The sequence below is a fragment of the Lepidochelys kempii genome, chromosome 6 (assembly GCF_965140285.1).
Source record: "Lepidochelys kempii isolate rLepKem1 chromosome 6, rLepKem1.hap1, whole genome shotgun sequence".
Lineage (NCBI taxonomy): Eukaryota > Metazoa > Chordata > Testudines > Cheloniidae > Lepidochelys > Lepidochelys kempii.
This window is the reverse complement of record NC_136385.1, coordinates 28881009-29457724: the sequence shown is the minus strand read 5'-3', so window position 1 is coordinate 29457724 and position 576716 is coordinate 28881009. Positions and strand designations below refer to the sequence as shown.

General features: G+C 42.6%; 4 protein-coding genes across 12 annotated transcripts; all 4 read left to right on the top strand.

Moving 5' to 3' along the window:
• The first annotated feature begins 46922 nt into the window (after positions 1 to 46922).
• PTPRJ (protein tyrosine phosphatase receptor type J) lies at positions 46923 to 186043 on the top strand. Its single transcript, XM_073347300.2, has 24 exons — positions 46923 to 47409; positions 118967 to 118985; positions 119541 to 119762; positions 132168 to 132437; positions 132646 to 132915; positions 133124 to 133393; positions 133602 to 133871; positions 134080 to 134349; positions 146870 to 147154; positions 148288 to 148560; positions 149071 to 149202; positions 152724 to 152937; positions 153086 to 153210; positions 164696 to 164783; positions 166352 to 166393; positions 167235 to 167243; positions 167350 to 167437; positions 169627 to 169717; positions 171486 to 171559; positions 171695 to 171829; positions 174128 to 174247; positions 175001 to 175161; positions 175699 to 175834; positions 182651 to 186043. Exons 1-24 carry the CDS (start codon positions 47353 to 47355, stop codon positions 182807 to 182809), a joined length of 3780 nt encoding a protein of 1259 aa, XP_073203401.2. The 5' UTR covers positions 46923 to 47352; the 3' UTR covers positions 182810 to 186043.
• Positions 186044 to 283594: 97551 nt separating this feature from the next.
• OSBPL5 (oxysterol binding protein like 5) lies at positions 283595 to 504658 on the top strand. 6 transcript variants are annotated; one of them, XM_073347292.2, is made up of 23 exons: positions 284268 to 284776; positions 365258 to 365431; positions 402219 to 402375; positions 420646 to 420719; positions 438014 to 438094; positions 439443 to 439544; positions 442707 to 442910; positions 451464 to 451548; positions 469499 to 469670; positions 477050 to 477266; positions 481031 to 481215; positions 482625 to 482706; positions 483463 to 483561; positions 484327 to 484423; positions 485728 to 485826; positions 488110 to 488207; positions 490311 to 490400; positions 493019 to 493155; positions 497347 to 497532; positions 498271 to 498409; positions 499861 to 499978; positions 500745 to 500847; positions 503336 to 504658. In XM_073347292.2, the coding sequence occupies exons 3-23, from the start codon at positions 402240 to 402242 to the stop codon at positions 503469 to 503471; spliced, it is 2640 nt and encodes an 879-aa protein (XP_073203393.1). In that variant the 5' UTR covers positions 284268 to 284776; positions 365258 to 365431; positions 402219 to 402239; the 3' UTR covers positions 503472 to 504658. The 6 variants fall into 6 exon arrangements, with proteins under 6 accessions (XP_073203395.1, XP_073203393.1, XP_073203394.1 ...); XM_073347293.2 differs by having other exon boundaries at positions 365255 to 365431; XM_073347294.1 differs by lacking the exons at positions 284268 to 284776; positions 365258 to 365431 and adding an exon at positions 283595 to 283707.
• Positions 504659 to 508887: 4229 nt separating this feature from the next.
• On the top strand, positions 508888 to 522855 carry LOC140912617 (tumor necrosis factor receptor superfamily member 10B). 3 transcript variants are annotated; one of them, XM_073347290.2, is made up of 11 exons: positions 508917 to 509014; positions 509547 to 510260; positions 511242 to 511347; positions 512856 to 512987; positions 513215 to 513326; positions 513984 to 514057; positions 514722 to 514841; positions 516335 to 516360; positions 518566 to 518895; positions 519412 to 519466; positions 521312 to 522855. In XM_073347290.2, the coding sequence occupies exons 2-11, from the start codon at positions 510258 to 510260 to the stop codon at positions 521608 to 521610; spliced, it is 1257 nt and encodes a 418-aa protein (XP_073203391.1). In that variant the 5' UTR covers positions 508917 to 509014; positions 509547 to 510257; the 3' UTR covers positions 521611 to 522855. The 3 variants fall into 3 exon arrangements, with proteins under 3 accessions (XP_073203389.1, XP_073203391.1, XP_073203390.1); XM_073347288.2 differs by lacking the exon at positions 509547 to 510260 and having other exon boundaries at positions 508888 to 509014; XM_073347289.2 differs by lacking the exon at positions 508917 to 509014 and having other exon boundaries at positions 509373 to 510260.
• Positions 522856 to 526488: 3633 nt separating this feature from the next.
• On the top strand, positions 526489 to 576006 carry CARS1 (cysteinyl-tRNA synthetase 1). 2 transcript variants are annotated; one of them, XM_073347286.2, is made up of 23 exons: positions 526489 to 526623; positions 534387 to 534632; positions 543790 to 543881; positions 544751 to 544839; positions 545207 to 545303; positions 546299 to 546397; positions 547590 to 547739; positions 548925 to 549065; positions 549928 to 550016; positions 551505 to 551626; positions 553014 to 553126; positions 553982 to 554110; positions 555000 to 555129; positions 555846 to 555949; positions 557381 to 557478; positions 559810 to 559999; positions 560454 to 560522; positions 563501 to 563582; positions 571057 to 571137; positions 571515 to 571582; positions 573088 to 573147; positions 574553 to 574636; positions 575681 to 576006. In XM_073347286.2, exons 1-23 carry the CDS (start codon positions 526599 to 526601, stop codon positions 575813 to 575815), a joined length of 2493 nt encoding a protein of 830 aa, XP_073203387.1. In that variant the 5' UTR covers positions 526489 to 526598; the 3' UTR covers positions 575816 to 576006. The 2 variants fall into 2 exon arrangements, with proteins under 2 accessions (XP_073203387.1, XP_073203388.1); XM_073347287.2 differs by lacking the exon at positions 534387 to 534632 and having other exon boundaries at positions 526490 to 526623.
• The last annotated feature ends 710 nt before the right edge of the window (positions 576007 to 576716 follow it).

Sequence of the window (576716 nt, the reverse complement as noted above, 5' to 3'; positions counted from 1 at the left end):
TTTTCTGTTGCTCTTTTACATGCTTCATCCGATGAAGTGAGCTGTAGCTCACGAAAGCTTACGCTCAAATAAATGGGTTCGTCTCTAAGGTGCCACAAGTCCTCCTGTTCTTTTTGCGAATACAGACTAACACGGCTGCTACTTTGATACATGCTTCAGTAGCTGTAATTTTGTCTTCTCATGTTAGGCAAACTGGGACTGGCTGGGCTTTCATTAATAGCATCACTTTAAGTGAAAGGACAAGAGTCACCACTGGGAATCATGCTGTAAAAAACTGGTGTGTCACTCCCTGCATTTTTTCTTCTAAATCATAATTATAAAAGCTTGAGGGCCAGATTCTCAACCTTTGCAAAGCCTGGTCTTTGTGTGGGTGACGAACTACTGTTCAGGGCTTGGTAGTGATGGAATCCGACCCTCCAACTTGGATCCAATGCACACAGCAGCAATATACACTATAACTTTTGGTTTACAGTAGTGGCCTTGACCTACTATGTGCTCTTATGGGGAAGGTGGGGGGCCCTGAGGCGGTAGATCTGTGTAGTTTGCAGAATTGTGGGACAAGCACTTGCCCTTCCTCCTGCTTGCAGCTGCCTAATATGGATGGAGAGATAATGCAGAATAGTGTCACATTGCATGTGTATCTGGAGTCCCTCTACATAGCTTCTCTGTGGCCTGCACCCAGGGCAGCTCTGTCAATTTAAAGGTCTTGGATGCAGGCACAAAGGGGACACAATTTTCCCCTAAACTGGATATTTTTGTGCACTTAACTTTCTTAACTTCCTGGGGTCTGCTAAACTTGTTCCCTTCTCTTAGCTTTAAGATGCCGCATCATCCTTTAACCTACCCTCTCAGACAGCCCTTCAAGTTCTCCTTCCCTCTCTCTTGGGATCCTTACTAGTACCATATTTGCTATTCCAGGTGGAATGGGAAGATCCTTGCCTGGAGGCCAAGCCCCATCTAACGCTGCCCTGCCTGAAGAATACCAGCATGTTAACGCCAGCTATAGAGGGGTGAAAAAAATATTGAATTGACCAAATGAAGCAAATAGTAATAATACTCTGCTGTCCAAGTTCAACTGGGGGCAGGGGAGAGAGACAGAGATGACAGTTTTACTATGTTCCAACTGCATGCACAGAAATAACCTGCTATTGTGACATTGCGTTAGGAGGTGATAAGTCTAAGTTGCACTGCAATGTGACACAGCAACATTAACAACACAATGTCTAATGTTTGATGGGCTGCCGCTACTATGTAGTAAAAGGAAAGGAGGACTTGTGGCACCTTAGAGACTATCAAATTTATTTGAGCATAAGCTTTTGTGAGCTACAGCTCACTTCATCGGATGCATTACTATGTAGTAGTAATTAATAATAATGGTAGTTCAGCCACCCTTTGGACTAGCATTTTAACCTGACTCTGTGTTTAGCCGCTGTTGTGGAATGAACAGGAATTTAAAGTTGCTCTGCCTGACTAATGCCTGACCTAAGAGTAGGTCACAGAATGGTAGAGAATCTACCAGTGATTCAGAATGGAGGCAGTGATGTCTCATCATTCAAATGGAAGAAGACATGCTGGGAATGATATAAAAGTTGGCAGGCTCACATACTGTGCTTGAGGTATCCACAGGTAGTCTAGGGAAGCCAAATATCCCACTTCTGGCCATCTCTAGTTACATTTATGTTTGCAAACTGTGGGTCTAGGTTCTAAACTTCAGTAGGAACAAATTATTACTGATCTTCCCATTTAGTGGAAAGCGAAGCATTTTAGCAAATAAATATGCATGTTGTGTGAGATATACTGTCACTACAACACATAGTGGATCCAAAGTATTTCACAGAAATCCTCCTAAAAAGTCATTAGGCAAACACAACCCAGCATGGTGGAATGCGTTTTTGTAAGGGTCAAGATATTAAGGAGACAGGGTTCTGAGGTTAAAACCAGAGCATAGGGCATATTTGGTCCAGTTACATGATATGGTATCTGGGAAAAGGGATGTATCAATCTCAGAATTAGCCTTTGTCAGTCAGTTAATGGGAAGTGATATTTATAGAAGCATGTGCTGGGACCCAGCCTGATGCAGGAAAGCATTTATGCAGGTGAGTCATAGCACTGGTTTCAATGAGATTACTCACAGGCTTAAAGTTAAGCATGCGCTTGAGTGCTGTGCTGGATGAAGACCCAGGCTCTTGCACTCCTCACAAGAGTGTTGCCAGTTCTCATGATTGCATTGTGAGTCTTGCGATATTTGGTGTTTTCCTTAAAAGCTCCAGCTCATGGAGAAAGGCTTGCATGGGAACCTCAGCATTCATTTTGAAATGAAGAGTAAGCTTCCAGCCCTAGTGATTGTGGAGAAAAACTGGAAAATGTGAACCCAAAGCCTCAAAAAATAGAAGGGGGGGGGGAAAGAAAACAAAGAAGAGGATCCCAAATGTATTTTTTAACAATCTCATGTTTTTTTATGCCAATCTTGTGATTTTTTGGAGGACTGGTGCACAAATTTTGAAAGTGTTTGATTGGCCATACTTCTGTGATGACAAGAAAAGGAGAAAACAGGAGATTAAATCTAGAAAAATATATCCTTGGAGGTAATGGGGAATGGGCTGGGAGGTCTCTCTCACTCTCATGCCTGTGACCCCTCTCCCCCATTAACAATTTTTAATATCAAATTTGTCCTCAGTTAAACAATTTTTTAAAATATATTCTTGTACCTTGCAAATTTTCTTTTCTTTCCAGCCTCCTTAAGGGGCTCTTACTTCTCTCTCTCTTGCATCCTCCAATATTAAATACTGAAATACCTTCATAACACTCGGTTAATCACAGCATTAGCCTATTCACCAGGCGAGGGCACCTTGCTACTGCTGCTGCGCTATGCTGGTTGCTGAGGGAGCCCCTGTTCTTTGGTGCTTGAATTACAGTCAATGCAAAGGAGAAGGATCAAATATCAAAACAGAAGAGAAACGAGGAAGTTGTTTGTTAAGGGTCTTGTCCGGCAAATACTTATTATTGGGCCTTATTGGAGTGAGTAGCCCCACTGAAGTCAACAGTAAGCACCATACCCAGCCCACTCAGGATTAGGCCCTCGATGAAGGGGGAAAACATGAAATAGATCAGGAACAGAGTTGATAGGAAACTTCTGGAAAATAATAATTAGGAAATGGTAACGTCAGAAGTTAATGGCGTATTCGCCTGCTATGGGAATATGAAAAAAACACAGACTATAACATGCAGGGCCAGGTGGATGATTCAGACAAGTATAGCAGTTATAGTTCATATGGGCTCAGTCCTGCAAGGAAGCTGAGTGCTGTGATCTTCAGGAGCAAAGCCTGTAAGCACATGCTTAGCTTGAAGCACGGGAGCAATCCCACTGAAGTTAATACATGAAGAAGTTAATCAGAAGCTTAAATGCTTTTCTGGATTGAGGCCAGAAGGCTCAGCACCTTGAAGGATTGAGCCCTGAAGGAGGACTGTGTTTGCCAAAAATACTTCTACTTCTTTGAGCCCTGGTCTACACTAGGAGTTGAGGTTGAATTTAGCAGCGTTAAATCGATTTAACCCTGCACCCGTCCACACGACGAAGCCCTTTTTTTTACTTAAAGGGCTCTTAACATCGATTTCCTTACTCCACCCCCGACAAGGGGATTAGCATTGAAATCGGCCTTCCCAGGTTGAATTTGGGGTACTGTGGTACAATTAGATGGTATTGGCCTCCAGGAGCTATCCCAGAGTGCTCCATTGTAACCGCTCTGGACAGCACTCTCAACTCAGATGCACTGGCCAGGTAGACAGGAAAAGGCCCGCAAACTTTTGAATTTCCATTTTCTGTTTGGCCAGCGTGGTAAGCTGCAGGTGAGTGCAGAGCTCATCAGCAGAGGTGACCATGCAGAGCTCATCAGCAGAGGTGACCATGATAGAGTCCCAGAATCGCAAAAGAGCTCCAGCATGGACTGAATGGGAGGTACGGGATCTGATCGCTGTATGGGGAGAGGAATCCGTGCTATCAGAACTCCGTTCCAGTTTTCAAAATGCCAAAACATTTGTCAAAATCTCCCAGGGCATGAAGGACAGAGGCCATAACAGGGACCCGAAGCACTGCTGCGTGAAACTTAAGGAGCTGAGGCAAGCCTACCAGAAAACCAGAGAGGCAAACGGCCACTCCAGGTCAGAGCCCAAAACATGCTGCTTCTATGATGAGCTGCATGCCATTTTAGCGGGTTCAGCCACCACTACCCCAGCCGTGTTGTTTGACTCCTTAAATGGAGATGGAGGCAACACGGAAGCAGGTTTTGGGGATGAGGAAGATAGCTCACAGCAAGCAAGTGGAGAAACCAGTTTTCCTGACAGCCAGGAACTGTTTCTCACCCTGGACCTGGAGCCAGTACCCCCCGAACCCACCCAAGACTGCCTCCCAGACCCGCCAGGTGGAGAAGGGACCTCTGGTGAGAGTACCTTTTAAAATAGTGTACATGGTTTAAAAGCAAGCATGTTTAATTGATTAATTTGCCCTGGCATTCGCGGCCCTCCTGGATGTACTCCCAAAGCCTTTGCAAAAGGTTTCTGGGGAGGGCGGCCTTATTCCGTCCACCATGGTAGGACACTTTACCACTCCAGACCAGTAGCACGTAGTCGGGAATCATTGTACAACAAAGCATTGCAGTGTATGTTTGCTGGCATTCAAATAACATCCGTTCTTTATCTCTCTGCGTTATCCTCAGGAGAGTGATATCATTCATGGTGACCTGGTTGAAATAGGGTCCTTTTCTTAAGGGGACATTCAGAGGTGCCTGTTCTTGCTGGGCTGTTTGCCTGTGGCTGAACAGAAATGTTCCCTGCTGTTAGCCACGGGGGGAGGGGGTGAGGGGCTAGCCACGCGGTGGGGGGAGGCAAAATGCGACCTTGGAATGAAAGCACATGTGCTACGTATGTAATGTTAACAGCAAGGTTTACCATGAAAGAGTGTACCCATTGTTCTATAAAATGTGTCTTTTTAAATACCACTGTCCCTTTTTTTTCTCCACCAGCTGCATGTGTTTCATGGATCACAGGATCTTCTCCTTCGCAGAGGCTAGTGAAGATTAGAAGGCAAAAAAAACCTCACTCGTGATGAAATGTTCTCTGAGCTCATGCTGTCCTCCCACACTGACAGAGCACAGACGAATGCATGGAGGCAGACAATGCCAGAGTGCAGGAAAGCACAAAATGACCGTGAGGAGAGGTGGTGGGCTGAAGAAAGTAAGTGGTGGGCTGAGGAGAGTAAGTGGCGGGCTGAAGAGAGGGCTGAAGCTGAAAGGTGGCAGCAGCGTGATGAGAGGAGGCAGGATTCAATGCTGAGGCTGCTGGAGGATCAAACCAATATGCTCCAGCATATGGTTGAGCTGCAGGAAAGGCAGCTGGAGCACAGACCGCCGCTACAGCCACTGTGTAACCAACCGCCCTCCTCCCCAAGTTGCATAGCCTCCTCACCCAGATGCCCAAGAATGCGCTGCGGGGGGGCCTCTGGCCACCCAGCCACTCCATCCCAGAGGATTGCCCAAGCAACAGAAGGCTGGCATTCAATAAGTTTTAACTTTTAAAGTGCTGTGGGGCCTTGTCTTTCCCTCCTCCACCACCCCTCCCAGGCTATCTTGGCAGTTATCCCCCTATTTGTGTGATGAATTAATAAAGAATCCATGAATGTGAAGCAACAATGACTTTATTGCCTCTGCAAGTGGTGATCGAAGGGAGGAGGGGAGGGTGGTTAGCTTACAGGGAAGTAGAGTGAACCAAGGGGTGGGGGGTTTCATCAAGGAAAAACAAACAGAACTTTTACACTGGAGCCTGGCCAGTCATGAAACTGATTTTCAAAGCTTCTCTGATGCGCACCGCGCCCTCCTGTGCTCTTCTAACCACCCTGGTGTCAGGCTGCACGTAACCAGTGGTCAGGCGATTTGCTTCAACCTCCCACCCCACCATAAACGTCTCCCCCTTACTCTCACAGAGATTGTGGCGCACACAGCAAGCAGTAGTAACAGTGGGAATATTGGTTTTGCTGAGGTCTAACCGAGTCACTAAACTGCGCCAGCGCGCTTTTAAACGTCCAAATGCACATTCTACCACCATTCTGCACTTACTCAGCCTGTAGTTGAACAGCTCCTGACTACTGTCCAGGCTGCCTGTGTACGGCTTCATGAGCCATGGCATTAAGGGGTAGGCTGGGTCCCCAAGGATAACTATAGGCATTTCAACATCCCCAATGGTTATTTTCTGGTCTGGGAATAAAGTCCCTTCCTGCAGCTTTTGAAACAGACCAGAATTCCTGAAGATGCGAGCGTCATGTACCTTTCCGAGCCATCCCACGTTGATGTTGGTGAAATGTCCCTTGTGATCCACCAGTGCTTGCAGCGCTATTGAAAAGTACCCCTTGCAGTTTATGTACTCGCCAGCTTGGTGCTCTGGTCCCAAGATAGGGATATGCGTTCCGTCTATCACCCCACTACAGTTAGGGAATCCCATTGCAGCAAAGCCATCCACTATGACCTGCACATTTCCCAGAGCCACTACCCTTGATATCAGCAGATCTTTGATTGCGTGGGCTACTTGCATCACAGCAGCCCCCACAGTAGATTTGCCCACTCCAAATTGATTCCCGACTGACTGGTAGCTGTCTGGTGTTGCAAGCTTCCATAGGTCTATTGCCACTTGCTTCTCAACTGTGAGGGCTGCTCTCATCTTGGTATTCATGCAGTTCAGGGCAGGGGAAAGCAAGTCACAAAGTTCCATGAAGGTGCCCTTACGCATGCAAAAGTTTTGCAGCCACTGGGAATTGTCCCAGACCCGCAACACTATGCAGTCCCACCAGTCTGTGTTTGTTTCCCGGGCCCAGAATCAGTGTTCCACCGCATGAACCTGCCCCATTAGCACCATGATGCCCACATTGCCAGGGCCCATGCTTTGAGAGAGGTCTGTGTCCATGACCTCATCACTCTCGTCACCGTGCTGATGTCGCCTACTTGCCCAGTTTTGCTTTGCCAGGTTCTGATGCTGCATATACTGCTGGATAATGCGCATAGTGTTTAATGTGCTCCTAATTGCCAAAGTGATCTGAGCGGGCTCCATGCTTGTCATGGTATGGCGTCTGCACAGAAAAAAGGCGCAGAATGATTGTCTGCCATTGCTCTGATGGAGGGAGGGGTGACTGACGACTTTGCTTACAGGGTTGGCTTAAAAGGAATTAAAATCAACAAACGGGGTGGCCTTCCATCAAGGAGAAACAAAAACAACTGTTACTCAGAATGGCCCCCTCAAGGATTGAACTCAAAACCCTGGGTTTAGCAGGCCAATGCTCAACCCTCTAAGCTATTCCTCCCTCTGGTATTTCAGGCAGGACTGAATCTTTATTAAAGTTTTCAAGTTGCCCCTGACAGACCTCACCAAAACGATTGTCGGCTGTTGATTTCACGGTGGAAGGGAGGGAGAGAAGGGGGAGCAAATGAATACAAAACAAATCTGGTCTATTTCTTGTTTTGATCCACTACATCTGTCTTTTACATCTTTGGCTGGCAGCAGACAGTGCAGTAGGACTGCTAGCCATCCTCAGCTCCTGCCTGGTTGCTATAAGATGGTACAATAGGACTGCTGGCGGGACTAAAGAGAATGACCTGGTCGAGTCACTCCTAATTTAGTCCCTGCACCCATGTCTGCCCAGATGCTCCTGACCGACCTTACAGAGGCGGCCAGGAGCATCTCGGACATGTTGACAATGGTTTTCAGGCTGTTTGCACCATCTGCTGCCACAAGGCAAGGGGTTGCTGCTACTGTGTAGCAATGTAATACCATGTCTGCCAGCATCCAGGAGACATATGGTGACAGTGAGCTGAGTGGGCTGCTCCATGCTTGCCATGGTATGGCGTCTGCACAGGTAACTCAGGAAAAAAAGCACGAAACGATTGTCTGCTGTTGCTTTCACGGAGGGAGGGTGGACGGGTGGACCTGACGACATGTACCCAGAACCACCCTCAACAATGTTTTAGCCCCATCAGGCATTGGGATCTCAACCCAGAATTCCAATGGGCGGCAGAGACTGCGGGAACTGTGGGATAGCTACCCACAGTGCAACACTCCGGAAGTCGATGCTAGCCTCGGTACTGTGGAAGCACTCCACTGAGTTAATGCACTTAGAGCATTTTGTGTAGGGACACACACAATCGACTATATAAAAACGATTTCTAAAAAACCAACTTCTATAAATTCGACCTAATTTTGTAGTGTAGATATACCCTCAGAGGTGCAACTGTAACCCACACACCTCCAGGGTGTGGTTTTCTGTCCCATCTTAGGGGCACTGGGACCACTTAAAGAGAGAGAGAGAGAAAGCAATTAATGAGTCTGCTCTACAGCTTTAGCTAACAGTCAGTTAGCTTTTAGCCCATGTGGTAGAGGCTCGTGCACTAAGTCCCAGAGGTCCCAGGTTTGATCCCGCCCTCCAACAACCGGGGTCTGTTGGCGCTACACAACCACCACAGAAGAAGTATTTTGTGAAGTTGGAGAGCAAGATGGATAAGGTCTGTAGCCAGGATGAGGGGGACGTCGAAAGGATAGTGATCCAGCCAATATGCCATTTCATGTTGTTATTATCCTTCCTGGGAATGCACAGGAACAAATACATTTTGGGACAAGGACTGTGGAACCAAGGATGTCATATTTCAGGATCTTCTTCTATGTGAGCCAAAGCTTTCTGCCTCTTGTGGATAAATCTGGCCCCAAAGATTCCAATGTCTATTATAAGATTTTAACTGTATCTAGCTAAAAAGTAAACATGAAGGGTGGAATTCAGAAAGGTATTTAGGTGCCTAACTCTGAGTTGGGTACCTAAATACCTTTGTGAATGCCACCCATTACTGATAGCTATCAGAGACCAGTCCTTCACTGGAGCAATGATTTTCCTTCAACAAAAAAAGTGACTGCTTACAGAACAGAGTACATGAGGCCTTGTACAGAAAGCAGCTCTCTTTGAAGAAAAGTGGTCAATCATGCTGTTATTTTGCAAAATCTCTATAGTCTGTAGCATAGTATGTGCCATAGAACACTGAAGGCTGCCTCAGTTAGCACTCCACCTGAATTGAACTAGTATATTCTCATTCTATTTGCAACATCTATACAATCCTGATGTGCATCAATGCAGATCATTAAAGGGGTGTGTGTACTTTGCTAATGATGAATCTGTGACGTTGCACCCCATAATGCTTTATAGAAATATGCTTATGGGTGTAAATATGACATAACAGGAATATGTTTTATGCTAGATATGCCATGTAACATATCTTTGCAAAGGTTATGTTCTACTGAATGTATTCATCCTATTTGTATGCACGTATTATTTTTATATCTGAAGTTATGAGCATTGGCTCTATACTTGTACTTAAAGTGTTTGCTGTAGAAAGCACCTAAGGCAGATTTGATCAACATAGTGTGAAAGGGTTATTCAAGTAAATGGAAGTACTTGGCTAACATCTGAACTTTCCTGGGAACGTTCGGGCTAACATGTGAGCAATGGCTCGGCCTGTAGAGAACTGAATCATGCATGGACTTGCCTATGTGACTCCAAAACTCCACCTTGTAGCTGTAATTCTACACAGAAGGAGAGAGCCAGGGTTTCCACCCACAAGAGAGAGACTATATAAGCTCCTGGAAATTCCTCCATTTTGTCTTCAGTTGGCTCTATGCTTGTATTTAAAGTGTTTGCTATAGGAAGCACATAAGGCAGATTTGGTCAACATAGTGTGAAAGGGTTATTCAAGTAATGGGGAGTACTTAGCTAACAGTGGACCTTGGGAGATGACATTCCACATTGTGGAACTGGATAGGAGACCAGGAGTTCTGGCTTCATTCCCTAGCTCTGTCATATACATCCTGTGAGATCTTAGGTCTGTCTATCTTTTTTGTTTTAGACTGTAAGCTCTTTGGTGCAGGGCCTGTCTCTTACTATGTGTATGTACAGCACCTACATCTTCATGCATTACTGTAAAATAATATTAAAATGAAAGTAATAGGTTGTGAGGTGGGACAGGCATGCCCCCTTCTAGTTGTTCGTGCAACACAGTTAATAGAGAGAATGATGTCTGCTGTGAAAAACAGGCATTTTAAATGATCCCTAATATTTATTTTTTCTTTATCATAATAAATCTCTCCCAAATATAAAAAAGACTTCCTGGTGTAGAAGTTGAACTTTGAATCCTGGGGCTGCCTTTTCTGCTGCTGTAAATCAGCATAGTTTCACTGAAGTCAAATGTCAGTGTAGAGGCTAATTAAATACATAGTACACTTGTCTTTTTATTTTAGTATTAGAGGAAAAAGGAATTTTTTGGACAGCCAATTCCCCAGTATCTCAGTTGCAGTGACGTTTAATGGTGTTTCTTTGTAATTAGGAGTTTCCACATTTGGAAATCCTTTTGCATTGTCACATTCAAAGTGCCATAATGAAACGCTGTTATACATATTCTGCAGCTTCATTGTGTAAAACATACTGACCCTTGGCTTTCACCTTAAAAAATTCAAGTTTCAATACAGCAAACCTATGATGACGAGCATGAGTTGATCTGGAGAAGAAAGGAAACAGATGTATCCTCTTATTCTTAACATAAATTGTTGGCGTTTATTTATTTTTTTTTGTGAACTGCAGTCATATCTCTCTCTTGATCGAGTGCAGAGGAAAAGAGTAATTAGCAAAGTATTAGTGTTATTATTATTTCCTGATATTAACTCTCGTGCTACTTGTCCATCCTTTTCTCAGGCAGAGGAATGCAACTTATGGATTGAGAATTCAAAATGGGTTTTGTGTTGTTTGTTTTACAGAGTCAGTCCTTTTCTAGGCATAAAAGTTGTACCACTTTAACTATATTGGTATAGTTAAGGTGGAACAACTCACCCTAGAGTGGACACAGTAACAGCAATATAAAGCTGGCATACCTTTTATAAGTACAGCTTATTCATGTATGGGAAGAGGAATAAATTATGCCAATATAGGGCACTTTTATACCAGTATCACTGCAACCGTACTGATATAACTATTTGATTTAAAAAAATACCCTTTACCAAAATAGTCATATTGGTCCAGAATCTGTGCCTGGACCAAGCAGGGAACTGCAAAACAGGAAGAGACATGCTGGCTTGCCCAAGATCACAGAGAGAATCAATAGCACATCGAGAATTTGAAGCTACAGGCTCTGTATGCCAAACCAGGACCTTAACCAGAAGGCCAGACTTCCTTTGCAGTGATTTCTGGGAGGACCAGTACTCCAATGTGCTCCATCCCTCTTTGCTTGCACAGTTGCAGTAGTACTGTCTTCACATGCAGTTTCTGCAGTGTGCTGAACATTCCCAGGTAGGCTTAACAAGCACACCGCACCTTCAGACATCTGGTGAGAATAATCCAGATGGACACCCTGGGAGTAGCTATGAGGCTAGCCATTATTTTTTTTAACTATTACATAATAGATGGGTTTTGTCTGCATCAGTGATCCCTTGTGAAATGAGATTTTCAGCTTCCTCCACAATCTTGATACTACTCAGTACGAGTCAAATTCAAATTTTGTGTTATTTCTCTTATATAACATATCCTGCTGTGTACCCTTTATCAGTATATTACAAAACTAGGCAGCTTAAGGTTTTTATGAGAGACTGTTGCTCCTATATATTTCTTTCTTTTATAAATGCTAAGTTCCAAGATATATTGTGAAGAAAATCCTGTTGCAGTTAGAGAGTTTTATTCAAGCATTTATCTAGTCAAAGTGAAAAAAATAATTCAAGACCCTGCTCAGTCCCTTTTCAGTGTCCTGCACCAAATTTCCCTTCACCTTCTACCATCACACTATAAGATTCGGTTTTAATTGTCGTTAGCAGTTTATTGTCTTCTCACACTGTATTATATACCATGCCAAATATTGCTGTATAAAGTTAGTGGGCCAAATTCTGTTCTGAGTTGCACTGATGTAACCCAGCTAAAATCAGCGTAGTTGTTCCACTGTAACTAGAAGCAGAATTTCCACCATCAGGACACTGCTATCTATGAAATATCCTGGGGTTATTCCTCTCAAGCAGACCCTGGATTGACAGGGAGAACAAAGGCAGAAGCTCCCTTACCTGAAAAGCAAATGCCTTTTCTGCAGCCACACACATGTTGTCACGTTCAGGTATTTATTGCAACTCATAATTTCTTACTCCAATATGTTTTTCGCCCAAAGAAACCCTTATAGCAGAAAATCAGGAGGCAGCATGGTATAAGTTGGAGTATTTATATAGATTTGCCCCCAAAGTAGGTTTTTTGCCCCCTGTGACAGGCTGCCATTAGCAGCTACAAATCAAGCCCTTTGGAAGCCAGCACCTTGGTCAGTTAGGGTACATCTACATGGGCGTAAAAGACCCGTGGCTTGGTTGCGGCTGTCTTGGGTCAGCTGACTTGGGCTCATGGGGCTAAAAATTGTTGTGTAGATGTTCAGGCTTGGGCTGGAACCCAGCCCTCTGGGGCCCTCCCCCCCACTAGGATCCCAGAACTCGGGCTCTACTCTGAGCCCAAACATCTATACAGCAATTGTACAGCCCTGCAGCCTGAGTCAGCTGACCCAAGCCAGTGGTGGGTGTTTAATTGGTGTGTAGACGTACACCCAAGGCCCTGGGTGTAGTTAGAGTAGGAGGCACTTAGGTAGTTTGGGTTTGGAAGGGTAGAAGGGATCACTTACACCTGTAGGGAGCCTGATGAACTCAAAAGGCAATTAACTCACCAGTTAGATAGCTCTGAGAAGAAAGCAAGCTGTATAAAAAGCTGAGCCAGGGAGCACAAAGGGATGGGGTTCTATATAACTGTTACGTTGTGATATACCTTGAGTATGAACAATAATAAAGATGCTTAGTGAAGGTACTCTATATATGCTGGTTAATTCATCCAGAGGGCTTACCAACCTGGGCTTCCAGTTCCAGGAGCTGAAGGAGGAACTCATTCACAACCCCTGACAGAAAATTTCAACTTTTCATTGAAATAACAAAAACCCCAAACATTTTTGGCCAAAAGCTGCCAAAAGCTGAAAAAAAAAAAAGGTTTTCAAATGAAAACTCAAAAATTTTCAAGGGGAAAGAACAATTTTCTGTGAATATTTTTTTTTAGTAAACCGCCCCCCCCCCCACACACATACTTTTTCTGTTGAAAAAAGTGTCACTGGAAAACTTTCAACCAACCCTTTCTGATGACTGCCTGCGTAGATAAACAAAACCGAATGCTCCGCATACCTACTGCAAAGAACCACACAGGCATCAGTGATTCAGAGATGTATGCCCACTGGTACAGAGGGGGCAGTTGCCATTCTTTGGAGACGTTCTGCTTGTTCTGCTGCAACGTCTCGAACAGAGGCAGATCTCCAATTCAAGGTTGTGCTGCATTAATTTTGCCATATGTTATTGACGTTCATAGCTTGCACAGTAGTAATACTGAGTGTGATAAATGGATAATGCAGCTCAGAAAGGTATCAAATTGCATCATCTTTGGTGCTTGAAAATAAAAGTTCCCAAAGTAGGTGGGAAAGGATTATTGAAATCCCCCACCACACTGAAATGATAAATCCTTGGAATACTGTCAACATAATTAGTAAGAGGTGGTTCAACAAATACTTGTTCCAAGCAAAATATATTTTAGACTTATCACTAGTCTGATTGTTTTAGATGGTATTCTTGATTTCTTTTGTTTACAAGTCATCAGATGAACTTTTCCAGTGTTAATAAAAATAAGTTTTGAGCTGTGTGGTTACTATGAAACACGCTACTGGATTTTCTGCCAAGCTCTAGTTGCTGTTTATCCACAGTTAATTCGTTTTGATATTAGCTTGTGCTCTTCTTCCAACAGAATATTTTGTTACCATGATCAATGGGGAGGCTAGGTAGAAGTTGGGACACTGGGTAATAGACAGAATTAAGGGGTGTGGGACAAACTTTCCTCCTGGAGAGGTTGCAGTGCTGTAACTGAGCAGAGAATCTAACCTGTAAAATATTTTTGAGTTGATTTAAATTGAAAAAAGGCAAGCTTCTGCTGCTGTTACTTGCCTGCAGGTCAATGATACAAGTTCTAGCTGATGCAAGACATTCTATGTCCATTGAGAAGATCTGGGATAGAACAGAGTTGTGACTAAAGCTGGTCAAAAAACAGTTTAGGGGGACAATTTCAAAATTTTGAAACCATTTCCATTTCATAGGCTCTAAATGGCCCCCTTTCTCTTCCTTCCTAATGCTTCCATGATAATGTCATTGATTTTTTTAATCAAATGTTTTATCAAAATCATGTTTGAACTCATTATTGGACATTTTCATTTAGCAAAAAAGCAGGTTAAAAAAGTTTGCTAATGATTTCAGCACCATTTCAACTAAAATTTTATTCACAAAATTAACAAAAATGCCATGGAAACTTGCCTGAAAAACACAATATTATGTTAAAGTTGAATTTTTGTGTGTGTGTATGTGAAAAGCTTCATTTTTAAAACAAGGTCATTGCACAACAGAATGTATTTATTCATTGCAAAAAAGTTTGTCTAGCTTTAGTTGACCCATGTTGCTGGGATCTTCTTGAATCCAGGCATAAAAGCTCAGAACTGAGATATATAACTATCAGTTTTTTCAGTCACGTACTCACTGAAATGAGGCTTCAGTGGAAATTGAGGATGCTTAACACATAGTAGGATCTATCCCTAAAGGCCTAATTCAGGAAAGCCCTTACATACCTGCTCAGCTTTAATCACAAGCTTATGCACTTTGCTGAATAGGGGTGCAAGTTAAGAGTGGCTATTCCATCCCGCAGTTAGGCGTAGAATGAAGTTGCTCAAGTCACTCCTATCTCAGGCTATCATTACAACATGTGCATCTTCTTTGCCCCTTACGTGTGAACAGCCAAGTATCCTTTTGACAGAATGCCTAGTGATGGCTCTTTTTTGTCCCCTCATCTATAGATCTGTAGTGGTAGCTGGCAATGTGTGTGTGTCAAAGAGAAGTGCGTGAACAATATAGTTCTCCCCCATGCTAAACAGCTTAGCAGTAGGTCTGTTGGCAAACCCGGTTCTTACCAAATAAAGCACCAAAAAGAGAATATGATAGACAAGCACTTTTCAGCGTGGATAGGTAGCTGAGCAGAAACATTCCCAAAATCCACAGTGTGGAGAATTTCAGAGTAACGGCCGTGTTAGTCTGTATTCGCAAAAAGAAAAGGAGTACTTGTGGCACCTTAGAGACTAACCAATTTATTTGAGCATGAGCTTTCGTGAGCTACAGCTCACTTCATCGGATGCATCCGATGAAGTGAGCTGTAGCTCACGAAAGCTCATGCTCAAATAAATTGGTTAGTCTCTAAGGTGCCACAAGTACTCCTTTTCTTTTAGTGTGGAGAATGGAAGTCTCTTTAAACTACAACTGAAATTTTAAGCTGTATGTGATTCCTTCCAAATGAAGAACAAAGCCCTGAAGTTAAACAGTGTGTGAGATGATATGCTCTGACAAACAGATTAATAGAAAACGAGACCTAAGCAGAGTAATGTTAACTTAGAACTGTGGTTGTCCAGTTATTTCATGCTGTGGGTCACTTCTTAAATAGCCATCCTGTTCTGGGTACTTCCCAGTCCCAGTCTCATACTTCCCCTGAGAAGGCTCTCATAGTGCTTGTTTTCATGAAAAGATAATATAGGAGCAGTATTAATGAGATAGACAACATGGTCCAGTGGATTGGGCATTGCTCTAGGAGAAATGGGTTTTATCCCAACTGTGCCACTGAACTGCAGTGTGACTTTGGGCAAGTCACTTCACCTTGTTTCCTTTCCTTTGATTTGTCTCTTCAGACAGTAAGCTCTTTGGAGCAGGGAATGTTTCTTGCTCTGTGTTTATTACTTAGAACAATGGGGTCCAGATCTCAGAGGAGGCCTGGGGGTGTATTGTAACATGAATAATAATTACACAAAAATGGTGTTAAGAGACTGTTATTTAGGTTGTGAAGTCAAGCACTTGAAAGTTAGGAAAGGCCAGATTTATGGTGCTCATGCAAGCTTAATTTGGCCTCTCATATGTATGCATTAGTACAGTCTTTAACTAGGGTACTGCACACTTTGTAGCTTGTCTGAGCAAAGCTCACCAGGGGCTTCTTGTGAATATCTCCATTTGTGACAAAGTCAGACCGGACAGCCACCAGACTTGGGGAAGGCAGGTATATTAGCCCTTGAATGCTAAAGGTTCTTTTCCCTATGAGCTGAAAAGGGGTTACCTTGGGTCAGTTAGGGACACCTGAATCCAATTAAGGGTTGCCTGAGACCTTTAACCCTTCCCCCACTTTCTGGGGCAAGAGAAGGAGAAGAGGTGAGGGACAAGCTACAGCAGGGAAAAAAAGAGTCTTCTGTGGGGGATTGGCTGAGCTCCTTTCTGTGGAGGACACAACTGAGCGAACTGTGCTGGGGAAGGACTGGCAGCCAGAGGCCCGCATAATAGGACAACCCCCAAAGAGGGGGCAGGGAAAGGTATTCCCTTGTTGTGTTACAAGTTTTTCTCTTTTTTGGTTTGGCTGAGGAGTACTGCTTGGGCTTCCCCTGAGGCCCACTTTGTAGATATTGGAAAATAAAACCCGAGTGAGGAATAAAAACTCTCTGGAGTTGGACTTACTCCAAGCCCCTTGCCCCCACATTGCTAGAGGGGGACATGCTGAGCCTGGCAAGGTGAAGGAAGTGCCTTGCCACACTTTTCTGTCCCCTCCCCCCCCCCCACCAGCTTCCTGTGTGCCACCTTCCAATCACCTGCTAGGTCAGAGTCATCCTGCAACTCCCCAGGCAGGGGTTCTGCGTGCTCCCCATTTCCTAGGTTGTTGGGTTTTTTTTAACTGGTAAAGAAATTGTATTATGTGCAACTGTAATCACTGTTGGCTGCTGGTGGTGCTCTTTCAGCTGGGACTATTCCTCATGCTGGTCAAGTTTAGACGGAATGTTTATAGGGACTATGTCTCTTGCTCCTGCTGTGAAAGGAAAGCATGTATAATGCATCACAAAGTATCAAAACTGCAGCCTTTGAGCTGGCAGGAAATTTAATTTAGTACATGGGATTCAATGCTCATAAGATTAAATGCCTTATTCAGATCAGGATGAATGCCTCGTGATTGCCTTATCAACTGAAACATGCCTGGGGGTGCCAGCCTCCAAGCAATAAAGGCTGTGATATACTGCTGTACGCCACAAAGGTCTTACTATTCCTTCCTCCTCTTGCCGTGCTAGAAATAGTACAGCTAGAGTAGGAAAGTAACCAAGCCCAGAGCTTACAGTGTCATTTGTGCCCATTTAGCTCAAGCACACAAAAAATCTCTTCCCCAAGAATCTGTAGAGACTCCAACAGTAGTGATGCAGGAAAGAGAGTGAGAGGCAAATGACACTGGTCCAAGTACAGAGCCTGTGGCGGAATTTTCCCATCAATGAACTGAATGTTAAGCCTATCCATTTACTTGGCTTTACAATTATTTTGACTTTAACCGAGTGAATCTAGCTTTAAAAGTCTGACAGTCTTTTGAGAAGTGAGGGGTCCCCCTCCCTCCCCGATCTAATTAATATTTGGTTTTCCATGCGTGGTCTTGGAGATACTCTTCCACAACAGAGAGAAAACCAGAGTTCTAACTATGACATTCTGATGTGCAATCCAGACCAATGAGGTGCCTTTCAACCTACCTTTCAATGTGGGGTGCCTCATAATGCTTTGCTGCTGTAGCTCCCAACCTGGGCCCCTCATAAACAGCACACGGGTCACAACCTGAGCATCTGTCTATAACTGCAACCTGTCAGCATTGTCCAGTCACACGCTGGCTTCCACCAGCCTGGGTTACTACTTGCAAGATGACCCCAACACACTTCCAGTCCTGAATTTCCCACCAAAATGTGTTCTGAGTTGTCCAGCTCTCTCCTGGACAGTTCAGATATTTTAGTTCCATTGCTCCTCAATACCCAACAGTTAGCTACTCTAAATGGAATTACCCACATAGTTCAGTTGAAACACAACAGTGGATTAGTTTTGATTAAAGAATAAAACAAGTTTCTTTAACTACAAAGAGAGGTTTTAAGTGAGTACAAGTATAAGGCATTGAAGTCAGAAATGGTTACAAGAGAAATAAAGATAAAACAATTTCTAGTACTTAAACTAGACTTGGTTCAATGTGAAACCCCTTACCGCATGTTCTCAGTAATACTGCCGACTAAATTCTCAGGCCTGGATTTGCTCCCAAAGTTTGTTTCTTTTGTCGTCTTAGGTGAAAGAGAGAGAGATGGATAGGGAGAGTGTTTGGAGTGGTTTTTGTCCCTCACTTTATAGTCCAGTTTCATTTTTGAAATGCATTTTCCTGAGGGTTACCCCTAGATAAAGTTAATTCCTGCTGTGAAGTTGGAGTCATGGAGTCTTGTGGTCTAAGAGATTTCATGCTGCTGTTTGCTAAGATGCAGATCTGTTTGTTCCTGCTCCCGTTCCTTGCTGAAGAATGGCCACTTGATAGGTGATTGTCCATCAACTCTGATGATGCATGGCTAGAGGCATCAGCTTGTCCTTTGTCTTTGAGCAACTGGTTTACCCAGACTTGTCCAGTAAACGCATTTGAGACCTAATTTCAGCTCATGTTTATAACTTTATATATAATGTTGCTGCACCCATTTCACTATTACATTATTGATCAGTGACCTGCTTGTTTTCAAATGATACTTCACAAGGCATATTTTGTACAAAGAGTATTACAATAGTGTGTAGGGTGGGAATACAGGGTGCATTTGGTCACACTAACCACTTATGGTCATTAAAGTTTCATAGATTTTTTTTAAGGGCAGAAGGGACCGTTTTCACCATGTAGTCTGACTTTCTGCATAACACAGGATCTTCTAGCATATTTTATGAGCAGTTAACATTATTTGTCTAAATGGGTAATTTCGAACTTGGGTAATTATTACATTCTCCCTACCTAAATCACACCTGCAGTGGATATGGTGTTCTTCCACATGTCCTGATCTACGGCTCTGCATTGGTAAACAGCTGCTATTTTGGACCCTAAAGGATGCCGCATTTCAGTAACAGGTGATATAATCTCTATAAAACTCTTATGGACTTTAGAGTAGACTTCTGAGACTTAAAGCACAGGAATGGAACAACACAACATTGGAGCCACTTGTTCTAGCTGACATAGTGCTCAAAACCTAATGGCAATCGGTGGCTCTGATATGCAAGGACTTCCAATGGTGGTGCTGAACAAGTTTTAGTGATGGTGGGGGATTTTTGAAAAAACTTTTCTCGTGTTGATAGGGCCACTGACAGAACAATCTGGCCTATTGTCTGTTTTAATTATCTGGTATTCGGATTTTTAAAAAACAACAACTTTTTATTCAGGCAAAATTACAATAAAATGTTAACATACTACATCATTTATTACTTACTCAGAATCAAGTTAATATTCACAGAACCTGGCTCAAGATTCCGGCTTGCTGGCTGGGGAGCCTTCCTCATCTGAGTAGGCTAAAAAGGGTGACACAATTTCCAAATATTTATCCTATTTTTGGTGCTTCTCTTGCATATGTACTTGGTTTGAAAACTTTTCCATTACAAAGACAGTCCATACTTTACTATACCACAATTCCTTTGGAGGAGGTCACATTTTTCCAATAATGTGTAATACAAAGTCTTGCTGCTAACAATAAAAAAGAAATTTTCCAGTATTTGTCATTCTGTTTAAAATGTAGATCCTTTATAGGAGCATTAAGCAATCAGGTCAGGGAATCTCTAGGAAGTCAGCATTTTGTCATAAACTGAATCTTTTAAATAATTTCTTCCCAAAACTATCTAATTTCTGGACACAACCACCACATGTTCAAGTATGTTTCCCCTTTCCCTGCAACCCCTCCAACCAAGTGACTCTGTGGTAGCAAAAATATGATGAATCTTAACTGGAGACAAATTCCTGATTATTAATTAAAGTAGCTAATGGTGAGGGCCTTGGCAACAGGAATTTTAAAAAGTTGTCCAAAGCTGCTAAGGTGGTCTGGATGAATGGGTGATATTTTAATTTTCGGTGACTTAAATTTCTTTTTAATCCAACAATTATGCTGAATAGCTATATTTGGGTTCCAGTCTTGTTTAACTTTTACCCAATGTTTGGATGGTTTATTGTTAACCCAACTGATCATATCTTTTAACTGTGATACACAATAATAATAATACTAATAAGCCAAATTAGGGAAAGCTAGTCCACCCCACTTTGTAGATCTATAGAGAACTTTAGACCTCACCCTTTGTCTTTTATGTTTCCATACACATTTTAATAACACACCCTGCCATGTTTTCAGTGTCATGTCAGGGGTACCAGTAGGGATGCACTGAAAAAAAAAAAAACTTTGGGAGTACATTTATCTTGACCAAAGTCACCCTACTTACCCAAGAAATTTCATATTTGTTTCATTTTTCCAAGTCCTTTATTGTCTTATTTCACAGTGGAGAGTAATTTGCCTTAAAAAGATTTTTGTTTCTTCACTATGTTTATTCCTAAATATTTTAAAGATGTCTTTACCCATTTAAATGTATGTAACTAACTACAGTTTGGTGTGACCCATTCAGGAATATTAATTCCTAAAATTTCAGATTTATCTTAGTTTATTTTGAAGTCTGATAACTGTCCAAATTCAATTGTTCTATAATTTTAATGAGACTTCTGGGTTCTGCAAATTTAATAAGACCTCGTCAGCATACAAAGCTATTTTGTGTTCTCATCCAGAAGACATTTTGATGCCCTTTAACAAGGGGCTGTTTTTCACATTTACTGTAAATGGCTCCATTGCCAAAGCAAACAACAGGGGAGATAAGGGGCAACCCTGTCTTGTACTCTGTAGACAAATTAAAAGGAGGGGATTGAAGACCATTAACCAAAGCAGATGCTTGAGGATGAGTATATGGGGCCAATACGTCTGCTGAATTCCAAAACCAAATCTTACCAAAATCTGTCGGAGGTACTCCAACTCCAGCTGGCCGAAGGTTTTCTCAGCTTCCAAAGAAAGCAGTGCACAGGAAGAATTACTAGAATTAACATTATAGATCAAATTCAGAGTTTTTCTGATATTATCAGATACATGCTTTCCAGCAAGGAACCCAGACTGGTCAGGGTGAACATATTTGGGAAGGTGTTACTCAATCTGTTTGCTAACACCTTGGCTTACATTTTAGCATCCATGTTAATTAAAGAAATAGGTCTGTTTGCACAATTGGTAAGATCTTTTCATTCTTTAGGAATGACCACAATTTTTGCTCCTTTCCTTTATTCTGGACTCTCATTCCCCTGCACTATATCATTAAACAATCCAGTTAGTGTTTGGATGTTCTGAAGTCTCTTCCTATTAGCTGTGAGGTTGTGTATGTTCATTAAGTGAAGATAATGTTTGTTAATAATATTGATAAAATTCTCTGTTTTCATATGAGCTATAATATTCTTTAGAGTTATGCATAAAGGGAGCCAGGCATCATTTTTTGTTCTGAAGTTACAGAAAACTGAGGGCCCTCTATTATAATTTAGAAGATCAATAAATAGTCCCCTTTGTTTAGTGACCCTGATTTTAAAAGAAAAAACCTCTTGTTTATGTGCTGCCTTGACCTACTAGCTTCTGCTGTTAATAAAAGTTCTTTCAGAGCACTCTGAGCAGTCAGAGTCTTGAACAACTTTCAGTAACCAGCAAGAGCACTAGGCAGGAAAAAGAGAGGGTAGAAAAAACCTTTTCTATTTTGCATGGGCAATGTGTACTTTCTGGTATGCATTTCAGAGTGGGTAGGCAAGGCGCTTCAGCTGGGCATGCAAATATACTCCGAATGGAAAGAAAAAAAAAATCAGGAAACTTTGTTAACCTATGAAGCTATATGAGCAATTTGGCAGTGACCTGTTTTCGTGACCATGATCTGTACATGCTTCTGAACCGTTATTACAAAACAGGAGGAAGGGGGAAGTTTAATCTTTTTTTTTTTTTTTTTTTTACATATCTTTTAACAGCTGTGGGTAGGGGAGCATGAAGCCTACATGGTTCTGTTTTTGAATGAAAAAAAAAAAAACTTCAGAAATTTTCACTGGACAAAGTTTTTAGAAAAACCAAGAACACAGGTTTGTGTGTGTTGTTTCAGACAAGACAAAACTGGCCATTTCGTGAAAAGCTTGGCTTTTCAAATTGTTGGGGGTTGCAAAATGGTTCAGAACTAAAGTGTAGATAATTTATCGACACTTTTGAAAAATAATGCCCTCATTTTCAGACACCATTGCTTGTTGTGGCTAGAGAGAAATAAATGAGCATTACAAACATTTCAATATTGGAATAAGGACAGTCTGTTTAAACTACATTTTAGAGCGAGTGCCTATATTAGGAATAACATTTTCAAGGCAGACTGCCTGAAGTTAGGCTCTTTAATCCATACTTAGGCCTCTAAACAGAAATGACCTGATTTTTCAGAAGTGCTGAGCACCCACATATTCCATTGAATTCAACGAGGGTAGCAGGTACTCAGCATCTTTGAAAATCAAGCCACTTATATTTGGATTTAGAGGTGGGATCTTCTTTCAAAAGTGCCTAAAAGTCAATGGGACTTGGGCTCCCAAGTTACTTAGGCCATTTTAAAAATGCCACTGGAAGTGGGGCGGATTAGCCACCCACAGACCTGGAGGGGGAGGAGCCACTAACCCCCCTCCCCCCCAACAGACTACACACCTCAGGAAACTCCCATAGGTGTCCAGCTTTGGAAAATTTTGTCCTAGGTACTCTTTTGTCAAAAAGAACAACAACAAAACACAACTCACCATTGCTACCTCTCCACTGGAGATGAACTTCAATTATGTGAAATTTGTAGCAAAATCCAAGTGTTGGCAAGGCCAGAGGGGCTGTTTCCTGCTTTCTTGAATACCTCAAGGCCCCAGTCCAACAAAGCACTTAAATCTGCTTAACTTTAAGTGCATGAGTAGTTCCACTGACTTCAACCTGACTACTCATGTGCTTAAATTAACTATGTGCTTAAGGTATTCATTGGATCAGGGCTCAAGTAAGGATTTCAGACCTTTGCTAAGACTTTTCCACACTACTAGTTACTGAAATGTGAGATTCCTTCATCTGGCGATCAAGCAAGAAGGAAACTTATCCATTGCAAGATCTATGGGCCACCTTGATGGGAATCCACTTTGCAGTGTCATCTTCCTTCTATCTTGTGATTCCGTGCTCTGCCACCTTCCCCCCCGCTCCACCCCCAGTCTCCCAAGCCAAATAAGTACTCTGCAGAAAATGTCAAACCTCATTATTAATTGTTATTATTATTATTAATTTACAGGTTTCTTTGCTGATCCAGTAATCCCACAGTGATACAGCAAATGTAGGTGACGGGGAAGGAAAGCTTATTCCTGCATTACTGTGAGGCCACATACAAGTCATGGTTCCTAAAAGACTAATTGCAGACACTGGATTTCTTGCTAAATTCTTGCTGATTTCAGCTGACTGAATATGAGGCTAGTTCTCAACGCCTTGTGTGACCTTCGGCAAAGAGGAAGCAAAAAAAAACCCCTCCCCCCCCAAACAGAGCCTAGAGAAGGTAAAGCACAACCACCAGTTCAATACCCTGAATACTCTGTTCCTTTCTATTTACAGTGTAAATTGCAAGGGACATGCATTTTAGTTGCAAGTACATATTGGTATTTGTGTTATAAATAAGCCTGGATTTTCTCACAGCTTTCATTGGAGCCATGCCATGACTTGAGACATTTGGGGACTTTTGCCTGTGAAAGAGTTGAGGGACTATGTAGGAGGATGAGGATAGGAGTGATCATAACAACTTAATAGAGTTCAGTGAGAGCTGGGTCAGAAGGGAGATTGACAGAGCAACAGCTCAATGTCAACACTTTGGTGAGTCATCTAAGGATTGACAATGAGGTCAATGGTGGCTCTGACCAAAGCTGACAGGGGACTACACCAGTGCACTCTTGGGGATGTTGTTTCCTCTCACTTGTGAGATTAAAAGACTTTTTTTATAATCTTAGAGAGCCAGTTTCTGTTTACAGAGCTTAACTCCATTACAGCAGCTCCAATGTACCATAGTAGAGGGACTTGTGTTTTTTGCACTAAAAGGGAAAAATAAAACCTGTTAAGATCCTGGTCTGGGACTGAGGAAATCTGAGTTAAATTTCTGGCTCTGCCACAGACTTCTCAAGTGACCTTGGGGAAATCACTTAATCACTCCCTGCCTCAGTTTCCCATCAATAAAATGGGGATAACAATGCTTCCTTTCTCTGTTTTGTCTACTTCAAATGTGAGCTCCTCAGGGCAAGCTCTATCTCTTCCTCTCTTTGTGTTCAGCGCCTCGCAACAATGGATGACCCTTCTAGATGTTACTGTAGTACAAATAAAATAATGACGATGATGACGATGCTATATTTGGGGAATCAGACATGGCTTGTCTGAGCTTTTTATTACACTGTTTCCTTAACTTTTCCATGACTCACCTCAGGACTTTTTCTGAAAAGTTTCTATGACAGAAAGCACAGCCCTAATTGTCACATATTTCCCACAAAAAGAAAAGGAGTACTTGTGGCACCTTAGAGACTAACCAATTTATTTGAGCATGAGCTTTCGTAGCTCACGAAAGCTCATGCTCAAATAAATTGGTTAGTCTCTAAGGTGCCACAAGTACTCCTTTTCTTTTTGCGAATACAGACTAACACGGCTGTTACTCTGAAACCTGAAATATTTCCCACAGTTCAGTCTGCTTCCTGGTCTCAGAAATAATGAACCTTGAGCCCTGCAAGTACAAGTATAGCCCCATGGCTATGGGGAAAGTAGATGATGTATATAAGGTCATGCTAGTAGCGCCTAGACGCCCCAGGACCATTGTACTATTCTTTTTCTTTTTTTTTCTGCCGAGCTACTGGTATATATGACAGTCATGTAATTAACAAACCCCTTGAATTGGACATTGTTTTCTCCTTGCCTGTGTGCAAGTCCCACTAATATAAATCCCTGGTGTTGGATTTGCGCTGGGATCTCTGCTGAATTTTCTGCATTCGTTCCACATGAACACCCCCATTGACGTCAGTGTGAGCTTTGCTTGGGCATCAATTGTGGAATATGTAGCAGAGATCTGAACTGCAGATAAGAGGCTCCCCATCGCCAGTACAGATCTGAGAGCTGAAATTGACCCCTAAGAGTATTCATCAAGAGTAGACTATCTGCCTTTTGACAGGTTTTATTTGAAAGTTTTAAGATTTTTATTTGAGTCCTGGCATCTACACGATATGATACTGTTGGCAAGTAACCATGTGAGAGGGAGGTGTATTATTATTATTACTCATGATTTGTATTGTAGTAGTGCCCAGAGACCCCAGACACATTGTGCTAGGCACTGTACAAACATATACAAAAAGTCAGTCCTTGCCTTGAAGAGCTTAGGGCTTGTCTCCATTGCAGTGTTAGCTCGTGTTATCTATTTTGGAGGCAGCCTACCTGAAGTGAGAGCGACCATATTGCGAAACAACCTTTGAGCTGCATAGGCTAGGGCTAGAAGCAATGGGCTTAAATTGCAGCAAGGGCTGTTTTGGTTGGACATTAGGAAATACTAACTGTCAGGGTAGTTAAAACACTGGAATAAATTGAATTGGGAGGTGATAGAATCTCCATGGTTGGAGATATTTAAGAGCAGGTTGGACAAACACGTGTCAGGGATGGTCTAGATAATACTTACTCCTGCCATGAGTGCAGGGAACTGGACTAGAGGACCTCTCGAGATCCCTTCCAGCCCTATGATTCTACAGTGTGTTTGCATTAGCAGCACAGAGTGGTTGAGTCCCCACTGCATTAGGAACTTGAGGGTCAGCAGCACTTGAGTTTCAACTCACTCCTCGCATCCCGACACATACTGTTTCTGAGTGGCAAGCTAGTTTGAGGTTAAAGCACCACTTAATTCAAGCTAGAAATGTTTCTGTGTGGATGTCAGTTGTTGGGGCAAAACTTGTTATACCTCCAGCTTGCATTGCAGTGAAGACAAGCCTATGTCCTAACAGACAGTGACCATCATCTGTGGCCTGGTTGACATAGCTATAGCATGCAGGGGTGAGAAAAATCCTCAGCCCTGAGTGATGTAGCTATGCTGAATTAACCCCTGGCATAGATGCAACTAGGTTGCCAGAAGAATGTTTCCATCAACCTAGCTATCATCTCTGGGTGAGGCAAAGATCCCACAATGAATGAAAAGCCCTGTGACGTTATCTGATTAAAATATGACCATGTAGATCATTGTTGCTACCACTGTTATATAATTGCAACAAATCTTGTACAAAGTATGCCAAGTAAGGTGTCTATGGAAAGCTGATGTTTTGCTGAATATGATTATGCTATTTGTATGCATGTATCATTTTTGTATTGGAAGTTAGGAATATTAACTATGTACCTGTATTGCAAATGTTTACTCCTGTGGTAATACCCACAAGGTGTTTAGCCTGCACATCTTGAAGGGACTATTCAAGTGAAATGGCCCATCAAGGAACACTTAACTCACAACAGACCATGGGAGACGCCCATCCACACCTGACAGATTTTCATGTGCACATTCTAACTAGAATCTGGGTAAAGGCCTCTGCTATGACTAAGTAAAGTTGGCGTGGACATGCGACTTGCCCATGTGACTCCAAACTCCATCTTCTTACCTGTGATTTCCCACAAACTAGAACAATGGGTTTCCCTTCACTTGGCAGAAGGTATAAAAGGCCCTGGAAACATCTCTGTTTGGCCTCTTTCCTGCTCAAATCTCTGGACTAGGAACTTATACTAACCATGGGAGTGAGGACCTTCCAGTGATTTGGAAGCAACCAGAGACTTAACAGACCAGCAGTTTATTCCCTTCATAGCTACAAGCCTGATCCAAGAACTTTGCATTTATTGTATGTATTTGATTCCTTTAACCAATTTTAACTCTTTTCTTTCTTTCTTTGTATAAATAAATCTTTAGATATTAGATACTTAAAGATTGGCAACAGCATGATTATTGGGTAAGATCTGAGTTATATATTGACCTGGGTATGTACCTGGTCCTTTGGGATCAGAAGAACCCTTTGGTTGATGAAATTAGTTTTAAGTAACCACTCATCAATAAGTCTAGTGTTTTGGGTGGTGGTATAAGGACTGGAATACCTAAGGAGGTTGCATTTCTGACTTCTTGTTAGCCAGAAGTGGTGAGACAGAAGTTTACTTTTATTGCTGGTTTTGTATATCTCATGGAAGAATAACCACCAGTTTTGGGGGGTGTCTGCCCTTTTCCCCAGCAGCTTGTCCTGAGTTTGGTATTCTTAGTTGTGACCCATGGAGGCCCGGTGACAAACCCCTTCTGTCATAGTGCGATAGCTGTGCTGCTGTAGTCTCTGTAGCGTAGAAATGGCCTAAGTCAGATGGTGACATTAATACGTGGTTTTATTGAGAACAAATTGTTGCATGAGGAGAAAAGAAAAAATAACAGACAAATGGGTCCACAAGCCAAGTTTACATTCTTAATCAGTTTCAGGGGGTTTCAGGTTTCCCTATCACCTTTCTTACACATCTCTCCCTGCCTAGATACTTATATGGCCCCCAAACCACTGTTTCTGAGGGCCTCCCAAGTGTTTAAAAAATAGAAAACAACAACATTTCAAGGGCTCCCAAGTACAGTGGACCTCTAATCCACTCTCAGATGCACCTTTCAAACAGACCTAGCTACTGGTGCAGATCTGTGTCAGTAGCACAGCATTGTTCCAGGGTCCTTCGGGAAAAAACAGCTTGATAGTGTTATTCGGGAGAGAACTAAAAATCAAAGCACCTTTAGCCCTTTAGGGCTTGGTTTTCAGAAATGCTGAGAACCCATAGTGCTTGGTAGCTGTGAAAACCAGGCCTGTGGTGTTTAGCAGGCTTCTAAGGATCACGGACTAATTCTTTTGAAAAGTGAGCAGCTGGTTTTACAAAAGAGAAAATAAAACGGAATAGCCTCTGGACGGGCCAGCTCCAGTCGAAAAGAACTACTATGTTCCATTATTCGGGCTTTAGGTTTACTGTTAGCTTTTCCTTTTGGAAAAAAAAAAAATCTGGCAAACTGCCTGTGAGCTATTTCTGGCAAACTGCTCCCCATGTAATTAAAAGCACCTGTGCTGACTTTCCCTTGTCCAAAAAACATTGTCTAGCCAGGGCAGCCCTTTGGGTCCACGGGTTCAAACTCTGCAAGGCTTTGGCAATGGCAACAGCTCTGCTCAGAAATTAAAGGGGGTTCTTTTCCCTTTCTACATGCCTCAAATTTTGGGCAAGCCATTTTTAACTAAATTTGCCTTGCCTAAGGTATTCCTAATTCAGCAAAGAGTACAAAATATAAGTGAATGCAGATCCCTGGCCATTTCAATATCAAAGGCTTCTCAAAAAGCCAGCACTGCCAACCCCAAGCTTTCAGAAATCATGTGATTGGCTTAAAAATTAAGTGATTTTTTTTACAAGTAATACATGTATTGACATTCTGGTTTCTGATCCTTTAGAGTCCTGTTTTTCAAGCTTTTCTCTGCAATCACATGGGCTGGAATCTCATGGTGTTTAAAACAAAAGATAAGGAGTACTTGTGGCACCTTAGAGACTAACCAATTTATTTGAGCATGAGCTTTCGTGAGCTCATGCTCAAATAAATTGGTTAGTCTCTAAGGTGCCACAAGTACTCCTTTTCTTTTTGCGAATACAGACTAACACGGCTGTTACTCTGAAAACAAAAGATGAGGTTCTCACCTAATCACAACTCCAGGACTTGGTGCTTTAAGAGAAACACCAAATATTTTGAGAGTGATGACAAAATGGTGACAGCAGCACTAGCCTTCGTAGCCCTCAGTGCCCTTCTATGCAGGGGGGAAGGAGAATTGGAGGCTCTACTTAGCAGCCATACGCCCTGGCCCAATTACCAAACTCCTCCCTGAATACACATGCAGGGAGTCTCTATGAAACTAGATCCTGTAGAAGGGCAGACTATGCCCCTAAACATTCAATAGCTTCCTAGCTGGGGAGTAAATTTTCCTCTCCTCTTTGTATTTTTCCTGTGGCTTGCAGTATTATTTGCTTGGTATATGATGACCATATTGTTTGTCTCAATCCACAGCTTTGAGACTTTTGAGTAACTTACCCCAGCATCCTCCTCAAGAATGTTATAAATAAATCGCAGAGAAGATATGTGTTGATCCGAGAAGGAAGGGAAGAATTATTGACTGAGGTTAAAGGGTTTAAGATAAGGAGATAAATAATCTCTTGAAACAAGAAAAGGAAAATTCAAATTGGACATTAGGAAGATACTCTTAACTGTGAGGTTAATCAGGCAATGGACTCTTTGAAAAGGAAGGCTTACAATATTTGGGCCAGATCCTCTGATGGTATAAACTAGCATCACTCCACAGAAGTTAATGGAGCTATGTGGATTTACACCATCTTGAGAATTTATCCCTTTCATAGTAACAAAAGACCTGTGACTCCACTGTCTTGTACCTCCTGTAGTCACAACTATGCAGAGTGAGTGTAAAATGCTACCATTCTGATCTGTTAGTGATTTACACCTAGCGAAATTGGTGTAAGTGTCTATACAAGGTGCAGTGCTGTGGAGAATAAGGTCTATCACATTATTTTATTTGTATTACAGTCGGAATCCATGGATCAGGGCCACATTTGTGCTAGGCACTGTACAAGTGCATGATGGAGATAGTCCATGCCTTGAAGAGCCTACAATCAAAGTGATATTACTCCAAGAGATATTTGTCCCATGTTGGTTCTTGCCATGTTACCTTTGTGGCTGTATCAGCTCTGAGATTTTTTTCTTAAAATTTCCCACCTCATCTGGTAGGAACAGTGGGTGTGTTACTATAGACAAGACATTAGCACTTTTACCACCATGTCATTTCTGCTCAGAGCAAGTCTACACAACATGGGCCAAATCCACTCGAATCAACGAGTCTACACCAGTTTATATCACTTGAACACCTGGCCCCATGCTTCTAAAAATGCCAGTAATCATAAGGGTCTTATCTCCATTAGCTCTTACCATTGCTACCATCACTGGAGCTGCGCTGATGGTAATATAGTGATGTAAAATTTGAAGAAAAAGTTCACTGTAGGTAAGATTTCTCTCGACAATACGTTATCCTGGTACTGCCAGTAAATGAATGTCTGAATGAGCTTTCAGGAAACTGTCCTTTTCTGCCCAGGTAGTCATGTCTGTAGTCATGTCTTAGAGAAAATATTCCTCCTGCTTCAGACAAGAATCGGATAAAGCTAGATTGTCTGCATTTGTTGAATGAAATTAACCTCCATCTTTTGTTGGCATTTACATTTGGTGGTGCACAAACCTTTAAAAATGTTTTATATAAACAAATGTAAATGGGCAAGGAGAGATAGGGTAGGCCTCCCATCTTGTTCTCAGCTGTCGCAGTTCCTCTAGCTTCTCTCAAAAGGCCACTAACTTCCAATGCCAGGGCTTGATCTAGCTCCCATTAAAGTAAATGAGAATCTTTCCCTTAACTTCAATGGGAGCTGGAGTTGGATGAGGCTCCAAGTCTTTTAGAGTTGATCCTCAGGCCTCTCACCGTCCTTCCCTCTCTTCAAGTGTTCTTCCTTTGTGACCATGTTAACTGACAAATTAGGTGAATTTCTGTTTGATGCTCAGGAGCAATTTAGATATGTAAGGACATCTCTTGGCCTCTTCTGAGTAGCTTGACCTGTTTGATTCACCACCGAAGAAACATAGCTGAGCATAATGATTGCATAGCATATTGCGGTAAAGAATTCATGCTCCTGCGTTCCTCTGTTGCCAGAAAAAGCCACAGAACTTCTTTTCTGGCACTAGCAGAGGCTTCATTTTGTACTAAAAGCCCTGTGTGTTAATGACTGTTGCACCTGTAGTAGTGAAAACACATGAATTCTGCGACTGAGGAGGTCTGAGATGTCCTTTACGTATCCAAATTACTCATGAGCACCAGACAGAAATACACCTAATTTGTCAGTTAGCATGACTGTGACATATCTGATAAAATATGACCATGTAGATCATTATTGCTACCACTGTTATATAATTTTAACAAATCTTGTACAAAATATGCCGAGGAAGGTGTCTATGGAAAGGTGCTGATTATGATTATGCTATTTGTATGTGTGTATTATTTTTGTATTTGAAGTTTATAAGCATTGGCTCTATACCTGTGTTTCAAATACGTTTGCTCCTGTGGTAATGCCCACAAGGTATTTAGGCTGCACATCTTGAAGGGACTATTCAAATAAAGTGGCTTATCAAGGAACACTTAACTCCCGATAGACCATGGGAGACACCTATCTACACTTAATGAATAGACTTTCCTGTGAATGTTCCATCTGGAGTATAGGTAATGGCTTCTGCTGTGTCTAAGCGAAATCATGCATGGACATGTGACTTGCCCATGTGATCCCAAACACCTTCTTGCTACCCGTAATTTTCCATAAGGAGAACAATGGTTTTCTCTTCAATTGGCAGAAGCTGTAAAAGGCACTGGAAACATCTCTATTTTGCTTCTTTCCTGCTCAAACCTCTGGACTATGAACTTATACTATTGGGAGCATTCTAACCAAGGGACTGAGGACCTTTCAATGATTTGGAAGCAACCAGAGACTTAACAAGCCAGCAGTTTATACTATCATGGCTATAAGCCTGAACCAAGAACTTTGCATTTATTGTATGTATCTGATTCCTTTAACCAATTTTAACTCTCACCTCTTTCTTTCTTTCTTTCTTTCTTTCTTTCTTTCTTTCTTTCTTTCTTTCTTTCTTTCTTTCTTTCTTTCTTTCTTTCTTTCTTTCTTTCTTTCTAAACCTTTAGATTTTAGAAACTAAAGTATTGGCAACAGCATGATTTTTGGGTAAGATCTGAGTTATATATTGACTAGGGTATGTGGCTGGTCCTTTGGGATTAGAACCTTTTATTTGATTAAATTGGTTTTAAATAACCACTCATCTTTAATTCTAGTGTTTTTGGTGGTGATACAAGGACTGGAATGCCTAAGGACACTGATTTTCTGACTTCTTGTTAGCCAGTGTGGTGAAACAGGAATTTACTTTTGTTGCTGGTTTTGTATATCTTATGGGAGAATAACCACCAGTTTTGGGGTTGTCTGCCCTATTTCTCAGCAGTTTGTCCTGAATATGGTATTCTAAATTGTGACTGACGAAGGCACGGTGACAATGACCACACAGGGAAGAACGCTTGTAGAGAGGGAAGGACAGTAAAAGGGTTTAGGATGTAGGCTCTAGGATCACACTGATGTTTTTAGCATGCTAATGTGAGCAGAGCTAGCCCATGTCTGTCTGCCCATGCTGAGAAACACCCTCCCAGGCGCTGTGAAGATATAACCTTATAGAAAGGTTTCTGTACTCTGGGGGAAAACGATGCTACCCAGAATAGAATCTTTTTTCTCATGTCAATTAAGATTGATACTAAAACCAATAATAAAAAATAAATTAGCAAAGGCCCATTTACTTAAGTCACAAAACTATAGGTTAATTATGATAATAAACTCAAAATCTAGTACAGAAAAAATATCCATTGCAAAAAGAGGAAGCACATAATCTGTGTTTTATTCCCTGGATTAATTAGAAGTGTGCAGGAAACAGGCAAGAAATTAATTCTGCCAATGCCCTGTTATGAATTCCTGTGGTCATCATTGTAACAACAGCAATCACTGACACCATTTCCTGTTTTTTGATCTGGAGAGATCAGGGGACAGATAACAGGATCTAGAGTCTTTCAGTGGTAGGTCACTGATTTGACTGAGGCCCAGGGCAGTGGCGGTCAAAACTCCATAATGTCTGATGGCTGTTAGATGACTGTCTGAAAGGAGCTGGTCGGACTGGTATCCTCATTGCACTTGGTGGCCATCACAGCAAAGAAGCCAATGACTGAACTAGGTGTGGACCATATCAGCCTAGAGTTGGTTTTTCTAATTCATGGCTGAAACCCATTGTAGGGGCACAGCAGAGAAGCTTGCACTACCTCCATCTGTACTCAGCCTGTTTTGTGGAAGTGCTCAGCACATCAGGAAACCCAGGTTATTTATTTACAAACATTTCTATGGTGCTTGCAACTAAAGCACCCAAGCACATAGTTAGGTTAGATTGCTGGTTCCAGTCTCTTTTAGGCTGGAAATGCTGTAGAAGGAAAATTTAAAAAAAAGAAAAGAAAAAAGAACTGTCAACATGAAATAAATGGCAGAATGCAGGTAAAACAGAGCAGGGGACATACAATTCTCCACCCAAGGAGTTCAGTCATAAATTTAATTAACGCATTATTTTTTTAACGAGCCCCATTAGCATGGAAGCATGTCCTCTGGAATGGTGGCCAAAGCGTAAAGGGGGATACGAATGTTTAGCATGTCTAGCATGTAAATACATTGCAATGCCGGCTACAAAAGTGCCATGCACATGCCTGTTCTCACTTTCTGGTGACATTGTAAATAAGAGGGCAGCATTATCTCCTGTAAATATAAACAAACTTGTTTGTCTGAGTGATTGGTCGAACAAGAAGTAGGACTGAGTGGACAATTATTTCAATTGGTATTCTATTGTTTAACAATGTGATTAAAACTGCGATTAATCACGATTAATTTTTTGAGTTAATTGTGTGAGTTAACTGCGATTAATCAGCAGCCCTAAAAAACAGCCAAACTAATGTATTTAAATGTTTGTTGAATTGAGTGCTTCTGTGCCAAGCTTCAGTCCAACTTTAATCTCTGTCCCTGTTGAGCTGCTCTTTCCCTGCTCTACAATCATCCGTAGGTGCAACCACTGTGGCAATATAAGAATGAAATAGTCCCCACTCCTGTGACTTTTTATTGTGCTTTTGATGTGCCTGCCAAGGTGGTTTCATTCTCCCACCCAATTCCCCTCAAATCTCCCCACTCCCCTGCAACTTTTTGGCTGTGACTTCACTGCCAACTACTGGAACAATTTTTCAAAAAGGATATTTATTGAAATATGTAAAAATGCAAGCTGGGGTTTTCAAAGGGGCCTTGGGAAGTTAGGCATTCAGTTCCCATTGAACGTTATGGCTGCTGAAAATCGCATCCTAAGAAATTAGCCAGCTAAACCTCCATGTGCCCGGTAGGCTATCTAGCATTGTGGTCCCACAGTCAATAACATTCTATTGCTAAAACGTCATCTCAAGTCAAGCAGGATGTGTAATAGTGAACAAAGGGGATTAGGGCCCATCACTGGGGATTAGTATCACAGATGCAGTGATTCAAATTCAAAAATCCAGAGTTCAGCCACGCTAGATGTAATGTGAACTGTTACTTCTTTGATGTCAGATTTTGTTTTCCTCTGTGATCTGTGTCACTGACCTTTTTGTCATGTTGCTTTGCAGGAGTAATTTCCAAGATATCTGAAACCATTCCAATTCAGAAAAGACTGGTTTAGCGTAGCAAGTGACATCCAATATCCAGCAGGTAGCGTCACTGGAATATTTTACTGATCTTAATCCATCTCAGTCTACATATATTAACATTCCAATGACTGAGTCTAGCTTTTTCGTTACACTCTCAGCTTCCTCAATCTTTTTACATCCTTACTATGCAAAAACCAAGTGATGCTGGGTTACAGCAGGTACAAGGTAATATTGATTAGATGCGGAATAGGCCAGTTGTGTTCGTTCATTTATTATTTTATTATTACTAAATTAATTGGTCCTGCTTTCTCCTTGCAATACTGCCAAACTCGAAACAGCTGAGAGTTTCTGGATCTTGGAATAATCCTTAGTTCAATAACCTGTGTGAAATGAGTTTAGTTTCAGGGGGTCCACATCACAGCTGGCACCCTTTGTTGGCAGTCTCTAAAGATAGACCAAGGACTGAATGAGCATGCAAAGTGATCTACTCTCAGCTCCAGAAGTAGTCCCTCTGTAATCCACTTGATCCATATTTGCAGGGCCATGTGAAGAAGCTCAAACTGCCTTTCCCCATGCTTGTACTTGTTGTTTGGATAAATAAAGGACTTTAATTTTCAGGTTCAAGAAAGCACCTCAAATCTCTAACATGGGGAGAAGAAAGTGGGAAGAGCAGGATTGGTTATTTTTGTTCCAGATTAGAACATGTTATGCTTCTAAACTTGGAACATATAATGAAGTAATGAACAAAAATATGTATAATTCCAGAAGCTGAACTGCTGTCTGTGATGGCAGAAGTAGGTTAAACTTAACCAGGGCAAATCCCAGCCACATTGAAGTCAGTAGGAGTTTTGCCATTGACTTGAGTGGAGCCAGAATTTAACTCATAGGGTTCTTGGTTCTTCAGTTCTTAGAGAAGACCAGGATGTGTTGTGTGGAGGATTTAATAAAGTGAGAGACTTCGGGGTAGGAGGTTATTCTCTAGCTCTCTACTGAAGCACATGACTATAGTTGAACTCTACATGCATAGAACGTATTGCAGGATTTTGGCTCATTTCCCCCATCTTGTAAAGTAAGCACTACTTGCATGATTATATCTTTTCAGGATTGGGTCCTATATTGTGTCCAGAAATCAATTTATCCAACACTGGGGGCAAAACAACCACTGGATAAAGGGGCAACATCAAGTTTAAATCTAGCCAATTTAAAAAAAAAAATCAATTCAATGTAGTTCAGGAACTACACATGCCTCCAAGTTTGCCAGTTTGTTTTTTCATTCACATTTTCTTTCTTTCTTTCTTTCTTTCTTTCTTTCTTTCTTTCTTTCTTTCTTTCTTTCTTTCTTTCTTTCTTTCTTTCTTTCTTTCTTTCTTTCTTTCTTTCTTTCTTTCTTTCTTTCTCCAGTTCCTATCTATAAAGTACACAAAGCAGACTGAAAAAAATTAGAGATTTTTCCCTCCTTAATTCCCTTCACTCATAGTAATTTGGAGTATTACTTGTAAACACAGTAGGCAAAAATATTTTAAGTTGGCTATTTCTCTTTTACAACATACAACTTTACACAACCCTTTTGGTAAGGAAGAAAAAAAGGAACTAAAAAACTCCTTGAAACCACCAGGGGAATTTGGATAGAAAGAATATAACCATCTAAACTGAAATGTAGCCAGAAATCTGGGATTAACATTGGTATTGTTGCAAAAAGTGAGATGGCGTCTTTTAAGTGGCTCTGTCTGCTCAGGACATTGGTTTTATGATACATCAGAAAAATGACACTTCCTGCATCACAGTATGCTCTTAACTACTGTACATGAATTTTGGGAGAAAGGAAAGAGATGCATTGGCTCAAAAATTAGAATGCTATTTACCAATTACCAACCCCTTCTTCCTGCAGCTCCCTGTTTTGGGGATCTTGCATCCCAGTATAGACTAGGCTAAATCACATTTAGCTTCTGAGGTCTTTCAATAGCACTGTTTGTGGTGGTACAGCAGAAGGATGTGGCACTAAATCTGTTCTCTGTTCCTAGTACTCAGTGCAGGAACAGGATGTGGGACAAAGGTGGCTTTGGGTGTATTCTAGCTCCTCCCTCCTCCTCCATTTCCTTGTCCAACAAGCCACCTGAGTCAGCAGCTAATTCCATGCTGGAGGATGGTGTAAAGCAGGGGTGGCCAACCTGAGCCTGAGAAGGAGCCAGAATTTACCAATGTACATTGCCAAAGAGCCACAGTAATACGTCAGCAGCTCCCCACCCCCCCGCTCCCAGCACCTCCCACCCACCGGCAGCCCCACCGATCAGCGCCTTCCTGCTCCCTCCCCACACCTCCCGATCAGCTGTTTCGTGGTGTGCAGGAGGCTCTGGGGGTAGTGGGGGAGGAGTGAGGGCATAGCAGGCTCCTGGGAGGAGGTGGGAAGGGGTGGAGTGGGGGCAGGGCCTGTGGCAGAGCCAGGGGTTGAGCAGTGAGCACCCCCCACCACATTGGAAAGTTGGCGCCTGTAGCTCCAGCCCCGGAGTCGGTGCCTGTACAAGGAGCCGCGTATTAACTTCTGAAGAGCCACATGTGGCCCCCGAGCCACAGGTTGGCCACCCCTGGTGTAAAGTCATGCTGCCCCAGGGAGATCCCAGCACACAGAGGGAAGACATCCATGTCTACATCTTTTCAAGAGGTTCCGTGTACTCCTTGCTGTGCACTATTTCTGCTCCACAGGCCCTTATCCCCCAGAGACTGCACAGAGGAAGCAAGAAGCACAGAGACCGCACTTGTGACAGACTCTTGTATCAGGTGTGCAATATTAGCAGGTGGATAATACTTTTGTTCTCCCTGCTCTGACCCTGGCATCCTGTCAGTCTGACACCTAGTATTTACTCTACGGCATGATATTATCTTAATTTATGTACAGTGTTTATCTTGCCCATGATGAGCTCAGTCACGTAGACTCTGGACTGCAAGGTGTTACCCTCCATTAAAACAGGAAATATCTAAACAGAATATGTTTGTCCTCCTTTTTCTCTTCTTTAGGGATAAAAGATTGATGCTACTTTTGTATAAAAATTACATTTTCCTGCCCTTACCAAAGTCTGCAATATATAAAAACGAATTGTATTTTATATATAGAGAGTCTAAAATACAATTATTTTTTAAAAAATCATTAGAAGAAAAGAGCATTAATTAATTCCTGGAGCAGTTTGTATGTTGATTTTCTTAGCTAGTTCCTGTCCCAGCCTGGGACTTGGGTGTCCTCTTGAGGCACCAGTGCTAAGCACCTGTCAGGATCAGGCCCCTGCTTTAGTCAGGTACAGTTGTGTAAGCTAAATTCAAAACTATAGCTATAGCTAATGGGACAGAATACTTATATAGCATTTTCTGATTCAGAGCCCTGGACAGTTATTGACAGGAAGAAGGATGGTTCTGTGGTTAAGTTCCTGGGCTAGGACTCATGAGATCTAGGTTCTGTTCCTGACCTACCCTGTCATTTTACACAAGTCATTTAGGACTTGATCTTACCCAGAACTGAGCACTCCTGTGTGTTTGGCTCTCCTTCAATGGAAAGCAAGAGCACAGAGAGAACACCTTGGAGAGATAAACTCTAAATCACTCTGTGTCTCAACTCCACATCTGTAAAACTGTGATAATAACACTGGCTGTCTTGTTGATTTAAATTGTAAGCGCTGTGAGATAGAAATTGGTCCTCAATGTGTATTTATACAGCCCCTAGCACAATGAGGCTCTGATCTTTGTTACCAATACTGCAATTAATAGAGCACAATACTGTGCTCAGGTATGTTGCTTTGTAAGCAGTTAAAGAATAGTTGTGCTCAGACTTTTTCCTTTTTGTTTCGACAGAGGTTCCTTTCTCCTGACAGGGAAAAGAACACAGCAAGTCCCATCTGCAAGGTGAGCCTTATCAGCAAGATTCATTCTCCTTGTCATTCTGGGCAACTCTATTCTCTTTTATACATTTTTTTAAAATCTCACCTCCTCTCTCTCACCTGATGCTTAAGTAGTAGAAGCATAAACAGTTCTCCTTAGCAGAGGCTCCTGAGTGCCCATGAATAAGGCAGCCTGCACATTCCTCCCAGGCTGATGTAGAGGAGCCTGAGGCCATCCTTGAACTCAGACCTCTGTTCAACAACGTGATTATAAGGATTTAGAAATATTTTTCTCCTAAACCTTGTCAAGGGGTTCTATGACTCCGCTGTAGAAATTAACTTCTAGGTGAAAGTAGAATACAAAGTTCAGTCCAGGAGCAATCCTTACTCTCCTTCTTAATCCTTTTACACATATAGAATTTTTAAAAAGCCCTTGGTATAAACAAAAATGAAATTTGCAAGTCATGAAGCAATAACAGTTTAGGTACAGGGCATTTCCAGATGGTTAATGACCAGCTGTTAAGAACCAATGGCCCTAAGGTACAGCCATGAGCCACTAATTCCCAGGAAATGACTTGGGCGGTGGTAGTTATTGCTGCTGTAGGATGAGTAGGTAGAAGAAACATTTTGACCCCCCCCCCAATTTTGTTAATTTTTCTTTTCCATTTTCAGCATGTGATGTCCCTGATGGCAGTGTGACTCACAGCTCTTAGCAAACCAGACATTTCTAGAGATTCCTATGCCCAGGACACTGGCAAAGCGCATTGTGAAAAGCGGAGGCTGTCATAGGTGCTGGAACTAGCGGTGCAGCCCCTGGCTTGAAGTGGTTTCCATTATATATGAGTTACAGTTTAGTTCAATAGGTCTCAGCACCCCCACTGTACACACTGTTCCAGAACCCCTGTAGGCTCTGAGTCAGCAAAGCACTTAAGCTTGTGCTTAATTCCATTCCTATTCACTTAAGCACATGCTTTTGTGAATCAGATCGTTCGCTGAATCAGGGCCATAGGGAGAAAGGACAGTTTTCTGGCGAAGGCAGGGGACTAGCTTATCTGAGTCCTGTTGCTGACTTACTATGTGAAATGTACAGGTAACTTGGCCTCTCCCTCACTCTTTCCCAGTGTGTAAAATGGGAATACTTGTCTCTAATACTTGTCTACCTCACAAGTCTTGTGAGACTTAATTTAGTGATAGGTTTTTTTATTTGTATTTAGTGATTGCTGTGGTACTCATCTCTGTTGTATTATATCTGAGTGCTTTCTACAGTGCTTTGGCATCCTTGAATGGAGGGTGCTGAATAAGTGCAAAGTATTATTATTTACTGCATTTTATAACTAGTTTAGAATATGGTTTGATTATGGTAGCTATTTAAAGAAATTAATTTAAAACCATGAGTATTTTTCAGGAGGATTTTTTACTGTTAACAGAGTTCAGGAAATACCTATTCACATAACAGAGTGTGATGTTCTTTAATGCCTGTATTGACAAAATCCCACTTTTAACATTTATTTGGAGCTGGACTGTTAAAGACATTTGAACTGTTTCTGGAGCAGGCCAGAAGGGAGATTGTGACTAGTGGACTCATAGTCACACTCCCTGTCTCTCTGCTGCTCCAGGGTGAGACCAGGCCTATATCTGGTGTAGCGTACGCTCTCTGATGTGCTGGCTTAGCTACATTGCAGGGTGTGTTGAGAGGGAGGAGTCAAGGCTTCTCTCCCTCCTGCCCATATGTGTGTGTGTGAGGGGGCAGAAGGGTAGATAGGCTGCTCTGTGGAGCCTCTTACCTCCTCGCTCTGGGACCAGCAATGCAATAGCGCAAGGGGGCATCTTACATCTCCTTGCCCGTATGCAGGTTGGCCCACAATCTGCCCTTGGTTTTGTTTGGTTTTATTTTTCCTACCGAAGGCACTGTCCTGATTCTAGTTTTGCTTACGTCAGTGGAAATCAGGTCTGACACCTGTGTAAAACTGATGTGAGGTTCAAATCAAGCCCCCTAAGTACAACATCCAGAATAGAATTCATCAGCTTGTAATGAGCCCACACGTGTCTCAAAGCTAGCACTCCTGCTTTCATTAAAGATTTTTACAGTATTAGTAAAACACTCAAAGACAATACATACGTACACAAAAGACATGCAAATAGCATTAAGGATCTGCCTTAAACTGACTAATTCAAGAAATTCAGATTTAAGACTGAAACTCTGTCCAAGTTTAAATGTTTATGGTATGCAGCATTATGATATGTAAAAAGCATTTGTGGTCTCCTGGGGAAAGCCAGAGAATGTTTCATGGGGAAGCAGATCTGAAAAATTAAATCAGTTCTTCCTTCCTGTTCATTCTTTTTTCTTTCTGTTATTACTTTCTCTTTTGTTTTAATTGTATTTATACAGCAGCCATTTTTGAAAACCTCCATATGTCTATCCCAGCTCTTTTGGCCATTTCTATTTATCTGTATCTTTCTGCAGGACTGGAGTCTAAGGTTTATGGAGTTGTTTAGAAGTCTATCTTTGTTCAGTGAAACACCTAAGCTTTTGACAAAGTCCCATAGAAGGCAAAGAGACTTAAACATGTGCTTAAAACTACACACATGAGTAACTGCTTGGCTGAATAGGGATAGCGTTAAACAGATAAGTATAGGTCAGTACCTGCTTTCGCGCTTTGCTGAACTGAGGTTTTAATCGGCACCTTCCGTACATGGATCTGGAATGAAGACATGGCTCCTGGGAATGTTGATTCAAGAGCTGAGTGCACATTTGAAACCTACAGTTTACCTTTGTATGTTATTGCTGCACAAGGAACTGGAAACTCTTTGCATCTTGCAGAGTTTCTGACTGATTATTCCCTCAGGAGTTGGAGGGGGAAGTGGGATTTACCCCCATTGGCTGGTCTACGGAACCTACCAATCTTGGAAGATTCACCAGGGGTTCAAGCCATCAGTACAGATTTTTTTCTCTAGTCACAAGATTTCAGCCCTGGCTGGAGCCTGTCTGCCAATAACACCAGATGCTCCAGCCCTCTGAGAATTTCAACATAGCCTGGGGAAAATCCCACTCTGATTGGCTGCCTTCCCTACTTCCTCGCCTCCTGGAGAAAAGCATCCAATCCAGGCTGCTGCAAGAAGCAGGCTTTGCTCTCTCCCTCTACCTTCAGGAGCTGAAAGCATTTTCATAGGAGGGGAGGGAGCAGAAAGACTCCAGCAGCTCAGCAAGATCCTGGTTCCTTCTCCTCCTCCTTCCTCTTCTGTGAGCAATGTGATGCCCCCTCATCTCCCCTCTCCTCTCTCCTGGCAACACTAGACCTGGGAAGGAGCAGAGGGGACCTTGCTGCAGTCCCTCCAGGCATGGGAGAAAGGAGTGTAAAACCCCAGGAGCAGCAGAAATAAGGGTGGGAGGAAGAAGTGAGGTGGGGGATGGAGGGCAGATATGGAGGCAGAATTGATGGGGATTGGGGGACAGGACAAGATTAATTTGGAGTTTGGGGGACAGAATTAATTGCTGGGCAGGGGGATGGATAGAAATGGGTTTGAGATCTCTTGCAGTTAGAGGCCAAAATCATCTTACTCAATAAACTGGGGAGAGCTGATATCATTAATTTTCTCTCACATGGAGGATGGGCAGGGGGAGTTCAAAAATCCAAAGAGATCAAAAAACACAATGTAATCTCTTTTCAAAAAAATCTCAGGATTTTTGGGGGTCATGATTTTTGAACTGTTGGGGCTGGCAATGACCGCCAGATGCTTTTGAAAGGACCACAAAATATTTTTAATTACTTATTATCATTATTGTTATTATTTTTGTATTATTTTCTCTGGAGTCTAAACGTTGACTATAACTTGACTAAAAAATTTGGATCTTGATAAAAAATAATTATTCCTGCTATACAGAATCTTTGTCAGAAATAGCCTTTGGTAGACATATTGGGGTAGGTTCTATTCCCTAGGCAGTATGAATTTTTCTGATGGCCAGTGCCAGCTACCTCCCATTGCCCTTGTTGAATGATAATCATGAATGACATCTCATGTGCTACATTGTCCCCTTTATGCTTGCTATAGGTCTCTTGCATCAGTAGCACGTGCTATTTTTGGTCATATGGACTATTTTAAACTAATTGATTTGAAGAAAAAATTCAGAGGTTAATATCGTCTCTGCAAATCTCCTCTAACCCATTTTCTGGATGTAATAACCAAATTGTTTACAGTTGTGATGAATTAGCAGGCAGAGTCCAGGTCAGACAGCTAAAAGTAAATGATAAATGCCATTTAGGTTGTCTCCACTATGCATGTGGTGTGTGGGTGTGTATGTGTAATATATATTTCTCTGTTTAGAAATAGGTGGTGGTGATAACCATGTAATAAAATTTTATTAATTGAGCAACTCTGACAATCTCACTTGCACTTTGTCCACTCATGCATCTGTATCAGCACAACTTTCACCATTCCAAACCTCTCAACAGCTTCAGACCACAACTATTTATTGTAAATTATCAACCTCTACAAAAATGTTTCCTATTTCCCAAATATGGAATTTCCCTCCTAAAATTGCACTGGTTTGTGGTCTAGGCTGGACAATGTTCAGGCCTCGACCGGTGACAGATATAAGATTAGATATTTCATGATTCCACAGGACTGGAAATGTTGGGTGAAATCCAGACCTCACTGAAGTCAATGGGAGTTTTGCCATTTACTTCAAAGTTGTGGATTTTACTCATGGACTTTATACTATAGGAAAGAGGAGATTTCAAACTTTTAAATGGGACATACAGCACTTGCTTCTAGTCCTGGAAGTTCCCAAGATATCTGACCTTTAAATCACTACATTATGTTTACAAAACTCTATTGAAAATAACGTTAGAGATTATTAATATAATAAAATAATATACACCAGACCCTTGGTAGAATGCACGTCTATATAGCGTGAATTCGCATATAACGCGGTTGAGGCCATGGATCCCAAATTTAATTACTTTAATTGCAATTCATTTTAACGCGGTCCCCGCATTAATGCCGTACTGCGCATGGATCCCAAATCCTGTGTTCTAGTGAGGGTCTGCTGTATATTAATTATAATTAAAATATATTCGTTATATTTCCTGTCTCTCTCCAGAGCTTATACAGTTGGACTTATGGGAGCAGATCCTCAAGATTTGGATGAACTGAGCACAGGACCTGAAGGGAAGGGGAAGGTGTCACCCACCGTTCCATTCTTCTGATTTTGGGGCTAACCAGATGCCCAAGGCATGTAAACATCCAGAAGAGAGGGCAAGGTGGTGTATGCAGAATAAAGGACGGTGCACTGTGGTATGAAGGTTTTGGGATAACCTGCACAGCTCATTTGTAGAGCTGGGCAAAATTTTTCAACCATTTTTTGTTGTTGAAAAATGCAGTTTCATCACAATCAATATATTTCACAAAAAGAGTTTGATTTCAATGTTTGTTTGTTTTTACTTTTTCAAGGAAAAAAATCAAAATTAAATTAAAATGTTTGTTTTTTGTGGAAAAAAATCAAAATTTTCTACAAAACATTTTGTATGTAATAGTTTTTTTTTCCCAAAAAATGTTTTGTGGATTTACTTTTGGATTTTCCAACCAGCTCTACCCACTTGTTTTCATGAGCACTTGTGAGTCATCCCAAACAGATGCTAATAAAACTTTGATATCATACCACCCCATCATGCATTCTCTTTCTCCTTTTCACTAGATGTGTGTGTATAATATTTCAGTGAGTCATTTTCAAATCTCAGATGTATCTGTAAAGAATAAACCTAATCTTAATTAGACAATAAATCAGTTACTAGCATACTTTACAACTAAGGCCCCAATTTAGGGGCTTACCTTTAAGTATTCCCACTTGAAATCAATGGGATTGCTTATGTGCTTAAAGTTAAATATGTTCACCAGCCTTCACAGAATCAGTTGTCTGTGTGCTAATTTGGAGACTCGAGAGATGAATTCCCAGGATCCAAAAGTTCTGCCTATTTGGGTGCCTGTGACATGAACAGCCTGGGGATGCGAGGACTGACAGTCTATACATGGCTGGGACTACCAGAACAGGTGAACTGGGTCTAGACAGACAAGGTTTGGGGGCAGGGAGTTTGGCACCCAGTGGTAGGAGGATATGTAGCCACTCAGTTGCTCTCTGAAGAAAGGAGAGAAGTTTCGCTAATCTAGGCCTAGTTCCAGAAAGAGACTTAGGTGTAGGGTGACCACATTTTCCCAAAGGTTAAATGGGATACCGCATGGGGCTGGCCCAAGGCCCCCCTCTTCTCCCTGCGTGTGGGACTGGCCCGAGTTCCCTCTGCCACCTACCTGCGCAAGGCTGGCCTGAGGGCCCCCCCCCCCCATGGCCCAAGATACCCTGCTGCCCGCCCAAGTGGGACTGGCCCGGCCCAAGCCGCTCTCTCAAGCCCTCCCTCTTGCACAGGGCTGGCATTGCCACCTGCCTCCTCTCCCTCCCCCTCCCGTACATTCCTCTGCACCCTGTTAGGGGTCACACCCCACTTTTTTGCCAAAACTGTGTATTTGTCCAATTTGCTCTTGTCAACTGATGATCACTTGTTTATATATTTAACACCATTATAAATGCTGGAGGCAAAGCATGGTTTGGGGTGGAGACTTATAGCTTGTGACCCCCTGGGGTGTCCTGACCCCCAGTTTGAGAACCCCTGATCTCGCCCATCCCGTCACTCATGCTGGTGCTGCTGAGGCTGTACTTCTATTTTTTAGTGTGCTAGTTCAATCAGAGTGAGCACAGGTATATCTACTTGAGCTGGAAATTATACCTTCCAGTTCCAGTGTAGATGTACCCTAGGAAAGAGATCCTCAGAAGACAGCAAGCAGAGTCAGGAAGAAACTGCAGAGGAAAGGGGAAGGGCTTATGGCCCAGATGTCCTTAGGTGCCTAACCTTATTGATCTGGGCCTTACTTGCCAGACTGATAGGCCAAAAATAGGCATACCCTTCCCCACCTCTTCCACCCCGCCCCGCTCAGGTTTCTCAGCCACGAACCAGCTCCTGGAGTTATGCACCTAAGTCAGATCAGTCACTTAGGGCTTGTCTACACTGGCACTTTACAGCACTGCAACTTTCTCACTCAGGGGCATGAAAAAAAAACCACCCTGGAGCACTGCAAATTTCAGTGCTGTAACATGCCAGTATAGACAGTTCACCAGCCCTGGGAGCCGCGCCCCTTGTGAGGGTGGTTTTTTTTAGAGTGCTCTAAAACCAAACAAATATAAAATATCTTAAGATACCCCTAAATGACTCATTAAAATTACTGCCCCTTTATCTACCCTACAATGATTGCTAACTCTAGCCTGACTGTTATTAATGAAAAGCCTAATTAAATGCTTGTTTATATTCATAATATACTTGTATTCATAATATTTTTGTCTCTGCTATGTAGGCAATAGTTTGTGTTTCAAAACACTCCAAATATCTGAACTTACACTAAAAAGCATTTTTTCTAAAGTACCTTAAGAAATGTAAAGTACTTTTCTAAAGTAGTTATCTAGGTATTTCAGAAATGAGGGAAACTCCCTCATTTTTACTAACAAGATAAAGACAGATCTATTTAGGCCCTAATCATGGAAACACTTCAACATATACAGAACTTTGTGTGCATAATCCCTTTGACTTTTAAGGAATTGTAAAACTATGTAAAGTTATGCACATGCTTCAGTGTTTGAAAGATTTTACATTTTGTAAAAACAAGGTCTTGAAAAAACGTTTATCAATGTTTTTATCATTAAAAAAGTCAATTAAAATAGATTTTAAGTGGATTCAGTCATTCACCTGCAGTGTTCCTAATTTAAGCATTACAACTTTGAAGCAGAGTTTAGAGCTTGAAAGTGGAATTAAGACCAAACTGACTATAAACCAAAATGGAACTAACTTGTCTGTTTTCATTGTCCAAGGTGAATGAAATGTAAAACGTACATTAACCCTGAGAAGTAAATTAGATTATAAAAATGTTCATTTGAAATTGCGCAGACATTTACAAAAGCGGTAAAAAAATACGAGCGTCAGCTGAAAGGAATTATTTCCGATAACTTCCTCGGGGTGAACTGTGTTTCACTGAGTCATTTCAGAACACCAGTTTTTGTTTTGTCACCCATTCCTGTTTCCCCAGTTGAACAATGCTGCATGATCATAAAATATAAATCTAAACGTTAAGGGGGGGGGGGGAGGAAAAGAAAATCTCGTTAATTAGCATACTCCAGAACTGAGTAGCCCTGTTAAATCTCACCCTGCATGCGGGCTCACATCAATGCTTCTGGGAACTCATGAGTATCACAAAGAATATTTACATGCCATTCGTCCCGCTGTGTGCTCGTTTTAATCTGTTCTTTGAGTTCTGTGCATAATCTTCCGCTCTAGAAATATTGTAACAAGCCCCATGTGCTCTGAGAAGCGGAGATCTCGCTGTTTGCAGTACCAGAGAAAGCCCCATTAAGAATGTCCTTTTTCAGAGACTGAAAGGGGGAGGGGGAGAGGAGAGCATCCCTCTCCGGCTCCATTTCCCAGTCGATTGCAGAAAGAATGTGGGAGGGCTAGAAAAGTTTTGAGTGAGCCACTTCCTCGTCCAGCCCAGCTGGGAGACAGAAAGGGGGAATGTCAGATGGGGGGGGAGTGCAGCAACAACTTCCCAGCAGCAAAATGGCCTTTTAAACCCTTGACAACAGGAGGCGAATTCCTCCCCCTGGCAGCAGCGGAAGCGATGAGTGTTCAGAGGGGAGGTGACTGACTCTCTCTCTCTCTCCCCAGAGCAGGAGGCGAGCTTCACCGGGAGTCCTGCCTGCGCATCTCGCTCCACCCTGCCCGGGACTTGCCCCCGCTCCGAACTCCCGCATTTTCAGCGCGGGGTGCGCGGCAGGCGGAGCGAGAAAGCAGCCGCCTGCGGAGCGCAGAGAGAGAGAGAGAGAGAGAGGCGGGGGGCGGGAGGGACCCCGCCGGGCGCTGCTGAGTGCTGGGGCGCGCAGCCCTGCCATGTCCCCGGGGAAGCCGGAGTCGGGCTAAGTGGCTGCGCCCGCAGCGGGGAGAGCTCTTCAGGACCATGAAGCAGCCAGGGCAGCTCTTCCTCCGCCTGCTGCTCCTGCTCTGCCTCGCCAAGGTAAGGCGCCCTGGGAGAGCCGGGGACGGGCTGGAGGGCGCCCCTGCCAGATCCCCCGCCGCATGCAACCGGCCCCTCTCTCCCCCTGGGCGCTGTAGTCTGTCCCCGGCGTCCCGCCATGCAGCCTGCCCCAGGGCCCTCCTCCCCGCGCCTGGAACCTGTCCTCTTCTCGCCTTTCCCCCTCCCCAGCCACCTGTCAGTGGGGCGGGCTCCCGGGCTCGCTCAGGAGCGCGCGCGCGCTCGGTGGTCTCTGGCGGTGCCGCGCTCGGGGTCCAGTGGAAAGCCGTTCCGCCGGCGCCGGGCTGGGCGACCGGCCATGTGGCCGCAGCGGGCAGAGGCGGGAGAGGCAATGCGGGGCTCTCGGGGCTCGCACTCCGGCGGGGGCCTGGGTCGGGACAGTAGGGGGTGGGGGCTGTGGCCCGGCGGGGTGGGGTGGGTGAAGCTGCAGAGCCAGGCAGGTGCGCTGCTAGGTCATGGGGGCGGCGGCAGGGAGGCTGGGTGTGTCTGGGGGGCCAAGTGTGCTGGACTTGTTTCCTGGACACTGACAGCGAAGGGACTATAGTTCCTCTTAAGGGCAAGGCCCTGAAAAATGACCAGTGATCTGGATTTATTTTTATGTTTCTGTTGAGGTGCTCCACTTCTGAAATACCTTAAAGGAGCCTGGCCTGCAGAGGCCAGGTACTCAGCACTTACTGAAAATCAGGCCTCCCTAGGGTGTTTCAGGTTGGGCACCTGAACACCAAAGGACCCCAAATCACTAGTTACCAATTTTGACAATCTTGGCCTGAAGATGAACTTTAGCTCATTCAGTGGGAACAACTACAGCCCAGTGAGCTTGTGAAGTACACAGACCAAGTCCAGTTGTTAGCTTCCTGTCAGCGGCGAATCTGAAACTTTTCAAGTCTTGAACCAGACCAGGAAGGGGTTTGATTCTCTGCTTGCTTAGACAAGTTTCACACTTGGGAGTAAATCCACTTAAATCAACAAATTAAAGCAGGGCAAGAGCGAGAATCCAGCCTGCAGTTCAGTTTCCAGCTATGGGAGACCTGATATTATAAAAAAAAGACATGGTGTAGCTATTTATTTCTTGCAAACTTGCATTTCTTTTAAGAATACTCTTCCTATGGTTTACCATTGTGTTGTGACCAGTTTGGTAAAGGCTTATCACAGTCAATCAACATTAAACTGTTCATATCTCAGACATTAGAGAGATACAAATCACCAGCCCTGTTATCTCCTTTCAGAAGTTGGGAATTTTTAGGGAAATGGCCCACTTCTGTGGGGATTAAGCAGCTCTGGAGTGTTGGATCCCAGAAAAATGAAAAGGCCTCTACCCATACTGTTTGTATATCCCTCTGAAATCCCTTCCAATCATTACCCAATATTTGTTGAAAAAATAATGTAGAGATCTAAGACTAATTTAGAGATGGGATCCAAGTATATCCCTTCCTAGATCTGAATACTCCTGAATATGGTAAAAGCTTGTATTTTTTGAGACTTGGGCAAGGGCTGTCTTTGGTCACCACCTTGCAATCTGACATTGCTGTGCTGCACCGGGATCTGCCTGCACCATGCCCCATTGATTTCAGTGGGGCTCTACACTAGCATAGGGATCTGCTTGTGCTGATCATCTTTCAGGGTCTGGGCCTTAACTTATGACCAGTGTTTTAACTTACGACCAAAAGAAAAGGAGTACTTGTGGCACCTTAGAGACTAACAAATTTATTTGAGCATAAGCTTTTGTGAGCTACAGCTCACTTCATCGAATGCTGTAGCTCATGAAAGCTTATGCTCAAATAAATTTGTTAGTCTCTAAGGTGCCACAAGTACTCCTTTTCTTTTTGCGAATACAGACTAACACGGCTGCTACTCTGAAACTTATGACCAGTGTTTTAATAAAAATCTCTCCTTAAATCATGACACCTTCCTAATTATGCTCTGATATACCTTCTCCGTTTCTTTCTGTCTTTCTTTCTTTAAAGACCCATTGCATGCAGAGTAATAAATTTGTATAACTTCATTTCATTTGTGACTTATTTTTGACACTTCTGTGAATGTCAAGAACTATGCTAGAATGTTTTAAGTTAGTAACCTTAATTTCTTAATTGATGTTCTTGATCTTTTTGTAGTGTTTAAAAGCCAGTTCTTTTCAGGAAGAGGAGACAAAGCCAGTGACGTTCATACTTGAATAAAAACTATAGCAGAGACCTGTCTTTGCTGAGGGCCTGATTCTGCAAACTCTTGCTCACATGAGTCGTCCTACCTCACTTGATTTCAACAGGGCTACTCGCATGAGTAAAGATAATTTTTGTGATCTGGCTGTTACGTTTGTACAACCCGATTGACTGCAATGGGGAAACCATTTTTAAACTTACTAAGTTATAGCAAAGACCATATTTGTGAGAATTAACCACTTTAAAATTACACTAAATATTTGACATTAGGGATTTGACAACATAGACTCAGTTTTCCAAAGTGGGGGCTATGACAGCATATTCCAACCCTGCATTTGGATGGCTGCATTGTCACTTAGGTGCATAAATGCCCTTTAAAATACACCTAGCAACCTGATCCTATAGCTTTACCAAACACAGAAATCGCACTGAAGTTATATCAGTAGGTTAGCTATAGGATTGTGATGTAATTGTTGATTTGAGTTTCCAAGTAAAGGATTGGGATGTCTTGCTAGGGGCACAGTATTTGAAATTTGGGCTCGCTATGTCTAAACATAATTGGGTACATTTAATACCCGGTGTAAATCGTTGAAGTCAGTACTGTTATAGCAGGGATGAATTTGGACCATTTTTGCATTGCATTGCATTGCACGAATATAATAGCCATTGTTAACCATTATGGTTGAGTCTTGTTTAATATCTTTGGCCTAATAAACTGCATTATGTATTAACTGTTTGCTAAATTTCAGTTTTGAAACTGGAGTTGTTATAAGTCAACTTAATTTACACTTCAAATTAAAAACAGTTTAAAAATAAGAGTTTAATAAAAATATATAGCAAATTGCTCTATAGCAAAGATTTAAAGTGAAGCTGATTTAGGGCTCAGTTAAACTTAAAAAAAATAAGAAAAATAAAAGGCTTTCTCTGCTACATTAAATATTCTATTTCTGGGGTGAATTGTTCATCTTGAAGTTTGATCAGCTCTTAAACCAACTCTTATTAGGTAGGTTTCAGAGTAGCAGCCGTGTTAGTCTGTATTCGCAAAAAGAAAAGGAGTACTTGTGGCACCTTAGAGACTAACAAATGTATTTGAGCATAAGCTTTCGTGAGCTACAGCTCACTTCATCGATGAAGCTCACGAAAGCTTATGCTCAAATAAATTTGAAAGTCTCTAAGGTGCCACAAGTACTCCTTTTCTTCTTCTTAGGTAGATAGGCATAGGGAATGCTTAACTGTGGAGACTAAAAATTGATGCCTTATGGGATGTATTTTGGAGTGATCTGTTGCTGTAAAATATTTTGTTTGTTTGTTTTTTAAATCTGTGAAGTTACACTTGGGTATCCCTACCCCCCAAAGCAGGTGATTGTTTATGTCATTGAATAGAGCAGAACTGCAGATGCTGGGATAAGTTCTTTCATTCTTGTTCTTAACCCCAATAAATGTTAAATGGTAGTCCTTCTGAATGTTCTAAACAATGAGCAGAGAACATTGATTCCTTCTATAATACTTCGCAAATTCTTTATTTTAAATATGACAGAAAATCAGAGAATGGTTTCCTCTTCACCGCAAATAACGATGCATATGCTGCATGTTCTGAAGGCCTCTTACAGTCGCGCGCACACACACACACACACACACACAAATCCTCTTCTGCATCTTTGAGATCACAATGCAGGCTCACAGTGTGGATATACAGTCTGTGCAAACAGCATTGCTATTAATAGTACTTCCTTAACTCTGCTAGGTACAGGCACCCATGATCTAGAATTTTCATGCCATGTAAATTTTTTGGTTGGAATTACTAAGTAAGAGAAAGTGAGAGAGAGAATGCTAATGAATAAAATCTTGTTTGGTTGTTTATCATATAAGGCTGGATTTTACTAACCCATGTAATTTTAATTTGTACACTTCCTTCTAGAATTGCAGTGTACTAAGGGGGAGCGTTTCCACATCTGCTATGGGATGAAGGTTAGAAATTGTGGGTTTGAGTTCTAGTGACCTTAAAACCCGCCACTGGTTTAATTAAATGCTTTACCTGTGGGAGGAGAATGCTGTTAAAATAAATTAATCTGTGATTCCAAAATTGTGGTGTAGGAACAACTGGTGGTCTGCAGAGACCTAGTTGGTCAGATGCTGCTGGTTCTTTCCCTTGGTGTTCAGGTCCTTAATTGCAACCAAGGCCATGTCTACACTAGAACTTATGTCGACAAAACTTTTGTTACTCAGGGTGTGAAACACCCCCCCCCCCCCCCCCGAACGACATAAATTTTGCTGGCATAAGTGGTAGTGTGCACAGGACTAGGTCGGTGGGAGACGCTTTCTTGCCAGCATAGCTACTGCCGTTCGCTGAGCTGGTTTTATGATGTCAACAGGAGAGAGCTCTATGATGTCAACAGGCATAACGCGGCTACACGAGCACTCTTACAGCTGTGCCACTGTAAGCTTGTAAGTGTAGACATGGCCTAAGAGCTTGAACACCTCTAAAGGTAACTGGAAATGAGGAGGAGCCAGCCTAGCTGCCTCTACAAAGGAGGGACCACTGTTCTGAGGAGAGTAAACAAGAGCCCCGCTCAAGGAGTGGGCAGTCCTCCTTCAGCAGGAGAGGATTGTGCAGGAGAGAAGGGCTTAGGGAATCAGGGAAGAAGATAACCTAGCATGCCCAGATCAGAAGGGGCCAAAATGTGTAGGGGGAAATGGAGGATCTGACATCTAGGAAATGTGTGCAGAAGGAGAGGAACAGAACAGATGTCCACCCATCAGTTCTGCTAATCTAGAAGCCTATACCAAGGCTCTTCACTAAGCATAGATAGATCCAGTTTTTTGCATATCCATTCAGGCACACTTGGACTGCCATGCCTATGTACTAGAGAGTGCATGGTCAGGGCTTTAGACGTTCCTCCAAGACTCTTTGGTATTCACAATAAGGTGGGGAAGAGGAGTGTGGCCCATATCTCAAATCACATTAACAAGGCCCACCTTGGGAGGAAAAAAAAGTGGCCACTAGATGGGATACCTTGCATCTTCCCTAAACAACATAAAGCAAACACTTGCTACCCACTGATGTACCTTGTACATACATGTTCTGTGTTGGCCTTTTCTGTTTTACTTCTGTCTCTTTTTTCTTTGACACCTCCTCCCCTCCCCCCACCACATGCATGCTATTTTTTTTTGTCGTGCAAAGCTATTTCAAAACTGAAATAATTAAGAAAAAATTCTAGCATGACTTAAATTAGTTCCCAACACTTGCATAGATATGCACATGGGCTGTGTGGTGTGAAAGAGTATGTATGCATGGCACTATTTTAGGCCTTAGGAAAGATGCATTCTTTTTTAAACATGTTTTTTGTTTGGCCACTCAAAAGAGCTAATTTTGTTGTTGTTGTTGCTTGGTTTTGTGGTACGTGGGAGCATGTCATCTGCAAAAACATAAAATTGTTCTGCGTATTCTTTGCATAATATTGGCCTGGGATTTGGTCATGTGAAGAGTAATGAGAAAAAGGAAACAGTTTTGCCTGATCAGGCTATTGAAGCTGCAAAGGTTCTGATTCTGAGCCTCCAGCTAACTAGGAAGGAAACACTTGAAGGCAGGATCTTGAGCTGCATTATGAATTAAATTCCATTTGCTGCAGCATTGCAAGTAGATACTGTATGTCCATATTGCCTGGTCAAAGGCTTTCTCTGTATTCAGAGAAGGTCAAGACGTTTTCACATTATGAGTGTATATATTTCAAATCTCTTAGGTTATCTCAGCCTTCTCTCCCTAAACATGGCCCAGAGTGAAGGAGGCAGGTGACTCGCCATTTTCTTGGTCAGGATTTTATAATCTGTGTCAAAAAGGCAGATGAGTCTGTATGAGACTTACTCTGGGATTGATTCCTTGCTCCTTTTGGCAATATTGCGATAGTTGTTGTCTGTCAGTTTGAAGAGTTATATTGAAGGTGGCCTTAGTGTGAGTGTTCCGTGTAGGGGGTTATTTATCCAAAGCAAGTTTTGAAGACATTCAGCCCCATATTTACTCATTAGGGCCTGTGGCTGTGTGTATTCTTGAGGGCCTTAGTGGAGTCTATTAGTTCCTCTTCTTCCTCTGGCTCTGAGATTTGTTGCTCATGTGCAGTAAAATGAGTCGATTTGGAAGTTGTGAGAAAACTCCGGGGATTCCTCCTACTTATGTAAAGGTTTTCTGTTCCGTGAGATAATTTTTTCTTAAAGTACGACAAACTCATTGCTCTCCTTGGCATCAGGGAGCTTCTGCTGCTCTTCCTTGCACTGGCTTCTTTTGAAATAGGAAGAACTGGTGTTTTGGGGGTTCCAGATCTGCTGGTGAGTGGCCTAATCTCCCAGTGAAAATAGAGGAAGCCCCTCAGCGTTTGCAACATTTAAAATTAGATTGGTGGTAACGCTAGCCCATATAGAAAGGGGAACAATCCTGCACTGGCAAGGGGCTTGGGTTAGCTGACATGATCCATCTTTGAGACCAGTCTGTAGCTTCTATGGATACTTAGGCTACGTTTATGCTACGGACTTTACAGTGGTATGGCTATCTCACTGCTCCTGTGTAGACACTCTATGCCAGCGGGAGAGAGCTCTCCCGTCAGCATAATTAAACCACCCCCGACGAGCGACGGCAGCTATGTTGGCAGGAGAGTGTCTGCCACAGGCATAGCGCTGTCCACACCGGCACTTTGGTTGGTGAAACGTATGTCGGTCAGTGGTGTGGTTTTTTTCCACAGCCCTGACTGACAAAAGTTTTGCCGACAAAAGTGCTAGTGTTGACAAAGCCTTAGATGATTCCGCAGCTCTGTGTGTCTGTGAGAGAGAGAAAGAGACGGAGAGAATGAAGGTCATGATGTTAGTAGTTGCATTACAGCAGGAAGAGTAGCTTGCATGAACCATTGAGAAAAATGGACTCAAAACCCCACCAATGATTCTGTTACCATATCAGGCATACCCTGCCTTAAACACTCAAAACTGGTTCTGAAACCTGGTGTTTTCAGAATAATTGTGTCTTTGGCTGACAGTAAATTTCCATATGCATAATTATACCTTATTAATGTAAAAGCTGAACTGGAGTTGAACACTTGAGTGTGGAGGGGTGGGAGGCTTCTGTGATTACACTTGATTGCATTCTTTGGTGCTGCAGGAGTCTTTTAGACCTACAAAATGCTTCAGAATGGAACGAGAGGTAAGATAACTGAACTTCTCTAAATGTCTAAGGACTCTTTTGTTTAATTGTGTTTTTCCCGTGACAACAGACACAGGAATTCTAATATCTTACTAACACTGGTGAGCATGTACAAGTCTCAAAATTGCCTTTTAAATCTCATTGTAGTTCAAGGAATTATTGAAAACACAAGATTTTCCTCTGTGTAAAACACTCTTTCTTGGTCACACAGTGTTTTGCTGGTCCCCTCGCAGGATTAGCGACTTTTTGTAATCCTTGACACAGTTTGCATGCTTTCATAAAAAGCAGTCAGTGCCAATTAAAACTCGGTTTGTTTCTGTGCATAGTTCTGCTCTCTCTCTCACATATGAGTATTTGCAATTTTGTCATTCATGGATTTTTTTTTTTTAAAAGAAAATATTCTTTCCAAGACAAACAAGATAAGCATATCGGTGTGCGAATTTATTGGCTTTCATGTTACTGTTGAAGGGTAAACTTCTAATGCATTGCACTGCATGTTAGCCGTGAGTTTCCGACTTTAAGAGAAGTTGCACAAATATGACCATACAGTGCACTGAAATCTCATCCCTGAGTCTTTATAAAGTGATATTTCCCTCAAAGCTTTAAAATTGCATAAAGAGAAACAGTGACTGGGAAAGATCAGTCTCTTGTAACTTCTTGTTGGGGGAGGGGTGAGGAGTGCAAATAAACTGTACAATGCAGTTTTGTGCACCTGTGTTTGAGAGAGGAAGCCAGAGGCACCTATCTGAGGTCTAAATCTGGCCTTTTTTAGATTGGTGGGATTCTGATTGTAATGCTGTGGTATAGAAATCTGAATAGAAACCCCCCCCCATCTTTTGACATGACGTAAAGGGAAACTTAAAGTCAGCAGCATGAAAATCTGAATTCTTCTAAATGACACATTTCTTAAAAATTGTTAAAAGATTCCTGACAATGTAATTAGAGCTGATTGAAAAGTTCTGAATTTTCAAAATTTCAGTGAAAATGTTCTGTAGGAAGTTTTCATGCAAATTTTTTTCAGCTTGTTTAAACCAGCTTAGAGCAGTCAGTGTTTTTTGAAAATTTTAAATTTTGCCCCAAAACTTAGGTTTTGAAGACTTTTCACAAAACAATGTGTTTTTTCAGTTAGCTGTATTATTAATATTAAGATGAATGGCCTAACAATGAAAATGACTTGGATATTTTATAATTAACCAATTACAGATTACATGTCTAAGTACAAACTGGGTTAATAATTGAAACAGGCATATATATGTTTGATGGTGTTTCCAGAGCTGTTAGATAGCTTTTTGTGATGAGTCGTGGTTAAGTGCAGTAAAAATTTTAAATGCCCCCTTGTTGAGAGATGGGGCTGTTAAATCTGGGATTGGATCTGTACGTCTTGTACTCTTCATAAAAATGCAGTACTTGTAGTGATGCATGTTAGGTAACCATTAAAGCCTCACCAATGCTTGTCAGTTTGTTTATTTATTTATTTATTTTATTTTTGAAGTAAACCTACAGGGCAAAGGAGTTATCAAGTATTTCCACTTGGAAATCTCCCGCAGATACCTCAAAACAAAGGAGCTGAGAGGCAAAGGCAACAACAACGAAAACATGTTGACCATTTTTATATTGACCCTTCTGAATATAATGTCTTTTTTTTCACTCACGCAATCACAGATTTCCATATTAGAAAACCTGAAGCAATTTCATATTTAAGGTGAAACATCTGAACTCACTTGGTCCTCCAATTTCATGGCACAATGTGTCACTATCTTAATGTCACCCATCTCTTTCTTCCAATTCTAATTGTGTCTAGGTATTGGCTGGTAGTGGTTAACCCAAACTATAAACTGCTTTTTGAAATATAATTCTATTGGTTTGATGCAAAATTCTGTAACTATGAGTCTTTTTTTTCCCCTGGGTCTTTCTTTGATCCCCTCCTGAGAGCTCAGAGAAGGCTCACCTCCACAGAAGACTGCTCTTGTAGTCAAAGAGCAAAGATACAGTTCTCTCTGCTGTCCATCAAGACAACTCCATAACTATTACGAGGGTGTGGGACAAGTGCCTACTGCCAGTGCCATGAATGGGGAATTTTGCTATTGACTTCAGTGACAACAAGATCAGGCCCCAATTAAAAGAACAAGTGATAGATTTTAAAAAATTCAATAAATGGGACTTTAAAAATGTTGATCTTAATTAAAAAAAGCAATTCATGCATTAAACTTCATTTTGCAGTCATTTAGTTGACTGAAAAAAAGCTAGTAATTCACACTATAAGCAAACTGTGAAACAAAATACACACACACACACACACACATCTATATTATAGTTGGCAAAGTACTGACACCAATTTGAGACTTTGTATGCTAAGCGTTAGCCAGCAGCAAATATTTGCAGGTTAATATAAGTTCTGGAACTACCCTAAATGGTGCTAATTTCCCAGCACTACAACGTAGAGCCCACAGTGTGTGGTTTAACTGGTATTTAGCTATTGTCTTTGAATCAATCTACGTATTTTGTATGCATCTGTTGAACTATTTCCTGGTTTCAGAGTAGACGTACATGGTGCACCAGAAGTTAACAGAAGACGAGCTCTGATAAGTATTTATTGTTTTGGAGTACAATAGTATTGTAAAGAGTATTCGGTCCACTTCTCCGCCCCCCAAATGATTATGGCCTGGTAAGAATAATTCCCTTTACAATTATAAAATTTAACAAACCTCCTCTACACAGTAAAAATGAAACTGTTTTGCTCTAGATTTGCAAAAGGCTGATCTGTCTATAAACTCCATTTCCTTCTCTAAAGCTCCTACAATGTATCCTTTTTGGCTCAGCAGAAGTGACTGTAAATCACCCAATATCACAAACAATTCTGGGCAATTGCCAAAGCAAACCCTACTCCATACAAGTGAACAAATTCTGTGGACTTGCCCTACTAATGTGAGGTTGAAGGTCACTTGTGCTAAGAGGGGCTCAGTCTTCCTCTTAAAAGTATACAAACACCAAAAACTCTAACCTCTATGTGTATGTAGATGGAGCAATCAGCACTGCATATGAGCAATCAAAATCGTACTTTTGGGCAAATCTAAATCAGTTCAAGTACACACACCCACTTGCACAAACCTCATTCTTTTCAGTCTCTGTTTGGGTCAATCTGTACATCATGTGAGTTACAGTAAGAAGCACCAATCAAAGTGTGCCAAAGATTTATTGTTGGAGCACACCCCTGATACATCCTTGCCTACCTTCATTGCCGCTTTCAGAGCTGGTCCCAGCAGCATGCTTCTTACTGCTCAATCGTGAATGAAAATGGACAGATTCCAATATGAAACAAAAAGAGATAAAAGGGGGTGGGGGGGGCGGAGACGAGATGTCTTGTGTGCCAAGTATCATTTCCAGCTGTTGCTGTGGGTTCTGTTTGTTTCCTTTGCCCCCAGGACTTCGCATCATCAACTGAGATGATCTCTGAAGTAACCTGTTAATCTGAGACTTTCGTCAGGTTGACTATCTGGCCCCAGTAATACAGAATCCTGTGGGAGAGGTAGGAGGCATTGTGCTCCCTAACTTAGCTTCCCTGATAGCAAAGACTTCTTTTTTGACACCAGGAAAGACCTTTTAAGGCTGTCTCCTCTCCTCAAATTGGAAGTTTTGCTGCTCTGCCTTCCAACGCAGCTAAAGGAACCATCTGAATCCCAGTTTGGCACATGAGGTTCCTAGTAACAACTCTGAAGAGGTTTAGGAGTAGCAGTGGGCAAGAGCTCTGTCTCTCCCACTGTAGAAACCCTGCTGGGAAAAACAAAGTTATTATCCTGAAGCTAAAGAAGTGGTAGAGGGACTAGACACTTCTAGGCAGTTTCTTAGTTATGCAAAACCATTGCCACGCTTCTCTAATTAGACTGCTAAGAAGAGAATCTGTTGATCTGATGTCTCTTCTTTTGTCAGATTGCTATACTTCTTAATAACTCCTGGGCAGGCCCTGATCCCAACTTCACACTGTTAGCTCATGTGGCTAACACGTACAAACTCCCATGCACGGGGGTAAGCTACATAAGCTCCCAAGTCAACTCTCTGGTCCTTGTCTCCTGAAGTCAACTCAGGTTTCAAATTGTACACATAGCCAGGCAAAAGGAGCATGGCTTTGTGGTGGTGGTGTTACCTTCATCCTTCCTCCCTCCTTCACTTCCTCCTCTGGTGTGCTGCAACCAGCATGTTTAGTGACCTTTACACTGTAAGCATTTGGGGCAACTATTACAAATTGGCATCGTACCTAGCACAATATGACCCCGATCTGATTGGAGTCCCTGGGCACTGCTGTAATTCTTTTTCAGTTTCCTGCTGATTTTTAGGAAGTTATAAAACATAAACGTTGATGATGCGTTATATCCACAAATATTTCCTTCTGAGCATCAACAGGGTCATAAATGACAGCTGGAGACAAAACCTTCTCTGCAACTACTTCCTCCTTTTTTATGAATAAAGTATTCCTTCTTTCTGGTCATGAATAGGTTGTAAATCAGACAAAAGCTGGGTTGTCTTTTCGTTTCTGAGTGAATTGATTAATTCTTGTCCCATTTATGTATAGCAAAGGTCTTCCTTACAACAGGCACAGATGAAAGATTGTTTCTCATACTGTAAGGGGAAATTCACCTCTGGGCAGAAGATAAGCCTGAAGTTGGGATCCACTTAAGTTTTTTTTTCTTTAAATGGCTTAAGTGTGACTTAAGTGGTGCACAGGCCTTGGGCTGCACAGCAGTAAATTTCTCCCTACCACCTGGCCCCTGATCTTGCAATGCATTAAGTCTCAGTTACTTCAAGTGGACTTGGTAGTGGTGCTGCCTGCATACAAACCATTACAGGATCAGAGCCTAAGAGAGCACACTATAGCCTTGAACCTGCAAAGGGCCCTTATGCCTGCATAGATCTCTTTGAAAGATTAAGGTCAAAAATACGTCCTATTATATTGACGTAGGATGTTGGGAAAATCAGCATGCTAATTAAAATGACTGCATTTAAATTGATATTATCGAGCTGTTTAGGCCCCACGTTGTACATATCCCTACAGGTTATTATTCATTAAAACAAACCTGTTTGTAATCTTATGTTAACAAATGCTTAGTGTCTGTGTGTGGTTTTAACACTAACCTCTTCATAAGTCCCACATACAGATAACGCTGCTTGTGGGCAATCTGTGGTTCATATGCACTTGCACAGCTGAGTGTGAAGGATGTAAAATAAAAATAGCAAATCTGGGGATGTTACCCTCCACACTTTAGAAATGAAAAGATCAATATGAGAAATGTGTAGGGGTGTAATTCAGAAGGATTTGGAGAATAAACAGTTTTAAAGGTTTGTTAAATCTGGGGCTTAGACTCTTTCCTGCCTGCATTCTTAAGAAACTGAAATGTAAGTAGAGTCTTCCAAACCCAAGAGCCCTCAAAAGGAAATGGGGTGGAGCTAGGGAGAATGCGCAAAGAGCCAGATATGTGCAACCTTTATAAATTTGCAACATACGGGAGCTGCTGAAGCAGAGCTCGTGTGCACATTGTTTCATTACTGTAAGGTAAAATTAAACTGTATTAATCTGTGAAATAAAAATTTAATCAATCCCCTTGCTTCTTGATGAGATCTTGTAAGAACATGGGGCCACTCACTGAAATTAATGGAAGGCAAGTGTAAAGCTATTTCTGTAAGGTCCTGATCCAAAGCCATTTAAGTCAATGGGAGTCTTTCCATTGACCTCAGTTGGTACTGGACCAGGCCCTAATTGAAGATAGTGATGTTAACGTGTAAACCCTCTCCTCTAGGTTATGGAATGTTCCAATTCTCTTCCACCCCTCCCCCACACTTCTTTTTATGACTGGCAACAGTGATATGGACCAATGCCCCTAATTTGAGAACTATTTAAAGCCAGTAAAAGGAAATACTAATTCATCCAGTTTGCAGTCATTCGGTGGAGTTTGCTCTTGCATGAGATCATCAATTTGGATACTGTAGCTGGCTTTAAAAAAGGTTGGCTAATGTAGATTTATGACCAATGACCTTTGTAGTTTATATATGTGAAGATAAGTGTAATAAATGTCACACTTTAGAGGGCGTCAGCTGATCATCACAGTCCAGGAAGAAATATGACTCCACTGTCCATGTTCCGCACTACACACTAGAAAGGGTGCATTTTCCTCTTGCTCTAAAACGGGAGCTGGCCACTGCAGAAGAGGGCCAATGGTAATTGATTATACTATGTTTCGCTAATATGAAACAATACTACTTATTGTAGCATCCGGAACCCCAAGTGAGGTGCCTACAATTCTATATTACTATTACACATACAAAAGGATGGTAAAAGAACATTACTAAGGTTGCAAAGTCAAGAACTTCAAAGGTTAGGAAATGCCAGAATTAATATTCCATGTGTAACATTTCATTTTGCTCCCTTGAACTAATGCATTATGATATTGTCTTTAATTATATGATCACATACTATTTTTTTCCATAAGACCCCTGCCTCTTTCAGTGCACAGAATGGATCGTGCTCACTTAATGAGCAGCTATTATATATTTTGTTTTAGCCTCACTGTTCAATGTGTGGCTCCAGGCCTTATTTATATTGCAAACTATTCTGCTCTGAAGGCAAAATTATTAATTTTCTCATTGGCTTTTCTATGACACTTACCGCTATAGTATCTGAGTGCTTCACAAATATTATCTTCACAAAATTCTTGTGAAGTAAGTGATAGTATTTTCTCCATGTCACAGATTAGGAAGTGAGACACAGAGATATTAAGGCCAAAAGTATCCACTAATTTTGGGTGCTCAATATGAGAAACCTATGACATGATTTTTTGCAGAATAATTTGAACATGTGAAGCACAATATAATGCTAAGCACAGTTCCTATTTACTTCAGTTGCAGCTGAGAATGCTCAGCACTCATGCAAATCAGACCCCAGGGTTTTAAGTTGGAAAGTGAGGAACACACAGTTAGTGACCACCAATGAAAAATTTGGTTTACCCCTGGGGGAATTCTGTGCCACTGTGCAAGCATGGAATTAATGTCCCCCACAGTCTCCCTCCCCCAGCAGAATATTTGATTCTGACCTGGAGGCGAATGGAAGCCGTGAGATGGGTCACACTGTAATTAAACCCTTTGCCCACCAGGGGCTGATGAGGCGCAACCAGCCATGGAGACATGTGCAGATATGCCTGGCTGAATGGGGTGTGCGGGACAGGGGCAAATGTGTCTGAATGGGAGAGCCAAGGGGTCAGCCAGGGTCTGCATGGGGTAGGTTCCCCAAATCCATAACAATTCCCCCGCAAAAAAACAAACCCTATTCCATACTTCTCCCATCCACACCCAACAACCCTCCAGGTTCACTCCCAGGCTCTTTCTGAGCAATTACTTCCCTCTTCCTTAGCTTCTCCATTATCCCGGACTCTGCCAAGCCTTTGCACTGCTTCTGAGCGGTGTGGGAAATACATTTCTGTACTGTAGTTTAAATGAATTATTACTGAAAGTTCTGTATTAATAAGCTTAGTAAGGAATTTATTTGTCAAAAAAAATTTCCTGAATCTTTTTTGTTGTCTGTATTGTTACAGACATACTTGCTGACAGGTATTTCGAAATAAATTACCAAAATAATTGAAACTGATGTGATTATATTGTGTATGTATCAGAGGGATAGCCGTGTTAGTCTGTATCCACAAAAACAATGAGGAGTCCGGTAGTACTTTAAAGACTAACAGGTTTATTTGAGTAAAAAACTCATTTCTTCAGATGCATGGAGGTTTCAGGGTTTTTTTACCCACAAAAACTTATGCCCAAATAAATCTGTTAGTCTTTAAGATGCCACCAGACTCCTCCTTGTTTTTGATTATATTGTGTTATTTTGACAAAATTATGCATATTATTGTGTGCAGAATTTTTAGTTTTTTTGGCATCCTATAGGAACTCTGGGGCAGGGATGGAATCCAGTTAGAGAGAGAAGTATTCAGCTGCCTTAACCTGAAATTTCTCTTCTTGAAATTTCCTGCATCATTTACTACATACCTTCTAGCTTCTGAACAAATGAAGCAGGGGTCCTAGAGACAACCGCCTCCTCCTCTACACAACTCGAATACGCTCCCACATTTGGATGGATTTTAACTGGCCAAAAGCACATCTGTGACACAAAAGCCATCCCCCTGGTAAATTTCAAGTTCTTGCTCCAAAGCATGGAGGCATTTGACCTATTCAAAGAAAAGATGTCCGTATTAAAAATTCTGGCAAAAACATTTTCCCTTAGCTGTGTTCTCAGAAACAGCTGAACCGTTTTGGCTGATATTTAAAAATAATAATAATAATAATATTCAGTCAGAGGCAGACACACAGCATGAAAAATTTCAGCCCAGACAGCTAGTTTGACAAAGTTCTAAGCAATTGAAAACAGGATCTTATAATAGGAAGTATCAGGCAACTTTAATAATAAGTGGTGCTTAATAAAGTTGGGTGATATTAATGGGTTAGAAACTTCAGTGACTTCCCTCACCAGGTCACCCCATGCAACCTCTCCTCCTGCTTCTGTATCTGTCCCTGCCACTGTTCTTCCTCCACAATAAGCTTCTCTGTGAAGATACCATATTTGGGTGTTCTCAATTTAGACCAGTGAACCCGCAGCAGCGCTCTGTGGAAATCTCTAGTGCTCTGAAGAGAGGAAACCTCGCAGCGCACAACTGTAATGGAGCAGTGACAAGACCCAGTACAGAGTTGCTGGCACACTTCTAGAAATGAAACCTTTTCTCCCTCATTCATTATGTGCTTAGGGTTGGAGAGAAGGATCTGAGAGTATCCCCAGAAGGAATCTAAATGGGGAAAAGGAGCCTTAGTGGGAAGTCAAGAAAAAAGGAAGAGGCCTTTTTGTGAGTGGGAATCATAGAATCCTTTGGCTTGGATGGTTCCTAGTCTAGCACATCCCCTTGCACCATTGCAGGATTGACTCCATTATTCATAACCCGTAATGACCATTGGATGTCAAATCTAGCTTTTAATAGCAGTTGAAGTAGATTTCACATATTCACTTACCAGCTTGTTCCATTGCTTAGCTATTCTTCCCCATCCCATTTAACCTAAATATTTCCTGTTGCAGTTTTAAAACATACCTATTCAATACAAATCCTTTTTTAATATATGGGTTCACAGTTATCCTTCCATCAGTCTACCTTTCTCCAGACTGAAGATGTCCAGTGTTCTTAAACCTTTTCCAGGGCTTTATATTTTATGTTTCTGTCCTGTGAATTTTTCTCCAATTTATCTGTATTTTTAATTAAAAAAAAAAAAGTGTCTGAAAGTACTGAACATAGTACTCCAACTGATGTCTAACCAGTGTGAAGTGGTGTGGAATAATTACTTTACTTGCTTTACATGGTGCTCTTATTGATAGAACCCAATATAGCAAATGCCTGTTTTGCAACAGCATCTTACTGTTGACTCCTTCAATTCATCATCCTTTTTAACTCCTAGATACTTGCCTGTAGAACCAATGTCTGGGTCAGTATTCTTCCATTGTGTGTTTCTATACTTGGCTATTCTTTTAATATTTGTGCTTATTGAGGTGCACAATTATTTATTTTTTTAAATCAGCAAATTTCTTTAATAATCTCAGTGTTGTATTTTTCTTTTAGCTCTGAATTTAACTAAACACACTCTATTTCCCCCTTCCAAGTTAGTGTTCAGAGATAGTGAGTGAGGTGGAACAAATACCTGAGTAGTTTAATGAAAATATTTGACTTAGAACTCGGTCTTGTAGGATATCACTCAGTATTTCTTCCACCTTGCTGCTGAATTCTTTGTAATTAATGCGTTCATTTTTAAGTATATTTGTCATATAAATGTTTTTTTTTTCTAATCTGCATTTCTCTATTTTCCTGATGAGAATGTAAAGTGGAACCATAGCTAGTTCTTTTATAAAATTGAGAGATACTATGTCACAGGAACATAGGAATTTCCCTATGAGATAAAACCTAGGTCCATCTAATCCAGTATACTGTCTCTGACAGTTGCTAGTATCAAATGTGACCTGTTGTATTTTAATTCTTGCATTAAATTTGTTATCCTGTTTTATAAAAAAAGTAATAATTTGGAATGTTTTTATTTCTACTGGATGTTGTCTAATGTTTGTTTTCCTCTTACGTGTTCTCAAATGGACTGCTTTTATTCAGTCAAATTAGCATGTTCTCATTAAACTTACTGGGCTCTGATGATTGAGTTTCCTTCTCTTCCCTTTTTAAAACCAGGCAGGTTGTTTTCTCTTTTTGTGTGTGTGTGTGTGCGTGCGTGTGTGTAAATCTCACAAGGGAGGACTTCAGATTATCCTTCCTTTATAGCCAACCTTTTACTGTTCTCTGACTCAGTGATGTCACTGTCCAGTTTTATGACTTCATAGCTGATTCCATGGTGATGAACAGTGTTGTTTGTGATAAATAAATCATGCAAGAGGAGGGAACTGTTTGTTAAATATTACTTCTATAGCACCTTCTGTCAGAGTATCTTAAAGTCCTTTATAAAGAGTAATTTATTAAGCCTCACAACCTATGCCTCTAATTTAGGTGGTATCACCTCTATTTTATAGATATGGAAGATGAGGCACAAGGAGGTTAGGTGACTCTGTGAATTAATGGCAAAATAGAACCCAGATCTTCTGAATCCCAGTCCTGTGTGCTAATGTTTAGAGGACATTCCTCTTCCATGTAGTTCAAGGAGAAAACTTGTGTTGAATATATATGAGTAAGCATGGTCAACTGTCTTGATGCCAAGAGAGTAAAGAATTATTTTAGCACCACTAGCCAAGGCACATAGTGATATATGCTTGCCTGAATGTAGAGCAGGAGAACAGAAATGAGTTTTGTGTCCAAAATAATTTGTTTTAGTACTTGGCTTGTATTTGTTTAGCATCAAGTATTGTTTGAAAGAGGAATATTTTTGTTAAAGGAAAAGGAACTGTGCATTGAGATAAGCAGCAAGAGAATAAAATATGACATGTATTTGGCTTAAAATATGCCTGTCAAAACTTAATGTATTTCTGGGGGTAGTCTTTTCTTCTTTTATTAATATTATCAACAGGTTTTTTGTTTGCTTTTGTTAGGTCTACAGGAAAACAAAAAATATTATTAAATTAGTTGTTCCTGAAATACTAATCGAAAAGCATTGTTATATAAACCCTTTGTGTTTTAAGAGAAGCATACCATAGTCACGGAGACTAAGCTCAGAAGTTGTTTTAAGAAGCTACCAGACTGAAATGACCAATGTTTGTGTTATGTTGCATGTAAGGGGTTTCTTCAGCTAGGTAGAGAAGCAACATGTTGTTGCTTTCAGTCTTGAGCTCCTCTTGGCTCAATGGTTGGTGGTAAGCAGTCCTCCTTAACTGAGTTGCTCTGTTAATTCGGAGCACTCCCTCTTTTAAAACCAGCGCTCTTTAAATCTCATCTCAGGGTCAGATTAAGGCATGGGCACAATAGGCCCCTAGCTCCTGGCATCATATGACAACATCAGAATCTGTTTTAATTAAAAAAATTCTAATCCTCATGGTTATTCCAAAGGTTATCTTGAAAACTCAACCTGAATGGAATTGATTCAGTTGTGCCTGCCTGAGTCTGCACACAGCCTTCAGCAGAGGGAAAAGCAGGATTCATAGATTCCGAGGTTAGAAGGGAGCCACTGTGATCATCTAGTCTGTATAACACAGGCCATAGAGCTTCCCCAAATAATTCCTAGAGCATTTCTTTTAGAAAAACATCCAGTCTGGATTTAAAAATTGCCAGTCATGGAGAACCCACCATGGTAAATTGTTCCACTGGTTCATTAAAAACTCACTGTTCAAAATGTATGCCTTGGTTCTAGAAACCATGAGAGCCAAGTAGGAAGCCACCAGCCCCACCCTGACCACAAGAGCAGACCAGGTCTGTTGTCTCCATCCCCTGTTTTGCAGCTACATAGGGTGCAGAGAGAAGAGGGCACTGCATCGGTTCATTCTCTGTTTGGGAGGTGTCTGCACAGGGGCCACCTGTGGGGTGTGCCCAACGTCCCAGACTACCTTAATCTAGAATCATAGAATATCAGGGTTGGAAGGGACCTCAGGAGGTCATCTAGTCCAACCCCCTGCTCAAAAGCAGGACCAATCCCCAATTAAATCATCCCAGCCAGGGCTTTGTCAAGCCTGACCTTAAAAACTTCTAAGGAAGGAGATTCCACCACCTCCCTAGGCAACACATTCCAGTGTTTCACCACCCTCCTAGTGAAAAAGTTTTTCCTAATATCCAACCTAAACCTCTCCCACTGCAACTTGAGACCATTACTCCTTGTCCTGTCCTCTTCTACCACTGAGAATAGTCTAGAACCATCCTCTCTGGAACCACCTCTCAGGTAGTTGAAAGTAGCTATCAAATCCCCCCTCATTCTTCTCTTCTGCAGACTAAACAATCCCAGTTCCCTCAGCCTCTCCTCATAAGTCATGTGCTCCAGACCCCTAACCATTTTTGTTGTCCTTCGCTGGACTCTTTCCAATTTATCCACATCCTTCTTGTAGTGTGGGGCCCAAAACTGGACACAGTACTCCAGATGAGGCCTCACCAATGTTGAATAGAGGGGGACGATCATGTCCCTCGATCTGCTCGCTATGCCCCTACTTATACATCCCAAAATGCCATTGGCCTTCTTGGCAACAAGGGCACACTGTTGACTCATATCCAGCTTCTCGTCCAATGTCACCCCTAGGTCCTTTTCCGCAGAACTGCTGCCTAGCCATTCGGTCCCTAGTCTGTAGCTGTGCATTGGGTTCTTCCGTCCTAAGTGCAGGACCCTGCACTTATCCTTATTGAACCTCATCAGATTCCTTTTGGCCCAATCCTCCAATTTGTCTAGGTCCCTCTGTATCCTATCCCTGTCCTCCAGCGTATCTACCACTCCTCCCAGTTTAGTATCATCCGCAAATTTGCTGAGAGTGCAATCCACACCATCCTCCAGATCATTTATGAAGATATTGAACAAAACCAGCCTCAGGACCAACCCTTGGGGCACTCCACTTGACACCGGCTGCCAACTAGACATGGAGCCATTGATCACTACCCGTTGAGCCCGACAATCTAGCCAGCTTTCTACCCACCTTATAGTGCATTCATCCAGCCCGTACTTCTTTAACTTGCTGACAAGAATACTGTGGGAGACCGTGTCTAGCTTCGTCTCAATTCTTTTTTCCCCTTTACCTTACTGGCGCAAAGTGGCGTGGTGCATGTGGGGTTGGTTTGCTTGTTTTTAATGACAGTGGGGATGAAACTGTAGGAAAAACCTTATTGTGCTACACCAGGGGTTGGGGCAGAGCTATGCTCAGTGCATTTCAGGAGGGTGTGTGTAAAGGTGGGCCGGAGCCTTGCTCTTCATTCTCCTCCCCTCCATTAGCATGGGGAGACCTACTTTCCTGTCTCTCTCACAGCAGCAACAGGAGATAGCTTGTGGTAGGGATGACCTTCCCACCTCTGTAATGAAAGGAGACAGATTCCCCAAGTAGCCGCCTGGCCCATGACCGGGGGACCTGGCCAGCCAGCCACCACAGCTAGAAACTGCAGGATGACTGGCCTGTCACCAGTGCGGTCTGTGCAGGCCACAGGAGGATAACACTTGCCAACACTGTTGCTACTGCGAGGAGGAGCTATTAAGTTCAAGATCCTCCATGCAGTGCTGTGGAGGGAGGAATTATGGGGCATCGAGTGGCACTGTTGGAAGGATGATTTTAAAACGTCGACCATGCATTAGCTCAGTGTAGTGTAAAATCTAAGTTCTGCAACCAAGCTTGCTGCCTCTGTTCCCAATGGGCTGGCGGTAGAGGGGTAGGCATCTTAAACTAATCTCAAACAGCTCCCCATCTGGCCAGTCCAGAAACAGCATTGAACCAATCTGCAGTAACAGTGTTTTGGCCCTCTTTGTCCAGAAGAACTGGTCAGAACAACCAGGACAAATGATAGGCAAACCAAGGCAGAGGATCTCCCTCAAAAATTAAATGTAGTAATATGCGTGGAGGTTGTGTATACTGAGGGCGTGTGGGCGTTTGATGGTTTTTGTGAAAGCACATATTTAACAAAGGGATTCATGAGATTCTGTGAACTGAAGACAATTTCTGAGAGAAGCTTTGAAGATTTTGTCTGAAGATAAAAAGATTAAATGGGGGTGGTTTTGTACTAAATGATGCTTGCAAACAGAGCATATCATGGGGGAAGGAGGGTTTTTGTCCAAAGAACCCCGCCAGTGCTTCTGCACGTCAGCCACTGCGTTGATAAAGGGTGTTCACACGTCCATTTGAAATAATTGTCAACAGGAAGAAAAGTTTTAAAGCAGAGCTGACCATCCATACACAGCAGCTACTTTTGTTTATACATTGCTCAGTTGTGTATGGTGTTTTGTGTTTTGAAGGGAAGATGTGGGGTTTACAATCGATATACCAAGTTATGTAGGCTCTTCCAGTCCTTCTAAAAGTAAGAGAAGTTTCTTCTTTCTCTCCAGGGGTGAAATCTATTTTATAGAGTTGCATTTAAATTTAGACTGCATGGGGATGCTGTTCTTTTTTCCCATTGGTTTTATCTAGCTAGGCCTAAGTGAAATCCACTGTTATTTGCAAAACAAACACACCCTCTGTCTCAGCATGTATAGTTTTGAGTTGACTACAAAGTATGGTAGTTAGAGCAATACTTTTCAAAGCCAATATGATGGCAGGCTGTTACTATTTGTAAAAACCACAGTGCACACGTTGGAGTGTCTAGTTGGTGTGGAGTGCAAAAAAAAAGGGGGGGAGGAAATTAGAAGGTAATGTTGCATAGTTAATATTTGTTCTATAAAACTTTCTCTTCTTCGGTGTGGTTTCTTGTTTTCTGTTAGAAAATAGAGTATTATGGTGCTTGAATTCTTTCCTTTTATTCTAACTGGTATCTGGTGTTCGTGTCTCTTAGTAGGAGTATATCACTTCTTCTGGAAATGCTATCATGATTGGGCCTGCTAGGTTTGAGCCTTGTGGTGCATATGTATTAGAATGGTGTTATGGAACATTGAGAATTAAAAAGTGACAGTGGGATTTAGACAGTGATGTGAACTGAATAAGATTAGAAGGGCAGGAGCTCACATTGAGCACAGTTGTAGACATCTGCCAGTCAAGTTTCACTTTGTTTTGGTACTAATAATTTTATTTTAGAATCACGTAGAAATGTTCAGATTATCTTTTTGGACTCTGGCTTTTTTTGCAAATTGCTCTGAAACTGTAGGTTTTAAAGTATGAACAGTAATTTTTTTTTGCTGGAGGGAAAATTTTACCAAATAGTGTACTTAGAATTTTTTTTTTTTTAATAGCAGTGATCTTGCAATGCTGCTAGTTTTCACCTATGATACTGATTTTGAAGTTCATCAGGGACCCATGCCTTTGTCATGTACATAACTCTGTCAGTCATTGGGCACTGGAACTCACACGCAATGGGAGCTATTCCCTAAATAATAATCTTTTCTACTATGTGGGTTGTCAGAGCCTTTGTTTAAATTAAGGTGTTAATTACAACTTCTGTGACACTTGAGATCTCCCTGGAGTTGATAAGAAGGAAGTTAATTGCCTGTGCTTGCTTTCAGTATTTCTGGCTTAAGGTTGTTCAAAGACTCATTTCAGAGGGTCTCAACTACCTTCAGATGTATTTGCTCTGTCTGACTTTAAAGGAATATTGTATTTGTACTTGTTTGTCAAATCCGCAGTTTGACAGGGATGAGAGTTTTGGTGTATGGGATGGTGGGGGTGGGAATTATTTTAGGATGGCAAAGAACAGCTGCATTAATCTTTTTTTCAAAGGTGAACATTTAAGTGAGAAGCTTAGAAATTATTTCTAACATTGCTTTCAATTAGACAACGGAATAATTTGTCAAAGGAGATGACTGAGGTACCAACAGTAGAGGCTTTCAGCATCAGAGAGCTAACTAATAGATTACAGAACAATCCAGTGCTTATACAAAGAAATACTTTCCATCCATATCTCTTTGATGAATCACCCATGCTGCAATTAATATTTAGGCATAGTCTGGTTCCCAGAATAGAATTTTGGCTTAAAAGGTATTGGACGTATTTGGATTAAAGGAAACCGTTTGGTGAACTTTTATTAGCAATATTTTAGTTCATTTCATACTATTGGGGCAGTAGGTTGTACATGTCACCATTGCAAGAAAGTGGTTTTTACAACCCCAAGGGATTTTTTGTTTTGCAACATAACCATTGCGCACAGGAGGGACTTTCTTCAATTCTTTTACACATCCTAGGCAATTGCCAAAAATGCTTTCATAGCCATGATCTGTTGAATGGTAAATGCCAAGAAATGACAATCCATTGAAGCTGGAGGAATACACTGCTTATGATTGTATTGATCTAACATGGATACTGTGCAAAGTCCTTCTAGGTATCTAATCCTATATACATTAATAATATATACTCTTTTCATCATGGACTATGCATGTTTTTCACTCCGGTAGTTCACTAGTTGTTAAAACAATTACTATGTATTGTGTACATACCATTTATTGCTGTTAATTTTGAAGTTCACTGATGCAGTCCTGCCCCACTTCTCCTGTTTACCCGCGAAACAGGTGATTTGTGGCAAGTCAATGCTGGTTACCTGTTCAAATAGGTAATTATATTTTGTATGTGCTGATAAATTTCCAGAAAACAGGAAGGAATTTATAGTTTCATTCTTCTTGGTTAACAAAATACAACCAGTAAATCAGTCAATAAGTGCTAGTGAAAGTCCCAGTGTCACCTCTACTGTCAGAAATGCATGAGGTCTCAAAGTCTCTTATGGGCTGATGAAGAACAGATGCCAGAGAACAGTGTGGGGTGGATGGGAATGTTTGTCTTAGCTAGAAATAGTATCAGTCATATAAAATCTTCATCTTCTAAAAATATGCAAAATCATAAAAGCTGTGCACCGGTAGGTAAACCGGATCTTAACTGAAGGGATTTTTTTTTTTTGTTAGCAGTGTTGAGCAGGAATGAGCAATGAATACAGTGACCTGGACAGTTCATAAAATGGGAGAATCTGCCATTTAAGTCAGTCCTAATAATAACTAAAAAGGGCTCTCTCTCTTTTTTTTTTTTAAATTTCATCATCCTAATGTACACTGGTAAGTTTCTGTCTTGGTACACAAACTTAGTATTGTACTTGGTGCTATTTATAAACTGTGTGGGAGGGAAGAGGCTCTGGAGTAACTGATTCACAGACACAAAATATAGTGAAAAACAGTGTTAGCAATGTGGCTTACAGTGATAAAATCAGGGTCTAGGACAAAGAATGAGAAGCTGTTCTTAACTAGGATTGTTACAAGGCTGCTTTCTATCTGACCCACCTGCTTCCTCAACTTGCAAAAGCTGGGGTCCAGTGTCATGTTTAGAGGGGCATTAAGTCACATTCATAAGTGCCGACTCCGTGGGTTCTCCTGGGCTGGAGCATACATGGGGGAAGAGTGGTGGGTGCTGAGCACCCATCAGCAACCCCCCTATGAGCTCACCTCTTCCCCCACAGTGCCTCCCGCTGGCGGGTCCTGCCAATCAGCGCTTCCCCCTCTCTCCCTGTGCCTCCCGCCCACTGCAGTCAGCTGGCTCGCGACATGCAGGAGGCTAGGGGAGGGGGGGGAAGGGCAGAGGAGTGAGGGCGTGGCATGCTCAGGGGAGAGGGCAGAATGGGGCGAGAGTGGAGCGGGGGCAGGAAGAGGCGGGGTGGGGGCTTGGGAGAAGGGGTGGGGTGAGAAGAGGCGGGGCAGGGCCTTGGGGAAAGGGGAGGAGTGGAGGTGGGGCCTGAGGCAGAACCGGGGGTCAAGCCTGTGGTCACATTCCCAGGTTGGAGCCAATGCTAAAGAACGGGAGGAAATGGGAACTTAAAAGCACAAAAGTGGTAGTGCTCTGTGCTGACCATTCACCTGCTGATTAATTGCCAAAAGGGCTTGTGGGGATATTGCTGCTGAGAGGGGTAGGGAGCAGAAGAATCAGGAGCTGATTTACTGGGTCATTAGACCCATGTGTCTTGCCCAGTGTTGGCATACACTGGGGGTGGGGTGTGTGTGTGTGTGTGTGTGTCTACGGGAGAGGAGGAATGTGAATGTGAACCTGTCCCTCAGCCTCATTTATAAATTAACATTTCTGTGATAAAAGCTCATGTGAACTGAAGAGCATGATCTAAAAATTATTTTTTTTCTTCATTGGAACTACCTGTGTGGATCAGATCTTTTGATCCATCTACTCTATGCTAAGTCTTCAGTAATGGCAAAAAGAAAAGGAGTAATAGTGGTACCTTAGAGACTAACCAGTTTGTTTGAGCATAAGCTTTCGTGAGTACAGCTCACTTCATCAGATGCATCTGTAGCCCACGAAAGCTTATGCTCAAATAAATTGGTTAGTCTCTAAGGTGCCACTAGTCCTCCTTTTCCTTTTGCGAATACAGACTAACACGGCTGCTACTCTGAAACCAGTAGTGGCAAACACATTCTTTACTCTCTGGTTTTCCTAATGCTGTTTCAGGCAGATTGCATCCATGTATGCTGTATCCATGCTGTATTTGCTGCCAAAGGCAGTGCTATGTCATGCCATGACTAGAAGAATGCCGTACGTTAGAGCGGAGACTGCACAGCTGTATAGTAGAAGATACACTTAGCAGGCACTCGACATCATGGTAATGAGCTGGTAAACCTAGATGATGGGACAGGAGATGTAATGGGGACGGGAGCCCAAGGCTGAGAGACAATCTCTTCACCCTTCCTCATGTCAGAAATAGTACCATATTTTGCACAGCTCTGTTGACTTCAGTCGAGCTGCACCAATTTCCACCACAGAGAATTATTTCTGCAAGTAATCGCGCTGAGCTAGTCAACGTGAATAAAGACAGCAGAACTAGGCCCTAAACTATTTTTGGGGGGAAAAAAAAGTGTTTTATTGAAAAGTACTGTAAAGAGTAGTCAGTTATGTTTTGAGTCCACCCCTCTACATATAACCAAAGATAGTTCATCTACCTCCAAGAATAGTGTATCTGCCACTTACCACTAAACAAAAACAGTGACAAAATCTAGAACTATGTACAGAAAGGAAAGTGGAAAAGAGGAAGGACACTCTCACTCTCATGATTGCTTGTATTATGGTAGTGCCTAGAAGCCTCTGCTGATATTAGGGCCTGACTGTGCTAGGCTCTTTATGTATACATAGTGAAGGACAGTCCTTGCCCGAAAGAGTGTTACAATCTACTAGATGAGAGAATGGATGGATGGGGAAAGAAACAGGCAGAGAGAGGTGAAGTGACTTGCCCAAGGTCAGACATTAGGTCAGGTGCAAATTTCTTACCAGGTCTCCTGACTCCCAGTGCAGTGTTATATCAGCTGGACCCTGACGTTAGATGAAGACAAATAGCAATTCAATATGCAGGAGAGGAGAATGTGGAAGGTTTTAATAAAAGGTGTCCATGCGTGAATTTAGGGTGAAACTTGCATAGGACAATGGTAGGATTTCCAAGCCTCATTCAATGACACAAGCCTATGAAAACAAAATTAATAATACATTTAGAAGGTTCAGTTCTCAACTAAGCTAAAGATGATCTATCATTATGTGTTTAAAAAACAAAAAACCACTCTGGTTAACAAGACTGCATGTCCTTAGCTGGCAGGAGAATCCTATCTTTTACTTTCTTCTGTTAGTAAGTCTGTAAGATTGGAGGGGACCATTGCTGCTTTCCCTGTTAAAGGACATCTTTTTCTGTATAATGTCTGTGGGAAAGGAGAGCTGTCTGAATCGAGTCTTTGAGATGGTGTATTACAGAGAGTCACAGAAAATGTTCTATGTAAATGACTATCTGTCCTGATTAGATGCCTCAATAGAATCCATTGTCTTGATATTGCTATTATTGGAGATAGCTGGACACTGAAGTTTTTCAGACTGATGGTAAGATCATTTAGTGTTAGAGCCTCATTGCTAGGGTAGTAGCGCAGCTCTGAATTAAGGCATAGAATTGAGTTAAAGGGAGTAAAAGATCTATTGCTCTGTACATTTTTGCCTGTCTTTCAGAGACTGTGCATCATTTTAGCATTCGCAACAGAGGACGTCTGTGTCTTAGCCATAGTTCGGTTCATCTTTTATTGCTGGTTTTTAAAAATTCTCTCTTGTGGGGCAAAAACATGACAGCACCCACAACAGTTTTGTTTGAATGCTTTTTAAAAATAAGTTCAGAGTGTCAAGCCCTCAATTTGCATCTTACTGTAATTGCACCTAATCTGAGGGCTTGTCTACACTGGCACTTTATGCTGCAACTTTCTCACTCGGGGGGGGGGGGGGCGTACGACACACCCCTGAGTGCTGCAAGTTTCAGTGCTGTAAAGCACCAGTGTACACGGTGCACCAGCGCTCGTAGCTACGCCCCTCGTGGAGGTGGGGTTTTTTTTAGAGCGCAGGGAGAGCTCTCTTCCAGCGCTCTGCCGCGACTACACAAGGCATGTTAAAGTGCTGCCATGGCAGTGCTTTAATGTTGCCTGTGTACACTAGCCGTGAGACAGTAGCAGGCTTTCTGTTCACCTTCCCTTCTCTGTGGAATATCTCACCCTCCAATCTTCGGGTCCCTAAGGACATAAATTATACATATTTAGCAACATTACAACGCTCTCTGGTTTTCTTTGTAACTGTTCTTTTAGATTTGTTACCTTGCCTTTTGGACTGTAGACTTTCTCTGTAAAAGTCTGAATGATCTGAAGAAGTTTCCTTAAAACAGTAGGATAAAGTCTGTACTTTTTTTGCTGAGATGATAAAGTGATGTCCCTTCTGCATCTCTGTGAAGGGTAGTCAACTGGAGTACTGTTTGTCTATGCTGCTGTAGGCCCTCCAAGGGGAGTCCTTCCTGAGTCCAAATTTTTCCTGGGGCTCCAGATGCTCTGTACCCTATAATGCATCATATGATACCTAGGGCAAAATCTAGCTGCAAAGGTAAAATTTTACACTATGAAATTCACCCCTATGTAGAGGGCCAGGGCAAAAAGCCACGCACTGCTTAGATCCCTTCGTTTGAGGGCTTAAATTGGACTTAAGTGGTGCACAGGCCTAGTTTGCTTCTCTGCACAGAAGTGAATTTCACCCAGACATTTGTATTTCTGGGAGGGCAGTTGCCTGAAAATATAGTTAATTGGTTTTGTTGTTTGTTCATTTTTAAAAAGTCCAGTTTACTTAAAAAAATAATCTGGCAGATAAATCAACTCTGAAGGCTTAGAATGATTAGTCGATAATGCTTGATTTTCACGTAGGCCTCACTTTTAGAAGAATGAGAATTTTCCGAGAAGCTGTATTGTGGGGGATGTGTGTGGGCATGTTTTTGTAACACATGCTACTATCATTCCCTAACAGAATCTTCAGCCAGGGAATAATAGCACAAAGGACACTTCATTCCAAACTGATGTCATTTCTTAAAAAAAATACCAAAACAAAAAAGCCCCAACAATGATGCATCCGGTCAAATTGGTTCCATTCTGACTTCAGGAAAGAAACTCTTAATGGGAAACATTGATCTGTAGCTTGTTTACAGTTTGGTTAATGTGTATTAAAGTTAATAACTAACTAGAATTAACCACTATGCTCATTAGAACACACTGACCTTAGCTGAAGTTCTCTTCACTGAATTTTAAATAGCAAAAGGGAAAAAAAAACCAAAACCCACCCACAGCCAACGGAATGAAAGAAAACCCCACCAAACCTCCCACCTCCAACCACCTCAAAATCTTTCTTACTTTTCCCCAAGTGCTTTGAAAACTATAATTATTATCTTGCAGTACAGTGCGTACCACATGTAACATGGGCTGCAAAGAAGCCCCCAACATATAGAACATATAGAAATAGATTACTAGGACTCAGCAGGTGCTGTTCTGCCTGTGTATTATTCATTCTAACGTACAGGACAAGATTGTGCAAACCTTAATGACTGTGTAATACTCACGTGGTAGTCCAATGGACTTCAGTGGAAATGCTTGCATAAGTCAGCGTTACTCAGCATCGGTAACGGTGTTGCCAGGATTGCTCTTAAGCCCAGCAATAGCACTTTCACCAGTAGCTGCTCAACGCTTATGTCTGCAGCTGCGATCGCTGCTGAGCCTGCCTTCTTCCCAGCCTTGCTGCAGTCCTGTTCCTGCCTTGCTTCTGCCCTGCTTGGTTTCTCACTCCTGGTGCCCAACCCTGGCTCTGACTCCTGGATCTTGCCTCCGGCTCTGATCACTGGGCCTGAATGCCCACATCTTGGTCTGTGACAAGCTGTGCTTATGATATCAGCATTGCTTATGTATGTTTCGTTCCCCCCCACCACCCCCTTTTTGGCTACATGAACACACATTCAAAAATCCTTTTTCACTTCTGGTAACCTAGGATTTTGAGATTCTTTTTTTTTTTTTAAGAATGGAAGTATAGCTGCAAAACATAACATTAACTCCATGTTGTCTTTTTATAGATGCAGTTTTAGGCTCTTTTTAGAAATGTCCTAGCTTCTCTGGGTTCAAAGACAGGTCCTTAATGCCACTTGATTTTGTAGCATTTTTGTGGTTTATATAGATATAACTTCAGTAGAAGAGTATGCTGCAAGGTAGGAAAGGCATAGACCAATTTATGTATCTTAGAGCTGTGTTCACCTAGGGTGACCAGATAGCAAGTGTGAAAAATCAGGACAGGGGGTAGGGGGTAATAGGCGTCTATATAAGAAAAAGCCCCAAATATCAGGACTGTCCCTATAAAATCGGGACACTTGGTCACCCTATGTTCACCAAACTCTGCCCTTGCAAAACTGCTTGAATAGGGCCCAGAGGTAGAAATCAGTCTGTTTCTAAACACAAACTGGTGGAAAAACTGAGTAAGCCACTTGTCACTGAACTGTAACACTATGAATGCAAAGGGGTATTTTAATGCCACATTAAAGTGACGTGGTCTTTAAAACGTCCTTTCTTTCCTACTATTGTTAAAAGTAACTCCTAAAATGACTATAATTGAAAATTATAAGAGAACAACAATTTTTATTTATCTGTGCATTTGACAACACTTTGTGTGTAGTCAGTTCCACAGTTCCCCCTGTATATTCAGTCAGTTGGTCCCCTTGTATGTGTTTCTCACTGGAACAAGGAAGTGAAAAACTTCTAGACAAATAGTAGGATAAGATCATGAAGCCAAAAATACTGGCAGAGATTCATGGATAGGAGTAGAATCTGAAAATACTTTTAACAATTTTTTTTTTTTAAATGGACTGGATTTCAAGTTGACAGTGCAACTGTTAAGCTAAAATTCGAATTGCACCTGGTTTGCTCTGTCATGTGCTTATATATAGTAAAAGATCCAGTTGTGATTCTGTACACAAGGGGGCACAGCTAAGGTTGCTACTGCAGCTACTTTAATGCTGAATCTTGTGGCTGTTGTGTAATTACAAGCTTCTCCTTAAATTAATCTTTTTCTTTTGCAAGTTCATTGGGTTATTTAAAAAATTGGGGGGAAAAAGTATTTCATTAATGCTTTTGCTTTAATTTAACAGGCACGTGACATTTTTGAATGTCTGAACCTCAGTTCAGCTTCTTTTCAAAACATGGTCTGTCTGCAGAACACCTTGATACTCTTCAGGTGTGAAATTTTCCTTTTTTCCAAGCCACCCATTGATCTCCTCTGACCCATGTATGAAATGTTAAGAACTGTACTTCAATTTAAGGAAAATAAGAGTTTAATAGGAAGTGCTTTCTCAGCCTGAACCACGAATCACTTTGATGCTATAATTATAATTCAAATCCACAGAATGTAGAAGCCAAAAAAACCCTTTAAATAAGCTTTAAAGAAGGTAAATTACTATTAAAAATACACCATGTCAGGAAGCTTTGTATAGAATTTAAAAGCAAAATGATTTACAGCATAAAAAGGAATGTACAGCATATAGCTAAGCATTCTAATGAATTTAGAAAATATTTTATGATAATACAGCGATCTGTGGTTTAAGGTCCTTTTTTTAGTAGAACAGTTTTGGTAAAAGTTACCTGACTTGATTATGTATTCAAATACAGCATTGTGTCTAAATATTATTTCAGCAATAAAACCATGCCATGAAACTCAGAGATCTTAGGGGGAAAGGTTGGAGGAAGTTCCCCTAAGGTCCCCCACATTTCTTGTCTTTTATTTTCTTCTCCCCACTCCCTTCTGAGACCTACAAGATTCATTAGTCCTCACACCTTTCTCAATATGCTCTGTGATGCCAGCATAATCAGATGGGAGGAAATGAGACACTTCCCCTTAGTGTGGATTTGCTCTTTTTCATCACATTGGATTGCACCCGCCATAGTTTTACAAAATACAGAGTTTTATTTTTATGTATAAATCTGAAGTAATGCAGCTTGGCCAATCCAGGAGCCAGAGAAGATCACCCCATTCCCATTGGCAAACCCAGGGGGAAGAGGCTCAGGAGAAGGAAATCTCTCTGTAAGGATCTTGTTGCATTCTTGCTGAATTGTTCCAATAGAAAGAATGGTGTTTTTGCATTGTGAGTAAAATTCTGGCTCTTTTAAGTCTACAGGTCAATCTGAGTTTTGACTTCAGCGGGGACAAGATTTCACTGTATGGTTCTAAAACTGCGTTGTATGTTTTTTTATCTAGAACTCTAGATTGATAGTAGTTATCTTGCTTCTTCCTAAACTACTGCATCAGGCCTTTAACTTTTTATTAGACGCTGAGGTTTTGTCCCCAATCATGATCATTTCTGCCTCGGGCGAAATTTTTGTTTCAAACAAAAGAATGTAGCTCTAGTTCTCCAGGGAAAAAAATCCACTGGAACCTCTTCTAGTTGTTGATAATAGGAAGTGTAATTGTGATACTAAGACTACTTTACATTTCCGACAACTGCCCCTGCCTTTTGCTCTACTTCTGCACTGAAGGAAGTGGTGAGGATGTTTGCTGCTGTTAAAGGGATGCTTTGATCTGCTTCTCAACACTTTTAACATCTCTCTTGCTTTTTTTCCCTATGACCCCATTCTACAATTCAGTGGTTCTCAAACCTACTAGTCCAAGTCCTCTGAAGTACCACAACCACTTCCATTCCAATAAATAAATAACTCCCTGGAATCTATTTTAGAAGTTGGAAGGACAACAGTGACTGTTGCCCACTGAGCACTTTCACCGTTACGTAAACATTGTTGGTCATATTGATGCTGTTGATTTGTTTGACAAAAAAATTATTGCAGCCAATGAAACTTACATTTTTTTCCTAAAGTACTTTTCTTCTTTCTGCCATAAGAAAAATGAAAACATTATGCATCATAACGCATTAGATGTTAAGGTCTTTGGGACAGGTGACATCTTTGTTTTGTGTGTATACAGCGCCTAGCATAGTGATGTCCTGATCCGTGACTGGGGCTCCTGGATGCTACTGCAGTACAAATAAATAATACTAATGTGCATGAGACGGCTGAGGTAAAGTTACTAAAAAAGTCATGCTACATTTCCACCTGCAGGCTTCAAGCTCTGCAACAGTGGGCTAGTATTTTCCCTTCCCCATTAATGTTCTTGTGCAGGGGGAAGTTGGCACTTTATTTACAAACAAACAATTCATGGCTGTTGATCTAGGTGGTGTTTAGAGCAATTATTTGAAGAACATAATGTATCTTTTCTGTTGTTAATACAAAGTGGCTGTACCAGCGACAAACACAGACCAACTAATCAAATATTTTGCATCACGTGGTTTCCAAATGGTCCTTTCATTTTACTGTTGTTGCTGGCTTGAAGGTTGTTTATACTTACTCTGAAGACTAATCCTTCTCAGAAGCACCACGTCCAGATCATAATATTTGTGGAAATAACCTAGACAAGAGGTGCGTGGGGTTGGAGCTGTGAATGCTTGCCACCTCTTAATGAGGCTCACGCAATGTGTCTACCCCATCAAAGAAGCCTTACTAGTGCTGACAAAGATAGTGTATTCTAGTTAGAGTGAAGGGAGGTTCTTGGACTCCTATCTAAACTGAGTGACTCATTCACTGTTTGACTTTAGACAAGTCACTTGACCTCCTCTTGCCCTCAGCTGTGTCGTGTAGGGAGGAGAGAGAAAAGTCGGGCAGGAAGTTAATAACTGGTGGGTTACAGAAATGGTACTTCTGGGATTCTAGATCAGCAAGCCACATGCCCTCACCCTGCATGCAACTGGTAAAGGTGTTAGCAAACCGTCTACCTTTCAGGTTGGAAGCTTCACCTCCCTCACTCCCTATTTGAAACCACTCAGGTCTTTGCTAAGGTACTTGGGTTATATCTAGCCATTGGCAATAAGTAAACAAATTATATTCTCTGTGTCTCATCACTTGGGTTAATATGAGTAAACTCTGGACTCTGCACCTTTATTTCATCAAGAAAGCATTTGTCTAAATAGCACACTAGTACTAGGGACCTCTCTGCAGCTGAAACCAGACACCAATTTTTGTGTTCTTAAACATTTTAATAAAGCATACTGTGGTATCTTAGAAACTGGTTAAAAATTACAAGTGATCACTTTAAGTGTGAGGGATTTCCTCATCCTGCTTGCAGGCTGGAGGTCTCTGAGGGAAGCCATGTGATGTGCGTCATCTGAATCAGTCAGCAGACAGGCTAGTTTGGAAAGAGCTAGCTTAAAAAAGCAAGGTGCAGTGAGTTGGGCCGACGACGTGGGTATTCACCCACGAAAGCTCATGCTCCAATACATCTGTTAGTCTATAAGGTGCCACAGGACTCTTTGCCGCTTTTACAGATCCAGACTAACACGGCTACCCCTCTGAAGCTTGAGTTGGGCCTGTCTGCCTTAGGGAACAGCCTGTTTTCTCTCTCTGTTTATGGGTCCTTGTGTACTATCATTCTGAATTCTGAGAAATAAAGTAGTGTTACGTTGCAACATTCCGGCAAGAATATTTATTTTTTTATCTAACTTGTCAATGTGTATATTGTGAACTTAACACAAACTGAAGTCAAGCATGGCTTTCTACTCACTTGACAAAAGCCTGCATAATCAATGAGCTTCCACTGCTGCTTTCACAGGCCTGGCCTTCCAAATATTTGATGTCTGGAACAGATACTGTGCTTTTGGCAGAGTAAATCTAATTGATGCAGAGATAAAAAGGCTAGACATGGCTCCTGGAGCTCTAGCGAAGTGTCCCGACTGCGTTTACTATCAGTAGAGCTGGACTAATGATAACAATGGTAGGAATTTCTCCCCCTAAATTTCACTAGTGTAGACAAGGCTAAAGATTTGCATTGTGACAGGTGACCCTGAACTAACAAAGAGGCAGAGCTTGAAGAGACATGGCATTTGTTATAGAAGAGACAAAAGGATTTTACATCTATGATGTAGATAATATTTCACACTCTGTAACAAAAATCAGTTATCAGTGCACCGTTGCCAATCACTGGCATTCGAAAAATAATAAGTTGGGCCCCCCAAAATCAGAAAGTGGTATGAGATTTAAAAAAAAAAAAAAGAAGTGCTTTTTATTTGCCTTTTGTTTCTTGGCCTTTAGTGTACACTGGCTTCACATTTTCAAGCTTCTCACTGCGGCCACAAAGGCTAGAAAATGTTTTAAAAAATGAGAATCTCAGCTTTCATGCAAACCTTTGATTCCAGCATCTGGGGCATTAAGAAAATCGCAACTATCACAAGACTTGTGGTAAAATCACAAGAGTTGGCAATGCTGCATATGTTGAAATATTGCAGCAGTAATGAAAGTTTTCTGCCCTTCTAAACCGATGATCAGAAAATGGTTTACATTGAGTGTTCTGACACTGATCGTGGAAAGCAGGTGTTAAGGGTTCATGTCTCCTTGAAGCTGCCACAATGAGATTAAAGGCAAAGGTGAATTTCTTAGTTGTTCAGAACCTTAATTGACTGGTCTCTTTACAGTTGGTATGGCAACAACCATTTCTTCATGTTCTGTGTATATATATCTTCCTACTGTATTTTCCACTGCATGCATCCGATGAAGTGGGTTTTAGTTCACGAAAGCTTATGCCCAAATAAATTTGTTAGTCTCTAAGGGTATGCTGGAGGATTGGCAGCGATTGATCCAGCGGGGATCGATATATTGCGTCTAGTCTCGACAGGATAAATCGACCCCTGAGTGCTCTCCCGTCGACTCCTGTACTCCTGCTCGGTGAGAGGCGCAGGCAGAGTCAATGGGGGAGCGGCAGCCGTCGACTCACCATAGTGAGGACACTGCGGTGAGTCGATCTAAGTACATCGACTTCAACTACGTTATTCACGTAGCTGAAGTTACGTAACTTAAATCAATTTCTCCCCCCCTCCCCCTCCCAGTGTAGACCAGGCCTAAGGTGCTACAAGGCCTCATTGTTTTTGCTGATACAGACTAACATGGCTATCCCTCTGACTCCTTTTGTGAAAATTTTGTAATATAATTTGGACATTATGGGCCTGATTTACATCTCACACCAGTTTTATACGGTGTAGCTCCATTAACTTCAATGGAGTCACTCCTGATTTTACATCAGTAGTCAGTCAGGAGTACAGACCCTGCAGCTCCAAGCTGGGGCAGAACATCTGCTTTACAGTACTAAGAAATTGCCTTATTTTATTTTACTGATAACAATATTATGCTTTCACTGAAATCAGTACCTAGGGTTTCTGGGTTTGGCAAAATACTTTGAATTACTTATGTGCCCACCACTGCGTTCTCTCTGGGTACGGGAGCAAATATTACAGTCAGTGCCTGATTTTCAAAGACTTTCAAGAATAAGACATTTACTAATAAAAAGGAGGGTGATTTAACCATTTGAATAATTTACCGAAGTTTGTGGTAGATTCTCCATCACTTGAAACTTTTAAATCAAGATTGCATCTCCCTAAATTAGATGCCCGAGCTCAACCAAAAGTTACGGGCTTAATACAGGAGTCACTGGGTGAAATTCTGAGGTTTGTGTAAGGCAGGAGGTCAGACGTGGTCCTCATAATAGATTTTAAATCCTTTGACTTGCATTAGCTTACCTGTCATATTTGCTGTTGAGCAGTTCTAGAACGCTTATACTGCAGCGTTGTGCAAAATATACATTTTTCTTTTTTAAATCACTCCTGATATTTGGCTGTCTAACAAAAAGTCAGAGGGACTAAGATTCTTTAGTATCATTCAATATGCTTTCCATTCTTTTTGATTTGTGAAATCATGAGCTGGTAATTTTAGAGTTTGTGTAAGGGTCAGAACATGGGAATCTACAGTCAGAGTTCTGGGTTATTCCTCCCTTTTCCAGTTTACATTAGGGAAATAAACCAGTAAGACATAAGAATTATTTTACCAAAAGGCTCTTTTCCCCCCAACTAAAATACTGGCTTTTTAATGCATAATATTTTCAATGTACAAAAGTTTGTTACATTTTTAACTGAATATGCTGTTTTCATGTTGTTGTTTTTTCTTGGCATCAGGGAAATTTATTTTTAATTGGTAGATTTAGTGCTCTGAACTGACAAAGTAACAAAACTATGAATCTGACTGAAGCTGTCATCTCCTTTGATGACAATTTTTTAAACACCTTCCTCCAGTTGTTCCTCATGGCAAACGTTCTATCTAGTTTGATCCAAGTTACTTCAACTTATGGGAGTCTAGCTGAACATATGAACTAGAGCTAAACATATGAACTAGATTTGAGCATAAATGGTGACTTTTTAAAAATGCAAAATCAAAAGGAAAATTTTACACTTAATTTCAGGTATTCTGTGTACTCCTGAAATTTCACTTTTTCTCCAGTATTTTAGCATATTGGTCATTGTTTGTCCTGCAATATGTAGAAATATTTTTAAAAAACCCTTTGTTTGAAATGTCATGCTTGTAATATTTTGAACAGCAATGGTAAAGCAAATAGGATTTGATGCGTTTTTTCTTGGGTGTTGCGGGAGAGGGCAAATAGGGCTAGGGAGAGAAATCATGCTGATCCTGGCCTCGTCTTGCTGCACTCATTCCTGCACTTACTGGCCTCGTCATTCCTCAAGCTGATCCAAGCTGCATTCACAAAGATAGTTGAATTCTGGTTACAGATCCACATACCTGTGGTGAGAGGGAACTGCCTTACCCATACAGCTTGCCAAGTCTGCAAGGGAAAAGAGAAGAGAACTTTTTTTCAACATTTGTTGCTAACATGGCAAAGGGCGGCATATGTGTAGGATGCAATTTAGAACGCAGGCCCAGATCAAACAGTGGCAATAGCAGGATTGGCAGAAGAGGTGGCATCAAACAGTGGCAATAGCAGGATTGGCAGAAGAGGTGGCAATAACAGGATTGGCAGAACATGTATTTTAAGAGTTTTTCCTAGGACAATGGCTCTTCCCCTTATCGGCAAACATCCCAGACACCTTTTCACTGCTGCACAGATCCCATGGCCTTTCCTGTCTATCTGCTGTGTCTAACGATGTGCTTACCTGGTGTCAATCATCATAACAGAGTCTTCTCTGTGACAGCTTGGGAGGCAGGTGGTACTGCAGCTACCTAGCAAGCAACACTGCACACAAAAGCACTCTAAAATCAACCAACTAACCAACTTAGTCCTGTTCCCTCCCACCCCGAGTCCAATATAGTCTTAGGAGTACTAGTGAGCTACTATGCCTACGTTACAGCAGAGCGCAGACCAGAGCTGTTGGCGGACAAGCTTTAAAATTCTCATAAACCTTGTGAACAGTTGCTGGGGAAAATAAGTCATACAAACCTCTACCACCACTCCCCCCATGAGACAATATGCAGTGCAGACATCTCTTCTGGGAAAGTGAATCAAAACAGCTTCCACTGACTCTGGTGTATGCATGGAATAGGCTTAGCTGATCAGAGAATTGGAAGAAATGCAACGTAGGTAATCCCAGCTCCGGTTTCAAAATACGCTGTGGAAAGGTGTCTTGCAGTTTTTTGGATGTTCATTTAACTTGTAATAATTTGTGCTTGGCTTTGAAAGTTTTTCGCTGACATGAAAATTTTGTGAAACGAACAAACAATGCTGCATGTTTGCAAATGGTCAGCAAACTCAAAAACAGGCAGACTTCAAGTGATTTACTTTCACAACTGATAGTTTGCATTGACATTAGATATTCTCAGTCAGGGAACAAAAATTATGGAAAACCTAAAGAAATCCATATGTCATCACTAGCTTCCATGCTTGCTCTCTTTCCTTTGCCATCTCTATTTGACTTGTCATGTTTTAAAAATTCATTAGTGCTCATCTCACATTACAGGGAATGGAAAAAAGAAGTTACTAAATGGCGAGGTCAGAAATAATATATACTGACTTATTTTTGGAGTCACTTTTTATTTCTAAAGGTAACGAGTTTCCTTTTTCTAAAGCCATAGATATAAATCTTTTACTTAAATAAACTTTTAAGAAATACAATAAGCCCTTTAAAAACAAAGCGTGGAAGGAAGGAAAGGCAATTTGTTGGCTCATTGTGTTGATGACATGTTAAGTACACAATCACAGAACAAGTAAGTTGAAAGGACCTGGTTAGAGGGTCTAATTCAAACTTTATTCAAACATAACTTACTGTGTCCCTAGAAAGAGGAACACTGCTGGCTGAAGATCAAGGTAGGATCTAGCTATTCTAAATATCCTAAAAATTTAATTCAGTAGTTAATTAGCAGAAAATAACTAATTTTAATTTAATATTATTACCCAGCTTTATCCAGTAATCAGGCTTTCTTTTGCCAAAGTTGTCAGCTATTCAAATTTAAAATTTTTATTAAAGCTAATGTTAAAAAAATATGTATAATATACATAGGTTAAGAAAAGAGTGTCTGTACTGCTGGGTATAGTGCTTAGATTATCCACAGATACAAAGTTTGTTTTAAAAGTCATATATAGGTATAGTACATAATCAGCAATATTCTAAATTTAGGTGAATAAATTTAACAATACAGTTTAGATATTAGCCTCCAAGTATTCGGGTACATCACTCATGAAAAGTTGTACAGAGAGTACTCGTTGATTTTAATGTGATGTGAACTGAATTTACCTTGCATTGTGCTCAAGTTTCCTTGGTGTGGTTATAGTCAGTGAACCAGCTATATAAAAACGGCAACTTCTTACTCAACAGATGTGCCTCCTGCACATATTGAGTAATTCCTTTCCCCCCTGTAGTCACAGTATTACGTTCTTATTAATTACTTTCATTCATGGCTGGAAGTTGAAGCTAGACAAATTCAGACTGTATATTTAGAACAGTGAGGGTAATTAACCATGGGAATAATTTACCAAGGTAAATTCTCCATCACTTGCAATTTTTAAATCCAGATTGGATGTTTTTCTAAAAGATACGTTCTAGGAATTTTTGGGGGGAAGTTCTATGGCCTGTGTTATACAGGAGGTCAGACTCCACAATTGCAGTGGCCCCTTCTGGCCTTGGAATCTATGAATCTGTGATGATGAGCCAATGAAGCTGTAAGCGAATGAATTGGGAGGTTTTCCAATTCGTGCATCAATAGAATTGTTAACTGACCTCAAATTACAAAATCCCTATTACTTGTGAAAATTGACAAACCAGAAGAGTTGAATTTTGTAGCACAGACAGTTAGATTAAAATAAGCTTTTTTTGTAAACTGAATCAATTTGATATGGAAATCACTAACTCACACTATATGTGGAAACGATTGTAAAAATAACAATATAAGTTTCAGAACTTGCACTTTAAAACATAACGGGCTATGGTTTACAATTGGAGAACAACATAATTTAGCCATACAATTCTCATTTATCATTGACGCCAGTTTTTCTTTCAGCATAGAAGTTTTCTGCTTTGCTTTAATTCCGACTATGGAATTCTATGAAAGACTATATCCCTTTCAAATTGACATAATGTGAATGCAGCTTTTCTATTAATATGTTTTAAAGGAAACTTTTCTTATCTATTTTTTGTCTCAGTTGAACAGGAGTTTATTTAGAATGTAGCAGAAAACCGCAGGGTTAGTGGAGCAAAAAAAGGAGGAAGTGGTATAAAGATGTTACTTTTTCCTTAAAAAGGCTTCAAAAGGGCCTGGAAATAATGTTTACAAAGAACAACAAGAGAAACTGAATAGTGAAAGAATATCTTGATGCATTCTCCTACATATTAATGAATAGCTGGACAGGGATTGAGCCAAAAGCACTCTGCAAGAACTCAGGTCATCATGAGGCACTTTGGTGAGGACCTGCATTGACGGTGTATAGCTGTGGGGAGGGGAAGAAGGAAGTAATTCTGAAACAAACATAGAAGAGCAGTGTGTATTCATTTGGGTAGTGTCATAGCCACAGAGATCAGGTAGGTTGTTCAAGGTACAAAGTCTCCCATGTGTAGTGAGTTAATTAGTCATCATGTTATATCACATTCTTTTGATTATTTTTAGAATAAAAACATTTATCATCTTCCTTGAAAACTTTAAGTAAAAGTTATATTCCTCGTGCTATCAGCCAAAAAGTGTTGGATCCCTGCAGTGCAGATTCTGGGATCCTGTGGGATTTTTCTGGGTTTCTTATCCAATGCCATAGAAACTATACTAATTTGCATCAGTTTGCCACAAACATTTCAATTGACAGCAGTGTATGCATACTGCAGGCAGTATGCTACTGTCTCATTTATACTTTCTCCTTTCTCTCAGTGGCTCCTGGCTGAGGCTGACATGTTTGGTGGTTTGTTTTTGTTTTGTTTTTTTGTTTTTAAGAAAAAGGATTAAAGTTCCTTTTGAGCCTGGCTCATAGGATGTTGTTTCTTGCAGGCGTCCAGGTACCAGGCTTGTTTGAGACATTCTGGGTATGTCTACACTGTGATGTAAACCCAGGGTTAGTGGGACTCGAGTCAGCTGGCTCGTGTTAGGGAACCATGGGCTTGAGCATCTACATTGTATTTTAACCCTATGTTAAGACTTTTTTTTCTAGCTTGTGATTGAATCTAGGGCTCTGGCAACCACACCACAGTGTGCAGACATGAATCAAAATAATCCTACCTCGGAGTCCCTAGCCTGCCCCCCATCCCAAACGTGGCTGTTCTAGCCCTAGGACCATAGTGCACCATGGGAAAACTTTACTGCCCACCTTGCAGGTTACCAGGAAGCAGCTTGCTTTACAAAAAGCTTGATTGGTTCGTTCTCCATTGCAAACCCAGGCAGCTCTCTGATAGTGTGTTTGTAGATCGATGATCAGAAGAGAATGGGTTAATGCTGACCTGAGCTGTTGCCACTTGCAAAACGGGGGTGGCGTCTGTTTTCAGTAGAGTAGATTGCAGATTGTTGGGATAGAGAGGATTAAGGAAATTGTCCCATGGCATTGTGGGATACTTCCAGCTGATTCCTGGGACCCAAGTCAAGCGGAGCTGCGTCTACGCTGCAGAGCAATAGAGCTTGAAGCCTGGCTTCTAGCTTAACTCAAGCTTGGACCTTCCAGCCCTGCAGGGTCTGAACCCTTGGTTAGTGCAATTGCAGTGTAGATACAAGGGGTGTTAGGGTTGAGCCCGGGCTCAAGCATTGACTTTCGTTGCAGTGTAGACATACCCACTGAGGCAGACTGTAGGGGGCAGCAGACATCCTAAAGCTAAGCTCACATTTTTGGCTTCTAGACTCAAGACATCAGAACTCTTAGTGGTGCCACAAGGGAGTGGTCGTGAGCTATACTTGCAAGAGGAGGGTGAGAGAGAGAGAGAGGTCCTTTACAGGCAGACTCTAGAAAAGACACTGCTTTCCCGCACAATTGTTTGGACTCAGTATTGTAGGAGAGAGATTATTTCCCTAAGCAAGTACTGGTATTTAACATGACTTTTCCCCTCAGTAGCAGAAACCCAGAAGGGAGGATTGGGGGAAACACAGAGGTAAGCAGAGAAAAATCTCAGACTTTGCAGCACAGGAGGAAGGGGTTTGAGGATGCACCTGGACCTGCCACAAGGGAGTGGCTGGGGTTTCTGTTTTGGAAGAAACAATAGTCATAGTAGTGCTAGGGACAAAGCTGTGGATGGGTCTGCACGACTCCATTATTTTTGTTTCAGTTTCAACCACTGAACATCTCCCTGAAGTGATGGTAGACGTGATGCAGAATGAAGTGTCTCTGGACATACAAAGGGAACAGGTGACTCTTCCTTTAATGTGCTTATTCTATTCACAGCAAGATTTTACTTAAACTCAATTGCGAGTAAAAATCAAAGGGTTTCTTCTCCCCCGCCCCCCCAACTTGCCTCTCTCCAGTTCAGAGAGGTTCCTGGCCCACTTCAAAGCGTCTGCTTCAAAGGCTTCAGACAGACCACGAGCAAAGAGGGCTTAAGTTGAAGTTGCCAGCTTCAACATGCTTACTGAAATCTTAGCTTCCCAAGGATTCCAGTACTATTTTCCTATTACTTGTCTGAAGCAAAACAAAATGAGTTGGGGGGGGGGGGAAGTGAACACTTCAAAATAAAGCATATATAGCTACATTCATGGATATCTTAAACCAGTGTAAATAGAGTGGGAAATTGCTCAACCACAACTCACCTCTCCTATCCTCAGTGAGCAAAGAAGCCATAACTTCACTTACAGAGACAAGCAGTGTCGGGGGCCAGCCGAGCCCTGAAAGTAGGCAGTACTGCCCTAAAAGAGTGAATGAAACATCTGCCCATGGAGCAGCTTCTTTAGGAATTGCCAGACTGGATCAGAACCAAAGCGCATCTAGTCCAATATTCTTTCTCCAACAGTGGCCAGCACCAGATGCTTTAGAAGAAGGTGTAGAAACCTCATGCTAGGCAGATGTGGGGAGCAGATTATCCCACATTAGCTCTCATCCTGATCTCTAATAGAGATTTTTAAACCTTGAAGCATGAGATTTAATAACCTTCGAGATTATTACTTCTTTTTTATGACCACTATTGTAACTCTGGATGTTCTTGGCATCCATATAAATGTCCACAACCTTTTTGAGTCTTGCTAAGTTCTTAGTCTTAGCGTCTACCTGTGGCAATGTGTCTGTGGATGAAAAAGCATTTCCCTTTTATCAGTTTTGAATTTGCTACCTTTACGTTTCATTGAATGTCTCCTTGGTGTTGTGTTGTGAGATGGCAAGAACTGGAATTGCTGCTGGCAGAGCACCTGTGGAATCCCATTGGGAGTTAAAGTTGCCTTAACCCCTATGGAGCAAAACCCATTTGCTCTAGTCTACAGGAGCAAATCCCCCCCATAATAGGATGTGATGAGTTTCCCTGGGGCAGAGGATGCACTTTCTGTCTCCTTGAACCAAATTTCCTGGATTTTACCCATACAGTTTGAAACATACATACATACATACATACATAAATTAAATAAATAAAAATTAAAATTAAAAAGGGAGGCGGGGGAGAGAGGGGAATTTTCAGAAGTTCCCGGCATCAGCCTAAATCAGCAATAAAAATTCCATTAACTTCAATGAGAGCAGATTTCAGAGTAACAGCCGTGTTAGTCTGTATTTGCAAAAAGAAAAGGAGTACTTGTGGCACCTTAGAGACTAACCAATTTATTTGAGCATAAGCTTTCGTGAGCTTCATCGGATGAAGTGAGCTGTAGCTCACGAAAGCTTATGCTCAAATAAATTGGTTAGTCTCTAAGGTGCCACAAGTACTCCTTTTCTTTTAGTGAGAGCAGAGTTAGATTAGTGCTTAGCACTCTTGAAAATACCACCTATTGTAGGTTTAAAAAAACCCAAACTGTAATAAAATAACACCCTGCAGGGCATGCAGTTTTTGTTTGTTTTTTATTCCTCAAAAGGAAAGCGGTCCAGAGATATGTCATGTGCAAACTCTATATTATGTGTTCTTTCCTTATTTCAGTGTTTTGTTTTCAACTGCTGTCCCCATTAAGACAGTGGCTCTAGCAAGATGTGTGCTTAACATGACTCATCTGCCTATTTATTTACTTATTTATTTAGCATTCGCCCCTTGTCCTTTGGGACCGTGCCCATGTGAAAATATTTTTAAAGATTTTTTTAAATTATAACCATTTTTTAACTATAAAAAGAATTTGTTTTAATTATGTAGATGCATGACAAATCAGACATCAAGGTGCCTGCAAAAAACACAAGTTTAATACCCCATGGAGGGGATTCAGTTAATAGAATAAAGTTTAAAAAAAAAAAGCCAAATATTGTGTTTTTTCCCTTTATAACAATTATTAACTTTCTTATATAGCAATATGATAAAAGAGAGACTTTGTTCTTTCTGTGGCAGTAGCATGTAGATAAATGGGAACTGGAAATCCTGTGACATGCTGAGTGTCTGCTCCTCCAGTTGGACCTATGAAGATATGGTGTCCTCTGCCATAGAGTGGCATAGGCCATCTGCCATGGTCTGACTCTGGGAAATGGCATTAAAGGGGAGCCTTTGATACACACACATGCAGAAGCCTGGCAGTGAGGCCATATATCTGAGATCCACTAGGTCTTGTCTTGTCTTCAAAAGGGTTGATGCTGAGTTGGGATTGAAAGAGCAGTGCCAGAGAGTGGAGAGTCACCTTTCTGCTTCCACAGTCATCTTTCATGTAGGCAAAGCTGGCAAAGCCATTCACTACAGAGTGGGGAATAGGCATGAGGATATATCTGAGAGGAACTCCTCCAAATGGCCAGATGTTAACACATTGGGTGAGAAAAGCAGAAGTTAGCTGGTCTCTGTATATAAAAATGGAAAATTCAACTCAATCTTAATAGAGCTGTGACTGACACTTCCTTTAAATTGGGAGGAGTTTTAACTTTTTGGCGTAATCTTAAAGATGCAGGAGATCACTCAATTGTGGAAAATAGTGTGACCTTATTCCCCAGTAAATATACAGTTTTTAATGTTCAAAACCATGAAGTGAAACCATCAAATCCCCTGAATTATTAATTGTAACCTCCCTGATATTAACACTGGAGTTAAGCATCAAACTTTATAAAAGGCAAACAGAAAAAACTTGTTAGGCTCCAAAGTGTCTGGCCCCTGATAAAAAGCAAACTTCTCCAATGTGCTCTTCCCATGTACTCCTGGTCAGCAGCTGTTAAATGTAGATCTGTGATTCAGATTAAGCTATAATTTATCAGCCGCCCTTGAATACCGTAGCTGTGGCTGGTACAAATAGCAGGCTGTTATTTCTTTTCTTTTCCGCTAACTTGTAGGCATTCTAACTTTTATTAGTCCTTCGTACACAAAGATGGGAAATAAATGGTTAAACATAGCGATGCATTAATTTCAATGAACCATGCAGTAAACACTATCCCCAACTGATGCACAGTCTTCTTTGACTTGTTTGGGAGTGGAGTCCCACCCTACATAGAGGGAAGTAATGAGTAGCATTCCTATCATTAGGCTGTGAATGATTTTGATTCAGTGGAATGTACCAAATGGCCTGTGACAGAGGAACTTCACATTTATTCCTAAAGTTTGTCCACTGCCATTCAGTGGAACCATGGCGGAAGCTAAACAGAAAGCAAGGAGAACAACTTATACCTATTGTTTTTTATTACTCTGTCCCTATGCCAATACCCCTCCTACACATGACCCAGCCTGGTTTTTGTTTGACATTTACTATATGTTTGTACAACAGTTAAATGGTTCCTGGCCAGGTTGGCCTGTAGTTGCTATTGTAACAGTGACAGACCTTGGTCATCAGCGGGCTGAATCGAACCGGAGACCTCTGGAGCTGAGTGCATGAGCCTCTACAGCAGGGGTGGGCAAACTTTTTGGGCCGAGGGCCACATCAGGGTGCGAAAATGTATGGAGGGCTGGGTAGGGAAGGCTTTGCCTCCCCAAACAGCCTGGCTCCTGTCCCCTATCCGCCCCTTCCCACTTTCTGCCCCCTCACTGCCCCACTCAGAACCCCCGACCCATCCAACCCCACCTGCTTCTTGTCCCCTGACCCCTCCCTTCCGGGACCCCACGCCCCAAACTGCCCCCCTGGGACCTCACTTCCTATCCAACTCCCCCGTTCTCTGTCCCGTGGCTGTCCCCCCGACCCCTATCCACGCCCCCACCCCCGACAGGCCCCCTGGGACCCCACCCCCTATCCAACTCCCCCTGTTCCCCGTCCCCTGACCACCCCCCCCAGAACCTCCGCCCCATCCAACCGCCCCCTGCTCCCTGTCCCCTAACTGATCCTCTGGGACCCCCTCCCCTTATCCAACACCCCCCTCTCCCCCCAGAGCAGCAGGAGCTCTCTGCCCGGTGGTAGCATGGCTGCAGGGGAGGGGGGACAGCAGGGGAGGGGCCGGAGGCTAGCCTCCCTGGCCAGGAGTTCAAGGGCCAGGCAGGATGGTCCCGGGGGACAGATGTGGCCTGAGGGCCCGGCTGCAGTTTGCCCACCTCTGCTCTACAGCATGAGCTAAAAGCTAACTGGGTGTTAGCTAAGGCTGTAGAGCAGACTCATTTAACTGTCTCTCTCTCTCTCTCTCTAAGGACTTGTCTACACCACGCAGCTTTTAGAGACAAGGCTGTGTCGACACATCCTTGTCGCTAAAAGTCAGAGTGTGTAAACATTCTTTTTCGGTACTTTGTTGGCACTTTTGCAGACAAAATACTTCCAGCCCCACGAGCGGCGTTAGCTTTGTTGGCAGGAAAGCACTCCTGCCGACAAAGCTACGTTCACACTGCCACTTGCATCGGCAAAACTTTTGTCTTGCGGGGGGGCTTTTTAAGTACCCATGAAAAACAAAAGTTTTGTTGACCGCTTCGCAGCGTAGAGAAGCCCTAAGTGGTCTCGGTGCCACAAGATGGGACAGAACACCGCACCCAGGAGGCGTGTGGGTTACACTACCACAGTATAAATGTTAATGATACAGTGGTCCACATTCAGACCTGGTATAAGCAGATGCAATTCTATGTGAGCTACTCACTTCCATTCTCAATGCACATACCCACTGTGGCCGGGTTCTTTTTAAATGTATTAGCTAAAAACTATCAAAAATCTACACTTTTCATTATAGGATAAAATGGAGTTACATCAGCTTGGACCAGGTGTGAATTTGATCCACTATACATAGTGAGAAACTTTGGTCTTTTCAACCTTGCTCATTGTATATAATGCCATGAGATTTAGGCCTGGTATAAACAGATGCAACCATATGGGATCATAAAGATTTGTAGGAGTTTTTAACCTATAGCTCTTTAAAAGAAAGAGAACTTTACACAAGAAGCAGGGGCACTGAAAAATGAAGTGATGAGCTCACACCTTAAACACAAAGAAGACATCGAAGAGGCAGTATAAACACCCTATGATAATAAAGGAAACTTTAGTTATTTTAAACTCTGCCATATTGAAGGATATTCTGGTCGTGGGAAAGGCTGGCCACTGTTACAAAAGGAGGAAATTGTAATGTTTTATTAAGGTCCTTTCTGCAGAAGATCATCTGTTAGAAAACAATATTTTGCTCTACTTCAAGCCATGTAGCTCGGCTATGTACCTGTATTTCTTAAGTAATTAAATGCATCTGGCCTTATGCCTTGCATTTACACCAACACTTGCTGGTGTCTGGTGTAACTACATGCCTTGTCACAGGTACTGCTGATGTAATGTTAAAAATAGTAAAGAAAGAAAATTCACAAATAGTATGGTGCATTTATGAAAATACATTGATCTCAAGTAGATGTTTAATAGGCCTTAAGACTGCTGATGGTCACATTAAGGAATTACATTCTATGGCATTTGTATGGCTAGAAGATCTGCACTGAATGCAAAACTTCTTTTTACTAAAGGGGAAAAATGGTGGCATTTTGCACACCGTAAATGTTAAAATATTGAATGATCAGTGTAACAGAAATCTCAAAATTGGCAATGTCTTTGTGTGTAGGGAAAATTTGTCTGTTAAATCAGGATAAAATATGAAAAGGCTAAAATATTTTCTCCTCAGATTATTTATCAATTTACTGTCTTCAAAGTGGATAGCACATGAATTTGAATTTATGGTGTAAAGAATATGCTGCAGAGCAGATGGTCTCAGAAACCTGGAAAATAAATGCTTTGATCTGTTTGTCATGTTTCCCAGTGTGGCACTGATATTTAAAGACAGCACTATCGATCACTTTCTTAAACCAAAAAAATTAAATATGCTGTAAATTAAATGAAATATGAAAGCCTGATGAATCACATGGTCTGATTAGCTAATTTCACAAACTTCACAAATTTTCACAAAATGCCCTGCACGTTGCAATGTTATATGCTCACAAGGGTGTATAATAGATCGAAAAATGTTAAAGGATTTATTGAAAACTTTCCCACCAATATTTTGCTTAAAATGGAAATAGAGATCTTAGTGCAGGGGATTTCAAATTCTCAGAGATTAATGATTGGCCAAGCCATCAGCTCTTCCCAACCAGTCATCAACTTTCTGTGGGTTTTTTTTTTTTTTTGGGCCATTAATTGTTCAAAGATAATTTTATTTTGTTTTTTCTATCTTCCTCTCTCCAGAGAAGTCACACTTTTTCAATAAAAACAGATAATTTTTCACTTCACTTCTGTTTGTAATGTAATACACAGTAATTTCCTGTGTGCAATGTGTATTATGACAGCTCAATGTAAAATGTGTAGTATTATTGTGTTTGATTAGATAAATTGGGCAAATTCTGATTTGACTTTATCACAAATATTTATGTAACTATGTGCAACAAACTGATTTTTGGCATCCCTAACAACAGGCTTCTGGACTTGGTCAGAACTCACCAGTTCTCTATTCGCCTAGCCATACTTTGTGAAGGCAGCTGCTGAAACAAAAAGAGATAAGAAATGGCTTGTTAATTTTCAGTCTTCTTTCTGGAGTGGCACAACTTTTCAGTGCTCACCTTTGACAGAACCTGAGTCTTTACGCATCCAGGATAACACTCCCAGGTTTGTCTTTAACTTTTTAAAACAAGGACAGAACCCCTCAGCTTCTGCGATTGTAGGTCAAACTCTCTCCTGTTTGTTTTGGCTAATGAGGACCAAACAGTTCTGCTTGGAAAGAGGATGCTTTAGTAACCCTTTCATTGGTAGACATACCAAATATTATGTAGTCAAATGCTATGTAATCAAAAAGGATTGTGAACACAGCATTTACTTTACAAGGCCAGATATTCATTTGCTGGAAGAAACATGAAAGTAAAAGTCAATCGTACAGTAAACATATTTCCGAAGAGCTAAAAAGAGTTCCAGGTCATGGAAAGTGAATGCTTTATTAAAACGCAGAAGCTCATTATTTTGTAGAGTTCCCTAGACCTCTGCCTAGATCATGGCATCTGGAGGCTGAGCAGAGTGCGTGACTGCATGGCACTCCACTCATAATTAACTCCAATTGAGTCAGGTGGCTTTCATCAGGCTTTCTGGGTTAAAGCCTTGTCCACACTAGAGTAATTAGACTGGTTTGGTACCCCCCTACACCCAATCAGTTGCAGCGCACCTTGTGTACTCCCTCTCATGCTTCTCTCCAGCTGTTGAGGAGACAGTAACCAGAGGAACTTTGGGCAGAGAGGGTGGGGGAGAGACTGTATTCCTCACAGCAGGGCCAGGTGAGGAGAGACAGGACAGACAGAGTGGGACACATGGGGCTGCTGGGGCATCACAGACTAGGCTCGTGGGGGGACAGACTGAGGTGTGGGTTCAGGAGCTAGTGGGGTGACAGCATTGAGCAGAGGCTGAATGGGAGGGGGGCTGCAGTGCCACATGGGGATGGGGGGAAAGGGCTGTAGGGACATGTGGTGACAGGGTAGGGGGTGCAGGGACAAGTGGGGCAGGGGGGGCGGTGCAGGGACACATGGGGACAGGGCAGATGTGCCTGACTGAATGGGAGAGGCTGGGGTCAGCCAGGGTCTGCATGGACCTCCCCAAATCCCTAACAATCCCTCTCCCCCCAAAACCCATGTTCCATACTTCTCCCACCCACACCCAACAACCTTCCAGGTTCACAACCAGGCTGCTTCCCTCTCCCTCAGCTCCTGAGTTACCTCTGACTCCACCAAGTCTTTGCACTGCTTCTGAGTGGTGCAGGAAATAAGTTTCTGTATTGTAGTTCAACTGAACTACTCAAAGTTCTATATTAATATGCCTAGTAAAGAATCTATTTGTCAAAAATGTCCTGAACCTTTTTGTGTGTGTGTCTGTATTGTTACAGACATACTTGCTGACAGGTGTTTTTAAATAAATTACTACAATAATTGAAACTGGTGTGGTTATATCGTGTTATTTTGACAAATAAAATATGCAGAATTTTAAAATACTGTGTGCAGAATTTTTAATTTTTTGGTGCAGAATTTCCCCCAGAGTAATCAGTGATGGCTGTTATAGCTGATAGCTGACAGCTTCCTCAGGCCATAAGTTTCTTTTTGTACCTGAACCCCTGTGAGGAAGACTAGGATAAAACTTGATAACAGCAAAGGTAAGTTTTATTCCCATCACTCTTTCACAGAGCTGAATTTCTTCCTTTCCTCACCTCTCTCCTCCCCTGTAGAATCCTGGGGATTGTAGTTCCTGGACTCAAAACTATGGGAACCACCTAGGAACAAACTTGCAAACGCAAACTCACGGTAGCTATCTGCACCTAACTAGATATAACACTTCTTTAGTTCACTGGCTGAGATTCACCTTTCTGCTACCTTCCCAGGCCTCGCGAGTATGTGTCCCCTTCCTTGCACATGCACACACTCATTTGCTCCCTGAAATAGTCCACTTGTGGCTCACCATCTGAGTCTGAAATCTTTCTCCCATCACCACTGTAGTGTTCCCTCCCCACTCCCCCAGCAATGTTCCCCCACCTGTGATGCTCCTCCCCTCTAGTAATGCTCCTGATCTGGTAGCTGTGTTCTTTCTTCAGCAGGAGATGATGGCCACCCCACGTGAATCAGTGTGAGACTGACTTAAAATAGACATAAGGTCACAAACTCCCCACTGTTGCTAACACTGGGTCACTATGCTGGTGGTAGTGATATTGACTTGGCCTACTAAGTACCTTGTCATCCAATTGCTGCCCAGATCAGGTCTTATCAACATGATGTTAAAAACTATAGCAACATCTGATGACTCCATCTGTGGCGTTGTCATCACAGATACATTTTTGTTTTTTCCTTACAGGTAAGGAACACGTGTGAGCTCTCCTGAGGTTAAAAACTCAGTGAAAACAAGGCATTTTAGTTCTACTGCAAGAAAAGCAAGGCAAGGTCAGCACTATAACTTTGCCTGGATTTGACCTTGCCTGGCTTACCTTGCAGTAGAACTAAAATGCCATATCTTCACAGTGTTTTTATCTCAGGGTAGCTCATGTACCGTAGTTACCTTGAGGCTAAAAACGAGACCTTTTTTAGCAGTGAAGACAAGGCTTAAGCTGCAGCTTCTACTGTTTCTGTCACTGGTGGAGCTGAACATATGTGTAAACAGAGCAGAAAAAGCTAATATGGTTCAGAGTAATAAACAGTACAGTGATTTTTCTGTGTATTTTATAATACAATAGGCTGTAAAAGTTATGTGGATTGTTCCTGTTGGTAATTATACTTGTAGAAGTCAGGCATTCTCTTCAAACCTGTTTTGCAGTTAGTCACATTTTGCCTAAAGGTTTCTTGGCATTATTAGGTAAATCTTTGAATGAGTGACTAGCTGTGTTTGCTAAAGATAGAGTAGATACAAGGAAATGAGCTTTTAGACACTTGTTTATTTAACCCTTTTGCATAGGGGGAGGGGGAGAAGAGAGACCACCAAACAAATGTGTAATTATCTTTTCTGGAAATGTAATGAAACTACCATTACTGTTTCAGAGTAGCAGCCATGTTAGTCTGTATTCGCAAAAAGAAAAGGAGGACTTGTGGCACCTTAGAGACTAACCAATTTATTTGAGCATAAGCTTTTGTGAGCGATGAAGTGAACTGTAGCTCACGAAAGCTTCTGCTCAAATAAATTGGTTAGTCTCTAAGGTACCACAAGTCCTCTTTTTCTTTTTACCATTACTGTGTAAGTCTGCATAATCATGTATATGTTACATGGTACATTGTTAGTGGTCATTTTAGAGGCTGAAGTGCAGTTATTACTACTTACCATTAATTCTCTTTCCCTCCCCTCCCCTCCCCCCAAAACATTTTATACAAGTAAGCAGTATGCAGAGGATGGTGAAGGACAATTATTTGCTTAACTTCTTTAGTGTGGCTGAATCAACTGTATACATCATCAGACTTTTCTGTGTGTCGTACTTCTTCCTTGAAAATGAGCCTATCTTTAAAGGTTTATTATTGACTTCATGCACATAGGGAGTCTGGCATGCAATGCATTATGGTCTGTAATGTGTGTACATATAGTGTACATATAACATATTGTGATTATAGAGGTTTTATCAGCATGAATCTGGTATGTCTTCATTACTCGTGAGTAGTGAGGCAAGGGTGTGCTTCATTCATTATGCACATAATATAGAATTGAGGCAGTTTCTTCTCCATCCTGTCTTATTCCATGCAAAGTCTCAGATCATATTTCAAATGCACCTACACATTTAAGTAAGGAGTTCTATTCAACTTGCATATGCAGTGTGCCAGTAGAAAGGTTGGGAAAAAAGTATTGAAAATTTATTGTAGATCTAGGGGAAAGCCTGTGCTGCCATATAGGTGTAATTTATAAAGTGTGAAAAAGACCAGAATGGCTGAGAACTTAAAAATTGGATGGTAACAGGTCATGAATCCCAGGGATGATTGAATGTAGTGATTATTCTAAACCAGAAGAGCGCTCAGCCATGCTGTTAGCTGTTTCCATCACCTCACACTGACTCAACAGCTATTCTAGGCTTCAGAATGACAATCCTGGAATCCAATTATATAGATAATAATAAATCAACATTCATATGAGAAGTATTTTTAAAAAATCTAAAAAAAAAAAAAAAAAATTGCTAGACCAATCAAAAGCCTACCGGCAACTTGGATATTATTTTTGTTCAAAAATTCAAGTTTCTACTGCCTCTTTTTGAGATGTTAAAACTGTTTTTGTTTGGGTTTTTAAGTGTTATTTCTTAAATTGCAGTAGTCCTGTGTGGTGTTTTTTGTTGTTGCTGTTGTTTTTACTTACCTTCTTTCTTCAAAAATGGCAGAACTGTTTCCCCTCAAATGGTCAACAACAAAACAATTGTTCTTGGGCTGAGACCAAATGTGAAAAGGTGAAAGTATGAGAAAATGTTATGCAACTGGAAAATATCCTTAGATTGGAAATACTTGTTCACTATTAATTACAGGCATGGTTTCATCTGTATATGCTAAATATAAATGTGTTTCTATAAATTGCGTGGCTCTTGTTCTCCTAGGATCTAATCAGTGTTTTGGTGATAAAGAGGGGAGTTATTTACATTATTTAACCCAACAATAGACAGCAGCTGGAGAGGAAGCTGAGATATTTTTCACAGTTGCAGTGCTTCCAAGGTGAGGCAACTTTGAGGAGTGTGTAGCAGAAGACAATAAATTGTATGTTCCAAAGAGTATAGCCATGAGGATTGGGCCAGATGATGAGGGTGACCTTCCAGGTTTAACTACAAAACCCTCTAGGGGGTCTTAAATTTAATTAGAGAATGAATGAAACAAGAAACTACCTAGCAGAAGTGTGTTGTTGAGGACTTACTAAAAGTAGAGCTCATCACAGGAAACTAAAGCTTATGGCTGAAGACTGACCGATGCTAGAATGATTGCTGTCTTGTATGTGAGAACTAACAAGCCACACATTTAAATTTTTATATAAAATTTACTTTTTCTATCTTCTTTTATAACAAACCAAACATGTTCTAGGTGCTAACATATAGAAGTACAAAAGTATTCTACATCAAAAAATTAGAAAAGGCCAAGTCATTGACACTGTGCTTGGATTCCCACATATTATTTGCTATATTTCCAGCATGCAGATTTTATGGTACCTATCAGAACAAAACAAAAGATTCAGAAAATCAAAGTCCAGAGGGAAGAGGGTGGGCTGGGGGAAGAGATAAAGAGGAAAGGGGATGGGAAGGGAGGCATGTGGATTTATCTCTTGGCTTTCGTCCAGGCCTCCTAGCAGCAATCTTTAGTTGCCCAATTCTAGGATACTGTCCCAAGTAAGTGGACTCAATGTATTCCAGGGTTTGCTTTCTACTTCTACTGTATGTGATCGGTTCCCTGGCAGCCAGGTCCATTCAGTCCTTTATAGCAGCCTTTGTGCCTGTGGGTGGTGATGGTGGGGAGATAAGCATTATTTTGTAGGGTCTGGGTAGACTATAAGAAGGCTTTCCTTTGGATTCCAAAATATCCTGGAGAGGCATTTTTAATAAGTTTTTGAATAAATAGGTTTGGGATATTGCAGCCTCTTTCCTCAGATGCAGAGGAATGTGAGCAGAAAAACAGAAACATTGCTGAAGTAAATTGGTTTTCCCACTCTCTAAAAATTCTTCTACAATGTCAAGGACTAACACATCTTACTTCTTTTGTGCTCTGTTCTTCCTTTTCAATATCCCGCTCTTCACTGAGAACAACTGAGGCAGGAAAGTCTTGTTGCTGCAGGTGTATCTACAGCAAGGTGTACTGCCAAAGGGAGCTATTGCTTGCTCTGGATTGCAGCCTTTGCTATTCTCTTCTTTTCGTTTTCCCTGAGGGGAAGTAATCTTGAGTAAGGTAGATGAATGTAATAAAATTACTCTTAATAACACTCATCTGTTTCTAATAGTTCTCTTAATCCCAGATATATTTCAGTTAGGTTTTCCAGTCTGGCAAAATATAAAAACCCACAGTGAAACTTGCTATTTTATGCTAAACAACAGTAGCCTTATACACAGGTCTGCTAATTTTTTAATATGTTTTAACACATAAAGTAAGACATTGCCTTACTCCCTAAAGGCTGGATGTAAAACCTGTTGAAGTTAATGGAAGTCTTTCCATGTATTTGAGAGGGGTTTGGATCAAGCCACATTATTCAGTAGCATTAAGTTAGTTTACCAAAGCAATCTGTTGAAAAATAAGGTATCCTCTCTACCTTTTAAAATACAGGTATGTGATCACCTTCATAAATCCCATAGAAAAACAGTAGAATTTACATGTCTTAAAATCTGCTGCATATGTTGAATATCCGTTATTTCTCTAGGTGAAAGAAGACTTTTATATTTAAACAATGCTACTCCATGAGTTAGATACAAATATAATATGCCACAGTGGATGTTTGATGTTGATGTTGATTACTAATCAATGAATTTGGATAAAAATGGGAAGAATCACTTAAGCCAGACTGATCCTACTACAAATCTTTGAAAAGTTTAATAACCTTCTGTTTTACAACTTTTGCTTTAACCTGGATTTCTGGAGTTGAACCATAATGTGGAAAGAGACTTCATGCTTACACACTGTGGTGATAGGAGCAATAGAAAAATCTAAAATTATATAGAAATACCAAAAAGGCTAGTTAGATGGTATTTCCGATCTATTCAAATGACTGTGGAAATGCCATAAGGGCTTATTTTCTTTTTTAAATAAATGTTTTCTTTATTATTTTTAATATAAAGCACAAAACCAAGCAAGAATATGGGATGCAGCATGCAAACTATTTAAATTAATATGATTATTACCAACCTCAGGACCAAGCACACATGTACATCTGATTCCTAGACATAAGGGCTGAAATAACATCCAAACTTCTGGAGGTTTATCTGAGCTAAACCAAACCTACAAATCTGCTGAGGCTCCCTTACTATCGATTGGAAAGAAGGAAACCCCAGCAGAAATAAAACATGAACCCTAATTTCTCTGCTAAAAGTTCACAGCCAGTTAGGCCTGGAATCCCTCATTGTTCTGCAGCTGCGCCACCCATAGATCTACCACAAAATCAGGCCCTATATTTAGCCTCTCGCAGCAAACAAGTGGCTATTAAATGGACCACTTATAGCCATGTATACTGGCTCTGAAATGAAAGAAAACTCAAGTTATCAGTGAATTAGCTTTTCTTCAAGTCTCAATTTATTCATAGAGGCCAGTAGGGTGGTCGGGTGATGGCAGGGCCAATTCTCATTCCTGTTGCTATTCAATTTCTTCTTGGGGGTAGGGGTGAAGGGTGGAGAGGGTGGCGACATTCTGCCAGAGCACAAGAAGATGAACTTATTGGAGCAGTACAATGGGATCTGTTGTTTTCTGTTCCAAGTAATACTACATGTTTTGGACTTTAGCAGTCTGTTTGCCTTTTGCTAAAGTTTAAATCCATTAAACAAGATACATGTACAGTTGATTAAAGGCAAGACTAAATGATTTGAGGGTTTTAATTTCTTCCTCATTGGTCTGTGACAATAAGGAAGTGTTCTCTGAGGGTTTCTATCTTGGAGATAGGCCTGAGAGACAAAGGTCAAATTGGGATCGGAATTTCTCCAAGTTTGAAGATGTTTGGATCTCCAATTTTTGCCATTGCTAAACACTTCAGATTTCTTTTGAAAAAGTTGATCAAATGTTAGTTTTATTTCAGAGAAAATTTGCATATAGGTTTAATGCAAAACAGTGCAATGTAGGATTTAGGATGCAGCAAATAAGTTGCTGCTAAGAAATTCTGAGGCCAAGTCAATAACATAGCAAACAAACAAACCAAAAAACAAACAAACAAAAAAGTTGGCACAATCAGACAACCACATTGGTATATGGAAACACCAGTCACTGTGAACAGAAATATAAAATAATTGGTCTGGACTCAAAAAGCTAGGGGAGGAAGTGTTAAATGTAGGTCTGATGCAGTGTAACTACTCGTGAAAGGATTGGGTGCAACTGCCAAAGAATCCTCTGCTCAGTGCACAGCTCATGTCAAAGACTCAACTAGTGGTATGTGCTGTTTATATAAGGTACTTGTTTGTTAACCCTCATCTGGAATGCTGTGGGAACAATAATATTGCATGAGACAGGATGCAATGTGGGGCAGCAAAGATGATAGTATGTCTAAAGAATCTAAGTTATGAAGAAATTTTTAAAGGGACAAGTTAAGGTGATCCAACTGACATTAATGCTTCTGAAAGTGATTGCTAATGTTCACTGGGAGAAATTCAAATTGATAAACCTTTTCATTTGAGTGCACACAGTAATTTGTGCATAGTTACTACTTTTGTTTCAGGTATTAGTGATACTTAAGGACCTAGTGAAGTCATAATAGTCCAACAGGTTCATTTGTTTCTTTAGACAAAAGAAAAGCAGAGTTGGGGGGGGGGGGGGAATAGTAAAGTCTTAATGTATATTACAAGTTTGATAGATATCAATCATTTTGTAAGCACCTAGAGGATAATAGCATTTTAGGGCATAGCCAGAATAGATTTTTCAAAAACGAATCATGCCAAACCAACCTAATTTCCTTCTTTGACAGGTTTACTGGCCTAGTGGATAGAAGGAAGTAGTAGATTAATATATCCTGATTTTAGTAAGGTTTTCAATACAATCCCACATGACATTCTCATAAGCAAACTAGGGAAATGTGGTCTAGATTAAATTGCTATAAGGTGGGTGCAAAACTGGTGAAAGATCGTACTCCAAAGAGTAGTTATCAATGGTTCATTGTCAAACTGGAAGGGTATTTAGTGGGGTCCTGCAAGGGTCAGTCCTGATTCTGATGCTATTCAATATTTTCATTAATGACTTGGATAATGGAGTGGAGAGTATGCTTATAAAATTTGTGGATGACACCAAGCTGGAAGGGATTGCAAGCACATTGGCGGACAGGGTTAGAATTCAAATAGACCCTGATAAATTGGAAGATTGGTCTGAAATCAACAAGATGAAATTCAATAAAGATAATTACAAAGTACTTCACTTAGGAAGGAAAAATCAAATGTACAACTACAAAATTGGGAGTATCTAGCTAGATGGTAGTAGTGCTGAAAAAGATCTGGGGGGGGTATAGTGGATCACAAATTGAATATGAATCAACAATATGATGCAGTTGCGGAAAAGACTAATATTCTGGTGTGTATTAACAGGAGAATTGTATGTAAGACATGGGAGGTAATTGTCTGCTCTACTTGGCACTAGTGAGGCCTCAGCAGGAGTATGGGTGCCTCACTTTTTAGGAAAAATATAGAGAAATTGGAGAGAGTCCAGAAGAGGGCAACAAATGACTGGCCAGGTTTTCTAAACCTTTTATGAGGAAAGCTTTAAAAAGGGGCCTTCTGTTTAGTCTTGAGAAAAGAAGATTGTAGGGGGACCTGATAACAGTCCTCAAATATGTTAAGGGCTGCTGTAAAGAGGATTGTGATCAATTGTTCTCTATGTCTGCTGAAAGTAGGACAAGAAGTAATGAGGCTTAGTCTTCAGCAAGGGAGTTTTAGGTTAGCTATTAGGAAAACTTTTTCTAACTATAAGGGTAGTTAATCTCTGGAATAGGCTTCAAGGATGGTTGTGGAATCCCCCTCATAGGTTTTTAAGAACGGGTTGAACACCTGTCAGGGGATGGTCTAGGTTTACTTGGTCCTGTCCCCAGCATAGGGGGCTGGACTCTCGAGGTCCCTTCCAGCCGTACATTTTTAAGTTTCTGTGATGTATGGCTAAATCAAGGTATGCATCTGCTTTCATCCAATGCATTCTAGCAGAGTAATTCTAAGACATGTGCTTTCATAATGCATTAACTTGTATGGCAGCCTGACATTATAACTTTTCATCATACAAATGTAGGTTTGGTGGTTTTATTGTGGCCTCTAGTGGCCCCTGGTCTGCATCACAGAAACATAAGTACATAGCAAGAAAGTCTCCACACTGAAGGGACCTCCTGTATTTTTTGTCTGCTGGAAGGTTGTCTAGATGCTAAACGCAGGGAATAGGTCAAACTTTCTTCTTATCCAGGACAAGAGAATCAAGACTAGAACTGAGTAGGTTTTGTACAAAATGTCCCATGTAATAAACAGATAATATTTTGCATTTGAACACTAGCATTTAAACAGGAAAAAAATAAATGGAAAATATTAGGAGGAAAACTTGTTAAATATTTACAGGATAATATGACCCTGAGTTTATCAAGAACTGATCTTTCCAGGAAAACACGATTGCTTTTTTAAATTTGTTGTTGTTGGTAGACTTGCAAAATTAATGCATTGAGGGAATACAGGACATATGGCTTATTTGGATTTTAGTGAATAGTCCAGTGTGAAACAAGCCTATGATGGGAAATTTCCAAGAAGGCTCTCCATTTCTGTATTATGTTTTTAAAAACTGATCTGGACAATCAGGCTGCTACAGACGCCTTTGTGTATTTCCTTTGTTAGCTGTATGGCAAATTCTGGCTTCTTTCTGTTGATATTTACACCATTACAAACGTGCCATCACTATGGGATCCTATTTATTTTTTTCATTGTACACTCTCCCTTACAGGTAATAGAGGGTGTGCCTGCCTGGGCTAACTCTGGGTGTCTATGCAGGAATGTGCATTGTTTGTTTATTTTGGCAGTTGGCTCTGCAAACTTTAGTTTTACATGTAAGGATGTTGTAATTCATGTACCTGACAAAATCATAAATAAAAGACAAGATTACCAGGTACTGCTTTAAAGCCTCGTATTGCTCAATTTAGTCCCACTGACGATGTGTCTGCTTGGTGAAAATAAGGCAAGTTTGGCCCTTAGTAAGTAGCTCTTTCAAATATTACTTGTCACCATCAGACAAGCAAACTATTCTCTTTTGCAAACTGTTGCAAGACACAAACTCAACTGCACTGTCATTGAAAAGAGATCTTATGTAAAAGTGTATGGAGTATTAGGATGACTTTGATATGTGAAGACGTATATAGTCTTTCTGCAAGATGAATTTAGCACTGTTGCTTTTTAAATTGTCTACAGAGTGGTGTTTTTTATTTATCTATGTATTTATTTATTGGAGGTGCTGGAGGGTCAATGACAGGCGTGTTGCTTTAGAAAACTCCAGGACACTAGGAGGTAACATCATTGGACAACTTAAGTAATGTTGGGATTGGGGAAAGGCTTTTAAACAATAACTCATAATTTGGTAGCTGCTAAAAAGTGGCTTTCCCCAGGTGTGTAGGAGATAGGAAATGGGGAAACTCTGTAAAGGGTATATTTCTGTTTGGGGTTTCAGTTGCAACTTAATGCATTGCCCTGCTAAACCCAGGGTTGTGAGTTCAATCTCTGAGGGGGCCATTTAGGGATCTGGGGCAAAAATTGGGGATTGGTCCTGCTTTGAGCAGGGGGTTGGACTAGATGACCTCCTGAGGTCCCTTCCAACCCTGATATTCTATGATTCTATGATGTGTCACAACTCCAGAGGCAGTGAGTCAGCATGGCAAGAATAGATCCTGCTCCTGCTACTCCAGTAGGACAAGGAGCATTTGGTGCTGTTGTGGATAGCATTAGAATTTCTCTTAATTCTTGGGGAAAATGCTGGTTGTTAGCTGTGAAGCATTTCTTTTTAGTGCTTTAGCATATTGTCAGCCAAGTCTCTTCTACTTAAATCTCTCTGGAAGTATCATGTTAATATGTTCCGGCTGTTTATGCATTTTTCAGACACAACCAAATAAAGCATTACCTGGTGCCAAATCGCTTTGTGGGGGAGTGGCCTTCTGCCTCCAAAGAGCCTTTCTGAGACTGAGGAGAAGGAGAGCGTGGGTGAGGGGAACAGATGTAATGCGTGATTTCCCCCTTCCCCCCCATGGGAGCTCTTCACATAATTTTAGCTCCATTTTTTTAATGTTAGATCTGTTCTACAGAAATAGATATTCTGAAAGCTAACTGCTAGATCAGTCACCTGGTCCTCCAAAGGTTCAGTGGTAGGTACATTGGAGATTCCACAGGCCTTTCTGTGTTTGTATTTTTTTAAATTAAAAAAACAAATTTTGAGCTCCTGCTTATCCTTTTAATATTTACTTTGATCAGTAGCAAGATTCCAATTGTAGTTCTCAAAGGCCCGCTATGTGTGTGCGTGTTTGTGTGTGTGTGTGTGGGTGGGTGGGTGGGTGGGTGGGTGGGGGAGTACTAGACTGTCTCAAGTGTTATTCTTTTGGCTGAAGTAAAATTCCAGATCAGCTCCCTTCTGGGATGTATATTGAAATCTAGACCACACTGCAAAGTTTAATCATTCCGTTGTATTTAGTGTAATGGGAGATGAATATGGATGCTAGTATAAGTCGGAAGGAATTTTTCCTATGCCCCCACTGAAGCTTCAGTGAGCGTTATTTCCTGATTTACTCTCCCGCAGTTTAAGGTTTACTACACAGCATTTCAAATATGAAGCTATACAGTAACTGAACGTACTTCTGCTATTTCAAGTCCATGGCAATGTGATAAATAACTCTGTCGTCAAAGTACTGTAATCTCCCCCCCCGCCCCCTCCCCCCCAATAAAGATTGTTCAAAGAGGCCAGGTTTTGATTTTCAGATTCTTTCTTCTTCTGAAACCAAAACTACGTTAGGTTATATGGAGTACAGCTTTCATTCCATCAAATCCACCAAAGTTTTGGGTGGAGTGGAGGCTGGGTGAATAAAAGGTTCATCTTTGGACTGATTTATAGTGTTAAGGTTATCAAATTAAGTCCTTTTATCCAGAAAGATAATTCTGCCATTGTTTTGCACACTGCACCCATTTTACAAACCTTGATAACGAGGCGGGTTACCCTAAGGTCACTCTTCTTGAAGTCACTGGATTCCTGGAGAGACTGAGAGTGGAAAAACACTGCCCTAAAAGGGGGATGCTGGGAAACGGTAGGGAGGACGAGGAAGGGAGGAGACAGAGCCTCTCCTCAGTACATTTGGTTCCAATTTTCTTTCGGGCCTATCTACAAGGCTAAGAGACAGGCATGTCTTACATATCTTTTTCAGCTGGGGCAAAAACATGGTTGCAACACAAATTAGAAATCCATCATTTTTGTCACAAAAACCCATGGAAATACCAAAAATTGGTAGTGATTGATCTGTGGTTGGGGCTGGGGGCAGGGCATGGCTTAGGGGATAAGAGAACTTTTACAAATGTCAGAGGTCAAATCTAAATACACACAAAGTGAAAATAAATGCTTAATATCTAAAAATGCCCTGCGCAAGCAAAGGCCACCAGTGTTAGTGTATGAATATAGATTGCCTTTACTTTTTTCATAGCTTCTTTCTGTGGAGTTGCAACACTAATAGTGTGTGAGGCTTGAATGGTTTCAGTCGATTATCTGTCTGATAATGAACACCAACTGATTGGATTTTTTTTTCTCCTATTTTGTTTTTTCTTTGTCGTCTTTAGTGAAACTACTTTATTCAGGGTTAAAAGAGGGGAAAAAACTAAAGCTTTCCCAGAAAGTGACTTAGAATCATAGAATAACAGGGTTGGAAGGAACCTCAGGAGGTCATCTAGTCCAACCCCCTGCTCAAAGCAGGACCAACCAATCCTGAATTTTTGCCTCAGATCCCAAATGGCCTCCCCAAGGATTGAACTCACAACCCTGGGTTTAGTAGGCCAATGCTCAAACCACTGAACTATCCCTCCCCTCCAAACTTAGCATGCTATTTCTAAACTTAGAGCCAGTTTACCTAGAGATAAACCCATCAGCACTCACTAAATGAGGAAGTCACTGTGGTCTGTTAAAGGGCTGATCCTGCATGCCTGCAAAGATATCAGAGGGGAAGTTTTGATGTTGGCATTTGCTTTAAATGTATTTTGAGTTCCCCACTGAAATGAGTTAAAGTTTGTTGTTTTGTGGAGTTAGTGTGTGTAGTGTAAATACATTTGATTAAGTGTGTCACTGGTTAGCTGAAATAGGTTCAGCAGAATAACTCATAAAAGGCCTAGTGGAAGTCAGAAAACTGGAATTAATTAACTATTGTCTTCAGTAGAACTGTACTATATAACTAAACATTTTTTCGTGGCATTTGGATAACTTGTTATATTAACTCCCCTCCCCCACAAACACAAGGCCCTGATTTTCAGAAGGGCAGAACATCCACAACTACCACTGAAGTCAGTGGGAGCCATGGATTCTTAGTTCTTCTGAAAACCAGCAAATGTCTTTCAAATTCAAATCAGTATTCACTGACTCCTCTCTCCTTACTCTGGGTTTAATCCTTCATCCACTGAATTAATCTCAGATGTTGCCCTTGACTAGAATGGGTGCATGTTCCCTCAGCTCTGCCTATCACAGACATAGTGGGGGTGAAATAGCATTTTGGTTTCTTTGAAGAAGTTTGGTTATTCTTTCATATTTCTGAGTCTGAATTTCCCCGCTCTAAGAGTTGCATGCTGTGCATTGTTACCAGTCCCAGGAAAACAACAAGCCACTTGCCCGTAGGGATTGTGCATATGTTGACCTGTAGCTGCAAACATTCTAGACGATACACCTTTCTTTCATAATAAACTTAAATTAAAACCCACTATTGCAATATCATAATGATTTGATTGTGACTTTTTTCAAAATCTTTAGTTTAACGCTCTTACAGGAAAACTTTTTCTACACTTGAAATATTATTTTTTGGTGATAGGGTGTGGAAAGGAGTTGGGTGTGAAGAGAGTGCTCTTTCCATCAATTAAGTTTCTAGCTAGTTCACAGTTTGAGGGAATTGCGGTGTGGGGAATAGCCTTATTATTATTTAGTATAGCCCCTAGGAGCTCTAGTCATGGACTAGAACCGTATTGTGTGTATAGGCATTGTATAAGGACACAACAAATAAACTGTCCCTATCCCCAGGAGCATACAATCCAAGCATAAGACAAGAGACATCAGATGGATACAGACAGACAGATGGGGGAGTGCAAGGAAAGAATGAGACAATACAGATCAACATGATAGGCACACCATGGTCTTGGCACACCACTGGCCTAACTGTGGTCAAGTTATTTGTAGCCATGACGGAAAAAGAGTTTGAAGGAGGATAATGGGGTAGAAGACTTGCAGATATTTACAGGGAGTGCCTCCCAAGCTTGAAGGACAGCATGGGAGAAAGTATGAACATATGCATGTGTGAAAAGTCTTCATCTTCGATGGGGGTCTGATGGATTTCCTGGTTTTACCTCTGAGTTGCTTAGCCTCTGTCTACACTAGCACTTTTGTCGGTCGGGGTGTGAAAAAACCACCCCTTGACTGACATAAGTTTCACCGACAGAAGTGCTGGTGTGGACAGCACTGTGTTGGTAGGAGACGTTCTCCCGCTGGCATAGCTACCGCCGCTTGTTGGGGAGTGGTTTAATTCTGCTAATGGGGGAGCTCTCCCCCGCGGGCATAGAGCGTCTGCACAGGAGACCTTACAGCGGTGCAGGTGCCGTGGTACAGCTGTGCCGCTGCAAGGTCTGTAGAGTAGACATAGCCTCACATACCGATTGCTGAGCCCGCAAAGCAGGCAACACAAGAATAAAGCTGCTTCTCAGAAGTCAGGTCAGGATTTTTTATTTTTAATTTTTTAGTACCCTTAATGTGCAGTCAAATGGCTTCCTGCTCCTGTATTTACATGAACAAAACCACTTTGTTTTGGTTTTGTTTTGGAAACTTGAGTGGGTAAAGCAGGTGTTGTCCTGCTGGCAGGGTTTTTTCCCCTTCTCCGGGAACCTGGAGTTAAAAAAAAATGCCTCCCACTGAGTCATTGTACATGTTGCCTAATCATTTTACACAGGGGCTTAATATCACCACGTGGCAAGTGGCCACAACTCTTGATCAGCTTTTTATACCTATTTTTCCCCTTCTCAGAGAACTTTCTTCCATCAGCATCATTCCTCCCATTTCTTCATATCTCCATCTCTTGTCTCTTTCCCTCTGCAGTCTTTTCTTCCATCATTTCAGGACGACCCCAAAGAAGATTGCAAGGCTCCGTTCCCGGTACAGCCACGCTACAATGGGTACCTGACAGTGTGAGCCAAATTCAGCTAGAGCAACTCTGCCTTGAACAGTGTGTGCTTGACAGTTGACAACCCCACTTCAGAGTTCAGCCACTTTGATCAAGCTCGGAGACTTGCTACCTGCCACATGAAAAGATGTGGCCATTGAAACTACAATGAAAAGCTTGGTTATCCATCCCCCTGTTTTTGTTCAGCTAAAATGATCAGTGTCTCTCATTTTACTGCATTTTCCACCTTTGGTTTCTAAAGGCTTATTTCCTAGGGTTTTTTGTTTTTCCCCACAATCCAAATATTTTGTTAAAAAGAAGCTCCATATATGAATATATAAATTAAATACAATTGAAAAGAAAAGGGGAAATGCAAAGGCTTCTAATGTATCAGATGTGACTATGAGGAGAATCAGGTGTTCAGCATGAATATCCTCTGAGATAATGATCAAATGTTTTGTATAAATACAGTCTCATTCAGTAACCATATGGAGCTAGGGAATAGTTTAGTTTACGACTTGTCGTTACGACATTTAGGGCATGTCTACACGCACAGTGCTGCCGTGGCACAGCTGCACCGGTGCAGCATGTCTGGTGAAGATGCTATATGCCGAAGGCAGAGAGCTCTCCCTTAGACAAAGTAAAACCACCTCCACAAACAGCGGACGTTCTGTCAGCGGGAGTAGCTCTCCCACCACAATAGCGCTGTGCACGTGAGCCCTTATGTCGCTCAGGTGGGTGGTTTATTCACACCACTGAGCAACAGTATGTTATGCCGGCTTCAGCTGTAGTGTAGACATGGCCTCAGTTAGGTAAGACTGACCCTTAATTATGTTCTGTGTCGTTTTTTGGGTGTTCTCTGGTGTGAAGGTGGTTGTGTTTTGGGAAGTTCAGTTTGTGAGGTCTGTGGCTTTGTCTACACTACAAGCATCAGTGTACACACTTACTACAGTAATGAAAGGGTTTTTTTTTTCCCGTTACTGTAGTAAATCCACCTGGTAGCTAAGTTGATAGAAGTATTCTTCCATAGACCTAGCCATTTCTACACTGGGGCATAGATCGGCTTAACTATGTCTCTCAGACGTGTGAATTTGTCACAGCCCGAGCGATGTAGCTAGGTTAACCTATGTTTTAGGTGTAGATCAGGCTAGTGTCTGTGTTTCTGGAAAGTTAGAGGGGCATTGTGAGATGAGGAGAAGCATGTGATACTGAAGGGAACCACAAAACAATAAGCTTTTTAGACTAAAAAGGAGGAGCAGTTTGTTCTTCACAAAACAAAAATTTGGGGTAGTTGCCCGTTTTGTTGTTTAAGCAGCATTTTCAAGTCACGTTTTAGATTAATGTTTAAATATATGTTTTAACTGGGTGATAAACGTTAGGGGTAGAAGGAAGAGAGAGAGACAGGTATTGCAGGATCATGGGCATCACTGGGCTTTTTTTTAATGGGAAAGGAAGTAACTAAAGGGCAGATCATGAATGGTGCTAAACTTTCAGGGAACAATCTGAAAGAGTCCAGCTGGCTACTCTGCCCTGTCCCCTCCAGCTTCACATAGCCTGAGTTCTGTGGGTGGCAGAGGAGAATGAGTCAGCAGTGTGCCCTTGTTGCCAAGAAGGCCAATGGCATTTTGGGATGTATAGGTAGGGGCATTGCCAGCAGATCAAGGGATGTGATCGTTCCCCTCAATTCGACATTGGTGAGGCCTCATCTGGAGTACTGTGTCTAGTTTTGGGCCCCACACCAAAGAAGGATGTGGAAAAATCGGAAAGAGTCCAGCGGAGAGCAACAAAAATGATTAGGGGACTGGAATACATGACTTATGAGGAGAGGCTGAGGGAACTGGGGTTGTTTAGTCTGCGGAAGAGAAAAATGAGGGGGGATTTGATAGCTGCTTTCAACTACCTGACAGGGGGTTCCAGAGAGGATGGATCTAGACTGTTCTCAGTGGTAGCTGATGACAGAACAAGGAGTAATGGTCTCAAGTTGCAGTGGAAGAGGTTTAGGTTGGATATTAGGAAAAAGTTTTTCACTAGGAGGGTGGTGAAACACTGGAATGTGTTACCTAGGGAGGTGGTGGAATCTCCATCCTTAGATATTTTTAAGGTTAGGCTTGACAAAGCCCTGGCTGGGATGATTTAATTGGGGATTGGCCCTGCTTTGAGCAGGGGGTTGGACTAGGTGACCTCCTGAGGTCCCTTCCAATCCTGATATTCTATGAGAAAGGGAGTTTCTTGTGTGAGTGGCACTCCCCTTCTTGGGGATCTGTGAACATGGAAGGGAGCTTGAAGGCCCCGTGACAGGCTCCATATGTTTGTGATTCATATTTGACATAGATCAGAACTTTGGGTGAAATGTGTAATCATTAAAATATGGTGTTTTTGACAGTATGACCAAAGGTGGCTTATCACCAGAGTCAGGAAATGCAGGTATTCCAGTGAATGGGAGGAAAGAGTGTGTGAATGCTAATCTCATATGGAACTAAAAGATAATTTCCATATACTAAACAAGCAGTCTCAGCCAGGGACGAAAACCACTGCATAGAGGTGGGAAATGTGTGTGCCAAATGGTTAAGGGACCAGACAACTTTTTTGTGCACTGAATATTCAATCAGAATTATGTAAGAACACACCAGCTTTCCAACTACATTAAAATAGTGTGTGGAATATGTCATGGTGAACATGTAGCAGAACAGGACCGAGGGGAATCCACATTCTGTGCTAGTTTTATTGTGGCAGGTATTGGTGTCCAGAATGGCCAACTTCCTTTCTGATATGATGATGAGCGAAGTCACATCTTTACCTTTATTCTCTGAGCTAAAACTGGTAGGCCAGCAGAGCTGATGGGAAAAAGCAAGAGGCCAGGTGGTCTCTGCAACCCAGACTAGCCCTCTGAGAGGCTGTGGTGTTAGAGAGAAAGAGATTGCAAGTGTACAAGTACATGAAGAAGTGAGACGAAACCTGAACCATAGAAGACGAATGTGCTATTTGTCTGAATCACTAATCTCTCTAAATGTGCGTAGTACCTCATCTACATGAGATTTTACATTAGTGCAAGGCTAAGCATGATTTCATTCAGGTCCCTAGCGTCTCCTTACCATAATATGGGGTGAATCACATCAGAGTGGATGACCAGTCTGGCCTTTATAAATCTGGCAGTAATGCTAGAGGGGAAGGTGCTTGCCAGCTGCTCAGTCCATTCAGACAGAGGCTATCCTAGCCAATGCCAGGGACAGAGGTCTTTGGGAAGAAGCCTTCCTGTGCCTGGAGAATTTCCTCAAACTCTAGAATGAATTACAAAACTCCGTTTGATTTTGAGATTTTTATGGAAATGAAGTAGGGGCAAGAGGTGAATAAATGACACTATTTAGTGTTTCCAATATTTCTTTCTCCCTTTTCTTAAAGGCTTATTACACTCGATATCTATGTGTACTTGTATGGACTGTTCATGCGCATGTAGGCAAGTTACACAACGTAAATAATTTTGTCTGTTTAATCCTTACATGTAATTGTTAAAATATATTACCACTATGCAGCAAAGGAAGCAGTCAGTTTGCATTGGTAGGTTATGAGGATCTGAAAGTTCAGTGTGTTTTCTATGTGTATGTGCGTGCTGAACTCCATCTAGTGTTGGTCTTTCGTCTCTTTTATGTGCATTTTCCAATCTATATTGTCTGCTGCCACCTAGTGGCAGAAGAAAATAATTATGGGCGAGTTCCATTAAATCATTGGTTTTCAAACTGGGGCATTTCCCCTTGTCTGGGAAGGGAGGCACCAAGGTTATCGGGTGGATGCAAGGACCTGACTGTCATCTCACTAGCTAAACCTGCGGCTCCAGCTGCTGCTGCCAGGCTAGAAGAGCGAGGAGGAGTTTGGGGCGTAACATCTCCCTGTGCAGCAGCTTCAGGGGGTGGGGAGCATGTCAGCTCACTCTCCTCTCCAGAGGCTTGTGTGCATGTGTCCCCTTGTGCGAGTTCCTCCCTTCCTGCACAGGCTCTTATGCATGCATGCTGGGGATTGTGTCAGGGCCAAAGGAGCCTGTGGCCTGTGAGTGATTCTGGGGAGTCCCAGGGGTGGGAACACAAGAAAAGGGGTGCAGCCCAACTGTCTATCACCCACCCAGTGCATATCATGGAAAGGGGATGCTCAAAAGCTGGGGGACCCTGGCCAAGATGGACTCCTGGACCCCAGGTATCCAAAGAAACAGAGTTTCTTAGAAAGATGTGGGGTATACATGGGAGATGAATCTCCAAAGCGGAGTGCAGCAAAAAAACCTTGGGAAACTCTGCATTAAATGTTTGCAGGTACTTAAACAACTTAATCAGAAATTGCAAGGCACTTCCCTGGATTTCCTTTTGCTAACACATACACGCATGTTGGCATTGCTATCTGAAAGGCTGCAGATTGGGTTCTTGGAGAATCATAAAAAGAAAAGGAGGACTTGTGGCACCTTAGAGACTAACCAATTTATTTGAGCATAAGCTTTCGTGAGCTACAGCTCACTTCATCGGATGCATACTGTGGAAAATACAGAAGATGTTTTCATACACGCAGACCATGAAAAAATGGGTGTTTATCACTACAAAAGGTTTTCTCTCACCCCACCCAACTCTCCTGCTGGTAATAGCTTATCAAAAGTGATCACTCTCCTCACAATGTGTATGATAATCAAGGTGGGCCATTTCCAGCACAAATCCAGGGTTTAACAAGAACGTCTGAGGAAAAGTGTGTGTGTGGGGGGGAATAAACAAGGGGAAATAGGTTACTTTTTATAATGAATCAACCATTCCCAGTCTCTATTCAAGCCTAAGTTAATTGTATCTAATTTGCAAATTAATTCCAATTCAGCAGTCTCTCGTTGGAGTCTGTTTTTGAAGTTTTTTTGTTGAAGGATAGTCACTTTGAGATCAGAAATCGATTGACCAAAGAGATTGAAGTGTTCTCCGACTGGTTTATGAATGTTATAATTCTTGACATCTGATTTGTGTCCATTTATTCTTTTACGTAGAGACTGTCCAGTTTGCCCAATGTACATGGCAGAGGGGCATTGCTGGCACATGATGGCATATATCACATTGGTAGATGTGCAGGTGAACGAGTCTCTGATAGTGTGGCTGATGTTATTAGGCCCTGTGATGGCGTCCCCTGAATAGATATGTGGGCACAGTTGTCAACGGGCAACACCAACATTCCACACAAAGATGGACTACAAGCCGTCAAGAACACTAACCCCGATAATGTCACGGCTAACCTGGTGGCTGAACTTTGTGACTTTGTCCTTACCCATAACTATTTTACATTTGGGGACAATGTATACCTTCTGTTCCTCAGACGTTCTTGTTAAACCCTGGATTTGTGCTGGAAATGGCCCACTTTGATTATCATACACATTGTAAGGAGAGAGATCACTTTAGATAAGCTATTACCAGCAGGAGAGTGGGGTGGGGGGAGAGAAAACCTTTTGTAGTGATAACACCCATTTTTTCATGGTCTGTGTGTATAAAAACATCTTCTGTATTTTCCACAGTATGCATCCGAGGAAGTGAGCTGTAGCTCACGAAAGCTCATGCTCAAATAAATTGGTTAGTCTCTAAGGTGCCACAAGTACTCCTTTTCTTTTTGCGAATACAGACTAACACGGCTGTTACTCTGAAACCTTGGAGAATCATAGAATCATAGAATATCAGGGTTGGAAGGGACCTCAGGAGGTCATCTAGTCCAACCCCCGCTCAAAGGAGGACCGATCCCCAACTAAATCATCCCAGCCAGGGCTTTGTCAAGCCTGACCTTAAAAATATCTAAGGAAGGAGATTCCACCACCTCCCTAGGTAACGCATTCCAGTGTTTCACCACCCTCCTCTTCTCTTCCGTAGACTAAACATCCCCAGTTCCCTCACACCCAGACAATTATTGTATGTCAACATATACAATAAAAATAACATTCTTAAAACTGTTTCCAGTTTATCAATGAAATATCTTTCAAATTTCACTGAGTTCAGAGAGCTTTGGATCAGAAACACATGGAGACATAATAGTAATGCTTATTGTGTAGTATACAGAGGATGGGAGAATGTTTTAAATCATAGATGGAAAAGACTTCTTAGCTCTAGGCTCGTCCCTTCCAAGGGAAGATGATTCCCTAAGACACATTTTCTAGTATTTTGTCTGAGATCCTATAGGTTTCTTTTATAACTTTTTAGGTATAGTATAAAAAAAATATTAGTTGTGTATACCTATTTCTATAATTAAATATTGAAATATTGTGATTGCTGTATAACCCCCCCCCCCCCGCCCCGCACGCAATATAGCTGAGCAATTTTTTTGTTTGTTTTTTTTCTGTTAAATAAGTATTTTCTAGCTACTATTTTGTATGTCCATAAATTTTGGGTGTTCATTTTGCATATCAAAAGTTTTGATATCTACTAGCAAACATAGATTTGATCTGATTATATATTATCTCTGCAGCTGTTAATTTGAAGATGTTTAATTTCTGTTTCTTACTTCCAGTACTTAGTTATCTAACTCCTATTATTTATTTTATTTTCAGATCAAACCTGCAGCTGCCTGTAAGTGCCAATCTATTACTTTATTATGATTTTGTTTAGTATCCTAATTTCACAATGTGGCCACAAGAACAAATGGATATAAACTGGCCATCAATGAGGTCAGGCTTGAAATTAGACGAAGGTTTCTAACCATCAGAGGGGTGAAGTTCTGGAACTGGCTTCCAAGGGGAGCAGTGGGGGCAAAACACCTAACTGGCTTCAAGACTGAGCTTGATAGGTTTATGGAGAGGATGGGATGATGGGACTGCCTACAATGGCATGTAACTGATCTGCAACTGCTAGCAGCAAATATCTCCAATGGCCAGTGATTGGACACGACAGTACAATTAACGCAAAGTAAAAAAGTCTGATGTAAAAGCAGGGAACAGTAAAGCGGTATTTAAAGTGGTGTTATAGTCTGAAGAAAACCTAAACAATAACAAAAGTGAATACACATACATAAAGTGAAATACCAGAATTATGTGAAGGTGTTTAACTCCTTTTCTTTTTGCGAATACAGACTAACACGGCTGCTACTCTGAAACCATTTTTCTGTAATTTTTCCTTTTCCTATAGGCCTTAATGTTTGCAGCTCAATAAATGCAAATGCAACAAAGACAGAAATCAACATAGACACATTACCAGAAAATGTTACAATAAGCAATGTAACTTTTACAAATGGAACTCTGTTCCAGGATTCACCACTGAACAATTCAATAGAAGGTCTTTCCCCTGGTGTACAATACATTATCAACTTTAAAAATGGAACAGAATCATGCTGCAAAAATATTACAACAAGTAAGTGACATGAGGTTGTTGTGGGAGGGAGTATCTTTTCATTTTATAACTTTCTTACCATTTTAAGTCCTCTCTACACCACGAGAAAGCAAATGGCATAGCAGAGCATGGCTCCACCTTGATTTCTGGCAGAGTATTGAACCATGTTATGTCAAAGACCTATACCTGCTTAGTAGGCTTTGAAAACCGTTCGTGAACATGTGGCCTTACAACAGTTCATGAATGCAGGTGCTGTCACCTAGTTGTAGACTCTTTACCTATGAAGGGTTAGTTTCCTTTGCTTTCCTTTTCATGGCTTCAGCTGGCAGCATGGACAAATGTATAGAGTTGGGCTAGCGAAGTATGTGTTTGGATTGTGACTTATATTTGGAATACTTGTGTGACAAATCATTCCTGCAACTACTTATATACTATAATATATATGGTACTGTACCACATATCCAGATGATGTTGGCTGAGGGCCTTGTATTCTAGGGCCCTCTCCTTACATTGTTATACAGTCGGCAAGGCCCCTTTTCCCACAGTTGCAATAAGTATCTTTTAGAAAGACCATCAGGTTGGTGGTAACAGCCTTCAACAGCCTGAATGGTGTAGGCAGGAGAAATGAGGCAGCCTGACATCTGAGTGATGTGGAGGTCAGTGCTGCTGCTCCTCAGTCCTGGCTGACCAAACCCTCAGATGGAAAAGGGACTGAGGGAGCCAAGGGGTGAAGGGGATCAGTAATCAACAACGAGGAAATACCCAGTTGTGGATGAGGAAAGTTACTGCTAAGGCCTCCAGGGAGTCCAGACTGCCTCCTGGCATAAGTAGACTGAATAAAATAAGTCTTTATATGCACATAAATGAAAACCTAGCCCAGCATATTCTACCTGAGCACATCAGTAAGTCCTTAAGGAGTTCTAAGGGTGCTGCCCTCTATCAGTAAATGTTAACCTCTTGCCACATTACTGTGTCTTGCTGCCCCCTTTCTATTTCCCCCGTTGTTACTCAAGACTTCCCATCACCATCCTCCTATTCAAAACTGCCCTTTCCTTCTTAATGCTCATTATAAGTTGTTCCCTGCTAAATTTACACCAGGCGTGGATTAGCTGATTGACGCTAAAAGGAGGGGTTGTGGGAAGCAGTGTGAAAATTCTGTTGGAGGCTATGAATTAATATAGTCTTGTGGTTAGCATCAGACGTGTTTAAAGCAAAGAAATTCCCTTTGATAAGTTTCATTTTAATAAATCTGGCTGATCTATCAGGACACCACTGAGTGACTCTAATGGCATAATTTGGAATTATGATCTTTTATGTATATTCTTATAATTATTAGTATTGCAACCACTTGCCTGTCTGTATTACTGCCCATAGTGTTATATAATCTAGCTCCAGAATCTAACATTTATAAGGCACTTTTTCAGATTATTCCATATTCTGTATTGGAAAAATTACTTCTGAGATTTAGAAAAATAACTGAAGGGCAGTATAGATGCACTTTGTATATAAGAAGGCTACATCTCTTGTAAGGCCATGGAAGAAAGAGAGAAACAGTTACGGTAAATTACCCTCACAATCCAATATTAGTAAAATGGAGTGGTCAAAAGTGTACATAGGTTTTGGGTGTCCCATAATTAAACTAGTAATTCCTTAATGGTTTCATATGAAAGATACAGAGCTACATTCACTGGTACACTCCAGCTGCTTTGTACTTCTTTGCTGATGCATAACCAGAGTGGTGCACTCAGCCAAAACGTATCAATTAATCTAACCCATAACGGCTAGAAGAATGCCAGTTATAGTAAAAGAAGGAACTTTTTACATTAATAAGGCCATGAGGTGGAGTATGGGAAGTGCTCAGAGTTCAAGCATATGATAATCCATGTTATGACAAATCCTAGAATGGCATTAAGAACTGCCAGAGCAAAGTCACTAGAAAGACATTACATGAAAGTGTACTCTGATACGTTCACAAGCAGAACAGCTTGTCTTGCCATGTCCATAATGACAAAAATGACATTTCATGCTCTACCCTACCCTATAAAATTAATATTAGTATTCACTAGTTCTGGGGCTAAATAAGACATGATTATAAATGACAATTTTTTGGATCACTGTTATAGAATACTGCAGTAGGTCTTAAAAAAACTCCAACCTTATAGTGTAAAAACACATTTATTTTCTGTGAATTAATATTGGAGCACTAATTGTTTTGTTTTCCTCTCAGCAAATGTTCTTGCTGTACTAACACATATACTTTTTACTAGACAGAACCCAGTGCAGTTTTTGATATCAAAGTTATAAATATCACCACAGGAGAAGAAACCTTGACTTGGTAAAACAGTAATGATGAGCCTTCTCAATAAACTTAAAGGATAGTCTATGCAGTTAATGAAAGTTTTTCTCCAAAAAAATCACTTCCCAAATCACGACTGCTACCATTATGGGATTCAATGCTGGTGCCTTTTATGCAGTTAGGGTTTTTGCACAAGCTGCAGGGACTGAAGGAGACCCCACTGCCACAGAGACCTGTATGAGTAAGCAGGGCCAGCATTTCTGCCACAGGGGGCCCTGGAAAGCTAAGTTACATGATTGGGCTTCAGCTTCAGCCCTGTGCACTGGGGCTCAGGCTTTGGCTCCTTAGTTTCTGCCCTGGACCCCAGCGAATCTTAACACCGTCCCTGCGAGTAAGTCATTGAAACCTCTTTCAAGGAAACATTCTGAAATGATCATCTGTTGTTTCAACCTGTCACCTCATCACTTTGTCTGATTTATGAAATTTCTGTACATCTTTGACAGAAAACCCTACATTTTAGTTGATCTACTTGTAACTGTTCAGTCTAAGGCCTTGCCTACACTATGAGGAAAAATCAATCTCAGCTATGCAATTTGAGTTACGTGAATAGCATAACTCAAATCGACGTAGCTTAGATCTACTTACTGTGGGGTCCACACTACGCGATGTCGACAGGAGACACTCTCCCGTCAACTCCTCTTACTCCAGTAAAATACAGGAGTCGATGGACCCGCTAGACCCACTAAATTGACTGCCGATGCATTGATCGTCGTGCATCAATCCCCTCGTAAGTGTAGACAAGCCCTGAGATAAGTGATTTCTGCCAACGCAATACTGCTGCAGTTAGTAGTGCTGGGGTGCTTAGTAGCTTTAAGAACATAATGTCTGGCCCACAGAATTAACAATAAAAGCTAGTGCTACAATAAATACAAGAGTGTGTGTTACAATGGGGAATCATCCCACAGTCTTCATAGCCTTGTGTGTGTCTGTGCGAGTGCGAGAGAGAGAGAGAGCGCACTCTTCATCCATAAAGATTATGGCCCTCTTGATCAAGGAATTTTCCTTGCATTGAGGGGCTGTTTGCACTTGAATAAATGCCCAGAAGGAAGTGCTATATTTCACTGAAGTTGTCCAGCTTTGTCACTGTTCTTAAATGAACTCATTCATGTTTGGTAAGTCCCAGAGGCATTTTAACCAGATGGTCTATATGGGATATCACTGAGCATTTCTGAGTTGCTAAAGTCTGGATTGTTGGTTTTTTGTAGTTGCTATGGTGGTTCTGAGGAAACATTCCTTTTTATTTGGAGTCAGGGGAACTAACGAGGATGTTTTTGCCTGCACTTGCACAGCTTGCTGTTGAGCATAAGCTGTGATTCAAGAGTCTTGTTTGTCCTGGCAAAAGTTTTATCCCACACCAAACAAGGCCACAGCATATGGATAAGGGACTGTGATAGGTGTCGGTCGGTCCTCCGAGCCCCTAGGGGCGATGGAGAGCAATGGTCTCCGTGGCAGGCCTCAGCCCCACCTCCTGGGTGTTGGGGAATTAGCGGGAAGGTGTGCTGGCCAGAGTCAATAGCGCGCCCCTCAGGCGGGGGAGCGCCGGGGTAGGGGAACGCAGGCCCACCCAACTCTATTGCGTTCCAGCCCAGGACCCTAACAGTGGCGGGAGGCGAAGGTCCTGCCGCTGGGTAAGCGGGGCAGTCCGCGCCCACTGACAAAACACACCCACCCTACGGTGTAGTTGGGCCCCTGGGCTACTTCCTACCCAGTCTCTCTCAGGCGGGTCGCTCTGGTCCCTCCATCTCCTCCGGCTAGTCCGCTGCGGGCAGCTCCGGTTCCTCCGGGTATTCCGCTGCGGGCCAGTCCCGCTCCCCCTCGGTTTCGGACTCACGCTGGCCCGGGCTGCAGTCAGGGCCCTCCAGGTCCTCTGGGTACTCAGCGGCCGGCAGCCCTGGTTGCCACAGGCCTTCCCCCCGGTCAGGCTCCTCCTTGCCCAGGGCTTTGCCTGGGTCAGCAGCAGGATCGCAAGGGAGCAGCCTGTGTCTGTCTCCCTCACTGGGCAGAAGGCCCCGCCCTTTGTACTTCCTGTCCCACCCTTCCCCTTCCGGGATTGGTGGAAGCTTGGCCTGGCCCCGCCCACTCAGACTCAGAGGGTGGCTCTTTACCCTCTGGTTCGGAGGGGAGCCACCCTGGCTCCCTACATACCCAACCCCTCAAATCCAGCTCCCGATCTTTGGAGCTGGCATCCTCACCTTCTCTGAGGCGGGATAGGAAATCTGCATTGGCGTTGTCTCGTCCCGCCCGATGGTGGATCGTGAAGGCATAGAGCTGCAGAGCGAGATAGCATCGCATCAGCCTGGCATTATTGTCCTTCATCGTATTGAGCCATTTCAGGGGTGCGTGGTCTGTAACCGGTATAAAGGGGGCCCCGAGGAGGTAGTAGCGGAGAGCATCGACTGCCCACTTAACGGCTAGGGCCTCTTTCTCCACAACGGAGTAGTTCCGTTCTCTGGGGAACAGCTTCCGACTGAGGTAAACAATCGGGTGTTCCTCCCCGTCCACCTCCTGCGAGAGGACCGCCCCAAGCCCAACGCCTGAGGCATCTGTCTGGACAATAAAGTCATGATGAAAGTCAGGGCTGAAGAGTATTGGATCGCTACACAGCCGTTCTTTGATGGTTCGAAAGGCCGTCTCGCACTCGTTGGACCAATGCACCCGGCCCAATGCCTCTTCGTGGTCGGCACCAGGCATTCCTGGAGTGCTTGGACCTTCCCAATGAGGGGGACGGACCTGTCCCCGGCCCAAGGTGTACCCCAGGTAAGTGGTTTCCTCCCGCCCGATTCGGCATTTTTTCAGGTTGGCCGTCAGCCCAGCTACGCAGAGGTCCCGGAGGACTGCCGCTACTTGGTTAAGATGCTCCTCCCAGTTATTGCCATAGATGACCACATCGTCCAGGTAGACCGCCGTGTATTTCGTGTGTGGTTGCAACACCCAGTCCATCAAACGCTGGAAGGTTGCCGGGGCCCCATGTAGGCCGAAAGGCATCCGGGTGAACTGGTATAACCCTGAAGGGGTGGCAAACGCGGTCTTCTCCTTGGACCTGGGATCCAAGGGGATCTGCCAGTACCCTTTGGTGAGCTCTAAAGTGGTGATATAACAGACCTCCCCGAGCTGGTCGAGGAGCTCATCGACGCGGGGCATCGGATAGGCGTCAAATTTTGAGATGGCATTGACCCTCCGGAAGTCAATGCAAAATCGCCGCCTCCCATCAGGCTTCGGTACGAGGACAATGGGGCTCCACCACTCACTCTGGGAGGGCTCAATAACACCCAGCTCCAACATCGCCTGGACTTTCTCCTCTACGGCCTCCTGCATTCGCCTCGGCAATGGCTGGGTTGTCTCTCGGACCACCACCCCGGGTTCCATCTGGATCACATGGTAAGTGAGCGTAGTCCGCCCAGGTTTTGTGGTGAACGTCTTGGGGAACGCCCTCACTAAGCAGAGTGCCTGTTCTCGCTGCTCGACGGTGAGTGTCTCTGCTAGCTGGGGTTCACCATTATCTGACTCCTCGGGTGGTTGGGACCCCAGTTCAGGTTCAGGGGGATATGGGGCCACTAGGAGCCCTTCCCGGTCCTGCCAAGGTTTTAAGAGGTTTAAAAGATAAATCTGCTTTTCCTTACGGCGACCAGGTTGCCGAATCTCATAAGTTACTGGCCCTACCTGGTGAAGGACCTCATATGGACCCTGCCAGCGGGCAAAAAGCTTTGATTCCTCCGAGGGGAGCAGGAGGAGCTCTCAGTCCCCTGGCCCGAATGATCGAGCCTGGGCGCCCCGATTGTAGTGCTGCTCCTGGGCTCTTTGGGCGGTGTTTAAGTTCTCCCTCGCGAGCTCACCCGCCCGCGCCAGCAGTCTCTGCAGTTGTAAGACATATTGCAAGAGACCCTGGGTTGTGGATGGGTTGTGTTCCCAAGTCTCCCTCAAGAGGCCCAACACCCCGCAGGGTCGCTGCCCATAGAGGAGCTCGAACGGGGAGAACTTCGTGGACACCTGTGGGACTTCTTGAATCGCCAGTAGTAAAGGAGGGAGCAGCTGGTCCCACTGGTGGAGATCCTGGGTGGGGAAATGCCGCAACATCCCCTTCAGGGTCCGGTTGAACCGCTCGACCAATCCGTCAATCTGGGGATGGTAGACCGAGGCCTGCAATTTCTTAATCCCCAATAGGGCACATACCTGGCGGAACAGCTTAGATGTGAAGTTGGTCCCTTGATCAGTGAGTATCTCCCGTGGGAGGCCCACCCTTGCGAAGATCTTCACGAGCTTCGCAGCGATAGTGTGGGCGGTGATACTTCTTAAGGGGATGGCCTCCGGGAAGCAGGTGGCATAGTCCATCAGGACAAGGATGTATTGATGGCCCTCCTTGCTTTTTGGGAAAGGCCCGACCAGGTCCATTGCTACCCGCTCAAATGGCACACCTACGACTGGTAACGGGACCAGGGGGGCCTTCCGTACCCCGGCCGGGGCTGCATGATGGCAATCCGGGCTCGACGCACAATACTTCACCTCATGGTGGACGCCAGGCCAGAAGAACCTGGCCAGGACCCTGGCCACAGTTTTTTCCTGCCCTAAATGGCCGGTAGCCGGGATGTCATGTGCAAGCTTCAGGACAGCCCGACAATGGATGCGGGGGACCACGAGTTGGGTCCGGACCTCTTGGGTCTGGGGGTCTCGATCAAGGCGGTAGAGCCGCTCATGGTTGAGTTCAAACCTGGGCCACTGGGTGGTGCACTGCGCCTCCACGACCTCACCATCCACCCAGGCCAGCTGCTCGTAGGCAAACCGGAGCGTAGGATCCTCCCTTTGATCTCTGCTAAAGTCCACCAGTTCAGGAGGGGGACCCGCCACTTCCAGGCGAGGGATGATGCCATCGCCACATTCATTAACTGCGTTACTCCATGCACCGTAATGGGGACCCGCACCGTGGGGTACGATTTTACATCTCCGTGGATGCACTGAATCCGTACTTCCCCGACGGTCTGCTGGGGGTCCGAGAAGAGCGCCTGGCGGACAAGGGTCTGCCCACAGCCCGAATCGACTAGACCCACCACGGGGACCCCGGCGACTTCCATGGGAGCTGTCAGTTTGGCCACAGAGGGCAGACGGGCCCGTCGCTCCCCGGCGCACACCAGGCCAAAGTTGCAGTCCATTGCAGGACAGTCCCGTTGCAGATGCCCATCCTCGCCACATCAGAAACAAGGTCCTACCTCTGGGCGCGCCAGCCGTGTGGGGGCACCGGTGGGGCCGCAGAGTGGGCTGGGGCCTGGTGGTCGGGTTAAGTGTCCAGGGCCGGAGAGTGGTGTTGACTTGGGCCATCGGGAAAACTCGGTCCTGCTGCCTTCTGGTCGTCGGGTATGGTGGGGTGCGTTGGTTTGGGAGGCGGGCCCCCTCCGTTCAAGTTTCTGTGCATTGGGTCCAGGGTTTGGGGGGCGGGCGACCGGTCCTGTCGGGGCCTCAGCCTTGAGAAAGTCCTCCATAAGCGCGACGGCCGAGCTCAGACTTTGTGGCCGGTGCCTTAACACCCAAGCCTTCCCCTGGGGTGGGAGGATGTGCACGAATTGCTCGAGGATGACCTGTTCTGTCACCTCAGCTGCGGGTCGACGCTCGGGTTGGAGCCATTGGGTACCCACGTCCTTCAGTTCCTGGGCCAACGCCCGGGGTCTGGTGCCCAGTGGGTAGACCTTTTCCCGAAACCGTAGCCGAAAGCTTTCCGGGGTAATGTCGAAGGCATCCAAGATAGCCGCTTTCACTCGAGCATAAATGCGGGCCTCATCATCTGGGAGCCCACGCTAAGCCTTCTGGGCTAGCCCCGTCAGATATGGGGCGAGGAGTGCCGCCCATTGGTCAGGCGCCCAACCAGCCACTGAGGCCACCCACTCGAAGGTCACTAGGTAGGCTTCCGGGTCATCCTCAGGCCCCATCTTGGCCAGACGGATCGGTGGGGCGGGAGGGGTCGGGGTGGCTGCCCGCTCCGGTTGAGCGCCACCATGGCCCGACCACAGGGTTGCAAGCTGCTGGAAGCACTGGGTTTGTTGTTCCTGGTGCTGGGCCCCCAGGGTTTGGAGCAACTGCTGCTGGTGGGCGCCCAGCTGTTGCACGAGTTGGTACTGCTGCTGTTGCTGGCTCTCAGCCAGGAACTTGATAAGCCTTTCCATCTCCATCTTTCCAGTAGGGGAGCTTCAGAGGCGCCCTCGCACTTACCCCTTTCGACAGGGGTTGGGATTGCCTGCCCGCATTCTCCACCACTTGTGATAGGCGTCGGTCGGTCCTCCGAGCCCCTAGGGGCGATGGAGAGCAATGGTCTCCGTGGCAGGCCTCGGCGCCACCTCCCGGGCGTTGAGGAATTAGCGGGAAGGTGTACCGGCCGGAGTCAGTCGCGCGCCCCTCAGGCAGGGGAGCGCCGGCCAGAGTCAGTCGCGCGCCCCTCAGGCAGGGGAGCGCCGGCCGGAGTCAGTCGCGCGCCCCTCAGGCAGGGGAGCGCCGGCCGGAGTCAGTCGCGCGCCCCTCAGGCAGGGGAGCGCCGGCCGGAGTCAGTCGCGCGCCCCTCAGGCAGGGGAGCGCCGGCCGGAGTCAGTCGCGCGCCCCTCAGGCAGGGGAGCGCCGGCCGGAGTCAGTCGCGCGCCCCTCAGGCAGGGGAGCGCCGGCCGGAGTCAGTCGCGCGCCCCTCAGGCAGGGGAGCGCCGGCCGGAGTCAGTCGCGCGCCCCTCAGGCAGGGGAGCGCCGGCCGGAGTCAGTCGCGCGCCCCTCAGGCAGGGGAGCGCCGGGGTAGGGGAACGCAGGCCCACCCAACTCCACTGCATTCCAGCCCAGAGCCCTAACAGTGGCGGGAGGTGAAGGTCCCGCCGCTGAGTCAGTGGGGCAGTCTGCGCCCGCTGATCAAACACACCCACTCCACAGTGTAGTTGGGCCCCTGGGCTACTTCCTACCCAGTCTCTCTCAGGCGGGTCGCTCCGGTCCCTCCATCTCCTCCGGGTATTCCGCTGCGGGCAGCTCCGGTTCCTTTGGGTATTCCGCTGCGGGCCAGTCCCGCTCCCCCTCAGTTTCAGACTCACGCTGGCCCGGGCTGCAGTCAGGCCCCTCCAGGTCCTGGATACTCAGCGGCCGGCAGCCCTGGTTGCCACAGGCCTTCCCCCCGGTCAGGCTCCTCCTTGCCCAGGGCTTTGCCTGAGTCAGCAGCAGGATCACGAGGGAGCAGCCTGTGTCTGTCTCCCTCTCTGGTGCTCTCCTCACTGGGCAGAAGGCCCCGCCCTTTGTACTTCCTGTCCCACCCTTCCCCTTCCGGGATTGGCGGAAGCTTGGCCTGGCCCCGCCCACTCAGGCTCAGAGGGTGGCTCTTTACCCTCTGGTTCGGAGGGGAGCCACCCTGGCTCCCTACAGGGACCCTTTCCCTTTTTTGCATTTCCAGCATATGTATTTGTAAATTTTGGAGGAAGTCCAATTCATACAACTTCAACAGACTAGACCCCTTACTGAGAAGTAAGAAGAAGGGCTTGTCTATACAATGCTTTAGTCTGCACCAGAGAGGTCCACACTAGCATGTCACACTCTAACTGGCGTGTGTGGACCCTGCTGACATGCACTCAAAGTTCCCTACTGTGAGCTGATGTAGTACTGTGCGAAACTGGACTATGTTAACGTGCACTAGGGAACTTTTAGTGAGTGCCGCAGGGTCCACTGTGTGGCATGCTAATGTGGACTGAAATTTACATCCTTCTGGTGTGGACTAAACCACCATGTAGACGAGCCCTGAGACACGCTAGATGCAACTCACCACTGGCATGAACAGGAAATTAGATATTTTCTTAATTTTTTGTAAGGTAAATTCTGTTTTCTTTTGGTTAATTTATCAGTAATTTTAAAGCACTATGTAAATTAAACAAAAAACCCCAAACCAGCAAATTTATCTTACAAGCTACTTCCATGATCTAATCCTGCACTTTCTCTTTACATTTTTAATACATGTTGCTTCCAATATAAGAGAGGTAAACAGTCATTGATAGCATGGAGTCTTGGGGAATTTTCATAATATATATTGCTTCATATAAATATTTTAGAAGTCCCTGGTGATTTTGGAGACTAAGTACTTTAAAATATGTATTAAAATCATGTTATCATTGTAGTGTATCCATTCAAAGAATGTGAATATTTGAATATTTAATACTTTCTCTTAGTTGTTTTGTTAAACACCTAACTCCATTGACTTCAGTGGAGCCAGGATTTCACTCAAAAAGTAACTTACATTCAAAGTAACTTACATTCAAGTAATAAAATCCAGTAGACAATAGTTAATCTGAAATATGAGCTTCATTGATAATTGTACCCCAGGTGAGCAAAGCTTTGGTTTTGTCTAGGACAACTAAGGATAAAAAGTTAAGTAGGAAATGTTTACTGGTATTGTCAGTAATTTCATTTCTTGTTAGAACGAACAAACAAACCTGACTTCTGACATGCTGTGCCCTGTTTAATCAAGTTCTGGTGTGACCTTCTTGGCCTTTTGAAAATCCTAGCAGTTAAAAACATCTAAGGGATATAGGGAAATGCTTCAGTTATAAATGTATGACTTCTGTAGAGCCCTACACACCTAAATTTGTATGAATTGCAATACAGAAGAAAATGCAGAGTATTTAAAAAAAAAAAAAAGCAGTTAAGCAAATCTATTCATTCCTCAGCATATTAAGATAGGAATTAAATAAAATTCAGGGATATGCTGTTAGATTTCCTGAGCTGTGCTGTGCTGATGCTTGGTAAAATTAGAGATGACGTGTGCAGGAAAGGTAGCCCTCAACCACCTTTCTGTTTTCCTGAACATGAGGCTGCTGAGAGCTGAAATGGCACCCACTGTAACTTACATCAGACCCACCTTCCCCCTCCTGGCATTTCCCTTACATGGTAGCAGTAATAGGAGATGGGAAGGCTGGAGCAGCCCAAAGGGCTGAGGGTTTGGTCCTTTAATTTTAGTCTGGTCCAGGGATATTGTGCTTTAATTTTAACTGGAAGTGTGCTTCTGAAAGTTGCAGAATTGGCATCCCTGTGAAGTCCTCTGTCTATGCTATAGGCAGCGGAAGTGCAAAATTCTCCCTTGTCAGCAAGCTTCAACCTTGACCTTTGCATTCTGTCTTCTAAGGGGAAAGGAGCCAGTTCATTTTCCATGACTGTTCACTTGTTGGTATCTCTGAACTACCACCAACAAAGATGCCAGTTGTGATAGTGGCTTATATGGTATAGAATTGATCTGTACGGAAATGGACTATGGCTAGCAACTCTTTTTTCATGCAGGTCACCAAACAGCCAGCAGGCTACAGTGATTTACAATCATCAGCCTGAACTGAAATCAAACTGGTGGTGTAAAGGTGACCGGCACTGCCTTACATTACCATTTCCATACAATCCCCTGCCAGAATTCAATCTCAGTATACAAACTCTTAACATTTTCTGCGATAACATTTTTTTCTTTATGCAATTCTTTCTTCCATGCTAAAGATAAACTACCTCTTTCTGTTTCTTAAACAGGGCCCAGTCCAGTTTTTAACATCCAGGTTACAAATGTTAGTGCACATGAATTAACTTTAACATACAGTTACAGGATATATATATTAAAAATAAAACCTAACCTATTGAGAGCCAGACGTTGAAAACCATGTGATGTAATTATTGACTTAGAACTTGGGACCTTTTACAGCTTCACAATACTTCCACAAGCAGTGGATAATAAGACTGAAGGAGACCCAAAAGCCACAAACATCTATATAAGAAAGTGACTGAGTTATTTTTCAGGCAGCAGGCCGGGGGCTAGTGGGAATAGAGAGTAAGGAATATCTTCTTTAAGGGTGACTTTCACTGCACCCACACATGGCCCATGTAAGACTTCATGGTAAATTGGGATGTCAGATTTTGATAGATCTACTGGACCAGACGACCCAGGGTGGCAATTCCTATCGATTGCAGGGTATTGGAAAGGTAAACTCCACTGCTAATACTTCAGAGTTAAGAGTGCAAGGCTGTAGTGCAGTCAGCCCACAACTGCTATTCCACAAATAATTACACCTCAACAAATAATTGTCTCTTGTCTTCAACAGTGCCCACTCCAGTGTTTAACATCGAGGTTTCCAATGTCAGTACAGATGAAGTGTCTTTAACCTGGGAAAACAAAGATGATGCTGCTTCTGAGTACAGTTACAGGATACTCATTGAAAATAAAACTTCAACTACTAGGAACATGACAGTCAATGACAGGAAAGCTGTAATTTCAGACTTAAATCCTGGTACACTTTACAACTTCACAATATTTCCACTCGCAGCAGATAACAAGACTGAAGGAGACCCAAATTCAACGTCCATTTATACAAGTAAGTCATTGAGCCACATTTGACTGTTTCATATGAATACTCTGATAACCGAGTGTGACAATTGCTGTGGAATGCATGGGGGTTGGAAAGCAAACTCCACCGCTAATACTTCAGAGTTAAGAGTGCAAGGCTGTAGGGCAGTCAGCCCACAACTGCTATTCCACAAATAATTACACCTCAACAAATAATTGTCTCTTGTCTTCAACAGTGCCCACTCCAGTGTTTAACATCGAGGTTTCCAAAGTCAGTACAGACAAAGTGTCTTTAACCTGGGAAAACAAAGATGCTGCTGCTTCTGAGTACAGTTACATGATACTCATTGAAAATAAAACTTCAACTACTAGGAACATGACAGTCAATGACAGGAAAGCTGTAATTTCAGACTTAAATCCTGGTACACTTTACAACTTCACAATATTTCCACTCGCAGCAGATAACAAGACTGAAGGAGACCCAAATTCAATGTCCATTTATACAAGTAAGTCATTGAGCCACATTTGACTGTTTCATGTGAATACTCTGATAACCAAGTGTGACAATTCCTGTGGAATGCATGGGGGTTGGAAAGCAAACTCCACCGCTAATACTTCAGAGTTAAGAGTGCAAGGCTGTAGTACAGTCAGCCCACAACTGCTATTCCACAAATAATTACACCTCAACAAATAATTGTCTCTTGTCTTCAACAGTGCCGAGTCCAGTGTTTAACATCGAGGTTTCCAAAGTCAGTACAGACAAAGTGTCTTTAACCTGGGAAAACAAAGATGCTGCTGCTTCTGAGTACAGTTACAGGATACTCATTGAAAATAAAACTTCAACTACTAGGAACATGACAGTCAATGACAGGAAAGCTGTAATTTCAGACTTAAATCCTGGTACACTTTACAACTTCACAATATTTCCACTCGCAGCAGATAACAAGACTGAAGGAGACCCAAATTCAATGTCCATTTATACAAGTAAGTCATTGAGCCACATTTGACTGTTTCATGTGAATACTCTGATAACCGAGTGTGACAATTGCTGTGGAATGCATGGGGGTTGGAAAGCAAACTCCACCGCTAATACTTCAGAGTTAAGAGTGCAAGGCTGTAGTACAGTCAGCCCACAACTGCTATTCCACAAATAATTACACCTCAACAAATAATTGTCTCTTGTCTTCAACAGTGCCGAGTCCAGTGTTTAACATCGAGGTTTCCAAAGTCAGTACAGACAAAGTGTCTTTAACCTGGGAAAACAAAGATGCTGCTGCTTCTGAGTACAGTTACAGGATACTCATTGAAAATAAAACTTCAACTACTAGGAACATGACAGTCAATGACAGGAAAGCTGTAATTTCAGACTTAAATCCTGGTACACTTTACAACTTCACAATATTTCCACTCGCAGCAGATAACAAGACTGAAGGAGACCCAAATTCAATGTCCATTTATACAAGTAAGTCATTGAGCCACATTTGACTGTTTCATGTGAATACTCTGATAACCGAGTGTGACAATTGCTGTGGAATGCATGGGGGTTGGAAAGCAAACTCCACCGCTAATACTTCAGAGTTAAGAGTGCAAGGCTGTAGTACAGTCAGCCCACAACTGCTATTCCACAAATAATTACACCTCAACAAATAATTGTCTCTTGTCTTCAACAGTGCCGAGTCCAGTGTTTAACATCGAGGTTTCCAAAGTCAGTACAGACAAAGTGTCTTTAACCTGGGAAAACAAAGATGCTGCTGCTTCTGAGTACAGTTACAGGATACTCATTGAAAATAAAACTTCAACTACTAGGAACATGACAGTCAATGACAGGAAAGCTGTAATTTCAGACTTAAATCCTGGTACACTTTACAACTTCACAATATTTCCACTCGCAGCAGATAACAAGACTGAAGGAGACCCAAATTCAACGTCCATTTATACAAGTAAGTCATTGAGCCACATTTGACTGTTTCTGAATTTGCACTCTGCCGATCAGTATTCTTACCTCATCTTCTTTATTAAGAAACACTTCCCTGTACCGTTTGAGTTTTAGGTACAGCATAACTATCCAATCTGAAGCATTATTTTCTTTTGTAGCTTCTCAGCATTCTAAATTTTCAAAAGTGACTAGTGCTTCGTATGGCCTCAATTTTTGCATTTTCAATATCTTGGTCATGCCTGATTTTCTGAAAACCGGTGCTTTTCTGAAAATTAGGCCATTTTAAGGTGTCTCCAGTGGGGCACTCAAAAGTTGAGGCATCCCACATCACTAGTCACTTTTGAAAATGTGGGCCAGTATATTTAGGTGTGTTACCATATTTAGGATAACCTGGGGCAAGTCTGCAGAGAGATGAGAATTCAGGAGTAAATAATTTATTCTTTAAAACCCAGAGAGAGCTGAAATACTTCAGTATATTTGTAGGGAAGGAGTAGAATGCATGCTTGCACACACACGCGTGTGCACACACATACAATACACTCGAGTACATTGTCCGAGCACGCGCACACACTGAAATCTGCCACAGCTGGGGTTCAGAAGTCCTCTGAAGAGATAGCTGCTGGGCTTTTATGAGGCTTTCAAAAAACAAAAGGAAGGGGTTTGCAGAATGGCAGATTAGTATTTATTATTTGTATTACTACGGTGTCTAGGAGCCCTACACATAGACCAGGACCCCATTGTGCTAGGAGTTAGAGGGTCAAATTGAGTCTGAAATTAGGTGTTTTGTTTATTATATTAATAATGACCATTGCCTTTTGTGTATTGTTTTGCTTGTACTATACAATTATTATCATGTTACAGTACAAGCAAAACAATACACAAAAGATAGATAACTACTTGCAGACACACCTCCGTATCTTGGATTTTGTTGTAGTCAATGAAAAAATGCAGTCATTGTAATCAATTGTGGGTTTCCAGAACTGGACTTGGCCATGTTTGTGACTAAAGTGAGATGCTGATATCTGAACAAAACATTGTCCCTTTGAGTTAGGGTCTTGGGAGTAAAAGTCCTTGACAGTGCACAATCACATATCCTGTAACTTTGAAGGAGAGAAAGGGGAATCTCCTTATGCTCAAAACTGGTTTAAACAAGAGAGAGCCACCAGTGGCAAACACAACTAGAATGTCTGCCCTCAGGGAAACAACTTAATGGGAAAAGGTCAGAATGTTCAGAAGGGGTGGCCTCATGAATAAATTCTAAGGGTATGTCCAAACTGCAGTCTGAGGTGTGATTGTACTCACGCAGACATACCCATTCTAGCATGGCTAAAGATAGCAGTGTAGATGTGGGGGCAGGTGTTTCTGTGTGTGTGTGTGTGTGTGTTTTATAAAAGCATGGGAAACCCAAGCTATGTACTATGTATGTCTAGCCAGTGCTGAAGCCTGTGCCCCTGCATCTACACTGCTATTTTTACTCACTGAGCGAGTAAGAGTATGTTTATCCATGCTGCAATCACATCTCTGATTGCAGTGTAGACATATACCCTAAAATGAAGTAGACTAGATATGGAGATAGTGATGAAACTAAAAAGGGACATGTCCTAGAATAACACTGATTTAAAAAAAAATCCACCCAACCAAGTTTCTTCAATAGCAATATCATATAAAGATTTTTTTTTAAGCTACTTTGCGTATAGTAGCTCTGGTCTTGCAGTGGTTGTACTGATGAGAGGAGACATTTGTGTGTCACTGAAAATCCTGATTAAAATATGATAGTGTGGAGTACAGAAGATATTTGTTATGGTCAAGTTGTACAATTCTTATTACAGCAATAGAAATTCCCATGGTCTTGGATTCCTCCAGGATGGAGATATCTGTAAGACCGTACTTCATGTCATTCATAGTCATGAATTTTGTGTCTTGCAGCTTGCTTATAACTACAGCATGAGTTTCTTGTAGAGCAACAACGTCAATGTTATTCACCTTAAGAACTCTTGAAAGATAGTCATGTTTAGCATGACAGACGTTCCACATGAAGTTGAGCTGGTTCCACAGTTCTCTGGCCCAATAACTGTCCCACTGTGAATAAATACTTATAGTCATTGGGTCAGAGAGACAGCGCACATGTGTTTCTGTAGTCCAATGATTAGGGTACCCACCTGGGAGGTGGGAGATCCAGGGTCCAGTGCTCCTGCTCCAGTCACTCTTTAATTATTTATCCACAGTGGAACAGCTTCAACAGGAGAAACTAAGAGAGCCCCACATCAGAATATCCCACAGCTTAGTGACTAGAGCACTGCTCCTGAGAGGTGTGGGATACTCCTACTCAACTCTTCTCTCCCCCTCTCCCTGAGAGGGGGGAATTGAACCTGGGTCTCCCACATCCCTGGTGAGTCCTCTAATTACTATGCTAAAAGTTGTAAGGTAGGCTCTGTTGCTGCCTCCTCGGGGTTTTGAATAGGACCTAATGCAGTAGGCAATCTCAGAACATTAGGCCCTGCATGTGACTTGGCGGCCAAATGTCTATCTTCCCCTAGTTTGTGAATCACTGGGACTTAGGCAGGACTAAGTATCTGGACACATAGAGGGAGGCAGCAGTGTGCATGCTCAGAGGCAGAAACTTAGGTGCCTAAGGAACTATTACCTTGAAAGTCTGGGCACTTACAGGGGTTGGGCAGGAGTTTCGTGCATCACAAGGGAGCCAAAACTGGGACTTAGATATGTAAAATAGGGACTTAGGCACCTAACTCCTTTTGTGCATTGAGCACTAAGATTTAGGCCTGATCCAAGGCCTGTTGAAATTCATGAGTCTGTCCTCTGACTTCATTGGACTTTGGATCAGGCTATATGAAAATAGCTGGTAGTACACACAGACTGAAGGCTCAAAGTCAGTTTTATAGAATCATAGAATTGTAGGGCTAGAAGGGACCTGATGAGGCCATCTAGTCCAGCCCCCGGTGCTGAGGCTGAACCGAGTATATCTAGACCATCTCTCACAGGTGTTTGTCCAACCTGTTGTGTTGGCTTATAATGCTTAATTTACATTTGATAGAGAGGTACACATCTTACTTCCTGGCTGGAAGAACTCTGGTTTTTTCTCTTTGGTCGGTGACAGACTTCAAAACATATTTTCAGTATATACACAACTCCTTAAATATCATTTGCACATACATCTCATAACCATATAAATGATCAGCATGATCCAGGGTTTTATTTAAGACCTCATGTGATACTCTGTATGCATAAATACTCTTCACTCCAGTAATCCAAGTCATTAATGAAAATTTTGAATAATACCAAACCCAGGACACTCCTATGGGATCCCACTAGATATGTCCTCCCAGCTTCACAGCAAACCATTAAAAACTGCTGTTTGACTGTTCTTTCAACCAGTTCTGCACCTACCTTATAGTAAATTCATCTAGACAACGCATTTCCTAGTTTGCTAATGAGACTGTCATGTGGGACTGTGTCAAAAGCCTTACACAAAGCAACATATATTATGTCTACTGTTTCCCACCATCCCTTAGACTGGTAACCCAGTGAAAGAAGGAAATTAGGTTGGTTTAGCATGATCTGTTCTTGACAAATCCATGCTGGCTATTACCTTTCACCCTAATATCCTCTGTGTGCGTACAAATTGATTGTTTAGTAATTTATATCTTTCCAGGTATTAAAGTCAGACCAACTGGTCTATAATTCCCCAGGTCTTCTTTGTTCCCCTTTTTAAAGATAGGCACTATGTCTGCCGTTCTCTAGTCCTCTGTGACCTCATCCATCTTTCATGAGCTCTTGAAGATAATCACTAATGGTTCCAAGATTGCTTCAGCTAGTTCCTTAAATACCCTACCCTGAATTCTATCAGGCCCAGCCAACTTGAATACATCTAAAGTATTTAAATATTCTTTAACTTGTTCTTTCCCTAGTCTGGCTTGTGTTCCTTCCCTTAGTGTTAATATTAATTGTTTTAAGCATCTTGTCACAATTTATCTTTTTAGTGAAGACTGAAGCAAAGTTAGATATTAACTTCTCAGCCTTCTTTATGTGGTCTGTTATCTCTCCTACTCTGCTAAATAGTGGACCTACATTTTCCTTTGTCTTTCTCTTGCTATAATTTATTTCTAGAACCTCTTCTTATCGCCTTTTATGTCTCTTTCTAGGTGTAACTCACTGAATCCCTTAGTCTTTCAGATTTGTCTCCTACGTGCTCGGGTTATTCTTTTGTACTCATCCTCAGCAATGGTCATGTTTTCGCTTTTGTAGGATTCCTTTTTGATATTTCAGCCCATTAAAGGGCTCGTGATGGAGCCATATCAGTCTCTTACTTTTCTTCCTATCTCTCCTGCACATCAGGATTGTTTGCTGTTGCATCTTTAATCTTGTCTCTTTGAGAATCTGAACTCCCTTTTTCCCTTAGATTTTCTTTCCATGGGACCTTACCTACCAGTTCTCTGAGTTAGTAAAAATTTGTTTTTTGAAGTCCACTGTCCTTTTTCTGCTGCTCTCACCTTCTTTTCCTTAGAATCATGAAATCTATCATTTGAAGAACACTTTCACTCTTCTACCTTCAGATTCCCAACCAATTCCTCTCTGCTGTTCAGTTTCAAGTCTAAAATGGTTGCTCCCCCAGTTACTTCCTTCAGCTTCTGAAATGAGAAATTGTACCCAGTACATTCCAAGAATGAATAGGAGATTTTGTATTTTGTCTTGTTACTTTTCCAACAGATGTCTGAGTAGTTAAAGGCTTCCATTACTTGTGTTTTGGTTATTTCTGTTGTTTGTTCTATACATGTCTCATCTACCTCCTCATGCTGATTTAGTGGTCTATAGTAGACCCCCAGCATGACATTGCCGCTTGTTTATTCCCCTCTTTTATCTTCACCCAGAGACTTTCTACTGGTCTGCCTGTCACCTCCTTGTGGATCTCACTACAAGTGTAAATTTTCTTGATGTATAATGCAATACCCCCTCCTTTTTTTGTTACACTGTATGTACAAGCTAGTTGTGACAAAGCTCTGTGCTTGTCTCCATGGATGCCGCGCTTCCTGGTGGATTTCTCTAGTCTCAGAGGCTCACTGTGAACCTCCACGTAGCCCTTCTCTCTCTAGAGGCAAGGGTCACAGCCTACTGAGCCATTTTCATCATAAGCCAGCAAGGGAGGGGAGAAGCGACCCTCCCTCGCACAGTCTCTGTTGTCTCCCTGTATCAATGATTAATTGGGGAGGGGAAAGAGAGAGGAGCCCGGGCCCGGGCCCAGGCTCGCCCTTTACTCCGGGCTCCAGCCCAGGGACCCTAATAGTAGCAGCTATGGTAGCTGACTTTTTGGAAATAGTACACGTACAATTCCCTGGGCCACTTCCCCACAGCAGCCCTCACTTCCTCAATATCTACTTCACCATTACCTCAGGGCCTCCTTCCTTGTGCCTGAAATGGTTTGTACTGCTCAGTTCCTCCAACAGCATGGCTTCCTCCTGATTTATGCACACCCAACTGACTAACTGGGAGGCTTTTAACTAGTTTCAGCCAGCCCCTCATTGGCTTCAGGTATCCCAATCAACCTAGCTATCTTGCCTGCCTTCTGGAAAGATCTTAATTGGCCCCGGGTGTCTTAATTGACCTGGAGCAGCTGCCATTTACTTATCCTGGTAACCGGGATTTGTTTAGCCTGGGGCTAATATATCTGTCTCCCACTACTTTTCTATAGCCATCTGGCCTTGCCCCGTCACATATCTTCCCCCCACTCAACACCATAGAGTTGGGCAACTTGGGACGCCAGGCAGTGTGCTCGTGACAGACCATCAGCATTGCCATGGTGGCATCCAGCCCTGTGCGGAACTGGAATGGTTGGAGCGATAACAACCACCTAGTGACCCTTGCATTCTTTTCCTTATTCCGCTGCATCCACTGGAGGGGTGCATGGTCCATCACAAGAGTAAATCGCTGGCCTAACACAATGTCTCCAAGGCCCATTTGACAGTAAGGCATTCTCTCTCGACTACTGCATATTTCTGTTCTCTTGGGAGAAGCTTTCTGCTTAGGTAGAGGATTTGGTGTTCGTCTTCTCCCACCATTTGCGACAGAACCGCCCCCAGCCCCACCTCGGAAGCATCTGTTTGTAAAAGAAATTCCTTGTTAAAGTCTGGGGCTATGAGTACGGGGTCATTACAGTTCTGTGAACGCCCCCTCTGCTGCGTTGGTCCTCTACACCATGTCTGGACCTCGGGCCCTCACCAGGTCGGTTAGGGGACTTGCCCTAGTGGCAAAACGGAGAATAAAATGTTGGTAGTAGCCTACCATGCGTAGGAATGCGCAGACCTGCTTCTTTCAGGTCGGCCGGGGCCAGTTTTGAATCGCCTCTAGCTTATTCGTTTGGGGCTTCACTATGCCCGTTCCTACAATATATCCCAGGTACCTAGCCTCTGCTAGCCCTGTGGCACATTTAGCGGGATTAGCAGTGAGGCCAGCCCACCTTAAGGTGCGCAGTACTGCCTCAACTTTCTCCAAGTGGGTTCCCCAGTCTGGCGTATGGATGATGACATCATCTAGGTATGCGGCTGCATAACTAGTATGGGGGCACAGCAGCTTATCAATGAGGCATTGGAATGTGGCTGGGGCCCCATGTAGCCCAAAAGGGAGGACTGGAATAGCCTGTCTGGGGTAAAGAACTCTGTCTTTTCTTTAGCTTCAGCTTCAGCTTCTTTGGTCGGGGAATCTACCAGTACCCTTCTGTCAGATCCAGTGTAGTCAATAATCGGGCACTACCCAGCCAGTCAACCAGTTCATCGATGCATGGTATGGGGTATGCATCGAATTGGGATACTTCATTCAGTCGGCAAAAGTCATTACAGAATCTCCTGGTACCGTAAGGTTTAGGGACTAGAACGATTGGACTGGACCACTGACTGTAAGATTCTTCAGTAACACCTAATCCTAACATTTTCTTTACTTCAGCCTTGATTTCTTCTCTTTTGGCTGCTGGGATTTGGTAGGGTCTCGGTGTTACTTTGGCTCCGAGGATCGTGCGGATATAGTGATAGGTTTCAGTTGTCCGCCCCGATTTTGTAGAGAACACATCTTGGTTACAATTAATCATGTTGGCTGCCTCGATCTTTTGGATTGGCATCAAGTCGGGTGATATCCTCACTTGCTCATGTAAATTATCCTCCTGGGGAAGGGTCTCCTGGGTGATTAAGCATGCCTCTCTATCGTGCCAAGGTTTCAGAAGATTGGTGTGGTAAATTTGCTCTGGTTTCTGGTGGCCTGGCTGCTGCACCTTATAGTTCACCTCTCCCACGGCTTCAATCACTTTGTAGGGTCCCTGCCACTGGGCCAACAGTTTACTTTCTGCTGTGGGCACCAGTACCATCACCCGATCCCCTGGTTGGAACCGTCAAAGCCTTTCTTGGTGGTTATAATGGGTTCATTGGGTCTCCTGTGCTCTCTCCAAGTGTTCCCGTACAATGGGCGTAACTCGGGCTATCCAATCTCTCATCTGCAGTACATGCTCAATGTTCCTTCCAGGATTTGGCTCCGCTTCCCAGGCTTCTCTAGCTATATCCAATATGCCCCGGGGGTGGCGCCTGTATAGTAGTTTGAATGGAGAGAAACCCGTGGAGGCTTGCAGAACCTCCCAGATGGCGAACATGAGGTAAGGCAATAGGGTATCCCAATCTTTCGCATCCCGGCTCACCACTTTCCTGATCATGGCCTTGAGGGTCCTATTGAACCTTTCCACAAGGCCATCTGTTTGCAGGTGGTATACAGTGGTCCGTAGGGCTTGTACATGGAGCAATGAACAGAGATCTTTCATCAACTTGGACACGAAAGGTATCCCTTGATCAGTCAATATCTCCTTGGGTAGCCCAACCCGGGCAAAGATCTGTTCTAGCTCCTTAGCTATTGTCTTGGAAGGTGTGTTGCGTAGGGGAATGGCTTACGGGTAATTGGTTGCATAGTCCAGTACAACAAGCACATGTTGGTGGCCCCGAGCTGTCTTTTCTCCGGGCCCTACTAGATCCATGGCTATGTGTTCAAAAGGAACCTCTGTTATTGGAAGAAGTATCAAAGGAGCCTGCAAGTGCGGGCGAGGGCTATGTAACTGACACTCTGAACAAAAGGTGCAGTATTGCTGGACATATTCGTGTACTCCTGGCCAGAAGAACTTCTTCAGGATCCGTGCCTGGGTTTTCTCTACCCCTAAGTGCCCTCCAAACAGGTGACTGTGGGCAAGACTCCGTATGGCTTTTTGATGTTTTTGTGGCCCCAGAAGTTGTTGTATCTCTTGCTCCTGCATTTGCACCACGCAGTACAGGAGATCTTTCTTCACTATAAAGTAAGGTCCGGTACCCTGGACCTTCCCATCCACAGGTATCGCATTGATCTCGGCCACCTCTTTCGTGGCGTTATCATATCTGGGGTCCTCCGCCTGGTCTCATCCAAAAGTCTCTCTCCCAGGACTAACCTGCCTGAGCTCCCAGGGGCCGGCTTCTGCTTCTTCCAACTGCTCGCTACTGTTACGGCTGGGCATGGCCTCTGGCTCACCTTCTGTGGTGGAAGTTTCTCTGTTGGCTGCTTGTGTCCATCTGCCTACTAGGACGGTCTTCTGGCCCTGGGTCAGGATCCAGGTTCCCAAGGCCTTCGCTGCCTTCCTCTCTTTTTTTGTCTTCCGGGGGGCTGAGAACAGATCTTGAGAAATCTCAGCAAACATAGGGGGTTGACATTCCCCCAGTGACGAATCGCTGTCCTCAGGGTCCCCACCTCCCTTCAGCCTCTCCGCAGGGAGTAAAATATCAAACCCTGGATAGTCCCTCCCAATGACTACAGGATATGGGAGTTTAGGAACTATGCCCACGGTCACCTCAATGGGGTTCCCCTGAACCTCTATCTCCACCGGGATGGTGGGGTAATGGCTCACGGCCCCATGCACGCATGTCACTGCTACGCATTTGGCTTGTAGCACCTGACTACTTTTTACCAGCCTACCCAATATGAGAGTGATAGCACTCCCAGAGTCCACAAGCGCTGTAGTCTCTGCTCCATTTATCCTCACTGGCCTGGTGTAATTATGCGGGGGCTAATGCGACCCCCACGAGGTGGATAAGGGAGCATGGGACCTCCCAATCCCCCAGGTTACATTGCATAGGCTCCTCGGTGCTGGGACATTGTGCTGCTATGTGTCCCCACTCCCCTCATGCATAACATCTATAATTGCTTCTAATCACTCCCCTATCCTGGAGGTTAGGGGGTTTAGTCCCAGGGTTCCCCCCCACTCAGGCCAATCCCTTCCTTCTGGGATGCCCGCTGGTTTTTGGCGCCCCCTTCTTCCACCTAGGACTCCCCGGGGGGTTGGCTGCCCAGCCTTCCATGTTTGGGTTTTTTTCATAGATTCATAGATATTAAGGTCAGAAGGGACCATTATGATCATCTAGTCTGACCTCCTGCACAACGCAGACCACAGAATCTCACCCACCCACTCCTGCGAAAAACCTCTCACCTATGTCTGAGCTATTGAAGTCCTCAAATCGTGGTTTAAAGACTTCAAGGAGCAGAGAATTGTCCAGCAAGTGACCCATGCTACAGAGGATGGCGAAAAACCTCCAGGACCTCTTCCAATCTGCGCTGGAGGAAAATTCCTTCCCGACCCCAAATATGGCGATCAGCTGAACCCTGAGCATATGGGCAAGATTCACCAGCCAGATACCCAGGAAAGAATTCTCTGTAGATTCAGGTGCTTGCTTCAAAAGGGGCCTTCCTTGGGTAGTCGGGTCAATTCCCTGGCTGTCATCCGTTTTTCTACCAGCATCTCATCGGACATGGACGGATTGTTCTGGCTTACCCATTTGCGGCGATCTGGTGGCAGTCCCCGCATGTAATGGTCCATGACCAGGGTCTCCAAAATCTCCAGGCTGCACACCTCGGGTTGTAATCACTTCTGTGCGAGGTGTATGAGGTCGAATAGCTGGGACCTTGGGGTTTCGTTCTCCTGGTATTTCCACTCATGGAACCTCTGGGTCCATACCGCTGCTGTCACCCCTGATCGTGCTAGGATCTCTGCCTTCATCTGGGTATAGTCAATGGCATCCATGGCAGGCAAGTCAAAGTAGGCCTTCTGGGCCTCTCCGCACAAAAAAGGGGCAAGAATGCTGGCCAACTCAGCACATCTCCCAACATCATCTTTGGCAGACAACCAGTGGCCCTCAGGGTTCGCGTCCCATCGGACCCCCGGGCGTGGGTGGTGAGAATCTTCATCTGGTCCACTACCCCTCGCAAGAGGGCACAATCTTGGGTCACCTGGCCCATTAATAATTGATTGGTTTCCTGCTGTAGCCGCACACACTCCTGTTGTGCCATTGCCTGAACCCAGGTGGCCTCCTGCTGGGCTGCCATGGCTTGTACCAGAGCTCTTAACACCTCCTCCATTGTGGTACAAAACAAACACAAAATGAAACAAAAAAATCTCCAAAAACCCAGTGCAGTTTTTTTTTAACCTCTTTCTTCCACCACGCTGTGAACGATGATCCAACGCTTGACAGCAGTTGTGACAAACCTCTGTCCTTGTTTCCCTGGGTCCCGCACTTCCTGGTGGATTTCGCTAGCTTCAGAGGCTCTCTGTGACCCTCCACGTAGCCCTTCTCTCTCTAGAGGCAAGGGTCACAGCCTTCTGAGCCATTTTCATCATAAGCCAGCAAGGGAGGTGAGGAGAAGCAATCCTCCCTTGCACAGTCTCTGTTGTCTCCCAGTCTCAGTGATTAATTGGGGCGGGGGGGGAGCCCGGGCCCACCCTCTACTCCGGGTTCCAGCCCAGGGACCCTAATAGTAGCAGCTATGGTAGCTGGCTTTTTGGAAGTAGGATGCGTACAATTTCCTAGGCCACTTCCTCACAGCAACCCCCACTTCCTCAATATCTACTTCACCGTTACCTCAGGGCCTCCTTCCTTGCGCCTGAAATGGTTTGTACTGCTCAGTTCCTCCAACAGCACGGCTTCCTCCTACAGCTCTTGACATGCACGCCCAACTGACTAACTGGGAGGCTTTTAACTAGTTTCAGCCAGCCCCTCATTGGCTTCAGGTGTCCCAATCAACCTAGCTATCTTCCCTGCCTTTTGAAAAGATCTTAATTGGCCCCAGGTGTCTTAATTGACCTGGAGCAGCTGCCATTTACTTATCCTGGTAACAGGGATTTGTTTAGCCTGGGGCTAATATATCTGTCTCCCACTACTTTTCTATAGCCATCTGGCCTTGCCCCATCACATATCCCCCCTCCCCTGCCAGTCCCCCCTGGCCAGTCCAAACCTTGCTTGACAGGTAACAAACAGTAAACCTCTACTCCTGAGTTCCCCAGAGACATCTCTGCAGTGCCAGCCCTCTCCTGGAACAGTCACAGAAGTCATTAACTTGGTTGCTCCTTTAAAGAGTCTATATTGCAGCCTGTTAGCTTAACTGAGATTAACCCACCCATCTCTTCAATCAGTGCACAGAATTGGTGTATAGTAAAAGTAAAACAAATTTATTTATCAAAAGGGTTAAGTGATACCAAGTATGAGGAATAAAGATAGAAAGGGTTACAAGCAAACAAAAGTAAAAATATGCTCCTAAGAGTAAAACCTGATTTAGCAAATCAGACTCTCTTGTTCAAAGAAGTGTTTTTCACCCAGTCACTCTTCTAGCATGGCTGACCAGACTCTTTGGCCAGGACCCTTCACAGACCTCAGAGTGCTTGGTTCAGGTGAAGGATGCCAAAATGGTTTTTTCTCTCTCCTTGTATCTTCTCAAATTTCACTGACCCTGCTTTGAGAGGCAGGAAGGCTTCCTGGGGGTACAATCTCCATCCTCTGTGGAGATAAAGTGGTAATCTTTCCCCACATGCCCTCCTGATGGCTTTGTTTACTTTGCATGTGAATGTACATTCATAGTCTCTGCCTGACGGCCAGGCTGGTCGGATAAGCCAAGAAACATTCCTTTGTCTTGGGCCGATTGTGTTTAGGCATTGCTTACCAAGCACATTTTTAGAGTATAATTCTGGCACATATTTATAACGTTTTGTACACACCACACACTGATTTTTGAGACCAGAGTATTATCATTTTGTATGTAATAACTTACACAACATCTTTTAGATTCATGTTATGACAACAGTGTATTAGCTGTAGTGAGTATGTCAGGCGTGACATACGTTGCTGGTAAAGAGGAGTGAACCACAAATGGGGCTCCGTGTCGCACTCACTAAGCACCTGTTTGCATCTGTATCTTTGTGAATAGTAATAATTCTCTAGGTTTGTTTCTGCTCTTGCTTATAGTGTTATAATTCCACTGATTTCAATAGTTGTTCCTGATTTATGCCATTTTGTAAACAAGATCGTAATCAATGTGTATATTTATACTTCAGCTTTATAGTATGGATTAGGCAACATGCAGGGAGGATTTACAAATTAGAACACTAATTGTTTTGCTGTTGTATCTTTCTTTCAGGAAATCTTTCTGCACAGCTATTAACTAATGTCCATTATATCTTTCTCTTTCAATAGGACCCAGTCCAGTATTTGACCTCCAAGTTATAAATGTCAACACAACAGAAGTAAACTTAAGATGGCAAAACAATGACACTGCTGCTTCTCAGTACACTTACATAGTAGTCTCAGAAGGAAATGGATCTCTAACTAATAAAAGCAATACATATCAACTCACAAATTCTACATTTGAGGCTAGAATTACCAGTTTAAACCCTGGCACCTCCTATACATTCACGGTGTTTCCACAAGCAGGTGATAAAATAACAGAAGGAAACCGAAAAAACATAACTAACTGTACAGGCAAGTTACAAAAATATATGCCTCTTTCATTTAAATGCTTTGTTTTTTGTGTATTGGATAGAAAACAGTTGATTTGCTTATTTAGCACCCAAAAGTGTGCTAGGTGCCTTACCAATATGTAGGCAGACCAGTTCCTACTTCTGAGGTTTACATTCAAAAGTCCTGATCTTGGAGCATTACTAGTCCTTACACAAGTAGTACATGGCTTTTCATCAGGACTGGTGGCATAAGTAAGGTGTTGCAGGACTGGATCATTGATAGAAAACATACAAATGAAGGGACTGAGAGGATGCAATATGAGATTTCTGATGTTTTTTATTTTATTTTGTATTTTATACTTTGCCTGTCTGAAGTCAGTATTGTTACACTGGTTTTATACCAATGTATGTGAACTCAGAATTGGAATAAAAATATTTTGAAGACATTTGGGAATAAAATTTAACTCTGTGCACATCCATCGTCTCCAATGAAGTAGCAGAAGGTATGCATCAGAGTGGAATTTAGCCCACGATCTTTGTGCGCCACCATGTAAGGATAACAGCAGTCTTTTTCTGTAGAACAGTCATTCATGAAGTATTTAATGTCACTTACCTTTTGGATGACAGATTTTTTTCAAGCTAGTTGCTTCTTCCTTTGCACTTTTTCCTGCGTTTTTAAACACAGTCTAAACTCTTAAACCTCGGAATGTTAAAAGAAAAAAGTGGTCAGAGAATAAAGGCAAAATGTATACTATAAATCAGAGAAGAAAGGAATATAGCGCCATGGGAAGAAAGACTGGCATGTGGTATAGAGATGAGAGGGAATAGAAAAATAGCAGAGAACATAAAAGGAAATAGGTGCTAGATAATATTTATTACTTATGTACAGTATTACAATAAACATACGTGGTGCTTCACAGGCAGATGAAAACCAGGGCTCCTGCCCTGCGGACCTTAAGTGGATTAAACAGATAATGTAAGGTGACCAGACAGCAAGTGTGAAAAATCGGGACAGAGGTGGGGGGGGGGGGGGTAATAGGAGTCTATATAAGAGAGAGACCCCAAAATGGGGACTGTCCCTATAAAATTGGGGCACCTGGTCACCCTAAGATAACCATCCAGTTTGTTCCACTAAGCTGTTTTCTTCTTTTGCAGATGCTGCACCAGTGTCTTCATTTAACTGTACACCAGTGACTAAAGAGCCTAAGTTAACAGTAAAGTGGGAGCTCCCTGCTGGTGTCAGTACTGGCTTCAGCATTAATACATTCAATGATGCCTGGAGCAATGAAACACTGGTTTGGTCTGGTAACCTAGATACAACTATAACAAATTTAAATTATTCTACCTCCTACAATGTTAGGATTATAACCCGTTCATGTGGGAAAGAAAGCCTTCCAGTGGAAAGAACATGTGTTACAAGTATCACGGGTAAGTGTAAAAAGTTTGGTGTGGGGTACAGGGCCAAAAAAAAAAAGAACTCTAAGTTACAAAATGCAAAATGTGTAGCATTATACAGTACATGTGAATATTCAAGCTATGAGAGAGAGACTTTATCTTCATTCAAAGTTGTGTGTGAGAATATATATATATATATATATAATATATATTAACTCTGTAGAACTAGTATGATCAAAGATACGGACTTTCATTTCCTTACAGCATTTTTATATGGATGGGACACTATTTCTTTGTTGGCTTGCTTGGTTTTAAAGATGCTTCTTTAAGTGACATTAAAATGTGCTGGGTAATGTGCGTTTATATGATGTCGCCCAATGTGCAAATTGCAATAATGGGAGAAAATGGTGGGCTTTCTTTGTAACTTTTCCTAGGTAGTTGGAGAAGATAGATATTTCAACATAAGGTATCTTTCTCCTTGATTCACCTTTTCCTTCCCACATGTTGAGATGCTAATTTAATATTAATATTTCTCTGTTACAGACCCACCTGCTCCAGGAGAAGAGCCTAATATTACGTCAGTCACTCACAAGTCCTTTAAAATTGAGGTCAATAGGTTTGAGTCAAAAAATGGACCGCTAACGGCCTATGCAATAGTAATCACAACAGCTAAAGGTAAGATGTTAGCTCCCAGATGTATTATTATTATATCAGACATCATGTGTGTATCCATTGGGGACAAACTTTTTAGATCCTAAACTAAGTGGAAGGGGAAGAATTACTCCTGATATTTGCAGTTGCTGTTCAGAAACATAGAGTGACATTCTGGCTCAACTAAAGTCAATGGCAAAACTCTCATTGACTTCATAGGCCAGGATTTCACTCATAGACTTGACTAGCCTGAATTAGTCTAGTTCATAGGCCTTTCACAATGTTGCCACTATGCTATCTGATCAGCTTCCTTATTGGTTTGCCAATAACATGAACTGCAAAATTGAATAGTGTCTTTTCTTTGTAGAATGATTCTAGGGGCTGGTAATTAACAACTTCTGAAGTTTGGGGTGTTTTTCAAGGCTGTAAAGATTATTACAACAAACATGTCAGAAAGTTGGGGGAGGTGAAGCACTGTTTTCCAATTGTACTAATAATTGCCTATTGTCATTGCGGGGTGGGAGGAATTTTATGGATGAAAGGCAGGATGAACATTGTCAGCATCACATGCTATGGGAAACTGAGGAAGCCATAAGGCTTGCTATGGAGAATTGCTATAAAACACATTACCTGTAAAACATCAAAAATCAAAGAAAAATTTTACTTGGTTAACCACAGTGATAATTCATGAAATCAGCAAGCCTGTTCTTTGTTGGTTAAAATATGTTTAATTCCTGCAAATGAAGGCAGCTGAAATAAGTGGTTCCCCAGGGCAGGATTTTATTGACATATAAATAAACAGATATAATGATACCTCAGCTTGCCTTTTGTTTTAACAATGGGTATGTATCTCCAAGCAGCTTCCTTTTGTAAATCTTCCCTCCATATTTTTTTTAAGTACACTTTCTTGTACAATAGTGATTACATGATCAGTGATACTTGAATAGCTTCTTGTACTCCGGTATCCTCAGTTTGCCTTAATTGACTGCCCCAAAATTACATTGTTAATGTCAGTGTTTTATCAACATACTTGTATTTTTTTCAGATGCCTCTAACCACTAATATTTAAAGCTGAATCACATGCAAAGCACGGTTCTATATTGTGTTTGTTCACTTGGGCAAGAAAATAGATTTGTCTAGTCATGACTGATGGAAATTGAAAAGGGAAATACCAATTTGTCAGCATCAGATGCTTTACTGTGAGGGGAAAAAATGTTAGGAAATGGCTCATCAGCCTTGATAAAGTGTAACTTTAATGCTCCAACTGTATAATGTTCAACTGTCTCTAATCTTAGTACACTAAGTTTAGGGTGGGTTTGTGTTGTTTGGGACTGTAATATAATTCATTTGTAACTGTTTTTCATCATTCTCTTCAGTGCAGAAACAGCATCAGCTGCTCTAATGTAAAGCAAGCAGGGTTTCAGAGAAACTATTCTGCCTTGAGCCCTGATCCTGCACCATTAAAGGCAATGATTTCAGTGAGCCCTAATTTCCTCCTGTAGCATGCACATAACTGGTTTTTTAGCTGTTACAGTTTGCTCACAAAACAACCTTCCCTAGCCTTTCTGCAACCTCTTGTTAGATATTAATTTAATGCTATTTCCTTTAAAAAGGGGGGTTTATTTTTTAAAAGCAATAAGTGGGGATGCACGAGGGCAGCCTTGAGTGCAGGACTAGAAGACCTCACGAGATCCCTTCCAGTCCGATACTTTTATGGTTCACTTCTGTGATATGCACAAATTCCGCTAACAATGGCCAGCTACTTCCTCCTCACATAACACTTTGAACATTTAACTCTGTGTATTTGCTATTAACTCATCTCTGACAGCAAGTGATTTGAAGTGCATTGTTACCTCATAATTTTTTCATGGTTTAGCAACATAATCTGCTTCAAAATCCAGGAATTCTCTCCTTGACAACAACATAGGGCAGGGATGGGGAGAAACAGACTAATGTATTTAGACAACCTTGCTTTATGTTTTGTGATATAAGGTGTTTTTATACCATTACCCACTCCACCTTCACCCGGGAATTTACAACATTAGATTAAAAATTATGTTTAAAACATTATTTTAAGCAATTTGACTTAAAGTGATTGCATGGCTTGATAGCATTACTGATGTCCCAAATTACAAGTCCAGTCAACACAGGAAATATTTCTTCTGAGTCTTCTGGACTAGGAGCTATTGACTCCCAAACAACTCCTATTTGGTCTATGTCGACCAGTTCTTTTAATCTCTCCCAACAGGAAGAGGAGGCCAAAGCAGCCCTTATTTCTCAGGTTCTTGAGGTTTATGCGCTAAATCCTGGCATCCTAAGAGCCTGTCTTCATTATCAAATTGGATCCAATTTGTTAACTCAACTCCTCAAGGTCATGTTCTGACTCAGTATTAAGCACAGCTTTGCAGCTAGTGGAGGCAGGGATGATGTAGTAGCATGGCCTACCAGGTCTGGCTTTGGTCTAGCTGCTGCTTTAGTTTCTCCTTCTCTCAGTCTAGATTACCCACCCTCGGAGTCTGGTTTGGTTCCTGCAGTAGTTGGGGGTCCACGTCACTGCAAAAGGCTAAGTCATTAAAGAAAAAGTCCGCCCCTTCCAGGGTCTCCAGCACCAAAACAAACACAAGAGTCTTCCACCTCAGTCTCAAGCTGGACACAGCCCCTCCTTCCTGAAGATCTGTCTGAATTCTTTCTTCAAAATCCAGACCCACGCCAGCCTGCCATCTTTTCACTCTCACCCCTCATGCTCTCCTGGGCTTCTCTGAGTCTCTCCCTGCTCTCTACCAAGCACTGACTCCCAGGGCTTTCTACCTGGAATCTCCCTTCACACCTTTTCATCCTCGACAAGTTTCTGGTTTAGCTCCACCTCAGAAGGCCTAATTTAGCCACACAACCTGCCTGTTATGTGACTTTGCTCATTTTCTTCACCTGGAGAGGCGGGTAAATGTGTCACATGTGGGAGTGGATCCATATCCGCTGAAAGGGCCATCCTTAAAGTCACTCAGTGACAGGCAAGTTGTGTTAAACATCTTGTCAGCTGGCTGTGATAAACCTGTACGTGTCAACTGATCATGGTTAAACACGACTTGTCCCATCTACACTGACTGCAAAGCTGTGTTAGTTAATGCGGCTCCTCAAAGTCAGGTTCTAACATGATCTGATTTGTCTAGTGAAGACTGTCCGAGCAGGACTTTCAGCAGTGTGCAGTGTAGTTTCAGTACAGAAGACTTTCAGCGCAGGTAGTTTTCTGCAGAGAAATTGTTTGTATATTCAGTCTTCAGCATACTTAAAAAATTTAAACCAAAAGGTTATTAAAACAGTGACATTCTCTGGGGGCAAAATAAATAAATTGTTCTACAGTGAAGAGTATCTGAGATTGTCCATATTGCCCTCAGCCTTTAATTTCAGGCAATATTCCACATTTGCTGGAATAGTCATAACCGTTAGTTATTTTCTTTACCATTATTGCCCTTGAGCCAGTCACTGTATTTTAAAATACAATTTTACAAAAACATTAGTTTATGTCTGTTGTATATTTGTTTTTTCAGAAGGCATTGAACCTCCAAATAGCAGTTTGAGTTATACATACAACGACTTCCAGGAAAAGAAAACAAACACTTATGTAACGTTTGTCATAAACGCTACACAAAAGAGAGCCTTTTCCTCCCGTTCAGATAGTTCGCCATACGTAATGGAAGTAGGAAATACAGCCACATCGTGTGGCTATTACAATGCACCGCTGGAACCACTTGGTTCATACCGGTATTTATCTTGTTGTTTGTTGTAATTTCCTTGTATACAATTGAAATTTAAGTAATAATTGGATCACCAGATCATAAATACTGCTTGTCAGGCTTAGATTGTTAATGTCATCTAATGTGACTATTTCATTTTCCCTTCCTCTCATCAGGGCAAGTGTTGCAGGTTTCACTAAAATTGAATTTAACAGTAGTGATGGTGGACGTATTGTTGAAGAGAGAAGCTATGTATCATTTACACCTTATTCTCAGGCAATTACGTTACCCCAGGATCCAGGTAAAGCTAACATAAAATGTTGCATTGCATGTTTTGCATATATTGGGCCCAACTGTGTTCTCATTTCAATTCTTGGCAAAACACACATTGACTTCAATGAAAGGAGGCTTGGGTCTGTTTATCTGTAATTTTGTAATGTAGTTGGTCTGTAGATTTACCACTGAGCAGTTCTACGAAAACTCTCTTGTATGCATATATTACATAATCCCTTACAGTAACATTAAAAATGACAAAACAAGCCCAAAACATGGTATACTAAAATGAGAGTGGAAAGCTGCTGAGACAAGAAGACTCTGAGAGATAAGTAAAGTAGAGATTGCAATTACTGTGTTTTTGCACTCTCTGTAAATTAGAGATTGACATGTAGAAAAGAAATGGTGGAATCATGCTCCTATAATCCCAGTATTTCTTGTTTAGCTCCATTCTTACTGCTGTTCCTTATCAACACTTGATATTGGCATCACTTAAAGGTGTTTCACAGCTACAGAGAGGAAGGATGGGCCGGTGGGTAGGGTGCTAGCTGGGGACTTCAGAGTCCCAAGTTCAATTCCTTGCTCTGTCACAGACTTCCTGTGTCTCTAGGCCAGATTTTCAGATGTGTTTAAGTGCCTAAAGATCCAGATAGGTACATAGGGGGTGTGATGGATGCCACCTGGAACTGGGATACCACTGAGCCAGCCTGACCCACCAGCCTGGGCTCCCTTTACACTGTATTGCTGTGACAAGCTCTCGAGCACATGCTGTGATCAGCTCTGTATGGGAAAGCTTCAGCTAAGGAAATTCCAAGCTGCTCAGGCACACACCCCCTCTGGAGTGTAAACCCAAAATTATACCATCTTGCACTGCACAGGGAACTGTACAGCATAAGCTCATGAAATTCATTCCCTCCTTCAATGCGGAGAGGAATATACACAACAGCTTTCTGCCCCAAGTTATGATTTCCACATACACTGGTTTTAGACAAGCAAAAACTAGTGTATTAACCTCAAAAGATAGATTTTAAGTGATTTTAAGGGATAGCAATCAGATCAAAGCAGATTACCTAGTAAATAAACAAAACATGCAAACTAAGCTTAATATACTACATAGATTGGATATGACTAGCAAATTCTCATCCTAAATGATGATACCAGCAGGCTGCAAGTTCTTAAGGGGCAAGCTGTTCAGGCTTACAGCTTAGAAACCCCAGGTGTTCCATTCACAGGCTAAAAATCCCTTTAGCCGGGGTCCAGCACTTCTTCCCCCCTCCCCCCAGTTCAGTCTTTGTTCCTCAGGTTTTTCCAGCAGTGTCTTTGGGAGGGGAGTCAGTGAAGAACCACAGTGATGTCACTTCCCTGTCTTAAATAGCCTTTGCATATGGCGGGAACCCTTTGTTTCAAAGCTTGGTTCCCACTCCAGTCAGCGGGAAAACACTGGTATTCAAGATGGAGTCCAACACCAGGTTACATGTCCCTGTAGTGTTACAGCAGCCATGAGTTGGATGCTGTCTGTAGCATCCTGAGGAAGCCCCCTCCCCACAGGTGGGCAATAATCTTTTTCTAAGGTCTATTGTTCTCTCCTAATGGCTCATTAACCTGAATGGGCCCTTTCCAGCCAGCCATGGAGACTGAGAGCCTTTTGTCTAGTGGGTGTTCCCCGTGTGTAAACACAATTTGTAATACAGCTACATAGTCAATATTCCTAACTTCAGATACGAAAATGATACGTGCATACAAATAAGATAATCATATTCAGTAAATTATAACCTTTTCAATGATCTCACTCATGACCTATCCTGCATAAAATACATGATGATTATGTTATATCATATACTAATATCTCTATGAAGAGTATGGGGTGTAGTGTCACAGTGGTATTTTTCAAAATTGCATCAGTGGGATAGATGCCTATCTGTCTTTAGGCGCCTAAATACCTTTGAAAATATGGCCTCTGTGCGAGTCACTAGGGCGTCGCTCCCAGCGGGCGCTCTGTCTACACTGGCGCTTTACAGCGTTGAAACTTGCTGCGCTCGGGGAGGGTTCCCCCCCCCGAGCGAGAAAGCTGCAGCGCTGTAAATTGCCAGTGTAGACAAGCCCTTGGTTTCCAATGTCCATTAGAAAACTACTATAATCTTAGTTGAGCGATGATGCAGAAATTCCAAGTTTTTATTCAATCAGACATTATAGGTCAGCTCATTTCATACGGGTGTCCTTTGCTTGTGAAATTTACTGTAGATAGCAGAAATCTAAATTGTTAATGGTTCATACTTTTCACTTTGATACTTTCTTATATGACACTTGAATATACTTTCATCTAAGCTGAGACCTCTCCTTCCTCTTACTGGGCACAGTTTGTGAAATGAATTGCAGGTTCAGATTTAAATAGATGCATCTCAAACTATCTGATTTGCTCCCTGAGTTGGATAGCTCAAAATGCAACTTCTCAGGCTGTCCCTTGCAATCAAAATCCAGGTACAAAAATGGAGCCACCTTTCTGAAAATTGTGTGTGATTTAATAAAACTTGAGGAAAATGGATGAAACTATGGCAGCTAACACCAGCTGACAATCTGTCCCTTGATTGTTTTACACCATCTATTCACTCTGAATACAGTATCTTCTGTGACAAAGTTCGTGCTCTACCTTGGTGGGTCTTGCGCTTATTGGCGGATTTGCTCGCCTTGGAGCTTCACGGCAGCCCTCAGCTTGGCCGTTTTTCTGAATCCACAGCTCAGGTCGACTCCTCCTGTGTCTGACCAGGAGTTGGGAGGTTTGGGGGGAACCCGGGCCCGCCCTCTATTCCGGGTTCCAGCCCAGGGCCCTGTGGAATGCAGCTGTCTAGAGTGCCTCCTGGAACAGCTGTGCGACAGCTACAACTCCCTGGGCCACTTCCCCATGGCCTCCTACCAACACCTTCTTTATCCTCACCATAGGACCTTCCTCATGGCGTCTGATAATGCTTGTACACCTCAGTCCTCCAACAGTCCGCATTCTCACTCTCAGCTCCTAGTGCCTCTTGCTCCCAGCTCCTCACACGCCCACCACAAACTGAAGTGAGCTCCTTTTTAAAACCCAGGTGCCCTGATTAGCCTGCCTTAATTGATTCTAACAGTTTCTTGATTGGCTGCAGATGTTCAAATCAGCCTGTCTTAATTATCTCCAGAAGGTTCCTGATTGTTCTGGAACCTTCCCTGTTGGGAAACGGAACGTCTTTTGCTTGCTCCTCAGCTATCTGCTTTCTGTTCTTTCCTAAAGCCCCCTGGCCCAGATTTTTCTTACTTTTTGCACCTGCCTTAGTCCCCCCCCGACCGGGCCAGACACTTTTTTGTTTTTTCTTGATTCTTTGTTTTTTTTTTCCCGTCTACGTCCTTCGCCAGCACCCGCCCCCCCCCCCTGCTTTCGGGCGCAGCTATTTGCCTCAGCTGAGCCCCCGGAGGAGGGGGGGGAAGATTGCCGATTTGCTGTCCGGAGGCGGGAGTGGAAACCCCCAGACCCAGCCGTTTTGCCAGCAGCTCGGACTTTACAACATTCTTAACATGCTGGAAGCCTTGGAACACAGCCAACACAGCCGGAGAAGAAGATTTCAGCAGACAGAAGAAATAATTCAAGAGAGCTATAAATCATCGTGAAGGGGGCCGTAAGACTGAGTAATTTTCTGAATTATACTCTCGTGGGGGGGAGTTTGACTGTGATTACTTGCATTTGTGGCGGCACAGAGGGTGTGGTGTGGAGACCCCCACCCCCGATCCATCGGTGCCCCTACCCCCCCATTGTTATTACAACTGTCACGGCCCCCCCGCCGTCTGTCCCTGCTGGCAACCTGCCATCTCCCTTCGGATCCAGCTGTTCGCTTTGAACTTTGCCTTCCGGACCAGACATAACAGCCGACCAACCGAGACTCTTTGGACAAACGTATGTGGGTCTGCACCCCCCCCCCCCCCGGATTGCTTATCCCACAGCTTGCCCCTATTACCGGACCCCGATTTTGTTTTTTCCCCCCCTCCCCCAGTCTAATTCTCTCGGCATTCTTCCCCTCCCCGCCCGCAGCCTAGTGGAAGGAGGGGCTACTCCGTTTCTCCCCTCCTCCTTCCGGTGTCTCCCTGTCTCTCCCTGCTCACAATGGTGGGGAACGAGAGGGGCGAGACTGCTTCAACAAATTTAGTTGTCCCTCCCCCACCACCACCCCTGCCCGACCCCCAAGGTCCCCCCCCTACCACTATTGTTAAGATACTTGCCACCCCCCCTGCTGGGGCACCGGTAGCAGGAGGCACCAGGGTGATTGCTGCTGCTGCTGCACCCACCGCCCACCCAGATTCTAGGAAACCCCCCCCCAGTTCGCCGGAAGGGCCAGGGCGGGTGGAAAGGAAAGGGCCCCGCTAAAACCACTGAGCCCTCTATGGCAGGGGCTGCCCCCACCGCTGTGGCCTCGTCATCAACCGTGGCGCCCCTCCCTGCGTTTCCCTCCACCAGCTCTGCGAATGTTCCTCCCCCGGCCCCCAGGACGTATGCCCGGGCGGCAGCGGGCTCCCCCCTGCCTGCTGCGTCGTCATCTCGCCCCCCCCGCCTCCGCCACCATCACCAGCGGCCGAGGCCCTTTCCCCGCCTTGACCAGGAAGCACGGCGTCCGTTGCCTCCTGGTGCCCGCCTCACCCCACGTGGAGACATACGTGCAGGCGTTGGCGAAGGTGGTAGGACCCACGGCTATTGTGGCGGCCTCCAAGATGTATGGGAAGGTCGTTTTCTTCTTAGCCTCGGAGGATGCCGCCCAGGAGGCGGTAGAGAGGGGCCTGACGGTGGGGGGGGTGTTTGTCCCCCTAGAACCGTTGGAAGACCTGGGCGTTCGCCTCGTCCTTACCTCCGTTCCTCCCTTCTTACCCAATGCTGCCCTGTTACCCGCTCTTTCCACCCTGGGGAAACTTGTCTCTGTCATCAGCCCTCTCCCGTTGGGCTGCAAGGACCCCACCCTCCGTCACATTTTTTCGTTCCGCCGGCAAGTGCAGCTTCTACCACCGGCAGGGGCGCGTGACGAAGAGGCGCTTGAGGGGTCCTTTCTAATCCCCTACCAGGGAGCCCGCTATCAGGTCTTTTATTCTACCGGAGAGGCCCGGTGCTACCTCTGCCGTTCAGCGGGGCATGTCCGCAGAGACTGCCCTTTGGCCCGGGGGGGAGGGGCACCTGAGACCCGGCAGGACATCAGCCCCGTCGCTGACGACGCCCCTGGCTGCCCAGCACCTGAAACCAACCCTCCTCCTACTCGACCCATCGCTGCTCCCGTCCGGGCCCAAGAGATACCTTCCCTACAATGCCTGGGCGAGCGAGGGGTTTCCACCCTTGCTAGTACCAACCCAACAGAGCCCATGGAGGAGGGTGTGGCAAGGATATTATCAGGTATAGGAGAGGGCCCTCCCCAAGGAGAAGCCCCCGCCCCTCATGTTGCCCCACCGCTACCTCCCCAAACCCCTAAACCATCGCCTCCGCCCCCCAACACGACCCCTGCTAACCAGCCCCCAGATGACGCTATGGAGGGCTGGACCCTAGTCCAGGGGAAGCGAGGCAAGCGGAAGGCTCGAGCTCCGCTGCATCCACCCGACGCGGAAGCCCCCCGGAAGACCAGGAAAGGAGGCACTGCTATCGAGCCTCCCGCCACGGCCGCGAGTGAGGTCCATCCGCTGGTGTCGGGAGGGGAAGACGGACTGGCATTGGAGGGCAGAATCCCCCCTCCACGGGAGACCCTCCCCTCCGAGACTTCTGAGGACGCCCCTTCTGCCTGGACGCTACCCGAACCCCCTGCGGACCCCGAGGCGGCCGTTGAGGTGGGCCCTAGAGGAGAGGCCCCCGGGGTGGCAGGAGTTGGCCTCTCCCCCGTGTATGCGGAGATTGAGGCCCTAGATTTGACCCCGGTCACCCAGGGAGGGGATGATCTGCTGCCGGCTGGCCTCGAGCTGGGCAGCCTTACCCCAGCCTCCCTTTCCCCATGCTCCCTCCCCCTAATTGCCTTCCCGGGTGAGCACCCTGCAGAAGGCGGTCCACCACCTGATGCCATGGCAGCTAAGACCACCATGGAGCCAGCACCTAGCATTATTGGGAGCCCCCTCCCTTACCCCTTAACCCTTGACTCTGCTCAGGAGGCACTTTCCTTTAGCTGCTTGCCTCCTGCACCCCAGAGCCTTGCCCCTGCCCCTGCCCCCACCCCTGCCCAAGGTCCCTCCTCCTGTAATGTTAATGCCGCCCCTGGGGTTATTTCCTTTCCGCCTTTTGCAGATTCCCCCCAGGGAGCAGTCTTTGCACTTTCTAGCCGCGACCCATTAGGAGTGGCAATTTTTCCCCTGCCATCCCCCTCCACCCCAAGGCGTGAAATGAATTTAATAATCCCAGCCTGTCAGACGCCCCGTCGGTGGTCCGCACCCTGTCTACCTGCCTTAGCGGACCACGAGGCTGTAATAAGAGGCCCATCAGGGAATACCTCGGGAATTGTAACCCCCCCCCACCCATGAGCTGCGGCATGCGCTACGGAAGTTCCTGGAGCACACCCATGGCACCCGCAATAGGGCACAGCTGGCTCTTCAGCTATGGGGGGACTTTGATCAAATCCTCCAGGCCACAAGGGCCCTTATAAAGGAGGGCAGGGGGCAAGGAAAGCGCGGTGCTGCGGCCTACGAGCGAGCCCGCAGCTTCCGACGCGATCTACTCACCCACGGGATGGGTCATGGGTTGCTGTGCAACCCGCCGGGGGCCCTGAACCCCCCCGCCAATACGAGGCCCCCACCCCCCCAGCCCTCCGCATGACGCCTCTTATTATTGCGACCCTGAATACCAGGGGCTGTAGGATGGCTCTCCGCAGGTCCCAGGTGCTCTCTTACCTTCGGGAAGGGAGGTACTCTGTAGTTTTCCTGCAGGAGACCCATACGGACCCAGCCGCCGAGGACAGGTGGCGGCTGGAGTGGGGGGACGGGGTATACTTTAGCCATTTTGTGACCTGGCAGGCTGGAGTGGCAACCCTGTTCTCCCCCAACCTACGGCCTGAGGTGCTAGGGGTCAATGAGGCCGTGCCGGGCCACGTGCTGCACCTTCGAGTCCGTATGGAGGGGCTTGTGGTTAATCTTGTTAACATCTATGCCCCGCAAATGAGCTCCAGGCGGCCACAATTTTATCAGCAGGTGTCCGACTTTCTCGGCACCCTGGATTCACACGAGTGCCTGGTCCTGGGAGGGGACTTTAACACCACCCTCGAGGAACGGGACCGCTCAGGGGCCGAACCGAGTCCGGCCGCTGCGAATATTCTCCAAGGGATAGTTGATCATTGCTCCCTAGTGGACGTCTGGCGTGACCATCACCCAGCTGACACCTCCACGTTCACCTTTGTCCGGGTGGAGGCCCATCAGTCACACCACTCTCGGTTGGACCGTATTTACTTATCCCGTTTCCATCTTTCACAGGCCCGCTCCTCCGCCATTCGGCCGGCCCCATTCTCCGATCATCATTTAGTCACTGTAACAGTCTCCCTCCGTGCAGAGAGACCGGGGCCGGCCTATTGGCACTTTAATAACAGCCTGTTGGAGGACGAGAGCTTTGTGATGTCCTTCCGGGAGTTTTGGCTGGCCTGGCGAGAGCAGTGGCGTGCCTTTCCCTCGGCGTGGCGATGGTGGGATCTAGGGAAGGTGCGCGCCAAGCTCTTCTGCCGTGACTACACCCGGGGCTCCAGCCGACGGCGAAATGCGGCGATAGAGCAGTTGGAACGGGAGGTCTTAGAGATGGAGAGGCGCCTGGCCGCCGATCCCGAGGACCCGTCCCTCTGCGGAGCGTGCCGGGAGAAGCGGGAGGAGCTCCGGGCCCTTGAGGACCACCGGGCCCGAGGTGCCTTCGTTCGGTCCCGCATCCGCCTCCTTTGGGAGATGGACCGCGGCTCCCACTTCTTCTATGCCCTGGAGAAAATGAGGGGGGCCAAGAAACACGTCACCTGCCTTCTTGCGGAAGACAGCACCCCCCTCACGGATCCGGAGGAGATGTGTGGGAGGGCCCGTGACTTCTACACAAGCCTTTTCTCCCCGGACCCGACCGATCCTGACGCTTGCGAGGTGCTCTGGGAGGAACTCCGCACGGTCAGCGTGGGCGACCGAGACCGACTAGAGCTGCCTCTCACCCTGGCCGAGTTCTCGGAAGCCCTCCGTCGCATGCCCACCAATAAATCTCCGGGCATGGACGGGCTGACCGTGGAGTTTTACCGCGCGTTCTGGGACATTCTCGGCCCAGACCTAGTCACCGTCTGGGCTGAGTCCTTGCAGAGCGGGGTCCTCCCTCTGTCATGCAGGCGAGCGGTGCTCGCTTTGCTGCCGAAGAATGGGGACCTCCGCGATCTACGAAACTGGCGTCCCGTCTCACTCCTTAGCACGGATTACAAAATCGTAGCGAAAGCAATCTCGCTGCGGCTAGGGTCCGTGATGGCGGACGTGGTCCACCCAGACCAGACCTATACTGTCCCGGGTCGCAGCATTTTCGACAACCTCTTTCTAGTCCGAGACCTTTTGGGACTCGGGCGGAGAGATGGTCTATCGTTCGCCCTCCTGTCTCTTGATCAGGAGAAGGCGTTCGATAGAGTAGACCATGGGTACCTCCTGAACACTCTGCAGGCGTTTGGATTTGGACCTCAGTTTGTGAGTTTTCTTCGGGTGCTGTATGCCTCCGCTGAGTGTTTGGTTAGGCTCAACTGGACCCTGACTGAACCGGTCAGCTTCGGGCGAGGAGTGCGGCAGGGGTGCCCCCTCTCGGGCCAGTTGTACGCTCTGGCGATGGAGCCTTTCCTCTGTCTCCTCCGCAGGAGGATGACAGAGTTGGTGCTGCGGGAGCCGGAGCTACGGCTGGTCCTGTCGGCGTATGCCGATGACGTACTCCTCATGGTCCAGGACCCGGGCGACTTGGCGCGAGTGGAGGCATGCCAAGCCATCTATTCGGCAGCCTCCTCTGCCCGAGTCAACTGGGTCAAGAGCTCTGGCTTGGCGGTGGGGGACTGGCGGCAGGTGAGCTCCCTCCCACCCGCACTTCAGACCATCCGGTGGAGTGCGGTCCACTGCCCTATCTCGGCGTTTACCTTTCCGCCACGCATCCTTCCCCGCCGGAGAACTGGCAAAATTTAGAGGGCGGGGTGATAGAGCGGATCCGGAGATGGACGAGGCTACTCCGATGTCTCTCCCTCCGAGGGAGAGCACTGGTGCTTAACCAACTAGTCCTGTCCACGCTCTGGTACCGGCTCAACACCCTGGCCCCGGCCCCGGGTTTCCTGACCCATCTCCGGAGATTGATTCTAGAGTTCTTCTGGTCAGGAATGCACTGGGCCCCTGTTGGAGTTCTTCATTTACCCCTGAAGGAAGGAGGGCAGGGCCTGAAGTGTCTGTACACTCAGGTCCGCGTTTTCCGCCTCCAGGCCCTGCAGAGGCTCTTTTATGGTGCACATAGTTCGGCGTGGAGCATACTGGCGCACGCCTTCCTGCGCCGTTTCTAAGGGCTTCGATATGACCGGCAGCTCTTTTATCTTTCTCCGAGGGGTTTTCCGCGAGACCTCTCCGGACTGCCGGTCTTCTACCAGGACCTCCTCCGGACCTGGAAACTGTTTCTAACAACCAGGTCCGTGGCGGCCACCGTGGGAGCAGATCTCCTCACGGAGCCCCTGCTACACAACCCCCAGCTCCGTGTGCAGGTGGCGGAGTCCCGCTCGGTGCGCCAGAGGTTGGTCCTGGCGGAAGTCACGAGGGTCGGAGACCTCCTGGACTACGACCGGAGAGACTGGCTGGATCCCCTGACGCTCGCTCGGCGCATGGGGCTCTCCAGCCTCCGTACCCCCCGGCGCGTACTTCAGGAGGTGAAGGCCGCCTTGACCCCCGCTGCTCGGGCTTATGTTAGCCGAGCCTTGTGCGAGGGCGCACCCCGCCCATCCCTTACCCCAGGCCCGCCGGACCTTTCCATCGGGCCCCTACCCCGTAGATCCCAACAAACCCCTCACCCTTTCACTGCAAGCCGGCTGCACGAACTGCAGCCGGTTAGCTTTCAAATTGCACCACAGAAATACTTATATACACTTACACTTCACACCCTTCACGCCCACACCCTGGTGTCCCGCCCCGATACAAAGTGGCGGGATCTCCTGCCACCTTTGGAGGGTGAGCAACCTCGGTGGGCCAGCCTGTATTCCACCTTGGTCCCAAGGCCCGTCGGGGACATCAGTTGGCGGCTCCTTCATGGAGCTGTGAGCACGGGCGTGTTTTTGACACGGTTTACCCCCATTCCGGACACTTGTCCTTTCTGTAATGTGAGGGAAACCCTGGCGCACGTGTATTTAGAGTGTGCCAGATTGCAGCCCCTTTTCCGGCTCCTCACAAATATTCTATTACGCTTCTGGCTTCATTTTTCCCCCCACCTTTTTATCTATACACTTCCCATCCGTGGCCCCACAAAGTCGCGGGATCTTCTGGTCAACCTCCTCCTAGCTTTGGCTAAAACAGCCATTTATAAAACCAGAGAGAGGAGGTTGGCCCATGAAACGCCCTGCGATTGTGGGGCCGTTTTCCGATCCTCAGTACATTCACGTGTCCGGGCGGAGTTCCTCTGGGCGGCGTCCACTGACTCCCTTGAAGCCTTCGAGGAGCGGTGGGCGCTGTCTGGGGTTCTCTGCTCGGTGACCCCGTCCGGTTCCCTCCGTCTGACCCTTTGATTGAGGGGAAGAGCGAGAGACGCCAGCCCCAGCCGTTGCCGCTGTGGATACCATCATTCCTGTCATCTAGGAGGGGTCCTATAATACATGGGTGTCTACCCCCCCCAAACCGCCCACCCCGCAGCCGTGCCCATCTTACCGGGCACTCTCAGGAGAGGGAGGATCGGTGACACTGGGCGCGGCACTGGGTAACTCGAGGGGGTGGAAGACCACGAGTGTCGAGGAAGCCCCCCCGCTCTAGGCCACCAGGTAACTCAGGAGGGTGGAAGACCACGAGTGTCGAGGAAGCCCCCCCGCTCTGGGCCCAGGCTAGCCTGAACACTTCTCCCTCCTGAAGGCTGCTGTGTTATACCTTCTGATTGCGTTGTTTTGTTGCATAGTTGTTTTGTTTCCTTTGGTAATTTTGTAAGCGTTACCAATAAACTTTCTTTCTGTTTCAAAAAAAAAACAAAAAACAAACCTTCCCTGTTACCTTACTCAGGGAAAAGGGACCTATTTAGCCTGGGGCTAATATATCTGCCTTCTATTACTCTTCTACAGCCATCTGGCCCAACCCTGTCACACTTCCTAATAGTTAATTATTGTTAACTGAAGTGGGGGTAAAAATCAATGAGTATTATTGCTTATGAGTCTGTAAACAGCACTGGATAACTCATTTTATTTTTGTAAAATCTTTAACCATATCCTTTTCTTGTTTCTTGATATTAGAAATTCACATTAGCGTCCTTTGTAGCCTGTTGATATGTTGGATCATTGTTGATTTGATAGATAATTCATGAAAAGTTTCTGTTTTTATCCTCCCGTAAGGTGTCATCACTGGAGCTGTTGTTGGATGTATTTTGGGTGCTGTGGTTATAGCTGCTGTAGTGGGATTCATTTTCTGGAGACGGAGAAGGTAAATCCATGTTAACTGTTACATTCACTTCTGAAAAGAGCACCACATTATTTCACCATTACAATAAAAATAATAATAAATACCTAGCCCTTCTATAATGCTTTTCATAATGAGGCAGAAGCCAGCGCTATTCCTGTTTCATATACTTTAAAAGCAATGTTTTAAAATAAGCTCTATAGATACAAAATATTTATTTATATCACAATAATTCAAAGTAGATCATTCAAACTCACTTAGATGATTTTGTTGTGGAAACAAAGTCTTCATCATGACAGTGTATCACTGAGCCAAATTCTGCTCTGTTCCACTGGTGTAAATTCAGATTTACTTTGATATTTGTGTAATTCAGATCAGAATTAGACTATAGTGCTCCATAGCACATTTGTAATTAGTACTTCAATGTGTTAATGCTGAGCTATTTTTTCAAAGCAGAATAGATCACAGCACATTAAGGTACTGTTAGCATGTGTCAGCAGGGTGCACAGGGACAGTTAGAGTATGGCAAGATAGTGCGGGGTAGGTTTACATCCCAGCTTACTGCAAACTAGATGATTGTGTAGACAAGCCATGAAGATATCTTATATAGGCTTTTTTTTTTTCTCGATTGGCCACACTGGAACCCAACTTGTGGTCTGAGATTTCCTTTCTGGAGCTAATGGCAAGGCTAAGCGGAAAAGATCTAATGGACAAATTTTCAAAAGTTGTCCTGGTAAGTCTGTGAGAAAATACATAGACGCTGTGCTCCTCTAGAAAGCCGAGATGTGCTGAGAGTGTCCCTAATTCCTGAGTCTTTTCCAGACAATCTGAAGTCCATCAAGGCTCTTTTTCTTCTCATGTTACCAGTCAAATAATGCAGAACATACATTCTAAAAGGCTACTAAAAGATAGGGAAGCCTTTTTGGATTTTCCTTTGCCTTCTTGTTTTGGTTCCTGTTCCTTCCCACGAGCTTCCATTTTTGACCAACACTTGCTTCCTAAGTAGAAGATCCAGGAGAGCAGCTTTCTTTGAAGCTGTGAAGATTCTTTTTATTCATACAGCAAGGGTGTAAACACATTGGATAAATGTCTGACTTCTTAAATCATTATGCAGCATTTAGAGTCCTATTTCTAAGGTGTTTTCTACATTGGGATTTTAGCCACTGGTGCATATTCTTAGTGTAGACTCAGCTTGCATTAGTGCAACATGATTTTTACTAATGCGGTTGACCCTGGTTCCAAACTGGGAAAAGCTGAACCAATGTAAACCAGGGATCTGCACTGGTACAGCAACACCAGTGGCTAAGATTGCCATGTAGACAAGGCTTGGATCTGTTTCCTGTTGCTCAACTCCATTAGAACAGACTAACACTTGTCTATTGTTCATTCATGATCATATTTCTTATTAATGATTTTACTGGTTACTGTAAGTGTAGGGCATAAGGGAGCCACAGTTAGGGCTTCTTGCACAAGATCAGATGGTATATGAAAAACTATCATGAAACAGGCACAGAAAGAGCTTCTGCCAGGAATCTCATTTGTGTTTTGCATAAATTCTTCTAATCTCTTCCCACCCCACCCTTTCCCAACAGGAAAGATGGAAAAAATAATGAGCTGCCCTTTTCCCCAATTAGGTGAGTTAAATATTCTTTCAGCCACTATTTTCTGAGTTTACATAATATTGGCAAGACTTGTTCAGAACTTTGATAATTGTGTACTATACAATTTTCTGCGGCAGAGTTCCTGGTATTAAAGCTTTGAACACTTTATTTCCTTATGGAATTCAGAGAACCAAACGTAACCTACTGCAGTCTAAAGATAATTACGTAGAGACTTTCACTGTTGCCAAATGGAATTGAACACCCACTTCCCGTTAAAATTAATGGGAATTAGATGACCATGTCCTTTAGGTGGCTTTGCCTTGTATTCTTATGCATTGACAAAATAATCCAGATTACAAAGTGCAATGTGTAGAGGACCTGTCTGCACACTGTGTCTAAGCAAGATTGTCCACTATAGCCTTGATTCTCCCCTGTGACAGGGCTACTTTGTGCTGAGCCACCAGTGCAAAATAGCCTTAAAGCCAGGACAGCTGGATATGGGAGGGTCACCCCAGTATAGGGGGAACCTCAGGTAGTGCAAAGCTGGCATAAAATGGCTCGGACACCATGTAAGAGCAGGCCATCCCAGTGATTCCTAGCAGCCTTTGAGGCCATTGGCAGTCAGTCAAAGTTATACCAAGAGATTGACCCAATACATGACCAATCCAGGGTCAGGGACTTTCAAAGGTGACTTAATGCCACCTTTTCACATCCTCTTTCCTAAATTGCATTGAAACTCCATGGCCATAGTAAAGCATTGGTGCTATATGTTTAGTTGTCCTGCAGTGTAAAATAAAGCTTGTAAGAGTAATATAGTAAAAGTATAACTGTGCTGTGTCTAATCATGTTTTTTTTCTTTTTTCCCCTCCTCAAGACCCAAGAAGTAAGTAAATCACATTTTGTAAACATGAATGACTGCTATTAACTGAATTTACGGTTTATTTAGCTAATAGCAAATACTAATAAATGAATGGCTTTGTTTGTTTTAGATCCAATACAATTAAAGTTGAAAGCTTTGAGTCCTACTTTAAGAAACAGCAAGCTGACTCGAACTGTGGATTTGCTGAAGAGTACGAAGTATGTATTACCCATTGTTATGGAGTTCAGTTAAGTATTTTTACAGTGGGGGAAAAAATAGCTTCTCTTTGGGAAGTAGCCAGGCATTGTTTAGAGGAAAAAGAAAGAGGTGACCACTGTCAGAGACTGGGCATATACAAAGAATATGATTTTTTTACAGTAAAATTATTCATAATTCATGGCACAGGCATGGTAAAAAATAGATAATTCCATGCTCTGGGCACTGCAACCTTGTGGATTCTACTGCCCTGCATTCACAGTTTTAGTTCGCTTTGATTTAGTCCTCTTGGCTAATCAGCGCTCATATTATGGGGGACCCTGTCCCCCTTCTACTCTGACTCCCCCCCAACCCGCAGACTCTTCTCCCCAGTGCAGAGCTCTTAGAAGGGGCATGGTTAGGTCTTTGCCCCTCTCATCCCCTAGGTTCCCTGTTCTCCTATTCTCTGCCTACTTTACCCCTTGTAGGTTCCCCAGTCCTGAATCCCCCTGCCCCCTTTCTCCCCAGCTCACCTGCTCCCTGGCTCCCTTTCCTGTCTCTCTCTTCAGCTCATTGCTGGAGGAGGGGTGGGCAGGATGGAATGCAGAAGGCTTGAACTGATTGCTGTCAAGCAGCCGGCCAGGGCACCAGGCAATGCCATTCTTCCTGCTGAGATGAGGGGGCTTCTCTAGAGTGAGGCATCGGAGCATGGGGTCTGCCAGTGAAGTGTTGAGGTTGGGCATCAGGTCCCAGCAACAGACTAGGGAGAGAGACAAGAAAGGGGGTCAGGGATTGAAGCAGGACGGGATAGAGATGGGGTTGGGGATCGGGCAAGCTGGGGGCAGAGAGGATCAGGAGGTTGAGGCCTGGGGTATCTACAAGGGGGAAGGGTCAAAAGGCAGGTTGTAAGGGATAATGGTGGGTAGGGAAGGAGGCAGCTGATCAAAGTGAAGTAACAAACTGTTAATGCACAGCTGCAAGGTCTATATAAATGGCAAAATTCATGGTTCTGAGATGGTGGTGACCACTGTGGCAGAACCATATCCCTGACAATGAATTCCCATCTGCAACAACCCATTACCTTATCTGCCTTCTATTTGAAATGTAAGAGAGACATTTCAGATTTTGTGGCACTAAACCTGTCTGGGGGCATGTATGTAGCAATACTTGAGTTAGCATGTGGCCTTGGGAAAGCCGCTTACCCACTCTGTATCTGTCTCCCCATTTGCAAAAAGGGTGGGTGGGCATAATACTGATATTGCTACCTTACTGGGGTTTATGGTACCTTAAATGGCTTTAGAGCGGTAAGTTGCTGTGCAGATGCTAAATATTGTTTCCCTCACATCCAATAAATATTTTTCGATAAAGTGTATGTAAACTTGAAGGTAACTAGAGAGAACCCCAAACCAGGAAACAAGCCATTTGTCCATGCAGTCACTTATAGAAAGGTATTGAATAGCTCAATTGTCTGCTATTCTACAGAATACTTTTCCCTCCTCCCTGAAGCCATTCACTGGCTTCCTGTCTCTTTCCATATCAAGTTCAAACTCCTTATTTTAACTTATAGGGCACTAGATAGCTCTGCCTTGCCTTCCTTTCAAGTTATGTATCCTCCCACAACTCCTCTATTGCCATATACTCCACCCTGCCCCTCTTTCCTCAATGCCCTCTTCATCATCGTCCTTCTTTCCTCCTCCTTGTCTCGACTCCAAACCAGCTCCACACCACTCCCTGTTCCTAAATCAGGTCCTCTTCCTGTGCACAGGTCCTCACCCTGCACAATTAGCATATGGCCTGACAGCTGTAGTTCATATTCATGACCCCAATTCAGCAAAGAAATGCAAGAAAGCCAATGGGACTTTAAATACATGCTGAATGGTGAGCATATACTTAAGTGCTCTGCTGACTCAGGGCCTGAGCGAACATGCAGTCACTGTTAGTCATGCATATTTTAGAGCAAGTTCAAAAATCAATTTGTGGGACGTACATGTTTATTAATCATCCTCTCCTCCCTATGAGGTTTGCTGCTCTCTCTTTTGCACTCCATTTTAAAAAAGAAGAGTTCATTTTATTACCATTTCTCCAAGGCCTAATTCTTCCACTGCTGTAGGGACATCATGTGTGTTAGCACTGTTGGCATATCCCAATGATTGGCTCTGCCCTGTCTTTAAACTAGTGTCATCACTAAAAAAAATTCTTTATTTTGCTGTAGGAACTGAGGTCAGTGGGCATTCATCAGCCTAAATTTGCAGCTGAACTTGCTGAGAACAGAGGAAAAAATAGGTACAATAATGTCTTGCCGTGTAAGTCACTTCTTTTGTTTTTGCATGTTGTGTTTCTGGTTGAAAGCTTTGGGTTGGGTTAGTTTTGTAACTGAAGGTTTTCAACAATAGAAGTTGCTCACGTGCTTCCAGGATGGACACTGATGTGAGTTTCAAAATAAATAAACCTGTGATACCCATTGTTTAGATTTCCATAAGCCACAACAATAACAAAATGTAAACAGCTTTCCACCAACACACATCTCGTGTGTCCATTTTGATGGTTCACCCATGATGAAGCTCTACCCAACAAGCTTACAATCCGAAGGGTAAGACTTGAGACAACAGATGGCTATAGACAGTCAGGGGAGTGTAAGGAAACAATGAGACAACGGTGGTCAGCATGGCAGGCAGTGGTCTCTGCACACCAGCAGCCTAACTGCTGTCAAGTTGTTTGTTGGCATCGCAGCAAAGGGGGATTTGAAGGAGGATAATGAGGTGGCTTTGCGGATATTTACGGGGAGCTCCTCCCAAGAATGAGGGGCAGCATGGGAGAAAGCAAGGGGCAGGGCCATTCCTAAGGGGGTGTAGGGCCCGGGACAACTCCCTCTGCCCCACCTCTTAGTCTTCCCCCCTGCTCCGCCCCCGGCCCGCCCCCATTCCACCTCTTCTCCCAGCAATGGACGCAGCCTGGAGGATTAGCAGGGGGCCTGCACTGGCAGCAGGGGTCAGGCCGACTCCACACTCACTGGCAGCGGCGGGAAGTAGAGAAACCTGGCCCCAGCCCACTTCGCTCCTCTGCCAGTTCCCAGCTGCGTCACTCCACTTCCCGTTGCCAGTGAGTGCGGGGGATGGTCCTTTCCCCAACCCGCCACCCCCACTCAAGCAACACGGCTGGGGCTGAGACGGGGGAAGTGGAGTGGGCTGGGGTCGGGTTGCTCCGCTTCCCGCTACCCAGTTCGTGCGGGGGGTGGTCCTTTCCCCAACCCCGCCATCTGAGCGACTCGGTGCGGGGACGGGGGGGGGCAGAACGGGCTGGGGCCGAGTCGTTCCGCTTCTTGCTGCTGGCGCCAGGCCCCCTGCTAATCTCCCAGGCCGCTCTGGGCCTGTGGGGCCCTCCAAAGCGGCCCCCTCCAGCTTCTGCCTCCCGGCTCTGCAGGCCTTGAGTGCAGCCCAGACTCTCTGCGGGGGGTCAGGGGAGCTGGTGCTCCGGATGCGTAGGGCACCATAATTGGTAGGGACAGACCTGGGAGAAAGCATTTATATACTTGTGGGTGTAAATTAAAGGACACTAAATTTCATGTTCTGTATTGTTGATGTCATTTGAGCACTGTGCCCTATAAACCCTAGATTTATTCTATTTATTTCATACTTGTTGAAATCTTACAATGCTATCTATGTATTTTATTCTAAATTGGTATATATGTATACTACTGTCTCCTAATGAAATAGCTTATACTTTATCACCCCCTACATGCTCATTCTTCTGTGCTTTAAATTGTATGGCATTCGAAAACTGCCTCTGTTATGCACATGCACACATACTGTATAGTCCATATTAAAAATAATGAGTTTGCTCAATATTCTGAAAATCAATTTTATTTTGCTGAACACTTATCTTTTATAGACATCATTCACTAAATCTATTCTAGATTATAAAACTTTCCTATTTCTGATTCCTATAGTAACATATATTCTAATTTTAAAAATGCATATTGATTTTGAAGCCTTTATTCAGGGCTCCTGTTTTAAACATACATAGTATTTTGCAAAACGTTTAAAATCCTAACAATCACTTTTTTGTTTGCAGATGACATTTCCCGTGTTAAACTTTCGATCCAAACCCATCCAACTGATGATTATATTAATGCAAACTATATGCCTGTAAGTCTACTAAAATCATTTAAAATTAAAAATTGGGTCTGTTTTGTGACAGACTTATTAAGTTATATGAAGCTTTAAAAATTTTGTTCTTATCTGATCATTAAAAATAGTTATGTGGTTTTATTTTTATTTTAGGGATACAACTCCAAGAAAGAATTTATTGCTGCACAAGGCCCCTTACCCAACACTGTGCAAGACTTCTGGCGCATGATTTGGGAAAAAAATATCTATGCTATTGTTATGTTGACAAAATGTGTTGAACAAGGCAGGGTACGTTTTTGTTAAAACTACATTTTCCTTTGAGATGCAATCGGCTAACTCTAAGTAGTAAAAAAATAACACCATTATGTTTATATAGCACCTGTTTATCCTGGGACTCCAAAGTCTTTAAAAATTATAGAACATGCATGAAATTTATTTCATGTACTTTCATGTTCTCATTACTTTTTGTGGGGGAGAGGAGGGGAGTTCAGCATTGTTCAATTGGTTTAGGTATAGTGTGAACTCTTTAGCCTTCTTCTGAAGCATCTGGTAATGGCCCCTGCTGGAAACAAGATACTTGACTAGATGAACCAACAAATCCAATCAATACTGCAAAAAAAAAGAAATGCAGAAGCATCAAAAATGCTAGAAAATACACCCCCAGTCCTCCAATTGGATTCACTCGTGGTTTTGAACACGGGATTGTGGTTCAATTGTGTCTTAGACAGCAAAGTGTAAAGCAATTTTATCCCCTTCTTGAGAACGTTCTGGGTGCTCGGCTAACCACTTCAGACAGAAAATGCCAGAGCTGAAGCTACACAAGCAACCTTAACTTTGCTTCATTTGTATTTTTTGTGTCAACTGTTTTGTACCTCTTTCACCGTACATGTTTAAATGTATTAACTTTCCATTTGGGCCTGATAGGCTTCCACTGAAGTCAGTGGCAAAACTCTCAGTGATTGCAGTGAGAGCAGGAGCCAAGTCTTTTGTAAAAATGAAAGGAAAAAAAAGTTAATCTGACTACCTAGCTAATCTCAAAAACAATGAGGAGTCCTTGTGGCACCTTAGAGACTAACAAATTTATTTGGGTGTAAGCTTTCGTGTGCTAGAACCCACTTCATCAGATGCATGAAGAGGAAAATATAGGAGCAGGTATAAATACATGAAAGGATGGGGGTTGCCTTACCAGGTATGAGGTCAGTCTAACAAGATAAATCAATTAACAGCAGGATGCCAAGGGAGGAAAAATAACTTTTGAAGTGGTAATGAGAGAGGCCCATTACAGACAGTTGACAAGAAGGTGTGAGTAACAGTAGGGAGAAATTAGTATTGGGGAAATTAAGTTTAGGTTTTGTAATGACCCAACCACTCCCAGTTTTTATTCAGGCCTAATCTGATGGTATCCAGTTTGCAAATTAATTCTAGTTCTGCAGCTTCACGTTGGAGTCTGTTTTTGAAGTTTTTTTGTTGAAGAATTGCCACTTTTAGGTCTGTTATTGAGTGACCAGAGAGATTGAAGTGTTCTCCTACTGGTTTTTGAATCTTATGATTCCTGATGTCAGATTTGTGTCCATTTATTCTTTTCGTAGAGACTGTCCAGTCTGACAAATGTACATGGCAGAGGGGCATTGCTGGCACATGATGGCATATATCAGAGTGGTAGATGTGCAGGTGAACGAGCCCCGATGGTGTGGCTGATGTGGTTAGGTCCTATGACGGTGTCCCTTGAAAAGCTATGTGGACAGAGTTGGCACCGGGGTTTGTTGCAGGGTTTGATTCCTGGGTTGGTGTTTTTGTTGTGTGGTGTGTAGTTGCTGGTGAGTATTTGGTTCAGGTTGGGGGCCTGTCTGTAAGCGAGGACCTAATCACATCAGCCACACCATCAGGAGTTCTGAGCATCCGTGACTCCTGTTGACTTCAGTGGGAGCTGTGAGTGCTCTGAACCCTTGGAATCAGGCCATCGATATCTAACAGATGACATACATGTGGCCAAATTATAACTGCTTTGGCACAGGATGCGCTCGGAGGGGAAGATGGAGCAAGCTTTCTCCTTCTCTCGCCAACCCTGCTAATTCCCAGTATGTTTGTACAGGAGGCAGCCATAGATCAGCTGCAGGCATTGAAGATCACAAGGGGAGTAACGAGTGTGGCTGGCAGCCCCAGAGAAGGGTGTCTGGGCAGGGCAATAAAGTTACATTAATGATCATTGTAACCCATTGTGTCCATACCACAGAAAAATTGTATACCTCATGACGCTAAAGCATAAGTAAGCAATGAAAATCAGGAATGGAATTGTGTTTTGTATTGCTTTAAGCTTATTGTCATCTAGAATCTTTTATAAGTGAGTAAATTATATTACCTTGTTTGCTGCTTAATTTCCCAAAAGCTAATCATGATTATTATGGTTTACAACTATCTATTGAATGTCCTCAAGTCTAGGATGGACTGTAATTTAGGACTAAAAGGGGAAAATACGCAATTTATCCTTGCATTGCTTTTCCTCTGCCTTGCTTTTTCTTTGCACTCCATAAAAATCTCCTCTGTTACTGTTGTACAGTATAGCTAACATTATCGCTTTCTTTTTAGACAAAATGTGAGGAATATTGGCCAGACAAAGGATCCAACTATTACGATGACATTACTGTAACATTAGTCTCAGAGGATGTCCTTCCAGAATGGACAATAAGAGACTTCACAGTGGAAGACGTGAGTAATTCATTGGGTGTATAAGACTCTAATGTGTTTGTAGAAATATATCTACTGCATCTCTGGAAAGAGAAACTTCACCATCCAAGTCAAATCAGAATGGGGAAAGCAATCACTGCTGCAGACTTCACAACAAAAGTAAAACTTAACTAAAGGAAAAATATTGTACAGCTTGTTTTAATTTGGGACATGATTGCTCTAGTCTCCTTCCTGCCTAAGATCTGATTAAGGTGTTTCATGCTGTGTATCAGCAATCGGCCTCATGTGGGAGTCAGGGACTGAATGTGCATCTGCTGATTGGACCCATAATTTGACCTTTCAGTGCTCTATTATAGAACCCTCTGATGGGCCTGCTAATGAATTACCAGTGTGGGACCTCATTGACGATTAAGGGATCTCTGCATGAAAATTTGTCTACAGGATCCAGTCACATTATGGGCTCACCAGCAGCAGTGGTGCAGAGCCCATGCTGTGATCCTGCAACCCATGCTGACATGAGGAGGCCGTACTCACACACTAAAGAGACCACAGTATAAAGGCAAAGGCAAAAGAGAAGAATTTCAGTCGTTTATCTGGGCGAAGGGTGTCCTTAGCCATAAAGAGACAATTGAATAATGCATCCTGAAAGTAGTGTACAGTTCACAGGAGGCACCTGTAATAATGCTGAACTAGCCACAATATTTTCCTACCATAATTGTTTTGTGATGTTCTTTTGAGGCCTAATTTCTCATCTTTCAGTGTATGTTCTTTTAGAATAATGCAACTGAAATCCACTCTGTACGCCAGTTCCATTTCACTTCCTGGCCTGACCATGGTGTTCCAGAGACAACAGACCTTCTTATTAACTTTAGACATCTGGTACAGGAAAACATGAGCCACAATCCCCCAGATTCTCCTACTCTGGTGCACTGCAGGTACAGTAATTCCACACTGGCTTCCTTTTAAGAGCACGTTTAATATTAAAGTGTTTCTTTTCAAGCAGTAGAAAAAGCTCAACACCTTTACTATTTATGTATGTGTATTGTCCATCCTGCCAAGTTATATGAAAGGGCCCTTTGCTGTACACCTGAGAAATGCAATAAAACAGTGTGGATGCCAAAATGCATTACCCTACAGTAAACAGTTCATTAAGGGGTTTTGTTGCTGTAGTCCTTTTGGGGGTCTCTCATTGACTGGAAAATTCAGCACCAAAAATTGCCTTATAAAGCACTTTATGTATAATTTTTATGGTTTTTGCGAGCCCAGAAGGAATCATGCAGCCCTACTGACAATGGTAATAAGAACTCCTACAGACTGTAAGGGCCTTGATCCCAATGCCCACTGAAGTCCGTGGAAATCTTCCTAATAATTTCAAAGGCTTTGCATCAGGCCCTGGGTTGTCTATAATTAAGAGAAAATAATAGGTGAAAGGCCGTCATGCTTCTGTCTAACGCATAGTCATTTTACTGCAGTGCTGGTGTTGGCAGGACAGGTACTTTTATTGCAATTGACCGACTGATCCAGCAAATAGAAATGGAGAACACCAGTGATGTGTATGGAGTAGTATATGATCTTCGAATGCATCGACCTTTAATGGTGCAAACAGAGGTAAGGCTAATCTCTTCCATTTAACGTGCCTGAAGATCACTGCATAATAGCTCAAGAAAGGCAGCGTAAATAGACAGCTCAGAAATATGTTCCACTCCAGAGGCTTTCTCCTGTTCTTACCCAACATTTCAAAATTCTGTTTTTGTCAGCTCAACAAAGGAGTGCCCAGCGGGGACCCATGGAAACGCTAAAGGGGTACAGAGTCCCCTGCGATCATCAGCTTTCCACACATCCTGCCCTATCTCTTCCCAGTGAAAGCAGTTGCAGCCATGGACCATAGTAAAACCCATAGAGCTGCCACAAAGGGGATGGGGAGTTGGGAGAAAAGTGATTCCCTGCAGTGAGCTGGGGGAGCCTGAGGGAGCTGAGGGGGAAATTATTCCAGCTGGCAGCACCATTTTGGAGCACTGCTGTTGGGCCTGTGTTACTCCTTTAAAGTTCTCCATAGTTGACTGTCAAGCAGGGAGATCTAGCTCCATCTCTGTGGGGACAGGGAACTCTGCACATACTCCCCCCTTCTCTTGCACAGGTCTGAAGTGAAAGATGGTGACATCACAGGGTATGTCTACACTACGGAATAAGGTTGAATTTATAGAAGTCGTTTTTTTAGAAATCGGTTTTATATATTCGAGTGTGTGTGTCCCCACAGAAAATGCTCTAAGTGCATTAAGTGCATTAACTCGGCGGAGTGCTTCCACAGTACCGAGGCTAGAGTCGACTTCCGTAGCGTTGCACTGTGGGTAGCTATCCCACAGTTCCCGCAGTCTCCGCTGCCCATTGGAATTCTGGGTTGAGATCCCAATGCCTGATGGGGCTAAAACATTGTCGCGGGTGGTTCTGGGTACATATCGTCAGGCCCCTGTTCCCTCCCTCCCTCCGTGAAAGCAAGGGCAGACAATCGTTTCACGCCTTTTTTCCTGAGTTACCTGTGTAGACGCCATACCACGGAAAGCGTGGAGCCCGCTCAGGTAACCGTCACCGTATGTCTCCTGGGTGCTGGCAGACGCGGTACTGCATTGCTACACAGTAGCAGCAACCCCTTGCCTTGTGGCAGCAGACGGTACAGTACGACTGGTAGCCGTCATCGTCATGTCCGAGGTGCTCCTGGCCACGTCGGCTGGGAGCGCCTGGGCAGACATGGGCGCAGGGACTAAATTTGGAGTGACTTGACCAAGTCATTCTCTTTAGTCCTGCAGTCAGTCCTATTGAACCGTCTTATGGTGAGCAGGCAGGCGATACGGACTGTTAGCAGTCCTATTGCACCATCTTCTGCCGAGCAGCCATGAGATGTGGATGGCATGCAGTCCTTCTGCACCGTCTGCTGCCAGCCAAAGATGTAAAAGATAGATGGAGTGCATCAAAACAAGAAATAGACCAGATTTTTTTTGTACTCATTTGCCTCCTCCCCCGTCCAGGGGACTCATTCCTCTAGGTCACACTGCAGTCACTCACAGGGAAGGTGCAGCGAGGTAAATCTAGCCTTGTATCAATCAGAGACCAGACTAACCTCCTTGTTCCAATAAGAACAATAACTTAGGTGCACCATTTCTTATTGGAACCCTCCGTGAAGTCCTGCCTGAAATACTCCTTGATGTAAAGACCCCCCCTTTGTTGATTTTAGCTCCCTGAAGCCAACCCTGTAAGCCATGTCGTCAGTCGCCCCTCCCTCCGTCAGAGCAACGGCAGACAATCGTTCCGCGCCTTTTTTCTGTGCGGACGCCATACCAAGGCAAGCATGGAGGCCGCTCAGCTCACTTTGGCAATTAGGAGCACATTAAACACCACACGCATTATCCAGCAGTATATGCAGCACCAGAACCTGGCAAAGCGATACCGGGCGAGGAGGCGACATCAGCGTGGTCACGTGAGTGATCAGGACATGGACACAGATTTCTCAGAAAGCATGGGCCCTGCCAATGCATGCATCATGGTGCTAATGGGGCAGGTTCATGCTGTGGAACGCCGATTCTGGGCTCGGGAAACAAGCACAGACTGGTGGGACTGCATAGTGTTGCAGGTCTGGGACGATTCCCAGTGGCTGCAAAACTTTCGCATGCGTAAGGGCACTTTCATGGAACTTTGTGACTTGCTTTCCCCTGCCCTGAAGTGCATGAATACCAAGATGAGAAGCGAGTGGCGATAGCCCTGGGGAAGCTTGCAATGCCGGACAGCTACCGGTCAGTTGGGAATCAATTTGGAGTGGGCAAATCTACTGTTGGGGCTGCTGTGATGCAAGTAGCCCACGCAATCAAAGATCTGCTGATATCAAGGGTAGTGACCCTGGGAAATGTGCAGGTCATAGTGGATGGCTTTGCTGCAATGGGATTCCCTAACTGTGGTGGGGCCATAGACGGAACCCATATCCCTATCTTGGCACCGGAGCACCAAGCCGCCGAGTACATAAACCTCAAGGGGTAGTTTTCAATAGTGCTGCAAGCTCTGGTGGATCACAAGGGACGTTTCACCAACATCAACGTGGGATGGCCGGGAAAGGTACATGACGCTCACATCTTCAGGAACTCTGGTCTGTTTCAAAAGCTGCAGGAAGGGACTTTATTCCCAGACCAGAAAATAACTGTTGGGGATGTTGAAATGCCTATATGTATCCTTGGGGACCCAGCCTACCCCTTAATGCCATGGCTCATGAAGCCGTACACAGGCAGCCTGGACAGTAGTCAGGAGCTGTTCAACTACAGGCTGAGCAAGTGCAGAATGGTGGTAGAATGTGCATTTGGACGTTTAAAGGCGCGCTGGCGCAGTTTACTGACTCGCTTAGACCTCAGCGAAACCAATATTATTACTGCTTGCTGTGTGCTCCACAATATCTGTGAGAGTAAGGGGGAGATGTTTATGGCGGGGTGGGAGGTTGAGGCAAATCGCCTGGCTGCTGGTTACGCGCAGCCAGACACCAGGGCGGTTAGAAGAGCACAGGAGGGCGCGGTACGCATCAGAGAAGCTTTGAAAACCAGTTTCATGACTGGCCAGGCTACGGTGTGAAAGTTCTGTTTGTTTCTCCTTGATGAAACCCCCCACCCCTTGGTTCACTCTACTTCCCTGTAAGCTAACCACCCTCCCTTCCTCCCTTCGATCACTGCTTGCAGAGGCAATAAAGTCATTGTTGCTTCACATTCATGCATTCTTTATTCATTCATCACACAAATAGGGGGATGACTACCAAGGTAGCCCAGGAGGGGTGGTGGAGGAGGGAAGGAAAATGCCACACAGCACTTTAAAAGTTTACAACTTTAAAATGTATTGAATGCCAGCCTTCTTTTTTTTGGGGCAATCCTCTGTGGCGGAGTGGCTCATTGGCCGGTGGCCCCCCTACTGCGTTCTTCGGCGTCTGGGTGTGGAGGCTATGGAACTTGGGGAGGAGGGTGGTTGGTTACACAGGGGCTGTAGTGGCAGTCTGTGCTCCAGCTGCCTTTGCTGCAGCTCAACCATACACTGGGGCATACTGGTTTGGTCCTCCAGCAGCCTCAGCATTGAATCCTGCCTCCTCTCATCACGCTGCTGCCACATTTGAGCTTCAGCCCTCTCTTCAGCCCGCCACCTCTCCTCCTGGTCATTTTGTGCTTTCCTGCACTCTGACATTATTTGCCTCCACGCATTCGTCTGCGCTCTGTCAGTGTGGGAGGACAGCATGAGCTCGGAGAACATTTCATCTCGAGTGCGTTTTTTTTTCTTTCTAATCTTCACTAGCCTCTGGGAAGGAGAAGATCCTGTGATCATTGAAACACATGCAGCTGGTGGAGGAAAAAAAAAGGGACAGCGGTATTTAAAAAGACACATTTTATAAAACAGTGGCTACACTCTTTCAGGGTAAACCTTGCTGTTAACATTACATACATAGCACATGTGCTTTCGTTACAAGGTCGCATTTTGCCTCCCCCTACCACGTGGCTACCCCCTCAACCCTCCCCCCTCCCTGTGGCTAACAGCGGGGAACATTTCTGTTTAGCCACAGGCAAACAGCCCAGCAGGAACAGGCTCCTCTGAGTGTCCCCTGAAGAAAAGCACTCTATTTCAACCAGGTGACCATGAATTATATCTCACTCTCCTGAGGATAACACAGAGAGATAAAGAACGGATGTTGTTTGAACGCCAGCAAACATACACTGCAATGCTTTGTTGTACAATGATTCCCGAGTACGTGTTACTGGCCTGGAATGGTAAAGTGTCCTACCATGAAGGACACAATAAGGCTGCCCTCCCCAGAAACCTTTTGCAAAGGCTTTGGGAGTACATCCAGGAGAGCTGCTAATGCCAGGGCAAAGTAATCCTTTCACATGCTTGCTTTTAAACCATGTATAGTATTTTAAAAGGTACACTCACCGGAGGTCCCTTCTCCGCCTGCTGGGTCCAGGAGGCAGCCTTGGGTGGGTTCGGGGGGTACTGGCTCCAGGTCCAGGGTGAGAAACAGTTCTTGGCTGTCGGGAAAACCGGTTTCTCCGCTTGCTTGCTGTGAGCTATCTACAACCTCATCATCATCATCATCTTCTTCTTCATCCCCAAAACCTGCTTCCATGTTGCCTCCATCTCCATTGAAGGAGTCAAACAACACAGCTGGGGTAGTGGTGGCTGAACCCCCTAAAATGGCACGCAGCTCATCATAGAAGCGGCATGTTTGGGGCTCTGACCCGGTGCGGCCGTTCGCCTCTCTGGTTTTCTGGTCGGCTTGCCTCAGCTCCTTCAGTTTCACGCGGCACTGCTTCGGGTCCCTGTTATGGCCTCTGTCCTTCAAGCCCTGGGAGATTTTGACAAAGGTTTTTGCATTTCGAAAACTGGAACGGAGTTCTGATAGCACGGATTCCTCTCCCCAAACAGCGATCAGATCCCATACTTCCCGTTCGGTCCATGCTGGACCTCTTTTGCAATTCTGGGACTCCATCATGGTCACCTCTGCTAATGAGCTCTGCATGGTCACCTGCAGCTTGCCACGCTGGCCAAACAGGAAATGAGATTCAAAAGTTCGCGGTTCTTTTCCTGTCTACCTGGCCAGTGCATCTGAGTTGAGAGCGCTGTCCAGAGCAGTCACAATGGAGCACTCTGGGTTAGCTCCCGGAGGCCAATACCGTCGAATTGTGTCCACAGTACCCCAAATTCGAGCCGGCAAGGCCGATTTAAGCGCTAATCCACTTGTCGGGGTGGAGTAAGGAAATAGATTTTAAGAGCCCTTTAAGTCGAAATAAAGGGCTTCATCGTGTGGACGGGTGCAGGTTTACATCGATTTAACGCTGCTAAATTCGACCTAAAGTCCTAGTGTAGACCAGGGCACAGACTCTGCTCCTTGGGCAAGGGGGAGGTATTTGGGCTGCCATGTAGTCACTGCCACTGCACTTGGGATCGAGAGGCTCTCTCAGAATTACAAGTGTGCCGCAGCATCTATTTATCAGTTTGTTTATTTTGTGGGTTTGGCAGCACTGTCTGTATAGTCAGTTTCACTGCTTCTCCAGGCTGAATATTCCATGTGGTTTGTGTAGGTCTTTCATATAGCAACAAAGGGGAGTAAAATGTTTAAAATAACCAGGAAAATAGGAATATAAGAAACTACAAAAATTGGCAGGGCGACTCTGGGACAGCTATGGTATCTGAAACTGTACTGGCAGGCACTTAAGGAGTTAATCTGGAGGGCCTCACTCCACCTGGAAATGGTGCTGACTACCTGTGTCCCTTTGAGTTACCTCCAATAAAACACTTCCCTCTGCTGGTACATGTGTCTCTCTCAGCTCCTTGCTCCCATCTGCACCCACATCATGACAGGAACTTTTTTTACTTTGAATAGATTAAGCTTGATGGGGTCGCTTTTTAAAGGAGCAAACAGTTAAAAGACCACTGTCAACTTGATTTTTTTTAAAACCAACTAAAGAGTTCTCTGTCAGATTACTTAAAATTATATAGCATGTTTTCAGTTTCACAAGGGGGGAGGTTGTTAGTCTGTGATTTATATTTAGAAGAGTCTTGGGTCTACCACTCCTGTCCTCTTCCCTTTTTTTCTCTCTACACACTCCTGCCTCTTTATGTTCAATTTCTGCTTTGCTGCTGCTGTAACAAGCAGAAAAGACACCCCACGCCCCCGGGGGCATTGACCATCAATAGAATGATTAATTGAATGACACACACAGTATTGTCAAATAACCATAGCAATTCTTAGGTATTACTTGCAAAAATAGTAGCTATGACCTTTTCAGGTGGAAATATGACTTCTGAAATAATTTTCTGTATGCATTTGCTTCTGCCATTAGCATTAGTTTGTTTAAGCCCCACCATGGGCTTTGTGAGAGGCCATAAGAACTTTGGCATAGCCTAAATCCATGCAGGAAAAAATGCCTCCTACCCCCAGCTTTGCTTCGCAAAGGATATGTGTATCGGCTGTCCCTTGTTCTAATCTCCTTCAAAGGATATGAACCCCTCTTTTCTGGATTGTGAGGCCTTCATTAAGGACCTGATGGTCCTACTGATTCCAAATGTGTGGACTATGTTGAAGTCACTAAGATTCCCTACAGATGCCATGGACTTTTCCATACAGAGTCAGTTGCAGAATTGGGGCCTACATTTGGGGGAAGTAAAATCCTTTCAGAGTATATTTCTGCTTCTAGCCATATCAAAAATGTTACCTTCATCACAACGAGCTGTGGATTTTTGGGGCAACTGTTTTCTGTTACTTATACATGATCTGCAGGAATATTCGGTGCCACAGTGCATCTTGCCCGTGTCTGAAAAGCACATTGTATAGCCATGAACATAATTACCCTCACAATGATGTATTTGCTACAATCTATAATGCCCTTCATTATTTTTTCTTTTTTTCATTAGGACCAGTATGTCTTCCTAAACCAGTGTGTTTTGGACATTATTAAATCCCAAAGAAACAAAAAATCAGACCTTATCTACCAAAACACAACAGCAATGGCAATCTATGAAAATTTTGGACCAACACCGGGTTTTGAGAAGGCAAATGGCTACCACACATAATCAGAGAGGGAAGAAATGTCACTTGGAGGCCATTACTGTCCTGCACAAAGGAAAACAAAATGCACTGTTGTTGTACATTTGTGTGTACAGCGTCTTTTATTATTTTTTCAGTCTTGTATATCTAATTTGAAGATGCCTGTGTAAAAATGTCATTTGGAGTTGTGGGTTAGTATAAAAAGAAGCTGTAAGTTAACGGAGGAAATTGCTTTATCTTGGGAATTTCACAATACTCGTAGGCGAAACAACATTTGCAGTACAAACAGTGAAGTATTAAAAATAACAAATTACAAAGGCTCTTTTTTAATTACAATTTTGTATGATTTCATATCCAGATACCTGGCTTGTGGGCTGTGGAATATATTTTATAAAAGTCAGGAACATATTTTATCTACTGTACCTGGTTACTTAGTTGATGGATATATGCTTCATTGTGATTTGTCCTTAGTGCTCCTTTTGATTTATAAGGAGTACAAACACCTTCTACAAATGGATGTTGATATTTGGAAATTGTGCCTTTTCTGGTTATTACTCTGTAGGCAAAAATAATCAGAGCCCTATATTTTTGTACTGAGACTTGTAATTAGAATATAGATTTTAACTGTAGTAATATTGCTGGCGAGACGCTCCTAGATTTTGGTAGTGATCTTCCCCTTTTTGTATTCCATCAGAACCTTGAGAGGCCTTATATCACAGTGCCTCAGTCTAGAGCAAAAGGAGGGTAAGGGTTGTATGTCATTCTGAGCTTTAGTGTGTGTGTGTGTGTGTGTGAGAGAGAGAGGGAGAGAGAGAGAGTTGGGAGAGGGTAAATAACTCCTCCCATTTCTGGCTGATATTTCTGTTTTATAGAGTTTATAAGGATTTATTTAAAGGTGCAATATGTGATTATTGAATAATGATTGCTCTACTTAAAGAGAGCTTTACTCAGGTTGTCTCTTTTTTAATTTTTTTCCCCTAAATATATAAATCTGTGAAAATTTCAGACTGAGAATTCACATGTCAAAGTGCTCCCAAACAGGTTCACTGGCTTTATTCTATTTAGCAAAAGTAAATGCACAAATATCTACTGTATATATCAATTACTAGAATCTGTTGTTGTAGCCTGTCAAAACTGAGATGTGTGTTTTATCTTGGTGCATCTCAAAAATATAATTTAACTGTTTTATAATTGTTTCCAACATGCTGCTGCTGCTATTTTAACTGATCCTTTTTTTAAAAAAAATCTAGATATTCATATTACATGTCAAGGACTAATTTGGATTTATTTTACTGGTACATTAATGTTAAACTTATGAAGGCATTACCAATGAAGGACTTATTTGTTATTTTTAAGGGGTACTGGGTGTTTTGTTTTTCTTCTTTGGATCAGTGCACTGGTTGCATTGTAAAGTATGAAGTTCAGGAACATCCATAAAATAGCTTTTAAAGTCTTATGAAGGTTTAATAGCCAGAGTACCTGGGGTTCTACAGCATTTGAAGGCCAGTTTGTATGACAAAGGTGGCAAAAACTGCTGCAAATTTTGGAAATTATTGTGGCACTACAATGGGTAGCTGGCTGCCCTGTAGAATCCACTGTTGAATGAAAAATCCCAGGCATCCGGCCATCTGTGAATTTAAGTACTGACAACAGTCATTCTTATTCGGTAATGGAAGTGTGTCATTTAAGCAAAACTGGAGGGAGACCCACACCAGTTTGACCGTGGACTCATAATAGCCATTTGTTGTGTTTATTTTATTTTTTCTTCTTCTTATCTGAAATACTTAAAATCAATCAAACCATCTCACCAGACTCCTTCTCAAATGGAAATTGCAATAGGGATTTCTTTTTTTTTTTACCCTGCATCCTTTCTAAGGTGTCATTAGATCTCAACCAAATGCAAATGCAGCAACTTCTTCACTTAGCTTGGCAGCACAGACCAACCCCCCAAAAAAATCCCAAAGGCTTCACTAGAGAGAAGGGCCTGCCCCTCTACATTGGTGGGAATTCTTTTTGTTCGTTTTTCATTGGAATACTACTACTCTCTGCGGTAGTGCAGTCTTAGGGTACCATGGAAGTGCATGGCTGGTCAGCAGTTGTTATTCCTGGGACAGCCCAAAAGGTCCTTGAGTCCCAGAGTCCACTTGGTTTAGAAAGTGCCAATCTTATGTAGCAGACAAGAGCAGCGAATGCGTTGTCTCTCATCGTGTTTGTGCTGTGGATTCTGCACCTGAGTTATATAGTGGCTGCATCTGTATTATAGAGCAGCAGAACCTCAGAAAACCAGCTATAACTGTGACTATATATTTTTGGTCAAAACACCCTATGATAGACTGTTGCAGTAACAGGTGATTAAAAGAGGGATCCTCGGTACAGTTTCCATCATGGAAACAATAGAATAAATATTTGTCAAGAGATTCCTAAGAAGTAAATAAAAACTCTGTCCAATCAAAGCCTTTTCTGGATTCCAGGTTCCCAAGACATATATCTGCTAAATCAGGAGAGAGTCTGATTTCCCTGCTTATGAATTAAATGTGAGAAGAACACAATAGATGAGATTACAGGGCCAATCCTGCCTGACTAAAACAGTCACTATTCCCAATCAAGTCTGTTTCCCATAGAGGCCAAAAAGAATTTTCCATGAGCAAGGCATGCAGGCTTAGGCCCTATAGTTTTTAGTGGACAGAAAAAGTTGATTAATGCTTAAAGTGATGTATCCATGAAGTTGGGTATTGTTCCACTGTGACTAATAGGACAGGCCACATAGGAACTCCCACTGGAAGAAATGGGTCTTACAGGTAATGTTTTATCTTAGAGATTCCCTCTAATCAAGATGACTTGAATAGGATTCTAGCGTATGTTTCTCTTCTACAAACTGATTTTCTGTGTCTTTAGTTTCTTTTGATTCAGGACTAAAGGTTGCTATTTATACTGTCTTATTGGTCTTTATTCTGTTCATTCAATGCTTCTTGTTGGTGGTGCTTGCCTAAAGTAATCTGCTTTCCCAGCCTCAAAACTCTACTATGTTACAACACTGGGTTTTCTGACTGGGGTTGGTTTGGGGTTTTTTTCAATTTGGAACCCTTTAAAAAGGGAAATGTTCATGTGTGTCAAATAAGGGTTGCTTTTAGTTGAATATTTTGATGTATAAATTTCAGTGTTTTTCATACAGCTGTACAGAAACTTGTAGCATATTGTCTTAATTTTTTTAATAGTTTGTTCTTAAAGATATAAAAATAATTAAAAAGCATTAACTTAGAGTGACTCTTTCCATTTTGTTTCTTTATTTTTTCCCTGTTTAACTTAAAATGAATTTTCCATGTCACCAGTCTGGTTCTGGACAAGTCAATACACTAACTTAAGCCTCAGTCCTGCAATGTGACGCATGGGGTCAGACCCACTTTAAAGTCAGTGGGGCTCTGTGAAGGGATAGGGGTCTGTGCATTACTTTGCAGGACCAGGGCCTAATGCTAACACCTCACGGGTAGCTACTGTGTTCTCCAAATCAGGCCCTAGGTGCTAGTTAAAGGAGTAAGGCCCCAATCCAAAAACCACTGAACTGAATGGAAAAATTCCCATTCAAATTAACGGGCTTTTGTTCAGGGCCTAAGTATCTCTGGGATTCAAACACCTACTCCTATAATAATCAAAGGGGATAGGGTGGGGATAGTCCTCATCCACTGACATGAGTATCCTGCTTTCAACAGAAATGCCTGGGAAGAGCTATAGAAATAACTGTATAAAATGATTCCTCAGGCCTTGATTGTTGGGGGTGATTGATTCTGGAGCTAAATAATTATAGATAAAATACCAACACCTGATCCGTTTCTTCTGAAATTCCCAGTTTCCTTCTCCTTCAGTTATGTTAATCTTGAACAAGCAGGATCACATACCCCCATGCTGGTGTGACATTGGCACTCAGTAAGTGCAAAGTTCATCATGAGACTTATCAGCACAAAATCTTGTGATGGCCCATAATAACCCCATGAAAGTGATAGGTGGTATGACAGGGTGCATGATGTGAGATCACACACAGTAAGTTTCCTATGCGCTCTTGTGGTAATTGCACAATCTCTGTGTATGAGAATAATATCAGAGAAGAAAGTGACAAGTCCTCCGTTGCGGAATGCACAGCGTGTGATTGGGATTGCAGGAGGCAATGTGCTATTGAGAAACTTTTAAGAAAGAAGTTTGTTTTTTCTTAAATCACAAATGTATGTTTTAAAAATATAAAGCTAATAAATCAGCCTATTCTAGATGTCTGCAGAGAACTTGGTGCATTTACAAAGCCAACCAGGAGTCACGCATTGCCCGTAGCTGTAAAAATAACATCTCTTTTAGCCATTTTTAGCCACAGTCTGTTTCCAAATTGTGGTAGGTGACAAGAAAGGCTAAAGTCAATCTGCAGCTCAGTCACAGATGTTTCTAATCAATTTGTTGTTATTTCCTCTAGAAACATAATGGAAGCAGATAGGGCCTATTTTGTGAAGAGGTACAATATGAAAATGAATCTGAATGCGTGATCAGGAAGGCCGTTCCTCCATACAATGTCATAGGCAGCAGATCAGTCTAAGACAGCTCCCCCAGTCTTGACTTCTGCTGGAATTCTGCTTGTGTGTTGTTAAGGCTAATATTTGGAGCTCATGGGTTAAAGGAAGGCTTTGCCTTTAGCAATGGTGGGGGAGCTAAGGGAGAGTCCCCAGCCCTCTCCTTCTCCTGGGCTTGGGGAAGCTCACCTCCCTCTGACTCTACACTGTTAAGTAAGGTGAGGACAAATCCAGGCTGACTCATCTGACGTCAAAGCAATAGAAGTAGCTTTTTCTTCCATATGCATTAGTGGGAGAAGATCCAGACATAGATCCTGTGGGGTGTGTGTGTGCGTGATTGGACTAACGTTACTAAATTGTGCCCTTGAAGCTAAACAGCACCATCACATTGCTGGCAGAGGTGCAAAGGTTCTGAGTTGGCTTTGACCAGTATGCTAAGTAACTTAATGGACCAGTTCTTTCCGTAGACTATGTGGCTGGGTTGTCTGTGTGTTGGGTTTTTTTTTTCATTTTTAATAATCTGCCTGTCTTTCAGTGCCCTGAGGTTATTCCTGTTCACAGCAATAATGCTATGCCAGGCTGTGTTGGCACAATGGAACAGGAATATTAGCAGGGCAGGTATAATGTACAGTTCCAGGAGACTAGCCAATATACACAATCATTCTGTTGCTGATGACTGTTATCTAGCATTGGCTTAATTATTAAAAATATCTTCATAGAGATGCCAAATTTACCTTTTTTAGGTATATACAATTTAACTTCATTTTAATACTATTCTGTTTATTGTGTTATGTGGCTCAGAGAATGCGCAGAATTCAGTAAAATTGTACATAACTGTTATTTTTTAAGAAAAGGACATTCTCTGAAACCCAGAAATCTCCCCTAACTTTCAAACTAACTCTTAGGAGAGGGGCCTTGACTTGGACCCTAGAGTTCAGTGGCCTCTGATTCTCTTGGACCCAACGGGTAAAGCAGTTCTGAAGTTGAAGGTCATCTGACAGTAATGCTTGGTCACTTCCTCACAGCTGTTCAGATCTAGGCACTGTTAACTCATAGATCTGCTGAGACTGAGTCATCTGGAGACAGGTGCATGCTCTCTCTACAACGAGTTTTTAGTAGAGTTCTCTCCCCTCTCCCCCCGCCCCCCATGAAAATGTTAACTCTTCAGCAAAAAATCAAACCCCAAAATGTTTCAATTTGGAAATGCTGCCATAGTACCTCATGGGAGTTGCAATTCAGATACCGCACGCTCTCATCCTCCTGTATAGTCCTGTCTCCCTGCTCAGACATCTCCCATGATGTACCGTGGTCTCACTCTCACCAGAGGACGGATGGAGGTAATTGTATCATGGGAGATGGTCCAACCAGGGAGCCCAGCCCACAGAGGAGAAAGGGGACATAAGGAAACTGGATTACAACTGCCATGAGGCACCACAGCGATATTTTTAATCAGAAAACTGACCACCCCCAGTTTTTAGCATTGCCAATCTTACATGTAGCATGAGTACATTGGATTTTAGAGCACAGTTACTGATCCTTAGTTTTGTTTAGTTTCCATTTAACAGACATCCATCTCCTAATCACTGACAGGAAAGCAGGAATGTTAGTTCCTCTAGTTGGAAAAAAACACCCCTTCTTTTACTTAAAGCAAGAACACTTTTGCTTCTTGTGCTCATTTCACCTCTAAGTCTCCAAGTGGGCATAGATGAAATGCCTCTCTGCTCGAAGGCATCCCCGACTTGGTCGTTCCAAAGTTTCACAGATCTTATCCCCTTGTGTATATTCCCAGCATAAGGATAATAATGGCATGTGTTCTCAATAAAGTTGCTTTGCTTATGAAATACCTGTGCACTGTGTATCTATGGAACGTAAATGAAGCTTTAAACTATCTGTGACTCATTTTTGGAATGGATTTTATCATGTTACAGCAGGTCTGTGGCTTGAAATTTCCAGGGTCAGGAGTGCACAGTGAAAATAAAGGTTTGCATTACACCATGGTAAAGGTGGGTCTAAAATGAGCAGCGATGAAGACCTGTGCCCACCTGAAGAATATTTACTTTCTCTCCTGGAGGAAAAATATCCTGCTAAACTCTGTTTTAGCCTCCAGGTGGCATATGCTTTCTTTTATTATTCTTTCACCATTATTCTTTCCAGAAGTAGATCTTTCAGGACATTTTTCCTGTTACTCTACCTACATTCTTCTTGGTTAGTAATTTTATCCCATTACTTCTGTTAACCTGCCTTTGTGCCACACCCTAAATAACTCCCCTCTCTCCAGGGGGTTTAACCCTTCCCATTCAGAAGGAGAGTTATGCCTCCTCTCCTGCCCAAAGTAGTTGATTCAACAAAGCATATAAGCACCTATTTGACTCATTGACTTCAATGGGATTTAAGTGTGTGCTTACAGCTAAGAATGTGCTTAAGTGATTTACTTGATCCAAGTTTTAAGTCACACATGTATGCATTTCAGCTCTCCAGCTTCCCATCACGTTTGTTGCTCTTTTCTGAGCTCCCTCCAATTTGTCAATATCCTTCTGTATGGTCCTAGCTGTAAATAAAGAGACGGGCCTGAGCCACAAGGTTTGATGGGTTGGTTAGCTCCACCATTTCAGTCAAGGCCATTACACAGATATGGTACAAGCCAAGCTCAAAGTGGGAATCCAGATCTCAACTTCCGCAGTTTTGGAAGGTGTTGGGCGTGAATCGAACCTGCGCTTTCATCTGTAGAATTAAAGATCAATCTTCAGCTGGCTTGTAACTTGCTACACTCACTAAGATATTGTAGGTTCGCTTTTACTCCATAATCGCAAATCCATCACAGGGGCGCCAATGTCTGACATGCCTTTATTTCCCCTGAAGTTATTTCAAAATAGAGTCTTGCTGAATTTTTGAAGTGGCATATGGTGTTAATCCCATGTAGCATCACAGATTTAACAGGATCACTGCCTAAGGGTGGTAGGATTGCAGGCTGTCAAATGTGGCCTTACTTCCAAGATATGAGAGTCCAAGGCACAGTAGCCATATAGGATGATCTTTACAGCTTCCAATAGTTTGGCAAACCTCCAACTCCAGATAAAATCATTCAAATAGCAGTGTTCACCTAGAAACAGAAATTCTCTTGCTCACCATTGTGAAAGTTCCTGCAGAGCAAAAGCCAGGAATAGAGATATGGTATATAATAAGTTAGGACAAAATTTTCAAACTTAGATACCTAAAGTTAGACAATCTAAATCAATTTTTAAGCATCTGAAATATATGTCTTAGTTTCTGAGCACCACAGCTCCAGTTAAATTCCTAGGTATGGAATTGACTCTGAAAAAGATTTGGAGTCATGGTCATGGAGGTTAATTCGCTGAACATGAACTCCGAATGTAATCCTGTGGCAAAAAAGAGCTAATGCCATCCTGGGATGCACAAACGGGAATCTCAAGCTGGAGTAGATGGGTTATTTTACCTCTGTATTTGGCACTAGTGTGACCATGGCAGGAATACCAGGTCCAGTTCCGGTGTCCACAAATCAAGAAGGATACTGATAAATTGGAGAGGGTTCAGAGAAGAGTCATGAGAATGATTAAAGTATTAGAAAACATGCCTTTAAAGTTATAGATTCAAAGAGCTTAATCTGTTTAGCTTAATAAAGAGCAGGTTGAGGGGTGACTTGATTGCAGTCTTTAATATCAACACAGGGAACAAATATTTCAGTCAGTCAGAGAAAGGTGTAAAATGATCCAATGACTGGAAGCTGAAAATGAAGCTTATTTCAGACTGGAAATAAGGTGTAAATTTTTAAGTGAGGGTAATTAACCATTGAAACACTATACCAAGGGTTGTGGTGGATTCTTTATCAATGACGATTTTTAAATCAGTCTTGGATGTTTTCTAAAAGCTTTGCTCTAGGAATTAGCTGGGGGGGGTTCTGTGGCCTGTGCTATACAGGAGTCAGACTGAGATGATCACAAATGGTCTCTTTAGGTCTTGGAATCTATGAATTAGGTGCCCTTGTTTGAACAAGGCACCCTGAATGTATTTCTCATCCTTATCAATATGCTACACAGCTGTTCCTAGCACTAATGGATTCATGGCACTCCTGAATGCAACTGATGTGTCAATAAAGATGACAAGCGTTTGTGCATGCTTTGGTATCTAAAAAACAGTAAAGAAACAATTTTAGAAAATAAATGTTATGTTTTTATATGTAATATCCACCTGGCTCAATTATATGTTTGAGTAAAATTTGAGTACCCCCCCAGAGAGGTTTTAATCATTTTCTTAACATGTATGGCACTATTTACTAGTTAGTCTGGCTGACTTTGCCTGCTCAGTGCTAGCCCAGGCTGAAAGTGCAAGCTGCCGTGGCTTCACTGCTGTGATCCCCAAGCTTGCTAGATTAAAGCTAGCACAGGCATGTCTACTCGAGCTGCAGCCACACGCTCTGAATGCAGTATAGACCTACCTTTAAAGCACCTCGAGGAGCCATTGTGCTAGGTACTGTACTAACACACAGCAAGAGACCCTCCTTGCCCTGAGGAGCTCACACTCAGAGTAGACAAAGCAATACAACATACAAGCGGGAGATGGGGACCCGAGGCACAGAGGATAGGTCTACACTGTAATGCAAGCCCAGGGTTAGTGGGATTGTAGTCAGCTGACCCGTGTTCGAGAACCCAGGGCCTTCTAACCCCTACATTAACATTTTTCTAATACAGGCTTGAAGCTGGGGCTCTGGTGTCCATGCTGCAGCATGCAGTAGACCTGAGGCAAACCGATCATATCCCAGACTTCCTAGTGCCCTCCTGAAACGTGGCCAGTCTAGCGCTTTGACCATGGTGCACTGTGGGAAAACTTGACAGCCCTCCCTGACCAGGACAGAAAGTTTGAGCAGCCTGCCGAGCAACGTGGAGGAGACCCCCTTTCAAGGAGTTCTCTTGCTTGTGCTTTCACTCCTGTGGCAGGAAAGGGACAGAGCTTCCGTGAGATGCTGGTGGACATTTTGGCGGTGTTTTCAAAGGCACCTGACAGAGCGTTGGATGGAACAGAAGGAGGAGAAGGAGTATCCTGGCATGGCAGACTTGCACTGGCAGATGCTGCTCAATAAACTTGGTATAGCGGCTGAGATCCCCTCCGTAGACCGGTGTTCCTGACAAGCACAGACTGGTGGGATCACATAATTATGCAGACCTGGGATGACCTGCAGGGGGTTCAGAACTTTCACATGAAGAAAGCTACGTTTCTGGAGCTTTGTGAGCAGCTTGCCCCGACCCTCCAGCATAAAGACACACTCATGAGGCCACCCCTGCCAATCCAGAAGCAGGTTGTGATAGCCATCTGGAAGCTGGCTACCCCAGACTGCTACAGGTCCGTTGCCAACCAGTTTGGTTTTGGACAGTTGACTGTGGGCAAAGTGGTTGCCTCAGAAACCCCTGCCATCAGGCATGTGGTTTACCCCAAGATGGCAGGCATAAAAGATATTCCTGAAGTAATTGCTAGCTCTGCGAGAATGGGGTTTCCTCACTGCGCTGGGGCCACTGATGGGACATGTGCCTATAGTTCGCCATCCTCAAGGAACTCATGTGTACATAAACCACAAAGGGTTTAACTACTCCATTGTTATGCAGACCTTCATGGACCACAGAGATCCATTTACTAATGTCAGCATGGGCCACGCTGGGAAAGTTCATGATTCTGGGGGCTTTTGCCAATCAGGAGTCTACATTCATGGGCAAGCTGGGACACTATTTCCACCAAATGATATTGTCATAAATGGCATTACTGTCCCCCACCATTATTCTGGGGTCCCCCAAACATCCCCTTTTGTCTCAGCTTATGAAACCGTACAAGGATTTCAGATGCCCTGGCAAAAAATAGTTTAATTACACTCCCAACAGGTGAAGAATGGCTGTTGAATGTGCTTTTGGCAGATTGAAATCCCATTGGAGATGTCCATGGCCCCATTGGATGCTGGTGTCATCAATGCTGTATGGGTTGCTGTGGCTTGTTGTGCTCAAGCCAGAGATGAGCCATTTCCCTCTGACAGCAGCTGCTGCATAGGGATGCTTAGCCGGAAAGTGTACCTAACACAGCTAGAGCGGGATGCACCTGGGCAACAGAAGTCAGGGATGCTTTGTGCTCCCACATTATGGACTTACATGGCCCAGCTGAAGATGGGGAAAAGTACCTTTATGAATTTGCTTGTGGGAAGGATGGGGCTAATTGATTTGGGGGGAGGTCAGTGCTTGGGGAGGGGTGCGGGGCTTGATTGCCATGCATTGTAGGTTTGAATGACATGACGGTTTATGAAATGGTCGGGCTGGGGAGAGATGATTCACAGTATAAATTCACATGAGGCAGTGAGTGAAGTGTATATTGCTGTACCTACCCGTACAGAGGAATAGTGTTTGGTTACTAATTCCTAATTGTTCCTGATCATGTGTTTTAGCTTTATTATTTCAGATCATGATTGTCTGATGAGATTCAGTGATAGCAAGAAACTTTCTGAATGACATAAAAGGCTTTATTTATAAATGTATTAAAACAGGACAGCGTTCGCCCATTGCCGGGCAGGCGAGACGCCATTACAACACCCAAACAGCAGTTACAAAAGAACAGTTCCAGAACAAAAAAACAGAAGTGCATGAACAAGTGAAAACATGACATAACCCCCCTATCGCTGATGTCCCCAGCTTCCCCCTTTCTCCTTTCCCGCTTTTTGTCATTTTCTGTGCACTTGGCACTGGGGGAGATGGGTGGAGGAATCCACAGGAGAGGGGGTCAAGATGGAGGGCTGCATGGGCTTTAACTTCCCTGCCCAGACGCTCATGGAGCCAGATTGTATGGGCCATTGACCCAGGCCTGGAGTTTTCCAAGCTGTTTCCAGACTGAGGGTACATCACAGGAGAATCAGGCCGTGGTGAGGGCGAAGCAGCAGGAGCTGGTAATCTTGCAGCCAGGACTGATATCAGCTGCTCGGACAGTTCACTCTGCTGAGCTCTGTCCTCCTCCTTTACCCACCACAGGAACTGCGGAGCAAGTGCTTGCTTCTGTGCTGAAACCCGGTCCTCGGGCTTTGTGGTGAGCCTCGGCCTTTCCTTCTGCCTCTTGGCATGCCTTTTCTCCAGCCGTAAGTCCTTTTGTTTCTGGTCCTGGACCTAATTGATGGCCCTCTCAAGAATTTCAACTATCAGTTTGTCACAGAAACGCTTCCTCCTGAAAGATTCTGTGACAGTGCGTTGGGCCAGGTTTGTGCTGCACTACGGGCAAGCTGTGGAGGGACAGCAGCCAGTAGAGGTCGAGGGGCCTGCAATAAAAGAAGACACAGACGGTTATTGTCTCAAATAGCTCAGTGGAGACGCACAAAACTCATTCTTGTGGAATTTCAAGGAAAAAAATTGTTACATTTCAAAACGGAACTGCAAAGTACTGTGAAAGGGATGCTTCAGTTCACAGAACCCCCCTGGACACAGCCTGGTTAATCGCAATTAAGGTCATACAGAGACAATGGTCAGTTAAAAGAATCTAAGCTGGTTTTGTTTGACAAAAATTGCAGAACTGCTTGGGTTGGGGGTGGGGGGATGGACTGGTCAGTAGCTTTACTACAAAAGTTAACTGAAATGGACTAGTTTTGAAAATGGATCACGTTCCCCCCCAAAATACACACACAGTTCGCTGTTTTCAGATGGCTACATAGACCGTTGAGTGATTACTGAGCAGCAAACATAAAGGCATGGCAATGTAATGTTGTTTTTAAGAAACAGAAATGGCCCTCGCAAAAATCTGTGCCTTTCCAGTAAAAATACTCTTTAAAGATATTCTTTACTTTGCCTTAATCAGTCGCCATTTTGAACTCCATGTGGCAAGGGGGAGGAGGGACACCAGGACACAGGGATACAATCTACCATTAGTGGATACATGCTGCTAGCCTAGGCTTCTCCTAACTTTTCCATTGGTTCTTACAGCAGTGAGAAGGATTTCCACTCTAGCAATAAACACAAAACTGGAGCCAGAAACATACTGGGCTCAAGGATAGCTTCTGTCCCTTCCATGTCGGCTGCAGGCTCACTAACAGGCTGTTCCTCAGGAGAGAACAAACAGTTCCTTTGAGTATGGACCCAGAATTTGCTCCTGATCCTGTTCCAAAGTGTGTTCTGGGTCCGGTTTCAGCCACAGAATGACTTCATGGTCCTCACTCGGTGCCTGCTACTGGCTCCCATCAATCCCCATGCTGGATTCTGGGGTCAGCAGGGCACCATCCTGGTTGACCAGGTTATCATGCACCACAGTAGGCTCTGTGCTGGGCACAGTGCCTAGCATCCAGGCAAACTCCTCATAAATAGGTTACAATGTCAGAAAGTTGCCCAAGGTGCAGTTTTGGTCCCTGGTCTTCTGGTACTCAATCCTGAGCCACTGAATCTGCTTCCTGAGCTGGTCACTGGTCCGGTAAATTTGCAGAGCTGCCAGCTTCTTTGCTATCTGCTGTTATGCATGGTCATGCCTGGTACTTTTACTAAAATTCATAGGTTTGCTGGCCTCGCACCAGAGATTCTCCAAACTGAGGCTGTGCTCCCATGCCATGAAGCAGTGTGCTTCGCAAAAGGCTTGTTCTGGTCAGTCTCCATTGCAAACACAGGAGGCTTTCTGATGGGGTGTTTGCAGCTTAGTGGTCAGAAGACAATGGAAAGGTTAACGCTGACTCGCTGAGTTGCTGCTGTATGCCAAAAGGGGTGATTTCTGTTTTTCTACTGAGTTGGTTGGAGATTCTTGGGATTGAGAGGACAAAAGAAGTTGGTCCATGGGATTGTGGATTACATTTGGCAGACTCCCAGGACCCAAGTCAAACAGGGCTGTGTTGCCACTACAAAGCAATAAGGCACGAACCCTTGGTCATGGCTTGACATGGGCTCACACCCTCTACCCCTACAGGTTCCTAGGACTCTAGGTCTGAGCCTGAGTCTCAGAGATTTGTGTGTAGATGGAAGGGAGGTTTGGGCTCAAGCCTGAGTCTGAGCTCACACTGCAGCATAGACATACCCAGAGAGATTAAGTGATTTACCCAAGGTCACACAAGAAGTCTATGGCATAAATGGGAATTTGAACTTAGATTTCCCCAAGTCCCACCCCAGTGCCAAACCATGAGCCCATCCTTCCTCCCCAAATCAAACCTCCACCTTTTACACAAGATAAGGATTGTCAAATATCTGTGTTCTTCCTAAGGAAATTGGCATCTCTTTTTGTTCAGTACAGTATCCTGATGACCTCCCCCCACCTCCCCCAGTGAGAAAAAGCCCTTGTTATTGCATAATCCCCTCTCCTGAAAATGACAGATTGGATTAAAATCACCTTCCTGCCCCTTGCTGGCAGCCCCCAGCCCAGGAGAGTTGCTGGACAATAGCCCGAAAAAGAAGAAAGTGCAAAACTACTGAATGTAAAAAAAAAAAAAAAAAAAAAATTGTGATCAAGTCATTTTTTTGGACCCCTTTGCAAATAAAATTTAAAAAATACTCAACTAGCTCTCTATTTTAGAACCACTTTAAATTGTTTGGTAAATGGCAGCTGAACAATATCTGTATCGCTGGATAATTTACCTTTCTGTTTTGCAGTTGCTTTAAGATCTTCTGGGAGTTACATGACTGATTTCTTCTAAACACTTGTTTTGTCAGCAGTTTTAAGAAGCTATACATACAGTGTGGTATTCAGTGATCGAAGAAGGGGTAGCCTGATAGGTCACAACATCACGGCTCAATGCAGACACACTCCATTCCTGCCTCAAGTTTTGCATTTTTAATGCATGAATGGAGTACAGATCTTTTTTTTATATATTGGCTACTCCAAGGCTCTGCTATATAGTTTTATTAATGACTATTTTCTTGTGCATCTACACACTGTTTTGTGGGGATTGCAGGAAGAAATCATTCCACGGGGTCTCTACGCTGCTCTCTTAGTCTCATTTTACATATAACAAAATTGACTTTGGATTCCGTCATTATTAAGGCATAAACTGACTTCCAACTATTTAGATCATTTAATAGGCGCTATTTATATTTTCCCTTTGTTTGCTGCATCAGCACTATGGTAGCTAAATTGGAATTGCTGTGTTCAACCTTCTGTAATCTCCACCCACATCCCCAAAGTTCTTTTGCACATCAGACCCGCAGTATAGATTTTTCAGTCTTAGAGAAGTGGGGAGAGGAAGTGTAGGAAATGCTCTACTTTGGCCTTATTGCAGGCTTGGCTCCAGACATACCACACTAAAGATGGGGGAAGACATTTGCCCTGGGTTTTTATTTAATTTTACAGCCTCTTTTTTTACTTAATGTTTCATCAATTGCATTCAACCAGTTAAAAACGGTGGGCCAAATTCAAGATCAATGTAGCACAGCGTGCAAAATAGGTGGCATTATTGTTATTTATATTACAGTAGCAGCTAGAGGCCTGAACTGAGACTGGGGTCCCACTGTGCTAGGAGCTGTACATACACCTAAGAAGAGACTGTCCTTGCCCCCTAAGAGCTTACAGTCTAAACACATCAAGCATACAAAGGGAAGAGAAAGAAAGAAAGAAAGCTGTATTACACCCATGTTGCAGGTGGAGAACTGACACACAGAGACATTAAGAGGCTCCAAATAGTGTTAACTGTCTAAGCTACTAAACTTAAGGTATTGTAAATTCCTGACTTTTCCTTGTTACGAGTAATTGATTAAATATAAAATACAGATGATAAATACATTGCGTCTACAGTACTGTAAGGTAAAGTGTCCACAGCTCTAATCTATGCACCATTCTGTCTTGGGAATCTGTGGAGGTGTTTTACGGGCAAGGAATGTAATTCAGTGCCTTTGAAGAAAGTTATGGTGAATAGTGTGCTATCGTGCTGTCAGTTTATCTTTATGTATGATAAGATAAGGTACATTTTATTGATCCACTAATACATAATTTGTGGGCATTATGAGACATGCCAAGGGAAAGGCCAACATTTCTCTTGTAGCCTGTTCATGGTGCCGCAGCTGTAAAGCTTTTTCAGCTTTACTGTACTAGGTCACTGTGATCTTTGCTCTGTTGTTGGTTTGAACATGGCTCGGGAAGGAGTAATTCCAAAAACCTGATGACATTCATCTGATGGCTGTTCAGTGCCCCGTGTGAATACGTTCTCACAAAAACTACAAGCAGAGAGAAAGGATGGTCTCATAGTTAAGTAGCTCTGGGTTGAATTTCTGACTCTGTTACTTCCTGTGTGCCTTGGGACAAATGGCTTAAGCTCTGCCCCTCGGTTCCCTATTTGTAAGATTTGAAGGATAATTCTTTCCTCCCCCCACCCTTAATTTGTTTTGTCTCTTTAGAATTTAAGCTCTTACTTTATGTCTGTATAGTACCTAGCACTACAGGGCTTCCATATAGTAGAAAACACATTTACTATTAATTGGCATCCTGCATTGGCAAATCGATAAAGAGGCCAGGATACAAATAGGCAATGGAGACTGAACTATCCCCTCATCACTAGAGGTGGTCTCTTGCAACAGAGGTGAGGTAGATTAGGGGAATGGCATAGGGAAGATTGCCCCATTGAACCAATTTTATGGATGAAGGGAATATTTCAGTCCCCAGAGCCGCCAATCTGGCACTGAAATGTTTCCTTTTAAATAAAGGGTAAATTGACACATTTCAATGCTCCCAGTGTATCTTCTTAAGTAAAACTGAACATCGAGATCAGGCTTGGAAAAGATGGGGGACTGGTGAGAAAAACCTGGTGGCACTTGTTACTGAAGTCTGAACTTCGGCTGGACCTGACTGACTTATTTCTTGCCAATAAATCTTGTTCTGATATCAGCCCTTTGTTCTCTGTGTGTGTTTGCAAACCAATCCTGATTGCTGGGCACACATTTGTTATTCATACGTGTTCACTACTTAATTTCTGTGAACAAATTCTCAGTCTGAGGGCTGCACGTGAACTGTTCACTTTGCTTGTTCACAGTTCATTATTTGCAGGGTATGATAGGCGAAAAGTCACATGCTATTGTTCCCACGTCCTGACTTTGCCAATCTCACTGTGATGGAAGGCTTTTGCTGGTGGCAGCACTGAATGATCAGGCAGTTGGCCCCTGTTCACCATGCCTGTACTTTTTCCCTGGAGCCACCTTCACATCTGGTGGCCGTCTGTCTCTTATTAGAGGTCAGGCTACCACTCAGTCTTCGTGATCCCTGAGGTGATGGGGCTCCTAGGAATATATGAGGTTTGGCTATTGACCCCCCTGAGTATCCAATCCCTGCAGGGGTTCCAAAAGGCATTTATCCTTTCCTTCCTTCCCTTGCAGGGTGGGGGGGAATCTAGAAAGTGAGGGGTTTTGTGCCCTTCTTAATGAGTGAAGGGGAGCTGGTTGAGGAGCCTGAGCTCTGGCTCAGGGACCTGTAAGGGTTACCAAATGTCCAGCACCCAGGAGTGCCTTAAGGCTGCCACCCTGGGCCACTTCCTAACACCCACTCTCCTGTCAAAGTCTTGCAGTGTGTCACAAAGTAGTAAGAGAACAGGTACTAGTTGAACCTTCGGCCCCCCTGGGCTCTTCCTCTCCTGCAGTGTCCTTCCTCAGGAGCCCTCAGGGTAGGTCCCTCTCCCTGCCTTGTCAGGCCCCTTCTGAGCTGTCTCACTCCCTCTGAAACTCTACCTCCTGCTGGAGAGTGCTCTGCAAGTGTGGGTGGGCAGGGTCGTCTGAGCCTGGAGTGGCTCCTTTTAACATGCTCCATATGGTGACCTCAACTTCTAACCACACAGTTTCCTTGTCTTTATGGGACTGAAGGTATGAATTATGCTAACACTAATAATAGCTGTCGCATAGGTATATTTTAAGCACTGAAATAGATCAATGTGCATTTTATATAAGAATAATCTCTTTATGTAATATTTATTTTAAGGTAGAATTTTAATCTGAGCAGTTGTGGAAAGTATCTGCTTTTTTCTGAATAGCACTGCTTTGAGCCATCCATCAAACACACATTTAGGTGCTTAGCCTTCCATTACATGGAGAAAAATTTGGAAAAGATTTTTTTTGCTTCTAGCGAAGTTATCCCAACATGATCTGACTGTGCACGGCTGGACAGGCTGCAATTCTACAGGTCTCTCTGAGAAAGGCAGATTTATTTTAAAAAGTGAACCATAAGAGACTGGCTAAAAAATTACTGGCTCCAAACAGTATTAAGAGAAGCACTTCTTTGAATATTTTTTCTATGCAACATGGCCAATTGGTTCCCAGTGAAACATAACTATAATATGCCATCTATTAGATAAAGAGATCAATATGCTGTAACTTTTTTATTGGACACCCTCAGAGTCCATGTGATTGTGCAATACCTGGCTGTCTGCCAAAACTGTGTTAGTGTTACTGGTCGATTAGGACAAAACATGCCATTGTAATGTTTTACTGGATTGCAATTTAACACTGCTGACACTTCGTTTTGGGGGATTAGGACTTTGGTATTTAGTACCTTTTGGAAGAGGAAGGATGGTCTGATTGTTAAGGCATTGAATTATGTAGATTGAGTTCCCCCTCTCTACCTCAGACCTCCTGTGTGATCTTGGGCAAGTCATACAATCTCTCTTTGCCTCAGTTCCCCTTCTGAAATATCTGTCTGTAACACTGCCTTTGTCCCATCCTTTGTTTGGCTTCTTTATTTAGATTGTAAATGCCACAGACCAGGGACTGACCCTTAGGATGTGAATGTACAATGCCTAACTTAATGGTGCCTTGATCTCAGCTGGGGCCTTAGATGCTACTGTGATGGTGGTGTTGATAATTGAATCTTGAGGACATTTTGTTACCAATGATATTGCCTTCTAACTGAATATCTCAAACATTTGAGAAACAAAAACTCATTTTGGTTTTACTGAATGATACAGAATCAAAACAAGTTTTGAATTTATGTTCGACATCTTACAATGTTCTGAGTGATGCATTTTAAAACATCGAGTGATGTGATTAAGCGCTATGAGCATCTTGCAATGTACAGCTGCTGGTGGTGAAAATATTAAACCTTTTCTGGTGGAGTATGAAGAATCTGCAGACCAAATTCTGTGCTGTCTCAACATGCTGAAATAAATGTAATTGCATAGGATAAAAATCAGTGCAGACTTTGTCCCTCTGTGTTTTCTTGCTGAAGGGAAAAATGGGTTGTATTTGTAATGCAGATCATCTCTGTAGAATTACAGAAATGTCAAGCTTTTTCCTCCAGAGATAGCCACTTGTCATTGGTTTCATTCTCCACTGTATAAAATATTGCAGTTATTTGAGGGGGCGACCTTGCACCATATTGTACAGCACTATTGAAATGTTTTGTTTCAATAATGTCAAACTTCATTATATAGATATATATTTATAATATAATACTTTAATATAAATAAAGTCTAAATGAAATTAAAACTACAAAGTCAACATGAATGTTTTATCCTATTGAAATGAAACATTTTTACATTGAAATGAGAGAATCAAAATTATTCATTTTGACTCTTTTCCGTCAATTTTTTTTGTGAAATCGACACTTTTGCATGAAGCATTTAGATTTTAGCAAAACTGCATTGTCTGATGGAAAACTGTTCCATCAGAAATGTTTCAAGCAGCTCTACATACAACAAAAAGACAAAAGACTGCCCCAAAGAACTTACAATCTAAATATATAAAAAGATACAACAACCAGACTCGGGGAACACAAGGTAGCAGGGAAATAATTATCATCAGCATAAGGAGCAGTGGTTGTAGCTCATCGACCACATAGCCATTGTCAAGGCTGGCTTTCCATGTGTCCTGGGAGCAGTGGGCAAGCACCACTTGTGGATTTAAGGATCGAAGGATGGATTTAAGCATCGAAGAAACAGGTGATCTTGTGAAATCATAAAGCATTTCCCTCTTTGAATGTTGCATATGGTGTGTCATGCTGTGTCTACAATGATGTAGTTGCCACCTCTGGAAACTGCATGGGTGAAATCCTGCACTGTGTCTTGAGCCAGACTCCATGTGCTGACAGCAAGGCAGACTCTCTCCTAACTGTATTAGCCTCAAAGGTGGGTGTATAGTCTCCCAGAGAGATAGCATGTTCATCTCCCACTTAGCCAGCATATGTGCTCCAACCACAGCGTGCACTAGCTGGGGGTACACACTGTTCTTTTAAACAGCAGCAGCAAACAGACCCTGAAGTAGGATATTCTTCAGCCTGCAGGACAGTTTTTGCACCAAACTGCGGGTGGCACTGCTCCTCCCCCTCTCACCTTGCATGACTGCACTGGGAAGGGGTGGGATTATAGATAGTCATGCACAAGGCCCAGAAGTAAAATGCCTATGATAAATCCGGTTAGACACCCAACACAAGCACTGTCCTAAGTGGAGGCCAGCGGTGACGTGTATGTTGCATACTCTCTCTTTCACCCTAGGTATCTGGAAGCTTTTCAGAACATGTGTTAGAATCACAGATTCATCTGGTGGTTTATTTCTCTGCTCATATTAGATGTGTTCAATGGCATATAGTGCAGTCAGGAAACTATTTATTGGTTTAGGACACCCAAAGGCATTCTAGGCACTTCATGGAAGCCATAGAAAGATCTGCTTCCTGCTCCAAAGAATTTACAATCTAAAGCCCCAGTCCAGTGATTGGATTCACATGGGCAGACTGTGATTACAGTGAGATTACTCACACACTTGAAGTCAAGCATGTATTGAAGTATTTGCAGGTTCAGGGCTCTGGTTTCCTCCGTTTGTGTGTTTTACACAAATAGGGGAGAGAAAAACATTTTCAACACAGGATTGTACAAACACAGACATTGGAAGTGGGATTCAGGGGCAAATGTAATATCACTGATTATTATCAACTCATTTATGGAAATGCACTATATTTCAAACTGATGGTGGCCCTTTAACTCCATCAGCAAATCACTTGTATAGAGTCATAGGTGTTAATAGCTGAGTTTTAAATTTCCTTGATGGAAAGACAAGAACTTTTACCTGTAACAAAGTGAATTTTCTCTGATCACAAAAGCATCTGCCTGTACTATGATTGAATAGTCTGTTCTCTTGGCTGTCAAGAGTGAATTGTGTTGTCTTGATCAAAAGTGCAGTTTACTTGGGGTAGAGGTAATTTAATTATTAGTGACAAACCTGACAAAAGTACTTTGATGTGACAGTTTCAGGATGCCTACGTATTAGCATGGGGTGGGGGGGGGAGGGAGGAATTGATTGATTTATTCAATCAGTAATATATTCAAAGATTATTCTGAAACACAAACGAGGCCAGAGAAATGCAAAGCTGATAGCAGTCTGAGTGAGCACAGGCAGACTGGGAGAGGGTTGTTAATTCTGTATAAACTAGACTCTGTGTGGTGAGAAGCCTTGGTAAGTAAGTTTTTTGAAACTGTGTTTAGATCTTGTTCCAATTCTTCCTATGCTAAAACAATCTAAGAGCTTGATCCAATGCCCATAAAAGTCACTAAGAGGACTTTTTCTTTGACTTCACTGGGTTTGGATTTGGCCCTAAATCCTTGGAGATTTATGTAAGTGTGCTAATTTGTTTAAGGAGTTTACTTTCTTGGTACATCTAGCATAAATCTTAATATTTTGTAAGGTGAAGGTGATCAGCAGTGGCTGTAGCTGAGGCACTTGGTGGCACTGTCTGCGTCTATCAACCACAGTGTGCTACTACAAGGGAATAGTTCTGTGCCAAGCTGGATGACTCATGAGTGCCTGCAAAGCAAGGGGTTAAAATGTTGCCCTAGGTATCCAGGAGCCCTTCAGTCACTGACAGCAATTAGGCTTGGGAACACAGGAGTTCCATCAGGGAATGTTGACAGGTTGGGAACAGATGCCAACTCCCCCTCAATATAAAACCAGCAGTTTGGAATGCATGAGAGTTGGGTGTGGGCTGAAACTCACCTCCATATTTAGAACAAAGGGCTAGACTTTCTCACTACTCTGGAAGCTGGGATACAAGAACCATGTTTAGTGCAGCTGTGGAATAAAGCATGCTGCCGCCATAAAGCCCCTGTTGTCCTGATTCCTTCCCTTGATGACCGGCCAGTTCACCAACTGTTGACACCTTGTCACTTCTGAGGACAAGAGATGTCTCTAATGCTCACACAGAGTCTCCCAAAGCCCTAACAGGACAAAGTGACTGGACTCAGAGTCCAGTCAGTGTCTAGTGAGGTCTGATGACACAGCAGAGAGGAAGGTAGAGAGGACAATGAGGAGATGAAGGTGTCTCTGACCAATAAGAGTCAGAATACTTTACATAGTGCCTTTTATGCATATTTTAAAGTGTTTTATTAAAAAACCTGTTGTAATTAGTATACGTTTGGATGTATCTATAGTAATCTGCAGACTCCATTTTGTTTTGTGAAGGCCAGTTTGATTAGAAAAGTGTTCTGTGCTGTCACCTGGGCTCTGTAACCTCCATAATGAGCAGCAATGCACAGGAGGTGTCAGGAGAAATTCATGCACCTACCAAAGGGCTAACAATGGAGGATTGTTAAACCTTAACGACCTTCCATTCAAATGGCTGCACTCTTGGATAAAGAACTGGCTACTATCCAGGGAAAACCATGCTCCCGGTTGGGTTGGTAACCAAACAATGGATCACCTGACAGTGGACTTTGATCATAGGATGCGGGTTTGAGGTTGACGATGGAGGTCACCTGACAGAGGGCACGGGAAGCTATAAAAGGACAAGGTCTGCTCTGAGTAGCTTTCTCTCACTGACCAGAACCAGAAGGTAAGATGGAGTAGGGGAGGAAAGTCCTAGACTCCCTGAACAGACACTGACCAAATCCCAAAGGGCTCTTGGAATGCTGAGGAAGCTGAGGCAGGGATTTGCATTCATGTTTTGTTGTTGTTCCACACAGCTGCTTATCTCATGTGCTGTCTATGAGTAAAATGTGATTGGTTCAGAATTCCTTTTGCAAAGTCTGTGTGTTCTTACTTTTATACTATTATAGGTCCACTATCCCATGTCCCTGAAGGATTAAACTATACACCAGAGTACCCACTAGGGTGGAGCTCTGGAGAGCATGTGCTTGGACAACTGGTTTGTCTTGAGGGGTCAGCACTGGCCCCGGGGAAGAGGGAAGCTGGACCATGGGCTTCCATTCCCTGGAAGTGGTACCAGACAGTTTGTGCCCAAGAGGCCAGAGACCATGGCTGAAGCCTGCTGAGACACAGAGGAGCTCAGAAATGCCATGACTAGTGCTTGGATCCAAGCACAGCAGCCTGGTGAGTGTCCAGCAGGGGAAGCTCAAACAGGTCTCTGATGACTATAAAAAAACAAGCAAGCAAGCAAATCAACAGATAGGAGGGTAATAATAAATAAATCTACAATAAAAAGTGTGCTTTAACCCCTTCATAGCCATATGAGTCTTCAGTGTGCAATCATCAACATGCAGTGTAGTGATAATCAGGGTCTTGCATTGGACTGGAACCCAGGAGACCTGGGTTCCATTTTCATCTCTGCCACTGGCCCACCGTGTGACCTTGCGTAAGTCACTTCATTTCTCTCTGCCTCTGTTTCTATCTGTAAAATGGGGACAATAAGACTTACCTCCTTGGACAAGTGCTTTGAGATGCATGGATGAAAACTGCTCTATAAAGAGCCAGGTATTGCGTACATGTGTCACAGATCCTAATGAGTGATCCCTAGAACTGCTGTGAGGGGAATCCAAGCCTCTCTGTTCTGGATCCCCTGGGGTGTGTTAAGCTTCTAGAGCTTCATAAGCTGCATCACTGGTTCCTCCCTTGGCATCTCTGGCACATTTCCGGGACAATGATGCTCAGTCTGATACCCTGTCTCAGAAATGGAGTGCCTTAGCCCACCTGACCTAGACCCCCTGGACCAGTGCTGGTCCCCCACAATAACTCACTTAGTTAAACACACACATCTCCAAGAACTTCAACCCAAGGGTGTGAAGCTTCTGGTTTACAGTTTCTCCCTCTCAGGGGTACACAATATCTGTGAAGCATATACACACACACACATGCTTTGCACAGTCTAACACCTTTACACTCTTTTTATACTTAATCATTTAAAGCACAGATCAAACAAAAGAATAAGCATGTGAAACTGCAATGTCCCTCACTCTTTAGCTCACCCCTCCCTCGGGAGTCCTTGAGGAATCATCTGAGTCCTAGCAGGTAGGGTGTCCACTGCCCCATGAGGCATTAGATGCTGAGTTGCTTATCCTTTATGGACTAGAGAAAAAGGATCCCTGAGCAGAACAGCTCAAGCCCTTTCAGAACACCTCCATCCCCCTGTGTCAGGTGCCACCCTTGCCAGCTTCTCCACATGAGCACAGACTCCTGCCAGATGACTTTGTTGGCAAGGTGACCTTCCCCGCACTGAACCAGTTCTTCTGGGCAGGGACCAGCCTTTAGTCTAGATTCAACAGATTTCCAACAACTGGGTACTTAATTACCCTCTATTATTCTTTTGCCACCAGCCTTTGGAATTTTTCAACCTAACATGGAGGCAAATAGAGCATAAGAGAAGGCAAAAGGCTGCACAGTCACAATGGAGTTTGCAGCCTGACACAGACACACATGGTACTTGAACTCATGCAGGATTTAGAAATTATACAGACATATTCCTAGTTTGTCACATTCTGTAACTATATTTTAAGTCTCTTAGTTCTTTAGAAATTTTACATGTTGTAATAGATAACTAATTACTCTATTTGCCTACCATTTAGGCCGGGCCTGATCTAGAGGCAGTGGAAAACCTCCTTCTGATTTCCACTGGTTTTGGATCAGAACTATTTAGTGCATTCAACACCGTAATATCTCTTAACAAAACTACCACAGTCCACATGTAAAAGGCCATCAGGTGGGCGCCTTCCCTTCTTTCCCTGAATCAGCCACAGGATTTTTCTTCTCATCCTCATTCTGCTGCCTTTCTCTCCTGCAGCTACTGTTATGGAAAAGCTGAGTAGGAGGACACAATGGTAGAAAATTCCTAGCTGCTGAGTTTGCTCCAGCTGTGGTGATCAAGGGGTTACAAATAGGCTGAATATTGTTATGAGCACACAGAGCACTAATGGTCGTAAGGAGAATTTATTTCATAAGACGGAAGCCACAACACCCAGCTGGAATTGCCTTTGGCAGCAGATGCAAGATGTGTGGTTGAAGAACAAAGAGCTCAATTTTGCATGTAGGAAATTAAGAGATCAGCTGAGTAATGTGATGCAAACTTGGGGGCTTTCTCGGGGGAACTTAATGTTCTCTTTTTTAACTTTTACAGTTTATGAATCTGGTGGCAATGCTGATAATGGAATGCTGTGCTAATTGAAGTTTGGATACAGTACAAGTAAGGAAGCTGGGCCAACAAATGAGCTGTGTTGACAATATTCTAATAACCCCCTCATGAAACAGCACCATAGTGTTATTAAAAGATATCAAAAGTTATTGTTCAGAAATAGCCCCAGGTGACATCAAACTGTTTGGCAACAGGAGCTTTGATAATAAGTGGGTCAAAGGAAAATTCCAAATGTAAACAAAAATATTTAGGTTAGTACTCTTCTGAAAAAAAAAAAACCTGCAGGAGCTAACAGTTTATTGCTCTTACTAGTTTATTCCTAATGTGACACGTGTGTATGCAGGCAGAAATGCAGAGGTAAGCACCAAGAGAGTTCTGCACTTAGGACGGAAGAATCCCATGCACCGCTACAGTGTGGGGACAGACTGCCTAAGCAGCAGTTCTGCAGAAAAGGACCTAGGGGTTACAGTGGACGAGAAGCTGGATAGGAGTCAGCAGTGGGCCCTCATTGCCAAGAAGGCCAATGGCATATTGGGCTGTATTAGTAGCAGGATTGCCAGCAGATCAAGGGAAGTGATTATTTCCCTCTATTCGGCACTGGTGAGGCCACACCTGGAATATTGCGTCCAGTTTTACTCCCCTCACTGCAGAAGGGATGTGCACAAATTGGAGAGAGTCCAGAGGAGGGCAATGAAAATGATTAGGGGGTTGGGGCACATGACTTACAAGGATAGGCTGAGGGAACTGGTCTTTTTTAGTCTGTAGAAGAGAGGAGAGAGAGGGGATTTGATAGCAGCCTTCAATTACCTGAAGGGGGGTTCCAAAGAGGATGGAGCTAGGCTGTTCTCAGTGATGGCAGATGACAGAACAAGAAGCAAGTGTCTCAAGTTGCAGTGGGGGAGGTATAGTTGGCTATTAGGAAACACTGTTTCTCTAGGAGGGTGGTGAAGCACTGGAACGGGTTACCTAGGGAGGTGGTGGAATCTCCATCCTTAGAGGTTTTTAAGGCCCAGCTTGACAAAGCCTTGGCTGGGATGCTTTAGTTGGTGTTGGTCCTGCTTTGAGCAGGGGGTTGGACTAGATGACCTCCTGAGATCTCTTCCAACCCTAATATTCTATGATTCACAGAATGATTTTAGGGGCCCGATCCAGCAAAGCATGTGCATAACTAAAGTACATGTAATCTCACTGCGGTCACTGGGACTACTCAAATGCTTTAAATTATGCATATGCTTATGTGCTTTGCTGGTTCAGGGCCTATAACCACAAATGGAAGCAAGTTAACCAAAGCAAAAACTGGAGTAACATGAGATTCCCAGCCTGGCGTCCTCCCCAGTCCTATGACCCAGGAGTGGAATAGTGCCTATTCATAGGTGTCCTCCCTTTATTATCTCCCAAGCAGCTAACTTATTCAAGGGAGAAGGGGAAGTTGAGGTTGAGAATGTCCAGGGGAAAACCTCCCCAACTGGCTTTCTTATCAACTTCCTTTTCTCCTGGAAAAGCCATAGCCAATCATAGCTGCTGCAGGAGTACTATCCTACTCCCCTGAGGAGCACAGAGAGGTTCTTGAATATGGGATGGGGGAGAGGAAGCAGCCGTTATTTTCAAATGAGGAAAAAAGCCCAGCAGCTGAAATGTGGGTCAGGTCCTCTCATGCTGGTACACCACACCTAGGGAGGGAGAGAAGAGAAACCCCTTGGAACTGCCTCCCCCCAGTGCTAGGAGGGGGTGAAGAACCACCATGGTTGCAGGAGGAGCAGAAGTATACTAGGGCAAGGGTTGGGCATGGGGGCTGGAGGAGTAGGCAGAATTACTGTGTGACTGGGTGGGTAGAGTTGATATGGGACTGGGGCAGATGTGAGAACTAGGAAACACCAAATTAACTGATTGGGGTTAAGGGGTGCAAAGTTAATGTAAGGTACGGAGCACAAAAGTAATTGATGTAGGAGTAAGTAAGTAAAATCAATTTATTCATGTCTGAATATTGGAAATCTTTTAGCATCATTAGCGTCAAGCACTCAACAGATGATCTCTCAGTGATCCGAGAAGGTGATGCATTTCCTTGCTGGTTGTCCCCTGCTGTGGTGGCCTGCCAACTATTCCTTCCATGATAACTTTCTCAAGTTATCAAGATTGGATAATCAATCAAGGTTCTTTCCATTTCTACACCTGGAAAAGTACATAATTTTCCACCTGTTGATTTCCACCGGCAGGGTCTGCTCTCCAGTAATATTTCTAACATAAGCCTTTGTTGTCTTTTCCATACCGGAGATGTGCAAGAGTCTTGCCAGTACCATGTCTCAAAATCTTCAGTTTTCTTCTTAGTGGTAGCATTCATTTCCCATGATTCACATAGATAGGTCGCTATGGAAGAAATTAAGCTTTTCACCAGTTGAATCTTTGTACACTTTCAGACAATGTACATCTTGAAATGTACAATGTAGGAGTGCAGTGGCAAAAATCATATTTCTCACTATAAAATGGCAACACTAATTGCCATTTAACTTTTAACTAACTTTTCCAATGTGTGTCTCTCACACATTGGAAAAGTTCCAAAGTTAGAAGAGAGAACTCAAAAATTATTTAATCCATTTTTAAAATAAATCTAATGATGTTTGTGCTAGTCTCATTTTGGGGGTTCTGACTCCTGATTTTTGAATTTCTGGGATTGGCAGTACTGTGGTGGTGCCCCTCTACTGTACTCTGTGTGTGCATAGGACTTTGTATGTCTATACAAACACACAAAGTCCTGAGGTGAGTCTCTGGTGCAGCAACATGCCGGATGGTCACACAAGCAAACAGATGCGGAACTTGCTCATATCTGCTCTAATGTGCAGCCACCAAATGTGATACACAACTTGCCATTGTGTTAAATATTAGCAGCAACTACACAAAGCCAAGATTTCCCTGACTGACTCTTTGGAACAGTCAATAAGATATCCAGCTCCCAACAAGTAACAACTACTGCTGAATCTAAGGTTGACAGACCAGCTGGATATTAACCAGGGAGGTAGGGGAAGAATGTAGTGCTGTATACAACAAATCTTTCTATATAGAGAGCCTCAAAACACAGGGGCAATATTGCTGTTTAAACCAATATCCCTGCCTGTGGTAAGGGAGCACTTCTGTATACAGGTACCACAGAGACTGCCAAGAGAACGCTTGTGTTGGGATTGAGAGGTTAGAAAATGGAAAGATAAATTGACAGAGATGCCAATGTCATGAATGAATGCTTCAAGAGCAATCCTGCCATCCCCAATAACCCACTGAAACATGTACCAAGTCTTGGAAGGATAAATAAATAATGGAGTTTCATTTATAGACCTAATGGCAAAAAAAAGATCAAGGGAATAGTCAGCAATTTGAAAACAATAAAAAACTATTGGCAGCTGCAAACCTCAGGAAGGGAGAAGCAGGAACACAACTTATGGAAGCAGTGGTGGGTCATAATTCATCAGACATCATTTCCTACAGCACCAGGTTAAAAGAAATACGAAGCCAGAGTAACAAGCAGTAACAGCTCCCCAACCTAACAAAGAGCTAGCAAAATGGGCAAGTTAACATGGAAAAAAAAAGAAACTGGGCTTCCACGCCACAGCAGCTTTTCAAGGGGTCTGATGATGATGAAAATCATCAAAGGATAAACCAGAGTCTTGATAGTCATAGGACCAGAAGGGACGTCCTGGGTCATCAAGTCCAGTTCCTTGTTATCGCAGGCAACCCCATCATATAATTCCATTCATAAATTTATTAAGTTCCATTTTAAAACTAGTTAGATGATTTCCCTCTCTCACTCTTATTGGGAGGCTGTTCCAGAACCTCATACTTCTGATCGTTAGAAACTTTCTTTTAATTTCCAGCCGAAATTTATTCATGGTAGTTTTTACCCATTTGTTCTTGTGCCAACATTGTCCTTTAACCTAAAAGCAAAGCTTTTGACATGGTCTCCCACAGTATTCTTGCCAGCAAGTTAAAGACGTATGGGCTGGATGAATGGACTATAAGGTGGATAGAAAGCTGGCTAGATTGTCGGGCTCAGTGGGTAGTGATCAATGGCTCCATGTCTAGTTGGCAGCTGGTATCAAGTGGAGTGCCCCAGGGGTCAGTCCTGGGGCCGGTTTTGTTCAATATCTTCATAAATGATCTGGAGGATGGTGTGGATTGCACCCTCAGCAAGTTTGCGGATGACACTAAACTGGGAGGAGTGGTAGATACGCTGGAGGGTAGGGATAGGATACAGACGGTCCTAGACAAATTGGAGGACTGGGCCAAAAGAAATCTGATGAGGTTCAACAAGGACAAGTGCAGAGTCCTGCACTTAGGACGGAAGAATCCAATGCACCGCTACAGACTAGGGACCGAATGGCTCGGCAGCAGTTCTGCAGAAAAGGACCTAGGGGTTACAGTGGACGAGAAGTTGGATATGAGTCAACAGTGTGCCCATGGTGCCAAGAAGGCCAATGGCATTTTGGGATGTATATGTAGGGGCATTGCCAGCAGATCGAGGGACGTGATCGTACCCCTCTATTCGACATTGGTGAGGCCTCATCTGGAGTACTGTGTCCAGTTTTGGGCCCCACACTACAAGAAGGATGTGGAAAAATTGGAGAGAGTCCAGTGGAGGGCAACAAAAATGATTAGGGGACTAGAACACGTGACTTATGAGGAGAGGCTGAGGGAACTGGGGATGTTTAGTCTTCAGAAGAGAAGAATGAGGGGGGATTTGATAGCTGCTTTCAACTACCTGAAAGGGGGTTCCAAAGAGGATGGCTCTAGACTGTTCTCAGTGGTAGCAGATGACAGAACAAGGAGTAATGGTCTCAAGTTGCAGTGGGGGAGATTTAGGTTGGATATTAGGAAAAACTTTTTCACTAGGAGGGTGGTGAAACACTGGAATGCGTTACCTAGGGAGGTGGTGGAATCTCCTTTCCTAGAAGTTTTTAAGGTCAGGCTTGACAAAGCCCTGGCTGGGATGATTTAGTCGGGGATCGGTCCTGCTTTGAGCAGGGGGTTGGACTAGGTGACCTCCTGAGGTCCCTTCCAAACCTGATATTCTATGATTCTATGATCTATGATTCTAAATAGCTCTTGTTCCTCCCTGATGTATTTACAGAGAGGGATCATATCCCCTTTCAGTCTTCATATTGCTAGGGCAAACAAGCCAAGCTCTTTTAGCCTCCTCTTGTAAGATAGGCTCACCATTCCTCGATCATCCTAGTAGCTCTTCTCTGCTTCTGTTCCAGTTTGAATTCATCTTTCTAGAACTTGGGTGACCAGAATGATACAGAATATTCCAAATGAGGTCTTCCCTTGTACAATGGCATTAATACTTCCTTATTTCTACTGGAAATTCCTCACCAGATATATACTAGGATCACATTTACCTTTTTCATGGCCCCATTATATTGGTGGCATATAGTTATCCTGCAATCAACTTGTACACGCAAGTGTTTCTCCTGTATAATTCATCCTGTATAACATTCCAATTCTCCTCTGTTTTGACAATGCCTCCCAGCTTTGTGTCATCAGCAAATTTCATTAGCACACTCCTACTTTTTGTGCCAAGATCACTCATGAAAATATTAAATACGATTGGTCTCAAGACTGATCCTTGAGAAACTTCACTAATAACCTCCCTCCAGCCCAATAATTCTCTTTTCAGCCCAACCCATTATCATCTCCCCTATAGCCAGTTCCTTACAATTCTTGTACTAATCCCCATTTTCTCCAGTTTAACTAATAACGTCCCACGTGGTACTGTATCATATGCTTTACTGATGTCCAGATAGATGAGAGCTACCATGTTGCCCTTGTTTAAAAAAAAATCAATTATCTAATCAGAAAAAGATATCAAGTTTTTCTGGAATGAGCTACCTTTGGTAAATCCATGTTTCATTTCATCTACTTCTCCGTTTACCTCTGTGTGTTTAATAATTCTTCCCTTCAAAATTTGTTCGAAAGCCCATAGTCTGTTGAGGTCAGGCTAAGCTGTCTGCAGTTGCCTGGATCATGAGTTGTGCTTTGCTGGGCACAATGCAAGCCTCACCTGCCTGGCTCTGGTGATAAGGGGGGATGGGGTGTAAGGACCATTAGACGAGATATATATATATATATTTTTTTTTTAAAAAGTTGATCACATAGCAGCACTCTGATGCTGATCTCAATTACATTATAAATCAGGTGCAACTTTATTGAGGTCGGTGGAACTGACACCAATTAAAGTGAGAGGAATAGCTGGCCCTGGGACTTTATTTCTATTAAAAATAGGAAGCTCATATTTCAATAGCAATAACATGGCTTTATAACCGAGCGTGGTGTTTTTGCTTTCCGATACATTTTGCCTTCAGCTCTTCATATTTTTCATCCTTCATGCCCACAGTCTGGTTTGCTCTGAGCTCCATTTTTGCTCTCTGTGAAGGAGAGGTTGGCAGTTGCTGGGTAGAGGCCCGCGTTCAGCTACAGATGTGAAGCAGGGCAGGGCTGAGATCTGGAGTGTGGGTGATGGTGAAAGACTCAGAGATGATTAAATATGTCAACTGATCCTCAAGCAAGTGGAAAGAGAAGGGAGTGGGTGGGAGAGGAATTCATGAATAATAAAACTCTGAGGAGGAGCAATATAAATAATATATGATGCATGTAATACAAAAAGCAGCAAAGTCAGCATGGATAAAGTTTATTTTAACAAGTGTGAAGCGGGATGTGACATACTATTTATCCCAGAACATGTGTGTGCTGATATTTTTCGTTCATTTGTATGGCCTTCTTCCTGAGAGTATCTAATTATTTTGGGTAGAAAGACTATGTATGACTGAGCTGGGAATTGAACCCAGTTCCTATGTCCCATGTCTATGCTTTTTCCAGCAGATCATTCCCCTCCCCCACAAGTCTTCTAATAACAGCTTTCTGCACTCAGAAACCTAGGCTGTCATTTTGCTTGCAAGCCCTTTCAGTTAAAATGGGTGTTATAATGATTTATAATTAAATGAAAAAACCAAGAGTTTTTAAACAAGGGATCATGGTGACACGTACTAGGCTGTTCTGACCTCATACGTAAAATGTACTCTCCTTCCAAACAGCTGAAGATGCAATGTAAATTATTTATATATTTTAAGCTGTTGCCTCCCTGATGGATGGTTCTTCAGCTGCCAAGCAGAGGGCATGGTCCTTATGCGGCAGCATCTAAGTGCTTTTTTATTTAAATAAAGTCGTCTTTTCACATTGTTAGTAGATCTGTTCACACCACTTCTTATATTAATAACGTTAGTGCCCCTGCGCTAAAATTTTGACACCCTTCCTCCCCCCGCCCCCCCATCGCTTCAGGTTCAGTTCCAGTGCATCAATTTACTAGAAACACAGGTATCAAGAGAAGGTTATTATGCTGTCACAGAATGGTTCCTAAATTAGCCAGCATCTGCTGGAGTGCCAGGCTCAATGCACGTTAAATAATATGTAATACATCCAATTTCTACTTCAGAAATTCCTGCTATGCCAAGAGCAACATTTACTACATTATCAAAGATGTTACCTCTTTCTTCCCCTATCCTGTGCCTCACCAGGGGAGGCTAGGTTCTTGGTGTATGGAATCTGATCATCAATTGCTAGAGAGGATAAATCCATCTGACCTAATTCTGTTTCATGCAGATGGCTCCAGCGTTTTAGACACTGAGGCTCCAGACTTGCTTTGTGACCTTGGATAAGACCTTAAGCCCACATCCTCAAAGGTATTTAGGCATCTAACTCCTATTGATTTAAATGGAAATTAGGACCCTAAATACTTCTGAGGATTTGGCCCTTAGTCTCTTTGGCTTGATCAACAAAGGTAGTCAGGTGCCTAAACCCCAGACTTAGGAACTAAGTCCCAGTTTAAGGCTCCACTGCAATCCACAAAACTCCCACCAAACCCTGTAGGTGCCTAAACTCACTCGTCACCTAGGTTTTCAGGGTAAAAATTCCCTGGGCACCTATGTGTCTGCCTCTGGGTCCGCATCTTGCTGCATGCATCCAGGCCTCTATGCCTCCAAAGCTCCAGAGCAATCCAGGAACTGGGGGAAGAAAGGTGTTTACTCACCTACCTTCTGTGCAGGGTCTAATCTAGTAGATGTGCTTAGGGGCCACTGACTGGATCAGGTTCCATTCAAAATCTGGCTAGAGAAGCAGGAGATGGTGTTGCCCACCTTATAATTTTCAGCCCAGGGGTTAGAGAACTCACCAGGGATGTAGAAGATCCTGATTAAATTCCCCCTTCTTCCTGAGGGGGAGAAATGGGTAGGAGACCCCTAGTCAAAGCCTAGGTGCTAGAACTAGGATGCTGGGGGGGGGAGGGATGCTGCAGCACCCCCTGATTTGAAGTGGTTTCCATTATATACAGGGTTCAATGGCTCTCAGCACCCCCACTATAAAGATTGCTCCAGCACTCCTGCTCCTACCTCTCAAGAGAGCACTCTACCCTCTGAGCTAAGGGACAGTCTGATCTGGGGCTCTCAATCTCTCCTGTTGAAGCTTTCTGCTGTGGCTTAATAACGAAAGAGTGGTTGGAGCTTTGGGACTGGATGCTGAGTCTCCCACCTCCCAGGTGCGTGCTATACCCACCGAGTTACAGAATCATTCTCACTGTGTGTGTGTCTCTCTCTGTCCCAATGGCTATTTAAGTATTTATCCACAGTGGAACAGTCATTGGGCCAGAGGGAGAAACGGGGCGGGGGGAGGGGAGCTAAATACCTTAGATGCTTGATAGAGAAATCAATAGGTCATCTGTTACCAGAGCAAGTGAAGCAGAAGTGTTTGTAAAGATTTCTGTTGTTGTTTTCTTGAAAGTTACAATGAAGCACTAATTTGCATGGCCAGCAGTGTTATGATTTCCAGCACCCCAAAGTGAAAAGCACCTAGCACAATAGTGATGATAAAATGCCCTGTTAGCTTTCTAATTTAGTCCGATTTTATTTTCTTCTGTTGCCTTGATTTGCACAGGCGTTGCCTGTTTAAAAATAAATGGGACACACAAACATAACTGAGAAAAAGGAAATTGCTAAACTGTCTGTTACTAATTAATTAGAACCAAAGACACCTTGACTAAATGTAGAAAGATCAGAATACACTGTTAGCCAATGCCTTTAAAATCTACAGCTATAGTTTGTGGGTAGTGAATGGGGGAGTTAACCAAACATTGTCTATTAGAAGCTCTCAGGGCATTTTTGGCCACTGTTCTGTGAGTCAGAGAAAATCCACACACATTTCCTGTTTCTAGTAAAATGTGCAGCTCTATTTTGGGAAAAAGCTGAACAAATAATACTGTGAGATGCCAGCTTAAATCTAACTGAATTCCTCTTCGTGTTTTAGGGCCCAATCCGGAGAGGTACTGTGTAACCACAGTTCCCATTGAAGACAGTGTTTCTCGGTGTCAGGCCCATTATGAAGCACATTTACTATCTGTCTTTAGCTTGGGAAAGTCTGTTTTTTAAACAGTTTGACTGCTCTGAAATATCTTGGCCCAAAGAGAAGTGAAGTTTGTAATGATCCTTCCAACGTCCTGTAATGAGTTCTCCTGGAAGGGACAAGTGAGGGGTCCTGAGAAGGAGTCATGGACATACTTTCTCACTGGAGAGCACTTCACTACCCCCTGGGGTCTTTGAGCAGGCCAGAAGATTTAAAAGGAGACAAGAATTCGGAGAAGCATCTCCAAAAATGAGACAGTAGTGAGAGGCAGCATGGCCAAGTGGCTAGGGCTCTGGACTGGAGGTCAGAAGACCTGAATTCTAATCCTGGCTTGGCTACTGACAAGCTGTGTGACCACTCTTAGAGCCATCCACTACAGGCCATGATCTGCTCTCTTAAAGACACACTCCACAACATCCCTAAAGGGTTTAGCTGAAGCATGGTGCTGATGCACTAAGAACGCAGAAGCAAAGACAACTGTAAATGAAACCTGCAAAGCTCAACTTCATTGTCCAGGCTGAGGGAAATGCAAAAAAGAGTAAAAAGTCAATACAACTGCTCACAAAGAAATGCAAAAAAGGAAACAGCCACTATAGATGGTAAAGCTGGCATGAAGTGGTGTGGCTCCATTGACTGAGTGGAGCTAAGCAGCCTTGCATCAGCTGAGGATCTGCCTCTAAATTTTAAAAATTCTGTTATTTTTAACATTCTGAGGGGTCAGTAGTAACCATGGTTAAAACAAATATGCACCTAAACATCAGAACACTGGACAGCAGCCTCTTCGCTAGTCTCCCGTCAAAACAAAGGTGGTATCCAAAGGTCACTACCTGGAGAAAACGTGATGAGAAGAGGGAGAGAGTAGAACCCGGTACTAACTGTGTCAAAGGGGGAAGAGCATGAGGGAAGGAGCAACTGAAGGAAGAGGTACAGACCACACTGCAAGGGAGGAGATGAATCAGCTAGAGCCCTGCTGTTTGTGCCTCTGCTGCCTTCTCTATGAAATTGTTGGATCCATGAGTGTTCACAGGAGCCCAGTGTGACGTTGCACCCTATAATGCTTTATAGAAATATGTTTATGAGTGTAAATATGACATAACTGGAATATGTTTTATGCTAGATTATGCCATGTAACATATCTTTGCAAAGGTTATGATCTACTGAATGTCTTCATCCTATTCGTATGCATGTATCATTTTTATATCTGAAGTTATGAGCGTTAGCTCTATGCTTATATTTAAAGTGTTTGCTGTAGGAAGCACATAAGGCAGATTTGGTCAACATAGTGTGAAAGGGTTATTCAAGTAATGGGGAGTACTTAGCTAACAGTGGACTTTGGGAGACTTCAATCCACATCTGAGCTTTCCTGGGAACGTGAGTGATTGCTGGACCCAGACTAGGAAGGAGTCTAGCCTGTCCTTATTGGAACATCTCTGAGGGTGAGATTTACCTGCATTTAGTTTCCTACTGTATTCGGCTTAGACTTGCGTGTTTTTGTTTTATTTTGCTTGGTAATTTACTTTGTTCTGTCTGTTATTACATGGAACCACTTAAATCCTACTTTTTATATTTAATAAAATCACTTTTTACTTATTAATTAACCCAGAGCAAGTATTAATACCTGGGGGAGCAAACACCTGTGCATATCTCTCTATCAGTGTTATAGAGGGCAAACAATTTATGAGTTTACCCTGTATACGCTTTATACAGAGTAAAATGGATTTATTTGTGGTTTGGATCCCATTGGGAACTGGGTATCTGGGTGTTGGAGACAGGAGCACTTCTTAAGCTGTTTTCAGTTAAACGTGCAGCTTTTGGGGGACGTGGTTCAGACCCTGGGTCTGCGTTTGTAGCTGGCTAGTGTGTCTGGCACAACCAGGCAGGGTACTGAGGTTCCCAACCTGTAACACCCAGAAAGAGACATCTTCAGCACACAGGGTGACACTCTCCCCCGTGCAGAGACCTATGCGCCAAACAAGTAATCCATGGTCAATCTTTTCCTACTCTTTTTGAAAGCTATATGGGCTCATTAAGATACTTGCCCTTCTATACTTCCCAGGCTTCATTTAAAGCAGCTGCCTCTAGCAAGCATCTGTCCTGCTCCTAATTGCAGTGGAAACATCATTGTGTAGTACTGTTTGTCTAATGCATTGTGAATGAGGCCTGTTTAACCAGCACACACACACACACACACTCACACAACTTGGGGTACCTCCCATTTTATAATCTCCCTCAGGCTGGCAGTGCTACTTGCAAAGTCTTGGTACTGAACATTGTGTACAGTAGCATTAAAAAATCAACTCCCATGTTCTCCAAATGACAATGTAAAGCCAGATCCTCAGCTGGAGCAAATCAGCATTGACTTTAATGGGACTATGATAATTTACATAAACTGAGTATCTGACCCCTAATGCTTAGCCCGTTAATTAGTATCCTTTGGGTTCAGATTACAAATCTTAGGCACCTGGATTCAGCTTGTGTGCTCTAAAAATAAGATGGCTATTACTTCATTTCACCATGAGCTGTATCTTTTTATCACCTTTTCCCTCTGGTTTCCTAAGCACTGTATTGCAACCAGAGCCCCAGGACAGCTGAACTCTGATTCTTGTTCCCCAGCAGGGGCCCAGTACAAGCCCTTAAAGAGAATAAAGGTTTCACTTGAAGAAGAAAATTATGCAAAGAATCAAAACAGAAGACTAAAGGTACTGCCATATGAAAGGACACAGAAACTATTGCTAAAGGAAGTCCTGTTGACCCTGTTCTGCGGTAATCCTTTTTCCCTCACAAAATGCCCCCTTGTAAAAATCTTTCTCTATTTCAAGATGCAAAGTCCAAGCTTTCTCAGCTTTTCACACTAGGAAAAAGATGTGTTCTTACCATGTGCTAGCTAACAGGTGGTAATAGCCTAGTGAAGATAAGGCAGGGGTAGCTTACACACATTGTAGCTGGTTAAGGTAAATGTTAAGGGGAAGCCTAGAGTTATGTCTTCATTTCGAGAGAGGTTCTGATTTTACAGTGAGATAGCTATCACGCGTGAGCTATTTTGCTCTAAAGTCCTAATGCAGATAAGGCACAGTCAGTTTTTATTTTTAGGTAGCTAGTTGAGGTCAACATGACACACACGCCCCCCTTTGCCCACCTGAGGTTTACCTTGACTAGTTATGCTGAGGTAGAAACTACAGAGCCTTATCTCCACTGGGATTTTACTGCAAGAGAGCTAATGTAGGTTTGCTATCTCACTGTCAAAATGCACCTTTTTTTGGCAATGAAGCCATAGCCTAGTGTTTCTCTTGACCTGTTAATATATATATATGAAAACTACAGGCTGTCTTGTCTTCACTAAGATATTGCCTTGTATTAGCTAACATGAGGTCAGAACATATCGGTGACGCAGTGGTGGAACGCAGGGAACCCCAGGGCTGGGGTCTAAGCTCCCTGCCCCCCAGAAGGACTTGACTGAGGGGTCCTGGTTGCACCCACAAGCTCTGTTTTAGACTGTGTTCCTTTTGTTCAATAAACCTTCTTGTTTTACTGGCTGGCTGAGAGTCACAGTGAAACCCAGGAAGAGGGGTGCAGGCCCCGGACTCCCCCACACTCCATGACAATACCCTTTTCCCCTAGTGTAGGTAAGGCCTCGGGCTTCACAAGATATTTAAGCCAAGCCCAAATGCCAACTTCACAAAATTTTCTATCACTTTTTGACGTGGTGATAGTACCACAGAACTTAAGTCCAGAGAATGCAGGGAATACAGGACCTTTTTCCAGAAGACTCTAAAGACCAGATTGTGGCAGTTAGCCATTCTCCTGCATTGGGGGCACTGCAGAGTCACACCCATTGTGCTTCTAGAGACCGCCTTTTCAGTCTTTATTTAATGAGTACTCCCTCAGCCCTCCTCTTCAGAGTTTTCTGTTTCTTATTAATCTCATCAGGTGGGGATCTACAGAGGCAGTTCCCAAAGGCCAAAATTTTCTGGGAATTCATTGCCTATGCAGATCCGCTCCTTCTCTTTCCCCACTTCCTTGGTACTATGATCCTGAGAGCTGTTGGGTCTGAGGCTCCTTTTCTGTCCTTGCACTGAGTGCTCGCATCCACAAGAGGTACGTGGCATGCCGAAACGGTGTGTGCCAGGGGCACGTTCACCCAGCAGTGTGGATCTGCAGGAGCAATATGCTCAGAGAACTCCAGTTATTGTTAAACACTTTCTTTCCTTTGAACCGTTGGAAAGAGCACGAGGCAAGGTAAACCACCAGAGAATAAGAGACTGGCGGCTTGATGAAGTTAGAAAGAAACTGATGTTTCAATGGTACACAGATAATGCCCACCCCAAACAGCCTCCTACCCTCCCCCCAAAATAATCCAGGGTTGTGTTCATTGTAATTTCCTTCTTAGGCCCACCCCCCTCGCTGTTATGACTGACATGCCTCTTCTGTGTCAAACAGTGACACTGGCATGGACTGGTGAATCCAGAACCTGCTGTATTGCCTTTTCATGCTGAGTTCATGAAGCACCTGCTTGACCGATTGAGTCCTTTATCCCTGTTACTGTTGAGAATTGCTCTCCATCCATTTTAACTAGAGGAGTCAAGGGCAAGTTGTTTTCCAGGCAGGACATCTGTGCACAGCAGTAGTGTTGAGAGGGGCTGGGTATTTGGAGAGTATCACCTTTGCATCAAGCACAGTGTTTTCCTGCACTCCAATGCTGATTTTCTTCTTTACTGGCTGATGGCTGAGCCCACAGACAAAGCAGATAGAGGAATAGTCTCTTGTGGAATGGCAGCTTTAGACAATTTTATTGGCTGATGAATCAGATCTTGTCTGGCCACTTTCCACTGGCACTGGATTGCCTGCGATTAAAATGAAAGGAAGGTTGCTCTGCCTAGGGCTCTAAAGGACTTGTTTTGAGACCAACAAACACTCATGCCTTGCTGTACAGTGAGTATATTAGGAGACTATATATACCATTTTATAGTATTGTTGCTGAAATATTTAATGAAACATACAGGTGCTGCAGTCTGTCTCATTCACTGCTTAATTGTGTGAAAATGTACAGTACTTAATAAATTACTTGCCATCACTAATGTTCCATTACTGTTGCAACTATCTAAATTGAAATACTGCATTTGTCTCCTCTGATTAACCCCTTTGCTGCAAGATGTTGCTTTGCCATTAAAAAAAATACAGCTGAAAGATAATTATTTTAAAATGTTTTCTTAAGCTTTAGCCTTTTGCTCTTAAAAACCAAAAACGCAGAGTTGCTTGTTTATAATATATTCTGCAGTCTCCTAAAAACTGCTGATTAATTTTGCTTTTTTAAAAAAAATGGATAACTTCTTTGAAGTTTGATACTGTGGGTGGTTTTGCAAGTTTGGTTTCCAGCTGAGCAAAAATAGGACAGAAGTAGTAAGAAAATGCTTTTAATTTATGTTCCCCTCCCCAAATGTGTTCTGTTTAAAGTGGCAGGATGCTGCACTGCACCTAAATTAGTTGCAAACCATTCTCCTTATGGAAGTGACTTCAAAAACTATTGCTTCCTAAGGAATTGATGGGTGCTCCAACGCACTAGAGCAGATTGAAGGAATGCAGCTTTTTAGACTGCAGTAGTTTTATAATATTTAAAGCTACAGTGAAACCTGAGAACACAGCAGATCTGCTGCTTCAACATTGCTACTATTTATATTAACTTTAACTCTAACAGCCTGCAATGCTCCTAAAAGCCAGTGGTGTGGGAAACTGTGACTTCTTAATAGCTCTTGGAGTTAACCTTTTATCACCTCGTATTGGAAAAAAGAAGATGCTCTGAAAGTGGTTTTATCACTCTTTGGGGGAGCATAATTTATTTTTTGTGCAAACATTTCTGTGAACAAATTGCCGCTGAATACAGTGCAGAGACGACGTAGAATTCCCATTGCTAAAATAAAGTATAGCTTTGCACAGTCTCTAAACATCCTGAGCCAGCTCTTCAAGTACTTTTGAGCTGTGCTTGGTGCACCTGTGTGGGAGGTCCTGAGGGCAGCAGGGGGCAGGTGTAACTCCCAATGCAAATGAGAGCAGCCCTGAGGCCCCTGCACCAGGGACCCAGGAACCGGTGGCATGGGGCCGGTTACACTGGCTATGAACCTTCTGGGGATCCACAGCTGGCTATTTACATCACCTTTTCATCCCTTTTGTGCCATCAGAGCTGTTTAAAGGGGACAGAGCAGGGGATGGGATCTGGCTCTTGTATTTTTAGGGCATGGGGAACAGAGGAAAATGCAGTCTTATACAAAGCTGCTAACTGTAGAATTAATAACAATGCTACCCCTTAAAAAGGGAAAGATTGGGGGCCCCACCTACACTGTAATTCTTAATTCTTACCATGTGTGAGGCACGTTGTTGCAACATGGTTTGATCATACTGTATAGGCAAACCATGGTTTAACAGCGCTCTCCAAACAAGCAACGTCCTTGCTAAAGTCCAGTGCTGTAGCCCAATGCTGGGACATGATTAAAACATAATTTAGTCCTGTCGGTAGCACAAGACCAAATAATTTTTCAACCATGCTGGAAAATTACTATGTTGTTCCCAATCCCTTGCCAGCAGTAGGAAGTGCAGTATAGAAGTGGTGCTGGGATATCTCTGGTGTCAAAATGCTGTTGGTTGTCAGGAAACTACAGCCCATTTCTCTATAGGTTCAGAAATGACGGAGACAGCTGCATTTTGTCCAGGCAAGGTGAGATTGCCAAAGCAGCCGGACACCCTTTTATTGCTGAGTATCTCCTTTCTCTGACCTTAGAAATGGTCAAAATATGGGCTCCATTTGCTACACATTTCCACACATACAGTTACTAATCAGCTGGGCTTTTCAAAGGAGCCAAAGGCAATTATGCACCCAAATCCCATTGAATTTCAAGCTCCCTTAGGCACCTTCGAAGCCATGGCCTTCCTATGGGCAGGACTGGGCCTGTAACATAGTAATTTCTAATTTTGTAAACATGCGTTTTCCCATTTGTTCTTATCGCTGTATAATATTTGTCTGGACTTCCTCCCCCACCCCACGCTTATTTTTAACTCTAAATGAACATGGAAAAACATTGTGTTCATCACTTCCCTCACTATGGGCGTGATCCAAAGCCCACTGAAGTCAATGAAATGTTTCCCACTGACTTCAGTGGCCTTTGGATCAGGATTTCTCTGAACGTTGTTATGAGTGTAAGGTCTTTGGCATGGTGGGGACAAAGGCTTCTTTGTGTTTGTACAGTATATTGTAGAGGCTCCTGGAAAGAAGTAATAATACCTTGCTAGTGAAGGCAAAAGCTATTTTTTCTCTTTGTTAAGGTGCTCCAAATGAAATGAGTGGGAGCTTTTCAAAGGATGTCAGTGAGCACAGGACCAGGCCCTTAGTATTTTTAGTAGTATTTATATAGTAGTATTTTTGTTTATGGTAGCACTCACAATGCACTAGGTGTTTTCCAGCCACGCGAGAAGGTCATTGTTCTGAGAAGCTCACAGCTTGTGTTATTGCCTCATATTTTCGGGGTTGCTGAAAGTTTCTAAGTCATGCGCTATTTGAACCAGTGATGCCATAGTTACAAATATTGGAAAAAATAAAATCTGAGGGCAAGAGGGAGGGGAATAAAATGTCTGATCCATTAGAGAATATCCTTTAAGTAAAAGATGATTCCTGCATCGCTTGCTCTCTCTCGTTTGTAAAAGCAAAAATACGTCTTTCCTTGATGTTTTGTTTTATGTGTGCAGGATTTATAAATAGACCTGGTTTAAAACCAGTCATCTTTGAAGAACAAAACCCTCTGTGAAAATGTTTTTTTTTTTTTAACAAAAATCTAAAAATGAAAATTGAAAAAATATACATTTCTCCCCTGTTTCTCTTACTTTTTTTACTTTTTTTCTCCCTTTTTGCTTCTCCCTGCCACCCTTTGGTGGTAAAATAAGGGCCAGGGGAAAAAGGAAACAAGGGAGAGAAAATGGCATGTGGGGAGAAATAGAATTGATTTTCAGATTTTAATTGAAAAAGAAATTGAAAGGAAATTAAAATTTTCATTTTTGGGGGAAAAGGCCATTTTTCATTTAAAAATGTTTTTGAACAAACAATTTTGACCAACTCTGGTTTTATATGCGAAGTTTCTGAAAGCAACCAGACATTTCTGTTAGGTGGGATGTCAGATGATAATGATGACACCCAGTGATGAGCTGCCAAAATCTTAACAACCGGTTCCCTATAAAGTTCTGATTTAAGGGATGTGCCAAGAGGTGGAGGGGGCGAGGGTGTAGTGGCAGGGAAGAGATTGCACAGAGACAAAAGGGGCTCGTTGCAGGGGATGCAGAGGCCGGGAGGGAGTGGCACAAGGGAGAAGTGAGCAGGAGGGGGTTGTTGCAAGGGGCTGGCAGGCAGGGGGGTGTATGTGCCCGAGGTTGTTGCAGGGGGGTGAAGGTGGCAGGGAGGGGTTTGCACAAGGAAGGAGTGGGCAGGAGGGAGATGGCAGGCGGGGCGGGGGTCCCTGAGCTTGATGCAGGGGTGAAGGTGACCGTGGCTGGCTGGGGGTGGAGGGGGGGGTTTGTCGGGTGGAGGTTGCCTAGAGGCAAAAGTGGCAGGAGAGGGTGGGTTGTTGGGGCGGGTGGTGCACAGGGGAGAAGGTAGCTGGTCGGTGGGTGTCGGAAGGGGTGGCACTGGCTGGGGGAGGGGTGCCCGGGTTGCTCCCACATACACCATTCCCCAGGCCAGGGGCTGGACATGCCCAACCCCCGGTGCTCCGCAGGCCCATGCAGCTCCCCGCGGCCCAGCTAGGTACCTTGCAGGCAGAGTAGACACCCAGCTTCTCTGCCCAAAGAGCAGAGAGCTCTTAGTGGCGGTGCAGGCACACAGCTCCCCCATGCCTGAGCCGGGTTCCCCGTTGCCTCTGGGGCTCTCACCGGCGGCAGCAGCAGCCGCCACTGAGAGCCCCGGGGGCGGCAGGGAGCTCGGCTAGGCCCACGGCATGGGGAAGAAGGCGCAGCTGCTAGTGCTAGATCCTCCCCTTCCCTGCTCCGCCGCCGGCTGCTCCCCCAAGGGGAGGGACTGGCCGCGCCGCAGGCAGCCCCTCTGGAGCCAGGAGGCGGGGAGCAGCGGCAGCCTTGTGCTCCACTGTTGAAAAAAAATTTGCGAGACACTGCTTTTTGGCGCCCCCAACCACTTGGCGCCCTAGGCAGCCGCCTAATGTGCCTAGTGGTTGCACCGGCCCTGCCTGAAAGACCCCCTCAGAACTCCCACACCTACCCAACCCCCCCCCATTCCCCGTCCTCTGACCACCGCCCCCCCCGAACCTCCGCCCCCTCCAACCGCTCTCTGACCCTTATCCAACCCCTCCTCCCAGCCCCTGCCCGGCCCCATTACCATGCTGCTCAGGGCAGCGTGTATGGATGCCGCACAGCCCACTGGAGCTCGCAGCCCCACCCCCTTTCCCTGCGGCTCAAAGCGGCAGGAGCTGCCGAGCTGCCCAGGAGCAGTCCAGAGCGCTGATGCCGGCAGTGAGGCATGCTGAGGCTCTGCGAGAGGGGGGAAGGTGGGGGAGAGGCCAGGGGAGCCTCCCCGGCCGGGAGCTCAGGGAGGCATAACAATTTTTAACAACCGGTTCTAAAACTGATTCAAAATTTAACAACCAGTTCACGTGAACCGGTGCGAACCGGCTCCATCTCACCACTGATGACACCTCTCCTATTATGTCCACACTAGACTATTTTCTTTTCCAATTCCCCATTGTTGTTACTGCTGGTGCAGCTCCACTAGAGGTAGCAATAGTGGGAGCACTAACGAAGATCAGCTACTGATTTTGTAACCACTATGTTTTTCTAATCTGTTCCGAAGAGGTCTAGATCAGGGATTGGCAACCTTTGGCACACGGTGCTTGCTAATTGGAGTGGCTTTTCCCCCTCTCCTCACATGGGTTGGGTCCTGGGTTCTTTTTGTGATGCCTGGTGCCTCCACCCAAGGTGACGCATCACTGTGCCTGGGACACAAGGGGTGCTGTCCCTTGGGAAAATGATTAATGTCACTGTTGCCAGCAAGGAGTCTAAAACCCAGTACACATGAAATGATAAAGTACATCAGCACAAACCCCAAAAAGGAAATGACACACCCCAAAATAATAGTATAACAAAGGGGATTTTATTGAGAGCAGGAAAATAGGATAAGGGAAAGGAAAGAGTAAAGATTAATTAATAAGTACTAAAACATCAAAAAATCAACACACTTCCCACCTCTTAACACTCACAACTCTTCCCAATCCTCAGTCCTTCCCAGGTGCACGGTACACTGAGGATGAGTCCCGAAACAAATGCTGCAGCATGGTGAACATTGGTCAGTTTAAACTAAAGAGTCTAATAAAAGGGGTCCTTTTAGAGTGTTTTTGACAGTGAGTGGGGCAGGGTTCCATCATTTTGTGCTTTGGGCACTTTAAAAAAGCTCTTTTATCTAATATAATTTTGTAATATGTGAGTTCAGAATGCAGTCTTGCAAATTATTTTGGTATTTAACAGAATGAAACTTTAAAATGGTCAAAGGAGATATTGACATTTAAAGAGTAACTCAGCAGTAATCTTGTTTCATAAGGATTTTAATTCTATTAATATGTGTGCAACAGAGGATCTGTTAAACTGTGTGTTGTGAATCTGTGACTAGCATATTATTGAGCTATAATGTGAAACGTACTACCAATGCTCATTCAGAAGCCTGATGTGTTGTGAGTACAGTTCGGGAATAATACACAACACATGGAGCCTGACTATGAAACATGGAGTGTGTTCCCTGTGTGTGATCCAAAAGGCCAGATTAATAACTGGGATAATAACTGGAATATCACTTTTCAGTTCATACTGCCACCCTAACAAATGGTGCATTTATTTTCCACTATTAATAAATAGCCCTAGTGGTATATTCTGTTGCTTTTCACAAACATATTGTATGCAGCTATCAGAGCTGGCCACTAATTTTCAATTAGTTTTGAAATTCCGTTGGGGTTTGTGTGTATGTCTTAAATTGGAATTGGACCTGTCAGGAATGCCATTGATGTGGAAAAAAGTATCCCCCTGGTGCCCTTTTTAGACTGAAGCCTCATTAGTCACATTTAAGGCCGATCAAAAATCTACTAAATTTTTGAGCATTTTGAGCCACCACTATGGTGGCTGGTGCTGGGTAAAGTGCGTTTGAAAGGGGCCTCAAAAGCTGGAAGTGGCCTGGGTCTCTCTGGATCTCTGAGAGGGCCTGATGGTGTTAAATACATAAAAACGTGTTTTTAATTTATAAGGGGGGCTGCACTCAGAGGCTTGCAATGTGAAAGGGGTCACCAGTAAAAAAAAGTTTGAGAACCACTGAGTTAGTCAGTATTTGGGGTCTTGCTGGATTGTCTCTGTTAGGAGGAGAAATCGATGGTACAAGTCAGGTATTTCTTTGGTCCAATCCCGTTTATTTATAAAGGCTGTAAACAAAGTCCTATTTCCCTGAACACAGTAGAAATAAACAGCAGTCCTGTGCCCCAAGGAGCTTGGTTCTTCTGCTCCCTCTCAGGACCACACTTAAAACTGCTTCTCTAGCTGTCTGCTGCCTTCCCTCACCAGTTCTCTGCCTCTCTCTCATACACACAGCTTGCCAAGCAATCCCCCATCTTTTGGGAGGAAATGTGTTCTTGCACATTTCTTCTGCTAATATACAGATATGTGTCTTACAATATGTTGCATTGTCTGCATACAGTGAACCTTGCTTACAGTGAACTTAGTTGTAATAAAGCTTTACTTACAACTGAGGCAGAGTGAAACTCTTAAACTAACTCCAATGGATGTCCACTCTCCTAGTGAAATTGCAGTTTACTCTGTTCCACTGTGTTAATCCCTTTGGAAGTTTGAAAAATGATCACCTCCCACATGAGTATTAAATGCTGCACTCCTAAAAGATTATCACCTCCCCCTCCTCCTCTTCTGCTCTGGTTGTAGAGAGGTGGTGGTGTGGGAAAAGCGATGTTGCCACTACTTCATGGGAGGAAAAAAATAAACCCTGGCTCTTGGTCTTGCTAGAGTTATTTTCTTATGGCAGTGAAATTCTGGCTACCCAGAGACCTCATTCACAAATATCCACTGAAGCTTCAGGAGATTAATAGAGGTCCTGGCATCACTCCTGAAGGGAAATGCAAAGGATCTTTTGCCTCTCCAGTCAGAGTGAACCACATACAATGAAGTTTCCATGTTGTGCCCGGGGGCGCGGGGTGGGATGGGGTCGGGGGAGCCCATCACTATAAAAGTTTGTCTCCATAGGAAAGTTTTACTAGTTACACCAGTTAAAATGCTCTACTTTTACTGGTATAACTCCCCATGTGGACATTTTTATTCTGGTACGAGAACCTTTTTTTCTATTTAGCTTAAACCCCTTTCCAAAGTGTCGTAAACTAGCTACCATTATAGTTATGCCAGTAAATCTTCCTGTATAGACAAACCCTTAGTCAATAAAGTTCAAAAAGTTCCCCGTATTGGGTATGTCTACACAGCAGTTGGGAGCAAGCCTCCTAGCCCAGGTAGACAGACTCATGCTAGCAGGTGCATGCTAAAAATAGAAGCGTGGACTTTGTGGCTTGGGCTTTGAAGCCTAGGGGTTTTGGTGCTTTTGCCATTATTATACCTAGACTTATATTTTCACTATGTGAATTTTCATGTGCAAAGATGAGAATTTCACAAGTGGTGTTAGTAAACAGTGAATAGAAGGTGGGGTTTTCCAACAAAAAGACAACTTTCTAACTTTGTCTAAACTGCAACGTGTTGCTAATAGGACACAGGCTGAAATTTTGCCAGTGGAGACTGAAATTTTGAAGTGAATTGGGATGGTGAAGAAAGGACAAAAAGGGGTATGAGGTTTGTTTAGACTTGGTCTCTGACAAAAATGATGAAATTTTAATCTAGACTAAAAAAAAGAAATGTGTACACTTGATTTCCTCCTCCTTCCCTCCCAGGCTTTGCCAGTGATGGGAGCTTTCTCACACAGCTCAATCCTGTGAAATTAGATTTTCAGATTGAACTGTTTCAGTGTTTGGACTGTAACTGCTCATTCTTCATGCCCTTATGCAATGTTGTGTCCACCTGAAAAATGCCAGCAAAGGTTAATTTAATTTTTTTTAAATGGAGGATTTAGTTAATGTCTCGCCCTCTTTACAAGATGAATTGCCCTTTCTGGCTGAGGGACGAAGACATGAAAGACTGTGGTTGAGGAAAAGATTTAATGCATTAACCTTTAGTCAAACGTCAGCTCCAATATGGAGAATCCAACTTTCCCCCCCTGTACAAACATAATATCGCATGGCTTGGATGGATGCATTTGTGGCTCATTTGTTCTATTTCAATGTCTTCCCATCAGCTAGCCAATTTCTCTCATTGTCATTTCTCTCCTCCCCACCCCCCATTCTCTCCAAAAATATTTTTCTTGAACATTCTGCTCCAAAAAATGGTGATTCAATCTATGTTTATGTTCTCAAAGTGATCTAATTGAGGCCGGTGATGAGAGAAACAATGGCCAGGCATCTTACCAAGTTCTGATTTTGCTTTTCTCCTGGCTCCAGTGACAAGCATAGGCATGGTATGACCACCCAATATGTATGATCTTGTGTGTAAGGCACAGGACAGGAAGTTAAGAGGCCTGGCTTCCATCGACTCCCTGTGTGATTCTGGGCAAGTCATTCATCTCTGTGTGCCTCAAATTCCTCATCTTTGTATACACTGTGGACTTTACCTGATTATAGCCCCTGGTGTAGATGCAGAAATGCAAACCCCTGGTGAGGACAAAACGAAGCTGCTACTTGTGTCAGTGTTGCTTTTACTTGCATGATACTGGGGTTAAGCTGCATTTGTGCAAATCGTGGCTTCTAGTGGTTTATCCTATCTACACTAGCAGTTTGTATTGGTGCAGCTATAGCTTTAGCTGGCTTCCGTAGAACTTTGCTGACTTACACCAACTGGTCTAGAAGGGTCTGATCTCTTGAATTTTTTTTAAATTATGATGTTTATCTCTCAAGAACAGTAAATAATACAGAGCTATCATGGAAATGCCTTTCTAATTTTTTGAATAGGATAGGATCATGCTGTGGTCATTTGCATGTATTTATTAAATGCAGCCAAGTTATTTCTTTGCCATGGTTTTGCTCCATAATTCTGTAAAGTATGTAGCAATCACCATCTGCTCAAGAAACTCCCTAAAGAAGCCCAGGAACAAATCTACACTGACACACCCCTAGAGCCCCGACCAGGGGTAATTGTACCTGCTACCCAAAATCCATAAACCTGGGAATCCTGGATGCCCCATCATCTCAGGCATTGGCACCCTGACAGCAGGATTATCTGGCTATGTGGACTCTCTCCTCAGGCCCTAGGCTACCAGCACTCCCAGCTATCTTTGAGACATCACTGACTTCCTGAGGAAACCACAGTCCTTTGGTGATCTTCCAGAAAACACCATCCTAGCCACTATGGATGTAGAAGCCCTCTACACCAACATTCCACACAAAGATGGACTACAAACCAACAGGAATAGCATCCCCGATACCATCACGGCAAACCTGGTGGCTGAACTTTGTGACTTTGTCCTCACCCACAACTATTTCAGATTTGGGGACAATGTATATCTTCAAGTCAGCAGCACTGCTATGGGTACCCACATGGCCCCACAGTATGCAAACATTTTTATGGCTGACTTCGAACAACGCTTCCTCAGCTCTCGTCCCCTTACACTACTATTCGCGCTATAATGGGACCCATGGGAAGGAGGCCCTTGAGGAATTCCACCAAGATTTCAACAATTTTCACCCTACCATCAACCTCAGCCTGGACCAGTCCACACAAGAGGTCCACTTCCTAGACACTACAGTGCGAATAAGCGATGGTCACATAAACATCAGCTTTTACCAGAAACCTAGTGATCGCTATACTTACCTACATGTCTCCAGCTTTCATCCAGACCACATCACATGATCCATTGTCTACGGCCGAGCTCTAAGATACATTTGCTCCGATCCCTCAGACAGACAAACACCTACAGAATCTCTATCAAGCGTTCTTAAAACTGCAATACCCACCTGGTGAATTGAAGAAACAGAATGACAGAGCCGGAAGGGTACCGAGAAGTCACCTACTACAAGACATGCCCAACAAAGAAAGTAACAGAATGCCACTAGCCGTCACCTACAGTCCACAACTAAAACCTCTCCAGTGCATCATCAAGGATCTAAAATCTATCCTGAAGGACGATCCCTCACTCACACAGACCTTGGGAGACAGGCCAGTCCTCGCTTACAGACAGCCCCCCAACCTGAAGCAAATACTCACCAGCAACTACACACCACCCAACAAAAACACCAACCCAGGAACCAAACCCTGCTACAAACCCCAGTGCCAACTCTGTCCACATATCTAGGGACACCATCATAGGACCTAACCACATCAGCCACACCACCAAGGGCTCATTCGTCTGCACATCTACCAATGTGATACATGCCATCATGTGCCAGCAATGCCCCTCTGCCGTGTACATTGGCCAAACCAGACAGTCTCTACGCAAAAGAATAAATGGACGCAAATCTGACATCAGGAATCATAACATTCAATAACCAGTAGGAGAACACTTCAATCTCTCTGGTCACTCAATAACAGACCTAAAAGTGGCAATTCTTCAACAAAAAAAACTTCAAAAACAGACTCCAACGTGAAGCTGCAGAACTGGAATTAATTTGCAAACTGGATACCATCAGATTAGGCCTGAATAGAGACTGGGAGTGGTTGAATCATTGCAAAACCTAAACTTAATTTCCCCAATACTACTTTCTCCCTACTGTTACTCATACCTTCTTGTCAACTGTCTGTAATGGGCCACTTTCTTACCACTTCAAAAATTATTTTTCCTCCCTTGGTATCTTGCTGTTAATTGATTTATCTCAAAAAGAACGAGGAGTACTTGTGGCACCTTAGACACTAACAAATTTATTTGAGCATAAGCTTTTGTGGGCTAAAGCCCACTTCATCAGATGCATGCAGTGGAAAATACAGTAGGAAGATATATATACAGAGAACAGGAAAAATGGGTGTTGTTATACCAACTCTAATGAGACTCATCGAATAAAGTGAGCTATTATCAGCAGGAGAAAAGAACTTTTGTAGTGATAATCAGGATGGCCCATTTCAAACAGTTGACAAGAAGATGTGAGTAACAGTAGGGGAAAAATTAGCATGGGGAAATAGTTTTTAATTTGTGTAATGACTCATCCACTCCCAGTCTTTATTCAAGCCTAATTTAATGGTATCCAGTTTGCAAATTAATTCCAGTTCTGCAATTTCTCGTTAGAGTCTGTTTTTGAAGTTTTTTTGTTGAAGAATTGCAACTTTTAGGTCTGTAATCAAGTGGGTCCAGGGAGTTGAAGTGTTCTCCAACTGGTTTTTGAATGTTATAATTCTTGACGTCTGATTTGTGTCCATTTATTCTTTTGCGTACAGACTGTCCAGTTTGGCCAATGTACCAGTGTACATTGTAGTCGTTAGACTGACTTCACACTTGGTAAAGCAACCCCCATCCTTTCATGCATTTATACCTGCTCCTGTATTTTCACTCCATGCATTTGATGAAGTGGGTTCTAACCCATGAAAGCTTATGCCCAAATAAATGTTTTAGTCTCTAAGGTACCACAACGACTCCTCGCTATTTATAAAGAATGTGTATTTTACCACAGCACGGCAAGCCAACTCTTAAGTTTGACCCAATATGCATAGTGTTTTTCCAACAGAAATCTCACAAAATAAAAAAAGCCAAAACTTTCTGAAAAAGAAACCTAAACTTTATGGGCAGCATTCTACCTGGTTTAAACTGGTGTAGATGCATTAAAGTCAATGCAGCTACACCAGTTTACACCTGCTGAGCATCTGGCCCTAAATATAGAGATTAATGGCACTTATTGATCACCCTCAAATGCAAGTCCCCATAAATACTTTATTTGACCACAGATAGACCACATCTATTATGCAGAGAGTTTCTCATTTCCCCTTCAGCATAAATCTGGCAATTTGGAGCCCACATCAATTGACCAAGCCAAAACTCTAGTGTGCTAAAGTAGAGCTTTATAACAGAAACTGGATGCAACATTAACTATGGAGAAGTTGCTGCCTCTCCACATGATTTGTTTTAAAATAACAGTAATTTTTCTGACTGTTAATAGCAAACCTCCAAGAGCCACTCTTTTTATTTTCCATCTGAGGGATGGGGGAGGCCTAGCTCATTACAGAATGGATTAGGCCACAGGGAAATAAGGCAGTGCTTAATTTGTAATGAAAGAGGTGCCAGGTCTCAAGCAATTTCTTTACATTCATAACTGATGCAGCAAGCCCAGAGGTGCCAGGGCTATGAACTGCCAAGCCTAGAGGTGCTGGGGCTCAGCCTAGGCACAAATTAAGCACTGAAATAAAAAGTAAAATATAATTTTAAAAAAGGCTGACTGGCTGAGGGCAAACTGCTGAAAACATACAGCAGTTTGGAAACGAGTCAATTAACTATCCAGGCCTTTGTTGGGAAGCACATGCAGGCCTGTCTAATTGGACCATCTGTTGCTGCATTATAAAGTGGCTCTGGACATCAAAACTCTTAAACAGCTTCTGATTTTGTTTTAATGCTCAACTCATCTGTCAGGAGGGAATTCTACTCTCCTCCTCCAGTACTGCAGGTTCATGAAAAGGGCTTTACCGTCCTCTCAGGGATCCAGTATTTGTCTAGTCACTGTTGAATTTAGATTTCATGGACCATTAGATTTCATGGACCATTTTCTGACCCAGTGTGGCAAATCCAGAAATGAAATAATAATACTTAACCCTTTACATCTTCAAAGCAAATCTAGAACATTGGAGTTGATCCTGCTCTGGGCTATGCCTGATTCCACCAGCAAGAGATTCCTAGTGGCAGGCAGCCTTCTTTGAGAGAGATCTGTGATGGTGCACCCTCTGCTCTGCTGGGGTCTGACAGCCCCCAACATGGATGCCACTGGATGAAGTGAGAAGGGGAAAGAAGCCACAACACCCACAGGATGCCTGGAATCAGAGTATCCTCAGGTAACCAACACCAGCATGGCTTGAGAGATCGCTGATTGTAGTTTAAAACTTCCCATCGTATAAGGGGAGTTTGGTATTGCAAACACGGCTAGCACAGGGGGAGCAGCCCCAACTGGAGCAAGGTATGTGTGTGTACAGTTTACACCAGTGGAGATGAATCAACTCCATTAACTAATTCTTATACCCCAAAGATGGTTAGTCTCACCCCCATTTTACAGAGAAGCTAGTTAGCAAAGAGGTTGATGTCACATAGACAAGGCCATAGCAGGAGTCATTATCAGAGCTAGGATTAGAAGAGAGCAGGACAGCTAAACCACACCTCTGGCTTCAACTAGCTCTTTGACTTTTTCTTAGAGCTGAACCTGGGTTGCAAAATTCAGATTTAGATTCATCCAGATATTGAATCAGCCCGGGAGTTCAGGCGCATTTGCATTTGGGTTTCTGATTCAGCACTTTGTGCAGAGATGACCTAATTGTTAGTTTAAGATCAGGATTTGCACTGAGAATGCAAAACAAACTTCTCCAACTCCAACTTTTTGAGGAGTTCATATAAGGGTCTCTGAGTCAAAACCCATGCATACGCCATAGCTGGGGACACCAAAATAAAACTAATATAAGCTAACAAAAATACACTCAATAAACTGCCCATAAAGGCCAACCAATATATTTCCCCTACACATCCACAAAACTATCAGTCATACACACCCAAGTTCTCTTTCTCTCTCTCTTTTTTTTTGTAAGCAGCCCTGTTAAATACGACAGTGCATGCCATTCTGAAACCGTGTGTCTGAGCACAGTGAATTAATCAATGGTGCTCATAAATCAATGCAGTTAATGTTGGGAAGCATATCTGAATTTCAGCCTAGTCAGAGGTGCAGATCGTATCCCTTTCATTGTTGGAACACAATGAGACATCTGATCTCTAGACTTTCTCATTTTCTAAATGGAATGGAGGGGGATGAACGAATGCTGCTTAGGTTTTTTTTATTGTATAATATAAATTTCCCTCCCCCCGAAGCACATTTATTTCTGTGGCTGAATCCAAGGAAATCTGAATCCTAGCTGTGAGTCACAAATACAGGGTGATCAGTTAAATGCTCGTAACTAAGAAATGTGCTCTTAATTTATTTTGGCATAAAATGGATAAATGTTTCCACATCTTTTAAAATCACTTTAAAGATCTGTGTACAGAAGGAGGGGCTCAAGTCATACTGTTCAGAAACATTACAGAATCCTGACTTCCCCAAAATGTCAGTCCCCATTTGGCCTCATCTCTAGTATTAACAGACATAAGCACAACCAACGAGGAGTTTTAAAAATGCATGTATTACGTATATTAGAGTTATAATACTGATCATACATCCATTGAGCTCAATGGAAAGACTTCAGTGGGCATTGCATTGGGCCCATAATCTCTTTCCTTCCTCTCTCACCACTGCCTCGCCATCATTTGTCTCCCTCCTTTTTGTTGTGACCTGGGGGAAAGAGAGCTAATTTTGAAAACACTAGGCCAAATTTTGCCCTGGGTTGAATAGATGCAACACCCACTGCTTTCAAAAGGAGCAGCATGTCGAACATTCGAGGGCAGAATTTGAATTAGTGGCTGCTGGCCCAGAAAGTATGTTAACTTGCCGGGCTCACTGCTTTAATACCTCAGTTACCTCAGTTTTTGTGTGGCAGGGAACCAGCCACTACTGCCCCGATTCATCAGGAGGGCTGAACTTTCACCAACTTAGTATCCCTTTGTTAGTATGGGGGGTAAAATTTTCAGAGTTTCGGGCTGGGAAGAGTGGCATGAATCCAGAGCTGCAGAAGATTCTAGAAACTTTCAAGGAGAGTTCAGCATGGAATGGTTGGTGATGTATGTGTTTCTGTAACAGGGTGGCTTGCCCCTTAAGGGCTGGAGGTTGCTTCCCCCCCCCCCCCCCCCGATTACTGAAAGAGTCAAAGGTGGGAGAAATGAGGTGATCTGCCTGAAAAGAGCAGCAGGAAGTTTCAATAGGGAAGCTCAGGAAACTGTAAGGTGTGAGACAGGCTCCTTTAGGAAAGACCCTGATTCCAGGGGGATTTGGAAGCTAGAGCCAGAAGACTGAGCTCCGGGTAGGTAAAGCCTGGTAGGAGTGGGAGTTGAATCAGAGGAGACAAGGCAGACCCCTCAGGATTGGAAGAAAGGGCTGGACTGGGACCAGTTTAAAAGTGTTGTGAAGATTTTGTGTTTTGGGGCTACTAGGGGAAGGATATTATTGAGTTCTGTTCATGACAGACGTTGTTGCTAGCCTGAGTGCAACTGGTGAAGGGCAAATCACAGGGACCATGGAGAAGACAGCCCAAGCCCCTGAGGGAGGGCTGCGGGGTTCCCTTAGTGAAGAGTGGAAGGTTGGCGGTCTAGAGGGCCACTGGAGACTGTGCAAGATTAAATAAACTAGACCCTCCCCCATCCAGAAGGGGTAATTTTGTTTGAAATATTGTGGGCTGTGCCGTGTTTAATGGGCCCTGAAGAGAGGGAAACAGACAGGGCTGCAGAGTGACCCCAGGCTATGACAGGGAAGTCAGGAGGCTGCTGATCCTGTTACAGTGTCACCCAGGGAGTTTCCTGTGTATGTAGGACCTGGGCTGTGATTGAGATAAGCACTTAAATGCATACTTAATTCCACAGCACTTGAAGTCAAGAAGACTTAAACAGGTGCATAAACAGAGCTGCTTTCCCAAATTGTAGCCCCCTCGTGCTACAATATCTTGCCTTAGAACTTCATATCTTGAGAAAAAATATCTTGCCTGAGAACTTCAAAAACTGAATTATTATTTTTTAGGTTTCAGAGTAGCAGCCGTGTTAGTCTGTATTCGCAAAAAGAACAGGAGGACTTGTGGCACCTTAGAGACTAACCAATTTATTTGAGCATAAGCTTTCGTGAGCTACAGCTCACTTCATCGGATGCATTCAGTGGAAAATACAGTGGGGAGATTTATATACATAGAGAACAAGAAACAATGGGTGTTACCATACACACTGTAACGAGAGTGATCAGGTAAGGTCACTATTACCTGATCTGAGCTATTACCAGCAGGAGAGCGGGGGGAAAAAACCTTTTGTAGTGATAATCAAGGTGGGCCATCTCCAGCAGTTGACAAGAACGTCTGAGGAACAGTGGGGGGAATAAACAGGGGGAAATAGTTTTACTTTGTGTAATGACCGATCCACTCCCAGTCTGTATTCAAGCCTATGTTAATTGTATCCAGTTTGCAAATTAATTCCAATTCAGCAGTCTCTCGTTTGGAGTCTGTTTTTGAAGTTTTTTTGTTGAAGAATTGCAACTTTTAGGTCTGTAAACAGGTGACCAAAGAGATTGAAGTGTTCTCCAACTGGTTTTTGAATGTTATAATGCTTGACATCTGATTTGTGTCCATTTATTCTTTTACGTAGAGACTGTCCAGTTTGACCAATGTACATGGCAGAGGGGCATTGCTGACACATGAGGGCATATATCACATTGATAGATGTGCAGGTGAATGAGCCTCTGATTGTGTGTGCTGGTAATAGCTCACCTTAAGTGATCACTCTTGTTACAGTGTGTATGGTAACACCCATTGTTTCATGTTCTCTATGTATATAAATCTCCCTACTGTATTTTCCACTGAATGCATCCGATGAAGTGAGCTGTAGCTCACGAAAGCTTATGCTCAGATAAATTTGTTAGTCTCTAAGGTGCCACAAGTACTCCTTTTTTTTATTATTATTTTTTACTTTCAACTCTTCTGCAGTGGTTGAAAATTCAAAGTTAAGGTGCAGCATTTCTTGTGGATATGTTGCTTTATTACCAAAATAAATCTGTGCACTACCAGAAACCACGGAGAGAAATAGGTTATTGATTTCTGGGGGAGGGAGTTATGCAAACTTGTACATTCATTTGAAGTATATCTTTGAAGCTGCTTTTGCTTGAGCTTTGCAGGTGATGCCATGCCTTGCTAGGCTGGTCCTCTGCCCAGGAATGTTAAACATCAGTTTTCACTTTAGCTTTTTGCCCCTGAGTTTCCTTGTGGCGAACAGTAGTAGTATGACAATGCTGTAAGTTGATAGCCCTTGGTTTCAATAAGATACGCAAAAGCAGTTCTAGCATAACTTTCCCTGCCACAACTGTGATAAACTCAACAGGTCAGATCCTCAGCTGGTGTAAATCAGTGTAGCTGGCCCAACTTCGCTAGTATTTTTAGTTTAATTTTAAACTTTTCTCTGTTTATATCCTCTGCTTTATGGAGCAACAAATCACTAGCCCTATTGGTCAAACTTGCAAGTCTCCTCTCTCTACAGCCTCATGCTAGAAACTCGGTTATTATGCTAAATTCAGCAATGTTTCAGTCCTCAAAAGCAGTGTGTAACAAAGCTCCATTTTGAAACAAAAGATATGAATTAAGGCCCAATCCTGATTCCAACTAATGTGGCGGTGTGGGGTCTCTAAGTCTTTGCAGGCTGTACTGGCTGATCCTGATGTAAGCGGGGGAATAGTCCCGCTATTGTGGGGAACTTTCCTGGCTTCTGTACTACCCCGGTGAAGTGGGCTAGCGAAAGGATCTGAGTCCTCGCTCCCGCTTCCTTTACCCTGTGGCCTCCCTGCCCTTGAGGACTCCCCTTCCACTCTCCTGTCTGGCAGAGTCCTTGTAACCCCAACAAGGCTGGGCCCAGGATTCCTGGGGGGCTTGACCCCCCAACCCTGCTGTGGTCACCTAGGACAGGGGCTAGGATGTCCCCACTCCGGGGTACTCTCTCTGCACTGGGCACTTCTCTGACCCACGGAGCATTACATACAATTTGAAGCAAATGCTAGTTATTTAATTAACAATTAATTTTAAAAAGAATAAGGGGAAATGGGAAAGGTTAAAGGAAACACATCAACCCGCTCTGTGGCAGGGAACATCACAAACAGTGTCTCTGGAACGTCAGGGCAGTTCACAGTCTGTTCCTTGTAAGTCCCAGGCCTTCTTCTCAGGCTCTGGCTGTGCTGCAGGGATGCTGTGGGTTGGACACTTGCTCTGGTGGTGGCCACAGTCTCTAGGTGGCAGGGGCCTTCTTCCCAGCGTTGCCCCCACCCTGTCAGGGTTACCAATCCCCCTTCGAGTCTGGCCTGCAGAACCTCCTGGCTGAGGTGTCTCCCTGTGTTGGGCCCACTGCTCAGGGTCCCCCCTTGCTCTCCCCAGCTGCTCATGACACCCGGCTCCGGACTGCTCCAGCCCCAGCCCCAACTCCAGCTCCACTCTGCCTCAACATGGTTGCTGCTCTGCCTCCAGCTCCCTGGGCTGCTTCTCTGGCCCCTCTGGCTCTGGTTGCTACAGCTCCTCTTCTCCCAGGACAGGTCTGCTCTTTAGGCTGCTTCTGTGACTCTGCTCCCAGCACTGACCTGCTTCATGGGCTGCTTTTCTGGCCCCTCTGGCTCTGGTTGCTGCAGCTCTGCTCCCAGGGCAAATCTGCTCTCTCTGGGCTGCGCCTCTGGCTTTGGGGCTGCAGCTCTGCTCCCAGGACAGGGTCTGCTCTCTCTGGGTCTGGCCCAGCTCTACTCCCCAGCTCAGTTTGCACCCCTGCTTTCTCCTTAGCTCGGCCCCACTCTGTCTGACCCAGCCAATTCCAGCTCACGTGGAGGACAGGACCTCTCTGGCCTCCTGACTCCCTGACCATTTGGATTAGCCTGCCCGCCCTGTCATTCAGGCTGACCTGAGCATTGGCCTCTCCCCATTGTTCCTGGGGACTGTCAGTCTCAGGGTCCTGATTCCCCATCGACCCTTCCCCCATTTTACTACTGGGAGCTAGCAACTAAAACACCCCCACTGAATGTTAGTAAGGGGCAACAGTCCCCTTACACTGAGGATGGTTGGGCCCAGTGTGCAGTGGATCTGAGGAGGAGACCAGGGCCTGGAACTGCTCGTGGAGAGAAGGACCTTCTGTCACGGGGTTTTTTCTTTCCACCTCAAGTGATCCTACTCATCTCTGGTAACAGTCTCTCAGTTCTGCTGGGGGCATGGCATTACTAAAGCCTTCGGGTCTGCAGTAATCTTCATGCAATTCCCAGGTGGAGCCTTGGGGCAGAAGGGGAAATGGAAAAAATCTATTACACATTTTAGGAGGTCCCTGGGAAAGTCTTACACCTTTTCATATTACCATGGAAGGGGCCTGATTTTTGGATGGAAGGGCCCCTGTCTCAGTTCTGTGGGCCTCCACAGGGGGAGGTAAAGAGACGAGGACTGAATCTTTTTTAATCATGACTTGTGAATGAGCTCTCCCCAGCTCCTTCCTGATGGCTTTGGGAATGGAGAGGAAATCTTTGGCTTAGTCAGACCCACTGCTAAGCTGAGAGACAAAGTCGGGCCATGTGGCCTGTTCAGTCTCTCCTCAGCTGGCTATCAGCATGTTCAGTGCTGTCCCAAACAGCATCCCTCGGTGCCCTGGCAATATATATGACAGTCAGGCTGGGTTCTGTGTGACTCCATCCTTGAGATGCCTCTGCCACATATGGCTCTTAGGTCAAATGCTTTCTTGTGCAGATGTGAAATCCAGATGGCCCATGAACTTTTCATAGGTCTTCATTGTGGAAGCTATTAGAGACTGGATTTGACCGTTGGTCACTATGAATAAGCCAGATCCTCTTATGGTGTGATCTGGTGCAGGTTCAGTGAAATCAGTGTAGATATGCTGATTTACACCTCGTGAAGATCTGGGTCAATGAGCTTTTACACTTGATGGCCAGCTATCAGTAGTAGAATCATAGAATGTTAGGGTTGGAAGAGCCCTCAGGAGGTCATCTAGTCCAACCCCCTGCTCAAAGCAGGACCAACACCAACTAAAGCATCCCAGCCAAGGCTTTGTCAAGCCAGCCCTTAAAAACCTCTGAGGATGGAGATTCCACCACCTCCCTTGGTAACCCATTCCAGTGCTTCACCACCCTCCTAGTGAAATAGTGTTTCTTAATATCCAACGTAGACCTCCCCCACTGCAACTTGAGACCATTGCTTCTTGTTCTGTCATCTGCCACCACTGAGAACAGCCTAGTTCCATCCTCTTTGGAACCCCGCTTCAGGTAGTTGAAGGCTGCTATCAAGTCCTCCCTCACTCTTCTCTTCTGCAGGCCAAATACCCCAGTTCCCTCAGCCTCTCCTCGTAAATCATGTGCCCCAGCCCCCTGATCATTTTTGTTGCTCTCCGCTGGACTCTCCAGTTTGTCCACATCCCTTCTGTAGTGGGGGGACCAAAACTGGATGCAATACTCCAGGTGTGGCCTAACTAGTGCTGAATAGAGGGGAATAATCACTTCCCTCAATCTGTTGGCAATGCTCCTACTAATACAGCCCAATATGCCGTTGGCCTTCTTGGCAACAAGGTCACACTGCTGACTCATATCCAGCTTCTCATCCACTGTAATCCCCAGGTCCTTTTCTGCAGAACTGCTGCTTAGCCAGTCGGTCCCCAGCCTGTAGCAGTGCATGGGATTCTTCCTTCCATGCATTTAACATTTAATGTGGAACACTGAAGAGTGGGATTTTCAAAAGTACTTGGAGTTGGCCTAACTCTGCTCCCATTAAAGGCAATGAAAATATTCATGAGAAGCAAAGTTAGGTTAACACTGAGTGTCTGAAAATCCTACCAGTGGAATTTTAAAGCTATAGAAGTTATTAGTGAGTTTACTCAGAGACTTATTGTTTACTCTTTAACATATACACTTATTTTTAAAAGGCTTTTTAAAAAGGGCTAAGCATAATCAGTCTTTTGTTAACAAAAATACACAGCTGGAGTTCATATTAGCACTGAATTTAATTAGAACATGGATTATTTTTCCTTACTGCCTTTTGCACCTGCACTCAAGAAGACTCTGAGATCTGGCAAGACTGTGATGATTAAGTTTTAGCAGACTAGAATCTCAAAGACTTGCACTGCACAGTAGCTACGTGAGTTCTACTGATGCTAATGGGAGCCATGGAGGTGAATCTCTGTGTGTCTCTTTGAACAATGTAGGATAGTCTTATGTGCCATATTATTTCCTTTATTTCTTAGATGGTTTTCATTTCTGAACAATGTTAACTTGTGTGTATTTCAACCTTTTACTGTGAGAAAACAGCAAAAATAAGCATTTTCCCTTATTTGTTCCACAATTCCTATTCCTATCCTGATCAGCATTGAAATCTTAATATGTTTCCTTTTTAACAGACCTCATTAACTATAATTTGCCTAAAGACCTACATCAGTGTCCCTTAATCACTTTATTGGATCTTTCTTGCCTTTTTAGCTCATTCCCTGAAGAAAGATGTTCCTCTGGTCCAGGCAAAGATCCTGGATTTAGGACATTTGTACCCTTTTTTCCTGGTTCTGCCCCATATGACCTTGGCCAAGTCAAATAATCTGTCTGTGCCATAGTTTTCCTATCTTTAAATGAAGGTAATAATATTTCCCCATCTCATAAATTTGTTGCAAAGCTCGATTGATGTTTCCAAAGTGTTTTGAGATCTCAGGTGGCATTAGAAACTAATTGACCCTTCTGTTTTCCAGTTGCCACATTTATCCAAGTTTATTCCTTAATTAAAAGTGTCTATCAGAATTTCAATAGGCTCCTTTACAATCTGTCCTAAAAGCATTCAGAAGTTTTTTTAAAATTATATGGTTTGTATTGACAGCCAATCTCTCTACCATATTACAGCTAAAATACATCACATCTCCCCAATACTTCTTTACATCACCCATGAAATAGACAAAATGCTGACAAATTCTAAATGGTCTTCTTCTACTTAAATATCCACTTGTCTACTATATAAGCCCACTCAGTAACTCCAAGCACTTAGGGAGGATACGTTGCCTTTGGTCATTGCTTCTTGTTGTTAATCTTATATATTACTGCCATTCATCCAAAAACGTCCAAGTACTTTATGAAGAAAGGCCAAATTCTGTTTTCACTTACACCAGTTGACTTCAGTGGGATTGCACAGGTATAACTTAAAGTGGAATTTGTTCTTAATTGTCACAACACCCCATTGCTACACATGAGTATTATACCAGTTTTACATGTTTAGAAATTGTGGCACAGAGAGGTGAGATCAAGGGCCAAACTTTCAAAAATGGACTTTTAATTTTGGATGCCTTTATTTCTGACTGATTTTTATAGGCACAGATGCATCTACTCACATTTAATGGTGACAGTGGGGGATCAGCATCTCTAAAAATCAGTCCCTGGCTATCTAAAGTTGGACACTCCAAAATTAGAGTCCATTTTTGAATATGTCACTTGACCACAGTTAGGCAGCGAGTGAGTAGCAGGACAGAGAATAGAACCCTGGGAAAACTAACTCCTGGGAACAGAACCTAAAAGTGTCCTGCTATATTCTAATTGCTACACACATTCTGACACTCTTTGGACTATAAATGTTTTCTAATGGCTTTCACTGTCATTCTCTTTGGATGGCAACAGGATTGTAGCAAACACATCAGTGGAATCTGTTTCTAACAATGAGAACCAGATGCTTTTAGATTCCAGAAATAGTGTGGTCTCATTCTGCTCTCACTACTAGTAAATCAATAAAATTCATACTGGCAAATGAAAAAAAATCTCTTAAAATATATTTAGACGCAGGCTCCCACCATGCATTATCTATATTATAGCTCTCTTAAATAAATGCCTAAAGGAGGATGAAACCTATTGGCTGATATAAAATGCATACCAGCTAATGAAATGGAATCAATATCAGCAATGTTAAGTGACTGTTATGGTCTCCATCAATTTGTGTTGCAATCATTTAACCTGCCACCTCTTAAAAGAATCTGTGATTGAAAAGGCATATCTATTGAAAGCCCAAGGATTTGTTTTTGAAAAGTTTCTATTGTTTAACAGTTCCATGTGACAGCATCTAATTATATCTTTAGTAGCACTGGGATGTAGTTTTATCTTTTTATATTTCATAGATTTAGTTACGTTAGCCCTCATTTATTCTAGCCAGTCTATCTGACACTAGAATAATACAGTGCTTCCTCTCTCAAAGGCAGTTCTTAAGAGCTAAGGTTTTTGTGTATTTGAGAGAGCTGTGTATTATGGGTGAAATTTAACGCTGTGCAGAAGGCCAGCACAAAACTTAAGCATCCCTTAAAATCTCTGTTTAAGCCTTCAAAAGAGGGTGTAAGTGGAACTTAAATGGTACATAGGTCTTGACCTGGCTCCCTGCATAGGGTGAATTTCATACTATAGTGAGTTTATAGTAGATTTTCCTGCAAGAAAAACAAGCAGCAGTATGTATGCAAGATAATAAAGCAGTATAAGAGATTACTTTATCTTATGTTGTCCAGGTCTCTCCTTTTGACAAATCGGTAGGAATTGTGGATACTCAGAAATTTTGAAAATCAGGCCCAAGGTGTTTATAGTTGAAGCACTCAAAATCATTGACTGCCTTCACAAAAGTTGGCTTTAGTTTTGAGTGGAGACAATGACAAAGCCTCACTGCAGTTCTGGAGCCTTAAAGAAACTGCTACCATAAATAATTAACACAAATATTTTGCTGAATAGAATTCAGCACCCTAAACACCAGGCCATCTCTTCCATTATCTCAAGAATAAGAATGGTTACTACTAGTCAGAATACTGTCATTATGTGACGTTTTGGCAAAATGTGCTTGTCTTGTCAAAGGCAAATTGGTTTCCTTGAAACTTTAGTTGGGAAGGTTTTGGGGGGAGGGGACAGAGAGAGAGACACACACACACACACATGCTCAGTTGTTGAGCACCTAGGGTGTGAGACTGGGATGTGGGAAAACCAGGTTCAAGTTCTTGCTCTGCCTGATTTGAATTGGTTTAGAATGGAAAATCTGCTCTGAATCAATCAGAGCAGGGATTTAAGCCTGGGTCTCTGACCTCTCAACTTAGTTTCAGTAAAGTGGCCATGACAGGATTAACTGGGTCATCCAAAGTATTATGGGATGGAGCCATCCTCTACTGTTCTTTACTCCCTGTTTTTTAAGTGGGAGTTTTCCCCCTCCCACTCTGTTGTGATGCAGTTAAATAAAGCAGCAAGTTCGCAGCCTGCAGTCCTGTGAGTAAAGTGGTGTTTTAGTTGAACTGAGCAGTGCCTTTACAAAACTAGTACCATAGAGTGTCACTCTCACACACCCTCTCTGCCTATGACACAATTCTCTTTTCATTAAAATGTTTGAAACATTTTGGGGGGTTTTCTTCCATTGCGGAATGAAAACACATTTTGAGACCTCAAAAGTTGCCACAAAATGGAATTATTGTCCTCTCGTCTAAAATGAAGGTTAAGCCTGGAAACTGAAGATTTACAAATGCTCAGCCACTATATTCAGAAATAGATGTATGTCACCATTGGCTCAGTATCAGAGGTGCTGAATACATTCAGCATGATGGCCCCTAAGGCTTTTGGCACGAATGTGTCCTCCACGCTCATCTGTACATTAGCCTCAGCACACAGCTGTTTCCACAGTAGACAGCCAAAAACGAAAGCTTTCTACTTCAGCACGACATGTTCTGCCAAGGAGTAAATGTGAATGCTCTATGCATGGCTTACTGGCAATGCATTTAGCTGTAAAATGAGTGAAACTAAATTCAAAGTAGTTGTGAATTCTGGAGAGCTGTGTCTTCCAGTTTTCAGAGTAGACACTGAGTCCACAGTGAACTCAGGTATCTGCTATTTAAGTGTAATTTTAGATACAATAAAGGATAGTAGAGAATATCTAAGTACTGTTCAGAGCAGTGTGCTAGCAAAGAGCCATAAGATGGCATGGAAGGGCTGTGGAGGAGCATTAATGGAGGCAAGCATTACAGAAGACCAGTGTATTGAGAGTCTTATTAAAGATTAGCAATAGCGTAGTGTGGGCTTCAGGGATTAAACTATGTATCCTATGATTGCTCAGAGTTGAGAAAGGAAGTGCAGGAGTAAGCAGGAAGCTGAGATTTAGCTGGGGATAGGGCTGCTGAGGTGATGGGCAATATTTTATTATTATTATAGTGGTGAAAGTGTATTGGTTCATTTATGCACAGGAAAGAAAACAAAGTCTATACCCCACAGAGCTTAAAATCTAGCAAGTTAACTCCAGTGGTGTGATCGTTAATGAATAAACAAGTGCTCCAGCAGTACACACAGATTCACACTTTTGTGTAGAGATTTTTTTTTTTATCAGTATGTAATTACCAACCCATACAGTTTTGGGTGCTAAATGAATTGGGTTACCTGATTAATGACTGTGTTTTTGGGCACTGTCCCCAGTTGACGTGGCAAGACAGATGTTTCAAACCTCCCTGTTGGATCCTACAACTTATAGTAGGGGAACTTTCTGGAACTGCTTAGAAATACCACCCAAATTCAATATTTAAATAGGAATTTTTGAACAGACATTAACTATACTAATGTATAACCTCTATAACCCTCTATATCATCATGTACAAAGTATGTACATCCAGAATGTGTACTAAAGTACTAAGGCCTCAGTACTCAAGTATGGAAATATGTTGGAAACCTAATCTTGTTTGCTGTGGGAAGTAACTGGTCTGGCCTGGTCCCCTACTATTTTAGAAAGAGATGACTTCTTTGTGTCCTATTTTCTGCTAACTAGTTTGGCTCAGGCTGCAGGAAGAGATTATAGTGCAGGGGTGGGAAGGTTTGTTTTACAAACAAGAAAAGCTGGCTTGATCCAAGTAGGGGGGTTTCACCATGCAGAATAAAGTGCTGGTAATGTACTAGCTTCAGATGTCCACTAGCCTAGCTGCATTAATTTCCTGTTTACACACCAACTTGAACGGGTGGGTGACAGACTGTGGTGAGACCATGTACCTGTTGCCAGAGCTGAACTACAGTAATCAAAAGGTTCATTCACAATGTGTTTCAGTCTGAAATGAGGAATCCGCCGACTAGCATTAGAGACAAAAATGTCTTGGGTTTTTTGCATCATGTTCTGGGGAACCGCAGTTTCAAAGAAACAAAAATACAGAACAAAACCCTTCTTTCAGGTACCAGCTCTAGAACTCACCCAGGGGCTAGTGGCATCAATAAGAGTCAAGAAAAATTCCTTTGGCTTGCCTTTAGAAATAAGCAAGTGAGACAGTGACTTACACAGGGCCAGATCCTCAGATGGTATAAAGCTGACTTCAATTGAGCCATCCCTATTTACACCAGCTAAGAATCTGACCCCAAGGGTGCTGCATTTTTTCCTTTACCCCAAAAAGGCTAGCAGATGCATGCCGTCACTTGAGGCAAGATTTGCACTAATGTTTTTAGGCATCATCTGAAACACCCGAGTTGATACTGGGCGGCCTGTAATGTTGTTCCTGTCTGTTTGTCTGTCTTGTCCGATGCACTTCTGTGAGGCCTTCCTCCTTTGTTTTGCTATTGCTTCTCTCTGGTGCTCCTACACGTCCTTCTCTGGGGCTGTCACCACTCTTGGCTGTAAATGTTTCATTTCTGACTGAGGAGTCCCTAAAAGAGCTTATTTTCCCCTGTCCTTTCATGTGACTACACACACTAGCCCCCAAAGGGCGGTTTTATCTTATACTCCAGTCATAAGAGTGTCAAGACTTCCTCCTTTTCCATGGGCAAACAAACATAGTGGGCTTGTTGACAGAGAGAACTGTGGGGATCTAAAAGAGACCAGAAAAGGGAAATCTACCTCTGCATTTGGTTTTTATTGTTTCTACAGCTGTGCATTTCACCCACTCAAACAACAGGATGCTGTGCAGAAAAGCATCTCCAGTGAACTCTGAGGTGGTCCACAGCAAAAGCAAAGATGCACATTAGCCAGAAAGATCTGAATAAGCTCCTGACTGTTGTGGTTTGAGGCACTTGTAGCAGAATGAGCAGGTGAGCAAGACTGCGAGGAGGAAAAGAACTGGACAAAAGAGAGAAGAGGGGGAAAAAAATCCATCCTGTTCCTATTACGCCCCTGCTTTGCTTTGTTGAGAAGAGAAAAGGACACTTGTCTAGACTGTAATCATGAGGCTTCTACTCCATCCACTAAGTTCCCTGCCAGTGCCCTGGCCTGAAGAGCTCTCTGCACAGGATTGGCCTTAGGTTTCAAAGACCACGATTGAATCAGACATGCAGGAGCCCAGAACTAGGGGGTGGGACTGTTTGGTAGCAGAAGTTTAATGTTGCCCCTTTGACCCAAGTGGCTAGCCAATATGTGGGGCCTTGTTGGGCTGTTTCTGTTAGGATGAGAACTCGATGACACAAGCAAAGTATATCCTTGGTGTAATCTTAATTACTCAAAAATGTACACAGACTCCCGCTTTCTTGAACACAGTAGAAACAAACAACACTAGGCAGTTTCCTTGCTCAGAAATCCTCTGAACCTGCCGCTTCTGTGAGCTCCATGCCCAAGAAGATCTCCTCTGTCTCTTAGCTTCGTCTCAGGATCATGCTTCCAATCCTCCAGGCTTTTTCTGCTTCCAGCACACACAGACTACAAACTGATATCCCAGCTGCCACATTTGCAACTAAAGAAACATTTCCTTCCACACAGTCTAGCTGTGACCTGCCATGCGACCTAGTCCTTGGGTGGTAGCCTCCATTGTTTGCAACTGTCTTATTACTTAAAGGTGCTTGATTGCTCCTGCAGAGCCTGAAGGAAAGTGCCTGGTACACCCATTGGCTTTGATGAGGTCTCTGATTGCTTTTGGATCCAAGACTCACAGCTGGCAGCCACTAGCACCTTTCATTGCGGGTGGATGCAGGAGGGTTTTGGGAAGTGAGGAAGGGGCAGGGTGTTTTTCAGTATTGGGGTAGCTAAGAGGAGTTCTGAAAGTAGGAGGCACTTTCATTTCACAGCTTATTTTACAAGGTTTGTGTTCATGGGAAGAAAAGGAGGCAGGTTGTCGCAGAGGCTGATAAACTGAGGTCCCTGCGGAGAACAAAAGCTCTGTGCAGTCACATGTGAAGTGCTGGCCCTGGCCCTCGTAGCCTGGAAGCCAGAAATGGCTTTCACTTCACTGAGTCTGTACAGTTTCAGAGACTCTTCTCCTGCTTACACTTAGCTTTCTGCATTCAGGAATCTATAAAGTCTTTAAGCAATAACTACCATCCCCCTTACGCAGAAGACAAACTGATCCTTCCAGCTCGGTGTGCCAGGCAACAGCCCTCTTGACTTGAAAGAAAGGTCAGCATGTCCCTGACAATGCAGCCTTCTTGTGCCCCCACCCATCTCTCGTCAGAGCCGTTCATGGTAGCCTCCACGTGCTTTGCATGAAATGAAGCATCCTCCCCTGGGAGTAGCTGATCTCACTGGGAATCTGTTTGATTCTGACACTTGGCTGCACTTTAGCAACACTAGATCTAATTTTAGAAGGTAAGTGTCAGGTTTGTGAAAAGGACAAAGGAAGATCACAGCAGATATCAAGACGATATTTGAGGTATCTGTCTCAAACCAGTTTGAACAGTTCAAAAGCACAGCTCTTATTGTTCATCTCTAAATCATGCTGTATGGCAGCACAACTCAAGTTCAAACATCTAGAACTAACTTGTCTAATAAATATCAACTACTGTCTGAAAAGGTCGTTGTTGTTATGTTTGCGACAGTAGCGCTGTACAAATAGGTATCAAAAGATACGATCTGTCCCAAAGAGCTGACAATCAAAACAAACAAGGCAGGCATAGGTGGGAGAATTGTTTATTACCATTTTACAGAGGGGAACTGAGGCACAGAACGTAACTGACTTTCCCCAAGTCACACAGGAAGTCTATGGTAGAGTGAGAAACTGAAACCAGATTTTCTGAATACCAATGCAGTGCTGTAACCAGACCACCATCCTTCCTCCCCGGAGTTTAGGGCAGAGTTAATTACATATGACATCAACTAATTACATGTAGACTAACTTACTGTAAGATTTTTTCCCGCTGTTTTAACTATAACATTTGGCTATACACGCTTTATACGTACTTCTCAGACTGTCATATGCATCTGCAATTACTTGACTTATACAGATGCATTCTTCTCACAGCCATACAGGGATGTGTGTATTATCACACATGCAACATTCTCTTACTGGTACAGTCTCTTATCTTCCACAGTCATTGTCCTTGCAGTCAGATTCTTCTACCTCACTCATATGTGCTCACATTCACAGTGCCCACATACACACTAAAATACACAGCGGTGAGCAAACCCTGTGGGGGGTTTCTGTGTGAAAAAGGTCTTGGATGTTATCTATATTTATTTGTACTGCGGTACAAATAGGAGCCCTAGTGATGGACCAGGACCCGGTTCCAATGTTCAGCAAAATTCCAGTGCCATAAGTATTCCATTGGAAAATCACTTTAAAACCTTAATTCAGTTTTTTTTAAGTTCTTGCTTTATAATTTATACATCAAATAGTGTTTGTACATGTCTGTGCCCTTGATATGAATTGCAGTGCTATTTGTTAGAAAATATAAGCAGTGACAAATCAATATATTTGAATGATCCAGGATGGTAATTTGTTTTTTTTTTTAAACCACTGCAGTTTTCTTGGATGTCATGCCAAGGTCTTGTCAGTGCCAGAAAATGCCACTTTCTTCTTCATTGAAAAGAGCAGCGCTAAGGCCTAATCCAGGAAGGTGCTGAACACCAGTGCTATGAGCTCTTTAATTTCATTGGGACTTAAGCCCATGTTGATTTATGGTCTTTATGATTTGTGCATACACCTTCATCTGTTTGGATGTCTTGGAACTGATGCTTCCTGAAGGAGACTGTGCATCTCAGGTGAGCTGATTAACTCCTATCAATTATCAGGAGCTGTGTGTGGCTGTTTCAATCAACTTAACCGCCTTTCATTACATATTTTTAAGCTTTTCTGTCTGGATTTATGGCTATATTTTGGGCTCAAATTGCAGCAGAACTCCCCTTGATGTCAGTAAGAGTTATACAAAGGAATCCAGAGCAATGTGTGGCCATGAATACATTCTCTTTGTATTTGTTTCATGGAGGTGGGGTGTAATATAATTTGGAAAGGGTAACTCTGCTTATCCGAACAGCTCAGGGGAGCTATAATGTTTTCAAAGCAGTAATCAGTTTTTCAACGTACAGGGTCTGATTTTGTTCCTCCACTGATTTTACGCTATCATAACTACATTAGCTTCAATAGTGTTACTCTTGATTCAGACCCAAATTTAAGGGGGCACTGAGGCATGTGCTTAACTTTCAAGTCCTGTTGACTTCAATGGGATTTAAACCTGAGCTGAAAGCTAAGCATTTGCTTTCAGTGCTTTCCCGAGTCAAGGCTTTTGACTGGTATATATGAGAGGAGAATCAGGCCCACAATGTGGTAGGAATAAGACTGAATTATTTTACACACACTCACTCACTCTCATACCACTACTTTTTTAGAGATTTCCAAAGGTTGAAGGGTGGAATAAATAGAGTGTATCTAATGAATATCCCTTTCATCTCTCCAGACCTACAGTATCTGCTGGTATTCATTTTTGGATGTTAAATCTCCATTTAGCTTTATTTCTTGTGGACGCACAGAAGAGATTGATGTTTAAAGAAAAACCTAGGCTTTACATGTTTTGAGGGTTTTTCAACCATCATCTTTAGTGGTGACGGGCCATTACTCCTGTTGCAATGTTTCTGTAGGATTTCTGCATGTCTGAACCAGATGACGTCTCTTCACAGGGGCTGAGTACAGCCAGCTTGACTGTTTTAGTGACTTGTACTAACAAGAGGATTAAATCTTTGGGGTTTCACAACACCCACCCAGATTAGAATGTTTTTATTAGTCTTCAACTACTTCAGTGTTTTCCATGGCACAGAGCCTAATCCTGTTTGCTGATTCTGGGCAAACTCCCACTGACTTCAATTAGAGTCTTGGCTATTGAAGGGTGTGTGTATGGGATCTGGCCCTATGACCTGATTACTACCGGTAGTGTGACGGTTCACAGTGTAGCCCTCTACAGCCCCACAGATCAGCGACTTGGAATCCCAGGCACCCTGCGTTAGACCATTCACCCTCGAGAAGGACTCAGTTTATTGTGGCAGCCATGTTTGTCATGCCATGCATTATATAGACCAGTGCTACTCAAGCTATCTGATGTGGGGGACTGGCAATTTTTTTTCCAATGTGTGCGCAGACCGACAGCCGATGGCTCACGGACTGGCACAGGTCCGCGGACTACCACTTTGAGTAGCACTGATATAGACAGCTGGGTAGGTAATGATTTTCCCATCCCACAAAAGTTTTAGCGATTTCAAAAGTTTTTGCTGTTCCACAGTGGGATGAAACTGAGACCTTTTGAAGTTTTCATGAAAAACAAGTGAGACCCTAGTATAGCCAATAGCCTTGTGGTCAGGGTACTTGCCTGGGTTCGGAGACCCACGTTCAAGTCCCTGCCCCAAGTTTTCCTTCTTACTATTAGGTTTGGTGTTTCATGTGAGGTTTGGGCTATATTCTGGCTGCAGCTTACAGTGAGTGATATTTCTTGCCAGCTGTGGTAATAACTAGGCCTGTGATCCCGATTCTCCACTGCCTTGTGCTTGGTATAGGCATTACCACTTGTACAAAGTGGGCTTAACGTGTGACCAGATCAGGATTCTCCACTGAAACTGGTGGTAACAGCACTTGTCCCACCAGCACACATCTACTCTGGGTCCATTAATGCTGCAGGCAGCTCTTTCTGGAACCCCTGCTTGTATTTCCCAGCTTCTGTAGACAAATTGTGACTTACTTCCTGTGCACATGTGCTGGAGAGTGGAAAGAGGCTCCCTGTACCTTGTACTCCCTCTAGCTCACCCAAATAAAAGCAGGTGTAATTTGGCCCCTAAAGTGTTGAAAGCTCAAGTTCCAGGGTGCACTTTTAGCCTGTGAGGACAGCAGTCAGGGAGCGATCTCTCCATCAGACCATTCCCAGGAGAACTGAGCAAAGAGGATTAAAAAGAATATATGCAGATGCCCCTGAGAACATTCCTCACCAGATCATAACAACTGTAAAACAGGTCAAATCTGGGTTTTTTTAGATTCTATTCTGTGTACAGCACCCAGCACAATGGGGTCTCAATGATGACTGGGGCCTTTGGGTGCTTCTGTAATATAAAAGGTTAATAATAATCATATGGCCATCTCCCTTTAAACTTCCATGGCTACAGCATAGCAGGAAATTAAAAAAAAGATAAATACTTGCAGTTTGCACCCCAGGCTTTTTGCCTAAATGCTCTTAGCTCTAAGTACCATAGCATTGTCAGTAATCCTGGCAAAAGGGGCTGTTTGCTGGGGGGCAATGTAATTTTAAATACCCTTTTCAACCTTACAGGAGGGGAGACAAACAATGCTTGGATATTAAAGTATTTAGGCTCCGATATACTCAGAGACCCCAGTCGTTAAATTCTTACCCAGGAAAAATGCCCCATAACTTTAACTGTAGATTTCAGGACTGGGCCCAGAATGCATATTGAGGATTCAGGTTTATTGGACGATAGATAATCCTCTAGTTAGAAAGACCAGGAGTGAAATGTTAAAAGGAAATCTTTCATCTCGTTGTACAATTCAAAACCCAGGGCTGGAGCCTCCACTAATGTAAACAGACTCCATCTACTCACCAAGAGTTCTCCCATTCAGAAGCCCCATGCATACGTAAATCACTTTTGTGACATTCCCTCTTTGCACTTTGAGGCTTGACACAGAGACCTGCATCTGACTGATACAGGAGCATTGTGGAGATCCATGTTTCTCAGCTGTTGAAATACATAAAATCAAACGTACACAGAAAGGGATTTCTATTCTTTTCAAGTTCTCAGCAGTTAACTTGACACTTCATAGGTTCAGTGCATGTACTTAATAGGGATACCTCATGTGGACAAAGAGTACAGCCAGTTGGCTGCTACTGGGAAGAAATGGATGGGAGCCAGTAGCAAAAGTATTTGTCCAGATAGTTTCATCTCTAGTTTAAAAAAAAACAACTGATCATGATTCATACATTTCTTGTGTTTACATTAGAGTCCTTTTATCAAAGAAACAGGTCCCATAAATGCACCAATCTAGATAAGATGTCGTGAATGACAGCTTTCTGCTTTGGTTGTAAATGGCCATAAATCACATTGTGTAATAATAGTAACAGACACCCTCTGTATCTCTCACTTCTGTATAGCACACTCAATTTATCACCAATACATCTCCAAGCTCCAGACACTTAATGCTAGTTAGATCTTTTCTATGAGGAAAGCCCTGCTGTTTTCTTCTTCTAATTGTCATGCCATTTCCAAAGCCCTTGGATCTTGTCTACAGTAGGAAAATTTTCACTGGTGTAAGTTACACCAGTGCAAGATTCTAATGTAGATGTAGTGTCTCTGAGGGATTTGCATTGGGGTGACGTAATTCAGTAACTCACTGGAGTAAGGCAGAGCAATGGAGTCCTGACCGCATTGGTGCTGTCCCTCTATGTTAGTGGTCTGGTCTGGTGTAACTATATCACTGTTATATCAATGCAAATTTCTCTTGGTTAGTCAGGGCCTAGGTCTCCTCTGCCTTGCTCCTTGTATAATCATTTATACCAGTGCAAAATGAGGGTGAAGTGCATGTAAAACTCTAAAATGCCAGAAAAGTTGCATTTTTACACCAACTTTGCATTCATCTTGCACTGGTATAAATGGCTACTCAAGGCAAAGGGCAGCAGCGAATTAGGCTCCTGGTTTGAAATTTACAAAGTTTTTAGTGTAATGAATTCCACACCAGGCAAACTGAAAATTCCCAACAGTGTCAAACTCGTAGTTGATAGACCACAACCTCTGGGGTATTTAAAATGTAGTGGACAAGTAGCAAAGTTAGATATTTCTAATATTTTCAGGCCAGATCCTCAGTTATTGTATAGTGGCGTAGAATCATTGGAGTTTATGGCTGAGGTGTGAGACAGGCAGCACCAAGACTGGTCCTCAGGCAAGCATTGGGCCACAGTTCTTAGGAGTGGAAAGTATTATTTTTTGTTATTACATGTCACCATCATCTCTGTTATTTTCATTAGTGTGGCCCGACCAACTCCTAGATATTTCTATATTTTTTTCCAATTGTCAATTTTAATCAATTTGTAAATGACCAGAATGTGATAAAAACGTCAGTGTTTACTGATTCTTTACGAAATAAACACTTTCTGCAGCTGCATCTTGCAACTGTTTTTAATTTTGTTGGGATTTTACACAGGCTTAGCACCTCTTGGGAACCTCAGCCACTCCCAAATATCCAACTTTACCATTTTTTTGAAATAGCAGCTGGGGAAGAAGTGAGTTTGTTTTGGTTCATTTTCTCCCAGCAGGTGTCACTATAGGGCAAAGAGATAGGTGAAAATTAATAACAATGAAATATTTGTTTCAGAAACTGAAATCTAATGATAATCGCTGCAAAAATATGAGGAAAGTGAATAAGCATGAGTGTAGCAGGGGATTCTAGCAGCTACCTGCTGATTGAAGATCTGGAGATTTTCCTTCAGGAAATGAGTTGCTTGGTCCTTCAAACTAGCTTTGTTCCTCAGTTAAGTCATTTTATGGGCTGCATAAGAAATCTAAATGAGATTTGGAGGTTGCAGAAAGGGGATTCTTTCTTTAGAAATTTCTTATCTCTAATGCAGCTTCTTAGATATTATTTCCCTTCCAGCTCTGTCTATCTAGTGGGGACCAGGATGTGATCTAATGTGGGAGGTAGATTATCCCACAACTGCCTTCTCCGGGGTTCTTACACCTTCCCCTGAAGAATCTGGTTTTAGCCATTGTCTGAGATAGAATACTGGTTGCAATGGATCTCAGTATGGCAATGATCCAGTATGGCAATTCCTCTGTTTAAAAGAGAGCAGTATTAGACCCTGGACTTCAGTGGAACGATACTTATTTCTACTATCTGTGCATCTGGGTCTTTATCTTCAGGCCTTTTTATTTGCATACAGCACATCTCTTAGTGCCAAACTGGTTTATAATGATAATGAATCATGGATAATTCAGTATAGAAGCCTATAACCTCACCTTTCTGCAGACATACTTGTGGCACTGGCCAACAATGTAATGAAAACATTATTAAAAACCAGAAATAATCCACATTTGAAAACATTTCAGTGACATTTTTTGTTGATATTTTAAAATGTTGACCAAAACAGTTAAAGAGGAGGAAGGTTTCAACAAAATTTTCAGGAATTATTGTTCCTGTTTTTCAGACAGCTCTACCCTGGAACACCCATCAATTTTTAAAAAAGAGAGGGGCATCTGAGTCAAAGGAATGAGGGGGATGGTAATAGATAAGGCCCTGTTCCTGCCATGAGACCTGCCTATGTGACAGCAGGGCTCTGCAAGGGTGCAGAGGACTGCCTGAGTGGCTGTCACTGCAGGATCAGGCCTAAGAGGCCAGCAGTGGTCATAAGAGTTTTTATGTATGTAGGGCAGGCATTGATCTTTAAATATTGATTAATAGTGTGAAGGGACAGGCTGAAACAGGTGCCAAAGAGGAGCAAGAGACAGGTAGTAGCAGATCCATTTGTCCTGGCCCATCCTTCCCTCCATGACAGCATGGTGGGAAATCCTATAGGGTTATTATGTACCACATTATACTGCCTGCGTGGACTCCCCATATTTTATTCTCTGCCAGGCAGAAGAGTGCCAATTTCATTTCCTCTGAAGACCTCCACGTCCATGGGGAAGGAGATGCAAAATCTGCTCCTAATCATCTAAAAGATGCTCAGAGGTGTCTCAATTGATGAAACCCACTGAATGTTGACAGAATATTTTTCCTATCCGTATCCCTGCGGGTTGCAGCATATTGTAACTAAGTACATCTATGTGGTAAAAATATAAATGTATCTTCTGGCTAATTTGATAAAGTGTTCGAAAAAGCTGCATATTATTTTATTGTTGTCACTTTGATTTATTTTTAAAACCCAGAACATTCAATTTTTACCACACTGTAAAGTCTATAAAGTAACTTTCTGTTAAAAGATCTGTTGCAATATACAGCTATCCAGAAGACAGGAAGTTGTAGGTTTTGAGTACTAGAATGTTGCCATTTCATCTTACTCTGCATTGTTATCCACTGAAATAAAACCTGTAAGAGCATGTGCACCCATATCTCCCATTTTATGTATCCATTTTTTATTTCAGCCACTAATCTGCTGTAGATTTCAGCCTTTAGCTTGGGGTTATTGGAATGGCATTGTAACTGGATAACATCTGTTTCAGTTTTCATCCATCCAGAATGCAAGCATTAATCAGTACAAATGGAGTGTGAAATGGAAAGAAGAGTTAAATGCACAATTTATTCTGAACAGTCTCAGAAAGATGTCTTTCAGGATCTGTCCAAATGGAAAGCTCCACTATGATATAGTGGAGTTTACAACTGCGGCTAGAGTTGAAAGCCTATCACATTTTCATTAGAAATGTCTCCTTCCTGTAGTTTATATTATAACTTCCCTATAAATAAATTTCTACACTTAAAAAAAACACCTAAAATACAAGTTGTCTTTTGTTTTATTTAGGTTACTGAAGTGCAAAGAAAAAAATAGTTCCTTGTTCCAGTCTCTTTGTGCCCTTAGCACATTCTGTGCTCCTGGTATTGTCCAATAGCTTTGCTTGTTCCATTAAAATAAAAATGTGCAGGCTATTGGCATGTGGCAAAGGATTTGCAAGGCCCTATGTGAAGTAAGATATGTGAGGCCCCTTCTAACTCCCTCCTGACTGGTGACTACCCCCTCTCACTTTTGCACACTATGACCTCACCTCCTGGCTGCCAAATGAATGCAAAGGCTTCTGGGGCATTCACAAGCTAGCTGGCATTCAAAACAGCTGAAGCCAGGGATGCTGCACCAGACCACAGATGGATGGGAAAGAAGAATGGCTGAGGAGGGTGGCAGGACTTAGGGGATCTGAGAAGTGGGTGGTCCATTAGCAGCTCTGTTACTGGGACTGTCAGCTGTTTGGCACTGGAGGCTTGAAGTCCTATGCTGCAAATGGGTAGCATGTACCAGGCTCTTTTGGGGGTCTGAGGTAAATTTATCAAAGACTAGAGAAAATACTGGAACAACCCTGCATTAACAGAGTGAGGGAGAAGAGTAGGTATAAAATGTATAGATTTTTTTTTCAATCTCCAATATCCGATTCTAGAATTCCATGACATTTGGAGTTTGATTAGAAACATTTTTCTTTAATCCAGCTACTTTTACATTCTAAGGAGCAACAATAGTACTCACTAATCGTTTAAGGAGCAATAGGAGTGAAATATTGATAGACTTTTCAGCCTTCACTCCAGATTTATTTATTTTTGTACATTTTAGTCTCTTATTTAAAAAACAAACTACACTTAGTTCTAGTTTGCCCTTCCAAAGCAGTGTTTTGCTTTTACAGCTAGGTAAATTCATAGTCATTGAGCTGAAATTTGTGTTAAAGACAGGAAGGAAAGCAAAAAGGCTGCTGAAGCATAAGTCTAGAGTTTGATCCTGCCAATCCTTTACTCATAAGAATAGTCCTTAATCAGGTTAAAAAAAAAATCTCTACTGAGGTCCATGAGAGTATTTATATGATTAAGGGTTTCCAGGCTCAGGAGCCTAATTTTGCGTGCCTCACCACAGTTTGCACATGAATATTTAGTTAAGATTGTGTTTCTCAGTTTTTGCATGTTCATTCTCCAGTTACACCCCAGTAGAAGGTAAACACTACTGGAAAGGAGGCAAAGAGAAGAATCAAAATGTTTTCCTTGCAGTTGTAGGGCCATGTTATCACCTAGCTGTCCGTCTCCTTTTGTTCAGTGAAGCTCACATGTGTTTCTTTTACAACTGTGCTGGGGTCCACAGAACTTTAGATATTCAGATATGCTGAGCTAAAGGCTTAAATAGAGCCAGTGGATAGACAGCTGTTTCCATTCTGTCCTGCCATGTGATTTATAACTGAGACAGTAAAAACTTTCAAACTCATAAATTTCTTTTACTGAAATTGCCTTTCATCTAGGAAGGCTACCATGGATGCCAAAATGCTTGATGTGACTATCTCGTGTATCTCTTTGTGTTCCCTATCATCAAAATGAGGCAATTTTCTGATGGCATTGTGTCTATCTAATTAGTTTAGGTAGAGTAGACAGTTTGGCTGTTGAGCTGCAAGTTGAGGGGACGTGATTTGCAAATTTCTTAATGTTGCTTATGTTGTGTATGCGTGTGTGTGTGAATCTCACTGGTCAGGCAAATTCCTTTATAAATATGCGGCTTGGGTGAAATGTCTTCGGAAGGCCCCCAATACAACAGAATGCTGCATGGGGGTAAGTGGTGGCATGCACATGGGGAGTTTGTATCCCTGAGTCCTCCCCTACAGGGATCCTTTGTCAGAAACTCCCTCATAGAGTTTGCTGGGCCCTTTAACCCCTTCCTTCAGGTTTTACCCAAGGGAGGATACAATATAGACCTAAATTTCCTGGAGATGTGGGATGGACTTCTTTTTTTTCCCGGTGCTCTAAGTGTGCCCCCTATGTTGGTGAATCCATTCTGTGGCATGGCACGTCTGTTTTGTGAGATTATGGTTATTCTCAGCTCACGCAGGTATACTTATTTCAAAGCTACATGAAAACATAGTGGAGATTCCTAATCAAGCTCTTCAAATCAGGTGATCCAAATGGGAGTAATTAGTCTCTCAAACCTCAGAGAAGGTTGCTCACAGAAGTCCTCAAATAAAGTAAAATATAAGTCCCGCAGAGCAGTCAATACTACATGCTATGTTCATTGAAAGGTGTTCTAATCAAGATAAGGTTATATGGTTTCCTCAGTGTGTAATTTTGGTACGGCTCAATAAGTTCAGCAGACAGTCCAGTTCATCTTCACTTTTTTGGTGTTGATCCTCTGCTCCCCCTCCCCCACATGTTGCCTTTATTTGAACCCTCTCTCAGTGCTTTAAACAGATTCCAACTACTGAAGAACACACAGCTATTGCTGTGTTTAATAAACCACTTTTGCCAGGCCACAGTGCCAGTCTAGCATGTGAGTATTACTTAGAGCAGTGTTTCCCCAATTTTTGAAAGCTGAGCCCTACCTTCAAGAAAATAAAATCAGTTGCACTAGCTTGCAACTTTGCCATATGTTGTTAAGACCTAACTATCTTAATTTATGCATGTTCTGCAACCCTGGCTAGTCCTTCATGCCTCACATTCTAGAAAATGCTGCTGCAGCCATTCATAATATGATACTTCCCCAGTTTTCTTACATGTTTTGATTAGTAATGAAATAGTTAACCATACTGACTTTTAAAATATCATTGTTGGCCTCTGAGTTAGCATCTTTTCAAATGAACGGGGAGTTTATACCTCACAGGTGTTGTTTCAGACTCTCTGCAAACTCAGGGCTTGTCTACATGGGGAAACTATGTAAGTATATTTTAAACCACGATAGTTATACTGGTATAACTCCCCATGCAGGCAGTCTTATCCTGAAATAAGAGGACCTTTTTCCACTTTAGCTTTCAGAGTAGCAGCCCTGTTAGTCTGTATCCACAAAAAGAACAGGAGTACTTGTGGCACCTTAGAGACTAACACATTTATTAGAGCATAAGCTTTTGTGGGTTACAGCCCACTTCATTGGATGCATAGAATGGAACATATAGTAAGAATATATATATATATATATATATATATATATATATATATATATATATATATATATATATACACATACAGAGAAGGTGGAAGTTGCCATACAAACTGTAAGAGGCTAATTAGTTAAGATGAGCTATTATCAGCAGGAGAAAAAAACTTTTGTAGTGATAATCAAGATGGCCCATTTAGACAGTTGACAAGGCGTGAGGATACTTAACATGGGGAAATAGATTCAATATGTGTAATGACCCAGCCATTCCCAGTCTCTATTCAAACCCAAGTTAATGGTATCTAGTTTGCATATTAATTCAAGCTCAGCAGTTTCTTGTTGGAGTCTGTTTTTGAAGCTTTTCTGTTGCAAAATTGCCACCCTTAAATCTTTTACTGAGTGGCCAGAGAGGTTGAAGTGTTCGCCTACTGGTTTTTGAATGTTATGATTCCTGATGTCAGAATTGTGTCCATTTATTCTTTTGCGTAGAGACTGTCCGGTTTGGCCAATGTACATGGCACAGGGGCATTGCTGGCACATTAGCTTGTCACTTTCAAAGCAGTTAAGCTAAACTGGAAAAAAAGCTATTCTTATTCCAGAATAAGATCGCCCATGTGGAATTGTAACAGTATAAATTTAACAGTATAATTAGACCAGTGTCACTGGAAAAATCTCCTGTATAGACAAGCCCTCAGGTAGCCATCTCTGCATCAGTTATACTCTACATTTTGAAAGTTTTCTTTACAACTTTGCAACCATAACAGGTCAAGACTTGCTTTTTAAAAAAGAATGAGATCTGAAATGCTGAAGAACAATTGAGAGGGGGTTCACCCCACACTTTGAGTAAACTGACCTAGAATTTCTACCACTCCCGCTTCTTTCTTCTTCTAGAAGGTTCCTATCACACTTACTCCTCCCATCTTTTTTTAAAAAAAGGAAAATTGTACTGCTTCTGTTTCCAGACCTAATGGTTTTTGCTGCTGAATTGTATCGTGAATAAGGTTGTCTCTCACGCACTGTGTCCCAGGGACTGGCTCTGCCAGTATACATAATATATTATTGCAAGGCCCTAGCAGTTTCTTTTTCTAGAAACAGACTTCTCTAGCTGTTTTTCCTGTCTCTAAAAGCAACTCTTCCACATAGCAACTTCCTTGGCTTTCGGAGGCTGCTGTACTAGGGCATATGTGCTCGTTAGTACTTGGAAAAAATGACAACCCTGCAAAAGAGATTTGAAAAACAGAAAAAAATTAGAATATCTACAATAAATCATGCAAAAGGAGTCTTTTAGTGAAATTCCATATTATTAATTATATCAGAATAGCAGTACCTAGAGGCCCCAACCAAGATTGGGGTGCTGTTGTTCTAGGTATTGCAAGTAAGAAACCAATACTGATCTAAAGAGCTCTCGATATAAATAGACAAGAGATGAGAGTATTATTATCTTCATTTTATATATGAGGAACTTTGAAGCACGCAGACATTAAGTGACTTGCCCAGGTTCACACAGGAAGACTGTGGCAGAGCTGGCAATTGAACCTACATGTCCTGAGTCCTATCTCCAGTCTGCATCTTTTGGCACCCTAAATCTTCATTCTGGCAGGAATGGTCCCTATGAAGTACTCCAGGGATCACTGGAGTGCAAGACCTCTGTCAAACTCCTTACACAGAAAGTCTGCAGAAGAACCCGGAACTGAATCCAGATTTGCTGAATCCCTGTACATTGCTTTCCTTATAAGGCCATTCTTCCTCCTGCTGTGCTGTAAGTTTTTGTACACACTCACAGAATACACTTTTTGAAATAATGTTCATGTTAATAGCATGAACGTCATTTGACGGGATTCATGCAAAGAAGAAGAGGAGCCCAGGATGCATTCTGTATTGAATGGAAAATAAGACATGACAAATAAGACTTTGTTCTGGAAGAGTGTGAGAGAGAGAGAGAGAGAGTGTGTGTGTGTGTGTGTGTGTGTAGACAGACACATATGTACATTATATGTATAAAGTTTTGCAAAATTGTCATGACAATTTATCAGCCTAATCACAAAATCTACTTGCCCAGAATTAGCAAGATCATGATTATAAAAAGATAAAATTGCCAAATCCTCAGCTGATTGTAAATTTACGTAACTCCATTAAGGGTCTGCTCTATGGTATTTTAGGGTCGGTCTAGGCAAAAAAAAAAAGGTGTGTTTCTAACCCACATTAACTAACTTTGGTTAAAATAGCAGTAGAGACATGAGAAAAGGAGTACTTGTGGTACCTTAGAGACTAACCAATTTATTTGAGCATAAGCTTTCGTGAGCTACAGCTCACTTCATCAGATGCATATCGTGGAAACTGCAGCAGACTTTATATATACACAGAGAATATGAAACAATACCTCCTCCCACCCCACTGTCCTGCTGTTAATAGCTTATCTAAAGTGATCATCAGGTGGGCCATTTCCAGCACAAATCCAGGTTTTCTCACATCCCCCCCCACCCCCATACACACACAAACTCACTCTCCTGCTGGTAATAGCTCATCCAAACTGACCACTCTTCAAGTTTAAATCCAAGTTAAACCAGAACATCTGGGGGCGGGGGGTAGGAAAAAACAAGAGGAAACAGGCTACCTTGCGTAATGACTTAGCCACTCCCAGTCTCTATTTAAGCCTAAATTAATAGTATCCAATTTGCAAATGAATTCCAATTCAGCAGTTTCTCGCTGGAGTCTGGATTTGAAGTTTTTTTGTTTTAAGATAGCGACCTTCATGTCTGTGATTGCGTGACCAGAGAGATTGAAGTGTTCTCCGACTGGTTTATGAATGTTATAATTCTTGACATCTGATTTGTGTCCATTTATTCTTTTACGTAGAGACTGTCCAGTTTGACCAATGTACATGGCAGAGGGGCATTGCTGGCACATGATGGCATATATCACATTGGTGGATGTGCAGGTGAACGAGCCTCTGATAGTGTGGCTGATGTTATTAGGCCCTGTGATGGTGTCCCCTGAATAGATATGTGGGCACAATTGGCAACGGGCTTTGTTGCAAGGATAAGTTCCTGGGTTAGTGGTTCTGTTGTGTGGTATGTGGTTGTTGGTGAGTATTTGCTTCAGGTTGCGGGGCTGTCTGTAGGCAAGGACTGGCCTGTCTCCCAAGATTTGTGAGAGTGTTGGGTCATCCTTTAGGATAGGTTGTAGATCCTTAATAATGCGTTGGAGGGGTTTTAGTTGGGGGCTGAAGGTGACGGCTAGTGGCTTTCTGTTATTTTCTTTGTTAGGCCTGTCCTGTAGTAGGTAACTTCTGGGAACTCTTCTGGCTCTATCAATCTGTTTCTTTACTTCTGCAGGTGGGTATTGTAGTTGTAAGAAAGCTTGACAGAGATCTTGTAGGTGTTTGTCTCTGTCTGAGGGGTTGGAGCAAATGCGGTTGTATCGCAGAGCTTGGCTGTAGACGATGGATCGTGTGGTGTGGTCAGGGTGAAAGCTGGAGGCATGCAGGTAGGAATAGCGGTCAGTAGGTTTCCGGTATAGGGTGGTGTTTATGTGACCATTGTTTATTAGCACTGTAGTGTCCAGGAAGTGGATCTCTTGTGTGGACTGGACCAGGCTGAGGTTGGTGGTGGGATGGAAATTGTTGAAATCATGGTGGAATTCCTCAAGGGCTTCTTTCCATGGGTCCAGATGATGAAGATGTCATCAATATAGCGCAAGTAGAGTAGGGGCGTTAGGGGACGAGAGCTGAGGAAGCGTTGTTCTAAATCAGCCATAAAAATGTTGGCATACTGTGGGGCCATGTGGGTACCCATAGCAGTGCCGCTGATCTGAAGGTATACATTGTCCCCAAATGTGAAATAGTTATGGGTAAGGACAAAGTCACAAAGATCAGCCACCAGGTTAGCCGTGACATTATCGGGGATAGTGTTCTTGACGGCTTGTAGTCCATCTTTGTGTGGAATGTTGGTGTAGAGGGCTTCTACATCCATAGTGGCCAGGATGGTGTTATCAGGAAGATCACCGATGGATTGAAGTTTCCTCAGGAAGTCAGTGGTGTCTCGAAGGTAGCTGGGAGTGCTGGTAGCGTAGGGCCTGAGGAGGGAGTCTACATAGCCAGACAATCCTGCTGTCAGGGTGCCAATGCCTGAGATGATGGGGCGCCCAGGATTTCCAGGTTTATGGATCTTGGGTAGTAGATAGAATATCCCAGGTCAGGGTTCCAGGGGTGTGTCTGTGCGGATTTGATCTTGTGCTTTTTCAGGAAGTTTCTTGAGCAAATGTTGTAGTTGCTTTTGGTAACTCTCAGTGGGATCAGAGGGTAATGGCTTGTAGAAACTCGTGTTGGAGAGCTGCCGAGCAGCCTCTTGTTCATATTCCGACCTATTCATGATGACAACAGCACCTCCTTTGTCAGCCTTTTTGATTATGATGTCAGACATGGCAACTCAGCTTGTAACTCAGCTTAGCAGCTCAAGTTAAAGACTATCAGGAGTCTGGGGTTGAACTCAAGTTAATATTCCAAATTACAAGCTGAGATGCCATGTCTTCACTGCTATTTTAAGCTGAGTAGCTGCCGTGAGTTCCAAACACACCTTTTGCTTGCAGAGTGGACGTAAATGTAAATTGCCCATTGAAAATAATATTTCATCCCCTCAGTGAGTAGAATTTTTCAAGATCAATATAGATTTATAGGATTACTCTGGCTTTTACAGAACCCACATTGCAAAGGTATTGCTGAAACCCTGAACTCAGTTTTCAGAGTAACAGCCGTGTTAGTCTGTATTCGCAAAAAGAAAAGGAGGACTTGTGGCACCTTAGAGACTAACCAATTTATTTGAGCATAAGCTTTCATGAGCTACAGCTCACTTCATCGGATGCAACTGATGCTCAAATAAATTGGTTAGTCTCTAAGGTGCCACAAGTACTCTTTTTCTTTTTCCAGAACTCATTGACATTCCCAAGGAGCTTTTTGGCTGATTCAGAAACCACTGCATTTCACCTGGTTTTGCAGAAAAACTGTATGAAGTTCTGAGTTTTGCTACAAGACCAGAAGCTGGCTCAGGTTTGCTCAGACCCTTGGCAAAGCTTAAAGAACTTTTTCATGAAGATGGGGTGAACTTTGAGTTTGGGACCAAACCCCAGACCAGGTAAACTTCATTTAGTTTCTAATTTTGTAATGAAACTTTTGTACACTCTTGCTGAAGGTCACTTAAGGTTTTGTCACGCACTGTCTCTAAGGTTATGATTGCATATTTAATTGTAATTATTTGCCTCCTGAAATAGCTTAATGAAAAGATTTTATTCTGATCTGTTCCTTGCAGCATTTAACAAGCAGGGGATCCAGTGGACAGTAGTGGGAGGTGAGAAAGAACAGCGGTTGTGACAAACTTAATATAATCGAGTCCTGCCGCAACTCTCGTTCTGGGCAGCTTAGAGATCAATAAAGGGCCTGAGATCTAGTCTCCTCCAAAGCTCATCTAATCAACAGCTCCTCTCTAGCTATCCTGCAGTTACATTAAAGTAAATACAAATAATAGTACTTTGAACTTGTATGCTTCATGAACTTGAGCAATTAGTACAAATTCAGGTTCTGTGCAGTCATGGAGATGGCTCTGTCATACAAAAGCTCAAAGCTAGTAGAGAGTGTGTCTTGTCTTTTTATTGGTTGTCAGAGTCATGGGAGCTCAGTGATGCAATCTGCCATGTACTCCCTGCCGCATTGCAAACTCTCCTCATTTTATTGCATGTCTTGGAATATTTGGTGTTGGATTCAAGAGTCTGCTTGAAATTCTCTGCACTTCTTTAAAAAGTATGTTTCTAGCCCTGAGGGTTGTGGGAAAAAACTAGCAAAGGTGAAGTCAATACATCCTAACATATGAGAAACCAGCAGTAAAATGAAAAGCAACCAAAGGGTTATTGTTATAATTCATTACTGTGAACACTTGGGGTTGCAGTGCTGCCCCTTTATGGTGCTGAGAGCAAGGAATGGAGGCACTCAGGATCATGCAGGATTTAGCCCATTGGTCCTGGCATTTTAATATTTTTTAAAAATGTTGTCACAGTTACAGGGTAAGCTGCACCTTTGACTCCTCACTGGTTGCACTTAGTAGGTAAATGCAATGACGCAGAACAACTTTGTCAAAACAAAATATTGTTTAAATCCACAGAAGCACAGTATTCAGAGAAAAGGGTTAAAATAACAAAAGGCCTCATAGGATTCAGAGAGTTTAAGGCCAGAGGGACCACCAGATCTAGTCTGACCTTCTGCATATCACAAGCCTATATGCATCTGTCTTACTTAAAGGTTAGTATTTATGTCAAAGCTTAGGTAGGCCCCATTTATTCCAAGTACCCCTACTATTAGGGACTGGGGTTCAGTCTGTTTCCCTGAAGACTGTGACTGAGCTCAAGTTTTTATCTGCTCTGCAGTTTTTTGTTTTAGTTTTCCTGCTTGAACGCCCCCTCGCCTGTCCCATGCCAGCAGTTTCGGCCCAGTGTGATCAGTGCTAAACTTCAAAGGCATTGATAACTGAATTGTCTGTGAAGTACCGGTGACAGGGTTATCTGATGCAGTGAGCTCCTGCAGGAATTGATTCTTTGGAACCCATATAGCAAAGTTTTGACCATGGAATGGTGTTCCATGAAGGAGGAGAGCTGGGCAGAGACGGGCTCCACCTAACAAAGAGACGGGCTCCATCTTTGTGAGCAGGCTGGATAACCTAGTAAGGAGGGCTTTAAACTAGGTTCACCGGGGGAAGGAGACCAAAGCCCTGAGGTAAGTGGAAAAGCGGGATACTGGGAGGAAGCACAGGCAGGAACGTCTGTGAGGGGAGGGCTCCTACCTCATACTGAGAATGAGGGACGATCAGCAGGTTATCTCAAGTGCCTATATACAAATGCACAAAGCCTTGGAAACAAGCAGGGAGAACTGGAGATCCTGGTGATGTCAAGGAATTATGACGTGATTGGAATAACAGAGACTTGGTGGGATAACTCACATGACTGGAGTACTGTCATGGATGGTTATAAACTGTTGAGGAAGGACAGGCAGGGCAGAAAAGGTGGGGGAGTTGCACTCTATGTAAGGGAGCAGTATGACTGCTCAGAGCTCCGGTATGAAACTGCAGAAAAACCTGAGTGTCTCTGGATTAAGTTTAGAAGCGTGAGCAACAAGGGTGATGTAGTGGTGGGAGTCTGCTATAGACCACCGGACCAAGGGGATGAGGTGGATGAGGCTTTCTTCCGGCAACTCGCAGAAGCTACTAGATCACACGCCCTGGTTCTCATGGGCGACTTTAATCTTCCTGATATCTGCTGGGAGAGCACTACAGCGGTGCATAGACAATCCAGGAAGTTTTTGGAAAATGTAGGGGACAATTTCCTGGTGCAAGTGCTAGAGGAGCCAACGAGGGGAGGAGCTTTTCTTGACCTGCTGCTCACAAACTGGGAAGAATTAGTGGGGGAAGCAAAAGTGGATGGGAATCTGGGAGGCAGTGACCATGAGTTGGTTGAGTTCAGGATCCTGACACAGGGAAGAAAGGTAAGCAGCAGAATACGGACCCTGGACTTCAGGAAAGCAGACTTCGACTCCCTCAGGGAACTCATGGGTAGGATCCCCTGGGGGGAATAACATGAAGGGGAAAGCAGTCCAGGAGAGCTGGCTGTATTTCAAGGAATCCCTATTGAGGTTACAGGGACAAACCATCCCGATGTGTCGAAAGAATAGTACATATGGCAGGTGACCAGCTTGGCTTAACGGTGAAATCCTTGCGGATCTTAAACATAAAAAAGAAGCTTACAAGAAGTGGAAGATTGGACAAATGACCAGGGAAGAGTATAAAAATATTGCTCGGGCATGTAGGAATGAAATCAGGAGGGCCAAATCACACCTGGAGCTGCAGCTAGCAAGAGATGTTAAGGGTAACAAGAAGGGTTTCTTCAGGTATGTTGGCAACAAGAAGAAAGCCAAGGAAAGTGTGGGCTCCTTACTGAATGAGGGAGGCAACCTACTGACAGGGGATGTGGAAAAAGCTAATGTACTCAATGCTTTTTTTGCCTCTGTCTTCACGAACAAGGTCAGCTCCCAGACTGCTGCGCTGGGCATCACAGCATGGGGAGTAGGTTGCCAGCCCTCTGTGGAGAAAGAGGTGGTTAAGGACTATTTAGAAAAGCTGGACGTGCACAAGTCCATGGGGCCGGACGCGTTGCATCCGAGAGTGCTAAAGGAATTGGCGGCTGTGATTGCAGAGCCATTGGCCATTATCTTTGAAAACTCGTGGTGAATGTGGGAAGTCCCAGATGACTGGAAAAAGGCTAATGTAGTGCCCATCTTTAAAAAAGGGAAGAAGGAGGATCCTGGGAACTACAGGCCAGTCAGCCTCACCTCAGTCCTTGGAAAAATCATGGAGCAGGTCCTCAAGGAATGAATCCTGAAGCACTTACACGAGAGGAAAGTGATCAGGAATAGTCAGCATGGATTCACCAAGGGAAGGTCATGCCTGACTAATCTAATCGCCTTCTATGATGAGATTACTGGTTCTGTGGATGAAAGGAAAGCAGTGGATGTATTGTTTCTTGACTTTAGCAAAGCTTTTGACACGATCTCCCACAGTATTCTTGTCAGCAAGTTAAAGAAGTATGGGCTGGATGAATGCACTATAAGGTGGGTAGAAAGTTGGCTAGATTGTCGGGCTCAACGGGTAGTGATCAATGGCTCCATGTCTAGTTGGCAGCCGGTATCAAGTGGAGTGCCCCAAGGGTCGGTCCTGGGGCCGGTTTTGTTCAATATCTTTATAAATGATCTGGAGGATGGTGTGGATTGCACTCTCAGCAAATTTGTGGATGATACTAAACTAGGAGGAGTGGTAGATACGCTGGAGGGCAGGGATAGGATACAGAGGTCCCTAGACAAATTGGAGGATTGGGCCAAAAGAAATCTGATGAGGTTCAACAAGGATAAGTGCAGGGTCCTGCACTTAGGACGGAAGAACCCAATTCACCGCTACAGACTAGGGACCGTACGGCTCGGCAGCAGTTCTGCGGAAAAGGACCTAGGGGTGACAGTGGACGAGAAGCTGGATATGAGTCAACAGTGTGCCTCTGTTGCCAAGAAGGCCAATGGCATTTTGGGATGTATAAGTAGGGGCATAGCCAGCAGATCGAGGGACGTGATCATTCCCCTCTATTCGACATTGGTGAGGCCTCATCTGGAGTACTGTGTCCAGTTTTGGGCCCCACATTACAAGAAGGATGTGGATAAATTGGAGAGAGTCCAGCGAAGGGCAACAAAAATGATTAGGGGTCTGGAACACATAATTTATGAGGAGAGGCTGAGGGAACTGGGATTGTTTAGTCTGCAGAAGAGAAGAATGAGGGGGGATTTGATAGCTGCTTTCAACTACCTGAGAGATGGTTCCAAAGAGGATGGTTCTAGACTATTCTCAGTGGTAGAAGAGGACAGGACAAGGAGTAATGGTCTCAAGTTGCAGTGGGGGAGGTTTAGGTTGGATATTAGGAAAAACTTTTTCGCTAGGAGGGCGGTGAAACACTGGAATGCGTTACCTAGGGAGGTGGTAGAATCTCCTTCCTTAGAAGTTTTTAAGGTCAGGCTTGACAAAGCCCTGGCTGGGATGATTTAATTGTGGATCGGTCCTGCTTTGAGCAGGGGGTTGGACTAGGTGACCTCCTGAGGTCCCTTCCAACCCTGATATTCTATGATTCTATGAAAGCAGCATGATAAGAATCAAATAAATAGAAGTACACATAATATTCATAAAAATAACCAATATCTCCTATGTTCTTCTTAAATATGCATGGTATTTGCCTGTAGATGTGATGGTAGGGGTAAACAGACTTCACTGAGAGCTACCACTGGGCTTCACAGAGGACTAATGGGGAGGAGAAGCTCAACCCCACCATCGTGGTGGTTGCTGTAAATGTCCCCATGTGATGGGGTCTCTGGTGTGCCACAGCACCCTTACCTCCTCAGAAATTCAGTAGTGCATCAGGTGTTCCGCGACTTGAAGGCAATTTAGATGCTAGGCCTTATAGGTTCTTGCGCCCAGTGGGTTGGGTCACTCCGATGCTTCACTGAAATGAAAGGCTAATTTACGGAGGCTGTCAAGAAAGATCACAAATACCATAGGCCCAGTGGCTTAATATCTTAGAATTGTGGTTTACAATTAGGCTTAATCTGATACAAATCTGATGCTCCCCTCTGGTAGGTGTCCAAAAGAAGGCTGAAACTTCTCAGGCCTAGCAGGTCCCCTTTTTGTCCATTCTTCCAGAAAAGCAACGAGCAAGCCCCCATCCTTGCAGGCCCCACTGGCTTGGGTTCAGTGCCATAGTTCATCTAACTGGAGGCCCAGCACCCAGACAGATCCACTAAATTCTTCCTTAAACTAATACTCGTGTCCGGGCCATGCTGGCTGCCATGATTACTAAAGGTAAATGCCCCTTTCAGACCCTTATAGAGCTGCTGACTCTGTGCTCCTGACAGCCTTATTCAGGCATCTTGCTATTCAGCTTTCTAGCTGTGTGAACCCTGCACCAATCTCTGTTGCTTCCCAGGGGTTCTGGGAAAGGCTTGTTATAGTCTGCTGTTGTGGCAGCTTCTGTTTAGCTTGCTGGGCCGCTTACCAGACTCCTAAGGCTCCAGCTACTGGATCCCCAGAGAACCAGCTCCCTTCCTGGGAGAGATGCTTTCTAAAGGGTTTTTTTGGGTGGGGGGCACTTACTGTATGGGCTAGGACAGGGGACTAGGTCTGCTCTCCTGTTGACAGTTGAAGCTCCAGTGATGGAGGAAGATAAATATTGAGTCTATTGCTCAAGACCAGACCAGGGAACTCCAGGGAGAGAAACTATCTTCAGACCTCAAAAAGTATGGTTTTTAAGGTACAGTGGGATTTTATCTGTTAAAGTAATTGAATGGAAATATACAGATAAATTTTTGCCTACATGACTGTAAGCGCTTGGCTCACAGCCTCACTTAATCTAGTATGTGGAAATCATGCTGGGAGACCCATTTTGCTGCTCTCAAAATGTCTCATTTACATTTTCTCGCAGGTGAAAATCAGCCTACTTTGTTATATCTTTGTTTAGAAGGTGTCCCCTCTTAGGAACCCACCTGATTTCAACAGCTGCTCCTCTATCATGGAAGGCATGGGGGAAGGTCATTACATTTAATGAAAGTCAACTTCTAAATGCTGACTTTAAAAAAGGGTGTCAATGTAATCCACTGGAGAATCAGGCCATTGGCTCCCATAGTAAGCTTTCTGGTAGCCAAGGTGTGCATGTTCCCTATATATTTATTTTATTTATCTGGGTTTATTAAACATCCATCCAATGCTCTGGGCACTGCACAAAGACATTAATAAACAAAAGCATTCAGCAGGTAAAAAGACTGCAAGCAAAGACAAGACTATTCCCCACAGTTTATTATAGATACATAAAACAGATGTTCTGCTTGATAACCCGAATCCCAGCACCATTTCCCCTCCTACCATACCTCAGTCAGCCTCCTGATCATTCCCCATTCATCCCTCTCTCCCCCTAGTTTTATCAACATTCAATTTGCGAAAATTAGCATGGATCCAGATGTGAGTTTCCCAGAGAGTCATGCAACACAGCAAGAGTTGTTGCATTATTGGAGAAAAACAACAAATGGCAGTGGGGCAGTACAAGGCATCAGGCTTGAAGACAGCTGAGACATTATTAATCTTGTTTACCAGCAATGGAGAAAATACTTACAGGATTCTACAGTGACCATCAAATTCTACCCTATTTCAGAGTCAAGTATTAGGTAAATCTAGCCATCCCCAGAGAACTGTGGTTTGGGATCTTTCTACTTGAGAGACTGCCAATCTCCCTGTGCTTTACTGCACAGTTATGATCAGTGGAGATGCTCAAGATGGATTTCCATGGGTTCAAAAGAGAGGGACCCTTGGCTCTGAGGTTATCTCCCTCCACAGGTAAAAAACAGCCTGGTTCTATTGACCTTCATGGCACATGGCAAGGTGTATCCATTTGGGCTGATGGTGGGTTTTCATGGGGTGAGATCTGTGCTGTGGAAGGGAATTTTGTGTTCTGTTGGGGGCTGGGCACTGTTATTTAATTTTTTATTTTTGTGCTTGTAATTTGCAGCAGGGACCTTAGACAGGTGCCCCTATATAAATCCTAAGAAATAATACAGGCCTCCCTGAAATACAGATAGACCAGTAAGCCAGCTGCCCTTCAGCAGTTTTCTAGGCTGTCGAGAATATTATTGAACTTTTATCTTTCTGAGCTCTTCCGTATCCCTGTGGCAATAGCAGGTGTTCTGTTCACGTGGGGCACCAACAATAATAGCAGCCTCAAGATTAATTATAACAGTGAAGCAGATTCTTATCCTAATCTCTGCTGGAGGCAGAAGATCAATTTAAAGTCTGAGAGCAAGAGGTATGTGAGAGGTTACAGGAATTTAGCGTGCCTCAGGAAAGATTCAGGAAAGATAAAGGGGTCAAAAATAAGAGCAAACACTTCTAATAATAATTGGAAGCAGCAGCAGACACAGAAATATGGTTTGTGCTATTGTAAAGCTAGAGATGGATCAGATTTGTCAATCTCTGACCTGACTGACCCATCAATCACATTAGCTCAGGTGACAATAACCAGATTCAATAGTTTGAAAATCAAAATGCTAGTCTAAAAAGACAGTCAAGTGATTAATAAATCAGAGCCAAACTATACATATCTGGTTTGTTAATCAAGTAGTTTATAAAGAGAGTCCCAAGTCATAAGTTTATGAACAACTGACTGTAAGTGCCTCTTATAACAGTAAAAAGAAAAGGAGGACTTGTGGCACCTTAGAGACTAACCAATTTATTTGAGCATAAGCTTTCATGCATCTGATGAAGTGAGCTGTAGCTCATGAAAGCTTATGCTCAAATAAATTGGTTAGTCTCTAAGGTGCCACAAGTACTCCTTTTCTTTTTGCGAATACAGACTAACACGGCTGCTACTCTGAAACGTATCTTATAACAGTACTTGCTTCAGACAGACTAATCTTGTTAGCATCTGCTCTAAAACTTTTCTAGAGCAGGAGGGGAAATAGACTGGAAAAAAAAAAGAGTCTTGTAAATCTGACCTCACATGGAGATTTACCTTTTGTACTAGGGAAATATCTAATCTAGGATCATTCAGGAGCATGTTAGTTATCCCTGTTGATTTTGATGTTGAAATCTAATCTAGCCATGCATCTTGCATTTTTATGTCATCTCTCCAGTAAGGCTCTTGAAGTCTGGCCCAGATTGGGTTGCACTATTTATCTGATTCCAGGATCACCCTTGCTTTCTAGCTATCCACTACCCCATATATTTCTCTGAAAAAGTATCATTCAGCAATTATCGTAATATTTTCCCTCTTGCTGTGTGGGCAGGTGCACAATCTACTCCAATGCCATGAATTAGTTAACAGGGTGGCCTGCTAGGGAGAATGAATGGCCAGCAAACCCTTTGATCCACCTGTTAACATCAGAGCCCTGCTGGCACCATTCTGCGGTACTTGTCATCTCCGATTGTTATAAGAAATGAAAACAGACCAATTGTATTTCATTTACTATCACTGGTCATCAGAAGAGAAACAAGAAAAAAAGGACTGATCCTGCTACTGTTAAAATTAATGGCAATGCTCCCTTTGATTTTGGAGGGAGCAGGGTTGAGCTCTATGTTTGTGCAAACCATGCTGGAAGAACCAATCTAACCCTCAAACCAGAAGTCACTAGCTTAAGCCCTAGCACACATGGGATTTGAAGACTGTGCTAGCCAGGGCACAGAGCAGGGAGAGAACACAAAAAACAAGAAGCACCTGCTGCCCATTAAATCTCATTGAAGATACATAACAAGATACCTGTTTGGAATTCAGGAGAAGGAAAAAGGGTTTGGGGAGAGGAAGTTGAAATGGAGTCCTGTTGAGATTCATGGAGCAGAGGTTAGGATTTAGTAGGGTTTGTAGGAAGGGGACATGATAAAATAATGAGAGGACATGATCAAAGTATATAAAATAATGAATGGTACAGAGAAATTAGATCATGAATCAAAAAGAAAAGGAGTACTTGTGGCACCTTAGAGACTAACCAATTTATTTGAGCATCCGATGAATGTGAGCTGTAGCTCACGAAAGCTTATGCTCAAATAAATTGGTTAGTCTCTAAGGTGCCACAAGTACTCCTTTTCTTTTTGCGAATACAGACTAACACGGCTGCTACTCTGAAAATAGATCATGAATGTCGGTTCTGCCAGTTTCGTAACACAAGAACGAGGGGCCAGTCGATGAAATTAGAGGGTGACAAATTCAAAATTGGTAAAAGGAAATACTGGTTCATATGCCCTGTAATTTGACTGTGGAACTCATTGCCCTAAGAAATCACTGAGGCCAAGAACTTAGCAAGATTTAAAAAAGGGATTGGACATTTATATGGATAGGAAGAGTATCCAGAATTAGAACTGTTTATGCTAACACAAGAGGTATTGAGTCATTAGAGATCAGCTGAGACCTAATGTGATTGCCCCACAGCTGCCTACTGCAGGGCTCTTATAACTTTCTCTGAAGCATCTGGTGCTGACCACTGTCTGAGACAGGCTACTGGACTCGATAGACGTTGGATCTGATCCAGTCTGGCAATTCCTACATAAAACAGAACTCAGACTTTTCTGTAGGGGCGTATCAGAACCATCTCAGACTTCTGAACCTTTTTGTGGTTAGGCCATCGTAATAAATTCATAAGCAAGTAATGCTATCCTAGATGGTGAAGGCCACTCTGGACCATTGCTGTGATTCAACCAGAATAACCCTTAGATTACTTGCACACTCCATGTTGTCCAGGACTGCTCTATTGAAAACCTGGAGCTCTGGGTAATGGCTACATTGCCCAGGCCTGTCAGTTATAGCACAATATTTTCTAAGTTGAACCCAAGCCAACACAAACGTGTCACTCAGGTACCATTACAGGTACACTACCTACACTCGTGGGACCCTGGAAAAATAGATGAGATGTAGCAGTGAAGTTTAAACCAGACCTTAAAATTATGTCATCCCCCAACTCAAAGAGCGAGTGTAAAAAGAAAACAAAACCAGGAACTGCCCTGTGGTACCATTTATGTGAGCACACAAGTTGGAAGAAGAGTTATTAATAATGGAACACTCAAGAAAAATGGCCTGTGGTTGCCAGAGAAAGCCCAGTCATAATTTGTCATCTCAAAGGGAAACACACACCAAGAGAGAGACGCACACAATGTAGACAGTATAGCAATCTTTATTATCAAAACACAAGTTGCTATGGGATTCTGTTGCTTTTCATGATTGCACGTTGCCATGTATGCTGTCTTCACGATGCTGCATTTATGCTGTGCAGTATGACAAGAGAATCTCTGCAAAGCTGAATTCCCTATATTTGTCAGTTACTGTGTGGCTTGCTAAATAAGGCTCCAGTTTTCATCAGCATTCGGTTGGTGAAAATTTTCCGCTACCTCTTGCCGCAAGAGGCCTCTCTCTGTCTCGAGAGGCTTCCAGGGGGTTGTTTGTGGGATTTTTTCTAACTTCCCCAGAGAACAGCTCTAGCAACCTTGCAATTAAAGCCCTAGTTAGCAATATCATTGTTTTCCAAAATGAGCAAATGTGTTAGTTCTAGCATTCACTTTTACTAGTGAGCTCTGAAGAGGCACAATGATATTTGCTAACGAGGACTTCTCTGTCCAGCTATGGCATTAAACATTTTAGCCAATGAATTCTGCATTAGGAAACATTTAAAGGTAAAATTGTAATCTTTCTGTTTCATTAATTTTATATGTCTGTGTTATGGATAGTGAAATGATTAAATGACTCTTGGTTTTGGTCCGTGATCAGCTATAAACTAAAGGACAAATTACTTTCATTGCTGGCAAGACCCACTGTGGTGTCAGATCAATATGGTTATGACTGCAGAGGCCTTGTGTAAATTATAGTGGTATAAATATGGCAACAGAGCTGCTGTTCTCAGATTCCATTTTAATAGGGAACAATATTTACATCTGGTTACTTTTACAGAATCTAATCTGCTTTGTAATTATACATACGAGCTTGTAGCATGCTTACAAATGAGGATTGTGTCCACAATCATTTTTTAATTGTTCCATGTTGGGTACATTGTGAGATCAGAAAAGCATAAAATACAAGTCTTGTGTAACAATCGGAAATGGATGGATGTTTGCATTTCACCCAAACAAGATCCAGGGTGCGTGTGTGGGAGGACAGTCTGAGGGAAGGAGCTGAGGGGGTAGTTAGGGACAAAAGGTACAAGGATCAGCAAGTAAACCTGTGGGGAGAGTGTTTTAATCATGTATAAGATTAAATTGTAAGCAGGTGAACTGATTAAATTGTGTGCTCTGTCGGTTTAAGCATGGGGCAGTACACATCTGTGCCTCGGTTTTCCCAACTTTAAAATGGGAATAATACCACATGTCACAGGGCTGCTGTGAGAATAAATCTGATAATGTTTGCAGAGTGCCAAACACTGCATTCTCTTCTTTAGTTGCCGCACTTTAGCAGGTAAGGGTGAAAATGAAGTCAAAACTCCCATTGACTTAAGTGGATCAGGATTTCACCCCAAATCTGTCTTTTGTAGAACATGATGAGGTGTGTAGGAGGAGAGAGAAGACATTCCAAGCAATGGAGAAAAGGGACCTCCTGCCTTGAACAAGTTAGGAGTGAGTGGGAAGAGAAGAAGCCTGACTGTACCATACAGAGTCCTCTTGGTATTTCCACACAAAATTTCCCTTGCAGAACTTCACTGAAATTACTAAGTACAAATACAAGTGTAAATATAACCATGTATAATAATAATTACCTATCTCGAAGAGATTGGGCGGCTTATTTAATTAGTGTATAGAAAACAATTTGAGTTCCTTGAATGAAAGGGATAGTATAAGCACAAGAGATTGTTATTCCTTCCAAGATTTCATTTTGGATTTGGTCTCTGTATTTCCTCTACACCACACAAAACTGCTATCTGTGCCTAAGGGCTTGATCCTGCAGCCTTTGAAGTCAATGGGAATGTTGCCATTGACTCTAGTAGGTAAAACAACAGGCCTTAAATTAGTATGCCATGCCATGCATGCTTATGTTTGTTTGTTTGCAGTAGCGTCCACAAATGTACAAACAGGAAGGCACTAGCCCCGCCCTGAATAGTTTACAATGCACATAAAGACAGATCTGGCTTGTACTAAAACTACCAAGAAGGAGTTAAAATAGAATCTGAATTGTCTTTCACTCCTGGAAAGGGGTGGACTTTTTCACTCCCTTGATATCAGGGTGCCTGATTTTGCGGACGCTTACTGTTGAACACAGTGGTTACTGCTGTGAAAAAGTCCCACTGAATTCAAAGCACTGAGCATTATACTTTGCAGGATTGAGCCCATAATTACCTTCAGGTAGCCTATATAGAGGTAAAAATGGGGACTGTACTCTGCTGTCCCTTTGTCAGGAGTAGAGCTAGATGGCATTTTTTCTGTGAATAGGAAATTTGCTGAAAAATACATTTTTCAGAGCATCAAAACTATTTGAGAATTTGGGTTGAATTCAGTGAAGTGTTTTGGTTGAAAAAAAAATTGAAACAAAATTTCAAAAGTCAAAACATTTCAACTTTTCATATTAAAATGGTATTGTGTTTAGAAATGTAGCTACATTTTAAAAAGAAGATGAAAAACATCCCAAAATGACTGGAAATGAAATTTAAAAACCGAAAAAAAAAATTCAGGTTTTTCTTTCTTTTCATTTTGGTGAGAAAACCTGAAATTCTGCTCGGCAGCTCTCCAACACCACTTTCTACAAGCCATTACCCTCTGATCCCACTGAGAGTTACCAAAAGAAACTACAGCATTTGCTCAAGAAACTCCCTGAAAAAGATCAAATCCGCACAGACACACCCCTGGAACCCCGACCTGGGATATTCTGTCTACTACCCAAGATCCATAAACCTGGAAATCCTGGGCGCCTCATCATCTCAGGCATTGGCACCCTGAAAGCAGGATTGTCTGGCTATGTAGACTCCCTCCTCAGGCCCTACGCTACCAACACTCCCAGCTACCTTCGAGACACCACTGACTTCCTGAGGAAACTACAATCCATCGGTGATCTTCCTGATAACACCATCCTGGCCACTATGGATGTAGAAGCCCTCTACACCAACATTCCACACAAAGATGGGCTACAAGCCGTCAAGAACACTATCCCCGATAATGTCACGGCTAACCTGGTAGCTGAACTTTGTGACTTTGTCTTTACCCATAACTATTTTACATTTGGGGACAATGTATACCTTCAGATCAGCGGCACTGCTATGGGTACCCGCATGGCCACACAGTATGCCAACATTTTTATGGCTGACTTAGAACAACGCTTCCTCAGCTCTCGTCCCCTAACGCCCCTACTCTACTTGCGCTATATTGATGACATCTTCGTCATCTGGACCCATGGAAAAGAAGCCCTTGAGGAATTCCATCATGATTTCAACAATTTCCATCCCACCATCAACCTCAGCCTGGTCTAGTCCACACAAGAGATCCACTTCCTGGACACTACAGGGCTAATAAATGATGGTCACATAAACACCACCCTATACCAGAAACCTACTGACTGCTATTTCTACCTACATGCCTCCAGCTTTCACCCTGACCACACCACACGATCCATCGTCTACAGCCAAGCTCTATGATACAACCGCATTTGCTCCAACCCCTCAGACAGAGACAAACACCTACAAGATCTCTATCAAGCATTCTTACAACAACAATACCCACCTGCGGAAGTGAAGAAACAGATTGATAGAGCCAGAAGAGTTCCCAGAAGTCACCTACTACAGGACAGGCCTAACAAAGAAAATAACAGAACGCTACTAGCCGTCACCTTCAGCCCCCAACTAAAACCCCTCCAACGCATTATTAAGTATCTACAACCTATCCTGAAGGATGACCCAACACTCTCACAAATCTTGGGAGACAGTCCAGTCCTTGCCTACAGACAGCCCCCCAACCTGAAGCAAATACTCACCAGCAACCACATACCACACAACAAAACCACTAACCCAGGAACTTATCCTTGCAACAAAGCCCGTTGCCAACTGTGCCCACATATCTATTCAGGGGACACCATCACAGGGCCTAATAACATCATCCACGCTATCAGAGGCTCATTCACCTGCACATCCACCAATGTGATATATGCCATCATGTGCCAGCAATGCCCCTCTGCCATGTACATTGGTCAAACTGGACAGTCTCTACGTAAAAGAATAAATGGACACAAATCAGATGTCAAGAATTATAACATTCATAAACCAGTCGGAGAACACTTCAATCTCTCTGGTCATGCGATTACAGACATGAAAGTTGCTATATTACAACAGAAAAACTTCAAATCCAGACTCCAGCGAGAAACTGTTGAATTGGAATTCATTTGCAAATTGGATACAATTAACTTAGATTACCTTGCATAATGACTTAGCCACTACCAGTTTCTATTCAAGCCTATTTCCCCTTGTTCCACCCCCCCCCCGCCCCCAGATGTTCTTGTTAAACCCTGGATTTGGCTGGAAATGGCCCACCTTGATTATCATACACATTGTAAGGAGAGTGGTCACTTTAGATAAGCTATTACCAGCAGGAGAGTGGGTTTGTGGGGGGGGGGGGTGGGGGTTGAGAAAACCTGGATTTGTGCTGGAAATGGCCCAACTTGATTATCATACACATTGCAAGGAGAGTGATCACTTTAGATAAGCTATTACGAGCAGGAGCGTGGGGTGGGAGGAGGTATTTTTTCATGCTTTGTGTGTATATAAAAAGATCTTCTACACTTTCCATAGTATGCATCCGATGAAGTGAGCTGTAACTCACGAAAGCTTATGCTCAAATAAATTGGTTAGTCTCTAAGGTGCCACAAGTACTCCTTTTCTTTTTTTGAAATTCTTCAGTTCAGGTTGGAACCAAACCAGTTGTGCAGGGGGTGGGGGGGTGGTTCAGTTCGGCTCCCAAACTAAAAATCAGTTATTCCCTCAGCTCTCGTCAGGAGAAGGCTCTGGTGATCTCAGGTGTCTTTTACTAACATGAGGGTCATAGACCTGGTCACATGAGGTAGTTTTGATTCCCTGTAGTACATCTAGGATGTGTTTTTTATATGAATGGGCCAAAGACTGGAAAGCGAGAGGATAGTTCTGGCTTTGGTTTATGCCTCCTGATGTCTGGGGAGATGATCTGAGAGTCAGGTATCTTCTCCATGAAATCGGTTGGCAGCTCTTCAGACTGTGAAGCTTCCCAGGTAGTGAGATGGCCATTAGGGTTGATTGAACAATTTTCCACTTATGAAGTTCTGCTGGTCATGATTTAGTCGCTGTGATGACTGAGGAGAAAAATGATATTTTTGCAGGCAGGTCTTGAGTTGAAGTCTGTTTCTTCCTGTGATTTCCATCATTGATGTTCAAATTTCCTTTGCTCCTTCTTCATCATCAAAAAACCATGGTGATTTACAGGGTGATGGGAAGGGGAGTGCTGTTTAGATGTCTGTGTAACTATAGCTGTGCTCAATGTATGATTCTAGGGTTTCACCAGATCTTCCACTTGGCCAGTTGGACAGTCATAGATTTCTTTGAGAAGATGGGATCTAGGAGCAGTGGACCAGGATGGTACTCTGTCATCCTGCTCTGAGGCTCGAGTTCTTATGTGTACCTATGTCCTTGACATAGGAGTGTTTTTTGTGTCCTCTGTATTCAGTGGAAATCTGACTAGGGGTAGGGTATGCCCAGCTCTATGCTTAAATTTGGATAATGCTTGTAGGAGACCTAGAGTGGATTCCAGTATGGATTTTTGGCCCATAGCATCAGAGGTGTCATAGCATGGATGCTGAGGTCTCTCAAGACAATGAGCTTTGGGGACTTCCCTGCCATATAAGTCAGTATCTCTATCAGTTCTTTAAGGAATCATTTGTGTCTGGAAGCCTGTAGATTAATAATATGTCTGTTGACTCACAAGCTAAGTAATGGTGTTTAAAAGACTTTCTAGTTCCTGGGGATGCTCTGCTGCATTTTTGCCCCAATTCAGCAAAACACACAAACGTGCTTAACCTAAAAATGTAAGCAACCTCATTGACTTCAGGTTTCAGAGTAGCAGCCCTGTTAGTCTGTACCTGCAAAAAGAAAAGGAGGACTTTTGGCACCTTAGAGACTAACCAATTTATTTGAGCATAAGCTTTCGTGAGCTGTAGCTTATGCTCAAATAAATTGGTTAGTCTCTAAGGTGCCACAAGTCCTCCTTTTCTTTTTTTCATTGACTTCAGTGAGACTACTCATATGCTTAAACTTAACCATGTGCTTAAGTGCTATGCTGAATCAGAGCCCTACGCTGGATCATAGAATCATAGAATATCAGGGTTGGAAGGGACCGTAGGAGGTCATCTAGTCCAACCCCCTGCCCAAAGCAGGACCGATCCCCGACTAAATCATCCCAGCCAGGGCTCTGTCAAGCCCTTGGTGGAATAAGAATGGCCATTGTGTCACTACTCCTGCCTGTTCTCAGAGCGTGATTCACTGCATAGCCCGAGGAGACCATGTGAGATAGCGTTGGGCAGGCAGTGTCATTTGGCCAGGTTTGGGTGGTGCTGCTACCAGGCAATGCACACAGCTTAAAGCGGTGTCTTCTCCACTACGCCTGCTACAGGATAGTTACATGACCTCCACCTCCAGGGTTATTCTCCAGGCGGAACCTCTCTAGTCCGGCACCCTCGGGACCTGACCGGTGCCTAAGCAGAGAATTGCCGAACCAGTATTGTAGCCAGCGGGTCTCTTTTTATTTGTATCTCGCCGAGGCGAATGAACGGAACAACGCTCGCAACGCAGCCTCGCCAAGGCTTGCCGGCTGTCTTCATCACACCGTGTTAGTGGCGTTACACAATTGTATTGTGTTGGCACAAGGAAATAAGTAGATGAAAGCATAAAAACCAGAAACTAAAATCATGCCGGACCATGGATGTTGCCGGACCAGAGAGTGCCGGATTAGAGAGGGTTTTAAACTGTGTATTTCGCAGAGTAAAGCGGCGTGTAAATCATAGGTAAGTTATTGTTCCTGGTAAGACCTTCGCCATTGGCTTCCTTTTACTTTGGCCTCTGCTTCCCCCCTCCCCAGTTGTTTCAGATTTGAATTAAATGCCTCTTTTGGAGATTGATTGTCCAACAGGGGGTAGCATGTCCCTTGGCTGCGTACGCCTGCTCCCATATTCTGTTCTGCGGGCTTTGAACGTCTAAGAGAAAGAAAGGCTCAAACTCTGGGGGAAGAGACGGCAGAGGAGGGTTTATTAGGGTGCTAAAAGCTCCACGTTCGGTGAGCAATACCCGGCACTCCTGGGTAAATACCTCTTTGCTACACATTGATCTGCTCCTGATGTCTTTTTTATTATTATTATTATTATTATTATTTTATTTTATTATTATTTTTCCACGTAAAGTAACCCCCTTCCCTCCCCCATTCAATTAGAAAAGTGGGCAAACACCATGTTAAAATCCAATCCAGGACTCGATGATCCTGCCCAGATTTTAGAAGCTCCCCCCCCTTTGCAATGTGGTTGGATAAGTCTTCTGGTATTTCCTGCTGCAGACTCCCTCAAACAGCTGTACGGCGTTCTAATGTAAATGCCTCTCTCCTCCGCGCTGTCTCTCGCCGCTGCCGCCCCTCCGACTAGGACCGGGAAGGGGCAGCAGCTCCGGAGGCCGGCTAACGCGCACACAGCCAGCGTGTTTTGACTGAAGGGGTTTAGGGCAAGGGGAGCAACAACTGCTCGGGAAAGGCAGGGGGCTGCTTGCCACTGGCAGAGCACAGCCCACCGGGCACCGAGCCGTGCCTGGGAGAGACTTGGTGACGGTGACAGGTCGGAGGAGGGGGCAGAGGAAACGTGTCTGGCCCCACAGAAGGATCTTTACATCCAAGACCGGGGGAGGGAGGCTGGCAGCCACCGCCGAGCTGGGCATCATGTCAGACACCCGGTGGAGAGGTGTTCAGAGGAACTTTTTACTATGGTGAGGAGGAGGCGGTAAGGACATGGGAAATTTGCTCCACTGATCTCCAGCAGGATTTGGGGCAGGGGCTCTGTCGGTCCGAGCTGTCAGAGATTACGCGTTGAGAAGGTAAGGCATCCTTTCTGCTGGCCATAAATGTGTGTGTGTGTGTGTATTTGAGATAGCTGAGATTTCTAATGCCTTGTGAACGGGCAGATCTTCCCCCTCCCCACGAACAATACCCGTGCTGTTGAAGATAAGATTTTACAGTCTTGCCTCTCTTTTATTAATGCAGTAGTAATAACTGAATCTTGCCAATGCTAGCAGTTAAATCCTTGTGAACTCAACCTCACATCGTTCAGAGTCTGCGCTTCTCGAAATGCACCCACACAATGGAGCATTCAGCATTCACTGGGATCTATTTCTTTGAAAAATATGGGAATCCTCCCCAGGCAGAAAATTAACATTTGCAAAGAAGCCTCAGGAATATTAATTTGTATAATACTTTACTTTTGGAATGCCTACCCATCCTTTGCATGGGGCACAGGTACAAATATTTAAGCTGCACTTCACAAAAATTCAATAGACCATAATAATAACACCCGTGTAGACAGCATATAACATGCATCATGTATCCATTCCCCAGTGAATCAGACAAGAAATGCACCAATACTTGCTTTATGATGCCATTATCTTCACACATTAAATGAATGTTGCACTTGTTTTTCTGTGGCATTTTTGTCATTCATAGCAACATAGCATCACTGCTGTCTTTAAAAAAAAATAAAATGTCCACAGTTCCACGCTTGCAATTAGAAGCCATACGTCTAAGAAAACACTTGGCGAAACTGAGGTTTCAGTTCCTGTGGAGACTGACTTGTCATTCCTTACTCATGCAAAAATCCCCATTGAAATCACTAGGAATTTTGCTTGAGTTAAGATGTACAGAAAACAAAAGAAAACAAAATCTCATTGAAAGCTGGGACACTGTGTTAAGAAGAACATAATTACAGAACAACTCAGTCTTTTCTTTTTGTTTTAAATGAGATCTCATCTGACTGCACAATTACGTGCATTTGCTTTTGTTTTCATTCATATGCCAGAGAATATAATTGTTCTTAGAATCAGTACCCCATAGTGGTTCTATTTGTACAAACACCAGACCATGGAATTTTCCTGTTTATCCAGATCACAGTTTTGTTACATCCTAGGAAAGGCTGTGTTTGTGCTGAAAGTGAAATGTATACTAATTCTAGCTGTCACTTCTGTATATAAAAGAGAATAGTTTCCTTTCTGAATGAGTTTAACCTAAAGGTCTGCTGTTACAATAGATCTTAATTTAAACTCCGGCTATTTATATCTTGTTCTCTGACAGCACAGCTTAGCTACCTACAAAATTATATCTATATATCTGTAAACAAGAGCTAAGGAGGCAATGTGAAATAGATTAGAAGAGCTTGGAATGCTCAACTAGCAAAATAATCAAAAATCTTTAAGATCTGAAATGCGTAGTGGCTAAATTTACTCATGCTTGTGAAATGGCTCACCAAGGCCAGCACACACACAGCATATTACTGTTTTTAAAGTGCATTTGTTGCACTTTGGGATTTAGCAGTGGGAGCAGTGAACAGTCAGAATACTGTAGTTCAACTCTTTCTCCAACAACTAATCAATCAGGCACGCAGAGCACCTTTTTACTAGAGCTAGAGGTGGATTTGAACAGACTGTCAGTTTTGGCAAAAGGAATTGAGAGCTATTGTAAGTGACATAGTTTCCTTTCAAAATACATTATGTCTGGCTGGTGGGACCCATTTTCAATACACTTCCTGTAATATGAAGGGTAGGTAGATTATGTCTTTGATCCAAATACTTAAGCCTGTGTTTAAGTTTAAACCCAGTGAAGTAAATGGTCTTAAAGTTAAACATGTGTTTAATAGTTTGGAGGATCAGGACCTATATTTGTCAATTGCTTTGAAGACTAAAAGTGCTGTACAGAATAATCTGAAACTAGTAATAGAGATCAGTGTGGGACTAGCAAATCGCTAACCTTTACCATCAACACATTCATGTCACCCAACTCAAATTCAACACTCTGGCCCATTCATTTCACCCCAGAGCACAGGGCAGAAAGGAACAAAGCTGCAGAGGTTCACATAGTCACTATTTTCCCCTGTGTGGGGTGCCCTTCCTCCCCGCATCTTTCTCCCTGACACACAAATTCTCAGAAGGCAAGGCCAGGCAATGGAGGAGGGAAGTGCCTGGTGGGGGGGGAGCTGTCCTTTGAACCTTATTTCCCTCTTTCTCCACAGGTAGGCTTTTTCTCACCAAAAACCTGCAGACAGTTAATGCTGCCCAAAGCATTTCCCTTTAGGCTTGGTGAAACTCTGACAGTGGTTCACAGATTGCACTGGGAATGGGCAAACAATGGCAGCCACTCAGCCATTGTTGGTGAGAGGGACCCTGGAATGAAGGTGAAGGTGAAGGATAATATCTGAACTGGGTCATAAATCTGTGGGGTTTGCAATGTATTCCTGTCCCTTTGTTGGCTGGAAGCTACATCCCTGTGGTTCCTCTGCCCCACATGGACTGCAAGGATACATTCCGTCTGATTCAGCAAAATAGGATTTAAACAGGCACCTTAATCTGGGTTTCATTTGGAAACTGGAGACCTCAGTCTTGTGTAAATGTACTGAGGTTATGGAATGATTTATTCAATGTGGGTTGCACAAACATAGCTGAGGGAAGGATTTGCTTCTGTATTCTTTTTATGGCCCCTACGTTTAATTTCCATATGTTTTATTGCAACATTGAATCATGAGTTGAGTGGGAGAGAGGAACAGAATTTCAGTTTCTATTACTAGGCTGTGTGTTTAACAAGGCGCGTTACTGGACAGAGCATAAGAGAGGATGAGTCTCTCTGAAGAGCTCCGGAAAAGGTTTTATGGTTTGGAATCTGCAATACCTTCAGGTTAATGCCACATTCTGCCCCTGAATATACCCAGGGGGATCTTTTTGAAATCAGTAGTACCTGCATTCCAGGATAGAATTTAGTCCTGCATATTTTATATTATGCTACAGTATTTACTTAGATCAGTCTGATTTAGCGTTCAACTGACTCATTGTCTAGGGGATCCATTCATTGCCCATTCAAGTCAATGAAAAGGCCCCCATCAGCTTCAGTGGCTATTCGACCAGGCCCTCACTCTTCTAGGGCAACTAGGAGGCAGCACAAATTAAGCCGCTACCAAGTATCCTGGGCATGGTGCTTACCTGCTTCTGATTTACCAAGCCAGTAGAAAGCTATTCCAGCCACAGTATCTGCAATTTATAGTCACTTTGTTAAAGGGCAAGAAGCCTAATTTGGGGTTTTCTTCATTAGTGTTACCTCTCTGCCTTGTGTGCATTATCACAGGATTTGCTCAGTGAAAACTGCTGATTTTCATGGCTCCGCTTTCTGTGGCAAGATGTCTCTTGCAGCATATTTCAGGTGTGTACACATTCCTGCAGTGGTTACTAAGGAGATTGTAAAGGAAAACAAGATACATCTTAAGAAAGGGCAGCTGGCAATCAGAATGTGTCCTTTTGGAAAGGAATTACAGTGGCCTGTTTTACCCTCACATCTCGAACTGCGGCTGTTCTTACGCATGGCTGGTGCTCTCCAGACTGCCTGTGCTGGGATTTGCATTGTGCTTTCCAGAATGCATGACTCCCGACACTGAGCACACTGCTACAAGAAGCGACTAGGGGTGAAGCTGGTAGTAATTTTTATGGAGCAATGTGGTTGCTGTGTACCTAACTGGCCTCTCGACACTCCTCTAGATTTTTGTGTGAAAGTCAGAGGACAAACCTGGCTCAGAATGGTATGGCTGAATTTCACCCTCTTCTCAGCACACTCTGGGCAGCTGTTGACCTTAAATTCCTTAGCACTTAAGGAACAGTGCTCAGCACCTCCAAACTTTTCCACGTTCTGTCTCTTGCTCTGTAGGATGAGCTCCTAAAGTGTAGACCCCAGAGAACAAACAAAGTTCCACTAAGCAGAAATGCCTGCTGCCCTGATTTTGTCATCTTGGTGTCCACTTTATAAATATTCCTAATTCTCGCTTCTGAATCTCTGTTAATCAGTTACTCTCTTGAAGTACACTTTTCCTGACTGCAAAGTTTATTACCCACATTCTGCTGCCATGATGATAATTTGAAACATTTTAGCACACTGTAAATTTCCAGCCAGCATTCTGACAAGACTGTTTCAGACATTTCCGTGAGCTGCCACTTTGCAGATGGCAGGAGACAAAAAAGATCTATGGATGCGACATTTTTTCCTTCCTGCCCGGCTTCCAAGTGAGAGAACATGCAAACAAAAAATCCTGAAATAACATATCCAGATTTAGAATGCTTCATTAAAGATGGATCCAGGGACCGAGACTTTATATCAGTTATTCCCACATACTGTCTAAAGGCCTTTTATAGTACTTGTATTTGGATCCAGATACTGTGTGTGCAGGTATCTGTGTAACATAAGGAAACTGGGTGATTAAGAAGGAATAGTCTGCAGAATTTGTAGCATCTGACTGATATGTTTGTTAATATTGCCTCTACATGACTTCAGGCCTTCGTAAGGATGAAAGAGGATTTTTCCAAGCCAGAATTGCCAGGCTACTTGTTTAATTAGCAAGGTGGATAAAGATAAACTAAAAGGTACCCATTGTTCTGGAGACCGAGCCTTCCCTTTGGAGTGCTCTGAAATCTCAGATTATTTGTGTTATGTTTGTATAGCTATAGTGGAGGTTGTGTCAATATTTCCATTGTACTCCCTTTGGTTTGTGGGCTTTGTAATGTGGAGACAAAATTTTGCTCTGGGCTGAAAACTAACACGTACAAAGTCTTAGCTTGGGATTCTTTTTTTTTTTTCAGTTATAAAATATAATGTTCATGGTACAGCACCTTTGACGGGTGCAAGTTGTTCTTATGCAGTTTTTCGCTCTCTAAGATATGAGAATCTCTTGTAATTCTTTGCTATGAGCCAAGATCAATAACGTTTTCTTGGTGCTTAAAGCAGCCTTCTCAATGTTTATGAAATATATTCAAAACAAAACTCTGTCCTTTTGTAAATCAACTCTAGTGTAGTGACAGTTTTGCAGCAATTCAGTTTCCATTTGAACGATATAATATTTGTGTTACTGAGTAAAAGTAACACACTGCAATCAGCCCTGGAATGGGAGTGTTAAGATTGGAAATACTATGTAGCCTTAATTAGCATCGACTATCACTGGTACACTTACGGAGCTCAGTGTTGATTCATTAAACAGGAAAAATCAAATACATTTACTATAAAAATCCCCCCAAAGAAATCATAGTAATTCAATTATTTGTATGCTGTTAGTGCCTAGAAGTCCAAACTGAGAGTCGGACTCCGTTATACTCGGAGATGTATGTACGCACAGTGAGGCTATGTCTACAGTACCACTTATGTCAGTGTAGCTTATGTTGCTCAGGGGTGTGAACAAGCCACCCCCACCCCCAGAGCAACATAAGTTACACCAACCGAAGCACCAATGTGGACAGTGCTATGTTGGCAGGAGAGCTTCTCCCATCAACATACCTACTTCCACTTGTTGGGGATAGATTAAGTCAATGGGAGAGCTCTCTTCTGTCGGCTTAGAACGGTTACACTAGTGAAGTTTCAGCGGCACAGAGCTGTAAGCTCTCTGGTGTGGCTATAGCCTAAGAGACATTCTCTGTCCTGAAGAGCACACAGTCAAACAGACTAAGGGTAGCGAAAAGGAAGGATTATTATCTTTATTTTACAAGATGGGGAACAGAGCCACAGAAGAATTTAAATGACTTGCCCTAGGTCACACAGGAAGCATGGTGCAAAACCGGGAGCTGAATTCAGATCTCTGGAGTCCCAGTCAATTGCCTTAACCATAAAACCATCCTTCTTCAATTAACTCTTCCCTTAATTAGTACCCTCCTCCCCAAATAAAGATACAACACGTGGTAACTGTCTGCACAACTTCTGCATCAGAAGAGTCCTTGATGCAGAATGTGGCTAAAAGCAGTAATTTTTTTTGTATAGCTATAGTGGAGGTTGTGTGGTTTTGAGGAACGCATGTAAATAAAACCCTGAGATAACAATCTGAACGCTGTTAGCTGGTTATTTTTTCAAATTGAAAGTCAAGATTAATCTAAAAACATTTTTACACCCACGCTAACGCAGTACCAGTAGAAGCTCTGGTAGGTGCTGGGTTTTTTTTCAGTGCTACAAAGAGGTCATGATTTTTGTTAGTTGTGGGTGAGTGCCAGTGAGACCACACCAAAAAATAAAAATAAAAAAATCAGAAGCCAGCGTGGCAGCTGTTCAGCTGATTTGCTCTTTTCTTTGATTGTAATGACACAGTCCTCTAGTCTGTTGGTAGACAATTTACACGTCTCCTTCACTAGGGTTAGGGAACTCTGCTGTACAGCATGGTGTGGCTAGCTATTAGTCATTATGGAAAATCTTGGCAAAATAGAAGGAACAATTTCTCCCTGTCTTGAAAATTGTCTGGCACATACCCTGAATAATTTTTTTAAGGCAGCGGGATGTGACTCTAAGGAGCCAAGGCTTTTTAACATCTTTGCAAATGTGTTGCTATTCACTGAGGAAAGGCTGCTGAATGATCCACAAAATCCCTGGAAGTCTGATGTGAAATTACCACTGGAATTACTACTGGACTAGTGGGTTCATTTTGATAAGCTCCTGGCACAAGCACAAGTAGAACAGATTTACATTTTATAAGATGAATCTCTCAGCTTTCTCTTGCCACGTTGCTTTAAAAGGAAACCTCACACTGTATTGTAAGTCTGTAACTGATATTAAGAACCTTTCCCCCTCTTCTTCACTGTGGGGAAAAAAAGTTTGTGACCTTTTTATTTTGTACGTGGATTTCTTCTGATTCTGTGACCTTTTTCTTTTATATGTGAGTCAAAGTCAATTCAGTTTTGAACAACATTAGCTTTAAAAAAAATTCTCATAAAGGGGAAAATCCTTACTTAGGTTCTCCAAACAATGAATTCATCTCATTCGGGTTGGAGCATTAGCAGGCCAGGCCAATAAATTGAGCTGCATTCCAAACAGATTTCTACTATTGTCAGTCCAGAGAGGGACATAGGTGTTTGGGGTCGGAAAAGTACAATATTTGTGTTTGCGATTCTGTTTATAATGGACCTGCCTGATGTAAATCCAGTTAACTTGGCCCAGTGTATCTGTTTTACACTATTTATAATGCACCTCATGATGGAGAAGAGACAGAATAAATAAATAAATTTATTAGTCTCTAAGGTGCCACAATTACTCCTTTTTTTTTTGAGAATAATGACTGCCGATCAGATGAGGGGAGAGATTGTGCAACTGTTCCAATTTTGTCCTTTCTATGACCAGGTACATCTTCATGAAGGAGTATAAAGTAGGTAGGGACTAGATGAGAAAAGCAAGTGAACAACGCTGTAAATACAACAAACGGACGGTGTGACTCAAGCAGTTTAACCAAACTAATCCCCGCAGTGCTTGAAATTTCCCTTCCCAGAAAAGCACAATATGTTGTTCTCTGCTATAAAGCTGTCCTCAAGTGATTGCATTGTGTTAACATGCACCTCATTGTTATCTACAAGACACATAGTTAATAGAGAGCTGCTGCTAATTATTGGTAATGTTCTGTCAAGTGTTGAACAATGGTAGCAATAAGGACATTTCCTCTTATGACCGGTATCAACATACTGTGTCAAAAATGATATTTCCAATAGCACTTCAAATATTACAAGCCAATGTTTTATTTCTTTATGAAAACACCAAATCACCATGTTTCAGAGTGTCACTTGGATAGCTGCTTCCAGGCAAATTATCACTTTTTCCCATAGTGCTGTCAAGTTACTTGCTTTAAAGATGGGCTGGGCTTCTGGGAAAGTTCTCATTTTGGGATTTTCACAGCCTTCTGTGGTGCAAAACCAACTAGCGCGGAGTCCAGTCTTACAAATCCTACTCACATGGAATGTCTCATTGACTTTAATGGGCTCTCTTCCCTAAGGAGGGACTACAAATGTGAGTAAAGGTTTGCAGGACCTTTGAGCCCTTATAGTTTAATATCATGCAGTTAACTGGCATACAAACATATTATATATATATCCATCCCCCTCTTGGCTTCTATGTTTCACTGATGATACTGTGGGTCAAATCCTGGCCATTGACTTCAGTGGAGCCAGGATATCACCCTGTATCTTTTGAAGGAAAACCACATTAACACCACATCATTAGTCTGAAATTGCTCATACTGCAAAGATACACATTTTTATTTGTAGCCAAATTTGAATTCTTTCTTCAATTAAGTGCTTTGGAGGATAGGATTAAAATTCAAAATGATCTGGACAAACTGGAGAAATGGTCTGAAGTAAATAAGATGAAATTCAATAAGGACAAATGCAAAGTACTCCATTTAGGAAGAAATAATCAGTTGCACACATACAAAATGGGAAATGACTGCCTAGGAAGGAGTACTGCCGAAAGGGATCTGGTGGTCATAGTGGATCACAAGCTAAATATGAGTCAACAGTGTAACACTGTTGCAAAAAAAGCAAACATCATTCTGGGATGTATTAGCAGGCGTATTGTAAGCAAGACATGAGAAGTAATTCTTCTTCTCTACTCCATGCTGATTAGACCTCAACTGGCGTATTGTGTCCAGTTCTGAGTGCCACATTTCAGGAAAGATGTGGACAAATTGGAGAAAGTCTAGAGAAGAGCAACAAAAATGATTAAAGGTCTAGAAAACATAAACTGTGAGGGAAGATTGAAAAAATTGGGTTTGTTTAATCTGGGGAAGAGAAGACTGAGAGTGGACATGATAACAGTTTTCAGGTACATAAAAGGTTGTTACAAGGAGGGGGGAGAAGAATTGTTCTTCTTAACCTCTGAGGATAGGACAAGAAGCAATGGGCTTAAATTGCAGCAAGGGCGGTTTAGGTTGGACATTAGGAAAAACTTCCTAACTGTCAGGGTGACTAAGCACTGGAATAAATTGCCTAGGGAGGTTGTGGAATCTCCATCACTGGGGATGTTTAAGAGCAGGTTGGACAAACACCTGTCAGGAATGGTCTAGATATTACTTAGTCCTGCCTTGAGTGCAGGGGACTGGTCTAGATGACCTCTCGAGGTCCCTTCCAGTTCTATGATTCTGTGAAAAGGGGGAAACTTAACTGAGGTCAATGTGAACAAATGCAAGTGAGATGAAAATTGCCTTCTAACAGCTGTCTCGGTGTCGGAACTGAAGCCTTCTTAGCTATATGTGGGGAACATTGTGCTGCTATTCTCTTGGACATGTAACATTAAATTCAGAAATAGAATTTAAACCTCCTCCATGCTAACGTCTGAGTTGTCTACTCACTGAGCGGAAACAAGAAAGAAAGGTCACTCTATTAAATACGTAGGCCCATTTTCAAGTGACAGGGTTTAAGAGAGGTAAAGTAGTAGCTCTGGAAAGGAAAGAGTTTCCTTTTCTAAACACTTTTAATTTGCCATAATTATATTAAGTACTAAATTGAGAGGGCCTTTTCTGTGATGAGGGTAATGAATAGTTGTGCTGTATTACTGTAGCCAAGGCTGGAAAAGGAAGCTTTTCTCCAACTGTGAAAGCATATTTGGACCAGTGTGGGACTTCATAGTGTAGTTTCCCCAATAATAAACTGCAACACTGATTCCCAAAAGATATTGCATCACTTTTAAAACTTTGTGCTCTGCCCTAGGGAGGTGGCAGTTTTTAAAGGGAAATCACCAGGCACTCAAAGTGAAAATGGCTTTGGAAATAGATCTAAAGGGCTAGATTATACCTTCAGGCACAGCCCAGAAGCAGGGGTGCTGCATATGGAGTGCTGTCCTCGGAATAGCTTCAGGAGGCACTTTGCCTCAGAGAGGCATCTCTGAGGCTCAGTTCCCTCCCTTCTTCCCCTTTGCTCCAGGGGAAGCTGTAATTTGCTGTTGAAAGTTACAACACCTTGACCCCCTATTCCAGCACAGCTGGTGGTATAGCCTTGGCTCCATTCATTTCTCTTCTCCCTCACAGCCAGTCCCCAACCATCTGTTTTGTCAGGGAAAATCGGTAGGCACTGCACGCCTGTGCACCTGAACGCAAGGTCCAGATAACTTACGAAGAGAGGTAGGGGGAGTAAGAACCCCACCCATCCTTTATTCCCTTGAGTGGATGCATAATCCAAATCGCAGTTTAGACCACAACTGTATTTTTTAAAAATCACAGGTTATTGCGTCCCAAATACACTTTCTTATTTCATGTTTAGAATAAATGGCAGGAACTCAGTTCTAAGTTTTTTGATGTAGGAACTGCTGCAAGTGCAGCCCAGTTCTTCATGTTGTTAAAAATGATTACTTGGGGGAGAAATTTCATTCAACCCTTTTTGAGCTTAAGTAGTCATTGGGAGCATATGGATTGCTCCTCTGTCTATCAACCTTTGATACTTCTAGTGTGCAGATCACCACAGTGTCTAGTCTCTGCTTTATTACAATGTTCTCCACGTCCATCCATTACTTGGCTTCTCTGCTGGGACTGCCATTAAATTGATCCATGGTGATTTTCATGATATGGACACTAGTTTTCTAGGAATTATACTCAGAACACTCCCTTATTTCACACAGACTACTACTAGACTGGATTTGAATCGGTCACCTAGAGGTTAAAGGCTCAGCAGTGCATTACTAATCTGCTGAGCATTCCAGTTCCCAGCCTAAAAAAGTTTAAGCAATATAAGTCTTCTCACCTAATTACTATGAAGTCCATATTGGCCCTGGATGAACTTCAAAAGGCTCAGAGGTTCAGTTCAGATCAGCATCAAAAGTTCGTATCTTTGTCCCAAATTCTCTGGCCTGCAATATTTGTATGGAAGCTTGTAGTCATATGCTTGTCTCTGATACTTCTGGGATCTGCTTCTAGATGGGTTGGAAATATCCCAAGAATAGTTTTCCTCACCATATTTTGGTAGATGTGGTCCCAGTTAGAGTGAAGAGGGTAAGCCAGCAGCCTTAAGTTCAGAAGATCTGTATTCAGTTCCTGGCTGTGCCACAGGCTTCCTCTGTGACCTTGGGCAAATCACTTCCTCTTTCTATGCCTCAGTTCCCCATTTAAAGAAAATATAAACCAGCTCTACCTCACTTGGGTGTTGTGAGAGTAAATCCACAAATACCCTGAGAGATGCTCAGAAATTGTGGTATTGGAAAGGCCGGGGTCATATATATAAACCTGAATTGGATTAGAGGTATTTGCAATTTAAAAGTAAGGAGGAAAAACAAGTTGTTCAAATGTTTTATTGGGTTGTTGACTTTCAGTGGTTTGTTGAGTGGACTGAAAGCTCAGGACTCCTCTTGTTACAGCTGATTCATTCATCCTTAGTCTGTTCAATATATTCACATCACAATACACTTGTTTGCTCTCTCTCTATAAAGCCAGTGATAAAATCATCAGATGATATTCTTGTCTTTCTGTTAACCTTGTGAGTAAAAACTAAATGGAGAATTAAATAAATACATTTCAAACTAGCTTTTATAACATTTCTTTAATGAGTTGAGGTGTAATTATAAATATATCTGGTGCCCTCAGGAGACTGAGAATCGTATTCTAGAGTGGTTCATGGACAATTCTAGTGCTGTCTGTAGACATATGGGTGACTGATTCTATGCAGGGTACATTGCAGATGAGACACTCAATATTGTAAATAACAATACCATTTATTACGAAGCACTGGAATGCATAATAGAAAATGAAACAATAAAAAAGTTTAAAAGCCATTTTGCTGTGACATTTTTAAATGGAACAATTCAACAGAGGTAGTGGCAAATACATGCAGTGTTACAGGGCTAGGGATGTTCAGCCATTTCAACAGTACTACCTCCTCATCACTGAGTGCTTTATCAGTTGTTTTGCAATGAGTTATATGCACTGCTTTCATTGTGCCTGAGAATGGAGTTGTTAGAGCTCAGGAGTGTACTCTAGTTATATGCATTCCTTGTAAATGAATGAGAACCAATAGAAAGGCTAGAACTCCCATATTTGAACTGGTGTTTCTCAAAAGACATGTAATATCATAGCTTTTAAAACCGGAAGAGGCTATTACGATCATCTTGTTTGACTGCCTCGTAACACAGGCCATAGAATTTCACCCAGCATGTCCTGCATAAAACTCAACAACTTGTGGTTGAACTAAACCATCTATTTTAAGAACACATCCTACCTTAATGTAAAGACTTCAAGTGATGGTGGATCTGCCACATCCCATGGTAATCTGTTCCAGTGGTTAATTATCCTCACTATTAAAAATGTGCACGTTATTTCCAGTTTGGCCTTTTCTAGCTTTAATTTTCAGCCACGGGATATTTCACTGCTAGTTTAAAGAGCCCACTACTATCTGACAACTTTTCCCTGTGTATGTGCTTATAGACCATGATCATGTTGCCTGTTAACATTCTGTTCAATAAGCTAAATAGGTTGAACTCCTTAAGTCTTTCCCTGTACAGTGTTTCACAGATCTTGAATTATTCTTGTAGCTTTTCTCTGAGCCCTCTCCAATTTTTCAGTATTGTCTTTAAAGGGTGAACATCACACAATATTTTGGCCATGGTCTTGTCAATGCCACACATCGAGGTAATATCATCTCCTTATTCCTGCTCCGTATTCTCCCATGTATGCATCCAAGGATTGTGTTATCCCTTTTTATCCATGGTATCATATGAGGAGCTCCAGTTCAGTTGTTTATCTACCAAGAGCTGTAAGTCACAGCCTTTGCAGAAGACTGAGGTACCTTCCTGGAAAGGGTGTGGACAGTTGGTTTGTTCTGAGGCAATAAAAGTTTTTTATTTTCTATGCTCTCTTTCTTTTACTGTTCTTACATCACTTTAATTATCTGCTGGCAGTCTGCAGGCAATAAAAAGATCAAGAAAAAAGTTTTCTCCTTCAAATTGTGGCATTCGAATATTCCTTTTTTAAAGCAAACATGCCTTGCTTGCAAGGAAGGTGCAGCCATCCGCAGCTTTGGTAAAAGACTGGTAATTGGTTCAAATGAATGCAAATAAGGCTTGCAGCAGTTTTCATAAGTAGCTTCTTACTTATGTGCTGCAATGGTGCTGGCTTATTGCATTTATCCCCAGTAGAAAGTGGGCAGCGGAAAGCAAGTGAGGAGTGACCACAATAACAAAAAAGAAGTGAGCAAATGTTTGTGCTTGGAAAACAAGGCATTAAGGCATTTTAAAAATCCCTAGAATTAACTGTATTCTCTGTAGTTTTCAGGTTGCCATGAATTCATAATTTTCCATGCTGTCTTTCCAGGAAGCTCCCTCATTCCCAAAGTACAGTATTTCAATAGAATTAAAAGCTGCATCCCTAGTTTTCTCCCCAAATATCCCTATTTATAGCTCTGAAATGTTGGCAGATGTTGAAGCCTAAGTCTGAAACTACCGTAATGTTTTCCTGGCAAATCCAAATGGCCTTTAACGATACTGAAATTATGGCATTGGAGACAGGGTTATAGCTCAATTATAGCACCAGCTATGCTGACAGAGTTGAAAATAGCTGGAGATGGAACTGATGGAGATAATCATGTGCCATGTCCATCCAGAAGGGCAGGACAAACAGCTGGGACTGTGAGTTGGGGGCAGTGAAATGTGCCTTACATGGTAAAGGTGGGAGTGGTTTAGGTTTGGATTGTTTGTGGCCGTTGAAGTGAACATAGTGAGAGTTCTGTTTGTCTATACAAAAAAAAAAAGCAACTATACTTCTCAGTTGGAATGCCTTTTATTTTAGAGTAAGGGGAAAGAATGAAAGTAAAGTCTTTGTGAACGAGCAGTCAGCTCAATAACATGCTGCCTCCCAAAATGGCAGCTGCCTCAGCCAAGAGAAGATTCCTAGGCCTTTGGAGGTGCAATACACAGAAAACAAAATGACAGCAGTTACAAAGCTACATTCACCACAAAGATGCAGGGGGAAGACAGGAGACATACATATTGTACATGGTTCCAAACAATCCTCTAAATGCAGCTGAGCAGAAGCTCTTTCCAAAGGGGGAAACAACATACATAATTCCGTGATAAATGCGTCATGTTTCCTAGAGATTGCTTAGCCTTGAGAGATGTCATTAAGTGTAAATTCAATGGGGAGAATCTCCACATTTAGCAGTCAAGGATTTCGTGTCGCTATTAATTGGTGTCGGAGGGAAGCCAGGTCTACTCAAAGTGGATTGCTTTCAAAATGTGCCAGCTTGCTATTTCAATGACTTTATCCAAAGCACTCCTGGGTAGCTCAGTGGGGTTTGTTTTTTTTTCAATGGTGGCATCATATGTGCTGGGACTCTGCACCTGTCAGTTCTGGCAGTGGCTGCTGAATTATAAAACACTGAAATATACTGTAGTTAGAATGATGCACCATCTGTGTCAGGCTTGAAAAAGCAGTCCCAGTGTCTTGGCATCCCCGGGGGACTAGTAGTCACATTCAGGGCTGCTTTACCAGTCCTTCATATCTAAATGGTTTAAAAGTCCATCCTGCTGCTTCAAAGTAAGCGTGTGTATGTGTGTGTGTGCGCACTTACAGAAACTTAATGGAAAATGCATAAAGGTTTGAAGTTAAAATGTTGGTTTGTTTGTTTATTTATTTGTTAAGCATCCTGTTCTAAAGACAGCTTGTTTCAGAGTGATGGCTCTCAGCCTTTCCAAACTATTGTACCCTTTTCAGGAGTCTGATTTGTCTTGTGTACTCCCAAGTTTCACCTCACTTAAAAACTACTTGCTTACAAAATCAGACACCATAATATAAAAGTGTCACAGCACACTAATTCTGAAAAATTGCTGACTTTCTCATTTTTACCATATAATTATAAAATAAATCAACTGGAATATAAATATTGTACTTACATTTCAGTGTATAGAACAGTATAAACAAGTCATTGTCTGTATGAAATTTTAGTTTGTACTGACTTCGCTAGTGCTTTTTATGTAGCCTGTTGTAAAACTAGGCAAATATCCAGTTGAGTTGATGTACCCCTGGTTGAGAACCAGTGTGTTAGGGGACCCAGATCATCCCCTCCTGTATAAGGGGGCCTGTAAGAGGATTCCCTTGATCGTCCCATATTCTGTTTCCACTTCCCCATAGTATGTTGCTCCCCACAAAATATAGTTGATTCCTCACCAGAGAGCTTCAGTAGGCCAGGGCTACCTCATCTTCTCCCGAATCACAGGTGCCCCCAGAAATGCAAATATAGTATAATGAGTGGGACTGGTGAAAGAGGGTCTGGTTTCAGGAGGACCTAGTTGGTAAGTGACACCTCAGGAATGCAAGTTAGTGGCCAGGATGCTATGGAATAAATGCAGGCCTCTCTGCATGCAACACTGGCCTCTAGGCACGCTCAATACAGATCTCTTTCCTACAGTGCTGCCTGAGGGCTGCTTCACTTATTGCTAATGAAACTTCAGGCTGTATTTTCTTTTCGTGGGAACTTCTGTGGCTTGTCCCCTTTCTCAACACAAACTTTGGACCCACAGAACTGCTTCTGTCAGGTCTGGGAAAATGGGGTACAGTGCTGCAGGAACCATTATTACCAGCCTCCAATTTTCCCAATCCTCCATGAGTTTTTCATTGGTTCTTAATATGTCTTTGCTGAATTGTAAACATTAAAGCCTTTATCAGGCACTCCTACATTCCTAAACGTAGTCCGAGAAAATAATTTCTCCTGCCTTCTCTTATAAAAGTGCTCTCTTATCTGATACAATATTTAGATAACCATGCAAACATCAGAAACTATTCTAACTACCACAGTAAAGGAGTTTAGACTAGTGTCCTGGCATTTAAAGTTTTAAAATTATTATTTTCCATTCAGACATTTTTAGCTAATGGTGATTTTTTTTCCTACGTGTTTATGTCTCTGAGTTTGTGAGAAACTGCCATGGTCAGTGCCAGTTCTGGAAAACCTGCCAGTTAACGCTGAATAACTTGTCAGTTGCTATTTCACTGGAAAAAGCGAGGTTAATGAAACTCGAGGAATGTCTCAGTACCTCTGCTCTGGTGTAATAAATCGAGATAAAAAGCACAGGTACTCTTAATTCAGAGTTATGTTAACTTTCAGCAAACCACAGCCTCTCATTCTTTTCCCACAATTCTCTCCCTTTGTGTTGTCTCAAACCTTCCCAGTAGATAAGTGTTGTTATTGCCCACAGTTCAGAGCTGGTCTTCTCAGGAGACTCTGCAAAGGAAGTGGCAAAGCATCTCTGGTCCCCACTTGTATGAAATACACACTTTACTTCTGGTTAATATATCTAGGTAAGTAGGGCCTGATCCAATTCCAATTGAAACTAGTGGAAAGACTCACATGGACTTGAATGGGAGATGTATCAGGTACTTATATTGTACTTGTTACAAGAGTATAGGAGCACCTTATCTTTGTACACATTTGAACCCACAACTTGTTTCAATCCTCTTCAACCCTTCACTGTTCAACCCAGAGCACCCTACAGCTGCAGACTTGAGAGTTCGTCTCAGTCAGTCCTAATGAGGTTTGGGAGATGCAGTGTCTTTAGACCTCAAGGGGAAAAACTTTCTGAGTGTAGCCTCTCCTGTCTGGAGGTGATGTAATTGCCAGATTCCCAAATCCCTCCATAACTGCATGGTTGGACGTGCAGAACCTCCATAAGGGCCTTGACTCACCTCTAACTTGTCCACTTTTTCTGTCATCCGTGATGTAACAAGTCTTACACAACACCCTATGACACGCACAGTGGCCTCTGTTCTTCAGAGTAGCTTTGGGTGAATTGGCTACTCAGGTTTCTATGCAAAGAGCAGCCTTGCGTGTCCTAGTATGGGTTCAGGCTCCAGAGGGGGAGCACGAGTCAGAAACATCAGTTAACTTAGCCCAGTTCCAACCAGACTGAATTCATTGACTCATTGAATTCATTCATTCATGTTGAGTATATTCAACTACAGTGGCTCCTATTTCACAATGGAAGGAGAGGAATAGGGATAGTGGGGATTATTAATTCCCATTTGCAGGGGAGTCTGGATTTTTTTTCTTTCCCATTTCTAGACAGCTTCCTCAAAGCACATGGGACAAGATTGAGATATACATTGAGGAAATGACAAAATTAGTTTGATTGGTTTTCGTTTTTTGCTATGGTAGAAATTCATAAACTTAAAGGTCCGAATGTTGCCCTCAGTTATACCTGTTACAGGAATGCTCTCTCTGCATATATGTAAATAGTTAATCAGTTAGGTGCTAGAGGGTTTTGTAGGACCAATACATCTTGTTATTTGTACTGTGAATGGGTTTCTCTGGCTGCACTGTACATTACCCTTAACAACACCCATACAATCCTATTGACATTAGCAGGGAGAAATGGGTATAAATGAGGGCAGAATTTGGCCCAAGATTTCCCCCTCACTAAGTGTCAATACTGTTAACTTCCCATCTGAAGTAAATCAGGGGAATTAGGGCTTGTCTAAATGGGGGAATTTACCAGAAGAACTGTATTGGTAGCATTAGGCTGCTATAAATGCCCATATGGACACTCTTATTCTGGAACAAGAGTGCCTTTTTCCAGTTTTGCTTACGTTGCTTTGGAAACAGCATAAACTAAACTAGGAAAAGGCACTTCTATTCCAGAATTAGTGCCCACGGGGCTATAGTGATATACAGTATAATTATACTGGTATACTTCTGCCAGTAAATTTCTCTCTGTAGACAAACCCTTCTGTATATAGGAGCATGGAGAATGCTGAAATGTCGGTGGTTGGGCTGCAAACAATGGTCTGATCTGTCTTTTGTCTAAAAAACACGTAGGTCTCCTACTCTGTACATCTTACACTTTCTTCTTCCCTTCCTGTTGTGCAGTCTGTACTGTTTTCCACCCCAGAGGTAGCTGATTTCAGTCGTGGGTGTGTCTGTAATTTGTTAGGTGCTTTTGAATTCTTCAGGATGTAAGAGGCTGTCTTGCTTATCTGTCTAAAATTATCATGTGAATGACTGAGAGAGCTGAAATATCTCTGATTCAAATTATGCAAGAAAGCTGATCTCCAGTAGGTAGCTTTAATCTGCAGAGCTGACCTGCATTCAGTGAGCAGAGCACAGAATACTGATTTTGGCACAGTACCACAGAGAAGTTAGTTCTACATGGATTAATTGTCATTGAACAATTCTTCCAGTATAATCATCCCCCCACCTGTTTCTTCTTCTTTGTCCAAAAAGCACATAGTGTAAAGTGGTGATTTCAGTTATTTCCACTGCAGTCAGCAGAAGTGTTTCCCTAAGTGACTGCAGGTTAACGTTGCTAATTCTCAATGTTTGCAAGAGATATAATGATCTTTGGGGGATCTTAGTTTTAACTGACGTAGATGTCCTCCAGCAGCAAGGGAAGAGCAGCCAATCTCCACAGTTATTGAGAATAATTCAAGGAAAGGCCCCTTCTCCATTTGTGCTTGACTTTCTGCCTTCCAATCACGTCCCAAGGTGCCAGTGAAGTGTAGAATCTTGTTGGGCATTGTATTTTCTTGAGGTGTCCATATACATCCTTTTACCTTTAATGAGATATAGGCGGGGTATAGACTCTGTGCTACTGTGCATTCTAACCATCATAGGGATTCATTATTATTATTTATTCATAGTGCTTAGAGGCCTCAAACACAGCCCACATTTTGCTAGGCGCTGTACACACACATAATGAAAAGACAGTTGCTGCTCCACAGTGCTGACTGAGGGCACAGAAACCATTTCTGTGGCATCCCTGCCCACACTCCCCCCATGGAGCCCTTATATGGGGCAAAAGTGGTGCCGCAACATTTCAGAAATTAAATGAAGCCAGCTTGTAACCCACAATCAGTGGATGTCTAATGGGAGAGGCCCCTCTAAAACCATTACAGACAATCTGCTATAACAGGAAGCAGAGTTCATATTATTCATTTAATTTGGAACTGCCTTGTTAAGAAGAGATCTAGTTAGGATTTAGAATTAAAAACAATAGAACACAGACACTTATGCTTAAAAAACCACCTTCAAGAATATGAGTTACACCAGGAATGTGTAGAGTCAAGGTTGAGACAGTGTCATAGACCTAGAACCGACGGGATATAAGGGACCGCAAGGGTCATCTAGTCTAACCCCCTGCCATTAAAACATGCATTATGCACAGGAGTTGTTGGTTTGTATAGGGTTTTTTAATTAAATCTCTGCAATCCACACTTAGCTAACTTGCACAAAAAACTACAGCATCTCTTCCCACTTCTTAGCCAAATTTTAATAGCAGAGGGTAATAGTCAAGGCTTCAAGGCTGTTAAAAAATACACTACAGAGAATTTAGCAGTATTTTGTGAAGTATTCACTGTTGCCAACTCTTGAAATTTTTTTGCAAATCTCATGATATTTTGTGTCTTTCTTTAAGACATATTTCCTGGAGCCATGGGATTACATGAGGGTCTCAGCTTTCATTGGAAAAGAAATAAAAGGAAAAAGAAAAAATAAATTTCTGATCCTCCCGGATGAAAAAGTGATTTTACTGTAACCTAATGACTTGAAATTCAGCAGGCCATGAAAAGGAACCCCACATTTATTATTTTTTTATCTCATTTTTAACACAATCTCTTGATTTTTTTGAGGCCTTGGAGTTGGCGATATTCTCCTAAACAACTAATGCTAAATTTAACAAATAAATGAGCAAAGTACATTTCACAATGCACTGTCGCAGCTGTTTTAATTGTTTGTTTACAGACTCATTGATTTGCAACATCTAGTCATACATGATCTCTGTCTCCCAGTCATTAATGTGAATTAGTAAGGGTCCCTTACGTTGCTTTAGAGTTGGAGTAGGGTGGGGAGAAAAGGAGGAAGCTTCTGAACCCCATACAATTTTTTGTGTCTTTTTCTATGCTGAGATTTTCAAAGGAGCTTAAGGGAGTTAGGCACTACCAATGAATGTCAATAGGATTTGAGTGCCTGATTTAGGCTCTCATGAAAAATCCCAGTCCTGATCAATTAATAGAAAGTATCTGATGAGATTTAAATCCTTTTTTGGAGGAGAGGAGAGAAAATGCAGATTCTTAAACACGTTCTTAATTGTAAGCTCATGAGTAACCCCATCCCTGTTCGTTAAAGCATTGATTGCAATGGGACGTAAGCACACGTTCCAAGTGAAGCATGTGTTTAAATGCTTTGCTGAATCAGGGCTATAGTGATCAGGCTTGCAGCTTGCATACCAACTTTGGTAATAGTAAAGGAGGAGTCAGTCTATAGCTAAACTGGTGGCTAATTGTGGCCATCTTGACTACTCAGACTACTTATGCAGCTGTGCCTGATTGTACTCATACAGCTTCACCAATCCCATCCAACCCCATTTGTCTGTTTGTCTGTTTGCCTTTTTTATCATCCTCCACTGTGAGCTTTCTGAGGATCAGTTTATACAGAGTCTAACACAATGGGACCCTGATCAGTGATAGGGACTTCTAGGCACAACTGCAATATTTAGTAGTAATAATAATAATTGCATGAATGATCAATCATTCTTATCCAGGCAGACCAAGGGGATGGACCGGGATGCGGGGATGGGCTCAAAAAGGAATGAGTTGCTATGTATTTGGCGATAGCTGGAATGAGTGATAAGCATTTTCGTTGTCTGTAGGATTGTATGAGCACTTTCCTTGATTCATGTGCTGTTGTATTTTCTGTGAGTTTTGGGCTGTACTGTTTTATTCAGGGAATGGGCAACTTCTGCTGTTGTATTTCATGAGCCTTTCACAGATGTCCTTCTCTGCTTAGGGGAAAGCATGTTTATCTGTCAAATACCTTGGTACTATCTTGTGCTGTGATTATTTGTGTTGACACAGCAGACCTGTGGTGGGTAGGGAGGTTCTCTACTACTTTTGTTGGTGGCAGATGGAAAAAGGAAGGTGTGTACATTATTCTAGCCTAGAGGCAGCAGTCATTTACACTGCTATGAGTTGGGCTGGTTTGATATGTCCAATTTTATAGCTTTTTTGTAGATGTATCATTGTTCCCAGTATTCCCTGGGCTGAGGAAGGAGACGGTCAAGTTCACATCCAAGCGGATGTGCTGGAGCAACTTAGTGCTGGCTGCAACCATGAAACTTTAAAAAAAATCTTTTAGTCTCCCCGCTTGTCTCCTCCGACAGGCTCCTGTGGCGTAGTAGAGGGTGTCCTTAATTCTCGGCCAGATTGTCAGCTGCATTGAGTTTCCACGTGGGTTAGCAGATAGGAGAGAAGTCAGTTAGAGACTCCCTGATTCTCCACCTGGTCCTGGTTCAGGTTAGAATAGCCTGAGAGTTGCTTTAATCTGTGCCAGCTGGCAGTGGTTCCCAAGGGACTGTCCAGTAGGTGAGGAAAGTGCTCTGACTGCATCTGTTTCTCACAAGTGTCATGACTGTCCTCACCACAATATATCTCTGCACCAGCAGCTGTAAAGGAAGGTGACATAAGCTATTCTGGCTCTGTACCTGCTGCGGGAGACTGGAGATAGCAACAGATTCCATCCCTTCAGCTGTACAAAGGGGACAGCGCAGGGTAGAGTCTATGGGCCTCTACTTCTCCATCTTTGGCAGTACAGAGGTGGGACTGAACTCCGTGTATTTCATAACACTGCAGCGAGTTCACATGGAATGCATGCAGGCGTGCACACAGCAGAGGAGATAGCACTCCCTGGGGATAGACAGGTTTCAGAGTAACAGCCGTGTTAGTCTGTATTCGCAAAAAGAAAAGGAGTACTTGTGGCACCTTAGAGACTAACCAATTTATTAGAGCATAAGCTTTCATGAGTTACAGCTCACTTCATCAGATAGACAGTTCATGCTGGAGGAAAATAAGTATTACAGAAAAACATTACCCGTAACCCCAAAGGAGTATTTGGGGCCAGAGCCTCAACTGACATGTCTGGGTAAGTCCATCACTTCAGTGGAGCTGTGTTGATTTGAACCGTCTCAGGCTGTTGCTGAATGTGCCACTACACCTTTCGTGTTTGGAGAACGGTCGCGTTCAGACAGACAACTTGCTTTATTTTATCCACTTTTTCCCATTTAACAAATAGAATTGATTCAGTGTTTGTAATGGTGGGGGCTGAGCTGCATTCATAATACGATTCTTTTCCAAGTACATTGTAATTTGGGGGATCTGGCTCATCCATATGAATTACTCTATTGTGCAGAACAAGGTCATTCCTCTCTATATCCCTGCCTTCTTTCTATCTAACCAGACACCATGTCCCCCTGGCATTTTGTTCAGTGCCTGTGAAATCATTTTCAGTTCACTTCATATTTAGGTTATATGTTTCCCCTGTAATTGGTGCGAAGGGCATAGAGAAAAATCAATGGTCTGTTTTGTGCTCTAAAATATGCTGTAAATTGTGTTATCATTGTTGATTGCATATTGTGGAAGATAATATCATACCCAGCTTTTCGATAGCATATGTGATAGCTAGAGGCCCCTAACCCTCATGGGCCCTATACTTCCACTAAGTGTTCTGGTTGTACTCAGTCAGGCACATTTTCATATATATATTAGCACTGAGATATTCAACATCGAATATAAATACTACATTCATCTGTGTGATATAGTACCATACATATTGTATTCTGTAGTACAATTGGAAGTATAAATGCATGTGTATGCATATAGAGACTCAATACTTATATGAAAAAGAATGTTCCATCTCGAACTGACTCAACTGCACCCACATGGAGCACTGTTGACTTCATGGGGTTCCACGCTGGGCCAGAGGTCAGCTCCTGTATATTAACTCACAGGAATGGAGCCTAAGGGCTGGTCTACACTGGAAACTTACGCTGGTATAGCTACGTTTCTCGGAAGTGTGAAAAATCCACACCCCTGAGAGATGTAGCTACATCAACTTAACTCCAGGTGTACACAGTGCCAGGTGGGATGGAAGAATTCTTCGTTGACCTACCTGCCACCTCTTGGGGACGTGGATTAACTACTGCAATGGGAGAACCCGTCCTGTTGCTGCTGTGAGCGTCTATGCTGAAGCACTACAGTGGCTTCTGAAGATACCTCGTTTAAATTATATAACCAGTTCCATATTTTGCCTTAAAAAAACCCTACTAGTCTGATAATAATACTTGGCTTTTACTGAATATAGCACTTTAGATCTTCAAAGCATTTTACACTCAGTAATTAATCCCATAACACCCCAGTGATGCAGGGAAGTATTGCCTCTAACTTGCAGAAGAGGAAATAAGAGAGACATTAAAATGACTTATCCAAGGCTATACAGAGAGGACAGAATTGTGGTTTTCCCTGAAGAGGGTGCTGGGGCCCTTTCCCCCAGTGAGCTCACACTAGAGGCATTATTCTCCTGCCTGTGCCATGCTGGAGAACACAGGAGGGAGCTGGGGAAGGCAGAGGCCAGCTGCCAATGGAGTCAAGCTGCCAGGGTCCAGGTTGCAGGGGGCATCAGAGCTGGTATAAATGCAAAGGACATTTAGAGCAGGCTGGAAAACAAGGAGTCTGATTTTGAAAAATTTCCAGGTTTCAACATTTGTTTTCGTTCTGCATTGGAACAAAAAGTAGACTCACCAGAGATGTGGGAGATCCAGGTTCAAGTCTGCCTGATTAAGAGCAGGGACTTAAACCTGTCTTTCCCACGTCCCAGGTAAGTACCCTATAACCAATAGGCTATAGAGTCTCTCTCTCTCTCTTTCCTCGCCTCTCCTCCCCATTCCTTGCCAAAAAACAAAAGCCCACCATCAACAATAATTCTGGACCTGAGAAACCTTACCAATTAAGATTGTGTCAAACTGACACATTTCTGTGAACAGTTTCAGTTTCAACCGATCAGCATTTCCCAACCAAAAAAACCAACATCTTGTTGAAAAAAATTTCCTACCAGCTCTAAGGGCATCCACACAAGACGGCTTTAGGCTCCAGTAGACTTTGAGGCCTGTGTTGTTGGGACTACACACCCAATCTGTTATTTGGGAAGGACAAACCCCTAATCTACGGAGAGAATGACTTATGGGGCAAAAGTTTCCCTCTTATACCTCCTTCTGGAAGTTTTCCCAGGGGAGGGGTGATCTAGCCCATGGCATTTTATACATATTTAGGCTATGTCTACACTTACAACTGCCAACATTGAAAGGCTATGCATAGGGACACACCCTATAACTACATTACTCGAGGAGAGATCTTCGGAGAGAGTATGTATTAAAAGGAAAAGCATTTTGAAAAATAAAAATAAATAGGGCCTACCCTTCCTGACTAGGGACTCATTTGGCTAGTAGGTATGAAGCAGAGGGGGGATTGAACTGTACCATATGGGTCAGATATGGGCCCAATCTGTACATATGGAGCAGATATGTGCAAAATCCAGGTTTGGTCCCAGATCCCAACTTTCTCAAAGAATGGAGGTGTTTTGATATTAGGTCTGTTAGCTCAGCCCACTATGGAGACAAGTTCTAGTTTAGATCTTGAGATATGGTTTGGCCCATCTCTGCTACTGAGATTGTGGTGCATCAGCACATCTAAAGAGGACCCTTGTAGGCATTTTCTGCTGGTCTCTAGATCAGAAATCCTCAAATTCTGGTCCAGGGACCAATGGGGCAGATCATTTTCTGGTGGTTCCTAGAGAGCTAGCTAGTTGCATTGTGTTTGCTCTCTGCCTTATTTCCAGCTGCTAACCTCAATAAAAAAGAATTAAAGTACATTAAATGTTTTCCTATTATTACTCTTCTATGTAATCAGCTGTCATAGGGATGTTCTGCAATCATGAATGGAAGGGATGGTGACCTGTGCGGTCATGACAAAAGGGGAGATTCTTTCATGGACCATCTCTCTATGGAAGCTACTAAGCTGGAGATCCTCTGCCCCAGAGAGTAAACAGTCCAAGCAGACTGTATGGCATAGCCTGGGTGAAGTGACCGATGCAACACAAAGGAGGACAATGCAAACTGGATAAAGCATATATCCAGACAAATTGGTCTTTATGCTTTAGACAGACAAAAGCTTTGAGGAAATGTCAAATTCTTTATAAATACCATGCAGTGCATAGCTGGTTTTTCCCTGCATTTTGCTGGCCTGGCGGGTGTGATCTATTCAACAAGAGAATAGACTTAAAAAAAAAAGAATACTATCACTGTTGGCCTCCTGTTCTTAAAAGTAGCCATCTGCACATCCCCAAGCCCTCAAGGAATGGGTTGTCATTATCTTCCACACATCGCAAGTGCATCGAGAATGTGTCCACTCAGCAACCTGGGAAATCCTGGAATATTCCATAACTGCCAAGCACACAAGTGCAATCCCAGAGCTGGCAAATTTGTATGAATAATTCTACTGCTCTATAATGTGGGCTGGAAATAGCAAGGCTAGCTCCTTACAAAGGCCACAAATACATCATTTTGAAATGTCAGGCCTTTGTTGCCTAAAATAGGCTTTTTGTCTTCTTTTTCATGAATGCTACACAAAAAGTTTATTTTTCTTTAGAACACACAGTGTAATTGCCACCAGAAACAAGAGGATGGGTGGTTCAGAAGTTAGAAGGAGCCAGCTCACAGTGGTTGGGCTCAATAAGGACTAAATGCTCCTTCCCGCTCACATTTAGACAAAAGAAGCCTTAAATTCAATCAGATTGTTGTGGTGGGGTGGGCCACTGGGGTATGCCCGTGTCAGCTGACTCCGGCTAGCAAGGCTCAGGTTGCAGGGCTATAAAATTGCTGGGTAGATGTTTGGGCTGCGGCTGGAGCCTGTGCTCTGGGACTCTGCCGGAGGGGATGGGGGTGGAAGGTTCCAGAGCGCAGGCTCCAGCCAAAGCCCAAATATCTACACTGCAGTTTTGCAGTCTGATCCTCGTGAGCCTGAGTCAGCTGACACGGGCCAGAAGCAAGTGCTTAATTGCAGTGTAGACATACCCTGAGAGAATGCTCAGGAAGCTCCATTCACCTGGCCTGGGGTGGAATTCTACTCCACGGTGTCGCTATGCACTGCAGTATTGTGGGGTTATGGATATGGCAAAGATTTAGCGGGGAGGGGGGAGCAGCTGCTATGCAGCTCCACAAACCTAAGAGCCCTTTATTGGGGTTGTACAGGGGTTGGAGCCGCTAATATAGCCCAGGGACAGCAGTAGTGTCTTTCTAAATGACTGGATTCGTAGAGTGGATTCTTGCTTCTTGCAGTGGCTCCTCTGTGTAGCCCACATTTATCCGGATTATGCATGAGAATGTGGTGTGGTCTACATCAGCATGAGCTGAGCTTTTCTAAGTACCCTCAGTTCAAGACTCCTTTCAGGGACTTAAAATAACTTGACTGTGAGCGATTTCTGGATCTGGATCCAGAAATGTTGGCTGGCGGGGAGGGAGTGGTGTCAATGTGCGTTATAGGAAAGATTGTCCCAGAGAAGGAAGGAATCCTAGGTTAGGGTCCAGATTCAGTGAAGCGCTTACACATGTGCTTGATGTCCATGGAAATTAAGTAGGTGCCTAAAATTAAACACGTGCTTAAGAGCTTTGCTGAATCGGGGCTTAATGTCCTGCACTGTTAAATCTGGAGAGGACTCTTCATCACTGGTAATGGAGTCTGCAGGTGCTCCAAGGCCATTGCAATAGGTGGTGTTGTCCACAGTAAGAGAGGCCCCTGAGTAGAGAGGCACTAGTGGGAAAATACTGACTATAAAGACAGAGAAAGGTTTCAGTGGCAAGGTGTAAATGCCTCGTCTGTGTCCTGTCAATTAATTTCTTAATCTGGAATCATTCGCAGAGTTTGTTTATATAAATAAAGTGGGATTACTTGTGTGAATAAACTGCTCACCAATGTCAGTAAAGGGGTCACAATCTGGCCCCAACTGACAGCTGCCCTGGTTTAGTTTAGTTGTATGTCTCTGTCACGTTTCTTCTGGAGAATGTACTGTGTGAACTGGAAGGTTTTTAACCTGTCAAGACTTCAGCTCAGTGTTTGTGCTTCTTCTGTGACTGCCACATCAGCATACAGAGCATCACACTTTATGCTGCTTTGAGTGTTGTTAATGCCACCGAGTATTGCAGAAGAAACATACGACACCAAACGCTGATCTTGGCAGCTAAGTATGCCGGGAAGGGCAGATTTTCATCTCTAATTTAAGCATGTACATATATCTTTTTGTAGATTTGTGATCTTCTGGATTTTGTTTATTGATTTAATTTAAGAACAGTGGGTGGGGGCAGGCGGGATGGTTTTCTGTTCTCCTTTCCCTTGCTCTTTCAGGCAAGCTCCATGAATGTTCGCCCATGTGCCGCTCCCTTGGAAAGATGGCCAACCCCTATTTCCATCGAACAGGTATATTTCCTAATCTTTGGGAGAGGGCCGAATATCAGCTCTGTGCTATTCTTTAAACAACTGAGCAGAGTAAAGCAGCTGTGTCGTTTTAAATGACAGGGTATCCGACATCCAGAGGAGGGTGAGACAGGCCACTTTGACTGAGTTTGAAGTGTCATTTTCAGAAACATTGTTCAAGTCCCCATTTCAAATATCTGCATATATTTCCAAGAACTGGAATTTGAACAAAGGGTTCTATTTCCAGAGTACTGTGTGTGTGTGTGTGTTGGGGCGGGGGAACAAATATTTCTGGGAAGAGGCTAAATAAAACAGCATCTTGTCACAGAGAGATTTTCTGAGTTTGGCCTGCAAAAAGAGGATCTTTTTCTATCGAGTACAATGAATAGAGCTTGTTGGAGACTGACCTTTTCTCCATGTGCAAACAGTATGAAAACTACATTTAGATGGACCTTCATTAGCTCAGTGTGTGTTAATTAGTGAGGTACTATGTTGATCTTGACATGAATTCATTGGCAAGATAGATATTACTTATTATGCATATTGCAGTAATGCTCAGCAACTGCCTATGAAATCAGTGTCCTGTTCTGGGGGTAGACACAGTCCTTAGTTTACAATCTAAACTGTAATCCTCCAATCCAATCTGCATGAGCAGACGCGTAGGCAGAGTCCTGTTGAATTCTACTGTAAGGCCCATTCACATAGACCAGTTTGCATGATTAGACCCTAAGAGATTAAAAGACCTATGCTCCAGTGAGGAAAAATACAACACATATTGCAAATATGTTCCTGAGGAAAAGAGCCAGCATACTTGGGGTAGTTAATACACTGCACTGTAACTTCTAAATCCTTGATTTTTACATTTTTTCTTCACCCTGGCTTTGAGATGGGAATTCACTCCTTCACCATTTGCTCATACCTTTTTAGAGCTGTGCATAGTTTTAGCCATCTGACACATCCTGTTTGATTCAACTTAGAGCTACACTTCTACAACCTTGCACAGACTCTCTGAAAGTGTATATGTTTGCAGGCCTTTCTGTCATGCTCATCATCATAGTATTTGAGTGTCTGCTCTTATGGAAGATGATCCTTGCATATGATGCAGTTAGAGAACAATTTTGGGGAAAGTGCTCCTTTCTGTGGTAGGGTTCAGGAACAGACAAACTACTTTGGGGAATGTGAGCGCTGCACCCTGGCAGATTCTCTAGGGGAAAATGCCACCAACTGCTGGGGCTTGGTCCAAAACGAGTTGAAGTCATTGGAAAGACTGCTGCATCAGTCAGCCCCAGTGCATTGCAGTTAACAGCAGTAGCAGAATTTTATGCATACGTGCTGTGTGACTGGTACCTGATAGGGGGCTGTATGTGTCACGTATAGGATCCATAGAAGCAAATTCTCATACAGAGCAGGGAAAGCTCAGTGCTAGCATAATTTGAAAATGTTCTGTTTTACCAACAGCTTGAGTGTCCTCATTTTTCTAAGGTCAGGCCGACTCATTTTACATTTCACTAGAACATGCAGTAACATTGACTGATAACCTCAGAACATCCCATTGCTGATGTAATGTGAGCTGATTTACAATTAATCAAATGACAAGGTTTTCACTGAACTCCTAATGGATAATGATGGAGCATCTCTTCTCTTGTCTAGATAGGAAGCAATAAGCTGAACACACCGGGGGAAAAACACTCTGATCTTATTTTTTCTATTCTGCATTGATTTTGTTTTAAATAGCTTCCTTTTTTACCTCAGCAATTAGCAAGTAGAAAGTCAGTCCTGCTGGGGTGAAGCAGGTTGGGGTAGTCTGAGTTGTTGCTTGTCAACTCAGCCTTGCACAACACCCAGGAAAATGTATGACTTTGCTCCATCTGGCTTACTGCTCCATCCTCAGTGGGGCTCAGATTGAGTTAAGGAGCTAAGCCATTTGCTGTGCCGTTTGACCCTCACTGTTCAGCCAAACACTGTTAAAAACTGATTGAAAACATGACTCTACATTCGGTTTAAAGGCAAGGAAATAGGAGCTAAGAATATGATACTTTTGCAACTGCGAGGCCAGAATTTTCAGAAAGGTTCGGCCCCCATGCTCAGGAGCCAGATTTTCAGATGAGCTCAGCTCCTTTGAAAATCTGGCCATTAGCATTGCAAGGGGAACTGCAGGGCACTCAGCACTTCTGAAAATCTGGCTCTCATTAAGGTGCCTAAGTGGGATCTGAGTTCTGGTGAGAATCTGGTCCCATTTGTTAAGCGCTTGAAAATCAGGCCCCCAGAGTGTACTTTTACCATTTTATTTATGCTCAGACCTCAACGTAAGTGTGTTTTCTTTTGCTCTGTGAATGCAGTCCTATTGTGATTATGGTTGTGAACCCTACAGGATTGCCCTAGAGTCTCCAGGAATTACAGATTAATCTTTAATTAGAGATTATGTCATGTGATGAAATCTCCAGGAATACTTCCAACCAAACTTGGCATCCCTAGTTGTGGTCTGTATTACTGAAATCTTGTCAAAAGTAAATTTACTTTTGCTTGATCTGCATTATCAAACAGAACACTCTGTTATTTCTCAACCCCTTCCTTGGGGCTTCTCAGCACCTGTTGTATCCAGACTGGAAGCTCCTTGGGGCAGGGACTGACCTCATTTTGTGTCCTGTATAGCATCCAGCAAAGATGCGAAGAACTACAAAAGAATGTCACAAAACTGGGTGACTGGGCAACAAAATGGAAGATGAAATGTAATGTTGATGAATGCAAGTAATGCACATTGGAAAACATAATCCTAACTACCATGACCACCGCTCCCAAGAGAAGGAGGCGGGTGGTGGTGGTCGGGGACTCTCTCCTCAGGGGGACTAAGTCATCTATCTGCCGCTCCGACCGGGAAAACCGAGAAGACTGCTGCTTGCCAGGAGCTAGGATTCGCGATGTGACGGAGAGACTGCCGAGACTCATCAAGCCCTCGGACACTACCCCTTCCTGCTTCTCCACGTGGGCACCAATGATACTGCCAAGAATGACCTTGAGCGGATCACTGCAGACTAAGTGGCTCTGGGAAGAAGGATAAAGGAGTTTGAGGTGCAAGTGGTCTTCTCGTCCATCCCCCCTATGGAAGGAAAAGGCCTGGGTAGAGACCGTCGAATCATGGAAGTCAACGAATGGCTACGCAGGTGGTGTCGGAGAGAAGCCTTTGGATTCTTTGACCATGGGATGGTGTTCCAAGAAGGAGGAGTGCTAGGCAGAGACGGGCTCCACCTAACCAAGAGAGGGAAGAGCATCTTTGCAAGCAGGCTGGCTAACCTAGTGAGGAGGGCTTTAAACTAGGTTCACCGGGGGAAGGAGACCAAAGCCCTGAGGTAAGTGGGGAACTGGGATATCGGGAGGAAGCACGAGCAGGAGCACGCGAGAGGGCAGGGCTCCTGCCTCATACTGAGAAAGAGGGACAATCAGCAAGTCATCTCAAGTGCCTATACACAAATGCAAGAAGCCTGGGAAACAAGCAGGGAGAACTGGAAGTCCTGGTACAGTCAAGGAATTATGATGTGATTGGAATAACAGAGACTTGGTAGGATAACTCACATGACTGGAGTACTGTCATGGATGGATATAAACTATTCAGGAAGGACAGGCAGGGCAGAAAAGGTGGGGAAATTGCACTCTATGTAAGGGAGCAGTATGACTGCTCAGAGCTCAAGTATGAAACTGCAGAAAAACCTGAGAGTCTCTGGATTAAGTTTAGAAGTGTGAGCAACAAGGGTGATGTCATGGTTGGAGTCTGCTATAGAGCCCCGGACCAAGGGGATGAGGTGGACGAGGCTTTCTTCTGGCAACTCACGGAAGTTACTAGATCACAGGCCCTGGTTCTCATGGGAGACTTCAATCACCCTGATATCTGCTGGGAGAGCAATACAGCGGTGCACAGACAATCCAAGAAGTTTTTGGAAAGTGTATGGGACAATTACCTGGTGCAAGTGCGGGAGGAACCAACTAGGGGCAGAGCTCTTCTTGACCTGCTGCTCACAAACCGGGAAGAATTAGTAGGGGAAGCAAAAGTGGATGGGAACCTGGGAGGCAGTGACCATGAGATGGTCGAGTTCAGGATCCTGACACAGGGAAGAAAGGAGAGCAGCAGAATACGGACCCTGGACTTCAGAAAAGCAGACTTTGACTCCCTCAGGGAACTGATGGGCAGGATCCCCTGGGAGAATAACATGAGGGGGAAAAGAGTCCAGGAGAGCTGGCTGTATTTTAAAGAATATTTATTGAGGTTACAGGGACAAACCATCCCGATGTGTAGAAAGAATAGTAAATATGGCAGGCGACCAGCTTGGCTTAAGAGTGAAATCTTTGCTGATCTTAAACATAAAAAAGAAGCTTACAAGAAGTGGAAGACTGAACAAATGACCAGGGAAGAGTATAAAAATATTGCTCGGGCATGCAGGAGTGAAATCAGGAAGGCCAAATCACACCTGAAGTTGCAGCTAGCAAGAGATGTTAAGAGTAACCAAAAGGGTTTCTTCAGGTATGTTAGCAACAAGAAGAAAGTCAAGGAAAGTGTGGGCCCCTTACTGAATGAGGGAGGCAACCTAGTGACAGAGGATGTGGAAAAAGCTAATGTACTCAATGCTTTTTTTGCCTCTGTCTTCACGAACAAGGTCAGCTCCCAGACTACTGTACTGGGCAGCACAGCATGGGGAGGTGACCAGCCCTCTGTGGAGAAAGAAGTGGTTCGGGACTATTTAGAAAAGCTGGACGAGCACAAGTCCATGGGGCCGGATGCGCTGCATCTGAGAGTGCTAAAGGAGTTGGCGGATGTGATTGCAGAGCCATTGGCCATTATCTTTGAAAACTCATGGCAATCAGGGGAAGTCCCGGACGCCTGGAAAAAGGCTAATGTTGTGCCCATCTTTAAAAAAGGGAAGAAGGAGGATCCTGGGAACTACAGGCCAGTCAGCCTCACCTCAGTCCCTGGAAAAATCATGGAGCAGGTCCTCAAGGAATCAATTCTGCAGCACTTAGAGGAGAGGAAAGTGATCAGGAACAGTCAGCATGGATTCACCAAGGGCAAGTTATGCCTGACTAATCTAATTGCCTTCTATGACGAGATAACTGGCTCTGTGGATGAGGGGAAAGCGGTGGGCATGTTGTTCCTTGACTTTAGCAAAGCTTTTGACATGGTCTCCCACAGTATTCTTGCCAGCAAGTTAAAGAAGTATGGGCTGGATGAATGGACTACAAGTTGAATAGAAAGTTGGCTAGATTGTCGGGCTCAACGGGTAGTGATCAATGGCTCCATGTCTAGTTGGCAGCCGGTATCAAGTGGAGTGCCCCAAGGGTTGGTCCTCGTGCCAGTTTTGTTCAATATCTTCATAAATGATCTGGAGGATGGTGTGGATTGCACCCTCAGCAAGTTTGCAGATGACACTAAACTGGGAGGAGTGGTAGATACTCTGGAGGGTAGGGATAGGATACAGAGGGCCCTAGACAAATTAGAGGATTGGGCCAAAAGAAATCTGATGAGGTTCAACAAGGACAAGTGCAGAGTCCTGCACTTAGGATGGAAGAATCCCATGCACTGCTACAGACTAGGGACCAAATGGCTAGGCAGCAGTTCTGCAGAAAAGGACCTAGGGGTTACAGTGGATGAGAAGCTGGATATAAGTCAACGGTGTGCCCTTGGTGCCAAGAAGGTCAGTGGCATTTTGGGATGTATATGTAGGGGCATTGCCAGCAGATCGAGGGACGTGATCGTTCCCCTCTATTCGACATTGGTGAGGCCTCATCTGGAGTACTGTGTCCAGTTTTGGGCCCCACACTACAAGTAGGATGTGGAAAAATTGGAAAGAGTCCAGCGGAGGGCAACAAAAATGATTAGGGGACTGGAACACATGACTTATGAGGAGTGGCTGAGGGAACTGGGATTGTTTAGTCTGCGGAAGAGAAGAATGAAGGGGGATTTGATAGCTGCTTTCAACTACCTGAAAGGGGGTTCCAAAGAGGATGGCTCTAGACTGTTCTCAGTGGTAGCTGATGACAGAACAAGGAGTAATGGTCTCAAGTTGCAGTGGGGGAGGTTTAGGTTGGATATTAGGAAAAACTTTTACTAGGAGGGTGGTAAAACACTGGAATGCGTTACCTAGGGAGGTGGTAGAATCTCCTTCCTTAGAAGTTTTTAAGGTCAGGCTTGACAAAGCCCTGGCTGGGATGATTTAGTTGGGGATTGGTCCTGTTTTGAGCAGGGGGTTGGACTAGATGACCTCCTGAGGTCCCTTCCAACCCTGATATTCTATGATTCTATGAACTATACATATACAACGATGGGGTCTAAATTAGCTGTTACCACACAAGAAAGATTTCCTGGAGTCATTGTGGATAGTTCTCTGAAATCATCCACTCAATGTGCAGTGGCAGTCAAAAAAGCGAACAGAATGTTGGGAATCATCAAGAAAGGGATAGATAATAGGACAGAAAATATCATGTTTCCTCTATATAAATCCATGGTACACCCACACCTTGAATACTGTGTGTAGATGTGGTCGCCTCATCTCAAAAAAGACATATTGGAGTTGGAAAAGATTCAGAAAAGGGCAACAAAAATTATTAAGGGTATAGAATGTCTTCTGTATGAGGAGAGATTAATAAGACGAGGATTTTTCAGCTAGGAAAAGAGGTGACTAAGTGGGGTTTTATAGAGGTCTATAAAATCATGAGTGATATAGAGAAAGTAAATAAGGAAGTGTTATTTACTCCTTCTCATAATACAGGAACAAGGGGCCACCAAATGAAATTAATAGGTAGCAGATTTAAAACAAATACTAGAAAGTATTTTTTCACGCAACGGACTGTCAACCTCTGGAACTCCTTGCCAGAGGGTGTTGTAAAGGCCAATACTATAACGGGGTTCAAAAGGAAGCTAGATAGATTCATGGAAGACAGGTCCATCAATGGCTATTAGCCAGGATGGGCAGGAATGGTGTCCCTGGCCTCTGTTTGCCAGAAGCTGGGATTGGGTGACAGGGCATGGATCACTTGATGATAACCTGTCTGTTCATTCCCTTTGGGGCACCTGCCATTGGCCACTGTCAGAGGACAGGATACTGGGCTTGATGGACCTTTGGTCTGACCCAGTATGGCCGTTCTTACATTCCTATGTAAGCATATTGTTTGGGCATAAAAATATAATAAAAAGAAAAAGGACCGGAACCGCAATTTAATATTTGTATTTGTACAGTGAATAGAGCATTTGGACTCTCTCCAGGACAGGAGAGCTCAGTGAGTGAAAAAACTATGTTTCACATGTATAGATCTTAGAGCAGGGGTGGGCAAACTACAGCTTGGGGCCACATCCGGCCCCCCAGATATTTTAATCCCGCCCTCAAATTCCCGCTGGGCAGGGTGCTTCGGGCTGAGACTAAGGGGTTCTGAGGGCGGGAGGGGGATCGAGGGGTTTGGAGGGGCCCAAACGCTGCCCCTGCAGCTCCCATTGGCCAGGAACCGCGGCCAATGGGAGATGCAGGGGCAGTGCCTGAGGACAGGGCAGCGCGCAGAGCCGCCTGGCCGTGCCACCATGTAGGAGCCAGAGGCGGGACATGCAGCTGCTTTTGGGAGCTTCTTGAGGTAAGCGCCACCTGGAGCCTGCACCCCTGATCCCCTCCTGCACCCCAACCCCCTGCCCCAGCCCTGATCCTCGATCCCTCTCCCACCTTCCGAACCCCTCGGTCCCAGCCTGAAGCACTCTCCTGCTCCCCCAATCCCTCATCCCCAGCCCCACCCCAGAGCCCACACCCCCAGCCAGAGCCCTCACCACTCCCCCCGCACCTCAACCACCTGCCCCAGCCTGGAGCCCCCTCCTGCACCCTGAATTCCTCATTTCTGGCCAGACCCCAGAGCTCTCACCCCCTCCCGCACCCCAACCCCCAATTTCATGAGCATTCATAGCCCGCCATTCAATTTCCATACCCCGATGTGGTCCTCGGGCCAAAAAGTTTGCCCATCCCGTCTTAAAGGTACGAATGAGGAAGAGCTGATTTGTTCCTGCCACCTCCCTTAAAACTGGGGTAAATTGAAGCACTCACATACTATGGTGATGGTCTCACTATAAGAACCTTGATGGACAGTATGACCCCTTGTGCTAGAACTGCAACCCTGTTAATTATAGGTATGGGCATGAGCACCAAAGTTTGGGTACAGATCCAAACTTCCTCTGAAGGCTGAGGGTATTTAGCAGTGGTACAGACTGGTCCCTGGTTATTTAGCAGTCCACGTGTGTATTGTCACATCAGCAGCAAGAGGTCCCATATGAAGATGTACTGCAAAGCTTGAATTGTCTATTCCCTGCACCCATGAAATATGAAGCCATTGAGAATGGAACTCCTAGGGAAATGATTAATGGAAACCTTGGAAATCTGACAGCTATACCACTGAGCCTGTCTGTACTGAGAGATGAAAAGTCTGGCATCAACAGAGCTATACTCTACTAGGAAGCTTGAAAGAGCATTGCTTCCCCTGCTTTTCTCTCCCTGTCTTCCTCTTCCTTATTTGCAGCTCTCAGTGTTACCATAGGATGGATCAAGGAAACACAGACAGCTGGTGAATTGCTGAGTCAAGAGTAGTTTCTCCATGATATCTGGAGGAGCATCTTTGTTAAACGAGATGTACTTTAAGGGTTCAGAAATGTTGAAATGCATTAAGTAGTGATATCAAAAATACTTGATTTTTTTTCCTCTCGTGAGAAGTGTTTGGAGCCTGCTATTGCTATAGAGAGCTTTGAATACATCTTTGATAATCCTCAGGTGCCAGACATCGTATTAAATCCAAGCTGCCCATGTGGTTCCCGACCAGAATGCTTTTCCTGTGTACTCCTCATTTTGTTCAGGAATGCTTAAACTTCCAGCCCAGGGGCTGTTGCCAGTAGCACCTTATGAGGCCACACAGGAAATCTGAGCACAGGAGCGATGCTGAGACTTCTGTTTCCCATCTGGGCAGCAGCTGGCAAAACTACAGATGAGACTCTTTCCATTTCTTGGAGTGGGGGCCATTTTGCGGCATGCTCACCCCATGTCTTCCTAATAGCCGATCTTGGAAGTACCTTAGCAGCAGGCGGGTAAGTTTGTTAGGATGCAGGAGATGGAGAGGACAAAGCCTTATTCAGGGGGAAATGAAGTTCCTGAATAATAGGGATGGTGAATTAAATTCCCACTCCCCTTGTCTCTTGTTCTTTAAGAGCTAGTTTGACCCTTCCTCTCTTTCAGGCCCACTTACTCATGCAAGCAATCCCCCTGAAGCTAACGGAACCACTCATGTGAACAAGTTGTCCACCAGTGTGCGTAAGTATTGCACAGACAAATCCTAAAACATCAGGGGCTGGGATTTGTGTGTTCTGCTGCTTCAGGGGTGGGGGAGGGGATATACTGCATTGCTCAGTATTCCTTCCTCCAGGCAATTAAGCAGCAGAATTCACTGGAAGGAGCCCCATTCAGGGTAGGTCTACTCTAAAAACTTAAGTTGACCTATGTTAGGTCGACATACAGCCATTGCAGTAATTCCTTTGGAGGTGCATGTCCTCCTTCGGTCGGCAGTGTGTCCCCTCACCAGAAGCACTTCCATTGACATAAGGGGATAGTGTGGGAAGCTGAGAGCCCAGTCTCAGCTCTGCTGGCAGCTCCCTGGCTGGGTGCCCGGCTGCCCCACAGGCTTCTGGGATCCCGGTTGGCTGTTTCCCCTCACCCTAGCCCCCACAGCTCCCTGCCAGGAGCTGGGTCCAGTCACCCAGCTCTCCAGTGGAACAGGGGGCCAGCTAGGTTCTGGGCTTTCTTGTCAATTTCATGCTCCACTGGAGCCATGAAATTGACAAGAGAGCTAACAGCCAATGGAAGTAACTCTATCTACAGAAACTGCTTCGGGCCCCATGCCTCTCATGGAGATGGAGTTATTATGTTGGGGTAGTAGGGCACTTACACTGGCGGGACAAGACTGAAGCGTAGACTGACATAATTAGGTTGACATAAGGCAGCTTATGTCAACCTCACTGTGTAGTGTAGACCAGGCCTCAGTCTTTCTCACATGATAGCTGCAACATGGGGTCTTGAAGGTAGATGTTAAAATTCAAAATATTTTGCCATAACAAGGTGCACAATTCTTGCAAAAGAAAAACTGGGGGGGATGGGGAGAGGGTGGACAGAGAAATTGGGGCTCCTTGCCCAAAGAACAGTTTCCATAATGGTTTGGATTGTGAAGAGAAGTAAATAGAAAAGGCCCTGAGGATGCCAATGCTGAACAAAACAGTTCATCTACCGAAGTAAAGGGGAGACATGAGTTTTCCCTGCCCCCATACATATTTTATTTTACCACTAGCATAAAGAAAAGTGATCGGCCACTGTTTCCATTTCTTGTGCTTTATTTCCATTCTTTACACTTGGCTGCGTAATCCAGTCAGTGCTTCAGAATGAGGTGGGGATGGTTTTCAAGAAGCAGCCCTTAGCATCTCTAGATAAGCAGAAGCTTCCTCTGCGGCACCTAAGACTGAGCCATTTACTCAGAAAGTGAGGTCATTTGACGTGAGCCCAGCATCTTTCGAGAATAGCATTTTAGCAAAGAAAATAATTTTTATTTGAGGCTTTATCAACATTTCTTCTTTGTGTGTATGTGAGTTGGAGAACAGAAGCCTCAAAAGAAGCTCACAAATTTCTGAGTTGAAATAGCATTGAACATCAGAGAAGCTGTGTTCAGATAAACTCCCCAAAAGTTTGGATACTTAACCTAACCTGAAAAATCAGGGCCTGAGCTTGCTCCCAATTGAAATCAATGGCAAAATTTCCACTGAAATCAACAGCAGTAGGATCAAGTGCTTTGGCTCTGATGCCCAATTAATGGTGTATAAAATGCCACTGCTAGGAATTCGTCTGGTGATGGCACCTTACTGAAGTTTTGGCTCATTTACATTTGGCTGGCAGAGAGTCAGATCCTGAATGTACCATAAGATGACTATCTTGCTCTACTAAGTTCTTCTGGATCCTGATCAAAATTCTCCCTTGTGCACACATGTCAGCAGCAGCCATTTGAAAGCTGCCCCTTGGTCTTACCACCACTACACAGATGAAGTAAAATGCTCCCTTTTCATCTTTTAAATCAACACCACACAAGGCTCACTCATGTTCTTCTTCTTCCCTCCCGCCCCTTCCCAGTCATTAGCTTGGTTCTGCAGACTGTAGTCTGTATTGTGCCATTGGAATTTTTAAACTGAACTCCCCACAGCAGTCAATGAGGAGTGTGGCTTAAAAATCAATGACCCAATATAGCCCAAAGTAAAACTATTGTACATCTTTCCTAAATCACCTGGGGATCAGAGTCTTACAGAGGTTGAGGGAAGTAATTGCTATCATTCAGGGGATGGTTTGGGGGGGAAAATCTGCTGTGCTCGGTTTAAAAGAACAGCCATTGTGAACTGGAGCTGTCCATGTTCTGAAACACAGTTTGCTTTGCACTACTTCGTGAGTTTTGGTTTGATCTGTCCTGACATAGCTAAGTGGCTCGTACCTAAACACCCATAAAAATGCTCACTTGTCTTATGCTTGTTATTGGTTTATGGAACTGCTACTGATAATCGAAGGAAAAAGCGTGGCATACTCAGTTATTTGCCTGCTTGATTTATGCTCATTTACCAGGCTAGGCAGCATACATACTATACACATAGAATCATAGAATATCAGAGTTGGAAGGGACCTCAGGAGATCATCTGGTCCAACCCTCTGCTCAAAGCAGGCACAATTTCCCCCCCCGCCCCCCGATGGCCCCCTCAAGGATTGAACTCACAACCCTGGGTTTAGCAGGCCAATGCTCAAACCACCCAGCTATCCCTCCCCCACATACTATACCACAGAGAAACATACTAATATCGGTGTGTAATAAGAGACAAAGATCAAATATCAGCATTTTGCAATGGCTTCTTGGAATGCATGGCTTAATCAGTTTTCGGAAGAAGAAATTACATTAGGAAACATGATTTTCAAAGACTTGAGAGTTTTGAGTTTACATCCAGTCTAATGGAATATTCAAGGGGAAGTTTCAGTGCCATTCTAATCCTTTCCATTTCATTCTGTATATTTGTTTTTGTTTATTTTCTGCCATGCAGTTGTCAGTTTCGGCGACTTAACAGAGCTCTACTGACATAGATTACTATTAGTATATGGGATTATTACTGTTATTTATTTATATTGTGGTAATGCCTGGAGGCCCTGCTCTGGAATCAAAACTTCATTGTACTAGGTACTGTACACACCTAGTAAAAAAAAAAAAAAAAAAAAAAAGCAGCCCTTGCCCTAAAGAGCTTAAATCTTAGCACGTGATGAGAGACAACAGGTGAATAACACAAACAAATGGAGGGAAGGAGCAAGGTAACCCAGAAACATTCAAGGTTAATAGAATAAGCAGCAGTCGCAGCACACCAGCTCTCTAGCTATAAAGTGAAAAAGGCTTGTGACTAGCAGAGAAATGGAATATAATTTCTAGGAAATGTTTTTTTCCAGGTGAAACAGCCTTCAGCAGAATGTTTGCCTTTTGATGACTGTTAACAGTGCTTTTTCAGGTTAGAAAGTCTTTTTAGCTACTTTTTGCAAAGCCCGAGGCAAAAGACTCCCAGCAAAAGCGGGAGGGTTGGCAGCCCTAATTGCCAACCTGGTATAGGGGAAGTGTCCTAGGAGGGAGGGAGCATAACAGGATAAGAAGAGGGTGGAGTGGAGCTCTCCTATGGCAGTTCTCAACTGTTGAGGACCATAGCCAGCTGTTGTAAGTTAGAAGAGCACCTAGGCTACTCTAACTCACCTCAGTGCCAGATGTGAGAGCTTGGACAGCTTGAGAATCAGGGAGCTACAACAGGCTCCCTCGTGTCCCCAGCTCTCTGCACCAAAGATATCCCAGTGCAGTTGATAATCAGGCCCCTGAGCTGGATTGATAGGGAGAAGATGGCCCTAGGCAGAGACATATGTAGCATGTAATGTGTTATGTATACAGCTCTGGAGGCCAAATGTCCCCTTCTATACGTTTTAGAGTCACTGAATGATTTGATATGATTTTTTTCTAAAGATTATCCTTAGTTAAAATATTACAATGTATTTTTATGACTCTTTGCACCTTTGGCGTCAACATCTAACGGCTGGGTAAGAGTCACTGCTTTCAAAAATTAACTCCCACTTAAAGCACGATGCTAACCGCAGCCCTATAAGCTTGCAGCCTACTTACATTTTCATTGTGTTTATCCTTCAAAAACACTTGAGGGTAAATGCATTAACCCAGGTCTGTATTTGTAGACATATATGGATACAGTATTTTTTTCAGATTTTTAGTAGCTAATGTTTGGCTAATAAAATAAAACTGAGCATTGCTATTGCATTTTTATCAGTCGCTGATTTATTCAGTGCCTCTTTCACTTTGTTCATGAAGGAATTTGATTCTTAGAACCTGCACAAACAACTGCAGCTCTTTAACACATGCTTCAATTGGTGCATTCTCCATCAAGTCCTGTTCTCCGAAGCTCCTGATCTGTTTGAGTCCAGATCTAATTCCAAAAGAAGAGCAACATGTCAAGAATTCTGGGTAGGGCTGTCGATTAATCGCAGTTAACTCATGTGATTAACTCAAAAAACTTAATCGTGATTAATCGCAGTTTTAATCGCACTATTAAACAATAGAATACCAATTGAAATTTATTAAATATTTTGGGATGTTTTTCTACATTTTCAAATATATTGATTTAAATGACAACACAGAACACAAAGTGTACAGTGCTCGCTTCATATCATTATTGTTATTGCAGATATTTGCACTGTAAAAATTATAAACCAAAGAAATAATATTTTTAAATTCACCGCATACACGTACTGTAGTGCAATCTCTTTATCATGAAAGTGCAACTTACAAATGCAGATTTTTTTTTACGTAACTGCACTCAAAAACAAAACAATGTAAAACTTTAGAGCCTACAAATCCACTCAGTCCTATTTCTTGTTCAGCCAGTCACTAAGAGAAACAAGTTTGTTTACTTTTACGGGAGATAATGCCGCCCGCTTCTTATTTACAATGTCACTTGAAAGTGAGAATAGACTTTCGCATGGCACTTTTGTAGCCAGCATTGAAAGGTATTTATGCACCAGATATGCTAAACATTCATATGCCCCTTCATGCTTCCATGTGATGATGCTCGTTAAAAAATAATGTGTCAATTAAATTTGTGACTGAACTCTTTGGGGGGAGAATTGTATGTCTCCTGTTCTGTTTTACATGCATTCTGCCATATATTCCATGTTATAGCTGTCTTTAGTGATGACCCAGCACATGTTGTTCGTTTTAAGAACACTTTCACTGCAGATTTAATGAAATGCAAAGCAGGTACCAATGTGATATTTTTAAAGATAGCTACATCACTCCACCCAAGGTTTAAGAATCTAAAGTGCCTTCCAAAATCTGAGGGGATGAGGTGTGAAGCATGCTTTCAGAAGTCTTAAAGAGCAACATTCCGATGTGGAAACTACAGAACCTGAACCACCAAAAAAGAAAATCAACATTCTGCTGGTGGCATCTGACTCAGATGATGAAAATGAACATGTGGTGGTCCCCACTGCTTAGGATCATTATCAAGTAGAACCCGTCATCAGCATGGACGCATGTCCTCTGGAATGGTGGTTGAAGCATGAAGGGACATATGAATCTTTAACGCATCTGACAAGTAAATATCTTGCGACACTGGATACAACAGTGCCATGCGAATGCCTGTTCTCACTTTCAGGTGACATTGTAAACAAGAAGTGGGCAGCATTATCTCCTGCAAATGTAAACATACTTGTTTGTGTGACCAATTGGCTGAACAAGAAGTAGGACTGAGTGGACTTGTAGACTCTAAAGCAGGGGTGGGCAAACTTTTTGGCCCAAGGGTCACATCTGGGTATAGAAATTGAATGGCGGGCCATGAATGCTCATGAAATTGGGGGTTGGGGTGTGGAAGGGGGTGAGGGCTCTGGCTGGAGGTGTGGGCTCTGGGGTAGGGCTGGAGATGAGGGATTGGGGGTGCAGGAGGGTGCTTCAGGCTGGTTCCCAGCCAGTGGGAGCTGCGGGGGAGTGTTTGGGGCAGGGGCAGCGTGCAGAGCCCCTTGGCTGTCCCTACGTGTAGGAGACGGATGGGAGACATGCCATTGCTTCCGGGAACCGTGAGGAGCGGGGCAAGACCCCGCCCCCGCTCACCAGCAGGAGCTCAAGGGTGGGATTAAAACATCTGGAGGGCCGGATGTGGCCCCTGGGCCGTAGTTTGCCCACCCTTGCTCTAAAGTTTTACATTGTTTTATTTTTGAATGCAGTACATAATTCTATATTTGTAAGTTCATCTTTGATGAAAAAGAGATGCCACGACAGCACTTGTATTAGATAAATTGAAAAATACTATTTCTTTTGTTTTTAGAGTGCAAATATTTGTCATAAAAATAAATATAAAGTGAGCACTGTACTCTTTGTATTCTGTGTTGTAACTGAAATCAATACATTTGAAAATGTAGAAAACATCCAAAAATATTTAAATAAATGATATTCTATTATTAAATATTATTTCTAATATTTAAATAAATGGTATTTGATTAATTGTGATTAATTTTTTTATTGCGCATTTAATCATGATTAAATTTTTTAATCGCTTGACAGCCCTAATTCTGGGATTCCATATGATTCCCTTAGACAATGGGACCCAAAGGCTTAGAATCTTGTATATTAGAAGTATTCTTATTTACCAGTCACCAAACATGAGAGGCAGGTTGTGTTTATTTTAAACAGTATGGACATGTTTCTACTAGTCTCAGGGAGCATCTCTGGTGAAGGCTGTCTGAGCATTTCATACTCTAGAAGATATCACTTCCTCACTTACATTATCCTTTGCAATTCCAAATCCTTAAAAAAAAATTCCATGCCACATACTTAAACCCCATTCCCTGTTAGCAGCTTTGACTTCTGAGGTGGCTGTGTTATCAACAATAAGAAAATAATTATAAAAATTAGGGTCAATGCCCTTTTTAAAAGTAGCAGATACACTTCATTTCACGGGCTGCTACATGGTACAGTGATTTCCTACTGCCGGAGGCCTTGTTTGTGAGGCTTCCATAGACTTCAGTGGTTTGGAGTCATGGAATTAAACAGAATAAAGCCACCTCTAACTTTTATCAGGGTCTTGTACTAGTACTTGGCTCCTTTGCTGAGTGCTCAGTTACCAATAGAACTAGAAAAGTGCTGCGTGCATGCAGCCAATCTTTCTCTTCTATATGGCTGAAAAAATGAAATTCTTGTATATGTAGGTGCTTATCTAGACTTTCAGAACTGGAACCTTCTTTATCAATATTACAGATATAGAAGCTTCAGTCACAGGTGGCCTCATGTCTAGCTAGCTGAACTCTTTTACCTCACAATTCTCTCTCCATTTCTCTCTCATCATTTATGGAGAAGTATGTGATAGAGTGCTCTGCTCACTGCTCGATGGCACCTCCTCCTGGCTGTTCTGGGGATTAGCGCTGCCAGGCCAACACCCCTTCCTGTGGCTGCACGCCATCTCTCTCTCTCTGTGTCTACAGCCCCTCTCTCCCTCCAAGAACTGCTGCTTCCTCTTCGTGACTCAGCCATCCAGCCAGGCCACTAAGTGGTTTCCTCTTCTAGGGTGGTCTTTCAAGGTTTCTCTCCACAAGCAGCATTAGGCAGTTCTCAAACCCACGGTCCTGACAGTATTGCTCCAGCAGCGACTCCAACAGTCTTCATATCCACTGCCCTTAGCAATGCCACGGTGCAGTGGAACGCAGACCGACCCTCTATTCTGGGTTCCAGTCCAGGGTCCTTTAGTGAACAGTTAAGGACTGCATCTATACCAGCCTGACTGCTCTGACCCCTGGACTCCTTCCTACCATGCTTCTTTTCCCCTTACCTCTGTGTGTGAAACTGTCAGCTTTCTCCCTGCTACATGCTGTTGCCGGCCTTCTGGCTTTATAGAAGCCCTGCCTGTCGCCTCAAAGGTGAGCTTTCTTCTAATTAGCTCTGCCCACACAGCCTAAATCTCCCCCATTTGCAGCTTAATTGGCTGATCATGCCCTCTTGGCCTAATTCAGCTCTTGCAGGGCCGGTGTGGAGAGTACACCCCATCACAAAGTATACTATTGAGCTCTGCTAGGGTGGGATTTTGGGAATTCCGACAAACACAGTGTAACAAACAATTAGCATCTTTCAGACTTCTTGTACATCATGCATATGTTTGTGCACATATCTTTGTTTTTGCAGTAGTTCTTCACATGACTTTTCTAACGTACGAGCATAACCAGAAAGCATTGAAATACGATTTGGCACTTGCCTCAGAGGGTCAGGAGTCTGTGGGAGGAGGAGAATGGTATTTACTTGAGTGATTTCCAGCAACTTTACAGTGGAATTATGCTGCAGTAAAATGAGCCACAGCCACAGATACTATATACTAACAGTTTCAGGTTGTTAGGATAGTGTTCCCAGGTTGCATTAGAATAGCTGTCTTACACAGGCAGATTACAGTTTTATGGGGTCCTGGGCCAGAGCAAGCGGGGGCCCCTCCTTACCCCTTCTGCCTGCAGTCCCCCCAGTGCTCCTGCCGAGGAAATGGGGTGGGGGCACGGGGGCTTACCCTGCCCCCACACCCGGGACTCCTGCTGGGGAGCAGGGTCGGGCTGTGGGGGCTTGCCCTTCTCTGCCTAGCTGCTGCTCCCGCCGGGGAGTGGGATCAGGGCGTGGGGGCTTGCCCTGCTCCCCAGCAGGAGTGCTGGGCGGGCGGAGCAGGTCAGAGTGCCCATTTTTCCAGACCCACCTCCAATTGGCTGTGGCTCCTGGGCATGGGCCCCGTTGCCCCAGTGGCTAATCCTCCACTGCTGGCTTAGACCTTGTACATATTAGTAAGCTATTGCATTTTGTGTTTTGATTCCCCCTCCCTTAATAAGGTTTCTTTTTAGTTTCACAGAGAATGTGAATGGTGAAATGATGCTGAAAGGAATCTTGTTGAAGGATGCATAAAAGAGTAGGAGGCAGTTCAGAGGGTGATGAACTTCAAAGGCCATTTGAAACTTGACTTTAAAGGAAAGATCCACTCTCCTTTTGTGTGGTTGTTCAGAGCTATTTTGGTCCAATGGCAAGAAGTATTCACTGTCTGGTACAACTCTATATTGGAATGCAAAGTTGTGGGTTTTTTGGGTTTTTTTCTGGACTTGGCATTTTTTTTAGTGGTTTCTAATCTGAATAGAAAGAGTCATTGGGTTGGGGACAGGATGGATCAGGAGGCTGCTAAACGTCTTTAATTTCTAGATCATTAATTTAAATCACAAACCAGTTTAGGAGGGACCACAAAGAACCATACTTTGGCTGCTTGCTGGCCAGCATTCAATGAACTGGTATCCTCAGGCTACTGCCTAGATGCCAGGTATCCACATCACACAGACCACCAGCAAAATTGGCACTGATTGGTACTGCTGGCAAGCATCACAAAAAACATGATTAATTGGTGACACAGGGCCTGCAGGGCAGGCATTCGGAAGGGAGAGGGTGGATTCCAGAGGGCCTACACACAATAAAAAGAGACTCCGGTAGCTGTCTCTACTTATCTCTTTGGTGCAGAGACTGTCACTGACAATATATTTGTACAGATTCTGCTATCATCAGGCCTTGACCTGGCTCACTTGTAGTCACTACTGTAATGTAAAAGTTAAATAATAATAATAATATTTTCATCCTTTTCTAACTCCAGTTTCAAAATCACAGGGCTTTGGGGGTTTTACTGTTCAAATGCAACACGTTTTATTTTTGTTATGCAGTGAGGTTGTTGGAGCTTTACAGCAGGATGGAGACACATCGGTTTTGACAGTCACTTGCACCTCCATGCATTTGTTTAATAAGATGGAGGCTGTCAGGATGCAGGAACATTGAAGTGGCAGCAGAGTGGGGATGGAAAAAATGATCAGTGGCTTGAGCATCGAGCGATCCAGGGATGCAGGTGGGGGTGTGGTGTCTCCTTCCCAGCAGAGCCAATAGAATTCTATGTTCCCCACTTTCTCCTTTCAGATACCTCTCTCAGGCCTCTCCAGCCTTCAGCACCTGGTGCTGAGTACCTCATTATTTTTTAACCCCTGGCTGGCTCCCTGCATTGTCTCTGTTCTCCTTGCTTGCAGCAGGTCTAGCCTCACTAGCTTTAGTCCTTCCCACAGAGCTGCAGATTGTTAAATGGCCTTCTGGGTGAAAAAAACAAAAGGGTACTTACACCTACAGGCCCCAAACCTGTCCCTGGCAATTGTGGGGACTGTGATTAAACCATAGGAAAAATCACCATGACAAGTTTTCAACTCTAGGGACATAGCTTTCCGTTTTCTAGGTTTTTTTGCACTGTAAAGGGCCAGAATTTATCCTTTCTCTTCAGTTAAAGTTGAGATTTTGGGGGAGAATGTTTCCCCCTCAGTTAGATACGGACCTTACATTGATCTACTGCACAATCTTGATTCTGATGCACATGGGTGTCAGCAAGAGTTTCAGAAATACCTATGTGCAGGAAAAATGTCAATTTCTTGTAGACTTTTATCCAGTAATCAGGTGTGTATCACTGTGGAAACTTTCCAGATTTTTCATTGAGCAAAAGGAGGGCAGGTTTATTGAAATGCAGGCATTGAGGTAGAAATGGATATACTGTTAATATGTATGTTTCCACAGTTCACCACATTTCTGTTTCATTGAGGTTTCTCTTGTCAAATATTAGTAATAGCCCAGCTATTTGTTAAGCAAGCAAAGAAATCCTGACTTCAGTTTTCATTGCCAATACTTAATTTTACACAGGTCCTTTTGTGAGAGAAGTTTAGATATCAGTGATATCATTTCAGATGGCTCTTAAATACCACCCCTACAATTCCACTGCTACTGCTTTCATGCTGTTTAAATCTGTCTCAGAGCTGTTAATGCAGTGGTCTATTTCAAAATTGCAGAGAGGAGCACAAGCTCATCAGAAAATGTATGTGGCGATAATTTCAGCAAAAGCTGTCAGTGTACAGAGAGAGAGATGTTTTAAATGTCTTATCAAATTAGTAATAACTATCAGGGATTCTCTACCATGCTTCCCAAAGGAACAGATCTTTCCTAAATGAGGCAATAAAGTGCAGCACCTTCTGCACTGATCTAATGCAGACCTTTCTCGCTGTCCTATTAGTTAACTATTAAGCCTACAAGTCATGTTTTATATGCTTTCTGCTTGGAAACTGGCAAGACGTCTGAAGCAGAGATGGGCAAATGTGATCAGGATTTATAGTAAGTGTCTACTGCAGATTTCAAATACGCTGGATAGAACGAATTGTGATTTCCCTGCTGTAGAAGTGGGATAAACCAGGAATATTTCCAGATACAATACAGTAAATAAACACTGAAATGCCAAAATATTTCGGAGAATGGACGTGTTTAAAAAAAAACAGTGAATACTAAAATGGTATCATAGCTCAACTCATTAAAGGCTATAAGATGGTTTTGCTACAAGCCCTGAGCAAAGGGCAGCATATAGTTGCACCACCTCAAGAACAGGCTGGAACCGTATTGTGGTTCCTTGATTTCCCCCTATGCTCTGGAAAGGAAGACCTATACTTGGCATAGATCACTTCCCCCAAGTGCCCTGGCTCAGCAGCAGTGTTAGCTGACATGTTGGGGAAGGAGGGAGCCAGATTCGAGGCTATACACCAGTGGTAGGCAACCTGTGGCCCGTGAGGGTAACCCACTGGCGGGCTGCCAGACAGTTTGTTTCCATTTGCACAGCCACCCACAGCTCCCAGTGGCTGCGGTTCACCGTTCCTGGCTAATGGGAGTTGTGGGAAGCAGCAGCCAGCACATCCCTGCGGCCCGCGCTGCTTCCCGCAGCTCCCATTGGAGAACCGCGGCCACTGGAAGCTGCGGGCATCTGTGCAAATGTAAACAAACTGTCTGGCGGCCTGCCAGCGGATTACCCTGATGGGCTGCAGGTTGCCCACCACTGCCACACGCATTTCCCATTCATCTATGTGAGAGAATTGGCAGCTTTGCAGCAGCTGCCGTCTCCCTTGTACTATTACCTGTGATGCAGGTCGTGAGTGCAGGATGGGCCACACCCCCTGCCGACCCAAACACTTGTGAAGGTTTAGGGCCTGATCCCATGCTCATTGGAGTCTATGAGAGTCATTGCATTGAGTTCAATGGGTATAGGATCAGGCCCTTAAATATTACAAGGAAAAAGGTGAAATGAAAGGAATTGTACCAATCAAGACCTGAGTGCAGCAATCTGTTTTCCCTTGCTGTGGTAGACATTATTATAGCAGCCCACTGACCTGCTTTGCCAGCACTGTTTGAGGCAGGCAAAACTCAGAACCCTGAATGGTGAATTTAGTAGGTAACTAAAGGAACTGATTTTCAGCTACCGTGGTTTGTTTTAAAATACGCTAATTTGCAATTAAATCTACATGTTTTTATGTTTTCTGCTCATTATTTGTGACCATATACAGTTTTTCTTGTTAACTAGCTACTGTAAAGGATTTTGAAGGGCCACAATAGAATGTTTTATTTTTATTTCTATCCATTGTCCTTAATTTTAAAGGCATTTTAGTCCCTTTTCAGTATAGTGGGCCTGATTCTCACTTACACTGAGACCACTTTGTACTACTCTGGCTGTGCAAAGGGGCCTTAAGGTTGGGAGTAAATTTCCTTTACATTCACTTTAAGTCCTCCTTGCACTGCCAGAGTGGCATAAAGCATCCTTAGTGTATACGAGAATTAGGCCTCATAGATTTTCTTTATCTGATAAGGCAGGAAATATGATCATTGCTGTTATACTGTACTTAAAATTAGAGCAGTTGTCAAAAATGTTCATAAAAAATTACTCTTGCTCTAAATCTTAATGGTCACCTTTAAAGAAATAAAATGCGGACATTTTTACATTAAAAATAACCCATGTGGATGCGCTTTGTTTCTCCATTGCATTTACCCATGTTCAGCTGATCTGACTGTCTTTCTTTTTCTGGTGATGGGGTTGATCTGTATGCTGTCATGGCTCATGCAGGTGCTCTGGGGATGGCTTAAGGCTTTTCACGCTTGTTTCTGGTTGCCGTCTCAGTCTTGTCAGCATGTTTTATTCCCTCTGGACGTACCCAGGAATGCAAATGCCAGACTTGCTCCCTGAACAAGTTTGTAGCAGCTGCCAAAGCCTTGAGCCTTGTGCGCAAGTAAATGCTCTCCTCACCCATTTATAGCAAGCCAAACGTTACAGCTCTCCAAATGCCTCCTCCTGAAAAGCACAATTAGCATGCAGAAGGGCTCAATGATATTTCATTGTATAGGTTTTTTCCCCTGGAGTTTTGGTTCCAGCACAACAGTATTTTAATTGAATTTCTTTTAATATATCAAGACTGCTTACTCTTTTTCTTACAGGCCCAGTTACAATAGAAAATACTGTCCTGCCAACACCAACCACTCAAAAAATTATGAGATTGTCATAAAAATCCGAGGATTTTTTAAAAAAAGAATAAATAGATTTTTCATTTTCCTTCTGGTTTCTGAGTCTTTAGGGCTCATTCAGTTCACTTTTCTGGCTTTTCTGAGCAAACGTTAGGGCTATAAACTTACATTTTCTTTTAAATGAAAGCTGAGATGCTTGACTAATCACATGACTCCAGGAGCTGTGGCCTTAAGAAGAACATCAGATTTCATGAGTCTCGCAATAAAATCGTGAGAGTCAACAATGCTGTAAATGTATAACAGTGCTGACCCTTATATTACATTTCAACACCCCAATCTCAGAATACTTTTAACCAGGAAAAACAAGAGACTAGATCGTTAAAGCAGGACACCTAAACGCAGACCAACATCCATATTTCTTTAAATAGAAGCAGCCCGGTTTTCAGAAGTGCTGAGCTCTTGCAATTCCCATTGAAGTCAATAGGAGCTTTGAAAATCAGGCCACTTTTATTTAGGTGGGTTTAGAATCCTAAATTGAAGCATCTAGCTTTGCCATTTTGGCTGTGATATCTTTTCATTCCAGGTTCTTGACAAACTACAGTCTTCAAGGCTATATTCATTCAAGACTCAACCTTTGCACCCTTTGAAGTAAATACTGAAAATCCCATTTGATTTCAGTGGTCCAGGATCAGGTCTTTACTGTAGATTTTGATTTACTGACTGATCAAAAGTCCAGTGAAGTAAATGAAAAGACTCCTATTGACTTCGGTAGTTTTTGGATCATTTTCATAGACTGTTCTCTCTTGATGACTTAAATAGTTTATAAAAAAAGAAAATCATCTTTAAGTTTACCATAGTCCCTCATTATTTTTAAAGGTCACTTTATTACAGTAAGTGAGCTGTAGCTCACGAAAGCTCATGCTCAAATAAATTGGTTAGTCTCTAAGGTGCCACAAGTACTCCTTTTCTTTTTTATTACAGTACTCAACCATGTCATTCATTAAGATGGGAAATAGGTTGTTGACTGGTGTATAATCTATGTTGCTTATTCGGTGAAGGGAGGTAACTGGAGTAGTTTAGTTGTATAATTGTGTTTTTAAAATGTGGCAGAGAGCACCAGGAACAAAAAATAGGCACTCTGCTTTGTGCAATGCATGTACAAACTGGAGGGAAATAAAATAAAACTAAATAAAATTAAAGCCATAGACTTTTCCAACCAACACAACAGTACTCATCATAATACATGAGATAGACGAGACTAAAAGTAAATCAAAGCCTCTATAATGACTTGGGAAGGAGAGGGGAGGGTTGAACATACTCGTAATCCTGGGCCTTGATGGAGCAGAAACTGAAGGTAAGAAAGTACCCTTCAGAAAGGAGTTTAGGAAGAAAGTACTTTAGGCAAAGACCAGACTGTTGCAGAGACCAGTGGACAGCCCTTGATGAGGTTCCTGTGCATTGTCTACAATCAATTATTCATTCCATTCTGTTTTTTTTGTGGTTCAAATCTAAAACCCATTCATATCACTGGGTGTCTTTCTATCGACTTCAATGGGCTTTGGCTTAGGAGCTATACTACTATTCCAGGATCCATCCAGAATGTAGGAGTTGCAGATTAATCTACTAGGTTCCAATTCAACTGTTCATAATGGAATGCACTTAAAATTAAACACATACTTCTGTGCTTTAGTGAACAGGGATGGATATGAGCGTATGCTTAAATATTTTGCTGAATAGATTTTCTTTATCTGATAAGTTGCAGAGATGGAGTTTATTTTAGGTCATTTCCTAATGAAGAACTTCAATGAGTTGTTCAGAAGAAGAAACTTCCCTAGCTTTTTATGCCAGTTATTATGTTTTTAAAGCTAATAGACATTCTGTCACACTCTCCTTGTACTATGTAAATTCTTCAAGTTTTTAATGCAAAGGCATTTTCAGGGACTGTCCAAGTTTAATAAAAAGCTTTGATCTCTCTTTATTGCCCTCTATCTCTGAGGTGAACATGCATTCATTTTCAGCTCAGATCATTTTGTTTTGAATAGTGATGTTCCTTTTATTTTAAGCAATGACATTGGCACTGAGATTTGTTGTTTTTTTCCCCTCATATGATCTAAATACACACAGATTTTTTTTCTGAGTCCTAAAAATTATCCTGGTCTTCTTGAGGAACTTGTGAAACATTTGCAAATTAATCAAAACTCAACAGCCATACCTCTTCCCTGTGCTAGTTATCTCCAAGCTAGTACTGCAGTTCTTTATTAAGTCAAGAATTCTAAGATGTGCTCATAGAGTGGATCACATTTAACCACAGAGGTTGTCTCATAGACCACTTTCCCTCCCATTTGTGGTTGCACGCTCCACCTCCTTTTTCCATTCATGACAGTATTGCTTCCCGTTGACAATTACTGAAATTGTTTACGTGGGAAAGCGTTTACTTAATATATTTATAGAATTCTCTTAATGTGATTTAGCCGCTGAAAATAAGGTGAAGCCAGCACCATGTGACGAGCTAAAACTTTACAAACCACTAATTGCTCTGCTGATCACCCATGGTCCACAGGTCACAGTTTGAGCGTTTTTGTATTAAATTTGTTGCTTACCTCCATTATTCATTGTAAAATGCAAGACTCTTTTTTTGCCCTGGAAGTCTCCATCATATTGTTCCAGTTTATTTTTCTGATCTGTTACTTCATACAGTTTCTAATGATGCTCTATCCTTGTGCCTTCCCTGCCTTTTGGCCAGAAAACAGTAGTTCGAGAATTCAGGGTCCCACCCTCCAGAATAAAAGAGGAAAGATTTATTGAATTGTATTTGGCTCACAACAATGAAAACTTCTGAAGCACCTTATCAGACAGAGACATCTTGAGATATTTTTAAAGTTTAATACATTCTTCAGAGTCAGCGATCCTTTAGAAGCTTGTGACAACAAGTATATCTTTACTTTAGGCCTAAACAAGGAGTTGGGGACATTCATGTTTCCTATTTGAAGTTGGCATGACAGCTAAAGGCTGAGGCCCCTAATTATATCCAATGGCTGATCTCCAATAGAGTTAAATGGGAACAGGACCAGGCCCCAAATTCATATCTTAGATAGGGATAATGTTGCCAACTCTTGCAATTTTATTGTGATTCCCACAATATTTGGTGATTACTTTAAAGCCCCAGCTTTACGATTCATGGGGTCACTCATGATTGCAGAGAGAAACTGGAAACTTTCAAATCTTCATAGGCTCCAAAATCAAAATGCGTATGAAAAAACTCAAAATGTATTATTGTAAAAAAATAATCTCTTGATTTTTAAGTCAATTTCATTCGCTTTGCGGGGGTCTGACTCATGGATTTGTGAACGTTGTGGTTTGGCATTCCAGTAGGCATGTGGGGATCCTATTGAAGTAATTGGGAGTCACACACGCAAGCACAGAAATAGTCTTATAAGAGGAACCACTCAAAATTATTTTAATCTTCTTCCAAAAGGAAATTATGCGTGGGGTGCTCTGCAGCTGCTTGGTTTTCAGATTGCTATGTTACTCTCCTTCCTCTTGACAAGTCTTCAACAATAAGGCAGAAAATGTAAGTCGCCAACTAACTATGAAGTCCAGAAGATACTACTTGCTGAGCAATGCTGCACAGTGTTTCTTTCTAGATTATAAAGGTAACTTGCTTGCAAAAGAAAATTATACTTCAAAAACAGGGTCTAAATGTGCATTCAAAATCTTCCAGAACTTTGCATGCCAAGAACTGTAAGAACAGCTTCTCTCTGTACAGTCTGAAAATCCTTGCAGGTGGGAGATGGGGCTGATGAACTAGGGATAGGAATTGTTACAGGAAACAGGATCTAGAAAGCTGTCAGGAGCGCAGGCTAAAGCTCTCTCACTCATCTGGATAAACAAAGGGCCCGATTCTGAAAACCATCGCCACAAAGAACTTCCATTGGCCTCAATGGGAGTTCCATATCCTAAGGGCAAGCAGAATTGTGTGCACAGATGTCCTGGTAATGCTTCCAAGAGACTGGGTTCTTACCTTGGTACCAATATGTTAGGTTTTCCCTGTGTGGTATGAATATTTTGTGACTTTATTTACCCTACAGAATTAACTGTTGACGTTGCCACTGCAGCCCTAAAAGCGATACAACAGCATTATTTGTGTCTCTGCTCAGACCCTCATGACTTTTCCCTTTCTCTCTTGGGTCTTATCTGTGTGCTGCTTAAAAGGTCCCTATGACCCAGGCCTTCTATACATAGCTGTAGCAGCATCTGGACATTCTGGAATCTCCTCAGGCAGTGAGATAACAAAATTAATGAGCTACAGGGCAGCAATTATACCCCCAAATCTTTCCTTAGTGCTTCTGCTAACAGCGTGTTTCATGTCACATCTCGTCTGGTGGCTCTCAACTGATACCCCGGAATGCTCACTTCGTCTTGCTCCCCCTCTCATCGCTTGCCTTCCACTTGCCATAGAATCTTCCGAACCTCTTCCCCAGGTCCCTGTCACAACGTTCCCCATGACAGCCTTTTTCAAATGTGGAAAAGGTCTCCGTTCAGATCAAGTGCCAGACCAATTTAATTTTTAAAATGATCCTATCTATCATAGGTGATAGAAAATTGGTAACTTTTTTTTTTTTTGGTTCTTGCCAACAGATCCCCATCTCCCTCACAATAAATAATCATGTGATGTATTACAATATAACTGGTTTTTACACTGGGTCTTTCATTTGAGCAGTATCCCCAAATGCTTTAAATATCAAGTTAAAATACGTAATGCATGTATGCAGGTCTCTCTGGATCCTCAGCTAGTGTAAATCAGAGTTGCTCTGTTGAAAGAGCTGTGCTGATTTATGGAACTTGAGGATCTCTCTCTGAACAGAAAAGCAGTACTTGTGGCACCTTAGAGACTAACAAATTTATTTGAGCACAAGCTTTCATGAGCTACAGCTCACTTCATCAGATGCATTCAGTGGAAAATACAGTGGGGAGATTTATATACACAGAGAACATGAAACAGTGGGTGTTACCATACACACTGTAATGAGAGTGATCACATAAGGGAGCTATTATCAGCAGGAGAGAAAAAAAACCTTTTGTAGTGATAATCAAGGTGGGCCATTTCCAGCAGTTGACAAGAACATCTGAGGAACAGCGGTGGGGGGTGGAGGGGGAATAAACATGGGGAAATAGTTTTACTTTGTGTAATGACCCATCCACTCCTGGTCTTTATTCAAGCCTAAGTTAATTGTATCCAGTTTGCAAATTAATTCCAATTCAACAGTCTCTCGTTGGAGTCTGTTTTTGAAGTTTTTTTGTTGAAGAATTGCCACTTTTAGGTCTTTAATCGAGTGACCAAAGAGACTGAAGTGTTCTCCAACTGGTTTTTGCATGTTATAATTCTTGATGTCTGATTTGTGTCCATTTATTTGTGTACGTAGAGACTGTCCAGTTTGCCCAATGTACGTGGCAGAGGGGCATTGCTGGCACATGATGGCATATATCACATTGGTAGATGTGCAGGTGAACGAGCTCTGATAGTGTGGCTGATGTGATTAGGCCGTATGATGGTGTCCCCTGAATAGATATGTGGACACAGTTGGCAACGGAGTCTAGTAATAAACAGCAGAGGGGCAAAATTATGAGGTATATGCAAATGGGAAAAGATGTTTCAAGCTGTGGTTTAAAATAAATGATGAGTCACTGGGGCAGACATAAGGCAGTTCCCAGTGGCAGGAGCAGCGGGGGAGAGCACATTTTCACCAGTGATGACCCACGGTGTGAGTGAACAGCGAAGATACACTGATGAATAGACAGAGTGCGAGGGGAGTAGTGGGGGGTGAGGGGAGGAGACCATTTTCTTCAAATTCAAGAGAAAAACTAAAGCGCCTAGATGCTGAGAATCTGTATGCTAAGTTTCAACCTGGGAGGAGTTTTGCATTAGAAGCAGAGATGTTTTAAATCCCTGAAAATAAGGGTTTAGAATGGAAGTCCTGACACAGCCCTAAATATAGCTTTGCAAATAAAATGCTCTTAACTTCTCTCCACAACTATCTGTATAATAATAATAATAGTGGTAGTAGCAGTGGTATTAAATCATTCATCATTTTCACAAAGGGAAAGAGAGTTCCAGTTCCCTGCTCTCCTGCTGGTAATAGCTCACCTTACCTGATCACTCTCGTTACAGTGTGTATGGTAACACCCATTGTTTCATGTTCTCTACATATATAAATCTCCACACTGTATTTTCCACTGCATGCATCCGATGAAGTGAGCTGTAGCTCACGAAAGCTTATGCTCAAATACATTTGTTAGTCTCTAAGGTGCCACAAGTCCTCCTTTTCAGTTTTCAGGGGGAACTCCTGAAATGTATAGCCCTGTGGGGGTTTGAGAAGCTTTTAGAAAATGTTCATTTAAGTTGACCCCCTGTCCCCCGGATTTTTATTCTGTTGCTTTTTATAGTTGTAACCAGGACAAAAGTAAAAGATCTGGGTTTTTTGCTTAAATAAATCTATCAAAACATGCTGACACAATCTTAACAGAGATAAACATTCTTCTCTGCGTTTAAATATGGTGTGGGTTGTGAGAGAGAGAAAAGGTGCCTACAAGAGCTAAATATCAGCAATATATTTGAGATTTAAAAGGATGCTGTTTTGATCACATACTCTATGAACAGAACGCTCTGTGGGTACAGCTTTGCTTTGACTTCGCATGCTGAATTGGCAGTCGTTTTCGATTTCACAGATAAGGTTTGTGGATTTCAGCAAAATGTGTAGGGTCTTGATCCTGCAAACTCTTATGCACATGAGTATTCTCATTTACTTCATTGGGATTACTCACCTGAATAACATTAAGCATGTGTCTAAATCTTTGCAGGCTCAGGGCCAAAGTCATGAACAAGCTGTTGATTTTCATCTTTGTATTTAAGTGAAACAGAATAAATAATGCCTCGGATGTGGCATCTCATGAAGATCTATTCATTGAATTTGCTTGTGCAAAACTCTGTTGGGCTTGACCCTCCACTCTATTACTCAGATTTTTCCCACAGTATTCTTGGATTTAATGAAGTTAAACTGGAATAAAATTTATGTAACTGGGTAGCAAATAAGGCCCATTGTTGACAATTTCACCTACTCATATATGTGTTTATAGATTGGCCAGATCTTCAGCTGATTTAAATTAACACAGCTTCATTGAATTCAGTGTAGCTATGGAAGAGGATGAGAGAAAGAACAAACCACATGTGTGATAGATGTTAATCATATCTCTTATACGTAGAGCCCTACCAAATTCACGGACATGCAAAACGCACCATGGACCGTGAAAAATGCACCATGGACCGTGAAATCTGTTCTTTTGTATACTTTTGTATACCAGGTGTTGGCAACCTGCAGCACGGCACATCAGCTGATTTTTAGTGGCACTCTGCTGCCAGCCAGGATCCCAGCCGCTGGCCCTGCTCATCCCGCTGCCAGCCTGGATGGACAGAACCCTGGGCCGGCAGTGGGCTGAGCGGGGCCGGCGGTTGGGACCCCAGCTGGCAGGGGTCGGTGGCTGGAACCCCAAACTGGCAGTGGGCTGAGCCGCTCAGCGCGCTGTCGGTCTGGGGTTCCGGCTGCCGGCCCCTGCCAGCCGGGGTCCCAGCCGCCGGCCCCGCTCAGCCCGCTGCAAGTCTGGGGTTCCATCGCGGGGGCCCTGTAAATGTAAAATGTATTACTGGCACGTGAAACCTTAAATTCATGAAGACTTGGCACGCCACTTCTCAAAAGTTGCGGACCCCTGCCCTAGACTATGCAGATTTCATGGGGGAGACCAGGTTTTCTCAAACTGGGGGTCCCAATCCAAAAGGGGGCCATGTGGGGTGGGGTCGCAAGAGTTATTGTTGGGGGTCACAGTGTTGCCAGCCATACTTCTGCTCTGCCTTCAGAAGTGGGTGACCGGAGAGTGGCAGCTGCTGGCTGAGGGCCCAGCTCTGAGGGCAGCAGTGCAGAAGTAAAGGTGGCAACACCGTACCAGGCCACCCTGACTTCTGTGCTGCTGCTGGCGATGCCGCTGCCTTCAGAGCTGTAAGCAATGCATCCCTCGGATAGAGTTTATTCAAAAACCACTGATTTTTAAACATTTTTCTCCAATATATATCAACACTGTTTGTTCTAGGTTTTTCATGTTCAGTACCATTGTATTCGTGGGAGAATGGGCTTTCAAATGATACCCAACTTTACCCATTGCTGACAACACTGTATTATCAAAATTTCCACCAACCGGAGGACCTGGAGCGGGAAGCGGGGTGGCAGCAAGTCCCCCCTGCCATGCCGCAGAGGGTGGCCCCATTGAAATTATGATTTTGTAGCCCTTAGCTTTCTATCATTAACTTTCCCATGGAATTACACATACTCCCAGAATACCCTTTTGAAAGGAGCAGATTCTTCTTTTAAGAGATGCTTCTAATGACTAGAGTTGTAACTCTGAATGTAACCAATGCTGTTTGGATTAAGCTGAAGTCACTTGAGTTAAGAATGAGTCAGAATAAGCAAACATTCTGCTATTCAGAGGAAATGACTCCTTCCTTTTACATTCCATCCACACAAAATCAAAAATCCACATCATCAACTGGGAAGAAAGTGCTTGCAGTCACGAAGCAAGCAAGTACCAAAAGGGGTCTACGTTAATCATCTTCATAGATTGCCAGTGGGAGTATAGAAAGCAAGTCATTTGCAGCAACAGGCAGTTTTGGACTTCTGTAGACAATGGGTCTGTCTTGATGCCTTTGTAAACTTGAGTGTGCCGTAATTAGTGTTGTAGCTTTTATTATTCACTGTCCTGCAAAGAATGAGATCAGTACCTGAGGGAGCTGCATAGAACAACTGTCATCTAAAACAAAGTTTGATAGGGTATGTAGAGTGAAAGTTCACAGCATCTTTCCAGCCAAATGTCTGTGGAGGTCCGCACTAGCCCAGACAATTGTAAGCGACCTGGTTCATGAGATTTAACCACCTGGTGAGCCACAGCGTAACTGTCCACAAAGCATTGGTATACTACAAATACATTAGTGTGTAGAATATGTACTATGAACTGCTGCTGTTTTGGTTTCAATTAATTTGCCAAACGCTTTCTCTTTTCTCTTTGCATCGGTATTAATTGGTGCGAATTTTCCAGTTGTATGTTGCAAGGCAGCTTTTAGTCAACAAATCAAGGATATTGCCATTTATCAACTGATTTTCCTCACTACAGTTAAGCAGAGGAGTTCTTGGTAATTTTAAACACAAACACCAGGTAAGTTTTTTCCCTATATTTGGTAATGAGACCCCTTCCTAGGCCTGCCTCAAAGAAGCAGAGGGTGAGCATGCCAAGCCTTGTCTGTGTTAGAAAATTACCAGTATAATATCCATTGACGGAGTTTAATTCCATGTATCCAACTCCAAGTCAAGTGTGTTCAAACAGTTAGAGATGCAATGGTATGGATTACCAGGAACTTCTGCCCTGTTGGCCTGATTCAGAGTCTACTGAAGTTGATGGGAATCTTTCTGTTGTCTTCAGTGGGCATTGGAGCAGGCTCGTTGTCCATGCTGGCACGGCACGGCATGAGTTGTGGCTCGTTGACCTCTGGGTATGTATGCCAAAGTGGCTGGCACCACTCTGAGGCCCCCGTTCTGGGCAGTTTTCCCATGGGATTGTGGGATACCTCCAGCCTAGATTTACAACCCTAAAGTTGGCAGGGGCCATACAAGTTGAGGAAGATAATACAGTCACTACATGCAGAACTATTTCCTTGTAGCCTGGTGAAAGAGGTGGATTTAGTGTCAGTGGTTTTTCTTTCCAGATTAGATCCGTTATCAGCAGACATAGTAAAGAGGACTGTGAGGGGGAGCATGATATACCTACACAACAAAGGTCTGAAATATTAAGCTGCACTTTAGCCTCGCAATACCTTTCACCATTGCCAGGGACTTTTTTGGCTCATGAGGTACGTTTATAACTAAAGCTCAACCTCTTAACTGTGAGCATGTTACTGTTCCAGGGCAGCCCTCGTGTGTGACATGGAAGCCTCTTTCACAGTGATTTTTCCACATCTAGCAACTTACAGCAACTGTTTGTTTAAATTTGTCATTCTGTGCAAAACGTTGTTCTGGGAATGTCCACTTATTTTCTGAAATGCCAGGCTTTTCATTTTAGAGCTGTCATTTCGCTACGTGTACACAACCACTTGTGCATTTGGAAATGCCCACCATATTTATATGGATATTTCTCAGAAAGGTTTTACTTATGCTTTGTACTGCTTTCATTTTTAAAGGGCAAGTAATGCAGTAAGCCTACAGAGTCAAAATCGTGCCTGGTGTAAGCTCTGTTTAACTCAGGCATTAGTCCAGTGCTTTACTGTAAGATATACACATCTGTGGTCAATTATGACTTCTTCTGTTATGATAGAAACTAAATTTCCCCTTTAAAAAGAAGTGGTTGTTCTCATTTTCTTCATCTTGGAATTACCGTGGCAAACAGTAATGTGGGTTTGGTTTTACTGCTTCGTGTGCATATGGTTTCAAGCTGACGGACTGCTTGTTTGTGAAACCAAGGGCTTGATTAGTTCATTGTTAACATAGTGCCACAGCTACAGTTCATCATAAGAGTAAAAGGTATAAAAAAATGATTAGATCGTTAAGTCCCACTCCCCACAAGGGCAAAATAGATCCCGGTAAAGCATGTTCCCAGCATTAAACTGACATCATAATGAACCTAACCAAAAGGCCACTGCTTCCGAATTTCTGATGTTTGTTCACAGCCCAAACGTGTACGCTTTTGGGGTGTGGAAAAAAGGGCATCATCCAAATTTAGCCCCTTTTGAGTTTTTTAATGTCACAAAATGTTGCCTTTAACCAGTGCTGAATTTTCTCAGGTGTTTTATTTACACACTCTGGTAATGCAAATGGTTTATTTAGAAAAGTTTACATGGCCTTATATTTCAGTGAGGACAAGTGCCTAGGACATGTCTGAAAAGAGTTGGTTTAGAAATGTCAGAGTTACAAGTGTTTGACAAATACATACTCTGTAAGCTCAATAGTTTCCTACTAAACTATTAATAGTGTTCTAAGGGGCACAGCTCTGTGCTTATTTCAGTTCTTACATATTCAAATAACTCTGAATTGTGCTGTGCTGTATACACACTAGAACTTTCAAATGAACACACAAAGTGGGCTGAATTCTGCGCTCAAATGTATGATTGGGCCCCAATCTTGCAAACACACACTTGAGTAACTTTATTCATGGGCATTGGCCCATTAGGCTTAATCCTACAAGGTGCTGAGCACTCTGACTGACCCAGAAATGCATTTACTTTAGGTGTGTACATTTACACTGAGTAAACATGCTTTACTTTAAGTAAATGTGTACTTTAAGTAGATGGACTCTCGATTGACCTCAATGGAATTGTATCAGGTCCTTTGAGATCAATGAGAATTTTACCATTGACTTTAATGGGAGCAAAGTTAGGCTAGTGCTGAGTGCTTTTGAAAATCGCACCCTTCATATATAGGGACACCTACATACAAGAGTAATTTACAAGTTATGACTCATAAATGTGAGTAATCACATGAGTCAAGCTACTCATGAGTATAATGGAAGAGTAAGTCTTTGGTGATCATGAGCAGCAAAATCCAGAAGGCTTTGAGAGGTATAGTCCTACAGTCTAATACTCTTGTCTAGATGCCACCCCTAAAACGTCTTATTGTTGCTGTTACCTTCCTAAGTGCAAACTGTCCTGCTGTCAATATAGATAATAATGTAGTATTTTTCAGACTATATATTGCAGGTTATTATCTGGGATGCATTTTATATGAACAGGTAACATGTATGCTTTGAAACAGATGTACTAGGTATATCACTGTCTGATGTAGTTCTCTTGCTGCTTTTCTCTCTTCATTTACTGCAGGGTTATACATCTTTATTAATTATACTATCACTGAGAGCTCCCATTTCCTACCTCCTCCTGCCACCAAAGTTACTACAAGAGAATTCAAAGCTTTTGCTTTGTTTGCTTGTTTCCCAGTAACCCTTAATGGTTACAGATTGATAATCTCCATACACCTGCTGGCTTCCAGGCCTCCCCCCCGTTTCCCTCCCCAGATCCTAGTCACAGTCTCCTTGTTTAGCCAGTCCCAGACTACCCCCAACTCCCAGTCTCACTCCATTTCCTCCTGCTGCTGGTCCTCAGTCTCAATCTCCCACTCCAGGCTCCTTGTCCCAATCTATTCTCCCCACAAGTAAAGCTGTTGTCCCTCTGCATTCTAATCAAGAAGTCTCCTCCTCCGCTGATACCTGGACCCAACAGGGGGGTCACTGAGAGCACTGGAGAGACAAGATCCCTGCTGTCAGTTCCAGTGCCTGGACCCAGCACAACCCAGAGTAGCTGAAAGCAGCAATCTCAGGATCAGTCTGGTTCAGCCCCGGACTGAAGCCTGCCTAGTGCAGACAGAATCTTTGGGAATTTAGCTATTAAAATCTAAGAAGTGTACTGAGCAACTCCCTGCCCCAAACAATGGGGGTGCTGAAGCTTTTCAAAAGAAAGGTCAGAATTTTTCAGCATGGGCAAAACAATATATTTTCCCCTAGCTTCATTTTCAGAAATGGCTGGTGTATCTTGGCTGAAATTTTCCAGAAATATTCAGCCTGAAGCATGGGAAATGTTAGTGCAAATAGTTCAAGTCTGGCAAGGTTTAAACAACTGATAACAGGGTCTTATATTGGGAAGTGCTGGGCAACCTTAATAATAGGTGGTGCTACCAGTTCCACTAGAACGATAATGTCCCTCTCATCCTATCCAACAAGAGTGCCAAATAGCACCCATTACGGGTGTGTTTTTGTGAGGACACCTGTCCTTTAGACACTGGACTGATGCATTTATTCATTTAGTGTCTGTTTTCATAGCACTGTCTGAGCCATTGTTGTCACAGTACATGTATTTGTAAGTTTAAAAGTGCATTTCTGAGCGTGTCCAACAGTAGCTTGCCCTAATTAGTATTGCCTTAAATGGCTATTTGTTTTGTGTTACAGTACCGAAGGACAAGCTCTTATTAAAAAGGCACCATATTTTGTAGTTAACTGACCCTCCCATCCCACAGTACGGTAGTGATAACAACAGGTACCAGATATTTGGGTGGAGGAGGAGAGGGATATAGTTGGAAAACAAACAAACAAAAAGGGTCGTACCGAGAGATGAATGCTTGGGCTATATCTTTTTTAAATTACTGGGTGACATCTGTTTATCGAATAGCAGCAGCTGTGGAATAGAGCAGACATCACCCCATTTCAAGAAGCACTCAAGTGAAACACATGTCGGCCTGTGTGTGTTGTATGCTTCTCCTGCTCCAATCAGCTGGGACTCTTCTGGGGGCATTGTATTCGCAAAATAACCTGCTGGGTTTTTTTTTTCTTTTTCCAGAAGAATATGATGGCAATTAACTGAATGATGCTATAAAATGAGAAAACCAAAATGCTGTTGGGTCATATCTTCCTTTTGGTTGCATTGCCTATAAACAGAAGAACTAGGAGCAGAATTTGAGTCAATAGACCAGATGGAGGATTTCGACCAGCAGCTCAAGCACCACAAACGTTGGGGATGTTTGGCTCTCAGGTTGTGGTTTGAGCACACCCCTAACTGTTAGATTTGTATCTGAAGCCTCCACAAACAACTGTCACCTGCCTAGAGAGAGAGTGGTCTCAAACCTGAGCCCCGCTTTGGCCCCTATGTGTCACTCTGGTGGTACAAAGGCTGTTTTAAACAGTGTAGCCTGCGGTACGGCACCCCCTCTCAGATTATTTTCCTAGGAGGTGCATTGGAAAGAAGCACAGCACATATTGTGAGAGGCCATGGCTGGAGTATGTTGCATCCAGTAGTCCCTGGCTGATGTGCAGTCCCATGGAAAATGTCGCAGCTGGGCCATAGTTTAGAGTAGTGGTTCTCAAAGGAGGGTGCTGGGACTCCTGAGGGTCCACCGTATGGGTTATGTGGGGGTCTGTCCCTTGAGCCAAGGTGACAGGGGTACAGGACATTCAGTAAGATGCCAAAGGGGCCCTTGGGGAAAATGTTGGGAACCTTTGGTGTGGAGCACCATCAAGACTGGGACTGAATTGGCCTTTGGCTAATGCCAGAATCTGGCTCCTGAACTTTAGCTGCACTCAAAATTGATCCCTGTGTATGTATTCCCAGGATATATGCACATGGGATTATGTATTTGTTCAGGTCTGAGACTGCTCCTGTCAGAGAGTGTTTTCACATTAAGGGTTTATCAAAGTCTGGCCTGCAGAATGTGGGTGTTACGTTTTTCCTATGTTTCTTCTCGTGGTCTCACAGCTGTGCTGGAAGCACAGTGCTTTCCTCTTACCTATGCTTCTGTTGCGAGTTCTGGGTCAGGTTCTATGGAACAGAAAGCCAGATAAGAAAAGTGAGGCAAGATTTTGAACTGAATGCTGCCATCCTGGCTATGTTTTCTTGATGCTGATATTTCTCTAGGTGTAGGAGACTTCTTGGTGCTGCCGTCTGACCCACCACCGCTGCCTCTTCCTCCTTTTACTGTGCTGATAGTGTTCTCCATCCCTCTCCAGTTCACTCCTCTCATTCTCCTAGACTGAGCAGATTCATTTTTTTCTTATTGTTGCACAAAGCAATGTGAGATGCTGGGGCACAGAAGGGGAGCAACAGGCAGGCGGACTGAAGGAGGAGCTCCTGTAATGTCTCTTGGTGTGTCATGGTTTCAGACAGGAGGAAAGAAGCTAGAGGGGAGAGGAGATGGGAAATAAAAAGCTGGGGAGACTCCCTTTTAGCTTGTCTAGGAAAACCCACTGTGTATAAAAAATGATGGTGAGGAATAATTAGCCAGCCCACAACAGATGATTCATCATAGACAAGAATCCTCATTGTCAGCGAGTCATGGTTAACCCCGGTCTTAATAGAGTTTAACCCACAACTATTATTTAGATGATGGTAGAGTTTAGAGGGCTTGACTGAGACCAGAGCCATACTGTGCTACATGCTATACATACTGTCAAGGTTCCTTCCCCACTCTGAACTCTAGGGTACAGATGTGGGGACCTGCATGAAAACCTCCTAAGCTTACTTTTACCAGCTTAGGTTAAAACTTCCCCAAGGTACAAACTATTTTACCCTTTGCCCTTGGACTTCCACTGCCACCACCAAACTTTATCTGGGCTCCTGAGAAAACATAGTTTGGAAACGTCTTTCCCCCCAAAATCCTCCCAACCCTTGCACCCCACTTCCTGGGGAAGGTTTGGTAAAAATCCTCACCAATTTGCATAGGTGACCACAGACCCTTGGATCTTAGAACAATGAAAACATTCAGTTTTCTTACAAGAAGACTTTTAATAGAAGTAAAAAAGAATCACCTTTGTAAAATCAGGATGGTAAATACCTTACAGGGTAATTAGATTCAAAACATAGAGAATCCCTCTAGGCAAAACCTTAAGTTACAAAAAAGACACACAGACAGGAATATTCATTCTATTCAGCACAGCTATTTTCTCAGCCATTTAAAGAAATCATAATCTAACACGTACCTAGCTAGATTACTTACTAAATTCTAAGACTCCATTCCTGTTCTGTCCCCGGCAAAAGCATCACACAGACAGACACAGACCCTTTGTTTTTCTCCCTCCTCCCAGCTTTTGAAAGTATCTTGTCTCCTCATTGGTCATTTTGGTCAGGTGCCAGCGAGGTTACCTTTAGCTTCTTAACCCTTTACAGTTGAAAGGATTTTTCCTCTGGCCAGGAGGGTTTTAAAGGTGATTACCCTTCCCTTTATATTTATGACACATACACATATATTAAGAGAAAGTTCCTGTCCCAGAGACCTTGCAGAGGTGAAGTTACTTGCCCAAGGTCACACAGCAGATTAGTGGCAGAGTCAGGAATAGAAGTGGAAGTTTCTTTACTCCTAATCCAGTACATTAGTCACAAGACCGCAGTGCCTCTCTGGCTAGCTGACGTCATGCTGAACATGATTTGTTGTTGTCCATGCTGACCACAAAGTCACGGTGAGCATCGCATCAGCTAGGTAGACTCCTCCCTGTCATGTTTGAACGTAAGATGCCCTGGTGAAGATAAGCCAGCAATGGATGGAGATGAGATGAGGCTGAGAGAGAAGAAACAGGAGGGAAATGTTTCCTACTTGCTTTAAGCATTTACTGTGCTATTTTCCAGTGTGTCCTATTGGTGGAACTGTCAATGCTATGATGCTGAGAAAAAGAATCAGAGAGTGAGTGTTGCAGGAGTTCACTTCTTTCCGACGTTTAATGTCTATTATATATATTTAGATTTGAATATTACCTGTGAAAAAATATGTTGTTTTGTCCTCAAACTGATGGCCCGTATCATTTTAAGGATCATCTTTCTCTCTCTGGAGTTCCTATGAAACTTGCTGTGGACATTTACATTTAATAATTGTTATGCTATCTGAAAATAAATAGTCCCAGGGAAAGTGTATGGTGAGTGAGATGGTCATTTAGGAAGGGAAGTGGCCTCTTGGTTAATGTGAAGAAAACAGAATAGTTTAGGCATCTGAGACTAGCTGATATAACATACTGAGTCACTAGATGATCATTTTTCTGCCACACCATCATGGATTTTATCTGTATGGCTATCTACTATATATAACTTGTGTGTTACAAAACACATGAAAAAGTGTAAAAGCAGAGGACCAAATGGTTTTATTGTTTATGTATTTTAAAAACTGTTTGCATCTTACACTCTGTTCAAGGTATGCTGCATGGGATCTATTTTCCTTTTTTATCTATCCTTTTAAGAATTACTGTCTTTTTAAAGAGGAAAGCAGAGTTAATATGTGTATCCACTTCCCACATGCTGTTAGATTCATCTCATGGAACACTTCCTCTTTCTTAAATGCAGAAATAAAGGCAGATTTTGTCACCCTTGCTCACATTGAGTAGTATCTTACTCATCATATAGTCTCTTTGATATCAATGGGACTACTCAGGAGAATGTGAATGAGGTTATCATAATCTGTCCCATTTTATGAAATCTTTGGTTTTTCTGTGTGTTTTTTGTGGAATCACAGGACATATTCAACCAGTGTCAGCCAAGCATTCTTCAGATCTTCTGGTATAAATCAACATTGACTTCAATGAAGTTATGCCAGTTTACATCAGCTGACAATCTGGCCCCGTGTTATTAGTTTAGCTGTGTGTATTTAAATGCTGTTGGGAAAGAGACGGAAAGGCATATCCTCAGCTGGCATATGTTGTCATAGCAACAACTTATACTAGCTGAAGTTTTGTCTGTTGATCATTTGCAAAGATGCTGAGATACATTCACCCCGACAGTCTCTTACTTCCTAGTTGCCTTTAAATACATTTCCAGCCTTGGCTCTGAGGAAGGTCTAAGTCCTGTGATGAGAGTAAATTAAGACGGTTGAAGCTCAGCTCTTAAGACTAGACAAATAAACATGATATTTGAGTTTAGACTGTGTCCTGTGTGGAAATGGCTTATAATTATTACCAGATTTGCTTTAACAGAAAGGCCCAAGTTAGTCAGCTGCCATGGCATTAGACTAAGTTGTACATTTTGGTCTTTTTCTACAAGCAAAGTTATTCCTGTTTGTGAATACTCCACATTCACAAAGCAAACTTGGTGCGCTGACTCAGTAAAACGCCAGGAAGATATGTGACTTTGAAGTTAGAGTCCTGATTTGTGTGAATGTCATCTAAGGACAAGGAGGTGAGGTGAGGTGGGAGAGGAGGAGGGAAGCCCTTTTTTTCATCTTGAAAGCTTCCTTATGGTGGATTTGCTATGGACCGGATATTCAGGGAAGCTCACAGATGTCTCAGGATCAAAGAGGAGCCTTTGCTAGCTCAGTAACTAGAGGGTTGTTGATAACAATTCCAGAGGGAGACGAGGGTATTAAGAGGAGCATGCTGTTTGAGCTGGCAGAAGTTAGGATCATAAAGTTGTAGCTCTCTCTGTGGAGAGCGTACAGCCAGCATTATTCATAGACTTAATTGGTTTTATTCTTTGAACCTAATTCCTATGAAACTAATGCAAAAACCTTTCATTGATACCCTATGCTTCATAATACCAACAATTGGGATTAGGGACTAAATCCTGAGAGGTGCTGAGCAGCTCCAACTCCCATGACTGAAAAGTAAAAGGCAAATGAGGTGTCAGCTGGAGCAAAACAGTAAAGGAGATGGGATAATAAACACTTTAGCTTCACTCCCTATGCCAGTCCACATCAGTGAGTTTTTCACTACCAGCCAGGATGCAGCAGCTAATGGGAGCACTAAGAATTTAATATTTCCAGTCTGGATTTCCATTATTCCTCAGTAGTTCACCTCCATCTAGAGTGGCTCACGACAGGGTAATTTCCTATCTCATATGGGTTCCTAGAGTAACTGTACTGTTGCCTGTGAATTTTTCAGTCAAGGTTTGTCTGTTGTTTACCTCTAGTATGTCACAATTTATTTTAGTACATGTTAATAAGCTAAAACGTACCCCTCTTTTTACTGTACCTTACTGATGAATGTTCTGTAGCATTGCAAGAATATTTCTCCATAAGAAAAGAAAAATTGTGACACTTAACCCACGACCCAGTATTTTGCATTTTATGACACTGTATATGCGTATAACCATAATGGTAAACATCCTTATTCTTGTATATTTTTAGCTTGTTGCAGACAATTCTAAAACACCACACAGCTCTTCCCTTCGGTATATTTTTTTCTGACAAACAGGAATTTATCTATACATTCTGTTCTTTATTTTTAAATCAGTTTTATACAAAGCTATAATGGCATGTGAAGGAGTACAAAGCAGAAGCCAAGTGCCGCAAACCATTGCTCAAATGAGTAGCTTCGTTAACTTCAAAGTGGCTACTTGTGTGAGTAAGGCTTTGCTGACTTTAAAATGAGAGTATTTGTCTTGTGGTAAAGTCTGCTCACCGCAATACTGCATTCCAAAAATAGGATAATTTCCTGTCTTTCAGTGAGTAGGTATCATTGTGTATTAAAATACACATGGTCACTCACATTTGATTACCTTGTGCTGGATCCTGCTCTTTTTAAAGTCAATTAGAGTTTTGCCATTGACTTCAGTGGGAGTGGGAACTGGCTCCTGTGTTTTGAAATCACCAGTTTCAATGATATGTCAAATTAGACTAAACATCAAGTCTGCTTATTTTTATGAGTGGTGGTTCAAATGTTGTTAAATAATTCATTAAATATATCAGTGACTTGCAAATATATGATGGGTGTAAACACCAAGGATGGAGAGAATTATTTAAGGTGATGCCTAGAAATAATAAGATAGAATTAAGAAAAGGAATCTGTAGGCTAAATTTCAGGAAGAACTTCCTAACAGAGAGATGTGCAAGGTTGAGGAATTCTCTTTCAAAGGCATTGATAGAATCCCCAGTACATGGCATGCTTAAAACTAGACTGCACAAAGCACAAAAAAATATACTCCAAAGAACCATGTTACTCTGGTAGAGGGTGGATGAGATGATCTAATAGGTCTTCTCAATTTGTAATTTCTGTTGGTTAGTCAGTATACATTGGGTGTGAGCAAAGTAGTTGAGATAAAAATCAGAACCAGCTTGATATTTTGCTCAAACTTAGACTTTCTGAATTTATACTTTTTTTTTTAGTTTGGAAAATATTCAGTTAACTTGCCCCGCCCCCGCCATGCACATCCTCACTGCACTGTGGCATTTGTTAGGTGGGCTGTTCTGATTGTAGAATCATAGAATATTAGGGCTGGAAGAGACCTCAGGAGGTCATCTAGTCCAACCCCCTGCTCAAAGCAGGACCAACCCCAACTAAATCATCCCAGCCAGGGCTTTGTCAAGCCGGGCCTTAAAAACCTCTAAGAATGGCAATTCCACCACCTCCCTAGGTAACCCATTCCAGTGCTTCACTACCCTCCTAGTGAAATAGTTTTTCCTAAAATCCAGCCTAGACCTTCCCCACTGCAACTTGAGACCCTTGCTTCTTGTTCTGTTGTCTGCCGCCACTGAGAACAGCCTAGCTCCATCCAGGTCCTTTTCAGCAGATGACCCCTAACTTATTGCCATTTGTGTCTTATGACAGGTTATGAACTCAGGTGGTACGTTAACTCACCATCGTGGCCAGTATGTTATTCTGATCAACATTTCACAAATCACTGTCCTCTTCTTCTTTTATCATGTTTTTCATCAAAGTATCGAGGACTTCATTATTCCCTCATTTTCTGCTAGATTTATGTGCCGATGGGAATGGTCTCTGCTTTCACTGACAGCAGTTGCTTTAGCTTTCCATCTTCCATATTCTGTGAGTTTATGTCAATTATTTACCAAGCATCTGTCACCAAAAAGGCACCAGATGCTGTACATAAAATAAAGAATCATAAACCAGGTTCAGTGGCTGAGTTACAGGGTTCTCAACATCAACTGTCTCCGCCCTTTCCCATCTGTGCAGAATAGGCAGAAACAAGAGAAGATAAATGGTCAGGAACAAAGTGACTCATACTAGGACTTCAGTTCTTAAAATAGCGACACAAGGGAATCCAATCATCCACTCATGGAAGGGAGTTTCACTGAGGACAGCTTGCCACCGAGAAGGCCTGACTTAGATTGAACCTCAGAAAAATGAGCAAGATCAACCTCACAGATCTATATTACTTTGTTGGGACATAGGGTGAAAAGCAATCCTGTGAGTACATCATTGTGGATCAGTTTTTGATTGAACAAAATCTTCCCATCTCATCATCTCTAGTGACTTTAACGCTTTTCATAAAAGGAGTGGGCTTGTTTGTTATTGATTGTCTTTCCAAGTTTACTTATTTCACCTGCTGCAGCTTCTTGAGCGTCAGAATATGATGGCAGAAAAGAGACGGTGAACAAAGTACTCTCCTGAGGAACTTGCACAAAGTTATCCTACAGGCAGACATTCTGAGGAACCACAGGCAGACATTCTGAGGAACCAAATCAGTGAATAAAACTAAGTTAAGTCAGGATTTAATCCTCCAGGAATCAGATTTTGAATCCTGAGCTAATAGCCTTAAAGATTTGAGTCAGGACTTTGAGAGTTTTAAGTGGGCCTAGAAGAAAGATCTTTGGAATGATTTTTTTATGCTGGGTAGTATACAGTAGTTATTTAAAGCTGGAAATGAGGGGATTTCAAGAAGCTAACATTTAGATGGGTTTCAGAGTAGCAGCCATGTTAGTCTGTATTCGCAAAAAGAAAAGGAGTACTTTTGGCACCTTAGAGACTAACAAATTTATTTGAGCAAAGCTTATGCTCAAATAAATTTGTTAGTCTCTAAGGTGCCACAAGTACTCCTTTTGTTTTAACATTTAGAAGACAGTCAATCTGATTCTTATCCTGAGTTAGAAGAGAGAGGTCGTTGTGTGGTGAAGAACTAGTGGTGTTTTTAAGGGAAAACTTGTGCTTACAACTACAAAGGGGCGGGTGTGCTTTCAGGAGTTCCTATTCTCACTGCTTCCAATGAGTTTATTTGTTTTTTTACAATACATCTAAATAGTACCTGGACAACTGGTGTTTGCTAGCCTGAAGGTCATGTCCCATGCCTTTTGGACCATGAAAGCCAAGAGTGGTGTTTTCAAAGCTGCCTAAAGGAACTGGATGCCCAGTTCCCAAAACCACCTAAGGGATTTGAGCATCCAGTTCTTAGAAACTCCCACCCTAAGGGTCAAATCCTGTTTGTCTTCCTTATGCCTCTAGACTAATTTACTGTGAGCAAGAAACTCCAGCACTGAGGGTTGATGAAGATCTCATAATAACAATAATCTATATTAAAGATTATTTTAGTATTAATACTGTTACAATAGCACCTGGAGCCTTCAACCAAAATTGGGGCCCTATGCTGCTAGCTGCTGTACATACACATAATAAAAGTTCCTGCCCCAGAGAGCTTACAATTTGCATTACCCAAATCAGATAAAGGGTGGGAGGAAAGATTATTTTTCCCTGTTTTACAAATGAAGGAAATCAAAGACTGATAGAACTAGGAATTGAATCTAGGATTCCTGAGGACTAAGCCAATGACTCAACCACAAGGCTATCCTTCCAGCCCTTTGGAAAGGGTACTATGTTAGTGTGTCAGATACTCCTCTTCTTCCTTTACTGCCCCCCCCCAGCAAAAAAAAAACTTCAGTCAGAAGGTGGGGGAACCCCTTTGAAAGGGGAGTTTCCCTGCCATACTCACTGCCCCAAATCAACAGGAGAACAAATTCAAAAGAACGTGTGTCATCCTATGAGAAATTAAAAGAATCCTCAGAGCCAAAGTCTGAAGTCAACTAGACTTGTGCAATGTGGTGCTTTTGGGTGAAAGGTAAAACTCAGCCATTGGCTCTGGGAATCAGGGCCATTTCCAGGTAGTTTTATTCTATTCTGTTCTTTACAGATTCTTATTCCACACTCATCACCATAGTATCTGAGTGCCTTCCAGTAGTGCATTAAGGATTATGACTATCATCTGTCATCTGTTGTCTCTCCCATCCCAGTCTCAAGGGAAGAAGTGTGTATGCAGTTTTAGTTGGTAAGGATTTTTTTTTTTTAGTTCTTGTGGGAGTATTTTTCCCACTGTCTTGGACTGGCCCCTGAGAAACTGCTGTCTCCTGCACAGACAAATTTACCCTCATTGTGGAAAGTTCTCTTCTGCTAGAGAAACAGAGTTATCAGCCACAGATTTCACCACAGAGGGTTAGGCAATCTTTTAGATATCCTGTGGCCAGGCCAGGAGTGCCTTGGAGATAAGGACCGATACCTTGAAGCAATATTTCTACTACCTGACAGTACTACTACCAAAATAGGCTACCAAAAATGCATTCAGATGTTTGCTATCTATTGATCTTTGAGTCAGTACTACTACCAAAATAGGCTACCAAAAATGCATTCAGATGTTTGCTATCTATTGATCTTTGAGTCACCCAGCCTTGGGTGAACCATCAAGAACTATGCCAGAAGGAGGAACTGTATATTCTGGTTCTGAAGGAAGTATACTGAGCACAGATGGTTCGGGGTGAGAGAGGAAGTTGGCAGTATTTATTATAACAATAAAAATCTTGCATAGCTTAGTTGGGAGTTGGGTAATGTAATAAAAACTCATGGTATTCCTGACACTTCAGTGAAATGAGTCAAGTATTGGCAGGGCTGTAGACTAACGGTCTTAGATCTCTCTATACAATAACCCTACTGGAAAAGTAAAGCAACTCACTGTCTGTTCTTTTGATAGGTTTAACTGCCATATTGCTTTGGATCATGGCTTAAGCCTCCTTGTACCTACATATATTTCATATAATTTGGAAATGACTGTGGAGTTTCTCGTGTGAAGGAGGGCTTAGTAGGGCATCTTCAATTGACATTAATACTTTGGAAGCTCACTTGGAATATTGCTTTCAGTCCTTCTCCTGAAGAAAAAAAAAAAGAAAAAGATTGGACACTGAACACTTTTTATCTTTTCTTTGTCTTCTTAGTATCACTAATATGGAACTGAAGTATTGTTTTGAATGGAACCCACCTCAACACATGCAGACTAGTAGACTGCTTTGTGGACAATTAGCTGCCATTGTGTATCTGTTTGTAATACAGGTATGCAGTTCAGAAGCCTCGTTTAATTCCCTAACACACTGGGAAGCCGGCAGAGAGTTTGGAACTTTGGCATTGAGCATCCCTAAAGCTTTCTCTACCACTTGAATCAAGGTGGGCAGCTTCCTTGGTTCACACCAGCTGCTGTTCTCCCAGCTTTGGCTGCTGATGAAAACTTGGAAGATTTTCTTCTTTTTCATGAGCGAGATCTCCCAAGCTGTTTGGCAAGATGATGAGACTCGAGCGAACACATTTGGTTCTCACTATTAAAAATCTGCCCACTCTTGCACAATGCCAAAGCAAGAGCAGGCATATATTACAATAGCATATCTAAAAATACCATACTCGGGCTTGCTCTGCTCATAGCTGCAAAAGTACACCACTCGCAACAAAGTGATTCAAAAAGCAATGCTGTGTTCCTTGCCCTTATCCCTGCAGCTGCCACCTAGCTATAGAATTCCAACCAAGCTTCCACCTTCGTATTAATTCATAAAAAGAAAAGGAGTACTTGTGGCACCTTAGAGACTAACCAATTTATTTGAGCATAAGCTTTATTATTTATTTATTATTTATTTGAGCATGAGCATGATGCATCCGATGAAGTGAGCTGTAGCTCACGAAAGCTCATGCTCAAATAAATTGTTTAGTCTCTAAGGTGCCACAAGTACTCCTTTTCTTTTTGCGAATACAGACTAACACGGCTGTTACTCTGAAACCTGTATTAATTCATGTATTTCTTCTGTTTAACACAAGAGTAAATAATCCAAGAGCCAGCCTGGCCCTCTGTATAATCAACCTACCTTCACCACTCTGCGCAGTCAATTGTTGCTCCTCAACGGCAGTCCCACTGGACCACTAGCAGAGCCAGTTCAATGGCTTGACAGCATCTCTGGTATCTCTAACATCATTTTCTCAGACTCAGAGGAAGGTTTCCTTGGCAGAAGAGTTCATAGCAGGCATGTCTTTAGAGCATAATTCTTTGTAATACACACTATGTTGCATTTTTTTTAAAACAGTATGTTTTGTGGAAAATGCTCTCTATTTTAAAGAACTGCCTGTTTGGTTTAAAATTAGAAACCCAAACAAATACTCCCTCAGACGATATCTGTCTGTCTATAGCAACAGACAGTGTATAAACCTCCATGGACAGGATAGAATATCGGTCTTCTCTTAAACAGCCCTTGTTCATTATTAAACACAAAGGGACAGATCCTAAGTTGATGTAAATAGGCGTAGTTCCATTCAGGTCAGTGCCTGGTGCCACAGATACCTGGTGGGTTTTTTTCCAGCAATGACTACTTAAAAGGGATGCTATCATGGTTTTTAGCTTTCACCAATGACCTTCCTTCAAGCATGGTCCCATTATTGAATTACTTTCCATTATAATCTGTATAATACCTATCTATAATGGGTTATTTTTGAAGGTGGTATTTTTTTTTTAGAGAAAAGCATTGTGGATCTGAAAATATATTAAAGCCATAGGCTTTGTTTAATAGTAAACAAACTAAGGAGTGTCTGGCTTTGATTACTCACTGCCGGGTGCACCAGAGATCTAGCATTTGGTCTGTTGTGGTGCTGACATCATTTTAAAATATTCTACACAGCTTTTGTCTGTCTAAAAAAGCATATAGCTTGATGAAAAACAAGGGTGTTAGGAGAGAGAAGACTGTTTGCTTTTATGGGAGTTCCTGGCTTTCTGTTTTAATAACAATAGTTCAGCCTCTTATAGATTGATCAGTAAATGGTTTGATCTTTAAGCATTATGCTTCAGAAGCAGAACACTGTAACATGAATGCCTGTTCCATTCATCAGGTCAAATATGGGCTGGATTGAAAACCCTGACCACAGAACAAACTATTAATGTAGTCTGTTAAATACCCACCTTTTAAAAACACTAAAATGTACATAAATATCAGTATCATGTTAGAAGGCATCTAAATAACTGACACACACTTTGTTGGCTTCAAAGACATAAGGTCTTGGATATTGAAGGGTAAACCTCAAAAGGGATTGGGTAAGTACCTCAAAGTCTGGATACTTAGGTGATTATCTGGAGTCTGCCAAATATGGATTAAAAAACCTTTAGCAAAATAGGCTTTTTTGCAGTATTTCACCCGTTGAGGTTCTGTTTCTTGTCAGAATCCAGAAGCCCAGAATTGCACAAAAACGTAAAGTAATTAACCAAACATTTCAGAACCATACAATAGGTCTGAGTCTAAAATTGGGCAAGGGATTCCGCAAAAGTACAGGATCTGCCTATGCAGAGCAGCTAACAGGTAAAGGGTTTTGGACTTTCACTGATCTCTAGCACAGTCTGTCCACTAGATTTGAGTCCATGGCCGGATTTATATTTTGTTTATATTTTTTTCAAGGAATTTGATGTTGAATTAGCCACCAGAGGGAGCCTATCCAGTTGTTGGAGTCCAATGGCAACAGATTGAAGTTGACAGAGTAAGCACTGTCGCATTCAAATGTCATTCAGTGGTTCATATTGGCTTTTACGTAAATGGAAGCTCAAATGAAGGTCAGACGTTGCCTTAGTTTTACTTTTTTATTAAAGGAAACAAAAATGCTTTTGCCCACTTTTTTTCTTGTCATGGAAAATAGACATGCATCTAAGACCTATGGGTACAATTTTCAAAAATCCTTCAGCATACTAGGAGCCTAATTGCCATTTTTCAAAAGTGATTTAAACAGTAAGGCACCTAAGTCCCATTGATTTTCGATGAGGTTTAGGCTTCTAAGAACCTGCATCAGTTTTGAAAATGGAATTTAGCCTCCTAAGTCACTGAAACACTTTTGAACGAAGAAAATAAAGCTACAGTAATTCAAGGTCTCACATTGTGGTATTAGCCTAGATTCTCCATGGAGTTTGCTTTTGCTTTCTAGTATTTAATGTATGTTTCACCACCTGATGATTTATCTGTATAAAGGCTATGGGTAAACTTTGTTTGTAGTCTGTCTTTAGTAGAAAAATGAGCCTGATTCTCCACTTCCAAGTAATTTACACCTGTGTAGAGTGAGCAAAAAGTGAGTGTAAAACATTGCTTTTCAGATTTGGTATCATTTTTACATCCATTTTATGTGGAGGTAATAATTAGGCCAGGTGCAAGGCAGTGGAGAGTCAGGCCACAGGAATTCATTCTCAGTATAAATAATAGAATCACAGAAATGTAGGGCTGGAAGGGGCTGCGAGAGGACAACTAGTCCAGCCCCCTGCCCTGAGGCAGGACTAGAGTATGTATTAAATGACATTTAGTACATCGTTTGGGCATTTCACTATAATGAAGCACATGTTTCACAAAGCAATATTTCCTGACGAAGGCTCCAATACAGGAAAACATGCCTATTGAGGAAAGCACTTAAGGACATGCCTAACTTTAGACACATGCTAAGTCCCATTGATGTCAATGGGATTTAAGCACATATGCTTAAATGCTTTCTTTTAAGAAGCAATTAATTTACGCAGATTCTTAAATTCTCTTCTGAATTGGAGCCTAAAGGTCCGATCCTGCAAACATTCTAAAGGACTTAGTTTTTACAACCACACTCACAGTAGTGAGCACTAAGCCTGTTAGAAAGTGTTTGTGGGATCAGGCCGTAAGTAAGCCAGAGACATCCAGAGATAAGTGATTTATTAGCTTTAACAAGGTGTTTAGACAAGTTGGTGAAACTACTTTGTCCACTCTCTTGAATCCATCCCCATCATTGTCTAATACACCTTCAGGGCTCTGACCCTTATCTGTTGCCTTCTGATAACTCTTGTTATTTTCACACTAGTTCTCCTTACACTCCTACATGGCTGCAGGGCTCCTTGTTTCTCAGAACTGCAAGATATACTGGCTGTAATTGCCTCATTTTTCATGAAGTCTCTTAGGTATCTATCTTTGCATCACCAAACCTGCACCTCTCTAGTCTGATACTTTTCCACTAATTGCGCAATATACCTGTCATTATCATTACTTCTTTATCCTGTTACTACAGTATTTCTCTGTGTATGTGCTGTGGAGTACCTTTGAAGGCTAGTAGGATATGGCACTTCTGACAGATTGGCTATGTAATGAAATGGAAATGTGTCGCATGCATTAATACGTAATGGGGAGAATGTCAGTGTTATGAAATAGTTCATGGCAACATAAATTAGCACAGAACTGAATGATCGTGCTCGTTAAGAATTGCAGTTGTGGAGCTGTGCTACTGTTGTTGTATCAGATGTGGTTATAGGATGGGCACTGTTTTTAATGTTATTATTATAGCTGACAATTGAGATCACTCTGATTTAGAAAGTTTCCTTTTTCAACATAGGCTAAATTGTTAACAGACAGCTTTACCGGTACATTGCAAAGCTTAGTCAAAGATGCTCTCTGTGCCAAGCACAAAGTATGGTTCACTATTGTGCACATCCTGCTTCCTAAGGCCATATTAATTGATAAGTGAAGAAAAGGTAATATTTGGAAGAAATTAATTTTTAGAAGCATGTAGGGTCCTGAGCATCCAGGTTTAGCATAATAATGAAAGGATGACATATTGCCAGGCTGCCTGCTCTCACCAGTGTTATTTCTTCAGAAATGAAGCAGCAAGGTTTTCCATATGTAGCATTCAGCTTCTTTTCACTGATCCTTATTTTCATTATTATATTTATTATACGTCCATGGTGGCATAGCACAGTGCAATGAATAGTAATCTCAGTGGCTGGAAATGTATTATAATACTTCTTGGTCCTGATTCTGAACTCATTGTCCCTGGTGCAAAATCAGGAGTAACTCCAGTGAAGCTAATGGAGGTAGACTGTTGTAAAACTGATGTGAGAGGAGAATCAGGCCCCTAATAATTAATGATTTCCATCCAGAGGAACTGGACTGCGAGGGTGAAATTCTGGCTCCACTGAAGTCAATGCCAAAACTCCCATTGACTTCAGTGGAGTCAGTATTGCACCCCAAGTTGTCTGTGCAAAGCTATATATCAAATCCAAAGTGGTATTATATATAATAATAAACTGCAGAGTCATCTGATTGATTAGATATGGAACTCATGGTGATGATTATCAGCGTGAGACTAGAATGGCTGCGTTATTCACAAGTAGCAAAGTCACCAGGTGCGTTATGCAGGTTGTCCCAAACGATAGCCAATAAAGGCCCATATGTTTTTGAAAAATGAAAGCTTAGTTTCTGAAACACAGTTCTGCAGAAAGGCGTGAAATCTGAGACAACTTTTTGGTGGAATGGTAGGGTACACGGGACCCTGGTTATAAAGTGTAAGTGTCCTTACAAGAAGCAATTTTAAAAATAGCCCAATGAAGTTTGGTCGTTTTTGTTTTTTTTTAATCCAACATTGGGCTGAGAATAGTACAAGAAGGTCCAGCTAACCTTTGAGCGGCTGGTTCCTTTGTCATTATAAATGGTGGAGTCCTGAATGTGTGCAGTTAATGGAGAGTTTGGAAGCAGCAGTAAGACGTGGCAAGGGTTACAGCGCAAAGCAGCTATGCCCAAGTCTACTTCCTTCTCAATCAATAGAAAAGCAGGGTTGAATTCAGGTTCTTTTTGTTTGTGTGCGTGTGGTGTTGTGGTCACCAAAAAAATTCAAAGCCTGAGTCACTTTTGCCTTTGTGGTATTTCAAAAGGCATTTAGAAGAGTCACTTATTTTAAAAGCTAAAAATACACCATTGAGACTGTACTAACTGAAGACTTGCGGTTCAAGGGCCCAATCCTGCAAACCCTTATTGGTGTATGCAGTCTTTATTGATGCAAGTAGTCCTATTGACTACTGTGAGACTACATGTATGAGGAAAGACTGTGCAGGACTGGGCCTGAAACTGCTGATGTTACTGAACTGGGCGTGGGCTCAAGAATCAGCAAATTTGAACCATTGTATGGTGGTGTCTATTCTCTTTTTTCTTACAGTGGTCAATGTGCCTTTGAAAGTATGTTCACTGGCATTCAGTCTAGAAGTACAAGAAAAGGAACCGTACTGGGGTGCATAAATCAAAGTTTGAAACTCAGTTCTTTTCTTGTCTTAAATTTCTAAAAGGCCTACTGGCCTGCAGTCAAGTCAGTCTACTTGAAGATGCGTTTCCACATAGTGTGCTGATTGAGTAGTTTATAAGCAAAAAATGCACAGTGCTTCTGTATGTTTTACTAAATCAGTATTTTATATTAGTAAACATTAGTCATTTTCACTTTTCTTTTTTGGGGGTGGGGGCTTGATTCAATTAAATCAATGAAAAGATTACTTTGAAGGGCTTTGGATCAGGCCCTTGATCAAGTTGTTTGTTAATTTTTGGAATGGCAAACAATATAACAAAACATATAAAGAAAAGCGTCGGATGTAAACATGCATATGGCAGGGGAATGCAGAAATCCCTTGTAGAATAAAAGAAGCTGGTACAATGGTACTCTACCAAAACAGTCCCTAATCAAACTAAGAAATAAAATTAATAGTAATAATAATATTCTGTATGTAGACATTGACTTTCAACAAGAGTTTCCAAGATCAGTGTTAAGATTTAATCTGTATGGACTGGATCCAAGCAAACCACCACTGACTGACTCAAAGTCAGAAGTCTAATCTAATGTTATAAACCAGGGAGACTGCACCCATGTACAGACTAATCAGAAGTTGGTTTCAGTTTTGGTTTTAACCCTGTACCATTTTGGTGGGAAAGGAAGCACATCTAACTAACAATGGCTGTATTTCTCCATAAACCTAACACTGGAGGATTTCTTCTCATTTTATCATGTCTGAGATGGCTGAGGCGGGTGTCATCATTTGCTAATGAGGCTCCCCTGGTTCTCCTTTTCAGATTAGAAAGCATTGTATCACCTCTAGCCAGGGCCAGATGTGTCACAAAGACAGGACTCGTGGTTGCCTAGGTCAGCAGAACATTCCCAAACTGTTTGTAAGAGTGACTGCAGGCTGCTAGGGGCTGACATATATTGATCTGATTAAGGGCGGGCAGGGGACTCCTAGAGATGCCTCTGTGTTCAGCCAACCAAAAATTCATCACCTTTTCACACGAACTCCTGACTAAGGAACTGCTTGTTTTTGGTTATGCTGAAGGAAGAACTACAAAACCCAAATATCCTCAATAACTACTTGGAAACTGATTTTCGTAGAGGTCGAGCACCCATAGCACCCACTGGTTAAAGTGGAGCTGTGGGAGCTCAGAACTTAAGAAAATCATCTTGCGTGACACTTGTGCCTGGAAACCCATGTGGATTCTCTTGCACCCAGCAGGGCTAAAGAAAGTCAGCAGGGATTCCCCAGCAATGATTCCTCTGGATTCCTGGGACCACTGCTGAGGAGCAAAACCAGATGCCTCTCTGCCTCCTGTCCCACTGCTCCACTTGGTGACTTACAGCCATCAGGGAGTGGCAGGTGGGCATCAGGAAAGAGCGGGCAGGACAGAAGGTGAGTAGAAAAAACCTGCTTCAACCCCATAATCTCCCAGGTACCCAACCCAGCAAGGTGCCCCAGAATCCTCCAGCCATCTCACCACACATGCACGCAGCTTCTCAAGCACCCCCTGCGTGCACACACACACACACACACACTCTGTTTCCCCAGGAGCCACCAGGCATCCCATCTTCCTAACAGCAAAGCATCCCACTACTCATGCAGCTGACTCTGGAATTTCCCATCAAGATCTTGAGTTTCCCCAAGCATCTCCTCCAGCTGCTTCTCTCACCTTCCTGAGAAATGGGGTTCCTGTGTGTGTGAGGAGGGGGCTGTCCCAGCTGTTACTTCCGGGGAATAACAAGGATGGGGTCCTGCCTCCTGAGCCCATTTGCTCCTCGGGACTTGAGGTGGGAAGGGAAGGTGGTGGGTGGGCCCCTTTGTCTCAGCTCTGTCACTGTTTGTGGAGGAGATTGGGAACTGTCATTCATCCATGAGAAATTTGATACCTGCCCAGGAGCTTTGTGCAACCCTTACTCCTGTGAGCACTGGCATAACTATCGTGTGGGTGTAAGCACCACTTGTGAGAACATGAGTAGCATGACTGAGCCCTAGAAATTAAAGCTAGTACAAACGGTTTTATGATGTCTACATGGAACCTGAGTGACGGGGCTGCTTGCTGGCGGTGAGTCCTGTGCCATCGAGGGAATGACTTTCACACAGATTTGTGGAATGGAGAATCAGAATACAGGGTACAAAGTCATTTGAGAAGAGGCTTAGTTAATATTTGAAAAATAGAGCAGATTAATAATAGTAATTAAGTGGGCAAAATACTGCTGATTTGCTACAGATCTTACTCAGGGAAAACTCCCATTGAAATTGCATGGCTGTTCAAAAGTGGCAATTTATTATTATTATTATTATTTATCTTACAGTAGCACCTACAGGTCCCATCCAAGATTTGGTCCCTATCATGCTAGGTATGAGACAATCCTTGCCTTGAAGAGCTTACAGACTCAATAGGCAAGACGGACAAAGGTTGGGAGAAAAGTATTGTTATCCCCATATTCCTGGGGAACTGAGGCAGAGAGAAACGAAGTGTCAAAGGCTACACAGGAATTCTATGGCACACCCAAGAATTAAACCAAGGCTCCTTGTCTAGTATGTTAATAACAAGATCTCTGGCCTCTTATGTTGTTGGGGGTGCCACAGTCACTCTGCTTTGCCTTACAGTTCTCGTGCTCTATAGGCTCCAAGGCAAATGACTCCAGTTGCCAAATTGTGAGAAGAATTTCATGTTTTTTTGTTCTCCTTGCTGTACCTACCACAGCTGGCTGCTGTAGCACACTGGTTGGATTGTTTTGACAACTCTGCAGTTACCTGAGAGGTATTTTTGTGACTTAGTTATGGTCTGGCCATGCTTCTGTACCTTCCAGAAAGGTTTCAGAGAGTGGTGGGGCCAATGTCCCTGAACTGAAAATTCCCACCTGTCTCTCGTGTGCCTGTCAAGGATAGAGTGGAGACAGCCAAATTGAAACAAACAAACCCACTTCTGCATCTATCTCATCTTATTATCTAAGGGCCAGATCTCCAGATGGAATAAATTGGTGGAGCTACACCAGCTGAGGATCTGGCCTTACATTTCTCCTTTGTGCTATCAAAACACTTCAACTGTCTACATCAAGGTGAGGTTTCTGGGTAGAACTATACAGGATAGTACAGGATGGGATTTTTTTGGTTGTTATTCAGAAAACGGCTGCATGTATTTTTAGTTGAACTGTAAAATCCTGCATTGATTTAAGAACTGTTTTGAGCTGCGGGGCCACAATCCTGCAACTCGGAGCATGTGGGGTATAGTGCTATACCAGCGCGGAGCCTCATTAAAGCCAGTGGGGTTCTGCTCGGGCACAGCCATCCACACGCACATTATCCACTGCAGGATCAAGGCCTAATTCTTCATGGATAAGCAGGGCTGGATTTCCAGTCAAGCAAAGTAGGCACGTGCCTAGGGGCGCTGGTGTTCTGGGGGTGCCTTACCTCTCTAAAAGTGTGTGCAACATGAAGGTCATCTACAGGCAGGGCTGAAGATGCTGTGCCTAGGGGCGTGTAAGGTGTAAATCCAGCCCTGTGGATAAGCCCTTTCCTTTCACATGTCAGTAGGCCCATATTTCCATGCTCTGACATCACTACATTCCTCACTCCATCTTTATAAGATTCATAAACTCACACACAGCAACTCGGGTTTGGGACTGGGAGACGATGGCCCTGATCCTATAAACACTTGCGCATTTGCTTAACATTAAACAGGTGAGCACTGGTAGATTTCAGTGGCCTTGATAGTCACCTGATGCAGTTCTTGCTGCTGTATGGGTTGTTGTTGCCCTAGAATGGCATAATGGCTAACCCTCTGCACATCAACAGACGGCTTGTACCAGCTGAGGATGTAGTGAGTGTGTGATGGAGAAGGCAACTAGTCTAAGGAGTGATATTGCAATGAGTAGCACCTTAACCTTTTTTCTCCCTTCATCTTTGGTGCAACTTAGGTCAGCAGAAGGCAAAAGAGTAGACCCAGTCTCCTCTCCTGGAGAAACAGGTCGGGGGGGGGGGTCTGCCCCAGGAAGAGTTTTGGCTTTCTAGGGACCCAGCAGCAAGGGCTGAAGCAACCCAAGGGCTGAGTGAAAAGATGAGAGCCCACCAGAGGTGCTGGCTGGTGGTAGTATACTTTGACTCCCAATCCAGACATCCCTTCATGTGCAGTACTCCTATCTGTAGGGTCCATCATGGTAGAGAAGTGACAGAAATCTGTTGGAATGAATATAAAAGGGAATTCTCTGTGGAGGCTGCTGGACACAGACCGGACCCTGTAGTGCTCTCTGGCTTTCTAGTTCCAAGACTAAATAGAGCCTCTGTTGCCTAATGTCATCACATAGGGTCCACAGGGGTTTCCTGACACTCCAGGGGAGCATGTCCACTGCGTGGAAACTTCTCTATTCCTTCCCATGTGAAAGTAGCTGATGCCCCAAGGGGTGCTAGCAGGGGCTGCAGTTGTGAGAAATCCTCATTGTGCTTTGGGCACCTCATCATAAAGCTGTCCATGATAGAGTGCCCCCTCTGGGAACCACACAGGGAACACACACATGTGAGTCCAGTTATCCCCCACCCTAGCAGGTGTTGTAGAGGGCTGGTGCTCCATCCTCCAGCTGAGGCCTCTGGAGTCTCGTCCCTTCTTGGGGTCCCCTGCAAAACCACAGAACAGCCCGCAGTAAGTAAACGGGGTGAAACAGAAGAAAGGAAAAGAAAAAACCTGCAGGAAAAACCCTGGGAATATCACTGTCCACTTCAGAGGCCACTGAGGTTCCAGTATAAGTATCAGTCCCCTTTCCCCCTCTGCTCAGGGGTCCTGCACCATGCATCTGCGAGGAGGGGCTCTGCAGTATGTCACTCTTCTCTTCAGGGCTGGAGAGGCTCAACAGCCTGTTCCCTTCCTCGGGTTGCCCAAGTCTGAGAGGAGTTCCCTCTCTTTTAACTCCTCCTCCAGTCCTGCCATGATTTGCAGGTGTGGAGGGGTAGGGCCGTTCCAGCCCAAAGCAGCTCCTTAACCCCGTCCATGCTTGTGAGGGGTTTATATACGGTTATATACACAGGCCAGGCCACAGTCTGGCTGCAAATTAAGTCCAGTCTAGCTCTTGATTGTGTTGCGTCTGTGGTTGCCAGCCGCACAATGTGAGTCTAACTACTTCAAGTATGGATGGGGATTGTGCTTTTTTATTTTCTGAACCTTGGACAACTGCATAATTTATTAATAACCAAGTGCAAGCATGGCAATAATCTGCAAATGTCTGAGGGTATGTCTGCAGTGCTGGCAGAGGTGTGAGTGCCATGCAGAAGCACAGGCGGCCACATGGAATGTACAAGCCCACCCGGGACTCTGGATACGGACTCAAGCATCTAGCCTGGGCAGTCTCCGGCACCAGCACAGCTTCACTGCTGTTGTTGTTTCAGCGAGCTAGATCAAAGCTAGCTTGGATATGTCTACAGGTGCTGCACTCACCCCTCTGATTGCAGTGTAGACATACCCCGAGTCTTCACATGCCCTCTTCTGTACTCCATTGTTGAGGGAATAGGTACAGGCTCGGCACCCCTAGACGAAGGATCGTGCATGTTTGTAATAGTTTCCTGTCAAGGAGCAGTCATTAGACTCTAGGAGGTGTTCTTTTGGGCAGCTTTCCATGTGAATATAGCCTCCCACATGGATTTCAGCAGCATCCCCAGGCAAGAGTCTCTGAGATTGCTGAAATTTCTGATTTGATGAAAGATCTTCTTGTCTCAACAGGTACTATGGTTTCATCAAACCATGTACTGACAAGCATATGGGATGTTTATATGCTCACTTTATTTCTTGTTTGCACAGTGCTTTGAAAATGTAAAATATAGCAATGCTAGCTGCTTATTATTATTATTACTACAGTTATTATTATCTTACTCTCCAGTAGTTTTGAACAGCCGTTATTCATGAGAAATCTGTGCAACAAATGGGAGTTTTTCAAACCTTCTCTGGTCAGATTGTGTGCAATCACGTGATGCCAGATGTCTCAGTGTAACCCTGATATGATGCAAAAGCAAATAGGCTGGTGCATGACAACTGGAGAAGCCAAGCAGGTAGTTACAGAAGAGCCAGGACTACAAATACAACATCCTCTCACCATACAAAGAATATTAAACAAAAATAATAATTGATAATAATAAGGCCTTTTGGCTGATTGCAGATGTGGTCGTGTAATTGTGGGGGCAGTTGCTAGAATCCTCCATGGAGATGCAGGATTATTTTTGCTGACTTACTCTGATATTGGTTCAGGTAAGTTCTCTTAGTTCCAACATTCAAGCCTCTCTCTGAGATAGAGGGAACATGTTCGACAGGGAAAAACCTTAGGAACAGCCACATTCAACCAAAAGCTTACATTTACATTTTATGCTTGTCACTTAAGTTAGTGATAAAGGGAAACCCGGGGCAGGGGGAAATTTGGACCACTTCCAGTGTCTGATGCGTTAAGAGCAGGTAAACACACTTGCTTTCTGAAGGGATCTGTGTATGTATTGCAAAGGGAGATAGTGAATAATATCTGTTTTACTATTTTTGAAGATATAATAATAATACATTAGTGGTCCTGTGTTGAAAGCTGTGGCATTGGTGTTTGGTGCTGAGATATGTGCATGTTATGCACTGTAACTGTCTTACCTACTTGATGCTTGGAAAACTGTCCCCTAGAAAATGACTTCCAAGCTGTTTGGCAAATGGAGCTTGCACCTTTTCTCAGTGTAGATCAACTGACAGGTTTCTATCAAACTTGGGTATGGCTGGGACCTTTACAAAATTCACTGAATACTTTTTTTCACTGTTGCAGGGATTTGCCTTGTCCTTATAGATGAATTACAGGAAAGATTTGTAGCCCAGTGGGCTAGTTTGTCTTTATTATATTTACTGCTTTGCATTATATTCTGCTTTGCATTATTTTTAGCAGGAATGCAAGAAACCTACAGGCCTGTATCCTGTAAGACATTAGCTTCAGCAAGTTAGCGTAAGGCTTGAGGCCTGTGACCTTCAAACAAATAAACCACAGATAAACAGCCAAAGAAAACCCCAAGTATCGGGGAGCCAAAAATAAAGTGTTTAAGGGGAAGTTTTGACCAAAAGTACATGATACAACCACAAAAGTGTCATGGCAATAAATTAACGTATATAACATGTACATGACCTAACCACAAGAGGGCCATAGTAACAAATTGACGTACGTGTACATTGGCCAAACTGGACAGTCTCTACATAAAAGAATAAATGGACACAAATCTGACATCAGGAATCATAACATTCGAAAACCGGTAGGAGAACACATCAACCTCTCTGGCCACTCAGTAAAAAGACTTAAGGGTGGCAATTTTGCAACAGAAAAGCTTCAAAAACAGACTCCAACGAGAAACTGTTGAGCTTGAATTAATATGCAAACTAGATACCATTAACTTGGGTTTGAATAGAGACTGGGAGTGGCTGGGTCATTACACATATTGAGTCTATTTTAAGTTTACCCATGTTAAGTATCCTCACACCTTCTTGTCAACTGTCTAAATGGGCCATCTTGATTATCACTATAAAAGTTTTTTTTCTCCTGCTGATAATAGCTCATCTTAATTAATTAGCCTCTTACAGTTTGTATGGCAACTTCCACCTTCTCTGTATGTATATATATATATCTTCTTACTGTATGTTCCATTCTATGCATCCGATGAAGTGGGCTGTAGCCCACAAAAGCTTATGCTCTAATAAAGTGTTAGTCTCTAAGGTGCCACAAGTCCTCCTGTTCTTTTTGCGGATACAGACTAACACGGCTGCTACTCTGAAACATGTTAATAAGTTGAAATAATTGATATATTAACCTACAGAAGAAAAACACTCCAATATTAATGAGGTAAGAAAATGCAAATAAGGAAAAGGGAAAAATCCCCTACTGAATATGCATCAAACATAGCGTTGTCAGTATAACATATTATAAACGTTGCATCCCAGCCTAGAGGAGCGGGGAGAAGGAGATGTAGTCCTTGGGACGTGCCAGAACGATGGCCACTGGTAATGAGGGAAAAGGTAATGTTGATGAAGAAGATGATGGATAGCATTTCAGGTTGTTCTACAAGGGATGGTGTGAGTATATGGATGTGCATATGTACATTCTGTAGTATTTTTATCTACCTTACTGAGTTGGGGTGTTTGTAACTGTGCTAAATGTGTTAATAAACTATTTGTAAATATAAACAAGTTCCTATAATGTAAGAGTTGCAACTGCGCACATCGGGGTTCCCAACTATATAAATAATACTGGGCCTGATGTTGGAACACAAACCTGTCAACACTCAAAATGATAACTGGGGATTCTTAAGTAATCAATACATATACAATGTATAACTCCGACTACAGATTGATCTACTTTTCTGTAGTTTGCCTGAAGCTTTTGTGAGCCAAGAAACTTTTTTTTTTAAATGATATACTGTAAATGGCAAAAACAGAATCCTGCAAAGAGGTGCCGTGTTATTTTTGCTGACTCACTGTAATGTCAAGTCAGGGAGATCCTATTAGTTCTAGTGCTCTCTGTGCCATCATGCTGTTCTACAGCTTTTCACTTACCCTGGAAATAGTCATAAGTACATATTCCACCTTCCTTTTTCATTGCCCTTGTCTTGCCTCTTGCTGATGCCCAAAGGAGGGGAATTCAGAAATGCAGCTGCATACTCATCCAGAAGGCTTAGTTTGGGGAAAAAGGAGTGATAGGTTTCTATGTTTCTCCTCTGAACCAAGTGTTTCCTACTTGAGTCGCCAAAATGAGATGCCACACACTGGATTGTGCAGATCTTCATAATAGGATAGTCTCTCTTCTTTCTTTCTTGCCTTGATCAGCAGTGAAGTAGTTAACAATGATGACAATTCATTTATCATCATTGGGCATAACAGTTATAAACTCACTGTGATGAAGGTGGCAGTTCACACCTCTCAGGGCTTTTTACAAACTCAGACAGATGTCACAGCATCGGTTTGCACTCCCTTAATGTTCTCCAGAGTCATAGGCTATATGTAGGAACACCACCTCCCTGAAAGATGTTGGCTCAATGGACAGAAGCACTATTCCGTTGATATACCTGTGTCTATACTGGGGATTTTGTCAGCACAGCTATTTCGGTCAGGGTTGTAGCTATGCTGATTTAACTTGTAAGTGTAGACAAAGCCATCATGGTTAGAAACTTACTTTAAAAAAAAAAGCTGAGATTCTAGACACATGATGGCAACTTGTGGGTGGTATGCTCCATACCTACATGCCCCCTCCAATATGAGCTCTGCGTGTACAGGTCTTCTCTGGATCACAAATTGAGTCTGAGCCAACAATGTGAGGTAGTTGTAAAAAAGACTAGTATTCTGGGTGTATTAACAGGAATGTCATATGTAAGACATGGGAGGTAACTGTCCTGCTCTACTCAGCACTGGTGAGGCTTAGCTGGAGTATTGTCCAGGTTTGGGTGCCACTAAGAAAAATGTGAACAAACTGGAGAGGGTCCAGAAGAGAACAGAAAAATGGTAAAAGGTTTAGAAAACCTGACCTATGAGGAAAGGTTAAAAAACCTGGGCATGTTTAGTCTTCAGAAAAGAAAACTGAGGGGGAACCTGATAGTCTTCAAAACTGTTAAGGTTTGTTATAAAGAGGACAGTGATCAATTGTTCCGTATGTCTGCTGAAGGTAGGACACGAAGTAATGGGCTTAATCTGCAGCAAGTGATATTTAGGTTAGAAATTAGGGAAAAACATTTAAATGTAAGAGTAGGTAAACTCTGGAATAGTCTTCCAAGGGAGGTTGGGGAATGCTCGTCATTGGAGGTTTTTAAGATTTGGTCGACAATCACATGTCAGGGATTGTCTGCCTATACTTGTTCCTGCCACAGTGCATGGGGTTGGAGTAGATGACTTCTTTAGGTCCCTTCCAGCCCTAAGTTTCTGTGATTCTGTGGTTTGAAGGTTGAAGGATCTTAGGAGAGACGAATACCCAGGAAGGGAACAGAAAGCCCTCCTGTATGCACACTCAAGGAAATGGGCAGAATGGCTCCTGAAAAGTGACAGTGATCCTTGCATAGGTGCATCATGAGAGAGAAGAAAGATTGTTCTCTATGACTATACATTCTGAGATGAATTCTCTTACCCCCAGAGTCACTGCACGTGTAATGCCGACAGACCCCAGGCGTCGGCAGGCAGGATCGAACTGGGGACCTCTGGAGCTCAGTGCATGAGCTTCTACCACAGGAGCTAAAAGCTAAGGCTGTAGAGCAGACTCATTTTATCTTTCTCTTTAAGTGGTCTTGGTGCCACTAGCTGGGACAGAACATCACACCCAGAAGGTGTGCGGTTTACACATGCACATAGCCTTTCCTATGTCTTTCTGTAAATCTCCCTTGAGACTATACACTTTCTTCAGTCCTTCATTCTTTTCTATTTTCTTCTTTCCCTTTTATCTTTTCTTCTTTCCCTCTCACTCCCATGTTTTTTTATCTTCATTTAGTCTTTCGCATCCACCCTTCCTTTCTTTGCTTCTGTTCCTTCCCCTTTAAAATCGGATGCAGCATCATCCTAATAAGCCAGGTTCTTTGAATGTTTCTAATGTTGTGTTTGAAACCTGTTGAGTGGCAATACTGCGTTTGCAGGATTTATAGATATCTTAGCAGCTGTATGTTGTAATTAGCTTCATTAATTGATGTTGTCGTTAAGCTAGTATGTTATAAATGGTTGGCCTTATGACTGCCCTCTGCTTCTAAATAATTTGGGTAAATTTCCAGCTGTCGATATGGGATAGAGAGGTCATTTATTTTTTAAGTAGCTTATGCCTGATTCTGGGATCTTTTTACTCAGACAAAAATCTCATTCAGTTCCACTGTCCCTTTGCCCTGGTCCTTCCCTAAATCTATAAGCTGCCCCCACTCATATCACTGTGAGTTTTGCCAATGACTTCAAGGGAAGCAGAATCAGACCTAGAATAAGCCCACACCTTGTGTACACACAAAAGATGTACTGCTTTAACCTTAAAGTTATAGTTAATGAGGACAACCCCCCCCCCAATGTGGATGCAGTTATACCACAATAAATGTTCTTATACTGGTATAGCTTATTCCCATATGGGAAAAGGGAATAAGCTCTACTGGTATAAGGTACCATTGTATCAGCATAACTACATCCTTACTCGGGGTTGTAATGGTATAACTACATTTGGTCAAAAATCACACCCCTAACCAACATAGTTATACAGCTACAAAAACTGTATGTAGATCATGTCTTAGGTCATGTCTACACGTACAGCGCTGCAGCATGTCTGGTGAAGAGCTCTCCCGTTGGCATAATAAAACCACCTCTGCAAACGGCAGAAGCTACGTCGGCAGGAGAAGCTGTCCTGCCAACATAGCACTGTGCACATCAGCGCTTATGTTGATGTAACTTATGTTGCTCAAGGGGGTGGTTTATGCACACCCCTGAGCAACATAAGTTATGACATTTTGGAAGATGTGGAATGATTAATGGAGAAGAAAAGACAGGGCATTTGGACTACAATGCTGTCCTGTTGGGGATGCATTTTACTGTGTTGCTGATGCTATTGGGATCAGCTGATTGGTTTGTTGAAATAATTACAGTGAGTGGCTGGTGAGGAAAATAATGTTTACAGAACCTAAACCTAATGGATTCCACTTGTTGAGTTAGTGACACCTCTATCCTATTTAATTCACATATGTACTTACTGTTACTATCATTTCAAGGCTGCATTTCTGGACCTGTCGTACCACATTTCTCTAAAACCTCAAGACAGGCAAAGTCGTGGCTGAGCAATATGTTTTCAGTTTCCAAACTGTAAACAAATTACTTTCCCACACACTCTGTATTGCACTCTCCCCATTAGAAATACTTCTTTACATGTGCTTGCCAAGCTTTTTTCTTTCTCTCAACACCAGACCTTTAATTATTTAATAATTATTTGTGCTCATTTCCATATTCAGTTTGCATATTCAAATCTTGGATCTTCACAAATAAAGATCATCTTTGCTGTTGACGCGTGATGATGATATTTTCTAGACATTATGTATTTGTCATTATATGTTACTTGGGGTATAGTCTGATAGTCGGAGCAAGGTACTGGGAGTCAGAACTGCTCAAAGCCGTTGACCTCAAGCAAGACAATTGTAGCTGGTTTGTAACCCTACAGTCCAGCTCACTAAGGCTCAGTGCATAAAAGAGTGAGTCTGGTCTCTGCTGCTCCCTCTATGCTTCGGGGGGAAGTGATCTGTTGCAGCTCGTTTGCTGGTTCAGATAACTTTCCCCTCTGCACTGGCTCCAGTGCACAGTCTGGCAGTTGAGGGATGGAGCTATGGTTCTGCCCACCATCTTTTTGAGGATGGGAGTAGCACTGGCAGGCTGGCGGGTGCTGCTCTCCCTCCTTGCAGCTTCTGGTAATGTGGGTGGCCCATGCGAGCAGTAAAGGAGTCCCTTATGTTCCTTGATCTGCCCCTTACATGCAGTTGAGTTCACAATCTGGACCCATAAAATGGGATTTTCCAAAGTAGATAGTGTTGGCCTAACTCTGCTTCCTTTAAATCAGTTGGAGCAGAGCAGGAGAACAGTGTGGGAGGCATTTTTGGAAATCTCACTCTTAATCCCTCACTGCTGCAGTTTCTCAATCTGTAAAATGGATATTATAGCAATAATACTTACCTAAATCCCATCATTAATGTCTGTTAAAGCACATTGCGCGCCCCTGAGGAAAGGGCCTATTATTGTTACAATACATGCTACAATATATCCAGAGCTTTCCTTAAGGATAAGAGTCGACTGCATTATTATTCTCGCTGAGAAAGGCACTGAATGAAGAGTTGTAATCTTGAGGAAGAGGTTAAAATTAAAGTATCTTCTTGTTCAGCTTTCTCTGGCTTCACCCACGCTATCAGCACAATGGACTCGCTACTTCTTTGGTGTGTACGTGTACTGCTGCCCTCTGCTGAATGGAATCAGGCCTGTTTAGGTATCGGAGGCTATTATAACCACAGTAATAGGGCAGGGTCTGCTATTTGTTGTCTACTTGTACAGTGACCAGCACAATCGCTGAAACCAAGTTCTTTGTTATGGGTTTTTGTAAGAACAATACTTAGAGGCATGGTGGACAGAGCACTGGACTAGTACTCAGGAGACATGAATTCTGTACCTGCCACCAACTACTGCGATGGGAATGATAAATAATTAAGGGAGATTCTTTTAGCTCTGGTAGTAGAAGTCTGTGTTTATGCCAGATGTATGCAGAGTAGACGGTATGTACACAGCCATGGAATGTTAGCGATTAAATCTATGTTCCCACAGACTCTGGGTTAGACCCTCTGCCACTCTGAATATGATTATGGTCCGTGGGGATTGCCTCACACCAGGGTTATTTATTCTTCCGTTCCTTCCCTTTTCTCTCCAAAACCCATCAAGTCTTTTTTTAGTCTTTGTGCCTATAAATACATACATATGTGTGTGTGTACTGTATATAAATGGGGTGTACTGTAGTCTGATAGTCATGTGCTCCTCTGGTTGAGAAATTGGCATAGGGGGCATAGAGCACGCTATGCTGGATGAGCCAGGGATTCCTCCCAGAAACTCTAAATTGTGCTGGGTTTGGAACTGTTAAACAACAGCATTTTTAGGGTCTGCTTTTGTAATATAGACCAAATTGTCCCCAGAATGAATTGTGAGCTTCACCCTCCCCTGCCCCTGTTAGAACATTATAGATCTTTTTGGTATGGTTCCCTTTTGGTCCAAATTATTTGAGTTTGACTGTAATGGCTCAATCCTCAGCTGGTGTATATCAGCAAAGCTCTGTTGGAGTTCTTGGAGCTCTTCCAGTTTACACCAGTTGAGGATCTAGCCTTAGGTCACTGTTGTTATATTCATTTGATGTGCTTTGTTCCTGCTGAAAGTGATAGTGCAGCAGCTACAGCCGTCCCCTATTTTGTAATCTTAATGTCCTTTTCCTGCGATAGAAAAAAGATTAGGCAGGCAACCCACACAGTGGCTGTTCTCTGACTCCACTTCAAACTGTCAGTCATCTTTCACCAGTTCCCCCTACTGCTTCCTCTTCACTGTGGAGATAATGGAAGAGTTTCCTGTGAGCTCAAATCTCTTTTTGATAAATTGCTGTGATCTGTATTGAAAAGCATTGTCTAGCTGTTCTTATGTTGTGGTAAAGAAATTCTGTAACTGTCTGCATTGTGTTTTGCTTCCTTTCAACCAGAGTATAGCTGAACGGGTCAGGACCAGATCCTTGGTTGTGCCAAGGCTCTACTCAGCACAGCTGAGGAAGTTTGGGAGGCAAAGATAATTTAAAAAATTAAAGCCTTTGTATTTTTCCTAGACCCTGGAGGTGATGGAGGCTAATCTGTCCCATGGCATAAATTATGACCTGCTACAGTGGCCCCTACAAGCCTCTTGGGGATTGTAGGAGCACAGCATGATCCAGCCACACTCTCTGCCTCCACTGGCATGTGCCCCTCTGATTGGGGAAGTTGCATAGGTGACATAGAGCATGCTATGCTGGATAAGCCAAGGATTCCTCCCAGAAAATCCTCAACTGCCCACATAGGGAAGCTCTATGGTCCCTACACCCAAAGATTCCATGCTGTAGGGTTTGGATGGTTGCAAAGTTTGATACTATTCAGTTTTTTTGCTTAAATCCTTCCTTTTAATTACATAAAAGTCCTGGACCAGTATAGCTCGACTCTAGTGATATTAAAGATCCTCCTACTAAATCTAGCACTGCTTTCAGCTTTGTATTTTTTGTAAAGAGTTGTATTGCCATCTTTCTGCCTGAGAGTCTGGGGGCCAGAGCCTGGTCTTGCTTACATTGGTGTCAGTCAGGAGTAACTCCACTGAAGCCCATAGAGTTACCCCAGTATAAGAGTGGTGTAAGTGAGAACCCGATCCAGGCCCTAGGTAGCGGATGTTTCCAGATAATAACCACTGAAATATATTGATACTGTTAACAAGAGAGTTTGTAATCTGTGCAGAGCATATTTAAATCACTTGAGGACCTTCCTTTCTCATCTAAATGAATTCAGCAACAAAATGTGCAGTGCATTATAATTGCATTATTTCTGTGATCCTCCCAGGCTTTTGCTTATGGTTGATAAGTAACACAATGACTTATCTCATCCAGCTCCATGAAAGTAGCAGCCTGCCAGCAGGCGCACAAGGATGAATACTCACAGGATGCTCTCCTGGAAGTAACTGAGAGACAGCAGTAGTACTATTGTAGTAACTATTTGGATAGCTAGAAAACTCGCTGTGCTCTCAGCAAAGTCAAGTGTGTGTGCGAGCTGTGATCATTATGGGTGAGGTTCACCCTCCTGCGCCAGGATCTCGACTCCTGGAAATCTCCTGTGAGCCCTCCCTGAGGAGTAGAGGAGAAATCACCACAGAGGGAGTCTTCCCCGAGCTCTGACTGCTGCATAGCTGAGCTTTGGATCTGCTCTGAATAGGCTGGTGTGGAAGGAGTGATTGAGTGGGCACGGGGAGGGGCCAATACATCCAAGTTTATGTAGATCCTTGCAGCAGCCTCAAAACCCTGGATCAGAAGCCAAGTGCCATATGCTGCAGAGGGGCTGTACTGGGGGATGAGGATTCCAGCCCCCGGCCCCTGCAGAATTCCATGCACAGAGCCCAGTTCCTCTGGATTTGGGTAATACAGGATGAATTCCACCCTAAATGTGCTTTGCAGGTTGTAACTGCCTTTCTCCCCTAGAAAATGTCATTTTAAATCTGGAACTGAAACAACTGCAGTGTGGTTCTTTAGCCACTGGGATGGGAAAACGTGATGCTTTAGTGAGGCTTATAAAAAAATATATGTACGTGTTAATCTCCATTCGAATCTGATGGATGGTCACCACTTCAAAGTAAGTGTAGTTGGCATGCTATTCATAAACTACTACTTCACAAGGGGTGCTTGTATACAACAGACTCCAGAAATCTGAGACTCTAGATCAGGGACTTATAAGGATCTCTTCAAAAATAGATGCACTTCCTTAAAATGTATTTGGCCTGGTTTATCCAACCCTCCCTGTTAAGACCCCTGACGTTTAGATTGCCTGTTTGAATATGAAAGAGGAGACAAGAAAGCAAGAGACTAGAATTCTCCCCACCATTGGAACAGCTTACCAAGAGACCTGGTGGATTCTCTATCACCTGGAATCTCTAAAACAAAGGTTGAAGGTCTTCCTAAATGAGTTACTCTAGTTCAATCACAATTTATTTGGCTTGATATAGGAACTACTAGTTGAAATTCTATGGCCTGTATCTGCAGGAGGTCAGACTATACTTAGACTATATGCTCCTTGGGGCAGGGACCATGTTTTTGTTCTGTGTTTGTACAGCACCTAGCACAATGGAGGGGCCTGATTCATGACTGGGGCTTCTCTATATATAAAAATAATAATGAACAACTAGAAAATCTAGAGGTGATCATAGTGGTCCCTTCTGGCCACAAAATCTATGAAATAACTCATCATTGATGGAGAAATGGTCTGAAGTAAATAGGGTGAAATTCAATAAGGACAAATGCAAAGTACCCCACTTAGGAAGGAACAATCAGTTGCATGCATACAAAATGGGAAATGACTGCCTAGGAAGGAGTACTGTGGAAAGGGATCTGGGAATCATAGTGGATCACAAGCTAAATATGAGTGAACAGTGTAACACTGTTGCAAAAAAAAGCGAACATGATTCTGGGATGTATTAGCAGGAATGTTGTAAGCAAGGCACAAGAAGTAATTCTTATGCTCTCCTCCACGCTGATTAGGCCTCAACTGGCGTACTGTGTCCAGTTGTGGGCACCACATTTCAGGAAAGATGTGGACAAATTGGAGAAAGTTCAGAGAACAGCAACAAAAATTATTAAAGGTCTAGAAAACATGACCTATGAGGGAAGATTGAAAAAAATGGGGTTGTTTAGTCTGGAGAAGAGAAGACTGAGAGGGGACATGATAACAGTTTTCACATACCTAAAAGGTTTTTACAAGGAGGAGGGAGAAGAACTGTTCTTCTTAACCTATGAGGATAGGAAAAGAAGCAATGGGCTTAAATTGCAGCAAGGGCAGTTTAGGTTGGACATTAGGAAAAACTTCCTAACTGTCAGGGTGGTTAAGCACTGGAATAAATTGCCTAGGAAGGTTGTGGAGTCTTCATCTTGGAGATTTTTAAGAGCAGATTAGACAAACAGCTGTTTGGGATGGTCTAAAATAATACTTAGTCCTGTCATGAGTGCAGGGGACGGGACTAAATTGACCTCTCAAGGTCGCTTCCAGTCTTACGATTCTATGAAGCGAGGTGCATGGATGAAATATACAGGACATTTTGATGGGAGATTTATAATTAAAAATTTGCTGTTGTCTCAGCTGCTTTGACTTTCGTATGGCAGGGAGTTCCTGAGAAGAAAACCTGGTGGAAAATACATCCACAAAAGATAACTTGCCATATTTTCAGATCAAGCCAAAGTCCCTGTGAATGATCCTGAATTGATCTATGCCCTGGGAAATCTTTGTGAGACTGCACAGCACTTGTACGCTCTTTTTTCAACGTTGTCTCCCTGATATTTTTAGCATTCCTGCTGTGTGTTTGCATTGTACTGCCGCCTTGCTGCCTTTGGGTCTGAACCTGCAAATTGTGAACGCCTTCAAATCCCAATGCAGTCAACAGGATTTGAGAGTTCACATCTGGCCTTTTCTGAATATAACTTGTTACAAGGGAAGAACGCTTTACAAACAACAACAACTAGGATGGTGCTAGGAAGACACTATTAAGCATGTAAACAGGTCTTAAAATGAGATTGGTATTTCCCAGTAATGGTGTGCTGAGAGCCTAGATTTGAGTGTCAGGGTTCTCTCCCCACTCTGAACTCTGGGGTACAGATGTGGGGACCTGCATGAAAGACCCCCTAAGCTTATTTCTACCAGCTTAGGTTAAAAACTCCCCAAGGCACAAATTCTCTCTTGTACCTTGGATTAGGTAATGCTGCCACCACCAAGTGATTTAGACAAACTCAGGGAAAGGACCACTTGATGTTCCTACTCCCTCCTAATATCCCCCCAAACCCCCACACCCCCTTTCCTGGGGAGGCTTGAGAATAAACAAGATGAGCACAGACCAACCTTGGGTTTTTTTAGAACATCAAAAAAAAAACCAGATTCTAAAAGAAACAGAACTTTATTAGAAAGAAAAAAGGTAAAAGAAGCACCTCTGTAAAATTAGAATGCAAGATAATCTTACAGGGCAATCAGATTAGAAAACAGAGGATTTCCCTCTGGGCCAAACTTTAAAGTTACAAAAAGAAAACCAGGAATACATCTCCCTCTCAGCACAGAGAAAATCACAAGCCAAAACAAAAATAAGCTAACGCATTCCCTTGCTAGTACATACTAATTCTAATGGAGTTGAATTACTTGCTTCCTGGATCTGTGTCCGGCAAGCACATAGAACAGACAGACCAAAACCTTTCTCTCCCCCCTAACCCCAGATTTGAAACTATCTTGTCCCCTTATTGGTCCTTTTGGTCAGGTGCCAACCAGGTTACCTGAGCTTCTTAACCCTTTACAGGTAAAAGGATTTTGTGCCTCTGGCCAGGAGGGATTTTATAATACTGTATACAGGAAGGTTGTTACCCTTCCCTTTATATTTATGACAGTCCACATCTGGCCTTTTCTGAATATAACTTGTTACAACGGAAGAATGCTTTACAAACAACAACAACTAGGATGGTGCTAAGAAGACATTATTAAGCATGTAAACAGGTCTTAAAATGAGATTGGTATTTCCCAGTAATGGTGTGCTGAGAGCCTAGATTTGAGGCATAATCTCTCCTCTATTTAATTATATGAAAGCGAAGGTGGGTATTGCAGAAAGCCATGAGTGCGGCTTGCAGTACTCTGTTTTCATTAAATGCCATTAAAGCATAAAGTAGGGTCCTTCCTTTAAGAGGGGATACTTTCTTATTATGTTGTTTAGATAACAATGTGTAGCAGTAATGATGTTGTTCATATGTTCTTTTAAAGAAAAAGGCAAGGCAAAAATGACCCTGAAGTTTTTGGGTTCCTTGAAAATGACATAATTGTGTGACCAAAGAAGCTAGTTCTGTTATGGGGTTAAGAGTTCAATGGGTTTAAGATAAGGCAACTATGTTAATTTGTCATTCCTGGATTTTTAAAAAAAAATGTTTCCACATGACTTATGTATGCGCAATTTCCCAGCTAGCACTTGACCTATACTCAGTATTAATCAGGGGCCCAGTCCTATTGGGGGCTTTGCTCATTCAACTTCCACAGAAGTCAGTGAGAATTGAAGAGCTACTAACAGAGGGCCTGAACCAGCAAACTCTTACTCGCTTGTGTAGTCCTACTGGCATGCAGTCTTGGGCCCAGAACTATGACCACAGAAAGAAAACTTCTAAACAAAGTCAATGAACAGATGGTACCAATCACCACTCTAAGGGCCTGCCAGCCACAACTCAGCAAATAGGAGAGCATTTCCCACAAATGGATGGCGCTCAATTCTGTTCTCAGTTGCTCTGTTGCAAATCTGCATTGATAGCAGTGGCGTTACTCCAGAGTTGTACCAGCGTGAATGAGAACAGAATTAGGCCCGCAAAAAACAGTCTTTTTGAGGAGATGAATGGATGGGTGCATAGTCTATACTATGCAAACATAGACTATATCCAAGGCATTCAGTAAATCTGTGCAAAACCACAAGTGAAATGTCTTCTGAAATAAGCAACAATATCACAATCAAGATTTAAAATGCATTTCTCCTCTGAGAAGTGGCCATGTGAAAATGGGATTGTGGATCCCAAATTTATTATCACTCAATGTTTGTCTCTCAATGATTTCCAGAGACAAATTCGGTTTGAAAATTAAAAGTATTTTTGCAAATTGCCAGCCTGGCAGACTCAACCTTGGCTGGGCTCTTTTCTTCCCATGCATCATCATCAGCACCAATAATAACTATTCTGAAGGCCAAATTCTTTCCTCAGTGACATCTGTATCACACAGTTGTCTTCAGTGGGTTTGCACTGGTGTTAAAATTTGAAACTTAGGCTATGTCTGCACTGCAAGTGGAGGAGTAACTGCAGCTCGGGTCAGCATACCCATGCTAGCTTTAGTCTAGCTAACACAGCTGAAAATAGCAGTGAAGATGCCGGCTAGCAACGTGAATATGTAATCAGGATGATGAACAGGCTTTTACAACCTGCACGGGAGCCCATACCACTGTGTCTTCACTGCAACTTTTATCAGTTTTAGCTAGATTAAAGCTAGTATGGGTAAGTTTACTGAAGGTACAACCATAACTCTGATTGCAGCGTAGCCATACCCTTAGTAAACAATTCAGTTGATGTTGCACATGGAGAAATAAACTCCAGCTCACTTTTTTAACGGCATTGGCCCTGCCGCAGAACAGGAACAACAATAAATAATAGGAACCCTCAAAAAATGTGTTATAGTTACCATGGGCCAGATTGTGGTAACTTCACTCACATTGAATAGTACCTTCCCTATGAGGTCTGTTCTAATCTGTATAGCTTCTTATACGACGGACATCCCGTTAAAGTCAATGGAGTACTTGAGGAGTAAGGTGCTATTCAGCATGAGTAAGCATATCATAGTCTGGCCCTAAATTAAGACGAGAGTGATACAGTCAGAGAGCGTTTCTATACATTATAAGATCTCAATATATGTTTATGCAGTTGACAAGATGGGGCCCAAATTTCAGTTGGGGTACTACCATAATACAAATAATAAGATCTGTTCAGTAGGAAGGTTCCATTTTTATATAGTCAACTGCTCTTTAAAAGGGTTGCTGCTGAAAGACAGTGGTAATTGTTAGTGGTATAACAAATGCAGGGCATTGGGGACTGTAAAAGAGGTAGTCTCCAATGGATGTGTATATTGAATCGTGCATAATTGTTGGAAGGGTCAGTGTGTCAAAAGTGGATGTAGTTTACCAGCTACCCAGCTCATTAATACTGTTAATCAGGTTTGGAAACTTGCTAATTATTCAATAAATCCACCCAAGATGAAAAGGGCAAAGCTAAACTAAATAGATATTGAGTGTCACATTTACAGCACATACTTCAAATAATAATTTTCCCGGTGGAAAGAATTATCAACAATGGTACTGACATTAAAAAAGTCAGATGGAAAAAAGGTTTTGACAAGACATTTTTTGAGTCGTGCATTCAGTGCTTTGCACTTTGGACCTGATCCTGTGCTCACGGAAATCATCAATAAAGCGCCTATTTATTTAATTGGTGCAGGATCAAGCCCTTCAACTCTTAGGTCATTTTTATATTCAGTTACTGACTTCAGAAAGCGCATATGGGGCTGAATCCTGCACTCACTGAAGTCAGTGGGAGTGTTGCCATTTACTTCAGTGGAAGAAGGATCAGACCCGTAGTCATTATTTTGAATGGCCCATCTAACTTCATATGACTCAGAATAGTATCTATCATTCTAAAGTAAACAATCGGCTATTTCCCATAATAGCAATGCAAGAGTAATGACCCTTTTTAAACAGATTGCTTCAGGTCAGTTGCACTATCCATATGAATCCTTGTATTACACTTCGATGATGTTTTAATTTAAGAAAATAAAAAAGCAGAACACATGTTATTAGCCAAACAAGACAATAGAGGCCCAGATCCAGGTCCCGGATGTTTGAGCCTCATCTGCCCTAATCAGTTAGCAGAGGTCTTAAGCTACTCTCAAGAACATCGCTGAAAAATAGTTTCAGGTAACACAGGCATAGGTGTGCATAGACACAATGTTATAAAAAGTGGTTGCTGAAAATTGCTCAAGACCAAGTCATCATTATCTAGTCTCAAGAATCGTTTACAATGACCATTTAATATAGTTATTTCTCGTCTATGCTGGCCAGCATAACTATGTTACTAAAATCATTTTCAAGATTGTTTCTTCAAATGGGTTTAAAAAAGGTGATTAATTTTGTAATGTGTCTAATGTCTTTCCCAGCGTCCCTTAGGATTCATCCCAAGTTAAACTGTATCTCTTTTAAAGCGGAACAATAATTCACAGTAAACAACTTATTCAAAACACTCGCCTCTTTTTTTTCTTGTTTGCAGAATACCCATAAGCAAAATATTTTTCTCAAATGTATTAGTTATTTAAATGTATTTGATTGATAGCTTTTCAAAAAAATTCTTTTTTGATGAGTAATAAATGTACTATATTGATCTGTATAGTTTGGTTGCGTTTGGCCATGTGAGTCACATGATGTGGTTTCTGTTCCTTGATTGCATGGACATGCTAGCTGTACCAGTACTGGAATTTGCCGTTTTTGAACATTTGTACCAGTAAACTCTATTGCAGAAAGCAAGGCTGGCAGGAGCATAAACATATTCAAAACAAATTCATTAAAAAAAAAATCCAAAGATTATTTTTGTTATTCACCCAACTCTAATCCTTCAATAAATGCAGCCTTTCTTCTTTACCAGTGTTTTGCAAGTTCCAGCTAGGTTTTTAAGTGAATACATGTATCTGTATCCTAATACAGCATAAATAGATTCTTCAGAAAAATAAAATCTAATTCTTCCAGACATCTTAATTTGAAATATCGTACAGTACAGATCTGATTATCCAAAAGTCTCATTGGACTCCTATAACTTTCACAGTTTCCGGGGTTCAGATAATTGAGCCCAACAAGCTTTGAAATCCATGTGCATGCTTCCCTAACCCTGAGTTTAGATTCCAGATCATACACGCCAGTTCACTCAGAAAGCAGATTTCCCCAAGGCCAGATAGCTCTATATTCCATTGTTGTGGTATTTAGGACTTCTCAAGAGTCATACTTCAACCTTGGGAAACTTATCTGACCTTCGGGTAACCAAGAGTTTCAGTCTAACTGGAGTCTGGATAATCTATGTTTGACTGAAATTAAGATATTGGGCATGATTCACTGTTGACTATCATCTTGCATAGTCATTTACAGGAATGCAAAGCTGGTGTTAACCTCTACCCTTCTTCATTTGTAGCACATTACACCCACTTACTTTGCACTACACTAAGTGCGGTGCAACAGTGAATGAGTTTACAGCTGTTAAAAAAGCACCCCACACATTTATGCCTTACTGACACTTCCTGTCATAACCATATTACTGGAAACTGTTTTCAAGAAGCCATAAAAGTGTGTAAAGTTGGAACAGACCGCTTGGGATCACATTTGCATTATTCATCCAATAGCATTATGGGTTTTCTTGGTTGTATGTGTTATTTTGGTGGTTCATATGGGGGGGCATTAGTAATTTGCATTTTGATTATTAAAATTGCATATATTTAAAGTAAAAGTCAAGTTAAGATCACGGGTTAACTAATGCCGAACAGTAGCCTATGGATAAGGGATGAGTAGAATGAAAAAATATTCAGATACATGATTTATACTGAGAGTGGTTTGATTGTCAACATTTTTAGTTGTGTTCTGGTCAACATATAACACAGGACTAAAGAACTAAGGATCTGATTCAGGAAAGCAGTTAAGCACATGCTTAACATTAATCATGTTCTGGAACATAAAATTAAGCATATGCTGAGTGCTTTCCTGAATCAGGGCCTGAAAGACATTAATAAAAAGCTCAATTTGCTGAAAATAAAATGAAGGATGTAGAAGAAAGATAATAGAGAAAGTTGTTACCAACATCAGGTGAAAGGTATCTATAAACCACCTCGCCATTCTGGAGTAGTTTGTTAGACAGGCTGTATTGTCAGTGATATTCTAAAGGGCAGAAACCTGCAGATGAACCCTTTTATGAGGAGAAGTGATTAATGCACATATACTAGCTTTAATTGTGATAATTGAGGTCTGATTTCTGCAGTTAGCAAAAGGACAACCAGTAAAATTGCTAAGTCAGGAATGTGTCCCATAATGCGAGTGGAAAATGTAATGTGCTTTGTTAAATTAATGGGCTTCTGCACAACAATCAATTTACATGTTGAAAGGTCAGAGGAAATGAAAAAGTGGATGTAAAAGCCCTGGAGCATTTATTCCAATGACCCCTCCAAACCCAGCTCTAATTCTTAGAAAGGATAAGCAATAAACTCCCAGTGTAATGTTCACTGAGGAAATGGCAATTAATTCAAGGCAAAACAAAGGATGATCATATAGTTAACATTTACTGTAAATACATTAGATCCATTTAAAATAAGAACAGGAGTACTTGTGGCACCTTAGAGACTCACAAATTTATTAGAGCATAAGCTTTCGTGGCCTGCAGCCCACTTCATCGGTGAAGTGGGCTGTAGCCCACAAAAGCTTTTGCTCTAATAAATTTGTGAGTCTCTAAAGTGCCACAAGTACTCCTGTTCTTTTTGCTGATACAGACTAACACAGCTGCTACTCTGAAACCTGCCATTTAAAATAAGGTCCACTGCGGTGTTCTTCATCCCTTTCATCCCACCCGCTTAAGGTCAGATTGTAATTAATACTTAAAATGGGATGCCACCTGGGCGGTCTTCAGTAAGATTCGCTTTTGGCTGATTCTTCCAGATTTCTGTCGTCACACTGATAAAACTGATTGCCTTAGGCTGCTGTCCTGGCCTAGTCAGGAACATGTTAAAGGAAATGTGCATAGGATTCATTCCTGATTTTGTTTTCATCAAACGATGTCCCCTGACGACACTACTTCAAGCCACTGGATCCCAGTTCTGCATAGGATGAATCATAGAATCATAGAATATCAGGGTTGGAAGGGACCTCAGGAAGTCATCTAGTCCAACCCCCTGCTCAAAAGCAGGACCCATCCCCAATTAAATCATCCCAGCCAGGGCTTTGTCAAGCCTGACCTTAAAAACTTCTAAGGAAGGAGATTCTTCCTTAGGAGATGACTAGGGAGGTGTGTGGTACCAAATGTCATAAGAGTAGCAGTTGTGAGAAGGTTATTTCTGTCCTCCTCTCTCTTCTTCCTCTTCCTGCTTCACATCATTAAAGCTGGATTTAAAATGTCTATGCTAAGGGAAAGAGGTCCAGGGAGTAAAAGTTGTCTGAATGAACAGAAAGTAAGGACACAACAAATGGAAAGACATAGCTTGAAAAGCAGTACGTTTCCCAGCATGAGACCAGACATGGTACTACTGATACAATGATAAATCAAAGGAAAGGGAAAGCTGTTCTGTCATCTAAAGCCGAGTCCCATATTGCTTTGGTATCAGTTTAGTGCCTACTCATAGTAAATGTTTATCCAATCCAAAGGTGATTCATAAGATGTTCTTCCGGGTCAAGCCATACTAGACATGAACAGTTTCCAAGTGGCTCTAGCCAATTATCTGATGACTGAGCTAATTCCCAAGGAATATTATACATCTATTAAAAAACGAGTCGTCGTTACAACCTGAGCTGTAACATTGAGCCGGTTATATGTGAAAATGGTCGGTCACATGTAATTACCATACAATTACATTGTGGTTTTGCTTTCTGATACTTGTAATTATTGCTAAAATTCATATATCTGCAAAGTTTATTACCTGAGTGAAAATAATCTCAGTGTAAATACAATGGGCCAGATACTCAGGTGAGGTCAGTTGTCATGGAATGGAGCTATGCTGATTGACACCAGCTGAGGGTCTGGTTTACTGTAATTAATTTACCTGGATTCTAGTAATATAATCTGTATTAAGAGGAACTCCTAAACTGTGATAACTTGTGAGGAAGGTAGTCCATTGCTGTTAGAAGAAGAGTGTTGATCAAAAGACAGTCTCAAAGATTCAATTTTCCTTGGCTGCTTATAAATTTTTCCATAGTTGGAATGACTCTGAACATCCTAGCTGGGAGAAACGAGTTTTACTTGTACAATCCAGTGTGTTGGTATGTGACAGCGTCACAGGGTGCATGGCTGGCCCCTCTTCTTTGGGGCCCAGTTGCCCTCCCAAATAAGTCCAGGGAGACTTCAGTTCTGTGCAACACCCGTGTCCTTTATTCTTTAAGCATTTTCCTACCACCAGTGTCCAACTATATACAATCCTTACAGGTTTCTCCCCTACTGCAGACTGGGTCAGTAACCAACTAGAGGGCGTCCACCTTCCTCCCTGACTGACCTCTCTCTCTCTCTCTCTGGCTGCCTCCCTCCTTCTGGCCCCTTCCCAGCCTTTGTAACTCCTGCCTGTCAGGGTGGCAGGTGTTGCCAATCGCCAGGCAGACAAAAGGCTTTTCAACCAGCCTCAATCTATCCCCCTTGGTTGGGGCTGGCATGGCAGGGGCTGATTAGGTGTGTTTGCAGCAGCACCCTGCCACAGACAGCAAATAGACAAATCTCACATATATGCAAGAGTTTAGATCCCAAGCTTGAAAAATCAAACAAGTTTCATCTCCTTGGTATGCATCTCATACTGTACGCAAGCTTAAGTGTCCAGCTGGCATGTTCTGACTTGTACCCAACCTGCTGCAGCTTGTGTTGAAACTTGTTATAAAACTTTATTTGTTCAGGTCTCCAAAGTATGGTACAGGATCACAAAAGGCTACGTGTAATCTGCAATATGCTGGATTTCTTTTTTCTGCTATCAGGTGTGTACTTTGCCATATTTCCACCCAAACAGGTGGATTAATTGAGGAGAATTTGTCTGGGGAGGCAGAATTCACTATACTACTCCTTTCTTTTTATTGAGCTGTGATTAGGTGGGCATTTCTCCAATTTTCTATCCTGTAGCTAGACATATATTTTAGGAATAGCATCCTGAAGTGGAATTCAGGGACATTTAACATTGGTCACACTGCTATAGCTGATGTAAATTGGCAAAGATCAATTAAAGTCATAACAGCTACGACGATTTACACCAGCTGGAGATATAGCTCACTGTTTTCTGGTTCGTGACTATTCTGAATCTTTACTCTGATGGGTCTATAATAGCAAAAATGCATAAGCTAACAATCTGCCTTGCTTTTTTGAACATGGAAATTTTGCCTCCTAGAGTTAATTGAATCAGGAAATGTCATCTTCTTTACATTTCATCTTCCTTTTCAATGCAGATTCTAGAGATTGAATTACTACTGTGAATACAATATATAGTTTAATTTAATATCTGAGAAAATTGAATCACCAGAAAAAGAGAACAGTGCTTGAAACAAGCCTTGAATAAAATCAAATACTCCCCTTTCACTAACACAGTCAGGAAAGGCTATGCCAGACCTTTAATTAACTATTTATAGAGATGTGCATATTTCCAATCTATTTTAAACCCTGTAAATGACAGTAAGCAAACCAATCTACCCACCAGTTAGCACAAAGTATGGACAGCATAATGTCCGTGCAGTGTCTAGCTACTTGGTAATTACATATCAGCAACCCAGAAAGTGTGAAGACAGAGCTGCCTAGCTTGATGCTAAAAGCTGAAACCTTCTGCCATCTTCCTCCACAGGTGCAGAAAGCACCATGTGCATCACGGAGGGCTTCACTGCACCTGTGTGTGCCATTGTTTATCTATTATAAATATAGCAGTCATCGTGACCACCCAAAATGGGCCCGCTGTTCAGAGATGCTGAGCATTGACAGCTCCCATTCAGTTCAAGGGAAGCTGTGGGCATTCAGCACCTCTGAACAGCCTATGCAGTACTCTTACTTGTTTGCCTCTTCATTGGTTTGTATTTACTGGTGAATTCATTTATGGACTAAAGACAGCACCAGGCACACCAGGTCCTGTCATGTTCATTGCCTTCTATTTTATAAGAGTTTGGTTCAGTGGGTTCAGTTTGGTGACTGGAGTGTTTCCCCTTGTTCAAGCCCTGGACATTGGGAACCAGGTACACAGCTCTCATTAATTTTATGTTGACTCTCTTAAAGAGCTACTGACACCTAATGGGCAACCTTGAAAACTATTCTATTTAGGAGCAGTGCTGTCAATATTCTCTGTATTTCTCTTCCCTCATCTTTATGGTCAAGAACATGGTGGAAAGCTGGAGATTCATAACTTCCAAGGCCAGAAGGGACTACTATGATCATCTAGTCTGGCCTTCTGTATAACAGAGACTACAGAACTTTCTCTAAACAATTCCTAGAATGTATTTTTTAGAAAAACCTCCAATCTTGGTTTAGAAATTGCCAGTGATAGAGAATCTATCATGACCTTTGGTAAATTGTTCCGCTGGTTAATTACCCTCACTGTCAAAAATTTACATAGTCTTTCCAGTCTGAATTTGTCTAGCTTCAACTTGCAGCCTTTGGATCATGTTCTACCTTTCTTTGCTAGATTGAAGAGCCCATTATTAAATATTTGTTCCTATGTAGATATAGGCTGTAATCAAGTCACCCTTAACCTTCCTTTTGTTAAGCTAAATAGATTGAGCTCTTTGTCTAGCACTTGAAGGTGTTTTCTGATCCTTTAGCCATTCTTGTGGCTCTTCTTTGAACCTTCTACAGTGTATCAACATCCTTCTTGAATTGTGGGCAGCAGAACCGGACACAGTATTCCAGCAGTGGTCACACTAGTGCCAAACAGAGAGGTAAAATAACCTCTCTGCTCTTCTTTGAGATTCCTCTATTTATGCATCCTAGGATCCCATTAGCTCTTTTGGCCACAGTTTCACATTGGGAGTTGATGTTCTGCTGATTATCCACCATGACCCACAAATCTTTTTCAGAGACACTGCTTCCAAGGATAGAGTCCACCATCGTGTAAGTATGGCCTATGTTCTTTGTTCTTAGATGTATACATTTGCATTTAGCTATATTTAAATACATATCAGCTGCTTGCACAGAGTTTAACAAGTGATCCAGATCACTCTGTATCACTGACCTGTCCTCTTCATTATTTACTACTCCCCCAAGTTTTGTGTCATCTGCAAACTTTTATCAGTGATGATTTTATGTTTTCTTGATAAAAAATGGCAAATGGCATAGGACCAAGAACTGATCCCTGCGGGACCCCATTGGAAACACTCATGATTGATGACGATTCCCCATTTACAATGACATTTTGAGACCTATCAGTTAGCCAGTTTTTAACCCATTTAATTTCATATTTTATATTTAATTTTATATTGTTCTAGTTTTTTAATCAAATGTTGTGTGATACCAAGTCAAATGCCTTACAGAAGTACAAGTATCCTACGTCAACAGTATTACTTTTATCAACCAAACTTGTAATCTCATAAAAAAAATCAAGTTAGATTTACAGGATCTATTTTTCATAAGCCCATGCTGATTTGCCTTAATTATATTACTCCCTTTTAATGATTAATCAAGTCCTGTATCAGTTGCTCCATTATCTTGCTCAGGAGCTATGTCTGTCTGACAGGCCTATAGTTACTTGGGTCATTCCATTTACCGTTTTAAAAAATTGGTACAACATTAGCTTTCTTCCAGTCTTCTGGGATTTCCCCAGTGCTCGAAGACTTATTGAAAATCAGCATTAATGGTCCAGCAAGCTATCAGCCAGCTCTTTTAAAATTCTTGGGTTCAAGTTATCTGGACCTGCTGATTTAAAAAGTTCTGACTTTAGTAGCTTCTGTTTAACATCCTCCAAAGATATTAGTAGAATGGAAAAAGTGTTATCATCACCATCTGATGAGACTATGTCATCTGTTATTTCCCCCAAATACAAACCAGAAATATTTATTGAACACTTCTGCCTTTTTTGTTTTATCATTATTGATAATTCTACCATTTCCAGCTCATAATGGACAATGCCATTTGTCAGGATTCTTTTTGTTCCCAATATATTTTAAAAACTCCTTTTTATTGTCCTTCACTCTGCTGGCCATAGATTTTTCCTTGTGTCCCTTTGCTTTCCTGATCAGTTTTCTATAATTACTAACTTCTGATTTATATTAATTACTGTCAACTTCCCCTTTCTTCCATTTGTTGCCTCTGCTTCCCCTCTAATTAGGTCGGTTTTTTAAACCAAGACGGCCCTTCTTCCTCAATTGTGGGGTTCTGATTTTTGGACATCTAGTATGGTGTTCTTAAATGATTCCCAATTATCATTCACATTTTTCTGAAAAATTCTTCCTAACAGCTGATTTGGCTCATAATTGTTTCCAGCTTTGTGAAATTAGCCCTAGTAAAGCACTGTGTGTGTGTGTGTGTGTGTCTTTATTCTGCTTACACATTTATAAATGTGATCAAGTCATGATCTCTTGTACCTAAACTACCCATTAATTTTTAGTTCTGTGATCAGTTCCTCTTGACCTGTTAGGACAAGGCCTAATAAAGATTTCCCCATGCTGACTGCAACTTTTTATGAGTTAGGAAATTGTCATCTATAATGTTAACAAATTCCAAGGATGTTTTAAGTGGCCTGACCTACAAAATACGGTAGAGGGCTCTTTAATCTACCAAAGACATGACAAGTTCCAATGTCTAGAAGCTAAAGCTGGATACATTAAGGCTAGAGATAGGGTGTAAATTTTAAGTGAGGATAATTAACCATTAGTAAAGCTTACCTAGACATGTGGTGGATTCTCCATCACTTGGAGTCGTTAAATCAAGTTTAGATGTCTTTCCAAAATATGTGCTCGATGAAGGAATTACTGTGTTAAATTCTTCACCCAGTATTACACAAGCAATCAGGCTATGTTCATAAGGGTCCCATTTGGCCTTAAAATCTATTAATCTGATCTAGATTTTGAAACCCACTCTCCATATTTTCAAAACTAGGGGGTTGTTTCAGCTTGGAGCAAGCTCCAAAATACATATCTAGATCTGGGCTAGGATTTCAAAATAATTCAACTCCCCCTAAAACCAATAGCAATAATGTAATGTCCAAATCCAAGGTGTTTGGTTCAGGCCCAAAAAACAAGAGTGCTTGTGCTTGGAAGTTCCCTTCTGATGTTTCATATTCTTCAGCTGAAATCCTAGGGCCAAATTCAGGCCCCAGTTGATTTTTGGGTCCAGATGGTCATATATCAGTGCTGCAAAGGCAACATTAATATGAGCCTGTGTTCTGAATTGGTTACAGTCTAAACACAGCCCCCACTCCCATCTCATATAGATTATTCTGGACAGTGGCAGGAGTAAATTATATAAAACATGCCCAGTTAGGGACTGTGTGCGCTAATCGAAATTGACCCATACCTCTTGGACCCACACCCTGCCCTATCTCAGGAGAGCAGCTGATTTAATGAGATTTTGGTCATCTAGAATGGTGGAAATCTCACAGGATCACTTGTTCTTGTGAAATTGCACCCACATCCAAATTCGAACCACAAAACTGGCCTCTTCCAATGTTGGATCTGACCTGGAACTAAAACAATAGAGGTGGGTTTAGTTTTGGAGATTGAAATCCAGCCACTCCCTTTCAAATTCAAAGGGCTTCACACCTGCCATTCCCCTTTTGACCCCTCTCAAGTAGCAATGGGTTTGGAATGTCATTTGTGGGAAGCAAAGTGAGTTCCATACGTGAAAGTTTCTCTCACGGGCAAAATCTGCTCTGGATCTATGGGTGCTAAGCACCTCCTACATGGAGGAACCAGTGCAATACTGCTGTTGGATGGGCAGAATTCGGGAACTCATGCAAGAGGCGCACATCCTGAGCATGGCACAAGACACAAGTCTGCAGGGGCTTCCTGTGCAGTTTTGAGGAGGAGTGAAAATGAGGCCTAGGGACAAATCAGTGGAAAGTTCTTGGCAGGAAGATCAGCAAAGATCAGATGACATGAATATTCCTCAGTTCTCCTTCCCCACTGTGGCACTAGAGTAACAGAGCCTTATGCATTGTCCAGGATTTTCAAAAGCAGAAAGCTAAATTAGCCTCCTAAATTAGGGTTACCATATTTGAACATTCAAAAAAGAGGACACTCCACATTGGGGTGTTGTCAGCCCCGCCCACAGTCCACCCCCACTTTGCCCCAAGTCCCGCCCCATCCCCACTCGGCCCCACCACCGCACCCCTCCTCACCCCCTGGCCCGCAGCTGGCTTGCTGAGTCACTCCTCAGTCCCCCAGTCACCACTCGCCACCTGCGACTCACCTCCTCACTCCCCTGCCAGAAACCCCCATGCTTGCCCTGAGAACCCCCGCCTGCCGCTGGCTCACTGCCAGCCCCCTCACCCTCCCCGCCCACTGCTGGCTCCCTCGCCGCTCGCCTCTTCATCCCCCACCCCCCACTCACCTACTCACCGCTCCTGCCGCAGGTCCCTCGGCTCCTAGGATCGGGGCAGCCAAGGGGTCTCCGCATGCTGCGCCTGCCACAAGCGCAAGCTCTGGGGCTCCCATCGGCCGGGAAAAGAGCCAATGGGAGCTGGCGGAGTTGTGGAGCGGGGCTTGCAGGCGCCAGCAGCACGCAGAGAGCCCCCCGACCCGACCCTAGGAGGAGCCAGAGGGACCTGCCGGATGCTTCCTGGGAGCCGCCCCAGGTAAGCACCGCCGGGACTCCCCTCCTCGCCCCCCGGCAGGTCCCTCGGCTCTTAGGGTCGGGTTGCGGGAGGGCTCTCTGTGCGCTGCCAGTGCCTGCAAGCCCCGCTCCGCGGCTCCGGCAACTCCCATCTAGGGTTACCATACGTCCCTATTTTCCCGGATGTTTTTAGATATTTAAAAATTCCTCCCAGATGGCGATTTAAGAACTAAAAAGTCGGACACGTCCGGGAAAATACGGACGTATGGTAACCTATCCTAAATCCATATTTAGGCATCTAAATTAGGGCCTGATTTTCAAATGTGCTCAACACCCAGTAGTTCCCACTCAGGTCAGTTCTGAAAACGTTGCCTCTGGTGCCTGCAAGTGTGTATTACCCAGAGGTCTCAGGAGCGCTATATAACTCTAGACAGAAACAGGCAGGAGAGCACATATGGACAGCTATAAAAATTACAAATACATTATGTAATCCCAACTAGCTAAAGGAATTTGAATGACCCCAAACAATAAAGTGTTCACACACACACAAACACAAAATCATTTCATGTCTTTTCTACTGCATTGTGCACTGAGCTTGGGAATGGAGTAAAATTCTCTGCCTCTAGCAAGTTAAGTCTGCATATCTCAGCCCATTGCCGAGGAATCGTCATGGGAACCAAACTCTTCACATTCTTGAGAAATGAAATCTAGAGGTATTTTACACTACAATTAGACACCTGTGGGTGGCCCGTGCGAGCTGACTCGATCTCACAGGACTTGGGCTAAGGGGCTGTTTAATTGCAGTGTAGACATTCAGGCTTTTGCTGCAATACGGGCTCTAGGATCCTGCAAGGTGGGAGGGTCCCAGAGCTCAGGTTGCAGCTCAAGCTTGAACGTCTACACTACAATTAAACAGCCCCTTAGCCTGAGCTTTGCAAGCCTGAGTCAGGTGGCACAGGCCAGCGGCAGGTTTTTAATTGCAGTGTAGACATACTCTAAGAACCCAAGTCAACATCTGTCTTCTATACTATACCAAAAATAAGGAAGAAGTGAATCTGGCGCAGAGAGTTTCTACACCCTAGGGTCCAACACAGAAAAGGTCCTGTCACCTGTCAAATTTAAGTTGCAATGATGGGGTCACTAAAAGGTAGATGGTGCATGAGGACAGATGCTTATCAGGATGAGGCTCAAGGGTGAAGTCTCAAATATAGCCAGGGACTACAGACTACATCCTTAAGAGCTTTATAAACCAACAGTAGCAATGTGAAACCAATCCATCACTTGAAAGGAGGCCAGCAGAGAGAATGCGTGGTGTGCGAATACGATCACGAGTTCAAACCAGTGGACAAATGTGTTGCTGCATTCTGAACAAGTAGGCAATGGAGATGCTTTGCGTCAGGGAGCCCTATTTAGAGGGAATAACAGGAATCAATCTTCATGGTCACAAGGACATGTGTTGTTGTTGCAAGGTTATGATGTGATAAATAAAAGGTACAGCCTGTACAAATTGTACACTGAGGGAAATCTGTTAGTACACTGTCACCCAGTAGCTTCCCACAGCTGACAGGGACACGAATGGTCCTTGCTGCAAACAAGTCCCCTCAGTATGTATAAGGAAGAAAGAGAGAGTAACTTCATAATAATGAGAGTTTTTCTGTGGCTAAGTGATGCAAAATAATAAATGAAGAACACAGTAGTGTATAAAACATGTGCCCCATTGTCATAATAAATATGTATATACGGTAGATAAATATTTTGAAAGTAAATGTATTCCACCTGGCCTAAGCAAATACAGAACAGTGCTCCTATTGGAGTCCGTAGAAGTTTTGCCATTGATTTCAATGGGAGCAGGCCCACAGGTCTAGAAATGAGTCTCTTGTGTTATTGCTGAGATGAAGCGATGCACATTCTCAGCTTTCTATTAAAAAATCAAAGAGAAATTCTGCAGTGAAAGGGACAAGTGATAAGAGACAAATGGAAAATAGAGTTAAAGCTTGTCACTTATTCCCTAGCCTTCTTTCCATTGGGTGGACATTATGTTTCTGAATGATTTCTTGTAGCTCAGTTTGATAAAATTGGCCTGTCTGGGCCAATGTTATTTGGGGAGAAAATGCCAAGGGTTTGCTTTTGCTTGTGGCATCTTAAAAGCAATTCCAAAGGTGGAAAGTTCAGACAGCCTTTCTGGGAATGGAGACAGAAAATATCTCAGTGTGAGTATTCTAAAAAGAGTTATTTAAGCCCATGTTATTTTTAAATATTTTTCCATGTGATGTGAATAGATGCATTTTCCTTTTCTTTCTATTTAAATTAACTTTGAATTTAATGTTACTCCCCAAATACTCTATAGTCAGAATGTAGAAATTTACACAACAAATGGATCTGTCAGCATCCCCATACAATTATTCTCTCAATCTGAATGGGCCCCAAACTGAAACACTGGCTCAGCACTCTCTCAAACCTTTGGAGCAGTTTGGATCTGGACTTTGTGGCTCAGGTCCATCTAAGAATGAGCTGTTCTGTCTCCCAAAAGCAAATACTGGGACTGATTCTCCACTGTGTTCATGGATACCCATGCAAAGCAGTCACAATGAAATGCTACTACTGTGACTCCTTAGCATTTTACATCCGCTTTCCAGAAGGGTAAATAACAATAATATTTAGCAGTTTAGAGAACTCTGTATGCTCAAAGCATTGTACAGACCTTAATTCATCGTCTGTGAGGTAAGTGAAGTTATCCCCATTTTACAGATGGGGAAACTAAAGGCAAGAAAGGTGAAGTGATCACAGAGTGAGTCAGGGGGAAAAGGTGGGATTAGAACTCAAGACCAACACTGAACTCATTGTTCTGGATGACCCTGCCCTTGCTTCTGTAAAAATGCATATAATAGTGCAGTGGTTCTCAAAGCCGGTCCGCCACTTGTTCAGGGAAAGCCCCTGCCAGGCCAAACCAGTTTGTTTACCTGCCGCGTCCACAGGTTCGTCCGATCGCGGCTCCCACTGGCCGTGGTTCGCTGCTCCAGGCCAATGGGGGCTGCGGGAAGGGTGGCCAGCACGTCCCTTGGCCCGCGCTGCTTCCTGCAGCCCCCATTGGCCTGGAGCGGCGAACCGCGGCCTGTGGGAGCCGCGATCGGCCGAACCTGCGGACGCGGGAGGTAAACAAACCAGTCCAGCCCCGGCAGGGGTTTTCCCTGAACAAGCGGTGGACTGGCTTTGAGAACCACTGTAATAGTGCATAGTAAATTTGGTTCACATGCCCTAAAATTGGTCCATGGGGAAGAAAGGAAACATCTTTCTTACTGTGACACTCCCCAGGATTGTGAGACACGTCGTCACCACCTGCCCTAAGTGTGAAGAAAGTCTGGTCTATGCATGAGTTCCCTTAAACCACCAGCCTCAAGCAACACAAGCACCGCCTTCCAAGCCTCACTCTCTCTACAGGGGAGCATTAGGCCCAACTCCTCCCTATGTTCCCTTTAGCGTCCAGCCCCGTACCCACTGAACTGGCACAGAATTACCAGGCCTGGGGCTCCCTGAAAGGAACAATACACCGCAATTTATTTCTTATCCCTTGGAACAAAGCTCTATTAAACGCACAGCTCTTATATATATTTATAGTGCAAACAAGAATAAACTGATTATCAAAGATCAGGGGTTCAAATGACAGTGAGTATGAAGAGTGGAAGCAAATGATAATGTATAAAGAAGATCACGCTTTCTAGAGATTAAACTTTAACTAACAAGTCCAGCTCGCTGTCTAAAGAAGCTTATCTCACCCAAAGTTTTCACCAGCATTTTCAACGAAGTCTTGATGAGACCCCCTTTTTCATGAAGCAAACTCACCCCGCTTACTTCCTAGCTGAAGGATGCCAGAGTGTCTTCTATGTCCACCAAATATACGTGAGCAGACCTCTGATGTGCACGCCTTCCCCGCCCCCCGCCCCTCCACTGTTTACTTCTTCCTGTGACCTTCCTCTCTTTGATGTTTTCACAAAATCCTTCATTAGCTTTCAGTTCAGACTGGTGAGAAGAGACCCATTGTGAACCGTACAATACCTAATTGACATGTAAACAGCGGGATAGATTAGCATTTCTTGTCTGAAAGAAAACCCGTTTTTTACCTTTGCTGGTGACCAGTCCCTAGACACAGACTTTCAGAACGTAATTTTCAGTGTATATACATTGCAAAACATATGTAAGGATGTTATGTAGGGAGCTATGGCAGTTATGACCCATGTGACACTGGCTTTTATTTGAGACCTCACATGACACTCTTTGGTGAACTAGGTTGTACATGCAAGACCCTTATGCACCCCCTCTGGTGCCCATTACCAGTTGGCACCAATAGATTCCTGGCTCACACTTACCTTTTGGCCGTGTAAGTGCTATTTAACTCAAAAAACATTATTATTGTAATTGCTTCCTATATGGATCAACATAGCAGGTGCCAGAGACAGCCCCAGCAAAATACGAGAGGATGTTTTCTCACATTGTGCTAGATTCTTGCCCCCCACCCTGCCTGCTTTGTACTGCCTCAGTAGTGAAAAGCTCCCCTGAAGGGGCAGTTGAGGCTTCTCCTATCAGCGATGGAGTGGGGAGGGTTTCAGGTGCAGGGAGGCGGTTTTCCCAGTAGCAGGCTGGAGTGCACAGCATCCCCCATGACCCTCAGCCAGTCCAGTGGTCCATGTGGTATCAGTTCAGCCAGTGTAATTTAAAGAGCCCCTAGGCTGCTTTAAATCATGCTGGGAGCTGTTTCCGCTGTGTTATCCTCAGCTGTACCATAGAATCATAGAATATCAGGGTTGGAAGGGACCTCAGGAGGTCATCTAGTCCAACCCCCAAAGAGCTGGCACATTATTACTTCACAGCATGAAGAGATGGGCAAACTTACAGGCCATTTTTCAGGAAACAGTGCCCTGAAATTCTAGTGGGTCTCCCCCAAGATCTCTTTCTCATGCAATAATTCATCCTGTTAGAGAAAACATACTATGTATTCCCTTCTGCAAACTCTGAAGGCAAAGTTAACTCCCATCGCTGCTCATGAGAACTCTGCCGCCAGTTGCACATCAGAGGGAGAATAAAGCCTAGAAATCAGGGCGATGATCATAATACCCCATTGTGATGAGTGAAAAAGAACTGCTTGTCAGAAAGGTATAAAAGAAACCTTTAATTCCAGTCAGGATAATCTGTGCTTCAGGTGCGCAGTGGTAGATAGCACAGCACTACCCAGCTTTTGTACTGAGGCGCAGGGAGGTTTTCAGGAAGATAAATGCTGTTCTGTAGCCCAAGAGAGGGGCAGCGCTTACCCCTATTGGTCAAACGTTGAAGCTGATCTAATGGCCATTAGAAAGAAAACGTGATGCTGCTCAAATGTGCTGTATGAAGAAATCGGGCAGGAAGGACACTGCCTTTCCGGTGCTCGGTCCCTGTGCAGCTCAAGACACTCATATCAGCATCCTGGCAGGGGGTCTTCCTCTTTATACCCTAGACTGGACTCTGGTCTCAGTGAGTGCCGCCTAAAGCCAGAACCTGCTTTTTAAAAAAGGTAGCAAAGCAATTCAGTGTTCTGCTCTTGCTAGGTCCAGGAAGTAACCGTTACCTAGGAGTTATCTTCAGAGCCTCGTAAAGGAATGGATGTTACACTGGCCGGATCCATGAACGGGAGTTTGTACCAGTGTCACTCCACTTCCCCACCGTTCGTGAATGGCCAAGAATCAGAAGAACAGGAATTTGGCTGTTCCTCCTAATATAGCAGTTTGTTTGCATAGCTCTCTGGCATTCTAAAAATGGAATCAGTGCTCTGCTGAGGTAGCTCTGAAGAAGCAGAGTCATCTGCCTGTGAAACTTTGGTTTCTTGTGTCTTGGCGTTAACTGTTATTATTTCTGTCCCTTCCTTTTAGAAAACCCCTACTGCTCATGCCATGAAGGAGGAGAATTTTCTTCGTCGCAGGTTCTCTCTCTGTCCTGCGTCTTCCACCCCTCAGAAAATTGATCCTCGCAAGCTGACACGGAATCTGTTCTTCGGAGCTGATAATGAGATCTACCCACTCAGCCCAGGTCAGTGCGTGCTACATGGCTTCAGAATGTGCCACATGTTGCTCTCAGCCTATCTTCAATCACCTCAAATCTCAGTGCAATGCGTGTGCACAAACAAACAGTACCCCACTTACTGAACTAATCCTCCGGGTGGGTGAGAGTAAGTGGGTTTTATTAGAGCATCTGCAAGAAACAAAGAGAAACAGCTTTATATGGACGCATGAGCAGGAGATCAAACTCGTTCAGCAAAGGAGGCCCCCAATTCTATGAAGTACTGAGCGGCTCCTGCCAAATGCTACAAGCCTTCCGCTCCCATTGATTTAAGTGGGAATGAAGGACATTCACGCCTCAGAGATGAGGCTCAGAACTTGTTGAACACTGAATGGCCTAAAATTTAAGAAGTGATTTTGGGTATTTCTGTTTTGGGGTGCCCAATTTGAGGAACCTAAAAAGGATCACCCTAAAAAGCAGATCCTTTTAAGGCATCACATGGGTACCCAAAAATTGAGGAACCCAATATTTCCAGCCCCTTTTGCAAATTGTGATTACTACTTTTAAGTCACTTGACCCTACAGTGCACAATAAATGGTACAAATGCAAATTCTCTTTCACCAATGTTCAAAAATATCTTCAGCATTTTTCCTGGCAATATGCTCAGTTGCAGTAAGTGTAACACCAGCTTCAAGAGTTCACAATACTTCCTTCAGGTTTAGTCTAAAATTGCTAGCAAACATCTGTTCTACAGGAAATGAAAGTCATGATTTTTTTGGTATTTGCTGTGTGTAATAAATACTCAATCAAAATGTTTCTCTGATTGCAGTCTGCAAACAGTGCTTCAGATTCCAGTTTGTAAACATGTGCTTTAACCTTAGATGAGAGAGCAATCATATTTTTGCAAAGTCATAATTTGTGGTTGTCATTTCTGTATTTAATAATCAAGTCTAATGGTACCTCAGTGAGTTGTCAGCACATTGATATTTCAGGAGAAAAGGATACAGCACCTGCAAAAAGCAAGGTGATATTTCGTATTTATATAGCACCCAAAAAGGTACTTGGGGCTAGATCCACAAAGGGATCTATCTAACTGCCTCTTTCAGCACCTAAGTCCAACATTTAGGCACCAATGCCATTCACAAAACCACTGCTCAGGTACCACCTCCCCCAGTAGGTGCCTAAACTGCATAGACATCGATGTTTCTGCCAGTGGGCATATGCAAAGCTGCCTAAATCCTGATGCCGCCAAGCTGTTTGGTTCCTGTCACATCTAAGCTCTGGTGGGATTCTCAAAGTAAGCATTTTCTTGCCTGTCTTGCTGGCATGCCTACCTTACACAAAAGACATCAGGGATGAGCCTATGTGTAAGTGCCTAGTATATGCATGGGAGATATAGGAGATACCCAAGTTTGAATCCCTGATGTGGAGCAGGGACTCAAACCTGATTCTCCCACATCACTGGTGAATGCCCTAACCACTGGGATATACAGTCAATCTTGTCCTACTTTTTTCTTTGGCCTAATGAATATTTAATTATTCATACTGAATGGAACAGTTTCAACAGGAGAGATTGAGACCCACCCCAGAACAGCGTGTAGCTCGGGCGCTCTCCTGGGATGAGCAGACCTAAGTTCAAGTTCTTGCTACAAATCAGAAAGAGCAGAGATTTGAAAACAGGCTGTCTATGTCCCAGGTAAGTGCCCTAGCCACAGGGCTATAATGGCATGGGAAAGGTGTGTGTGTGTGGGGGGGGTGCCTCTTTCTCTTGCATAGGTTACCTAAAGTGGCTGACATGTAACTCCAGGAGAGGGCTTATGGCTGAGAATCCCAAGTAGAGGGAGGGCCCTTCCTCTGTGGCATTGTTTACTGGCTAGCTTAGGCAGCTCCATGCTCAGCTTGCTGGCTTCTTGTTCCCTTTCTTAGGCACCTAATTCTCTCCAGGGAGAGCCTGAGCACCTAACTCTGGGCTGTGAATTCTACTGGGCAGCAGGCACCTAAGAGACCCCTTTGTAAATCTGGCCCTCAGTGCTTCACAAGCAGAGAACAAGGTCAGATCTGGAACCAAAGAGTTGACAAGGGAGGGTCAATCGTAGGCCTGGCCGAAATGCTGAATTTTCGCTTTGGGGCAAATTTCAACATTTGAACAACAAAATTAATTACAATTCAGAACAAAAATAACTATTATCAAAAGTCCCTTAAATTGGAATTTCCTGAACAAAAAAATCAGTTTTGGAAAATGTGTTCAGGATTTTGGAATGTTGTTTCAGAGTTTCAAAATTTCATTTCAGATTTTATTTCATTAGTTTTATTCTCTTACTTTTGTATTTTTACATTATTTCATGATCTGTCAGTAGTGCTAGGTTAGGGTTAACAGTATACGTTAAAAGAAATTCTTTTTGCGAATACAGCCTAGCACGGCTGCTACTCTGAAACCTGTCAGTATACGTTAACACTATGTAGGGTTGTTAGTAGTACCATTGACGTGTCATATTATGCTATAGTGTTCTACTGTAAAATTCATTAAGGGCAGCTGCGACTTTGTGCCAATTGAAACATGTTATCTTCTGTAGGTCGAAACGTCTCCTGTTTGTGTTGTAATGAAACAGTTTAACTAGCAGCTGCCCTTAATGAGTTTAAAAATAAAACAAAAATAACAGGATATTTTAACTATCATGTCAGCCTGACATGCCAGTTGTACTAGTGCATTATACAGTACTGCAACTCACATGTCATGAAACAACATAAAAATATAAATGTGAGGAAAATTTCAAAAGAAATTTTGAAATCCAAAACGAAAGTCCAAAATCCCAGTAATTTTCTAAAACATTTTTTTCCATTTCGAATTTTCAGTGTCAATCTCTTCTTTGAAAAATATTTAGATTTTGATTAAACCAGCATTTTCCATTAAAAAATGCAGCGCCAGTCCATAATTTAAATAGGTCTTTGATTTAGGTGTCCAGCTTGAGACAGGTTGGGCCCTGATTTTGAGCAGTGTTGACCAGTTGAAAATTAGTCCACAAGCATCTCCACCTGAACATTTAAACGCTGAGACACCTAATATGTTTGCCCACTTTCAAAAGTTTGATGGCAGATAACTACAACTCCATATAGAGATGTGGCAGGAGCAAAAAGCCTTGGCAATAGACTACTTTGTCGTTGCTGAGCCAACCCAGGAGCTGGGCCAGCTTTTAGAGTTTGGGAAGCCTATTAGTCAACTTTAGGAAACTTACATTTTGAAGAGCACAGGCAAAGAGTTTTCCTGCTGTCATCAGCTTCCTCTGCTGCTGGGTAAATGGAGATCAGCTGCTTGTCACGGGGTCCATGCAGAATAATTACCAACAGTCTCAAAAATTCAATTAGCTCATCTGTGAGGTGCTGAGTGCTCTTTAACACCCGCATAAACCAAAGGGAGCTGAGGGTTTGCAGTAGATGCTCAGCACGTCATGGGTGAAGTCCTCTCTTATCACAGGCTTTGACTCTTTGTCAGCCTTCTACATTGTTTCTCCTTCCTTCTTGTAGAGGGAGCAGTCTAACTGGCCTGGCCTAAACCCACCGGGTGTATGTGTGTAACAAGTGCAGTGTGCTGGATTAGAGCTTTTGTTGCCTTTCTCTGCTTAGCTAGAGGATCCTGCAACATTGGTACAAGTGATGAAAACAGCCACCCATCTTTCAACCCCTCTGTCCTCAACTTAGGAGAGTGTAGGCCAGAGATACAGTTTAAAAAAGCACAAATTAATACACTGTTCTAACTAAGAGTTCTGGGTGTGTGTCCAGGGATGGAGAAGACTTACTTTTGTCCTCCTTCCTTGGATTTTTATCCCATTTATTTTTCCTTCCAGTTCATTCTATCTCCATAACACTTATTAAGTTTGCCTTTTATTTCTTTGCAAGAGCAGACTCTCCTCCTCCATCTTCTATATTTGCTTTTTCCCCACCCCCAATTCTCTCTTCCCCAGCTCTCTCCCTCCTAGAGTGTTGTAGCTTCCTCTTTACTCCATTTCTTCTGCTCCCTTTTTTCCTCTGTATCTCATTCTGTCTCCTTTCCGAGGGCCAATAGGGTGTCTCTCCTCACTGGGAATTACCTTTCCAGTTCCCCTCCTCCCCTGGGCTCTGGTAGATGCTGCTACTCCTGTGAAGAAGTCTGGGTTTCCCTTCTCTCTGTCCCCTGTGAAACTCTAGTTGTGTAGGCTTTTCTACTGATCACTTCCTCCCCACTCCCAAGTTTGTGTCCAGATGCTGTATTCTCAGCTCAGAGAAGGAACTAAAGTAAGTTGTAGGCAGCCCCGTTACCGGCTGGGAAGGAGCTTGCAGTGGCCTATCACCATCAGCAGAAGTTCAGCTATTTCTCACACAGAATCAAGTCAGTCATAGTTGCTCTCTACCACAGCTGGGACAACAGGTTTCACAAGCCCAAAAACTAGCCCTGGGTGGCTTTAGGACATGTAAATAAATATAGTAAAAAGTTAGTGACAGAGTTTATACCCCAGTCAAACTACATTAGGAAGGTTCTCTGAAGTGAGGAAACTAGTACTGTTGTTTTTTTTTTTTTAAAGGGGGAGATCAACTGAAATAGCTCTTCTGGCTCTTTGCTTACTGTTACATATAACCCTTCTGATTGTTGTAGATGAAAGAATTTAGAGAAAGATATATTTCTCTGTTTACAGAAGGTACACAAACTGAAGAATCAGTTTCATTATTTTCCCTTGTTTATGTTTTTTTCCCCCACATAGCAATAAGGAAGAGAAACCATTTTTAGAAGAAAGTAGGATGTGGTCGGAAGACCACAGAATTTGGAAGGGGGAGTAGCACTATTAACCATTTATTTTTAATTGGCTACACTTCAGGTGGATGTTCTCTCTTTAAATCAGAGCTGGCACATACAGGTCTCCCCAGTGTTGGAGATCCACATCTCAGATGCTATGAGCACCTGCCTAAGAGCACGTACCTGCAGGTGTAAAGGGCCAAAGGTTCATATAAGTATAGTCCCCTGGTATTTCCAGCATTCTGGGTAACACTTGCCTCCAGAAAACACAGACTCTATTTACAGTGGAAGTGTATTGCTGTGTATAGTATCAGTTATAGCTAAAGTTTGAGTGTTAGCTAAATAAGTCCTCATAAAAAGAAAACTAAGGGAAAAATTTAAAAACCTTGCACCTTTCAAGTGAATGCATCCAAAGCTCCCTTTAAGGGGAAGGGAGAGGGGAAGCCCTTTTTAACTTCTTTGTTATGTATAAAGAAGGCTTGAAAATAGTTCATATAAAAAAAAATCAGTTCTCTCTTTGCCAGAGAACTTTGGAGAGGACTGGAGAGCTAGTGGGATAATGAGGTCACAAGCAACAATGAAAGGTTAGTAATTGAGAAAGGGATTTTTAGTCTGGCTGATGAAAACCCTGAGTTTTTTTCTTTAATTTGATGAACACCTATTTAACAAAAACACCTGACAAACACTTGGATGAAAAGCTCTTTCTGATAGATTCACACCTGCCCACCCTCTCAATTACAGGCTAAGAGAACTCCCACTCCAAACCACTAAGAATTCCTCCTGCAGAATCAGAGAAAACAAGACTTGGTATAGAGATTTTTTTTTTTTTTACAGCCCCTGAATGCTTTTCAGACTTTAAATATGAGACAGCCATCAAACCAATGAGCACTTTGAATGATTAGTTACAAAGGAACAAGAAGATTAGTACCGGAACTGCTACTACAGTCAGAAATGTGGAAGCAGCATTACCTACAGAATGAACTTTGTACAACTTACAGCGAGTCTCCTTGGAGACAAGCCATTTATGCCTACATGAGTTGCTGAACAAGGATAAGGGCCTTACAAAAACTTCTGTAAGGAGCCTAAAGATACTCTAAGAAATGCCTAGATACCTAAGGAGGTAGGTGCTTAATATCTATTGACTTTTAATGGGAGTTAAGCGCCTAACCTGCTTAGGTGCTTTTGTAAATCCCAGGTGCCTATGTGCATCTTTTGGTTCCTAAATACCTTTGTAAATCTGGCCCAAGATCCATACACACAACTAAATTTCAGCCTGACATCTACTTTATGCAATTTTAACTCATTGTGATCACTCTAGCTGGGCATCAGTGCAGGTTTTGCTCCATACTGTCTTGTTAGTTATTATAGCCTATGTTTTGCTCTGTAGTTATTTATATGCTATACCAGAAAGATTGTGAAGCTGTAATTCTCCTATTGTATTACGCTAATCAGTGCGCTCCTTATCCCCCACTTATTTAGCTTCACGTGAAGAGAAAGTGACCCTAGCAGTTATCCGTCATGCTTATTAGATTGTCACTTACTTACTAAGGGAGAAGTAAATTGAACCTGTGGGTCAAGACATGGTAGTAAGCCTTAAGTAAAAAAAAACAAACAAAAAACTGCTACTTTTCCAGAAAGGGTCAGGATATTTATTACAACTATATAGCAGAACAGACAGAAAGTATCAACTCAAATGCATAACATGTAGTATATAACCACAAGGCTATATTATGACAGGCTTTCTCCAGGATGTTTTTAGCACTCAGAAAAGTGTGATTTCACTACTCTTTCAATAAGAGCCATTCATCTTTCTGGACCCATTGCTAATGCTGAGCTCAGAGCTTTTGCTTTATCCTTTTATAGGAGCCTTTCCCAGCATGCTGTCTGTCTTAGTAGCTAGCCCTTTAAATCTGTGAGGGAATGAGTTGTAGCTCTAATATAGTCATTTTGTGGTTTGCGGGGAAGGAACTGCTGCTTTTTTAAAAGCTGGTAAGCGTTTGGCTTCTTTTATGTATCTGCTTATTTTTCTTTTTCTGGGTGACAATGTGCTTTCTGCTGTGGAGGGGGTTTTATCTCTTGGGGTCTGCTGCTTTTTTCACTTTTTGTGTTTGATACTGGGAAACTTCCAAAGATCCTTTGCCTCTGCCATCAAAAGAAGGGCTTTCTGTCTCTCTGCAGTGTCACAAGAAGCCTGCTTGAGATAGTTTGTTAAAGTTACCTGGAAAACTGAGATCTTCCTGTGTGAAGTTCTGTGCAATTAATGAAGAGCATAAGGACGCAATATAACCTAGATGCTGACACACAAAGCATTTGATACATACTGATAAATGTTATTTAGTAGGGTGAACCAGAAGAATATATTCAGCTGGGGCAGAATTCCAGACTGCATAGTGCTATGGGAGAGGGGCAACTTGAATCACAGATATAGCTGAGATCCCTTTAACCATGTGAGTTACCTAGTGAAACAAATCCCTACAATCCAATTTCCTAGTATGTATACCAGCTAGGTGTAGAGACTTTATTTAGGTAACAAGACATCGGGGGAAAGTGTGAATTATATTGTTTATAAATGTCACCAGAATAAATGCCCATGGGGTGAATAGCAGTTGAGGCTTAAACTGCCATTAAGTTTAATTGGACTCATGGACCATATGTTGCCTTCCTGTGTAAAAGACCCATTGCATGGAAGAGAACAAATGAGCTAAGTATAGCAACTGCATAGATGTGTGAGTGCATTCTAACTTCCACCTAGCCTGGGAGAACTGTAGGGATGTGGGGAGGAAAGTGCCAGCAAAGGTACCAAGGGCAAGGGATCACTGAGAGTTTAGGCTCCCATTCGCATGGTTGATCTCTGTGTACTCTCCCTTCCCTCCCCCTCTCCCACCAGCCATGATAGCACAGTTGGGCTGGGCACTGTACTGCAATGGGCTACCAGACTGTGGCTTTTCTCTGTATGAGCTGAGGGTGTGAGGTTTTGGAGTACCCTGTCTGCAGGGTTGGACAGGGGTATGTGGAAACTTCACCGGAAGCTCTCCAAGCTACGGTAGACTGAGCATAAATTACCCAAAAATCTGTGTGTGGTAGGGGGCCAACCCAACTGTGGTTCACAAAGGCATCAGTGAAGTCAGGAGGCACAGGATTTAGAGATTTCATTTGGATTGGGGACTAACTTGACGCTATATTCCAGCATAATATGCTGCCAAATGCAACCCCTCCCTCCACCCCCCTTCACTTTAGTGTTGTAAAGAGGCCTTGAACAAGGAGCTCAGTTTTGACTGGCTGGCTGTGACAAAATATATGTTGGGTCACCCCAAATGATGCTTCCCTGCAAGAGTTCTTTCATTATGAAGAGATGAGGATATGCCACTCGCAGAGGTGAACCTTTTAATTTTGGTATGACACACTTATTACACCAATGTTGATCTGAGTTTTCTTTGTTAGTAAATGTACAATAGGTATGTCAATAAAATCAATAATAAAAAGCCATATTCAGCCAATTGGTTGCGAAATACAGTTGTCATGTTTTCACAGAAATTATAATAGTTACAAATGAAGTCTATAGGATCTGTGGTTTGCTGTTACGTGAATGAAGAACAGGAAACATGAGTAAACTACAGATACAAAAACATGTATTAGTGGTTCATCATTTGCTCCTTTCACAACAAAAATAATATGAAGACCCGTTTGGACACAGCTGGCTCCCAATAATCTGCAAACATACAAGGCCTAGCTCAGTGCATACTGCTGCTCTGAGTGGTTTCTGATGGTTCTAAAATAGAAAATTACTTATGCCTTTATACTCTAGTCAGTTGAAGCAGCTAGTTGAGCTGTGAGACTCGTACAGCAGCAATGTGGCTTGGTACACTTCAGTGGAATTTGGAAAACTCTCTCTGTGGCTAGAATATCTTCACTTTCTTTGTGTTCATCCCAAAATTTCACCATAAAAATGCCAGCCCTCGGTTTGACCGTGTTTGTGGGAACATGCAAAATGGTTCCCAGTGTGGTATGTTGTTTTGACAACTCTGTAGCTATAAGGACAACATCTTTGCTTCAAAAGACTCTGTTTCATGCAAATAATTTGATGGCTTATTGAACTAATCAGTATTTTGAAACATTACTTTAAATGTTAATGCTATATTCAGTTTACTTGGAAAAGAGCTGCAGAGGAAGGATTTTTTTTGAAGTAGAGCATTTCATTTTTCTCTGATCAGTGAATGGTATTTGAAAAGATACAGGAGTTACTAGTTTGTGATGTATCTTGTTTTCTTTCAACTTACTTAAGATCTTGCACAGAAATCTCTAATGTAAATCAGAGGGTCAAATATTTGAATGTTTCTGTGATCAGACTTAACTGCAAATGTAATACATAAGAGATACTCTTAATGAAATTACATTCTCAATTGACCTAATGCGTTGCCCTTGTTTACTGTGACTCTGAAATTGTAGAATAAGTAAATAAGTTGCTATTTATTATAATTAAAATATTTTAATTAATTGAGCCATTGTTGCTGCTGTTAGTACTGATCGCTAGTGATACCTATATTTAAGCATATCTAAGGGCTTGTGTAAGACCCTGTTTTGCACAGAAGGGATGTTTCTTCATTAATTTCTGCATTAAATTGCTGCATAACTAGGTGCTGCCTGCCTCCCCATAAGGAGATTTTTATGGTCTGTAATCCTGACACAACCATAGCACCAAACATTTCCATAGAATGGAAACTTTGATAAAAGGGTGTGTGTAGCCAGGCCAGTAACAGGGTTTCATAAAGTTAGAGATTTTTCAGGTCAGTGGAGATCATTAGATCATCTAGTTTGACCTGTATAACACCATAGAATTTCATCCCGATTTACCCTGCACTGAGCTCAGCAATAATTTGTGTTTGACTAAAATGTATCTTCTAGGGTGGCACCCACTCTTGATTTGAAGACATCAAGGGATGGAGAATCCACCATTTCCCTTGGTAGTTTGTTCTAATGGTTGATCACCCTCACTGTTAAATGGAGCACACATCTTTCTAATTTGAATTTGTCTGCCTTCAGCTTCTAGTCATTGGTTCTTCTTCTCTGCTGGATTAAAAGAGCATGTTACGACCCAATATTTTGTCAGTGTTAAGGTATTTACACCATAATTAAGCCACATCTCAGTCTTCCTTTGGATAAGCTAAACTCATTGAGCTCTTTAACTCATACTGTAAGGCATTTTCTACTACAGTCCTTTAATCATTTTTGTCTCTTTTCTGTGCCCCCTCCAATTTTTCAACATCCTTTTTTAAATGTGGACACCAGAACTGGATACTGTATTCTAATACTGGTTTCACCAATGCCATAATCAGAGGTAAAATCATCTCCCTACTCTTATTCCTTACTCCTATTTATACATCCAAGGATCATATTGGGAGCTCGCATTCAGTGATTTAGCCGAGTCATTGATAAAGTTGACAATAGACTGGAGAGTTCGCTTATGAAGTTTGTGGATGACACCAAGATGGAAGGGGTTGAAAGCACTTAGGAGGGCAGGATTAGAATTCAAAATGATCTTGACAAATTGGATAATTGACATGAAATCAACAAATTTAACTTCAATAAAGACAAGTGCAAAGTACTTCACTTGGGAAGGAAAAATCCAATGCTAAATGGGGAATAACTGTGTAGGCAGTAGTACTGCTGAAAAGGACATAAGGGTTGTAATGGATCATGCAATGAATATGAGCCAACAATGTGGTGCAGTGGTGAAAAAGGCTAATAGCTTTCTGGGGCATATTGACAGGACTGTTGTATGTAAAACCAGGAGGTAACAGTCATGCTCTACTCAGCACTGGGCAGCCTCAGCGGAGTACTGTGTCCTGTTCTGGGCACCATGCTTTAAGAAAAACATAGATCAAATTGGATAAAGTCCAGAGGACAGCAACAAAAATGCTAAAAGGTTTAGAAAACCTGACCTCTGAGGAAAGGTTACAAAAACTGGGCACGTTTTGTCTTGAGAAAAGAAGACTGAGCGGGAATCTGATAAGTCTTCAAATATGTTAAGGCTGTTATAAGGAGGATGGTAATTGATTGTTCTCCATGTTGTCAAGATTCCTCCCCCACTCTGAACTCTAGGGTACAGATGTGGGGACCTGCATGAAAAACCTCCTAAGCTTATCTTTACCAGCTTAGGTCGAAACTTCCCCAAGGTACAAAATATTCCACCCTTTGTCCTTGGATTGGCCGCTACCACCACCAAACTAATACTGGTTACTGGGGAAGAGCTGTTTGGACACGTCTTTCCCCCCAAAATACTTACCAAAACCTTGCACCCCACTTCCTGGACAAGGTTTGGTAAAAAGCCTCACCAATTTGCCTAGGTGACTACAGACCCAGACCCTTGGATCTGAGAACAATGAAAAAGCATTCAGTTTTCTTACAAGAAGACTTTTAATAAAAATAGAAGTAAATAGAAATAAAGAAATCCCCCCTGTAAAATCAGGATGGTAGATACCTTACAGGGTAATTAGATTCAAAACATAGAGAACCCCTCTAGGCAAAACCTTAAGTTACAAAAAAGATACACAGACAGAAATAGTTATTCTATTCAGCACAGTTCTTTTCTCAGCCATTTAAAAAAATCATAATCTAACACGTACCTAGCTAGATTACTTACTAAAAGTTCTAAGACTCCATTCCTGGTCTATCCCTGGCAAAGACAGAATATAGACAGACGCACAGACCCTTTGTTTCTCTCCCCCCTCCCAGCTTTTGAAAGTATCTTGTCTCCTCATTGGTCATTTTGGTCAGGTGCCAGCGAGGTTACCTTTAGCTTCTTAACCCTTTACAGGTGAGAGGAGCTTTCCCCTGGCCAGGAGGGATTTCAAAGGGGTTTACCCTTCCCTTTATATTTATGACAATGTCCAAGGAATGTAGGACAAGTGATGGGTTTAATCTACAGCAAGGGAGATTGAGGTTAATATTAGGAAAAATTTTCTGACTACAAGGATGTTAAGCACTGGAATAGGTTACGGAATCCTTGTCATTGGAGATTGTTAAGAACAGGTTGGGTGAACACTTGTCAGGGAAGGTCTAGATATACTTGATTCAGCCTCGGAACAGGGGGGCTGGACTAAATGGCCCCTCAAAGTTCCTTCCAGCTTTACTTTTCTATGATTCTGTGACTCTTAAATCCTTTTCAGAGTCACTGTTTTCCAGGACACAGCCCCCATCTGATAGATATGGCCAGTATTCCTTGTTTCTTGATGAATTTAAATGGATTTTGCTTGAATCCAGATCTCTCTGTAGGTCTGTTTTGTCCTCATCATTTGCCATTCTGCCAATTTTTGTGTCATCCACAAACTTTATTAGGAGTGATTTTTATATTTACTTTCTGATTGTTGGTGAAAATATGAACGAGTGTTGGGCCTAGTACTGATCCCTGCAGAGCCCAACAGAACCACCACCATTCAAAGATGACTCCCCATTGACAACTAACTTTTTGAGACTGGTCAGTTAGCCATGTTTTATTCCATTTAACATTTGCTTTATTGATATTGTATAGCACTCACTTTTTAATCAACATGTCATACAGTACTTGGTTAAAATATATTCTATCAATTCTGTAGAGAGATTGTTATAGCACATTCATTGCTGCAGTATTTGAGTACCTTGAAGTAGCATATTAAGCAACATGACTACACATCTGCCTTTTGGTGTTTGTTTTCTCATCCTCCCCCACCCCCGGGGATAGAAACAAATGCGGTGGATTGTCTTGTTTTTGCATGGTTTTAGGTTTGTTTAATATTCAAACATGCATGTTGCTATTATGTATGTGTTAGAGAAGGCAAAGTCAAAGAAATGAGCCTTGCACTTGGAGTAGAACGGGGTTGGCAACCTTTGGCACCAGACCAGTCAGGGTAAAGCCTCTGGCAGGCCAGGCCGGTTTGTTTATCTGGAGTGTCTGCAGGCATGGAGCCCCGCAGCTCCCACTGGCCGCAATTCACTGTTCCCAGCCAATGGGAGCTGTAGGAAGTAGAGACTAGCACGTCCCTCGGCCCGCGGTGCTTCCCACAGCTCCCATTGGCCAGGAACAGCAAATCGTGGCCAGTGAGAGCTGTGGGGCTCCGTGCCTGCAGATGCTCCAGATAAACCGACCCAACCCGCCAGCGGCTTTACCTTGACAGGCCGGGTGCCAGAGGTTGCTGACCCCTGGAATAGAAGGTGGTGAAGTTTTGTGATTGCCCTGAGTTCCTGGTGGAGTTCATTCCACAGTCTGAGAACAGCCCCCCTTGAAGTTCTGCCTACTGCATTCACAAGCTTTACTCATATTGTAGAGAGTTACATTGTGCTTGAGGAGCATAGTCTGTTGATAGTTGAGGAGCATAGTTAACCATAGTCTTTGTTCCACATCTTAGGAAATCTTCTAGATAGCCTGAACCCAGGCCATCGAGCACCTTGAAGATAAGGACCAAGATCTTTAAATTGCTTAGAAATTCTATGGGAAGCAACTGCAGAGAGCAGAGGATAGATGTGATCTGTTTGTGGAGCTGCGTTGCGGAGGCGATGCCCTGCAGTGTTCTGTTACCAGCTGGAGCTTCCCAAATGCCGAAGGCTTCGTGCCCAAGTTTATGATGTGGCTATAATCCAGCTGAGAGGTGACAAAGGAATGAATAATTGAGGCCGGGTCGTTGCCCATGGAGATGGGATTGGGTCTCCTAGCCAACTGGAGATGGCAAGAAAGCATGACTTGTAGCTGCTGCTATGTGAGAACTTAGCGTCAGCAAGGAATCCAAGAGTACTCTTAAATTATGGATCTAATTGTGGCACAGCTATAGCTCTGTTGTTAAGGTTAAGACCCTGTTTTCTATTTAAAGCTCAACTGTAAGTGCTCTAAAATCTGCATGGTTACTTGAATTGGTCATGGGGCTCTGTTAGGCATTCGACTTTGGGGTCATTTGACCACAAGTTTCCCAAAATACGCCTGGTGTTGGGGTGGGAGGGGCAGCGCAACCACTTTTCTTAAAGTTGACCCATTCTGGCAATGTTTATTTATGTGCAAAAAGTGATCAAACTAAGGTTCAGCTCATTGCACCAGTATCTCCAGTGTTCAAGAGTTACCCTCAAAAGAGTTCATGGCACCCACCAGCCCCTTGGGGGAATCAAATTAAAATGTTGTTTGAAAGAGTTTCTTCTCAACTTAGGTGCCTGAGAAGGCTCATGCACCCAGTGGATTACACTGTGCATGTGCAGAGAGAGGCTAACTATTTGTAAAATAACTTCTGTGTCACAGGAACTGTGTGGCTCCCAGGGTATGTTATGGTCCTCTAATCCGAGCACTATCCCCACCCAATCTGCCTCTGTCAAAGGTTTTTTTTATTATTATTATTTTTTGGGAAATACAGCAGAGTATTCAGAAGGCTCTGAAATGACTTTTAAAACAAAAAAGAAAAAAACCCTACACAAGCACATGCTTTCTATGAAGGTGACTGGTGTGGAAGAGTAGGTGGGAATGAGGGACAAGTGTTGGGAGATAAAGTCGGACGAGGGTAAATGGGAGGGCCCTTCCATTTTAGAAGAAAAATGCCCTTCTTTGACAGTCTCTTAGATCAGTGGCTCCCAACTTTTCCAGACTACCGTGCCCCTTTTAGGAGTCTGATTTGTCTTGTGTACCCTAAACATACTTGCTTACAAAATCACAGATAAAAACACACAAGTGCCATAGCACACTATTACTGAAAAATTGCGGACTTTCTCATTACTACCATATAATTATAAAATAAATCAATTGGAATATAAATATAGTACTTACATTTCAGTGTCTAATATATAGAGCAATAGAAACAAGTTGTTGTCTGTATAAAATTTTAGTTTGTACTTACTTCACTAGCCTGTCGTAAAACTAGGCAAGTATCTAGGTGAGTCGATGTACACTCTGGAAGACTTCTGTGTACCCCTGGTTGAGAACCACGGTCTTAAATGGTATCATAGTTGGCATTAACTGTCCTTTTGGGGAAAAGAGAAGTTAGTTGAGATGGGCTGGAGCTAGGATTGTCAACAGTCCGTTATTACAAGAGGATGACAAAGGCGCAGGGTTCCAGGAAATAGTAGCAGTAGCAGCCATGAGGGTGAAGCTCATTCTACTAGCTTCCATCTGTTCTCTCTTTTTTTCCCCAAATCTTTCTTTTAGGACCCACAGAGAGAAGGATAGATGGAATGACTCATTCCCCTCATTATTTTGTCTACCAATTAGGCCTAGTATCCGACGAACCAAAATTGGTTCATTAATTTCTGGTTCAACATTGTCTGCTTTTTCCCAAGTATGATTTCAGCATAATCCTTGAATTATATCGACATAATCTTTTTGTTTGGACTCCTCTAATCTTTCCGTCTGGTTCTCTTATGCCTGTTTATAACACTCGTTATCGAAACCAACTTGATTTTCTGTTACACTAACCTGCAGTAACAAATGTTAGCATGTTGTGAACTTTCCTATACTTTTTACAATTGAGTTTACAATTAGGATAAATGAGTAGGCCCAAGTATCAACACTCCTGTAAGGTCAGAAAATGGTATGTCCTAGCTCCTTTAGAACAGTCTGATGGTTGCAGGGATGTCACTTGAGGTGACCTGAGACCTAATTTGTCATGTACAGCCAGTCAAAACCCAGCTCCTTATGTGATTATTTAATATATAATTAATTAGTAACTTAAATTTTTATCACAATCACTAATTTCTAACAACTTAATCTTGCAGTGCTCTATTTTAAAACAACTTCGGCCTTTGTTCAGTGGTGTGTAGTCAATATATGTAAGGCATGCATTGCATGCCCCAGGACCAGCTTTGCCCTCAGAACAGCTCTATCCAGCCTCCCATCACATGGACAAAATGGCATCCTCCACACAACATGACCTCGCACGCAGCATATGTGTGAGGTCATGCTGTGTGGAGGATGCCATTTTGCATGCAGGTGTAGAATTGCATGCCTGACTAAATATGACACGGCAAGACACTGCCTTTGAATAAGGAGCTGGGACCTATGAATAAGGCGCTAGTACCATAACTAAGGAACTGTGAATAAGGACCCAACTTCAGCCTTGTCTGATGCCTATGTTTGAATTTAGTGCATTCTTGTGATCTGTGGTATTATGCATGATGTGGTATGCTCCATGGTAGCATATTGAACTCAAAGGCATAGGACAGGGAAGTGGTACACATGACAAATGAAGCACGAAGGCAGCTGGGTCCATCAGAGAATGAAGTGGCTATTCTGGCCTCCTATTCTGAAGGGAAAAGAGGATTGTTAAGAGGAAGGATGAATTCATGGCTAAGGAATTATATTGGTAGTCTGAGATCTGTGTTCAGTTCCTGGCTGTGACACTAGTTTCCTGGGGTAAGTCACTTAACCTCCCTGTGTCTCAGTTTCCCATGTATAAAATGGAGATAAATCCCCCTCCCCTATCCTCTCTTTTTTCTGGAGGCATTTGCTTTCTTAGGCCAATGCTTCTGCACTGCACAGCTGGAGGAGCGTAGGGACTTGTGTCTGAAATCACAGAGGCACGTAACCATGATGCTGGAAGCTGAAGGCATTCGGTTCAGCATTATCCTGAGTCCAGAGCGCATTTTTGCAATTATTAAATAATTCTGAGAAGCATTTACACTATTAACTAAAGTGACAAGGCTCTGAATTGCTGATCAGTGACTGTAATCGTCAGTTTTCTATACAGAACCTCAACAATTCTGACCAGTGAAATCCTATCGACTTGACAGTCACAACTCTGATTATTTGTTTATGAATACAGCCAGCCAATCAAACAGATTGTTCTCCCACCCATTTTATACTGAAAATTTAACAGAAAAAATGTCATAAGAAACTTAATTTCCTCCACAAGTTTCTGCCTGCCTGCTTTTCTCGTTGCATTTGGCTTCTTAAATGGCTGTTAGATATATTTTTAAGACTTGACTTCTTACTGACATGCCAAGTTTGTACTTGATTTAGTTGTACAGTTATTTAATACATCTCACTTGTTTCATTGGCCCAAGCTGGGAATGGTACTAGTGGTACGATATATAGGACTACTTGTCCAGTTTCTGTGATTCTTCATCACCATGATATCTGAGCATTCCTAAACATGAATTAACTATGCACAGCACCCCGTCAGTACTATCCACATTTTACAGATGGAGGAACTGAGGCACAAAGGTGATAAGACTTCCCTAAAGTCACACAGGACATCTGTGGCAGAGCCAAGAATCAAGCTTCAAGTCCTGACTTCCAGTCCACTGCACTGAACGCTCTCGGTGAAATTCTGGTCCCATTGAAGTTAGTGGCAAAACTCTCATTTGCCTTCAGTAGTGCTACACCAGGATTTCCCCCTGTTTTTTTTTTTTTTTTGTGTGTGTGTCTCTGAGACTTGTCTACACTGCGGTAGCGTTTGGAAATTTCTCTCCGAACACCTCTGGTGGTAATACGTTGTCACTGAGTCTTTTGGCCAGCAGTTTTAGTGGTTATTTACTGTATCAAGCATTGTGAATCCCTAACCAATAATAATTTTGAAAACAAAGTTACTTTGGACTTGGGAAAGAATAGTGTCAAGACAAATAATAATCTAGTCTAATAGAATGGGTTTTTCAGTAGGAGTTATAAGTTTTCCTTTAGTGTAAGGCCATTATTACAATTTACCAAAAATATAGAATTTGTGTAGATAATGACAGTGAATTGTCCTGAATAGAATTACATATTTTGTAACATTAAAATATTCAACATGTATGAAATATATGTACTCTGCTTTGAAAATATAAAGCCCTACATAAGTGCTAACTACTATTGTTAATATTTCTTATTGTATCCAATAACCTCTTGGTCAGGGGATCTTAATAGTTGATGCCAGAAAACCTGTAATCTTTTATTATTTTATTATTTAATTACATTTGGATACAGTTCTCTTTCTATAAGATTTTATAATTCAGGTTAATGTTTGTTGAAAAGAATGTACACTGTCAAATACATTTAGGTATGGGGCCATGCATTGAGCAAGGAGGATACAATAAAATATTGAAAAGCTTCTTATTAAGTCACCAGGGGGTTATTTTGTGCACTAAATGAGGCAGAAGGCCAGTGGAAAAATAGTATGTGACCATGTAGTTAAAGACCATATCATAATGAATAGGGGTCCAAATTAAGAGTGTGCAGGCAGCCTCTCTTAATTCTGGCATGTCTTACTCTGAGTGCTTGACTTTGCAACCGTAGCACTCATTTTTCTTTTTCTTTTAGTGGTTTTTTTTGGATGCAGTTTTTAAATAGTAACAATTGAAAAGACCAAACATTTTAAATAGTGCTCTTTGTTATCTGAAACTCTTACAGCAAATCTGTAATGTGTTTTCGGAAGTTAATTTGCATATGGACTAGGTTATTTAAAGCAGCAGTCTTCCTGGAGCTGCCTGCTGTGTCTATTGCCTATGACAATTTCTCCTGCTCTCTGTCAGCAGTGGTCTTTTTAGAGTAATTGCTTGGAGTAGCCATGACTTTCCACAGAAATTCTCAGTTTCTTGTTTATACTGCTCTGTTGCAGGAAAAGACATGGAAGGAAACAGTCTGTCAGTGCTGAAGGATGAGACTCCACAGACTCCAATCTCCATTAGTAAGGTATTGTGGGGATTGTTCTTAGTCTCATTTGCATCTCTTCGCAGTGTGGGTTATTAATCAGTTGTTCCATTTTTAAACTCCTCCAGAGAGCATCTTTGGCAGTACATACAGTAATGCTGTGTGCAGGTGTGTGCGTCTGATATGAAAGAGAGCATACTTAGAAGGATACAGATGAATCAATGCCTTCTTGTATGTCTGTACAGCACCTAGCCCAATAGGGCCATGATTGTTTGGGGTCTTGGAGGGGCAAAGGGGCTACTATAATGTAGATATTAATAATGATCACTATAAGGTTGCTATTTAAGAGGCATCCCCTGAAACCGTGTTTCTGGTCAGGGAGGAGAGCCTAAAACTTTTATCACGTTGTACAGCATCCACCACAATGGAACCTCTGGGCATTAGTACAGTACAAATAATTAATAAGAGCCAAAATCCCAGATCAAAACATTGCATCTGTATAATAAGCGAAGCTGAAAACCTGGATCTGAACACTCCTGAATTTAGAGTTCAAAATCAGGATCCAAACCTAAAAAATCCTGCCTGTCAGGATTGACTCAATGTAGCTATGGGATCAACCTGTGAACCTGGATCTGGATTTGAAATTTGAACATGGAATTTTTGTTTGGGCAGTCTCTACTTAATTTGCAGAGCTAGACGTAGAAACAGAAGCCTCTTAATAATTTTAACTTAATATAGTCAGAAATGAAGCTATAAAATGTTTTTCATCTGAAATTGAAATGCAGCACGAAGGAAACAGCTGGAGGTTGAAGTGATTTCTTATGATACAGAGCACATTTTCATGTACCTTTATATGCATTTGGCTTGTCCAGGCCTTATGACTCCCTTCTAAGTGTGGGTAGAAGATTGTAAACACTTCCACAGTGGAATCCTGATCAAGAAGCAGTAGGGAAAGATGCTGTTCTGGAAAAGCACTGGGGACAGTAACCTTTCTTAGTACAAAATGGCTTTGTGTGCATGTATATAGGCTATTGCTGTACCTAGACAAGCTGAGATCCAGTCCAACATCTGCTTTTCAGCTGAGTTCCTAATTTGAACCCAGGCTCCCAGATAGCTTGACAGTGCCAGAAAGAGGTCGAGTGATTTGTCCACAATCACCTGATAGCTATGATCTGCACGCTCTTTAATCTCAGTCATCTTGGAGACTCAACTAGACTCTGATATTAAACCCATGATTTAGAAAAAAGAAAAGGAGTACTTGTGGCACCTTAGAGACTAACCAATTTATTTGAGCATAAGCTTTCATGATGCATCCGATGAAGTGAGCTGTAGCTCACGAAAGCTTATGCTCAAATAAATTGGTTAGTCGCTAAGGTGCCACAAGTACTCCTTTTCTTTTTGCGAATACAGACTAACATGGCTGTTACTCTGAAACCTATGACTTAGAAAAGTGACGGGGAGGCTTAGCTTATTTTTGTCCATGTTTAGGCCACTCACGCTAGTCAAGGGACTGGCCTACAAATAATGGGCAACAGGATGGTATGTAAATCAGAATTTGATTTCTCAGTTACATTCTTGTGCTTTTCCCCCCATTGAAATGCATTTATTGATGTTTCAGGGATTTGAATATTGCCCTGCTGTATGTTTCCAGGTTGAGTGCTTGTTTTCTGACTTATGTGTCTAGATAAGGGGTGAAGGCTGCAGAGCACTCAGACACCCAGAAGGGCTTTCACTGCTCATCAGGCAGGCTTTTGATTGGTTATTCTTTCCTATACGCTGTTAGGGGCATTTATCACCTAATAATTAGAGATGAGGCAAAAGAAAACCTTATCCAGCCCATTCCTGCAGCTTTGGAGGCTGAGATGACATGGAACCTAGGTCAGACCCAGGCCTGGTTCTCCTTTTGCCAAACCAAGGCCCTGATCCTGCATTGGGAGGTAGGCAGGTGAATTCCTTCACCAACACAGAGAGAGCTCCTTTGACATGCATCCGGGCCCCTATAACTTAGATGTTGAGGGTTTCTGAAAATCAAAACCTGGCTGCCTCAGCTCATCCCCAGTATTGGAAATTGGTGATTGAACATGCTAGACCTGGAAAGATGTCGTTAGTTTCCTGTTTCATTTCCTACCTAAATGATGTAAGCAGACTGACTGCCCATTACTAAGAGAGACAGGGTGGATGAGGTAATATCTTTTATTAGATCAACTTTTGTTGATGAGAGAGAGACTTTTGAGTTTACACAGAGCTTTTCTTCAGGTTTGGGAAATGTACTCAGAGTGTCACAGCTAAATACAAGTTGGGACAGATTGATTAACATAACTAGTTAACACACATTTCAAGGGACCATTAAAGGTGAAGTGGTCTGTTAACGTTCCTCTAGACAGAGAGGGGAAAGGCAGCTGGGGGTCGTGGGAGTGGGTTATAGATTAGATTTATTGCTTATTACAACAATCTCTCTATTCAGTTCATGATTTTTTGTGTCTAGCAAAGTTATGAATTTTAGCTCCCCGGCTTGTCTTTTTTGAAATTGTTGGTCAAGTTTCCTTTGAGGATGAGGACTGACAGGTCAGATACAGAGCGATCGCTTTGTGAAAAGTGTTCACCCACTGGTGATATGGTGTCTTTTTATCATTTTCCTGTGTGAATTCAACACTGCATCCGTGTCCATTATTAAGATGTTTGTGTTGCGTTGTTTAGAAACTGTGTCAAATGAATTGTGGCTCTTAATTGTCAGAGTGTCTAGAGCTGGGAATGGGCATCTTTTTTTAGTATTTAAATTTAAAATAGTGCTTCCACCTTTGGTGAGTCAAAAAAAGCTTATTTAATTAGATCCTATTTGGATCAGCAATAAATAGAGAAGAAAACACTTTTTTTAGAACCCAAATTGTAATTTTCATGGAGTTACAGTGACTATACTAGATAAACACAAATAATGGGGAGTTGTGATGGGAGTAGAGAGACAGACAATTAGACAAACGTATCCCTTGGTCAACCCTATTGGTCAGAGGTGGCACACCTAACCAGGTTTGTAGATGTGAGGTGTGTTGATATTTTCTGACCATTGCCATTATGATAAAATACACACCTGAAGTGTCGGTCCTCATCAGCCATTCAGATCAGGTATGTTGGCAACAAGAAGAAAGCCAAGGAATGTGTGGGCCCCTTACTGAATGAGGGAGGCAACCTAGTGACAGAGGATGTGGAAAAAGCTAATGTACTCAATGCTTTTTTTGCCTCTGTTTTCACTAACAAGGTCAGCTCCCAGACTGCTGCGCTGGGCATCACAAAATGCGGAAGAGATGGCCAGCCCTCTGTGGAGATAGAGGCGGTTAGGGACTATTTAGAAAAGCTGGACGTGCACAAGTCCATGGGGCCGGACGAGTTGCATCCGAGAGTGCTGAAGGAATTGGCGGCTGTGATTGCAGAGCCACTGGCCATTATCTTTGAAAACTCGTGGCGAACCGGGGAAGTCCCGGATGACTGGAAAAAGGCTAATGTAGTGCCAATCTTTAAAAAAGGGAAGAAGGAAGATCCTGGGAACTACAGGCCAGTCAGCCTCACCTCAGTCCCTGGAAAAATCATGGAGCAGGTCCTCAAAGAATCAATCCTGAAGCACTTGCATGAGAGGAAAGTGATCAGGAACAGCCAGCATGGATTCACCAAGGGAAGGTCATGCCTGACTAATCTAATCGCCTTTTATGATGAGATTACTGGTTCTGTGGATGAAGGGAAAGCAGTGGATGTATTGTTTCTTGACTTTAGCAAAGCTTTTGACACGGTCTCCCATAGTATTCTTGTCAGCAAGTTAAGGAAGTATGGGCTGGATGAATGCACTATAAGGTGGGTAGAAAGCTGGCTAAATTGTCGGGCTCAACGGGTAGTGATCAATGGCTCCATGTCTAGTTGGCAGCCGGTATCAAGTGGAGTGCCCCAAGGGTCGGTCCTGGGGCCGGTTTTATTCAATATCTTCATAAATGATCTGGAGGATGGTGTGGATTGCACTCTCAGCAAATTTGCGGATGATACTAAACTGGGAGGAGTGGTAGATACGCTGGAGGGGAGGGATAGGATACAGAAGGACCTAGACCAATTGGAAGATTGGGCCAAAAGGAATCTGATGAGGTTCAATAAGGATAAGTGCAGGGTCCTGCACTTAGGATGGAAGAACCCAATGCACAGCTACAGACTAGGGACCGAATGGCTAGGCAGCAGTTCTGCAGAAAAGGACCTAGGGGTGACAGTGGACGAGAAGCTGGATATGAGTCAGCAGTGTGCCCTTGTTGCCAAGAAGGCCAATGGCATTTTGGGATGTATAAGTAGGGGCATAGCGAGCAGATCGAGGGACGTGATCGTTCCCCTCTATTCGACATTGGTGAGGCCTCATCTGGAGTACTGTGTGCAGTTTTGGGCCCCACACTTCAAGAAGGATGTGGATAAATTGGAGAGAGTCCAGCGAAGGGCAACAAAAATGATTAGGGGTCTGGAACACATGAGTTATGAGGAGAGGCTGAGGGAGCTGGGATTGTTTAGCCTGCAGAAGAGAAGAATGAGGGGGGATTTGATAGCTGCTTTCAACTACCTGAAAGGGGGTTCCAAAGAGGATGGCTCTAGACTGTTCTCAATGGTAGCAGATGACAGAACGAGGAGTAATGGTCTCAAGTTGCAGTGGGGGAGGTTTAGATTGGATATTAGGAAAAACTTTTTCACTAAGAGGGTGGTGAAACACTGGAATGCGTTACCTAGGGAGGTGGTAGAATCTCCTTCCTTAGAGGTTTTTAAGGTCAGGCTTGACAAAGCCCTGGCTGGGATGATTTAACTGGGAATTGGTCCTGCTTCGAGCAGGGGGTTGGACTAGATGACCTTCTGGGGTCCCTTCCAACCCTGATATTCTATGATTCTATGATCCCTTCCTCCGCTCTTCCCAAGGGCTGAATGCATGAACAGGATGTCTGGGGAAGTTTAGGAGGTTAAAACCCTGTTCAAAGCAGTTTACGACAAGTCTTGAGATCCTCTCACAGTGGGTCTCAAACAATAGCTCTTAGCAGCAGCCCACCAGCCTGTTTGTACAAAGGTTGCCTGCCAGAGAATTAATGACTGGCATCCACATTGGTGCAGCTGCTCGCCTGCCTTTCTGGATAAAAGAGAAGGGTTGGATGTGGTGTAGAAAGGGGCTGTTGCTGTATACCAGCATTGGGATTATGCCAGAGCACACCCCAGCTGTGGCATGGGAGCTCAAGAAAGGAGCCTGTTAATTCCTTTTATTTAAAGTGAATTCCCTGCTGGTGAAAATTGCCAGCCTGACAACATTGTAGGCAGGCCAGTGGAACGGGTACTGTGGCAAGCAAGCTTCTCCACCTGCCCCACAATTGTGCCTCTGGGCTGTTGCAAAAATGCATTCTCTAGGACTTAGATTCCATCTCCAATCCTTGGCCTCTCTGAGTTGGCCAGCTAGTTAGCGCAATTCTGATTTGGACACCTGTCTGTTTGGAACTGCCCTGAGACCACGTTAACATAGGCTGTGATCAGCAGTCAGATGGTCATACTTTTCAGCCACTGCTGTTCTGGGCTTGCTTTGTTCCTATGACTTTAATTTAGACATGAAAGGCTGTGTCTCATTACCAACCCACTAAGTCCCCTACTTCTCTGTCACAACGCTTCTCAAAGGGAATTCAGAGTCAAGGATGAAACCGGTTGTGAAGAACTAGAGTAATTTAAAGCAGTCATCCCACCCTACCTCATTTCTGGCAGTGCAGGAGAGGGAGCATTATTAAGCTCTCTCCTAGGAAAAACCTTAGTATTGGTCAGAGAATATGAGGCTGTGAATTCCTGGGTTTTATTTTGCACCAGCAGGCTTAACTGGCTTTATTACAAATGTGTGCATCTCCAGCTTAGTTACTGTGACATAAGTACTTTTCCAAAGCTTGTTGACCTTTTTACTGGCTCCTGCAAAGGAGAAGAAAGGTGGCTTTGTGGTTAGGGCACTTGACTGGGTCTTGGGAGGCCTGGCTTTGGTTCCCAACTCTGCCACAGATGGCCTGTGTGACCTCAAGTGGGTTACTTGGGCTCTCTGTCTCAGTTCCTCATCTGTAAAATGGAGGTTGCGCTACATTTCTCCCACTTGTTTTCCTGTCTGTTTAGATAGTGAGCTGTTTGGAGGAGGAACTGCTTCTTTCCAGGTGTTTGTACAATGTTCAGCACAATGGGGCCCTGGTCTTAGCTGGGGCTTCTATGCTCTATTATAAACAATAAGAGCAGGAAAAGCAAGAGGTACCACTTTCTTTTTACATAATATCTTCTTCCTCTTAATTCTAATTATTCGAAACATTTTTAACATATTTCCCATCTTCACCTAGGGCCTTTTAGCTTTGCTGTCCACTGGCAATTAGGATTGCCAATTTTGGTTGGACATATTCCTGGAGGTTTCATCAAGTGACATAATCTTTAATTCCAGGAGACTCCAGGACAGTCCTGGACCATCGCAATCCTACTGGCAATGCTCATGACTGGCAGTGACAGTACTGCGAAACCACCGCCAAGCTTCAACTTTCTCTAAATGCAAACTTTCATACTTGGGCCTAACATCAGACTCTGATCTCTCATTATTTTCTTCATCATCAAGCTCTGTTATTGTGCTTTAATGTCGGTACCAAGGTGATATGTGCCTTAGCAAAGTGATTAATCTCTTTCCTGTCTTCCAGCTGCTTTGATCACAGGGTTACTATTACTTAGTGCCCAGAAATCTGTTGAGATCCCATGATTTGCTTGCAAAGACCTAAAATGTTGCTCATTCTAAGGGATTAACCATAAAATCTTGAAGTTGGATTTCAGTGCTAGTTTCTTGTTCCTGTTAAGTCACCACATGAGTGTCATAATTACAGCTACAATTAATACAGGACATGAGTTCAGATGTCACATGTACCATGATGTATTAAAGGGGCTAGCAGCAACGCTAGAAAGCTTAGTTCCTCAGGAGTGAGGGTTTTTTGTATGTTTAGAGTTTGTTATGTATTGGTTTCATTGCTTGATTTGTATTCAGAAAGATGAGTTGAAACTTTTGCTAGAAGCCTCCTCCATTGGCTTTATTTTAATTACAACGCAATTACCAATAGAGTGTGTTATGATATATCAGTTTGGCTTTAATAGAGCCTCTACAAATCCCACATTGTCTTAAACCAGCCTTTTGAGTTCCAAGTGGCAGTGTGCCTTTAACCTTTCTGAGTTAATTAAAGCCACGTTTATGCTTAAAAGTGTTATAAAAGATCAGTCACAAGTCTGGCAACTTACAAAGTTTTTGCCGCTTACCCAGTGAACCAAGAAATCAAGACCAGACTCAGCTGGCAGAAAGATCTGATAGATGCGGGATCCGGGAACAAAACGTTCTTTGTGCTCACTGAGCATCGTTTAAAAGAGAAGAGTCCAAGCATTCCAAACATTGCTCTTGCCAGGACACAGTTCTTGTTGACATTTTATTGCAATAGTTCACATGCAAAAGTGGGCAGAATGTGTGCACAATTTGATATGTACTATATAATATAGCTTCCACCGTCAAGATTTGAGTATATTCTCTCCTGCTGTTCTTTCATCAGCATTTTGCCACAGAAGGTGACAGTGAGTCAATCCAGTTACACGAGCAATTTAGGAAGCCAGCTCCCATTGGAGGAGGCACGGTGATGCGAGTCATTGTGGGCTCTCACTTACCTGGACAAGATAAATCAGGTGTGAAGTCTCAAGGGCTGAAAGCTGAATAAAACACGACAAAACATGGGAAGAAACCCTTGAGTTTTATTCCTCCCCAGCATCCACGTGCTTTACTCATGCATATGAAATTTCCGTGTCCAGGAGAGGGAAATAACTTACTCCTTCAGATTCCACCTGGTACAGTGTGTGACATTTTAATGCAACATGCACATTGTAACTGTTACATTAACAGTCATCCAGGAGTGCTTTTTCATTTGAACTAATTAGAATACAATGCCCCTCCATTTGTACATTAGTAGTCCTTATTTGTGTTTCAGCGGTGCCATGGGGCACCGCTCTCTTTGTGCTAGATACTGTACAAACACAGAGGAACAGACAGTTCCTACTTCAGAGATGTTCCAGTCTCGGTGGGCAAGGCAGAGGCAGTGTAAGGGAAAGGGGGTATAACACATAAGCAGAGTGAGTAATGAGAACATCATGTTAATGCCACAATTTAAAAAAAAAAAAATTTAGGGGTGGGGTTGAATGGAAAAGGGAGTCGCTAAATAAAAAAACAAGGTATGGGATGATATTTGAAATAAGGGGGAAAGGAGAGGAGGGGGAGGTGTGGAATAAGGCTGAGCTGAGAATGTGAGGGAGAGGATTGGAGTGAACAGCCAATCAGCACAAGGCAGAGAATGGCACACTCTGGTGCCATCAGTGTCCATCAGTCCATGCTTAAATTGGTCCTGCAGCTCCTCTGCCAGTTTCAGTCTCAGTACAGCATCTTTCTCATGGAGTGAATGATGACTGCTGCCGAATTGAATAATAAATAGCATGTGGGGCGATTAAGACTCGGGCAAGAAAGGAGACTGGTTTTCAGATGAGATTTGAAAAGAGGTGAGTTAAGGTGGAACGATGCAAGAAGGACTCTAGATGGTAGACGTTGTAGGGGAGAAAACATTTATACTAAGAGTGGTGAGACTGAGTTAGAGGGCAGAGACTGAGCTGGTGGTAGGCAAGGAGAGGGACCAAGAAGAAGGAAGAGACTGTGCCCGTGAGGTGGGCTGGCGCAAGTTTATGGAAGATTCGGAAAGCAAGCAAAGCCATTTTTAAGTGGCTCCTGAAATAAATGGAGAGCCAGTGGAGGTTTTTGAGGTGGAGTTCTGTGTTAAGTGCTTTTCTGTTCCTCTGGGAAGGTGAGCTGCTTGATTCTGCACATATGGAGGGGTAGTCTGCTTGTACTCTGGCAAGCCATTGGGGAGGGGATTGTAGTAGTCAGAAGGGAGCTGAAGACCTGGAGGAAGATTTTTGGTAGTGTTGAATGCAGGGGAAGTTGCAGGAATAGTAGTAAGGAGGTTGTCAGAATGGGAAGAAAAGGGATGGGTGGAGGAGAAGAATCAGGGTGGCTTGTGGGTTACCAAGAACACAGACAAACAGGAGGCCTGCATGGAAAACAGAAGAAATCCAAATGGTTTAGGATGTTTCTCTGGCTTGTTAGAAGCAATTAAAAACACAGGTTGACTTAGTGAAGCTATGCAAAGGAAGGGGAGAGGGAGGAGTCAATGAAGTGGGAGAAAGTAATGTTAAAAATCATGAATATAAAAATAGTCGCTAAAGTAACTGGGCAGAATAAGTGTTGAGTGTTACTATGGACATTCCTGATAACTATTCATGTGGTAGAAAGAACACCTGGATTCTCTGCAAGCATAGTGGAAGCAGTGATATGTGATTGTGAACACTTTAGCTGAAATCCTCGTGCCATTAAAATCTACAGAATTTTTGCCATTGAGTTTCAATTTTGCTAGGATTTTGCTGTTAGTGTCCAAGGGAAAAGGAAGTCATATATGGGGAAAGCAAGAGAGCACAAGTACATTACCTAGATGCACCCAGCTATTCATATTCCTGAGCACTTCGCTGAATGGAAATAATTTCCCATTAAAAACAATAAAAACTCATGTTAAGCCAGAATAGCACTATCCTGTAATGGTTAATGGTGATCATACTTCCATACTCTACTGTATCTGAGGGAGGCAGAAGAGTTACTAAAATTAAAGGATTTTGAATAAGGTTTTGACAAAGCATATTTCCAACTCCAACATCCCTTCAATGCCTACTTTCTTGATATGCTCAAGTAATTTGATAACTCAACCTGGAAACCAAAGCTACACTGAGCAGAGCAGAAAGCATTTCTTTGCTTGAGAATTCTATTCAGAATTCAGTCTGATTCAGTATCCCAAGGTAGCTAACTTCTCAGTAGTGCCTGAAATACAATTCAATGTTGTTTTAGGCCCGTACTTAACAATAAATTAACTTTTTATGTCTAAAAGTGCAACCCATCCCCCAGAATGAAATGACACTACAGGAATGACCCAGTACCTGTGACCTTCCTTTATAATAATTGCTATGGTGCTTTGGTGTAATGGGGCAAAGTGTTTAACTAAATTATTGTAAGATTTAGTGCTTTGGTCTGTTATTGTAACTTGTACTTATTGTACATTTGTAACTTTTTAATTGCGATCTTTCTGAGATATTACGGCCACTTCATCTTATTTATTTTATTTTTTTATCGGCTTTTCTATTGTGCTCAGCACTGTAGTATCTGAGTACTTCTGTCTCTCTCTCTCTTTCGTGAATTTTTCCTTACCATCACCATGAAGTATGTTAGACTAGGAAGCTGAGACATGAATTAAGTGACCTGCTCAAGGTCACACAGGAAGGTTATGGCAGGGCTGGCACTGGAATGCAGATGACTTGAGTCCTAGGCCGGTATAAACATGAGACAATTCTTTCTTTCAAAGGGCCTGATCCAAAGCTCATTTAGGTCAATGGGAGTCTTTTCATTGACTCCAGTGGTATCTGGATCAGGCCTTTAAATAGCCTTGGTATCAAATAGTAGCTAAGGTAAATGGAAGACAACACAGATTAAGTGCTGTTGAGGATGGCGTGGCAATTCCATATTGTTTCTAAGTAAAACCCTCCATCTGATGTTAGGTCAAGGGTTCCCAAGCTGTTTCATGGTGTAGGTCACTTTTGACATGTCTCTTGGACCACCCCCACTCCCCCCATTTACAATGGTAAAAGAGCCCTTTGGTAACTACAGCACGTGCAAACACATGGGGAAAATATTGGGAAGTGCTTTCTGAAGGTTTAGCCATCATCCTTCTGATGAGCATTTTATCCCTTCATGAAAAAATAACCTGACCGGCTGCTGCTGCTCTTCACGAGTCCCCTCACATCTAGTTCTTTCTCTCATTTGGAAACCAGGAGGAAAGCACCCAGTGCTCTGTGGGCTGCCATTATTTCACAGACCACAATTTGAGAATTGCTCTATTAGGTGTTTCTAAACTATTAGGTCTGTATCTAAATCTGATTTGTAAAGTTCTGTGAGTAGAGACTGTCTCTCTATATAACCACAGTGCCGAGCAGATTGTCAGTGATCATCAAGTGACTACTACCATGTCTCTCATTGTTATCCAACATCCTGTGTGCTAAGTGGCTGCTGTCCTGCACCCAACAGGTTACATTTTGCATTTGTAGTTTGTGAAATTTCGGTTCATTCAGACACTGGATTAGTAGGATCACTAGTGTGAGAACACTAATGTCTTGTCAAAAGGGCACAAAAGAACTTTATGCAGTAAATTGAGGATTTCCTGATAACTGCTAACTATTACCCAAACCTGAGGATACAGTTACTGAGATCAAGGCGAACGGGGCTTTATTAAGTGTAAGGGTGTGCCTCAGAGTGGATAGAATACAGCCAGAAATCATCCAACCAAGGCCATCAGTCGGTCCTGGAAATGACAGATGGGGTTAAAGAACCAAGAAGAGCAACCCTCCCCTATTCCTATGTGCCTGAGCATGCTTTTTGAAATGCTTTTGCTGGGTGAACTTGCTCCTGGCCTTGTAAATTAGAGGCCAATAAACATAAAACATTGCAATTGCCCATCTCTTTAGAAGACAAACTGGTCTGTCATTGATTTTATTTTTTTTTAAAGGACAAAGGTTCCATGCACCTCAGTTGAACGAAGCCACAGCCTTGGTTAATGTTCCTTACATGCTCCTGAGACAGAGGGCCAAATTCTCTCTTTCGCCAGAGTAAACCCAGAATAATTCTAGAGACATCAGTGGAGTTGCTCTGGATTTACTCCAGTGTAACAGGGAATAGAGTGTAGCCTAGAGATTTCAGGTGCTGACAAATTACTCCAGGGTTTTTCTACCACTCTGAGCAATACATTATAATAGAAGGACATTATTAAATATACTTGGCATTTCTTGATGATACAAAGGCTGCTGTGTTTTAGTCATCATAGAGGCAATGGCCCTGGAGTCACTAAACCTAATAAAAATAAAGAAATTAAATCAAAGTTATTAAGGCAGATTCATGTATAAATAAGAAATCAAATTAAGTTAAACATTAAGCGAAATGTACATTGTTCGTCAACACCTTCGGGATTGCAAATATAGAGAGAGCTACTGTATATGGTACTGCAATCTTAAAATGCCACTTTTCCTGGAGAAAGTACTTTTTAGATTTTTTTTAACAAGAACCCAGTGCTATTCAGTGAAAGTCACCTTGTAGAATAGCAAGTCTCTTGCAGAACAAATAGTATTTTAAGGTTCTAAGGCTTTGTTCTCCTAAGCACTTACACATAGTTTTTAAGGGCAGAAGGAACCATCATGATCACAAGGTCCAACTTCCTGCACATTGTAGGCCATAGAACCTCACCCACTGACTCCTGTAATAGACCCCAATCTCTGGCTGAGTTACTGAAGTCCTCAAATCTTGGTTTAAAGACTTCAAGTTACAGAGAATTCACAATTTACATTAGTTTAAATCTACAAGTGACCTATGCTTCAGAGGAAGATGAAAAAATCCCAGGATCTCTGCCAATCTGAGCTTGGGGAAAATTCCCTACTGACCCCAGTGTGACCCCAGTTAGACCCTGAGCATGTGGGCAAGACTCACCAGGCAGATCCTTGGGAAGGAATTCTCTGTAGTAATTCAGAGCCCTCCCCATCTAGTGTTCTGTCTCCAGCTATTTGGGATTTTTGGTGCCAGTCACCGATAGGCCATGTGCTTTCATAGGTAGTTCCATCATACCATCCCCTACATAAACTTATCAAGCTTAGTCTTGAAGCCAGTTAAGTTGTTTTTTTGCCCCCCCTGCTTCCCTTGGAGGGCCCTTCCAGAACTTCACTCCTCTGACGGTTAAAAATGTTTGCCTATTTTTGAGCCTAAACTTTTTGATGGCCAGTTTATATCTATTTGTTTTTGTGTCCACACTGGCACTTAAATACCAGGGAGGAGGAAGAGTTATTTAAGTTATCCCTCTGATGTATTTATAGAGAACAATCCTATCTCCTTACTTAGCTAGCAGTTCGGAAAATGTCAGCATGTTAAAAGCTATTGCTGTATTGGGTTTTTTTTTTTTCTTTCCCCTATGCCTAGAATTTCTCCTGCAGAAAGTGAGGCGGCATGTGAGAGGATTACCATCTGACAGGGTGGAAGATGATTGGCACTTGTTCTTGTTGTCAGTCATTAAGTTGGTGTGAACTCCCTTCCCATTACTCCTCACTGATTAGGCCTCAGCTTGAGTATTGTGTCCAGTTCTGGGCGCCACATTTCAAGAAAGATGTGGACAAATTGGAGAAAGTCCAGAGAAGAAAGAAGGTCTAGAAAACATGGCCTATGAGGGAAGATAGCAAAAAAATATTTCTTTTAGTCTAGGGAAGAAAAGACTGAGGGTGGACATAAATTTTCAAGTTCCTAAAAAATTGTTACAAGGAGGGGGGAGAAAAATTGTTCTCTTTAACATCTGAGGACAGGACAAGAAGCAATGGGCTTAAATTGCAGCAAGGGTGGTTTAGGTTGGACATTAGGAAAAACTTCCTAACTGTCAGAGTAGCTAGGCACTGGAATAAATTACCTAGGGAGGTTGTGGAATCTCCATCATTGGAGATTTTTAAGAGCAGGTTAGACAAACACCTGTGAGGGATGCTTTAGGTAATACTTAGTCCTGCCATGAATGCAGGGGACTGGACTAGAAGACTTCTCGATATCTCTTCCGGTTCTATGATTCTATGTTACTGTTCAGAATATACATTAAGCAAATCCAGCCAGTGGCACGCACACAAGCATCAGGGAGGAGTGGGGGCGGCAACAGACTCTTTAAAAAAGTGTGCAGTGAAACTTGATAAAAACACATGGACATTTCAGAAACCTGCCATAAAGAACTTCTCCAACAAATAGCCTACTGTCTTGAGACCATTTAAAAGAATCCCCCCCCCCCCCCAGGCTTCAAGTCCAGTTTAGCTTGATCCGTAGTTTAAAATCACCTCCGTAAGACAGGCAGTTGTGGCTGGTCCTTGGATGATGATGACTTCAGACAAATATAATTGGCTGTACTCTGAATATTAACCAAACCCCTAAAGATTCCGCGCCAGTACTTGGAACAATATTGTTCTCTCCTCCACACAGTATTTTGTTTTTTTAAATTATGGTGGGGCACCCCCATGCATTAAGATGGAAGTACAGCCTCTGAAATAAACAGAAACCTTGTGCCGGCCTCTTAAAAACATCCTGGATTTTAAGTTACTTCAGTGGCTTGCCCTTTTAAACCTCTCCCCTAGTCAGTTTACCTCAGACAGTTGCCATGACCAGGTTCACTGGGTGGGCATAAGTGTTCAGCCCTGGTTTAATCATGAAAATAACGATCTGCTGTGGCAACAATTCTTAGTGATAGGGAGCTTAGGGCTAGAGTCACATAATTTGGGGCGAATGCAGTGATGAGCTGCCAAAATCTTAACAATGGGTTCCCTCCTCACCCCATGAGGGGGTCGTTGCCCACCCCCCCTCCCCCCAGGATCCCTGCCCCATCCACCCCCCTCCCCTGTCCCCTGACTGCCCCCAGAATGGGGTAGGAGGGTCTTGTGGGCCACCGTAGTGGGTGCCCACCCCACCCCGAAGAGCCAGAGGCACCTGCTGGGGGGCGAGGTGGGGAGTCCCGGCGTTCAGGGGAGAAGGCGGAGGTGAGCTGGGGCCAGGGGGGCGGAGAAGCGGGGGGGGGCAGCGCGTTCAGGGAGATGAGGTGAGATGATGGAGCGGAGATGAGGTGAGCTGGGGGTGGGACAGGGAGCTGCCAGTGGGTGCTCTGCACCCACCAAATTTTCCCCTTGGCTGCGCCAGGGCTGGAGCACCCATGGAGTCAGTGCCTAAGGCGCCACTTTTGGCCAGTTAAATTTAGAAGCCCTTTTAGAACCGGTTATCCCTCGCGGAACAACCGGTTCTAAAAGGGCTTCTAAATTTAACAACCGGTTCTAGCAAACTGGTGCGAACCGGCTCCAGCTCACCACTGGACGAATGTTGATCGCTTGGCTGAATTTGTCTCCAAGCAAAGTCACGCAAGCCAGCTGCAGTTCCTGGATCAAATGTAATTCCTGATGTCAGTGATTTGATGTCATTGCACTAACACCAGGGGTGAGTTTAGCCTGTAATGTTCAGTTCATAGGATACAAAGAATGTCTGATATTTTATTTAGAAATACCTATTAGAGGAGGATTTCCCAGAACCTGATGACCAACTGTGACTTCTTGTTTCTTTACTGTAGCTAATGGGTACAGAAGGGGCTTGTCTATACTTAAAATGCTACAGAGGCGCTGCTGCAGCCCTTTAGTGTAGACACTACCTTTGTGGAGAAGAGGGATATTCCTGTTGGCGTAGGTAATCCACCTCCCAGAGAGGCAGTAGTGATTGATATCAGTGGAAGAATTCTTCCATCAACCTAGCACAGTCTACACTGGCACTTAGGTCAGCTTAGCTATGCCCCTCAAGGGTGTGGACTTTTCATCCCCCTGAGCGATGTAGTTATGCTGACCTAATTTTCCTCATGTTGACCAGGCTGAAGTGTTCTTTGTACTTAATCCCTTGTGTTTCACTTCCCCCCAATGTTTGGCTCATAATTGCATCTCAAGAACATGGCATTTGCACACTGGTGCAAAATAAATATATAAAATTCTTCTGACAATTTTTAGAGGCTAATTCTCTGGTCTTATTAAAAACATAATGGTTTTTATAATCCCAGATAATTCTCTCCCAAAAAGCCTTCTGGCACTTACAGAAGTTTCCTCATTTTAAAAAAAAAAATGTAATCGTGTAGCTCTCAAATGTGTAACGCTGGCCTTTGAAATGTGACACAGACTCTAAGGGCAGAATTCTCTCTGTAACAGCGTGTCTACAGACCCCTTTAATGCTGAAGCCACTTGCTGTTGTGTAGATACTGACAGAAGAACCCCTTCCATCACTGTAGTAAAATCCTCCTCTCCAAGGGGCAGTAGCTAGGTCAATTCTTCCACTGATCTAGCAGTGTCTACACTAGGGCTTACCCTGTGTGATGTAGTTAAGCCAACGCATGACATTTTTCGCAGCCTTGAATGATCTAGTTATGCGCACCTAACTTTTTAGTAGAGGTCTTAGCTGCAGGATGGGTCTCTGTTGTAAATCCTGTGTCTGTCAGAAGGTGGCCCATGTGTGGAGTCAATATAGAACATGCAAGAGACTGCATCGCAGCTAGAGAGCGAGAACATGGCCTTCCAGAAAAATTAAAACACTGAATAGTTGGGTGGAGGCAGAAGCTGAGAATTTTCCAGGAATGGTCTCTGAGCGAGGCTAATTAATAAAAATTCTTGTAATGTTGTTGGTCAAACCTATTTATAGAAAAAAGATATTTATATACTACTCAAGTTTTCATTTCGAAGTGTCGTGTGTATTTATTACTACTATAATTTATTTATTTTTCAAGTGGAAGAATACCAAAAGCAAGTATTTAAGAACCTGTAATAGGTTAGACAGTGTTTCTGTCCATATTGTAAACTGCAATTTTTGCACTTATTTTCCCCACCCTATAGAAAGTAGTGACTGGTTAGGAATTTGCATTTCAAATACTCCAGATGGGGGTCAAACCCCTCGTCTTTAGTTACTGCAGCAGTTCTCAAAATGTGGTCTCCAGACCATTTGCCAGTGGCTGAACATATGCTTCTAACTCTCCTTGTTTCCATTAGCTAAACCACAGGAAATGAAGCAATAAAATGTCAAGTTCTTCTCTAATTCTACTTCTCAATGTAAGTGATGGGCTGTAGTGTTCATGCAGTGGAGAGAAGTAGGTGCATGCAATCCTAACCTGAAGGAGAGACTTTGTGTGTAAGCAAGCAGTTTCTGTCCTCTTAGATTCCTTGAGGACTGAAATTCTGCTGAACACAAAGACTATTGAAAACATGTGGTGGTAAAATTGATGGTCATCAGGAAAAGCCAATTTTACTTCAGGATGTTAAATGTCCTAAAATTTGTGATCCAAGAAGGGACAAGTTGTTTTCAAAGACGAGAGTGAGAATAATGGGATTGTTTACAGATAGGAATCTGCAATGGGAAATTGTGTAGAGACCTGGTGGGGTGGGGGAAGTTCTAAGTAATTGTAAGTGTAAAAGGAAGTTCACAGATTACACTACAAACGTGCCCTTCCTGAGTGAGTTTGTCTAATGTTGTGCTGATGAAGTCTACAATCTGCCTTCAGTGGGTTCCTGGAAGATGTAATCAACTTTTCATTAAAGCATTTCACTTAATCATTTTAATATTAACACATTGCTCCTCTTTTATTTTTCAGACTGAGTATAAGCTTTGCAATGGGTCTGATAAAGAGTGTGTATCTCCCACAGCCAAATTTACTAAGAAGGAGACATTGAAGGTATGTACAAAACAATAAAGGTTGCCTTGGGCTGTGGTGTCACCAAGCTATTTCCTTTTAGAAAATATGGATAGTTTTTAGAAAAAAAAAATCTCATAAACTACTTCTCCTTTTACTTCTGAGTGTTATTTCCCATGACCCATCAAGCTGCTCGTTCTTTTTTTGGTCATAGCAGGTTCAGAACTGTTTGTTCCTGTATCCAGTCTTCCATGTGGGAGTCGTTAATATTCTGTAATTAGAACAAAACGACACAATCACCATGCATCCAAACAGTTACCTATATATTCCAGAGCCCTTCGACCAACAGGAGGATTGTAATCCATTTTAGCTCTTATTAGTAACACACAGAGTGTGCTCTAACACCATCTAGTTGGCTCTCATCACCGTCCCAAAGCAATAGGTCAGCTGGTGCTTTTGGATAAGGAAGGCGGTTCATAAAACCAGTCTTGCATAAGGGGCTACTATTATTATTGTAGGTAGTAGCTTTAGGGCTCTTCTTGCTGCCTTCAGCAAACTGGGAATATCAGTACCTTGTTCCCTACATTCAAGTACCTTGGTTCATAGAATCATAGAATATCAGGGTTGGAAGGGACCCCAGAAGGTCATCTAGTCCAACCCCCTGCTCGAAGCAGGACCAATTCCCAGTTAAATCATCATATAGTTATAAATGTTTAGCTGCCATAGGCAGTTCTGCCCACATGGTAGAGCCAGCCCCTCTGGTATAACCTATGTGATCCACACAATGAAAGAAACCTTGAATATTGACATCGATATGACACCACTGCTTGCTCACCACTGCACAGGTGTCACACCCTAAGTGCCTGACATGTTGATCTAAAGCAAGTGGCCAAGTTTATACCTAGTGTGATTCAAAGGTTTCAATTTGTCTACACGAGGGATGGCTTTCCAGGAGATTTAGTCTAGGTGAAAATGTGATTATATGCCTCAATTCCAATCTGCTTCTGCATAGCTTCTCACAGGGATTCCCTAGTCTGCCTCCATCACTCTGTAGGCAGGGCGACAGCAGATTGTGTAACCTTTGTAACTGACAGAACTAAGTTTAATAAGAAGAACATTAAATCAAGAACTCTTGTAGAATTTTGCTATCAATGAAGATACTTGATATCCTGGCTGCTCTCTATGTTCCCTTATACTTTTGTCACTAGAACATACAATTTTGTTGATTTCTAGGGAACCTGTGTGAGGCCTGATAAGTTTCATGAGGGCTCTATCTGCACAATAAATTGCTTTTCCAGATACATTTATGTAAGAAGTTCCCTCCCTTCTCTAAGTAAAGCATGCAGTAAATGACCTGTTTATAGCTGCTATTTTCTCCATTCTGAAACAGGTACAGAAGAAGAATTACAGACAGGAGAAGAAAAGAGCCACCAAGCAACTCTTCAGCGCTCTAAAGGATCCCAGTGTGGTGATTATGGCAGACTGGCTGAAGGTATTTAATGCAAAACATCACTTCTGAGGCTGGAGGAATAAATAAATGGATGAGAAAATCCTGTAGCATTTTGGGTTTTATGCAGTAGTACCAAGAGCATCCTCCTTCGAGTGAGCAGAGAAGACTTGCTTGCTTTCACTCAGTCAACCCCACTGGAATTGGAACAAAGACATTCAGATCCTCTCTCAAGTACTTGCTTCACTTAGTTCTGTCCTGAGTTGTAGTTTAAAAAGTAATCCCACCTTCTCTGGAAGCTCTCTCAATCCAGAGGAGTTCTTTTGTTGGGTCCCAAACAGGCACAGAACTGTAATGCAGTAGAAAAAGAAAATCAAATGTCCAGTTTTTCACATGCAGACAGGAATCACATTGAACCAAGGTAGGGAAAAGAGAATTCCTGTAGCTAACTGAAAAGTAGTGTTGGATTCCATTCTAGTCCTCAAATAGAAGGAGCTAGAACTTCAAGGGAAGGACAACCACAAAGGCCTTGCTGATTTCTATAAGTGAAATGGCAGAATCCCCTGAGAAACGAGCAAACCACATCCCATTTTGGTCAAATCTGCCCCTTCCACTGCCCTGCTCATGCAGTGTCTTGGAGGTAGCATGTTTACCCCAAGTCCAGCAGTTTTGGATCCTCTCCCCACATATGTTAAGGAGTTGGATTCAGAATTCTCTTCTTGCTAATCTTTCCTGGTTCTCAGCCTCTTTGATACTCTACATAAAGGGGGTTGGATCCAAGGTGGATGATTGCTATAGGTGTATGGGTTGTGTTTTTCCTGACTCTCATTGCATGAGCTTCAAAGCAAGTACCCCATCAATCGGACTCTTTCCAACCAGGATATTGAAGTTGTTTCCCACTCCCTGCCTTGGCCATTGTGGTCTGTCCATACTTAGTGGCTCATGTAACAACCAGCCTTAGCTGAATGCTCATTTGCACCCTGCCTGCCCGAGCTTTGTTTGTTGGCCAGAACCTAGAAGCCAGCTCTGTTCAGTGCACAACTGATTCCTGTAATCCCCTCTCCACGTGTGTGTGTGTGTGTGTGTGTGTGTGTGTGTGTGTGTGTGTGTGAGAAATATAATTTTTCTTCTGCCTACGGATTTCTAAGAGTTACTTTACCAAAAGGCTGGGTTTTGTCTGACCTTCTTGTTCCTGTGATGCTGCTGAGTTCCCCACTGTGTTTCTCCCTCCACTCTCCTTCCCAAAATGTCTGCCTCCCATTGTTGCTGGATGCCAGTCTCCTTCCCCTTTGGGAGTTGGGGAAAAACTGCATTTACCTTTCAGATGAGAAGGTCAAGGAGAATATACATGGCTCCTGCTGCATCTCCTGACAGTTATCAGTAAAGTCATTTTACAATCTCTGTGGAACTGAAGTGGGAGTATGTGGCATCTCAGAATGAAGAGATGAGTGGAAGTCTCAGCACCTTTCCCCTCTCAGTCTTCCATCCCAGGCTTCTGCCTTGGAGATTGTCGTGTCCCCAGTGCTCATCTTTTTCTGTTTTGGGGGTCTGAGGGAAAGTCGAATGTTGTGAGAATAGGGAATACCCTGCTTAATCTTGTCTAGTGATTCCATTTCTTGAAGCTATATGCTACTAATGCTGTAAGTCACATAGCCTGGGGTCACTTGGCAAAGTGAGAAGAATGAAACGGGAACCAGGTCTCAGCAGCCATCTTGGAAAGACTTGCAGGTCTTTTCCCCACCCTTTTGTTCTCCTTGCAAAGAAACTTTGTTAACTCACTGCACAAGGAAGAAATATGGCAGTTGCCTTTAAGCAGACAGATACAAGATGTTTCATTGATGTTTGAAGTTTGTAGCAGTTAAGCTTTTGATTTTCGTTTGATACAGAACAAACTTTGGACCAGTTGACTAATGTAATTGCTCCTTGTCCAAAGATATATGAATATTGACAATTTATCACTGTGCCCTGAAACTTATACACCACAGAACAAATATTTGATTGAAATTGTGGGATGTGGATGGGGGAGACTAGCAAATACGTCCATGTTTGTGTAGCGTTGCTGATTTATCATAGGAACATTGATTCCTGTCACTGTAGGTGACCATCTTCCATCCGATAAAAGATATTACTTAACCCACCTTGTCTCTCTTGTGTTCTGCGGCCAGCACAGCTATAACAACAACTGACCCTTAACTACAGTTTGCAGTGCCCTTTCCATGATAAACCCCCCGTTTCAGACACTTACAAAACAAAATTGTTGTTGTTTTTAAATTATGGACTTCGAGACAATAGGATTTATTTATATTTGTTACAAATGTGAACGCTGCTGTTCGTGATCAGCAGTGGATTCTAGGTGACTGGAGACAGCATAGTCTGCTAGAGAACTAAAATTAATAATGTCTTTGTACAACATTTAGGATTTATTTTATTATTTGTCTTCATGTGCAAAAAGTTTTGTCCTGAGGAGTTCGAAGCTGTTAAAACAACTTCAGCTCCACAGCAAGCCATTTATTATGTATTCTCACAGCAGCAACCCCAACAAAAGGGTTACATATTGAGGTTCAGCCCATGTGTGGTGTTGAGCAAGAAGAGCTAAGTCTCACTTTACTGGGACACTCTTTTACCCTCAAAATGGCTAAAGCCGAATCCGTTGACCTGCAATGTATGCTATCCGACTTCATGTGTTGCCTACGAGATAGAATTTGCATTGAGCATGACCAAAAAGTAAACCAGTCAGAAAAGGTGCTTCACAAAATGAGGATATTTGATTAAACTTATTAATTGTGGTTTCCCACAGCGGATCTTTACAGTAACTTCTAAGGCCACTTAGCCTAGACATAACCTTTTAAATACTTACTGGCCGAATTGAAATGTCCATCAGCATTGTCCCCAAATCATTCTCATGTGGTCAACAACTAAAAAATAAGTGTCTGTCTGTGTGTAATAAAAGGGGGCTGTGAACTCACAAAATGGTAAGGGCTAGATTCTGATATCCTGACTCATGTGGAATATCTTCTTCCATGAATACGCCTACTGAAGTTGACGAGACTACGAAAGGAGTACAGTGCTAGGCAGCATAAATAAAGGCATCAAAATCTGTCTTTGAGAGAGAGGCACATGCTGAACACGTTGTACTGGATTAAAATACTTTATTTAAGAATTTTAAAAAAAACAACCCCGAACTATCTCTGCTTATTTCCCTCCCAGATCCGTGGGACCCTGAAAAGCTGGACCAAGCTGTGGTGTGTTCTGAAACCAGGAGTGCTGCTGATTTATAAAACACCAAAGATCGGTCAGTGGGTGGGCACCATCCTGCTCCATTCCTGTGAGCTGATTGAGAGACCCTCCAAAAAGGATGGCTTCTGTTTTAAACTCTTCCACCCTTTGGATCAGTCCATCTGGGCTGTGAAGGTAACAATCGTGCTGAGATGAACAACTCCCCCTCCCCCCCCCCAAAAAAAAAACCAACAAATTCTCTGAGGCAGAGGGGGATATGCTTGGGGAGGGGAAGCAGGGTTCCCAGCAGACTGGAAGGGCAGCTTTGTCTTGTCCTAGTAAAACAGATTACGTTATTTAAGGCAAATTAGGGACTTGATTAGATTAAATTTGATTTTAATACCAGATCAAAAGAATGTGGAGCTATTGAGGTGGGCTATATAAGTGTAATTTATGGTGCATAGATACGTGACTGAAATTAAAGAAAGGAGGAAAGATTGTCTGAATACAGGGAAAAGCTCTTTGACAGTCAGATGTGTTAGACTGTGGAATAATCTGCTGAATGTGGGAGGGTTAGGTAGAATTTAAAGTGCTGTACAGTGCAGAACAAGAGACAATCTGCCCTGGCAAAGCGAGGTGAAATGGATGATCTGGTCTTTTCCAGCTCTAATGTTCTGTGATTGAGAGGAAGTCTGGTCTTGCGGTTACAGCATTGGACTGGGCCTGGAGAGATCTGTGTTCAAAACCTGGCTCTTCCACAAACTTCTTTTGTGTGACTTTAATCCCTCTGTGCCTCAGTTCCTCACCTGTAAAATGGGGTTAACGATACTTCCTTTCTCCTATCCTTAGTCTCTCTTGTCTGTTGTAACTGTAAGCTGTTTGGGACAGTGTACAGTGCCTAGCACAACGGAATCTTGATCTCCGTTGGGGCTTCTAGGTGCCACTATAGTACCAATAATTGATTCCACCCATCTGAAAGATACAGATCCTGCAGTTTATATTTTTTAACTAGTAGCTGAAAGGCTGTGCTGTCACACGGGTATAATTCATAAAGTCATGGGGAGGCTGAGAGCCAAAAATGGCTGAGAACTTAAAAACTGGATGGTAGCAGACTGGGAATACCAGTGATGACTGAACCTGCTGATATTCTAAGCAAAAAGAGCTCTCATCCATTCTCATTGCTCTTCCCGTCACTTCAGGTTGACGCAGCAGATATTCTAGGCTTCAGAGTGATATTTAGGGTTATTATGCGGGGGTTGTGTTGGGAGACTTGTGTGGGTGGTGAATGTGGGATATATGCTATGGTGAGGGGATCTGTGTGTTTGCGGTTATTGTGTGTGCTGGTTGTGTTGATTTATGTTTAAGACGGTTTGTACTGGGACACTTGTGTTTTTATGTGAGTGTCAGTTTTGGGCCAAGTAATCCACCATCTGTTCAGCCTCCCTCATATAACCAATGAAATTGTCGCGTGCAAATTAGCTGTAGAATAAAGGTGGTGATTGGTTGAGTTACATGTGATATCTATATGATCTATGACTCTTGACTTAGAATAGATGCATGCCTTACTTACACCACAAAGGTATAATTCATTACGTGAAACTCACTGACAATTGGACAGTAGCAGACTGCAAAACTCAGTGATGATTCAGCCTGGTGATATTCTGAACAAAAAGAGCTCTTAACCATGCATATAGCTGTTTCCATCACTTCTCGCTGACTGTGCAGACGTTTTAGGCATCAGAGTGATATGCAGAGTGGCATTTCTGGAAACTTATGATATCAATAACTCACCCAAAGTTTTAAAGAAATATATTTATTTCTCTAAGGTGGGATGAAACAGCATTTGCCATTAGCTGTGATTAAGGAGGATGCCCCCACTCCTTACAGACCGTAACATCTGTCTGATGCCCTGAAGAAAAAGCTCTTAGCTACTCTGACTCTGTTCCACTATTAAAAATAGCATCTGTACAGAGTTATTGCAGATATAAATTCCCTAAGAAATATTACCAGTCTAAACAAGGCATTGCTGATTATGATGTTACTGCAGGGAGGCCAGCATAGCAGAGATGCCTGGAAGGATTCATGTACCAGGGCTGATGGCATTCATTACTCTGGCACCAAAGGGTCTGGCAAAAATGGGAGAGCAGATGTATGAGGCCAGATTCTGACAACCTTACTCACTGTGCTTCATGGGTAGTCACTTTGAAGTCAAAGGAACTATTTGTAAGATAAAGTTCTGCTAAACTGAATCCAGCTAGTGGTAGAAAATTAAATGGACCTCAGCAACAAAGAGTAAGAGCTATTGTTTCCTCACAAGGTTTTTAGCCTAGCCTCAGTCTATGTCTTGACTCTTTTTTCTTTGCACTATACGGTCTTGTGCCAAAGGTGTATGAGGCATTGTAGTTCACCTACCACTTGGCTTTTGTTCAGCCTTCAAGTTTCTGTTCATCTGGTTCATGTCCTGCATCCAAGAAAGCTGTCATTTATTTGCTGTCCATCACCACAACAGTTCCTTGTGAGCAGACAGAGGTCAACTGAATTCATCTGAAAAGTGCAGTGAGAAAGAACAAATTGAACAGGGCAGGCAAACTTTTTGGCCTGAGGGCCACATTGGGTTTCCAAAATTGTATGGAGGGCTGGTGAGCGGAGGCTGTGTCTCCCCAAACAGCCAGGCATGGCCCAGCCCCTGCCCCCTATCCACCCTCCCCTCCAGCTTCTCACCCCCCCTCAGCTTCTCACCCCCAACGGCTTCCCTGGGACTCCTGCCCCATCCAACCCCCCCGTCCCCTGACAGCCCCCGCATCCCCGGGACTCGTACCCCATCCACCACCACCTGTCCCCTGACCACCCCTGGACCCACCACTCCTGACTTGCCCCCTGGAACCTCTGCCCCATCCAACCACCCCTTCTCCCTGTCCCCTGACTGCCCCCGCCACCCCATTCAACCCCCCCTCTCCTTCCTGACTGCCCCCGCCCTGGAACCCCTGCCCCATCCAACCCCCTTGTTCCCTGCTCTCTGACCATCCTGACGCCTATCCACACCCCTGACCACCACCCCCAACTCCCCTGCCCTCTATCCAACCCCCCGCCCCCGCTCCCTGCCCCCTTCCTGCGCTGCCTGGAACACTGGTGGCTGATGGGAGTACAGCCGCCCCTGGTCAGGCCGCGGCTCTGCAACTGTGCTGCCCGGCCACCCACAGCGTTGTGCCGGGGGCGCCGCGCGCTGAGGCTGCGGGGGGACGGGGGGGCCAGCAGGGGAGGGGTGGGGGGCAAGCCTCCCGGGCCAGGAGCTCAGGGGCCAGGCAGGAGGGTCCCGCGGGCCGTAGTTTGCCCGCCTCTGGATTAGAAAGTAGTACGGTTTTGCAATTGGAAGCATCTTGTGGTGTCAGAATGCTTTTTCCTTCAGCAAGACTGACCCAACAGAAAGGAGTCATATAAAATACATATATTATATTCTGTATATTAAAAAGTGGAAGGATTTTCCTGAACGCTGTTATGGAAAACAAGAAAATCATGAGAGATTTGGGTTTTAAAGTCAGAGTAGTTCATTTGGATATCTTGAGCTGGATATTAGGGATGCTGCATTTGAACTGTGTATTAGGAACCCCCCAGGTTGGATTGCTGTGTGTGACAGCCACTTTGGGCCACAAGATGAACACCAAGAGAGCAGCAAAAGGCCACCTCTAATGAACTGCTTGATGTCAAAGGAGCTGTTTGCACTCTGACAGCAGTCAAATGCTGAAGCTGCCAGAAATACTGTTTTTTATTTTGTGTCACTTCACTGCATACTTTTAAGGCAGGGGTGGGCAAACTTTTTGGCCCGAGGGCCACATCGAGGTGCGAAACTGTATGGAGGGCCAGGTAGGGAAGGCTGTGCCTCCCCAAACTGCCTGGCCCCTGCCCCCTATCTGCCCCCTCCTACTTCCCGCCCCCCTCAGAACACCCCATCCATCCAACCCTGCCCTCACTCCTTGTCCCTGGACCACTCCCTCCCAGGACCACCGCCCCCTGGGACTCGACCCCCTATCTACCTCGCCCCACTCCCTGTCCCCTGACTGCCCCCCAGGACTCCCAGCCCCCTTACCGTGCTGCTCAGAGCAGCATGTCTGGGAGCCGCGCTGGAGCCAGACATGCTGCCCTGTATGAGCACGCACCCCCTTCGCCCAGAGCACTTCCCGCGCAGCGGCGTGGCTGTGGGGGAGGGGCGGACAGCAGGGGAGGGGCCGTGCGCGAGCCTCCCAGGCCAGGAGCTCAGGGACCGGGCAGGATGGTCCCGCAGGCTGGATGTGGACCGCAGGCCGTAGTTTGCCCACCTCTGTTGTAAGGCAACCAGGGGAGCATTTGCTAGTGTAAATTGGTTTTGTCTAATGGTGCAAAGAGAGCCCACTTCTCATGAATTATAGATGGGTTCTTTGTTCCAGCACAAGTTAAAATTATTACCTATAATACTGGAACCAAGATGTGGCCAAGAATTCCCACTGCCTGTTAAAACAAGATGACGGATCCTGAAACGTAGGGATTGTCTAGACTAGAATTTGTGATTGGGTTTTAACTCTAGTTAATCGTTTGCCAGTTAACACAATTGTCAATGCTAGTCTGGATGCTCCACTAACATTTGTTAAACAACACAGATATTTGTGGTTACCCCAGGGCTCAGCCGTAAGCCCTAGAACAAATGTTTGTGGAGCTGTCTAGACTAGCATTTACAGTCGCGTTCATCAACTCAGTTTAATGGGCTATCATTTAATTTAAACTAAAACAGAATCTCAAACTCTGAGGTGCCTGTCAATTGATTACCAGTGTATTTAGGGTGAAAGACCGCTGAATTTAGTAACTTCAATAATATTGTTAGGGCATGCACCTTCTAAATGTCCGTGTAACCCATACTTAAAGAGCACCAGCTGATTTGCATTAAATGCTTTTTGATAAAAATGACTGGCTTCCACACTGTAAATTAGAATCATTTGCCTGGATAGAGAGTTCGCTTCATTTTATGTGGCTCACTATGCTTGTGAACATAAATAGCTTCTCTAAAGTTAGTTGCTTTTCGTCTAGGATGTGATCATTCCTGCTTCATAACGAAATAAAAATGCCCAATCTGTTCTCATGCTTTTGACAGGTGCTAAATTAACAGCGCTGAGATCTTAAGTTCTCTCTCTACACCACAAGCAGTGACTTAGAGACCTTCCCCGCATGATTCTGGCAGTATCTTCAAACCACTTTATAATGGGAGTGTAGTTTGGGTCTGTGCCTGCTCAGGCTACGGCAGAGTACCAAATAATGCCAGTATGGTGATTATTTTGGGGCTGTGTACGGATGCACTGTATAGCAGTCAGGTGGTTAGATTTGTGGTAATGTATTGGATCATCCTATTGTCCTGAAACACTTTTAGATTTTTTTCATTTGACTTAACTGGATGAACAACACAGTGTGGGAATGTTTGTTTGTTTCAGTTACTCGGGCACCTATCGATGGCAGCAAATAATCCAGTGTAGGTACCTGTGAAATTGAAATCAATCAATAAAATAAGAAATACACCCATTGTTTTGAACGCCCCCCCCCCCTTTAGATTTTATTTTTAAAGTAACTGAAGTGATGGCGCATCTATCACATTCCTTGGGAAACTTTTACCATCTGCTCCTATCGTTTAGATCATTCCGTTAGGCACGCTTTTCTAATCTCCAGCCCAAACTTGTTTTGCTCATTTTCATCCACGTGGATGATACCTCTCTATCGTATTTTTAATGCCTGTCTTTGGTGATAAAAGCAAAAGTAAAATTAAAAACGACATACTGAATGGCTGTAGCTTCCGCGTATGCATCGACTAACTACTTTTTTTGGTTTTCATAATTCTTCCAGAGTCCTTACTCTCTGACATGGTAACGTAAATCCAATCCTTTTTTAGAACCACAAACGTATCCTTTTCGGGTGATGCCCTTCACTGCCCTGAAGATGAGTGACCCAAAGACTTCCCTGTATTAATTGTATTACAGTAGCATCTAGAGGCTGCCACTGAGATTGGGGCCCATTGTGCGAGGCATTGTACATTAATGGTAAGAGACAGTCATTGCTCTGATGTGCTTACAGTCTAAATAGGCAAGACAGAAAAAAGGTGGGAGAAAGGAAGGATTGTTATCCCTATTTTACAGATAGGAAACTTCACTTACTCTGTAGAATTGTTAAGGGGGGGGTGGTTAAGAGTGGTCTCAATGTCATGATCCTTTTACCCGTGTGTGACTACTAAATCTGTCTGACAGACCATTATTTGGTCACTGTAATATTTTTCCACTTGCACAAAAGTCTCTTGAAACGTTGTGCCATCTACTCTTCTTTTAAATGTCAGTACCCTGGATCTGCACCATCTGTTCATGGGCTTCCCCCTATAAGGCAGGCTTCAATCTGTGCATCGAAAATCCATACTATGGTGTTATCAACAATTCTCCAAAGTCTCATTCAGCTGAAAGCTCCTGAAAGGAAAAATGTCACAAGGAATGCTGCCTGATTGCATCAATGTCAGTAGTAATGTCTTGAGGGGCTGGGCTGCGGATCACTTATCAAATCCCAACTTTGCCAGTCCTGCATATCAAATCGCCATACAGATGTTTTTGGTTTCTAAATCTCAAGCACCTCGTGAAAGGAGTGTTTCTTGGTGCTCCCTGTTTTGATGAGTAATAAAGACCTGTCATTTCCCTGGCAGAGGAAGACAGTAAATGAAGCCTCTGCAGAGCCTGGAAACCCCAGGGATTAGAAATTGGGTCAGAGAGAATGAATGCAAACTATTGGACATGTTGTCAAATCCGTGTCCATATCAAGATGTCTTCCATCTTCTGACTTGCCCTTCTTCCCATTCCCAGCCCTACAAACAGCTTAAAAAAAATACAGGTAACTTTGCACAATCCATCTGCCAGACATTCATTCACAGGAGCAATTGAGAGTAGCAGGCAATGATGGAGAATTCTAGTATGAGTTGGGGCTCAGGGGGTCCCTCTTAACTCACTGAAAAAAGTCAGATCCTCCCCACCCACTGCATGAATTATAATTTTGGGGATAAAAATTGGTGCAGTATGGTGCACAGAGAAAACAGAAAACAGTTTGTTAGAGAGGATGGGATATGGATATGGAGATATGAAGCCTTACGTCAGGCAGGAGATGCCTGCAGAGATGGAAAAAGCTACCTTACATCCATGTGCTAAAACATTTTTCAAATGCTTTGTTCACAGCTTTCTATCAATTAAAGATACAACTTTGAATGGGGCCTTGGAGAGATCTGTTTTAGGCCAACTGCAGGTGGAATAAATAAGTGCAGAAGTCAGTGATGTCTCCTACTACACAGTGACTAATTTATTTATCATCCTTGTTCTCAAAGGAAATTCTGCTTATGTTGTTTCTTTGCAATGTGATTTATCCTGCAGTGCATTGGTGGGGAAGGGAGGGAACAGAGGACTAAGGGTGTCACTTTGGAAATAGAAAACCAGGAGGCAAGAGGCTCCCCCTTGTCCATAGCCAGGTTGTGTCCTGCTGCATATAGGTGGAGGGCAGAGGTAGCCTCCAACCCAACCCCTTGTACACCTGTGCATCAATCAGGCATAGCTGTTGCCTTTAAATGTACATCACGGATGAGAGAATGCACACTCCCCTGAAGGGGTGTAATAGCGAATGTACTCTTCCCTTTGTACCAAGGAAACCTTAGCTGGAGTCTGCCTTTGTGAGAATTTTTTATGCTCCTTCCCAAGGAGGGTCAGTGTCTGCCTCCTAGCTGCAGACTGCACAGTAAAAAACAAACAAACAAAAAAAACAACCTTCCTCTGTGTCCTTGAAGTAATTCTCTGCTTAGAACCCATGAGGTAGGTGTTTCTAGAGAGAGAGATGGGGCAAAGGGAAAGAGATTGCACTACAGAACACCTAGTTACAGTGAAGCCTTCATGCCCTCTCCTAGCTCACCTTTCAAAGCACCATATCCTTCTCTTTTTCTTCCTTCTTTCAGTTGTGGCCTTTCAGAAAAGCTGCCACTGAAATGCCCCAGAATTTATCCCTCAGTCAGCCACACGAAGCCAGTGAAGGATCCAGGTTAGGAGCCTGCACTGGGCCACTCCAATCCCCATCTGCTGACTTCCAAGCTTATCCACCTCTAACACTGGCAGAAAGAGAGATGCAAGGCACTCGGAAGCCAACAGCAGGACGGGACAACACACAGTGATTTACATTAGCTTTAGCAGGACTAACTGAATAATGTAAGAGCAAACCGGCTTTCATGGCACCAGCCTGCTGGAAAGGCTGATGCCACCATCTGAGGTGTGAGTGTCCCCTGCTGTTCTTCCAGCGATGGAGGAAAGCTGAGGCTTTTTGCCACTGGTGTTGCAATACTGCAGATGGACTCAGCAGCGAGCGCTGTGCTGAAAAGTCTTGTGTAAGAGACGCAGTAATTGCACGTTTTTCTTTTCCATTTCTCTGTAGGCTTGTTCACAAGCTAAAGGAGCAAAACTCTTCAGTTCTGGGGGTATACTTCTACATTGCTAGAGGTACTGACAATAAATCGGTCTTTGGGCTGAGCCAGACTTGCGTCAACGTCTTATTACTACTTTGGAGCAGTGGCTGGAATATCCTGGTTACTAATGGATCTCTCTAAATTACTCCATCTGTTCCTCTTCTTCCCCCTCACAAATACACTTGGCCCATGAAAGGGAAAAATTCACAGAACTGTTACAGCCTCCTTTTTGCCTTACCTTTTTCTTGTTTGTGTGACTCTAGGGCCCAAAGGGAGAGAATGTTGGTTCCATCACTCAGCCTCTTCCCAGCAGCTACTTGATCTTCAGAGCAGCCTCGGAATCAGATGGTGAGTTCTGGTCTGCCTCTCCTCTCTCTCCACTTCTTTTCCACAGATAGGAATGGTCGTCATGAATCCAAAATAAGAGTTTGATCCTGGGAGCTCAAGAGTGCCTTCTCTGGTGTCTTTTTCCTATTTAGGAAAATAAAGGTTGGGAATGCATAGGGGGAAGGATTTATGTGGCTATGGTTTTATGGCTTAGACACTTGGTTTGGACTCAGCAGAGCAGGGGATGGGACGTGGGTAAAATTCCTGGTTCTGCCATAGACTCTCCATGTGACTTCAGGCAAGTCATTTACTCTCTGTGCCTCTGTTAAAATGGGGATAATACTTTTTTTTCCTATTCTTGTCTGTGTAGGTTGTAAGCTTTCTAGAGCAGAGGCACTCGTTTATTGTGTGTTTTGGTGCCCTGTTGTATTATGCACTTCACACCATCTGGGCTTTATAGGTTCTACTCTAATATAAATAATTGCTTCTCCAACATTTAAAGAAAGCAAAATAGATTTCACATGACTGATTCAGTGAGGGATCCAGCTCGAACTCTAATTCATGTGTGCATTTATTCTTCTTCTAGGCATATGTCTTCCAAATTTTGTTTTGTACCAAGTCATATAATTAAAAATATTTGCTTATATATAAATCCATCTGTATCGACACACACAGTGACAAAATACAGATTTATTTGAGTTACTAGCATTATGTATCATGATATCGTGGATGCGTCATCTTTACTTCCCCGAATAGAAGGTGGAGAGATGTATGTACTACAACAAAATTACAAACCTGTAAAAGGTTTGTACGCTACATTGTGACTTGACTGAAGGTGCAACTTCCTCCTGTCTAGATGCTGCTGAGAACTATGCTTAGGGTTTTCAAAGATGCTTAAGGGAATTAAATGCTCAACTCTCATTGACTTTCACCTTTGAAAATCCCACCCTACATGAACAATCTACCGCAGCTGGCCAACCTGGAAGCACACGGATACTATGTTGTTTAGGAAATCCAGGCAGACTGTGTGAATCTGAGGGTTTCACACCAAGGGCCACCAGAGCTCAGGTGGGTCACAGACATGCTCCACATACTGCTGGGTGATGGTGGATCACTCAATGGCCACCTTTCTGGACTGATTGGCCGTGTGTCTGGGAACAAGATACACTCTTGCAGATGGAGGGAAAAGTGCGGAGTCAACAGACATGTAGAAGATGGAAGGGAGGTGAACACCAAATTTTGGATCAGGAAGGGATTATCCCCTGCCTAAGATGAGAAATTTCAAGATATTTGCCGCTTTCACTGGAGCTTTGAGAAGGAAGCATGTGTTGATTTCATGGGGCTATGCTCCAAATACTCAATTTCCTGAGTCCAGAAAACTTGGTCTCACACTCATTCATTCTTTCTATAGATAGTCCTTGAAATAAGACGGGGGAATATGTAGGGCATCCACCTGGATCCTCCTTTAGGCAGGGGCCCAAAGAAGAAAATATGTTGGTGGGGAGAGGTCTTTCCACCCATCCTTCCCCCTAAGTTACTGTTGCAGGGATAGAAATGCAGTCAGCACAAATAGTCGCCAATGGATCCACATCTGCCTTTCTTCTAGAATCCACGAAACTAAGGGAGGTGTATGTAGGTCAATGTGTGATAAACATGCCAGCTTGCTATGTGGAAATCTCTCTAACTCTGTAATGACTACAGAAAAGCAGTGGTTCGTAAGTAGATAAGAAGATTAAAAACATGTTTTCATTCCAGTTGACCTTCAAAGTACTGTAATTCTTGGCCATATCAAATTAACCTCTACTGCTCCTTGTAGACATTTTCTGCCTGCCCCAAAGGGGCACCTAAGTGGCCATCCATGCACCTTGGGCTTGATTTTAAATCTACTTAAGTAAATGGAGGTGCAACTTTCTTCCCATCAAAAATGCCTTTCTCCCCACCATGAATAACTCCCTTTGCCCAATGGAAGAATAAAATGCCTTTCATTTATTTCAGTGGCCTTCAGATCAACAGTCCTTTGGCTAAAGGTTTGTTTCAGTTAAGTTTCTCCCAGCCCGATAGGTGTGAAATGAAACACTGGGGCTGCTGAATGCATTTCTGGTGGTGCACTTGGAACATGGTTAAGCGCACCAGCAAATCTAAGAGAAGGCATTCCAGACATCTGGTTTATTTCTTTTGTTTTCCCTTTGGGTCTGTGCCTGCTGCCCTTTCTTCCATTGGGCAAAGAGAGTTATTCATGGTGGGGGGGAAAGGCATTTTTGATGGAAGAAGTGCATGTTCACTGCAGTGAAATTAAGTGGAAAGCCAAAAGAGTGCAGGTTTTAATTTGAATATGGTTATTCCTCCCTTGTCCCTTCCCTCTTCTCCCCCCCCCCCCTGAATTTTACCACTCATCTTATTTGTGGAAAGAAATACAGAATGCCACCTCACTCTAAATATCTCCTATGTAGAAACAGGTATGTTGATTATAATACACACACCCTTTTTTAAAGCTTATTTATATTTTTTGGCAAGCATATCTGAATTTCAAATCTCAGTCAGCCCATCTGATAGAGAAACAAACAGAACTATTCCTCAGGCTTTTGAGGCAATGGAATGACTTCAATTACTATCTATCCAAGCCTTAAAAGCTGCTATGTCCTTAGAGATCAATGTTACTTGACATTCCATTAACTTAATTTGAAGATATGCAATGTGAGCAGTGTGGTCTCTGTGGTGTGTGCTTGTTTTTAAAGGAAAATTGGTGTTTAACAGGGCACTACCTCTTAGCATTTTAGTATTCTTCTAAAAGAAGACTTCAAACTGGAAAAAGCTTTTCCACATCTGACTACAATTTTAGGTCCAAGATGGCAAAGGGTGATGGCTGCATGCCATCTTTATGTTCCCCTTATCCCTAGGGCTGCTGTGGGATACTTGTGTAAGTTAGAGCAGACTCAGGGATGCTCTAACCTACACCATCTAGTTGTGGCCTCCGAGAAGTTGGGAATCTCTAGACTAAAGCACTGCTCCAGTTGTGCCCTATTCCTCTGGCACACCCACAATATGCTCTGATATATTGTATGCCAGAGGGATAAAAGGGCCAGAATCCCCCTCCCTGATGGGTTTTCAGTGTTTAGAATCCTTTCTAAGCTTTCTGCCAAATGAATTATTATGAATTTGTGATAACCAAGGGATTAAAGTAGTGGGTTATTGTAGCATATCTTTAAGTTCAAAACTAAGTAAGGACCCTTAGGAAGCAGATCTACACCATTCAGGTGAAATCACAGTTAGTACCTGAGATTTTTGCCTCTTCACTTGTAACAGGTGCATATGACCTAGAGAAAAACTAATGTGATCTCTTACCTCTAAAAAAGGGAAAAAGCAAGAACCCAGAGACCTGAAATATGACATCTCCATTCAGAGAGTCTAGAAACAGTGATTAAGGATGAAAGATGAGAATGCTCTTGTACGGCTACAAGAATAATGAAGGGCTGTCAGCACAGATTTGGAGAAGGGAAGTCATGCCTAACAAATTTCATCAACTTCTACAAGGAGGTGTCAATGAGAGTTGACAGAGGTGAAGCTACAGGCATAATCTGTGTGTTATTGGCCTTTGTGAAGGCTTTTGATGCAATATCACACCAAAAGATGTTAGCATGAAACATTATGAGTAGGGTACTGATTGTGGAAATTTCTATTGGATAAAATATTGGCTTGGCAGCTGAAGTCAGTGAATAGTGATAAATGGATAAGGATTGAGAAGGAGATATATAAATAGCCAAAGGCATCGCTGTTAAGATCCATACTCTGTATTGATAATTTGGAAAATGTAATACACAACACTGCATTCACATTGGCAGATGACATGAAACTGGTACAGTCAGTGTCACAGAGGAAGGGAACGGTTGCCTGGAGAGAGTCCTGAATAAAATGGGGCAGACAAAGTAGGGACTTGTGCCTTGTACAGTAGAGAAATGTTCATTTCAATATGGATTGAGTTTAAAAAGGGGCAAGGAGGATTGTGCTTAAGTCATTGTAAGCTACAGGACAGTGGTCAAATGGTGACAGATTAAAATATAAAGGGGTATGAACTGAAGGTAAGAAAAGACCAGGCCATAAGGGGGTTTAGGAGACACTTGCATACAAACAGTTTTTGTTTAATGCATTGGACAACTACAGATAAAAGCCAGTCAAGAAGACTGGAGAGAGCAAAATGAGCTAGGGATATGAATAGACCCAGATAGCCTCTTTCCCATTGCATAATGTTAGTATATGTTTACAGTGTATTCATGGATCATGAATCAGTCTCCTTGCAGCCTTGATCACGTCCTTCTCAACACATCCTCTCATGCTAATAACTAGTGAGAACATTTGGTAATGTTAATGGCAATTCATGAGGAATTACTATTTTCTAGAGTATTGAGTTACATGATAGGTTTAGCGAACAGTCCAGACATTCATCTATATCACAATCAGCAGCTTGGTGTCCTATTTTTCCTCTTACAATTTCAGAATACATTTTTCTGCTGCACCATCTGTGACAGACTGTTGATAGGATTTAGGGCCCTAGCTTATGGACAGCCCATGGAAGTGCCACTAATCCACAGTAAATTTCACATTCCATAAAGTCCAGTAGCAATCTGTTGACTGTCTTGTTTTGTCACATACGGTTGTATTTGGAGGCCTCTGGAAGGTCAAAACAGCCCACAAGGCTCAACGTCTACAAATATAGGGACTTTCTCTTGACATTTCCAGTAAAGGAATTTTATTCTGGAGACTAGCCATTATGTAAATAAGCTACACAGTGAAGATTTCTTCTTGTGAGTGGCTTTAGTGTATTGATAGAAGTTGTCCTAACATGGCCCAATCCCCCTTTCTGTACGGACTGTTGTAAGTGGATCCAACCACTGGATCCTTCATGTCTCTGAGCCCTGGTCTACGCTACGGGGTTAGGTCGAATTTAGCCGCGTAGGTCGATTTTAAAATGGATGCGTCCACACAACCAACCCTGTTCTGTCAATTTAAAGGGCTCTTAAAATCGACTTCTGTACTCCTCCCCGGCGAGGGGAGTAGCTCTAAAATTGACCTTGCTGGGTCGAGTTTGGAGTAGTGGGGACGCAAATCGACGGTATTGGCCTCCAGGAGCTATCCCAAAGTGCTCCAATGCGACTGCTCTGGACAGCACTTTGAATTCCGATGCACTAGCCAGGTACACAGGAAAAGCCCCAGGAACTTTCAAATTTCATTTCCTGTTTGGTCAGCGTGGCGAGCTCAGCAGCACAGGTGACCATGCAGTCCCCCCAGAATCGCAAACGAGCTCCAGCATGGACCAAAAGGGGGACACTGGATCTGATTGCTGTATGGGGAGAAGCATCTGCGCAGGCAGAACTCCAAGCAAAAAGAAAAAATGCCAATATATTTGCCAAAATCTCACAGGGCATGATGGAGAGAGGCTACAACAGGGACACACAGCATTGCTGCGTGAAAGTTAAGGAGCTCAGGCAAGCCTACCGAAAGACAAAGAAGGCAAACGGGCGCTCCGGGTCAGACCCCCATACATGCCGCTTCTATGATCAGCTGCATGGCATTCTAGGGGGGTACCCTACCAATACCCCACCACTGTCTGTGGACACCTGCAAGGGGGGAGTCTCAAGCAACAGGGAGGAGGATTTTGTGGAGGAAGAGAATGCGCAGCAGGCAAGTGGTGAATCCGTTCTCCCCAGCAGCCAGGACCTTTTCATCACCCTGGACCCAATATCCTCCGAAGGCAGGATCCCCAACCCTGAAGCCGGAGAAGGCAGCTCTGGTGAGTGCACATTTGTAACTACAGTACAGGGTTTAAAAGCAATAGTGTTTAATGTTTGATTTGCCCTGAAGAATTGGGATGCATTCATGGCCAGTACAGCTACTGGAAAAGTCTGTTCACATGTTTGGGGATGGAGCGGGAATCCTCCAGGGACATCTCCATGAAGCTCTCCTGAAGGTACTCTGAAAGCCTTTGCAGAAGATTTCTGGGGAGGGCTGCCTTATTTCGTCCTCCACAGTAGGACACTTTACCACGGCAAGCCAGTAGCAAGTATTCTGGAATCATTGCAGCACAAAGCATGGCAGCGAACGGTCCTGGGTTTTGGTCAAATTCAAGCAACATTCGGTCTATATCTATCTGTGTTAGCCTCAGTAGAGTGATATCATTTTTGGTCATCTGGTTGAAATAGGGGAATTTTTGTAAGGGAACAGTAAAAGGACTCCATTCATACTGGGCTGTTTGCTCTTGGCTAAAAGGGATCATCCCAGAGAATAGCCACACGGCAGGTGGAGGGGTGCAAGGATCATCCCAGATAATAGCCATGCGGTGGGGTGGGGGGAGGTGAGTGTTGCACATCCACCCAAAAACCACAGCCCCTCCTTTTATATGTGAAACCCAACCCATTGCTTACTATGGGAAAGGATGGCACTGCAGTTTGAAACCATTCCCACATCTTATGTGTAAGAAGCCAACCCCACGTACACTCTGCCTTACCATGGCTTCCTGGAAACCGAATTCTGTTGCCCAGCCATGTGTGATGTCACCATAATGGCAGGTGCTCAATATAAAAGGCAAAATGCGACCTTGTACCTAAAGCACATGTGCTGTCTGCTGTGAATTGCTTGTTCACTGTGAAAGAGTATCCCTTTTGTTCTCAGAAATGTATCATCTTAAATTTTACTCTCCCTTTTAATCTCCCCCAAAGGTGCAAATGTTTCTATGCTCCGGCTATCATCTCTGTCCCTGAGGTTATAGCAGATTACAAGGTGAAAAAAACGCACTCGCGATGACATGTTTTCTGAGCTCATGCAGTCCTCCCACACTGATAGGGTACAGCTTAATGCATGGAGGCATTCAGTGTTAGACACCAGGAAAGCATTAAGTGAGCGTGAAGAGGGTATGCGGGGTTGATGAAGCATCTGGTGGAGCTGCAGAAAAGCCAACAGGAGCATAGACCCCCACTGCATCCATTGTATAACCGCCTGACCTCCTCCCCAAGTTCCATATCCGCCTCACCCAGAAGCCCAAGAACGCGGGTGAGGGAGGCTCCAGGCACCTGGCCACTCCACTCCAGAGGATGGCCCAAGCAACAGAAGGCTGTCATTCAAACAGTTTGATTTGTAGTGTGGCTACAAAAAGCAATGTGGCCTTGTCCTTTCCTCCTCCCGCACCCCACCCCACTCGGGTTACCTTGTCATTTATTTCACTTTTTTTTTTAATTAATAAAGAGAGAATGCATGGTTTCAAAACAATAGTTACTTTATTTCGAAGGGGGGAGGGAAGGTGATTTGGTTACAGAGAATTAAAATCAACCAAGGGGAGTGGGTTTGCATCAAGGAGAAACACACACAACAGTCACACCGTAGCCTGGCCAGTCATGAAACTGTTTTTCAAAGCCTCTCTGATGTGCAGCACGCCTAGCTGTGCTCTTCTAATTGCCCTGGTGTCTGGTTGCTCAAAATTGGATGCCAGGTGATTTGCCTCAACCTCCCACCTCACCATAAACGTCTCCCCCTTAATCTCACAGATATTATGGAGCGCACAGCAAGCAGCAATAACCATGGGAATGTTGGTTGTGCTGAGATCTGACCTAGTCGGCAAACAGCACCAGCGAGCTTTTAAATGTCCAAAGGCACATTCTACCACCATTCTACATTTGCTCAGCCTCCATTCTACATTTGCTCAGCCTATAGTTGAACTGCTCCTTAATACTGTCCAGGCTGCCTGTGTATGGCCTCATGAGCCATGGGAGCAAGGGGTAGGCTGTGTCCCCAAGGATAACTATTGGCATTTCAACATCCCCAACAGTAATTTTTGTGTTCTGGGAAGTAAGTCCCTTCTTGCGGCTGCTCTAACAGCCCAGAGTTCCTAAATATGCGAGCGTCATGCACCTTTCCCAGCCATCCCACGCTGATGTCGGTGAAATGTCCCTTGTGATCTACCAGTGCTTGCAGCACCATTGAGAAGTACCCCTTGCGGTTTACGTACTGGTTGGCAAGGTGGTCCGGTGCCAAGATGGGGACATGCATTCCATCTATCACCCTACCACAGTTAGGGAACCCCATTGCAGCAAAACCATGCACTATGACCTGCACATTTCCCAGAGTCACTACTCTTAATAACAGAACGTCAATGATTGTATTGGCTACTTGGATCACAGCAGCCCCCACAGTAGACTTGCCTACTCCAAATTGATTCCCAACTGACAGGTAGCAGTCAGGTGTTGCAAGCTTCCACAGGGCTATTGCCACTCATTTCTCAATTGTCAGGGCAGCTCTCATCTTGGTATTCCTGCATTTCAGGGCTGGGGAAAGCAACTCAGAGTTCCAGGAAAGTGGCCTTACACATGCAAAAGTTTCGCAGCCACTGTGAATCATCCCATACTCGCAACACTATGCGGTCCCACCAGTCTGTGCTTGTTTGCCAGGCCCAGAATCGGCGTTCCACTGTATCAACCAGCCCCACTGCCGCCATGATGTCCACAGCCCGTGCTTTCAGGAATGTCTGTGTCCATGTCCTCATCAAAATCCTCCTCGTGCTGGTGTCTCTTAGCCCGGTTCTGCATATACTCCAGGCAGCGGCGTATTAACGCCTAGGCCAACAAGGCCACGGCCAGGGGCGGAAAATTTATAATAGCAGCCAGAAGCTGCTTCCCCTGGTGCTGGTTTGCGCCCTCCACCCTTGGCCCTGCCCCAACCCCCCTCCCTTCTCCACCCCCTCCCTGCCCCTATTGGTCTCCTTCCCCAAATCCCCTCCCCGGCCCCACCTCCTCTCCTGAGTGTGCCACGTTCCTCCCTCTTCTGCCCTCCACAAAGCTGTTTTGTGCACAAGCACTGGCAGGTAGCGGGGAGAAGCAGGACCCAGCAGCGCGCTCAAGGGAGGAGGCGGAGTCGGAGCGGAGGTGAGCTGTGACGGGGGGGCCGGGGGTGGAGTGGCAATTATTTCAGGGCCTAGGGGCGGCAAAATCATTAATCCGCCACTGACTCCAGGATAATGCGCAAGGTGTTTACAATGCTCACAACAGCAGCAGTGATGGTGACCTGAGCGGGCTCCATACTTGCTGTGGTATGGCATCTGCAGGAGAGCAGAGTTGTAGCGGAAGTGGTGGATGACGACAGTTAGCAGTCCTACTGCACCGTCTGCTGACAGCAGCACCCAGGACACAACAGCCGTGGTGACGGTGAGTTGAGCGGGCTCAATGCTTGCCGTGGTATGGCGTCTGCACGGGAAAAACGGCACAAAACTATTGTCTGCTGTTGCTTTCACGGAGGGAGAGGCAACTGATGACATGTACCCAAACCCGAAACCATGTTTTTGCCCCATCAGGCATTGGGAGCGTAACCCAGAATTCCAATGGGCGGTAGAGACTGCAGGAACTGTGGGGTAGCTACCCACAGTGCACCACTCCATAAGTTGATGCTAGCCACTTAGTGTGGACATACGCAATCGACTGTATAAAATCGACTTCTATAAAATCTACCTAATTTCGTAGTGTAGACATATCCTAAGGCTCTGAGTCTGGGTAGAGCCAGGTCACTGTTCCTAACTCTGGACTCTAAGGCACACTCCAAGACATAGGCCCTATGTCTCCCATCCTTCCTTGGGATGTGGGCCTCCGCAGCCTGTCTCCCTTAATCCCCAAAACTAGTGCCTCAGCTGCTTATACTCCCTCTTCCCTGTGTTCTGCTATGTGGCAATGGATAGCCTCTTGCTCACTCAAACCCTTCTGAAGTACAGTCTGTCCCTGTTTTGCCCATGTGCTCCAGCTACAAAATTCCAGCCCTTTCCTTCAGATAGGCTTATCTGAAGAGAGTTCACTGTCCCAGGGTGACGGGCTGGTGGTTGAGATAGTCAACTTGGATGGCCGTAGATTGCTCTCTGATGGCTTCTTAGTCATAGACATTCAACTAGGTGCCAAGCCCCTAATAAAAATGGTTGCTCTAATCCAAACTGGAAGTTACTCTACGAAATGGTCACAATGAAGATTACAATTCAAGATGGAGGTTGCAAGACCAAATAGATTTCACAGTTTGGTACAGAGGTGTCAGAGGAAATAAAATGTGTAAGTTACATTTCCTGTGCCATGTGAGCACCATTCAAAACAGCACATTGCTAGAGGTTAAGACTTGGCAATGGTTTAAAATTGCCTGGATTTTAACCAGCTTCAGTCCAAACTCTGCACCTGCAGAGGAATCATGTCTTTGTGTCTTGAAGCTAGATAAATTCACACTGGAAATAGAGTGTAAATTTTTAACCGTGAGGGCAATTAACCATTAGAGCAATTTACCAAAGGTTGTGGTAGATTCTCCATCACTGGCAATTTTTAAATCAAGATTGTTTTTTTTGTTTTGTTTTGTTTTTTTAAAGACCGTCTCTAGTTCAGAAGGAATTATTTTGGGGGAATTTTATGGCCTGTGTTAAACAGGAGTCAGACTAGATGATCATAATGGTCCTTTTGGCCTTGGAATCTATGAATCTCTAGATCACCAAAGAATGGTTAGTAGCTACAAATCAGGTTTTCAGATGCCCAAAGGTTATAGCAAAATGGGAGGCAGTCAACAGAAAACATAGGCTTTCAAATGTTCAACAGCAGAACGAAATCAGGGTCTTCTCCATCGTTCAAGATGTGATTTTTTTTTTTGTAAACAATATACAGTTATCAGATAACAATACATTGTTGGCTCACTGTTAGAGGCATCAATCAAATAGGTGTGAGGAGCAAGGCCAGAAACTGAATGACTTTAACCACCCAAGAAGTGTGATATTCCCCTCATGATGCACTGTCTGGAGTATTGTATGGCCATTTGGTAATAAGACTTCTAAATAAAATCAGGAAAAGGGATTCAGACCAGCCATCCTCTGTCCACAATTTTGTGGATGGGGGAAAAAGTGCTCCCAGACTGAAACTTTAGTGCACAGCAATAAGCTTCGGGCTAAAGCAGATTTTTTACATTGGAGTTAATGATGAGCACTGAGAGAACATCAGTTATCCCATTTGTTATCATATATTGCAGAACATGAAGAAGACCTAGGGTCATCTTGATTGTGTGACTGATATTAGTTGATGTTTGTGAAGGACTTCAAAGATGAAAAGATGCTAATATTCTAATTGGATGACCTTCCTATAAAATATCTGATTAGCCTGGTTATAGATCTGTTGAATGAGTAGGACTTGCCTACAGTGTTTTGTGACCAAGAGTTGAATAGAGCTAGAGAGATGTTCAGGATCATTGGTGTTTGTTTTGTTTTTGTTTTGTTCAATCATTCATTCCCCTTTGAAAAAAAAAACCAGTGATTATTTGAGCTGCATGCTCGCTCCCATCCAAACTTACAGCCCCAGGCTTTAAGAGCTGTAGCAGCGGCTTTGAGAGCTGTAGCATCAAATCTTCCTTGATATGAGCAGTGCACCCATGAGCGATGTCTAGAGCATCTTCACAGGGGGCGGTAGTGATTTTGAATATACGTGGCTGTATTTCATTAGTTGTCTCAAATGGCCATTAAGAGTTAGTCTGGACACCACGCCTAATGAGCCAAAAGGCCTGGGGAAATGTATAGAATATTTCGCATCAAATTTAAGCTGTGGTATTGCAGGGCAAGGCAATAAATGCAAGCCCATGTTACCGTGCTTAGGCCCTTTTACTAGGGAGTGTAGTTTGGAATACAAATAAAAACATAGCTGTACCCAACATCCTTGGTTTTCAGTTTTTATTTTGTTTAAAGTTTCCCAGGTATTTCTCAGTGTCTGTTACAAATATTTAAAAATGGGTGAAAATCAGTGCAAAAAATTAACTTCCCAGTTTTCTGGGTAAATATCAGCGTTAATACTGGGGGACAGGAGGACAGAAAAAAGCAACAAATAATGAAAAATAAGAGTACTGAAAGTAAAAGCAGTTCAATGCTGTGGTTTATTTCATGCATAGTCCATTAACAGTATGTATACGTGTGTACACGTATATGCACATCTTCCACTACATTGTGTTACTTTAACAGATTTTGTTAACGATAAGCTAAGACATCTACCTAACGTAATGGACTGGATTTGCTTAACATAATCAGGGTTTTCAGGAGTGGTCCAAAATTTATGTGAAAATCTAGTAAAAACAGAATAATAGCTTTTTTTTAAAAGCCAAGAATTTTTCAGTAAAAACTGAAAACAAAGTGCCTTTGCTGTACTGCAATATGTTTGACTTTTTTTCCCCCAAGCTCTCTATTTTTATTGCAAATGCTTAATCAATTGTTACTGTTTTTACTGCAACAATTGCAGAATTATGCACACGAGTGCCAGAGATGGAGCATAAGTAAGGCCAGTGCCAGAAGTCTGGGGAGACTCCTCTTCTTTCATCATTGTGCTATGTAATCCACTAGGACCTCTCCTAGGTTGCAAATGACTGTTCTGGAATTTCAAAAGTGAATTGGTGTCTATCCAAAATACACTTGCTGTAGTCTTGGATTGGCCTTAGTGTTTTAGCATTTAACACTTCAGTTATCGGAATTTTTTTCTTCTCTCAGGCATGGATTTTCGTTCCACTTATTGACTACTATCAGATCTAGTTAAAATTTTGAAAAACATTTTATCCGAAAATGGCTAATTCTTCATAATATAGTGTTGCTGGTTTTGATTAGTTCTACCTGCAGTGTACATATACAGCTATGGTAGCTGTCTCTCTCTGGGTCAGCTGTGAATGAAAAGGGTAAGGGAATGGTCTGTGTTTATAATGCCTGGTGGCAGAGGTGGGCTTAGGGGTGGTGTGAAGTGTGTGCAGGTGGTCGGGGGTAGCTGGAAAGTCAATTGGTATTACAGGCAGTACAGAGCAATGGTTGGAACTCTCGCAGGGGTCAGTAGCTGGAAGAACCAATCCAAGGGGCCAGGATAGTGGGTTGGGAAGGCGAGGACAGGTGAGGTGACAAGGCACTGTGGTCTAAACAGCAACCAGTTGCTCAAACAGCTCCCTCTTCCTGTTGGGGTCTTTATATAGTCCAGGTGCCCAATCAGAGTGCTCTCTGTCCAGCCAATCAGGGGTCTGGGGTGTGGCTGCTGCAGGGCTGTAGGCCTTTAGCACTAAGGCTGTTGGTCAATAGCGGTAGTTCAGCACATTGCTGTGGTGCTAAGGATGCCACCTGGGGATCTGGTGGGCCAGGATTCAATAGTGGAGTCCTGATGGTTTTACTGAATTTCAGCTCCATCCATCCTTTCTAACTGGTCCTGTAATCAGGGTCTTTCCCGGCGCTCTTTGACAAAATACCCATTGACTTCAATGAAAGCAAGATCAAGCTCAAAACACTTACACGACTCTTGAGAGAGTTCTTGGGAAAGATTCCATTGCTCCAGAGAGGGGAAGATATGGGTATTTTTGAAGCAACATATACCTTTTGCATAATTTCTATCATAAAGGAGTGGTTGTATTTCAGAATTTTAATAATCAGCATTTAAACCCTGTGACAAATGCTGCCAGCTACTGTAGTTAGAGAGAATATATTCTTTCATCTTAGCCTGTGCTTCGAGCAAAACACTGTCCGCTGCAAATATAATAGAGCACATTTTATTTATTGACTTTAGAAAACTTTTACTGCACTGTTGAATATGTTACAATTTTAAAAGCGCCAAGCAGACCTCTCTAGCCTTTAAGCACTGTCATGGTATGAACCGCCTTATCTAACATTGCCCAGCCTCTCTTAAGGAATCAATTCATGGCCTTCAACCCGGGGGGTGTGGGTGTGTGTGTGTGAATCTTCCACACACAACTACACTAAAAGAACATTATTAAGGTTACAAAGTCAAACACTGGAAAATTAAATGCCAGAATTAAATTAAAAGCAAATGCCAGAATTAAAGTTGCCTGTGCAGTCTTAATGTGGGCCCAGTGTACATATGCACTCTAATGCTGCCTTTAATGACATGATCACTTGCTGTTTTTCCATATTTCAATGTGAGATGGAAATGTGGACCCGTCTTGCAAGCACCACAGCAGCCAAAGCAGCAGTACCTGCAAACAGGAGACTACAAAGAAACCTTTCATTTTCATTGCACGTGTGCAAACACAAGTGTGTGTGCGCACGCGTGGGCATACACAAAAGAAGTAGTATCACTTCAGTATGACATGTTCTGTTCAGCTCTTCAGTAATACAACAGGTTTATCTAGCCTGCAAGTCCTAAAAATTATAGATGGTATGTTTTCAGTGTAATGCGCTGAAATTAGCACACAGTTGTGGTTAGCTTACACAGAATGGACCCTTTCTTCTTTGCAGAGGAAAGGCTGCATTTCACTTCTAACTTTGTGACAGGTATTTGAGTCGAGATTCACAGCACCACGCAATGGACAGGGGGCTGTGCTATAGTCCTTTTATCCTGATCTGTCTCTCTTGAATGCACTTTTGGCTTAAAGTGAATAAGTTGCCATACTTTGAATATTATTGATATGCTTTGTGGGTGAGTAGCAAGTTTGAATGCTAACTAAGGACAGTGTATTATAATAGATGCTCGTTAGAGTAGGGTTTAAGAATGACATTCTTAATGCTCAAATGTAGAAACACCTAACAAAGCTTTTCAAAAACAGTTTGCTAAATTCAAGCTTGTAGGCCAGATTTCTAAAGGTGCAGAGAGGCACCTAGTGGGAGCTACAGAAGTGTCTAAATACCTTTTTGTAAATCTGGGTGCTAAATCCTTATTGGGAGCCTAAAGCCATGTCTGCTCTTAATGAGTCTTAAGCATGTGCTTGACTTAAGTAGGTTTTAAGTACACGCATTGGTGGTTCTTTTTTTCTGAATTGGGGCCTAAATAAGTAGCATTGTCATCAGTGGGAGCTGCTGATGTGTAAACCAGACCACATTCCAGGTCTTTATTTGAACATAGGCTCCTAGCTTTTGAACTCCTATTTTTGAAAATCCTGGCCTGAACAAAATGCACAACAAATATAGCATGCGCAGTGTTTCCTAATGGCAAACTACTGCAGTTTCCATCCCATAAGACTGAATCATAAAAGATTAAATTACCGTGCATTTTTCCACACATGGAGTAAACTAAATTGATTCTCGATGAGTCAGGTGTGTGTGGGGGGAGGTGTATTTGTGCTCAGAACACCCATTAACACTGATGAGTTATCCTTGTAAATCTTCCATGTAGCGTGAAGAGAATAAATCTCTGCATGTAAAGCATTTGATATGCAATACTTGTAAAATACAAAATAATATGAAATCAATTACAGCAGTCCTGACCCTGCCTAAGCATTTATTAAACATTATGCATGGTATTATTAAACAGGAAGCCAGTGCTGAAGGAATTTCAAAGATGAAATAAGACTAAATTACTGAGCTCTGATGTTTTAAGGTTTGGTATTAAACTGGAATTCTTCAAAATCTTCATTCCTTTTTTTCTCTTTCTTCTGTAGCCTTTTATAAAAAGTGATTCATCAGAACATAGAAACATTGTAGAATTATAAATATTTCTTTTGTAAACAAATGACCCAGACCTATTTTGAGCTCTATTTTCTGTCCTCACAGGGCATGGTTTCTGTTAAAGTCAATGGAAGTTTTTCCCACTGGAGATTTTGCTTATGAAAGCGGTTGAAGTCAATGAGATTTAAGTGTGTTCTTGAAATTAAGCATCTGCTTTCCTGCATGGCAGTGCATCCTGAGAGTGGGATTTGATCCATAGTGAAATTCATGTGTTACAGTATTTTCCATTGCTATTGCTATGTCTGCCCTTGTTTTCTTTACAGCCTCTCAAATACATTTTTAATTATTCTGTAATGTAATCTGAGATGCATAAAAAGATCTCTATTGTACATGTTAGAAATTATGGAGTATCTCTCTTGATACCTCAGTTCTTGAATGTGCTGCAAATTTGCCAGGTGTCCTGGCCTCTGTGATCTCTTGTTGATGTCACCCAGAATTCTGAGCCGCTGTGTTACCACTCTGCCTCAGGAAGAGTGAGCTTTGCTGCTGATAAACAATGTGTCAGCTCCCTGATGCACCAGCTTGTCCACCCTGCCAGCAAACTCTTCAGGACTCCACCAATCCAAATCTTGCCTTGCAGGGAGCAATCTGTTACCCCTTCAATTCCAGAGTTTTCCCCACTGATGGCTTTCTGCAGTGTCCAGTTCCTCTCACTGGACACTCACAGAAGTTAGGTTATCTGAAGACCCACACTTCCCTTGACTATAACAGAGCTGAGATGGTTTGTAATAAACCAAGAAAAAGTTTGTTAATAAAGAACATAGGTTTAAGTGATTTCAAGGAAGAGTGGAAAAGAGATGAAAGGTTGCAAACAAAACACGCTTTCTAGAGACTAAAACTTCAGCAAATTACAATCTTTGTCTTGTTTCAGAGTAACAGCCTTGTTAGTCTGTATTCACAAAAAGAAAAGGAGTACTTGTGGCACCCTGTAGCTCACGAAAGCTTATGCTCAAATAAATTGGTTAGTCTCTAAGGTGCCACAAGTACTCCTAATCTTTGTTTTAGTCGCTTTCTCATCAATAGTTCGCAGAGCCTTCGGGCCCCCTTGGCTGAAAGCCCATTGTCTCTGTTTCAGGAGCCAGGAAGGTTTCCTAGGGTACAATCTCCATCCCCCATTGTGATCATGAAGTGGTCATCTCTCCCACTTGCTAGTCTGCTTGCTTTGTTTACCTTGTCTGTAAATGTGCTTCCACTGTTTCTAGCCTCACCTTGCTCAGTTTACATTGAAGAGACTGTAAAGCTGGCGAAACAGCTTTGCCTAGAACAGGCTGGGCTTATCCACATTTTAAGACCGTATTTCTAGCACACATCTAGTATTCTTTGTACAACACCCCATACATATATATGCGATGATATTAATGGCCAGCATGTTACCAGTGTGCATAGGATACCTTTCTGGGACACCTTTTAGTTACAGATTCTAACAGTGAGTTGGAGCAATGAATGAGTTATGGTATGGTGTGCCCTCTGCCGGTTGTCACTGAGGGGCTCCCTGGGTCACAGCCCATCAGTGAGTCTGATTCTTCCTGTTTATACGTATTTTAATTTTCAAAAATACAGATGGTCTCTTTGCTAAGCAGACTAGGGTAATTGTTTAATGGCAAACAAAACAAAAGTTGAAGATTCCCATTTCCTCAATATGCAAGTGCCTTTAAAAGTCTCCATGCATATCCTGAATGTTGATGCTCAGATCAACACTCAGCATCTAAGTATTCATTTTCCATGACTACATGTGGAGTGGCATGTTTAAATGAGGGATCGCTCAGTTAAGGTCCCTATGCTTCTCATCCTGCAACTTGTGTGCCAGCTGACTGCTGGACTACTCAGAGCTTATTGGAAGCTCCGCACAAGAGCAGTAGTCTAACCACACTTAAGAAGTTGCAGGCATGGGGCCTGTGTTTGTAAATTAGACCCAAAATATGAATTATGAGAGATGCAGATTAAGATAAGTGCCCTTGCTTCATTAGTACTATTGACTTTTACCAAATTCACCTAAAGGGATAAGGAAAAGGTGGGGGCAGAATGGCAGAGAGAAAGAAGGGAAGCAATAATGGAAAAAAGAAAAGAACTCAATAAATAGACCCCGTGGGCTTTCATATTTGTCTTCGTCACTTTGCAAATGTTGACAATTTGGCTCTCATCATGAGTTACTGCTAATTATGATGATAGCAGCCTGATCATGATTTTGGGGGCTAATAACTTTTCAATGATCACATGGAGAACTGAACAGGGTTCTGGGACTTCTGTGCAGAATGACACCTCAACACCTAGAAAGGTGGACAAGGGCACTGAATGTAAAACGATATAAATCTTAATACTTACTCTGCTTTTGTTAGGCTACTGTGGAGACTCTGAGCTATTTAAATCTTTAAAGTACTCTACCTGATGTCTCTATTAGTGAAAATTAATTAGAACTCTTGACTCCCAAATGAGAAGCTTTTGAGAAACCTTAGATGAATATTTTTGCTGTCATCTCTGTCCTCCTATGCTTTGACAAGTCCTGTTGTTCTACAGGCCGATGTTGGTTGGATGCTCTGGAACTTGCCCTGCGTTGCTCCAGTCTCTTCCGACTCAGCACCTCCAAACAGGGGAAGGATGGAGACCTGAACTGCTCTTCTGATTCTTCACATGCTGGGCTGTATAACCTGTTGCACACAGCCACCATCTCTGACCAGGAGCTCTTCCAGTAAGACTATGCTTTCAGCTATTGTACATGTAAAGGTGTCGGTTGGTTTGTATACTTGACTGATTTTAACCATATTATTTTTTCAGAATCCACACTAGCCACCACAGGCTTGGTGAGGGGCTATAGACTAACCTGTCTCAAGGTCTGTCTCTGTCTGGGTTCTTATACCACACCCATCACTAACATCTGGGTGTCTTTTGCAGGAGATGGGGAATAGCTCTCTGTTGGGTGCTGTCCTATAGCCGACAAACTATGAACAGCTTGATTAGAGTTCCAGCTGTGTGAATGTGCATAACAAAGGACCCATATTGCCTTAGTTGGGCCAAACGTCTGTTGAAGCTGATGGTGGGTAGGGGTGGGGATAACCTATGTAAAGCGTATCAGTCTACCAGTGAGTCCAGCCAACAAATGGAGTATGCTAACTGGACGTACCCACTCTAGCATCTGGCACCAATTGGTAGATATGGCCATGAGTCTGGATTTTTTTTTATTATAGTGATGTTCTCTCCATGCTAATAGTAGTACTGTGTTATAGTCAGGAGAGCACACATGCTGCATGGCTACGGTTTCGTAACTGCTGTCTCCACTGAGTTGGTGAGTTCATGGTTTCCTGCCTGTTCCCCAACTGCATCATAAGATTAAAATTTTCATTAAAGAAGTCACTGCCACCATCTTGCTATCCACACTCCTAATATTATAGCAGCATGTCCTAGCACTTCACTTTAAAGACTGTTGGAGTAAACACAAGGGTTTTCTCTGCACCTTACAGCTAGATAGGTTGCCTTAAAAATCTCTCTGGTCTAGAGGATAGGACACTGAACATAAAGACAGCCTGGTTCTGTCTCTGAGTTGTGTGACCTTGGGCAAGGCATTTTGTCTTCCTGTGAGTCTGTCTTGTCCCGACCCTTTGTCTCTCTTTTCCATTAAGACTGTAAGCTTTTGGGGGCAGGGATTGTCTTTTGCTATGTGTACATGCAGCAACTAGCACAGTGTTGGCCTGTAGACAATACCACACTATGAATATAAGAATATTATAACAATAGGAGAATCCAGGTCCTTTTCAGAATGTGGAAGCATCTTTGCTAATCACAAGGCAGGACACAGACTTGTCAGAAGCTCGGTGACTCAAAGCAGCAATGTATGTGCAGTTCCCTTGTTTTGCAGGGCTGTTGTATTTTCAGCACTTTATGCTTGCCATTATTCTTCAGTGCTGAGCAGAACTTTCTTCAATACTCAGCTATAATTTGCACCATAAACAATGATCCGAGTGTCTTTTCTTTTCTTTTTCTTTTCTTTAGTTCCCCAAGGTATAACATGGCGTGAGACAGAGCAGCAGGAAATCAGATGTATTACTTGGCCTTGCAGATTTAATTGTGCTTGTATGTGTTTATCTTATGGGTCTGTCCTTTGATGTTGATGTCTCAGATCTCCTACTCTCTTCTTAAGAATAAGTATACAAATAATAATGCCTCCACTGAGAGCCTTTTAGTTGATAGTGAACTAATGAATGTTGTGTAGCTAACCTTTAAATGGGGATTGGTTGACTGTAAGGTTCTAAGTTAAAAAGAAACACTGAGATATATGTTTTGGTAGAGAGTTTGTGCCTTTCTTCAGTTATGTGCATATGCCAATCCTGTGTAAGACTGTAAAATCAGATACTGTGTGCTGGTAATGGAAATGCTATTGGCGTTTACTGCAGTTTTGTCTGAGGGTATGTTTGTGCTTGTTTGTTCATATAATACTAGTCCTTAGGGGCTTCAACCAGGGTTTGGGTCCCATTGTGCTAGGTGCTGTACAGATGAGTAAAAGAGACTGGCCCCACCCTGGATACTTCACAGTCCATATGCCACCCCTTCTCTTGAGGGGCACCATTATGATGTCATGCCACAAATAAATCCACTACTGTGTCTGTGGATCAGAAAGGAAAATGGTGCCTTGGGAATGTGCATTCAGACCCACAGCTGCAGTTAATAGAAAGTATAGGGTAAAGAAGAGAATGCATTAAGCTTCTAACTCAAACATAAATCGTGCATGTACAACAGCTACTCTGTTCTCTGCTCATTGGTTGAATTTTAAGGGCCCTACTTGGGCCTCCTGAACTTAGCAGCTTCCCATAGGGCCAGAATTTCAAAAGAGCTCAGCCCCTTGGCCATACTTCTGGGTGCTAACCCTCTTCAGAGCCTGGCGAGCAGTGTAGCTCGCTCTCCGTTCTGGTGTGTTGTGTGGCTCTACCACGGGATTCAGTTTTTCTCAATTTTTTGAGGCTTGGAGAATTTGGCAGCTACGTAACGAGAGCACAAATCCCCCAAAGCAGCAGCAGCGGTGCAAAATGGGGTGGGAGGGAGTATGTGGAAAACCAGCTATCCAAGTGTTGAGGAGATTCTTGGTTTGCCACTCACAGGGACTCATTCATTCTAATTAAATGTCTTCCCTTCAGGGAATCCTGCCCAATTAAGTTGGCATGCTGTTATTAGAGGACCAGTTAATTACATTTAACTGTATCTTCAGATTAGTCAAACTACTCTGCCAAAAAATAAAATGGAGACAGATGTTCTATATTGGGGGGTGGGGGCGCCGCCGCTCCCCCTGGGGGAAAAATCTTCTCTTGAGCCAATACTGTAATTTTCCCCTCGCTATTTCTGTTCCTGTATTGGTGGGAAAAAGAGAGGAGACAACAATAGCAAAAATCAATCTATTTAATAATGGAAAAGAGGGTGAACTTTCAAAGCACCTTGCAGGGTCACAGCCTCTCGACTCCCCTAGAAATAAATGGGAAATTGGTGGCTAAAACACTGCACAAATCCGTCTTGATGTTAAGCATGAGGCTTTACGGGGAATAGAGACTTCTAATCTGCCTTTTGATACAGGACACGTGGATGGAGGGCAGTAACATAGCCCTGAAACAAAGGGTTTACTCTTGTTTGAGCGAGCGAAGGTCTTCTGCTGCTTTTAAACACTGTTATTACAGCTCTGCATTTGGGATTTGACCCAAAGCCCATTAAAGCCAATTGGAGCCTTTCCATTGATTTCAAAGGATTTTGAATCAGGGCCATAATTTGGCTTTTGTTTTTAATGTATGTATTTACTGATTTTTTTTTTTAATTTTCATTTTTTATGATCCTGTTTGAAATGGCGTGGCTCCATTTCATTCTCCCCATCTGTCAAGTTTGATGTTCATGCTGAATAGCATGTGTCTTCCTTTGTGCTCCCCACAGTAGTGCTATAGCTCTGAGTATATTGAGGTTTGGCGTGTAGAAAAGGCTGATGTGGTAATTACTGCACAGAGTTGTTAATTGGGGAATTTTAGATGAGTTAACTCCCTCCTGTTCCACTGCTCTGGAATAACTGAAATTCCAGAAAAGTGTCTTTGCAGAAGGATTTTTTTGGTTAGGAAAGAGCAGAAGTACAAAAGGAGTAAGATGTGCCCCAGCAGAAAGTTTAAATCATCTCACAAATTAAAGGAAGATCATAATTAACAGATGTTGGGCTTTTTACAAATGCTGTTTATTTAAGCATGTGCTATTTCTCAAACATTGACACTAGCCCATATTGTGAACCTTTCTCTCAAGTACACACATCCCAAGGAGAAGATTTTCACAAGGGAAGGGAGCATAACAACCAAATGCAGAACAATGACAAATTGTGTTGATTGTTGACCCCAAAGAAAATAAATCAAGCCTGAATTGTCAGCAACAAACAAATGATCTGCCAAACCAGCAAGTATCTGCACTGTGAGATAATGGGATAATCTCTTGCCTCCTTTCTCTCCCACATCTCTCACCATCCCCTGCCTTCCACACCCCCACTTCTTTTATGGTCTTAAATTCACATATACACTAAACTCAACTTCAGATTAACTTTTCAGTCGTCATGCCTGGTAGTCATTGTCTGAAACAAAACACAGAGGCCTGATCCTGGCACTGAAGTCATTGGAGCTGCATAGTTTATAATATCAGAGCATCGGTGCTGGAATGTAATAGCCATTAATCCTCTGCCCCTAAATCTATAATCATATTGATTATTGCGAAAAACTATCATTTAAATATAGAGATTAGAAAAACAGCTCCCACGTGTATAAGACGCTACTGGCCAGACTGTCAAAAGAGCACAACGGACTGAGTACTGGGCTATTCTAGAAATCTGACCAGCGGTGTTGCCATGGAGACTGTTGGGTGCTGAGCACTTTTTGAACACCTGGCCCTTATATGGGAGCCTAAATGGGCACTGACAATCTGACACCAATTCGAGAGAGAGAGAGAGAACACAAACGCAAGCTCACAATAACCACAAGCGAGTTCTCAAAGTAATATAGAATCAAAACATCAATGTCTCCAAAGAGAGCTGGTGGGGAAACCCATCATGGAGCCATTTAAAACTAGACAAAGCATTCTCATATACTTAAGAGAGATCCTGCTTTGGCTGGGAGACGGACTAGGTGACCTAATGAGTCTCTTCGATCTCCATTTTCTTTGATTCTCTGAAATACGTTGGTAATGCAGAAAGTCTTTTGTTACTGTAAGTGAGCGGCTCGTGTATTTAAATTATGCATAGAGCTTGTGTGCCTCTTAGGATTCGCAAGATGAAACCTAATAAGCTTTGTCTATGCTAGTAAAATTGCATAGTTCAAGAGATCATGATCTCTACTGTCAATATCACCTACTGATTAAAATTAAGACAGTCATTGATATTGCACACTGGGATAATTCCCAAGGATATAAAACAAGACACTGCATGGAGGCTTCATAGGAGTCTGTGACATTCCAGAGTGCAATCCAGGCTAGTGAGGGACTCTGTCACCCCTGCTCTGCATCCTTGGTGCCTTACAATGCCTTACAGCAGTAGCTCCATCCTGGGCCTGCTCACAAACAGCCGTCCAGCATGGAAGCCACACCCTGAGTGTCTGTGTGTAACTGCAGGCTGCCGGCCACACTTCGCTTACAATCTGGCTTTTACCAACCTTGGTTACTCCTGTAGGGTGACCTGACATGCTCCCAGTCCCAGATTTCCCCCCATCTCCCCTAGTGTGTGTTCTGTACTGGCTAGTCCTCTCCTGGACAGTCCAGAGATATTAGGTCCATTGTCCTTTTAAGGGAACAATACACAGCTTGCCACCTTAAATGGAATTACCCAGACAATTTAACTTGACTAACCCAGTGTGTTTTCAATTAAAGAATAAAACAAGTTTATTTCACTACAAAGAGTTTTTAAGTGAGTACAAACAATGATGCATAAAAGTTAGAAATGGTTACAAGAAAAATCAATATAAAATGCTTCCTAGTGCCTAACTTAACAAACTATACTTCATTCAACGTACAGTCCTTACCACATTCTTCCAACAGCATAACCGATCAACCTTTTCGGGTCAGGACCCCTCCCCCAAAGTCCAGCGGCCGTATCTTTTGCCCTCTTAAATGCAAAGAGGGAGGTGGACAGGGCAAGAGATACCGTGGGGTGTTTGGCCCTCACTTCTATACTTCAGTCCCCCTCATAAAGTTATTTTCAGTCGAGAGCAAGTAGATATCTGTTGAGGGAAGATGCTTCATGTTGTTTTCTTGCTGAGATGTAGATTTTCTTTGTCTCCTCTCTTTTCTCTCTTGGTGTCTGAAGACTCTGTTTACAGTTTATATGCAAATTGAGGTAACCACAAACATTCTTTTGTTTAAGACCTGCTTGACACTTGTGCCCAATTGGGGCTTGAGATTGAGCAGGTCCCTTTAACTATGTGAGTTTGATCATGTACCTTTAACATTATACAGGGTGGATTTTATAACTTTTCACACAATAAGAAAAGGAGTACTTGTGGCACCTTAGAGACTAACCCATTTATTTGAGCATGAGCTTTCGTGAGCTAGCACGAAAGCTCATGCTCAAATAAATGGGTTAGTCTCTAAGGTGCCACAAGTACTCCTTTTCTTTTTGCGAATACAGACTAACACGGCTGTTACTCTGAAACCTGTCATTTTCACACAGTGTTGCTACATACATGTCACCGATATTATTGATCAGTGACTTACTAGTTTTCAAATAATACTTCACAAGGCATATTTTTTACAAAGATTATTACAAGAGTATGTAGGGTGTGGATGCAGGGGTGCACTTGGTCACAGAGACATGGGCCATATCACAATAAAACAGTTCCATGGGGGAGTCTTATATTGGCACTCTAAATTGCACAGAGACCCAGAGTATGACTCTGAGCTGGAGGGAACATAGATACATCTGTGTTGCTACAGATGACTTGCCATCTTATAACCCATTGAAGGGGTAGGGGGAAACATTGGGTTCATGAACAGAAAAGAAAACTCTGTGAGATTTGATAGAATTGCCTTAATTGACTGAGTGGTAAGCCCCTTCCTTGCCATATTTTAAATTAACTAAACTTAAAGTAATAGTGTTTCTTATCTATGAAAAACTAAGTATTAATATGGAAAATAACTGAGCACTAGGCACTAAGTTTTACTTTGAAACATAGGAACTGCCACTCTGGGTCAGACCAGTGGCCCGTCTAGTCTAGTATCCTGTCTGACATTGACCAGGACTAGCTTCTTCAAAGGAAGGTGCAAGAAACCCTGCAGTTGGCAATTCATAGGATAACCTGCCCCAAAGAACTTCCTCCTAACCCTCTTTATTTGGAGGTTGGATTATGCCCTGAAGTATGAAGGCTTATATCCTTTCCAACTCATAGTAGTAAACAAAAACCAGAACTCTAGATAGTCTTGTTTTCCACATAAATGTCTAATCCTTGTTTTGAATGCTGCTAAGCTCTTGGAGTTGTCAATATCTAGTGGCAATGAGTTCCACAGGTTAATTGTGCATCATGGAAGGGGGGCAGCATTTCCTTTTATCAGTAGTAAATTTACCATTGAATGTTCCTTTGACCTTTATTGTTTTGACTAAGCATCTTCCTTTACTGAAGTAGAATAGTAGTGGTGGTGGTGATGACGATGAAAAGAATGTATTCCTTTTTGCCGTCCTTTGCCTTTGCCACATGTTATGTGCTACTGGCTGGTTCTTATGCAGGCAAAAATCTCTCTTCTCTGAGACACCCTGCAGATCTCTGTCTGAAGAAGCAGTCACTGTTGCCTTTTTGCATTCATTCTGTATGTCGAGTTTTGATTGAAGCCAATAGGAGTTTCTCATGGGGCAAATGCAGATATGCAGTGGAGCTCCACAGTGTGGACTGAGAGGAGAATTGTGACCTAAATGTTTTTCTGCTCCTATGGTATAGACCTAACCACTCAGCAAGCTGTTGTCCTTCACTCTTTTTGGTTGCAAGCCTTATTTTGAGTCCTGGGGGCTTTTTTCATATTAGCTAAAATGCTTTTCATAATCTGGCTTCATAAATCAAATTGAGCAATGTAACAAACCATGTATTTCAGTTTTAATGAATCAGCCCTGGAAAATCACCACGTGGAAAATGATGCTTTTTCGGACAAGTCTGAGAGAGACAACATAGAGGAGTCTGAGAATGAAACTCATGAGAACAGCCGGAAGACGAATGAAAGTGAGAGTGACCAGTCTGAAATCCATGGGGATATCTCCCAGGAAAGGAAAGGGACGACCTATATGGAGCAGATCTATGAGGAATTTGGGGAGGTAAAAAGCATTCTGAACTCTATCTATTCCACTGAAATATCTCTGGGTTCATAGTGTTCATCTCTCCATTGTATTCAGCCTCCTGGATGCAGGACAGTCGAAAACTGCTCTGTGAGTTCAGATATTTTACAGGTAATGTTATCTGAAGATTTCTGCCAAATTTTGTTGAATTGTTCTTATTCAGTAATTGCGTGTTACGAACAGCAGCTCCCCTGTTGACCCTTGGCATGTTTCCAGGGTCAGTGAGCACTTCTACTGGGCATTGCATTAAGGAGCTATATAGCATTGCCACAGCTCATTACACTGCAGGAGGGAGGTATCATTCCAGGCAGGGTCGTCCTTACCCATACACAAAGCACGCAGCTGCGTAGGGCACCAGGAAATTTGGGGCACCAAATTTCCTGGTGCCCTGCACAGCTGGGTGCTGCTCCAGCCCCTGCTTCGGCTCTTCCCCAGGCCCCTGCTCCCCCCCCAGCCCCCGCCCCCACTCCCCTGAAGATTGCAGCCAGGCCCGACCCTGCACTCACCTAGTGTAAGTGGAGCGACCCGGCCCCAGCCTGCTCAGCTCCCCTGGCTCCCAGCCGCGCTGCCAGCGAGTGTTGGGGGGCAGTTTCCCCACCCTCCCCCAAGCCTGGGAGCCAGGAGAGTAGAGCAGCCTGGGGCCCAGGCCTCCAGGAGCTGGGGGAGCTGGCCCCAGGCCTCCGTGGTGGGGGCTGCGTAGAGCACCAAAATAGCTAGGGATGGCCCTGATTCCAAGCCTGTATCCTCACCAATTAGGATGCTTCAGTCCATTGCCCGCTGCAAGATATGGGACTTTCTTATTCACGTTACACAAAATGAACCTTTTGTGTGTCCTAATGAACATCTGAGCCACTTGGTCTCCTACGTGAAACTGCCATTTAGGAATCCATTTTTCAAACTGTTTAACATTAGAATGCATTCATGTCCAACGTGAGGGCCTTTGTTGGCTTTGTCACTGTGACTTCTTTGATGAAGATAATGTTAGAGCAGCTTGTGGAGTTGACAGCATTGGACGAGAGTCAGCTGGAGGAGGCTGGGAGCCAGAGGGGTTACTCTGGATTTACACCAGGAAAGCTGAAATCGGAATGTGGCCCACTGTTTAAACAATTAAATTAAATTCCTGTTGATGCATCACAGAGAAGCATTCTGCTATAGAGATGTCTGCCCTGGGGATTTACTCTGATTTCAGCCATCACTGGCCAGACAGCACTGTAGCTGCAGCAGTCCAAACCTTTAGCATAGATGGGGTAAATAGCTACAAGCCATGACGTGTACCAGTGCAGTTGGACCCTGGTTTCTTGCAAAGATAAGCTATGTACAGGTGCAAATAGTGGCGTTACCTGTCTATATTAGTAGGTTGCATCAGTGCAGCTACGCTGGTGGCCAGAACCATGACAAACTCCCAGTGTAGTCAAGGCCTCTGTCTCATGGCTTGAGACCTCCCACCTGTGTTTATGGCTAAGGAGGCATGACTGGAAGAAAAAATAAATAAAAAGGTTGTTCAGGGGCAGCCATTCTTCTGCTTGGTCACTGCTCCTGCTGTGTCTTGCTCCCTTCAAATCCTAACGTACAGCAAGCAATTACAACACAAAGTAGTATGACTCCAGAGTAAGAATATGCACAGGAACAAAGAGAAATTAATTCCGTCCATGGAAATTAGTATTTAGACCACTTCTAAAACGTGTCTGTGTCACATGATAGACTGTCATGTGTTAGCAGGGTAGATAATTTGGCACTTCTTGAAGAAGTGGATTTTTGACCCCGCTGACTGTAATTGCTCCATTCAGTGGTGGAGAGTACACCTGACTAAAGTATGTGGTGCCCTTTTTAATTCTAAATAAGTTTACCTAAGCTATAGGAAAAGCTCAGTGCAATGGAATAAACTTTGGTTGTATGGAGTGGCACCTTTCATGCTGAGTGTAGCCTAAAATGAAATAAATACTGGCAGCAGATTGTGCAGGCAAATTTGGCACCCAGTATGCCCTCAAATTGTTCATACACTGCTTTGATCATTGGGTGCTGTTTTTCATATTTCTGTTTAGAGAGAATGCTTGATCTTTTTTCCACCTGGACTTGCACCTGAGACAGGTGAAAGGGACCTAGGTGTAATATCTCAACTACATGGTGCCACTGCCGAGTGAAGCACACCCCTCCCTTCAATACCACACTTCATTATCAGCACTGGGATGGTTCTGAGATATTGAGCTGCAGTAGCCAATTTACAACATAATCCTCCTAAAATATGTGCATGCTTTCTACCCTACGAAGGCTGTATAAACTTTTGATGCTATGGCCCAAATTTTGTAGGTTGTTTTTTTTTTTTTTTTTCTGCAGATTTTCAGCAAAGTTATGGAAGCTCAATTGAGGGGTATGTACATGCACTTCTACCTAACTTTCAGCTTTGCCTTAACTAAGCTTCCATATTTGTGCTAGAAATCTGCAGCACAAAACCCATTGCAGGAATAAAATTCCTGCTTGCAGAATTTGTCCCATAGTATCAAAAATTACACATCTTTACAAGATGGACTGACAGCAAAAAGAACTTCATTTGGAAAGCTTCTCTCCCCTACTCCCTCCCCTTCCCCTCATGACTCACTCTTAGGGTAAATCCTTGTATATCAAGTCCAATCTGGAATTAATTTGTATTGCCAAGATATACACACCTGAAAAGCTGGGTAAATAAGAAACAAGCTGACAGACTCAGAATTATCAAGTCCTAGCTAGCACTATTGTAATAAGTTCTCTAGTGGTTTCCATTTCTTCTCTGAGGCTTAAGCTGCATGAGTCTCTGTCACCAGAAGGATGGTAACATAATAAAAAAGTTACACTGTTCCTCATTCCCAAGTTTTCTAAAATACTACTTTTCCCTTTTTCCAAACCTTGCTCTAATGCAAGAAGTGAGGGAGCAGATTCTCAGCTGCTGGTGTATATTCGCTCTACTGACTTACACCACCTGAGAATCTGGCCATTGCAGGGTGTAAAAACACATTGCTCCCCAGAACTAAATTGCATTTTCAGAAATGGACCTATTTCACTCCCCTGTAGAAATCTTTTGCGTGGGCCACTAAAAGCAGCAGAAATCCTTATGAGATAAATAGACCATTATGTTCCCTTTCTTCATTTAACTCTAATGCCCAGGGTGGCCTTTGTGTACTAGCTCTGATAACTAATAGCAATGTTGAACTTCACGGTATAACTTCTAATCCTGCTGCTTGAGGGGGCTGTGCATTCTGTTCAGTGATATCCATGTAATTCTGTTGAAATCAAGGGAAAAACCGAAGTGTAACTGAAAGCAGTACGTGGTCCCTGACTTCTGCTGGTGAAAGGTGCTGGATTGAGAGTCCTGCAGGCTATAGTTCTTGATTAATTCCACATGACTGCCTCCACAAGGGCCACGGCAGTGTAAGCTGTGTCCCACTTGCCCCACTGTATGTTTTGACCGTGAAGGACCGCTTCCACTCTCCATTGTCTGTTCGGTCACTGGTCCCTCTGCTAAGTTTGTCAACAACATGGTGGGTTTTGCAGTCGTTTTATTTTCTGTCCAGAGTAAGAGTGAGAATACCACTCATTCTACACAACCCACCGTTACACACTGTAATGACTTTTGCTCCCTGTAGACCTAAGGCAGGTTTGAACTGTTTTCATAGAGGGTTTTACCATTCTCAATCCCCTTGGGCTATCCAGGCATATGTGCTTTGCTTTAACCGTTGCTTTCTGTGCTGACTTTTTCTCCTTTCATTTAGACGGGTGAATCCTCTCAAACAGAAACGGTCTCGGAAGAAAACAAGAGCTTGATGTGGATTCTGCTGAAGCAGCTGCGGCCTGGAATGGACTTGTCCCGCGTGGTTCTGCCCACCTTCATCCTGGAGCCACGTTCTTTCCTCAACAAACTCTCTGATTATTACTACCATGCTGACCTACTTTCCCAGTAAGCAGCACTTATGGCAGGCTTAGCAGGGATGTGTTTCCCAGCTGTGTGAACATGTGTGAGAGCATTAGTCTGTTTCTGGCTGGGCCATTTGTACGCTTGAGAAGTCCCACAAATAATGCATGAGTCTCTAGTTTGATCTGTGTAGCTGTAAATTAGGTTAGGAATCAACATCAGTGACCTTTAAAAACAGACTGTTCCCGTGGAAACCAGTGATGTGGTGGGGGGAGTAAGGAAAACGGGAAACTCTAGACAAAGCTTCCTATGCACCCTTCCCTCGAGTATGGGCTGGAATGGACAGAGGTTCTGTTATTTATTATAAGCTTGTTATAATAGTACTACTCCACCTTCTGCTGTACCTGTGGAAAGAGATTTTTGGACAAAGTTTACAGGAGAATATGTTTAAGCAAACCTGCCACCACCTGAAACCAATATAATTAGTGGCACTTGGAGATAAATAGGGGCTTTTCTTCTGACTCTGTTGAACTGAGCAGTGTTTTGGAGGGTAGAGTGGAAAATAATAAATATTTTGCCTCTTGAATGGGCATGCTGGGTATGTTCTAACAAATTGAAATTATTCAATATTCATTCATAACATTACATGGATGGGTTTGTGCTTTATTATTATTTATTCTGTTGCCTTCAGCCTTTCTTAAAATCCCAGGGCATTTTCAAGCTTATTTGTCAAGATCCAGTTACACCGTTTGTAAGATGCAGCTTGCTAGGTGGCTGTGTTTACCCTGGCTCTTACTGATGGTTAGGTGAACCTCAGGAAGGTTGGAGGTTTTATTCAGATAAGCATCTTGAAGTCTGGATGTTACTTCTCAGTAGACTACCAGTTTTGTATCTGGTTGGAAATACACTGAGGACAGTTTCATCACATAATCACTTCCTGCTCCATCTAAAACTGGGAAGATTTAAAGTGGTCAGGCAAGTGCTAAATTTCTGATTCTCCCAAGAAGTTAAAGGTGTTGGTTGATTTTGAGTGATAGGACTGGACCAGTTACTATCTTATGACCTCTACACAATTTCGGATCAAGTGGCAACCCTAAAGCCAATTATTGCCCTAAAGATGAGATTATTGCTTTGGGATTTTTAGAGGGGCACACACCTACTAGTCAATTCCAAGAAATCCCACAGTTTGTGTGTTTGACTTGCGTACACCACTAAGAAACCAATATCCACTGCGGGGGGAGGGGTGCTTTCCCCCTCAATAGTAGCAGCATAGTGTTTGTCAAGACATGTAGGGCCTGGTTCATCACTGCATTACTTCAGTTTTATGCTGGTGCAATGCTGAAAAATCAATAGCATTACACTGGAATTAGATTGGAGTCACACAGTGATGAATCAGACATGTAAATGGTACAAAAAGCATTTTGAGTAAATGTCCTGTGTCCCTTCTCCCACAGAGCTGCGCTCGAAGACGATCCATACAGTCGAATCAAGCAAGTGTTGAGATGGTATTTGTCAGGCTTTTATAAGAAGCCAAAGGTAAGACATTGCATAAACCTTGTAGATATAATAAACATTCAAACTTACTGCTTGTATAGTTTGGATTTATTTTCTTGCCTTTCTCTTGATCATTCATTTCTCCTTTTGTTGTTCTTACCATTTTACTTATTTAAAACTGAATTTACGGGGGATATGGTGGGCAGGGGGAGCAGGGAATAGCAGCAGGTTATCAGAAATGGGCTCAGCTCTCTTGCACTGGACAAAGGAAGCTAGGGCTGGTCGTGTGCCACAGAGAACACCATGTTTAATTGTTGGGGTCAACTCTTCTTATGGTGCAATATCAGGAGTCTTTTTTTCTCTTCTCAAGTGCTAAAAACATATTGCTAGATCTCTGTATCTGAATGTACTTGCTGTGTGTAATAACAATGTAACTCTTTTCATCAATAGATTTCAATGTCCAAGTTAGTAGAGGCTATAGATCAGTCTGTGCATCAGGTGGAAGTGGTTAGACTAGACAGAGGGTGAGAATCAGACGCGCTGGGGTTCTGTCACTGACTCTGCCATTTGATTTGCTGTAGAACCGTGGGAAAGTCACTTGATCGCTCTATTTCTGTTTTTTCCCCATTTGTAAGATTGGATAATCAGTTTTCATTGGTAGTAACTTTTGGGTCCTGGGGCCATGTCCACACCAAGAACAACACAGCTCCCAGGTGTGCATTCTGTGCTGTAATATTCCCATAGTTGTGTGTGTGTGTGTGTGTGTGTGTGTAAGATTTGTGTCTTTTTATTTTATAGGGAATAAAAAAGCCATATAACCCCATTTTGGGAGAGACCTTTCGCTGCTGTTGGTTTCACCCACAGACAAACAGTCACACGTTTTACATCGCGGAACAGGTAAATAACTTTGTTTGCAATCCAGACTTTTGTAAGCACTAGAACTGCTTGAACCGATGGGTGAGCAACAGTGTTTCATACTCCTTCTCTGAGACTGAGTCTTTTGCACAGGGATATAGAATAGGTTATGGCCATAAACTAGTCTTTTTTTTTCCCCTCTCCAGATTTCCTTAGCTTGCCATTTGCTTCAATGTACACTTTTTAGAGATTTTTCACAGCTAAAATCCTTCTGTGCTGCTTTCTAATATGATGAGTGGAACTGGAAAAAGAACAAGTTGTAACAGGGATCTATCTAGTTTGTGGCACCAGAGGCTCAGGAATGTAAACCAGAGCCAGGCTGCTGCCATTCAAATAGTAGAGGCTCAACATGTAACACTGGCCTTTCAGACTGTTTAATAAAGCCTCTTTTCCTGCCTGCCACATCACTCGCTTCTGACTAATGGAATACTATTCAAGTTAGTATGGTTTGCGTCTACACAGGGTATGAATCACATTGGATCAAATTCTGCATTGATTGACCCCAGTCCAGCCCCACTGACATCAGCCAGTGTAAATGGGGGAATTAGCCCCTTATTCTTCATGGATGAAAGAGATGGTATGTGTGGGATTTAGCCCTTCATGACATAGGCTGCAAGGCTGATTTTTTTTTTCTTCCCTTCTTCAAAGCTGCCAAAGGGTTTTGAATCCCCAGTTGAACTGGGCATGTAATTATTTTAATGATGGAGGAAGCTGAGAGTTTCACAGAGCTACCTTTTTTCCTTGTAGGTATCTCATCACCCACCAGTGTCAGCCTTTCACGTCAGTAACAGGAAGGATGGGTTCTGCATTACTGGCAGCATTCTCGCCAAGTCCAAGTTTTATGGTAAGATCTCAAACCTAAACACCCTTAAGGTTACATGCTGGTTTCTTTTGCTTCCTCTGATGGGCTTCTTACTCATGCCAGTGGACGGTGAAGATTAAGAGCAAAGAAAATGCCCAAATAAAGTCCATGTCAGCAGTATAGCCTAAAATGTCATTGGAGCTCCCACTGGATTTTCCAGTTACCTCCTCCAAGCAGGGCAAAATGGACACTTGCTGGGGAAACTGTCATCTACAAAAACAGCAATGCTCTATGGCGTCTCTTGGCAAAAATTCAAATAATTCAATTGTGTTGCCCACACGGAATGATAGGTAGAGGTCTAAATTCTGCTCTCATTTACACACGTGACAAGCCCATTTGTTTAAGTAAGGTTGTACATGTCAGCAAGTACAGAACTTAGCCCACAACACAATTCTTCACAACTCAGATGATTCTTCAAGATGAGATTGGCAGCGAGATCTCAGCTCAGATTTTTCACATCTGCATTTTTCAGATAGAGCTGTAGGACTGTAAGGGTCTGATTTCTCCAGAATTTAAGGTTCTTAGGGATTTGTGGGTGTTCAGTTGTACACCTGCTTTACATGTGCAATTACCACAATTGTATTCACAAATCAGGCCTTTTACATATACCCATTAGTGCACACAAAATACCTGACTTGTGTGCACGTGTAAATACACAACTGCCTCTGATCTCAACTTTCTAAGAATGGGGCCCTAAAGTTCCACAACAGACTCTGCAGATATGAATATGTAAAAGGACACTGCTACTTTGGGGTCTAAAGATAATGTAATTATTTAAACTAGTTTGTCATATGATACAACATCCATCAAGGAGTTTACACTGGCTGGAATTTGTGAGCAGTCACTGCTGTCCTTACAATGTTTATGGCATGCTTGTTCGGAATCATACCTAATTAAAAGAACTTATATAATAAAGGCTTTGGAAAAAATCCACTGAGCTCTAAATGACATAAGAACATAAGAATTGCCTTACCACATCAGACCAACAGTCTGCCAAGTCCAGTTTCCTCTCTCTGGCAGTAGCTAGTACCTGTTGCTTCAAAGGAAGGTGCAAGAATCCCTGTAGTGGAGTATTTTAAAATAACCTACCCACAAGATAGGTTTCTACTCCCATTAATTAGTGGCTGGTTTATGCCCTGAATCAATGGGGTTTATTTATTTCATTTAATTAGTGATCCTACATTAAATTGAAGTCTCATTTTTAAGAACTGGAAAATGAGTGAATTAGCTTAGACGTTTGTTTTACAAATATTCACAAATGCTAATCTGTACTCCTATATCTATAGGTAACTCACTTTCTGCATTATTGGATGGGAAAGCCAAGCTTACGTTTCTAAATAGGGGTGAAGACTACATCATTACAATGCCATATGCCCATTGTAAAGGTAGGATGTGAACTGAGTTCAAATATTATGTCTGAAGAAAGCAGGCAGAATAATATTATGGGCTCCTAATGACTCTGGGTTCAGTTCTGCAGTAGTTCTGCTCTCTCATGTGTCCCACGTGAAGTCAGTGGACACTAAATGCATTGATAGTTACAACAGTCAAGCCCTGTACTGGTGACGGGATTACACAACACTCATTTGTTACAGAGGTATGGCAACTCTCACTGAAGTAATTTGACGTTGCTAAGCATGTCTAAGGGCAGAATTTGTCTGTTGCATGTTTCTATCAACACTATGCAGAAATTAGTAATCCAGAATATGTCATGTGCACTGTGGGTGAGGTGACAATGAACATTTTCTTTTATACTTCCTGGCTTTTGAGTATTTATAACTGAAATTTTGATATTAAAGTACAAAGCTTAAATTAATGCCCTTCTCTGGCTTTTTAAGAAAGACTTGGGGATTTTTATTATTATTATTATTTATTTCACCCTGAATCCATTTTTGTGTAGGTAAAGGTCTGTGAAATTGGAATTCCACAGTAAAATAGCAGCCCAAACCCACAGTGAGGTTACTATTCAATATTGTATGTAAATAGTATAGACCAAAATCTACTCTGTTTATACTAGTTCAAATATGCAGTAATGCCATTGTAGTCAGTGGAGCTACTGCTGACTCAACATTGTAGCTAAATACAGAATTTGTCCTAATAATGCTAAACTTGATATGTTGGTCTGCATGACTAAAGCCAATTTTTCAGAAGCTCAGACCACTTTTTCTTTTCTTGGCCTGGAGACTAGCCTTCCTTGAAGATTAACCACCTGGACAACTTCAGCTTTTATAAATTATGCTGTTTTTGAGTTATGCATGCACAAAGTCTTTATCTTTTTACAGCACCAGCAGAAAAAGTACGTATTCCCCCTTCCCTCCACACACACAGTGATGAGCATGCAAAAATATGGAATTCATATAAGCTTAACTTGAGTGGTTTCAGAGGGGTAGCAGTGTTAGTCTGTATCAGTAAAAACAATGAGGAGTCCTTGTGGCACCTTAGAGACTAACACATTTATTTGGGCATAAGCTTTTGTGGGCTAAAACCCACTTCATCAGATGCATGGAGTGGAAAATACAGTAAGCAGGAATAAATATACAGCACATGAAAAGATGGGAGTTGCTTTACCAAGTGGGGGGTCAGTGCTAACGAGGCCAATTCAATTAGGGTGGATGTGGCCCATTCTCAATAGTTGACAAGAAGGGGTGAATATCAACAGAGGGGAAATTATTTTTTGTAGTGACCCAGCCACTCCCTGTCTTTATTCAGGCCTAATTTGATGGTGTTGAGTGTTTGTCTACCAGAAGAGAACGCCCAGAATCCTTTTGTTAAAGTCCTCCCCCTCCTATCCATTGCAACTCACAGGGCTTTTCACAAGAGCTCAGCTCCAGAATAGGCACTGAAATAAGTGGAGCTGCTGGGTGCTGAGCACTTCTGAAACTGTCCCCTCTCTGCCTTCAGGATCCTACAGCTAGGATCATCCCTTGTGAGTGACTGATCTCTTTCTAAAGATAACATCTTGGAACCCCTCTGCAGGGTTTTGAGAGCATGTGGAGAAGCCGAACAGGAGTGGATGCTTTATGTTTAGGTTACATGGCCAATTTTAAAAAATCCCAGGCCTTTGCTGTAGAATTCATGCCTTTTTGACTAAACATCATTGTGGTGTCCACAATTCAAGAAGGTAAATTGGAGAGAGGGTCCAGAAAAGAGCCACGAGAGAGATTAAAGGATTAGAAAATATACTTTACAGTGCTAAACACAAGGAGCTCCATCTATTTAGCTTAACAAAAAGAAGGGGAAGGGGTGACTTGATTGCTTTCTGTAAGCATCTACATGAGGAACAAATATTTAACAATGGGCTCTTCAATCTAGCAGAGAAAGGTATATCATAATCCAATGGCCGGAAGGTGAAGCTAGACAAATTCAGACTGAAAATAAGGCATATATTTTTTTTTATGGTGAGAATAATTAACAATTGGAACAATTTACCAAAAGGTTGTGGTGAAATTCTCTATTAGTCACAATTTTACAGTCAGGCTTGGATGTTTTTCTAGAAGATCTGCTCTAGGAATTATTCGGGAGAAGTTCTGTGGCCTGTGTTACGGAGGGGTGAGACTAGATAAGCACACGGATCCCTTCTGGCCTTGGAATCTATGAATTTATAAGAATGTCTGAATTTAGAAACCAGCCCATTGCCTCTGCAAACATCACATCCTATTGTTTTGTTTTAGGAATTTTATATGGTACCATGACAATGGAGCTTGGAGGGAAAGTTACTATCGAATGTGAGAAAAGCAGCTACAGGGCAGAGCTGGAGTTCAAGCTCAAGGTAATTGACATAATGCCCTTGATCTGTCTCAGACCCTCCAGTTCTTTCTTATCAGTGCCAGACATCCGGGAATCACACAAAGAATCTTATAATGGGACTTCCCATTAGTGAGGGAGGAGGCATAGCCTTGTGATTTAAGGCACAGGGCCAGCAGTCAGGAGACCTGAGTTTTACATCCAACTCTGTCACTGATTTGCTGGGCCAAGTTACTTCTGCACTGCAGCTGGGACTGTGCTTCCCAGCGCAGGTAGGCAGCTCAAGCAGAGCCTGCGCATCTAACATGCGCACCGTAGCAGCAGTATGGGTACTCAGGCAGTGAGCCCGAGCTGCTGCTCTGTGCTGCCGCAGCTACGTGGCTGGTTTTAGCATGTTGGCTCAAGCAGAGCTAGTGCCTGTGTGTCTACCCATGCTGGGAAGCATACTCCTCGCTGAAGTATAGCTGTGCCCTTAGGGCCAGATTTTCAGACCCTGGACTCTATTTTCGTGGGTGCAGTTATTTGTGCTTTCAGTTTAGGTCACCTGTGAAGTCAAAGTTTGTGGCTTTCAGGCAACACTGGGGACTCTTGTAGGCATCCTGATAGAAGTGGGCATTCAGGAAGGATTAAAGGAGAGGGCAGTGGCCTGTCACTTTTCAGAGACACTCAAATTGGTTTTTACAAAGCATCAGTTCATCTCCTATTCTGATGAACAGTCTCTGCCTAGCTGCAAACTAAATACAAAGGAGTAGAGTTGTGATGGCAACAGGCCTCACAAGGTAGGGTAGATCCCTTAGGGCAGAACTGGTGCATTGTTACAGATTTCCGGTGAATGCTGAATCCTTTACAAATTCTCCCTGCGGGATTCTGCAGGGAAGGACAATGTTTTACTGTTTTCAACTTGTATTGGAAAAGCTACACAGTTCACTATAGCTTCCTCAAATACCTTTTCAGCAGTGGGGCTGCCATTGGGTTTCAAACCAGTGGATTTTGCATCAGGCCCATGGAAAGACTGAAGTTAAGGGAAGTCTTTCCATTGACTTCAGTGGGCTTTGCATCAGGCCCTCTACATATAAAATTGAACTCCAAGTACCTGATATAACTTAATGCTTATGACCCTGAAATGTGTGTAGACCCTGCCTTTACTGGCTTAAAAATTGTCTGTCATGGCCCAAATCTGGTTTGGGGAGGTCACTGTAGCTTGCATGTCAGATATTTACATATACTATACTATGGCTATTTCTTAGAGCCTTAGCCACATTTGCAATAGACTTGTGAGCAATTAAAGATGTGATTCGTGGCCTTGTTAATTTGGATGCTTGCCTGTTCTCTGGTGGATCACATATGTTTGTTCCTGCCATGCTAATTACCAAAGAATCCTTTTTCATGGATGATGCAGTAATGAATGTTTTACAGTATAAAATAATGCTGTGCAGCTCCAACTTGCAAACAATGTTGAAAAGCAGCATTTAGAACTGATGAAGAAATATCATTGGGTGGTGGAAATGGAGCAGCTGGTCACTCTATTGCCTTCATTTCCTGTGTTAACCAGGTGCAACGCGAAAAGTAATTTTATATTGTTCCAAGGAATCTCTGGAAATACCCTTTTGCATTACCTACTTAAGCCTTGTCTACACTGAGGATTTGCACCCATTACATTGGTGGCCAGACACTGATATAGTTGCTCTGGTTCAAAACCCTGCTATAAACGGGGAAAACCACTATTTGTATTGCTGCTGTTTACACCTGCTTGAAATGTGGCTTAAGCTGCACTATTGCAAACTTAATTCTGGAGGAGTTTACTCGGTCTGCACTAGGAGTTAGCACTGGTGGGTGAAGCTAGATCAGGGTCTAGACACCAATGGATGAAATTGAGGCAAATTCCCAGCATAGACATTGTTGGATGTTAATATATTTGAAAGTCTGTCCCTCTTCCCTTGTGTCTGCTACAGCGACTTCAGTATCAGAGGCAGATAGGATGGGGCACATTGGTAAGGGGTATAAATGCCAGAATTCTTGTCTTTCCTCCCAGTGACACTGGAAATCTGACAAGTTTTCAGCTTTGTTCTTATGTACTGTTTGTTTTTTGGCTCTCTTCCAGTTTGTATTTTTTTTTTCCTCTCAACAGCCCTTCTTTGGTGGCAGCACAAGCATTAATCAAATCTCTGGGAAGATTAAATCAGGAGAAGAAGTGTTAGCAAGCCTTGATGGACACTGGGTAACACATCTTAATCTGCACTACTAACATTAAAAAAAAAAAAAAACACTCTGTGTGGTCGTGGGGAGGGAGAGGATTACAGCTTGAAAACTTTAAGAGCATTTTGTTACTTTCTCATTGTTTTGAAACGGAGCCTGGTTCCACACTAACATCTCTGCCTTACCCCACATCATTTGTAGTTAACAGCGGAGGATGGAGTTCAATGGGACATAAAACAGAGGTCCTGACTACCTCTGGTCTTTAAAGCTCTGGTAACCTCATCAGACTTAAGTGCAGGTGACTATAGTCTGAGTACCTGCACTTTTAGAAGCCCATTGGCATTAACGGGAGTCTTTCCAATGACTTCAGTGATCTTTGCATCAGCCCAGAGCAGATATTGATGGCAGCAGACAAGAGCTGGCAAATTGCCAGCCCTAAACTGATCAGGATTCTTGTCTGGCCTCCATTACCAGTGTCTCTGAATGCCTCACAATCTTTAATGCGTTTATCCTCACCACACCCCTCTGACGTAGGGCAGTGCTATTCTCCCCATGTCACAGATGGGGAACTGAGGGACAGAGAGACTGACTTGGCAAAGGTCATGCCATAGTCTGTAGATGAATTGAACCCAGATCTCCAGAGACCTAGGCTAGCACCCCAACCTCTGGACCATCCTTCCCCTCAAATGCAATGTTAACCTGTATTTGAAATTTAGTCAGAATGTATTCACTCTTCACCATGGGGCAGGGTGTGTGTGTATGTTCAATTCCAACTCTAATCACCACTTTGTGCGCCTTTGCAATTTTGAGTAGTGCTGGATTATAGATTACATTGGCCATGCTGTTTTCTGTGAATCAGTTGATTATATTACATAAAACAGTCATGCTGTCCTAGAGTCTGATGCCATCCATTTGCGTGCCGCTCGGCTTCCTGCATTTGTAATTGGGTTTCATCAACCCTGAAACAATTTGTTCCTCCTTTGCCTTTTGCAAGGAACAATTTGCACAATGTGTTATGTAAACTCCATGGCTTCAAGAGAGCAAATCTGTAAGATGCTCTTTGGTTTTGGTGCTGTGTGTGTTGGGGTGGCACAGGGGGAGGAGATGTTGTTGTTCAGGAAATAAGAATATCAGCCTATTCTCTGAATTCTGTCTGCTTTGCTCCAGCATCATGCAAAATCTCTCTCTCTTGTCCATCCACCTCCATAATTTAAAGGAGCCACTGGTGATTTCATGCTTTGGGAGCACAATCCCCAGGAGACAAGGAGAAGAGCTGGTTCTTGGTCAAGAAGCAAATTCCAAAGCTTCCCTAGACTCTGGGCTATGAGGTACACATGGAAGCTGTCAGCACCTGCCACTTGTTATAAGATGTGCACCTGGTTTTTTTAATGGGCTTGTAAATACAGATTTTATAAACCTGCCATTCAGACTATTAGCACCTGCCTCCTCCAAGCTCCACAGCTGGAGAGTATCTTGGGGATCTGTTATCCTGACTTGGAACCAACTCCTCTGTTCTTCCCCAGCCAGGGGATTGGCTCCCAGACTGAGATCTTGTCTCACCTGAGAAGGGCTGTGGAAGGGATTAAGGTTCTGGAAGGAATCTGCAGGTGGGGAGGAGGCTGGGGGACTTTGTGTGGGATGAAAGAGGAGCTGTAAGTGACAGAAAGTGGCTGGGAGCTTTGCATAAAGTGGGAATGAAGCTGAGCCTAAGAAGCAAGTTATAGGTGTACCAAGGTCCATTGCGTAGGAAGGAAAGCAGCTGGGAGACAGGTGGGTAGACAGTGATGGGTGCAATAACTATCCGTGATCTAAACATGGCATGGACAATACTCACACTATGTTCAGATCGCTGAATGGCATCAACCTTCATGCTGTTCAGCAAATGCGATAATATATAACTCACTCCAGCCTCGTGGATGTCACACTGTTCACTATATGCTGTGTAAATTACCAGTCTGGCTCATTTTGTTTGGGGTGTTGCTTCGTCTGTAGGCAGGCCTACGACTCACTTAGTGAGGCAGAGACTCTAAGACATCACCTGATCAGTCTGTAAGCGGTGGAGCTCTATTAGTAGTTAGTTGCCAAATAAATTGACAAGCAATGTGGATGAAAGGCTGGTGGTGGCATCTGAAGAACGGAGTCCCCTTTCACATGGTACATTTCCCGTTTCTGTTAACATTGCACTGTGAGGTTTTGTAGTCTCTGCTGTGCAATTTTCCTTTGGTTTCAGCAGTGATGATAGGGAGAAAGGTTTGGTAAAGAAGGAGAGGAGGTTGCCTGATGTTGAGCTTTTGGTTCCTGTATTTGTGTTCAGATACTAAACTGAGGGGGGCCCTGTTAGCACCTATATAAATGGTCTTGTGGGGATGAACATGTGGTCAGCAGGGATGAATGTGGTTCATTCTCTTTTAGCCCTCTGATGAACTTGGCCAGTGTTTCTTATTTTCAGTAAACTCCCTGCTCCAATTGAATAGTTTTCAGAAAACATTTAGTGAACCTGTCTGGAGATGGGGAGGGTACTGACCTTCGAACTAAGTGCCACTCCCCAGCCTGGCACCAACCTTCTGCCAGTGTTCCTCAGGATTATTTGCCTGTGTGTTCCTGCAGTCACTAAACCTTGCCTTTCATTTTCCTTCTCAGGATGGGGAAGTGTATATAAATGACCTGAAAAATGGGAACACTGAAATATTCTGGAACCCAACCAGTGAGGTGCGGCGGCAAAGACTGAAACGCCACATTGTGCTATTTGAAGAGCAAACAGACTCTGAATCAGAGAGGTGGGTAGGTTGCTGGAAACCAGCCTGCTGAGCTTCCTGCTGGTCTTCATACAGTTGGAACTAAATACGAGGGTCCTGAGACTCCAGCAAGATGCTGGAAGGATTATGGCCTTGCTTAACCTGTGCATATTTCCCTGCTGTATGTTGTTTTTTGTTCCTCATGTATTAGCGATGATGTAATATTTCCAAGGAGTATTAATGATAGCATGACCAAGTCCTAGGTTTCAGAAATGGTAGAGGCCACTCTTTTTTGTCAAGTAAAATAAGATCATTTTTCAGGACTCCAGAGACCATGAAAAGAAATCTCTGTTATAACCTGAACTGAATACCAGGGGATATGATAGATTCTTCACCTGGAGTTCTTTAAGTCAAGTTTGGATATCTTTTTTAAAAGAAGTTCTCTGCTTCAATCATAAATTGTTAGACTAGAGACAGGAATCGCTGTCCTTCTGCATAACACAGGCCATAGAATTTTACACAGACTGCTTGATCACAATGGCCCCTTCTGGCTTTGAAAATCTAAGAGACTTTAGATGTGTAAGCCCCAAAATCATCAATTGACCTCCACCAGTGCAGACACCATTTTTACATATAAAACCCAGCATTTAACACGCTGATCAGGAAACTGCCTACCTGAATTACACACGCAAATATACCTCCGCATACATAAATGCAGGGGCAGCGTGGAAATGAATTCCCCTGCACACTTTGCAGGCACGTCAGGAAATGCCATCTGAACTTCTAGGCCTCCATTGCAATGGAATAGCTGTGAAATGAAAGTACTGTACCAATAAGGTCCACATGCAGTGCTCTAAATACCGAATGAATAAAGCTGACTTCAAAAGAACATAGACTGTTTAAAAAAATCATTGTGAAAGATAATTCGCCGGCGCCCCAAAACAAAGAAAATCTCTCCAAATTTGGGGCAAATAGTTTGTAGTTTTTATTTACCAGGGTATCACCAAAGCTGCCTAGCTGGCTGACCCCCTTCAGCATGCCAAAGTCTAATATGTGCAACCTGTTGTATTTGGGGGGCAGAGGGAAGTGGCTGTTATGGTGGTTGCTGTGTGAATGAATTGCAGTCTAATACTGAATCAGCTATTCATCTCACAGCCCTGAATATCACCTGCCCATGGGTAAGCTTTGCAGTCTGTGACGCGTATGCTGTTGTGCAGCAGAGCATGGAAAGCCTCAGGTTGTATAGAATCTGCAGCTCTCTGAGGGGATGGAGAAAACTGGCCTTGTCACAAAATTTGTTTTTCCTGCTGCTTCTGAGCCTCAGAATAAAGGCTTGAAGACCCAGATTTTTAAAGCTGTTCAGATGCTGCCATGACAGTCAACTCCCAGGAGTCTAAATCTCTTCCTAAAATGAAGTCAGGCAATGCTGAGCACACTGGTGCCTAAATAGCTTTAAAAATCTGGGCCTAACTCTTCACTACATTGATGTGTGGTGCAGTTATACCAGTAATACACTAGTATAACAGAGTGGAGACCAGGGTCCAAAAACTAATTTTTGCAAGACATCAAGAGGCTAAGACTATTGGACACAGGCTCACACCTATTACTATTCATATTATAGTGGTGCCTAGAGGCCCCATTGTCCTGTACAACTGCACTATACAAATGCAGAGTGTGAGAGAGTCTCTGCACCAAAGGTGCACAGAGGTGAACTGATTTGCCCAAGGTTGCACAGCAGGTTAGTGGCCAAACCAGGAATGGAACCCTGGTCTTCTAGCTCGCAGGACAGTACTGTACCCACTAGACTCCACTGCCTTCCTTTGCCTGCACTGTTATCTACAGTGACTGCAATAGGCTCCCTAACAAGAAAAAAACAAGGGAGAGGGTACCGCTGTTCACCTCTCCACTGATGTGATTCCCTGCTCTTTGTGCTTTAAACTTGCTTCTTATTGCTATCTCTTTGTCTGGTTCAGATCTAACCCTGGAAGTACTTCTCTCTGAGGTTTGAAGAATGGGCAGTTTTCCCTGTAAAAGGTTCTAAAAAGCTGGAGGCCATTTCCTTTTCTCACAGACTTATTGGAACAAGGGTAATGGTGTCATTGTTCTAAAAATGCCATCTTCCCATCTCAGCTGCTGGGAGTCCTAGGATACAGGGAGGCTTTGATCTGTAACTCAGCAAGAGCAATGCACCTTGTGCTTCTAGTTACTCTAAGGAACACGTATATGTTCACTGGAAAACTTGCTATGCAAATCTTCTGTACAAATGAGCAGACCACCCCAGCACCTCTTTTTGGACAGTGTCAAACAGAAATCTAGAACGCAGAGGGTGAAACCAAGGGCTGAATTGCTACTGGCAGGCAGAATGGTCCCATGGATGAAACACTAGGTTGGGACATTGGAGTCCTGGATTCATTTCCTGGCTCTGCTACTGACCTGCTGGGTGACTTTGGGCAGGTCACTTCCCCTCTCTGTGCCTCCAGCCCTTTGTCTTGTCTATGTAGATTACGAGCTCTGTGGGGCAGGTAGTGTCTCTTCCTAAATGTTATGTACAGCACTTAGCTCACTGAGGACCCAAACAAAGCCACTGATCCACCAAAACCTTGAGGACCTCTGAGAGTGTTTGTTCTCAGATTAGCTAATCTGGTGCAAACCCATCAATCCCCTAGGTAGGCCCTTGTAGTTGAGCTGCTTCTAGCAGACAGACAACTGGCAGTTTTCAGCTGTGTGCTGCTCTGTCTCTGCTGAATCCTGGGTGCTCTAATCATAGGATTCAGATTCCAAGAGTTCTGCCGTATCTTCCCCATCCTGTCCACAGAATACTAAATATGCTCACATCTTCCTCATGATTGCCTGAAAGCCCTACTTGCTCTCAGTTCAGCACATGAACTGCACATCAAGGAGCAAATAAAAAAGCTAACACTCTGCACATCTGTCTAGTCTAGGTGTTTGGAATATGCCATCACCTGTGTACCTGAGGACAGTTCTAGAACACAGATACCGTATCATTTGAGGGTCTCGGGGTGCTTTACAAACATAAATTAAAGAACACCCTCAGTTTAAAATAGACTCATCTCAGATAATGAGGCCATTTCTATACTAGAAAGTTTGGTGACAGAACTTTTGCTAGCTTACAGCTGCCACCGTTGCTAAAATGATGGAGCACTTGCACACTTGGCTGCTTTTGCTGGTGTTGCATGTCCTCGTGACAAGAGCTTGTGTTGACAAAAACCACACAGAACAATGGGTAGCTTTGGATATTGCACCTGCCCTGGAAGTCTCTAGGCCAATTATTGTGCTTGTAGAATCACTTTCCTGCATGTGTGTAGGTTTTTTAAAAAACAAAAACAAAAACTTTCTCTCCCCTGTTGCTATGTGAAAGACCCACATAGAGAGGAAACAGTAAAAATCTAATCACTAGATTATTCCCTGCTGTTTTTGGATGGCCATCCATCTCACCAGTGTTTCAAGTCTTATTCAGCCCTTTACTAATGTTTGTTTAAAGCTTAGAGTGCAACAGAATTATTTATTAGATTCCAGTGGAAAGGGAGGCACAATTTGACTTGTGTTTCCAAGGTGAAGGGAATAATATGGGGGTGGGGGGAGTGTCAATAAAATATCAAGGGCCTAATCTTACAAGTTAGAAGCCTTCTGCACAGGAAAATATATGCATGCAATTGGATGCCTACATTTGTGCCTTCAGTTTATGGTGTTTGCAAGTGCAAATCAGCAAATTACATATTTAATTGGTTATTTAGACCATCTAAATAGACATTTTCATGTGCAAATATCCAATTTGCATATACAGCTGCAGTCCTTTCACGTGCATTTTTTCCCACATAAACTCCTAGAATTTAGCCCTGGTTGCAAGGCAACTCTGACTCAAATCTCTGTCTCCTAGACTTAAATAGTTAAAAGGGCCAGTTCAACAAAAGGTTTTCCTTTTTACTATGGTCACCTTTTAAACTTACCGTTGGCCTCAGACAACTACGCACTACTGCCTTACTATCTTTAGTGTTTAGGTGGCCAGTTCTTAAGGTGGTCTTTATATGCTGTATTCATTTTCATCCTCCTGATAAAAGTCCATTTTAAGCCAAAGCTCAGGCTGACTAAACCTATTATTATTCTCCTAGTGCCTCTCAGTGGACTAGACAAACTTTTTTTTTAAGGCTCCAGCTATCTGGGTGTGTTGCTGGTTTTGAGGCCGTTTGTATTTGATTCCCTGTTTATTTCTAGACTTTGGCAGCATGTAACAAGTGCAATAAACAAAGGAGATCAACACAAGGCAACTCAGGAGAAATTTATATTGGAAGAAGAGCAGAGGAACGCTTCGCGGGAGCGGAAGGAGAATGGCACAGAGTGGAAGCCACTGCTCTTCCGACACGATGCTGCTACCAACGAATGGCACTACAAATATGAAGAGTGAGTGACTCGAAGCATGTATAGTTATAAGTGTGGCTATAATGGGTTAAGTGCAGACATTGCTTCTTGGGCTCCAGTCAGAAATACAAAGTGCTACATGCATACGGCATACACTGGCCTGCTGCACTTCCATCTGATGCTTGGGAACACTGGTCTTGCTCTTGACCAGATTGCACCTTGATCAGGCAACCTTCCTCCTGAATTCTCCCCAGTGAGTACTTGAACATGCAGTCCTTTCAAATGAAAGGAGTAGACAGATCAGTGGAATATCTCCTTTGTATTGGTACAAATAGAGGACAGATCTGTAGTGATGAGAAGGTGTGTTACCAGCTGCAGGAGGTTTAGCAGTCTGTGTGATCTGAGTTGTCAGTCTCAGCTCAATTTGCTGAAGATGCATCCGTATTGCAAAACCTCCACCGCAGTTGGTTCTCCATAAGCACCCTTGTTAGCAGCCTTGGCAAAGAAAAGAAACCAAGGACTTGGAGAACCTGAAGACTTCCCTGCCTTCCTACTCTAGATTTGTTACCTCTCTGTCTCGCTCGGAGCTGAGGCACCCAGATGGGCTAGGATGGAAGCAACTTATGTTCATAAATGCCTAATTGCCCCCACCCCAGTTCTGTGGGTACACCCATTAAGCCCACGGCTAAATATTTGCTCCTGTGTGTTTGGAATTCATGCATTGCTTTTAATAAACCTGCTGCGGTTCTGTTTTTTAATACTTTCGTTTTGCTTCCAAAGTTTAAGGCCCTGGGACCCTCTAAATGACATTGCCCAGTTTGAGAAAGATGGGATACTTCAAACCATGGAGAGGCACCTATCCACAAGGATGTTGTCCCACAAAACCATGTGTATAAACAACCAAGTTATACGACACAAGGTAACCATCACTCAGCCAGAAAGCCCCTCTCTGGGAAGTTTTTTTCTTCTTTGCATCTTTCTTCATATACCTGTATTTCTTTGATCAAGTGCTCAGCTCTGATTTTTTCATGTTTTCTTAGACACCACAAAATCCAAGGGCTGCCTCTGCCATTAGAGGCTTGTTTCTCTAGCTGTACTTTGCCTCTGATATTTTCCTGGTGCCTACTCCAGGTGCTAATCTGCTAATATTTTTTTGGTAAGAGGCTGGCTGGGTGAGTTCCTGTTTGAAGGATCATTGTAATTGTGCTGGGATTTGTTGTAATACTAATTACATGCTAGAACACCTAGAGCTTGGTATAGGCAACACTTCTTATTTACATCTAAAATAAAATCAGAATCCTTGATTAATTGACACTATGCGATTTGTAATAGATATCTTCCCTGCTATAATTTTACAAACTTTTATTATTTTCTTATGTTGGGTGGTGAATGGGGTTGAAATGAACTTTACTGTTCAATACTTACAAAGCACTTCTTTAGGCTGGATGTGATCTAGGGGTCTGAGCAGAGGACGGAGGCCCTGGAACTCAAATTCTAATCCTGACTCTATCACTTCCTTCCTTCTGGACAAGCCTGGCAATCTCTGTCTATCCACTTTCCCCATTTGTAAAAGGGAACAATATCTACGTCCCTGCTTTGTTCTTGTTAGTTATTTATGGTTTGTAAAGTGCTTCTGAAATGTGGAGAGCTATATAGAAGTGCTAAATATGAGTTAGATATAGCCCATACCAAAATCCTGAACCTGGATCTTGATACATAGCTCACGCCTTTTTATAATGGCCTGCACACCTCTGAAATTTGGGGAAGTTTAGGTTTGGATTGGGATTTCAAACTCCGTGTTCCCTGGTGTTTGGCTATATAGCTTTGGTTCTCCCGTTCTAGAGAGATGGGGTAGAACTTTCGAAAGCATGTGGGAAATGAGAACACAAGTACCTGTGACTCCTAATGGACTTGGGCTCCTAAAATCTCTTTGGTGCGTTTGAAAATCTCCCTCATGAGATTTGGATCCAGATCTGGGCTATTGGTCTGGGCCCATCCCTGTTGTACACTAGTGGCATAATTTAGAGCCAGCAAGAGAACCACAAAATCCAGCAGGCCAAATTCATCCCTGGTAAAAGCCTGTTGAAGTTACACCAGGGGATGAATTTGGCCGGCTGGATTTTGTGGTTACTGAAAAATCTTAGCTTTTGGGAATTTTTTTTTTGGGGGGGGGGGGGGGTGTCTCTGTCTCTCTCTCTCTAAACTAGATATTTCAGATCTGATCCTGAGAGGTTCTGAGCAAGTGTTCAGTCCCCCTCATGATCAAACTCCTAGATTCCAGAGAATGTTCCCTACGAGACGGGATAACACTTAGTCAAATTGTTGTCAAATTTTTGACAGTGTTCCTTTTAATCATGCCCATTGATTTAGAGATCTGCGAAAGAATGCAGGCGTCGTAAAACCAGTGACCAACCATCCAACCACAGCCAGAACACTGAGAGCAGCTGTTCAACACCAGAGTCTGTGCAGGAACTGTCGGACGATGATGGCAAGTACTTGGCAAACGTTGGGCCAGATTTTGCTCAAATTTAGCACCTTATTCCTTTGAGGAGCTAAGGTACTTCCCAGTCTCATTACTGGTGTCCGAATCTGGCCCATTGACTTCCTTTGACGTTGTTTTACTGATTGTTGTATTAGAAATACGTCTCACTCACTATTTCTGTGTTCTGTCCGTTCCTTCCTTCCTTCCTAGTAGTAACACACATGTCAGTGACAGGCTATTGTGCCTCTGAGGGCTTCCCGAGGGCTGACTTAGCAATATCAATCACTTCTGTGGCATGAAACATTGTAGAGAAATGTGCACTGCGACCACTCAGTGCCACTAGATTTAGGAAGAGAGCAGGCCTCCTTTTCCACTACTCTTCTCCTCCGCCCCCCCCCCCCATTAGGTTTTGTTGAAGGGGCTAGCAAGGTGCCCTTGAAGATGAAGAGAGCGGGGCGGGGGGGGTTGCAAACCACTATATAATTGCGCTCACCCTACAAAGGAGGAAGCTAGGGATATTTGGGGGGCAGGGGTTCTGTGCGCTGAGGGGGTACTACCAGTCTGACTTCATATCAGCCTCACTCTGGGGCTTGGTTTTCATGATGAAAATTCCATTCTGCATTAAGTTCCATGTTAGTGGTGTCCTTTATCTGAAGTACTTCACTGCATACAGCTGCTCACTTGCTGGGGGATTTTGTGGCATGTGTCACAGGTCTCCCAATCACCAGAGATGTGTGGTAAATCTATTTGTCCCTTCAATGGTTTGCCGCAGGTTTTGAAAGTCCATGTACTCGGTGCGGAAAGGAAACGAATCACCTGAAGGAAATCCACATGACTGTCTTATCCCTACAGAAAGCCCAGCAGGACATACACAGGTAGCGATTTGCATTTGTTAGCACCATGATCTCAGTAAGACCAAAATAACCTTTGGTGTTTAACTCCTCTGAGCCAGCCTTTGGAGTCTGGTTAAATCAGAGGGGTGCAGTTTCAAGGTATAACAATAAGTATCCTATTAAAATCCAGAAAAGGCTTAGTAAGCCTTCACATAAAACATGGAGAGGATCTTCTCTTAGCCCCATCTGGGAGCATTACAGATCTTCCAACTCTTAAACCTACTGCATAGATGCAGACATCTGGGGAGCTCACCAGAGTACTGGCTAGAAGTGTGATTGCTAGCTGGCCATAGAAGGCCCTATTCGTCAAGGAACCCAACATGCCTACATTTGACTTGCAACCCCAGGTAGGAAGGGAGCTGCACAGAGATCTCACTGCACTGCTTTCACTATTTCTCCTCTGACAGCCCAGTCATTGCAGGAGAAACAGAGGCCTGAGGGCCTGTAATTGGGTATTGACAGATTCAGTTCATGCTTTCAATAAGGTCTCTGTTTAATACCATGTCTGAGAGATTGGTGATCACACCTGGTTACTTCACTGGCAAACTGGAGCTACACCTTCTGAAATGGTCATGTTTTCAGCAGGGGTCCATTATGGCTTTTATACTCTGACTTGCCTCGGGGTCAGGGTGCTGCCACCCCATCCCTGCAGGAGTATAAGGAAATGGAGCTCCCAGGCATGCAGGGGGAAACATGGCTGCTGCTACATACCATATAGGGGGCTGCATTCATTCTCCTGTGCACCATGGGTTGATCTTGGGTCCAATAAAGTCCATTGGAAAGTTCCCATTGACTTCACTGGGGCAGGAATAGGAGCCAGGTCAGCAGAGTCTCCAGGTGCAGAAGTGGGTGGAGTCCTAGGTGCTGACTCTGTGGGTGCTCCGGGGCTGGAGCTGCTCAGCACCCACCGGTCACCTCATGGATCAGCGCCTCCTCCCCCACAGCACCTCCTGCCTGCTGCGATCAGCTGTTCAGCAGAAGTGTTCAGGAGGTGTTGAGGGAGGGGAGGAGTGGGGGCAGGAAGAGGTGGGGGTAGAGGGTGGAATGGGGAAAGGGCTGGGGTGGGAGCTTGGAGGAAGGGGTGGAGTAAGGGCGGGGCCCGGGGCAGAGCGGGGGTCAAGCACCACCTGGGAACTGGGGAAGTCGGTGCCTCTGGGTGGGGCCATAGGCTTACTGTCTCATTCCCATGTTTGGGGTGGCTGGTGCCCATTGACATGCTGGCAGGGAGCCAGTCCCTGCATTCACGGGAGGCCAAGGAATGGGATTGTCTGGCTGTGGGTGGAGGGGATGCAAGAATGAGGAGATGTCTTGTGCCCTCCTTCCCTTCTCAGCCTCATGCCATCTGGCTTTGAAGGCTGATTCTGTCCATCAGAATGGTTCCAAAAAGTACTGCTCAGAGGGAGGAGTGTGAGGGTTAGTGACCATTCAGACACCCTTTGGGAAGCTAATTCTATTTTAGGCTGTTTGACAAGACTAGTAAAGATTTTTCCAATGGCAGTACTCCTCCTGATGACTTTGGAAAGCTAATGAGTTTGTTTAGGCTTGAATAAAGTGCAGCAGATTATGTTGTTTCAGTAGACAAGGCCAAGAAACCTATTCTTCCCTCGAGTTACTAAATCTTGGCAAGTACCCAGAATTAGTCTCTAAGGTGCCACAAGTACCCAGAATTTAGTGTCTTAGAATGAGTTGGCAATTCCTGAATTTTGCACTGCACTCTGGCCTTTGCTGCCTTTCTCACTCCTAGTGCTAGATTTTCAAGGAACCTGGCCCCAGTTGGTGGTACTGAGCCTCACAAGTGCTCGGCACCCAGCGGTCCCCATTGTGAGAGGGCCAGATTCCCTGAACAGCCCATGCTGAGATCGCTGGAAAACCCAGCCATTTATTTTGGTGCCTGAGCTCGACCTGGGCTGTTCCACAATGAGGGCCAGATTTTCCAGGTGGTGAGCCCTTCTGAAAATTCTGTTCCTACTGTTTCTGTTGCATGGGAATCAACCCTTTTTTTAGAATAATTGTTGGTATTATAGTAGCACCATGAGACCCTAACTGACATCGGGGCTCCATTGTGCTGGGTTCTGTGCATGCACATAGGGAGACAACCCCTGTCCCAAAGAGCTGATGGTCTATATAGAAAAGATAGACAAAGGATAGGAGAAAGGACATATTAATATTATTCCTTTGTTAAAAGAGAAAAGCACGTGGGCCCAATCCTGTACTCGTCAAACAGGCTTGTAAATTTAAGCCATAGGGAGTCTTGCCTATGTAGGATCTCCAGGACTGGGAACTGTAGCTGAGTGTTCATGTGTGTCCAGGGCGGACAGGGGCAGGGAAGAATATCTGTAAAATTCTTTCCTACATGCAAATGGCATCCGATGAAGTGAGCTGTAGCTCACGAAAGCTTATGCTCAAATAAATTGTTTAGTCTCTAAGGTGCCACAAGTACTCCTTTTCTTTTTATTATTTGTTGTTTCAGAAACCTCACTGCTCTGAACAAAAAATCTTTCTACAGGAAAGCCTCTTCCGAAAACCTCCTCCTGGACTCTCGCTGCTGGTTTCTCATTTGCGTCTTTCTTACATGTCAATTGTTCATTAATTATGTCTTCAAATAAAAGCACTACGTTTGGCAGCAATAAAAGTTACTGGCTGCAGGAGGGGGACACTCGCGCAAGGAGCCCATCGAGGCACCAAGCACTTTAAAACCAATGCAGCAGAGATGGAAGAAAGAGCCAGGCTAAAAGGGGACCAGGGAACCAACAGAGTTTAGTTCCTTCAGATTGTCATTTGCCTTTTTACATGTACATCTTCAAGGACCTCTTTACCTGTACGGGCCTTAATGCTAAAGCCAAATGTAGCTTTAATTGTGCAATTTGTTTTCTATGTCTTGTCATTTTCTGATGCAATCCATAATTACCAAGCAGTATTGGTGCCCCAATAATGGCAAACAACCACATGGTTTTAGAATGGTTCCATTGCTTTGTTTTATAGCTCTAAGGGTTGGGGGAGGTGGGAAGGGTTCTCATTGTCCATTTTCAAGATGTCTGTTGGGTACATTTAGTTATGGGAGGGGAACATCAGACGGTCCAAAAATCCAACCACTTGGTTATTGGTCATGGTTTCTCCTGGATCTTGCTGTTGACACACACACAGTTGGACTTGAAAATGTGCATGACACTCCACTGCACAGAGATTGTAAATATGCACGATTTCCTAAAAGTTGCCACCTTTAGGAAATGGGAATCATTCAGTAAAGCTCCTCATTCTGTTACAGAGCCGATAATGTCCTGAACTAGACCCACTGAGTCAAATGTCAGACATATTTGTTTATAAATCCTGGTCACTTTTTTTTTTTTGGCTATATGGCTGTTTTTATATTATAATAACACAAGAATTGTACAGAATTCCTCTGAAATTTCCCATTGCCTCCTTGGAGAGGGAGCAAGTATGTGTGTTTGATCGTAGGCACATCTATTATTAAAGGTCAGGAAGGGTAAGGGTTTTGCCACTGCGTTGTTAACTCTGTTAACAGTCTTCCTATTTTACACCATTTTTTAAAAGATTTGCAATATTCTTTGTAGAATGCAGTCAGTACTAAGCCTTTATTTTCTGGCCTGAAGTAGTTCCAAGTGGTAAGTACTGCTATATATACAGCCTTAAAATACTTAGTGATGGTGCCAGATTGGCAAACTTTAAATGTAAATGTTTCCAAATTTTTAACTACATTCCTTGTCATGTTCCCCAGTTAGGGGAAACCTGTTTGTGCTTGATATGTTGAAATAAAATTACACCGAACTTTCAATGACCATTTCTTTGATGGATTATTTGTGTTTGGGATTTTTCTCATTTTGTAGCAGTTATGCCGTGCTTTCCTAATAGATAGTATACAGTAATAGATGTACAGTTGGCTAGCGTATGTACACAGAAGAGAGAAGCATTCCATGCTAAGTTCTGAGTGACACAATGAGTTGTCTTCCTCCCTGAAGGAGGAGCAACAGCTCATGGATGGGGTTCATGGAAATGCTTGGCAGATGTTCTCTATCTTGCATGGAATGGGAATAGCAAAATTCTATGATCTGACATTTCTCTGACTCTCAAATTAGGCCATGCTTTTCAAATGCAACAGGTGATTTTTGGATGTCTGTCCTGCTGAAACACCTTAAAGATCCACAGTAGTTAGCACTTTCTTGAAAAATGCCTTCACAGGGAAAAAATACGATGAAGTGAGCTGTAGCTCACAAAAGCTTATGCTCAAATAAATTTGTTAGTCTCCAAGGTGCCACAAGTACTCCTTTTCTTTTTGCGAATACAGACTGACACGGCCGCTACTCTGAAACCTGGTACTAAAGGGCTCTTTCATCTAGCAGAGAAAGGCATACCAAGAACCAATGGCTGGAAGCTGAAGTCAGACAAATTCATATTAGAAATTATACACAAATTCTAAGTGATTAACGTTATGAATAAATTACTAAGGGAAGTGGTGGACTCTCAATCTCTTCGGGTCTTTAAATCAAGACTAGAGCCTTTCTGGAGGGTATGCTTTAGCCAAACACAAGTTATTGGGTTCAATACAGGGGGTAACTGAAATTCTATGGCTTGTGACATACAAGAGGTCAGACTAGTTGATGAGAATGATCCCTTCTTGCCTTAATATCCATGAGGGGGGCCAGCTTTCAGAGGGCAGGAACTCGGCACTTTCTAAAAATCAAGCATCTCTAAGGCCTTCTCTACACTGCCACTTTGCAGAGCTGCAACTTTCTCACTCAGGGGTGTGAAAACACCCCCCTGAGCACTACAAGTTTCAGCACTGTAACGTGCCAGGGTAGACAGTGCATGAGTGCTGGAAGCCGCTCTCCCAGTGCTGGTAGCTACTCCGCCCGCGCTCTGCCGTGACTACACAGCAGCACTTTAACGTTGCTAGTGAAGACATACCCTAAATGTTTCAGTCTGGACGCCCAAGGTCACTAATCACTCTTGAAAATCTTGGCCTACCTGCTTCACAAACAAGTGTAGTTCCAGCGTCCACTTTCTAACGAGTGTTCATTCCAAACAACCTACCTCCAAGCTTTTCATTTTCAGCAGCAGGCACTTGTCTGGTCTCTCCCGTCTGTCAATGCTGTCTGTGCCCTTTTCTTATGTTTTCATATTTTTGTGTTTATCTCCTTTCCAGACCTTGCATTAGACTAGCGAAGAATGTGCTGATAGAAACCTGTTCTCTTTTGCAGGAGTGTTATGTCTTCAGGACAGGATTATGACATACATTTTGGAAAAGAATATCAAGAACAGTCTGAATCAAAGGGCCAGGGGTGCTGATTGGGAAGCCATTAACAGGTGCTGAGTAAGCAAATGCTTGAAGTTGTTGGAACTCTTCCACTTTAAGAAACAATATGCACTCTCAAGGAATTCCATTAAAACCTATTATTTATTTTTATTAGTCCTATTAGCAGTAATTTTGTAGAGGATTTTACAAAGAGATTTGCAGTGCAGCCAATGAAATGTTACCTACATACCCCAATTTCACATCAGCAGTGGGGCGTGGTGGAAGTCTCCAAAATCTATCACTGTTTCCCCACATGGGATCAAAATTATTCCAGTGTAAAAAAAACAACCCATACATTCTTCTAAAACAGCAGATGGATTATAATCAACAAGCAATTGCTGTAGATGGAAATCAGAAAGGGAACATTCAAGCAGGCATGGGAGATGAGCCATTTTTAGTGTATAGCATAGATGGAAAATACTTCTCATGGTCATCTGTGAGCATCCAGCGTAGGTCCTTAGAAGGTAAAAGTACAAGGCCCTTCCATGCAAACTAGAGGAGACACACCTTTAAATCTCAGGATTTTACTATTTCTGGGGCTAGCCAGTGTAGGCAGACATGATCAGAGTAAAGCCATGGCATTATATTGCACTACTTATTCCACCTTCACAGAGGATAATCCCTCGCATTAAATGACAAAATGGACACAGTTGAAACAATGCCTTGCCTACCATTTTTCCTGTGCTTCACAATTGCTTGATATGTCCATAGGAATTGCTTAAACTGAAAAGTGCTATTGGGGAATTTTAGTGTACTTTTATCTTCTCATGCAGTTTAGAAGTGGGAAGCAGCTCGTCGCCCATCCATAATAAAAGTTTTGCAGTACAAATCCTACTATCAATAACTGCTGTGAAGTCCCCTTGTTTTCAAGTGCAATGTACAAGTGCAACTGCTTGGCATTTAATACACAATTCTGAGATTAATGTGCAAAAAGGACTAAAAGAATACAGCTCACTGTCCTCTTGTGGGTTGGCTCTGCATAAGAGTTTGCAAGATTTGTGGCTTTAAGGCCTGAGCCATTTCCCATTAAATTTAATGGGAGTTGCATTAGGCCTTTAATTTGTAAAGAGGAGATTAAAGTGTACAAAGAAGAGGAGAAAGGTGGTCTAATGTTTAGGGCACTAATCTAGGATTTAGGAAACTGGTGTTCCAAGTCCCTGCTCTGCCACAAGTGTTTGAATTGTTTGAATGATTTTAGGTAAGTCACTGAGCCTCTTTCCTCCCTTCCAGTTGTAAAAATGGGGAATTGTGAGGTGCTCCAATACTCCAGCAATGGGAGCCATATAAGTACCTTAGACAACTGGTCATATTGAGTCCTATACTCTAATGACCCTGTTTTGTGGGTGGTCAGAACAAGAAGCAATGGTCTCAAGTTGCCGTGCGGGAGGTCTAGGTTGGGTATTGGGAAACACTATTTCACTAGGAGGGGGTGAAGCACTGGAATGGGTTATCTAGGGAGGTGGTGGAATCTCCATCCTTAGAGGTTTTTAAGGCCCGGCTTGACAAAGCTTTGGCTGGGATGATTTAGTCGGTGTTGGTCCTGCTTTGGGCAGGAGGTTGGACTAGATGACCTCCTGAGGTCTCTTCCAACCCTAATATTCTATGATAGGCCTCTCCCACAGACATCACAGTTGCATGAGTCATAGCAAGGTAATGTGAGATCAATATATCTTTGCCTCTCAGGTTTGGTACTTGCTATCTGACAAAAGTAGCTACTATTTAGTATCTGGTGAATTTTTTTTTAAGTGAATATGCTCTGACCTTAAAGGTCAGGGGTCAAATTCACTGCAGCTATAAGCAGCTGTAACCCTGGATTTGGGGCATTTTTTCTGCATCGTGAAAAGTTCTCAGCAACAATGCTGTGACTTAATTTCTGGACACATCTACACTAGGGAAAAGTAGGCATGTTCATTTCAACCAGCTACCCTAAAGTGAAACTAAAATGTGTCCTATCTTCTTTTAACACTTTTTCTTTTCTTTTCCCTAAGTGTGGACATGGCATTGGTGGCCCAGTTAACCCAACTGCAGCATGCTTCTTACACTATCATTGTTTTGAATCAGGGACTGCATCTGTCTACACCTGCATTCAGCATGATGGTGCCCCTATTCTTAATAGGGTTGTGGGCTTATCCATAGTTATGAGCAGTGACACAAGCCCATAGGCTTCATTAAAGGCAGTGTATAATTCAGTATATAACACCCTCCTCATCTGGGCTGTTTTCTCAGCAGAAAGGCTAGCTCATGGGTCTGTTTAAGAAAGAAGGATTTCTGATGTTTGAAAAAAAAAAAATGCTCCCTGCACCGTGTGTTCTTGGGCTAGCAGTAGCCCCAGGTGCCGTTTTTACCCCAGGAATTCATCATATTAGCCAGGCTACTTATAATGGAAAAAGGGAAGGCAATTTTAAGTTAAGACCCTCCGCTCAGGGAGTGGGAGGGGGGCTGTCTATAAATTAAGGAAAGCAGGGAGGGGCGAGTGGATCCTTAATTTTGCCTGTTTGATGCAGTTACAAGGGGAGGGGGGGGCGCCAAAGAAAATCACTCAGAACTGTGTTCCCTTATTTATGCAGAGAAAAGCAGGGGTGGAAGCCGGGGTCCCTGGTGCTCGCGGCGGCAGCCGGGGAAGGGGAGCGGGCGGGACAGGCTCCCTCCGGCGCCCTGGCTCAGCGCCCTTCCGGCGGGGTGGTTCTCGGGTGACTAATTACATCGGGGGCAGCAGCCGGAGAGGCGCAGGCTCCGCCCAGGACGTGAGAGCCGGGTCCTGTGGTTCCGGGCCCCGCGAGCCGCTCCCCGGGACGCGCCATGGGAGCCGGGAGCTTCTTGCTGCTCCTGCTGCTGGGGGTGAGTGCGGGGGGGCAGCGGGCCGTGCTGATCGCCGGGCACCGGAGCACTGCAGGGGGGCTGCCCGCGCCCCTGCAAGCGGCGGCAGCCGGGGAACGCCCAGCCCCGCCCGCCGGCTGCCCGCGCCCTGCCTCGGCCCACGGTCGGGCTGGCTGAACTCCCGGCATCGTTCCCTCCGCCTGCCTGCGGGCTCCGGGCGCGTCTCTGGGCGCCGGGGGCGCGACACCGCTTGGGGGGCGGAAAAGGGTTTGGGGGAGGGGGAGGCGGAATCCGCTGCGGCCAGGTGTTTCCCGGCAGCCGGTGCAATCTCCCCTGCGTTTGGGGGACGGGAGTGGGTGGGTGCGGGGAGGGGGGGGGGGGAGATGGGTCTCTCTGGCTTTAAGAAAAACTTTTCAAACAACAGACACTAACCCCCTGAAATGCGGCTCTGAGCCGTAAGGAGGGTGGCCAATTTTGGTTGGACCTCTTCCCCGAGGTTTCATCACATGACCTAATCTGTAACTAAAGATGAATCATTAATTTCTGGTTTCAGAGGAACAGCCGTGTTAGTCTGTATTCGCAAAAAGAAAAGGAGGACTTGTGGCACCTTAGAGACTAACCAATTTATTTGAGCATGAGCTTTCGTGAGCTACAGCTCACTTCATCAGATGTTTACCGTGGAAACTGCAGCAGACTTTATATACACACAGAAATCATGAACCAATACCTCCTCCCACCCCACTGTCCTGCTGGTAATAGCTTATCTAAAGTGATCAACAGGTGGGCCATTTCCAGCACTTTCCAGATTCCAGGACTATTCTGGAGTATTGGTTGGTAACCTTAGTCATGAGGCACGTGGGCTTGGTTTTATAGGGGATTAGGAGAGAATATCAAAGTTTTCGTTTTTTTTCTGCATCAGAGCAAAGGTGTGTCTGGAGCTGGCTTGATTGCTAATCAGTGGAGATGAAACAACCGAAGTGTGTATTTATTATTTATTTTATTTAGTAGCAGTTTTTCTTTTGCTAGGGATCCAGTTTCTGAGTGTGTGTTATGGGCCTGAGATGTGGGTGTACTGTATATTTAGTACAAAAAGGCAGGGAGAAGTATTATAGGTCACCTGTAAAGAGAGGGAAGTTGGGGGGGGGGGTTGCCCCTTTTTGCTTCTGTATGTTGTGTGAAAGTTGTGATACTTTTTTTTCCCTCTTGTTTTTTCATACTGGAAATTGAGGTCCTTGGTAGGCTGGAAGACTGCGGAACTAAAGCAATGGTAATGAGAGCTAATAGTGAAAGAGATGTGGAGTTCTAGTCACACCATCAAACACTTTCATGTTGCTTTTGTTCGTTTGTTTTAACATTTATTTAACTTGAGTTAACACTGTTGCTCCTTCTGCTGAGGTACTAGATCACACAATCGACCTGCTCTCAAGCCTTCCCTGTGGGTCCTTCTGCAAAATCAAGAAAGACCAAACTTGATATTCCTGACTCTTCCACAGTTGTGGGAGGGGAGAAAATCTTAAAACCCCAAAACTCCTTTCAGGCTTCCTTTATACGCTGGAAAGGGAACAGGCCTTATCTTAAAAAAAAAAAAAAAAAAATCTTTAAGCATTCTTGCAAAAACAAAGCCCACCTTGAGATTATAGTGTGATGGGTTTTGGTGGTGGTTTTGTTTTTTTTTAAATTGCTCATGCCCCTATCATGCTGTTTTACCCTTACTGAACTGTTGCAGTTACTTGTGACTTGAAAGCTTAACAAGAGGGAATTTGTGTTTCCTCTATTTCTTGTTGAAGTCTTTAGAATAACCCAATATGTCCATAGGCCTCTCACTGAGAATGGCAGAGAATCCTGTGGCACCTTATAGACTAACAGACATATTGGAGCGTAAACTTTCGTGGGTGAATACCCACTTTGTCAGATGCATGTAGTGGAAATTTCCAGAAGCAGGTATAAATATGCAAGCAAGAATCAGGCTAGGGATAACAAGGTCAGTTCAATCAGGGAGGATGAGGCCTCCTTCTAGCAGTTGAGGTGTGAACACCAAGGGAGGAGAAACTGCTTTTGCAGTTGGCGAGCCATTCACAGTCTTTGTTTAATCCTGAGCTGATGGTGTCAAATTTACAAATGAACTGACGCTCAGCAGTTTCTCTTTGAAGTCTGATCCTGAAGGTTTTTTTTTTGCTGCAGGATGTTCAATGTCATGGAGGCGGGTGGGGGGTTGTTGATTCGACACATTGCAGTGTATTTTCCATAGGTTCAATCATCAGCAATATCTGAGAGTAGAGCCGAGCCCAGCAGCCACAACTGTGGTGATGGAGAATATCTGCATCAAGACTGCTGCTGTAAATACTGTCCTGCTGGTAAGCACTTAGTGATCTGTAGTTCACTTGGCTAACAAAGCGTTTTTCAGAGATGATGATTGTACTGGTTGGTTTTTGTGCTGTAAGATAAAACCAATGAGAGAACAATACATGTTTGCAAAAGCCAGAGAGGGCCATTTTATGCTGTTCCTCCTCCTCTTCAGCGGTGCAGCTCACTTCGGAATGGTGTCCAACCTTCCACTAAATAGGGTGTGCCTGGGTGACCTTGGCAGTCGGTCAAGAAACGTGGGCATGCTATAAAAGGCAGAGTCTACGTCAGTACTGAAGGAAGCTGTTCAAAGTTAAACAGCTTTGTTTGAACTCTTGAAAACTGAACCAATGCCCTGACCACTCGTTTTATTCCCCCAGCATCACCTAATCGTAATAATGCTTTGTCAGATACAAACACTCGGTACCGATAGTCAGCAGAAATTTTATGTATTTTAAATCAACATGCAAAACTTTTCTTTATTTTGTAAACTATATGCATGTCCATCTTGGAGATGGGTGTAAAATTCATTCATTCTTTATAGGGCCCTTTGCTCCTTGGCACAAAGCTAAGCGAATTCTATCCTCAATTTGTTATAATCTCATCAGGTTTGCCCTGTGGATTTTCTAAACCTTGTGAGTGAATTTAGTACTCAAGTGTCAAATTTGCCTTTGCACAGAGACCTTGAACAAGGCATATACATTATTTGAATGTGACTTGAGCCCTGTTTTAAGGACTTAGGCCCTGACTGTGCAATTGATAGCAGATGGGCACAGAGGCCTATCTGAGCGCTCTCAACAGTTCACCCATGTGGTATGAACTGCAAGAGTGGAGCCACAAGTAAGATTTAAGTGCAGTGTAGGCCTCATGTGGGGTGGATTTCACTCAAAGTGAGGAGCTAATGGCACTGGTTTCAGAGAGAGAGAGCGTTAGCTAGAGCTGTATGAGCTCCCCTATACTTTATTTACCACATCAGTCTCACCTGAGGCACTTTCACTAATCTATTCCTAGCCTGTTCTGAGCGCAAACTGTTAGTGGTGCTGAACTATGACAAACTGCTTATTAATAAATAGGGACGTGAATACGTGTCCAAATAGAACTAAGAAAAACATTGAAACAATTATTTTATTGCTAAAACCTTCCTTTTGGAGAAGAAAAATACAGGCATCTTTATTAGTAGAATATTTCAGAAAAATTACAAAAAAACAGGGAATTATTATTGATGGGAATTTTTGTAAAACATTTTCCCCTCTATCTATAGAGGAGGAAAACCCGCAAGCCTATTGGCCTCTTATTACTAGTTATTTATGTGTTTTTTCTAATGTTATCTGGCCACTGACGTCTAAGTGTTCTTCCTGGTTTTGTTGTGTATACTTAAACTCATTCAGCTCCACTCCTTGCAAGGAGAGTGGCTGAAAGGAGTCATGTTGCAGTATGCTTGAATAACAGTTAACTGTATCCTAATACTACCCGAGATATACAGCTTTAGTGTTGAATTTCTTCTTCTCCCTTTATACAGGCACTTATGTTAGTAAACACTGCAAGGTTCCACATACAGAAGGAATTTGTTACCCTTGCACAGATGGAGAGGATTATACTGCTCATGCAAATGGCCTAGATGAATGCCTTCGATGTAAACTGTGCAAAGAAGGTATAGTACAAAGCTTGGGCTGATCTGTAAATACAGTTGGGTTGTTTTGGGCAAAAGCTTTGGTGGTCTTTGTTCCGCAGAAAAATCTGTTGTCTTAATCCCCTTTCTTATTTTCATAGATTTAAAAACACTTACGCTTTTTTAAATAACTGATGCTTGGTAGAAAAGGAATCACAAATTCAGCTGGATTACATTTGTAATTTATATGATTAACTTACTTTTCTCAGATCAAGTAACTGTGAACACCTGCACTTCGATGAGTGATACTGAATGTCAGTGCAAGCCAGGCTATTTCTGTCCGACTCAGGACTGTGAGATGTGTTACAGGTGCAAGTCAAAGTACGTATAAGATCCGATTTAGGCAGTTGCCTTCCATATAGTACAGTCAAAAGTAGAACCTAGCTCCTGTAAATGCTTACCCACATGTTTACCTTTCAACACGTGAATAATCCCATTGAAGTCAACGGGGCTGCTCGTGCGTTTGAAGTTAAACCTATGCCTGAGTGTTTGCAGGATCAGCGCCTAGAACTGAACGTACTGCTGTCCTGTTTGAGGCTTCTGCCTGTACACAAACATTTCCTGATTCCTTCACCTGCCACATTTGAATAGGCTTTGGACAGCTACCAGTCAGGACAGCTAATGTCAGTTGAGCTACCCAGAATTTTATAACAAGGGGCCAACTGTTGAAGGAGACTAATTAAGTACGTGATTAGTTAACACTTCTTCTCAGTATTTTTTCCCTTTGAATAAATATTTGTGTACGTTAATCTCTCCCCGTGGGCGTCTGTGTTTTTGCTGTGCTGCCACATAATCTTCTAGCATCCTTTTTTCTTCTGTTTTTCAAGCATTCTTTCTTAGTGACTGGTGAGAAAAGACAGTTTGTTTTTTTTTAATTTGCACATTCTGTCCATGTATATAAATTATTCCTTGAGAGTAGGAGTGAGCACGAGTACAGATTTGATTGCGTAACCATTATATTTTTATCATCAATTTTAGGTGCCCAGAAGGGAAAGAAATTGTACAAAAATGCAATGCTACAGTTGACCTGGAGTGTGGCCATCCTCCCATAGGTACAGTATAAATTATGCTAAGGGAGGTCTGATGACTTTCTGACTCTGTAGGTAATTCAGAAGCAGAGTATAAAAGTGAGGCTTTGAAATCCTACTGTTAAGTGTTTGACGAGCCCACGTAATTCACACTAGCAGCCGCTAGATGGAGACAAAGACTTTCCAAGTGTGAGTTGTGTAACCAACCAATATTTGTGGTGATATTTAAACTAGCACAGGGGACTTGTCTTGGTGGAAAGGATTACATAGTGGACACGCCTTTCCAAAGTGTCACGTTCACACAGTTTAAAGCTATAGGTAGCATGCCTTTCAAATACTCAGTTAAGTATTAAAACGTGAAAAATATCTGTATTGTGGCATAAATCTGAAAAGATATAAAATGTATTGAATTTCTTTTCCCCTGTAGAGCCTGTAGATGCCCTTCTACTAGCTTTTAATTTGTACCGACACACACCAGCACCTAGATACCCTAATGGTGTATTAATATCTGAGAGATGGTGGCGTTCTTGGGGCAGAGACTAGGGGTGTCACTGTAACAAACTGCTGAATTTCACAGGTGTTGGTCTCCGTTTTTATCTGCAGCATCAACATTCTTACACTGCAAAAACAACTGTCTTATGAGTGGCTTTAGTATTTCAAGCTTGCTTGCTTTTTTTTTTTTTTGCAGGGACTGCGAATGCTGCAGGTTGGATTGGTGGGGTCATCGTTATGTTCGTTCTTTTTGTGGTTGGGTGCCTTCTTTTTCTTTTCCTTAAGAAAAGGATATCCTATAATAAAACAAATAAAGGTAATTAAAATTCCTTTCCATGGATAACCTGAGATACACAAAGACTCAAGTTTCCAAAGCTAAACAAAGTAAAAGCTGAGGTTGTCCTTATGGTTTCTGTCCGCCCTCGCTCCGAGCTGCTGCACTGCTTCCGGAAAAAGCTGGCATGTCCCCGTGGTCCCTGGGGAGGGGGTTGCCACACGCTGCCCCCACTCCAAGCACTGACTCTGCAGCTCCCGTTGGTTGGGAACTGTGGCCAATAGGAGCTGCGGGGGCGGTCCCTGTGGGCAGCGGCGCATGGAGACCCACTGGGCCCCCTGCCTAGGAGCCACTGCCAGGGGGGTGTGCCAGTCGCTTTCAGGAGCCGCCCAAGGAAATACTGACACCCTCTTGCACCCCTGCCCCACCAAGCGCCTGCACCCCACACCCAAACTCCCTCCCAGATCCCAACTCCACACCCCATCCTGCACCCCTGCCCCAGCCTAGAGCCCACACCCAAACTCCCTCCCAGAGCATGCACCCCCTCCTGCATTCCAACCCCCAGCCTAGAGCCCGCACCCCAACTCCCTCCCAGAGCCTGACCCCACACCTCCTCCTGTACCCCAACCCCCTGCCACAGCCTGGTGAAAGTGAGTGAGGCTGGCAGAGAGCAAGCAATGGAGGGAGGGGGGATGGAGTGAGCAGGGGGCAGGGCCTTGGAGAAGGGGCAGTACAGGGGCATGGTTTCAGGAGGGAGGCAGGGCAAGGATCTTTGGGTTTGTGCAATTAGAGAGTTAGCAACCCTGCTGGGCAGGCATGTGAAAGCCCTGGCCATGCCAGAAGAGCATGTCTGGCCAGCACAGCCGGCAGCTCGCTGGGCACCAGCCAGCACAGGTGCAGCACTGCCCAAATGTCGGGCAGACGTGTCCGCGCAGGCGTGGCTTGTGTGTGCTTGGAGGCCCATTGACTGTTCTGCCCTTGGGCCCGGAATTGCTGTCAGTGGGCCTGCTTCCATCCTAGCTGTGTCTACAGCAGGAGTTTTGGTTGATCTAATTATTTTGCACAGGACATGACGTTTTTCACAGCCTTGAGTGATATAGCGTGGTGACCTAAGTTTCAGGTGTAAACCAGGTCTCTGACTAGCTTTTGGAACTGAGGCCTAAAACATTTTAAAGATCATAGAATCTCAATAGATTACTACAATTAACAGAAAAGATAATGTTTATTTGTTGGAAAGTGGAATTTGGCTGGACTTATTAGGTGGAACTAGACCCCAAATAGAACTCTGTTAATATCTATCTAGTACGTACAGTATGCCCCAACCATTTGTGCTCCAGTAGATTTGGCCAGAAGGAAGTCATTCAGTTCCTTGAACTTGTCAGCCTGCTCTACAGGTTACCTACATTTAAACTTCTGGTTGAGATTGAGAATCTGTGTCAGAGAGTTCTGCAATGTAACCAATATACTAATTCAGCTATATTTAAACAATGTAACTTAGTAGAGAGATTTTAATTTATATTCTTCATACGTTTCAGAAAACAAAGATGCAGAAAAAGATGTGGTAAGTTTCCTTTGGACACATGCCACTTTTCTTTTACCTGTATGTTTATTGCATAAAAGTTCTTTTAAATTAAATTGAAACTGTTTAACTATAGATGATGCACCCCTTTAGTCACTTTCTCTGCCCTGCTTGCTGTTGTGTATTAGGACACTTTTCTTCACTTCATACAAAAACCCAAAACTTTTATGTCATCTAGTTCACTTCCTATTAATGTTGGATTGTTCTCTACCATATAATGTATTCTTTAGTGTCTTGTTTAGTTTTAAATGCCCGATATGATGGAGCTTCCAGTACCTCCCTTGGAAGAATATTTTAGAGCTCTAATATGTCTGTCAGGAAGCCTTTCCTGATAACCTAACTTTTTCATTCATTTCATTAACTACATACCATTATTTCTAGTTATATCCTCTTGCAATGTCTTAAATAGTTCCGCTTACATATTAGGGGTTTACACTCTTCAAATGTATATCAATAGTTATATCCTCCCTCAGCACCCAACCATTAGTAAATGCTTAGCTTCTTTCTCTCACTTTAAATATAACTGGTGTTCTTACACGAGTAGTTCCATTTGAGGTTGTTAGAACTCATAAAGTGACCAAGATTTTTACCCTTAATCTCTGCTTGTGAGTCAGTCTCTGTATGGGGTCCTGATCCATGCTTGGTGTTTGGAACACTGTCACAATACAGATAAATAATAGCCCCATCATTTTTGCTGCTCTGCTTGGAATACTGCAGCTGTAAATATCACTGTGATATTGACATGCCAAGAACTGCACATCTTACTTAAAGACAACCTGCTTAAGGAAAATTGTAATTTGTAGGGAATTTTGGCAAAATCTTCAGTTTCTCCATTAGGTATGTAAGGAGCTTCAATTTTTATATTTGGGTTAAAGTTTAATACTAGATATCATTGGAAGGCACAGATAAGACTGTCTTAGTTACCTTTTTAATACAGACTTTTACTTAAATAAAAGTAAGAGACACAGTTCAAAGGCATTTGTTTATTAACTGCTGTTCTAAGACAAATTTAAAAAAAAACACCCCCACCTCAATTCTGCAAGATGCCTTAGGGAAGTCGGTCACTTTAAACTGTGTGTGACAGTTGAGGTCCATCGTAAGTGCCTCAACTATCTAAGCACCCAGCTGTGTTTTGTCATTGTTTTTGTTCTGAACTTGCAGGGTTATTTTGTGTGTTCTGTAAAGGCTTAGCAAAGTAATAGGTTACGATAAAGATGCAGAGAGAGGGTTAAACTGGGGTAGTGGTAAGAGCTGTGGAAGTATTCTGCTCAGGTTCTCACAGGCCCAGAGCAGATCTCTCTGTTAAAATGATCAGTAGTGAAATAGTTAATATTTACATTTTAAAATGCAATTGTTAAACTTCAGAGTTAATACCAAATGTGGCTAGCTCACCTCCCTGCCCCTCAGCCCACTTGGCATGGGGTTGGTTACGTGGTTGGAGAGTGTAGTTTAGTGATAAGGGAGTTATTGTAGCCTTTTTTCCTAAACAAAAGAAAAATAAAAAAAATCCTATTTTCAACAGATGTGGCTCTCTCCTTGCCTAACTACAGAAGCTCACATGTAACTTCTTTGCCATTCTGTAAAGGTCTAGTGATTAAAGCTGCTCCTGTTTGTCACTTGTTAACACTGTAGCTTCTGAATTTTTATGTGGGATGTCTTGCTCACAATGAGGCATTAAGTATGAAATGTTCTTCCACTGCAACAGGGGTAGCCAACCTGAGCCTGAGAAGGAGCCAGAATTTACCACTGTACGTTGCCAAAGAGCCACAGTAATATGTCAGCAGCCCTGCTGATCAGTGCCTCCCCCTCCCTCCCTGCACCTCCCAATCAGCTGTTTCGTGGTTTTCAGGAGGTGTGGGGTGGGGGGAGAGGAGCGAGGGCACTGCAGGCTCAGGGGAGGGGGCGGGAAGGGGTGGAGTGGGGGCAGGGCCTGTGGCAGAGCCAGGGGTTGAGCAGTGAGCACCCCCCGGCACATTGGAAAGTTGGCGCCTGTAGCTCCAGCCCCGTAGTTGGTGCCGGTACAAGGAGCCGCGTATTAACTTCTGAAGAGCCGCATGTGGCTCCGGAGCCACAGGTTGGCCATTCCTGCACTGCAAGGTTCTTGAGAGCTTGCCTACAAAGCTATGTATGCTTTAATAAAGCACTCTTAATTAGCACTCTCTAATAAGTCACTCTTATTCCTTACAGGAGTCGGAGGATAGCACTGAAATTTTCTTTGCACCAGAAATGGAGAATGCTAATGCTAGTGCACCCATTTTAGAGATCCAAAACTCTGTTCAGAGTCCACCAGTTTTAGCAGTTAATAGTCCTGATTCTCTACTAAGAAATGAATTGCCTGAGGATACCAGTGTTGCATTTTCTGAGAGAAGTGGCCTACTTCTAAATGGTGAAAACAACTCATGGGAAGAGTCTTTCCACAGGACTGCAGGATATTCAGCACCAAACAAGCGTCCAGACAAGCCCAATTTTGTCTCCCACCCTGGACAGTCAAATGGTGGGATGTCCGTATCTCAGACGGTAAGTGGGAAATGCTCAGTGTGTCATGAAATCTGTTGTGTAATTTCATGGAAGAAAGGTAATAGCTTCTTTTAACATCTAGAGCTCCCTGGCTTGCAGAATGAATTGGTAATAAAATAGACCCCCATCACCCCCCAAAAGGATATGAAATATGCTTTTGCATTATCTTAAATTTGGATATTTGTTTGAGGTGGTATCAGAAATTTCCATCACTCATCCAGTCAACCTAGAAACATTGTTTAATTAAGTGACTGCTATGCTCTTCTTTCCACTGCTTAGTACCAACAGGGAAGACACTTTTCTTGTTAAGGGATTATTAGCTAGTGGCAGAGCTGGATTTTCTGGCTGGGCAGTTTTATTCAGGTGTTTGAACTTGAGTTTATTCTGTGAAACTTTTTTGAATTCTCAGACCTACCTTATAGATACTGTGAAATCAAATCACCAGATCAAGGATAGTGATTATAAATAAGCAAAAAATGTTTTCTGTTTGAATAAACATGGGTGTTTATATTGCAGGTCAGGGATTCTGAAGCCAGGCCTCCTATAAAAGTTAAAGAGCTTTCTCGAGAAGGTGAGTAGTTCAAGTAGCCCACCTTATTAGGGATCTAAAATTGGTCATAGTCAGCAGAGTACTGGGCAAAATGTGACTGTCTGAATTCATTGTACATAGCTGAATGAGAAAATAGATATTTGTATAAATGTTTACAAAAATTTTGTCCTGCTTACTGTATTAGCACTTCTAAACTGCAGATTGTTTGCTGCATTTTAATTATTTTTGTACTTCTAAAAAACTGCTTCAAAAACAAAACAAAAAAAACCTCATCGCACCCCCCCACATACATTTCATAGCAAATAACTATTTATACAGAAGGACATCTCTTTTGCATAATGTATTCATAGGGACATGAGACATAGGACTAGAAGTTACATTTTGGGTCGCAGCGTCCAGTTTCCTGCTATCACAGGCCACCCCCATCATATACTCTGAATAGTGATCTTTAACAACATGAATGTGTGTCAATAACCTTAGGAACAGTAGCTTTTTAGAGCTAATCATGCTCTAGTAAAAGGTCCATTTATGTACCAGCAGTGTAATCCGTAGCATGCCATGTAAGGACACAGAGGGGTGTGTTTTGTGGTTTTTTTTTTTGTACTGCAGCTTTACCATTCAAACAAATAAAATGCCAGGGTGTATCAGATACCAGTGAACTAGTATAGTGTATGGCACTGAAGGAAGTAAACCATGTTCTGATGGAGGGTACTGGTGATATCAGTCTTACCTTGGCAAACTATATCATACTGATAGTTGTGTAGATGGGTGGGTAAAATTAATTGCTAAGAGTGATCAGAAAGCCATCAAAAGTGAACAAGGACCTTAAAACTACAGTGAAATCTGTACAAAGGGCATCTTCAATAGACAAGCTCCCATCTTAAAAGACCACTTTGAAGTATGCATAATGACATCTTTGACCTTTTAAAAAGATGGTTTTGAATAGGAAACCAATTGGTTACCTGTTCCTTGGGTGTTAACTTAGGACAGGCTTCACCACTTTTGTTGAACTGAATCTTTTTATTGTATTGACTTTCAATAGTATACATGAGTTTTTGTTTTTAATGTAAAACAGTTCAGGTCATGCTAATCAGATTCCATAAAATATATGGGTACAACTTGATTTTAAAATCATACTCTCTGCTCCTGTCTTACACTTGGGGCCTGTTTACATGGTAAAGCAATGTGCACCAGAGGGGTGTGAGTTCTAAAGTGAACCTGTTTCACACTAACTCGCCCATGTAGACCCCCTTGGCACACACTAAAAGTCCCTAATGCACGTTAACATAGTGCAATTTGACCCACATTAAGGAACTTTTAGCACGTGCCAGCAGTATCTACGTGGGCCAGTTACCATGCAATACGGTGGTGCGCATAAGAATTCATACCCCATTGCTGCACAGTGCCATACTATGTAGACAAGACCTAAATTGTATATTAAAGGAATAAAATGACTACATTTAGAACAAATCAGTTATGATTTTATTACAGCATAAGAAAATTTCAGGTTTAGATGTTTTCTGAAGTCTATGTAATGGTGATTTTCATCTTCTACAGATAGCTGCCATGCAAAGTAAAACATACCTCTCTATTTGTATTCCCAATTTATCAGTAGCTGGTTGAACAGATACCGTATAGGCCAACAATGCAGTGTGGGAGGAAATGGAGTATATTGCTGAAATACTCTCAAGGGTTTATTTAAGCCCTTAAATCAAATTATGTGCCAAGGAATGTTAAACTACAAAGGGGAAAGGTAGTAAAATGGCAAGTGACCTGGATTTATCTGAGAACCTATACAAGTGTACATAGGCATCTATAGAAATGGTCATTTTAAAATATTCAATGCTTTTTTTTTTTTTCCCCCAGCACTAAGTGACAGTTTTTATTATTTTATGAAAGAAGTGCCATCACGGAACTGGAACATGTTTATGAGAACTCATCTAACAGATAATGAAATATATAACACAACTTTTGAACATCCAACAAATATTGAAGAGCAATATTATCAGATGTTAATCATTTGGAGAAACAAATTTGGAAATGAGGCTTCCATTATTAAATTATTAGATAGCCTATGGAATATAGGACTTAGAAGGTCTCATGAAAACATAGTAAACCATTTAATAAGTAAGGATATTATAACTATACTAGAGGCCGAAGACTAATGAGTATACTATTATCAACAAAAAAACCAAAGCCAAAAGGATCTGTAAACTCTATAGATATGTTTCTATGCACAACCTTGCTTTAGTGCATATTGCCATTTTTTTTTTATTGTTGGTTTAAGAAAACTTGAAAATATCAACATAAAAACTACTGGTAAAACAAATAGAGAAATGAGTTCAGGTATCTTCACTGCAACTCGTGTCCTCTAGAATAGCGGAGTCTCAGAAATGTATCTTACAGGACTCTACTTGACATTTGTTAAACGAGACAAGGATTCAAGTTGCTGTGTTCACTGAGAATGTGTCCTGAGTTGTAATACATTAAATAAACTTGGGTACCCTTTTCATGTTCAGCTGAGGAAAGAACATAAGTGTATGTTAAACTATATAATAAACTTTGAACACTGTTATGTCTTGGGAAATGAGAACTGTAAGGGTAACCTCACAGTGACTGGATGGAGTGATTTGTTGTCATTGAAGGTTTTGAAGCATATTGTCATTTTATTATCTGCACTGATAAACTGGACCAAACAACATCCAGAATCTTAATTTATTTTTTATATGCAGTGAAGAATGTACTTATGAGAACACTGTAATATGAAGAGATTTGTAGTTTTAGGCCAGAATGGAGCATTAGACCATCAAGTTTGATCTCCTCTATAATTCAGGTCATTAAATTTCACCCAGTTACCTTTGTACTGAGCCAATAACTTATGTTCAGTTAAAGCTTATCTTCCAAAAAAGCATCCAGTCTTGAAATAAAGACATCAGGAGATGAAGAATTCACCACATCCCTTGATAATTTGTTCCAAAGGCTAATTGCGCTCACTGTAAGGAATTTATGCCTTATTTCTGATTGGAATTTATCTAGCTTTAGCTTCTAGCCATGATTCATCTAGCAGAGAAAGGAAAAATACGAAAGAGCCCTTTAGTACCTGGTATTTTCTCCCCATGAAGGCGACTTGGATACTGATCCAAGTACCTCATCTTTTTGATAAGAAGAAAGAGCTCTTTAAGTCTTCCACTGTAAAGCATTTTCTCTAGCCCGTGAATCATTTTTGTGGCTCTCTTCTGTAACTTTTCCAATTTTTCAACATCCTTTTTCAAGTGTGCACACCAGAACTGTATGCAGTATTCCAGTCTCACCAGTGCTGTATACAGAGGTAAAATCACCCCGCTACTCTACTCACTATCCTGTTTATAAAAAGAAAAGGAGGACTTGTGGCACCTTAGAGACTAACCAATTTATTAGAGCATAAGCTTTCGTGAGCTACAGCTCACTTCTTCAGATGCATATCGTGGAAACTGCAGCATCTGAAGAAGTGAGCTGTAGCTCACGAAAGCTTATGCTCTAATAAATTGGTTAGTCTCTAAGGTGCCACAAGTCCTCCTTTTCTTTTTGCGAATACAGACTAACACGGCTGTTACTCTGAAACCTATCCTGTTTATGCATCCAAAGATTACATTGGCCCTTTGCCACAGCATCACACAGGAAGCTAATGTTCAGCTGTTTCTTTAAATCCTTTTCATAGTCACTGATTTCCAGGAGACAGTTCCCCATTCTGTAGGTATGGTCTGCATTTCTTGTTCCTAGATGTATAACTTTGCATTGGGCTTTGTTTGAATGGGCTCAGCTTACCAATAAACAGCCTATACATCTGTTTTTAACAGTACTCTTAAATGCTGTATTTTTATTGTCCAATCTTAAAATTATGCAAATGGAATTTCTACTTCATACCTATTATGATGTACTTTATATTTTGCTATTAAAAGATTTTTCACTCTTTTAAATGTGCTGTCATTTATGAATAAATATTCGGTCTCATTCTCTCTCTAATTTTGAAGATTTTTTTAGTAATTGGGCACTGTGCTTTTTAAAATAATAATAGTAGTACTGGAGCAATTCTGTTTTAGGGAGTTAAATACATTGAGCTAGCCAGATTAATAGTCTGCTTTTTCCTGTCCTTGGACTGAATTGAAGAAGTGATTAGTGACTATTCGTGGTGGTTATGGGATTGTGTATAATATCCCACACCCTTCAGGGGTGGCTTGTTGATTAAATTCACAATTTGTTTACCACGGCCTCTTTTAGGCCTGTGTGCATTAAGGTTTTAGCTGCACTAATGTATCTGTACCAGCTGTGTATCTGATTACCAAGGCAGACAAGCATAGATAAGGAAGGGAAAGCAATTTTAATAATGTTGGCTAGGAATCATCCCCACTTCTTAGATAAAACAAACTAAACTAGATTCCTTGTGAGATGTGTTTGGTCACAGGGACCCCCTTGGGACTGTCACCTGACGTGCTGGAATTCTCTCTGAGCCCGTTTTCCCTGCTAGCTTGGGACTCCAGAGTCCTGCCCTTTGAGCCAGACATGCTAGCCTGCTGTAACCTGGTCTGGTTCATGCCCCCAAAGCTGTAGCCTTTAACTAAAAACTGCTCAGCAGCTTACTTGCCTCCAGCACTCAGATACCCAGCTCCCAATGGGATCCAAACCCCAAATAAATCCACCTTACTCTGTATAAAGCTTAGACAAGGTAAATTCATAAATTGTCCGCCCTCTATATCGCCGAGAGAGAGAGATGCATGGCTGTTTGCTCCCCCAGGTATTAATCACTTTTGTTTATTAATGAACCCCAAGTAAGTGATTAAGGATGAAAAAGTAGGATTTAAGTGGTTTCAAGTAATAACAGACAGAACAAAATAAGTCACCAAGCAAAATAAAGCAAAAACCTGCAACTCTAAGCCTAATACATTAAGAAACTGATTACAGGTAAAATCATCACCTTCAGAGATGGTCCAATAAGCTTCTTTCACAGACTAGACTCCTTCCTAGTCTGAGCCCAATCCTTTCCCCTGATACAGTCCTTGTTTGTTCCAGCAGACATCTTAGGTGGAAAGCAGAGGTGTTCTCATGACTGGCAGCCACCTTTGTTCTGTTCCACCCCCTTTTACAGCTTTGGCATAAGGCAGGAATCTTTTGTCTCTCTGGGTACCGACCCTCCTTCTTAATGGAAAAGTACCAGATTTAAGATGGATTCCAGTATCCTGTGATGTGGTCACATGTCCTGTGAGACCTCATTCTTCATTACCCATGGACTGGCCCACAGGTACATAGGAAAGCTTGCAGGTAAATAAACCCATTCACAACTAATTATCCTAATCAATGGGAGCCATCAAGATTCTAAGCCACCATTAATGGCCTACACTTTGCATAATTACAATAGGACCTCAGAGTTATACTTCATATTTCTAGCTTCAGATACAAGAACCATACATACATACATACAAATAGGAATAGATTCAGTAGGTTATAACCTTTGATACCTTACAAGAGACCTTTTGCATAAAGCATATTCCAGTTACATTATATTCACATTCATAAGCATATTTTCATAAAACATGGAGTGCAACATCAGACCTCATGCATGTTTTCTTGATGAGCTGGAAGAAGAGAGCAGATAAGTACAAATCTGGATTTGAATAAACTTTTCACAAAAAAATGGGGAAACTGTCATACTTGAACAGAGCATTGCCTTATCTTCCTAGCAATGACCCTGGCATGCTAGATCCCTCAGAATGTGGCAAAACCTGCTGCACTGCATCTAACTCCTCTGTATTTTAATTAAGGTGCATCTGTCTATTTGACTTCTATCTGTATTAATTTTCAGCTATGTAATATGAACCCAGGCTTTCAGCTTGGATTTGCAGAGTTGAAGTATTCCCACAGTGCTAGGGCTGCCTACAACAGTTCTCTTCTGCACACAGAATATCTATAGTCAGCCAAGTGCCTTCTACAATTCAGCCTCCACCAGCTCTTACCTTAAACACCTTAAGCAGCTGTGTCATTATTATAGCAACCATGATGGCATGGGTCAATTGGATGAATAGAAATTAGAATTCTCTGTGGTGTCAACTCTTGTGTGATTTTATCCTGACTCTTATGATAGTTGATGTTTTCCTTAAAGCCCCCGCTCCTGGAGTCATCTGATGAAAGGGTTTTCTCCCCCCCCCCCAATCTCCTGCTGGTAATAGCTCATCTTAAGTGATCACTCTTCTTACAGTGTGCATGATAAACACCCATTGTTTCATGTTCTGTGTGTATATAAATCTCCCCACTGTATTTTCCACTGAATGCATCCGATGAAGTGAGCTGTAGCTCACGAAAGCTTATGCTCAAATAAATGGGTTAGTCTCTAAGGTGCCACAAGTCCTCCTTTTCTTTTTGCGAATACAGACTAACACGGCTGCTACTCTGAAACCTGATTCAGAGAGACTCCCACCTTCCGTTTTAAAATAAATGCACGTTTCTAGCCTTTGTGGTTGTGGCGAGAAGCTGCCTTGCACATGTGACCTGAGGGTGCCCTAAAGGCTTAGCAGCCAGAAGGCAAATATAAAGAACCCATGATTTTATTATTTATAACTCATTATTTTATGCCAATATCAAGTTTTTTGGGGGGAGAAGGGAGTCTGACTCATGGGGTTCAGCATGCTGGGGGTGGCAGCACTCCCCACCCTGCAGAGAACATGGCCTCCTGGCTTGGGGTGTGTGCAGGGCCTTCCCACATTGGCTCAGTGGGGAGGGGCAGCAGGGCAGGGGAAGCTCCCAGGCTCTAACTCTTGCAGGGACAGGGGAGCTCAGCCTCCCTTGCCAGCCCCTCCTCCTCTTTGCAGGGACCAAGCTGATCGAGGGGGCGGAACCTCACAAGCCCCGCCTCCCAGAGCTGCAGGCAAGGCCAGAGAAGACCAGTGAATCCCATTCGCGCACGCGCACCAAGCGCTAGTACCGGCGTCTCAGCCCCCCCCTCCGTCACGTGACTCCGTTGGCCCCCGAGGTGCGTTTCTCCCCGTTGCCCGGTTACCCTGCGGTCACCGGAAGTGTCGTAGAGAGGCGGAGTGAGGGTTTTCCATCCGGACGCGGTCTTGCATCAGCCTGTGAGAAGAGTCGGCTAGACGCGGCAGAACGAAGGAGGAGGAGGAGGAGCAGGATGGCGACAGCCGGCGGGGAGCCCAGTAAGTGCCAGGTTCCGGGCTCGGGCGGGCGCGGCCCCTTTAAGGCCGCTCAAGGTGCAGGGCCGGTGGGGGTCCCGTCGGGCAGGTGCGCCGTGCCATGGCAACGGGTCGCCGCGTCCTCGCGCCTGGTGCCCTGCCAGAGCCGAGCGCCCCGGCGTCCTCGCCGCCCGGCGCAGGGGCTGCGCAGTGATGTCATAGCGCCCTGCTGCTGCTGCAACGTGCCGTGAGGTCATTGCACCCGTAGCCGTGGGTAGTGATGTCACCGCCACCCGCCGTCACCGTGGCTCATGAGGTCACAGTGGGGGAGCGTGATGTCACCGCACCCTGGTGCAGCGGGGTGTCATGATGTGCCACCGTCCGGCTCCGGCTCATCCCGAGGGGTCGCTCTGCCCGCATGTGGCCTGGCAGCTCTCTGTTATCCTAGCACTGAACCAAACCGGTGCTGTGCTGCAGGACCTGGGATGCCCTGTTCTAAGCTGCGGTGAGCCTGCAAAGGCCAGGTCCGTGTGTTCTAGCCATGGTTTGTGGCATCAGATGTTTCCTTTTTTTCTGATATGTCAGGAAGGGGCAGTATGAATTCTGTGCCGTTTCGGGAGCTCCACGACCTAGTTTAGCTCATGTGAAGGTCACTCGGGTATGTTTCTGCCCTATAAATCAGCAGTAGTAAGACACACAGGCTTGTCAGTTGTTGGGACTGAGAAATTTAAAGATATTGGATTTAAAGATTCAGCTTTCAAAGGCACAAATGCCATTTAGTTACCTAACTACCCTAGGTGCCTAGCTGTTGTTTGTGCCTTTGAAACGACACCCTGGAGGGTTAGAAAAGATGCTATCCTGTAACAAGTCATATGGATCCCAAGCTTCTGAGGCAACTGTGTTGGGTTAGTGGTAGCACAGTGAGATGACTTACTACTGTACGAGGCAAAACTTGGGGTACCAGCAATACAAGCCTGAAGTACCATTACTGATATGTAAGTGGCTGTCATATAGGTTAAATATCCTTAAATTTCCATGTTGTCCCTTTTTCTTTGTCTCTTAAAGTTGCTTTTTTTCCTGTTCGTTAATCATAGTACTGTATGTCAGTAGGACAGACTCTTCTAATGATGGGCTCTACAAATTATAAGAATCAGTGCAGTACAGGGTTTGTTTCCGAGGGATAAACTTGGCACACGTGGTTGTGTTTAAAAGCGAAGGAGTGACAGTCTGCATTCCAGACCCCTGACATAAGACCTGTTCTACAGAATAGCTCCTACAATCTCCCCATGTGAGCCATATAGTGGTACATTTTGTGTGCTCCTTCCTTCTGTCTCTTACGATTCAGGAAGCCTCCTCTCCAGGGGAAGGTTTTTAAATAAAAATGTTTGGTTTTGTAAGAAGAGTTCTTTTATCCAACATCACCAAAAAGTCTCGCACAGTAGGATTGTCTATGCTTAAATATGGGGCATGGATATGCAGGACATTGTTAATTAATATGAGAGCAACAGCTCAGGTGCTGCTGGAGTAATTGACAGTGTTCTATCTGGGAGCATCTGGTGTCCTTCCAATCTTCTAAAAACACCAAGTTTTTAAAAAATCAGGGTTTATTTTAGTAGAACAGTTCAGAGTTTTGCGCTTTTAAGTTATTATTTACTATATATATATATATATATATATATATATCTCACATCCGATGAAGTGAGCTGTAGCTCACGAAAGCTTATGCTCAAATAAATTGGTTAGTCTCTAAGGTGCCACAAGTTCTCCTTTTCTTTTTATATATATTATAGTGCAGCCCCATTGTGCAAGGCACTGTACAGACATAAAACAAAGTGATGGCCCCTCCACACTTAGTGAAAATATTACTGGTAGTTCTGTTTTACAAGTAAGAATAATATTCTTATATTTATGAAGTGGCTGCTAGTACACCTTTTCGTTTTCTGATTTATTTTCAATAGCTTAAATAAGATTAATTGAAATATCAAGGCATGAGCTTTCTTGAAAACTTTTGGTTAAGTTTATTATAAGGGCTACCAGTATTACTTATTGCTTAAAAGTCCACTGTTTAGTTCTTTAAAATTTAAGTTTATTTTACTTAAAAATATATATTTGCATAGTCTAATCACATTAAACATTTTTTCATGAATTTTTGTTTTGAATTTAAGTATTCTCCTCCAGTGTTCCACCAAAGTACTGTAACTTTAGGTAAGTCTACACTGCACATGCAGTGTCTAGAATACATACACTACTTGCCCTCCTAGCGCGGGTATTAATAGCAGTGTAGATGGTGAGGCACTGCTTAGGCAAATAGAGTACAGGCATGACTGAACGCTCTGGGACGTACTCAGCTCTATCCCTACATGGCTCTCTACAGCCCAAGCAGTGCCTCTCTATTTATGGGGCTATTTTTAGTGATGTCGTGTCCCGCTACCTCCCCACTGCTGGAGCCCTTTTCTGCTGCAGGAAGCTGCAGAGACTTTCCACCGCAGGGAAAGGCGCATGGAGTGAGGGAGCTGCTGGAGGTTTTCTTCACAGCCTCCCCTCTGCCAGAACCTTTCATCGATGCATGTAACTACACACCACAGTGTGTACACAGTCTGCTTTTCACTGTGGCATGTAACTGCACATATCCTACAGGCTGCTGTAAGTGGTGTGCAGTGTAGACCTAACCTTTGTATTAGTTAAGGAGAATTTGAAAGTGAAAATGACTAAAAAAACAAAAATGAAACTGACGACAATAGCTCCTGCTTTATTTGAGCCTCCCATCTTACAATCCTTATTGCCAGAAAACAGTTTATGCCCCCAATATACATCATTTGCATTGAAATATCATCTATTTATCTGAATGAATTTCTGTGCCCTCCATTCTATTTGTGTACATTCTTTCATCCAGCTGTTGCAAAATTGTTATGAAAATGTAGTAAGCCAGACACCAAATCTACTCATCCACCTTTACCATGTGGCTGAGGATAATGGGCGGGGGAATGACTCCTCTCGGATGAGCAGAATTTTTGCAAGGCTCCTGTAATCTTTTCAGTGACCAAGATGAGTAATATACAAAATGTAAACAGGCAGCAGAAATGGTGAACAAGTAATCTGAAGTGGTGTGAGTAATACAGCACATTATACTTTTATAAGTACTATTTTTAAAGTGCAGATCACCCAAAAGAATGCAGAAGAGAACCAGACCTTTAAAGTGTCTTTTTTTTTGTATATAAAATAAGAGTGTTATGAATTGGTATGAATATTTGTAATCGTTTCCGATTGCCAAAGCCTTTGCAGACAGCAATCTTCTCTGCTGCAGAGATTCCCAAACTGTGCCCATTTGGCTTGTACAAATCACTAACAATGTTAGAGGAACTCCACTGAATGTGTTGAGCCCAAAATATCTGGTACCCCCCTGAAGTAAGGGATCCCCATATATTTGTGTGTGGGTATTCCTGTCTAATGTCCTTTCTATCCCTGCTGTGCTGACAATGTTTTTGACAGCATAAAGGCCTTACACTTTGTTTGTGGGATTCTTGTCTTACAAAAGTGAGACACTGATGACATTGGTATCATTTAAGTCAAGCTATCTAACTGATGTATTGCATAACAAGATTTCAAGGTTGTTTTTCTTTTTTAATCTTTCATGTAAATGGTATGTAGAAACTAATATGTCTTAATCATCAGCTTTGTGTCTTATTTCAACATTCCATACAAGGCCACAATGTCATATAGCATTAGGTGTTATAATTTTCCATATATGGAAAGTAGAACATGTTGACAATTATATCACATGGAGGGTTCATACACCTATATTAATTAGCATACCAAAAAGTAGCACCGTAATAGTCTCTGCAGTGAAGCTAAGTGGTGCTAACCTTTTTAACACTGGAGAAATTTCAGATTTGCTGCATGTTAATAGGTTTCAGAGAAGCAGCCGTGTTAGTCTGTATTCGCAAAAAGAAAAGGAGTACTTGTTAGAGTACTAACAAATTTATTTGAGCATAAGCTTTCGTGAGCTACAGCTCACTTGTGTTGCATCTCAACTACTGATGTTCAAAGTGTATATTTAAAAAGAGAGAGCTGCCATTGAGTGATTTAATAATTGCCAATGGATCATTCCAATCAGATGAGTTTTAATCCTGTGTTCAGTGCTTCTACAGCATTCTTGTTCTTCTGTAGAGAAGAAGCTGCCTATCTTGTTGAATACTAATAGATTATTTTATATATATTTTTTTAGCATGGACATTAATACAGTGAGAAATAGGATGGTGGGCTTTTTTTCATTGTGGTATAAATCAGATTTGAACTTGGTACACCAATTTTTTTTTTTTTAATTAAAATAGTTCAGGCTTTAAATGGGTGTGGTGGTTGGTTTTTTTGCTTGAGAAGTTCTGATCACTCCAATCTGAAGTGTTCTATCTGTACAAAAGATATGGCATGAAAACTAGCAGTGCAATCATTCCCATTCTGCCTACTAATATGCTTCAACCTTGTTCTGGAAGGATCACATCTGAGTTTGAGAGGGGGATGTTTTATTCTTTGTGTTAATTCACTTGTACTTGGGACTGCCACCAAGAATAGTAAATGTGGAGGTGACTTCTGATATAGCTGTTGACCATCAGGATGAACCGGACAGAAACTAGTGTATTTTACATGTATTTTACAATCATTAGATTGTAACGACTGTTGAGTTTTGGCTGAGTTTGAGCAAGTAACCTAACAGTAAAAGACCATATCTTATTAACAATCCCCTGAGCCATCTAGATTCCCTTGCATTCAGAAGGACACATGTGCTTTTGTATCTCTCAGTTAGTTGATGGGTTTGTGTAAACAGGAGACACAGGATACTATACAACTTCCCTTTCCAAATGGTTTCAGGGTGTGGAGGAAAAAGATCATTACTCAGACATACGAAGTCTCCTTAAATCAGTTAAAGTTCACACCTGCAATAATACTTGTCAAAAAGAGTGGTGCCGCCTCCTTAAGAGTTTTTTTGAGACTTATGTGTTGTGATATGAATCTTTCTCCTAGGGAGTATGTTGTTTTCCTGATCTTTCATACACACAATATCTCATGGAGCTCATCTGGCCATTCAGATTTCAAACTGATCAACCAGTTTACATCTTACATTAATGAATGTTTCATTTTGTAAACATCTACTAGAGATAAGAATAAATTTCCAATATTTACAAACATGAACCATTTAGAGAGAAATTAAGTTCATGGGCCAATCTTAATCCCATTTATAAGATTGCACATATTGTCTAGTTAAAACTACACACATCCATTTTTCTTTTTACTTCTTATCCACCATGGATAATACTGCATTGACTTAAATTTGAGGGAGATTTTTAGTGCATTGAGCTGACTCTTTGATTTTTGTGTGTGTGTGTGTTAAGTATGCAAAGCAACTATTGTGACTATGATTTTTCTGTGACTGGTTCTGTTCATTGCACTAAACTTGAAACATCTGGCATTACATCCTGTGTATATTTTAAAGGGTCAAATACACTTGTTATCTCACTAGCATTTATACATCATCTCTCTATATTACTGTCTTCTCAAAAGGTTGCTTGATGTAAATAGACAATACATGCAGTATTAGATATGATTTTAGAAGTGTAATTGACTAATATTTTCCTCTTTGTTTTATAATTCTAACTGCCACTATTCTGCATTGCTTCCAATGATTTGCAGGAACCAAATGAGCCGCTGAAATATTCCATTAAAGCGAAACAATTATTTTGTTCCCCATAGGAAATGGGCCGCACACAAAATCTCAGTCTCAGCTGATAATACCTACACACATCTGGAAGAATCCCCCCACCTTCAGAGTTCCCACACCCACTTGTAGCTATTGTTTTTCCTTTCAATAAGCTTAGTGCTACGGAAGCTATATGGAAACTTCCCTTGTAGAACAAGATTACCATACTGTCTGAGAAATAAAAACTTGGTTTAGTGGCCTGGAACATGGGATTTGGAGACAAGAACTCATGTTCTAATCCTGGCACTGACACCAACTCTTTGTATGATCCTAAGTACATATTAATTTTTCCTTTTCACTTATGTGCCTCACGAGACAGTTCGTTAATGTTTGTACAGTGTTTTGAACATGGAAAGCACTCTAAAGTGCTAAATTGTTAGGGAAAGATTTAAGGCTGTGTGGACTTAATGTGAGTGCTAGCACAGATTTTATAACTGCCACTGAGAGCAAATCACAATGCTTTCTATACAGCTGTGGTTCTCAAATTCCACCCCGCCCCCCCAAGGACCACTTGAAAATTGCTGAGGGTCGCAGCGAATCACTTAATGATCTTTCCAAATGTTGTTTGTACCGTTAGCTAACTATTGTGAAGCGCTTTGGATAAAAGCGCTATATAAAAATAACGTAATAATAAATGTGATTTTGTTCTATAAATAAAAGCAAACAACTCACATTTTAATATCCGTAGCCTTCCCTTTCTAATACAATGGATGTGCCCTCTTTCTCCTGCCATGGCAGCCCCGAGCTGGGGCTGGGAAGCAAGGGGGGTCTCTCCCCTGCCATAGCAGCCACAGAGCTGAGGCTGGGGAGGAGGGCTATCTTTTCCCAGCAGCCGCAGCCCTGGAGCTGAGAAAAGTTGCCTCTTTCTGTGGCCACTGCAGTCCTGCACATCCCAAATTCCCCGTAGCCCCTCTTCTAACCCCACTGCCCCCTACCACTCTATTTCCCCCAAGGCCACCACCTCACTTTACATGTGAGCCTGCGCAGCTCCACTAATGAGGTGGGTGGCCCTTCATTTTCTTGTGTGCAGCCGCCCAGGCATGCAGCTTAGAGGGAACTATCTGCAAACCACCTAAATGGAGCTCGCAGACCACTGGTGGCCCATGGACCACAGTTTGGTACTCTGCTATACAGTACCTTATTGTGAGTGTGCCTCCCAAACCACAGAACTTCTCCCTTTGTAAATGTGCTATGCTTTTTTAATTATAAAAAAGTTACTTAGTGCTTGTAAAATAAACTGTATGAAACAAAGCCTGTTTTACATATGCATGATGGAAGATGAGCTGAGTAAGTCAGAGGAAAGAATGGGGGTACATGTGAGGTAGTCTGCCATCTCTTCTGTCCATTAATATAACTCCTGTTCATTTTAATGCATATTACATACACATTTGAGGAAAGAAACTGATGCAGGGGACATGCAGGTAGTAGCACCGATGGCTGTAATTTAACATTCTGCAAACATCTGTGAGTCAGAGCAAGTAAGGGAAAGTGGGCATCAAATTAGGACCCCACACTTAAGCCCCAGTCCTGCAAAGATTTAAGTACAACCTGTATATGTTGTGAGTAATTCCATTGACGTTAATATGACTACTCACAGTGCATAAAGTTAATCATAAATGTGTACATCTTTGTGGGACGAGGGCTTTAGTGGACTAAGAGAGTGAAGTGCTGATTAAACCCACTAGGCATGGAAGATCCTTTATAACTGTTATACATTGTATTTTTGTTTTCATGCAAAAGACCTGGGTCTGTGCCTTTGTCTCTGAGCCATGATTTCCCCCTGAAATTTACCATGTAAAAAAATTGTCCTAATATTTAAAAAAAAAAAAAAAAGAGACCATTTAGAACAGCCTTTTATGGTTGTTCATTACATTTGACAAAATATTTTTCGCTCAAATTTGCTGTCAATTTCTAGTATACATCTGGTTGTTTCAATGATATTATTTGCCCTAATAGCTTTGGGATATATTTTTGGTCATAAGATGCCTTTTTTACTTTAGTTCTGACCATATGTCCTGTACCTCTGTCTTTGCAGCTTCCAACTACAGTTTCATTCTGAGCATTAGTGAAGAGGAAGCCAGGCTGAAGGCTTTGGACAAGTACCTCAGCACTCGTAGTTATATCCAGGGGTTCACATTTTCACATGCAGATGTGGAGGTATTCAGACAGTTTTCGAGGCCACCTATGGACCAGCATTTCCATGTTGTTCGGTGGTACAGGCATATAGAAGCAATCTATGGTGGCAGCAATGAAAAAATTGAACCTTGTAAACTTCTGACAAGTGAGTAGTGACATGGAATTGGTGGGCAAGTTACAGATTAGTAGACATTTTGTTTGTTTGTTTATTTTGATTGCAGAGAACCTCAACAATTGCCCACCTATCCTATCGGTGATTTTACACAATATTAAATTTCACAATATCAAAACAATATTTAAATCCCATATAACCGACCGCAGACACTCCTAATAATCAAACCAGCAGCAAGTATAAATATAAACCCTTCAATATCCCCTCATCCTCAAATGGCCAAGGAAGAAAAGGGTGGCCTTTGGAGATTGTCCAGAAGTATGACAAATCTGGGCTCTGGCAGACTAAGGGGGAAAGCAAATTCCAGAATTAGAATCATAGGACTGGAAGGGACCTCTAGAGGTCATCTAGTCCAGTCCCCTGCACTCATGGCAGGACTAAATATTATCTAGACCATCCCTGACAGGTGTTTGGAGATTATTAAGAGCAGGTTAGACAATGATCTTTTTGGGTTCAGAAGTTAAGCTGACTGGTCTGCAATTCCCTGGGTTGTCTTTATTTCCCTTTTTATAGATTGGCACTATATTTGCCTTTTCCCAGTCTTCTGGAATCTCTCCAGTTTTCCAAGACTTTTCAAAGATATTCGCTAATGGCTCAGATATCTCCTCAGTCAGCTCCTTGAGTATGCTAGGATGCATTTCATCAGACCCTGGTGATTTGAAGACATCTAACTTGTCAAAGTAATTTTTAACTTATTTTTTTCCTATTTTAGCCTCTAATCCTAACTCATTTTCACTGGCATTCACTATGTTAGACATCCAATCACCACCAACCTTCTTGGTGAAAACCGAAACAAAGAAGTCATTAAGCACGTCTACATTTTCTGTTATTGTTTTTCCCCCTCATTGAGTAGCAGGTCTACCCTGTCCTTGGTCTTCCTCTTACTTCTAATGTATTTGTAGAATGTTTTCTTGTTATCCTTCATGCCTCTAGCTAGTTGAGAGCACCTTGCTAACAGTTTCCCCCACCTTAATACCACGGAAGTTAGGTGTCTCTGCAGATCACAACTGTGGAAGAGGTGGTTCCTTGGGTAACGCGATCCCATAGAGTTTAGGAGTTAAAAGGGGAAACCAGCATCTTGAACTCCACCTGGAAACCCACAGCCAATTAGTACAGTTCCAGTGACACTACATTATGTGCTTCTGATATGAGGCTTCACTTAAACAGATGCTATGTTCATTCTGCATTAGCTGAAGTTTCCAGATGTTCTCAAGGTGTAACTCCATGTAGAAAGTATTACAGTAACTTAGTTTCAAGGTGGCAAAATCATGTATAACTGTGCCAAGGTCGATGGTAGGATAAATGTGGCTGTTTCTATCAGATGAACAGAAAGCTGGGTGCCATTAGTGTACTGAAGATATCATAGCACTTGGCTCCTTATGAAATCTCCTAGTAACCTTATGCTCACATAAATAAGAGAGGGAACAGAATGGAACCCATCACACCTCATGTAACAGGGCTCTTGGAGCTCACAATTGCTATCACTACCCTCTGAGTCCTTCCAAATTAAAAGGAGTAAAAACACTGCAGAGTGACTCCATCTGTTCCTGCTCGGTGATCGGAAATGTGTCACTAGCAGTGTAACACACACTCCAGATTACATCATTAGCAAATTACCACAAAGTTCTACACTGGGGTGTAGCTAGTAATGTGGCATAATTGATGGATTCAGAGGTATTTGAAATAGTGAAGCTATTTCCTTATTTGTTTTATTTGATATTTTCTCCGCTTACAGAAATTAATTATCAGTGTTTTTAATAATAATAAAAAAACTAACCGTTGGGTATAAGACATTTGTCATAGATCCACAGGAGCAGTCTCTTGGAGGAGCCTCTTCAATGTGCTATCCCCCAGGGGGTCTCACTCTTCCTGAAGGGTAGGCCATACAGTCTCACCATCTCCTGAGAATGAACTGCTGGGGCTTCAGCGCTTCTGCATCACACCATAAGCCCGACTGAATAAGTCCAACTGAGATAGACTCCAGGTTAGGGACTTGTACACTTTTCAGGGTCTAATGCACGTCACACAGTATTTGCAGTGACACTCAAACAGTGGTTTCAAAACAGCAGGGTTTATTAGTCAACTGGATGCACAGCACTGAAAGTCTTTAGGTTTGCATTGTGATATAAAGGCTAAACCATAGTCCATTCTCGTCAGCCCAGAGCAATTCACCAGTCAAGCTGTAGTGAACTCCATTTTCGGGCTCTGTGTTTCTCTCTGACTTCCTTCCTTAGTCTGTTCCCAGATGAGCGAGCTCCCAAACTTCTTCCAGAGCCCACACTTATCCTTCCCCCATCACACCTCTTAGTCCTTTGTTCTTGAGCTGGGGCTCTGCTCAGCTTCCCTGCTGAGAAGTGGGGAAACCCTCTTAGAATCATAGAATATCAGGGTTGGAAGGGACCTCAGGAGGTCATCTAGTCCAACCCCCGGCTCAAAGCAGGACCAATCCCCAACTAAATCATCCAGCCCTGCCTGGCGGACCCTTGAAGCCTGCTCGCGGCCCCGCAGTGTGCCCCAGATACCTGGTTGAGAACCATTGGTCTACACTACAGGGTTAGGTCAATGTAAGCTGCCTTGCGTCAACTTAGCTGTGGAGGCATCTTCACTTGCATTTGGCTCCTGCTGACGTAAGTGCCTCTCTATGCCAATTTAGTAACACCACCTCCCCAAGTGGCGTAGTCACAGTCCATGTAATTAGGTTGACGCAGTGTCAGTTCAGACGTTGTGTTGCTTATATCGACTGTTACTGGCCTTCAGAAGCCATCCCACAATGCCCCACACTGATAATACAATCGATACAAGAGCTCCACCAACACAAGGAACCAAGTGTGCACACACACATAAGTGATTTAATAACTGCGGTGGCTGTATGCCAACAAAAGTTAGGTTGACATAATTTTGTAGTGCAGATATGACCTAAGAGTGTCAGAGCTAAATACGAGATTGAACAGATAATTTAACTTAAGTAATTAACACAGGATCACTCAAGGTAAAATGCTCCTTTAATACATCTGTAGTCAAAGGACAGAAACGGGGTGTCAAGGTTCCTTCCCCACTCTGAACTCTAGGGTACAGCTGAGGGGACCTGCATGAAAACCTCCTAAGCTTACTTTTACCAGCTTAGGTTAAAACTACCCCAAGGTACAAACTATTTTACCTTTTGCCCTTGGACTTTATCGCTGCCACCACCAAACATCTAACAGGTATATAACTGGGAAGGAGCCCGTTTGGAAACGTCTTTCCCCCCAAAATCCTCCCAATTTCCTGGGGAAGGTTTGATAAAAATCCTCACCAATTTGCATAGGTGAACACAGACCCAAACCCTTGGATCTTAAGAACAATGAAAAAGCATTCAGATTCTTAAAAGAAGAATTTTAATAGAAGACAAAGTAAAAAGAATCACCCCCATAAAATCAGGATGGTAAATACCTTACAGGGTAATCCAGATTCAAAACAGAGAATCCCTCTAGGCAAAACCGTAAGTTACAAAAAGACACAAAAACAGGAATCTACATCCCATTCAGTACAGCTTATTTTCTCAGCCATTTAAAGAAATCAGAATCTAACGCATATCTAGCTAGATTACTTACTAAGTTCTAAGACTCCATTCCTGTTCTGTCCCTGGCAAAAGCATCACACAGACAGAGAGAGCCTTTGTTTCTCCCCCCTCCAGCTTTTGAAAGTATCTTGTCTCCTCATTGGTCATTTTGGTCAGGTGCCAGCGAGGTTATCCTAGCTTCTTAACCCTTTACAGGTTAAAGGGTTTTTCCTCTGGCCAGGAGGGATTTTAAAGGTGTTTACCCTTCCCTTTATATTTATGACAGGGGGGCTAGTAGGTTACAGATTGTGGTAACAAGCCATAAATTCAATGTCTTTATTAAGACCATGATTTCTAGGGTCTAGCAAAGTTATGAACTACAACAGACTAGTGTCCATCCAGAGAGCAGGACAGACCAGGCTGGGACAACAAGGAAGATGAGTTTACAAATTTCTCAGACAAAACCAACACTGAATCTGTTATTATTTGGTACAAGTGAAAGTTCTGTCCTAAGCAAAATAATGGGGCAATTTTACCATTTGCCTGTTTTTCACTATTTAGTCCTATGAACGCTAGAAGCACAAGCAGCCAAAAATAGGAGAAATTCAATCTGAAAGAAAATAATGAATATGGCAATTCACTGCACTAGACATTTGAAAACTCCAGGTTTGGGGACAGATGAGAGTTCATACAAAAAACACTTTGACCTATCCCAAGAGCACTTCTGAAGAAAGCTAAAAATACCTCCCATCCCAAGACAAGAATATGCAGAGACTCCCACAGAAGGTAATGATGAAAGAGAACAAAACAAAAGATTGGTGGTGCTAAAAGAGGAGACAATCTTTGGATTATTGTGGCATGCTTGTAGCACAGTACCTGGTGTGCAAACAAGAATACAGATTTATAGTTACAGTTAATACAAATTTAGAATCTTATTGAAATGTTGCATCTTTAAAATAAGAGACTGGGAGGAAAATAAATGTCTTTAAAGGTGACTGCTGTTTAAATCTAATTGCTATAATCCACAGTTTTACGACAATAAAATTGCTCCTAAGAATGCAGAGTTCTATTTTGAGTGACTAACCGATGTTTTCACTAAGGACTTAGGACAGAAAGAATATAAATGCAATGACAATGGCAGACTAATGAAGTTTAGTCTTTAATTAATTCAAACGTCCAATTAATACTATCCCCAAAGAAGACTATTACCAAGACAAAAAATCTTTTTGTTGATCATGAGGGTCAGTTCCAGGCAAAACATCTAACTCAGACATGTGCATTTTAATTCTTTATTAAGAAGTAGTAAATATCTCTATTAGAGGATTACATTTCTTCTATAAACAACTCAGTAACACAGTATGCAGGAACTTAGCACTGTGATCTGAATAAGAGTGATCATCACTAGTCACTGTCTTGCTCCTAAGTGAGTGAGTCACTCTGTTCAGTTTTCTGTTAAGATGGATCATTTTTATTTAAGACTCATCAGAAGCACAGCCGGCTAGTGAATTTTCAGTGTGTGTCTCTTAAATTGTTAAGTCCTAAAATAAAATATTTCAGCAAGAAAAAAAAAACTGCTTTCCAGTACACACACACGCGCACACACACAAAATTTTACTTGGACTTACATCCACATTCCATTGGCAAATATGAAATTTTAGCTAACAAGAGGAAGCCTAAAACAGCAGATCTTGCAGAACTTAAACTATCATTTACATACATTTCTCAGGATTGCAAAGAAATCTTACTGAATGTGAACCAGCTGAAGGCTTCCTGAATCTGCAGACAGCTCCAGTGTCTCTGCTGCAGCCTATAACTTTCCCAAGCAGAAGCTAACTGAAATTGATAAGACAGATCAGTTTTACAAATTAAATCAAGAACCCCTTAGGCCAGAAGTGGGCAAACTATGACCCATGGGCCAGATCTGGCCCACCAGCCGTTTTAAGCTGGCCCTTGAGTCCTGCTGGGGAGTGGGGTCTGGGTTGATGGTTGCTGGGTGTCAGTGTGTTGGTGATTGGGTTTTCCATTGTTTTTTGCGGGTTGTCCATGGATGTCAATCAGCGTTGACCAATATTTGTAATTACCCTTTCAGTCCGCTTAGACAGCTAAGCAACACTCCACCTGCTCCCCGTGTCTCCTGGTCTGCCTTGAGAGCAAACGTAATCCTTTTCCCACCCCCAATGCAAAGTAAGGGGGAAACAGGTTCACATAAGAGTCATAAAAAATATTACCAAAAAATCCTATTCTGTCACAGATGTATACAGTTTTTGTTTTGACTGTGTGAGGGTCCAGTCAATTGGAGCCATTCAGTTTTTTTGCAAAGGGTTACAGAAATACAGATTTTGTATATTGTACAAGTTTATAGTAATGTAAACTGTGTTATTAACAGGGTAAATTAACATTTCTGAAAAGAATGTAGCTTTTCCTTGGTAATTAAACAATTACTGTTCACGTGAGGAAATGTGAACTGGTTAATCTAGGTTATTTTGTAACCTCTTGGGAGTTTGTCATTCTTCTCTGATGCTTTCAGGGCAGCTGGCGCATAGGAAACAAATGCTTTATAGTGAGGTCCCTGCTCAAGAAGTCCTGTAATAGTTATTATATTATTCATAGTACTTAGCTCTTGTACAATGCTTTTCAATAGCTGCATGTTAACACCCAATCTTTTTTGATCAAGGTTATTGAGAAGGTGGTGCTGCATTAACCCCAGTAGCATCCTGTCATCATACGTGTTGTGAATGCCTACCAGTCTGGTGTTAATTGTTAGTCTGGCACAGACAGATTTGGTTTTGTTGACTGACTACACCTACCAACAGACACCGTGAAGGTTCCCGGGCTGATTTGTTGGCTCTGGCAGTAGTCTTTGATAGCACTAACTATAAGTGTTTGTTGATCCACCCACAGAGTTTCATGGGTGGCGATAGGATAGCCCATCTGTAGGTTTGTGCCTTTCTGTCTGAGAAATCTTACAGGGCGGTAATTAATCTGCCTTCTCCCAAGGTCTCCTTTTTAAGATATCTGTCTGGCTGCTGGTAAAGATTGTGAGATACTATGTCTTACAGTGTCCAGTAGGCAGATGATATGCAGCGCTGCAGTGCCTTTTCATAGAACTTGGATATTGCTCTTTGTATTGTCTTAGTATCTAACAGTGCTAGGGATGTGGATGAGAACAAACTCGCTTAGGCTTAACCTAGAGAAGACCAAAGTGATGGGAAGAAGCATATAGATGAATGGGCTGGAACTGTACGTTGATCTTTTATTGGAAGTTGTATGTTTGAACTTTACCATTATAGTCTATATATCATTGCTCCTGGATTGTGAGCTGACAGCTTTGGCACATAGGATCTTTTTTCTTCTGTGATTAATTTGGCTGTTGCCTTCATCACAGTAATCCATGTCATTGTAACCTTTGTAAATCTAAGAGTAAACATTTGTCTTCTGGTATTTGGACTCCTTTAGGGATAGGCTGGTTTTGTACTTGAGGTATGTGTTAACTTACATCTCATTTACAGTAAAATACTTAGAACTAATGATACAGCTCCGTGTACAGTATACCAATATAATATTTTATCCTTGTCTGGGTCAGGGTATTACATTAAGCCTCTCTTTTCCAGTTACCCAATTGTTCAAAAGGATAGTGGGAATTATATATGAACTGATTATATATAATCACTTTTTGCAATTGATTATTGTGGTTCTCAGTTGCAATACACAAAGGAAGATATTTCCAGGGAAACTGAGTGAATGATGGGCATGCTGAGAGACAAAACATGAAAGCCATTTTGACAATACAAGTTACAAACAATTGGATAATATTTTAGTTGCAGGTAAATTGCATCCCATATAAATTCTTAACAACAATACTGAAATAAATGGGGAGGGAAAACTTGTTGTATTTCTCAGTTTTCTGTCTTGCTGTTAATCTTCCAGTTTTGATGTAAGTTAATGTGTTAACTTAATATTCACACATCACATCACTGAAATACAGCCACAGGTGGTATGGAGCGTGGAGGCCAGATGCACAGCACACAGCAGCTTCTTGGAGGAGATGATACTCTGTTGCTACTTGTTTTTTAAGCACATCAGAGGTGTAATACCTAATGGAAGCATAATGGAAAAGAGAGAGTCCAGTTCTGCTCAGTGCTTATGTGCAGGTGGGCAAGGAAAAGGGAGTATATGAAGCCTTTTAATCCCTCCAGTTCCTCAGCGCAAGCAGCAGGGCACCCTTCCTGCCTTACAAATGCTGAGAGTTGTGCCCAGCTATTACCCCAGCACTCCAGCGGGCTCACACTGCATCCTCAAAGAATCATGTTTAGAGGTGTGTCCACGCCTCCCATTTGGCACGCTGTAAGCTAGGACATATGATATGCTTCTTTTTAAAGGGGTCTTAAATATTGCCTGGCAATGCATTACAGTGCTTTGGCCTGAACCATCCTGCTATCTAAAAGCAGGGTAGCTCTGTATTAGGGCTGTTCAGAAAAATTTCTACAGAATTTTTCTGTTGGGAAATTCAAGTTCATTGAAATTGAAATGATTCATGAGAACATGTCAATTTCAATTGGAATTTTGTTGTGTTTCTACTTTTTTGTTTCATTTTCATTTTGTTTTGACTTTTATACTTATACTTTTATATATTTGAATATCCTACTTAATATTTTGTATTTTGACATTATTGAAATGTTTCATTGTTTTCATTGTACTAGAAATTTCAAATTTTCATTCTGATTTGAAATGAAAACAGATTACTCAAAGTTGGAAATTCCCACAGTATGGAAATTCCATTTTCTGATCTGCTCTACACAATGTTAGAACTATAGCTAGTACTACACTGATCTTCATCCTCTCTCTGGCCCCTTGCTCCTTGCTCCTTCCTCAGAACAGTACCCTCAGATAAGGGCTGGATTTTGTCCCACAATTTATCATACTTCTTCTTTTACCATAATGATTCTGCTACCTGCAATAAATAAATCAAAGACTAGATTGTGCCTTCTATTGAATGTGCTCCACTTAGATATGTATTTGTAGGAAATGAAGATGTTCAGAGAAGCTGTGTGTGATAAAAGGAAGAAGTACTTTCTGAGCTATGCTGTCTGCCCTTTTCTCTTTCTCCCACTAAATATGTGTTCTTCAATACTGACTCTGGACTTTGTGGAAATTTTTCTAGGTATTACCTGAGTTTTAAGATATGCAGTCTTATTAGGGTCAATGGTTTTACAAAGATAAATTGTTACAGATCTTTTTGAAAACCTAATTACCTCAATGATTGACTAAATTTCAAAATCTTTGTACATGCTTTAATGTACACTGTATTGCAGTTTTTTTCTATGTTTTAGATTTATAATTTGAAAAGGGATATAAACTGATGGCAAGCAAGAGAGTAGAAAATAAACTTGTACTAGCTTTATGGGAAGGTCTACGTAATATAATTAGTTTGGGCTACTTTGAATGGAGCTGTTTCTGTACATCCTATAAAAACATTTTTTCCTTTTGAAATAATTTAAGGCAGTAATGTGGAAAATCCTTTATTATAAATCCATATGTCTGTTATAATGATCTTTAGAAGTTTCTTGAGGTTGTCTTTACGTTCTTTTCTAGGTAAAGGCAAACGTACGCAGCCCCATTGGTCTTCCCCAGAAGGAACAAAACAGTCTAAACTCTGCCTCTACAACAGCCTCACGCGCAACAAGGTGAATGAATGAAAAAAAACTGCAGGGTTTTCTGTAGAGATGCAAACATAATTGACCAGTGACATTTTTTTAAATGGCTTTCATATCTATTCGCAAGCTTCTGTGACATATTTAATAAGATTCAGCAAAGTAATACATCTATTTAGTATGTGTCAAAGATACCTAGTTTAGTCAAATATGTTTGTAAACATAGAAAGTGGTATTATATTCCAGGTATAGTATATGACTGCAGCCTTCCATCACCCAAGAGCCCATAACATAATACAACATCATATACACAACCAAATCAGAATTTGTCTTGTTAGGGCTTGTCTACATGAGAGAGTTTTACCAGTGTTGGTATAACAGCTCCATGTGGACATTGTTGTTCTAGTATGAGTACCTTTTTTGTTTGTTAGGTTTCAAGCTAAACAAACATTCTTAAGCACCATAAGCTAAATCCAAAAAAGCCATTCTTTTATATGGGAATAAGAGCATCCAAACTGAGAGTTATACTATTGTAACTATATTGATTTAAATTCTCACCTCAGGTTATACCGAAAAATGTCTCCTTGTAAACTAGGCCTCACTCTTCCCTTTGCATGCATGGGTAATATTGGCTAAGGGTTAAATGAAGATCTGACCCATCTGGCTGTCTACACTTTGATATCACATTTTGTAGACTGCAGCTAATGGAAAAAAAATGAACTATGTTATCTCTTTTAGGTCGTGAAGTTAGCATTTTTTTCTTACAGTAAAATTGAGAGTGTAATTGTTGTGTGTTAATCCATAATCATATTTGCTTGACATGCCTGTGCTCCTGATGTTGCTGCTCCGAGACCTTATGTCTTCAATTTCTTCTGCTCACTGTACCTTCCTTTCCATTTAAGGATGTATTTCAGCCCCAGAGTGGCAAAAAAGTGACATGGTATTGCTGTGGCCCAACAGTATATGATGCTTCTCACATGGGACATGCCAGGTACCACAGAGTTTCTTCCTTGGATAAAAAGCGAACAGTTTATATTGTAAGCAACTAAATAACAAAGCTGAAAATCTCTAGGAATATGTCAAGCCAAGTACAGTGAGTTAGACATATTGCTGGATGACAACTCGGGTACTCTAAGATGGAAAAAGAAAATTACCATTTATATTTGTTATGCAATGAAAAGCCTGTTTGTAGTGGGGGGAAAGTTAATATTGTTATGGGAACTTCAGTTGGGAATTTACTGACTTTGGGATTTAAAATCTCGTTCAGTGCTGCATTAACATAGTTCTTGCATATAATAGATGTGTATATGAAGTATTTGCTAAGTAAAAGTAAGTTCTGTCTTTTGAATTTTTTTTAGGTCATACATCTCATTTGATATCCTGAGAAGAGTGTTGAGGGATTACTTTAAATACGATGTCTTCTATTGTATAAATATTACAGATATTGATGATAAGGTAAGGTGTCTTTAAAGGTGCATCTAAATGACAATAAGTTGACCAAGCCCAGGGATTCGGAATCAGTATGCATATAGTGTGTTTTATCAATTTGGTAAGGCTAGACATCTAGACTAGTAACTTTAATTGCACTATGTAGCCTGATTCTAATATCTGTCACAAAGACATTGATTTTCAGTCACTGGATCTCATTCAGGTTTAGTATACTGTCTAGACTTTAGCAAAGCATCTAGTAATTTAGATCCATGCTGCTTTTGTGTACAAGTAGGCTTGGCAGAATTCAATTTTTGTATATAATTTCAGTGAATAGTATCTGTTTATTTTTAAAATTTTCCCCTTTTTAATCAAATTTTAAATTTTCACAGTTGTACAGAATTGTGAGTTAGAAGCATTTCTAATTTTCAGTTGTGGGAGGGGCCGAGCCAGACAATGCGGGGTGGTCAGGCAAGAATTACTGACAGTAATGATAGTAAATGTTGAAATTCAGAAAGTTGAAGCTTTATAGCTATTAAAACCAAAATTGTCAACTTCAGATATCAAAGTATACAAAGGTAAATACTCTTAAATCAAACTCTTAAGTTCTCAAGCAGCACTTTTCTTACTTGCCTGTGTTTAAAAAACTTTGATTATCATGGCTGGAAATATTTTGTGTCCGTTTCTGTGTGCATGATGAAATCAACCAGTACCAACATCTACCAATTTAAAAATCTAATCCTTCCAAGCTGATGTATAAGTGAATGCGGTTATAGACAATGAAGATTAACTGTCCTTTTTACAAAGGTAACTTATTTTACTGGCCTGCTTCATTATTGGTTATTAATGCATTTAATTTCATGATTACTTTATTTGATGTGCTTCAGTGGTGCTAATTAGATATGTAATTTTTGTAGCTTGTTGAATTTAGAGGGGTCCTGCTAAAGTATGTAGTAGCAAAATACATTGGTATTTGGACTTTGCCCTTTTTAGAAATATGTTTAAATATTCTTGCCTTGTAGATCATTAAGAGAGCAAGACAAAATTATCTTTTTGAACAATATAGAGAGAAGAAGCCGCCTGCAGTCCAGCTATTTGAAGATGTTCAAATTGCTTCAAAGGTGAGCTCATAGTTTTCCTCTGCTCATAACTTAGTCTCTGATTCAGTAAGGTACTTTAAGCATTTGGGGAGTTCCACTGATTATGTAGGACTGCTCATGTGCTTAAAATTAGACATTTGCTTAGAGTACCTTGCTGAATCAGGACCATCCACAGGGAAACTTGTGATGCTATATTACTGGAAATAAACAGCCATCTTCACATCCTGTAGAATTTTTGACTATTTTTTAAATCTGCGCCAGACTTTTCTGATGCTTTAGGCATAGAATTGCATGTGCAAAATGCATGCTTAATTTTGTCCCCAAACATGTAACCTGTATGTATGTGTGTACTATTTTGAGGAAAATTCAGATGTTCGCTGCAATATTACTTAAGCTTCTGACAAATAAAAACACAAATTTAAGGAAAGGCCATGAATGAAAAGTATTTATGTAGACTTTCTTTATGGAGTAAGTTTGAATATGAATTATACGGCCTACTGTGCCATTGACATCATTGAGCTTTTGGTGCTACAGTTTAGGGGATGCACTGGGTTGAGGATGAGTTTTTGGCCTCTTTATGCTTCATGAATTGAAAAAAAATTAGTGATTCTCAACCCTATGAGTTGAAGCACAGAGCTGGGAGCTAGGGGGCTTGCGTTTTATGTCTGTCACCAACGTGTCACTTAACTTTTCTGTGCTTGGAAATTTATCCCATCTATAAAATGGGGATTATCATGCTTATTCACTTTTGTAGAGAGCATTGAGATTAAGGGAAAGTACTAAATAGTTATAATGTTGTAAAGGTTAAAAACAACCACTATCTACAAGGAACACGTATTGTGATGTAGCTGTTTAATTCAGATTTAGACAGTCAAATGTGGATGGCATTTTATATTCCCATATCCTTTTGGACCGTTAAAACTAGTGGCCGCCTTATTGCTCCTTTACTGATGTTGAGCAGTACATTATTCTCTGAGTAGTCTGATAGATTTCAATCTGACTGCATGTGGGGAAACATACTACTCATCTCAAGTAAGGAATTATGTGCTCAGAACATATTTTACATGAGGAATATACAGCCGTTGAATAAGCTGCGCTTGTAACACACCAGACCATGAAGAAAGTGCCAATAATTCTGTTATCCAGTTAAAGTTCTTGGATTGATTTTTTTTTTTTTCACTGTACATTATTTCATGAACATTTCTTAATGTAGCCTTTTTCAGCTATGTTAAATGACACCACTGATCCAGATAAAAAGCAGATGCTGGAAAGAATTCAGAATGCAGTGAAGTCTGCTGTGGAACATCTAGAAGAAGCTGTGCAAAAGAAACTTACTGGAGAAGAGATCAACAAACATGCTGAGGTCAATATGAATGGATTTTAGATCTCATTGGCTTGTAACAGTTTTCTGAAACATATTTTATAAATGGTCTGAGAATTTCCCAATACTTAACATTCAATGCGATAAAATTGTATCACTGAGCTCAATTAAATAGCTTTTGTATGCCACTCAGACCAGCTTCGGACCTCCTCATAATCTTCTTTTTTGATAGCTGCTATTTCCAGTTATTTCCAGTTTTCTGTAAAGGATTTTCTCCCCCACAAACAGACTCGTATCTTTCCCCTTCTTTCATGGAATTTCTGTCTTGGGGAGGGATTCATGCCATAACTTGTTGTACATACAGCTCTGTCCACAGCGCACGTGCAAATATCTTTGACAGTTTTATTGCTGTGCTGCTCAAGTATTTTATGCCTCTTGTTCACCGAATTGATGTTTCCAAATTATTTCAGAAATATCTTTCCTCTGGATGAGGGCCTGAGCAAAATAAATGGAAAGATTCCTATTGACTTCATTGTCCTTTGGATAAGCCCCAGTAAACACAACAGATATTGTAACTAATTTCTCTTGGTAATTAGAATCCTGGATGGTACTGCCTCTCTTTCAAGCTGTTTGGTGCAATAACTGCTGGGGGCACAGACTGTGTGCTCCCTGCCTTTGTGAAATGCATCCTTTTTGGTCCAACTTATGTAAAGTTCATCCAACTACTAAAAGATGGGTGCCTTTATAAATGTTTTTGTTTTTAAAAATAAATCTATTACGTCACCAAAGTAGTTCTTTTTAGGCTGATTCTATATATCTGTCTTCAGAATGTATGGTGTAATTGTTAATGGAGTGTTAATGGAAAACTAAAGAGAAAATAGGCTGATATTTAGGGAGCACTTTTTTTTACTGAACTATCTGTATTCATTTGCATGATATTTCTCTTCAGCAAAATGCAAATCCCTCAGCACTTCTCTGTATCTTTTATCAGAACACCGTTAAGACTCTCCAGATGTAAATTATGTACCCATCTTCTGTTCACTCCAAGCACATGGAAGGCTACATGGCTGCAAAGAATGATAGGTGCAGGAATATTCATGCCCAGGCGAATTAAGTGTGAAAACATATTTTCTATGAAAAGGCATTACAGTCTAGGCTCATAAATAAGACTTTTTCTAGATTTGTATTGCACTGAACGGTTATATGTATATAATTTTCTTTTCATAGAAATTGTTGGAAGAAGCAAAAGATGTGCTGTCCGAGTGGCTAGACTCCAAGTTTGGTAGTCAGGTGACTGACAACTCCATATTCTCTAATCTCCCCAAATTCTGGGAAGAGGAGTATCATAAAGATATGGAAGCCCTCAATGTAAGTAAACAAGCTGTTCCATTTTTATGAACGTTGTATGTGCCAGACATGTGTATTGCTGGCTGCACCCTCAGAAGGCACTGAAAAAAAATTCAGCAACTCGATTGTGATCGAAGGCCTTAGCCCACCGCCTTATTGATGATCTTTAACCTGCAATGAACTGGTAGTTATTAAATCAGCATATTAAGACCCTGCTGTACTCTTCTCACCAGTGTAGCCACCCTGCAACTGATCATGTTAACAATAGTTCCTGCCATGTGGAGATCAGGCACTTCGTACTGCATATCTACACCCCATCCCTTCCCCTTGACATGAACTGGGCAAACTCATCAGGGTGGGTGTCTCATTCCCTTACCCATTAATAAGGTCCATTTTCCTTCCTCAAATGTTGCTAATTTCTGCCTTTCCCCATCCTGTTGTCCCAGGCTGAGTCTGGAATTTGAGATACATGGCTGGGGTCACTAACTGCATCACCAGGGGCCCTGCCAACAGCATTTAGCATCATTTAGCATGAGTAGCTCAGAAACATGGTAGGGAATAATTCCTGCCCAGCCAGAGATGCCACAAATTGAACAACTTTCATCTCCTGCAGCAGCCAGACCTTTAGTAACTTGGCTGATGGGATAAGAAGTTTAGAAAAGAGGTCCAGTTGGAAACTAGGAATTAGAACACCTAAGTTCTATTTCTGACTGCCACTTGCTGTGTTCCTTTGAGCAAGTCATTTAACTCTGCCTCAGTTTTTCCATCTTTATAAAATAGTTATTACCTACCTCACAAGGAGGACGAGGTTTAATTGAGATTCTGGCATGAAAAGTGGTGTGAAATGCAGTATATATAAATGCCCTTTTATCTTTATCCATAGGTGTTACCTCCTGATGTCTTAACTCGGGTCAGCGAATATGTACCGGAAATTGTGGCATTTGTTCAAAAGATTGTGGATAATGGTTATGGGTAAGCGCCGTTATGGGTTGTGTGCAACATTACAGAATTATTTCTGCAATTATTGTGTAACAAAGCAAAGCTCTAATACTGAAATAATAGTTCTGCAATATACAGTGGAGCCATCTTACTTTGTTTCTATAAGCAGTGGTACAAAAGACTACATTCAAGCAGTGTTTCTTTGGGATAAAACTAATCAGCTTGTTCCTTCACACCCAAGCAATATTCTCAAACCTGATTTAAAAAAAATTTTGTTACTGTGGTTTTCATGTTCTTTTACAAACGGAGACTTCAGATCATAAAAATATAGGGTGAAATTACAGCCCCATTTAATCAATGGTAAAACTCTGATTGACTTTAACAGGACCAGGATTTTACCCATAGTGTTAGGCAACAATTTTTAGAAATGGAAGTGTAAAATAGGCCACTAAATCTTTATTTAGGCACTTAAGTAGAAGTGGTTTCGTTTTTTTCACATGTGCAGATCTGCTTCTCCCATCGACTTCCCCAACTCTTGCTGTTGCTTAGTACCTTTGAAAATCAAGCTGCTTCTATGTAGGTGCCTAAATATCCAGGCATCCTGACTTAAAAGCTTTTTCTGTTTGTAGCTTAAGCGGGTACAGATTTACTGTATGAAAAGATTTTCATCACAAAAACATCTTACTCTAAACAGTTTAAAAAGCAAATTGTTTTTTCTAGAACAGCAGAGAAATTCATACACTATGGCTCAAACTGCCATTGGGTGTCTAATATACATGTGCTGAAAAACTTCCATTTATGCCTGTGCTCAAGCCATAGGAAAATTGACCCTGTGCTCTGAGTGGTGCACACTGCTGGTGGTTTTGAAACAGAGAAGGAGGGGGGGAAATCCCAAGGATGACCCATTAAAACCATGACAAAATAAATTGGCCAAATAGAGGAGGACAAAATTGATTGGAAAATAAATGAGAGACACAAGGTAGGTAAGCTAATGTCTTTTAATGGACCCGAAGAGCTCAGTGTAGCTTGAAAGCTTGTCTCTGTCTCTTCTGCCAACAGAAGTTGGTCCAATAAAAGGAATCTCACCCACGTTCTCTGTCATATAATCTGGGACCAACACAGCTATAACAACACTGCAAACAACCTGGAAAATAAATGTAACTTGTAATTGTTATGTTATTGCAGACAATCAAAAGATGGGAGGAAATGTTAACATTTATAAAGGAGAAATATCTAATAGTATCCTTTTTATATCTTGCTAAAATATTTATTTAACAAATTTAATTTTAATTGGCTTTCCTAGGACATATTTACCTTGGCTTTTTACAGTTTTTACCTAAAGTTTTTACCATGCACTTTAACAACTTAGGACCAAATTCTGTCACCCTTACTCATGTTGAACAGTACAATACTCTTCAAGTAGTCCTGCTGAGGATCTTATACAGGATGGATAGAGATACTTATTGCTGAGTTTTAGTTTTATATTGATAAAGGTTTTGTTAAATTCTTTTAACGTTCTAGTTATGTATCAAATGGGTCTGTCTACTTTGATACAATGAAGTTTGATGCCACTGAGAAACACTCCTATGCTAAGTTGGTTCCTGAAGCTGTAGGTGATCAGAGAGCTCTTCAGGAGGGTGAAGGTAATAAAATCAATATTCACTTAAGTTGCTATCAGCATGCACAACGTCAGATATTCCCATTGACTTGGTTCAGGCCCATTAGAAGAATGGAAAAGTTTTGTAGTCTCCACATTGCACTTCCTTTATTTTTGGAGTCACAAATGAGTAGAGTTGGGCAGGAAACAGTTTTCCTGTCTTGCAAACAATTTTAAGATTTTGAAACAAATTTCTGTCCCAAGTCAGGACAAGACGTCAATCTCAAAAAATGTTATGAACCAAAAATCTGAAAGGGGAAAAAAAAAAATCTGTTCGCATCAGTCAAAACATTTCAATTTCGACCATTTTTTATATTTAAAAAAAATTATTCTAGCTTAAATTTTGAAACAAAAAGTCATTTTGAACTGGGAAACCAGAATCTTTCATTCTATGTTGAAATAGGGTGTTTCAACAACTATGAAACTTTCTTCTAACAATTTTGAGTCTTAAAAATTTGTCAAAATTGACCCTTTCCTGCAAAAGGTTTTGGTTTCAATTAATCAGCCTTTGATATAAAAACCTTTGGTTGAACAATTCCCAATCAGCTCTACAAATTAGCTGTTTTCCTGAAATCAGTGACCAGCACTGGGATTGGATCAGCTCTTGTTACAACTTGCCGGCTTCAAATGTAAATTACTTTTATATATTGAGAACTGTCCTTCACATTGTAAATATTCATGTTACTGTGCTGAGCTAAATGGGTGCAGCCCTCTTTTAATTAAAACTTGTAGTAGAGGGTGATGCTAAAATTTGCAACAAAGCACGATGCCCATGAGGAAATTAATAATTCTATATTCAGTGCAACGTTTGAATGGTCTGCAATAAATAGTACATGGGGTCACGTGTTGAATGATAAGGATAAAAAGAAATAGTGAATAGCTACACGTTCAGTGATTACCATCCATCCTGTGTCATCTCCTGAATGAGACAGAGATGCTATGGAAAAAATAGTATGTGATCATGTAATTAAAGAACAGATCATAATGCATATGCAAAAGGGACCTGAATTAAGGTTGCACAGGCAACCTTTATTCTGGCATTTTCTAACTTCTGACTTCTTGAATTTGCAACCTTAACATTTGGGGGGCCACGGGAGGTTGTAATGCTGTAATTATGAATGCTGAGAGAGAGTAGCAGTTGAATCACATATTTCAGGGCTTAAGAAGCTTCACAACTAACACTTTTGTTGGTAGTCTCAGAAGAGGCCATGGATTAATCAAGAAGCAAAGGATTGCTCTTTTCAGTTGTAAATTTTTAGTGTGGTTTTTTTTTTGTTTGTTTTTTTGCATTGAAAGTTACAGCAGAAACAGGAGTAGGTAACGCTAATGTTTAAAGACAGTATAAATATATACAAAGTTTTCTCCATTGACAGGTGACCTCAGTATCTCAGTTGATCGTTTGAGTGAGAAACGTTCCCCGAATGATTTTGCTTTGTGGAAATCTTCCAAACCAGGAGAGCCCTCATGGGACTCCCCTTGGGGAAAGGTAAGGATCAGTGTGTTCAAACCACACACATAATACAGAAGCTAATCTTTCTACAGCTTATGAATATCATCTGTACTAGCCTGTACAACAAATGATCCAGCCTCATCTTGCATTTAATGAAGTCGAGATTGCAATAATATTTTGTTCAGTAGCATTGCTGTGTTCATTTAATATCCTATACAGTGTAGTTAGCCAGTTATTAGCCACTTCTCAAATAGAAGTCTGTGTGCAGAAATGTTGTCCATTAAATCAATATTATCAATGTACCTCTAAACATGGGGATCGGTCTACCTTGTCCACTTTCCCATTATTAACCTCCCAAAGTTTCAGTTCAGTATTCTGTGCTCAAATCAAAATGCCTGTTGGAATGAGTGGGGAGAAGGTTCCACTCATCTGAAAGTAGTTTGCATAAGAACGAATGCCTCACTTTAAGGCAAGGGTTCCAAGACTTATAACCCCGAGAATAAATGCAGCTTTCCCTTGTGATGTTAAGAGAGACAAAACCATTACTTGAATGCAATACTTTATTTTGAAAGTATTAGAGGGGCCAGGACTGTGTTCTGTATATTCATCTGCTCATAGATACATTTGGCATGTATGATTTATTACAGTATGGGAGATCTTGAAGTTCAACACTATTCTTATATCAAGGATGATGATGATTAAAAATCTGTTCTCCCTCATACTTCTATGTCATATTAATTTATTTGTATTTATTAGTGGACAAACCAATGAGGGAATGATACAGACAAAGGTGTGGGTAGAAAGTAGTTTCTCCTAAGAAGGGTTTCTGTAAAAAACCAATAACAAAGAATATTTAATCTGTACTGAAATCACTTGTTTATCTCTAAACAGGGCCGTCCAGGTTGGCATATTGAATGCTCTGCTATGGCTGGATCCATTCTGGGAGAGTCGATGGACATTCATGGAGGGGGCTTTGATCTTCGATTCCCTCACCATGACAATGAATTGGCACAGTCTGAGGTAGGTGACATGTTCACCATCTGTCTTTAGTTTCTATTATACAAAAATTATACCATTTTTAGATTTGACTGAGACTTAAAAAAAAAAAAAAAAAAAAAAGCCCAGAAACCCCAAACTCTTAAAGTGTAGTTTCTCTTAGCTGGTGACTGTCAACAGAATAGTGAAGTTGATCATATCCAGTGTGGTGATGAATGCACAAAGGAAAAAAACTGAAAAACAGAATTTTTTTTTTCCTCCTTTTTTCTTTGGTTACTGTAATCTTGGGTATTTGTAACTACAGTAGGTACAAATGTTTCAGGCAGAAATTATTTTTAAAGCTGATAATATCCCTTTAATGAAAAGAATAAAACTTTTTCAAAATAAAAGGCAGAAATAATCTAAATAAAAGGGAGACTTCATTAAACTAATGTGAAATTATATTTTGTCGCTGTCTAATGAGGTTTTATCAACTCCAGCACGTCATCAGATTCTCTTAATTTAAATCCTGCTTCTTCTTTTTCCTTTTATTTAAAACTATGCTCAGGTAAAATACTCATGTGGTACCTGCACGGAATCCAGTGCTGCAGCTGGATCTGCACAAGTGAGAGTCTGCATCTATGTGGAGTCCACTGAAGTCAGTGGAGCTCCAGGCAGATGCATGTGTCATTGCACATCCAATTGTAGAATTGGGGGCATAATCTGAACAGTATTTTTGCTCTTAAAAGAGTAACATTTTGTGATTCCTGATCATGTTTAGGAAATGTGCCTTCAGAAAATCCTTTTTGTATTATCATGGTGGTTTTGTTTTGTTACATTTTTTTCCTGTTCAGAAACCTTATGTGTGTGGACGTGTGCTGTTGTTTTTAAAAAAACAAAAAACTTATCCTTTCTATTTGTGGTTTTGCTGCAGGCATACTTTGAAAATGATCACTGGGTTCGATATTTTTTGCACACTGGTCATTTAACAATTGCTGGCTGTAAAATGTCTAAATCTTTAAAAAACTTCATTACTATCAAAGATGCACTGAAGAAACATACAGGTAAAATCTTATTTGTGGCAGAAACACTTTTTAAGAAGCTTGTAAAATGTATTTTTTAAGAAAATTTAAGCCAAGAAAAATAGCAATTTTAAAAAAAGCCATAAATTGAACATTATTTCTTGTATAAGTTTCCTGATTAAAATGGGAATTGGCAAGTTTGGGTTCTTCAGTATTTTTTTTTTTTGGTAACTGAATTTGTGCTTAACGATTCTTTTTCGTTCATATTACAGTAGTTTAGGAATATAGAGCATTGGAATCAATTTCAAGCTAAGTCAATTTTGTGGGTAAGAGAGGATGGTTAAGGCACTAGCCTAGGTCTTAGGAGACCTGGGTTCAAGTCCATACTCCACCACATATTTCCCATGTGATCTTGAGCAAGTCTCTGAGGTCCAGATTTTTCAAAGGCATTTAACCTCTTAAAAATGGAAATAGACATGGAGTGGATTTTAAAAAGTGCCTTTGAAAATCCCACTAGGCACCTATCTGCTTCTTTCAGCAGCGAAATACTTCTACAAATCTGGCTCTTTGCTTCTCTGTGCCTTCATTCTACATCTATAAAGTGGAAACAATAGTATTTCCATACCTCACAGCAACATTGTGAGGATAAGTACATTAAAGATGATGAGGTGCTCAGATATTATCATTTTGGAGTCATATAAATATATTCGATAATGATGATTTTCCATCTGCATCTTAAAATTCCTAATTCCTAATAGCACGGCAGTTACGGCTGGCTTTCCTGATGCACTCTTGGAAGGATACGCTGGATTATTCAAAAAACACCATGGAATCAGCTATTCAGTATGAGAAATTCCTGAATGTAAGCAAGCTTTCCTCTCTTCTTCTTTATTCTTTAAACTTTGTGCTATCCTATCCCCCAGTAATGTAAACCAATCCCAAAAGGAGCTAACTGCACTCAACTCCACTGAGCTCAGTGGAAACTCAGAGCTCAGAACACTTCTCAGGGCTGGGCCCATTTTTCTACGACTATGGTGAATACGATGACATTTTTTGTGTATTGTGGAAAATCAAATAAAAATTGATTTTAAGAGTGGTAGCACATTATCCAGTATAACTACATTTAAAATTACAAATTATTTACGGTTTTTTGAGTTAAGGCTGCTACTCTCTATTTATAATTCTTCATGCAGCAATCTGAGACCCTTCGCAATTGTGTGGGCAGGAAAACGAGCCCAACCTAACAGCTTCCAGAAATGCTGTCTTAGTGAAATACATATTTCCTTTTATGCCAATAATACCTAAAGTGGTGAGAAAAATATGAAGAGATAATTAGCTATCCAGGTGGCACAAGAATCACACACATTCTGCTGAATATATCTGGTGTCTTTCATTTAAAAAAAATATTTTTAGTATCACTGCCAGTATCTGCTCCTTTTCCCTACTTACACACATCTGAAAACCACCACACAGTTCTGCACAACAGAAATATCTTCTTAAGTGAGGCCTCTTCCTGGAATAAAAAGACTGGTGCATGTCAGGGCTGAGGTGCATTTGCAGAGCTGTCTGGAAAAACTTGCATGGGTCCTGTGCACTGCGAGCAACTCAGATTGCTCCAGCTAAGCCTTGCCTTTTCATGAGCGGTAACTTGACGCACTGTTTTTTGTTTTTTTAAAGTGTGCTGTGTAATTAGTTTTGGTCTGTCAGTTACTGCTAATGATAGTCGGTTTATTGTGGTGATAGTAAAAGCATTAAGCAATACACATTACTAACTGCATCAACACTAGAATGAATTGTTGCTTTAGGGAAATACACAAGTCTAATGAAGGAAAGTCATTATGTACTAGAATCAGAAACACAACAAAAAGACTTTTCTTCCAGACAACACAATTCATATTTTCACAACCTGAAATACAGTAAGCAAAGGAGAGATTCATAATCAATGTAAGTTATCATTACCTCATTTTGTCCACAACTGACAAGATTGTTACAGGGACTCCAAACTAAAAAGATCATAGTTCAAAGAAATTAAATTGCAGTGGTTTGTTGTTAATGTCTAATATGTTGTGTTAGGTCACAACCTTGACAAAGAGCAGCTTAACGCTCATAATATAATACAGTGGGTAATGCAAAATAAGTGTATTTTTCTTATTTTGGGAGGTCTGTAGCAGATCTTTGCTTAAATTGTATCTAGGCACAAGTATTAAAATGGCTAACTGAAAATTTACTTTGGTATAGTAAACACAGGTTTGTCTGAGTTATGCTGATTTCAAACTGCATCCTTCTTTTTTAGGAGTTCTTTTTAAATGTAAAGGATATCCTTCGGGCTCCTAGTGATTTGATAGGCCAGTTTCAAAAATGGGAATTTAGAGAAACAGAGCTGAGTAAAAGGTGAGTGAGCTACTTTTAATTTCTGCATTAATAGCCGTTTATATATGCACACTTAAGATTCCCATTTTTCTAACTGGCATTTCCTTTTCTTGAAAAAGGATCTAATAATACTTTACGCTCTTACAGCAACCTTCCACTGAGAATCTCAAAGTACTTTACAAGCTGATGCGTTTAACCTTGCAACAGTTTTATTAGGTATTTTTCAGCATACAATACATGGAATTAATCACATCACTTCTATTGACATTCATGTGACTTGGGTGCCTAATTTTTGAATGTCACTCTGTATATGTGTGCTGAAAGGGAACTTCTTTCTGTTTTGAATCTCCTCTAGGTTATGTGACTATCAGGTGTATACTTAAGAAACTATCTGAGAAGGGGCAGATCACGCTAATGTAATGTGTTTCGACTGTACTAATAAAATAATACTTGGCACTTACAACATTTTGAAAATGCAAAGTGCTGTGGGGAAACTGAGACAAATGGAAGTTAAGTGACTTGCCCAAAATCAGAGAGCAACGATAAGAACTCAGAAGTTTCTGACTTTTGACCTTACCCTCAATCCAGTAAAACAAAATAGTGATATTGACATTATGGTCTCTTTCCATTTAGATGATAATCCTTCACATTTTAATGAAATCCCACTTCAGTGGCTGTAATTTAAACAGTGCATGATTTGATTCTTCTTTTTAAAGTCAAAGCAACATATAGTTAAGTGTGTCCTTGGGAATTACCAGAGTCATTGTGTCCGCAGTGCTGGAAAGACAGGTACCTGTTTCTTAGTAGCAGATAATGCTGCTTCTGGATTTTCAACTTTGTATAGCAGGCAGGTGGGGCAAATTGACTGTTAAAGGGGAAAAAAATCAAAGCATAGAAAACATTGAGTAAAGGAGAGTGAGAAAGGAGAGAACTAGATACAGGAGGGAGAAAGAGGATAGGAACAGGAAAAAGAGAAGTATTGGGGGAAGAGAGCATTTCCTTCCTCCTTTTACTTGTCTTTCCCCACCTCCTTTTCTTTCTCCTTTCCCTTCTCTTTCGAGTAGATAATGCCCTTTTGGATCTTAAATAAAAAAACTACTTCCTTAAATCTCTATTTTGCCTGAAGAAATGGGGGACACATACCATATGTATTACAAATCAATTCATGAACAGTTTAAACAGTGTTTCCATGGAAATGTTCATGATTAAGGCTGTGTGTCTGTCACAGAGGTTGCAGAAGTCACGGATTCCATGACATACCACTACCTCCGTGACCTCTGACCCCAGGGCCGCCCAAGCAGCAGGCCCTGGGGTCAGCCACACTGGCTCCTGCTGGAGCAGCCCCACAGCCAGACATTCCAGCTGCACCAGCCGCTGCTCGGGCAGCTGGCCCTGGGGGCCACCCGAGTAGTGGCCCTGGGGGCGGCCAGAGCAGCCCCTACTTGGCTGCTCCTGGACCCAGGGGCTACCCAAGCAGTTGCCGGTGCGGCTGGACCCGGGGGCAGCTGCACCAGCTCCTGCTCAGCGGCCCCCGATTGCTGGCCCCAGCAACCACCTGAGCAGTGGCTAGTGCCACTGGCCCTGCGGATGGCCTGAGCAGCAGCCAGAGGGGCTGGCCCCAGGGGCCCCCCCAGAGGTCCTGCAGAGCAGCAGCGCTCCGGGGCCCCCCAGGTAAGATTTAGTTGGGTATTTATAGAAAAGGTCATGGACAGGTCACGGGCTGTGGATTTTTGTTTATTACCCATGACCTGTCCATGACTTTTCTAAAAATACACATGACTAAATCGTAGCCTTATTCATGATACCTGCTTGGAGTGGCTTCATAACATGTAGCTTCAGAACAAGTTTCCTTAAATCGTGGCATTGTGTAGGAATTTATGTAACAGAACACTCAGCTGGCACACAGTGAGAGTAAGCAGCACTAAAATGAATCAGTGAAGAAGGGAAGAGACTGAACAAGCGAATTGTACTGCTTCTGCAAACATACAGAAAAGTGAGCTCTGAAGATATGCTAGGTCTGGTTTGTCCTGTCACTATTACCTGTCAGATAACCCACCCTCTCTGAGACTTTGGCAGCAGTATAGAATCAATATTTTATTATGCAGGTAAAATATTTTAACAAAATCACCTATATCATGGACACCAACACCTGTCTCTTAATCATCTTTTTTTTCCTTCTTCAGATATCAACTATGACCAAAGAAAGGGAAATCCTCCCCCTCCCCCCCCACCTCCCCCACTTTTGCTCCTCTTATGGAAGCACTCCAGTGTACTGATGGAGCACACGAATTTTGACATTAATGTTATAATGATAATATCAATTGTGAACTTGTCTGCTTTTCTCTGATTTAGTTTTTACGACAAGAAGGCAGCCATTCATGAAGCACTGTGTGACAACATTGACACTCGCACTGTCTTGGAAGAAATGCGATCTTTAGTCAGTCAGAGCAATTCCTATATTGCTGCTAAGAAAACTGCCAGGCAAATGCCAAACAGACTGCTGCTAGAAAGTATTAGTTCTTTTCTCACTCAGATGTTAAAGGTAAGTGGTAGTGAGATTTTACATTAAATTAAAAAAGAATAGCTGCCATCACACTACGCAGCTGCTACGGCAATATTTTCCAGACATGTATGGATCAGTACAGTCATTCTGTAGATCTTGCCGGATTCTAAAGAGCCAGTTGCTTAAAAACAAAATCGTTACATTTTATGTATGGGGGGGAATACAGTTCTTTATAATTTTGTTTTACATTAATTTGCATTTGGTGGATGGATAGTTGACAGTGAAGTTGTGCAATCAACATCACCTAAGGCAACATTTGACTGTCAACTATTTAGGTTGCTTTAAGAAGAAAGAGCAATCTCCTAGTAGGATGCCGGAATATGGATTAGATGAGCCTTGTGGCCTCTTCAAACACCAGTATGTCTGATTTCGGTTAGCCTCCAGATATCTTCTATCATATGAATGTGTCTTTAATTTCCTTTTCCTTGACTAGATCTTTGGTGCCATAGAAAGTGATGAAGCACTTGGATTCCCTGTTGGAGGAAATGGCCAAAACATAAATGTAAGTGGAGAACAGAGTACATTCTACTAACTTATTCTGACTACATATAGACAGGTTTCAGAGTAGCAGCCGTGTTAGTCTGTATTCGCAAAAAGAAAAGGAGTACTTGTGGCACCTTAGAGACTGACCAATTTATTTGAGCATAAGCTTTCGTGAGCTACAGCTCACTTCATCGGGTGCATGAAGTGAGCTGTAGCTCACGAAAGCTCATGCTCAAATAAATTGGTTAGTCTCTAAGGTGCCACTAGTACTCCTTTTTTTTTTTTTTTTTTTGACTACATATAGTACTTGCTAAAATAAGTCTCATTACAAGTAACTACATGTATTAATATTATTTATACAAATAAAAACACAAAATTACACTGATTAGGACTCATTGAAGCATACCAAAAACTAGCAGGGAGGCAGTTGGATTTTGATTTCAGTCTCACTTTCTGATCGCTTTGTAACCCATAATAGTTAGTTAATGGATAGTTAAAAGAACAACATTTGTCTGGCGTCTATAGGCAGCCTTGTTCTGTTCATCCAGCAGTACTACTGCAGTGAGGTATTTCTGCTGAGAGCAATTAAGACACACCTTCTGGGGGATGCTGATAAAGTTCTGTCATGTAGGAGCAATCTTTGGCGGGGAATAGGAGTGTAATGCTCCAGAGTGAGGGGAGGCCAATGATTATGGTCTTTGTACTGGAGCAAAATCTAACCTGAAAAATGGCACTATATCTTTAAAGTGTTTTCCTTTAGCACGACATCTGATGCCAGCATTTCGAAACATGGTCACATGAGACCATTCAGATTTAAGTGAAGTACATTTAGAAAAATATTTTCTGTTTCCTGTAAAGAATAGCAATGAAAACATTCACAGAATATCCTATCTTTGTATAGAATAACAAAACAAAACTACACCGCCCATTTTAACTCACCAAGAAAAAGAACTTCCTGTGTTGGAGTTGAGGCAAATGAATGAACACCCAGACTCTGTCTCTGTCTAGCTAGGTATTCATATGGTCCCCATTGCTGTAGCACTGAGTGCTATAGCAGTGGACTAAACAAACATTTACTAGGAGGTCTGTACCTTTTTCTCTTTTCCAAGACTGTATGGGAGAGAGGGCTGTGTGAAGAAAATGGTGCTGTTCCATATCAGAAATCATGAATATTGGATTTCTAATTTAGGTCAGCATTAGCAAACACTATTATCTCAGATTCCAGCAGAAAAGCCAGGACCTTGTTAGTAATCTTTCATAGGTGAGATTAAAAATTTATTTTTTAAACAGTCCTCACAATGCTAAAAGCAAATGTGCCTTGCAGAAGGACTGGCATTAGTGCGGAACAACAAACAAAGCCTTTCACTTTTAAATACCGCCAAGGATAGGAGGCATCAAAATGAGCTGATCTTGGAGGGGGTTTTAACATCTGTTTGTAAAATCCATGTAATTCTTTATATCTCGTCCTTTGTAAACAAACACTCTGGCAATTTTAAATATGAAAAATGAATGTCATCAGCCAAGCACATATGAACAAGCCTATAGTTTTGTTTTTTAAAGAAATAGGCTTTCATTTCCAGCATCCATTACAGTATATTACTAATTATTTGATTTTTGACAGTGTCCTCCTTAAATTTGCTACTTTCCTTGAATCTTTTGGCAGCTTTCCTTCAAGGTTTTCTTCGTCTTAGTCGTCTTCTTCTTAGCAAAGTTATCCAGTTGAATGTCCAATTACTTCATTTGGGACCTGATCCATAGCCTCTTGAAGTCACTGGGAGTCTTTCCATTGATTTCAGTGGGCTTTTGTTCATGCCCACATTCTTCTTGTCCATGACTGAACATGAGGGGATGAGTAAAAACTGAAACAGGCACTCTCTCAACAAAAGCATAGTCTTTGTTTGAAAACTTTAAAAATAATGACTAGTATATATCCAATGCTAACCCCTTGCGGTTCAGTAATTCATTCAAAATCCATTCTTGTCACCTTGCAATCTGAAAAACCCAGATTCTAGAAGACTTAGGTTTTCAAGTGAATTTAGTGATGTTGCGAGGTTCGCTACTCTGGAAAGCAAACTCCTCCATCTGTATCCACAGAACAGAATACAGCAAAGGTAGTGGCAGTGCATGGTTCCCCATGCCACCCTGCTCATGTACCACAAGCTAACTTCAGTGAGAAAAAGAGAGTGAGAACAAGAGTGTTGTTCATTCTCTATGGCTTGCACCATTCTTGGTCTTTCTGCTGAGACTGCCAGCAGTTGTGATAGTGGTTTTTGTAGTGTGGATTCTTATTCATGACGATCTGGACTGAGCCCATCAACTCATTTCATGTAGGCATTTCCACCTTTTAACTGGGTAGGAGCCCTAACACACAGATGTTGGGGCTCCCCCAAGACCTTTTCCACTCATTTCCAAGAACTCCGTTCACCTCCAGTCTCACACAGGTGCGGTGCTGTTGTGTGAACAGCAACAGTTCCTGTTCCCCAGACAAAGCACTGGTCTTCACTAGCCTTGCAAGCAGGAGTCTTCCTGTGTTGTGGTGGTTTTTTTTTTTTTTGGTATTATCTGAGTTTATTTAACATTACTTTATTGCCATAGCAGAGCCTAATGATGCAAATCATCTCTCTCTCCTTGGAGACACTGAAAGGAAATAAATACTGTACTAGTAACCGAAGGTTCGAGGAAAAACTTCAGCCCAAGTGCATAGTGAACATTGTGTGTGTGTGTGTCTTACAACAGTGATACAGAATGTTAAACATGAAATGCAGTTCCTCAACTGATTTAAATAGTCATAGCTCTGTTGAAGTCAGTGGAACTATGTCAGTTTTCGCCAGTTGAGGATCTACCGTGAAGAGTTAGCTTCTACTTTATACTATATCCCTTTTAGCTCCAGAGAAGAACAGAGCGGAGTTTGACCCCATAAGTGCATACATATGAAACAGTTTTTGAATGGTTTGAATCTAAATTATTAACTAATCATAGAAATGTTTTGTTCGACAGCTTGAGTCTACAGTGATGCCATACCTACAAGTATTGTCTGATTTCAGAGAAGGAGTGCGACAAATTGCCAGAGAAAAGAAAGGTAAGGGTTAACTTTTTTCAAACATTATTGTAACTGATTTTAAGAGGGGGGGAGAAAAAATTAAATGTAGTTTTTTGATTATCTGATTTACATAAATAGCATCTCTGCTTTGAGAATAAAAATGGCATATTTATCTGTACCTATACACATTTCTCTGTGTATACAAAAGTAAACCAGAGTTGGTTTAAATCTTTGCCAGGTGTCCTTTTAATTATGATTATCTTTTCTGATGCTTCTAGATATGTTCATGTTAACCTGTTAAAGTATTCAGAATTTCCTATCATTGGGAGAGGGAACACGAGGAGTATGAATGTTCTGTTTCCTGTAGTGCCCACAGTGTGCTAATTGATTGCAAACATAAAAGAAGATGTAGTTCCTGTCCTGAAGGGCGTGCACATTTTAAAAATTGTAAATTGTAATTATTCCTTTTATTGGAACCTTCAACCACTTTGAGTACAAACAGGCTGAGTTGTTTCTTCGTGGTTTGATAGCATAGTCTGATCACAAAACCCCAGATAGTATTTTGTGATCTCTTTGGAGTATTCATAGGGGAGTTTGCTGAAGGTTGTTGTGGACTTTTTTCTTCTCCTTGGAAGCTTTAATGCTGCTTCGTGATTTGGCAACAGAACTGTATTGTGTAACAAATGGTGTTCTATTAATCTCTTTTTGCTTTTGCTTGTTGATGAGCTCCTACTGGATTTCTTGTTGTTCTGCCTACTATTCCCCTTGGGTTTTTATGCATCTTCAACGTATATTTGATACTGTTTTTTTTTTTAAACTAATGTCATGACTGAGAGAGAGTCAAAATAGGAAATATTGATTTTTTTTTAAAATAAAAAGCCTTTGATTGAGTAGATTGATAATAGCTAGCAAGCAATTCTAATTCTGTTACCATATTGAAACGTACTAGCCAGAACAAACAGAATAAATATCTTACAAACACAAAAATGCTTCCAATGATGTGATCATTCAGATATAATCAACAAACTTATTTTGGCGTAGTTGATCTTACAAAATAGTCTTACTGGTTTCAAATTTTATGTATTTTAATTTTGATTTTTTTTTTTAAAGTTCTTCAGCTCACAAGATGAGTGAGTGCCTTTTACTATTTGAAACATACATAAAATTTATTTTTTCTTTATGCAAAAAAACCTCAGCAGTTGAGATCAGCTGATTCACACTCTAATAGTTGAGGTTTGAATATCTAGGGGCTGATGGTAGTATATTTTCAGGAGAAGAAACCCAGCTCTGGAACTCATTTACCCTGTTGATCCAACAGAACTCAGATTTGTTAATTTTATAGGGCTTCTACCTGAAATTGAACTTTTAAAATGGTTTTGATTAGTGGTTGGGAATATTGCCTCTGAGTTTATACTTTCTTTTTAATTAGGGTTGTTGTAAATTAAGGGGATTTCTTCTTTTTTTTATAGCTAATTGCTGGCAGGATAATGTTAAATATGAATAATAGTGTTTTAATTTTGTAAATGCACCCAGACTCTTATGTTAATAGGTATGAGTCTTTTATAAAACTAACTATAAAAATAAATGCAACTTTTTTGCCAATAAGGCAATCCACAAAGCATTCCACAACTCAGGCACCTGTGATCTGGGAATCTTGTCAGAGGACCAGAGGGAGCTATAACCAAAGTGTGTATTCAAACATTATTGAATAAACTCTGTCTTCAACCAGAATGCCCTAATTGTAGGACATTCAAACATCATGTGAAAAAAAGTCTTTATCCATTTACAAGACTGGCAGACATCTGAATCGGAAACCTGCATTATTCATTTTTAGTAGAGTCTTGATTAACTGTGAATGTTTCTATTGATGATGATAAATGGGGGAAAGAAAAATACCAATGGTGTTTGCTAGGTGTACAGTGGGCAGAAATGACTCTAAATAAAATGCTTTTAATAATATCCAGGAAAAGTGGTGAGTTTTTAACTCATCCCATTGTGTCAAGTAACTTCACATCATGTGCCTTTAGGTTTTGTTTCAGTACTTGGGCAACTGCAAAGTTCCTGTATCTCTGCCTCTTAAAGCATACACATTATAGCAGATTTTCTGATCTGTCACAGGCGTTCTTAATGCGAGAGAATAATTCTGTTAAAGCTAAACATCTATTCAAATGTTTTCAAACACCATTGACTCCTTTTTTGCTTGTCCTCTATATTTCTAACTTCATTCTTATTTCTTGGATCCCAGCTAAGTCTATTACCTTACTGTAAAGTCTTCCATTACTGAAATCTTGGTATTAAGGAATCTGTCGCAGTGTTTTATTAGATGGTGGGTCTCTCCCTATTCTACAGCCAGAACAGAGTTGGGAGAACCTACTCATATTTTCCTAATATATCAGATAGACTAAAAGTAGAACTACGCCTCCATCTTTTTTACTGTGCATCCTCTGTCTTCACTGTTGGCTATAATGTATATTGCTCATTTAATCTTTCAGGGTGACTTATGAATTAATGCTCTTTCTCCCCCCTACCCTCCCCCCCCACAAAAAAACAAACAAACAATTGATTTTACTAGTTCCTGCCCCCAGCTCTTTTTGGCTTCTGAAACCCACTACCTTGAAGTTCACAGCGGATGTGAAGAATGGGCTAGGAGCATCCACAGGACTGTTGCCTGGCAGCTGGTTCACTCCTAATCAACAATGTGCACCTGGACAGTGTCACTGAGACCGCACCAAATCTGGTTTTCCTATCCATTCCCTTCTGTGGACAACATCAATCTTTGGTGAGAGTGACAACTTACAGTTGGTGCAACTGAGATCCAAAAACAAGTTCCCCACTGTCAGTTAAAGCCTCTTGCTGGGATGGTGCTAACATAGAGAATTGGCACAGTTCAGCCCTAAGGCAGTGCATGAAGCCATTATGCTGACACTTCTATAGGCACCAGTTGATAACCTTCTCTTATAAATTAAGAATTTCTCATGTATAAATTCCTCATTCTCCTCTACCCTGAAGAATTTCTCCTGCTTCTTATATTTAATTATTCATAGGTTCAGACTGGTAAATATTTATAACTCAAGCAGATACTGCTTTTGTTATACATTCAGTAGATCTATCATATTAATTCCATGCACGAGATATTGTCAACACCTTCTAGTATTAACAGATAATGGGCTAAACTCATCTGTGGTTTCACTCGTTGACTTTGTTAGACTTACACCAAGGATGAATTTGGCCGGCTGTGCCCACCTAGCCAGGATACAGAAAAACAAATAATTCACTGGAGATAGACTGCAGACTAAAGCAAACAGTTCTTCTTAAAATGGAACATTTTCATATACACACAAAGGCCAGGGTTGATTCCAGCTCCTCAAGCAAAGAACAGATGAGACACAAGTTCATAACACCAAGCAAAGGCAAGGACTCTGATTTTAGTAGTTTAGACAGTGAGGAGGTGTGTATCTGCACTTATATGTGCCAGTGAATAACTGAAGAAAATAGACCCTCTAAAATAATAGCTTACATTATCCCAATTACATACTTTGATTCCCGTATCTAAGCCTCATAATTGATGCTGAAGACTTTCCCTGGTATGTGCAAGGTATTGAGAATTATCATCAAATGTTAGTGTTTCTTATACAACATATCCACCAAGAACTACTTGGAAGTGTTGTTTAGTATATTGAACCTACTGAAACATGGGTGCAAGAACAATTTACTTGGGGGGGGAAGAACCTACTTATTAAAAACTCATGATATAAGTTGACCCAAGTAATCTTGTCACCATCAGCCTCCTCTAGGAAAAAATACTTACTGTGAATCAAACAAGGATACTAAATTTGGACTGACAGCAACATAAATACATCCAGAAGCTCTAATGTTTGTATTTGCTCTTGGTGTGTGAACCACTTCTGTTTGTTCTCAAGTAACCAATGTATTTCCTCTTTTCATCACTTTCTTTTATTTCTGAGTAAATACATGTAGTTTTTTCCTCTCTTTACTTCTATTTTTGCATGAATAATAAATCTGAGACCCTGATTGCTTGTGATCATTAACATCCAATGGCACTTCTGCAAGAAAAGAGATTTTAGCCGTGCTGTCCTAGCCAATTTCCAATTCAGCTAAGTCACATTCTCCTAAAATCAGTCCGTGCTTCTGCAAGTGACTGACTTGGAGAAGGCTAGAGTGAAATGGATAATGAACAGAAAAGCACTTTGGGAAAGATTTTCCATAGAAATGGCCCGTGCCTTTATTAGCACAGCTTTGAAAATGTGTGATATTGGAAGGATACCGGAAAATAGCTTCTCCACTGTCCTGTTGTGTGTAGGTGGGATAGATGTGATTCAGTAGGGCAGTGGTTCCTGATTTCACCTGTTAGAAAACCTCAGGCAACAGGTAGGTGGATTGGCACTTCCCTACATACTCTCATGCCATGTCTTGGCAGAGTTCACAGGATTTAAGGCCAAAAAGGACCATTCTGATCATTTAGTCTGACCTTCTGCATAACACAGGATAGGAGTCCACCCAGTAGTTTCTGCATCAAGCCCATACCTTCTGTTTGAGCCATTGTTTACCTTTAAAAAAGATAACCAGTCTTGATTTAAAGACTTCAAATGATGGAGAAGCTATCAAATCTCTAGATACATTGTTCTAACGGTCAATTATCCTCACTGTTAAAAAATGTGCACCTTATTCCTACTCTGAATTTGTTTAGCTTCAGCTTCCTTGCTGTGTCCCTTCTAATTTCTGTCTACTTTCTCTTTTCCTCATCTCTCTCTTCCCCTCATCCCCTTCTTTCTTGTGATGTCCTTTTCTTTACTTCTTCCAATTTTATTCACTTTTACTTTTTTTTTCCTTGGGGGAAGTTTTAGTGTATTTTTCCCTTCCAACTCATTCTGCCACTCATCAGCAGGCTACAAACTAATTGGGGCATGAGGCATCTTTTGATAGCTTTCTGTTGCTGGGACACCTGCTTTTGCAGCAGAGCTATGTTATGAGAGCGAAGACAAACACAATGCTTAGTGTGACAGACCGCTTCCTATATCTACAGTACTATACACAACCTACTCCTGTGGCTATTTTTATTAGGGGACCACACATCACAGGAGCAGAGAGGCTCAAGTATTTTCCTAGAGCATTAATCACAGCAATAAACTCACAAAGAGCAGTCAAGTGGCTCCAGGCAGGGTGGTTCTGCTGCCTTGAACCCTTTCTTGTCCACTCCACTCTGCCCCACACCATCTTAGACTAGGTTAGGAAATGCTGCTTTAGGGAACACTGCTGTGAGAAATTCTGAAACCGCAATTCAGTATGGGAAATAGAGCTACTAAGAAATGCTACCATGAAATAAGGCCATGTTTTCATTCATTTAGCAATCAGCCTGAAAGAGAGAGTAGAGAGGAAACAGTAATAATGGAAAAAGGCACTTAAATATCTAGAGATTTTTAATATATAAAAAGCTAAAATAAAGCTCTGTGTAGTTGCATTCGTTCTGGTCAGCTCTGGTTTCTTTCAGTAGTGTTTGCACTTTCCTGTTTTGCGAGCCAAAACTAAAACTCAGGCAGTCCTGCCAGAAAAAACATGCTTTTAATTTAACCTCCAAAATGTTGTGCTAGAAACTAAATGTCTATAAAGATTTGCTAAATATTTATCTGAATTAGTGATTCAATATTAAACATTAAGCTGCCTGTCTTTGAAATTTCTCTTCCCCCTTCATTTCTAGATTCTTCAGCAGGGTTTAGAGGATTTGACTAAGGCACTTGGAAGTGGACATTAGCAGAGCCTTAATATATGTTTGATTAGGCGGGACTGGAGATTCAAAATATATTTGAACAAAAATGTTATTTCAAGCTCCAGCAATTAAGATTTCTTGATTAAAAATCTCTTTAATTAAAACTAAAGCATGTTAAATTATTTCCCCTGACTGACATGATCAACTGATAGCTACATAGGTGATGTGCTTCAAGTCTTTAGAACGTATATTACTATTAACCCATCCTTCCTTGCTCACCTGTATATTTCATTCATCCATCTGTTGCATCACATCATTAATGTATAATGTAAACTCTTTGGGGTTGGGGCTGTCGTTTTATTGCATGTATGCTGCACCTAGTAAAACAGAGCCCCGATCCTTGATTGGGGCTTTGCTGCATTACAAATAATAATGGTAGTAAACATTTAGGCAAAATATATCCTCAGTTTCACCATGTGTAGTTGAGTTAGCCGTCTGTGAAAGAGACTTACGGTCATGACAACCAGTTTTTTTACATAACTTGCAGTGATTTTTTAAATTATACTTATTAGTGACATCCTGGAAGATAACTAGATGTAGCTGGCAAAAAATAGTGAGTATAGCTTTTTGTGTATAAAATATTCAAATTATAGCTCCACTTTTACAAAATTGTTTAAATAGTTAATCAAGTGAAGGAAGAAATGGTTTTGATAATTTTAATGAGAAAGGAAATGAGGGGACATGATCAAAATATATACAGTACTGAAAGGTACAGAGGAAGTCTCTTGAGTTCTGAACTCAAGAGTAAGGAGACATTCAATGCAATTAAAAGATGGCAAATTCAAAACTAATAAAATGATTATATTTTTTACACAATGAATAATTAGACTGTAGAACTCGTTGCCACAAGAAGTCATAGAGGCCAACAGTTTAGCAAGATTTAAAAAGGGACTGGGCAATTATATGGATATCCAGAAGATCTAAAGTCATTACAACATCATCATTTTGGAAAGGATATTAAACTTCATGCTTCAGAGCTTAAGTCAGTCTAACTATTAGAGACCTGGATGAGACCTAATGTGAGAGGGCAGATTTTTTCACATCTGACTACCGTGAGGTTCTTACATATTTCTCTGAAACATCTGGTTTTGGCCACTGTTTGAGACCGTATACTGGACTAGATGGACCTCAGATCTATAGTATGGCAATTCCTAGGCTCGTTCTTAGAGGAACTATTTGGACACCAAAAGTTGCTATTTTTCATTGTTGTATGGAATGGTGAAGAAGTCATTAGTAGGGTGCTAAAGTACTTTTAATATACAAATTCACAAGGTACAAAAGGCTAACTTCACAAAATGTCTTTTCTTTAAATGCTGAGATGAGGAATTCTATTTAGGGCTAGAAATCATGCATTGTAATGCCACATGACTGGAGGTCTGTTTAACAGCAACTGCGAGACTCTTGAGCCTCTGAGCAGTTACATCACAGAGCTGAGGTATCTTGTTGTTTTTTGGAGTAGTAGCAGCATCTTGACAAATTCCAGGTCTATCTAGCAGAAACATGCTTCTCTGTCTCACAGGGTCAAGAGATTACACTGAGCCAGAGGAAGAAGGAACTTGTAACCTTACTTATATCTATCACTTAAATAAACAAACTAGTAAAGAAATAAAAGAAACTGGTCTAACTGTAGTAATATTTTACTTGCATTAAATTACTTGCAGCGTGGAAGAGAACTACATTTTCATTTTAAACTAATATCAGAACTTCTAATTTTTCTGTGCCTTGTAGTAACTGAAGTACTGCAGTTGAGTGATGCTCTTAGAGATGACATTCTTCCTGAGCTTGGAGTTCGATTTGAAGATCATGAAGGTAACAAACTGTCTGCCTGTATTGTAAATTGTAGCTATTGCTAAAATTTGGTGAATTCTTTTCTTAAGATATTGAAAAATGTCAATATGATCAAGAATAATCAGGAATCCTTGTCAATCTTACTGAATGCACAGAGCTTTAACAGATTTAGTTTTTAAACTTTCAAAAGCATTCAGATAAAATGTACGTTTGCATCTCCTTGTATGGTGCTTAGCTCCTCAGTCATTTCTAAATGGTCATTTTGGTGGCATTTGCATTTAACTTAGTAATACAATTTGAAAAGACTATTGCAGGATGTGTTTCAAGAAACGTTTGTGGTACCAGACGTATAAGTGTTGGAACTGCTATGTGTTTATTTTTCTTTGTTGTTTCTCCAGGACTCCCAACTGTGGTCAAGTTGGTGGACAGGGAGACCTTACTGAAAGAAAGAGAAGAAAAGAAAAAGGTTTTAAATTATTTTAATTCTTTCATGTTAAACTAGTTTGTGTATTATATTATTTTGCACATGTAAAGTAAAACACACATTCTTATTGACATTACATATTTCCTTGCTGATTTGTGAGAGAAATGGCAATTTTAACACAAACAAAATGGAAAATAGCACACCCAAATTGATAGCAGAACTCAAGTGGCACTGGAGAAAAGGAATTTGAGATAATTGCTTGAAAGTATGCTATGGGGGATTTAAATATCAAGTTTCAAAAGGCTTTATACAATTATGATGTGCTGGGTATGACGTATTTATTCTTTTGTCTCCCTGGTAGAGTAATGCCTATGAGTAAAGTATTCTTATTTATTTGTCAATACAAAACAAAGGTAAATATTTCCATACAGTTAGCAGTACTGATTTGACATCTGCTGATAAAAACAGAATGAAATTGCTAAGTCTTCATTAATGTAGCACTGAATGAGGCAGGATTCCTGTGGAAAAAATAGCATGTGATCATGTAATTAAAGACTGAATCATAATGCACACCCCCAAGGTGACTGAATTAATGCTGCACAGGAATCTTAATTCTAGGATTTCCTGACTTTTGAGTGTTTGACTTTGTAACCTTAATAGTCTTTTAATGTAATTTTTTGTGTATACATTCTCTGTTTTAAAATAAAGTGAAAAAATGGCAATTCCATCATTTGGAGTCATACTGACTAGAGCTAGTTTGGAAAATTTTGTTGTGTTTTTTCCATGGAAAGTTTTTGACTCTTTGGCAAAAAATCAGAAACGGAAAGTTTTTAGCCAAAAACATTAATATATTGATTAGGAAATGTCATAGTGCTGCATGGGAGTTGCAGTTCAGGTCCTTGTGCTCTCATTCTTTTCTGTGGCCTGGGCTCCCTGGCTAGACTATACATCTCCCCTGCTGAAGTATGCTCAGTACTGAAAGAATCTTTGGAGAATTTAGCTGTCAGACTCTAACAAGTCTGAGCATGTGTAAACTGAGACTTTCCAGAGATTCATAACTTGGCCAAATTTGGACAGCTTTTTCCCATAGGAATAGCAAAAGGCTCATCCTGTTACAAAGATGACCTTCCTCCCAAATTTCAAACCCTTTTTTCAAAGCATGGAGGACCATGGTGCACTAGAGCGTCTCAATTACAATTGTAAGGATTTTTTAATGTGGGCCTAATAATGCATTGATCCCTAATCTCTTTCTGAGTAATGGCTGAAACACTTCTGTTGAAACTTCCCAAAAATATTCCGGCTGAGGCAGACACCAGGCAGGGAAAATTTCAGTGTGAAGAGTTGGTTTGGCAAAGGTATAAGCGACTGAAAACAGGGTCTTATAATAGACGCATTGAGCAACAATAATTATAGGTGTCATTACCAGTTTTGTCTATAATCAGATATCTAAAACATAGAGCTACTTAGCTGACATTAGTAAGAAATAACCTACTGCAATGGTTTAATTTTGATTAAGTAATGCTGTTTTTCAATTTGACTTTTTATAGATTGAAGAGGAGAAAAAAAGAAAGAAAGAAGAAGCATATAGGAAAAAACAAGAACAGGAGGTAAATATTCAAATATCTTTTTAACATACATTAAAATGGGCATTATGTTTTTGAAGATGTGCGTTAATGGCTATATTCTTATTCAGGCAAAAATACACTGTGGGCTGAATTTTCAGTCCAGCCTCAGCTGGCCCTCCATTTTTAAATTGTGTTGTTTTTGTTTTTGGTGAGTGAAAATTAATGGGGTGGGCAGTTTTTTGTTCACAATTATTTGTGCCTACAAGTTAGGTCACTTAAATGTTCAGGTCTTTGTTCAGATTTTGTGGTAAGTTTTTTTTTGTTTTGTTTTGATGTGGCCATCAGAGATGGTACGTGCTTCTTAAAATACCTTGTAGCACATTTTTTAGTGAATAGCTGTGAGTAGGATACAGCATGCACAACAGTTTTAGAGCTCTGGCAATTCAGGAACATTTAACTTAGAGAGGCTTCTGTCTGTGTCAATTATATTTTCTTCCCTCTCTTTATTATTGTATAGATATGCATGAAAACAGCATCTTTTTCCTTAAGAGTCCATCTGTTCCTGCTACTTATGCTTCACCTGAGTCTAATTTTCTGTGAAGACACATTCATCTCCATAGCATCTAATTGTGATTAGCACAAAGGTTTAAGACTCCAGGTGAGGAATAAGCACCAGAAGCCAGATGCTCTCTTGAAGAGCAAAGATCCTATTTCCATGCAAATTGCACTAGTAATGCAATACAGGAAAATAAACCTTCAAAGTATGATCTACAGGGAAAATTGTCTTTAAATAGGATGTTTCCTTTTCATGAATCTCCAAACAGCTTTATCCATTCTTTTTAAAATTGTTTATGATTTCATTGCTTTTAATGATCTTGAGAAGCCACCATTTTCAATAAAACCAAAGTTTAATTTTCCTTTAATATGGTTTAGTTATTTTGGGCCTTGATCCTGCTATGACCTGCATGGAGCCCTATTCAAATCAATAGGATTTCTGCTTGGACATAGGGAAACATCTGCAATGAGCTCATTGCCAAATAGCTTACTTTTTATGTTTGTACCTAAAATACAACAAGAGCTCAAATTAAACAAAAAGTACATCTGGCTTCTGCACCACATAAGCTGACTATTTTGAGCTGTAGCAGGGTTGTTGTTTTTTTGTCTTAATTGGATTCTAACTGATTAACTGTTGCAACAAAGTACTAAATTAATTACTTATTCCCCCAGACAGATATGTTCAAGATTCATATAGAGTTGTCCCTCACTGATGATTCCTTTCTCTCCACATAATGGAAAAGTGTGATGTGGGTCTCCTTGATTTGCAATTTAGATGTTCCATGCATCAATTAATGTACACCCAGGGACAGCTTTTCAGAAAAGGACAAGTGACAGTGTAATTCGTTAGGATGCTAATTAACTGTAATATAATGCATATTTTATATTGCAGGCAGCAAAACTGGCAAAGATGAAGATTCCACCACATGCAATGTTTAAATCAGAGCTTGACAAATACTCCAAGTTTGATGAAAATGTAAGAAACATGGGGAAATTTTCTTTATGCCAATTGAAAAATAAGAACTTAATAACTGACTAAAATGCCTGATCGTTTCCTCACTGAAGTCAATAGTGCATTACCAGTTAATTTGATGGGAGCAGGTTCATGCTCTTAAGTGTTCACTGAATTGTACCACATTGATGTCCTGTGTAAGGGTGTATGTAAGAGCCATAACTTTTAGGGGGTTTCCATAACATGGCCATCCTGCTACTGGGCAAGACTTCTATGACTTTTGGGATAGAAATCTTCTTAAAGATTAAATTGCAGAAACTTCCTGTTGGGAGGCAAAGATTGCGCACACACCCTGTCTCCCCCCTCCTCTCACTCCAAAACCTGGCAGATTCAGGGGATCTGTTGGAGACCGAGACCATTTGCATGGAGACTCTGTCCACTGTGCCTCCTCTCCCTGACAGCACAGCTCCATTGGACCATGCTAACAGGTTCTCTCTGTCCATTCCCTGGAGGGTGAAGGCTGGTGCTATCTGGGAAAGGTAATTGTATTACCTTTTCTGAGTAACAGCTGCTATACCAGCACTAAACCAACATACATTGCCCCCCAGTCTCCTTCCCCAATGTGAACCCTTGAGTGCCCTCTGCAGGTGAGCAGGAATGGTGCTATGTAGGCAGCTGAGCCCCTGCCGTGCAGAAGTGGTAATGAGCACATGGATGACCCTCTGTGCACAAATCATGGGGAGATAAGATCTGGGCTGAAAAGAGCAGTCTCAGTATGACCTAGAATATTTTATTGCATTTGCTTTAAAATCTGGAGCTTAATAATAAGCTGATATGTCTTGAATAGTGGCCTAAAGCTCCTGATTTACACAAGCCCTCTACTATGGTGCTATGTTCATTCATTTAGAATGTTTTATATTAATTATGCTGATACTCCCTTCTATCAGTAATGCATGATTCTGGTGGAAAGAGGTGATAAAATTTAGCCACGAATTTATCAGATTGACCAAAGTCAAACAAAGTATCTGGACGAAAATTTCTAAGATATTAGTGTTCTTAATATTCCAGGGATTTCCTACCCATGATACAGAAGGCAAAGAACTCAGCAAAGGACAAATGAAGAAACTGAAGAAACTTTATGAAGCACAGGAAAAACTTTACAAGGAGTATCTACAAATGGTTCAGAATGGAACTGGAAATTGAGAACAAAACCAGGACATTCTTCTTTTTTAAAATAAAGGCGAGAGCTGGGTTATTATAGGAACAGTAAAAAGCATATATTGATGCTCATATTGTGTTTACATGTTCTACTGTGGTCAAGCTAAAAATACTTGTTTACCTGGATTAATATATCATCAAGTTTAGAGTGTCAATAAAATTTTATTATTAAAAATAAAAAGAGCCTGTAGGATGTTTGTGTCACAATCATTATATATTGAACACTTCTCTTGGGGAAGACAGTGTTCAGTCAAGAAACCTATGTGGATTTGCTGCTTGTTATAACTTCTTCAGGCCCCTGGGTAATTTCTCATGCATGTCGCTCTTTAGCCAACTAATATCCAGTGTAGCTTGTGCTTTGGAATAGTTAATGTCACAACAGGTAGAACTTACTGAGACCTACAGCAAAGCTAATCAATTTGTCCCACAGTAAGAACCATAAATATTTCTCAAATTATTTCAATGACATTACATAGGCAGAAAGTACCATAAATAGTTCAAGTAGGATGAATCTGTTGCAGTTTTTCAAAACCCCAAATATAGACAAATAAATCTATGGTATAAGCAACAGTCATTTCCATAAGCTGGACTGTCACAGCCCTCACTTGGCCAAACAGAGCAAGAAGGTTCCTCCCTGCTTGGCCCAGCTCAGCTTTTAACTTCAGTCATGGAGATGAGTGCAGGGGCGAATCATCTGCTCTGAACTGTGGGTGGGGAGAGAATGGTCAGGTCTAGACAGTGGGAAGAGGCCTGCTCTTCCTTGCCCACCCCTCACTGTCCAGAGGAACAAAGGTGCTCCACATAAGAGTGAAATAACTTAACCTCCTCTGAGCAAGATGGAAGCAAGGGAAAAATTGTGAATGTTAAAATTCACTGTCCGGACTGC

Bases quoted from the DNA above. Each gene is read 5' to 3' on its own strand.
- PTPRJ (XM_073347300.2), top strand. From the start codon at position 47,353: ATGAAGCAGCCAGGGCAGCTCTTCCTCCGCCTGCTGCTCCTGCTCTGC. The intron at 167,438-169,626 runs GTATGTATTACC...ATTTTGCTGTAG, and splicing joins GATTTGCTGAAGAGTACGAA to GAACTGAGGTCAGTGGGCAT. The intron at 169,718-171,485 runs GTAAGTCACTTC...TTTTGTTTGCAG, and splicing joins GTACAATAATGTCTTGCCGT to ATGACATTTCCCGTGTTAAA.
- OSBPL5 (XM_073347294.1), top strand. From the start codon at position 402,240: ATGAAGGAGGAGAATTTTCTTCGTCGCAGGTTCTCTCTCTGTCCTGCG. The intron at 438,095-439,442 runs GTATGTACAAAA...ATTCTGAAACAG, and splicing joins CTAAGAAGGAGACATTGAAG to GTACAGAAGAAGAATTACAG. The intron at 451,549-469,498 runs GTGAGTTCTGGT...GTTGTTCTACAG, and splicing joins AGCAGCCTCGGAATCAGATG to GCCGATGTTGGTTGGATGCT.
- LOC140912617 (XM_073347288.2), top strand. From the start codon at position 508,976: ATGGGAGCCGGGAGCTTCTTGCTGCTCCTGCTGCTGGGG. The intron at 509,015-511,241 runs GTGAGTGCGGGG...TATTTTCCATAG, and splicing joins TGCTGCTCCTGCTGCTGGGG to GTTCAATCATCAGCAATATC. The intron at 514,842-516,334 runs GTAATTAAAATT...CATACGTTTCAG, and splicing joins CTATAATAAAACAAATAAAG to AAAACAAAGATGCAGAAAAA.
- CARS1 (XM_073347286.2), top strand. From the start codon at position 526,599: ATGGCGACAGCCGGCGGGGAGCCCA. The intron at 534,633-543,789 runs GTGAGTAGTGAC...GTTCTTTTCTAG, and splicing joins ACCTTGTAAACTTCTGACAA to GTAAAGGCAAACGTACGCAG. The intron at 545,304-546,298 runs GTAAGGTGTCTT...CTTGCCTTGTAG, and splicing joins TTACAGATATTGATGATAAG to ATCATTAAGAGAGCAAGACA.